Source organism: Phoxinus phoxinus (genome assembly GCF_949152265.1).
Source record: "Phoxinus phoxinus genome assembly, chromosome: 11".
Lineage (NCBI taxonomy): Eukaryota > Metazoa > Chordata > Actinopteri > Cypriniformes > Leuciscidae > Phoxinus > Phoxinus phoxinus.
Genome location: NC_136886.1, coordinates 5,141,115 through 5,693,894, shown reverse-complemented (window position 1 = coordinate 5,693,894; position 552,780 = coordinate 5,141,115). Strand labels below are relative to the sequence as shown.

The window sequence follows — 552,780 nt, the reverse complement described above, 5'->3', positions numbered from 1 at the left end:
CCTTTGGCAGGGGGTCCCTGCTGATCTTTTAATTGTGCTGAGGAAAGTAAAACAGCCCTCCAGGAGCTTGTATTCAACTGCCAAACTGAGCATAAATTAACTCACCTATAATTCAACCAGATGCAAGTACGACATATACAAGAATCTTGGCTGAGGATAAAGTAATTCATGTTCATTCTTAGATATTCAGTTGGATTACTATACGTCTTTTGAAGAACAGATTTAGATTTTCTCTGCTTACATTTGTTTTCTTCATACAATCCTTACATTATGATTAGCCATTTAAAAAAAATCATTCTCAAATCTACACAGCTCAAATACTCTTCTTACAGAAATATATAATAAATACAAAAACATGAACAATTTTAGTTACCCTTTTAACTGTTTTGCAGTGCCATTTATTATTATTTTTATGTATAAATATATAAATTATATATATTTAATTATATATTTGTGTTATATTAGGGTATATATTAATTAATAAATAGTAAACAGTTTTTAAAATATTATTAATTTAATATAATTAAATCTTTTTAATTATAAAAAGTATTTCTATTCTTGCAGTGCCATTTTTTTAGGTAGCCTTTTTTTGTCTCTTAATCATAAGGTTCGTTGAATATAAAATAATTATACAAACTGTATGAATTTATATATATACATATTATTATTATTATTATTAGGGCATATATTAAACAGTTTTTAATTATATATAGGCCTAATATTTTAGCATAATAAAACACTTTTTAATTATAAAAAGGCTAGCATTTTCTTCAGTGGTCATTGTATGTTAATATAACAAATGCACTGGGCATATAACACTGCAAAGTTACCGTAACATTTTCATAACATGGTTCTTGACAGATGACCCATAAAGACAGCCCACCCACCCCTCCCTCACTCTACTACACCCTTCTCCTCACATCAGTCGCCACTACTGAGTACTGCAGGGGCAGTGACGTCACGGCCAGCCTCTCTCTCTCTCTAGTCTCTCGCTCTCTCTCTCTCTCCCACAGTCCCTTCCTGCTGCATCACAACAGTCGCTAGTGGATCGGGTAACTGAGCTATTTCCACTGCCTTGTGGAGTTTTTATTTCAAATAAATGTAACAGAAGTCCTCATCGACTAACAGCCTCAACCGTCAAGCCCGTCACCGTCAGTCCGAGCGGACGTCAGCGCAGCCAGTCTGAACGCGTTTCAAGCGCAGTGGGAGATGGCCAGGCCAGAGCAGGTCCTGCTTCTAGAACCGCAGCACGAACTGAGGTTCCGAGGTGAGTGGAGCGACTGACACAGCCGTGGACGAGCGCCTATAACGCCCAACACAAAGAGGGAGGGTCATTTTTTAGGGGGTTAAGGGCAAAAAGAGGCGGTGAGATGGCGTTTCTGACAGGCCTCAATCCTTGTAGTAATAATGAATATGGCGCAGCGCCGTAGTGATGAATCGCTCCAAACTAATTAGACACCAAACGCCTTTCACAAGGAGTAACGTAGATTAAGTGCTGACTAGGTTTACCAGAAGACTGACTAGCACGTTAGCTCGAGCTAGCCTGTTTAGGCCTTAAAATACAGGCTCTACTGGTGGTGGGCTGGTTAATTCGGTTAGTATGGAGCAGTTCGACCAGTGTTGCCATGTTCGCTTATTATTAGCGACGTTGCTTTTTTAAAAATCTTCTTCATACAGTCGCTTAAAATATGGACTGTTGCTTTTATTATAGTCTTATTCATATCAGCGTATATTTGCTTGTTAATAATTCGCCTACTTGCATACAAAGTGTGTATGTCTTGACGTTATTTAGTGTTATATTTCTCTGAATGACCGCTGTGAGTGAGCTGTCAATGCGAGAGCTCATTTCTCCTCGTGTTCAGATGATCAGAAGGAGAAATGTTTCCTTTCGTAAACATGAAGAACTGGGCCGCTTATTTTGACATTTTTCTGTCTGGCAAGTCGATTATATTTGGCTTATTTTTTGCAGAACAGGTCGCATATTTTTATAGCGTAATCTGGCAACACTGACAACAACCCACCTTGATGCTGCTTCCTTCCAGTCAGGAAGTCACCATTGAAAAGACACCTGTACTATTGCTCCACCTGACATGGATATATTGTGGATATTATGTCGTAAACAAACTTATTTAGGTATTTTTGTGAAAACAAGTTGCCATGTTGTAGACTTTTAAGGTTTGGGACTTTGTAAGTTCATAAATTTGATGTTTACACAATTTCAGGGTTCATTTTATGGACTGGGGACACTAATTACTGTAGACAGGAGACCAATGCTATATTGTTGTGTACATGTTTACATTAGCATTCTATTTATTAAAGTTCGCAAGAAATCGGCCAATAAGAATGCTGTGGAGGCACTGACACCTCCCATGTGACCGCCCCTTAGTCAACAGGCTCCAACATTCCAAAAAAATCTTCTTTTGTGTTCCATACAAGAGTAAAAGTCATACAGGTTTGGATTGGAATGGTGTAAGGGTGAGTGATGATGACAGAATTATCATTGGTGGACTACCCCTTTAAGGAGCTCAATGAAAGTGCATTGAGCTCAACTTTCACATTTACATTTATACATTCGGCTGACACTTTAATCCAAAGCAGCCGCCTCCCTCTGAAACTTTTATTTGCTAAAAAGTGATATTTCAAAATAATATCACACTGACTGATTTCCTAAAAGATGCTTTAATGTTAAAGTTTTGGCAAATCAACTTGCAATATCAGTGAAACCGCATTCCATCTTAGTCACTCTACCTTCGGCATATTTACATTGTTTGTAAACTGTCAGGACACACCTTGTGAATTGTCTGGAGTTAACCAGTGACATTTTGAAAACCATATTTGTGTGACATTATGCCCCTTTTCACAAGATGTATTATAAATCTGGTGTCCCCAGAATGTGTCTGAAATTTCTTTCAGAAATAATTTATTATAGCTTGTCAAAGTTGCCCCTTTTTTGGTGTGACCAAAATCGTGCCGTTTTTTGTGTGTGCCACTTTAAATGCAAATGAGCTGCTGCTACCCTCCCCTGTTCAGAAGAGAGCCGATCCTTTACACGAGCTTCAGATACTCCGGGAATAACAAACGTGAATTTCAGTCAAATCTCAGAAATAACCCGTAGCGGAGAGAGTGCAGCCTTACAGAGAGACTCAGGAAGAGATTGTAACTTTTAGACGCACCTGGACGTTTATGAATGGTTAGTGGATACATGCATGTAGTTGTTGTGGAGTTACATTGATCAATCTCATCGACTTGCATGTATTGTCTGTAATGTTTAACTTTTTTTACACAAGTTGACAGTTCCCTGAGGTCTTTATAAGACAGCTGTGACATTTTTTTGGTCCAATAGTGTTCAGTGCTCGTCTGTGCAGCAACGACAGAACAGTTTGCATGCTTTGCTGGAACGTTTGCCATTGCGTTAGAAGAACTGGTTACACTGTTGTCGCTTGAGAAAACCAAATGGCGGCGCTGTGGGTGGAAACGTGCAGATTAAGAGGCGGTAATATTATAAGATCCCCTTCCTACTTCAGAAGGGAAGCGAAATCTGATCAGCTTCATTTTTGACATGCTTGCAGAGAAAGGCTTATCAAAACAAAGTTACTAGGTTTTCACGTTTTCAGGGTTGGTAGATGACGTACAGGGGACCCGATTATAGCACTTAAACACAGAAGTCGTCAGATTTTCATTAGGGCTGGCCGGCTGGGTATCGATTCAGATGTTACGATTCGATTTCGATTCTAAATTCGATTTCGATTCGACTCAATGAATATAGGTTTAATACAAATCCTATATTTATTTTAAAAAAGAACATTGAACATAAAGTGGTTAATTAATAAAAAGAAATTAAGAGCTACAAAGTAAACCTGTATATTAAACTTTTTATTTTAGGTACACTTGTGTAAATTAAAACCGAACCCAACTCTATATTTCAAATGCATGCAATGAATAGACAGGATTTTGATGCAAGATGTAAAATTGATGCTGAAAATTGGACAAGTCAGAACAATCGCATGCCTTGATCAAACATGATCAGGTTATTTTATGTTTAAGATAAAACAAACATAAAATCTCACAGCATTAACTGTAACATGGAGGCTGCAACCCTATGAACAGTGTAGGAAAACTAATACTGGCTTTTGGGTAATAGATAAATAAATATGGGGAAAAAATAGATTCATGGCGCTTTAGAATCGATTTTGAATCGACCACATTTTAAAAAACGATTTATTGAAAAATCCCAGCCCTAATTTTCATGATATGTCCCTTTTAAAATGAGGGTGGTTCTCCTGCTGCTTGTTCACACCTGCAGCCTGTGAGGTGACGTTATGCCAGGTTCAGACAACACAATATTTTTGTCTGTTACGATTTGTGTCATAGACCAGAAACATTGCTTGCTTTTAGTGATGTGTGTAATGTCATCAAAAAGGCTGAACTAGCAAACAACGTGAATCGGCATGTTAGCTTTAAGCCTGATTTAAACTTTCGTCTGGCTCCGCTGACTGCATGCACATCTCTCCAAGCCGTTTATATTTAATGCGCTCGCCGTTGTACTATTCTTTGAAACGACAGGGGGTGAGGAATCAGTAGTGTGTAGTAAGGTACAGTTTGTTTGAGTACACTTTACCAAAACCACACTACAAAACGATCATGTAAAATCCAGTTAACCTTGAGATTATTGCTTGTGACATTAGAACTATATAAATGGATATGAGAACATGTCTAAAACTAAATTAAACAATGATTTTAATCTTAAATATTTTCAAATTTTACTAAACATTTCCATTTCATTTCGTGAATTTTTTTTTATTAAGCATGGACCTTTATTTTCATTAAAAGGGCTTATTTCTGCTATAGTAGGCTCATTTTGTAAATGTAAGCAATTAATCTAGACACGCGCAAACTGCGTGCCGGTACAAACGTACTTGCTCGGCCAGATTCGCCTCCAAATTGTGCGTCATCGGAAGCAAAGCCACGCTGAAAGTCACAAAAATTGCTGTGCACACCGCCACACGAAATGGGGTCGCACGCACTTCCGTCAACGGCACAATGACTTAATTTTTGCCACGTACACGCAAGCAAACTTAATCAGCCTTGATGCTAATTCCAGTACTCACCGGGTTGCTGAAGCGCCTCCACTATCATTCACCAACATTTATCGTATAGTCGTGATATAGTCCTTTGTCGAAACATCAGGCAGGAGCATACCATAGTTCCACCAACCTTCTCTCCATTGCATAATTCCACCTAGCAGCACCAATGACATCGTCTCTCTTTTGTTTCGCCATGATTGAAAGTAGGGATGCACCGATCCACATTTTTTCACTTCCGATCCGATCCCGATACCTGAATTTGGATATCGGCCGATACCGATACTATTCCGATACCAGAGATACCATATTCTTCCGCCTCTATGCATTACAGCTTTGCAAACATTGCACTCTGCAGTGTTTCCAGTGTGAAGTATTTCCACACAGCGGACATGTTGGCTAGCCACAATGCTGCTCAATGCTATCCTGCTCTAGCTGGCTGCAAATTGCGGAATGGCTTTCCTGAGCGGGGACATGTCTTATAACTCTGTGTCTCATTGAGCCGCGCCTCCGTTCAGGAAATCCATTCCACAGTTTGCAGCCAGCTAGCAGACTCGCCGGCGGGAATCACTTTTGGAGTCATTTCAGCAGACAACGTTAAAGCGCATGGCTCATGGATATCGGATTTCTCGGCAGGTTGGATCGGGAAAATCCGATACGTGAATTACGCTGGTATCGGCCCCGATACCGATACTGGATCGGATCGGCCCCATCCCTAATTGAAAGCAATATACTTACTGTTCCTGTCACGTCTTTTTTGTTGGTTTCATGTTAACCTGCAGTTTTGTGTTTTTTTATTTATGAATAAATTCTTAAATGAACTGTTCACTCACAAAGTGCCTGACACATTGTTTTTTACAACAAGCCATATCTGATCTTTGCTTATCAACATGACAAACTTTTGATATATTCAAAGCTAATGAGTGTGTAAACATTGCACCTTTTTTATTGCTTAGTTTTCCTCTGGTGATCTTGCTTGTTGAGCAATACTGTTCTTGTGCACGATTCTTCTGAAACGACTTTCAACTGATGTCACCTAGGCCATGAGGGCTACTGGTTAATGCTAATGTCTTCAAAAGTGTGTGTGCTGCTGTTTAAAGGGTTGCTTAGTAATCGTGTAAATGCTCATTTGTTGACATTAAATCAAGCCTATGCTGGGAGTAATGTCATTCTCTTCAAGGTTTCATTTTGGTTGTGAATCAATCACTAAAATTGAGGAAGATTAGCCTCAGTTGGTTCCACTGTGGAACAGTGCCAGTTATAAAATGCTTCTCCAAAATTGTCCTGATTCAAAGGGTAGTGCATAGTTACAGTAAAATTGTCGCCTGGTGTGATTGTCCAAACGTTTTTGTTTCCGACAGGCTTATTAGGTCCACTATACATTTTTAGTTTGAGTTCTTTTCAGACAATGAAGAATGTCAAATTTCTCCCTCACATATCAGACCAATTATTAATTGTTGTTATATATTGGATAAGTGACAAGAGTAGTGGAACGTGTGCAAGAATAATAAGCTAAAATTCACACTTAATATATAATCTTCACATAATTTAAGCGTCACATGGCTGTCAAGTTGAAAAATGTGCAGTTTTTAGAAATGCATCTTTATTTCCTGTTGTTAGTATCATGCATTTTATGGGTCATGATTTAATGCATATATATAAAGCCATAATTTCAACAAATTCTATGTAAAAGCTGTAAGTACTGCACAATTGAGGACAGTTTGACATATTTGTTTTTCAAGAGTTAATTTAGCCGACATTATATAATGAAGCTGACATTATATCAAAGCTAAAGGGATCTTAAATCCACTGCAGAGTTGGTAGGTGTAGTCCAAAGCTCAGTTGCAGCCTTATTGTTTTATAAATGAGGTACAATGCATTTGTTTCACAGCACTGGACAAGGCTTGCCCCCAGAGAGGACTGCCTGCATGGGTCATACAGCATAAAGAAGCCAAAATCATCTTAAAAGTTACACCACTCCTCCTGCCTCAGACTCCTCCCCCCTACAATACACTTCATTGAAAAGTTAGTGATGCTCTCAAGTAGCAGGTGACTTCAGGTAACAATAACCCGACCGCCCAGGCATGCCACTTTATATTTAAAGCGTCTAAAGCTGAGACTCGTCTGTAGAGTTCAGGAAGTACCTCCAGACAATAATTATATGTCATTTTAGGAAGTATAAAGGGCAGTTTGAGATTTTGAGGTGGTCCAGGTGTAGTAGTAATGGGTCAAAGCTGTTAAAATATGGTGACGTCTGTTTGATTTAGCAGAGCTGCATCTTTTTGGCCTGTTCCATCCGTTTATAATCACTAATACCTTGAACTATGTGGTGAAATTATATAAGTGCTCATTGATTCAGACCTTGGATAAGTTATTATTATAATGATCATGAAACGGTCCTGTAATAAATATGTTTTAGGGCTATAAAGCAGGGTGTAAATGAGAGGCAGATGTTGAAATGCCGAGTTGGAGAGACGAGTCACATCTGCACACGTGCGGATGCCAAGTATCTCTCCATGTAGATGAACGCTGCATCACTGCAGACAGATGTGTTGGGTATTTCTGAGCTGTACGAAAGGCACGCATAATCGCTCGAGGCTTTTCCACCGTTGTACCTTGTTTGGCAGGAAAACCTCTTCTACATTAAATGATGTGTACAGTGAGTTTTTTAAGGTGCCCAGGGGATCATATGTGTGTCTGCAGAATATCCTAGAACTTTCTTGAAGCTCAGTCTGACTCTAGAGGTCAAACTGAGGATCTTTTCTGAAAAATATTTATGCATTAAAGTGAGATTACATGGTAATATTCATGTATAGTATGCATTACTACAATTCAAAGCTCTACGTGCAAGTGTTTTTTTTATTGTTTTTTTAGCCTTTTTTAAATCTGATTTTAAAAAGGTCAGCTTAATTCAAAAGCCGTTATTTTTGTAGTGACGTTTGCGAAATAAACTATAATTTTACTGTAAGTCATACTTGTTTTTTTTTTCATTTATATATTATAATTTTAGATTAATTGATAACCCTTTTTTTATGAGTACTAGAAAATTAATCAATGCCAAGCCCTAAAAAAAAGGGCTATTTTTTCAAAAATATTTTTTCCTTCTTCTTAGGCACTTGGTATTGATCGGTGATGATGTAATTTACCTAATAAAATTAATACAGAGAATGAGGCCTTTCTGCATGACTCGTGCTTTGCAATTACTCATGCACTAATTCGATCAGGTTCTCCGTATAGGTGAATGGAAAAGACATGGAGCGTAAGGCTTTTGGCCAGATTAGTCCATTCTTAGGCCTTGTGCGATGTTTGTCTCTCTTTTAAGGTTTTAAAGGCCCAAGGCGCTTAGTTCGTCTGCGTCTTTTCCTCTAACACACAACATAAAGGCTCAAACAACATAAGGCTCACTATGGGTTTCAAGTGTCTCAGCCTCTCAATAATTTAACTGGTTTAATAGAATTAACCCAGATGAGGTGTTGCATACTTGATGTGTGGTGCTGCCATATTACAAAGGGTGAAGGATGTTCGAGACAGCAGTAACATGTATGGTTGTCAACGTGAAATCAAAATTGGCCCGATTTACTTTCTCAACACATATTTATGGTTATATTGTGCACAATTTCATTGTTTATCTTTGTAATCAATCATCAAAATGTAATAACTTGCTCTGCCTGCATGATGGATAAAAGTCCCATTTTATTTGTTTTTGCACATGGAAATGGCACATTATGGAAATAAAAAATGTGTTGCAAATTATTCTGTTTTATGTTGACTATCATAGAAAAAAGTTATCCTTGGATTTATAGTGTTAATACAAACATATTTATACTACTACTAAATTTAGGCCTATTTGTTTTTCTACATTTTTATTTTATTACTTTTTACAGAGAAAAACATATCCCAGTTACTCCATATCAACGATTCAACCTTGTTTCCGGGTGAAATATTCGAAAAGTTGTTGGAAATGATTTGATTTCATGGAAACCTATTGAGCATAAGAGACTTTCAAAAACACAACCCCCGACCCCAAGGTTTTAAAAGCCTGTATAAATCTTCTCTCGATCACCATATAGTTTTCAAGTCTCTGTTCATCACCATAGACATTTAAATTAATTGATTCTGTGATATGGACTGATTAGCAAATTTTGTTGATAGAACAAATTCTCTTTGTTCCATTTTCCTGAAAATCCCTTATTCTTTGCCGCAGTGTAAAGCGAGTGCCACGGTTGAGAACAATACTTTGGTCTTTTGGCCTTTGATGTGCCACTAATTTTGTAATGTGCCACTAATGTGATTTGTCTCGAATCATTATGTCTTGGTGGGGTGAAATCGGTTACAAGGTTGTAAATCGATGTGGCCACTTAGAGCAGTCTGGCTGCAGATATTGTTTGAGATGTTTTTGCAGCAAGCCATCACCCAGCACACCCTAGCAACTGCATGACAACAACCACAGAACAACACCCGAGTTTTGAATGTAACAATTGAATGTCCTGTCTTTCTCCCCTCAGGTCCATTTACAGATGTGGTGACCACCACCCTAAAGCTCGCTAATCCCACAGACAGAAATGTGTGCTTTAAAGTAAAGACGACTGCACCGCGCCGGTACTGCGTGCGGCCAAACAGCGGAGTGATTGATGCCGGAACCTCCATCAACGTCTCTGGTAAATGCACCTCATTTTTCTTAAAATTTGCATTTTGATACCATTGATCACTCTTGATTTTTATCATGTCCAAATGACGACAAGAATATTGTTACCTTCATAGTTCTTCTTGTCGTCGTCGTTGTTGTTATTATTAGGTGTGTAACGATAAACTCAGCTCACGATTCGATACGTATCACGATACTGGGTTTACGATACGCATCACAATATTGTGAACAAAATAAAAAAATGAATCTGAGATTTGAATTTCCAAAACATTAACAATTTTCAATAACTTTGTTGTACATACAACTTAACAATATTTCAGGATTTAATCGAACCTTCTGTATGTTAATTAACTATTGAATATGTGTGTTTGAACAATAAAACTGAATTTTAATTGTGATGGCTGAAAACCTAAGAGAGAACGGGTAAAGCAGTAAAATAATGGTGACACCAGAATAAAAATATTCATGATTCTGAACCTAAAAATACAGAACTACACATAGCATAGCTTATAAATAATGTAAGCCATTTTTTACTGTTAAAATCAGACATTTGGCATTATCAAGACCCACAAATATTGTCCTATTGCATTATCATACATTATATTAGTAGTTTAATGTAGTATTGTTACTGAAACTCTGTAAACTAACCGAATTTACATTCTTGGGTAATTTATACTTTATAAATACGGTAAGCTGAGTCTTGGATAAAACTAAGTCTGTATCGCGAGTCATATCGTTTACATCTATGATACATGCATATTATCGCATTTTTATCTCAATATATCGCTACATCCCTAATTATTATTGAAGCAAGCTAAATAATATTATTTATAATTTTACATTCAATCATTTAGCTGACGGTTTTGTCCAAAGCTACTTACAAATGAGAACAATAGAAGCAATCAAATCATTGAGAGGGCAACAATATGTAATTGCTGTGTCAATTCCCAGTTAGTCTAGCAAAGTGCACATAAAAAGTTTTTTGGGGGGGAAATAAATAAATAGAGAAACAGAATAGAACAAGTAATGCTTATATTATTGGGTCATAGGGTGACGGAAAAGATGCATTTAGCTGTTTTTTAAAAGCTGCTCAGATCGAGTTAGGCAGGTCGTTCCATCAGTAGGGAACGGACAAGGAAAAGGTCTGTGAGTGATTTTATGCCTCTCTGAGATGGCACCACGAAGCGCCGTTCACTTTAAGTATAGTGGTGCAGAGCCAGTGGTTGTTCTGTAGGCAAACAGAGCCTTGAATTTGATGCAAGTGGGTATTGGCAGCCAGTGCAAACCGGTGAAGAGAGGTGTGATGTGCGCTCTCTTCCACTCTTGCTCTGGCGTTCTGGATCAGTTGAAGAGGTTTGACACTAGTACATGCTGAAAGGCCTGACAAGAGAGCATTACAATAGTCCAGTCTGGATAGAACAAGAGCTTCGACACGGAGTTGTGTATCATGCTCTGTTAGGGAGGATCTAATCTTTCTAATGTTGGATATTAAGGCAAGTCTGCAGGACCAGGCCGTTGTAGCAAAATGGTTTTTGAAGCTTAACTGATCAATAATCACAACTTCAAGATTCCTGGCTATACTGGAAGGAGTTATGGTTGATGAACCAAGTTGAATGGAAAGATTGTGATGAATTAAATTGAATTACCGGTATATAAGATATTAAAGTGTTGATATTAAATAAGAATAAATATTAATTTACACATATATAAAAGTGTTATTGTTATTACTACCTCTACTTTTCTAATTTACACTTGCAGATACAGAGCCATATATAGTTTCATTACATTAAATACAGTGCTATGAGTCATCTGCTCCAAGTCTGTATATTATGGAGGAACAACTTTGGCGATGATGATGTCAATATTGTGTGTAATATGACAGATGTTTGTAATGAAACGCCATTAGCGGTCTTTCAAAGAACCTTTGCTGTTGCTATCAAATGATCATTAACTCTGTCAGGTAATTGATCAGTATGAGCAGTTGATTATTTAGGTCAATTTTGAAAGGGATTGTTTAATAGTGTGTCATATCTGATCTTTTCTGCCGATGTGTCACAGGAAATCTGTTTGTGTGAGCTTTACAGCTTGACTTGTATCCGTAGGCTGTTCTGTCTGTGTGGATCCAGATTCCCGTCCCTGTTATAAGTGTTAGCCCTTTCTGCAGACACATTTTTTTTTCTGTATGTGTGAATTTACAGAGAATCAACTCATCAGAAACACAGACCGTTTGTTGTTTTTGAACGGAAGGTGAGAATGAAGCAAAAACTGCCCAAAAAAAAATCACCCCAAAAAAATTTGGTTCACTGAAACTATTACAAATAAATTTCAGTAATTAAAAAAATATTATATAAAAAATCTTAAACAAAAAATGTGAAATGCTGCCTTGCCAACTAACAGAAATAAAGCGTACCGGTATGATGAAGAACTAAAATGGCTAAAACTGAAATAAAAATAAATAAGCCTCTATATAAATACAATTAAAATGAAACTATAAAGGTAAATAAATAATGCTAAAATATTTGATTTGAAGGCAGTTTTGCAGACAGTGATTAGTGATAAAACGACCAGAAGCTATGATGTGAAATGAGCAAGAGTGACTGTTGGCGGAGTGATGTGCCCGTGTCCATCAACTAAGATGAGAATATGTAACTTTATGCAAATGTGCTAATGAAGTCATTGGAGTACCCTTGACCCGTCTCCTGTGAGATACTGTGGTTGGCAAAATGGAGACATTTGTTACAGCACCTTTATATCTATTACCCGACTGCTCTTTGTGCATGACGGAAGCCTTTACATAACCAAGAGATAATTTTGTAACAACAGTGTTGGTCTCTGAGACCTTTGAGAGTTTTGCTAATAACTCAACTCATTTGAAATCTCAGAACCTCTTGGAATCTCACGGACATTCTTAAATTGCTCTCATTATTCTGTTGATTCCAATGTTTGGAATTTCTCTCCATGGTGAGATGCCTGGTCCCTGTCAATATGTACAATGGACTGTATTTGAATCGATGACAAGCTATTTTTTTTGTCTTCCCTGGCGTGTTTATCAGAGGGGATGCACAATGGATTTTGGTTAATGGGCTTTTGACTTTTATCCAGACCTATGAGACGAGCCTCAAGTCTCCACCCGTTCTCAAACATCACTGTCTGTCTGGGTTGTGAAGTTTTTTTGTTGACAGTTCAAAAGCAACAACTTCAAGCTCTGAATCCCTCATGAATCTGTTATGAGGGAAGAAACTTTACCTTTGGCAAGTTCTTTATACAGTATATGTCCACTTCCACATTGTCAGAAGACTACACACATATTTAACACTCACATTCACATAAATTTCACCATTATGTAACGCTTCTATCTATGCCTTTATTTGATCTTTGGCTGCACTAAGTGAAGTAACTAAAAGATATATTTGTAAGTAAGTTTAAAGATATATTTGTGGTTACCGACTGATAATAGTGTGATTGTGACAATCTGCAAGTTAACAAAAAATAGGTTGACTTGTTTCGTTTTTTTCTTAAACCTATTCTTTGTCTTTTTTTATATATATATATATAAATATATATAATTCCATCCATCAATCCAAACATTATAATGAAGAGATCAGTAATTGAGATTTTTGTCATGATATTTCTTTAGCTGCAAGGTGGAGACACCAGTAAACAACTTCATGCTGAATGTGGTTTATTATGGTTAATCACTTAGTGTTTATAATACTGTCATGATAATAGTAAATTACTTGTTGATTATACTTATTAATACCCTGTCATGACTCAGAACATTTGCTTTGGATCTTAGTAAGTTAAGTATGCCTCTCTAACCATTAGTGTTGTCTGGATTTCTTCACATTTTCTCCCTCTCTCCATTTAGACTTTATAGTTTTTGCCGAGGGGATTTCGAGGTCATGTTTCATAATTAATGGAGTTGCTCTGCTTTTTATCTCCAGGGATCCAGTTAATTAGGCAGAGGAATGATTGTCTGCAGTCAGGTGTTTTGTTTGAATGCCCATGGCCCAGGGCGACAGTTTTCTGCAGTTGTCCTGCCCCCAGACAGGCCACAGCCCTGAAGATGACACCTCAAGTTATGACCACACAAGCTCTGTGTGATTAGAAATAATTCTCTTAAGAATACAAGAAAGAACAGTATGTGCAGACAGCTCATAAAGTTTGTGTAAAAGACTGAGATTGTGCCAAATATAGTTGCTTTCAAAACAAAAAAGGTGATCCAGAAAGACCTTTCTGTACATGAACAATCCTCGTCTTTCTACATTGCACATTAGAGATATCTGATCAAAAGTATGCATACCTGAGAGCATAAATTAGTTCATATTTTGTAATATTATCAGGTCAATCACATTAAATGGCTAAATATAATCAAATTCATTTTCACTATTCTGTTTCTTGTAAATTTCCAACCGTCTCGGGCTAACATTTCCATGTTCTGCAAATTTAAGCATCACATAAAGATGTTCTTTGGTAAAGAAATCATGCTCTTGTGCTTTAATAATTATTAAATCACTGCCTTGCTCTTGCTGGATTGTGTCAGTAGTGATCTGCCAGAACGAACTGTCAATCACAGTCAGCATGGAGCCGCCCATTTTATTGTTCAAGACAATAACTTAATACTTAGACTTTAACAGGGTTTTTTTCAGCACGTTCAACACGCATCTGTTTATTTGATTGCAGTTTTGAACATTGAAAAAATCCTCACACTTTTATGCATTTTGGCCGTTCATTTACACATAACGTCGCCAACTACCGGCCTGACAAGGATCGTTTGGCAGTGTTGTCGTGTGTACGCTAACATAAAAAAAAAAAAAGCAAAGTAATACGTTTTTTTGTTTTCAGTACATCGTTAAACGCACCCTCAGTCTAAAAAGTAGTTGTTTTTTTCATTTGTGTTGCAATGTGTATATAACGTCATGCACCGTGAGTGGGCGGTAGCGTGTATTGCTGTTTTCATTACTGTGACAATTGATACACTACCTTTTAAAAAAATTAAAAGTCTCATTTTCTTTATTTGATCAAAAATACAGTAGTATTGTTGTGAAATATTATGGTACCATTTTTCAATAAGGTTTCGTTTGTTAACATTAGTTAACTAAATTAGTTAACATGAACTAACAATGAACGATACTTTTACAGCATTCATTAATCTAAGTTAATGTTAATCTCAACATTTACTAATCAAAAGTTGGATCTGTTGATGAGTACTGAATGAGTATTGCACTGTGATCTAACATGAACAAAGGTTAATAAATGGCATACAAATATATTGCTCACCGTTAGGTAATGCATGAATTAATTTTAATAAATGAGACATTGTAAAGTGTTATTCAAATTTTAAATAAATTATTTCTATTGTAATATATTTTAAAATGTAATTTATTCCTGTGATGGCAAAGCTGAGTGGTATGAACTTGAACTGATACTTTGACTTTCTCCACATCTTGCGTCAAGGATAGCAACAGCTATGGGTGAGAAATCTGAATATTTGCACAGTGCACATTTCTTTTAGTAATATTACTAATGTGAACTGTACAAATAAAGTCATGTCAAGACTCATTTAATCCCTCTTCCTCTGTTGATGCGTTTAAAAATACCTCTTCGATGCTGCTAGTGAAATACCGGTCTAGTGCAGTCGGAAAGATCGGGACTGACAAAACAGGACATTCCCAATCTGTCTCAGCCGTCTGTTTTCAGTTTGCAATATCGACGGCGCTTGATTGCCATAATGGCACACAAAACCAAAGTGAGGTTTTTTTTAACTCGCGGGGGAGTTGGCGTGCACCTTCTGTGAGCTCGGCAGTAGTAGCCACATCTAAGAGGGCCTTTGAAATTAAGAGATCATTTGTTTTTAATGAAACTTAGCAGCAGTTTTCCTAAATCATGCACACATTCACTCCAATGTTAAAAAAAGACCCTTTTGAATCCGAATGGTGTCTTTTAAAAAGGGTGATGGGGGTGAAATCGGCTTTCAATACTGATTTCAACCGTGCCAGAGCCCTCGCACGCCAGGCATAAGAAAGTGATCATTGTAAATCATGGTAACAGCTCTAAATTAGCTTTTGCTCGTTGGAATGACATCAAATAACATGGCCTTCTTTGGATGGTGCTGATGGGGTTGTAGACGTGAACTTCCTCACACTAACACCTGGTTTGAGTTAAAGGCTGAATGTGTTGTTATTAACGTGAAAAACACTGTTTAGGAGCTGTAAGAAAAATTGCTCTTCTGGGGTCACTGAAGTTTTATCAGCAACGTTTGTTTTGGGATTATATGAAATGAATACCTAAGTCTTTTTGTTTTTCTGAGTAATGTCATTTTGTGAAACATGGATGTTTTACACACAAATATTTTATCACATTTGGGGCCAGATTTACTAAACAGGTCAGATTAGCGTGAGAGCGCAATTCCAAAAAAACACAGCTGGGAGTGGATAGTTCTGCGCGTGATCTACTGAAGACTTGCATAATAAAAAACACAAACGCAGCCGGATCATTTTCATAATGACCAACGCAAATTAGCTTCTGGTTTAAGACATGCTTTTTTGGCGGTAAACAATGCTGCAATAAAACAGTAAACTGCCGCAAACCTTAGAAAATTACCTTGCGTGATTCATTTAGACACTCTCCTCCAATAAATTTTGCATCTGAAAAGAAAATTTCTACAAATGCATATGCAATAAGGTCAGCCGCAAAAATTACTGTCCATGCCTATTCACCGCTATTTTTTTCCACTGCCTGTCTTTAGTAAATCCTGACAAAGGGTTTGCACTGGCGCAAGCTGTTAGTACTTGGACTGTCTGCTGTAAATTTTAATATTTTATAGTTTTTTTTATTCCTTAAAAATCAAAAAATGATGTTGGAGCCATCATGGCCTATCACTTGGTGCTCAAGTAGGCATCTCAGGTTCAAATCTGGCTCAGATAATCCCCCCCCCCCTCCAACATTGCCTGTCCTCTTATGACTATCCTGCCCACTAAAATGAAGAAAACGCGAAAGATATATTGTTTAATGTGTACTGCATTTATGTTCTTGTGTTTGTCTTACAGTGATGCTGCAACCGTTCGATTATGATCCGAATGAGAAAAGCAAACACAAGTTCATGGTACAGTCTCTGCTGGCCCCACCTGACATGACCGACACTGAGGGAGTGGTGAGTACTGATCCATGCTCCTGCTTTCTGAAGGTTTATACTCCCTTGTTCAGGACCATTTTTTCTTGGGTGCATTTTCTCCTTTTTTTAGTAACACTATCTATGAAGTCTATATATATATAACATTCTTGATGTCTTATATGTGGGGTCCAAAATTTACTTTTATAACTGCTAATTGCAGGTGAATTGGTATGTTTTTACCAGCCTTGAACAGTGTTATTTGTTTGGCTTTATTTATATAGTAGTATAGTATTTCTTAATAGCTTTTATTACTACTATATTTACATTTTTAGGTTTAAAGCTCTAGTCCGTAACATTTTGGGGTTAAAAATTATCAAAAATAAAAATTTTAGCAAGTACATACCGTAACCAGCCAGTGTTCAAAACTATCTGCTTGCTGTAGCTTGATTTTAGATTTTACTAAGCCTTCATTTATTTTCATTTCGGTTTTGATAATGAGAACTTAAACTTTTTTTTAATTTTATTTCACTTAGTTGCGAAGGCAGCAATTCTTGTTTTTTTTTTCCATCTGATGATTTATATTTTATTAAAAATATATAGTTTTAGTTAACGATAACAACACAAAACAGTCTTTTGCATTATTTTTGAGTTTTTTTAATATACAGACTTCATCAAAAGTGTGCTGCAATGCCATTAAGCAATAATATTGTGATAACCCCCAGCATAGATCAACAATATATGATACAAAGGGGTATGAGTTTGCTGTTCAAGTAATACAAGCAATTGTCACCTAACCTCAGTGTTTGACAGGGTCCAAGAGCAAGATCCAAATTCAATTCAATTCAATTCAAATTTATTTGTATAGCGCTTTTTACAATACATATTGTTTCAAAGCAGCTTTACAGAAAATGCATTTCAGAAATGTACATAGAAAAATAGTTAGTTAATCATGTATTGATTAAGAAATCTAAATTAACATATACAAATCTCTTGGTTGTTCATGACTCTCTCTGAGCTTTCTGAAATGGATCATACTGAACATTTGTGTGCATGAGCAGATGTAATGGTAAATAGGTTATGAAAATGTCAGGATGGAGAAGTGGAAAGAAAATTTAGAGCAGAGATCTGGCTACTTATTCACTGTCCTGAACTATTTCCACTATTGCTTGTTGATGGCTCCAAAGCTTAACTCCAAAACCGAGGGAGCTGCCTCACTGTCTGCTGTCTACATAGCCAGATACCCTTTTACGATCCGAGACCTCGCAGATGACTGCTTTGAAACTCTCTTCATGGGCAACTTATTAATGCATAACATCCACAATTGGCTCATGTGGCTAGGCTAATGGATCAATGCTGTTACAAGCATGAGAAATACAAAGCACACACATATTTTAGTAAATTGTGCATTTTTAATTGTTCACAGAATTTCTAGCAATATTTTTAGTCCTTTTTATCATCTTCATTTCTCTGGGGAAATCTTCCATGGTGGAAATCTTCCTATGATGCCTAAAAATGTTGTGTATGTAAGCAGGTCACTAGGGTTTGTAAACGGCTCATGAGGTGTTTATTTGGTGTATAATCAAATGTAGGCTCTTGTTTACACATGTTGTTGTTCTCTCCTGCAGTGGAAGGACGCCAAGCCCGAGGATCTGATGGACTCCAAGCTGAGATGTGTCTTTGATATGCCCGCTGAAAATGAGAAAACAGTGAGTGGATGGGTTTTCATGTTTTTCCTCATGTTAGCTCTGAGCTGTAGGCAGTGTGTGAAATGACAATGACAGCAGGCATGACTACATTCATGTCACCCTCTCCTAAAACTAATAAGCAAAACAGATTCTTGGCTCTTTTATGGATGCATTTGCTTATGATTCTGTGTATGTGTGTGTGTGATTCTGATTTTGGCCACAGCATGAAATGGAAAGCAATAAGATATCCGCCAGTCTCTCAAAGTCGGAATCATCCACATTGTCTATGAAGTCCATGGCCTCCAGTCTGGATGATGGAGAGGTCAAGAAGATCATGGAGGAATGTAAAAGACTGCAGACGGAGGTGCAGCGGCTACGAGAGGAGAACAAACAGATCAGGGTGAGTGTTTGCTATTTGCATTCTCATAAGTATCATTGTCAGCAATAGTCATATAAATATTTTAAAACATTAGAAACACCTTTGCTATTTTCTTTCAAACTCTAAATTCAAATATTCAAAATGATGCATTAAAATTACATTATATACAATACTGTTCAGAATTTTGGGCTCGGAATGATTTTTGAAAGAAGTTTCTTATGCTCACCAACAGGGTGGGAAATTAACTTTTTTGTCCACCAGCCACAGTGGCTGGTGGATGCCCAATTTTACCAGCCACTTATATTTTTTACCAGCCACTTTTTCCGGAATTCAAATTGCAAGAAAGAAATTGCTTCAATACGTTTTTTATTTATTTCAGGGTACCCCCAGCATCCTCCAGCTTAAATTCAAGGCTTTTTAAGACCTTTTTAATACCATGAAATTCAATGCCAACTTCGTACCCATTCCAACATAAGTATGAGGGGAAAATATCAAATCTGTATAAATTTTAAACCCTGGAAAATAATAATGTAATAATAATGTAATAATAATTCAATAAACTTGAATTAAATAAAACATTTTATTTAAATGATCAGTCATATTTAATACATACGCAACAGCGTTGTAGTGCGCTTGGTGTGTGTAGGCCAGTGTTCATTTTGGCAACCATTTTTGATTCAGTCTTAGTCTTCATCTTCAGACGAAAATGCTTATGAATGCAAACTTTTAGTCATTACTTTTAGTAAACTGCAGTTACTTTAGGTAGCTATTTTATATGTAGTCTTTAGACAGAAAATGTCATAATTATTCTCTCTAGGCCATTCAATTAAGCTTATGAGAAATTATTTACATTGCACTCTTTAGCAGTAGCACTTGTGCAATTCTACATATCCCTTTTCCTAAGTTCCTGCAGTCACACCTTTTCCATTAAGGGACAATATTCGCCCCCTTTAATACATTTTTTCATATAATTTTTAACCTTTATAATACCTTTTAAAAAATAAATAATGCTTTAAATAAAACAATGTTCAATAAATATGCAATGTTAAAAAACGTTTTTAATATTAATAAAAATATTATATTAAAATAGCCAGTAGGTGGCGGTCATCGAGTCATTCATTCATTGAATCTCACGATTCGTTCAAAGCCACAGATTTCGTTGCAAAATAGAGCAATAAGCCTGACTATACTGTTTTAAATGCAGTACAGCACTTAAATGTTACCCTTTTTTTTACTGTTGTATAAAATCAATGTCACATTTGAAATCGTGTGGATATTCGGGAAACATTGCATTCTTGCTCATATATGATCAACATTAAAAACACTGCTGGATATCAGCCTGCATTTTGATCGCAGATTTAGTCGCACAAACAGCGCAAGCGGCTCGTGACAGAACACAGACCGACTGAGTTACACTTTAATTTAAGTAGAAAAACCCCAAATAAAGATCGCTTAACTCCAGCTTGTCTGTGTTTTCAGATCATCCGCTCTTCAGCAGTGTAGAGAGCGCGCGCGCATGGTTAAAAATAATTTCCCTTTCTTCTGCACCAGCTCAGCTCAGCTATATATATACACTTTTTATTTTATTTTTATTCTCAGCTTAGCTATGTGTATAAGTTATACAGTATAACGGTCTCTTCAGCGCCGTGACACGCAGCGCTGAAAACCAATCAAAAGAGTTACTCGACAAAAGTGTATTATTGTTACTTAGCAACCGCATTCTTTGACAAAGGCTGTCCAATCCGTACAATGAAATCACTCGCAGCATGTGTTTATTGGTTACTACTTAATACATTCAATGTTAAGTCAATGTAAAGACGCGTTTATGCGCGTCTGGTGGTCCTGTCCTGGTCCCTCGGTGGATGCGAATTTTTGCGAACTCTTTTGGTGCGAACGCAGCATTATTATAATCCACCCGCCACTGTGGCTGGTATACACGGCAAAGTGACCCGCCACTTTGAAAAAGTACCCGCCCTCGGCGGGTGGCGGGTGCTAATTTCCCACCCTGCTCACCAAGGCTGCATTTATTTGATCAAAAATACAATAAAAACCGATATTATTGCAATTTTTCAATAGTTTTAAATATATAATTTTATTCCTGTCATGACCAAGCTGAATTTTGAGCATCATTTCTCCAGTCTTCAGTGTCACATGATCCTTCAGAAATCATTCTAATATATATTTAAACATTCGCCTAACATTCATCGACCTTTAAAACATGCAAGTAGTAGCCTAACGTTAGCCACTTTACATGCCCACTCGCTCTAACGCTAACCTAGATAAATGTGCACTGTGATTATTAGGCACTTCAAGTTGCTTGTTCTGAGTGTGGAAGCTAAATTAGTGCCGCGCTTACTGCATACTCTCTCAAAAGTCGCATCCACTATCCTCTTTGCTGCCGACTCAGACATCACTAATCTATGAATAAATTAAGATGTTCAGATAGTCTTTAGATAGTGTTTTTTCTGACACATTCATAATCATTATTTTTGTTGGTGCGCTACAGCAAGCTTTATGTGTACGTTTGAGAACTTAATTCATATTTTAAATGATTATTATGGTTTATTATTTCTCTGCGATGTAGAACAATGTTATAATATTTCTCAGCCCTGATTCTGAAACCATTTTCCAATGGCATAAGTCATCAGCGCGTTCACGTACGCTGTGCACACAGAGCGAGAATGGCAGGCAAGCAGCAACAACCTAACTTTTCTTCTGAACCAACAATAAGTGGCACTGGCAAAGGATCTACGATCTATATATATTCATAGGAGCCAAGCAGACTCTCATTGTGGAAACCCTGTCATGCTACAAATATTATTACACACTGACAGTTTTCCTCAAATCAAATCAACGAGAGGGCAACAATATGTTATTGCTGTGTCAATTCCCAGTTAGTCTAGCAAAGTGCACATAACAATGTTTTTTGGGGGGAATAAATAAATAGAGAAACAGAATAGAACAAGTAATGCTTATATTATTGGGTCATGTGGTGACGAAAAATATGCATTTAGACGTTTTTTGAAAGCTGCTCAGATCGAGTTAGGCAGGTCGTTCCATCAGTAGGGAACGGACAAGGAAAAGGTCTGTGAGTGATTTTATGCCTCTCTGAGATGGCACCACGAAGCACCGTTCACTTTAAGTGTAGTGGTGCAGAGCCAGTGGTTGTTCTGTAGGCAAACAGAGCCTTGAATTTGATGCAAGTGGGTATTGGCAGCCAGTGCAAACCGGTGAAGAGAGGTGTGATGTGCCCTAATATAAATATATATATAATACAAATCTTTACTGTTTTCAATTTAAAGCATTCTTGCTGAATAAAAGTTTCTTTAAAAAAAAGATTTAACAGTAGTGTACGTAATTCAAAGCGGTACTCTTGAATTTAGATGAAGTATAACAACGTAATACTGTAAATGAGAGGAAATTTTAATTAAATGAGGATTTCTACTCACAAACATTTTATGGTCAGTTCTTGTGTGGTCACTTCATTTGATTTAGAGGCAATGGAAAAGATGCTCAAATTACCAATAGACTGAAACAAAATAAAAAGGTTGAAAGTGGAATCTAAGGGTGCACTTACTCTAAATGCTCTGTTAAATTTAATTACAGGAATAAATCTAATTTTGTTTTAGCTTTAAAGCATTTATATCATTCATTTATATTAATTTCTTTCCACTGATGTCCACTTAAAATGTTTTTTTTTTTTGTGTGCGACGGTGTGTACCTATTTTGAGTTTTTCATGAAAAAATTTTCAGAATAACAATGTTTAGTGTTCGTCGGCTGTACCCTTAAGAAACGCTTGAAATGAGCAACGTCACATTTATATCCATCACCCTGCTCTCTAGATATCTGTCTTTAACCCATACTGATTGACTACTACATTACTTTTGCTCTCTTCCACCATATTGTTCAAATTTGTAACGACCACAGGATGTTGAGCATATCGAGTCGGAACTGAAGATAACCTGCCCTTACTCATCAGCTGCAGCTGGGGACCATTACTGCTGCTTGTTTAATGAGACGCGTGCAGGGCCAAAAGCGCTTTTCATAACTCAAGATTATTTCTGTCATCTAACTGTCTTTATCTTTATCTCTCTCTTCCACTTCCCCAGCAGGAAGATGATGGTCTGCGGATGAGGAAGAGCACAGTAATGTCCGCTCCGCACTCCTCTTCAGCGATGAGAGTGAAGGAGGAGGGGCTGAGCACCAGGGTGATCGCTCTAATTGTGCTGTTTTTTGTTGTGGGTGTCATCGTCGGCAAGTTGGCCTTGTAAAATCCAAGAGGAGAGTGTTACAAGCATGCATTGCGGATGAAACAAAAACAAAACAGACAAGTAACCAATGCAGAATTCGTTTAATCCGAATGCCATATCATTGGGGTAGTTTTGGATTAGCGAGGTGTGTAAAATTAATAAAGAGATCAAGATATTTCATCATGTTATGTGCAAAGAAATAAATTCAGAAAAAAAAATTAATAATAGTAATCTGACACAGCTCTTGCCTCAAAATTGTGAAATCATTCTGGCCCCTCTTCCTTAATTATTTCTGATGCAAGTTCAAATATATCATAGATTTTAACCACTAAAATGTCGTAGGGATTTTCTAACTCCAGATGTGCGACTGAGTTGTGCTAGAGTGAATGTTGTTATCACTTCTTTTTTCTTTCTTTTTTTCTCGATGGGTCAGAAGCAAATTGAATCTGTATACAAATGCTAAACATCTTTGAAAAGTGTCACATGTGCATTTAATTTGTGCATACCCAAACATCCTGCGTTAAAGCAGCAGTTCACGGAAGTTTAGCCTGTATATTTTCAATCACTCTCCAGGTAAATGATAAAAACAAGCCTTCTAGTATCTTCCCCAGTCACACTGTTGTTGAAATAACGTGTTTTATACCTTCCATCCACTTCCGTTCAGTCCAGCAGATATGTTTGAGTACCAACAAGTACTATGATTCAACATATATTTCCTCGACAAATCGGATAACATGCAGTTTTGCAAGAACATATGATGTGGTCACTAATTACCGGCATTTTTTTTGTTAAAAGACCATCACCGCTTCATGCAAATTTAATGTTCACTTGCAATCACCCGCCAATTCACTTTCAAGACAAAACCACCACAAAGTCTGACTTTTAAGTGGCTTTGGCAATACGATTTCACTATTGGGTGAATTTTTCTTTCTTAATTCAGACGTCTTAAATCAACAGGGAAGAAATGGACTGTTAGTGACTGATATTTCAAACCGCTGTTACTGGGGAAGTGTTGGTAAAACCATTTGGCCGTTCACCTATTCATTTGCTCCAAAAACCATTTGAAACAATATTTCTCTGTATGTCGGTGAGGCGCAGAGCTAATGTCTCTGAAACCAACACTTCCGATGATGCTTTGCACAAACCGATTTCCCTGTCAGGAACAGAATAGGTTTTTCACATTTCTTTATTGTTTTCTTTTGGTAAGGGATATGTGCTTGAATGCATGGCTCTGTTTAGAGCAAAAAAATACTTTATATTTTATTAAGCTGCTCCATAGGTGAAATCTCCTTTTCAGGCCCTTTTAGCACACCTCTGTTTCCATTTCAATGCCTGTCGACCTGAGTTAATTTATTGATCAAGTCATTATTATATACAATAATAGTGCAGCTGCTAAGCGTAATATCCGATGCACCATGTACATGCAACTGGTTGAAGGTCTCTCTCCCTATGAACTTTCTATCTGAAGATGCCATGAGGAGAGTTCACCATCAGGTCCATTAACACTGACCCCCCTCTCACTGTACCCCTTCAAAAAAAGAACAAAAAAAAGTGGTTAAAGGAATAGTAAATCCAGGCTTTAACATTTTATAATCATTTACTCATCTTCACGTTGTTCCAACCCCAATTTCTTTTGCTTCTGTGAAACGAGATGTTAGGAAGAGCTGCTCTTTTCCATGCGTGATTTACAGTATGTTGCGGTGAAAAAGGACAAAAATAGTCATGAAATAATCTTTAACACTATTCTGAAGCCATACGAAAAGATTTGTCTTAGAGACGGACTGAATTTGTTCATGGCGTTTGGCATACAATTTGATATGTTTGAGATTTTGCTTATGGTATGATATGTAAATGAGATTTGGGAGCAGGTTATGAGTGAGAAACGGTTTAGCTGGTTGGCCCGTTTCCCACACAAAGCTATTGCATGGCTTTAGAACATGGTACACAAGTTGTATGGTGTTTTTCTTTCATTTTTGTCCTTTTTGGATCTTTTCAGGATCAAACCCCATCCACTTTTATGGGAAAGAGCAGCTCAGACAATCTGCATAGCATCTAATTTTGGGTTTCGTAGAAGAAAGTAATTAATATGAGGTCGTAACAACATGATGAGTGAGTAAACTGTGATGAAATGTTTATTCTTGAGGGCAACTATTCTTTTAAAAACTGACACGTGTGAGTATTGTAACCTGTATTTTAGCCATGCCAAGCCTACACCTCATTTCCAGATAAATGCATGGCTTCGATATGCCTTGTCGGTGGTCTGAAATGTACACAACACTGGTTTATCTCGCAGCATAAGGCTTTAAAAAACACTCCTGACATTTCTGCACTGTTTTCCTGAGCCCTCTGTTTCTTTGCTCTCCTCTGATGTTAATTTAGTCGTTTGTTTGGATTTAAGTTATGAATAAAGCTTTTATTGCACAGAACTGTTTATATTAAAAATGCACTACATATAAAGAATGTCATCTTCCCATGCACAACGGTCTGGTCTTTGTGAAATAACCGAAATGACACCCGAAAAGAGACTCTTCCTACAGGGGACCATTTTGTGACCTGATGTGTATTTGTGTCATAGTTTGGTGTCTTTTTCTTTAATGTTTCTCTTCTACCCCCCTCCTTGAGAAGCTTTTGTTTCAGTTTATCATCTTATTGTTAAATATTGGATTTCTAAGAACAGAGGAGCTTACGATATTGACAAACGGCAAAACTTTGCTTTGTGAGTTACTTGAGGAGACATTCAGGGTATAGGGATTTTTTGGACTGCAGTTTATGTATAGTTCACCAAGGAGTATGATTGCCATGGAGAGGGAGGGATTTGGGGGCCTATCAGCCAATCAGCTGGCTCATAATTAAAGGAAAACCTTATTATAGTGCCCCAAACCTTCACATACGATGTAAACATGAAGGTGACCGTTTTGTATGTATATAAATAAATAAATAATGAGTCTAAGATGAAAATTAAGGTTGATATTCCTAGTCAAGTAGTCTATAATGGTATATAAAGAAACCCCAACTTTGTTGGACTATGTAGCATCTTAATAAATTAAATCAATAAAGCCCCAGACCAAAACTTTGTGTTGTTTGTTCTTTTGTCCAGTTTCCATTGTCTGCTTTATGCATTTTCAATGTATTGTGAATTGTGTGCCTGATATATATCTTAATGCTTATTAATCTTTTGATAGTTGACAACAAAATTATGGATATTTTGCATGTTATTGCACTTCCTGATGGAATTTTGGGGATTTTTCGGTCAACTACCTTTTCATATGACTGAAATTGCACACTATAGTCTACCTTTTTTTAAGAGTTTTAATTTTCACTTTCTCAAACATTATGGTTGAGGTGAAAAACTAGTAAACCTCTATTATAGACCTGTGAGATCATTAAACTCCACCATTGGCTCTACCGCAGTGCTTTTAATGTTAACTTTAAAAAGTAATTTTACCCACAAAGAAATCTACAACATGTTCAAGTTACAGAAAATGACAGGACAGCTGCACAAATGTATACATAACTTGCAAAAAATAATGTCTTAAAAGAAAAGTTAGGAAGGCTGTTATACCTTACTAAGCCCGTTTGGGTTTTAGACATTTGGCCTCGCAGGAATGTGGACCTTGATTTGGTCTTTGCTATAAAACTGTATTATGCTATACCCCTTTTTTATATATAAATTTGGGGGGGGGAAATGCAGAGCAGATGTTGGTCTGCAGTCATAAACAATTAGAAACATGACAAACATAATTGCATTACATGCATAACTAGCTTTTTTTTTGTTCAAGTATTATTATTTTTGTAAATGTGTTGCAGGTAAATTATATATTTTGCTATACATTTTTAGTTTGCAAAGTTTACTTTTTTAAAGGAGTTTTAAACAAAATGGTGATTGAGTTGTTTGGCCAAAATGTTGAAATGGCTATATATGTATTATTATTATTTTATTAGCTTTAAAGGGGACCAATTATGCCCCTTTTTACAAGATGCAATCTAAGTGAGTGTCAGGTGTCCCCAGAATTTAGCTTTAGCTCAAAATACTTTTTTTAGTGGAAGGGAAAACATGCTGTTTTCGTGAATGTATCTTTAAATGCAAATGAGCTGCTGCTGCCCACCCTGCTTTCCAGAAAATGGCGGAGCCTTTACAGCTCGTGCCTCCGATACTGTGCCAAAAATACTGGCAGATACTCTTGTCTTCATCATCATGAATGTTTATTATCTATCTGCGTGCGTTTTAAAGCCATATCAGTCTAAAATTCTGATAAATGGTTTCTGTGCGCACAGAAAGCTGGATGTCCAGCATAATATGAAGCTGGATGACCCCAGGTCTGGTGAGTAGCCTATTCAACTAAGTTCTCTTTCACTCTTATTGCGCTTAAACTGTCAAATAGCCTACACACAAAGTTCACATAAAAACAGTCGGTTATGTCTGAACGTAAATGATGTTTTATTAACAAAGTTCGGGAGGAGCATGTTCAGATAAACTAAGCAAGTGGAGAGCACTCGGCAATCAATGGTAAGAGGTGTATATACACTCAGCAGTCTCACCTCGTTCCATTGACAGTTTTGCAGCATCCCTCCACCACCCCTTCTCCACGCTTCTAGTCCTAAACACTTACATAGGGGGGTGTACTCTGGGTTGGGGCCGAACTCGGAGCACTCCCCCCGGACAGCACGCCAAATACGCATTCAACTTTACCCCCTCAAATTATATGTAAGTGTGAACTCGTGAAACAGCAAGTAAAGAAATTGCATGTATTAGATCTGTGTAAAGTGAAAGCAGTGTAATACACAGTAGACTACCCACTGCTATGCTGTTAATATGAATCAAACAACAAAAGAAAAACAGAAAATCACTCACACAATGCTCTTGATTGAATAACTTAAGTAGCTTAATACGAATACATTGCTTAGTTGAATGCTGCTGTTAAATGCTCTAGCGAGGAGATAAACATTGTGGACATCATATTGGATAGAAAACGACCACTTAAAAAGCCTGCATTGCGCTGTCAGGCCAGTGGACAGCAATGTCAATTTGTAAAGAAACACTGCACATGCGCATTATTTTACTGAGCACTCGTATGCCTATAGGCTACAAGCTAAAAACGCATGTGCATGCCGTCACCGTTTTTGTAATTTACACAAAACCGATAATGGTGTAGTTTTAAAAAACTTGCGGTGGATATTTACCATTATATAGGGTGGTTGTGTACACACACTGCCGGCACACCTTTATGTTCAAACACCATGTAACAGTGAATTTTCATAATAAGTCTATCCAACTTGGTTTCTATGAAGATAAATGACATATACTGCATCTCACAACCACTTTTTTGTTTGGTTGATATTCTGCTGCTTACTTTAAAACAAGAGGCGTAGTTTGAGAACGTGAAACGTAACAAAAATGCAGGACCTCACACTTACACTTTAAAAACCAGATACTGTAGAAAAGAGAGACCTTATAGATATGTAATGTCTTTTAATATTTCCCTTTGTCAGTGGTTTAGCCAGATGGTCTTGCTGATGTTGAGATTTTATTAGACAGCTGCAGCTCATATATTCTGAACTGTACAGCCTTGTAATGGATGTTTCTAATGGAGCTTGTGAGCGGAGGTCTGTACGGTCGAGAATATAAACGGGCATGGCCCTGGCGTAACACTTTTAGCAATGTGAATTTCCCATTTTAGATGATGGGGTATTAATGAATTGTGCGTATTTGAGGCTGTTACTGTACTCTGGAAGACTTTTATAAAGGAACTTGCTATACCAGCTCGGTCTCAAGAGGTAGAATCATTTTGTGGGATGAAATCAGTTTCATGATGGTTTGGAAGGACTACTGTCAAATAATGACTCTTATAAATAGTGCAAATGCTTTCCATGTGTTAAGAATACTTTTGTAATGAGATACAATAACACTTTTTTTAAGCATCTCTGCTACATCTAAAGCAATGTCAGTTGTCTGGCCGACAGAGGGGATTTTTTTGGCTGCTGTTAAGTATGGAATGTTGTCTTTGTACTTTTGTCATTTTTGTGTTTGAAGGGCTGGATTTCATCATCTGTTTAAGAAGTTGGTTCACATCGTTTCCTTTACTAGGGATAGGGAATTATTATGACAAACCCACAAAGATTCTGAGGTTTGGATGCATCAATTTGCTGAAGGAAAACATTTAACTTTGGCATTGTGTTGTTGTACATTTTTTAATTGACGTTTGCCAGCCAGGAACGTGTTCTCCTGCAGATGCATGATTGCAAAATGTGAACTTACCGGCAAATTCGGGCCACTCCTATGGGATCAATATCCCATACACTCCCCACCCCAGTGGACTGTGCACGTCAAGAGTTGATTTGATCCTTTGGTCCATGTCCAAATTGAGCACTATTGTTTGATTTTATTTACAATGATATCAGTCTGAATACAAACAATCCAGTTTCTCGTGGATACATAAGCGCACTACTATGTTTGCAATGCGTGAAACCAAAACACGCATTCAGCATTCAAAAATGAAACATTGTTTTATGGCTGGTTGCTGGTTTTGCATCATGAGGCAATTTGTAGATGAGCATATTTTATTTTTTAATTTCATGATTTTAAAGCGAACATCGAGTGTCAAATCAACACCAGAATTATCTATTGTATAAAAGTAAACAAAAATATCCTTAATATCAATATTGAAATGTATGAATTTAAAGAAAAAATATTTTAAAAAATGCTAAATTATTAACATGATGTACTAAATAAACCAGTACATCATGTGCCATTGAAACGTTTGGGGTCATTAAGATTTTTTTTTTTTTTTAAGATGTCTCATGCTCACCCAGGCTGATTTTTTTTAATCAAAATACAGTAATATTCTGATATATTATGAAAATTTAAAAGAACTGTTTTCTATTTGAATATATTTTCAAATGTAGTTTATTCCTGTGATGCAAAGCTGATTTTCAGCACCATTACTCCAGTCTTCAGTGTCACATGATACTTCAGAAATCATTCTAATACGATGATTTGCTGCTCAAGAAACATTTATTATTATCAATGTTGAAAACAGTTGTGCTGCTTAATATTTCTGTGGAAACTGTGATGCAATTTTCTTTTCCGGATTCTTTGGTAAATAGAAAATTCAAAAGAACCGTGTTTATTTGAAATAGGAATCTTTTGTTACATTCTAAATGCATTTTTGATACATTTAATGCATCCGGTCCGTGTATCATCCGATCATTTCATTTCCTATTTGGAATGGAATAACGAGAAATGAAAAAACAGCTCGTTTATTCGTTTTTTTGTTTAGTTTAAAAAACGAAAAATTAGATTTTGGTTCGATTTTTCATTTTACGTTTGTGGTTTACAAATCGGTTTATGGGTTCGATATTTCGTCCGCGCATGTGGGCGGCGCTGAAACGCCCCTTTCATCTGATTGGTCAAACCGCTCCGCCTTCCGTCCGAGCTTTTCTTTCTGTCGGCGGAATAAGAGTCAGTACGAGTGCGGCACTAACATTACTGCACTTTAATAAAATAATGTCTGAAACCACCACTCACTTGTAAGTTACTATGCACAATATTTGAAGCAGAAGTATGTTCCAGCGACACCATTAATGTGAGCTACAGTAGGCTATGACAGATTATTTTAGCATGATGTATTTCTCATTGATAAATACAGTGCAGATAGCCTAGTTCCGTCTCTTTGGATAAAAGGGAAGTGGAAATAAAAATCAACATATAGGATGAATTGTACCAAATATGTCCTTAACATTAGATGTCCGTATATGACCTATAACTGTTAGCTACGTTAGAGTTAGGGGATAACACAGTTTGTACAGTATAAAATCATTATGGTTCCCATAAAACACGAAAACCCAACAACCCAATGGGAATATATCCTTGTTGTGTAAAACATCTGTTCATAATCCGTAATTATACAATTTCGAATAGCACCGGGAGGCGTCTGGAATAACTGCAATGATCATTCCGCATTTTTAAGACAGCTAATTTTATAGGCTAATATTCAGAATGTCCTCGTATAAGGCCAACGACCGCTTCCTTTGTGAAATATAGCAGACCACCTTTTTTAAACTGTTATTTAATATTATTTGTGCATAAATGTTTGTGCATAAATGTCCAGACAGACAGACAGACAGACAGACAGACAGACAGATAGACAGACAGAAGTTTAAATGTGTTAGGCCTATATAAATTTAGGCACATATAACAAGTATTACAAACTACAATAGCCTAAACAGAACATGGCAAGCCATGGCAACTTGTAGGATATAGGCTATAGCCTACTTAAAAGGAAAACAAATTTGCTGAGTAAAAACAGAGCTTGTGTTGTTGAAATTGAATCATATTTTTTCTAGTATATCTTAAAATATAGAGCTCATGACAAATAAAAGTTCCAGATGGACAAATTTAAACGCAAAAACCAGTGTGAATAACAACATCTTAGAATGGCAAACTTTGAAGTAGGGTTCAAGTTTTAATTAGTTGTACAGCTGGAAGTGTAAAGCTTGTTCTCATACACAGATATGGCCTATTTATGAATTAAATTCATGCATTTATTTGTCATTTAAACTGATGCAAACAGGAAAAGAGAGTAGAAAAGACGTATTATCCTGTCGCCCCCTCTAGTGGAGAGCATGAACTATTACGGCCTTCATTGCTCAGATAATGCAAGTCAATGGATTTTTTGGGGAAGTATGTCTGACCAGTTATAAATGATATAAGCGAGTCAGACCAGTCTGGAGGTCTGAGCTGAGTTTGGTGAAGCATTAAAGTGAAGCACTAGGCGGAGTCAATTTCTCATAATAAATAATAATAATGTTTAAAATATGCTGCATGGCTTTCTCAAGTCAACATAATGAAAACAATTCAGAGAAACATTGACCAATTCAGAATGTAATAAAATCGTATTAGTTTATAATTAAACTAATAACATTTTAAAGGTATGCTGTGCTCTTCAACCGACATGATTTTAATGAATCCCAAACCCTGCTAATTTTGACAGTATTAACGTTCACTGATTTTAGCTTCTCTCTTTTCTTTCTCTTTCTTTTCATGTGAACTGAGTAGGCTACACATGCTTACATTCATAAATATAAACTTTATTTCTATTCAATTTTCAAAATTAGTAAATTAGTAGAGTGGTAAATGTTACACACTATAATGGTGTATAATAGTAGCCTACAGTTCAGCCTATTATTGGTTTTTATTTCCACTTCCCTTTTATCCAAATAACTATTTGCACTATCAATGAGAAATACATCATGCTAAAATAATCTGTCATAGCCTACTGTAGCTCACATTAATGGGGTCGCTGGAACATACTTCTGCTTCAAATATTGTGCATAGTAACTTACAAGTGAGTGGTGGTTTCAGACATTATTTTATTAAAGTGCAGTAATGTTAGTGCCGCACTCGTACTGACTCTTATTCCGCCGACAGAAAGAAAAGCTCGGACGGAAGGCGGAGCGGTTTGACCAATCAGATGAAAGGGGCGTTTCAGCGCCGCCCACATGCGCGGACGAAATATCGAACCCATAAACCGATTTGTAAACCACAAACGTAAAATGAAAAATCGAACCAAAATCTAATTTTTCGTTTTTTAAACTAAACAAAAAAACGAATAAACGAGCTGTTTTTTCATTTCTCGTTATTCCATTCCAAATAGGAAATGAAATGATCGGATGATACACGGACCGCATCCTTTTAGAATGAAAAAATAGTGTTAATTTCCTTAAAAAGAATCTTCTTTGAAACATCTCTTGAATTGTAATCGCATTACTTTACTTGCTCTTCACCACACTTTCCATGTTCATCCGCTTTGCAAGTGAATGTAATGCAGCTTGGGTCGTGTTTTTGTTCACCTTGTGTAGTTTTGTTCGTGGTTTTTGAGGATGTCACGCTATTCAGTTAGCTTCTACCAGTGGCAAATGCGCACGGCCTTTGATGTCAACAACAAAAGACATGGAAAATGTTTCTCCTCCCTTTTTAAAAGTTCTTACGCTGGTTTATTTTGTCATCCTGACCCACTACGGCAGCTCTAGTGTGTTGTTTTTGATCACAAGAGCCAATGATCAAAGTACGCCCATCCCATTAGCAATAATAATTGGAGCAGTGGAGCATGGAGCAAAGACATTGTAACTAGGACACAGTCACGCTGTTATGCTCCGTAACTTTTCATTGAACAGTGTAAAATAGGCCTTGTGGTAAATCTTTTTATAGATTCTTTTGACAAGCAAGAAGCGTGATTACAAGCCGAAGGCCTTTTTGCAATATGATTTTCTGACAGTTAGCTTTTATTAGTTTAACTGTAACCACAGAAAGAATTGTCGCTTATTTTTAATCCGTTTTTCTGGACTTCTAGAGTTAGCTTGGACTCATCTGTTGTTGTTGGCAAGCTCTGACAGACGCAACTGCTTTTGAGTGTCAGTATGGAAATGTGCCTTGTTCTCCCTCTCTCTATTTATTATTTCCAAGTTCCCAACCTTCGGAACTCTTGTTATAACCAGAAAGCATTACCTCATGGCACCCAGAGCCACCGTCACCGACAAGATTTAATTTGAACAATCTGCTGCCTTTTGGATGTGCCTCACTGACTCGCCTTGCCCTCCGCGTTCTCTTCCGTTACGTCCCTCGGCCAGCAACCGTTATTTCATAACTTTTAACAGAAAAACCACAAACTCAATCATTTTATGGTTCCAAAAGAGTTGTTAAACAGGAAAATGCCAGCAGATGGTTTTAATGACATAGCTTGAGATAAGTAAAAAGAAATGAAGTAGCAAGCGGAAGTCGCTGGAGTATTTTGGGTAATGGTTGTCTATGACATGCAGTTGGGTAATGGTTGTCTATGACATGCAGTTGGGTAATCACATTGCCTATTAAGGGGATAGTTTACCCAAAAATGAAGATTGTTATTAATTACTCACCCTTATGTCATTCCAAACCCCAATGAACCAATGAGATTCATTCTCGTGTCACGCAGGTTCAGTTAGCTTCTGTTTATGTTCGCTTATCAATGTTTACAGTGTGTGAATAAAAGCCTAAATTCAATCTGTTCATCATATACTGTAAAGCGATCAAGTCTATTCAGAAAATTTGGACTAAACCGCTCAATTCATGTGGATTCGTTTTAAGATCCCTTTATGAACTTTTTGAAGCGTCACAGTTGTGTTGCTGTCAGTGGAGGGACAGAAATGTCTTACAGGTTTGGAACAACATGAGGGTGAGTAATTAATGAAAGAATTAAAATTTTTGGGTGAACTATCCCTTTATGGCTTTGCGAAGATGAACGTCGCAAAATTAAGGATTATCCCAAATCCTTCATGTCTGCTAGGCTTTAATTCTGGGGTTGGTTGTTATCTGGCAAGTGCACATGTTGAGAACATCTTTGATTAAGAAGATTGTCACTGTTGCGCTACAAACAGATTTTTTTTCTTCCACAGGGCGCAACCGTGACTGCATAAAAATGTTAGTGCCTTCATTTGGTTCTGCATTCTCCATAGGGATTTTGAACGCTTTTTTAAATAGTTACAGGCTATAAACCAAACCACCAATTTCATAAGAATCGCAACATTTTAATGTGACCCAAAAATGTGGAAATTGAAAAAAAAAAATGTAACCCATGAAGAAATATGGTTTAAAAACACTGTACAATATATAAATTATAATATGTTTGAAAATATTTGGATACATAGTGAAAGATAAGTAGTTTGAGACTGTAGAAAGACCTTGGGTGGCTGTTTCCATGGTAACAGTGACTTCTCTGACTGGTGGTCTGTTCAGGATCATGGGTAGTGTAGTTCTTCACAAATCATTGTAAATAACATGGCTTTTACAGAAGAATATCCTATCATCAAGTCTGCTCATACTCTTGAAAGGTTCTCATTATTGCTAGAAATCAGTTTCTAAATGAAGAACAGATGGGATTTTTCTGTGTACGATATTTGAACATGAGCTGAGTGTCTAGAATCTTTGATTATTTAGTAATTGACCGTGTCGTATGGTCACTGTGATTTTTGCAAAGTAAGACATGTTCCTAGATCGACATACATTGTTGATCCTGGAACAAAATTTTGCCCTAAACTTAACCCTACCCATAACTTATCCATAAAATCTGAGGGAAATTATAGGTGAATAAAACTGATGTACAAGCATCTAACCCTGGTTGTATATGAGCCTAAACTTGACATAAACAGTAAACTTGTCCCTTGTATCTGATTGGTTGATTAGAATGTTGTTCCAGGATCAACAAAGATTTTGAAATCACATTCACCGTTTTGTATATATTAACTGATGCATTAATACCTATGCACTTACCTCATGATTCTATTATAAAATGTTATAATGGTAACTGGTTGCCAATAAAAAGCATTGTAACTACAGCTATTTATTTTTTTTGTACTGTAAAACATATAAACCAATAGATACAGGATCTCTTTTTTAAAGATATAATATTTATTTATTGGTTTATATGGTTCTATGGTGTTTTGGAAACAATGGCTACTATGGTGCATTTTTGTAAGGGTCGTATCAAAACTATAACAATTAATATCATGCATGCACTTTAATGTTTGACAGTTTCAGTTCAGTTTTTTTGAAGATTGCCTACAGAACAAGGAATCACGCCACTCTGTAAAAACAGAAAATTGCACGCTCTGCTAAACTAAAACTGAATGAGTTGAACACTTCCTGTTCTTCCAAATAAACAGAGGGAGAGATTTGTACGCAGAGTTTTGAACTTACGCTTCAGATATTGGCGAGCGTGAGCATAATGTGGAAGCCATATGACAGGTCTGTTCAAATGCATTGCACATGTATTCAACATTGGATGTGAATTGAACCATTGTGCAAGAGCTCACCTAAACATGCATACATTCACACATGATACGTTTGTACTATGTGTCCAAACATAAATAACAGAAAATCAATGTTCAAAATAAAACAAAATTGTGTTTCTTATCAAAATTACTTTAATAATGGCAATAAATATGTTCACCCTCACCATTATTGGAAGATTAACTCTAAATAAAATATATAAGATGCCAAAAATCAGCTACGTCGCCTTGTCTTGAAGACAAGGGTCTAATGTTGAAATAATAGAGGGTAGTTAATGCCAAATTTAGTCCATACGCACTTCAATTCAAACATATAACCAGATTTGGGGAAATCTTCTTTCTTCATTCCCAGACTAAAGGGAATCTGGATATCCATCTATATCTCCCATGTCTTAAAGCCGAAGTGTGTCATTTCTGCACCAAACAGAATAATGATTGTTTTGAAACGGGTTCCCCAAACACCCCCACCTCCTATTGGTCGGTCACACAGTTAGTCCCGCCCATAATCGCACCATTGGTTGTACACTGGTAAGTATTTAAAGTACTTCGCCTTTAACTGTTCATCTTTGTTAACTTGCTGGAATGTTGGTAAATGCATTTTCTACAGAACAATCATTCTTTTGAATAGATCTATCTTCATCTATCTGTAGTTCTTATCAAAATATGAAACAACACCCCAAATAACAGATATTAAAATTAATGTTGATATACTATATGATTAAAAGGTTTCTATGTACATTTTTGCTTTATGAAAATCTCTTTAGATAAAAAAGTCATATTTCAGAGCATTTGCAGCTAGCATTTTGTTATAGCACCGAACTGACCGATCCTCCTTTAGTCTATTAGATTGTGCTATGCCCATTATAAATGGATCAGATTTTGAACAGTCAACGTGAATGGCACGTCGCATTTTAGAAAAGATGAATATTCCAGCACCATGCGTTTAGAACGGACAGCAGAATCAATGAAGAGTGCAGTGCATTAGCAGAGCTTGTGGTCTTGGGTCCCGTTGAATGATCACTGTAGGAACTGTAGCGTGGCTCCACCCCGACCCTTGTGCTGCATTGCACCATTGGTGTCTGAAAGGATGTTGGCCTTTTTGCAGGTCTATCCGGGCTGGATCCATCCGTGGGCCTTTCCCCATTGAACAACAGGGGGCGCCCTTTATGATCCACCCCCATCTTAAACAGCTCATACTCTTTGTGCGGAAGTCGTATCCCCAAAGCTTCGCAACCGTCCGTCCAGGTTATGTCTTGCTCGACGCCCACCTCCCACCTGCCCGCCTGTCCACATCTTCCATTTTGCGTTGAATTCAATTCCCGCAACAATGCACGGTCAAACGCAATCGCTTTTGCCCGTGTCACCTTGAAGACGAGCTCAGTGGCCCCACGTACTTTAACCGACTGTCCTACTTTAGCATAATGACCTGATGCCAACAATGTAAAGATGGGCTGGCGGCACATTGGGTCAGAGTAATGTTGGTATGTCCCCTGCCAAGTGCGTTGCTCCTCGTTGAAAACAAAAAGGCGGGTAAGGAAGAGGACGGATGGACGGGACTCGCAGCGTTGGCTCACCCAGTGTCCGTTTAGATCCAGAGGGACGGAGGGGGATGGGGCAAGAATGGGTGGATGCTGTTCTGAGGCTCTGTATACCAGGGCGCACACTGGGCATGGGTGGACGTGGTGCTGAGAGAGAAAACAAGGATTTTGTTAATTTTAGAATATTTATATTATTACAGGATTCAAAAGATTGGTGTGAGTGAAATTTTTTTTTTTTAAGGAATTGATACATTTATTCAGCAAGAATGTGTTCAATTGATCAAAAGTGACAGAAAAAGCATTTATAATGTTGTGAAAGATTTCTGTTTCAAATAAATGCTGCTCTTCTGAACTTTATATTCATCAAGGAGAAAATGTAGCATGGTTTCCTCAAAAATCTTAACTGTTTTCAGCATTGATAATAATTAGAGCCGGGACTTTAACGCGTTAATTAAGATTCATTAATTACACAAAAAATAACGCGTTAAACATTTTTAACGCATTTTAATCGCACTTATTTTTGTACCACGGAACGTTTCTCACTGGATGAGTTTAGGCGGACCGATTATACTGGAGCACCAACTAGCGTTCATAACTTCAGACAACAACAACAAACCACAGTGAACATGAACAAAGAAGCTGACGAGACCGCTTTGGTTGGCCCCGTGGATGGGACATTTTGTTATAAAAAACGAACGGATGGAAGCGTCGATAAGAGCGTGGTTGTGTGCAAGCTATGCAACAAGGAATTCGGAACGGCTATTGCTACACTTAATGGCAAAAATAGCACTGGTCTGCTGGACTTGGTTGAACAAAAATAAACAATATTTTGTTGCTTATGTATTCAGTCATTATTCAATGGTATACTAAAAATCCATGTGAAAAAAATGACTTCTCACTGTTCTCAGGTCAAATATTTATATGCAATTAAAATGCGATTAATTTCGATTAATTAATTACAAAGCCTCTAATTAATTAGATTATTTTTTTTAATCGAGTCCCGGCCCTAATAATAATAATAATAAAAGTTTCTTGATCAGCAAATTATCATATTAGTATGATTTCTAAAGGATTATGTGACACTGAAGACTGGAGTAATGATGCGGAAAATCTAATTCTACAATCTGAAAACTTACATTTTAAAATATTTTAAAATAGAAAGCAGCAAATGCGGTCTTTGTGAGACTTCTTTCAAGGACATAAAAAAATCTCACCAACCCCTAAACATTTGTACCAGATTTAAATTATATATAAGCATTTGTATCTGCAATCAAATAATTGTTTCTAACCTTATTTATGCTTGCTTTACATAGTTTGTAGTAGTATGTGAATACGGAATTCTGCATATTTAACATGGGCTCTTACCTTAGTCTGGTGGTGGCACAACATGATATACTTGACATGCTATAGCCAGCAAAAAGTTTGAATATGAACATCCTTTCAACACATGCTAAACATTTTAGCAGTCCTAAGCAGTTTGAGCAAAAATACTCTAGTCTTAAAGTGATAGTTTACCCTTAAAATTAGAAGACCGCTCAGATTACATTTAATTTTACACCACTTTTATAACCTTTTGGTTCTTTTCAGTTTCGAATACCTGGATTTTCAATTTCAGGTTTCGTTAAAAATTAGGGGTGTAATGGTGGTACATATATTCATCCCGAACCGTGAAGGTACTGACGCCACGGTTTGGTGCACACAGTCAGACGATGAATACAGTCACAGGCGATCCACACTCCAATCCAGAAGGGGGCGCGCGCGGTAATGCAACACAATGCTACCACAACAGGAAAAAGAGCATAAGAAGACGTGTACATGTAAATGTACCGAACTCATATCGAACCGTGACCCCAAAACCGAGGTACGTACCAAACCGTGACTTCTATAAAAAAAAAGATCTTGTTTTTCAAAGATTAACATCATGAGGGTGAGTAAATGTTGACAGGATTTTCAGTTTCTCTTTATCTCTCACCATAGCATTCTGTAGAGGCTCCTGGTAACCAGTCGGTCTATGGTGCACCCTTTCGTTCCAGTCTGTGTGCACGTCCCCTAGGAACAGCTCCTGGGCCGGCCTGCTGTGAGGATGGTGATGGGTCTCCACCCGCAGCAGCTCCAGTTCCATCATGGAGAACCCAAGAGCACCCAGGCAGTCTTTCTCTGCTTTGGCATTAAAGAGTTCATAGAAGCGATGAGGCACCAGGTGTCCTCCAGCTTTGAGCCCCAGGCAGGACGAGGGCAGGCGGATCGCGAGATGATGGATGGCTTTCTGGCTGTGAATGACCATCCCTACTTTATGCAGGTGGTGCTCTGCTTCAGTGGCTCCACGGGTGATCCATGAGGCCTGGCGTAGCCGCAGTTTACCCCTGATCACAAGAGAGTAGGTTGGGATGTGGCAATCACTGTCAGAGTAGTAGTGCTGGAGGGCCCTGAAGAGACGTGTGGGGCTCTGGTAAAATGAGTAGGATCGAGTGAGAAATTCTGGACCGGGTCGCACTTCACATCTGAGAAGAAAATAACAAATGTAGACAGGAAGTTAGTCAATATGGCAAATGCAATTGAAAAACATTTTACTCCCATAATCTGATGCATTTCCAAGTGAAACCGGATATTTAATGAGACAAAATGTAGGATGGGACTTAGTTTTTAGTATTTATTGTAAAATTTATAACTCTTTGTTTTGCCAGATTGCAACATTCAATATCATCTGATAGTTTATCACCCCTTAAAGTAATACACTACCATTCAAAAGTCAGAGTTAGTACGATTTTTTTTTTAATTCATACTTTTATTCATCAAAAGTGACAGTAAAGACTTTCACGTTGTTACAAAAATGTCTACTTCAAATAAATGCTGTTTATTTAACCTTTCTATTCATCAAAAAATTGAAGAAATGTATCACACATTTCACAAAAATAAGCAGTGCAACAACATTAATCTAATAATATTTCACAATAATACTGTTTTTACTGTATTTTTTATTAAATTATAAGACTTTTAAAATTTTACCAACCCCAAACTTTTGTACGTTAGTGTACAAATTGTTAAATATTTCAAGGTAGCCATTGTTTTTAAACATTTACTGAACAAGTTGCTTGACTTTACTCAACATTGATAATATGCACTGATGAATCATTCACATTAAGGCCAGGGTTCTGTATTAAGAACATAATTTGGGTCAAATTTTAATTCATGTTGACTTTAAAAGTAGAAAAGTCTTTCTAGGGGCCTCTTACCTGCTTGACACCCAGTGGCCCTCCAGTTTGGGTGGTATGGTGGCTGTGATTCTTGCTTCATTCTGTAGGTGGCGTAGCTGAACCTGGCACTGTGGCTCCCAAAACAGTCTCGTGCTGAGGTTGGCATGGGGTACGAGGGGGGCGGTGGGCACTTCCCACAACTTACTGCCCATCACACACAAAACTGAGGAGACACGGAAAATATCATATTGCATTGTTATATCTGCCCGCATGCAAGATTCATTTATCAGAGTTAGGTTTTGACAACTTGCTAACTCTTTGTTTTCTAATTATTGAAGTTGTGAATTCGCCGCCATGCAAAAAGCAAAGTATATATTAATTCTTAAATCCTAAAAGGGTTCTATATATTTGTTTTTAATAAAAAGATATAGCTTTAAAATGTTTGCTGGGTCATAAGTTTCAAGTTAGTCGTAATTAACAGATTATGTGGATTGTTGTTGCATGGAAGAGCTGCCAATGTATTAAATCCAAAGGGCTTCACTGAAACCGTTCCAGAAGGTCTAAGTTTGCAATAATGTGCTGATCTCTTTTCATGACTCTGTAGCCACATTTCCGAATAAATTAAGCCTGTAAAAAAACCTCAGACACTTCAAAAAGCTTTGGTACCTCCAGCAATAAATAAAAAATAAATAAAAACTCCAAGAGGAGCATTTTCACTTCATGGTCTTTTACGGTCTATAAACAGGATTCTGCTGAACTGGAAGTGGTTGAAGGATTTTGCATTTCTGTAATTTTCCGTGTAATGAAACGTGATGAGGTCTATTAGAGACATATATAGATCCCAATCCTGCTCTGACCAGGATTTGTGGTGAAGGGCAGGAGGCCAGAGGTTTGGCATGTCACTTCAATCAGACACCATCTTCAAGGGAATGGGAAGGGATATGTGGCGCTGGCCAATGCAAACAACAATTTTTGACATTTTTTTTTAAACAAGACAGAAAGGCAAACATGCTTCCAGCTCATGAGGAGTGAGATTTATCAACATGGCACTGGGCATCCTTGTTTGATCTGTAAATCTCCTTGCCGTAGGCCTCGCCACAGAGCTGTCCTTGAGGAAGAACACTGTAGATAAATGGTGTAGTAAACCTGATTAGCAGAGCCAGAGCTTTGGGAAGTTGCATGCTGAGAAGTGCTTCCCTGTACACAGACTCAAAAATGTGCGCTGATCTATCAAACTTCATCCAAAGAGGAAGGCTGGGAGGAGAGAAACAGTTTATTTGGGACCTCATTTACTCCTGTGCCAAATGTCACAAAATTATTACAGGTCCAAGTCACATTTAACCCCAAATTCAACAGAAAAGTGAATCCTGTTTTTAGAACAATTAAGATTATTGCATTGTGACTTTTTTTTTTTCTACGAATATTAAGCACATTTTCCTCAAAAAACGAGGGGGGAATACTGTGGTGAATTAGGGATGAGAGGTTTTACACATGAATTGTCTGTAATTCTAAAAATCTCTGCAATACCATGCACACAAAAAGTACCATGTATACAAACTATAACATTTAAATAAATTATTATTATTGTAATATCATATTAGAGTTAATTACTGCAATTTAAAATAACTCAAATGTCGTTTATTCTGATCTCAAAGCTGAATTTTCAGCATCATTACTGCAGTCCTCAGTGTCACATGATCCTTCAGAAATTATTATAATATGCTGATTTGCTGCTTAAGAAACATTTACTATTATTATCAATGTTGAAATCAGTTGTTTGGGGTAAAATTTGATATTTGTAATAGTTTATTAATCCGTCAGATGGAACTTCTAATCAAATAGGCTAAAGTCTGCTCTCTGAAAAGCACAAAACAGAAAAGCTTTTATTCCCATTTGTTAACTGTGGCCCTAAAATTTCTCTGATTGCATGATTACAGAGCATTTTATGAGAATGTCAGGCTGTTTGCTCCCTAAAGGAGGGAATTATTTCCTTATGCTGTTTGGTAGGGATCCAGGCTCTGCTGTTTTGAGAGGGTTTTTTCCGATGTGAAATCAATAATGTGATATAATGTTAGAGGTAACGTGCTCTCAGTGGCATGTTCTTTAAATCGTTCAACAGCCTCTTATCAAGTTGAGGTTCTGTCTGTATAGACAGTTTAGATAGCTTCTGGGCTTTTCACACTTGAAATTGTTCATCCAGGGTAATTTCCAAAGCTATTTTTTTAACATATTTCAAATTGTAATAGCCTACTTTACTATGGGATACTTTACTTTACTAAAAATTAATCTCCAACACGCGTTCACAGGATGCATGCCTGCACGAGAGTAAGAATTGCATTTCACGTTGTTGCATGAATATGCGTTGAAATAAATACTTTGTAAATAAAGTGATAAATTGTGTTTGTTTTTGTGTGCAAACAAAGCACTCTCATTGTTCATAAAAATGGGGTTAAACCACTTGAGTCACATGGATTACTTTAATGATGTCTTTATCTTCCTGGGGCTTAAAAGTGGTAGTTGCGTAGGCTGTCAATGGAGGGCCAGAAAGCTCTCAGATTTCATTAAAATATCTACATTTGTGTTCCGAAGATGAACTAATGTCTTATGGGTTTGGAACGACATGAGGCGAGTAAGTAATGACAGAATTTTCATTTTTGTCTTAACAACTAACCCTTTAACTGTTCAAAGCTCATGAATATTAAATTAGGCCGTTTAGATTATGATTGGTTGTCTGCGCACACTACCTCTTCAGTCTTCGCAGGTTTTCATAACCCCTGGTTAAAAGCTGTGGTTCTCATTCATTTCTATGTTTTAAAAGCCTAGAATTGCCGGAAGTTATTGTAGCCTAGGCTACAGTTCGTTAGAAAGCTATTGCACGCTCCCAGTCCCATCATTTTGCATAAAGTTGAACTCGCCTCTTGTTGTATGATAGACACCAACGGTCGCTGTCGCTAATGTTGCAACAACAACAAACAAAAAAATCACCAACTCTTTATTTGAAAATGTCTGGCTTTGGATAATTTTTCACGGTGAGTAGGCCTAAATTATATGTCTAAAAAAAGCACGCTCTCAGTGTAGACTCAGTGTGAGGAGAAGATCCTATCTTTTAACCTCTTAATCTCTCTCACACACACACACACACACACACACACATACACACACACACACACACACACACACACACACACACACACACACACACTGTCTCGTATCTCTCTTATCTTTCTATCTCCAAGTGAATGGCACAGAAGCCTGTCCCAGACAAAGCGGCAGTTCATCATCTTGACCAGCAGAGGGTGCTGTGGTAGAATGTGTGTGGTCTCTTTGCTCACAGGCAATTCCCTTTAGTGTGAGCCAAAGTAAACTACCTGTCCTAATATTCCAACCATTCAACACCCCCGTACATACACACACTGGAGACATTGATTTATAGAAGAAGCGAGGCTAGCAAAAGTACCTCCGACTGGTTTCATTTATTTGTTTTTATTTGTCATTTCAATTTGGGAAGCTTCTCTCTCACCCCTAATGCGTCATTACTGAAGAGTGGCCAAAAATAAAATAACCCTTCCTCTCTAGCACTATTCCTGCCTTTTGCCGTTGCCTATTTAAGATGATGTGCATGAAAAAGGGGAGGTGAGAGACACAATTTCAGATGTTATCATTAGTTCAATAAAACATTTAAAACAAAAACAAAAAAACATGTGATTCCAGAGGACAAAAAAAGTATAGACTATATAGGTATAGACCTATATGACAGACTTAAAACACTACAGCACATTGAACACACATTAACGAGAAGATCTTCATTGCCATCTAGGCTACTACAATTCCATTCTTGTTTTGCCCTAGGCCTTGCCCTTTTAATTTTGTTTAAAAAATCCTAAAAATTATTTTATTTCCAGGTCTAAATGATCTTAGACGTTTGGATCATACTGTATATATGAATATGGTAACGATTCAGAACCATTGCATATCAGAGTACCAGAGTATCACCATCTGATACCATCATGCATGAAGTAGCCCTTTTCAGTGTTTAACTGCCTTTGTGCCGCCCGCCGCCTCTTTCTCCCACCCACCCCTGCTTTGATAACTGCTCCCTGATGAAAAAACTCCCATTTACACCTCATTTACTTTGGATAGAGCTCAGATTCCTCGCTTCCTCTCTCTCTCTCCCTCTGTCACACTCTTTTTGTCTGATGAAGTACAGTTACAGAAAGGTAACGTTTCATATTGAGAGTAAAGTCTGCATGTGTGTGCATGCATATGTGTGCTAGGGGCAACAAAGGTGTGTGCACGCTTATGTTGCATATGTTTATGAAAAGGCTAGGAGAATATATGTTTGTCTATTGATGTGTGCATGTGAGTGTGAATAAGATTTGTGTACAGAGCAGTTCAGAGTTCATAGTGGGTGGGTGTACGTGTTTCCCCCCCAGAACCCTTCTCATCATTCAACTTCCTTATAATTCTGCAACATTGTTGTCTTTTCATGAACATTAACCCTGCCTAATCCAGCCATTGTTTTTATTTAGATAAGGTATTATTTCTACGCCAAACTAAGTTACGCGAAGGTTAACTCAATAGTGACTAACTGGCAGAACTCTCTTGAGTAACTTGACCTTAATTATTTTAAATTCTGTTAAGTATTTTGATACTAGTAACATATTGCTAACCTAAACAAAAACAAATAGTTTTAGTTATTAGTTAGGGTGATTGAGCATTAAATGCACATTATGGCACAAATGCAGTTAACCATACTAAATTCTGAACTTGATCTGCCTAACACAACTTTCGCTGTAGTTAACTGAACACAAGTAGGATTATGTTACACTAACTTCAGTATGTCATGCCACATCCCATCCTAATTCAAAGAAAGAAAAAAACAATATTTCAGTGATATTCAATAATATATGCAAAGACTCACTTTGACATGTATTTGAAAATCTTTTTTTTTTTTTTTTTTTACTATAAATATATAAAGGTGATTTTATACATTGTTCAAATGTTTGGGGGTCGGTATGATTTTTTCATGTTTTTGAAAGACGTCACTTATGCACACAAAGGCTTCATGTATTTGTAATACAAGAAAAACTGTCATATTATGAAATATTATTACAATTTAAAATAAATGTGTCCTATTTGAATATATTTTAAAATGCAATTTATTTTTCAGCTATTTTTTTCAGCTCCAGTCTCGTTTTTTTTATATTTTTTTTATCAATTAAGTAAAAAAAAAAAATCTTAATGACCCCAAACTTTTGAATGGTATTGAATTTCATATACACATGGGGTTATATATTATGTCATATTTTTGCATTTTGTCGTCCATATAATCAAATCCATTGCTGGCCACATTCCACATTAGTTAACGTGACAGTCAGTTAGTAACTGGTCTGATCTTTCACTCCTACCGCTGATTGATGGTTTTCTCTCTCTGACAAGTACTGGGCCTCCTGTTAAATGGCTGACAGGCTTTCTCTCATGTCTTCTGCTTATGAATATTACTCATACATTTCAAAAGCAGACATATAAAAAAATAATAAAAAAAGGTGGGATGCATGCAGAGCAGCTGGAAGATTTATGGTGGTGATTCCGTGTAACAATGGAAAACCTTCGTGCTTTATCAATATTTAGGCATACGTTTTTGTAAAATCACCTTGTGTTACATAATGTTCCTCTTTAAATCAAAGCAGACAGTGTCCCAGCCACACTATACAGAATAGCATTTAGTATCTGTTTTAGAAGAATATTCAAGCATATGGGCATGATATTAATAATTTCTGCAGATCTAATTCAGCTGTTTGATGAAAAAAGGCCAAGTAAGTACATGCACATAAATGAACACATGCTGACCTCCGAGGTCATGGGTAACTGCCATGAGTTACTGGGGGGCGGGTGTAATTGCGCCAGTCTTTCACTCTCTCTCTCTGTTGTTCTGTAGGCGGCCTGATAGTGAGAACAGAAGCCTATTGCTTTCTTCATCACCCTAACCATCCCTGACTGAAAGGAACGAAAGCGTAGAAGAAAAACAGCCCCTAAATGGCATACGAACAGAAGGGGTTGTTAATGGCGTTGGCCTGTTACTCTAATCATTATTTTAATGGTGGCATTAGTTCCACGGCTGTGATCTGCTTTCACAGGAAACAATGGCCTCCTCTACACCCCTGCTAACTTTAAAAGAGTCTGGATCAAAAACGGGGGTCCGGGGCCCGTGGAGCAGACTGACAGGTGAAAAGAGCCGTGCGTGGGGAAAGGTGAGAGTAAGATCACAGTGTCGAGCCAAACTCTTTGCCATTTATATCAAGACCTCTTTAAACTCCACCTGACTGACTCATTTTCCTGGAGAACAAGCCAAATTTCTGTTACTTGTGCAAAGTTATAAAAGTTACAACCTTATGCCATTGGAGAACCTTTTAAATTTCCTGAAACAACTTTTATTTAAAAGCCAGAAACCAGAATGATCTGAAGAACCTATAAATGTAACATCAATAACTTTTTCCATCTCCAAAGAACTTTCTAGACCACAACGATGAATGGAAGAACTTTTTTAAGAATGTGGCCTTTAAAAGTCTGAAATTCAACATTTTACAATTTAACCTTTTGCTGAAACTCTTATTCTGATTCAATTATTTGTAATGAACAGTTTTGCATGCAAAAATAGAAGCATTTTCTAGACTTTCGTACACATGCACAAATGTCCCATCAACATCAGGAATGAAATCAACAGCAAAGAATGACCAATCCATTGTTAGTTCCGTAAGCATGAGTTGCGTTTTATAAACACAGCGAGCTTTGAAGTCGACTTGGCAAGTTAAACCACTTCAGAGTTTTTTAAAAAAGCCGAAAAAACCTTCTTTTGTTTTTCTTCCATGAGTTAAGTTTGCCAATTCAAGTTTAGTTTCGTCATGGGTTTTATTAAGGTTAATTAAACCCCAAAACTTTAACCGAACCTTATCCTGAGAGCTCTTTGTCATCCTTTAGATCCTAATTACACTTGTGAAATCCAGAGGGGGGTGTGTGTGTGTGGGGGGGGGGGACGCTGTAAAAAAAAAACGCTCTTGATACAGTAAGAAAATGCTCAGACTTGTTGGTCTCGATAATGAAGGTGTTTTGCTTGGCAGCTCTCATACTTTCACACATTATCAAGAAGTCATTCTTAAGCTTTAAACTTATACTTAAGATTCTCATAATTTGCATTATTATTTATTTGCATTAACATTAATACCATAATAACATTCATTAATTTAGGTGTGTCATTTAATCAAAGGTATATGCTTTTGATTTAATGACTATTTTGCCTGCTTGGATCTGTGATAAATTATATATGATAACAAAAAAAATAAAGGTACTTCGGGTTCAGCAAAGAACACTTTTGTTACCTATAGAATCCTTTTGGCTATTTAGTGTTCTTAAATTGCTTTATGGTGTTTTTTATATTAATTCGATTAATGCCGTTGTGTTGTAGGCTGAGAATCATATTTGGTTTCTTTACAGCAGTCATTCAGTCCTGGTCCTGAAGTCCTGCAGCACTGCACATTTTGGATGTCTCACTTATTTAACTGATTTATATCATCAGCTCATTAGTAGAGGCTCCAATACCTGAACTGGGTGTGTCAGATAAGGGAGACATTCAAAATGACCAGGATTGAGAACCACTGATTTAAAGCAATAGAAGAACTAGAGAATAAAAAGCTCTTTGTAATACTTGAAAAGTTTTTTTTAGTGGCATAACAATGTAAAAAACAATTTTTGTTCTATAGGAACCAAAAGAAATGGATGAAAATTTTGAGTGCATACAATTCAAAAGTTCATATATCAGAAGTGTAATCATGCACCTTTTCGCATTTTGAATAGTGTCCTAAAACAACCATTTGCTTCAAATCAAAGGACAGAGAAAAAGAGGGTATAAGACAACAAGTTAACTAACCTTGCATGAGAAATACCATCCAAATTGTCTTCAACAGGTGAACAAGTCTCACCCCAGCCATGATCAGGTACTTATACTCTCCAAATCACTTAAAAATAAAGGACAACAATCTGGAAATGCTCCTCTCCTGGATAGTCACACGTCAACGAGAGCGTTTCAGATCAGATATTACCAGATATGCAGATTAATTTAATCCACTTTTGATACGTTTCATCTTCAAAACATGAAGTTTTCCATTCATGGCAGGACTCCTTGACTGAGTTTGCGGGATCTCCTTTCTTGATAGTGCTTGAAAATACGTCCCCTGTTGATTCTGTGCTCTCTTTGGTGATGTTAAACCTGTGTGGTGCTTGTAAGAGTCTGTCTTTGGGTTACTCGGTTGAGAGAGCTAGAGAGCGGAGCGAGAATCTGAGAGGGAGAGAGAGAGAAAAGAGGAGGGAACTTGTAACCTCCCAGCATTAACCCTCTGGGGAGCAGGCAGGGTAAGGTGCAAAAGGCCACAATCAAAGCCAGAGAGTTGAGAAACCTGCCCATAACATTAAATTAAACATAAATGTGTTAATCAAACCCATACACATGTTTATATATTTAAACACAGTTTGACAAATGCAATGGTTTCCTGCATAAACTCCGTCATTTGAAATCTTTTCTCAGTTTACCTCATACACACACATAATATGGGTATAGTAGGTGTTAAAAAGCAATGGCACTGTGCCATCCAAGAAGAAACGTTTTTTATATATGCCGTTTTATGTACAGTATGATGAAATTCTATCTTGACTCTGCCAGCCACTATGGTTTTGAAATGCAATACAGTAGAGATAACACTGGAAGTATAATCCAACTAAATAAATCTGTTAATATATGACATGCTGTATGACCCTAGATAGCTCTAAATAATATATATACTATTATAAGATATAAACCTCACATGCATTAAATAAATGTAATAAGTAGTAAAATGTGTGTATAAATCTAATGGTGTTTAACGTGCTGATGAGAACCTTTTGAAACTGGCACGTTGGGTTTCAATGCTGCAGCCAATGTATACTGAAGTGTTTATGACCTGCGTGATTTGGATTCTGTGTTCTGTTCCTGAGAACAAGTTCAAGAGTTCACTTATATGTTTGGATTTGGAAGTGCATGGGGTGGATTAGAGTGTTTTAGTGGGCTAGGTTAGGTCATTTAAATCTGTAACCTAAAAAAACGGACATTTTTTCACATATGAACTGCCGCAAGAACTCATTAAGTCCATATTCTGAATCTGAATTTTTCTTAAGCCATCTGTGATGTCATTTTTGGCTGCGGCCTCATAACTGTTTGTGACTTGTGTCATTCAATCATTCATTTAGTAATGTGTTTGTTGCAGTTAAGAAGTGATGAGTGAGAACAGAGTTGGACTGCGGACATAACCCTGAGGAGCGCCAGACCATGTTGCTGCGTTTCACCACTTGTGGTTTGCTGTGATGATAAAATTCAGCGTCTAATTGCCAGGCAAGCTGCACAAACTCAGTTCTTCACATTTCAAGTTTATTTGAGGAAATAATAGCTGAATTTCATAATTAAAGGTAGCGGTCAGTACAGTTCATGTTTCATAAGGATCACCAGTGGTTTTGCTAGTAATGAGAGATGGCATGAATACACAGTTTATTGTTATTTCACTGCTTAGGCAAAACAAATCTTAATAGTTATAGGTAATAAAATACATTAAGATACGCTCTTCTATTCCAATACTATGCCAAACCAAATTAAAACCCCTGAGAAGTGGCTCTGGTGCTTTCAAAACATATATTTTTTTAGTTAAAACACCCAGACTAGCCTAAAAATGCAACATTGACTCAACCAATAGCATGAATATGCGGCGGGACCATCTGTTTGTCCAACCAATGGCAGACGAACTGTTTGGGATACCTGTTTAAAAACAATCATCGTTTTAGGAATTTTGTTTGGTATCACTAATGGTGCCAAATTACACCTTTACCTTTAACCATTCATTACATCAGGAAGAAACTTATATTTAGCTCATATGTAAAAAGAAGAGAAGTGTTGCATTATATTCCCAAGACGTGGTTACATCGCCCTCCACAGGATCCGTTTAGTTTCCACACACATTTATGGACATAATTTCTCTCTCTCTTGTTCCTTTTTCTGCTGACTTTCTGGATTTTCCCTTCACATTTCTGTCTATAATGGCGGCAGCTTCCAATCTAACACACCCATGCACCCAAAACCACAAACAGCTCTCTAATCAAAACCATTTTTTTGTCTCGCTGCCTTCTTTGTCACACACTCTACACACAGATTTGATGTCATTGAGGTGCAAAGCCTCTTTGGAAAACCACCACCCATTTCATTCTTTATCCCCCCTTTCTCTCTTTCCCCTGAGGCCTGTGCAATCAGTCATCTGTTTGATCATGTGGAGATGTGGCTTTAGTGTGTGTGCTGGCTTGGTGCGTAATTCTGTCTTAGTGCTTTGAGATATGAAAGAAAGTACCCCCCCCCCCCTCCTCCTCGCTTCCTCAGTTTAAACCAGAGATGCCGCAGCGGTTCCAAGCCAGTGAAGGCTAACACGTGGCGGTCGTCCAAGCAGCAGGAGGTCCAGCCCAGCCCAGGTGGGCGAGAAGGGGTTCTGGCGCGGAACAAAAGCAGAATCGTGCCCCTGTGCATAAGATAAGATCCACGCTCTAATCATCACACATTCGCATCCCGGCATGCTATCGGCAGCTGGGTGACTACAAATGCACACTCACACAAACACTCACACTTACTTTAAATGCATATGCATACTGATTGGGTTCCCAAGCATTTGTTATAGAGCAGAATAATCCCATTTATAAAGTTTAATTTTTCCCTTATCATAATAAAGAAAAAAAACGTCAGTTGTTTAAAATCATAAATTTTCAGATGTCATATCAGTTGTCTAATAAAAAGCTGTTTTATTTTACACCATGGTTCACTTTTGCATCTGGAGTAAATGAATCATGGCTGATATGTGCATCACTTTAATGGCAAATTACAAAGAAAATATTTGCTTGATGCTGCATCCACAATGCAAAGTAGTCAGCACTACACAAACAAACCAAAATATGTATATATTGAGTGCGGGAAAATAAATTTGTTCCGTATTAAATCAGAAGTGTGTTGTATTTTAGCGATAGACATGTTTCACCTTTGTTTGAGAGCGCTAATATTAACCAATTAAAATGTCTAAAATAATAAGCACTTTAAAAGATGAACTTTAACTCTGTTCCAGTGGTATTTTATTATAAGTTATATACTATTATAGTATTTATTCATATTTTGGATTAGCTTTAATTGTTATATTTCCATATATATTAGCATTTTTATTAGTTTTATATATATATCTTTTATATATATATATATATATATATATATATATATATATATATATATATATATATATATATATATATATTTCTATATAATTTTTTATTTTGGTTACAATTTTAGTATTTCAGCATTTTTCACATTTTTATTTATATATATATATATATATATATATATATATATATTAACAATTTTACTAGTTTTAGTTACAATATTAAGACTGCTTTGTTCATCTTGGACTATTTATATACACTGATTTACAATTCTCTAGTGTAGAGAGGTAGAAGCTAAATTAACACTTCAGTACGACATTAAAACAAAAAGTTTTTTTAAACAAATGCAATGTAATTGAGCCAAAAAGTGATTGGTGATTGTATCTGAAATGCATTTCAGCACTTAATTCAGTCAGGCAGTTTTTATAGTTGCAGGCATCAATCTCTAATGTATATGTCCCTTATTTTCCTAAAAAAGAAACTGAACTCCACACAAGAACTCCCCTGAAAACACGTACAGGAGATTTAGACTATATATAGCCTGCCTAATGACTCGTAAATATCCTTGCATTACACCCGTGGTTGACTTTTTGAATGTTCAAACAAGCTGTGACTGTGGTTGAAACGGTTAGCTTTAGCATGTTTGCTCTTTGGTTGTTAATTGAAATACTTGCATCAACAGTTGGCTGCTGTCTATTTACATTTAATAGTGTCTATTTCTAGACAGAGAAGTTGCTCTGTGGGTGTATGTGGACCTCCTGCTATGGTTCCCTCAGTGGTGGTCTAAGACAGAGGAGATTTTGCCTTTGCTCGTCTGATACGCCACTTTTAGTCTTTCTCTATCTGCACTGATGTTTATCTGCATGTCTTTTTTTCCATAACTAGAGCACAACAGATGCCCAAACAAGTCAGAGCAGAGCAACATGGGAAGCATCCCGGCAATGTTGCCCCTCTTTCATGCAGAATCCCACACAGACATAGCCTGGAATATTTCAATTCCTGTTCTGATGCCACATGGAAGATACATTAGCCATCTGACCTATGACCCCTTGTGTGTTTCTTTGACTCGGTGTGTGTGTGAGGCACAAAAATAAACATTTGTATGCGCAAACATGCGGAGCAACAGGCATTTAGACACGCACACAGTGGGTCATTAGTGCAGTGCTGCCAGCAGGGCTCCGGTTATTCTTCCAGAGGTTAGTCTGACAACAGCTGCAGCTTTCAAAGGAGCCAGAAACTGAAATAAATAACAAATAACGAAGCTGAGAGATTTCACAAATTCCCCACATTACTTTTGGCCTCTAACTCTGACCCAGATTAATCCACATCCAACCTAAAAAAACAAACGAGCAAAGACTAGAGTAGTGCTTGTAATGCTGCAGTGAGTTTTGCAGTTAAGTTAAATGAGTTAAGTGTTTGCTAAGTAGTTTTTTGTTGTTGCTTAAATGTAGTTGTGTTGTCCTTAACATGTAAACATGTACAATTTATTCAATTAAGGATGCACAATATATCAGTACCATATAAGTTATTGCCTGATATTTTCCGATGTATTAGAAATATTCTCAAGAAGCTATTGAATATTTAATTGTTCATTTCCTCTATTTAAATTTTAGATTGCCTTTGCCACCAAAGCAGAGTTTATCTTTAAAAACAATGATAATTCTATAGCACTGTTAAATGTAATTTTAGATTAGATACATTGTATGCAATTTATATATATATATTTGATAGATTTTTAATACTGGACATTAAAATATTGTAATGCCTAAATTTGCTTTTCATTTAAAACAATTGATTTTACTTTGTATACAAGTATTTTCTGTTTATTAAACCATTCTTCTTCATTGTATTAACTGAAATTTTTAATTACAACGAACTCAAAATTTTAAGGCAACAAGGTAACTTGCTTTTTTAAGTTAAAAATGTGCATTTTTTTTTACAGTGTAGTCTTTTATTTTATAAATATTTTATTTTATATTTTAACAAAATAGTATAGAATTGACTACCAATAATTTTTAATATTGACTTTTTAATCAGTCAATGGCCATAACATGAAAATAATTATTGTCGTATTGTCAGACAGAACTTCAGTATTGTTGCATCCTATAATTCACTGACAGCTAAAGCACACTAAAAAGTCTAAAGGTTTTCATAACTTATGTGTTCACTGTTGTTATAAGTTATTATAACAAGTTACCATTAAGGAGATTATTTAGAAGCATTAGAGGTGATGGACATGTTTTCTGTAAGAACAAACGATTTCTGTAATAACATGGGATTAGCAGGATGGAAAAATGAAAATGTTTTTGAAAGGTCTACTCACAACACATTTCTTCTCATGTTGGAGTTTCCTCACTTTGGCTCAAAGACATTCCCCAAGTGAGAACACACGAAAAGTTAAACCCGAGATCCTTGACTTTATCATTAATCTCTGTAGATCTTGTGAGCAAATGCCTGGAAAATACAACCCCCTGTGGCATGTTTGCTAGCTCGGACTCTTCTTTGTTTCTTTCGTTCTTTCACTCTCTCAATCTAGCATTTGCTGTCTAGTGTTAGTGATAAGACTTGTTGCCAGCAGGATGAGAAGATTAGCCTGTTCTGAAGTCAGCAACTCTCTCGTCTGCTAACGCTTCGTGACATGAGTGTGGCTTGATGTGCTAAGCATCTCACTCTCAACACTTCACCGTGCACTGATCTGAGACCAGCTACCCCAACCAAACCTTGATTGTTGTGTTAAAGAAACCTCAAAACACGTCTCGTATCAGCAGAGGAATGTATCTCCAGCATATCACCTCTCGCTGCATCCGCAAAGCTTGAGATATCAACTTGCTTTCTGCAGATAGAAAGATTAACATACCACTGGCTGACTAATTAACTGCCTCCAGTTAAGACATCGTTATCTGAACACGTTCCAACAAGGCCTAAAATTAACAATCCCTAAAGCTGCAAATGCGAGTAAAAATCTCTATATATGTGACCCTGGACCACAAAACCAGTCACATGGGTCAATTTTATGAAATTGAGATTTGTACATCACATGAAAGCTGAATAAATATGCTTTACATTGATGTATGGTTTGTTAATATTTGGTCGATATACAATTTGAAAATCTGGAATCTGAGAAAAAAATGGGGGGGGGGGGGGAAATTATATTGAGAAAATCTCCTTTAAAGTTGTCCATTTATGTTCGCAATTGTGCTGCATTCACTCACAAAAATAAATGTTTTATATATTTACAGTAGGAAATTTACAAAATATCTTCATGGAACATGATCTTTACTTAATACTAGCCTAATGATTTTTGGCATAAAAGAAAAATCATAATTTTAACCCATACAATGTATTTTTGCTATTGCCACAAATATACCTGTGCGACTTGTGACTGCATGGTTTTGTGATCCAGGGTCATATGATATATATATATATATATATATATATATATATATATATATATATATATATATATATATTCATATATTCATATGTATATGAAATGGTGTCAATCGCCAGTTGAACGTGAACGATGCTTTGGAAAGTTAACGTCTCAGATAGTGCCCAAATACTCAATTGAGCTCTCTTTCACGTCTTCTTGTGCTTTAATGGACAAATTCACATTAAATTATGTTTAAAAGAAATTCCCATCTCAGCGCATCTCCTTGTAAACATAGTCGTCTATGGCTTAAAGGTTGTGTAGGTAAGAATTGTCTAAAGAACTTTTTTTCAAATTGGCTTAAACTGTCTTTATATACCAATACATAATTAAAATGTAAGTACTTTGAAAAAGAGAGTATAAAAATTGAGTGACTATAGTGTATTTAATCTTCAAAAAACACAGCTCATTAATTCCATTCGGGACGAAACAAGTGATTGGCTTGCGCGACTGTCACTCTCCGTCGCCATGACTACCGCTGCTATTATTGGCTCTGCCCACGTGCTCGCAGTCGCGCACCAGTTTTTAGGTGGGAGTGACTGGAATTAATAAGCTGTGTTTATTGAAGATTAATCACACTAGAGTCACTCAGTTTTTTATACTCTCTATTTCAGAGTACTTGCATTTTAATTATGTATTGGTATATAAAGACAGTTTAAACAAATTTGAATAAAAGTTTTTTTTAGACAATTCTGACCTACCCTACCTTTAAGTGAATGTAAACAGTAGAGAAAGACAACGCATGCGTTTAGATCCGTGCATTAGATCTTAAAGTGGCAGTAGCCAAATATTTCTGCTATCAAAGCATTTGTTTCAAACCATTTGTTCTTAATTAGTGTTAGCCATGTACATAAGAACTACCACTTTTACTCACTTTTACTGTTTTCAGATTTAATAATAATAAGAAATGTTTCTTGAGCAGCAAATCAGAAATATTAGAATGATTTCTGAAGGATCATGTGACACTGAAGACTGGAGTGCTGATGCTGAATTCAGGAATAAATAGCATTTTAAAATTCAAATAGGAAACGTTAAAAAGTCATTTTAAATAGTTATTTTTCACAATATTACTGTGAGTTTTTTTTATCAAATAAATACAGCTTGGTGAGCATAAGAGACTTTTCAAAAACATAAAAATAAACAAAAATCCAAACTTTTGAATGGTAGTGTACTTGAGGATGAATGAGAATGCTGCTAACAGAAAGCTTTTTCCAGGTGTTATAGACCTCCTTGATTTTAGCAAGTTGTTTCCTTTTCCAGTATTCCCAAAATACTCTTTTTGTGCCATGTGTTGTCAGATGTCAGTTAAAGACAAAGTCTCTTGACAGAACCAAATTCCCACTTGTCCTAAGAGCCAGAATGAAGCAGGAATTATATGGCCTGTAACATGAGCCCCACAGATTCTGACACTGTAGATATTACTGTACATGTGTGTGGTGGTGGATACAAAACGATTTACAGGACCGGAAAAACGTGTGTGTGTGTGTGTGTGTGTGTGTGTGTGTGTGTGTGTACAGTATACACAGTATATAAGTCAGAAATAGAATTTAATATGCCTGAATCTCCTTCTAAAGCACACGGCCAGAGAGTGTGTATTATATCATTTGTTTACCCTCCCATGGTAAACTAACTGGGTATGGGTATTTACATGGGTAAGTGGTGTTGGTGATTGTGATCAAGCTGCTTATGTTGAGAATGTTTTTTTGATTACTCACAGAAATGTCCCATGACTGTGGTATTCCTCTTGAAGTCTGTTAGCTGGAAGGTGGAAGAGGTCACCGAGAGGACCATAATTAGCTGTGGCTAATTGCTGTGTGGCTTCCAGGGGGTGGTTGAACTAGATATTTCTCCATTGACAACCATTCAAAAGTTGCTGTGTATTCTGATCATTTATTTATTATAATTATAATATAATTATATGTTGCTTATATAATTATAAGCAAGATATAATTTGTAATGCATGCTTGAGAGGCAGAGCACAGGATGAGGTCATGGGAGGTAAAGGCCTGTTTGGGAGTTTTGCACAGATTTGGGGAAAGTTGTTTTGAAAAGTAATGCATTACAATATTGTGTTACTCCCCTAAAAAGCAATTAATTGCGTTACTTAGTTACTATTTCAGAAAAGTAATGCGTTACGTTAGCTATTTTTGCATTTATTTTTATTTTTCACCAGGGCTGAGCTCGTTTTTTAACCAAAAAGTTATATTTTTGGGTAAATGTAAAGACCCTTTCACGCCAAAAGTGAAATAAAAAGCCTCGGGCTGAAGGAAATGCAAATTCACGTGTGTACAGTAGAGGGCGCAACTCAAGCAAACCTTTCCGCTGTGCTGCCAATAAAAAACAAAAAAATCTTTTGTCAATTTTGCTCATGGTTTAACTGAATCATCGAAGGTCAGAAGCAAGTACATTGGCAAATAAGGTGAGATTAAATGCATAATATGTTTTATTGAACATATTTAGTTATTGGAGGTTTGCGTATTAGCCTATTCTGATTTTGCATTTGACTGATTTGATTCATTTTGAGGAATATTGAATCTTTTTGTTGTGCAAGTGAGATGTAAATGCACGCTCAGCATTAGTCTTGAACTACAATAACCATCATGTTTACACACAACATCTCTGCACTTCGATTTGTCTCAACATGAGGACAGGAGAGCTGTCAGTCAATAAATGGAAAAACAAAGTAACTTGCGTTACTTATTTGAAAAAGTAACTCAGATATTTTGTTGTAAATTTTAAAAGTAATGCGTTACTTTAGTTACTTGAACAAGTAATCTGATTACGTAACTCAAGTTACTTGTAATGAGTTACCCCCAACACTGGTCTTGCAGCAACAGGTAAAACGCCTCTCATTTCAGACCTGCCGACAGGTGCTTGGCAAAGTATGAAAATGTAGGTTTGCTCAGAGAGAGGATCAAGGACAGCGATTGCCACACGCTTCCGCCCTCATGCTACAAACATCCTCTCTTAGAGGAAGGATGTTATCATGCACAAACAATGAGTCTATATCAAAGACATCTTGATGTACTGTACGTACATTTTTTCTTTTATGTGATGAAATCTCCAAATACAAACTGTAAAGCCACTGAATTCTTTGTCGGCTTATTATGACCTTTACATGTACTTCATCAGTCATTGGCATGAAAATGTCACAATCCAACCCCAGTTCATTTTTCTTTTGATTTTGGGATGAAATATGACCCAGATATGTTCTTGACAGGTTTACTAAGTCACCCATATAGACTGAGCATTGATCTTTATGTTGCCTACCTTGGCCTGATTTAAAGATGCTGACAAACAGAGGCATCTACTGCATGTTGGTCATGGTGTCATTCTATCTTCATGGTAATCGATCCAACATGATCTCACCAGTGCAAGCTATCATCTCCATCCCTTCCTCTTTAAAGAGTCTCTCTGCTACCATTTACAACAATACACTTTCTATTTCCATCACTTTGTGATGTGTGATTTATAGAGCACTCCCTCTCGAGATCATGAAGTTCCATCTGTAACTTTTTATCTCGCTTTCTTAGTGAATTTACGACAAACAGCCGGTTTACAATTCTCGTGCCTGTGTATGAAATAACAACCGAGTGTAACGGCATTTAATGCACATAATTATTTACAATCATGTCCTTACTGCAGGGACGCCCGGCAATGATACGGGACAGAGAGTTTGTGGGAATAGAATTACGTGCAAGATTTAGGGATCCTTTAAAAGAAAGGCTTCCCTTGTTGGATTGGTTTACCTCTCCTATGTGGAGTTCCCCTTCTGGAAATGGTTGGAGGAATAATCATAAAAACAGCATTGCAAGAACAAGTCAAATGAGAGTTGCTAATGTCAGGTCATGCGTGTAGCCACAAAAATGCTTGAAGATGGAAAGGAGGAGGTATATACTAAATTATTGAGTATTATGTGGGACCTGAGTGTGAATGGCACACCTAAAAATATTTGAATATTAATACAGAATACACGTAGATTACGGTTCAAAAGTTTGGGGTCAGTACTTTTTTTTTTTTAATTAAAGAAGAATATTTTTATTCAGGAAGGATACATGATTAAATCGAACAAAAGTGACAGTAAAGACATTTATATTAACAAAATCCTGAAGAAGAAAAAACTGTATAATAGTTTCCACAACTGTTTTCAGCATTGATAACAATAAGTTTCTTCCAAATCTGCATATTAGAATGATTTCTGAAGGATCGTGTGTGACAGAAGACAAAATCCAGCTTTGCATCACTGGAATAAATTACATTTTAAAATATATTCAAATAGAAAACAGTTATTTAATGTTGTAATCACATTACTGTTTTTACTGTTATTTTGAACAAATGCAGCCTTAAGTTCAGTCCATCTAAGAAAATCACAGTGTTCATCATTGTTAATAATGTTGCGTACAGAAGCAGAGCTCTTCTGTTGACTGTGAGAACTGGAGACGGATCAAACGGGCCGTGTCCAGGTCAGACGTGGGGGGAGGGACTGGTATGAGCGTCTCCCGTGGACAACCCACAGGTGCCTGATCCGCCAGCTTAAGATCCTCTGTATCCCAGGATTCTCTAATGTTTGTCTACATACTGTACTATGTTTAAAGAGCGGTCTTGAGCCTGTGATTAAAAAGAGAAGAGAAAACTCCAGAACCGTATCCCTGAAGCCAACGTCAGCGTCAGAATTCGTTGATATGAACTCAAGAGCAATAGAATTCCCAAGATTCCAGACTCAGTGTAGCAAAGAGAACAGCTAATGGTCTGTTCCTCCTCACGACCTCTCGGGTCATCCATGTAGAATTCAATAGAACAGATATGGAGGACCTCTCTAGTGATGGCTGCCACAGAATGAAGAATATATTTTTTAAAGGCTTGTTTATTATTATAAAGCAATTGTAAATAGGCAAAATGGTTAAGGACGGATGATTATGATTTACTAGATTTATATCTATAAATATGTGCATATGTGTCTGACATTTTCCCCTTCACAAAACACCCAGAAATCGGTTTTAATTACAGAGACAAAAAAAGTGCAGCTCTTCAGCAGATGTGTGTGTGTGCACTCACTTTCCTTCAGAGACCCTTTAATAATCATAGAGAAGTGCTGGTGATGAAAAACATCAAACAATTCAATCAAAGCGACGTAAAAAAAAACGGGCGAAGAAAAAAATTTGGTTTCTCTTGTAATTCATTTATTTATTTGAAATGCATGTGAAAACATCCTCATTCTTCTTAACCACATTTTTTTACATCTTGTTCGGTTTCTGTGTACAAACGTTTATAAGCAGCATTTCATCCGAGTTCTCTCTGCGTCAATTCAAGTATCATGCCAGAACCATGACAATAAATCAATTATGCATTCATAGTCTGTTCTGGTTTGACTTACAAAAAGTACCATAATATATGTTTTTGGGACATGAATAATAATTGTCTTTGAGCATTACCATGTTGTTCTTTATTAAAGTACCTTAGAGTATCCTATCATACAATACTGTACCATTTGTGAAATATTATTGCAATTAATTTTAAAATATATTTTGAAACTTTACTCCATTCTTCAGTGTCACATGATCCCTCAGAAATCATTAAAATATGCTGATTTGCTGCTCAATAAACATTTCTTAATATTATCGATGTTGAAAACAGTTGTGCTGCTTAATATTTTTGTGGAAACAATTGTTACAATTTTTGTAACAAAAATACATGTACAAAATATATATTATGGGGTAAATAAGTTTAGATGTTTATCTTACTTACCCCAAACATTTAAACGGTATAGTGTGTTAAAAGCAGCAAACGCATCTTGATCTTGATTCCTTCGTGTCTTCGGCTGCTTCAAAACAAATGTAGCATTGAGTTAAAATAAAGTCTATTTGTACAGGTTTACATTTGGGCTAATTCATGCTACTTTACACTGAAGTTTGATGAGTATATTAATCTAGTGATGAGAGACTAGGAAAAACAAGCAGCACTGTAAATTATGGTAATTCCAGATGTTTCACACATACCATGCAAAACATCTGTTGTGTTTGGCAAGAGAACTGAATATATTATTCTGAGAGTCCTCTTCTTACAGTGGAATTCAGACGTGTGTGTGTGTGTGTGTGTGTGTGTGTGTGTGTGTGTGTGTGTGTGTGTGTGTGTGTGTGTGTGTGTGTGTGTGTGTGTGTGTGTGTGTGTGTGTGTGTGTGTGTGTGTGTGTGTGTGTGTGCGTGCGGTGTGTTGTGTGTGTGTGCGTGCGTGCGTGCGTGCGGTGTGTGTGTGTGCGCACATGTCACTGTATAGAGTGCATATTATGTACCATATACACAGTAAGAAGAGAGGAAGGTTTATCTAGATGATCACACAGTTTCAGTGTCAGATTGACTTGCCTATGACTTGATAAGAGTGGTATGTCTGTGGTTAATGAAGTGTGCATGAGTGTGTGTTCATATGCAGCTTTTGTTCCTTTGATCTTCAGTGTTGATGGATGATGATAAAATAGAAGTTGAAAGTTGAAAGTACTTTTCCTTACCATGGAAAATACCAAGCATATAATCCATAGAATTCCATATAATTTTCTATTCAGTCTTAATGATTCTGTAATTTTTTTAGCCTATAGTTCATGGCATCACTATCAGAAAAAAATTGGCAAACATTTTAATTTTAGGGGTACAACAGCTTGTAACTGGGGCAGTACTCTTAAAGAGACAACTCTGTATACCTGTATTTTATCACTAAAATGTGCATTTTATACCTTAGATTAGTATACCCTTAAGGTACTACTATACTTTTAGAGGTAAATAAGGTACAAAGTTATCCCTTTAAGGTACCCTCAGGTATAAGTTTAGCCTGTTTTCTTTCTGAGAATGAATGTTAATATTTCAGTGTTTTAATTTAGGGAGTTTTTGTTAACTTAAGCAATAAGCTATTTTGGTTTAGTCGCCACTTTCTGTCTCTGTCTCTCTCTCTCTCTCTCTCTCTCTCTCTCTCTCTCTCTCTCTCTCTCTCTCTTTCTCTCTTTCTCTCTTTCTCTCTCTCTCTCTCACACACACACACACACACACACACACACACACACACACACACACACACACACACACACACATCAAAACATCACATTCTTCATAGTCTGAACCTCTGCCCTTCAGATTCCATCCAGTCTGTAACACCTATATAATCATGCCACCATTGCGCCCCCTCTGTTGCATGTGGGCCAATAATAGACAGGCCAGGTAGCTCAGCGATGAGGAATTTCACATTGATATTTGATCCCACCGGCCCGTGTGTGGTGAGAGCTTATGGGACACAGTGCATGTCAGAGTTTGAGGTTTCCTCAGCTCCTTCTGAAACATCTAGAGTAGCTCATAAAAGAGTAATGGATGTTTTATCAAAGCTAATAGCCTATGACAAGCAAAGAAAACAAAAGACACTGAGAATGTTATTGCTGAGGTGTTTGAAGAATTGAGGGCGCAGAGCTGGAAAAATAGGAGACTCCCAAAAATTAGTGGACTGGTGTTTAACGTCCTGATTAAGGCCATTGAAATAAACTAAATATTATGTGTCAGACATTAATTTATTTGTTATAGTTACTCAAATTAACTTTTAAACCAATAAGCTCATAGATAGATAGATAGATAGATAGATAGATAGATAGATAGATAGATAGATAGATAGATAGATAGATAGATAGATAGATAGATAGATAGATAGATAGATAGATAGATAGATAGATAGATAGATAGATACGGTAGATAGATACGATAGATAGATATGATAGATAGATAGATAGATAGATAGATAGATAGATAGATAGATAGATAGATAGATAGATAGATAGATAGATAGATAGATAGATAGATAGATAGATAGATAGAGATATTTGTATTCAAAACTCTTACTGACCCCAAACTTTTGAATTGTAGTGTGTATTTATTAGGCTATTATACTGTATATTCTGTAATATAATATTATCATTATGTGACTGAGAAAAAAATAAGCCTACCCAAAGATGATGATGAACGTTTAAAGGTGATTCATGGATTGTGGCAGGTGTGTTCAGATTCGACTGGCTGAGGAAACCTGATTCGTTTTGGTCCTCATATCATCAATCACCTTTAACCCTTCTCATGTCAAAGTGTCTAAATAGCCAACGTCTGAAAGTTTACAAAACAAATGCATGCGTTCATTGTAAGAAAGAAACATTTCTCAAATGCACTAAACGCACTAAAGATAACAGCAGCAAGCATAACTTTGGTATAAAGTTTCTCCTGTAAAAATGCAGTTAAAAAGCATTGCCCACCCTGTGTGGAGATCCAGCTGGCGGAGCTGAGTGGCCGGGTAATGGTGATTTATGAGAGATGTGGAAGGAATGTTTGAGGAGCACATGTGTCTACGGCCGCTGTGTGACAGGTGCTGCGAGAGGCCTCGGCGGGTGGCGCAATCAAGCCTACACCGTTAGCAGTTGCATTAGCCGTACATTCAAATTAATAATTAAAATGACATGAAATAACAATTAATAATCCTTTTATAGCATTTACAAATCTTGGCTATATAGCCTAATGTTATGTAGCCTAGCCTACTAATTAATTTTGAACATTTAAAGCTGTATAAATTAAAGGATAATTCCGGTATTTAACACCTTGAGTCTATATTGTAGTTTGTTTTGGATGAACAAGAGTGGTGGACAACATTTTTTTGACAATGGTTCCTCTCTCGAGTTTTTGACTATAAAAGAATTGGCCATGGACCCATTTAACATTGGAGTCAATGGGCATGTCCGAAAATGTAATTAAAACAACCTTTAACATTAGTTTTCAAAACTGTGCAACTCACCGAGTCATAAGTGATGTTAGTTGATGTTCCAGAAACAAAAAGTGTTGCGAAATACAGTTTCTGTCGTGTTTTATTCGTCATTTTGTAAAATCCCATTGAATTCTGTTGAAGGACTGAGTGCTCGTTAATATAAATGCGCTACCGGAAACGGAAAGGGGGCTGTTTACATTTGGTCGATGTAGTCTTTTTGCTCACTTCCGTTTCTCATAAGGCTAGCGAGCAGAGCAACTGTGCTCCGGGAGAGTAAGCGAAATAAACAAACAAAACCTTCATTAATTGTTACTTGTAATATGAAGTTGAACTCGACTGTGACCGTGAGTGTCCCGCGAGACATAAACATCGGTTATCGCCATCAAGTGGTCGGGAGTGTGCTAACGCTTCAGATTCAAATATTGAGCGGAAGTTACACCGTTGTGAAGTGTCTGAAAAAATAGTTCCACTATAGCAAAATAAACGGATAGGAATCATATATTGCGACGATATATTGTTTATAATCATCAACGAACACCACTAACCACTCGGTGAGTTTAACAGTTTTGTAAAGGAACATTATTGGCTGTTTTAATGACATTTTCGGACATGCCCATTGACTCCAATGTTAAATGGGTCCATGGCCAATTCTATTATAGTCAAAAACTCGAGAGAGGAACCATTGTCAAAAAAATGTTGTCCACCACTCTTGTTCATCCAAAACAAACTACAATATAGCCTAGACTCAAGATGTTAAATACCGGAATTATCCTTTAACATTATGAACAGACATGAATTAACAATTGAGCCTATATTAATTAATATTGCATATTTAGGCTATATTTAAAAATGAATGTTAAAAGTGCAGTATGTGATTTTTCAAAATCGATATTTGAAATCAACCTAAATAAACACACTCCTCCCTTCATTGCTCCGCCCACAAAATGCACAAACATACAATGCAAGAGTGTCTCTTTATCATGGCAGAAGTGGAGAAAAATAATGCTTTGCAAAGTTTTTTAAAAAGTTTTTAAAGAACTCTCTGCTCCTCACCACGGGGCTTCTCAGGCGCTGCGAGCAAATCACTCCGCAGAAGTAGCAGTGCTTCGCCTTCTGAGAATGGTTCCCAGTATGTATATGGTTAGAAGATGGCTGTGTGTCATCATGTGACCTTGTTATTTGTAAATGCTGTTACTATACAAATCACAACATGTAAATAGGAAAATATTGGCGTTATTTTGTCACTTATTGTGAGCGGTATGCTAGCTGGAGCCATTAAACTCCAGTCTTTGTGCTAAGCTAGGCTAGCGGTGTGTGCGTCAGACAGAGTTATGGCACGTACGGAGATGAGAAGGGTATGTATGGACTTATCTAACTCTGGGGGATACAGTGAATAAGCTAAAGTCCCCAAACGTCTGCGTGTTCCTCTAATGCTCTTGCCTGATCTAACCTTCTTTTTCCAGTGATATTCCTCAGAGCATTTCTCTTTTGTAATGTCTCTCAGCCATCTCTCTTTTTACAGTCTTTCTTCAAATCTCCCTCTTGCTCACTCTCTCTCCTCCCCCATCAAGAGTGACACGCCCCCTACTGCTGATTGGCTACAAGTGTGTTGTGCTGCTCGGTCTGATCAACTTTCAACAGCGTTTTTTTTTTTTAAATCGCTTACTGCACCTTTAACTAATTGAAAACTTAATGAAAATTTGTTCCATTTATTCATTTGGTAGGTTGAATGTCACAATGAGCAGTTTTTTAATGACAAATTTTGTACACACTATATGGATTGTATCCCTTCTGGCTTTCTTTAAATTGTGATGTCAAAAAGATTTTGCTAATAGCCCTGCTATCTTTTCAGTGACAGGGCAAATAGAGCGCAACACTCGGCTGCTGTCACTCTTATCAGCGTTCAGGTCGAACAGAATCAAAGAGATTCCTCTTCCGTCAAGGGCAAATAAATGTCATCACTCAGGGCCACGAAGTATGAAAGCACTGTAAACAGTCTGCATATGCACTTGAGCACACACCATTCATATTACGTACACATGCGTTCTCCTTCCATTCCCCGTGAGTTCCTCCGCGCTGTGGGGAATTGTGAACTGTGAGAGGCTCGCTGTAAAACATTAAAAACCCAACCACAGCCCTAAATTCCATGAGATGTTTGCTAACCCCATGCCTGTGTCTGAGGGAACTGTGGGGGCTCAGGGGGATGTGATGAATGGGCCGAAGGAGCATGATGAATGTGGCTGCCGGGGTCTGTGTAAATGTGTGTGTGTGTGTGTGTGTGTGTGTGAGGACGGCCATCAGGGTTTGGGTACGCATGGAGGGTTAAGATAAAGCAGAGAGGAGAATCTCACACTGAACTGTGAGGGGGGAAAGAGAGGAGAGACAAGTGTGTGCGAAGACAAAGAAGTGGGGAGATGGGAAAAAGTTTGGAATTTATCATTTAAAGTTATATAATATGTAACTTTATACAGTTTATAATGATCTATTCAATACTGATGATAAATTAGATGAGTAAATATTTGAATAAACAAAAAGTCAACACATTACTGGTCTGTGTTAACACTAAAATGACTCCATGTCAGTCTGATCTGCTATTGGACATCCATTTTTTACAATACAATCAATTTCTGACGGATTAATTAAAGTCCAGTCCTACCTTTTTACTCATCTTTTTTTTTACTTTGAAATTTCTTGTTGTATTATGAAAGTAAAATGTAAAAATTGGACATCATATTTGCCAAATCTTATTTTCTTCAAAAAATAAGAATGTATAGATTAATGTGTGATTATATATATATATATTATAGAGAGAGATTTTGTATACATACAAAATCACATATACAACACACACACACACACATGCATCACGGTTAAAATGTGAATGTTTTCAACAGTTTTATTAGCACCAAATCTTCAAAGCTTTGCCATTACAGGAATAAATTATATTTTACAACATATTGAAATAGAAAACAGTTCTTTTGAATTGTAACCAAATCTCACATTATTACTGTTTTAAATTTATTTTTGATTAAATAAATGCAGCCTTGGTGATTATAAGAATTAAAAATTTATAATTTATTAAAAAAATTAATAAATGACCCCAAACTTTTGATCTGTAATGTATAGTACGTGGCGTGTAATATGGTTGGAAAAAATCCAGATTGAGTGTCTTGAACAGTTTAGGAAATGGATTTGGGTTACAGAGCTGTTCTTTTTGTAAAATCCTTGTTACTCTTGGTCACAGCTTCTCTTTTCTGTTACTGTCCAGATGAGGTAAAAATACTGCTGGGTTTTGTCTGCTTCATGGCCCCAGTTAACCTCCCTAACATATACGCTCTCTACTTATGAACTTTTATATGCAATATACATTCTGTAGTTGTCTGTTCATGTTCTAGTTATATAAACCCTCCAGTTACATCTGTCTCTTCTCATTGTGCAACCTCAACTTTGTTTTATTAGGCCTTTATATTTTATTTAATATTTTATTATGTATACTCTATTCCAGAATATTCTGTAATCTTGGATCTATTATTGTAGTTTAACTCCCAACCGTTCACTCACACATATCTTGAAATGATGTTCCTGTGGGGTTGGCTGCTGGTCTTTGGCAGTAAGTCACAGTTCTTTATGTAGCATGGCAGGAGGGCCCTTTTTAAGGTTGTTATAAATTGGAAGTATGCAATAATAATTTCACCAGTCCTGGAGAACACCTTTGAAGGGTCGCTCTAAGGTGCACGATTCTAAGTTATATAGACAGCAGGTCAACAGGGGTGGGCTCTTCTTACGTAACCCCAGATTTGGCATGTCACACTGGTTAGCACATGGAAAATAAAGCAAACTCTCTCTTTCTTTTCTTCTTCTTCTTCTTTAAAAAAAAGTAAATACCAGTCAAACCTTTGGAAACACCTATGCGTTCTTTGCTACTATTTTCCACACTGTAGTATAATTGTTATGTCATCAAAACTATGAAATAACAAATAAGATAGATAGATAGATAGATAGATAGATAGATAGATAGATAGATAGATAGATAGATAGATAGATAGATAGATAGATAGATAGATAGATAGATAGATAGATAGATAGATAGATAGATAGATAGATAGATAGATAGATAGATAGATAGATTAACATCTAGACATGTTTACCGTTTTCACAGATGGAGTTTAGACACTGTCTGGTTAAGTGAGATAAATGACTAGTTCCTCTGTTCTGCACATGGGAAAAGCAACAGCAGTGCAGATGCTCAAAGTCTACTTCCCAGCAGACACTGGAGAAAGGTATTTTATCATAGTTAATCCTTTTAATAGATCCCCAGCTAATACATCCATACGTTTTCAACATTTGGAGTAAAACGTTTTCTAAAAGCGTTCACACAGAGGTTTCCCCTATCATCTTCCACACTGATGTCAGATTGTGCGTGTGATTTTTCGGGTAGGAAACACTGCCGCCGTGTGGTGAAACTTCAAATGAAACCGTTTCGCAAGTGCAGATTGTGGAAATGCCAAATGGCTCTTCTGAGTCGCCGTATCGCATTATTCTCAACTCAGGAAATGTTATATCATTGGTTTTAAACTAAATTGTTTTTATGCTCATATTTGAAGAACAAACTAAATTTACGAATATATGTTTATTTATATGGCGTGTAACTAATAAATATATGAGTTTTATATTTGCAAAACGACCATTATTTTCCCTATTTAAAAAAAAAAAAAATATCAACAGTAGATACTTTTTTTAAATTCAAGATATAAACATTAACTGGAATAAAAGAGAAAAAAGTAAATAAATGACAGCACTTAGTCATAGGCTACTCGTCGAATAATATATCGAATTATATAACTCATTGGACAAAGCAAAATCAGATGTACAAATACTATTAAATATTGATTTTATAATTTGATATTTACTAACTACAACTATAAGGTAAAAAAAAAGTCACAAATAAAAAAGTCTCTGATTTTTGCATATTCATTGCCCACAGCGGAAGTTTCATTGTGATGTCACGTTTACGTATTCCACGTCACGGAAGTCACAGACATGATCCATTTGCAACCCAAACCAAGCGGACAACCTGGGTTGTCGGTCTTGTAATGTTGTAGCACTTTACAGGATATAGACTCAGGACTGCATTGGTCTGAAAGAGAGCCGAAAACTCTCGAAATCGGAGGCGCTGAGTTGCTGGGCGAGCCCGCCTGCCGTTTTGCAGGCTAGCTCGCTAACGTGTAGCCAGCAGCCTTGACGACGAGCTGAGTAACTAATCTCAAGACAGCCATCGAGGCAGCCTGTAGTTATTTCATTTTACCGTCCTCTTGTATTGCGTAGCCATGGCAACTCGGCGACTAACCGATGCCTTCTTATTAATGCGGAACAATGCAATCCAAAACCGGCAGATTTTGGCTGAGCAAGTGAGTACATACGACCCCCGTCGTACTCTGAATACACGTAGCAATGCTGCGGTGAGTCTAACGTTCATTGTCTGAATTGAATGTTTTCGCGTGTGTGTGTTGGATTCTCAGCTAGCTAGACAACATCCCTAGCTAGTGATGTTTGTTGATGTCAGTTGTCCAACAAACCTCCACTGTTTTGTTTGCTGTGTGCGGAGCTGGCAGGTCTGTGCTAAACAGCTAACGTTAGCTGATCATGAAACACTTTTCATACAGTCGCATTTTGATTTAACTCACACGGGAATGACAGTGGAATTACTAAAAAGGTGATGGTCGTGCTAGTTTGCGGACGTTTAGATCATCAATGCATCTGCAGGGAACATCATGATGTCAGTGACCCCACAATGTATAACGTTAAATATAAAGCAGATATTTCCGAACCATTTATATTGTAAATGGAACGATATTAAGCATTATATTAAGGATAACGTAAGTTCATTGGCTTTAATATTGTCATTGTAGCAAAAATAAGTGATGAAAAGATTAGCTGGGTAATATTTACCTCGTGTTAAGTCTAATGTGTCACTTGAAATTATGAAATTGTAATGTCAAATTCCGTATAAAACTACCGTTCAAAAGTTTGATTTAAAAAAAAAAAAAAACATTTTTTTAAAAGAAGTGTCTTCTGCTCATCAAGGCTTCATTTATTTGATAAAAATGCAGTAATATTATAACCATGTAAAATAACCTTATGTCAATATGTTTTATATTTAAATGTATTCCTTTTGATACATTTAATGCATCCTTGCTGAATAAAAGTATTAATTTATTTTACAAAAGACGTACTGACTCCAAACATTTGAATGGTAGTTTGTTAGGAAAAAAAATCAGAAATTTTAATGAAACGTATATAAATTCTGGTTATCTGGGAGTTTATATAATACAAAGTTAAAATAATTAAAATTTTATAAAATCATAATTTATGCCTCTTTATATCACCTCCTCTTAAATGACTCGAAGCTGTTATAATACCTGCTGTTTATGCATTTAAATACATAATCAATCATTGTAATGGTGAGCTTTATTGCTACATTTATAAAAGTTTTTTGTGAGACAACTTTGTTGCTCTAGTCTACAGTATTTGGTCTAGTTATGTTTTTACCGTTCTAAAAATGAGACTCCAGAGAAAGGCAGTATGTTGTTTTGTCTTCCAATCTTCCATAGATATTTCCTACAGATTAGCTATGTATCACATTTTTCTTTTACACACCTGAGCAAGCTAATCCGGGACTTCAGGATCACTAGAAAATCACAGGTAGGGGAGTTTGATCAGGATTTAGTAAGCAGTGGCCCTCCAGGACCGGATTTGACAAACCCTGTGTAGGGTATTGATTGGGTCTTGACAGACAGATCTGTCAGTGCGATATTTGTATAAAGTTACTAGCACGGATGTCATTCCAATCATACATCAGATCATGCCTTGCTTGTGTTTTGTCTGATGTAGTGCCTCCATTCCTTACCATCTGCTTGCATGTTGATTTTTCCCTGTTTGCACATCTTGTGATCTAACTGAGCACTTGCACTGTCTTGCAAAAATCCTTACTGAATCTTCTGCTGTGCATTCATTGTTCAGAGCTACAGTAATCGTGTCACTTTGTTGTTTTGGGTTAAAAATAGGATTTATCTTCCAGCTTAAAGGGTTAGTTCACCCAAAAATGAAAATAATGTCATTAATGACTCACCCTCATGTCGTTCTAAGCCCGTAAGACCTCCGTTCATCTTCGGAACACAGTTTAAGATATTTTAGATTTAGTCCGAGAGCTTTCTGTCCCTCCATTGAAGCTGTATATACAGTATACTGGCCATGTCCATAAAGGTAATATAAACATCATCAAAGTAGTCCATGTGACATCAGTGGGTTAGTTAGAAGTTTTTGAAGCATCGAAAATACTTTTTGGTCCAAAAATAACACAAAATAAGACTTTATTCAGCATTGTATTCTCTCCCGGGTCTGTTGTGAATCCTTCACAGTTACGCTGATGGCGTAAGACGCTGATGACGTGTTATCTGGTGCGCCCGAGCTTCATTTATAGACTGAGGGAAACGCACGCTGTAAAAGTGTCTCATCCGCGACATGCACATTTACGCACCATTAAAAAAATGATATCCACGCAAACAATGTAGAATAGCTTGAATATAGCGTGCGTAAACGAAGCTCGGGCGCACCAGATAACACGTCATCAGCGTCTTACGTCAGCAGCGTCACTGCGGAGTCCTGAACGCAGATTGACAACAAAAACTGTTGTTTAAACTGTGTTCCGAAGATGAACGGAGGTCTTACGGGCTTAGAACGACATGAGGGTGAGTCATTAATGACATTATTTTCATTTTTGGGTGAACTAACCCTTTAATCATTTTACAAATTCAGTGACATCAGAAAATGGGTTGATTTTTCAAAAACTAATATCTTATCAAGTGAGTTTATGAATCAGTAGTACAATTATACAGTAGGATTGAGATGTTGAAGTTATTGGGCTGGAATGGACAAATCTTTCATGACTTGAACTTTATAGCAACGTTATGCATTTGATATCTTCTACATTAACATATAAGTAACATTTTGCATTCACTGTTTTTTTTTTTTGTTCCTGATTTGTCCAGTTCTGTCCAAGTCCTGCTGTCAGTCTTTTTGATGCTGATCACTGCTTTTTGTCTTGGGCTCCTCTGCTCTCACTCCTCTTGTCCCTCCCCTTCTCTTCTATCTCTTCTCTCATTGGATGGGACTTCGCCTGGCTCTTCCAATCACATTAGGAGTTTGATGAGGTAACCTTGATGTTTTAACCTAAGTTTATGGGTAGTTCTGAATCTTGATTAGTTTAGACTAGCTTTACAGAACTTCCTGTTGGGAAGAATTAATTAATGTTAATTCATCACCATAAAAATGTCGATCTACATGTTCATTTAGGAATGAGAGAATGCATTAAAAACTATCCAAACACACACAACTTAGGCTACATAGACTTGCATTAGAAAAGTTGATTAGAAAAGAACTTGTCTGATAATAATGGAACAATAGTAGGATAATGTTCAGTTCCATGTTTATGGCGGGGTTTAGTAAAGGGTCCGTTTTTGTGCAGAAATTGAACACCATCATTTATATCCTTCACTCCTCGTGTTTTTTGTTTATTAAATATTTTGCCTAATTTGATAATGCTTTCAGCTACCAATAATAATAATAATGCTAGGGCTGGATATCTATACAGATTACTCGATTCGATTCCATTTCACAAGAATCTCAATTCAAATCTAACTAGGCCTACCGGTAATATAAATCTAAAAGATTATTAAACAAGACAAGTAAACGATCATTAATTTAAAAAAAGAACAAATAATCAAACAAGCAATGGCACAAATAAATAAATACAATAGAACAAAGATACGAATTAAATAATCAGTGCTTTTCAGGTTTTGCAGGTAGATTATATTAAATTTCTGTATCTGAATATTACTGTTAAAGTAATCAAATGTAAAACAACACCATGTAATCTTTATTGTACAAATTAAATAAAGGTTGATTAAATTTACAAAAAAAGTTATTCAGTGAAGAGCAGTGAGTTTTTTATTTTATTTTATTTTAATTAACATTAATAACAGTAGCAGGAATATTAGGCTGCTGTCGCTTAAAGACAAATGCACGGATCCAATATAATGATACACATGCGTTGTCTTTCTCTACTGTTTACGTTCACTTAAAGGTTGGGTATGTAAGAATTGTCTAAAGAACTTTTTTTTCAAATAGGCTTAAACTGTCTTTATATACCAATACATAATTAAAATGTAAGTACTTTGAAAAAGAGAGTACAAAAATTGAGTGACTATCTTCAAAAAACACAGCTCATTAATTCCTACCAGGACGAAACAAGTGATTGGCTTGCGCAACTGTCACTCTCCGCCGCTATTACTGGCTCTGCCCACGTGCGCGCAGTCGCGCACTCGTTTTTAGGTGGGAGTGAATGGAATTAATGAGCTGTGTTTATTGAAGATTAAATACACTAGAGTCACTCAGTTTTTTTATACTTTCTATTTCAGAGTACTTGCATTTTAATTATGTATTGGTATATAAAGACAGTTTAAACAAATTTGAATAAAAGTTTTTTAGACAATTCTGACCTACCCTACCTTTAAGCCATAACAATGTTTACTAGGATACTCACCAAGGCGGGTATTTTATATAAATGTGTGTGTCAGTTAAAGCGCAAGGAGACGTGAAAGATCATTCATTTTATTGTTTGCATGATGTTTGAGATACACAGCTTTCTGTGTGCACTTTGGATGTGTGCGAACTGCGGACACAAAACTAGTTCTCTTTCGGGTCTTCTTACGCTTGAAGGCGCACATGAATCCGCCATGTTAGGCACCGAATGAATAAGGTAAATAAGAGGATGACGTCTAGCGGAGAAAACTAGTGATAAGATTAACATCAATCCGATATTATGTTCAAAGTTTTGCGGAAAAAAATCTATTAGCCCTAAGTAATAAATAATGCAAATACATTTTACAGGTTTACCATATTTAAATTTATTGCACAGATATTCTCAACAAATAAATGTGATGTTTGCTGTCTTGTCTCCCTGTCTGTTAGTTGGCTGATGATCGTATGGCCCTGGTGTCAGGCATCAGTTTGGATCCAGAGGCTGCGATCGGTGTCACGAAGAGACTCCCGCCTAAATGGGTGGAGGGAGTGGATGAGGTAATTAGATGATTGTTTTAAGCATTCTTAAAAAGAAAGGATGGGATGCACTGTTGATCAGTGACATTAAAGGAATGTTCCAGTTTCAAAACAAGTTAAGCTCTACCGACGGCATCTGTGGAATGCTATAAATCACTAGAAAAAATCATTCAGACTCATTCCTTAGTTTGTACAAACAAAAACATGTGAACAGTAGGTTATAGCAACATGCTGCGTGTATTATGATTAAACTACCATTTCAAATTTTGGGTTCATTAAGATTTAAAAAAAAAAAAATATTGCTTTTTTTGGGGCGGCAGTGGCTCAGTGGTTCATGTAGGTTATCTACAAACTGAAAGGTTGGTGGTTCGATCCCCGGTTCCACTGGACCAAGTGTCGAGGTGTCCATGAGCAAGACACCTAACCCCAGCTGCTCCCGACGAGCTGAGTGGCGCCTTGCACGGCTGACACCGCCGACGGTGTATGAATGTATGAGTGAATGGGTGAATGAGAGGCAAATTGTAAAGCGCTTTGGTGGCCATGGGTCTATGAAAGCGCTATATAAATGCAGTCCATTTACCATTTACCAGCAAGGACATATTAAATTTATCAAAAGTGACATTAAAGTCATTTATAATGGTGCAAAAGATTCATCAAATAATCCTGAAAAAATGTGACCCGGTTTCCACAAAAATATTAAACTGTTTTCAACATTGATAATGATAATGTTTCTTGAGCAGCAAATCAGCATATTAGATTGATTTCTGAAGGATCATGTGAAAATTAAGAAATTATGCTGAAAATTCAGTTCTGCATCACAGGAATAAACTAAAAAAGTTATTTGAAATTAACAATATTTCACAATATTACTGTTTTTACTGTATTTTTGACCATATGAATGCAGCCTTGATGAGCTTAAGAGATTTATTTCAAAAACATTTTAAAAATCCTACCGACCCCAAATGGTAGTGTATATTAATTCTTAGTGTATAAAAAAATTATTTCAAATAATAAGTTACTGGTAGGACTACTGTTCTAGGTGGATGATGCATTTTGTATGCATTGCATTCATGCAAATGGATGTATCAGTTAAAATAATTTCTGTATTTATCCTGAACCTATGGATATTTGACTTTCGTATACATAGTCTTCTATTCATAGTCAATAAAGTATGACATTTAGAAGTAACATTAAGATGTTAGTTCAGCTGGAATGTACATGTCCTCTCTATTTAGATACAGACAGTGAACAGTGAATTCCTTGTTCCCACAGATTCAATATGAAATCACACGTATTCGTCAGAAGATGAAGGAACTGGCTAGTCTGCACGACAAACACATGAACCGTCCCACGCTGGATGACAGCAGTGAGGAGGAGCATGCCATCGAGATCACTACACAGGAAGTTACACAGGTATAATAACACACACACATAAATCATGTTTTATTATTACTGTGACATCTGTTTATAACTAAAGAGGTTAAAGTGGACACAGGAAAACTACAGCAATTGATCACTGCACACATCATAAAACGAAACAATTTTCAGCATCTGCATATGTAGGGCTGGGCGATAAAACGATAACGATAATTATCGCGATATAATTTTTCTCGATAAAACGATATCAAGAGTTCGATAAATGTTCGATAATGTTTTTGCGCCAAAAGCGGAACGAATCTCATTTGAACCGCGCGCGCCACACGGACCGTTTATCCGCTCGTCTCAAAGTCCAAACGGCAGCGCGAGCGCGAGCTCACTCGAGCAGACGCGTTTACTCTGATCGGTCTTGGTCACTAGATCCAGTGAGAGCGCTTGAATTCAGCGAGGAACACACATGTCTCAGTGATTTAAACCAGTTTAAAGGCAGATGAGGCCGCGCTGACGAACAGGAGAAACACTGTGCGCAACGATACAGTCAGAAGCTTCTCCGCCGACACATTCCCATCATTTACCACGGATTTACTGTAACGCTAGCCTAGTAATATTAACTGCATCATGAAATGTGGGATATATATATATTGAATTGTATAATATTATTAATGTATACAATGTATTAAAGGACTAATGGAATATAATTACAGTTTTTAATAATGTATTTAGGCTACTGGTTTTCATAAATACCATAGAAACGTCACAATATGTGACGTTTCTCACATAGAAACCATAAAGTTACATTTTATCTGTGGTTATCATGATCTAAATGCATGATGCTGGATGACCAATGGTTTATTTTAATAAAACTAAAGAATATTACATTTTACCAAATAAAAATCATTTTTTTAACAGATTTTACTGTTTTTGTTAATGAACATAAATTGTATAAAGTAAATCTGCATCCTAACTCAAGCTAATACTACTGAAATAAAGATATTTATTTTGTTAAGGAAAAATGTCAAATGTTTGAATGTTCTACCTCGGATTTGTGAAATGTTCCCCTGTTTGGCAGGTGTTTGTCATGATATGTTCTGACAATAAAGAGTAGTTTAAAAACACAACGCTCTGGTTTCTACAGCTTTCACTTAGGAGTACAAATCTGTCTTTAAACTTGAAATAAATAAAGATTTGACATTTATCGATAATTATCGATATCGACTGATATAAAAAAAAATATCGTGATATTTTTTTTTGGCCATATCGCCCAGCCCTATGCATATGTGTGTGTAGATGTTTCACAGGTGCCAGCGGGCCGTGACGGGGCTGCAGACTCAGAGTCATCACTGTACAGAGCAAGAAAACAGGCTGTTGACCAATGTGGTGTCTTCATTGGCCCAGAGCCTTCAAGAACTGTCAATCAACTTCAGACACACACAGTCAAGCTACCTAAAACGTAGGTGTATGCACACAGAAACACAAAATATATGTTGACAGGGCAGTGCGACATACACGTGCGATTGAAAAAAATGTACCTCGGAAGCACACATGCGATGCAGTTTTGCATGTGTGTGGGACAGAGCAGCTTTTTTGGTGTGAATTGAGAGTTTGGTTTGTGTTGTGTGTGAGGTTGATCTAGGGCTGCACAAGTAACTGAAATGAAACCAAAATCGTGATTTGGCTTAGTGCGATTATGAAATTGCAAAGTTTTAATTAAATAAAGGGCTGTTTACACTACATCATGTTCAACTAAAAATTTAAAGGATAATTCCGGTATTTAACACCTTGAGTCTATATTGTAGTTTGTTTTGGATGAACAAGAGTGGTGGACAAATTTTTTTTGACAATGGTTCCTCTCTCGAGTTTTTGACTATAATAGAATTGGCCATGGGCCCATTTAACATTGGAGTCAATGGTCATGTCCGAAAATGTAATTAAAACAGCCAATAATGTTCGTTTACAAAACTGTTAAACTCACCGAGTGGTTAGTGATACCACTTGATGGCGATAACCGATGTTTATGTCTCGCGGGACACTCACGGTCACAGTCGAGTTCAACTTCATACTACAAGTAACAATTAATGAAGGTTTTGTTTGTTTATTTCGCTTACTCTCCCGGAGCACAGTTGCTCTGCTCGCTAGCCTTATGAGAAACGGAAGTGAGCAAAAAGACTACATCGACCAAATGTAAACAGCCCCCTTTCCGTTTCCGGTAGCGCATTTATATTAACGAGCACTCAGTCCTTCAACAGAATTCAATGGGATTTTACAAAATGACGAATAAAACACGACACTTTTTGTTTCTGGAACATCAACTAACATCACTAATCACTCGGTGAGTTGCACAGTTTTGAAAACTAATGTTAAAGGTTGTTTTAATGACATTTTCGGACATGCCCATTGACTCTATTCTATTATAGTCAAAAACTCGAAAGAGGAACCATTGTCAAAAAAATGTTGTCCACCACTCTTGTTCATCCAAAACAAACTACAATATAGACTCAAGGTGTTAAATACCGGAATTATCCTTTAACACTTTTTATGCATTTTTTGGCGATTTCATTTACCCAGCAATGCTGTTTTGGGAGCATTGAACTGAAAAGGCAAACTTTTGAAAACAGCATTAAAATTGCAAGTTTTTGAAAGCGATATTGTTATCGTCTCTATGTAAAATACAAAAATGTGAATTTGTAAAAATAGTAACATCATTTGCATGCATATTACGTGTTCAGTCTATAGGTGCGTAGTGTTTCTTTACAAATTGACATTGCCAAACTACTGGCCTGGCAGCATAATACAATGTTCTTAGTAAAATCCGTGTGAATGAGGATTGTCATCTGTAAGCGAAAAAAAAGCAAAGGAAAAACTTTTCTGTTTTTAGGACATTCTTGTTGTGTTCCCTTACCCTTGTGTTCCTAAAGCTTCCATTCATCCTTAAATTGAGGCTCTTTGAAATACAAAATGCTGACATTTTTCACTGTATGCTCAGTTCTTTGATTTGCTTTTATTTTCAGGCATGAAAAACCGTGAAGAAAGATCCAAGCACTTTTTTGACTCTGGTCCTCTTGTGGAGGAAGATGAAGATATTGCGTTATATGACAGAGTGAGAATGTTGTACAAATCCTCTACATAACCTTAATTTTTTCATCTCTAATTCCAAATATTTAAGTATTTATACTACATACATGTTTACATATTGGGGACCATATTGATAATAAGCAAATCAGTGTGTTTTTGCACTATTGTTGGAAGCAGATCATATCCATTTTAAACATCATACTTTATGCCAAAACTATTAAACACTTATTATAAAGATTTGATGCCTAATGTTCTTAGCTTGTAAATTCTAAATCACAGACTATTTGAGTAAATGCTGTATAGATTTATCAAGAAATCAATTTGATATTGTCCATAATATGAAATATTTGTCAGTATATGGTTGACATCTGTCTGTGTGTGACTAAGTGTCTTTCTCACTCTCTTAGGGATTTACAGATGACCAGCTTGTTCTGGTTCAGCAGAACACAGTGATAGTAGAAGAGCGGGAGAGAGAAATTCGACAGATCGTTCAATCCATCTCTGACCTTAATGAGATATTTAGAGATCTTGCTGGAATGGTTGTTGAACAGGTCAGTGTGCTTCTGGATGAAATATAATATTAAATAGAGCAGGTTCCATCCTTAACTTGTGTGCAATTTTAGATTCTATATGTATATAATGTATAGGTATATACAGCTAGGGAGCTGATTGAGACTCACCCTGGGTCCCCAGGAGCGGGGTTTGAAGACCTCTGCATTAATGTCAATGTATCTATTCAATTCAGGGCACAGTCCTCGACAGAATCGACTTCAATGTCGAGCAAGCTTGTGTCAAAACAGACGAGGGGTTGCAGCAATTGCAAAAGGTGAGGCTCTTATCAAGCCTGATGATGTGTTAAGCAACATGTCAAGGGTTAATTGCTTACATTTACTTTTTCAGTTACTTGTTGAGTAATATTAATGGACTTTGCAATATCCACATGACAGTTTACAAGTAATATCGCATAGTAGAGATAAAAAGCACACTAAATGTTTCTCTTTTCTTTGTTAGGCTGAACAGTACCAGAAGAAAAACCGCAAGATGTTGGTCATTTTAATTCTCTTTGTCATAATTGTTATTCTAATACTTGTTCTGTTCGGGACAAAGTTTAGTTGAATCATTCCATGGCCTCTAGGAGGGATCTACCTGTATGTATGAGAAGAAAACAACTCGTATTTCTGTGTGTGTGTGTGTGAGAGTGAGTGAGAAGGTATGCATGCTGACTTTCAAGACCATTGTTTGAGAGTGGATTCATTGTTGAATGGATGGAGCTTAAGTTTTAAATTACTACACAACAAAATGAAGCAGATAAGGACGCCCACTGCTGGTCACCGAGTGCAGTGTCTGGAGACAGTTCATGGGTTTAATTCGCCAGTGAGAGGCAGTGTTAGTACCCAGGTTCCTTTCAGTTGGAACCATCAGAGGGCCGGTTTTCTTCATTTGTCCCGCACAAGCACAGCACTTATGAGCATGGATGCAAGATGGCAGCATGTTTGTCTCAACCGCCCTTGTCATCTGATTTGAAGAGTAAACCGGAAGATGATGGGAAAAGATAAGGTATCCTCAGAGGTCTCTAGCTCTCCTTGAACATGATCGAGTGCTTGGGTGAATCTTCAAAAGAATGTCCAGGTCATATTTCACCACAATAGAAAGAAATATGAAATTATATGCAGCATTTCCTAAAAATGTTGTTAATTCTTCATATTTTCCCATTCTAATTTTTTTTTTTCTTTCATTGTGAATCACTTTTCCCCGTTCAGTTATCATCACTAATGCATAATAAAATTTTTAAAGCAAAAATTAAAAAGTACAGTTGCCGTATTACAGTATTTTTACTGTATAACAATTATAAAAATCTAATAGGAATCACCATTAACAATAATGTAAAGGAAAGTGGAATAAGCAGGAATGGGCTTAATGGACATCAAAATAAATTCACAATGCAAAAAAATTTCACCTGAGTCACACTTTCTTGGTTTCAGGAGTGAGCATTTACAGTGAAACCTCAGAAACCATCTTACAGTGAAAGCTGCTTTTGAATCAGATCCTGCTTGTAGGTTAGGATGTGTGTGTGTGTTTAATGTGACGTCCCAAAGTCTGTCTTTCTGCAACTCAATCCTTTGTAATTTCCACTTTTGTGTATATTTGTGCCTGTGTGAGAGGAGATGCACTGACACTCAACCAACCATGGAGGAAGTTGAAGACCGAGGAATGATAAACACTAGTCGAAGCATGTTCTTTCTACAAAACTTTTAATTATGCTTTTTTTCTTTTTCTTCTATTTGGTCAAATGTATTGCATTGGGATTATGACCGGTAATGAATGAACTGAATGTTACATTGTCCATTATGAGTGTTCATAACAAAGCGTTATTGTCTCTGCTAATGTCGGCGGAGGTGTATAATGTACCATCATGTGTTTATGTTTTAATGGCAGTGTTGTTGTCATGATATCAGTATCATTTCAGTGATTTATTCCGTGAAAGCGGGAGTGATTCATCACGATTTTTGCTTCACTCTCTCTGTTCCTTGCCTTAAAGTGTGGACATCTGTGTGTGCGTGCTAAACTTGGATGTTTTTTAAAAGCTTTGCTTGTCCACGTTTCATGAGTGTTGTCTCAACCGTATCTTTCAGTCTGACCTTTGATCTTAAACTGAACTTTGACCTTCAGTCCCAGACTGAATTTCGGTCAGGTCTGTACAACTACTGTCCCCTGTACAAGATAAAATTATTTATTTTAGATGCAAATACGTGTACAGAGTTTATGGAGTTATATTGTTGTCTGTTGGTAGCATTGTCTGAAACCTGGGCTGTTTTTGTTATATTGTATTGTTGATTTACTTTATTCTGTCCTTTCAAAAATCAATTCTTGATGGCTTTTGTAAAGGGTAGTTGCACCACTACTGTATGATGGGGTAAAATGATTACGTTGACCAAGATCCAGAGACAGTTTATTCTTGTTATTTTAGAAGGTAAGGAGAAAATATAACTGCACATTCAAGGCTTAAATCCATTTCATGTGGTTTTCTCCATGGTTTTGGCGTGAAACCCAGTGTGAATATTATATTTTTCTGCCATTACGGTACTACTGTATGCTATTTGAACCTTATGTAAACATGTTTTTAATGAATTAAAAACAAATATATATATATATAGACAAATGTTGTGTGTTATTTTATATATGCACTTAAGTTATTTAAACAATGGAAAGGGCCTTTATCACCTTACTAAGACATTGTATTGATTACCAGTTGTCACTCTACATCTCCCATGGCTTATTGGGAGATGTAGAGTGACAACTGATATTTATATGCAGTTTATGTAAGAAGTTGCTGTTCTGTTATAAAGATCTCATTTTTCACCAAATTTCATATTTTGGATTTAGTTGGTTGTAGTTTAAATGTGTAAGTCTCTTGCTATGTCTTTAAATTAAGTAAAACTTTAAAATAAAGGTTTCATTGTTGCACATTAGTTAGGCTAACTACATTAGTTGACATGAACAAACAATGAACAGTACTTGCATTTACTAATCTTATTTGATGGTAATTTCAAGATTTATTAATACATTTTTTAAATCAAAAGTTGTATGTTACCATTAGGCATTAATGCATTGTGAATAACTATTTTTTACTAACTAACTCTAACAAAGATTAATGAATGTTGTAAGGAATAGGCCTACATTGCACACTGCTAGGTCATTTTAGCAAATACATTACTAATGTTAACAAATGAGACCCTATTGAAGTGTTACCAAATGATAAAACATGACGTGGTTCTTTTATACAGGAATTGCATTGAATGATTACCATATTCGTACTAACGTTACACCATGAGATACTGCAACTAATGTTAGTATTACGTTTTGCATTTTTATTCAAAATTATTATTATTATTATTTTTTTTTTTTTTCAGAGAACCACTGTGAAAATATGTATATTTAAATAAATAAATAAATATCGCTCTCAGCACAAGGGCTCGCGAGACGAGCGTGAGGTTAAAGTGCATCTTCCTTCGGAAGAGAGACTGTCATTCGGCTGGAAGATGGCGAACGTACTTCTCGAGTTCAAGGCTTCTGCCGGGGACTCAGAGCCGCAGAACCGCCCGGTCCTCATCGTCGGCCAGCTCGCCAATCTGCAACAGATTAACTGGACCCATGTGAAAGGGAAACTGCAGCCAGTGGTCACAAAAGAGGTACCTAATGTTTAATAAAAAAAGTAACTACGCTTGTAAACACAGAATGACGTTAGCTAACAGGCTAAAGTTCTGCATGGACTGACTATTGTTGTGTAACAGACCTAATCTGCATTTACTAATGGAAACGGCGGTTATAGATAATTATAAAAAGATAATTAAAATAATTTTAACGAATTAAGTTACTATTCCTTACTGGCTCTTCATTTAATGAAATGATGACTCATATTTTACAGTTCCAATTTCTTTCCACTAACAAAAGGTAACGTACCTTACCCTGTCTATTGATATTGGACAAGACATGGTTTTCTTGAGATATACAATAGTAATGACACGGTATTCTTTGAAATATAAAGACCTGTGCAATATCATGGTATTTTGGGCATACTGTGGTATTCTGGTACTTCCAGTAGGCCTACTATTTAATACCACTTTACACCATGGTAATAGTAATACTGTGGTATTTTTGACATGGTAGCATGGTAATATCTTTTTACTTCATACTGGGCATGTCCAGCTGTGATATTCATTAACATATTTTGGAACACATGTAAATACCAATGATTAAGAATATGATAATCATAAGGATGCACTGATACGAACATTTTGACTTATATGCTACTGATAGTTCTTTATATTTGAAAATACAGATTTTTAGGGCCTGATTACAAAACCAAACATCTCACCATAAAAAAAAAAAAAAAAAAAAAGTCTCATCATATAAAGCCATGTCCCAAGCACACAAATTATAATGTTCTCATTATTATTTTTTGTATCCTATATCATGCACATGTTGCACTTAACTGTATTTTCCTTTTTTGAAGTGATTCCAATCTTATTTCAAGCAATTCAAAACCATCATAGCGAACAGTGCGCATCTGAAGTGTCTCAGCTGAAGGAAATAATCCATTAATTATCGGCTTTAATATATCGGGCCAATAATGATAACATAAAAATGAACATAAAATGGCCGTTATATCATGCATCACTAGATAATCCTCAGGAATCAGCACATCTGATATTATTCTTGTCATACAGCCAGTACTTTCTTACAATTTCAAGCATCATGTTGTTTTGTAATGTAAAGTGAACAATCATCATCATTAAGATTACCTAATAGACACTCTGGATTGTTTTGATTTGCTGCCTGTGATCTATAATATGATGTTCTTTTTATTCACACTATATGGTTTCAGGTTTACTAGCCATTAATATGGCATTGTTATACCTTTTTTTTTTTTGCCACACATTTTTGTTTATGTGTGCTGTATCTGTATTTGCATTCAGATATGGCAGGCTGCTTTGTCTTCTCTGAACCCCAACCCTACGGATAGTTGCCCGCTGTATTTGAGTCACGCAGCTGTGGCAGCCCTTCCTTCACGAGTCAGCCGTCACAACAGCCCATCATCTGGCCACTTCCTCACCCGTCTGGTCCGAACCTGCCTGCCTGCTGGAAACAACCGTTGCATTGTGGTCAGTCTCATGTCACACCATTATGTATATGCTTATTACTCAAATTGTTCACATAAACTAGGGAAATGTTTTTCAGACTGCATTGGTTTTAATAGCTTGTTGCTCAATGGTTAGTCTTCATTTCCCTTTTTTTTGCCCCTGATTTCCATGTGACGTGAACAATCTCCGGTTAGACAGATCTGTAACAGTAATTCATATGAAATTACATTTTAAAAAGTAAAAAAATAATAAATGGTATAGTCACAACACGTTAAATTTTAGAATCAAAATACAATTTGTTGTTACTTTCTTTTGCAATCAGTATTATGCCACAAATACTGTTGATGCGGTTAAAAACATTTCTTCACATTAGTTAAAATGGTAAGTTTATTATTGGCTTCTCAGATGGTGTGCGAGCGTTCTGAAGTGTTCGCATCAGCGTGTGCCATTTCCCGAGCTTTCCCGCTGTTCACCCGCCGCTCAGCGTCTTCTCGCAGGACAGAGAAGAAGCGCGTCGCTGTGGAGTTTGTGTCTGTGGGTCAGGGCAACGGCCCCCTGGAGGTCTCCACACTGGAGGTAAAGTGTTCAGATCTACTCCCTCATGCCACAGATCATCAAGTTGGCTACCTTACAATCAGCTCAAGCCACTGTTATTAGTTCATGCATGTTTATGCATCAGTCTATTACATCTATTGAATGTGCAAGTGTTTGTTTCCAGTGCCTTTCGAATGCAGCGGATGGAGTTCGTCTGGCTGCTCGAATCGTGGACACTCCATGCAGCGAGATGAATACTGATGACTTCCTGGAGGCAAGCGTTTCTCCTCGATATCTCTGTGAAACACTGCTTTTAGTATTATTTATATACTGTTATGGATTATATTGGAATTATGGAATTGGTGTTTATTTTTATATTTCATTTTAGTTTTAGTTTGTTGTAGTAGGACTTGTTGTCGTTTTTTTGGGTAACGCTTTACAATAAGCTTCCATTAGGTAATGCATTAACTAACATTAAAGCTGCAGTTGGCAGATCTGGCAGATTGAGTGGATTTAGCCAAAGTTTTGAATGTTTACAACTCTCATGCCCCTCCCCCACTACCACCGAGCACCCTCCCATCAAGTTTGTGCTCGTCAGTGCGTGTGCACCCGATTTTCTGTGAACGCAAGCCCGTCTCTTCAGCATCGATCAACACCATGGAGTACTTACCATGTTTTCTTTTCCTTGGTTGTTTTGGACCTCCTAGCTCTGGTTGTTAACCGAGGAATTGGAAGCTTGTTAGTAGATTTTCCCTCCGCCATCACGCTTCGCACAATCCAACACACCTGCGAACTTCAGGCGTGTGCATGTGATATTGTAACGTGCGCGAGGGGGGATCTGTGGCGTGTGCACGAACTGTGATTGACAGTCATATCTCACCCCCCCCCCCCCCCCCCCCCCCAGTCTAAAACTGTCTTATTCATGTTGTTCTGTCGGAGCATAGCTTCGGTTTCAGTGCATATGATCAAAAAAATCTTGCCGACGGCAGCTTTAACAATACATTTGTTACAATATTTATTAATCTTTTTAATGTTAGTTAATGAAAAATACAACTGTTCATTGTTCATGTTAGCTGAACAGATACAGCTTTTGATCTTATTAATGTATTAGTAAATGCTGAAATAGACTAAGATTAATAAATGGTTTGGAAATATATTGTCATTGATAGTTCATGTTAACTAATGTCGTTAAGAATAGTTAGGAACTCAAATGATGTGCGTAGACAAATAAGTAGAGAGGCACTTCAAGAGAGTCCGCACAAAGAAAACGTCATCAAAGAAGAGTGATAAATCAATGCTTTACTAAAAGGCAAACGCTTCAGTCACATGTGACCTTTATCAAGATTGTAAGCTTGGCATTGATAAAGGTCACATGTGACCGAAACGTTAGCCTTTTCTATAGTAAAGCATTGATTTTATCTCTCTTCTTTGATGACTTTTTCTTTGGTGGAGTGAACTAATGTCGTTTAGCTTATTGTGAAGCGTTACGGTTTTTATTTTTAGTTGTATTTTTAATTTAATTTTATTTCAATTTCTCATTTTTAGTTAACAGTAACAACACTGAAATTGTTGAAATAGACTTTTCCACTCATGATGTGTTATGCAATCTTCTGCAGGAAATCAAGGCAGTGGGGAACGGCTTAGGCATCACTCCAACTATAATTAGAGGAGAAGAACTGAAACACAAGGGCTTTGGAGGTAATCATGAGTTTGTTCTTTAAAAAGTCAGCTGATTTTCTGACCTATGATGAAAAAGATGAGCTTGCGTCATCACAAGATGAGTCAACGGATATGTTACTTTACAACTGCTGACATTGGGCTTTTTCCTCCAGATGAGGTTTTGCTGGCACATAATGGAAAATTGTGTATGTCATTTTAAGCTTGTAAATGCATGCGAGCATTACCCTGTGCATATGTTCATGTGTGCAAAATCCATTTCTCTTTAGGGATCTATGGAGTTGGTAAAGCTGCCCAGCATCCTCCTGCATTGGCTGTTCTAAGCCACACCCCCTCAGGTGCCACACAGACCATTGCCTGGGTGGGCAAGGGCATTGTCTACGACACCGGGGGTCTCAGCATCAAGGGCAAAGTAAATACCACACCTCACCGTCAGCCTAGTGCACTAAAAGATGGGCAGAACGCTCAATGCGTTTTTTTTCTTAAAGGTGACATAGTGTGTAATTTTTTTGGAGAGGTATTCATATTAAACCCATTCCAGTGTAGTGTGCAGCGTATACTAAAAGTAACAAAAAATTCACCAAAAAATGCCATCAAAGTGAGAGAGTGTCAGACCAAAGACAACAGATATTTTGCAAGGCCGTTTGGTGCCGCTAGAGGCACAGACATGACACTTCACCTTTAAACACCAAACTATATCTGCAATTACACCATTTAAGATTATTGGTTTTTACAAAAAAAAATTTTTTTTTCTTCCCCTAGACCACAATGCCAGGAATGAAGAGAGACTGTGGAGGAGCCGCGGCCATTTTAGGAGCTTTTAAAGCTACTGTTAAACAGGTACTGCAAAAGATTTTGTTGATTTGGCATAGTGAATACTAGTTGCATTAGTATTTACATTACAAATGCACCATCTTCGTCCCTGACCACATCTGAATGTGGTTCGAGTGAGCACAGAACATTTTGTAACACGTTTACATCTGTATTTGAAATCGCATCACACAAATCGGACGTTAATAGCAGGTGTAACCTTAGCCCAGGTTTTAAACTGACATTGACTTCTGTTTTGTCTCAGGGTTTTAAGGACAACCTTCATGCGGTCTTCTGCCTGGCTGAGAACTCAGTGGGACCTACAGCCACTCGACCAGATGATATACACACTCTGTACTCTGGAAAGTAAGTCTTGGCATGTCAACTACTGATGTATAACTGTGTTGTGTCCTATCCAGCAACATGCACTTTGACTCAAACTAATGTGTGTTTCCATTGCTTCTCAGGACAGTGGAGATAAACAACACCGATGCTGAAGGGAGGCTGGTGCTCTCAGACGGTGTTGTATATGCAAGCAAAGATCTCTCTGCGGACATCATACTGGACATGGCAACGCTGACCGGCGCTCAGGTGTGTTTGTGCTGACATATTAGTCTGTGAAGATCTTCTTTCTTAAGCCTGAAAAGATACTAACTCCATATTCAATTTCAAAGCAGTCATCTTCAATGAGATGTATGAGTACAGGTTTTGACAGGTTTTTGACTAAGAACAAGATCTTGTATATTGATATAAAGTGTTTGAGACAAGATTATCAGATAACACATTGCTGTTTTAAACTGCTTTATGGCTGTTGCACTTTGGATCTCAGCAAAAACTGGTCTTGTGTGTTCATAATCATGTGATGGAACCTTTTGTCTTCACTCTGAATCACTTTGTCATGTGGTTAGTCACTGAGATCATCACTGGTGCTGACAAAAATCCCTTTGAATATTATGATAATCAAAGTTGCTGATGACATACTTCTATTCAGAAATTACCAGTATGCATTAAATTGATTTAAAGGCATGTATAATGTTAGAAAATATTTATATTTCAAACATGCTATTCTTTAGAACTTTCTATTCAGCAAAGAAACCCACCAAAATATAAAGCAGCACAACTGGTTTCAACATTGACAATATTAAGAAATGTTTTTTGAGCAGCTAATCATCATATTAGAATGATTTCTGAAGGATCATGTGACACTGAAGACTGGAGTAATAATGCTGAAAATTCAGCTTTGCATCATAGAAATAAATGACATTATATGAAAATAGAAAACATTTTAAATTGTTATAATATTTTGCAATATCTCTACTATGTTTGAACAAATAAATGCAGCCTTGGTGAGCATAAGGGATTCTTAAAAAAATCTTGCTGACCAAAAGCTTTGATCTGTAGTGTATATTGCATTTTCATTCTTATATGGAATTGCCACTTTTCTTTATCCGTTTAATTCCCAGTCAAAAAGTCACGTCCCACAGTACTCAAACATCCTGTGTCTGTCCTGTTTTATGTTGCCTTTAATGTGTGCTGTTTCCTCCCGTAGGGAATCTCCACAGGGAAGTATCACGCTGCTGTGATGACCAACAGTGAGCAGTGGGAGGCGGCTTGTGTGAGAGCGGGCCGCAGCAGCGGAGACCTGGCACATCCTCTGGTCTACTGTCCCGAGCTTCACTTCAGTGAATTCACCTCCGCTGTGGCCGACATGAAGAACTCTGTGGCGGTGAGGAAAGAAGGATGAGATTGGTGTGGAGTGAAAAAGGGATAAAGGGAGTGTTTTGTTTTATTTTGTGTACTTTTATTTATTTTTCTATATTTATATTATTGTATTGCTGTCTGAACTATTAATTGTCAGTTCTCCACAACCTAGGACAAAATGTAATTTTAAATGGTAATTTAACGTTTTTGCCTGAATTGACTTTAAGAGTGTTCTGTGTCCACAGGACCGTGAGAATGCGCAGAGCTCCTGTGCTGGCCTCTTCATTGGCTCTCATCTGGGTTTTGATTGGCCAGGCATTTGGGTACATGTGGACATCGCTTCACCTGTTCATGCTGTGAGTATATATTACTGAGCATAATTCAAAATTAAGCTAATTTCTTCAAGAATTATTAATAACTCATCCATGTGGATTGTCAACAGGGGGAGCGAGCCACTGGTTTCGGTGTGGCCATGCTCTTGTCTCTGTTCGGGCAGGCGTCTGAGGACCCCTTGCTCAACTCTGTGTCCCCGTTGGGGGCCGGCACAGTCAAACCTGCCTCCGAAGACCAGATGGGGAGGGATTGCAAGAGGAGGAGGCTCATCTAAGATGAATTCAACGGTTCTTAATCTTCAAAACAAAACATCAGTTACGCCTTGTACATGTTCTTTCACAAATCTATTAGACACACACACACACACTCCTTGCCCTATACCATCCTGTACTGACCACCACAGATAACCTCCCTCAGTAAAAGTTGACAGTACATAGTTATGAATTTAAATAAAAGTGCAACGTTGTCTCAATATTTTGTAATGTAGTACATGTGAATCTCTTTAGTTGCCATAGGGAATGTTGAAAGGAGCACCTGTGCTACAAATACTGTACCAAGGTCTTCAATGTCTTCTTCTTGTCCATCAGAAACGGTTTACCATGCAATAATTGGATTTTAATTTCAAACATAAATGATGACACAATCACAATGTCAATGTGATGCTTTTGTTTTACACTGCCATATCCACTTTTGATGCCAATCTTGTAAGTGTGGCAAATGAAGAATATGGAATATAAAATCTTTTTAGATTAAATGGTTAAAAAAAAGTTTGTTCATGTTTAATGCAATTATTCAAAGATAACATAAAATGTACAGGTTGTGCAGAAGGGGAATAACATCAAAATCAATTTATAACCAATTAAATTCTATTACATACTGAAACATTGATTTGTAATCATTAATTAGAGTTTTTTTACTAATATATTTGATAGTTTTTATATTTATGATTGTAGAAAGATGGATTTTATTTGTGTATATGTATATGATTGATATATGATTTTAGTATTGACATTTTAAGAGTGATATTTAAATGTTAAATAATATACACTTTAAACTACCCCGGACCAATCCTGACAGTCACTATCAGACTGTCTTTATGCTGATTCTTGTATAGATAATCAATAATCAATCATTTAACATTTCTTCTATGATCAGGAGATTTGTTTTTTTCTGCCTTGTGAACTGAACAGAATGCCATGGTCTGGGGGAGAATAAAAGTCAATCGATTCTTCCACGGGTTCCGCTTTAACAGGCAGCTCTGCTTCAGATTTGATTTCAGCCTCCTGAGGAACATCTTCCATCTTTACAACGAGGTTCTGGCGGATTGTGATCTGCATGGGTGGCAGAGCAGTGAAGCTCTGAATGATGTCTTCTCGTGACGCGCCGGGCTTCACCGTGAGCACTGACCTGATGACCTCGTCTCCAATGCTTGCCTCCACAACATTTCCTGTTTCTGGTTTAAGAACCAGGTGACCACTGATCCTCATTATGATGGCAGGGGGTTTATAATGCGCATTGCATGAGAAACAATATGCGGTGGGGCTTGACGATGTCACGTCCTTGAGTGTATGTGAACGAGGACAAATTAAGATATTCTTAATGTTTACACCAATGATGTCACATTTAATAGTTTCTGTTGGCACTTGAACAGCAACTGCTGTACCTTGAGATGGGATGTTGACGATCTGTGTTTTTTTGGTGGTTGAAAGGGATGTTTTGCCCATGAACTTTCCCACAGAGACGTTTGTGATGTTGTACCATTCTCCAACAGTAAGGTTGTGCTCACACCAGAACGTTAGACTAATGTAGCCTGTAGTATCTGCTACTGTGTACTCAGTTCTGGGAAGATACCGTCCATCCCGTGTAACACTGTTTCCCTTGCGCACCTCCTGGATAATTTTTGCATTGATGTTAACCTGTGCAATATGCAGAAAACAAGCAGATGCGTATGGGACAAGTTAAGTCAGGTCAAGTCACCTTTATTTATATAGCGCTTTTTACAATACAGATTGTATCAAAGCAGCTTCACAGTGATAACATTAAAAAAAAAAAAATAATAAAAAAAAACAATTTCATCATCGTCCACCTTTAAGGCAGATCTATAATATTGTTGAATATTAAATGTCCCCAACTAAGCAAGCCAGAGGGACAGTGACATGACACTTTTTTGGTCTGGAATCTTTTTTTTAAATACATACAAATTTCCATTTATAAAAAAAATCCTTAAACAGACCTCTCTCTTTTTCTTTTTTCTTTACATTTCTGAATAATAAAATAAATAATAAAAAATTATAATAATAAAATAATCTAGGTATGAAAATGTAAATCTAGGTGCATAAGAGTACTTTCCCAAGAGATGATGAAAAAACATAAATCTTTTACTTGTAAAAAAAAAAAAAAAAAAAATTAACAGATTTGCAGAAAGCTATTTTGTTGTGATAAAAGAAGAAATTATATCGAGAGAGTGAATGGATATAATACATATCCCAAGAATATGTTTAAATTGTAAAATATTAATAATCATAAACGACCTACCCTCTTTGATTTTGTATCCATGTTAAGGAGTTCAGACAGTTGTACACATTGTGGTCTAGCAGACAAGCTGTTTTTAGGTGTTTCCCCTCGTTCACGAACGCAGGACATTTTGGAGCTGTGTGTGTAAAACACGTTCATTTTTCTGCTGGACTCCACAGAGGGCTGTAATACCACATCATCTAGTGTAACTAGACTCCTGTACAAAGGTTTTGATGTTTTAGACAGACATTTACAATAAATCTGACTTCAGAGGTTAATGGGGAGTTGATACTGCATTGTAGTTTAAAATGTTGCTTAATAAAACACCTCAGTGCATAGGCCTATGTGGTAATTTGCCATTTTAGAAACTTTAGAAACATAGGATGCCTTTATTTTTGTGAGCGAAGACTTACCGGGTGGTTTCAGCATTGTGGAAGTGGATGTAATCTTCTTGTCTGAAGGCCACAACTTTGCTTTCTTCACCTTCATGTTGAAGAATGGCTTCAAAATATGGCTTTTTGCTGTCTTTTATAGGGCTCACGTCACAAAGGAAACCCTTGACCTGATTCCTTAATTTTTTGGATGGACTTTCCTCTGCCATGTCTGACCACATGGATAACAGCGGTTACTGTAACTAGTCACTTTTCAAAGTTAAATTGTAACAGTTGACATTACAAACAGCAAACACTTAAAATATCTGAGCTGACGAGACATGATTATAATGTTTAATTTATGATATATATAAATTAAAATATGCTGTATACACACACTCTTAAAAATAAATATTCCAAAAGAGGCTTTTCAGAAATCCCACAGTGAACACTTTTTAAAAGAACCATATCTTCTTAGTTTGAAGAACATTTGAAGAATCTACCTTTTCCAAAGAAGCTTTTGTGGAATGGAAAGGTTCCATGGATGTCAAAGGTTCTTTATAGAACCAATGTTGATGCCAATAAAGAATAAGAGTGTGTATATATATAATTACTGAAAACATTGCTCTCTTTTTTTATATTATTATTTTTCTTTCCAAGTCTCTAGTCCTTACTCCTTACCAACGATTATTAATTGTTCCCTTTAAATGGTGTTTACATCAGACTCGTTAGGCTATCACTGTCACCGGAACCGCAGGCACGCATGCAAACACACTGATAACAACTGACTCTCAGTATGATACGCAGATCACAGCAAACAGGCTATACTCGGATGGACTTCTCAGATCAATGCATTTGTTTAACTGAAAACAACTGCTGAAAGAGATCTTAATACACTTGACTAAATATTTATGTAAAAGAATAGTGGAGAATGTGCTTAGCCTACCTGTTCTCACTTGTCTTTTACGTTGTAAAAATGAAGTCTGGACTTTGCTCATCAGATGAAATGCAAACAAGCTTTATATGACCTTTAAATAGGCTATTCGAAGTAGAAGTACACCGCCCAAATAATTATTCATTGTATTTTTGTATGTAAATATTTTAGACCATTGTTGTTTTGGACCATTGACCATTGTTGACCATTGTTGGTAACTAAAACTGTTACAAAATAGTTTTCATTCATTGAAATCAGAGCCATAGAGAGAAAGAGTTGCGACACTCCCATTAACAAAATGCAATAATGCTGGGGCTTACATGAACCACGTGACAGCCATAGCGGCGACATCAAAGAGTGTCGCAACTCTTTCTCTCTATGGCTCTGATTGAAATCAAGCTAAAATAAAATGAAAATAAAGATGAACAATTAACTGAAATATTAAGTAGCCTATTAAAATATTATTAAGTATAAGTATTGAAGTATTACAATTACTAAAACTGAAATAAAAAAGTATTGAATCTAAATAGATAAATCGAAAAATAATTGTTAAAACAAAATATTAATAAATAATATAATAGTAAATAAATATTACTAACACCGTTTACACAATAATTTTTTTTTAAATCTATGGTTTGCCTCATTATCCCAGTTTGTTTGACAAAAAATTATTTATATGCCTACTAGAGAATTTACCGAGAGAGAGAGAGAGAGAGAGAGAGAGAGAGAGAGAGAGAGAGAGAGAGAGAGAGAGAGAGAGAGAGATAATACCATAGACAGTATATAAAGGATATACATAAGCTATTTTTTCGTAAAGAGATGCCCAATAGGAGAGCTAGTTTCGATACTTTCTCCACGCCTCCTGGCAGACACGAAGAATAAAACCGCAGTGCAGATTCATGTGAGGATCATATGACCGCCTGAGATTCAACATGGCTCGCGTGCTGTTCTTTTATCTGTTTACTCTGTCGGGTGTTTTCGCCGGACTGTATTTTAATGAGAACGAGCCCTGCTACAGACCCCAGCCGAGTAGAAACCTACAAGGAGTGAAGTATGACAGACCAGGATTTTTCTAAACTTTATCAAACTTACGTTGGATTTTATTTATATTCCGGTCCGGAGTAGTGCAGAAATCCGACACTAGGGCTGTGTCTCAAAATCTAGTGAGCTGCCTACATAGACACCAATTTTGGGTATCGTATGGTTGTTCAGTCAGGCGACTTGCGAGTAATCCACACTGTAGCCTATGCTAAATATACTTTAAACAAACCATACGTGTAGGTTTTAATAGGTTAAGTTACTTCTTTTGAAACCTGTTATAAAAGAGGTAAAATACATGTTCTACGTAATCTCATGTTGATAAATACTTTATGTCTTATGTTATAAGTTATTTCCTGTAACTGTCTTCATGCTAATGTATTTCCTGTTGTGCTTGACTTACAGTAGATATGTTATTATGATATATATTTCTGATCCTGGCTCATATGGGTTATGTTCGGAATAACTGCCACTTTTACTATTTTTGTAGTAAATATAAAATCCAAGTAAATATAAAATGTGAATTTTCTGCTTTGAACTGATTTGTTAAACTGTTCAGTATTGGCAACAGCATACTGTATCCCACAATGCAATGCACTCAAATTGACTTTCAATTTCCAGCATAATGCATGAATCAGTTTTTTTCCATATTTGGTAATCTCATTTTAATTTTTTGGCTCAATTGTCGCCCAGTGTACTACAGGCGGCTCACGTCATGGCAATTTGGCACATGAAATTATTAAGAGAAAAACACAGCAGAGTGGTGAAAAGGTAGCCATCATGAGACCGTTTGACACCTGTTTCTATTATAATTATAAATGTCATGCCCTCAAGGTTCATTTCCCATTTTTGGTTGTTAACTGAAGAACAGATGGCCTGTTGCATGAGGGTTTTTTTTGCTGGATTGTCCTACATGGCCCCTTGGTGCTTGCTGTGAATGCCCGTTCAGTGTTTTTGTGGTCAGTGGAGAATATACAGTATACGTAGATGGTTGAACAACTTTTTCTTGTATTCTTCAGAACTGGACCACGCCCTTATGAATATATGAATTTAAAAAATGTCCCCAAAGCATGGGACTGGAGAAACATAGACGGCGTCAACTACGTCAGCACCACACGCAACCAACACATACCCCAGTACTGCGGCTCATGCTGGGCACATGGAAGTACTAGTGCGTTTGCAGGTGAGGAAAATTTTTTTGTTAAAAATGTAGGCAGTTCAACCAGGTTTGTGTGTGTATGAAAAGAGTTTCAAGAAGGGGTGCTCAACCAACTAAAAAGAAGGTAAAACTAAACATTGATGGGAGAAAAGGTGCAGCACTCACTAGAGGAATAAACTAGAAGTTTATTAGTTAATGGGATAGTTCACTTTAAAATGAAAATTCTGTCATCATATACTCACCCTCAGGTTGTTTCAAACCTGTATGAATTTCTTTCGTCTGCTGAACACAAAGATAGATATTTTGAAGAATGTAGGTAACCAAGCAGTTACTGGTCCCATTGACTTCCATAGTATGGTAGTTTTTTTTTCCTACTATGGAAGTCAATGGGACCTGGTAACTGTTTGGTTTCCGACATTCTTCAAAATATATTCCTTTGTGTTCAACAGAAGAAAGAAATTCATACAGGTTTGAAACAACCTGAGGGTGAGTATATGATGACAGAATTTTCATTTTAAAGTTAACTATCCCTTTAAAGGCAGGGTAGGTGAGTTGTTCCAGAATTTGTTTTGTTATTCTGGTTGAAAGTCTCATCAATCCTGATTGCTATCACTAAGATAAGTGGTCTTAATGTATGTATATGCATATATATCGTCTGTGGAAGGTGTAGGACCATAAAATGTTCTTCTAATCATTGCATTCGGTCCTACCTGCCGGTCAACGTATGTACTGTATTTCCATACATCACGAGTCATCATAGGTTTCATGCTATGCAGAGTTAGACAGACGTCAGTCACTGAGCACCGAAGCCTCCCGCAGCCATAGTTCCTCCTGAACCAAAACAATGAGCTTATGCTGCGTTCATGCCTTAACTTGGAAGAGATGGAAACACGTGACGTTATACTCGGAGCAGTTCGTGACTCGAATGAATGCCTTTAATTAATGTGGTACAGGTCAGAGCTCTTTAAGTTGTTTATGTTCATTACTATTTTAATGTTATGTGCTTTGAGACATGAGGTAGTTTAACACCGTCTCTCGTAACGCTTTTGTTTGCTCCCTGTTGTACGCGTTCATGTGTTCTGTCAGGACCACTATCGTCAAATACGATTGACAATTAGCATACAGTTTGGATTGGCGGTATGGTTCTGTTCAGGGCAAGAACTCCCTGCGCATCCATACAGCCAGCATAGATACGAGAGAGCAGCGATAACCCCCCTTAGGATAAACAGAACCAACATTAATGTATTGCAGATATCATTAATTCAATATTTTCATGTACAACAAATTTCGAGAATTTATTCTGATTCAAGGGGAATCAGAAAGCCAAATCCTGACTGGATGAGAGGAGGAGCTGGGGATGGAGGAGGGTAATTATCTCCTGAGAAACGCGATAGCTGCTGATAATACTGAAGGAGCTTATATATGTATACAGTGATAGGCGTTGTATTCCTATAGGTAGACGTGGATCAGCTGAGAGTCAGCTGATGCGAGCTTGACTAACGTGACCTGCCAGAACTGATGATACACTTGATTTTTGGAAGGAGGCGTTGTTTTGGATACCCTCTGATGGAAGGGTGGGATCTTATGTTTTCAAAGCTAGCTCGCTATTGCTAGCCTCACCGAAAATTGCCTATCCTACCTACCTTTAAAAAAGGTTTACGTTTCGGCTTCATCAGATATGCAGGTCTTGAAAATAATGACCGTTACCTGTTTTTAACCTGTTTTTTAACTACCAGTCATAAAGTTCCTGTGAATCACAAATGGAAATATTTAGCAATATGTCTTGGCTGTTTGTTCCCCACGAAAAACCACAGAACATCACCAGCCCTATTATAGCCTCATAATTCAAACAACCCTATTTTAGCCACATTCAGGAAAAGCACAGATGGGTGATAGTAAAGTATAATCATAAGGTTGTTTAATCATTAAAAGTGCAATGGCCTGGATATGTCATTTGTTTTCCGTCTACCACCTGACTCTCATGTGATCTGCAGTTATGACCTAAAGGTGTTTTCCTGATCTACACGTTTTTGCATGTTTGAGGTTAACCAGTTCATCATATTTTTGAACATGATACTTCCTCTTAATCTTTACTTTAAAGCTTTACTGACACTTTCCAAAAATAGTGTGAAATACTGGCAGGAACTCTCCCTCCAAACGAATCCGGGACTGCGCTGGCCTTCCAACATTCAAATCATTGACAGAGACTCACCTTTTTAAAATTACTTTTAATGTTTAGCTAAGTCCGGTGTGTTTTTAGTGTTTTTATTTCTTGGTGTAAAGTGTCTTTGAGTATTCAGAAAAGCACTTACAAAATAAAATGTATTATTATTATTAACCAACCATCAATATTAGGTAGGATGACATCATCTATTTTGTACGGAGCTCTGCACATGTCAAGCTGGGAAAAATATATCGAATTAACAATTAATTCCCTTGTTTTTATTAATACGATCCCTCGTTTGATTAAACTGTGGCCACAAATTAATAATTTGTTTTCTCATTTTACTAAATCCTGGCCATGTTGTAATAATTTGATACCTTGTTTTGCCTAAATCAAAATAAGAGAACGAATTAGTCAAATCGTAGCCACAAATAAAAAATTAATTCCCACAACTTATTGATTAGTTCCCTCATTTTAGTAAATCATGGCCACGTTGTTCTATTATTGAGGAAACAAATTAATAAATCATGGCCATGAAATACTAAAACGAGGGAATGAATTCTTAATCCGTGGCCACAATATTTATCTATATTTTTGTCCACGTCATGTGCGGGGCTCCATAATTTTGGTAACAGCCTTGAAACAAAAAATGCAATAAATGAAATAGTCATCTATTTAAAAACTAAAAATTTAAAGCACCTTTTTTTTTTTACTGTTTTCTTTTTTTTTTAAATTGGCAGCTTATGTGACTATTTCTTTTTCATTTTAGATCGTATCAACATCAAGCGGAAAGCGGCATGGCCATCTGCCTATCTCTCTGTCCAGAACGTGATTGACTGTGGCGACGCGGGTTCCTGCCATGGTGGAGATCATTCTGGCGTGTGGGAATATGCGAACACTAAAGGCATTCCTGATGAAACCTGCAACAACTACCAGGCCAAGGATCAGGGTAAAACAGTTGTCTGGTTGAGCATCTTGCTTAATTGCCTATGCAGTCAGTGCTTGCAGTTATAGTTTAATGTTTTTTCAGATTGTAACATCTTTAATCAGTGTGGAACCTGCACAACCTTTGGCGTGTGCAATGTTGTAAAGAACTTCACTGTCTGGAAAGTTGGAGACTATGGCTCAGTCAGTGGGCTGGACAAGATGAAAGCTGAGATCTATTCTGGAGGACCCATCAGGTATACAGACTGGATTTGTACGATTAGGTTTTATATTTGAACCAACATTAGGAGATTTTTTACACGTTGACACTTTGCCTTTGTAGTTGTGGGATCATGGCAACAGACAAGCTTGATGCGTACACTGGTGGCTTGTATTCTGAGTACGTAGAGGATCCCGGTATAAACCACATCGTATCTGTTGCTGGTTGGGGCGTTGATGTTAGTGGAGTGGAGTACTGGATCGTCCGTAATTCTTGGGGAGAGCCATGGGTAAGCAAAACCTGAAAAGTTATGCTGGTGAATCCCTCACACAAGTTTAGATGTTGAATGTATGTCCTGCTCTTTTGTTATTTAGGGAGAGAAAGGTTGGCTCAGAATTGTCACCAGCGCATACAAGGGCGGCAGTGGGAGCCAGTACAATCTCGCCATCGAAGAGGACTGCATGTACGGAGACCCCATCCTACCCAAGAACTACCTGTAGATGCCCGTGACGTGTTTTCAATAGAGACCGTGCAGTCTTCAATCAGTCCAAACTTGCCAAATTCTAAAGGGCGTTTGTAGCCAGGGCAAGAATGATTTTCTGATGCTGCCCAAGATCAGTTGCAGAGGTTTTAATAGATTTTAATGAAAATCTCAGGAATGATTTATCAGAAATTGTACAGATTTGTTCTTGTAATACTGCATTTGTTGGCCTCCTTTTTTTAAATGGTTTTCTACACCACTTAATGAACGCAAAGGGAAAAGCAATCCATTGTTGTTGTTTTTATACTAGGACAGTTCGCATTTTAGGATGTTTTAAATGGCCAAATGATCATCTAATGACTTGTGTGCCGATACGTGCCTAAGTTTTGGGGTTTGCAATGGTGTATTAAAAGCAAAAGTACAGTTTGCTGCTTTTTTTTTATGAGAATTTTGCTTTCAATCACATTCAATAAAAGTCTTATCAGGTTGTACTCCTTGTTATTTTAATTCTGTTATTGTTGTTTTAGTTTAATCTAGAGTGGTACATCAGAGGGCTGTTCCATAAAACAAGATTAGAATACAAGCCAGACTTATTTTGGTTATTGTCGGTTGATTCTGTTTCATAAAGCAAACTTGAAATAGTTCAAACTCGGTTACTCTGACAACTTAAGCTGGGAAACTAATCTGGTCTAGGGCAAGCTAACTGTCAGGCTAAGCCTGAGTTGTAACACAATGATATTACCACTGACACTCTCGCGTACCATTATTTGATATTCTTTTTTCCCCATTTTTGTGATAATACCTACCACCAACACATAAAAAACATGAGAACAATAACCAATAAGTACAAAGCTAGACACTTTTACATATGAAAAAAAGGGAAAAATACTAGATGAATAAATAATAATAAAGAATTAAACATTCAGATTTTTTTATAATGACATTCCTATTAATATTATTTAAATATTATATTATTTAAATATATTAAATAATAATTGATATTAAATAAATAAAATAACTATATTAAAAGGGAGAGGGGGTTATATCAAAAAGATAATTAGATGTATTCCTTTTTTTTATAAAATATTCTTTGATTTTATAGTTGCCCATATCTTTTCAAAATGTATACTTTTGCTCTTTATTCCATGCTATCCTTTCCATAGTGCACTTTAGAAACAAAATCTAACCTATCATTTAAAACGGGATAATTCTTGCTTTCTCAACAATAATAAAAATGTAAAAATCCTTTAAAAGCTGTAGCCCAATTCTCAGTATTCTAAATTAGTATTACTTCTCTTTATCAAGGAGCATATGCCCTATGCCCAAAACTATATTTTTTATCTTTATTATATTGGGTTTCTTAAAAAATTCTACCCTGAATTAGCTACTTCTGTTCAATTTACAAGTAAAAAAAAATAGCTATAGGTTTACCATAACTTATCCAACATCCTAAAGATAAATTATTGTAGTTAGAAGATATTTCTGGTGTTAAAAATGTCGCAAATAATATTACTATAGGAAAATGTGAACAGTGGCATAAAACAGAAGTTACAGTCTTATATGTTGTGACATATCCGAGTGAAACGGCTTCTCGAACAAGAACAAATAAAGAAGGGACTTGATTTTGTCCATGGAAAACTTATTTTGATAAAAGATTATGAAAGCACATTAATTCAAAAATAATAATAATTATGTGCACAATTAAATAATTTATAATAAATACTAGAATGTTCCACAAAAAAAAGGTCAATTTTTATTTCATGGTGACTTTAATAAAAATAAAAAAATTCAATATACAAAAAGGAAAACCAACATCACAACTTGTTTAAAAGCAAAATATAGGCTCTAAGAGTTATGACCTCAATACACACATTCAAAATTCAGCATTCATGTCAATATTTTGAGAACAAAATATTTTGGTCAAGACAAAGGTTATGTACACTGAAATCGGCTGTCCGTCCATGAAGAGTACTCCGGTCTGAGTGGATCCTTTCCCTTTTCAAACGTCCCACCAATTTCTAATGTGGTTTTAGTTCATCATGATAAAATTGGATTTGCAGTGAGCTACAACACAAAATTATAGATTATTAAGAAAGTACTGTAGGTGTAAATCTGGAGCAGAGTTTAACACATGACGTGCTCTTGATGAATGTATGCCCCCTTAACCCCTTCTTCCCTGTCATTGATGGAATTTTACGTCATTTATTACACAACCGGCAGTCCATGTTATCCATGTTCATATGGTAGGGGTCGCTATGAATCTCCGGATCAAAACACAGGCGGAGAAACAGAAACAAGCGATAGAAGCATTGCTTATGCACAAGTAAAATAACGTGACATTCAAACATTCACTAGCATCCATCCATCCATCTTCTTCCGCTTATCCGGGGCCGGGTCGCGGGGGCAGCAGTCTAAGCAGAGATGCCCAGATTTCCCTTTCCCTAGCCACTTCCTCTAGCTCTTCCGGGGGGACACCGAGGCGTTCCCAGGCCAGCCGAGAGACATAGTCTCTCCAGCGTGTCCTAGGTCTTCCCCGGGGTCTCCTCCCGGTGGGACGTGCCTGGAACACCTTCCAGGGAAGGCGTCCAGGAGGCATCCGGAACAGATGCCCGAGCCACCTCAGCTGACCCCTCTCGATGTGGAGGAGCAGTGGCTCTACTCTGAGCTCCTCCCGAGTGACCGAGCTCCTCACCCTATCTCTAAGGGATCGCCCAGCCACTCTGCGGAGAAAGCTCATTTCGGCCGCCTGTATCCGGGATCTTGTCCTTTCGGTCATGACCCAAAGCTCATGACCATAGGTGAGAGTAGGAACGTAGATTGACCGGTAAATCGAGAGCTTCGCCTTGCGGCTCAGCTCCTTCTTCACCACGACAGACCGGTACATCGACCGCATTACTGCTGAAGCTGCACCGATCCGTCTGTCAATCTCCCGTTCCATCCTTCCCTCACTCGTGAACAAGACCCCAAGATACTTAAACTCCTCCACTTGAGGCAGGAACTCTCCACCAACCTGAAGTAGGCAAGCCACCTTTTTCCGACTGAGGACCATGGCCTCGGATTTGGAGGTGCTGATTCTCATCCCAGCCGCTTCACACTCGGCTGCAAACCGTCCCAGTGCATGCTGAAGGTCCTGGTCTGATGGGGCCAACACGACAACATCATCCGCAAAGAGCAGAGACGAAATCGTGTTGTTCCCAAACCAGACACCCTCCGGCCCCTGGCTGCGCCTAGAAATTCTGTCCATAAAAATTATGAACAGAACCGGCGACAAAGGGCAGCCCTGCCGGAGTCCAACATGCACCGGGAAGAAGTCTGACTTACTGCCGGCAATGCGAACCAAGCTCCTGCTTCGATCGTACAGGGACCGGACAGCCCTTAGCAAAGGACCCCGGACCCCATACTCCCGGAGCACCCTCCACAGGCCGCCACGAGGGACACAGTCGAATGCCTTCTCCAAATCCACAAAGCACATGTGGATTGGTTGGGCAAACTCCCATGAACCCTCCAGCACCCTGTAGAGGGTATAGAGCTGGTCCAGTGTTCCACGGCCCGGACGAAAACCGCACTGTTCCTCCTGAATCCGAGGTTCTACTATCGGCCGTATTCTCCTCTCCAGTACCCTGGCATAGACTTTCCCGGGGAGGCTGAGAAGTGTGATCCCCCTGTAGTTGGAACACACCCTCCGGTCCCCCTTCTTAAAAAGAGGGACCACCACCCCGGTCTGCCATCCCAGAGGCACTGTCCCCGACTGCCACGCGATGCTGCAGAGGCGTGTCAGCCAAGACAGCCCCGCAACATCCAGAGACTTGAGGTACTCAGGGCGGATCTCATCCACCCCCGGTGCCTTGCCACCGAGGAGTTTTTTGACTACCCCGGTGACTTCAGCTTGGGTGATGGGCGAGTCCACCTCTGAGACCTCAGCCTCTGCTTCCTCCATGGAAGACGTGACAGCAGGATTGAGGAGATCCTCGAAGTATTCCTTCCACCGTCCGACAACATCCCCAGTTGAGGTCAACAGCTGCCCACCTCCACTGTAAACAGCGTTGGTGGGGCACTGCTTCCCTCTCCTGAGTCGCCGGACGGTTTGCCAGAATCTCTTCGAGGCCAGCCGATAGTCCTTTTCCATGGCCTCACCGAACTCCTCCCAGGCCCGAGTTTTTGCCTCCACAACCACCCGGGCTGCAGTTCGCTTGGCCTGCCGGTACCCGTCAGCTGCCTCAGGAGTCCCACAAGCCAACCAGGCCAGATAGGACTCCTTCTTCAGCTTGACGGCATCCCTTACTTCCGGTGTCCACCACCGGGTTCGGGGATTGCCGCCTCGACAGGCACCGGAGACCTTACGGCCACAGCTCCGAGCGGCCGCTTCGACAATGGAGGTGGAGAACATGGTCCACTCGGACTCAATATCTCCAGCCTCCCTCGGGATCCGGTCGAAGCTCCGCCGGAGGTGGGAGTTGAAGATCTCTCTGACAGGAGACTCGGCCAAACGTTCCCAGCAGACCCTTACAGTACGCTTGGGTCTGCCGAGTCTGTCCAGCTTCCTCTTCCGCCATCGGATCCAACTCACCACCAGGTGGTGATCAGTTGACAGCTCCGCCCCTCTCTTTACCCGAGTGTCCAAGACATACGGCTGTAGGTCAGATGAAACGACCACAAAGTCGATCATCGACCTACGGCCTAGGGTGTCCTGGTGCCACGTGTACTGATGGACACCCTTATGCTTGAACATGGTGTTCGTTATGGACAAACTGTGACTAGCACAGAAGTCCAATAACTGAACACCGCTCGGGTTCAGATCAGGAGGGGCATTCACTAGCATATAAATCAATAATGTTACTCAATCCACAAAGAGATACAGGACTGAAGCTTTGGGGGTGTTGATGGAAGCGATTTACTCCATCTATGTTTTGACCATCGTTCTGAATCTAATCCGGACTAAGTCTTTGACAAAAAAAGTGATTTTCTCTTTTTGTTGAAAATGTTGCTTTTTTTAATGAAACTTACCCACATTCAAGTGATGATAAAAAAAAGAATGCATAAAGATAGATTTTTTTTTTTTTTTTTTTTTTTAAGCACCGGCTCTGTTCTTTCTTCTGATATATTGCATTTTCAGATATTCATACAAAAAAATATTCTGGGGCCTGGGGACCAAGACATTTTTGTGAAAACTATCAAAAACACTGGCGCTGGCTGGCTAGCAACTCTTTTTTTTAAACGCGTGCGGGGAAAGAGTTAAAAGATACTTTCTCAAAAAAAACAAAAACATTCATGGTTCATTCAAATCTCATGAATTATATTTTTGTTTGTTTTTATAAAAAAAACTGTGGACAACAACTCACCAATGAACTCAGCTACAGGGTCATGTTCTCCCTCCGTGCGTATTGTTCCCGCTATGCTGTCGTTTTCTAGGATGGGCAAAAACAGCTGGACAAAGTCTGAGGTATATGGAGGCGTTATCACATCTAGAACCTGTCCAAAATAAAAGCAGGACAAGAAGACTTTAGAGAACCGAGCTCAGACGTGAATAAAGCACACAATATGTATTCTATTAAGAGAGCTTCACCTCTGTAACAAAGTATCTAATGAGTGAAATATCTGTGTTGAGCTTCTCCAGACATTTGCGGATGTAGCTGACCACTGGAAGAACATAACCTCGACTCAATAGGTGAACCATACGGTCCAGTAAGGTCTTCTTGAGCTCCAGCTGAAATAACAGTCAGAATTTAGCTATGAATTTAAGCACTGGAGGTGCATATAAGGTCTCTTACAAACCTGCTCCATGACATCAAGCTGCGAGTGCTCTGTCTCAAACAGTTTGATGAGCAACTGCAACACCTGAGGATGGAGGAGCGGATGGCACGTGCTGATCTGAGAAATAAAGACACATTTATTCTTAAAATATGGCGAATCAGTATCTTCATAATAATGGTTTGGGTAGTGACCAGTTGGTATCTTGGTATTGACCCCAAATATAATAGTTTGACATTTGACATGAAGGTTACCTCATCCAGCAGTGCTAGATGGACAGGAGTGTGGTCTGTCTGTAGCTGAAAGTATCGAGGCTCAGACACCGTCCAGTCGACCCACTTCAGCACTCCCATAGCTACCACTGAAAACCTGCACACAAACATCAACTGTTTAGGCCTGCGTTCACAGACAGGGCTTAGATTAAGTCAGGATTAGCCCTTGGTTCAATTAGGACATTTAAGTTTCTTTCAGTAAAGACAGCTCAAACATGCATTTTAGTCTGGGACTAGGCATAAGCCTTGTCCATTACCATTCAAAAGTTTGGGATCAGTACGATATTTTAAAGCACACATATAATATTACAATATAAAGAGACTTTCAACAACATTTCAAAAATATTATTGACCCCAAACATTTAAACGGTAATGTATATCACACCGCAGAACATGTACACTTCCCATATGCAGACAATATCAAGTGCTGTCACAATTAACAGCAATGATTAAAGGGATAGTTCTCCCAAAAATGAAAATTCTGTCATCATTTACTCACCCTCACGTTGTTCCAAACCGGTTTAAATGTCTTTCTTCTGCTGAACACAGAAGATATTTTGAAAAATGTTGGAAACCAAACAGTTGATGAACCTCAATTACTTCCATAGCATTTTTTCCCCCATACTATGGACGTAAATGAGGCCCATAAACTTGGTCTTCATCAAAATATCTTCTTATGTGTTCAGCAGAAGAAAGAGATTCATACAGGTTTGGAACAACGTGAGGGTGACTAAATGATGACAGATTTTTCCTTTTTGGGTGAACTATCCCTTTAAAGATAAATGTGTTTGTACATACCTTATGCACTGGTATAATGTGCTGAGTTCTGCCACTAGCTCAGTAGCTCCCTTGTTTTCATTGCAGCAAAGATTATGAACCGTCTCAATGGCCTTTGAGGTGGACTTCAACTCATCCTTATTTATATTCACACGCTTGTTCTAGAAATAAGAGTCAGATTATGTCATTATTAACCACAACATTTCTGGAAAACAAAAGGACTGACAAATAAGTTTTTTAATATATGTGAAAAGTATGTATTTATTACACACCTTTTTCCATGTTTCCACAACACTAGCGGCGTACGCTAAGATGTGGATGTATTTGTGCTTGTGGTCTTGGTTGATTTTAGCTCCGGGTTTAAATAGCGATAGCATGAACAGATCCAAGAAGGCAGGAACTCTGATCTACATGTTGAGAAGAGCAGTTTAGTTAACATTGATTTAGTCAATACACTTCTTTTGTAGGTTTTTGTGAAGCTAGGAACAAAGTGTTAGAAATATAGCAGATGTGTGTGTATTTTAAAACTTAAAGGGTTAGTTCCCCCAAAATTCAAATTCTGTCTTCATTTACATGTTGCTGCAAATCCATAAGCCTTACATTCATCTTTGGAAGACAAATGAAGATGTTTTCAATGGGATCGGAGTTATTTCTGTCCCTCCATTGAAAGTGAGTGGTTTTATCCAAGTTTACTGAAGAGAAACAATTACTTTATATGATAAACATATTTAATTTAGGAATTTATTCACATATAAACAAATTTGGTAAACGAAAGCTCAAGCATGTTTACATGACAAGGCAGTACGGTTGAGCTTCAGTTTACCATATTTGAGTGATCAATGTACATTCCCTGATCAATGTTTATATGTGAATATAAGACTAAATTAAATCTCTTCATCATGTAAAGTGATCGTGTCTCTTCAGAAGACTTTGACTAAACTGCTCAATTCATATGGATTTCTTTTACAATCTCTTTATGAACATTTTGAACCGTCAGAGGTTTGGGTTCATTTGAATAGACTTTATATGGAGAGACAGAAATCATCAAAAAGATTTGTACTTCAAAGAAAAACAAGTCTTGTGGGTTTAGAACGACATGAGGGTGAGTAATTAAGACAGTTTTCATTTTTGGGTGAATTATCCTTTTAAACATGAATATACAATGGACTAGAACAAGAAGTACCGGTATTAAGGATTAAGGCCACGTTCACACCTAGAACGAGAACTATAATGATTTAGTTCTAAAAATCGTTCTCAATATTAAAGAAAAGCAGAGTTCACACCAAAGCTATGATGATAACGGCACAGAGAAACTATACTGTATCGTTGGAATCACTTACAGACTGATATTATCCATTGTCAGACAATCAGAATACATCCTTCTGTAACAAGCTCAAGCATTTTAAGTGGCAGATAAGCACACGCTTAGAATAAACAGAACGATAACGTCCGCTTGTGTGGACGCCAATATAGTTATCGTTTTTTGGTGTGAACGGGCTTTTATTCTTCTCTGCATTTCTCCTTTGCTATTGCTTGTTTCCTAATCTAGCTTTCTAAAAAACCTGCCATTGTATATATTAAATAGTGTTGGCTTATGTTCCTCTGTAGTAAGTCACTTTGGATAAAAGCATCTGCTAAATGCATAAATGTAAACGTAGATTCTCCTGACCAGTTCTACAGGAGGGGGATCCATGCTACTGAACATCTTGAATAGGACTGTGATGTCGGCTGGGTTCAGAGCCCCTTTGGACAGCATGGCACCAAGAGCCTGGCATGCACGAGGGTATGCAGCAGCTGTGCCCAGCGCTAATGTGATCTGACTGGCATCATGCCCCCTAGACATGATAATAACAATGTTATTGATTTGTTTTCTAACTAGAAGATCAACCAAACAACTTTTTCTACACAAATGCACCTCTCATGGGCAAATTTCTGTACTTCCTGTCCAATTCGCCGCATTGCAGAGCCGCCCTGCTCCTCCTGAGCGAGGATGGACATCATAGCCTGAGCAAACAAGTATGTGTGCTCACCATGACACACCATCTTCTGCTCAAAACACACACAGAAATGAGATAAGATTATAAAAATACAATCATAAACATAGACAGTGGCCTTAAAATAAAAATGCAATACGCACAGCGAATTCGGGCAGATTTTTCTCCAGGTTCTGTTCTCCTCCATCCAGAAGTGTGGCGAGAGAAGTTCGTAGGACTCTGGAGAAAACCTCCAACTGCTGGCAGGCTGTGGACACGCTTGTGATCTCTCCTTGGTATCCTGCATCTGAAATTAACTGCGCACAACATACACAACAAAAGAAATGTACTACCACTACATAAACTGATTCCAGCAATCTGAACATCTTTGACTCAGTTCAGCTCATTTCTCTTTTACCTTGACAGTAAAGTTGAGCATCAGACAGTCTGGATGAGCCTCAGCCAGTTTGTAGAATAGATCTCTCCATGTTGTGTGTGCGATCATCTGCTCCAGCCATGCTGGTGTCTTAACAGAGATGAACACTGCATTCATTAGCCTGAACAACTCAATTAAAAGTTACGATGAAACGGAAATAGCCACAAATCTTTTCTTCAGTGTGTGTAATAAAAAGTAGGGCATGGACTTAGACTCATGCATTGGTCGTTGATTGGATTGTTACTGAATCATTCACAATAAGATCTATAACATGCATTTACAAAATAGATATGGTGAACTTTTTATTTCCTGTCATCTTTAATGTGAACATAAATCATGTCTGACTAGTGTTTTTGGAAATACAGTAACTAATATTAAAAAACGCTCACCTCTCCCTCAACAGTGAAGATAGAATCAGCTTTCTGAGGGTCAAAGTGTTTGATCAATAGACTCTTTAAATGATTCTCTACACGCTCCTGCACCTGCGCGGGCTCCACACCTGCAAAGGAGACACACAGTGTTTAGAGATACGTGAGTGTGACTCTTTGAACATCACATGTAACCATGGTGACAGTGTCACGCGTCCAATCAAAGCTCGAGTTCATCCGTTCATTTACCGACCGATGACAGAGGTGTGCAGAAATTCAAGTATAAACGCATTTATATTGAATAATTGGGCAGCATATTGACTGACCCATCTGGATGAGCCACTCCGCCAGTAGATTGACCGTCTGTGCAACAGCAGAGTAGTTCTCTGAGAGCAGCTGGATCACATGCTCAGGTGAACCACCTGCCTGGAAATACCTGCGCAGACAGGGTCACAAATGCAGCTGCTCTCACCGACGGGATGTCTGACAAAGCTGTATCCATAGAAATCACACCTCTCTCCATTTGGTTGACTTACGTTTTCAGGGTGTTAAACACGGTGGGCTCCATTATGTAGTCTCTACTGGAGAATTTTTGCAGACACTCCTCCTGAACTTTTCCATCAGTCTCAGCATCCGCGTATCCATCCTCCTGAAGCGATAGAAAACTGAGTTAAGCATCTTTTAGTGGCAAATAAAATTTTAGCCATTTAACGAGATTTTAATGGTTCTCATTATCATAGATCACGTACGGATATTACAATCCAACATATTAACTATTGTTACTGAAATATTACATTCAAGTTAATCATCTGGATTACTATTGTGTTTACGTACATCTACGACAGCACTAGCAACACTTTTTTTGTTGTTGTTGGACGGTCACGTTACCATAGTAATACCTCGTTTTGACCTTGTAAGTTTACTTTGTTTTATTTGGAATCATGGTAGAATCGTGGATTTCTAACGTTCCACGTTATTGTTTGACCTACACTAGAGTTCGATATAAATAATGGTATAAGAAAATGGTAAACATGGTACAACCACAGCATTTTAGTTAAGGTATGAAAATCAAGTATTGATTTTAAAGTCGTAACGTTAGTTAGGATATCATATTATAATTATATTGTCTTGGTGTGGCTAAACTACCATGTTGCCGTCGTGACCCTCCCATTCTCCAACATTGCCGTAGTATTCTTCGTCCATGGAGAGAAATAAATGGAATTATTTTATACAGAAAAGCGACTGTTTACAAAATACGTACGAGAACACCGACCGGCGCGTGTATAATACGTAATTTGATAACGGAGTAGAGCTCCGCCTGCTGGGCTGGCGGAATGGCTAAGCCATTAACAATCTAAAATGGGAGGTACTAAATGTTTATAAATAATATTTATGTATTCCTAAATATGTTTTTTGAAATGCAATAACAATCAATGTTATTATTAAGGTGTAATAATTGCCAAATCCGCTGTTGAAGGGGCACTAGACCCATAGATGACTAGACCGGCTTTGTCACGTGGTATTTGTTACTTTTTTCAGCGCTGTTCAAGCTCGACCAATCAATGTCGCCATTTATTACTGGTTAAGGACATTTTTTATTGAGTTTGCTGAGGCAGATATAGGGTGATTAGAATTTATGCATGTGATAGATTTAAACGATTATTTATAAGAATACTTATCCATATTTAAATGTCACCTTAGGTTTTGAATGTGATCCAATGGGGGATTCTGGACCGATAAGCGCCAAAAGTTATTTTCTACTAACGTGTGTCGCCCAGTGGGGACTGGGGGTGTTGTAAACTCCTGAACGGTCAGAAGAGCCATTTTGAGCGTTGGTTGAAATCATTTTGCTCACACAAACCAATGGAAACTCAAGTCAAGTTTAGAGCCAAATGTTGTACACACTTCTGTGTTTATGTTGTCGAGAAACGTGCGGTGGGATTACTTCAGAAACTGTATTCTATATGATAATTATTAAAAATACTCAAACAATATATACAATAATCAACTAATTTTTAAGCCAGTTTAATGTAAAGTTGAAATGACTTAAACATCCAAGTTTTTGTGTGGTCTGCTCAACCAAAAATATTAATTAAATGGGATTTTATGGGTTTATATAATAATTTTTTATCGCGAATTGTTGACTTTTTTGTTTTTTTAAGAAAAAAGAAGAGGCTAAGTTGACTTGAAGGATGTTCTACTGCATTATATTATTACTCATGTATACGGTTCTTCAGTCACATCAGATGTAGTCGACATCTCTCCAGCAGATGGCTCCCAATGAATTTGAGTGTTGAGAAACACATTCAGTCCAGTAGGTGTCCATGCAGTCCATGTCGAGTTGAGAGTGGCAACGACTGAATAAAAGCTTCCCAGTCCCTACAAAAAAAAAGGCATGGGCTCTAAATAACCTACACTATAGTAATCAAACTTCAATCAAATTTACATGTCAGATTTACATCTAAAATACCACCTTGTCTTAAAACAAGCATTGAAATGTCTAGTGTCATGAACTCAAGATATGTATTAGGCCCTTATTACTTTAAATGATAAACCTAATATTATTATTTTAAAACAATAATAATAAATGACATTGGCTAAGACTTGTAGAACCCCAGATCTTCTGTCAAGAATAATTGTTCAGATTCATTTTGTTTTAATGTTTGTAAAATTATCAGCTAAATAAAACTAGTTTAGGCTGTGAATACTGTAAAATGTAATTCTGCATGTATTTTAATGAGATGAGCCGGAAATCTAAATAACATTAATGAGTTGCATATGCCTATTGTGTGTAACACTTCTCTGATGTCTGTGGCTTGTCGCTGACATCAGTTGATACATTAAAAATAGCTTCTGTTGCTCTGGTTTATAGATCTAACAACATAATATATAAAGAGTCTAATAACATAAACTAAGCAGAATCTGGGACCTCAGCGGATGATGATGCATTACTACAAATCATCTGCAAGATGGTAACTTTAAAACTTATTTTGTCCATTTTAAACACTAAAATTAACGTTTTTCGAAGTGAACCTCTTTTATAGACTATGGGAACAGACAATAACATAGGCTTCTTATTTTCTTCTAACGGTGATGGAAGATGTATCTAGAAAATGCATTGCTTGGTGAATATTTTAAAAAAATGTAGAAGTTTCTGTCATGATTAACCATGTGCCTGCCTGCGCGACATATGGTGAGTGCAGTTTAAGAACTAGGATATGCAATGCATATTTTTGCACTGAACCCATCAGTTTGCAAATGATAAGTTCATTTTGCCTCTTTAGAAACATGTAGCAAATGGTATATTAGACCTTTAAGAACCACCATCACTGTAAGAGCAACTACATTATCCTTTATAGTTTGATTTGGGCCAAAAAACAGAGTTAGCCTTGTGAAAAGAGTGTGTGCATGTGTGTGTCACTCAGACAGTGTTACACTCTTCTTTTACTGCTGTAATTTGAATCTTTGTACAAAATGTACAGTAAGTGTGAGACATGGAAAAAAGCAACATATACACTGAAAACACTTCTTATAGAGTCAGGCAAGGGGGCGTTTGGTACTCAAATCTCACTCACTTATTGCTGCAGCGAGTCTGAATTAGAAAATAAAATACAAAAACAAAAAAGTAAACATACTAAAATGTCATAGCTTAACATCTCCCCCCCCACCCCATCCCACGTCCGTAACATTATATGAGATAGATAACACCTGTACCACATTTTGCAGAAAAAACAACCGGATCAAACCGGTTAGACATTAGAGTTTTTGATTCAAATTATGGCGTTTTGGGAAAAAAAGTATAAAATGACAAATAAATAAAACAAAAATAAATACTTTGTGTAACAAAGTGGACCATTAGAGCACCAAAAGCTGGCCCCTGCTTTCATGTGATTGGATAGCAGGACAGGAAGTGTGGTACAGAGAGGGTTACGATTGGTCATTGTCTGGTGATGGGCGGCCTCTTTTTTTGTTGTTGTTAGTATGTCAGTTTGTAGAGCAGCTTTTTTTCTTTTCTTTTTTTTTTTTTTATAAAGAAATAAACATGAATACCATGGGAGGGGGATATGAACCCAATATCTGACTGTGCAGCTATCAAAACAATTTGTACACTTAATACATTGACAGATTTGCTGTCTTTTTCACTCTTTTTAGCAAAGGAATTTGGTTTTTGACGAAGAGACAAGCAATGTTTTTGCATTTGAATTATTTTCTCCTTCAGAGTTAAAGCAAAAAAAAAAAGAAGAAAAAAGCCCCACACCCTGCCTCGAAAATGTTGACTATTGTTGTCGCCCAAAGAAAAGGCAAAGAAAACCTGTAAAAAGCAAACAAATATATATAAATAATATATTTACACATAAATATATATATTTATATATACTGTATATAATGTTTCTTGCTTTATACTACACAGCATCAGGCATTTCGTCTTGATTCCTAAAATATAAACCAGAGGCAGGATAAACGAATGAATATAAAAAACAGAGGGGGAAGGGGGACGTGACGGACAGCAGCTCGCCCCAAACTCCACTGATAAGCAGTGCTAGTAAAAGTTGCGCTCGGCCGTCGATCTGACACCGGCGTTGCATTTGTTTTTCCCATTCTAGAGTTGTACGGGGAGGCCGGTTCTAGATCGGCACAAGGAGGGGCGGGGAGGCAACATCCACCCAGAGTCTGATGAGCAAACAGGCAATCGGGGAGGGGGGTCAGAGTTGAAGGGAATCGACAGAGGCAGGGCAGAGCCAAACAGCGCAATGAAACATATCTTACTTACATCTTAGCTCATTTTACACGTACAGTCGTGATCAAGGCACAGGGAGCTTCTACAAGTTACTTTTTTTCTTCAATAAAGTTGTACAAAATAATACATTTTACAGTCTGTACAAGAATAATGATCCAGCAGAGAAATCAAAAGACAGACCAAAAGCCAGGCTAAAGGGGAGGAGAGGAAGTTGGAGGGGAGAGAAAGAGAGAGAGAGAGAGCGAGAGAGCGAGAGAGCGAGAGAGAGCGAGAGAGCGAGAGTGAGAGTGAGAGAGAGAGAGAGAGAGAGAGAGAGAGAGAGAGAGAGAGAGAGAGAGAGAGAGAGAGAGAGAGAGAGAGAGAGAGAGAGAGAGAGAGAGAGAGAGAGAGAGAGAGAGAGAGAGAGAGAGAGAGAGAGAGAGAGAGAGAGAGAGAGAAATGATACTCTGAAAACAGGAGAGAGCAACTGGGAAAACTGGAGGTTTAAAATGGTGCATATTAGCACACACAATCTGGGTAAACTAACAAACAGAAAAAGGTTGTATTATTACATATACATATATATATGTATATGTAGTTTGGATTTTTTTGCACTGCATTTAGTTCACTGTTCTGCATGAGTCTGGCATTGCATGCGCTCGCCTCTCCTGCGATGTATCTAGAGAAGCAAGCCATGTGATGGGTCTTGTGTTCAAGTCATTCTCCGCTCCACACGCAAAGCAACCTGGGGCAGTAAATGCTCCAAACCCTCCATTTTTGTTGGAGAAAAAAAGAAGACATTTTGCTCTACATTCTGTTTTTTGTTTGTTTGTTTGTTTGTTTTTTTTAACGTACGGTCCGTCGTTTTGCTCTCAACCAGGGGGGATCTGTCCACCTTTGGGGTGGGATGGGGTGTTGGGAAAGGGAAAATGGGGAAAAGTTGAGAGGGACACGCCAGGCTTGCACAGGCACTAAACGCTCAACAGGACCAAAACGGTGGAGGATAAGAATAGCGTGTGTATGTCTTGTGCATGTGCATCAATATAAGTAACGTGTGTTTAGGCATATGATCGGAAAAAAGACAAGTTTGACGTGTAACATACATAGGACCGCGGGTCAGGAGTTTAGCTGGACGCATGTCTGTATGTGTACGAAATGGCTTCCTTGTCCTGAGCAGTCCTGGACAGTTTTTTTTTTTTTTCCTCTTTTCTCCCCCCCCCTCCCTCTCCCTCTCACATGTTTTGTTTTCCTCTCTCTCTTTTATTAACATTGGTAGTCCTTGGCTGTGTTAACAAGTCTTTTTGCCAAATATCACAGCCACGCTTTCATCAGTAACACAGTGCATCCCCTTGCCCCAGCCCCTAGTCACTCAGGATGGAGAAAGGCCATGTGAGTGTGTCTGTATGTATGTATACATATATGAATATATATACATACACGTATGTGTGTGTGTGTGTGTGTGTGTATGTATATGCATGTATGTATTATATATATATATATATATATATATATATATATATATATATATATATATATATATATATATATAATTTGCATGTGTGTGTAAGTGGTGGGGACTCATCAGTTTGAAGGTTTGTGGTTTGATATCGGGGCGTGATGTAGGGCAGGGGGGCCTAAAGAAAGTTCAGGTGGTGAGTTTGCGTCCCGTCATTCCTGCTGCGATCACAAGAGTTCGTACTGTCGTAGGTGCATGCGCTGGATGATGTCTCTGCAGTCGTTGAACACTCGGCGGATGTTTTCCGTGTCCACGGCGCAGGTGAAGTGGGGATAGCAGTAGTGCCGGCCGTCTCCACTCGCTGTACTGATCCTCTGAATAGACAAAAGGTAGTCATTTTATTAGGACCAGCAACATGACATGGTTTAAATCACAATGCAAGGAAGTCTGACCCTTGAAATTCACTGAAGTAAACATCCTATAAGAGTTTATATGTATATGTATAAACTAACATTTAGGGTCGTAAGATTTTTGAAAAGTCTCTTATGCTCATCAAGGCTGCATTTAAAAAAAAAAACAAATACTAAAATATTAAAATATAGCTGTGTTCTATTTGAATACATTTTAAAATTAAATATATTCCTTTGATGGCAAAGCTGGATGAAAACATTGACAGCCAATCAGGATCCACCCTGCTTTAAATATCTTGAGCGTTGTAATGCGCGCTTAGAATAAACAACGCCAGTCTTCAGTGTCACATGATCCTTCGGAAATCATTCTAATATCCTGATTTGGTGCTCAAGAAAAATGTCTTATCATTATCAATGTTGAAAACAGTTGAGCTGCTTAATATTTTTGTGGAAACCATGATAATACATTTTCAGGATTCTTTGATGAATAGAATTTTTTTTAATGGGTATCTTTTGTAACATTATAAAATGTCTTTACGGTCACTTTTGATCAATTTAACGCATCCTTGCTGAATAAGTTTCGATTTCTTAAAAAATAAATGAAAAAATAAGACTAACCCCCCTAAAAATGAAAAATACAGTTTCTTGGCCAGTACACACACACAGTACAGTATATGGTCAATTTTCCTCAACTACCATAGCTCAGAACTTCAGGACACAGGGTGATGTGATGCCATGATGATTTTGGTCGCATACAAGAATCAGACTCACCAAGAACTCGTCTCGGATGAAATATTTAGCTCTCGTAACTCGTGGATCTTCCCCTTGCTCTGGTGTTGCTGTTAGATAGAAAGCAGAGATGTCTAATTAATGACACTGATGCCATGATATCCAAAGTTACTGTGTGGTTCAATTTTGGGTTGATACAAGAATTTGTATTCAATTCAAATATATGAATGAAAAACGATTTGATTTTACTAACCATCATCTGGTGTAGTGTAGCGTGCAAACTCTGGGAAATAATCCTCGATTTTTGATTTCCCCGCCAAAACCTTCTCAGCCAGCAAGTCCTGCTTGTTTAGGAACAGAATGACAGAAATAGTTCGAAGCCACCTGAGAAGGCAAGAGAGAAAACAATGAAGAGATTTTGGGGGAAAAAAGGTAATCATAAAGCTACACTTATATATTTTATAAGTACACTCTCATTAAGCCCTCTTCTTCTCTACATGTGCAAGCATGTTTTAGGCATCCAAAAAGTACCTGTTATTCCAGATGTTCTTGAACAGGTTAAGTGCCTCCTGGAGTCTGTTGGTCTGATTGTCCTCTCTGAGCACCATGTTATAACTGCTGCTGGCTACCACGAAAATGATGGCGGTCACGTCTGTAACAGGAAAGAAAAGGATTTTAGCATACACTTTGAACCAGCAATGCAAAACAATATCCATCATAAACTTGCCTTAATTACAACCAGGGCCTGAAATCTACACTCGCCAAGCAGCAAATGAGAGCAAAAATTGGCGTTGGCGAGAATATCGCCAGTTGGCCAGTAGCATTTTAATGAATTCTAACAATGCAATGTTGTGAGAACATAAACAAATGTGAACGACCCTCAACAGTTAACGGGCCGGTGCAGCATTGTCACAAAAGATTGAGCCTTGACAATTGAAATATTCAACACTGTGTAGGAAGCTTTCTGTGTGCGAACATCCAAAGCAAATTCAAATAAAATGATGTCAACCCGTCTCTGGGAAACATAGTCGGTTATGTCTTAAGGTATAGAAAACCGTAAATGTGTATCATCATATTAGATCTGTGCATTAGCTCTTAAAGTGTATAGTCCCGCTGCCGTCTGTTTTAATGTTAATCAAGAAACAAAGGCCAAAGATAAAATCACTCACTGCTCTGGACAGAATAACTTCTGTAACTTTAATAGGAATTAATCTCTGTTTAATTTATACAGTGAAGACTTTTACATGCCACCAAATTTGATTTCTTTATTACATTTCTGCATCTGAAAAGTGAATTTTAACCAGTATGTAAAATTTTGGTGTCATAACTGTTTTCACAAAAATAGCTTAATGGCAAATAAAAAAAAATATTTATGGCTGGTAAATATTCTTAAGTCACCGTTCATTGATTGGTGTGGCAAAAAGTTTGTTTTAGGCCCTGATTACAACAAATTGTGAATAATGATGAATAAACGAATGTATTGGCCAGGCTAATAAGCTTTATGTCAGCTCTGTGAATAGACAAAAAAATTTGTGTGAATTTTGAATAAATATGATCATTAATTTACCTTTTACACTGTAATAAAAGTACATCTTCCCTTTAATATCAGCATTGGCCATTCAAAAACCCTTCTCAATGGACCTTTATTATTATCATTATTATAAAGCAATAAAAGCACAAGTTACCATTAAAACACTGGATCCATTTCCTGCGTTCGTCTCTCTGTCCTCCAACATCAAACATACTGCAGAAAAAGAGAAAACGCATCAGTCCAAAACCCACAGACATGATGGCATGGACCCGTTTACAAGCACTTATTTATGTAGTGTAACGGTGTCCCCTTTTTCCACCGAATTGTAAAAAACACACACACAAAAAAAAAACAATTATGATGTTGACCGTTTATGTTTTTCATCTATTTTTGTCTAAATATATATATGAAGGCCTCTTGGTCAAACTTACTGAAAATTTACTTTGTCCACTTGAAATCGTGTCTCAAAAATCCCAGAAGTCAGAACTCTGCATCGGAGCAAGTCCTGAAAGAGGGAAGCAACAAAGAGAAGAGTTCAAAGTACATTTACAACAAAAAACATCTTTAAATCATACGCAATAACAGAACAATGGCTTTTAAGATGAGAACAAGAAAGGCCAATGATATAAGCTTCAATATCAAGCATGTTTGAATCCCGGCATGTGGATCTTTACGCACCTGATCAGTGGGAGTATAGTCGCTCTGTTTTACAGTGTCAATCCTGTCCAGGAAACTAAAATGAAAAAAAGATATAACATTATTAACAACAGTCTAATATTTCTTCAATACTTCTTCATAATCAATAGGATAAGACTAATATGTTATTTGAATTAAGAGTAATGAGTAAACAGAGAGCTGGATTTATTCCAAACAAGTCAAGACAAGGAAGAAGTGTTATGCACAACCCAGAGTTTAGTCATTGCCGAACAAGCATCCATTAAAAAGGCATTACCACATGACTATATTTATTTGTCATATATACCATCCATCCCTAATAATAATTTTAAAAACTGTGATAAACCCAATATATTTTATAGCAATATTGAACCAAAAGTTAATTTACAATAAAACACAGCATATATATTCGCAAAACTTCACACACACATTTTCAAATCACCACACGACACAAATCAACCATGGAGGGGAAAAAATGGCAGCTGGCACAATCTGCAGCTGTGGAATAAGCCAGCAGGGGGCGCATGTTTGTGTTGCAGATCAAAGCAGGCACGGGTCTGAGTCATAGTGATCAGAGAGCGCTCAGTCAGACACTGCTCTAGTCAATGGATCGGCTCTAGTGGGAGGAAACGGAGAGGGGAAGAGAGGGCAAAACAGAAGGAGGGAGGGGGATCAAGAAACGCTGTCTTAGTCAAGCTGCTATCCGGTGAAACGGCTGCAAGATGGTGGGGCGGCTCGAACTCGACTCCTGCTTCTTTGTGCACGCAGCCGAGATCTTAGACACTCGTCAAAAATAAACATACGCAGAAAGCGATAATCGATGTCCCCAATGATACGCTTCTCGTTCAGAACTGGCTCAATTTTTTATAGAATATCAATCATATTTATAATGATTATAATGATGCTGACAAAAGACCATATAATACAATTTTCTTTCTATACAGGTGATACTCGAAAAAGTCAAATATGGTACAGCTATGAAAACCTTTTCACAATATTCAAAATTTGAATTTGGGGTTTTCATAAACTGTAAGCCATAATCATCAAAATTATAACAAAAAAGGCTTGAAATATCTCACTTTGCATGTAATGAGTCTATATAATATATTAGTTTCACCTTTTAAGTTGAATAATTGAAATAAATGAACTTTTGCACCATATTCAAATTTTTTCGAGTTTCACCGGTAATAGAATATTCTCAACTAGCTGACCCTCAACCTTTTTTTTACAGTTTTAGTTTTTTCCAACAAACTGCTCAAATATAAATATATATATATATTTATTTATTTATTAGGGATGTGCGAGACAATTCGACTAAAGATACTGCTGCCTGCTAGTCAACTTTGAAATATAAAGCATAACATTAAATGTGAAAAAAAAAAAATGTAAACAACTAATATTTCCGTTTAAATTACCATCATGTTAATGTTACATCTTGAAATTAATATATTATTATATATATATATACAATGTTTACTCGGAGGATGAGCAAGATGGAGTATTTTGAGAGCCTACACAAAACTTTTCCATTTTCTTCTATTGTCATGTCAAAAACTAGTATTAAACTTGCTTATAGGCTTGTTATGCTACAGGTTATGTAGTACTACAATTTTTAATTGTAATTCCCCCTGAAATCAAAGATTTAAGTTTTTAGCTTTTAGTATGAATATGTTAGCCCTACGATTATGAATAAGCTGGTGTGCTCCAAAACAATGACAACATTTCCATTTAGGAGATATAAGCATTCAAAACTTACAGTCTCTCACTTCCACTAAAATGGATCACAAATTTTTATGACATCACCGCAGACTTCAGCTTCTCATCACATCTTCTGTCCAATCAAATGCTCTCTAGAATCTAAAGCTCCGCCCCCTATGCTACAAATACCACCTGACCAAAGGGACCGTTGACACGTCACGGAGCAATACGGGTTTGAGATGTGTGTTCGGTTCTCAAACGCTCAAGTTTTATTCCATTTTCCAACTGTACGTTGGTTAAGAATGGCATGGCTAGAATTTATTCACAGCTCTACTATTGAATCCAACGTATCATTAGTGCTCGGATTCGCTTTCATGGTGCTGTCAAGTACGAATTGCAGTCTGTGAGGTAAACGCTATTGGCTATTTGAAAAAGGGGAGGAGCCATTCAATGTCCCACCTTAGTTTCCTGTTTCAGTGGACATTACGTCAATGCAGCATTCAAAGCTGCACGTGCCAAGGTACTTTAGTGTGCCTTTAAAGGAAAAACAATATGAATGACACTTACTTGACAGCTGAACAGTTCCTATATTAACATCGTAATGAAGAAAATACGCTCAAATAACAGTGTTCAGACCGTCAAACTTTTCATACACAAGACGCGCGTTTAAACCCGATCAAACGACACCTTAACGTGCTGACTTATGTGGACTCACTTTTATTTGAGGAAATCTGTTAATAATAGGCTATTGGGTCTCTCAACTTATTGGTCCCACGCTATTCAGTTGATTTTAATAAATATATCTCTATAATGGCTAAGGGTGTCACGATTTCGATCGAAATTAAGTCACAATCTCGATCATCGAATTAAAAAATGGAATCATCGATGCTGCCACGCCCCCATGTCACGTTCGGTGACGGTCGGCTTGTCAAGCGGAAAAAAACACGCGTTGAAATGCTGCGAGTCAACCTCCTTTGGGGGCCGCACACCCGACGAGAAGCGCCGCGTCTATGACAACTCGAGGTATCGCACACCCGACGAGAAGCGCCGCGTCTATGACAACTCGAGGTATCGCACACCCGACGAGAAGCGCCGCGTCTATGACAACTCGAGGCATCGCACACACCGGACGAGAAGCGCCGCGTCTTTACAACTCGAGGTATCGCACACACCGGATGAGAAGCGCCGCGTCGCGTCTATGACAACTCGAGGTATCGCACACCGGACGCGCGCACTTTCTCAGTTTATAACCTGCAATATTATGTTTAAGGACATTATGGAATTAAGATCATGTATGTCATGAGGCTACTCTACAATCAAATAAGTTGCTTAGTCTGCAGTCTGAAGCACTTTATCTCAGAGAGCGTCCGTTAACTGCATGTATCCTGAAAATCCGATAACATCAGCAATTTTCATTCAACCAGCTGATTTCTGAATGTAAAACATGTAGGCCTAACGTTATATATTGCAGCACAGTGTGAAGTCACAAGACAAATAAATGTATATAAACTATATTAATTTAAAATAAATGTAATATAAAACTATGTAAATGGCGCTCTGTGGCGCAGCAGCATTAATTTTGAACACGGTCCCGTTGCTGGGCGCTGCGGACAGACGCCGAATGGCGCCGCCGGTATGTGTGTGCGCGCGTGTGTGTGTGTACACTCAGAGAATAAAGTGATAGAATTTTAAAGACGTGGCTCTGCGCAACGCATAGATGTATCTGTTAAACTGTTTGTTTGTTTGTTTTGTTGTGAACTTGAATGTCATCTTCTGTGAAGAAGGGGTTACAAGGAGAAACTATTGCAGGTTATTTTGCTTAAGTTTCCAATTGACTGAAGATATAAGTTATTGTTACATTGTGTTCTTAATAATTTTTTTAAATTTGACATTTGGTCTAAATTTAAATTTGGTCTAAAAATAGCATAGCAACCTGTGCTTAAAAAAAAAAAAAAAAAGTAAAAACCGAGAATCGAATCGAACTGTGACCTTAGAATCGAAAATTTAATCGAATCGAGAATTTGGAGAATCGTGACACCCCTAATAATGGCTAACGTTGCTTAAGTGAACGCTTAAGTTTAATATAAAATTATCATAATGCAAGGCAAGAACATCGCATGTGTCTCGACCTATTTTTGGTTGTATTCAGAATGGGATTTGACTGTTCATAGATTAAGTAGTCAATTTCAAAGGGATCGCATATACACACTGTCTCCAGGGTTAGACTAGTCAACTAGTCGGTTGCAAAATTTCCGCTTAAACGGTATTGAAATTAGCCGTTGCGCACATCCCTAATATTTATGAAAATAAAATAATGTTTTAAAAAAATTCACAGCAAATGATTACGGTAATGAACTAGTTCCTTATAATAAATAATTTAAAAAGTCTCTTGAATCACAAATCTGCATCTACAAAAGTACAATCATTAAAGTATTGTAATTAGAATCATTAAAATTTCTCACAAATGCCAGCGAAAGTGTAACGCCTAAATCAAAGCATGAGGGAATCAGAGATGGTGAGAGAAACCCGCGCATGTGCATCCCCCCCGTCCAAGGCCAACAGGAATGTAACATACAGGGTTGAAATGTAACAGCAAAGCTGTAGGTCCCACACACAGCGGCATGGACTGCACTAGTGTGTGTGTGTGTGTGTGTGTGTGTGTGTGTGTGTGTGTGTGTGTGTGAGAGAGAGAGAGAATGCATGCAACACGCACAGTAGGCCGTACAAATGAAAGTGTGGCACGTCACATGGAAGAGGGGGCATGAACAGAAATAAAAAGAAGCAAACGATGAAAGACAGACAGGATAAAATGCAGACAGACAGATGGCTGAGGCTCGCACAGACAGTTGTATTGTGACCGCAGCCGTTGTCTAACACCATATCTCAATTATTGCCTTTCTTCCTATTAATAGAATGATTCCAACAATAGCCCAGCCAGCTAGTCAGACATAATACAACTCATGCCCCTCTGGGTACACTAGTTGAGAACGCATGCAGCCTCCGCTGTCGTAATGCCAAGCAGAAGAGACAACTATAGTTGCGACAGAGTATATATAGCCCTGCATTCCCAAATCCAGCCTCAACTCAAGAGGAATTCGAGAATTCAAGCGGCCGCACGGCAGGAAGTTTGTGAAATTGTTGCGCGTCGATGTCTGCCAACAGTTGCAGAGATTCTGGTTTGGAGCAGTGTAAAGCACAGACACTTGAAGAAAGCATGTGATAGATGTTAAAAGTCTTAACACACAAGATGGATATTAATACATATTGAGTTGCTCTTATAGCATGCAGTGTAGATATGATTAGGCAGCAACTTCAATTAAAATAAAATTGTAAAAACACTTCAAGCTGTAAATGGATGGTCTGAGACACACACACACACACACACGTCATATGACTTGGCCTACACAATTTCTGTTCAGCTCCTTTTATTTATTATATAAAAAGTATGCAGTTCACTCGTGCTTTAAGCAATTCACTGCAGGAACAATGCAATAAAGCAAGTAAAAGTGTAGCAACAACATTACAAAAAAAGTGTATAATTTATACATGCGCACACACACTCTACTGACAACTGTTTTTTGGAGAAAATATTTATTCTGATATTAATTAAAATCATGAATTAAATTAAATAGTGCGGTGCCATTTGTAAACCCAATTATTCTTAAATCACAAAAACTGCCCGTCTATGACAGCATTAATATTTGATTGATCAACTTTTATTTTTAAAATGCATTCTGGACTGAACAGAAGAGTTTGAGCCAAACAGCTGTTCTGGGAGAGACGCCGATGGCACCATCTAGTCATTTATCAAATGTCCAAAATATTATATTTTTGGTGCATTGCTGTGTTAAGTGGTTACAGTGCTAAAAATTATTCAGACTTGCACAAACTTAGTTGATAAAAGATGGCAAACAGTATCCCAAACAAACAAAAGCTTTACTGATGATTATAAACTATGACAGCATGTCTACACCAGACACGAGTGTGCGACGTACATAGAGTACAAAAACTGTCCGGTAAAAGGAAAGTGCACGGGTAATACCACAAACATGCAAAGTCACTTGCAACGCCATCACCCTAATCTAACTGAAAATATTTAATTTACTTAAAATGCTCAATTTAATATACAGACTGAACAACTTTTTGCACTGTTTTCTAACCGTTTAGACTTGAATAAAGAGAGAGAATAAAGCTAGTCACATGGCAGGATGTGCGATGTCAAGTTTAGGGATCATAGTTGATCGGTTCCGGTTCTGAACGCATGTAATTCGTGGATTAATTGCAAAGTTGAACCATCATAGAGTGACCGTTTATCATTTGCATGTGTTTAACCCCTTATATTGGCATCCATTACATATTTAAAACAGTAATATCCAATACTAAACCTAAACTAATCTTGACAAACTATATATCCTTTGAAAGCTTACAATCTCTAGTTTACATATTTGGTGACTGATTTTCAAAATAAATGACTGAGGAGCCGTAATTTTTCAATTTGCAACAAGAATATTTTCATACTACTAAGGCGTGTTCAGACCTTTATTTTGAAATTGTGATGAACATGAAAAATCATGAAAGAATGGTAGAAACCTCAGTTTGTTTTCATGCCAAGAGTTCAAAAGATAGCATCCATTCAATTCTTCTTCTGAATACTACTTCTGAATAGGATGTCTACTTCATAAATTGTATGAAAATTGTCAAAATAACAGTTCAATCACTCAAACAACATATGGAAATGGAGGCGCCCTTATATGGGCAGAAATGTCAACTAGTGAAAAAGTTTGGTACTGCACCTTACATCTTACTGAAAGCTTATTTTTTGAGATATCAACCTAAAGAGAAAAGCACTTTTGTAGCTTTAACACAGATAAATTGTATTAATTAATTACGGTATATTTAATTTATACAGTGAAAACTATGCAATGTTATTGTACACCTGATTATTCAATGTCTGTACCTGAGTACAGTTTTACCTGAAAAACAAACCGCTGCTTATTTCATTAGTATTTTGTTCTATTGTATTTATCTATGCTTGCAATTTGTTTATTATTTTCTATGCAGATGCAATCTCTGAACAAATAATAATAATAAATCACCCCAATCATTCTAGAATGATTAATTCTTTACAAATAGAGCTATTCAAATTATCTGGTGAAATTGTTTTCATATTGCAGAAAAACTAAATATTGTGCAGCCCTAATTTGCAGTCACCAAAAGCAACTTTAATAAAAATGTTTTGTATGTTTTATATAAAAAGTAAATAAATTATAAATATATGTAAAAAAATAAAATAATAAATCATTAAATGAACAACTGAGCACTATTATTAAACTTAAAAACAAAAATATTTACATTTACAATGGACCACAGCATGGAGCATTTAAAATTGAATTAAAAAAATATACAAATATTTAAAATATGAATAAAAAATTAAGTCTCCTGGATGGCTAAAAATAAAGGCAAGAAAAAAAGAAAACATGCAAAGAGAAAAATCTATTCATAGAGAGTGCCGATGGTGTATTAACATGGAAAAGCTGATAATATCCTCATCGCTTACTAATCTGGTTAATATTACAGCTCATCTAGTTAGCAGTGGAGTATTAAGAGTGTGGATTAGGCAGCTTCCGGGGCCAATCGCAAACACTCTTTAGGCTCAGTGTGGGCCGCGTGTGTGTGCGTGGCACGATACGGCACAGAGGATAGCAGAGCCTTTCAGAAACAACAGTGGCGTTCAACAACAAAGTTTTTTTGTTTGAAAAAAAATTACTTGCATTGGTTGTGCTTGTTTTATTATCGGTTGAAAATATATAATAAAAAGGAAATACAAATAATAATACAAAATAAAAAGTTCAGCATTTCAACTTACAAAAAGCTACCAATATTTATCTCAGGAAATGTTAATTCAACAACAACTTGGAATTAATCGATAGCCTCCGCCGCATTTTCTCTCTCTTACACACACACTTCTGTAAGTTTGCAACGCCAGAGTAAGGGAGCAGCAGAAACCGGGAGAGAGGGAGCGGTGGAAGAGAAAGAAAAGAGAGAAGGCTGTGTCTGACATTACAGCGGCGCTCCAAAAATAGCTCCCTGGCGCCCTGGCCTCCAGCTCGGTTGTCATAGCGACAGAACCACAGGCGCTATAAATAGACTATCAGCTCCAAATCTTGTGTGACTGGAGAGAGGCCAGAGAGAGGGAGAGACAGACAGAAAGAGAAAGAGTGAAGAGAAAAAGAAAGACAGAGGGAGTGGAGCGAGAGCGCGAGAGAGAGAGAGAGAGAGAGAGAGAGAGAGAGAGAGAGAGAGAGAGAGAGAGAGAGAGAGAGAGAGAGAGAGAGAGAGAGAGAGAGAGAGAGAGAGAGAGAGAGAGAGAGAGAGAGAGAGAGAGAGAGAGAGAGAGAGAGAGAGAGAGAGAGAGAGAGAGAGAGAGAGAGAAAACAGGTCTGGTTTCGCAAAAGAGGGATAGGGGAAGAAAAGGGAGAGAAAGAGAGACACTCGAAGAGACAGAAAGAAACATGGCGGATGGTTCAGGAATTTTTTCTCTCCATGCACTGGGCTTGTGTTTAGGAACTACGGACAAGCAAGAATGCAATGTTTATCTGGTTTACAAAAAGCTTGTAGAATATATATTTTTGTTTACACGTAGTAATATATATATATATATTTTGCTTTCTTTGAAAATAGACAACCTTAATGAAACATTATTTCCTCTCTGAAACGCATGCAAGCAAGAATGCAACATTTCTTTGGTTTCTGAAAAATAGAAACCTGCACACATGAAAAATTCTAGCATGTTACCATTTGAAATCACGTATTCATGTAATTTTGTAATGCCAATGTGTGAACAGCTTGTAACGAAACTTTAAAAAAAATTAGACCTTCCCCGACTTCCTAGATTTTCTATGAAAGCCGGTAGACTGATTTTTATTTGAAGGACTTGAGCCGTTTTCACCAGGAAAATACATTTACTCAGTCGGATGTTGTTACAAACCTGTATTGAATTCTTTCTTGTGCTGAACACAAAATAAGATATTTTGAATAATGTGGGTAACCAAACATTTATAACTTTTTATAACAAAATAACTTTTATTTTCAACAGAAGAAAGAAATTTATTCGGGTTTAAAACAACTTGAGTAAATAATGAAATAAACAGAATTGGGGGAACTATCCCTTTAATGTTAATTAAACAACAAAAAGCAAAGAGAAAATCACTCTGCTTTTGACTGAGAACTTAGTAGCTTTAATAAGAATGAATGTATAATGTATACAGTAAAGTCTATGTAGTGTTTTATTTTTTACATTTCTTTCTTGAATGCTAATGATAAATACACCTGTAGCTAAAAAAATAAAGCACTGTTTATTTAATTTGTATATTATGTTGTGTATATGTAATGTGTATCTTTGTTCTTATTTTTTAATAACAAAAAAATAATGACAAAGATTTTTATCTTCGCCACTTAGGCCTAAATGTCAACCATTATTTTTTTTTTGTGACCTTGTAAGGCTTATTTTGTCAAATAGGGAGATTAGCTTGGCTGCAATGTTTAGTCACTTGCAAAATAGTAAAACCAACATGCAAAAAAGATTTGTGATAAAATGCTGAATTTCTTGGGAAAAAAACTTGATATATTTTAGACACCGGTTACATCACTTGCCCATCGCGGCATCGCCCCCCTCCCTTGATTTCTTTATATTAATAAAAAAGTCGCAGCACAGAACAGCAGCAGGAATCCTGTTTCATTGTACTGTTTTTCACAAAGAATAATAATGAACCCACCATTCAAGCAATTCCAGCTAATTTGAAAGCAAAAGTAAAATGCGCACGGCCGCATGGGCATTCACAAGTGATTGAAAAGAGGGAAAAACTCCAACATACGTTTTAATGACCTCATCTGTTGACATGATGCCGGTGAATCGCAGAGCTGGTACAAACATATCCGTATCGCTACGATCAGATGCTTTCTTAGCCTCGGTTTATTTTGTTATTGAGGCGAAAGCATGCGCCACATATTTACATATTCATCTAAACGTCGCTCTCAGCGGTGTAGACGGCGTCTGGATGTCCACTGCAAATGTATTTACAACTTTTTGTAAAACTTATTCTAAGTGAAGCTGAAGAACGAAAAAGAAAATCGCCGTGAGTATATTGGGGCCTTTAATCACTTTTAGTCTCTCGTACGCTTCATGCGCACGAGTGCGACTGCGAGCACAAGCTATAAGTTACTGGCTGCAGTTCACTTAAGGGCCACGGTGTCACTAATAACAAGGCTTTCTGAATTCAACACACAGCCACTTTAACAAAAAAAAAAAGCATAAACCCTAATAAAAATAAACTTCCATGCACTTGATTGACACTTAAGAAACGCAACAAAAAATGGAATGCAACGTTTCTGCAATGTCATTTCTTTTTCACCTATATATACATTTTAAATAAAGTAAGCTATGTTTTTTTTTTTTTACTTTCTCTGAAAACTTTAAACCCTTCTTTCATTATGCAAACAAAATGCAAACTAGCAAGAACATTTCTCTGGTTTACGAAAATATAGAAAGCTCCATGAAAATACTGTCCGCATGCTTTCTGTAATAATAAAAGTGTCTTGATTTCTTTATTTGAACACCTCTTGCACACCTGAATAGTTGCAGGCAGGTGCGTTGGATACAGAATATAAAAAATCCTGCATACTGCTGTTGCCTGCAAGAAATCCCATTTTTACTGAGATAGCAACATTTCAGTCAAAAGACCTTTGTCAGGAATTAAAAAAAAAAAATCTATGCACTTGATTTGCATTTACAAAACGTAAACAGGCAGGAATGCACCATTTCTCTGTTTTATGGAAATGTAGAAAGCTTGTAGATAACATCAAAGGAAAGGGAAAAAAAATTCTCCATACACTGTATTTAGGCAAACGAAATGCAAAAAAGGAGGAATACAAAGTTTCTTTAGTTTATGAGAACAGAAAGCTTTGTGTAAAGGAAATATTGCTTTACACGCAATTATTACACACTCGCCCTGAATACACTAGAACCACAAATAAACATTTATTCTCTGGTTTACAGACACAGCCATCTTTCTTTGATAATATACATGCTTCCCCTGAAAACAGCATAACCCTAATGAAACTATTCTCATTGTTTTTTTTCTATCTCAGCCATTTTCTGTGAGTGCAGTGAGGCTACTAGCAGATGCAGGAAGAACTAGTAAGGAGAAGGGGGAAAAAATGTTGCGGGATGAACAAAAACTGTGATAAGTCTGTATTCTTCCCTTGCTTTTAGTAGCGATTTTCTTGTTTGTCTCCGCATCAATGATAACATTATTGAGCCCACAATACTGCTGCAGCTTGAACGTACAAAGAAACAGAGATGAATAAACTAACGCATACACGTCCAATATGGACACATGGCCATGTGACAGGAAGAGCCTTGAAAACGCTCAGACAGAAAAATGAGCTCATAACAGGACGAGCAGTTGACGACGCTAGTTTTCTTGCTGAACGCGTTTACGTGCTTGTGCGCGCTTGAAACAGCACCGTCATTCTCCTCCGTCCCTCTTTGCAGTCTGGGAGGTTGGGAGTTGCCCTCCAAACCCTCGCAAGTAGCCACCGTTATCACTTCAAGCTCATTTTTCTCCTTCAAAAGGAGAGATGCATTATTTGCAATACTTGCGGATCTTCTCTGTCTCTCAAAGCGTCTCCTTCTGCTGCGAGTGAGTGAACCAGAGAGTTAAAAATAGCGCTCGCTCTCTCTCTCTGCGCTACGTTTACATAAGCGTGTGGGGGGGGGGGCACTTCCGGTCTAAACGGCTCAGGCCAGCGTCTGATCCACAACAACCACCAGTGGATGAGGGAGAAGACAGGACACACGCACACATATGCGCCACAATGCAGGAAACCTTTCAATGTATACCCAACCGTGTTCAACATTCATACCTCCATCGTCTATCTGTCTAGCACTCATCAGTCTCTCTTTTTCACGTTCTGTCACTTCTACCCTAATCACATTTCTATTCTCCTCCTCTTGAATGCATAAATCAGTCCGATACATACAACGTGCTAAGAAAGTCACACAAACAATTTTACATCAAGTCAAGCGAGTCGAGTCCTACCAATCTGACCAACTATTACATGTATATTCCAATGCGAATCAGCTTGGTTAAATAGCTCTCATTTAGCTTTCAAATACTAATAATTCTGCACAATTAAAAAGCAATTCAAAGCCAGCATTCAAAAGAATCTGAATACTCACTACTGTGCGCAGTCGATCAGTTGATATTCGTTGGATCTTTCGAAGCAAGCTCTCACGCCTTCATCCTGCCACAGGGTCTTTGTGTGTTCATAAAATTCCTGTTGGGAAGACAAGTGGAAGAGAGGACAAACCCATAAACCAGTTGTCGGAATCCAGGCAAATCTTTTACACCTCTGTAGTTTTTAGCCACGTCATTTTTTTAACATGTTTGTATGGTTTGCAAAAACTCTTTAGAGCATGCTAACCTGTATCAAAAATAAAACCCACTATCACTGACTGGTCCATTACAGACTCTGGACGATTGTGGTTCGGTTTCTAATTTCAACTATTTTGATTCTGATAACATTTTTGTGTCTTTTAAAAAAAAAAATCTAGTCAAATTGTATTTATTTTTTTATCAAATAAAAAAAAAAAAACAGATTTTAACAGAATAACAAATAAAAAAAGAAATTTGTATAGGAATTCCAGGGACTGGGGACAAAAATAACAACATTTCTAATGAGGAATGTCATGTCTGTGAATACACATACAATCACAAGTACGAGTTTACGTGGGAAAAAGATTCCCAACCCGATTTTCCCTCCGTTGACAAATTCAGAAATTTTGGACTTGTTGAGAGAAAAAAACATACACAAGTCGCATCAGTGTAAAAATCCCTTTTTTATTATTAGCCTACATTAGGAAATGAAACGTTAAACATTATAAACACTATTAACATGTAGGCCTTTTTTACTTCCCCTAACTCCACAAACAATCCTTTAAATTAATGGTATTCAGAACAAAACAAGAATTAAAAACAAGTATAAAGTAAAAAATTAATTAGTGACATTCACCAAAAATGAATTTTATTTTAAACTGATTTATTTGAATCGCAACTGGCATTGGGCTTGTACACCTCTCAACTCATTCGGTCCAAGCGTTTCCATATTTGCGATGCAACACCTGGATGCCCAACTATTAGTTATGTAAAGAAGGCTTTGTACTTCAGACAAGAAATAAGCGGAGAAATAAGTTTTGAATAACAGCAAGTCGACAGTAGGGGGATGACTGTCCGGCACAGCCTTCACATTGTACAACAGACAAATTAAATTAAGCAGAATAACTTTTTGTGTTTAAATTACTGGATTTTATTTTGATAATGAACAACAGGCTACATGACGTGTGTGGGCGTGAGGCATCGACGCGATCACTTTCCTCATAGCAGCGGAAACAACTTAATTCTCTGTCATTTATGGTCATACAGATAAGACCAAGACATCATTTAAAACAGTAAAGTGTATTTTTATGTGTGTATATTCAAAATAACAACAAAATGTCATGCTATTGTAAAATAAAGAAAACAAACAGGACGCGCTTTCAGCCGTCTCAGTTTAAACATCCATTCTGGAGCACATCACACAAATGAACCAAAACACTGCGATTACTTGACGCACAGACATGAGAAATATATCTAGAAACCGTGCCTAGCCTAGTTATGAAAAAAGTCTACGTTTTGGTCGGCGCCGATAGCCTTGTGGGCAACTGCCGACATGTAGCGCCGTTGTGCTTCGGGCAACCCGAGTTCGAGTCCCGGCTCGTGGACCTTTCCCGATCCCGTCCCCCCTCTCTCTCTCACCTCACTTCCTGTCTAGCTACTGTCCTATCCGAATAAAGGCAAAAACACCTCACTTTGGAATATAAATTGAAACCGCATGTTTCAGATGATAAACATGTGACTTGTAGTCCAGAAAATATGGTATAGCAAATTATTTCGCTGACCCTCTGGCTATGGGTCACAGACCCCACTTTGAGAACCTCTGCTTTCAAGACAAAAAATAAAGCCAAATTAAATTACTTCATTTAACAAGCTGTAGAGGACAATATTGGTGGTAGATGTTAACATTATACGCATCAGTTAAGCTCTTCTGCTTTCTTCTCTCGGATAACATGCATAAAAATCACCAAACAACAACATACGCACCTCATGTTTAACAAAAGCCACATTTATAAAAGAGTTCAAGACAGAACTAAACGGTTCTGACCACCCACTGCGATTCAGATGTGGTGGTGAAATATGAATGAGCATTTGAAATGAAAGAACTTCCAATAAAAGCAGGACACAGACAGCTTTTCCACCTTATAAAGCTGTTTATATGTAGTGCCCATAATGGCACGAACCTGAACAGCAAACGAGCAGGGACAAAGGAAGAGCGACACCGTGGTCCCAATAGGGAACAAGACTTTGTCTCGCTTGATCTTTGTTTGTGTGTTGTGTTTGGAAATGGTAGCATTCACGTTGGCACAGCTCCTTTAACATAAAGTAGTGCCACTACACGGTTAAACATGTAGGACCAGAGCCACACACTTGAGAATCACGCCACCCACCAACTCTCACTGCTCTTAACATAAACATTTCATTTGTGGGTATCTAAAATTTTGTATCATGCTATTTAGGATTAAACTTTTTGTTTCCATCATTCAAAAATGTTAATGGAAATCTACGTGGCATTAAATATAAATATTAGGCTAAAACTGTTCTGCATTATTATATAAATGAAAATGGAAAAGTACCATACTTTTGAGTATTTCAACCGTTTTTACTGGTTTTACTAACATTAAACTATTTGAATGTACTTGGCAACAGTGGCTGTTTGGTAAAATGACAGATCCTCTTACTAAAAAAACAAAAACATTATTGATATGGACAATGAAATGGCAAAAAAGAAAACCACACATACATTTTTAGCTATGTTGCCCAGCCCTAGCATGAGTAACGCTAAAACATTTTGTGTGCGTTATTTGTATTAATCTCATCTACATCTGCTTTTCTCTCTGTCCTTCTGCTAATACTCTTAACCAGTTTCCTCCTAGCTCGATAACTTTATTTTTTAATGGAAATATTACAACTCAGCAGTGCAACAGTGTAAAAATAGCAGTCATTTACAAACTTTAATGGGACTTTATATCCTAAAGTGACATGACTGAGTTATAAATGTCAATAATTACTTTGCTTTTTATTTTTGTCTCTTACTAGCAACACAATCAACCAGTCAGACTGGTTCCCAGCAGGCCCTGGGGCCACCGAGGGAGAGAGAGAGAGAGGGTGGGGCACTATCTTCTTTGTAGTAACGCTACAACTACAACCACTTCCTGCATTCAATTCTGAAGTTTAACAGTTAACGATCAACTCGGAATCACGCGGTTATCCAGACGATCCGGTGACACATCCAGTTTTTAGGTGTCAGAAATTCCAATTCATTGTTTTCATAAGCTAATAATTCTTGTAATGTTCATGTAATGATGTAGCTAACTATTTAAAACATTGTCTAAACCAGCAGGTGAGCTGTTTGTGATCTCTATTTTTAAGTCCATAGGGCCAGCAAGTTTGAGTCACTCGTAATTAAATCTTGAGCAGGCCCATTGGCGCAGGTCAGGGCGGCTCTCCACTGCCCTTTCCCTAGACACAGAGCACCTGTCTAGGTGATGAGGGAGCTGGGAGGTCCTGGGTGACAAGGTGTGTGGCTCAGGTGAGGCCCTCTTAAGGGAGTTTAGAGGTTATTACAAGTAATCAGTCGTAATGAACACCACACCATTATACCCGAGAGTCACGCGTACACACACCCACATTTCCCTCAGGTGGGGTGCTTTTTCAATTCACCAATGTGTTGTCCCCAAGCAAAGAATCGCTGCTAATTATAATTGCACAAAGCACACAAGGCAATACGACCAAGGAGAAAACACCCAAACAAACGTGTGCGGTCTGACAAGAACATCCGCGACAATTAGCCAGAAACTAGATGCATGTAACACTTTTTAGATGTACATACAGTGCTCTACATTTAAACTTGTTTTAAAAAGTCATGTTTTTTATAACTAAATACGTCTGTTCAGCTGGAAAAAGGCAGAGTGTAACACTGAGACGGTGCAAAGACTCTGGGGTGACAATACCTTTCTACTCACCGTTGTAAACTCAAAGTCCTTCTGATTGGCTAAGTTGAGGATGTAATCAATTCGATACTTATTTGCTTGACAGGCTAACTGAACTGAAGGTACCAACATGGACATTGCCGTCACAATAGTCTGTAAAGGAACAAAGACAGTCAGAGTTTCAGTTGAGTTCACATTTGTACATGTTGAGATTACGAGTTAAGATCAAAAACCTTCCACACTTACCTCTATAGCTTCTTTTATATTATTCTTGATGTCTTGAATTTTCTGTTTTTTCTCTCTGTAAAAAAAAATAACACTTGGTTACTTCAGATCAATTAATTTTTAGGCAACGTAATAAAATAGCTTTACTCCCGGTTTCACAGACAAGGTTTTAACTTAGTCCTGGACTAAAACGCATGTTTAAACTGAAAACAACTTGCACTGGTATATCTTAATATGTCAGTGCCATTGTTTTGAACTGTAAAGGCATGTTTATAAAAGCAACTTAAATGTCTTAAATAAACTAAGGCTTAACTGGAATTAAAAACGAAAGTCTTGTAACTAATATTATAAAACTGATGGTTTAGACTCTAAATTATTATTGGATGACCTGCAATGGCTGCAAGTTGTTATAAATTAGCAAAAATACAAACATGATTTGCATATCATGCACAAATATATCTACCAAAGCATAGGCCTACATGGTATAACAAGCCCAAGCATTAATAATTCAGTTTTCCTGACTTTTCCTGATTTTTAGTCATCAAATTATAACTTCTTGTCTTGTTTCTGAAACCACTACCAACTAATTCATGCAACTATTATTTATTTTGTCTTCCATTAGCATTCAAATTTTTACTTATGTCGAAATCCCGATCCATATTTCTGTAGCCTCTGTAGTATTTTTGCACACCTCTACTACACTGATCGAGGAGTAGATTAGTGTACTAGTGGATTATAGCAACTTTACAAAAGGTAATATCAAAACTGGTTTTAGACCATCCAAGCATTTCTAGATAGTAAACTACTTTTAGCATTTAATTATAATGGGATTTTCAGTGAGCAATACCCATAGTACATTAATAAGAAGTCCTATCATGGAAACAAAAAGCACTGCATTTCACAATAAATAGATATACACTAAGGTTATACATATATCACTCTGAAATACATCAGATGACAACACAATAACATAAGGCACACCTTTACCACAATGATTTGAATTTCAACATCCTCCCAAAACATCGAAAGGAGGAGCGAGACCATCACCGAAAAACATTACACCAAGACGATGTTGCTAACAAAATGGCATGATGAATGAAACGGGGTTTGTTTATGCTCTCTTTCATACTTGACTGTATGCTATGGTTATGGACGCAATAAAAATCTAGTCTTGAGTTTAAAGCGGAATCAAAAAAGTACATAGATGTGAAAGCCATACTTACTCAGCATTGAAGCCATTGACATGTAAAATGCGCATCTGTTTGACTATGGTGCTTTTCCCCGATTCTCCAGCCCCTGAGAGATGAGCAAAAGAAAGATATAAATCACAAGGGATGTGGGAAGAGGGGGAGTCAGATATCACCTGATTCAACAGGAATAATTCATTACACTTCACAGGAGCGTTTCTTTTATGAGACAAACTAAACAGAAAATTCCTACTAAAATCCACAGCACAAAATGTTTAGGAATTATATTATTATTATCACTAATAATACCACCATAACAATCATATTCATAAACCCATTTTATATGGAATATCGTAACTTTGTCCATTACTATGCAAATAAAATATCATAACTTTGTCCATTACTATGCAAATAAAATGTCGCCAGTTTAAGGTTTTAAAATAACCACATGCTATATGAATATTTAGCAGGTGCTTCCATATTTCATATCACACAAGATTTCAAAAAGATGCTTCACTCATTGATTGATATTTCATTAAATTGTGAATACTCTCCAATAATCACCAATCAATGCAAGTAAATCTAAACTAAAAAGTAACTGGTAGCTATCTATTACATCAAATAATGTTAAAGAACTGTCTAGAAACACCACCTATTTTCTCTATAAAAGCCATAGTTGTCAAACACTGACAATGATTCTACAATTTATGGTCAATAGCGCACAGTTGTCTGAGTTTCCAAGTGCTAAATATGAGAAGAAAGTAAACTTCTCCCTTGTGGATGTGAAGAACAAGCTACAGAAGCACCAAAACACCTCAGATTTAGGCTTTCAGTTCAAATGCATGACGAGAACCTCTTTATCACAACACATATTCTGTTACCAGGCTCCAATTGTGTCAAATAGGCCTGTTTGCATACAGGAATTACACTTTTGTGCTCCAATTACACATCCCTAAATCATATATCATTACGACACACTTCAATCATGGGTATCTAGATATACCCGTTTCCTCACTTAAATACCAGACATTATGATTCAGAGTTGCTTCGCTACGTTGAATACATGGGATTTTGATTTAAAACAGGGTACTTTTAGGCCATGTGTATAGCTCAAGCATGCTAAACAAATAGGTTGTTGGAGAACTGAGTTTTATCAAAGTAAGTAAGACCAGACCCGTCTCTTAAACAGAGACTAAATCAAATCAAACCAATGTTAAAACATGTTCATGCCTGGCTAAGAAAAGTCGCTTGCTGATTATATCAGATTCAAGGTAGCAAGGTAATAAGACAATTTCTATTATTTTCAGTATTTACTCAATTGACACACACACAAAAATGTGTATTATCTATTAGTAGATTTTGGAAATGACAATAAGCGAAATTACTATTTATATTAATCGCCTGGTTAATACAACGGTCTGTTACTAATCTAAGATATGAATGTTCAAAGCATAATTATGAAATAAAATATTAACTGATGTAATCAGTTTGTTTCAAATTAAAAGTGTCAAATTATAAGGGGGAAATATCATTATCATTTTGAGGGTGCCCAGAATGTTAAAACATAAAATAGAAGAACTATGCAAACAACCCTCCATATAAAATGTCATAAAATATCTTGATATACAGCATGTCCCATGCAACTAATCTCCCAAACAACTTAATTCAGAAATGTTTACATTAAGTTATTTTATTTCCAGCTACATGAACAGGCACATTGTTACTTTAGTAGAAAACAATCCTAAACTCATGAACACAAGCCTAAAGAAACATGTAATAATGTGTTTGCATACATCTCTAATAATATGAGAGTTATAAAATCACGTGAGACCAAACATTTCCATAATGCAAACCGTATTGAACACAAATCAGATGGGAATGAATGGAGAGATTGAGTGGTGTTGTTAGATGAAGCACCACAGGCCTCCCAGCCCTAGCCCTGAGGTGTCCACTACTACGGCACAGGAATCCCGATCGAAGCGCGTGCACCTACATCACTTACTCGAACAAATGAATCAAATGCACACAAAACGCTGCGTGTGAGTGACAGAGCCCGGTGACGTCACACGCGGCTCAGTCCAGCAGTGACAGAAGAAGAAGAACCTCAGCTTTGGGCTTTCAGACCAACCTACCTAACAGTAGTAGTCGATGAGTTGCTCTGTAGATCTGTTTGTCTTTCTGGAGCTGTTTCTCTATCTTTTTGTTGGCTTCTCGCTGGGCCTTCTCCTCATTTCGCTGGTCCTCAGTTTTACTGTTGCCCAAACAACCCATTTTCCCGAAAACCCAAGAAAAGTTTTGGGGTGGGGTGGTGGGGGGGAAGGTGAATCTACCGTATGAATAAATGATCCAAATTCCTTGATTGGCCTCCGATCAGAACACTTTGATGGAAAACCGGGACATTTATACTTGTATGCACATGACTCCCCTTGGATTTAGTTGATACGGGCAGGGGAGCACGGGGAAATATGAAAGCTATGGGTGACTAGTATTGGCGAGAATCGGTGCTGGTGAAAACACACTAGGCCAGCATACACACGGCCGAGTCCTGTCGAGCGCTTGCTGCTATAAAATATGAGATTTCTGTGTGTGGATGTGCATCCAGCGAAGCCTTCGACGTTACATGAAGGATTTCGGCTTTCCCACGACGGCGATTTATCAAATTTCCCGTGGCGAATCCATGGTCGGTGTCCCGATATAACGACTGACTCCTATTAAAATCATGAATAGCTCCACAAAACGCGATTCTTTTCGGTATCTTGCTGTCGAATCAGTTCGCCGATGCAACGACACGGGCAGAACGAGATAGAAAGGGTGGCTACAAATTAAAAAAATAAATATTTCCACCAAAATGACGGCATGTGGATCATTCCGCCCAGCGCCGTGGCCGACATGAACCTTTTAACTCCGTTACGAAACGACGTTTGTCTGCGAGGAAAAATACGGTGTTGCTGTTGAAAAATTCTCCTCAGATTGACGCTATTTTCCCTCCTGTTCAGCTTATGGTGACTGATCGCTTTTTTTCGGCTTGTCCAAATCAAACGAGGCCCTTCGCCGTCTTCTCCGTTACTGTAATTTGAATTTCTGCTCACATCCGTAGGCTTTGCTTTAACGCGAGCGGCGATCCTTAACGGTTCTTACAACCGCAGATGCAAATGTGACCGATTCCGTCGATATTTCACCGGTTATCGCAGTCCGAGTCCGCTGTCAGGCTACGCTTTGTATCCCTCTTGAATTCGGGTGGTAGATCATGTGCATTTGGATACGTGAAGATAAATCCGATACCACAACGACAACGATGGATCCCCTACGGACGGAGCGCGTTGAATCCCCAATTGTGGCGAATGAATCCTTTTCGAGCTGTATTTTTAGCGATTATTTCCTTTTCTCAGTGAATTGTACATTGAGATAGAGAGAGCGTTGAAGAGATGGGTGGGGCAAACAGCTCTCATTGAACCCTGAGTACGGGCTAATCACATGACAGCCAGAAAACGTCAGCAAGCGGCGATTCTGCGGAGAAAAGGCGCCCTCTTTGAAGACATGAATCATACGTGATAAAGTTCGCGATTCACCCGATACATCTTTGACTACTATTTACAGTTATCGCTGGTTATATGTAGGCAGTGCGATATACTCGTATGTTTAATGGATACGTTTCTGAACCCGGCTACAACTTTAAATTATGTAAATATGCGCATCTTGCATAGGATTGGGAACCGAGAACTGTTTCCGTTAAAAAAAATGCCGGAGGCCAATCATAATTGTTAATGAATCATGGTTCTTGAACGTGTTTTGTGCATCCGAGGTGGATAAAACACTATTTAAATATTCTGAGCAATGTAGTTCGATTCCCGAAAGGATGACTCTTATGAATCGGTTCTTTGTATTGAATCACTAACATACAGCGCGACCTATGAGCGCGACTAGAGCGTTATGATTCCAAAACGAATGACTCGTATGAATCGGTTCTTTTTAGTGAATCAAACATTTATAAATCGCACGGAGCACTAACTGAACGTGTACTAAAACGTAAACATAATGTTTGTTGTAATCAGTGGCATTTTATAAATAAATACATAAATTTTTTATTTATTTTATTTATTTTAATTCAGAAATTCTCATCATTTGGCACTGCTATGCAATACGAGCTATTCTTTCAACGTAAAAAAGACTAATATTTAATTAGTTAGCATTTAGAAATGACAAAAATATTTTTTTAATTGAAGTGTTCATCATTTGTTAAAATTTGTCCATACATAATACAGAGGACTTCCTATTTCAGTGAATGTTAATTAAAAACTCCCCCTTATCAACTTCAAGAATTAACTGATGCATTTGTGTGAGAAGGCACTTAATTATTAATAACTGCAGTGTAAATTAATGTAGGAGCAAAAAAGAGATATGTTATTTAGGCTAATTTTCTTAATATTGTCCAAACAATTTGAAGCAGCCACTGATTTAAGCATGATTGCAACAATATGCAACCAGAAGTAAAACTTGTTGAAAAGCCATGTCACAACCAAAGGTGTCTAAACTCATGCTCACTTACATGGATTAAAGTGCTTTTATTATAATTAAAAGCTTCCTATCAGTATTTAGATTTTCCATTGTAAATGTCAAGATAAATCATACTGTGTAGGCCTACCACATTTTAAGCAACAAAGAAATGTTCAAATAAACTGAAAAAGCACTATACAGATCTCCATGCTGAGAATCGCCACATGAAAAACGTTACCCTTTGTGAAGATTTACTTGCAATATATGAAATTCTGAATCAACAAATAACCAAAATAAATCAGAAATATTATAAAAAACAATCTATGACACCAGCATATCTTCTACTGACAATTAATGACAACATTCATTAGACTAAACATGATAGCAAGGACTTCTTAGGGGTTTAAAACAATGGCTACAATCTAAATTAAAACTTAATCAAATAGGCTAGTTCAGGATTTTCTCCAAAATGATTTTAATAAAAAATAGTCTTGGAGCAAATGCAGTGAATACTTTTTCGGTGTAAATATTAGGTACATTCATCAGACATGCTAAAGAAAATATACACTTGCATATATCTGGCAATAAACCTTATTTATACTTTATACATTTTTTTGTGTATACAATGCATTAGGTGTGAATTATAGTCTAGAATAGAGATACAGCTGTTTATTATTATTATTTTCCTTCAGCTAATAAAAGAAAAGACAAGGCACTGACATTTCATTCAAGCTACAGCCTAAAGCCAAACATGTATCTGGTGCCTTGATGTGTCAAATGAAGTCATAGATTTTTCAAATATATTTATATTGCTCAAAACAAAGGTTTTAAATAGTGACATGATAACCAGAGAGGAAACCAAAAAAATCAATGTGATGTCAACATGAGATAAACTACTTTATGGCAGTGACCGAATTGGAAAATGACGTTTCATTGAGCTATTTTTCAACAGACTGTGGTCTATTTTTGATCCCTTAATCTGTGTGTGGTGTTCGGGAGCAGAGACTAAACAAACTCATTTGGAAACAAAGTATGGTTTTACAGTGAGGTTGTATTAAAAGTAAAAAATCAACAACTACACGAGCCACCATCTTCAGTTTAAGTTCTTCAGTTGGACACCCTATTAAATTACATTCTGAGACTAAACCCAAGTTATCACCTTTAAATAAAGATGCATGATAAACTTATTATAACTCTTGGGTTTGGGTGATCTATCACCAGAAGGTGGCAGCATTTCTCTAATATTTGATCTCCAGCAGAGTTGTTTTTTTGTGGAACACTACACTGTGAAAAATGATATCATTTGAATGGAAAGAGACTAAAAATTTGACAGTAAAAACCTGTTACTAGGTTAACAGTAAGTTTCCTTGCTATATACAGTGAAAAACTGTACTAGATCATACCTTACATTTAATATAATTTTACAGTAAAATACTCAAAATAAATACTTAAAATAAAATTTAGATTTTGAAAGTGTATAATTTACAGTGAAAACCCGTAAATTAACATTTCCATAATTCCCTGCGTGACACTTCACATTTGATGTATATTTTCGTTGAAATAACTGTTTCTTCGTAGTTTTTTTCTAATCAGTTATATACATTAGGGTTTTATAGTACGTCTAATATTGTTAAATGAAATGTTTATAGCATTTTTTATGTCATGTCTGTTAGCATGATGGTGTTTAGTATTTGTGTGAATTACACTGTGTATTTACTACCTTGTGGAAAAGCTGCTTATGATGATCTTTGATTCATCATGTGACTTTCACATCAACTGTTTATGGTTGTTGTCAATGTGTTATACAGGTACAAAACAGATATTAGTATAGGTTGGTATATTAACATTATATCAGTTAATGAAATAAAAAACAATTATATAAATTTAAGTGAAATCTGTAAAACCAAAAATGTTACTATTGTATTTTTTACGGTAAATTTCTGGCAACATGCAGATGCAGGTTTTTTTTACAGTTGACATTCCCAAATTCAAGCTTTTATTCACATATAAACATTCATCAACTTACACATTAGTTGTGGTAAACGGAAGCTCAACCAATGAGGTTCATTCTCATGTTACACATGACGCTTGAGCTTTCACGAGAACCAATGAGGTTCATTCTAGTTCATTCTCATATTCTTGCTTTATATGTGAACAAAAGCTTAAATTAAATCTGTTCACAATATAAGCGATCGTGTCTCTTCAGAAAATTGAACTATCCATTTAAGGAGTCCAGTAAGGATAGACCAATATAGAGTGGTGCAGGTATAACATCACTTTGTAGGCCAAAACGTGGATGTTTTATAGAAATGTTATATAGTTCAACATGATGAAATGTTAGAATATGATCAGTATGTTATTCTAATATTGATCTAGCTTCCTGCTAGTCTCATACAGATAAACTAACACATAGAATAACATTATAACTTTCAACGCACTCAAATGCAGTTTAGTGTGATAGTGTAGAGCAAGTGAAACAGCGCTGCGTTACCTCACAAGTTTCATTCATCTAATAAACTGACCTGTGTGAGTATTAATTCAGCACTTGCGTGTAGTTCGGTAGAATGAAATGTCCTTATTCCTTTATATCCGCGGGACTCGCGTGTGGCGCTGATATCTGTCTCTCATTAGCAATCGCGCCCTGCTTCATACCACAGTCATGTTAAAAACATCAATGTATTCACTCATCCATAAACATTATTAGATCCATCAGCATGACGACAAGTTCCATAATTCCGCGTATGCGTCATCAACCTACGCCTTTGTTATTGTAAGAGGTTAGCGAGTCGCGACCCCTAGCGGTGAAAAAAATGACATATTGTAGCTTTAAATGGCTGTAATAAGGTCTGTGGTATACACAAGCTCAAGACACTTTCAAGTTTTATTCTTTTATTCTATGACATAACATACATCAGTGTTACCCCACTCGTGATTTTTTAAAGCTGTTATGTGTTTTGAATAAGACGGTTGCTAAAAAGTAGCTAAATGGAACTACAGAGGCGGTCAGCGAGATTAAACGTCATCATGTTTAAAAAGTAAACTTTTACAGTTTTTACAGGCTCATTGTGCTTATAATAGAGCTCTTATAAACTAGTCTAACTCAAACGTTCTGGGATAATGTTTTTCGAAAGCTAGTGATGGTGACGTTGAAGTCGAGCGACGGTGGTGTAGTTCGTTTACAGCCTACCTTCAGCATTTAACTTCTGGCGACTGCATTTAGGCAAAAAAATTCTTAAAAGTTGTGTTCATCTGTGAAAATGATCTTGATGGACAAAACATGTAAGTGTCATAAACTTTAGTTGATCACAGAGCTTGTTTTTTGCGATAATCCAAAAGCCTGTAGAAAAATCATATTGGGTTTTTTTTGTCGAGGGAACCAGTGTGATGCTAACTGCCGATTGGCCTACAAAGTGACATCATGCAACAACAACAACAACAACTTTAATTCTGGCTCCAACAGCTTTGTCAATGGTAGGGATGCACCAATGTGAAAATTTTGGCCAATACCGATGACCGATAATTCTTTATATTTGAAAGCCGATAACCGATATATCGGCCGATAAATCTAAATCCAAAGTTTTATATAATTTTGAGAGCCTGATTACAAAAACAAAAGTCTCACCATTAAAAAACATGTCCCAAACACAATTATAATTATAACAACAATTATAATGTTGTCATCTCATGATAATTTTATGTAGCCAATATGACAGAATTGCGCTGCACACAATTTAAAAAGTATTTTCCTGCTTTGAAGTGATTTCAATAATTTTTCAAGCAATTCAAAACCATCACGGTGAACAGTGCACATCTGAAGCGTCTCAGCTGAAGATAATAATCCATTATTTATTGGCTTTAATATATCGGCTAAATTTTCTTTTCAGGCCGATAACGATAACATTACAAATGAACATCAGCCGAAACCGATTTGGTGGCCGATATATCGTGCGTCCCTACATTCTGCTTTCATTTCAGAGAATTGTATTGTGTAAAATAAATGTTTTTCTTTGTCTCATTTGCCAAAATTACTTACTTATTTATTATTAATTCATTCATTAATTGTATTATTTATTATTCTTGTTTTATTTGCCATAATTAATTTGTATTATGCATTATTCTGCCTTTAGTTTGATCACAAAATTAAATGAACAGAACATGTGCTTGAGACAAAGACATGAGTTTTGTAGCTCGCTGAAAAAGTAGAAATTTTTTTTTTTTTGCTTAGTCAATATTTAACAAAATTCGTATTCTTTTTGAAGAAAAAATGAGTAGTGTTTGCAGGGCATTCTGGGTCGCCCAGAAGTCTCTGTGATGTTCTTGTCCCTCCTTTAATGTTCTATGGGTTTTTTAGCCCGTTTATTCATTGGACAGTAAGCAGTATAGCACTGTTACACAATGAGGTTTAATACAGTCAAATCTTTAACTCAGGACCCGTTTGTGTTATGTCACATTACATAAGACAGTCCCTTTCAAAGAAAGAGGTAATTCTTGGAATTAGTCGCCTTCTCCTTGTCTGTTGTTATATTAAGAACTGCATGCCTTCCTCAAGATTTTAAGATCCACTGAGACTAGAGCAAAAACTAGCCGTGATAAAGTTTCGGCATGCATTACGGACGATTTGGCTTAATTTAGTTGTTTGTAGCCAGAGGTTAACAGCCACAGACTCTATTAAAAACTGGATATGGTATGTGTGTGAATGTTTTTTTCTCTATTTCATCCTTCATGAGAGGATGTGATTCTGTTTAAGTGAGCAATAACACCATGCAATCACTTAAACTAAGATATTACTCTTGTGGGCTTGCAGCTGCGAGCAGTGAGTTCCAGCTTCAACAACAGAGGCAGCAGTCAAACGCGGCCACATCAAAAGAGATAAGCTACAACAAATTTCATTGAGATAGATTCTGCATTAAAATCACAAATTATTATTAAAGCCCAAAAGCAGAAAGAAGGCATTCTATTGACACACTTCATAACCACACTTCCTTTTTAGACGAGCACACATATCACACAAACACTGTCAGCCAAGCCCAATAAAACACGAACACACAGATCGTTTTCCAACTTTCTAAGGTTGCAACAATCAGCTTTGTATGTGTGTGTCATCTGTTTTTGAACCGAGCGCCCGCATGACTAGAGTATTTTGGTCACAGTGCTTAACAGTTTCTTCGTTTGTGTCGTCGGGCTGCCCTCCTTTTCTTGTGTAACTTGTTAATAAAAAGAAGAACAGCTCTCATAAAGGTAGCGGCATATGAGGCCTTGTGTAATACTACTTTATCATACCATGCACGGCTGCTCTAACGCTGTTTACACCTCCAGTAAGTAAAGCCAGGGGGAAATCCAAGAATTCAACGAGTTTGAGAAGGGGAAAAAAATAAGGCATTGATGCTAGGAATTTCTTGGGATTTATAACACACCTTTAAATACAGAATCAACATGTATTCCAGTCGGATGGGCATAAATACATGGCATCTTTTGGTTTACAGAAGATATTTAGGCGAATGGCACTTGGTTTTTAAACTAAGAGGAAGTTAAGCCACGCGACTACTGCAGAAGTATAGGCGGAAGGGGGAAAAAAATCATAAAAATGTATATGCCACAAGAATAGCACTGCAGTTTCAGAAAATAAAATGGTCTTTGGAAAACATTTTCACTTGACCTTAGACTAGAATCAGCAGAATGTCTAGATGTACCAGTATGTTCAGCAAAAAGATTGAGTTTTTTTAGCCATACTTTAATTGACTCTTGATACTAATTATTTTACTCGTTGTGCACACACACACACACACACACACACACACACACACACACACACACACACACACACACACACACACACTAGTAGGACCAGTTTAGCTGCCACAGATTAGATCTTGACCAGATGTTTTCACTGTTATGACAGTTCATGACAATCACAGAACCAGGTTTAATCCGAGTTAAAGTTCTCAGTCCGTATGAAACTCAAAATTACTTTAAATGCTCTTTTTGCACTATATAGATTTTAGAGAACATATTCAGAATAGAGGTCAATTAATATGCATTATTCAGTGAAAATCCAAAAACCAGGATGACCAGTTCCAACCAGAATACCACAAAACAACAGACACTTTCCATGGACAGAGAAACAAATAGGACCTGAAACTTTAAAAACAAGTGGCCAGAGGGTCACACAAATTTTCACATGGTTTGACGCTATTTTTGAACACACACACACACACACACAAAAAGAAGGATACCACAAACAACTCCTCTTCTAATACATAAAAGGTTGGCCAACATAAACTGAAAAGGAATGCATTGATGCAACTTGTGAATTTCACAAAAATAGTCATCTGGATACCTTTAGCATTATTTTGCATTCAATGACTGTGACAAACTAATTCTAACATAATTTATTGTATACTAATTAGTATGGATCGTATGAAAATTAGGATGTGTCCAATATCAGGTTATTTGCTTATGTCTTCATAAAACAGGAGACAGAAGGAGCGGGACAAGGAGTAACTTCATAAAACACTTGACTTGGAATAAACTCCACCCACAAGCATTACAGAACTAATTCCACCACCTATCAAAATCAAAATTATGATTAAGACAACATTACAAACTGAAGAATCAATGTAAGTGATCTTCACGTTTCTGCTTTTAAACCCTCTGCCTAGCTTGCATCTGCATATCCATAAGCGTATTACTGTAAATGCGTTTTCTGTTTTTTTATTCTCTGGTAATCACAGATGCTCTCAATAGATGCTTGTAAAAACATGTACTTTGTATTAGGTCTAAATGATGAAGAGAGTAAAAAGAGGAAATGTGACTGAGTAAAGTAAATTTAATATAATTTTTTTTTAAATGTATGCAATACAATAAATTAAATATCAATCAACAGACTACATACACTGTGGAAAAAAAAGTTGCTGCCTGAAATTTAAGTACAATCAATTTGAATGTTGAAGTCATTTCAACTTAAATTACATTAAACTGACTTAAAAAATTGTTTAATCTAGTATATTGCTTATAAAGCAATAATGACTAAATATTAAATATTGAATATTTTATTCAATACTAAATTATTAAATATTTACTCATGATGCCCTGCAAAAATATGTACTTTGTATTAGGTCTAAAATGATGAAGAGAGAAAAAATAGGAAATGTGAGTAAAGTAAATGTAATATTTGTTTATCATTTTAAAATGCATGTAATGCAATAAATTAAATATCAATTAACAGATTACTGAATAGTTTTAGTGCTGAGCCTGGGCGATATAAAGAAATATGTTGCTGATATAGCTAAATGATACAATGTTTTAGATTTAGCTAAATTATATTTATTAATTTACCCAGCAGATAATACATACACTGTAAAAAAAAAAATTGTCTTAATTTTTTTAAGTACAATCAACTTGGAAAGTCATTTCAAATGAAATGCAGAATCTAGTATGTTGCTTTTAAAAAAAAGTTGAAAATTGCTGAACTCATTTTGATGAGTTAAAGCAATGTAAAAACATGTTATCATAACTTATTGATCATATATTTTTTTACAGTATGCTATACAGTAGGTCTATGTCAAAATTTACGAATGGTTTTTAGGCTATTTGTTACATATACAGTGCAGAAGGTCAACTCCCTAAAGTGATACAGGCCAAAATCCCAACTTTGATGCATTTAAAACTAGTTTTTATCTTGTGCTAATTTTGTTTTAGACACACAAAAATCACGCCACTAATATCGCCAATGCTTATAAAACTACTAGAGTATTAAGGTTGAAATGATGGTTACCACGGTAACGCGTTTTAAGGGGCCAGCCACAAACTTTGCGTTAGCTGCATCATCATCAGCTTGTGGCTGCTCGCTCTTATTTACCTCGACTGCCAGCAGATAAAGTAGTCGCACCATCCCAGAAACTCGTCTCTTACCTAATAACAGCAGCCTGTGCGTTTGCTTGTACTCTCTCTTCTCAGCTTTCAGGCTCTTGTCAATGTTTCGACTCCGTTTATTCTCCGCTTTGACCCGCGCCCTCTCCTCCTCTCGCCGCCGTTCCCGGAGCTGCGGGTCACAACTGTCCGAATGGCCGGACTCGGCATCTATCCCGGGGTTCGCACCGGTCCGTCCGCCGGTGTATGTGATGGTCGAATGTGATAACCTAGATCTGAAGCTGTGACACATCCCCATGACCAATGCTGGGATCGAACCGTGAGGTGATTAACATCCGAACGGAATAGTCTTGTAGGATAAGAACACCATGATGATGATGATGATGATGATGGATATCCAGGTCAGGTGGAGAGAAGGCTCGCTATTCCCTTACAGCCTTATCGCTCAGGCTTTCCAAAGGTGTCAGTTAGCCTCATCGGATTTTCCCTCAGGTTCTGATATTTACGAGTGGACAGGAGTGAACTTTGACCTGACACGCATAGCGTACTTTTCACTGTTTGTTATTCTTGCTCTACTGTTTCTGGACCCCGCTCCAAGTCCCTCCTTGTCCGCCGGAGCTTTCGCGTGCTGATCTGAGATCAGTTCTCTCTGCCGTAACTTTTGCACAGCGTTAAATTTTCACGAGCAGCAGGGGGAGTCACTCACTCCGTGACGTTGTTTAAATATTTGTGGCTTCACAGATTATTTTAAGGGAGATGGAAAACCTTTTTTTAATTAAAACCTTTAATTAATTACATTATATTATAATCGTGATTAAATTACGTAAACATAGAAATACATATTTATATACATTTCTAATAGAACTTACACTTATTGAGTGAAACGTAGTATTTATTTCAATTATTCCCCCCTGGCGGTAATATTATCTTGGTTGTTATTCTTGTTGTATAATGTTGTTGTTCATTGTCAATAAAAAAAGGTCACTCAGTGACGTCACGTGGAAAAAATGCAATCAGAATTTTACAGTTTTGTAAACAATTTATTCCCTTTATCTATTTATTTATTTATTTATGTATTGTATTATATGATTGTTATTATTAATATATATATTTAAATGTGTTATCTATTATATTTTATTGTATTCTATTTTATATTGTTTTATAGGCTAATGTAAATTGTTATTACGAACGATAGATAGATAGATAGATAGATATATAGATAGATCGATAGATAGATAGATACCAAAAAAATCTATATAACATGACTCAGTAAACATCCTGTATGTAGAAGGTGCAAAAATGTAAGTTGTAATAATAATATCCTACAGGTGGCGCTATTGTACACCATCATGCAAGTTAATGACAAACTTTACAGAAAGCATCATAAATAGAAGAATACTCGTTCAGACTGTGTGTGTGTGTGTGTGTGTGTGTGTGTGTGTGTGTGTGTGTGTGTGTGTGTGTGTGTGTGTGTGTGTGTGTGTGTGTGTGTGTGTGTGTGTGTGTGTGAGGGAGAGAGAGAGAGAGAGAGAGAGAGAGAGAGAGAGAGAGAGAGAGAGAGAGAGAGTACAGAGCATAATGTTTTACTTTCTATACGTTGTGTCATGTTATGAATCCAAAAATGTGGACAGATGTCACACGTGGAATGAAATAGTCTGAATAAAATACTGAATATATAAAAGTGAAGCTAACTATATCGTTTGCTTTCTCTCATTCACCCTCTGTTGCTATTTCTGTTTGATTTCCCTTTCTAATAAAATAACTTGAAATTATGAAAGACCTCATTGTGACTACAGATCAGACACAGTTTGTACAAACACCACAGCACTTTGCTTAATAAATGACCACTCTCCTCTTTCCTGGAAGGTTGAATAACTCGCACAAAAGCTTGCCTTCTGTTCTTAATCTGTCCTACAACATGCCTCGTGAATTGACATTATCTACTTCAACCGTGCCTTCGCTTCACACTTTCCTTTGACTTTGAGTCTTTTGAACAACTAAGGACTTGTGGTTTATCTTAACTTATATTATGTATGGTTGTTTGGATCTTGACAGTCAAGAATTTTCTTAATGAATGATTGAAAGATGAATTACTGAGTTCATGTTTAAATGTAAGGGTAAAAATAAAACAACAAAAAGTTCTTGTGAAAACGACTTTGTGCACAACAGTGGCATCTGTTGGTAAAATATAAATCTGCATGTACGCTGGCCTCCAAATTACAATTCCAGACCAATGATATAATATATATATATATATATTGTACAGAAATGCCAACTTTAAGATATATAAACTGTAACTCTTGTGGCAGGAAACACTGAGACAATGAGCATGTGGTCTGTCTCTGACGGTCTGTCACTGCATTGCGACTGATAGGGCCTGCAAGAGTCTTATCATGAAACCCAGAGACAGTGACTGGACTGATGATAGGACTTTACATCCTGCATTTTACATATCAAAATGTTTAAACTATTCTTAAATACTTAAAACATACATAAGTATTTGGACATTCATAGCGTGTTAAACTTTGACCCTAAAACAGTTGTTGTTCTTCACTGAAAAGAAAACCAACAGTCTCTTCTGCTGGCTTGCTAATTTAGTGTCACAATGACTAGTACGTTATAATGTGGCATATGGGTGACTCCCTCTTAATGAAGTCATCACTGGTATTACACACACAGTGGGCACCTCAGACTCACGGTCAAGGCTATTCCTGCTCGTTCAGCTTGCCTTATTCATCATTATGCGTGAGATTGTTCATCTACAGATCGGACAGTGTGGGAATCAGATCGGCTCTAAGGTGCGATGGCTCAAAATGTGTATTTTTGTGTATACTTTTATGATTAGGAGCTGCTTTACCATCTTCAACTTAACTTGATTCAAGCGAGACAATCTGGTGCATATTTAACAGACAATGCGTGCATTTCTTTATTATAAGTATTTATTTGTAGTTTATTTATTAGTTTGTTTTTCTCATACAGTTCTTTTATTATTATTGTAATTTTTTGGAGTTTATTGTCATTTTGAACAGTATCTGCTAATGGCTAAATATTGCAGCAATGGCTTCAGTTATAATATAAGCTATTGCAAAAACTTTTTTGTACTACTCAAATGTATTTTTAAACTGAATAAATACTTGAAGTTATGATACGTGCGGTCATAGGGTGTTCACCATAGTGTGGTCTACTGTAAGATAAGAGACAGAGCCTCCTCTGATGGGCTAGGCCTTCTTTATCATAGAAATGGCCTGTGAATTTCAGAGTGATAGATGCAGTAGAATTGTAGTTAAAAAAAAAAAACTGGAATGGCATCCGGAAGAACAAATGCAAGTCACTTAAACTCAACACATAAGTCAGTTGTTGAATGTCTTGACTGTTTTTGTTATTTGAAATCTAAGGTTTCCCTTCAGTACTGAAGATATCAGTTTGATCAGGTCAAAATGTAATAAATGGGAGAAAATATGATGACTAAGTTTCAAGCTAAAAAATGTTTCAATGTGTTCGCAGTTCTGGGAGGTGATCAGTGAAGAGCATGGTATTAACAGAACAGGAACATATGAGGGGGACACGGACCTTCAGCTACAGAGGATCAATGTGTACTTCAATGAAGCACATGGTATGCAGACCTACACATTACCATATTATCTTAAAATATGTCTGTGCCATTGTTTTGTCTGAAGATGCATACCAGTAATGTTTCTTTTCCCCATAATGCACATTTCTGTCAGGACCACTATCGTCAAATACGATTGGTAATTGCATACAGTTAGGATTGGCGGTATGGTTCTGTTCTGGGCGAGAACTCCCTGCGCATCCATGCAGCCTAGCATGGATAAGAGCAGGGAGAGCAGCGATAACTCCTCTTAGGGTAAACACAACAGAACCAACTTTTTTAAAGTACAACATAATTCGACAATTTATTCTGATTCAAGGGGAATCAGAAAGCCAAATCCTGACTGGATGAGAGGAGGAGCTGGGGATGGAGGAGGGTAATCAGCTTCTGAGAAACGCGATAGCTGCTGATAATACTGAAGGAGCTTATATATGTATACAGTGATAGGCGTTGTATTCCTATAGGTAGACGTGGATCAGCTGAGAGTCAGCTGATGCGAGCTTGACTAACGTGACCTGCCAGAATTTGTAAAAGCTACTTTAATGCCCTAATTAAACTAAAGTCTAATCCTGGCTTAATCTAAGCCCTCTCTGTGAAACCAGGCCTACATGTTTTCTGTTTGTGTTCAGTGAATTTTTTTAAAAAAAATCAAATGCAATGATATTACAACATTTTTTGTGCATAAATAAATGTCTATAATATATAACATATTATATGTGTGTAACATTAAGACTAGTATTGGGTTGTATTTTGGGATTTTATCTTGTATTGCGTTGCTTTTTTTTTTTGCAATCAGGGGCAATGCATCTCGTGTGCATTTTTGTTATTACTGTAAATGGTGTGTTTTATATTGTAAGAACCATTCTCAGCTGTCTTTATCTGGTAAGCGGGGCAGTCTTGCAGTCGAGGTACACAGTAACTTCCTATAACAAATTTCTTAGTGACTGAGATGTTTCAATGCCTGTCAGGTGGCAAATATGTTCCAAGAGCATTGTTAGTAGACCTGGAGCCAGGCACTATGGACAGCGTAAGGAGCAGCCACATAGGACAGCTCTTCAGACCGGATAATTTTATACACGGTGAGTCAATAATCATCTACAATATGACCACAATTTAAGTAACCACCACAACTCAAACTCTAAAATCGATTGACAGAAGAGTTGTTTCAGGAACATTTTTAACCTGGCACCATAACCTCATTCCTGATGCTGTTTCCTCTCTGTAAATATAAAGGCAATTCTGGAGCTGGCAATAACTGGGCCAAAGGTCACTATACTGAGGGCGCAGAACTTGTGGAGCAGGTTGTGGACCGTGTCCGTAATGAAGCGGAGAGCTGTGACTGCTTGCAGGGGTTCCAGTTCGTCCACTCTCTAGGTGGTGGCACTGGTTCGGGAATGGGTACCTTGATTATCAATAAGATCCGAGAGGAGTACCCTGACCGCATCATGAATAGTTTCAGCGTAATGCCCTCGCCGAAGGTCTCCGATACTGTAGTGGAGCCGTATAACGCGACCCTATCAGTTCACCAGCTGATTGAGAATACCGATGAGACGTTTTGTATTGATAACGAAGCGCTGTATGATATCTGCTTCCGCACTCTCAAGCTCACAACGCCAACTTATGGAGATCTCAACCATCTCGTATCCCTCACCATGAGCGGGGTCACAACCTCCCTCCGCTTCCCAGGTCAACTGAACGCTGACCTTCGGAAGTTGGCCGTCAATATGGTGCCCTTCCCGCGTCTCCATTTCTTCATGCCTGGTTTCGCTCCTCTCACAGCACGTGGTAGCCAACAATACAGTGCCCTAACGGTGCCCGAGCTCACCCAGCAGATGTTCGACGCCCGTAACATGATGACCGCGTGCGACCCGCGCCGAGGACGCTATCTGACAGTGGCGGGCATTTTCCGTGGTCGCATGTCCACTAAGGAGGTTGATGAGCAGATGCTCGCCATTCAGCAGAAGAACAGCAATTACTTCGTGGATTGGATCCCTCACAACGTCAAAGTCGTTGTTTGTGATATCCCGCCACGAGGCCTCAAAATGGCCTCCACATTCATCGGAAACAACACCGCCATCCAGGAGATATTCAAGCGCATAGGGGAGCAGTTTTCGCTCATGTTCCGACGCAAGGCCTTCCTGCATTGGTACACGGGGGAGGGCATGGATGAGCTGGAGTTCACGGAGGCGGAGAGCAACATGAATGATCTGGTTTCAGAATACCAGCAATACCAGGATGCCACAGCCGATATGGATTACGACGCAGAAGATGAAGTGACAGAAGAGGAGGGCCTGCCATCAATAGTACACAGCACTCAAGCAGAGATTAAGACTGAGGCGGTCGCTGAAACTTCTGACAGCGAATGACACGAGGGCTTTAGTGAATATGGCACGAGTGGATGTGATTATGTCAAGAGTGAGATCATTCAGTGGCCACAAAAAGTATTTAGACACTTAAGATAGCCTTAAAATGGATGTTATGAATGACATTGCATTAGATATAGGGGCATCTGAACTTCAAATTTGATAATCGCCGTGTCCAAAGTGTCATTTTGAACATCTCTTCAACATTTACAACCTATTGAAATGTATTTTTGTTTTTATATTTTATGTAATTCAATGACAACATTCCTCAAGTGTTCAAATACTATTTGGGGCCACTGTACATAGCAAACTGTGAAATATTTCTGATCTCCAAGAGAAAATTATGAATTACACATAAGACATAGAATAGATTCAAAATTCAAAAATCATTTTCTAATCTTTTAAATATCTTTTCAAGCAAATGTACTCTACTGTTCAAAGGTTTGGGGTCGGTCAGATTTTTGTAATTTGTTAAAAGTCTCTTATGCTCTCCAAGGCCTCCTTTATTTGATCAAAAATACAGTAAACAGTAATAATGTGAATTTATTATCAATGTTGAAGAGTTGTACTGCTTAATATTTTTGTGGAAACCTTGATACTTTCAAAAGAACAGAATTTTTTTGACATTAAAATCTTTTGTAACATTATAAAACGTCACCTTTGATCATCCTTATTGAAAAAAGTAAATAACTGAACCCAAACTAACAGTAGTGTGTATAGTTTATTGTAAAGACATTTATATATACACAAAATGTTGATTGTATGGTCACTGGAGAACACAATACTATTTCTATATGTTCTGTAATAATGAAAATCTACAGACATTTAAGAGAAAGAAACTTAAAGTCAAAACTGGTTTTCATTTGTGTGGTGTAATAGAGGCTTAAATTCTTCAGTATTTTTTTTTTTATATTCAACAGGCTACATTTCTGTTAACTTTGCTCATGCTTCCATAAAAACATGTTATTAATATAAAATTAAAATTAAAACAAAAATATATATTTTATGTATCTGCATTGTACTTCACTAACTTCTATTTTCCTTTTCATTGTCAATTATGTCATGCACACATCAGTTTTCATTTATGAAAGAAATGATTATTTTGTACACCAGTAAGCAACAAACTATTTTAATAATGTTTAACATAATGCAAACACTGTACATATTTTAATAAAATGCTAAACACGGTCATATCTGGAAATCCTGCAGCTTTTTTTATATCACATCTCTAGTTAAACCGGATGTATATTGCAACCTCCTTGTATAGCCTGTGAAATAATTATATACAAAGAGCATTGATAAGCCAAATCGGTCCACATCTTATGCCGAGAACATTTTACTAAAGCCATTTTACATAACTACCACACAGCCAAGTGTGGACATTGTCAGTACTACTTGCATATAACAAGCAAATCTGACATGATAAATTAAAAGTAATGCACACATTTTGCCCAATGCACGCTTGCTCTTTAGACCAAGAACACACAGAGTGAAGACTGTTTTAGTTTGAGACTCATAATTTATTATCAAAAGAATACAGCTATTTTCATTCAATCAACATAACTGCGGGTCTTGTTGTAAATCCGACAGAGAATGTATATGGAGAAGTAGGGATTGCAGGGTGTAACTGCAGCTCCTACAAAAAAACAAAACAAAAGAGAACATCAATCATAATATATCATTACATAAAACATGGGATTAAAAAAGTAGGTCTAAATGGTCAGTTAAGGCATCACTTTCTACAACAGCAGAACAGTTCAGATAAACACTTGAATTGTTTAAAGGCATAAGGAACTCACATTATGCAGTCTTGAGTTTAGTGACCTTCACATTGGTTTCTGCGTGTTTAAGCGCCTCAACTCGGATCTGTGGCTTCAGTGCAGCCCGCACGACGCTGGCGCAGATAGCCGAGTACCTGATGTAACTGAAATGACAAAACAAATATTAGGTTACAGAATAACTTTAAAAAATGCTCTTACGAATATGTGAATTTTGATTCAAACTCAAAATGGCACTACTACTACAGTAAAATGCATACATGTATAGAGCAAGGCCAAACCAAATTAACAGCAGCTTTATAACTTCACGGACCACAGACCGTACAGCAATTAAAATAGAAATTACAAAGCTTTTACGTTGTTTAATGTTAATGGTACCTCAGCCCTGCTTGTCTCCAGTAAGCAACCATTTTTCCGTGCAAATGTGTGTCTTTCGTCCGTCAAGTGCTGCTGTGCGATTCGATCAAGGACGAGGACAAGGCCTGTGCGTACACCGGAAATTATGTCATAGGCCAGCGTACAGTCGCATTGGCTGGCAAACCTGCCAATCATTTACTCTGACCACGGAGCAGTGTACATTTTCAAAGCGAAAGGGTTGCATTTTTGTGTAATAATATTTTAATTATACAAAAACTTTGCACAAATGTAGATTTAAAAAAAAAGTGTCTCTAGGTTTTGTGGCATTTAAAAATGATTAAAAAAAAACTATTTGCGTGCAAAAGTCCCTTTAAACTCGCACTCTCTTTAAAATGCAAACGTATTTTTAGTTTCAAATAATATTTAAACAATCGTATTTATTGTCCGATAATTCTACATAAATGAATCTTTACTACATATTTAATATGACATAAGAATTTATTTAAATCAGAAGGTTATTTTATTTCGTAGGAACGACCCGATTTTACGGATGGTTTTGTTGCAATTTGTTTGCGTAAGATTTCATAAAACCTGATTGTTCATATACACTTATGACCTATCAATATTCTATTTATTATTAATAATAATAATACATGCTTTAAAGTAAAAAAAAAAAAATGACATGCATAAAACCCTACATTATTGTTTAATCATGTATAAAAATAGTACATTTTGTTTTTTATTACACATTTTATGTATATGGAACCTCCCTAGTAGTATTATAAACGTATAATATGATTTTTCTTAAAACATGCCACCACCCATTTGTCAACAACTTGACATTTTTTATTATTATTGCCATAAACCAGAACAATACAGTGAGACACATTAATTAAAAGTAAAAAATAAATAAATAAAATAAAATAACAAAAGTAAAATATAATCAAATAAAACTGTGCAAGAGGACAAAGGCACAATTAAAATAGACAAAAAGAAAAGGGCGGCACTTTATACAACACCATACCTGCTTAAAATGTTATAAGCTCTAATTGCCTTACAGAACAGAACAATAAAGCTTGAAATCATTTTTAAAGTAAGAAAAATTTGGTTTGGAATCAGACTATTTCCTTTTATAAACGTGAAACTTTCCCATTAATATTAACATTATCTTTCTCAATTCCATAATCATTGAAGTTTATTATGTCAAATCCACCCAGCTGCAAAACAATGTTCAATTTAATCAAATGCTCCACATCCAACACATTAAGTATATTTCTAATGTAGTTATTTAAAGACTCTTATTTTGTAAAATAGTGACAGAACCATGGACACAGAACGGAAGACTCACGATAACGCCATGACGCGATACTGTCTATGGACGTGAGTCATGTTCTTGTGGCGTGATGATGTCATGCGGCCTGGGTTAGAGAAGAGGAAGCAGAAAAAACAACAACAAGCCTGTTGAGTCAGTGACAGATAGAAGACACACTGAGGTGACCAGTCCAGACTAGTAGTCACAAAATCAATCCTTGCTGTCGTCCCGAGGGCAAAATGTCTTTGTTTGCGAAGTTATTTGGTGGCAGTGGAAAGGGGGGTAAATCTCCAAGCCCTCAAGAGGCTATCCAGCGACTGCGAGAAACAGAAGAAATGTTAACCAAGAAACAGGAATTCTTGGAGAAAAAAATCGATCAGGAGCTTGTTACGGCCAAGAGGAACGGAACGAAGAACAAAAGAGGTGAGAGATGAACTGGCTCACCTGGCATAGATTAGCTGGTTAAATCAGGTTAGGTTGGCAGTGTGAAATGAGCTGTGTAGTAGCCTAAGTGTGTATGGTTGTCACAGCTTCAGCTTTATGGACTCTTCATATTTTAGGTTGTGTATTAGACAAATTATTTAACTAAAGAATGTATATTGTAAACGAAATAATATAATTAACGGACTAATAAACAGAACTAACGTTAGTCATTTCAGAGCTGTCATAGATGACTGGGATATATGTGTGAAATGTTTTATTTAGGGACGATACTTTTCCTTTAATTTGATCAATTCTCTCCATCAGTTCACCTTGACCTGCCCTGGTATCCATGGTCATGATAGTTGACTCAGGGACTTTCCTCCAGAAGAGCTTCAAACAAAAATAAAGGCAATAACATACAAAATTATTCAATAATGTTATCCTGTAAATGCCGCCGTTAGTAGATATGTGACAAATGCACTTTCTGCAATACATCAGATATTGATTTGCTCTCTCGTTGTTGGATTGACTTTAAAATGGACATGACAGAAATTTTAAAAAAGCTTTTGAATTTTAGAACCTGATCATATTTTACTTCATTTACAAACCCCAAACTTTTCTGAAAAACAGGATTACATAATTCATCTTTTAATTATTTTACATTCACAAGTCAATAGCAGCTCACACCCCCCTCATATATTACCTTCTGTGACATGCACAAAATAAGAAAACCATACATATTCGAAAGATTTTCAAATTTATGTTATGGCCCACGTTAACTTTGTTTGCTTGATATGATGTGTTTAATCTGTATTATTGTTTTATTGTTCTTTCTCACATTCTCTGAACTGTTAAATATGCTCTGTCCTTTTATTATCTGATTTGACTGTTACTAGTATACTTAACTAAATACATTTTTAAAAAGTGCTAGAAACTGACCTTCTGCTTAACATAAAAAAAAAAAAAAATGGTGATAGATCAATATGCCGTTGCCATGGTTTCCATTAGTGTCCCTTTCAGACTGTGCAAATGATGTAAACTCAATTATAAGAAGCAAATTTATAAGGCTGTTTTTTTCTTCTTCTGTCCCATCGATACTACTAGGGAAATCCAGAGATAGCTTCATAAATGATTTCAGCACAATGTCAGGGCCACATTACAGAGCCATCTCTGTTGTGAGGCCTGTAACTCAACTCCACATTTAAAGTCCCCAGAACAGAGGTAATCAATAATTGATCTGATTATCCTACGAGGGCTTCTGGGACACGACAGGTGACGAAGCTGATGGTTTATGACTGCTAGGGGTGTGTGTGACTGATGTGTGGTCATAGTTCACAGTTCCAGCGCCTTCATGGAAAAAGTGTTTGTGTGATTACCTTTTTGAATGTCACAGATGACGTCTTTGGAATTGCCTTTTTGAACATGCTCATGATGTAAGAGTGTTGAGGGTTTTGTTGTATTGCAGTTTGCAAACCTGATACATTCAGGTCACATTCCATACATTGCACAAAACAGCTGCTGTTTTCTCTTCTACACGTGAATTGACTCAAATCACTGTTTAGAATTCAAATCTGGTGAAAGTAAAACTGTAACATGTTTGTGTACTGATTTTTTATGGGTGAGTCTCACAAAGGACATGACCTGAAAAACTTTATTTTTTAGGAGCATTATGTTTTGTGTGTGTGTGTGTGTGTGTGTGTGTGTGTGTGTTTGACATTACATTCAAATCTATTATCCTAATGTCACCCTGATGATTAAACAAAATAAATGTATTAATATAGATTATAGTAAATTATAGGCAACTATCGGTACTTATAAACAGTGTTATTTTAGTGTCATTGATATACTATTATAGTTTTTTTTGTTTAATTTTTTTTTAATGTCTAGTTTTTAGTAAGTGTTAGTTTTATTTTAGTGTCTTAAGCTAAAAATATAGAGAAATGGTGTCTTGGCAACTAGCTTTTTTTATACCTTTTATTACAGTTCATTTTTATTTTGTTTTTTATTTAATAAAATGTTTTTAATGTTGTTGTTTTTTAGTTTAGTTAATGATAATAACCCTTCTTTTAAACTATTTAAAACTGAAACAATATTTTATTTTATGGTTATAAGAATGGGTACTGTAGTATTTGCATAATTAAAAAACGAATGTTACAATACAAAAAAATCATATTGGTCCTTAAATAGGCCTTATGCAAAATATAATTTCTTTTTTGTCTTTTTTTTTTCTCTTTCTTGTCCTGGTTATGTTCTTGACAGGCTTTGCAGGATTCACCTTTACAAGAAAAGCACATCTGTACTTATCATTAATGCATAATTAGGCTGCCAACCACATTCTCACTAGAAAGCAACAGGCCCTTTTCCTCTTTTTTTGCAGCTCACTTGCCTGATTAAGTTTGGTGAGTGCGCCTCATTTAACCGCACCTGTACTGAGTCCCTAACTCTGCACCACTGCTTCCCTGAGAAATCATTCTGAAAACCTCATAATTTTTTGATTTAGTACTGGGAATCTTACACTGTGGACTTTCTATTTTACCTTTTGCTGTAGATTTATTTTTCTGTGCAAGCAAATTCTTACTAAAGCATCTTGACAATATTGTGCCCAAATCCCTGGGTTCTGGGTAATAGCAGGACTTGCAGCCGATAATGCATGACGCTAAATCGTAATTGAAATAAAGGAGCTTCAAATAAAATCAATACTCTGTAATTACATAGTTTTTTTAATTTATTTTTTAACCCCAGATTTATTTTATGCAATCATATTCCATTGGGTTCCCAAATCCTCTGTATTTTGTGCTTTAATCGTAACATTTACCTTTCTTCCTTCTTGAAACAGCTGCATTACAGGCACTGAAGCGTAAGAAGCGCTACGAGAAGCAGTTAGCCCAGATCGATGGCACTCTTTCTACCATTGAGTTCCAGCGGGAGGCGCTAGAGAACGCCCACACCAACACTGAGGTCATCAAGAATATGGGCGTTGCTGCCAAGGCCATGAAGGCTGCCCATGACAACATGTGAGGAGTTTCTTTTTCTTCTCTTTTTATCAGCGCTTCACTTCCCTTTAGAGAGGCTTCTCTATTAGCCTTGCTGTGGCAAGGTTTTGGGTTTATCATAAACAAGTTAAATTTATTATGGTACTTTGAAATGGGATATAGCTAAATTAAATGTTAAAGGGTTAGTTCACCCAAAAAGGAAAATTCTGTCAGGATTACTCACCCTCATGTTGTGTCAAACCCGTAAGACTTTCGTTCATCTTCAGAACACAAATGAAGATCTTTTTGATGAAATCTGAGAGCTTTCTGTTCCTCCATTGACAGCAACGCAACTGACACTTTGACGCTTCAAAAAGTTCATAAAGAGATCGTTAATCTAGATGAATTGAGTGGTTTAGTACAAATTTTCTGAAGAGACTTGATAACTTAATATGATGAACAGATTTAATTTAGGGTTTTATTTACTTTTAAACTTTCATCAACTCACACATCAGTTGTGGTAAACGGAAGATCAAGCATGTTCGCTTGACGTGCGAGAACCAATGAGGTTCATTCTCGTGTTGGCGGAACAGAATGGAGGGACTGAAAGATTTATTAGGGGTTTGGAACGACAATTACATTTTTTTTTAAGGTGAACTATCCCTTTAAATATATTGGCAGGAGATCATAAAGTTGAGTTTATAATTCAGTCTGTTGTCTGTGTACCTTCAGGGACATCGACAAAGTGGACGAACTTATGCAGGACATCACAGAACAGCAGGAGCTGGCACAGGAAATTTCAGACGCAATCTCAAAGCCTGTTGGATTTGGGGAGGAATTTGATGAAGTAAGATTAAAACAAGCACACTTCTCAATTTTCAGGAGGCACCGTTTACACCTGATATGATAACATCGATAAAAAAATGTTGTACTCTCCCCAAACGTTTGATGTGTAGTGTATTTAAGTGATTTACACGCTCTCACAAGTGGTCACATTTGAGAGGCGTGAAGTACTACTAGGTATAAACAGATTGTGTGTTGTTTCAGGATGAGCTGTTGGCTGAACTGGAAGAGCTGGAGCAGGAAGAGTTGGATAAGAACCTATTGGAGATCGGAGACAATGTACCACTGCCAAACGTGCCCTCTACATCCTTACCTTCCAGACCAGGTACTAAACACACACACACACACATACACGCGTACGTACGTTTGTTTCACTATATTAGTGAGGCCATTGCATAGACTTTCACTGATTTTCTATCAGATTAATGGTATTTTCTATGGCCTAATCCAACCCCTACCCTTAAAGGCAGGCATACACTGTGCGAGTTCAGAAACTCGGGAGGTCGTGAGCCATTGCACACGTTACTATTCAATTGACCTGATAATCGCGTCAAAGCAGCTGGTACACGGCATTCACATGAGCTTTCTTGCTAAACACTGAGACTGGAGCTTTCAATGTTGCTGATATAGCTTTAGATAGAAGAAAGAAAGAAAGAAAAAAGAGTGTGCAAAGGATTGTGTAGAAAGCAGAGAACAACACAGCCATTCCCTACAACGAAACTACTAGAGAATGTTTATGTGTGTGTGTCAGTATGCGCACGCTGTAGGGTTGCAGCCACTGGGCTATAATAATATTCATAGATCTAGCCTATGTAACGTGGTTGTGTATGATTGGCTTAAACCTACCCATCACAGAAACGTGCAAAACTCTACATTTAAATAAAATATTGTGTGTGGACAGTGTGTCGTGCTGCGTATGAGACTGTTAGGGAGAGATTTTTAATTGATCATAATTAAATAGTAACTTATGTGAAAAGGTAACTGGTATTATGTTTTGTTTTTTTAACACATTTTTCTATCACTCAAATCGTGTCAAATAATTTCTGGCACTGCACATCGTTCCTTTAGACTCATACAAATGTATTTACTGTGTTTTTTAATGTCTTTTTGCGCTTGCAGCAAAGAAGAAAGAAGAAGAGGATGAGGATGACATGAAAGACCTGGAGGCATGGGCTGCCAATTAATGCTGGTTCTGCTCCGCCGAAACCCATACACACTATACAAGGCATAACCTCACTCCGATACCAGTTACTAAAGGACCTGGAAGGACTCTTCAGTATGTTACAGTATGATGTCTATGTGTCTAAAATAGGTTAATATATAAACACACACGAAAGGAAAACAAAAACATTAATGCAACTGCTCAAAAAAAGATCAAATCTCCGCCAGGCTTACAGTCGACACACTCATCTAAGCAAGTCTGAGATTTCTCTTCGTTTCTCCTCATCTCTGGACTCTTCCGACGTGAAAAAAGGCTTGTTGTAGATCAGTGTTTGTGTCCGTTACCTGTACTCATATGTTTTCAGACTTCCATCTCAAGGAATCCTCCGCTTGCTCCAAGAAACCAATACACACGGAAACCCTTTGCACGCAGGGGACGGTGTCTGTAACGTTTTACGTCATGTTTTTTGGAGAGAACTACGAGTTTATATCACTAAAAACTCATTGTTCACATGCACGCATTCAAGTTCTGTTAAAAGCACTGTAAGCTCTTTTTGATTCTGTGCATCAAGCATTTCAGATATTGATGCAAGTGTAGGTGCTTCCCACGTACAAGAACCGTACTGCCCACGGGACGTCCTAGATCAGCACTTAGGCTTTATGACTACAAGACTTGGTCTCCATTTTGGGGCTGAGGCGGGCATGAAGTTGTCGCGATCCTCCTCTTAACATTCATCAAGTTTGAGAGGCTTCTACTGTACATAGCATCTCTCTTTAATGGCATGATGGTTTACGGTCTCCTGACAGCATGGGATTCCTATATTGAATAGGTGTCTTCACTCAAGAATCATGTACTGTATTTGAGATGGTTCAGAAATACTGGCTTGTGACTCCCAAGATATCTTTACACTAGAAGTGGTTTATTGAAATGGGTGTTGTATTAGGGGGGGGGACGACTTGGCTTGTTGTAGATTTCAGACGTTTGTCTTATTTTTGAAGTGTGAATGCATTCAAACGAATTTCTACCAGGACAGACAGCACAGATTAATGTAATATCATGCTATATTTTACAGAGTACACTACTATGATGTTCTGGTACAGTGTTTCTTTCCCCCCTCTCCTGAGAATCTATAAAAAACATTTATTTAATCAGACTCGGAAGGTTTCATTCACATTGATTATTGTTTGTTTGTCTTTTTGACACTCGTTTATTGTCCTTCTCTGCCTTTCAACCTTACACCTACATTAAAGTTTTGCCAAATTAACACTTCTCTGGATTTTTATTTGCCCATTAGATGTTCGTTTTCATTATTTTCGTGCACTTCAAAGCATCACTGTTCAGATTAAAAACTTGTTTTTGACTTGAATATTGAAAATGTATTTGTAGAAATAGTATCTCCAGACAAGTGGCCTGAGAGTATATCTTTTTCATTTTAAAATACCCACTGTTCTGTTACATGCATACAGTCAGAAATCTTTTAGAGACAATAATGGATTATAATATAATGAAAGGAAAATGAATATTTTGAAGCAACATGCTGTCTGTAGTAATGGAAACTGGTTTGCACAGGTTGTGAAAGACATGCTTTTAATACATTTGTATGTTTTCATTATATTGTAGCTGTTGGATTTGTCATTGTTATATCATTATAATCACATTTATTGTTATTAAAATATTTTTACTGAGTTTTCTAGTCCTGGTACATGACTTCATCACAGTAAGAACACATATGCAATATGGATTCAAATTTTGGGTCAGTAAGACATTCAATCGATAAAAAGTGACAGTAAATACATGTATAATGTAGGATGGATTTCTATTCATCTGAGTCCTGAAAAAAATTAATCATGGCACAAGATTAAGAAAATTAATTCGGCTTTGCCATCACATAAATGAAATATGATTATAAATCAAAATATAAAAATAATTGTTATAGAAATTTAAAATATATTGCAAGAGAAAACAGTTATTTTAGATTGAAATAATAGTTCACATTACTTTTACAGTATTTTGATCATGTAAATGTAGCCTCAAAAGCATTAAAAAATCTTAGCAATCCCACATTTTTCAAACAGTACTTGAAGTAATAATCTACCTCAACATTTAAAGCAGATCAGTCAGTTGCATTTAAGAATTTTATGATCGACAGGGTGTTTGTAAATCAGTCAGTGATATGTAAATCATTAGTCTTTCATGCTTAATTTCTCAAAACAAAACCACAAACCAGACCATTTTCAGATATGCCAGATATGGGAATAAAAATGAGGCATTTTTTTTCAGGGCTCATTGAATGGACTTTATACAGGGGGCCTAATGTCATCCAAAAGTTCAACTCTGTTCAGCTGAAAATGTTCATAATGATGGCTTTAGTTTACCGGGATTATACTGGGGGGGAAATCACTCATTCATTTGCTCATTCCATATAGATTTGTAGAGAATGTAAAGCAACTTTAACTAGGTTTTGTCAACAGATTCTGCCTTAAAAGCATTTTAAACACAGTTATGAAAAGCCCAATAGGCTTTCTCCCACAAGCTCAGTTAAATATTAGTAAAACACCCAAAGCCAGTTGAAACTTGTTGTACTTGTATATTATTCAAGACCTCCACATTCCAAATGATATTACACAGCCTAAACCACCGTGGATTCTTATAGGCTATCGTAGGGCCAGATAAACACGCCCACTATCGTTTATTTAGAACGACAAGGCGTGGCATTTTTCAGCCAATGAGAAACGACATGGAGCCTGATCTCATGAATATTACAACAACCGGTTTGTACACACTTATAATCAAGTTCACATAACAGCTACCTCCTTCTGCACTTACTCAGGTCCACAGCCGGGCTCTAGACCAACTCATATCAGGCTTACCTAACGACAGTACATCAAAATGTCTGAGAAGCTTCCATTCAAAGTTGGTTAGTATACGTTTATTTGATTCTTGTCTTTACATCCGGCGTAATGCTGTTCTGCACAAAAGTGTGGAATTATGTATTTACCGCCAATGCTAATTAGCTGATTCCATGCTGCTTAGTTTCTACTAAGCTCCCTAATAGCCTTTCGATAAAGCATACGAATCTTTGCAAAAGGTATTGGGTTGTATTTTTGACCGAGCATGAATTGTTGCAAATCTTAAGTTGCTAGTACTTATACAATATAACACATGGCAGTGGACGCGTCATTGTCAGCGCTGCCTTGCACGAGACGCTTTATTGCAAACCCGCCCCCTTAAAATCACTGTTCGCACACTAAATACGTCTAGTTTATTACCATAGCCATTTATGGTTACTCGAAAAGTATTATATACGGTTTTATACCTAACACCTGTCAAACAAGCTAGCGTGGTTCCATTAGGAAGACGTGAAGAAGAAAGTTTGGAAGTTGTAGTTTTTTGTGTGCACTGGAGAAGGTCCTCTGTACGAGAAGTGCTTCCCTACCGAACGACATTTCCCATAATGCAGTGCTCAAACGCGCCGCCACTTTTCATTGAACGTACTCATTCATTTTCACGAATCGGTTCTTTTGAACAGCTCGTTTTGTAGAATCGGTTCATAAAACAGCTCGGCTGCTCTTACGTCATCACTTGGACCCTGACACACCGTTATTGCACAGTTAATGCTTTTAAAACGTTTGAAATATAGTAAAATATTGCTATTTAGTACTGGTTTTTGGTTTAGTTGTTTTATTAACAGGTAGTAATAATAATTGTATGTCTCCCAGTTCTGTGTTGTAACGTTAGACCATCGAACATTTTTTTACAAGCTGATTAATTAATTTATATACTGCCTAAAAAGTTTTATTTTTTTATTTTATTTATGTTTATTAAACCAGCTATTTGTTTGCATGTGAATAAAACTGTCCTACAACCTATTCCAGTTCGTATTCGTGAAATCCTCGGTTCTGTGAATCGGTATAATCGATTAATTGAGAGGGTCCAGCTCAAAAGAATGATTCGTCTACGAATCGGACATTGATGGCGATTCAGAGTTAACCAAAAATGAATGTTTGCGTTAAAACTATGCACTTCAATTTAGGGCTAATTAAACCCATTAAGTTCATATCTTTACAGTTGTTTCTGCGTCTCGTTTAGACACGCGTCAGCCTAGTCACGGTGACCGGACTTGGCACCTGTCTGTCCCTCAGGCATTTGCAGCGTCTGTTGTTGTCTTTCAGCAAACCTCTCTGATGTTCTCACTGCAGATAAGGCAGAAGTAATTCAATAGTAAATCCAGCCGGACTTTGCTCCACAGGCTTGAACGTTCAGAGTTCAGTTTTTCAAAATCAGTGAATGAAATGTAAAAGTTTGACTTGTACTGCCAACTTGCCTTATTTATTAATAGCCCATTCTGAAGGCGTTTTACAGGGTTCCCATGGTCAATGGAAAATGGTAACGGGTATAGGAAAATGTCGGGAATTGGTTGTTTTAAGTCATGGAAATTCCCATTCCTAAAACATGTTCGTATTTCAAATTGTTCCTTAGATCTTGTTATAGGTTTCCGGTTGCAGTTAAAAATGTCCTTTCTGATCAAATGCCATTTTCTTTTGCAATTAAACATTTGTTCAACCACTGAATATTAAGGCAGGTGTGTTTTCTTCCATTATCTACTGTGGTAGAATCTCTTTTTGGGTAACCTCATGGTTAAGTGTGCACATGAAACTAAGCACCATCCCCTTAACCAGTTCAAGACACGTTAGGCATGCGGTTTTGGGTGTCATCTGTTGAATTCCTCTTCTAGATGTCCAAATATGAGACTGACATTTCAAAGACGTCTTTAACTTGCATGTTATAATGGACATAAATGTCTATTGTGATTTGTAGTCTGCCAAAGTATACACAATCTGTACTGGTTGGCCTATTTAATTGAATCATTCTTTTCCGCTTCCTCAATGTAACATTTGTTGTAATTTTCTGTGTCCAGCTGATATCAGCCTGGCCGAGTGGGGACGCAAAGCCATAGACATAGCTGAGAATGAGATGCCAGGTCTGATGAAGATGAGGGAGCTCTACGGCAAGACAAAACCCCTGAAAGGCGCTCGCATCGCAGGCTGTCTGCACATGACTCTACAGACCGCGGTGCTCATTGAAACCCTGACTGCCCTGGGAGCTGAGGTGAGGGGAAGCAAATGCATTAACATTAAAGAAAGAGTTAAAACCCAGAAATAAAAAACCTGGCATTATTGACCCACACTCGTACCAAAATCACTATATTTGCATTACAAAAGTGGCATGACGCACCAGGTTTGGTGGCATTTGATTATGAACAGTCTTTGTATCGGAAATTACCATACTAACATTCTTAACTTTCAGTAATTTATCAATCGCTGAAAGTGTATTTGTATTTGAATAGAAAGTGAATCTGTATTTATTTATTCCACAGAAATGAATACTTTTATTCAGCAAGAACGCTTGACATTTGTAATGATACAAAAGATTTCTACTTCTATTTGAACTTTCTATTCATCAAAGAATCCTGTTAAAAATGTAAAAACAGTTATTTTAAATTGTAATAATATTACTATTTTTACTGTATTTTTTAATAAAAAGATGCAGCCTTGGTGAGCATAAGACTTCTTAATTTAAAAAAATATATATATTTTACCGACCCTGTGTACCTTGCTATTCTTTGAAATGTAAATTCCATGGTATATAAATAAGTTGTTTTATATTATTACTATATGATTCAATCACATTGCCATAGTACTTTGTTTTGGAAAGGGACAGTACAGTTTCTTCACTAATTTATACTCATAGATGCAGTCTGACTGAAATGAATCCCTCTTTCTTATCCCTTATTTCCTTCGTCAAACTGGAATTTCCCAGCCCAAGGCCATACTTTATACATTGTTCCATAACTTTTTTTTGATATTATATATAGTCACATGATCTCATTCCTTCTCCTTGATGTCTGTCTGCTGCAGGTCCAGTGGTCCAGCTGTAACATCTTCTCGACCCAGGATCACGCAGCGTCAGCCATTGCCAAAACTGGCGTTCCAGGTAACAGGTCTTGATGCGCTGCACTGTCGTTCGGCTCTGGCGTAATCCTGCCGACTGTTTGCTCTAAAGCTGCGCAATCAAATGTAGATAAGAGGACCGCAGGGTTTAGGGACACATCCTGCTTAAAGCATGTAAAACCTAGAATCAGCACAAATAAGTTTAATCATTAGATTTCACTCAACATTTTTGAAGGACTAACATGCAAGAGTGGGGAGGCAAAGACAGGTTTATCAACTTCATCATTACAGCTTTCACAAAAGACTTTTCCCAAGCAGTTTTATGCACTGAAACCTTCAAAGGGATTCAAACTGAATGATTTTTAGGGTGAAAGATGGCAAACTTTTTTTTAAAAGATTGCGCAATGTCTGTCTAACAACATCAAATGGATTCTATCCCATGCTTTTCCAGTTTCCAGACCTTAAGTCTTTTCTTAGGCAGCAGCTTCAATACTCCAATAAGCATAAAAATGCACATGCATTATATTATAATAAAAACACATGCATTTTGGGTGAAATAGTCTTTGCACTACTTTTCAGTATAAAATGAATTCTAAATATCTATCAACATTTCTCACTCTTTGTCTGCTATCTTGGATGGATTTTTTTTTTACTGATCACAGTGCATTACGAGATTGCCTTCTCCACAAAGGATAAGCCTAAATGCAGGCCTTAAGAAGGTGTTTTAGTAGGCAGCATAATTACGCTGACAAGCTTTTGCAACTGCTCTTGTGTCAGGAGCTCGACTGATGCATTAAAATGCTGCTGACTAGCTCACTAGTGTTGGAACAGAGCTGATTAATACAAGTTAAGACCTTTGAGCAACAATTGCATGCCTTTTTGTCTTTTTAAAACTAAATTGCATTTCACAGATTCATTCAGAGGAATATCTTAAACTGTCGAACTGAGGTGGTTGACATTTCAGAATTAGTGTTGATGCAGAGTAAATTTGATTGCCAAAAAACATTCAAATATGTTGATATAACCAAAACGGCACAGTACTCTCTGATATTCGAGTGACAGTAGGGGTGAACAACATGTACTACATTTCCAAAAGTGTGAGGTTAGAAGAAAATATTTCTTTTTCTTCTTTTTTAGAAGAAAAAAGGTTTTAAAAGAAGTGATGCAAAGCTGAATTTTCAGCATACTCCAGTCTTCAGTCACATGATTCTTCAGAAATCATTCTAATATGCTGATTTGGAGCTCAAGAAACATTTCTGATTATTATCCATGTTTAATTCAGTTGTGCTGTTATTTTTGTGATGACCATGTTTTTTCAGCAAAGGAACAGCATTTATTTGAAATAGAAATGTCAATATAAATGTTTTTTTGTGTCACTTTTCAACAATTTAATGCATCCTTGCTGAATAAAAGTGTAACATTTCTCAAAATTGCCACAAACATTTGAGTGATATGTAAGAAAATCATAAGGCCACTTTTTTGATTGGGTGACTTACTGACTTTGCACGCATCTTTTGCATTTAAACCATTTGAAAATTGATGGTTTAGCATTTTGTGTGAACAGTCCGTCTCATTTACAGTGGTGACAGTAGGTGCATCCTTTGCTTTTGAAGCTGAATTCTCAACTAATTGTTATACCAGCTAGAAAATAATGGCACATTAAAAATGTCAAACATATTAAGAGCTTGTTGTGCTTCTGAGGAGATTTACAGCTACTAACAGCATTCTGTCCACTTTGCACCTTATACTGGCAAAGAACCACTTGGACAGGAAAACACCTCTGTTTGACACGCATTACATTTGTTCCTATTTATTTGTTTGTGATGTTAAGTGGCAGGAAAACTTAAAATTTGATGTAACTTTGAGAACAAGATTGAATATGCAGGTGCGCTCGAGCACAAACTTATTTGTAGCAGTCAGGGACACAATTCTGATGCGTATCTTGTAATCTAATGTGTGTGTGTTGTTTGTGCTTGTTGTAGTGTATGCCTGGAAGGGAATGACTGATGAAGAGTATGTGTGGTGCATAGAGCAGACGATCTACTTCAAGGACGGTCAGCCTCTTAACATGATCCTGGACGACGGTGGAGACTTGACCAACATGGTGCACCAGAAATACCCTAAACTGCTTGCAGGTATATAATCTTATTTGCTTTGTTCTGTCATCTACTCATCTGTACTCATAACATGTTTACTCATCTTGAACAGCCAGGAAAGAGTAATTTAGACTACTTGTACAGTACTTCATTACTCCATTGTCTGGATTTCCATAGCTAGTAATAACACTACTTCTTGGCTACTGATGCTTCTCACACAGTTGCACTGTACTGCTGTTTTATGGCCACTAGATGGCAAGCTAATCCATAATCAAGCCGTTCCATTCTTGAGCTAGCAAAGAAAGAAACCTTCAATAGAAGCAGTCACTCACAAACATAAACCTTATAATATTAGCATTCGTGGAAAATTGAAGAGCATTACGATACTTAGGAAAGGGGAAGTTCCCAACAGAATCTTGTTTTATTGATAGAGTGTGGAGGTGATGTGGTGTTAGTTTTACTCTATAAATGTCAGATTTATGAGGCTACTCTATTTGACCTCTATCCTTTAGTAGGGTTAAGCATCTGGGCTGGTAACACAAAGGTCAGCCCTCTGATTCTAGGTAGAGGCCAGTGAACTGTTAACCTAATTCTTTTAAACTGCTTTTTTTTTTTTAAGTAGGTCACTCTTTGATTCCCCCAGTTAGTGAACTGTGAATAATAGCATTGGATATAAAACTCATGCCAAATGTTGCATACCTCTTTCAAACAAGGGTCTGTTTAAAAATATATTTTATAGTGTTGCTGTTTATTAAACTTTCTGTTCATCAAAGAATCATATAAAAAAAATGTATCACGGTTTCCACAAAAATATTAAGCAGCACAACTGTTTTCGACATTGATAATAGCAATACATTTTAAGCCTGATGTCAACCACCATAAAATCACAAGAAGTAGTAATAAATGTTTCTTAAGCTGCAAATCAGCATATTAGAATGATTTCTGAATGATCATGTGACCATAAAGACTGAAGTAATGATGCTGAAAATTCAGCTTTGCATCACAGGAATAAATAATATTTTAAAATATATTCAAATAGAAAAGTTGGTTTAAATTGTAATGATATTTCACAAGATAACTGTTTTTACTGTATTTTTGGTCCAATAAATGTAGCCTTTGTCTAATTTGAGCATTTCTGGGATTTTGTATTGACCAATCAGAATTCAGAGTTATAGTTAACAGTAACAATAACATAATGTTAACAGTACGTTAATTCGTGATAATGTCTTCCATTGCATATGTATAGGAAACAGCACAGGTCATTGTGACTCGCTCAGCATCCAAACATACTTGAATAATAGCCAGTCTCTCTGTGAAACTGCACAAAATAAAATTAAGACCTGCAGTGATTTTGCTCCTCATATTTTCGTTTCGGGTGGCTTCATGCCAGAAATGCTTTCGCGTAGAGTTATGATAATACCTTTGGCTTCTGAGCTATAGCACATTGAGGCTATAAAGTTGTCAGAAGGGTTTGTGACAGTCACTTATCTTTCCGTAAGTAGATGGCTGATATGTCTGGGATTTGATTTGGCCTCATCAGTTACACCAGTGAAGGTCAAGCTAACCTACTCCAAAATAAAATTGATTGCCCAACCAGTTATTCCTTCCAAACAGATGCACTTAGTTTGATATTCTGGATCTTTAACTTTTACGAAATAATTCTTCCTGGTTAATCCCTCAGGTATCAAGGGTATCTCTGAGGAGACCACAACAGGAGTTCATAACCTCTACAAGATGTTGAAGAAGGGAGAACTTAAAGTTCCTGCCATCAATGTCAATGACTCTGTGACTAAGGTAAACCAAGATGTAATAACAGTGCATGGTTTTATCCTGTAATTCCCCGTGGTCATTTGATGTTCTGTTTGTTCACACAAACGTGAGCACTTTGTGCATGGTTATGACCGTTATTTGGGAATGACTTATCTCTCTTCTCCCCCCCCCCCCCTTTAGAGTAAGTTTGACAACCTGTACGGCTGCCGCGAGTCTTTGATTGATGGCATCAAGCGGGCCACAGATGTGATGATTGCCGGTAAGGTGGCAGTGGTGGCTGGGTATGGTGACGTCGGTAAGGGCTGCGTTCAGGCCCTACGAGGCTTCGGTGCCAGAGTCATTGTCACAGAAATCGATCCCATCAACGCTCTGCAGGCAGCTATGGAGGGTATGGTTTTTTTTTTTTTTTTGTCCTTTCCTTCCTATTTAAACACCTTTCTTCGAGTGATAAGAATAATTTGTGTTTTAGTTTTTCTTTGGTATGTAGTGAAAGGTGAACAACTTAAAGCTACACTGTCATTTTTTAAAAGTTGAGTCTTAGCAAAAAACACTTTGTTCTTTCAAAATTATATGTGCTCATTAATGTATAATTACTTCTACCAACTAATCAAGTATTCTCGTAAGCATAAATCTGCCATTTATAATACATACAGGTGAGCTGCTCGAATGGCGGAAGCCATGTTGCGCCTCCATCTTGAAAATACATTAGCCAAAGAGGGACATACCGGTACCTGTAAATTCAAGCTTTCGCGTTTTTACACTCAGTGGCACCGTGACGAATGCGAACGGGAGATTACTCGCGACTGCCGGCAGATTTTAAATAATACGGCCACTGTAGGAGTTAAAACGCCCTCTGAATGGGAGGGGCTAGAAAGTAATATTCAGCTGGTAGTCATATACAATTTCACCGCAAGATGGGAGTAATTCCTACACAGTGTAGCTTTAAGTTGCACCTAATGAAATTCTCTTTTTTGCGATTCCCTGAATACAATGCAAAATCTATCAAATGTAGCTTCTTTTTTTTTGCGATCCTCATAAGTAATCTGAAAAATAATTGCAAAAATGTATAGGTTTTCACAATTTTTATTATTATTATTAGCTAGTTGAATTATCCCTAATTTAATTAAGTTGCAATGCATTTTTTTCAGGAGGATACAGATGCCAGTGTGTGGTCTGTGAAACATTGCAAAAGGGAAACTTTCTCATCTGCCGTCCAACACAAAGCGATTAAGAAACATAGATGAATGACAAAAATAAAAAGTACTACTAAAAAAAGTTATTAAAAGCCCAGTATACCACAATAGAACTCAAACCGGTACTGACATACTAATGTCAGACTGGCTGTGGATTTCTGTGCGTGCACCTGCCGTCTGTCAACGCGCAAATTAAAAAAAATTTTTCTCTTATACTGACTATTTACTTGATTGATTACTTAACTTTTTACTAAGTATTTGTTTTTGCTGTGGTTTGCCTATAAGATTTTGGATCATGTTATCAAAGCTGGATAATACATTGTTAGACTAGCCTAGCAAGCAAATCTAATAGCCTAACAATTAAAAAAAAAAAAATCTTTATTATTATTAATATTGCAGATTTGTGAAGACTGTGGAAGGCTTTGTACTGCACTCAATATTCCTCAAAGTCTTAAAAAAATAGTCATAGGTTGTTTTGAAAGTTAAAAAATATTTGAATTTGGTGAGAGACCCAAAGGTCCCATCATGAACCAACTATATTGTTAAACCATGTATGTATTAAAACGACATTTTGAAGGTTGCTGTAACCGCATGCTGGGCTAGTTTAAGAATATTAGATTTTTTTATTTATTCATTCGGCTCTCGTTACGCAGGCTATGAGGTGACCACCATGGATGAGGCCTGCAAAGAAGGAAACATCTTTGTGACCACCACTGGCTGTGAGGACATCCTCCTTGGCAGGTTTGTACAACATTAATCAAACGTACACCAACTAACAGATGTTCAGCAAGAATGTGTTCTGTACAGCAGCGGTTTTCAAACCCTGGGTCAAGACTTAAAAAATGTGTCGCCAGGATGATTTAAGGAAAATATAATTAAAAAACAACATTTGTTTACATAAAATCATAGTCTATAGGCCTATATAAAAGATGCATGCAAAATATGGATTAATCTACATTTAGTTTATCATTTATTATGCAGTGCGGAATGTTTTGATAACCTTAACCTTTCTGTGTATTTCATACCTGTTAGACAGGAAAGGCACAGGTAGCCTAAATATGACATTTATAATGGGTTTATGTAAGGTTTGTTTTTAGTTCACTTAAATTAAAAGTTGTTATATTTTTTGAAGCCTAATAAATGTTTAAAATTGGGGGGGGGGGGGATAGTTGTTTTAATTTTTTCTTAGATACCTATAATAAATAATAGTTTAGCATCCAAATAAATCGTGAATATGGCAAAATAAAATTCAAATGAGAGAGTTACGTGAGCCCAACGCAGCTTACTTTCACTTTCGCTTTAAATTTAGTTTTGGCTCGTTTATAGATATTTTTTTCATTCTTGTTCTGTTCTGAATATTATTACATTTAAAGGATTTGTTGTGGAATATTTTTAGTGTATTTTTTAAACAGACAGCAAATGATAGTAGGCTATTAATTGGTTACAATGGTTAACTGGTTAATTAGCATCCCTGTAGCTTTAGCTAGATCAAAAGAGTGCAGAATCAACTTTGCGTTGCGATCGTGTCACGGATCAGCCAGTGCTTGTGCATCATCAAAAACGGTTGTTAAGAAAAGTGATGAGCTGAATTTTTCTGCCAGCTGTGCACAACAGAGCACTTTTAAATTAGAATAAAATGAGCCTTTAGCCCCATTGTATTCTGTATGCTTGGCTTAAGAATAGGCCTATGGGTCGCGTCACTTAAAAAAAAAAAAAAAAAAGGGTCGCTCTTGAAAAAGTTTGAAAACCACTGGAGTGCAGTATGAGTGTCCCCTCGAGAACTGAGAACATTCGGTTTCTGATTACAATTCCAAATTCGTAATGACACTAAACATTTTCCATTTAAAATGACAAAGAACAGTTCTTGTAATTTCAGCAGCCTTTTGCCCAATGATGAGATCATTTTTTATTTTTTTAAATCTAATAAATCAAAAATAATTTATTATACAACAGGTTATTACCATAGGCTGTAAAAATGGTTATTACCCAATCAAATTTATTGCACCTAGCAACATCAATGTCCAACATATTGTGGACTTGGTTTGTCTCAGTATTGCAAAAATGGTGGTTTATCGTGGACAAATCATCTGCGTATGTTTTTTCAAAAGAAATTTTCTCTTTGTAATAACCCTAAAACGACTTCCCTTTTTCTTCTGATGTCACTTCGGCACCCTGGCTGTTGGATGTTAGCTAATAGCCAATTAGCGGTTTATGCGAACACTCATTTACTGTAGGTCTGTCTCCATTCTGGTATGAAATGCCTGCTTTTCATTATCCAATCAATTCTATAAAGTCGAGTTAGTTTTTCTCTCTTATTGACCATCCTACAAATATTTACACAACTGTTCAAAAGTTTGTAGATTTTTTTTTTTAAAGAAAAAAGTCCCAAACTTTTTTTTTCAAAAAAGTCCCAAACTTTTGAATGGTAGTGTATTTATTTACATTGCACTCTCATGGCACAAACATTCAGCTTCACACAAAGCTTAATCTGCAGAGATGTCTTGCATTTCCAGCACACAAAACACAGCCTGATATGTTGGACACCTTGCTAAAAATGTTATTGAATTCTCACACTCTAGTCTACGCCGACTGCAAATAAGGATGTCATCCAGACCGGCACAGCGTGAAAGTTTGTCAACGATGAATCCTTTAAACCTGTTGAAATGGGCTTCTGTGTGTAACAGGCAGGGAGATTCATGTGCAGTGAAAGGACTCCCGGGCCTGCAATCAAACACGCACAGCGTGAGATCTGGCTACACTTTGCAGTGTGTGCTTGAGATTCATGTGCTGTATTATTCTGTGCTTATCTGATGTTTAAATGTGGAGGTGAACTGGTGGGTTCTGATGGGGTGTGGGCCTCTGATAAATGGCAGGGATGAGTACGCGCAGGGGCCAGTAAAGCACAGCTGGCGTTTGGTATTATCAACAGATGTGAGAACTGTGTCTTAGATTCTCTGGAAGTTTTTGGAGCCGATGGGACATGTTTAAAGGCTGGCAATCTGCGAATGTCTGTCTGGCACCAGTTAAGCAAATGCAATACAGGTGAATGGATTATGAAAGTAAAATGCAATTGCGTTTCTAAGAATGTTGGTTCAAAATATTTCACCCACCTCTCCTCAAAGACGTATGATTTGAGGCATCATTCATGGATGTAGAATAAATGGTGCTGGACAATTTACTTGTCAAGTCTAATATTATGTTTAGTGATTTGTTGAAAATGTTCCCTCCTGTTCTATTGTAATGTTCCATCATTCTAGAGTTTTGTTTTGATATTGTTGTGCCAAGGTGTTTGAAATGGTGCCTTGCCTAAATGTTGTTCATCTTTGTGATTCACTCAGTCAGGTAGTGTAAACGTGTGTATTTTTTATTTTATTTTTCCCAGACACTTTGAGCACATGAAGGATGACTCCATCGTCTGCAACATAGGCCACTTTGACTGTGAGATCGACATGAAGTGGCTCAATGAACATGCAGCGGAGAAAATCAACATCAAACCTCAGGTACAGGATTAATATTTGGTGGCTGCCACTCAAGACTGCTCTAGGGGAACAGTAATGCATGGTGTTTTCTTTAATAATTGTATTACATTATTAATATTAAATAAGTGTTGTTTATTGCGCTTTAAATCAATTGGGTTTTTTTGTTCAATTTTTGCCTCTGGTTTCAAAGACAAGGCTTAAGGCTAGTCTCAGACTAAAATGCATGTTTAACTAAAAGCAACTTGCACTGGTTTATCTTAAAATATGTCAGTGCCATTGTTTTGTCTTAAGATGTACACCAGTAATGTGCAGTTTGATATATTTTTTCCCTAAGGCACATTTATAAAAGCCACTTAAATGTCCTAATTAAACTAAGGCCTAATCCTGGCTTAATCTAACCCCTGTTTGTGAAACCAGAGGGCTGTTCCATAAAACAAGATTAGAATACAAGCCAGGCTAATTTTAGTTAATCAGACTTATTGTCGGTTGATTCTGTTTCATAAAGTAAACTTTAAATAGTTCAAACTCAGTTACTCTGGGAACTTAAGCTGGGAAATGAACCTGGTCCAGGGCAAGCTAACTGTCAGGCTAAGCCTGAGTTGTTGTAACACAATGATATTACCACTGACACTCTCGCATACCATTATTTGACGTTATGAACCACTTACAGTCCAAAAATAAATATACAGTATAGAGAAAATCTACTTGAATAAGGCTACGATGATGTAAGATTGATTTACAAATGTATGAATACATTTCTCTCTGGTTTTGTTTGGCAGCTGTAGTATATTTTATGGTTATTAGAATAACATTAGAAGATTACAATCAACAACAAAAAAGCTTTTTAAAGCAACAATTTTAAATAACAAAAGCGCAGACATTTTAACTGGTAAGATGAATCTGAGCTATTATATATATATATATATATATATAATTAAAAATATTTTTCAATGTACCTGTCTTTTTTCAATTCAAACACATTTAACACAATTATACAAATGGACATTTCCTTTTAAAGACATCATATTTGTCACCTAATAATTATTGCTTATTTTTTCCTTTTTTCCCATTTGTGATAATACCCACCCACCACCAACACATAAAAAAACATAATTAGAACAATAACCAATAAGTACATAGCTAGACACTTTAACATAATTATGACATATTCCTAATAAGTAATATTATTTAAATATAAAATAATAATATTAAATGAATACATAAATAAAATAATAAATAACTACATTAAAAGGGAGAGGGGGTTATATAAAAAAGGGTAATTAATGTAGATGTATTCCTTGATTTTATAAAATATTATTTGATTTTAGAGTTGCCCGTATCTTTTCAAAATGTGTACTTTTGCTCTTTATTTCATGCTATCCTTTCCATAGTGCACTTTAAAAACATAATCTAACCAATCATTAAAACAAAAAAAGGGAATTCTAGCTTTCTCCAAAAAAAAAAGATTTGCTTTAAAAGCTGTAGCCTAATTCTCAGTATTCTACATAAGTATTACTCGTCTTTATTAAGGAGCATATGCCCTATGCACACAGCAGCGCTCATTCAACGTGAAGTTTAGCAGCAAAATGGAAATATTTGCACGACTTTCCCACACCTGTGAAATGTAAGTAATTTATACAGCACAAAATAGTTGCTGTTTACTGTGGTGGATTGATTTGATCCATGATCGACCTCTAGGGCTGCTGAAGAAAAGCGTGCACACGCAATTATCCAGACTAGATAAACCTGGATCAAATTAGTGGGATTGCGTGAATTTCAATTACCTTTTATGAAACCGCTTTAGCCCCGACTTGTTTGTTGGGTTCATTCAAGTCAGATGTTGGAGTTTAATCCCCGCTTTTCTTAGCGTCTTTTATGAAACAGGCCTCAGGTCTTGCTGTTCCATCATGAACCCTTGCTTAAAACCCAACTTAAAATGTTTGGTGGTTGTTGTTTTTCTTTAACCAGGAATTTGACCAAATTTTTCTTTACTTTTCAATAAAAAAAAATATTTGTATTGAATTATTAATATTAAATAATCAAAGTAAACCGGATTTTCCCTGGGTTAAAAATGGTCTTCGGTGATTGCTGACAAACATTGCCATCCACACACACAGTACAAAGTATGCTACCCATGTGAACTGTGAGCCCAGTACTGACAATAAATCCAAAATAAATGCAAAGAAACAGTTTGTTGTATTAACTTATACTATTTATTCATGAAATAAAAATAATCCCTGTCAGAACGGATCATAAAACAAAGTGCTTAGAACCATTTTAGATTTAAAATCTGAGTCACTGAATGACTGTTGCTCATTGAATTACTAACTTTTCAATTCAAAGTAACACATTCCATAGAAAGAGGCAGGTCTATTATTTTGCATTTACACTCCAATAATTAATGCACGGAACAAAATCTCATACTGTGTCAAATGATTTATCCATTGCCATTATCAGTGTCAATCGGATTTAAATTAATTGTGCATTTAAATACGGTTGTTAGTCCATAAATGTTACAATGTGTAGTATGCTTGCTTTCTGTATAATATAAATTGTATCTTTTTAACCTAAGAGCACTGCGGTTATAATCACTGGTGCTGACAATTACAACAAGTACACAAAGCTGTGCTCTTGCGAAAACCCCCCTTTAATCGATGAATCTCTTATTGTCATCATGTTTATACTTTGTTGGTTGTAATGAAAGGATTCGCGAGCGTGAACGATAACTCTGCTGTTCTGAGCGCTGTTGAGCGGATTCTGACTAACTTAAACATCTGATTGGCCATTATGTTCACGAGCTCTTAAAATGGAAACCTTTGCTCTTCACACTTTTTTTTATTTTTTTTTTATTTTTATACACACACTCGCAGGAGCATTTTAAAGCAGACGCTATCAGTGGGTACCGGAACTTGAGATATCGTCACATTAAATGATCAAATAAATCTTTGGTGGGACAACGATTCATGAAACCCTTTTTAAAATGATGCTTTTCTCAAATAGTAAAAACATGAATTTAAAACCCGATTTACTTTCTAAATGCACATTATTGGCCTTGTTTCCTGCAGACATCACCAAACGCCAAAATCCTGCTTTTGAATGTCCTGATCGACTTTGACTGATTCTCTCCTCTTTATACAGGTTGACCGTTACCGCATGAAAAGTGGCCGTCACATCATTGTTTTGGCTGAGGGCCGTCTGGTGAACCTGGGCTGTGCCATGGGCCATCCGAGCTTTGTGATGAGCAACTCGTTCACCAACCAGGTTCTTGCCCAGATTGAGCTGTGGACTAACACCAGCAAATACCCATTGGGTGTATACTTCCTGCCAAAGAAGGTACAGTATCTTCATGTAGACTCTACAAATACAGATACTGTAGAGTCATGTTGTCTGTAAAGCCAGTGGCACACCAAGCCGGTGGTTGGGCATCGTCGGGCCGTTTTTGAGCATGGTCCGTTTTTCGGTGTCTCTAGTCGGATGCCATTGTTATTTTTTGGCAGATTCAACGTGTAGAATTGGCGTCGGGCCATCGGTGAGAGAGAGAACTCTGATTTGGCTGTTTAGTTTCGCAAACGAGTTGGTGCACGAGAATACGATGATAGCAAGCAAAGAAGTCAAGACGGCACAGACAGAAGGCTGTTGAAGATGAATTTTACGTCATCTTACCCGAGCATTCAACTGCGCAAATATTTTCAGAATGACATGAGCGGAGTGGAATAAAGAACGTGATCCGCATGATTGATATTCAAAACGTTAAAGTCCGATGACTTTTAAAGTAAAACGACTTTTCTCCAGTGTTGTGACGTATTTCCAAGTGAAAAGGAATATTGAATAGAGGGCAGGGTTTTACTTCTGCGCTCCTCCTCTCCATCTCTCGCTCATAGCAGACTAACGGTTTGAGGAGAGTTGCCACACCCTCGCGCCGTAGCACATGACAGGAAGAGAAGTCGTTTCGAGGAGGGAGGGAACTCGGGGAAGGATAACGTGTTTGATTAAAGATTATAAGGGTACATGAATTTTTAAAAATGAATGAAGTGCACAGATAATTTATAATAAACACTACAATATTACATATAAAAATATGATTTGTAAAATTAGATTTTATGGCAACTTTAAGCAATCGGTGATTTATGTTTTGTATACCTGGAGTCTTCGTTTCGCTTTCCCTTTTTGAATGAAGACTATAGACCAATATATCTGCTTAAAGTGACAGGTATCTCCTACATGCAGATGCCTATAGTCCTTTCAGTGTGTTCAAGAACAGATTTTTTATTTTATTTTTCCGACATGAGGCGACAACGCTGTTGGCTTTCATCAGCGCTACTTTTTTGCCATCGGTTTGGTGTCGCTACCTATTAATATGCACATTATCCATGAATATCCAGATTTTAAGGGTGCTTTCACACTGGGTATTTTTGCTGCGGTCCGAGTGCAATTGTTCCCAGTGCCTCCCGGTTAGTCTCGATTGATTTTATTGAACCCTTACGTCATCAATAGTATGCACGCCGCATAATAGAAAACCGAATGCGGTCAATATATTGTGGTTTTTATTAAGTTGATGCTGTCATGCACAGCAGAGTAAATGACACGAGGGTTTACTGTATGTGCGTTTGTGGTCAACCAAACTCAGACCACCTCGGTACCCGGGTCAGCATGACCGCTTTCACATTAGTAATTATTCATGTGTACCGTGCCCCGTTTTGAACTAAACTACCAGTGTGAAAGCACCCTAAGAGTGTTACAAAGCTTGCTTAAACAAGCTGAGAAGCTTATCAGATGAAATTTGTATCCGCTATACATGAATATATGAAATGTATGTATTCCTCACTATGTCCTTTGTGTATGTGTAGCTGGATGAGGAGGTAGCTGCCGCACACTTGGACAAGCTTGGCGTCAAACTGACCAAACTGTCAGAGAAGCAAGCCAAATATTTGGGTCTGCCCAGTGAGGGTCCCTTCAAACCAGACCACTACCGCTACTAAGTAGCTTTGACCAATCACAGCTTCAGCTGTGGATGGGGACGGACTGCACAATCATTGGCGGTTGGGCCACTTACCTTTTGCGGCTATAAAAGTGCTTAATCGTGTCTCACTCTCATCGCGAGTGCCTGCGGGTTCTCACCAACTCCTTTTTTGCATTGATATTAAGTGCAATGCTTACTTGTGAACACATTGTCACTGTCTTATTTGCATTCCTTGTTTCATGATACGGTTATATTAAAAACATAACACAAAATTCTTCCATTAGGTCAGTTATTTGATGCCCCTCAGTAAATTAATACTCTGGCACGTTTTGCTTCTTCCGTGTCTTACTCTGAAGTGATTCCAGTTTGTCAGCTAACTATGAATTGAGCGAGGCACGGCCATGCATCCTTTTGTAAACCTGTTAAAATAAACCTGTAATCATTTGTCTATTGGCAAGCTGTGAGTTTGAGTGGGTCTGGGTAGCTCGTCCTGTTTCATTACATCCACTCATGAAGACCTGATGAAATAAATGTGGTATTTGACTGTAACATGCCTTGTTTACTTGTTAGTCCTTTATTTAAGCACAGCGTTAGGAGACTGTGGTTCTCAACTGGTAAAATGGATAATTAATCAATATTCATATTGCTCATACATGTGCTTAGGGCGTCTGAACAAACGCCATATCCCACGTATTAAATTTAACCATGTAAATTGTTTTGTTACATGCATGAATGATTCCTCAAAGGAATATGATAAAATGGACAAAAAATATCTATACTAGCTCAATTTTGGGATTGGGACTTTCCAGTGGGGACTAGTAAAGCAACCAATGCCATAACCACACAGGACACTAGTAACCGCTGATGTTTTTGTTAATTGAATTGAGAATTAGAGAATTTTTATATATATATATATATATATATTAGAAATATTTCCTTGGCAACTATCTGAAATAAAATAAAAAGTTAAAGTATGACTAATAATAATAGATTAAATTAAAGCAAAAAAAAAAAAAAAACTAATTCAAATAAAAGTGTTCAGTGTTCACTTAATAATTAAGGCAACGTGTTTACAAATTTTTTTTTTAAGTAAATAAACTTCATGTTTACTAAAAAATTAAGCAATGTGGAATTGTCAAGTTAATTTTTTTTCAACTAGGAAATTACGTTTATTTACTAGGTTTACTAAACGACTTTTTACATTTTAAAGGGATAGTTCACCCAAAAATTAAAGTTACGTTTACTCACCCTGCATTTGTTCCAAACCTGTAGGAGTTTTTTTTCTTCTGCTGAACACAAAGGAAGATATTTTGAAGAATATGGGTAACAGGCCCAGAGCTATGGAAGTCATGGGGTCCATAAACTTTGGTTTCCGACCTTCTTTAAAATATCATCTTTTGTGTTCAGCAGAAGAAAGAAATTCATACAGGTTTGGAACAAATGCTGGGTGAGTAAACGTATGACAGATTTTTCATTTTTGGGTGAACTATCCCTTTAAAATAAATTTAATTGGAAAACTGAAAAATATGAAAATAAAAATAAATACTATAATATATTAAATTATACTAAAATGACACATTAAAGAGAACTTTAGCAACAGCCTGGCATTGAGGCAGTGGGTTTCGCATTGCTCTCATTTAGTTCAGAATTCACTTTAAACCGTTGAAAAGTAGACAACATACTACTTAAAATGGAAAATTTATAAGAAATTATGGTTTGGGTTGAATATAAACTTTCTTCACATTTTTTTCTTTCATGACTGATGTGTTATTAATGTCGGATTTATGTCGCTTGTAGAAATGTTATTTCAGATCTTCTTGGCAACCTAAAATCATCTTTGAGGCTGTTTAACAAAAATACTGAGTGAATGTTAACTTAAATGGATAGTTCTCCCTAACATTTAAATGCACCCACATATCATTACAGACCTGCTTCCTTCTCTGGAACACAAAAAGAAGATATTTTGAATTGCCAATGAAAGTCAATGGGGTCCAATGTTGTTTGTACCCACTGACATTCAAATATCTGCGTTTCACTGAAGGGAAGTCCTGCAGATTTTTTTGTTTTTCCGTTTTATTTTGGGGTGAACTATCCGTTTATTGCTATCCATCTCACATCTAATAAGTATTGGAAATACTTATTGTAGTAGGATTTTGGATTACATTTCTTGTCATGATTCTTCCAGTGTTGTGTAATGTGTGGAGTATCTGATGTTAAACAGAATAATGTGAAGCGATTTCAAGAATCTTCACATCATTTGACATTTCCCATAAATAATCTTAATATCAAAAGCCAAAACATATAAAAGTATACTTGTGTCCAGTAACGATTCCTTGATTAAAAACATCACAGGCATTCACTGACCGAAATGTGACAATGACAACTCCCAGAAGAGAAAAGCAATATACTGCAATATGCAGTCGGGAACACAAATTGGAGCCATAAAAAATAGCAGAACCGCTGTCAGTACCGGGCCTAATGAGCCCAAACCGGTTTATTCTGTAGATAAGCAATGCCTTAACTCAGGCTGCCATACTAGACACATGGTTTCAATCTAATTTGGCCCTTATTAGTTGGAAACTGTAAAATAGTGTAGTTAGTGTTTGTGGGGTAAAAGAGTAGTCTGTAGGCCATTAGATGTACTGGACCCCTAAAATACCCGGAAAGTGTCCCCTGAGAGACATAACAAGGGCCTATCTCTTTGAGTTTTTCTTTTTCCTCTCCTCTCTTGCCCATTGCTTGCTTTCAATGTGAACCAGCTGTTGCCTCTGAAGCCTTTAGTGTCACCGTGCGTGTGTGTGTGTGTGTGTGTTTTTGAATGTGTGTTTTATTACCTGTTGGACCGATAATTATTCAAGGTGTTTGGAACTGGTGTCCTTCCACTTTGATCTTGCTTTGCATAATCAGTTGTCTTTAAAGCAAGACCTTGTAAGTACCTAGTTGCATTATATTTAAATTTTATACTGGGTACAGTATGTCCAGTACTGTGTCATGCTATACGTCATTTAAAACTATTTAAACAGCAATTTGATAGTTATGCATGCAGCTTATTAAATATGAGACTACGTTGAATATAGCCATTGTTATTTTTAAGGACTATTTAAAAACGATATTTCACTTCTAACAGTCACAAATAAGTGAATGAAGTAGTATAGAAAAAAAGGCTTCTCACCTAAATCTGTATCAAAAATCATGCGTAAACTTTCTCAAGTCATATCTGAAAATGTATGCTTTTTTTATTATCTTAAAGTCTTCGTTCTGTCACGGGGGTCTTACTGGGGCAAGTTGTCACATAATTTGCAACATGTCAACAAAAAAAAGCGTGCAAAGGCAATTTCAAGAATTAGGCCAAGGCTAAATTTGATAGACAAATAAAAAAAATAATTTTATTATTTTAATCTATAATGTTATGTATGAATTTTTACAATTAAAAAAAGCGCAATATTCTGCTACATTTCTCAGTTTATAACTGGGTAGGCTATTGGATATTGACCCTGAATATTTCATTGTTTGAATCAAGATAATGAAATAGACATTGCATCCACAATTTATATATACATGAATGTACAGAAATGTCCCATGTTTAAAATCGACCCAATAACTACTAATCTAGTTCACATTTCAACAAAAATATTCCACATTAGCCTTAAAAAATAGACAGACAGTTCGCTATTATTGCTATCTGTGTTTGCTTTCTGTAAAAAATATGGGATTTTTTTATAAGCTCTCTGAATCTTTCGTTTAATAAATTTTGATGTATTTTATTTATTAATGAAAGTGGTGGCGGTTGAATTAAACGCGACAAAACTATTTTGGCGGCAATTGTCGTGGTGATTTTTGTTGTTTTAGTGCACGTAGGCTATAGCAGCTCAAACATGTTACGGGTGCTCTAAAGTTGTGTTATTTTTTTCCATAAAGTGCTTACAACACAAAGTGTTCATACAAACATTAATAATTCTTTTCAATAACGTGAACCTTTTAAAATACGTTTATAAGTAATTAAAAGTTGACTTTGGTAATCACCCAGGTGGCTCTGCTTTATTCCAGGCGCTCTTGACGAGCTGTCGGTTTATCAGGCCTGGAAAATCTCCGAGAACTCGGATTGCGTTCATGATTAGGCTATATGATGGAGTGCATGGATAATCGGTTGTCATAATCCCACAGGGTTTTATAAACAAGCCTTTAAGATAGGGTCAGTCACATGATCACCCGGACCATGATGGCTCCTGTCAGAGAGTGTTCAGCATTTCGGGTATCCCATGCGGCAGTAGCAGACGGTCTTGAAGAGGCGGCAGTGGCAGAAGGCGCACTGATCGCAACACACCGCGCTCGGCGTCTTGCAGCTTCCCCACAGCGGCACACAGTTCGGCGGAGGAGGAGGTCTCTTTATTCGGTTGCTGAATTTCTGAAAAGTATACAATTAAAACATGCATTTATATGTGCTGCTTCAGCTTCGGACAAATTATGTCCCCGGGTTATTTAAAGTAGGCTAACATTAAAATAAGCCGGAACCCATTCAATAGCCTATTTATTATGAAAATGATTTGCATAAAAATGTAACAAATTACTACCCCTGTTATGGCGTCTATTAGCTATGGGTTACTCCATAATCAACGAAACGAATGCGCCTCTAAATAAGCTTGGTTAGGAGACAGAGGTGTGATGTGTGAAGAAAACAAACAAAAAAATCCAGGTAAATATCAAGCTGTCATTTTGACATATTTTCCTAGCCTATGTAGGCTAATTGTGTAAATTCCCAGCTATGAAATTAGCCTTCGCAAAAAAGTCGATCATATATGATTTCAATAATGGTCAAAATGTAGACTAATTTTCACCACAGCATGTCAATAAACAATAGGCCTCGAAATCTATTTGAAAATATTATAATATAGATAGATCGATAGATAGATAGGCTGTACTAGAATGAACAAAAGGTGCCCAAATTATATAGACTAAATTTGTTTTTATCACAAATATTTAATTAGACATTTTATTATCAGCATATTATTAACTTTAGTTTAAACATTTTAAATCTCTATGAACTGAATTAAACATCCTTACTGAAGTATTTTTTATTATTAGCCTATATTAAAGCTGTTTTTATATCAGTTAATTGAATATATAACAATTTATTACAAACCTTTTTTGGTTTCTTTTCCAGTTTCTTGTTCTTCTTAGGTGTTTTTGAAAGCCCTTCGATAATGGAAAATACAAATCAATTTGAAAGGTGAAGTTTTAAGTGTCTAAATAAGTAGCTAAAAAACAAAGAAATGTTAAACAAATAATGTTACATTTATTCTGATGTGAGTTTAAGATAAAATAGCACTTGGCTAGAAGTTTGTGTTGACCATTTGTAGCAATTTATTTACTTGATTAATAATGGTGATCATTTGTTTTGTATATTATTTTCACAACTTGTGTTCGAGCAAGAAGCCTTACCGACTATGAGCACAGGAGGTGCATCTGTTTGGTTAGTGATTTGTAAGCTGATGGTTGTTTGGTTGGAGCTGTATTGTTCCTCCATAAGCATGTGTGTGTGTACCGTGACACAGCAGGCTAAACAGAGCAGCAAACAGCACAGCAACAATGACGGACTCATATTAAGACTTCACCCTGCACAAGACAATATTAAAAACAGATTCATAAACAAAAAAGTGCAGATTCAGGGATGAGCGCACAGACATAAACAGAATTAGACATACGTTTTGGTACAAAAAAAAGATGTTTAAACTTGTGATAAAAAATTTAAGTCTTTAAATTCCTACAATTTCAAAGCCCAAAACAAACAAAAAACAAATCATAAAAGGAGAACAAGCCCTTGTGAATTTGCTTTCAAATTTATCTAAACTGAAGCTCAAATGGTTGCACAGATGTTAGACATACAGCAAACATATTAATTTGTCATCATACACAACATCAAAACATTTACACATTATAAGAAGCAGTTTAGTTAGAATTATAACCTAAGATTTTGCACAACAGAGTAATTTTTATAGGCCAAGCAAGTAAAACTGCTGTTATATTCCTGTGCAGTTAGTTCAATATTAGTTGCTATATCCGAGACCAGTACTCAATTGTAATATAAAATTGGTTTACATCTACAGTTCCAGTGTACAGTATTTCTAATGGCATTTGATCACAGTTTATCATTTCTCACCATGTTTAACCTCCTTTTTCTGACAATCTCCTGTTTTTTTTAAATATCCTCTTTCAAAACTGATACCCAAGGTAATCTTCAGGAGTCGGTGTTTACAAACTGACCTGTCCTGGTGAGTAACGGGACACCCTGTTTTCCCTTTTTGTGGCTGGCTTGAGATATTCCCCGCTCCCCTGCTGAGACTGAGAGAGAAATGTCAGACAGACTTTTTAGTCAGGAAATTCAGAAAGGGGCGAAATGATAAAATTAAGCAGGGGCGGATCCAGACGGAGCGAGGGAGAGAGAGAGACAGAGAGAGGGTGAGGGCTGAGTGTATGTAGGCTATAGGGCTTAATAAGTTTGCACTGTAAAAAAAAAAGTTGCTTATAAATGTGTGAATGTCATAAACACACTTTTGTCTGAATAGAAATGAATAAACCGTGAATATACAGTTCAAATTAAAGCATTTGTCAGACTTTATTGGAACATGTTCATACGTGATGAACTGTGTAAAATTCAAACAACAATGAAAATGTAAAGTCACCATGAAATCAAAATTTATAAAACTTATTTTTTATGAAATATTGTAGTATAAATAATTTATCCATGCACATCATTATATTAGGTTTTTATCTTGTTATCTTTGACCCTCTGGGCCTCTTTGGTAAAAAACAAAACAAAAAAAAACTCCAAAACATTTTGAGTGCAAAATAGACACCCACACACACATACATTTGAATGAGTGTAATTGTAACTGAGCAAGGCCTTGAAAATGTGTGAAATAAAATCAACAATTCAACCCCAATGCAGAATGCACAGACAAAAATTACATTTATTACAAAATGTTCGAAGTGTTTAGAATTATTGCTATCATCCATTCCTTATTTTGTTAGGTTTTTAAATTATCAATCAAATATTGAGTAACAAAAATGCTTTTCATGTGTTCCCTACCCTTTCTAACTCGATTTTATTGTTTGCTTGCAACCATAACGCAAAACCTGATGCAAATCTAACAAAACATATCCTAACCCTGACAAAAAGTCTTTTAGAATGTCGTATATCTAAATGCAAAACCTAATATAAGTATAAATAATTATGTCTAAAAAACAACTCTTTATATATGTATAGGGAGCTGTAGGTGGTTACACCATGACATTGCACCTCCAGATGCCATTCTCACTTAAAAATATATTTTAAAGGCCTTCGCTCTATTTTAATCTGAAATATTGCATCTATTGAAAAAGAATGAATCTAAAATAACTTCCTTTTTTCATCTGGCAGCAACATCTCTTCTCTGATGACGTGTTTAATGGCGTGAGAGCGGGGCAACCTGAGATCCACCAATAGAAAACCACAACCGTCAATAACTATAAAAGATTGCTCCGTCATCTAGTTTTCAATACAATGGCACTCTTCAGGACACTTTCAACAACAGTTTCTGCTCAGTATCAAGAGAAGAGACTGAAAAGTGAGATAGTCAGTGGGGAGAAACGTTCTCATTACTTTTCAGAGGTTTGGAGTTAGTCCTCTAAACTCACATTTGCTTGTTAGGAAACCCGTTTTCTCTTAGAGTTCATTTTTAAGTGACCTTCAAAATCACGTATTTGTAAACATTGCCCAGATGTTACAAATAGATTCAATGTGAACTGATGGTGTGCGATAAACACTGAAATGAGCAGGTCATATCTGCTTTAGGCTGCAACAGACAAGCCCACCCACAGATATACAGCTTTCGACATTTGCCTGGATGAACGTAAAACATTAATCTAGGTATTTGATAAAGCATTAAACGAAGAACATCCTGTTTTACTGAACTATGTCACATTACAGAAGACAAGTTGTGAATGCTGTTTTATGTTTTACTTTAAATGAGACAATCTAATGTATAAAAGGAATCAATCAATCATCAATCCATCTATCACATACCACATATTAAAACAACACATGTTGGCCAAAGTGCTTTACATACCAGGACCTAATATATTCATACAACCCGCATGAGACAAGTCTAGAACAAATACAAAAATTACTGTAAATGAAATACAGTTGAATGCAAGTGGGAGCAAGTCTTTAAGTGAGATTTAAAAACATCAAGAGAGAAATCAGATCTAATAACAGGATCTAATCATGTCACTCTTGATTTTTTTTTTTTTTTTTTGGCTGGCTCAATGGTGACATTATATTCACATATTTAATGCCAAAGTATGCATTGAATATATCTTTTGCTCATCTGGACACTGTCAGAGGCTTGGAAACTTTTGTAAAAATCAAAGCCATGGAACTGCAAGCGGGGGAAAGTCAACCGAGTGAGTGCCGAACATTGCTCTCAGGGGATTTGGGAAACCTTTGAATTGTCCAGAATGAAGAGATGCCGTAAATGTGGGTTTGACAGGGCCTGGACAAGCTAAGAAAGCATGTGTTTCTCAGCCACTTATTAACACCTGGTCATTAACACCAGTTTTCTGGGCTTCTTTAGCTCCAATGCTCCTCCAAAATTGCACGAGACTGAAAATTGTGCCAGCTGGATCCAAACCAAAACATAACCGTCAAGGCCAATGATAATAATAACATAAAGTATGTATGTTTTCACCATCCTAATATATTCTCTGAAAACAAATCTTAGTATCCTAACCTATTTTTGAAACATTATTTTATTATGAAAATGTTATTATAACAAAAATGCATGGTATCAAGTTGGTAGTGATTTTGCCTTTTTTTTTATTTATTTAAAAAAAAAAAGAGATCAAGTTTTAAAGCGTGTTTCCTTTGCACGCTAGCTAAACAACACGTTCACGAATGGCACATGTTTTTTTAAGCTTGGTGATAAACTGGTTGTGCTCAGTTTGATTTAGTTGCTAGAGAAAAGCTAAATAAAGTATAATAAATGACATTATAAAACTATCATTCTCTTACTCCCAAGAACAATAGTTTGGAGCACATGGTTACAATTCTACTTTTAATGGTAGAGGTGATTTAATATGAACAGATTTTCAGAACAGAATGCCTTTTTTAAATGATTTGCAGAATGTGTGATCTTTTCTTAATGCTTTGTTCTCTGTAACACTTCATATAATTATTGTTCCTTATTTAAGGTGATTTTAACTGCATATTCAATAGATGTAACTATTTTTTCATTCATGCAGATAACCGATTTTTTAAAATGTTGTCTATTTAAGTTTTACTGCACAGTGAAATTAGTTTAAAAAAAAAACCGAAGTGTTTTGTTTGATTCATGACTTTGGTTTGATAAACAAATTAATTCTGTTGTCAAGTCATGTTTCTTCCATTTACGACACCTTAGAAAAAGTTAAATCTTTTCTCTCTTTGAAGAACTTTGAAATATTTATTCATGCGTTCATTGCTTTCATTCACTGTATTATGGAGTTAACCATTCATCCATTGAGCGTCTAAATGGTTCAGAATGCTGTGGCTCGGCTGTTGACCGGTAGTCGAATATTTGATCACATTACTCCTATTTTAACATCTATGCACTGCATGGCTACCGGTTAAAATTGAGAATAGAATGTAAAATAGTAGTTTTCGTTTTTAAATCAATAAAAGGCCTAGCACCAGGTGATCTTTCTGACATGCGTTCTCACAGCCCATCGAGGTCACTTAGGTCCCGGGACCTTGCTTGCTCTCTGTCCGCAGGTCTAAACACATGGGACCGAGCTTTTGCGATAGCAGGCCCTAAACTTTGGAATAACCGGTATCGATCCGAACTGTGTCATCTCTCTCTATTTTCAAATCAAAGCTTAAAACTTATTTATTTACTGTGGCTTTTACTATTTGATGAATGATTTAGTTTTGTGTACTTAATTCTGTTTGCTCTTATTGAATATAAAGCTTTGTACAGCACTTTGGCCAACCTTGTTTTTTTGTGTTTTTTAAATGTACTTTATAAACAATGAATGAATGAATTTTAAAAAATGAATCACAAACTCATAAACATTTTTTAATGAATAAGAATTTGTTTGTTGTTATAATAAATGAAATAAGCAATATTAATAAAAAAGCATTTAAAAATTTTTTGTAAGTCACATATTTTCGCTGAAATACGAGATATTTGTAAATAGACTTATTTTTTAATAGTCTTCCTTTACCGTTTATAAGATAAAAGAATAAACTAAAACAATATTCAATTGTAAGAATGAAGTGATATGAAACAGAAATGCCCACATAACTGACACCAAATGTGATGCGTGATTCAACATGTGTTTCCATTTGTTGAAGCTATTATGTAGTTTGGTAGTACCATGGGTATAGAGAAACCTTTGATTTCAACATTTAGATTTAGTTTCAAAGCCATATTCCTATCCAGTTTACGAAATCACAGAGATCAGTGAAAAACTGCCCATCGTGCATTTAAGTGCCCACAGATTCTCACTATCTGTCAACCTAATTTAAGGTTTTCTCGCCATTCTCCGATGCCTGTGACACGTGTATATTTTCAGTTTCACCAGTGCTAATGCTATATAAACTTGAAATGGGCCTATAATGAAAATAAGACGTCTCGGCATAGCTTCAGTGTTTTGATTAGTAATGTGTATAGTCTAAAAACAAGGCTGAACCTCTACGAGAACTAACAAAGAGATTTATTACATTGAGTGTTGCAATTTTGCAAATGCATTTTTAAAGGCAGTAATGATCCGGTTTTGTGAACATAGCAGACACTTTTCTGGCTGTTAAAAAGCCCAAAAGAGGACCTCATGTAACCTTCATGATAAAAGCAACACATTAAGACAGAGAGAGACACACACAGAGAGAGAGAGAAAGAGTCAGAGGGAAGGAATAAGACACATTTTACCTTCTGCACATATTGGATTTTCTTGTCTGGATTTCTGTCTTCCCTCCCATGCTCAAAAAGCATAAACTACTTATTTCCTAAGCAGATTTACACATGAATACATTTTCTTTCAGTTCACTTCACAGCTTGTGGCAAGAGTGCAACAGCTCTTTTACTGGGAAAATCGAGCTGCTCGGAGCTAATGTATATGGAGAATGCATACATTAGCAGCGATCCACCCCTATACACCCTGCAAATACCACTGCTGACCTCTATACTGTCATGATATATTACATTTAGGGGATCAAGTTGCAACTCTTAATCTTGAGACAAAGTTTAAAGCCTTAAGCTGCACAACAGAAAGCAAACAGACTTTCAGCAAAGGGTTTGAGTTACTTAAACATATCTTAATTTGAGAGAGTTTTGAACTATAGGCCTAGGTGTTTTTAACCCGTTAGGCAATAAAACAATGTCATATAAAAATAAATATAAGGAAATGTTGCAATTCATATACAAACAGGTGTTTTGGAAAGAAATGTGGTTTCTGTTGCTATAGGCCTAATAAATCAAACAGACCTTTTTACCTCAGGGGCTGTATTTGATCTAAAAATAGTGAAAAGTTCACATTTATGTGCATCGTTATCAAAAAGCAGACGGAGGAAGCGGGGTTTAGCTTTCTGGGAGCCAGGAATCCCACTGCAATTTTAAACAGATTAGAGGAATAAAATGGTTTGCAAGCCAGTATGAACATAAAGAACAAAAGTATCCGGGTTCAACTCTGGAGCAAGGGTTTGAAGATATTGTAGTAGTGTAGATGCATATGTGAAACCCGCCAGAAAGCCATGCAATTAGAAACCAATGTGAGCATTATTTCCCAAGATTTACTGTAATTCTTAAGTCTTTCTTCCAGCTCACACATTTGTTCATGTAAACACTCTCAAGCTTGTATCAGCATGAAGGGTTTTGGTTTGTGAGCTCCTAATAATCTGCCCAAACAAGACATGGAGGGACTGGGGAGTTCTGTAATCCCTATAACTGAGAGTCGAAGTCACACATTTCTGTGTGAAAACATCTCTGTGCCACAATTGTGTCAGTTAAATATAGTTATTTTAATGTTTAAGTAACAAACGTTGAGAAAAATGGGCTATATGACTCTCTGGTCTCCCCTACGTAGATTTGCAGGCCAAAACTACAACTTCCATCGTGCAATGCGCCTACGCCAATCTAACGCGCATGCGTACGGAGCTCCGGCCGGACTGTCGCGAGCCACTCGCATATCGAGGAAAGGTGTACCGTTAAGAATAGTCTATTATAACGCTTATTTTCTTCTTCTTGCGTTTTCACAACAACTCGAAACCATGTCAGGAGACGAGGTTAGTAAACAATAGTTGTTTTAGAAAGATGATATGTTGATTTATGTTTACTTAGACATTCAAAGGGGAAGGACAATTGGGCCTACTAGTAAAGGCTGTGAGGAAACATGTGCACAGCTCGTCTTTTCTGGATCTTTTTGTCATTTGTCAGCTAGTTAGATAGTAAATATCTTACGCTTATTTAACAGTCTTGCCATTTTATTGACAAAGGGTAATATTGTACCACCATGGAAAAGTAGACATGTTAAAAAATATTTAGTTTTTACATTTTAGTAATAAAGGCTAGCGTTATTTGGACAGGGGTTACTACCGTGGTTGTTGGTAACAACATGTTATTTTTGACAAGTACTGTGTTTTATCAGCCCTCATGATTTAGACATTTATTATGGCACTACCATGTTTTGTTTGCAGACGTTTCTCGGTAATTCTTGTTTTGTGGTACCGTGGTTTCTACAACATTACTGTGTTTTCAGACACATCATGGTATTCTTGAATAATCATACTAATACCATGATATATAAATATGGCAATTATTCAATAAACAGCGTTCCATACAAACAAGTACCCTAAAGTAGTGAAGTACCAAATAGCATAATTTCCACCACAAGAACTGTCCCTCAGGAACTAACGTTAGTGACTGTGGTAACGTTACTCGTTGTGTTTCGACCGCAGGAACCAGGGAAGTTCTGGGTAAAAATGTTCTCCTCCTAGTGTTGCCAACTCTGGCAAGACGAATAAGCAACCGCAGCTTCAAAACAAGCCCAATATTATTTATTATCATCAATATTATTTTTTATCAATAAAATAGCTTGCAACATAAAACTGAAACCACCCTGAGTTTGAAAAGCAAAAACAGATGGAATTTTACAAAAATCATTAAATTGCAACAAAGCAGGAGCGCACGCATATCCTCAGATCACATGTGAGCAGAATAGGTTTGGAGATGGAAAAGGAGAAAAAGTGCCTCTCCTCTTTGCAGTTTGCACCATCCATCAGCTCGCATGTTTCCTCTCCAGCTCTGTACATCTCTGTTGGTGGCGTTGTTTGTTAAAGAGATAGTTCACCCCAAAATGAAAATTCAGTCATTAATTACTCACCCTCATGTCGTTCCAAACCCGTAAGACCTTCGTTCATCTTTGGAACACTAATTATTTTTGTTGAAATTCAAGAGCTTTCTGTCCCTCTATAGACAATTTCAGGGTCCAGAAAGGTAGTAAAGACATCATTAAAATATTTTTTTGAATTCAAACCCCCCAAAATAACGACTTTATTCAACAATATCTTCTCTCACCTTGCTGTTCACGTAGTAGACACAGTGCAGCGCTTCCAGGTAATACGTCAGGTTATACTCATTATTGGCCGACGCTGTTTGCGTGAGCACCACGACATGCGCGTGATGCTGACGCAGGAGCTGGCCAATAAGGAGCCAGCGTTATGAACCTGGAAGCGCTGCAGTGTTTTAACTTCGTGAACAGCAAGGTGAGAGAAGATATTGTTGAATAAAGTCGTTATTTTGGGGTTTGTGTGCAAAAAGTATTCTCATCGCTTTATAACATTAAGGTTGAATCACTGTAGTCACATGGACTATTTTAACAATGTTTTTACTACCTTTCTGGGCCTTGAAAATGGTAATATCGCTGCAATCTATGGGGGTCAGAAAGCTCTCGGATTTCATCAAAAATATCTTAATTTGTGTTCCGAAGATGAACGAAGGTTTGAACTAACCTTTTAAGGTGTATTATTACTTGCATTTTCAACATCAGATGTCTGCATGTTGAACGTGATTTTTCTCCAGTGATGTTGAAGAGGGTCATGTAGACATTTCACATTTTTTATAATAAGCCCAAAAAACCACGACCTGTGTTTTTTCTTTTCTTTTTACACGCAACTTCCCAATTTTTTTTATTATTAGCGTGGATTATTAGCGGACTTGACACCTATGGAAAGTCCCTGCTCGCGAGGTAATACTTTTTCAATGTTCAGGAACTTTCGGGAGTGGGACACAACGCATTTTATTTCACCAATTTAAAAAATCTGTTGCGGTGCATGCAGTAAGAGTAGTTTGCTCTTCTAATCAGCAACAGGTCATGGGGACATAAGAAAATAAATTCCTGGGACAAATTGTTCCAGGTAATTTCGGTGGAAACGCTGCTTTTGAGGACTATGAATTGAGGACCTCAAGAAATTGAGGACATTTTTGCAGTGTAGTATTACCATGTGATTCCCATCCAAAGAATTTTCACATTTATTGTCTTGTAATTCCCACGTGATCACATTTGAACTGTTCACTATTCAGATGCTTTAAATGACAACTTCTGTTTTTCTACTCGGATAATTGATCTGTTCTTTTTGTGCAAGACCATAAGCTAATTATGGTTGAGAGAGATTATCTTAGAGAGCTTTAGTAGGATTAGTTCTCATTAGGTCATTATTGCTTGCATTATTTTGCCCTTTTTGATGTCTTTTGACAACCTTTGTTCACTGTTGTGTCATTATTAAACTCCTATTATCATCCTTCCAGATGATATTTGATCCCACTATGACCAAGAAGAAGAAGAAAAAGAAGAAGCCTTTCATGCTGGAGGAAGATGGTGGTGAGGGAGATGAAGGCCAACAACTGGAAACAAAAGAGACTGAGGCTGACGGGGCCGAGGAGAAAGAGTTCGACCTTGATGAAGATGATGGGGGGAGGAAGAGAGGTAAAACGCATGCCATTCTATTGTGCATTAGTGCTGTTGCTTTTTACCCACTGCCTACCTAACCAAGGTAGTAAGAGAGGTATACAGGATAGCTTGTTGTTGATTGTTTGTGGGATACAATCTTGCAATTTTGACTTTTTTTATCATTTGCAAGTTATAAAGGCAGAATAGTGAGATATATTATCTTGCAATTAAGATTTGAGAAATTCTTAATCTTAAGACAAATTAAGAATTGTGAAAGTCTCAACCTGTTTTAATTTTGTTTTGTGGTGGAAATAAGCTTCCATAATATAGAGTAGTGAACACAAATCAGTATTATTATGGGCTTTTCCCACCTGCCATTATTCATTTTCCCTAGCATTTACTACAAGCCATTTTGATTTTTACAATTCAAATACAATAACATCAAAGCACTGTATATATGAACTTGAACAATCACTCCAAAGCAGGTTTAAGAGGCCCAAAAAGATCAGCTCTCTTTGCATTTACAACAAAAACAAGTAACAAATTACAAATAACCCAAAAAGTGACCTTAAATCTTTTTTGATCAATAATCAAGATATGTTTCCCAAGCTGTTTTACAGCTTTTGACTCACATTTACAACATGAAACAAGAAGGATATAAAACATTTTTTTTTACATCAATATACTAATGAATAGTAATAAACAGCAGTATTTGATTCTCGATTTTAAATCAAAGTTTGATTTGATGAATGAATAGATTTGATTCTAGTTTACTGTTTAACAACTAGCAGTCAAAAGCAGTGAAAAGCAGAAAGTGATTTTTTTTTGTAATTAACATTAATGAAACGGATGGCAACAACTTATTAGGCTTCTATCCCTTTAAGAACAAATGCACAGATCTAATATAATGTTACACATCTGATTTATTCCCAACTGTTTGTTCGTGTAGAACTTAACAGACTGTGTTGTGAGATGTGAATACTTCACACAATGTGCATTTTTACGTATTTGTGTGTGTATTTGACCATTCAAGCGCACTAAGCTGTGAAAGAACTGAATTCGGGATGCATGCATATGAGAGGCAGTATCTGTGCCACATTGAGTCATTTTTCTTATTGTGATTAATAACACTGCGTCAATAACTTGGTACTGTGAAGTTAAAGACGTAACACTTATAGACTTACACTTATATTTGAAATTTGTGATTCGTTACGAATCGGCAGAACAATTCATATGTCAATATACTTTTTTTCCCCCACCCCTAGTATTTGCCTGTTACATGACACTTTTGTGTTGATTCAATGAAATTAGATTTTTTGTGTGTGTAAAATTGGTTAAAGAAATGTAATAGCCACATAAAAAGCACATTTAAAACACTGTCATGTTCGATTTTAACATTGACAACAAAATAATATGCAATATTGTTAAATATTTTTTGCTAAAATCCAATATATTCCTAATCGCTGCTTTGCACACTGAATGTTTATTCGCTTCTCAGTGAAATCTTGTGTAATCCAAAAGGTGTGGCTTGTTAAATTTTTCTTTTGGTGATGATCCAGAAACATCAGATGACCTGGATGACTTAAACTTCCTCAACCAGAAGAAAAAGAAAAAGAAGCCCAAAAAAGAGAAGATTTTTGATGCCGAGCTTGAGGAAGGAATGAAGGTCAGTTGATTGTTTGCATATGTATAGTTGTTAAATGGTTGATTGTTTTCATTGCTGTAATTGCTTGTCAGTGAAAGATGTTTTGATCATGAAAGCGCTATCTTTCTGTGGACTTGGTTTCCTTTAAAATATAAATTGATAACTGAGCAATCACATCAGAGTCTTTGCATTTGGAGTTTTTTTTCTGTTCGTACCCACCGACAGCTGTTGTGAACTAACTAAATTGCAAATTTCCAAAAGGAGCTGAAGATCGAGACAGAGCCATCAGAAACACAAGAGGATGATAACTTAATGCTGCCTAAGAAGAAGAAACATAGAAAAGTCCGAGATTTTCAAGAGGACACAGACAGTCAAAGCAAAGATGATGGTAAGTACATGACTTCAGTGGAGCGCTTTTTGTAAATAACTGTAATGCAATTTTTGCAAACTAATCCCTGTAAAGCTGCAATACAAATAAAAGTGACTTAACTAGAATGACTGTGTGGTGTTTGTGTGAAAGGTGTCGAAGATGAAGACAGTAAAACCATCGATGATATCACGTTCAGCTCACAGACAGGCCCTGACTGGGCAGGATCGGAGAGAGACTACACATATGATGAGGTGAATGGGAGCTTTTATTTCCAAGCTTGCGGAACATGTGTGCATGTTTCAGGCGATAGCGTACTAAAGGGCCGGAGACTGCTGCCATCTGGTGCTTTTGTTGGCAGAATAGCTTTTCTCTGCTAACTTCTCTTTTATGCGACATGTTTGGAATTACTACAGCTGGTGTCAAGATGAGTTTTAGTGGATGTATGAAGTTGGTTCTCGTCAAGTTCACACAGGTGTAGTTCATCACGTTAACTTTTGACAACCAGAACCTGTCACAATACTTTTACACAATATGTCTGTTTTACACACACACACACACACACACACACACACACACACACACACACACACACACACACACACACACACACACACACACACACACACACACACACACACACTGCTATTTTGTTATCTCATGCCAAGAAAGCCATATATTAAGTATAGCATAATTGGGACTGCTCTAAATTTAATAAAATGCTGTAAAAAGAACTTCCTATTAAGCATATGCTCTTGAAAACTTTTAACTAAATAATTATCGTCCTAGAGTTTGTGCACTGTTCTGTAGACAATGACTGCTCTCAATTACAAATGACTGAAATATCACATTATTTTAGCTTTTGAATAGAGTCTTTAACATCATGCGGGAAAAAAATCCAGACATGGTCGCAGGAGAAAAGAGAAAGTTTGTGATGAAGCCTCCTCAGGTTGTCAGGGTCGGCACAAAGAAGACCTCCTTCGTAAACTTCACAGACATCTGCAAACTGTAAGTCAAAACTCAAAGTTGTCAAGCTGTTTTATAGAGTAATGAAACTTTGATTTTTCTCTGAACAACTGGAAAGTGAGACATTATTTTTGCCTTTCTGTTGGTCATTTCAATAGCTGCCAATCAAAAATATTCATATCACATATTTGCAAATGAAATTTTTATTTTGTATGATTCTTAACACTACTTTTTTTTTTTTTTTTTCGTCAGGTTGCATCGACAGCCAAAACATCTTTTGGCGTTTTTGCTAGCGGAGTTAGGTACAAGGTGAGTTTATTTTATTATTGGCTCTTCCCATGAAAGGCTACAACTTGGTGTCTTGGGCACAAATCCCATGTTTTCATTTCCACAGGAACTATTAGATATGTTTGGTAAAATATTATCTAGCATAACATTAACATGGCATGACAAGTAGCTAGTTTTCAACACCTGAAATGGCTGTTTCCTGCACCTTAAAATGGAGGGTTTTTTTTTTTTTTGGGCAACCATTAAAACATAAAATCTGTGTATTTTTTTTGACATTCTGTTTAAGTTATTGTAGTAAACTATTATTAAATTATTACCAAACATATTTAGCTGACACAACTAAAGTCATGCAATCAAAATGGAACATTCTAATTTCTTATAGAATATTGCAGTACTTATTATAAATAATTTATCTGTGTAAATGTGAGTCGACTAGAAGAGGCTTGGTCGTAGGGCTGGGTATCGTTAACATTTTCGATACCGATACCTTGACTTCGATACCGGTTCCTGAATAATACTTTTTCGATACCATTTTTATGAAATCAGTTTTAACAAGATTACATTACAGATTACCTAAAAAAAAAACTTTGGTTTTATTTTTTTCAGTTTGTTGACTTTTTTTTTTTTACAGACGGAATATATGCCTCGCGCTCAAGCTTGCTGTAAAGCACTGGCAAATGTAGCCTAATGATTATGAATGTGTCGGGGAAAAATGGCAAGGAGACATTTTAATTGTTTATTGATAAACTAGTGTTTTCTGAGTCGGTGTTGGCTGCAAAGATGAAGTTGACGTTGCTGACTCGTCTGCAGTTAAAAATGTCACGATACCAAAATTCCAGTAGTCGGTACCAAACCATTAAAATTGTAAGTTTCTCAGTGCCACAATTTCAGTACCTCAGCAAAATCTGTTGGAACTATTTTCCTATTTTAGTGAACTATTTGAATATATATATTTTTTTTAATTCTATGTGTTTTTTTTTTATTTATGATGGTAATCATACGTAAATTATACATATAAACATTGAAGGCTACATGCTGTTTAAAAGTAAACATTGTTTATAAAAATATACAAAATAAGTTCAGCAGAATAAATGTTTAAATGGTCTTTTTGTGGTTTAATATTCACAGACACTAGTTTATATCGGCTACAGTGCTCCTAGTTAAAAAGCTCTTCTGGAGTGGCTCTATGAGTCTATGAGTGGCTACTGAATATACCCGGTACTCTGTACTACCGGTACCACAGAAATGGTATCGTCACACTTAAAAAATTTCTGCACCGACTTGGTACCAAAGTACTGTTACAACCCGATCCGCAGTATAGTGGTCGCGCGCGCCTATAGAGAGAAATGCTACATCTTTTGAATTGCATAATCAGACAGTACTTGTAGAGCTGGAGGATTCATTCAAAAAATCATTAATTGTAATTCAGGTAAAAAATTATAATTTTAGGTCACATCATCCAGCCCTAGATTTCGTAGACTACTTTTCGTAGAAAAGTAGACATGTCAAGTTTTTTATAGAAGTATTTCTCATGTGTGTGAGTAAAGTAGCCTATTCTCTGAGTTTCGGTTAATTTATGTGACACGCTCTAGTTGTTCCTGCAGTCCAAGACGGAGCAACTTTCTGAAGTTTATTCCGTGCACTGTCAAGTGCTTACTCAGATTTGTCGTGTCTCGTCGCAAATATCGCATCGTGCGCTGTTGGCATCGAGTCTGACAAAGTGGTTCCTTTCACTAACTATTTGCTGCAAAAGAGTTTCTGGCACCTTTTTGTACCATGTCTATTGTGATGTTCTGTCCTTATGCAATCTGAAAGTGAATTATTATTCTGTTTTATGGAGAGCACCACTAGACAATGACTAGACTTTTTGTATGTCGATGATCATTAACCTTGCAAAATATCGTTCCGGTGTCTGGCAAGCTCTGTTTATTTTCCAGTGTCTCTGCGACTGAAACCCTCCACCAGAACACTTCATTTTCACTTTTAGCTGGAGGCGTTTCACATGATGTCAGAGAAAGCTGGATCAGTTGAGAAAGCACTGCTGCTCTAAAGGGAGTGACTGACCCTGTGAAGGTTTCAAAAGGCATTATTAAAAGATTTCCAGGCTGACTTCAGCGATCAACGCTCATTTCAGCAGCTCATTGTGTACTGACGTGCATCTCAAACACACCTGAAAGCAAATCCATCCATTTTGCCTCCTGGATATTTACAGATGATTTTAGTTCTGATAGAGATCAGTCTTAAACGTGCAGAATTCTTCTTTCTGTTGCTGGAAACTGGAAGTTTGCGATTTGGAAAGAATATTCAAACTATTTGGTGGTGTGTCCCCTAAAATCAAAGAACTGAAGTGCCTTTTTATTTTAGAAATGCACTAAACACTGTATTCACTTTTCAGCGGGTCCATAGATGGAAACAATCAGCTCGTCATCAAAGGCAGATTCCAGCAGAAACAGATAGAGAATGTCTTAAGAAGATATATAAGTGAGTTTTTTTGACTGTTCTTAAACATACAGTAGTTGTGACACGTAACAAGCCCATCATATTTTTCATGCTATGTATATTATAATAAATATTTATAGAAAATGTAATTTATTCCTGTGATGCAAATCTACATTTTCAGTATCGTTGCTGATTTGCTGCTCAACGAAAATACGTTAAACTGGTCGTTAAAAAAAGTGACAGACCTTTTATAAAGTTAAAAGAGATTCTGTTTAAATAAATGTTTTAATAAATGTAATAAATAATACATCTTAATAAATGCTGTTCATTGAACTTTCTATTCATCAAAAAATCCTGAAAAAAGCGTATCACCATTTCCACTAAATAAAGCAACACAACTATTTTCAACATTGATGATGATGATAATATTTACTTGAGCAATAAATCAGCATGTCAGAATGATTTCTGAATGTCATGTGACTGGAGTAATGATGCTGAAAATTCAGCTTCGCATTAAAGGAAAAACTTATATTTTAAAAGATATTCAAATAGAAAAGTTTCTTTTAATTTGTAATAATATTTAGCAATTTTGATCAAATAAATGCTGCCTTGGTGAGCATGAGAGACTTCTTTCAAAAACCAGTTTCCAAACTTTTGACCGGTATTGTCTACACACACACTAATATAGTTCGTGGAATTCCTAATATATATATATATATATATTTATTTTTTCATACCTCTGCATTACGTGAGGGAAAACCGGATTTATCCGAACTGTTTTTGTCTTGCAGAGGAGTATGTGACATGCCACACGTGTCGGTCTCCTGACACAATCTTGCAGAAGGACACGCGTCTTTATTTCCTGCAGTGCGAGACGTGTCACTCCCGCTGTTCCGTCGCCAGCATCAAGACCGGATTCCAGGCGGTGACGGGCAAGAGAGCGCAGATGCGTGCCAAAGCCAACTAACGCCTGTCCCTCGACGTCACACACCTTCTGAACACCTGCACTCCACGGCCAAACTCAACACATCCACTCCTACGTCCAGGTTCCTACGGAGTCTCTGCGCTGTTCAGGAAGTCTGAAGTTTCAAACCGAGATCTCGGCCATCTCAAGTACAACACTTAATTTCCCTCAGCTCCTTGGAGCTATGAAACTGCCTATGCACACCAAGAGAGGTTTGATTTGTTGGGTCTGGCTGTGGAGCAGTGCTGTGAGATGTGAACAGAACACGGAGCCTGGAGGATTTTATGAATGAACTGTTGGTGAAATTTGTTGTTGCTGTATTACCTGCAGAGAAACAATTGAAATAAAATGCATACCAGCTGGGCAAACATGTGCAGTCTATGTTTCTGGGAAGAAGTATGTCTCTGTCTAGAGAGACTGGATGTGATCAAGACATTTATTTGCTTGAAATGTACTGTAGCTTTTATTACGATTCTGTAAACACACTAATATTCAGCCTCCTACTTTTTTTCTGTACTTTTAAAGGGATGAATATATGTTGATTGTTTAATCAATCTCTTAAAAGAACTGGAACAACACTTTTTTTTTAAATATGAAAAATATGAGGTAGTCTGGCTCATTCTCTATATACAATGTTTTATCTGCTCCTGATGAAAATAATTGAATCTATGGTGTGGATTAAAATTCAAATTGATGGTATTTAGTTATTTATTTGTACTCTATAGTTACTTTTAAAAGTGAAATGGACATTTTATCTCAACAGTTGTGCGTTTTCTGCTTTTCCACAATATTCCTTTAGGAAAAGCTTTTTGTTTGGTCATAGAATGGCAAAATATTAAAATAATGTTAATACACAGGGTATTGTGGGTGTTGTATACTTGAAATGAAATTGCTTAGAACTGATAGTTACTCTGAAGTGATGTAAATTTGGTCCTTTTAAGAAAGTCGTGGCTGTAGCCTTTACTGTTCTTCTGTCCAAATGAATCCACCAGTCTGCGCCTGTTTAAGCTCCAAAGAGCCTCAAAATCCCGCTGACATAAATCAAGCTAAGTTATTTCGACACCAAGCATTCCAGTGTATTCCTAAACGTGATACTCTTACCCAAATACCCTCAGTGCAGTGGGCCTCTTTTTGTAAACCAACACAATTGTTTATGTGACCGCTCAAAGTGTGACAGCTGAATAAGTGTTTGATATGTCAGTCAGTCATCCTGGAGCAAAACTCATTGGGAAAATAAATAAATAAATGAAACACGACCCTCAATCTGGACAGATCAATTTTTTGCATCAAATTAGATATGTTGAAGGATGCAATCCGAAGGACTTACAAAAGGCTCAAGGCACTGACTGTTGGCACTAAAAATGAAGCTGGAGAAATCACTAGCATTGTTAAAATTGCTTCCTAATGCAAGTTCTGTATTAATTGGCATATGTTTTAAGACCTGGCTATTTTCAATTTTTTGTTTTGCGTGTTAAAGTAGTTCCATTCATACGGCACATATGTGCTTTGGCCTTGATTAAAGTCATTACCATCTCCAGGGACTAGACTGGTTAACATCCTCCATCACTCATCACACAAGGTTACAGGGATGAATAATGAGCCTGGTTTTGACTGGCCCGGACATGGCTGTCTCTGCTGCATGGGAGGAAACGTGTTGGAGAGCAATAAAAGTAAGTCCGCCTGGCTTCTATGCTTCGAGTTTTGTGTACCTAAAACTGAACTTATGTCGATAGCGGATGCCAGAGCATTTAAGTGGAATTTAGTCGTTTATCTATTGCTACATGTTTCAGTTTGACATGCTTAATGCCTTAAACTGATTGCTAAATTTCTTTGCATCATGTCATTATCTTTAATTATGGGGGCGTCCTCATGTCTCACAGCTTGGACGTCAGATACTGTAAATCACATGCACAACTCACTTGGATGGTCCTGTATCCTAACCTCTACTACTCGCATATATCCTTATATAACTCACATCTCTCCTTAATTTCCCCCCTCTGAATTCAAAAGCCAATTGCATGAACAGCCGTTATATCAATAATACAGTTAAAGGGATATATCTTAACTAAAAATTAGAATTCTGTTATTATTTATCCTCATGCCATTCTAAACCCGTGTGACGTCATTTATTTAGCTGACGAACTTAAGAAAAGTTACCAAAGTGATGAATCTAATTTTTAGTTCTCAAACCAAACCTACATTTTTATGCAACTGATTCATGGCCTTATTCCTGAAATGCTTGCCCTTGGCTGTTTGTTAGGTTCTTGAGGATCTTTATAAAATGTTTTTGAAAATAAGAATGATCATAATAATAAAAAATGTCTGGTCTGTGTTACTTCTACTGTATTTATCTACATTATCCATAAATAATTAGAAGACTAGCAACGTGCAGTAAACGTTAAAACTATTTCATCACATTATGTTTTCGCACATTGCTAACATGAATTAGCATGTTGCTATATGTTTTACAAGTTGCATTCTGGTGGCATGTTTCAGCATGTTGTTAACATGATTTAGCACCTTGCTAGCATGTTTTAACACGTTGCTGCTAACATGTTTTAGCATATTGCTAGCATGACTTAGCACATTGTCTTAGGATAGTCCGTAAGCGTTGCTGGTGATAGACGGCTGCCTTAAATACACTATAATTCTTATTGTACAAAAGTTAACCACCTCATTTTTTTTGTAGATTTGATCATTCGGTTTACGAAAACCTCAAGCTGATTCAGTTAAAAAAGATAGAATACCGAGTCGGAACGGTCGGAAGGCCTGACCAGAGTTTGGTGTTTGGTGTAAAAATTACAAGGTCAATGTTTTTAAATGAAACATGCATGGGTGAATTATTATAATATAATGTCTCTGACATGCCTTTAGATGTTATAGCCTGAAGGAAGTAAAACTTCACAAATCGTATTGACAGCGTCCACTGGATCGAATCCTTTAAAGAAGGCAATTGTGTTTTTTCTCGAAACTTTTTGGACCTCAGTGATCACTGCTTGTGGAGGACTGGCAATATCGTTCTCTCCCACCCAGACCTCACAGGGAGCTGTGCTCGTGTTTCAGAAAGACTTCTGTCATCCTCGTCTTGGCATATCTAATAGAGTGAGAATACATCTGTCTTAAAGGTAAAGATTAGACAAGCTGCTGAGGATTACTCGCTCTGCGTTCAAACAGGTGTTTCACAAGTCATCATAGTTTATTTACATCTGTAAATATCTCTTGCAGTCTCGAAAGTGCAAGCAGAAGAAATATGCACATGTAATTAAAAATAGCCAACCTCTCTGATTCCGACTGGCATATAAATAAAACGAAAAACATTTCTGGGAAAGCACAAACAGACAGGAAAGAAAGGAAAGGAGAGGACAGAAACAGAATGAGAGTATTTACATATGAGGCGCCCAGATGTATAAGGAAAAAAAAAGCATGTTAATTGTGTTTTCTGGGGAGCATGAATGCAGAATGTCTGTGAAGTTGATCCCCTTTTGTTGTCGCGTGTGTGATGTTGTTGTTCTCTGGAACTGGGGCCTGTTTGTGATGGATTCCTGGTTTAGGGGACGTCATCCCCGTCTCCCTCCTACCAAACAGCTAGTTTAGCTGTCCGTCTCATTGACAGCTGATGCTGGAGTTTGACGGCGCCTGTTGGTTTCAGTGTCTTCCCGCTGAGTCTGTGGTATTAAAAAAGTTTCCAGTCGACAGTGTTTTCCAACTCCCCGCTGTAATAAATACAAGAAAAGAAAGACAAGCATTAAGATGTGCTAGTGAAGAAAAAAAGCTACAAGAGAAAGCAGGGGAGCTGAAATAAAAAGAGCTCGCTGGATCTCAGTCAATTCGCTCATGTGGTTTTATTCTTCCCCTGTAAAGCTAAAAAAAAAAAAAAAAAACATTTATAAAAGTATTTTCTGCTGAATTTTAAGGACAACTAAAGCAGCAAACATAAAAAAAACACACTCAGAAATCAATGTATCAGGTTAAATGTTCTTTTGACAGTCTATGCATCTTGCACTGTTTGTTCTATCAATAACCGTTGGCGTTCAGAGAGTGTGAAATCGTTCTCTATGGTCCAGGACTTCATGATGTGTTAGTTTACTTGTGCACTCGCTGATCTTGCACTCAGAGCCTCAAAGCCATGTGCAGAAATCTCACAAAATCGGCCAAAAACATACTTTTTATTATTTGTATAACAAAAATTATACAAAATACTTAAAGAAACGATTAATTAGTAATTTCCATAAAGAAAGATTTTTTTCCATTGTGACTATTTTTGACGTGACAATTAACCACATTCCCTCACAATTCTTATATATTTATATTTGTTAAATATTTTATTTCTTATGTATTGAATATCTGACTCCTGTGCTGAGGTTTTTTACAGTTTAACTAAGAGTACCCAATGAATTCAAATACACACACACACATAAACATGTTGTGTTTTCATGTTTTATGGGGACTTTCCATAGTCATAATGTTTTTTTTATACTGTGCAAACTGTATATTCTATCCCATTACTCTAGCCCTACCCCAAAACGCACTCATTTGAAAACTTTCTGCATTTTTACATTTTCAAAAAACGTTTCCTCATGGAGTCTGTGTGCATTCAGGTTGAAGTCCCCACTGGGATAGAAAAACAAGCGTGCACGCAACACACATACATTTTTTTTTTTACAGTAATTTTTTAAAAACTTAATACAGTTCATTATTGCACAGTACGGGCAGAAAAAAATGTGCTTGATAGTCAAAAAAGTTATATAATAATAAAAAACAAAACAAAATGAATGCTTTATTTTCTAAATACAAAATATAATTTATTACTGGGGTAAAATATGACCTGGGAGTTTTTCTTGTGTGAGATTCACAGCTAACATAACCGACCTCTGAACGGCTCCTGATGCCGATCATTTGGCCGAGGGAAGCGGGACCGATTGCTAATTTGTGCCCAATATGACGGTGACTTTGATGTGACCTTTCAGGGCAGCAGTTGTTAGAATAAGAGGAGGGCAGAAGCCGTGTTGCTGGTGTAATAAGATTGTGGTCACGCACATTAGTCAGACAAACAGAGCGCTGATCCACAAACAACACACAGAAGGATCAGGTGCAAGCCACCATCAGATTACACACTGTCCTGTGCGGTTATGTAGCAAAACATATGGCAAAGTTTAGACCGAGACAGAAGTTGAGCCGCTACACCTTGAAAACAGATTAGTTCGAATAACCACAGCTATTTCCCTTCATTTTGATAAACTTTATGCTCATAGGTCACAGACGCCGTCTCCAAGCAAGTATGTGAAGCTCGCTCAGACCACCGAAGACGGCCCTGATCAACGCTAACTAAATTACTCCAGTCACAATCAAACCCTTGTGGCATTTACTTGGCAAACACAAGCATTTTCTGTCTGCCTAAAAACAACAGAGATATTTGACCTCTGGAGAATGGACAAAAATGTATTTTGGGATGTAGAACTCATCTTTTGGATGAATTTTTTTTTTTTAAGCTGTCAGTTCTTTTGCCAGTGAATTTAGAAATACATTCATAAGCCAACACTGTAAATCTGACACTGTAAAAGATTATCCAGTGAATTCCATTTCATTTTTTTAAGTCCAAAATTACAATTTAATTATTTTTGAATAAAAATAAAAGTTGATCATCAATATATTTTTTAAAAATATATAAAAATATATTTGCCCCATTCATTCAGAATTTAAACAGTATAAACAGTTCAAAAGTTTGGGGTCAATAAGATTTTTTGTTTAAAAGAAGTTACTTTTATTCAACATGGAGAAATTTAATTGAGCAAGACATTCATAATGTTACAAAGGATTTCTGAAATAAAAACGTGTATTATGGTGGTTTCCACAAAATCATCTAAAGCTTCAAATCAGCATATTAGAAGAATGATTTCTGAAGGATCATGTGACACTGAAGACTGGAGTAATGATAGTTTGTGATCTCTTTGTGAGATGTTAAGCTTGAAAAGTTCGCTTTCCGTCAGGATCATTTCCTGCTGTCATGCTTAATGGATATTTAGGGACACCAAATTGAGCTCAACAATTTACCCCATGAAAGCAGATTTAGTGGTTTGTACTCACTAACTTCATTTTTACAATCTGTTTTCTGCATGAAGAACAATCTTGGTTAGATCTTGAAAGTCAAGCTTGGAAACTTGTAAAACATCTCATGGTTTGAATTATCACTGATCCCAGAATCCACTGTCCCAGCATTGAGTTCTTGCCTTTTATTGAAGAATGGAATCCATTTCAGATATGTGATTGTTTTCCTGAAGAGAGGAGAGATAAGAAATCACATTTAGGAGACTGTTAACTTTATTGTGTGAGTGTTTGATGATCTATAAACTGATACATCTCCATTTTTTCCTCTTCTTATAGTCTATTGTCTCCTGACCAATATCATGTCCATTCCCCATATAAATGTCTTCCTCCCTGTCCACATGTCTCACCATGTCCTCGTCACACTCCTCGTGTGTGTGGTCCTCGCTCTCCTCCACATCACTGTTCTGCAGGTCCTCTGACTCGGAGCCTGACTCGTCCTGGGACAGTTCGCTCTTCACTTCATCTGCCTTCTGCAACTCTGCACACAGAGGAACATTTACAAACACATCACAGTTTTACAAAAGGAACCTTTACACAAAATCTGAAAAAAAAGTATTATTAAAAAGTTTTAAAAAAAAGTATTATATTTGATACATCCGGCTTTTATGGCTCATATAGTACGATTTAGTGAGAGCTCGAGGAGGAAAGAAATATGCAATATGCTGATATTTATATGGCCAAAAAGTACCGGTAAGATGAATTCTGATAGCTTGTGATGTAAATTAATGAGACTACTTGCATTAAAATGCATATAAATATCAGTTGTCACACTCTCTCAATAACATGTTTTAGTAAAATTAGAGAGACGTCAAATCAAACAATTATTTATTGCTATTTTCCAATCTTATTAGGACACAAATAATACAATTTCATGTTTTTTTTAAACATGACTTTTATTTTTTGATTTTAATATTTGTATCCCCCAGGATACGTCGCCCCTTTGGGGGAATAAATTCATTAAAAAGAAAGCTTGTTTGGCAATGCGTATAACAACATTTTAGCAAATAAAAAAAACATTTATTCTCTTATAAGTCAAACTAAACGTTATTTGTAAAATTCTGTTGAACAATAAATATATTGCCTATTTATGAATATATTAGCCTACTGTATCATATTTAATATGCAAATTTCTAGGGCCTATAAATGATAAATATGACCGAAACTTTGCTGTAAAACCTGTTGTACACAATCTACTTTATGCCTTCTGATTGATAATTCATACTTTATTTTATTTTTTGTTGCTCTAAAATATTTAATGATTTTTCTAAAGTAAAATGTAAGATAAACATTTACTGGATTGAATCAACTTGGGTGTACTTGATTATTTATACATCATTTTTTCTTTTTAAATGTTATCATGTTAATATCAAATATGACACAAAAGGCTTTTGGTCTCGACATTTAAATCGACATTTCTTTGTCCAATCTCTCTCTTTGCAATTAATTGCATATATAAGCTATAAAAGCCTGATGTATGAAATATGATACTCAACAAAAACACATGCAAATCTGTGCGTGTATGTACTGTATATATATACATATTGAATTTAATTTAATTGAATGCCTACACTACAATATACACACACACACACACACAGGTGAAACTCGAAAAATTTTAATATCATGCAAAAGTTAATTTATTTCAGTAATTCAACTTAAAAGGTGAAACTAATATAGCTAAGCCATAATCATCAAAATGATAACAAATAAAGGCTTGAAATATCTCACTGTGCATGTAATGAGTCTATATAATATATTAGTTTCACCTTTTAAGTTGAATTACTGAAATAAATGAACTTTTGCACGATATTAAATTTTTTCGAGTTTCACCTGTAGATACACACACAGGCTTGCATGTGTTTTTTGTTGAGTATCATATTTCACACAAACACACACATATATAAATATATGTATGTATGTGTATGTGAAATACGATATAAAAAAACCTGCATGCAAACCTGTGTGTGTGTGTGTGTGTGTGTGCGTGCGTGCGTGCGTGCGTGTGAATTCTTCATCATATTGTTTTTTTTAAGTTGGAGGGCCTGTAGCATCATTGGACTGCGGCCCAAAGTATTGAACTGATTTTATAAAACAGGGCACAAAAATGATGAAGTCTATTGACCAGAGTCTACTTCAAACCCCTAAAAGGGCGCCGTATGCCCTGAGATACAAACATTTACAGACAGATATGAAAAATTTGAACATAAACGTATAAGCTAACGCGTACCAACAACTTTTTAAACATGCAAATCCCCTGCAAATATTTTTTACATATGTGAAATGTATCAACTCTTATGAAGGTAGATCTCCCACTGCAGGTGGCCATGTTGTTTTTAAATTCCACCCATGAGCTAAATAAAGAATGTATAACCGAAGTCACCAGATCTAAACATTCACAACAAACACCCTTTCAACATGAAACCAAGAAATGAGACCTACACTTTTACTGCCTCTCAAATGTTTGTTTCCCCCAGGATACAATACACTTTTGAGGGTTAATGAAGTGTCTCTATTTGCACTATTTGCATCTTACACTAGTAAGCGCAGCGTCTATGTCAGAATGCAATGGGGATTATCTGTTCTCTTCGTCATGAAGAATCACCACCATCCAATAAACAACCAAGACACCTCTGTACAAACACGATTCCAGAGCAGTAAAAACACACTGTTTTACTATTGCCAAAGTGAAGAAAACCTCGGAGCCTGCTGTAATTTACACATCAGCCCAGTTGAAAAGTTCGGAGAATCGCAGAGTAAGTGCTAGTCGTCCTCCCTCACAACATCATCATTGATTAGACACAAGCCATTAGCCAGATCATAACCACACACACACACACACACACACACACACATACGAGGCAGGAGAACGAAGCTGGTTTCCGTGTGTAAATAAACACGAGGCATGTTGCGTTCTGTCGTAATGCTTGTCAAATGCTGATGTGAAACAGAGGGACAAATCTGCAAAGTTTGATTGGAGCCACTGAGCCGTGAAAGTGTTGAACCGTGACAGGCTGGTGTGACCCTGAATCAGCGCTTTACACTCGTTCTCTGCTGAGTGTGTTTGTGCGGACAGTAAAATGCTTGCCGGGGTTTCCATACTATTAAAAAAGTCCTTTGAAAGCTTTTCTCAAAAAATAATTACTGAGAGAAAGGTATAACTGGCAGAAAGAGGGATATTTGGATGAAATCGTTTCTAATAGAACACAATCTTGATTTATCACCAAACAAACACACTAGTGTTGAACAGATTCTGTACTACAGAATAATACAGTATTGTGTGCGTAGTACAAATGCATTTCTGTTCAAGTTTGGGGTCACTTATACAGCAAGGATGCATTACATTGATTACAAGTGACAGTAAAGACTTACATTATTAAAAAAGATAAAGGCTGTTCTTTTGAACTTTCTATTAATCAAAGAATTCTGGAAAAAATGCCACAGTTTTCACAAAAATATATGAAGCAGCATAACTGTTTAATATATTGATAATAAGAAATGTGTCTCGTCAAACTTTTTGTTCAAAATAAAATAAAAAAACTGCTTTTTATTGATAAATATAATTTTCTTGTAACAATGTGTGTTACAAAGGATTTCTACTATTTTAACTCTCTATTTGTCAGAGAATCCTGAAATAAAAAATGGGTATTATGGTTTCCATAAAAATAGTTGTTTCAACTGTTGTGTTTCTTCAACAGAAAACCAGCAAATTAGAAGTGACACTGAAGACTGGAGTAATGATACTGGAAATTCAGCTTTCCATCACAGGAATAAATTACATTTTCATTTTAAAATAACTTTTATAATATATTTTAAATTGCAATAATATTTATATTGTGACGAGTGTCTCTGGGCTCATCAGCGTCGCCCTGGCAACCAACACGCTACACCTGCACGTCCTCATCACAGGCCGATCACTCCCAGCTGCCGCTCGTCAACACAGAGCTTAAGAAGCCAGCACCGCTCTCACTCAGGCAGACTAACGTCTCATGCAGATCGCTCTGGTACTAACGTTCCCTCTCTTTGTTAACAGAAGACAGCGAGTGACCAACGGCCGCAGCACGCACGCCTGGACGCCTCTTCACGGACACCGTAGAAACACCAGGCACGATCGCACCGAGCACCCCTGCTTTTCCCCACCACCTTCACTTCAAAGGATTAATAAAATCCACCCTCCGGGGCCATTGCACTGAGCTACCTTGTTGTGTGTTTTCTCACCCGTGACAATATATATAATATTACTGTATTTGGTGAGCAGAAACCCCCAACATGTGTATATATATATGTATATACTATAACATCTCTCTTTGAAAAGTTCGCTTTTCGTCAGAAAAAACACTAATAATTTCCTGCTGTCATGCTGAACGGATCTTTAAGGACACCAAATTGAGCTCAAAAAATGACTCCATGAAAGCAGATTTAGTGGTCAGTTTCCACAAAAATATGAAGCAGCAATAATATTTTTGACAGATCGAAAGTTCAAAAGGATAGCATTTATTTGAAATAGAATTTTATTGTAACAATGTGCAAGGTTTGCTGTAACTTTTGATCCATTTAATGCATCCTTGCGGAATAAAAGTATACATTTCTTTGTAATAAAAATCGTACTGACCCCAAACCTTTGAACGGTATTGTTTGCGTGTGTGTGTGTGTGTGTGTGGGAGATATATGATGGCACCTGCGGCACAGTATTTGTCCTCTGTGATCTGGTCAAGGCGTCCCAGCAGCGCGTCGATGTTGGACTTGATCTGCGTCAGTTCTGATTTGATAGCTTGCAGCTCTGTAGATTTCACTGCTTACACAAGAATAACAAGCGCACACAATGTTTTAGTTTTGATAAATCAGGTTTATATATTGCCATAAAACCAAAAACAGAAATAAAAGCAGTGCACTGGTATTCTGACTCCCAAGACAAAAGTTTTTTCTGCTGCTATATTGAAACATCCTAAATCCTAAACCTGACATGTTAATCGGTCAAACGGTTCAAAGGCCGGTTCAAGAGTTTATCCAGTCCATAAGTCATCTCAGTGCACTGGCCCTGAAGAAGAAGATCTTGAGTTGTCACGCAATGGAATCAAGATACAATGCTGGCATTCTGACCATGAACTCACTTAAAATACCAGTTGAACTCACACTTGTGTTTGACAGAGCTGTTGGGAAGGAGAGTGGATCTGGTCAGGAGCTTGACAGGTAATGACTTCACCCTGCGGACAACAGGCACTGCCACACGGGGGCGCTTTACTGGGACGGCTCTGGGCACTGGTGAAACTCTGCCTCGGTACTCAAACAGTCTGGAGACAAGAGTCAGATACTAACTACTACATGCAACTATTACAATCTATGAGCATATATGGGTCATGTTGTACTTGTGAAGTTTTTTTTTTTAAGCCAATTCATTAAAAAAAGGTTTACTGTGTTCAAGAAATCGTAACAACAAAAACACCCCCCATTTTTAATTTACATATGTGAGCTTGTTGATGACAGATAAAAAAACAAAACAAAAAACTGACAATCCAACACATGTATCATTAAAGTTCGCCTGTAAAGCACTGCATTATTCCAATTATTTCACCATTGGAATTCATATTATTGGACAAATAATGAAAAAAAATTGTTTTGCGCCTATCTTGTTAAATTCAAAAGGTTTGGGGGTCAGTGCAAAACAAATTGCAACATTTTCTTCCATATTTTCATGTTGTCATACAGTAGATATAAAAACCATAACATTTTTTGTTAAAATTAATTCCAAAAATTCAGCATTTTGTCAGAATAGGAAAGTTCTAGTAAATGTATATTATATACAAATACATACATACATACATATGCATGTGTGTGTGTGTGTGTGTGTGTGTGTGTACACTTGAATATCATAATAATTCATTATAATTGCATATATCAAAGTACTATGGTATTATATAGTGTTCTCATCATTAAACTAAAGCTAAACTAATTTAAAATGTATAATTTTTGGGGTAATTGAAATAAAGCTGAACTAAAACAAAATATAAATATTTGATGGAAAACTTCAACTTAAACAAATTAGAAATGTTGCCTTTGCAACTAACTGAAATAATTAAGTTGAAGTACAAAAGTCACTAAAACAGAAATAGAAATAAAACTAAGAACTAAGAAAAACTAAGAAAAAGGACAAAAGGACAAAACTTGAAGATATTACCTGTAAAATAGAAAGCTAAATCAAAATATGAATAAATACTAAAATAATATCTAAATAATTTTTGGTTGTTTGTTAAATGTTGTTAAAATATGCCTAGATAGAAGTTTATCCTTACATTGTTTTGGGGAAAGTAAAAGCAAAGTGATCTTTGAGCAGAGCGTGTTTGAAGAGAATATCTGCTTTCATCATCATCATGGACTCTTCATGAACAGAAGGAGCATCTCGCATATACTGACAGTGTTTGTCTTTGCATTGTGGCCAAATTAGCCGAAATGAGGCCAAAAGTGAATCCAATTACTATCAAGCATGAAGGAGGTGATGTGGTGAGAATAAAGTGGGAGAAGATACTTTTGCCTTCAAAGAGCAGAACGTCTGCTGCCCAGACAGGAACCTAAAAGCAACCAGCTGGCCTCCCACATGCAATCTATGCAGCTTTATTGACTGATCCGCAATCCAAGAGATTAAATTATTGGATGCGTTTGCTGAAAAATATCGGCTGCAGTCAGTGTCGCCCTGAGACAGCTGTAAGTCAGGGAGCAGAGATCACAAGAGAGATATCAATAAACATGTCAGCTCATCATATGGACGCAATATCCCTTACATCTGCAAACAAGTACATCCAGCTGAGTCTCTCAGCAGGGTTTCCATAGCTACCGAAAAGGGACGCTGGCCAACCGTGCGCTCGCCAAGCCTAAAGTTTGCTTAACGGGTCGTGGAGGGAGTTCTTGTGAAATGCATATTTTTCCTCAGTCTGTCTTTCTTTCTGCAGCTTACAGCTGTGTGTGAGTGTTTTTACGAGTTCCTTTAGATTCAGCCAAGTTGACATGAGAAAATGTATTATGACAGGAAGAGCCGTGCAAGGGAGAGACCTCTGTGCTAGACATCATTATAAGTCACTGGGTTACTGCACTAAAAATGGCTGCACATAAAGCCTGGCTGCAGAGCTGAGAGTTCAGGTCAGTCTTTTAGCGTGAGCAAAACGTGCTTTTTGCACTCAATCAATCAGGCATTTGAGTAAATGGAATGAGTTATTGTACTAGAGAATCTTTTTGGTTACGCCCACTGAGCGGCAGCATGTTTTTAGCGTAAAGGCCGTCAAAAACACGCAAAACATTGAAACCGGGAAGAGCTTTGAGATTGACTGAACAAATATATTCCAAGAAATCTGAGGAATATTTTACAGACTGCAGAAAGCTACAGAAAAGTGAAGCAATCGCTGCAATTCACAGAAACTAAAAACTGGACTCCAGCTGCGAAACGTGGATTTGCAGTTATCATTTTGTCAATATATTGAATTTTGGGGTAAAATCATACCCTATATATTGTATTGTTATATATTGTATTGACAACTCTATTTACCATCTTACTGTATATTCTGTATAATATTGGATGTTTTTAAACACTGACAAAAAAAGTTTTAGGGCTGGACGATGTGATGTTATATATCACATTAATATAAGTTGTAGATTACCTTTCAACAAAAGCATTTGTGCAAAATCAGGGACTCACCTGTCATAGAAGTCATCTCTGTAGTAATCATAGTCAAAATCATAACCACTGCAGGGATTAAAGACACAAAAGGCATCATTTTTAATATAAGTAATTTACAGGACACAAAAAGTGAAGGAAATACATTTTTAACATAAAAGGGAGACTTGAAGCAACTAGTCATTTTCAACTTAGATACTATGAAGTCTTCACTTGATATAAAGCTATTAAATATTTTCACCATTATTGAAACTGAAAAAGATACACATTATGTGTCACACTATATGGGGCAAGTTGTCACAATACTAACACATGTTAGAACGATTTATATACTTTTATTTGAAATGCTAAATGCTAAAATCTAAAATAAAAAGCAGTAAAACAGTACTGTCCAAGTGTTTCTAATTGAATGTATTTTGAAATGTGATTTATTCCTGTGATGAATTTTCAGCATTCAGTGTCACATGATCCTTCAGAAATCATTCTTATATGCTGATTTGCTGCTCAAGAAACATTACTTATTATAATCAATGTTGAAAACAGTTGCTTAATATATTTGTGAAGGCCGTGATACATTTTTTTCAGGATTCTTCGATGAATATAAAGTTAAAAAGAACAGTGTTTTTTTTAAATGGAGATATTGTGTAATATTTTAATCTTTACTGTCACTTTTGATCAATATAATGTGTCCTTACAGAATAAAAGTAAATCTCTCTCTCGCAAAAAAAACAACAACTTCCTGACACTAAACTTTTAACGGTAGTGTATGTATATTTAAAAAGTAAACTATTCAAAAACAAATATGAAACATAAATCATGAAAACTGGAAAAGGTAAGGTCTTTTCACCAACAAACTGTGATTAATGAAATGCATTAAACACATGACAAGTTGCCCCGGTCTCTCCTATACAGTTTCTGAATGTGTTTATGTGTGGTTTGTTGCCAGATATGTTGTTGAGTTGGTTAATAATACATACTGTAATATTATATCAAATGTTCTGCTATCACCTGTATAGTGTTGCTGCGGTCCTCTTTAGTCCTTTAGGCCTGTTGGGTTTGGGTTCACCTGCCATGTTAATATCTGTGAACATAAGCGGAAAACACACTTTCAGTCTAAAGTATCTATAATCGTCTCAAGAAATGCAGATTTGAAAAACGAATGATATGAAATGATCACTGAGCAGACATACATAATCAAACAATGACAGATGGCAGAAGCCTTTCAAAATGACATCTGCAGCTATTTGATAATTGCAAGTTACCGGGGCACTTGGGGCTGTTATCTAATGACTCTGTAATTATCACGGTGCACTGACATCACGGACACTTGTCATTAAGTGGGAGTGCTCTGATTTGCATAACCACATGCTCGTCGTGTCCACCAGAGGGCACTCCACACACACTCAACTGGCCTGGAGTGATCACGTCTCCGGCCACACTTCAGCCTCCTTGGCTTCCACTTTATAACAGCAATGACAGGATGAGAAGCAGAAAGAGAATAATGGATCGCTGCCTCTGAAGCTATGGAAGACATGGCTCTGTCACCCGATTTCATATTTCGAGCACTCAAGTGAATGCAGAAGTGAGGTCTGAGACAGCAAGAGGTGCTTGTGTTTGAGGGAGAGCTGTCAGCTGCAGCTCTGATTGGCCAGTGGAGAACGAGTGGGGCCGTGTGAGTGACAGGTCACCGGGGCTGTCAAGCGGAAGCCAAAGGCTCCGTGGAGCGAGAAACAGCAGCTAATCTGACCGCCCAAAAAAACATGTATGTCATCAAGCAGCTGCGGAGGGCTGGAGGGCAAAAGAGAGACGGAGAAACAAAGATTGGAACAGAAGGAGACAGAGATCGAACTAAACAGACGGGATTGAGCAGGGACAAGAGAGAGATAGAGACGTGGAAGAAGGAAGCGAGCAAATGAACAACTGTCTGATGTCCTCAGCGTGACACGAACACCTGCCGCCGACACACCTGTCCTGTTCCTCATTTATCTGAGGGGGGCGGGGTCAGTCCATCGGTTGCCTGGATACCAGCACAGCTGAGAAACCAATCAGTGTCTAGAGGTCACCTCGTAGAGGACACGCCATTACCGGCTGGCATGATGAGGCTTAAAACTACTTGATAACTGAAATAGCACTGTGATAAATAATATGACCCCCCATTGACTGCGCGTAATTCATTTGAAGGGTGGCACACGCGGAAGACACAGATATAGATTTCCCAGAATCTAGTAGGCTAAGTATGTACTGTAGGAATTGTTTATTGTCTGTAATGGGTTGCTCCAAACACTGAGGCTATGTTTAAAACGTACTGCAATACGACTCTTACTATTTCCAGTGGTATAATAGCGTATAATGTTGTTCTGTATGGAAACATGTCAAGTGTAGCCTAGCAAAGCATACTGTACGGAATACTTTATCCCACAATGCAATGCGCACTCAACTTTCCATCCCCAGAGTGACGATTTAACTCTAATATCAGTTGATTATTTACATCTCCTTCTGGACTTGATATTTGATCAGACTGCTGTTTAATAAATATTTCTATCTAAATATTGTTTTAAATAAATAAATAAATACATTTATTATTTTTATTAATGCTTAATTGGGTTTTTATTATCAGTAGTAGTAGCAAAGTTATGCTTTAGTATGTAAATATAACAAGAAAAAATATTAATATTATGTTTCTTCAATATAACTAGCCTACTGTTTTAAAGCTACACTGTGTATGAATTACTCCCATCTACTCCTTTCTAGCCCCTCCCATTCCGAGGGCGTTTTAACTCTTACGGTGGCTGTACTATTTCAAATCTGCCGGCAGTCGCGAGTAATCTCCCGCTCGCATTCGTCACGGTGCCACTGAGTGTAAAAACGCGAAAGGCGAAGCTTGAATTTCCAGGTATGTCCCTCTTTGGCTAATGTATTTTCAAGATTGAGGCGCAACATGGCTTCCGCCATTCGAGCAGCTCACCCGTATGAATTATAAATGGCAGATTTACGTTTACGAGAATACTTGATTAGTTGTCAGAAGTAATTATACATTAATGAGCACATATTTTGAAAGAACAAAGTGTTTTTTGCTAAGAATCCACTTAAAAAATTACACAGGGTAGCTTGAAATATTTATCATTGCATACATATTTCACATACAATAAAAAATAGTAGACCGTATCCATTAACCAGCTATTATTCCATTTCAAACAAATCCACACCGGCATAGTGTATGCTTAAGTATTTCTCTCTTGTAAGTGCCCCACTTTTAAAATAATAATCAATACAAGCATTCAACAACTACATGGAAAAGTGCAATGCAAACTCAGAATTGATGGAGGTCAAGTTCCCTGAGAATGATGCTGTCCATTGGCCACCTTATAGCCTAATGTTGATCTACTTGCAGTGCACTACATTGACCTCCCTCTGACCCTCCACAGTGATGGCCACAGGAAACTGTCATCAATAGATATTAATCTTAACCGCTTCAGTGTCATGGGGCTCGCTCTTGGCAGCAGTCATAGGGCATGCTAACCAAACACTACAGGGTGCTTAAAAAGTCAGCTTGCTCCGACAGCAAATGCTGTGCACTTTTTTTAACCTCGGAGAGATGTCATTCAAACGGTATATATAACTAGGGTTACCAAACAAACGTCCTCTTTTGCCCGGACATGTCCACTTTTTACGTACTGTCCGGGGTCGTCCGTTTTTTTTTATTTTATAAATATGAACATGTCCGGTTTTCACAGTTTTTCATGTGAAAGCCTCATTGGTCTGTCACTGCTCGTCAATGTCAGAATATTTGAAATGACCAATCAAATCAAAGTAGGCGGACTTTATGTTCACAGAATTTTAGCAGCGTGACTCGACGCTTCAGTTTACGTGCGAGATAAGATGTAAGTAGCTAACAGCGTAAAAAAAAAAAAAAACCCAAATGTAAATTCACAGATGATTTATAGAGAAAATTCCTGTGTTTTCGCTTCGGTCGTGATCCTTGTAAAGCAGAATGCATGACCTGCAAAGCTGGCACGTTCGTGTCAGTGTCAAATAAAGGTGCTAGCGACCTAGAAGCCCACATAAGGAAAGTATAGGCAACAAGAGAACATCAGGAGGATTGAAATAGTTTTTTACTGAAATAGTGTAGTAGATTTTTTATTCTATTTTAACCTACGGCCATGAAAAGAAATAGTGTCATGTAAAAGGTGTTAAAAGCTAAACTATTTAAAAAAATATATATATTATTCTATTGTTGCGGGCCAAACATTGAATTGAAAGGATGTATTACTTTATGTATTAAAGTACAATAACATAGTTGCAAGGTTGTGAATGAATGTGTCAAGTATTTTTTGTTGCATTCACCCCCAACCACGCCCCCACCCCTTAACCACGTCCCCGTCCTCTTTTCTGAAAACTAAAATATGGTCACCCTAAACTAGGGTAACCAGACGTCCCATTTTTCAGCTTTTATATTTTTGTCCCTTATTTCATCTTTCCTAAACGTTCTTTATTTTTGACTGATAGAGCGAGTAGTTATCTTGTGTCACATAAGAATAGCCTAATCAAAGATAGCCAATAACGTCATAGTATATTTTGTAGAACAAATCAATCCTCCAATCACAATTCTCTATCGATTAACTTGCATTTAGTGAAGGCAGGATCCGGCGTCGTCAGTGTCAGTTACAGAAAGTGCGAACGAGATCAATTCGGACGCGAAGACGCTGTAATACTCGTTATTGCACGGAAAAAAAAACATCAGAAGGTATGTATAAAGAAACAGTATACACTGAAACGTGGACAGCCGACCCAATGCAACAGTATTTAAATATAAAATGACTCAGTATTTAAATTAAATTACTCAGTATTTAAATATATAATTACACATAACAATGACCCCTTAAAATAAAGTGTAACCGCGTTCGGTTTAGGGTTAGTTACTTGTAATTATGCATAATTTACTGTTATTTAACTACGTCACCTTTTAAAATAACTTTAGTGACCAAAATAAACAAACAACAAAATGGAAGTAAAGCGGCAGCCCCTCATGAACGTCTGCACATATCAAACAAAACAAAACAACATAACTGTCTCAAAGCTGGTCCTCCCTTGTCCTTCACTGTCATCGCTCCTCCTGTTATCCTCTGAGACCGGAGGAGTTAATGAGCTCATTAACACTCGCACCATCGGCCTTCCTCTATTTCCACAGCTCTCGACCCCGACCCGCTCTGCCCTGCTTGCCACAAAGTCCATTTTCCTAGGCCAGACATTATTTTTGGCCACTACTCTAGCTAACATTATTGTCATGTGTAGATACGTGTGTGGATATATGAGGGTGCCTGTCCGTCCCGTATACCACTCTGAGAAATCTGATCACCCTAGATAACACACCCATACAGTATACTAGCAGATCAATTTTATTGTCCGACTCACCGAGGGTCTGTCCAGCAAGCACACGTCCATTTTCTCCAATAACTGCTCCACGAGCGTGTCTCTCATTGGCGTATTGAATGAAGGCGTAGCCTTTGTGAACCGAGCAGCCCAAAACTCTGCCATATTTGGAGAAGATCGTCTCTACGTCGCTCTTTTTCACCACCGCTGTGTTCAGGTTGCCAATAAACACACGTGAGTTGATCGATTTGGGGTCATTTTTGTTGGTAATGTTGCTCGTCTGGACTTTCAGGGACATCTTGGTTAAAATGTGAACAGCAGTCTGGGGAAGAAACAGATCATAAAAGTTTAGACCAACAGCTGTACAATTAGGTTCATTTTGCATACTGTAAAATGAATAAACCATATTCATGACTGGAACATACAGCACATAAAGCTATTTTTTGTAGATTTCTTAGGAAAGATGACTTGAAAATCAAGAAACGAGTGGTGTTACAATTACATTTGTGGTGGTTAAACTTTCATTAAATGTGTAAAATCAAAGAAATAATAAATAAATAAGAGAAAAACAAATAGTTCAACTTTCAACAATTATTATTAATCATTAAAAACATGTATTATTAGTATTTATTATGTATAAAATTAATGATAATTAATAATTATTATTTTAAACATATTTTAAAACATTTTATTATTATCATCATCATCATTATAAAATAATAACCCATATTAGTTAAAATAATATTAACATTATTATTATTAGCAGCAGTAGCAATAATAATAATAGTAATTAAAAATAAATAAATAAAATATTTTAAAAAATACTCTCGTTACAGGCCCATCCATAGAGAGCCATAATAGATAGGCCAATATCTGGGGCTGTAAAGGTGCTGACTGTGCCTGTGAGCAAACATGAATCATGCTGATCATGGACACGCCCTGACCTATATATCGCTTAATTAATGAAGAAGTGATCAAAGCTCTCCTGACACCAGCACAGCACATCAGATGTACATTTCTCATGGGTGAGACTGGCTACACCCTACGCAGTGAAACAAGACAGGACAGTAATTAGCTCACTGATCAAAGTGTTAATGATAGGCCATAAGAAAGAACAATCACACATGATATCTCTGTAGTATCTCAGTTGTTTCTCCTAGACTGCAATGGGATTCAACTGAGAGCAAAGGGAACTTTTGCTTAATCTCCTCTAAAGTTTCAAAAGATATCTCAAAAATGACTCCATTTACTGTACAAGCACCATCATAATGCGGTTATAATGAGATTTAGGTAATATTACGATTAAACTTTACCTTATGTAAACACAATACTTAGATCAAATCGATGCAATTAAGCTCTTAGGGCCCTATTTTAACGATCTAAGCACATGGTCTAAAGCGCAGGGCGCAAGTTCACTCAGGGCGGGTCCGAATCCACTTTTGCTAGTTTAACGATGGGAAAAATGGTTGGCGTGCCAGACGCATGGTCTAAAAGTGTTGTCCCTATTCTCTTGAGTAATGGGTGTGTTTTGGGATTTACTTGCGTTAAACCAATCAGAGTCTCATCTCTAATTTCCTTTAAATGCCAGTTGCGCTTGCACTATGGCGGATTCGCTATTTACATGACGGAATTTGATAGTAGAAAGACGAACGCGTCTCCAGAGAGGAAACGGATCTGCTCGTGTGCGAGGTAAAAGTGCAGCAAGCAGACCATCTACGGGACAAGCCGGATTCCACCATATCTTTATGTACACAATAATAATCTTTTACATTGTAATCCTTTTATTTTTAATATTTGTGGCACATTTGTGTTTGTGTGCTGCTGTGCGTCCCTGTGTGAGTAATAAGCAGATTGTATGCGCGTTGTGGACCTGCCTAGGCGCACATTTAATGCGCTCTTTAAATAACAAAAAAAATATTGCACCATTGACTTTAGACCAGGTTTCAGTTGGTCAATAGCGCAGTCTATTTCTGTTGCCTTAAATTAGCAATGCGCCAACAATGCACCTGAACACACCTCGTTTTCAGACCAGCACCCCCATGGGCGCACAAATTGACGCAAATGCATTTGCTACAGTATTTAAACAACGTGGCGCAGGACGTGAAAATTATAACAACGGTGGTACTTGATTCGGAACAAAAACATTACGATTTTGAAAAAAGGAATCTCATTATGAAGGACCACCCCTAAACCCGCCACTGAGATTTAGCCACCAATTTAGCAAAACGTAAAATAGTTACGAATTGCCGTGAGCTTGTGTTGGAAAAATCACATTACTGATGCACATGCAAACATAGTCAATGTTTCAAACAAGCCTTAGATATCAAAGTCTAGGGCGAGGGAAATGCCTTATTTTGCATTAGGCGCTAAATAACCCAGAACCGCCACTGTTCATGACACCCACTATTCACAATCAAATCAATTCCCATTGGATACATTACAGCGAGGTAAAATGGTCTACAGTGCATTTCACGAGCTACAAAAGAGCAACCTCCAATCAATAAAGTTTTCCTCTGAGAACACTTATGCTTCATAAGTTTCATAGTGAGGTGACATAAGAAGTTAAGAGTATTTGGAGCTTATTATGAAGACAGAAAAGAAGTCTGAGGTTAAAAGACGCGGTTCTTCTGACCGCTGGACGAGTGGTCCACCGCTGTGAAATCAGGTGAGAGTGAAGACCAAACTGCAAGCCTGTCAGGGTCAATTGACTGTGTCCCAGGTATGAGAGAAGTAAGGTCTACTTTGAGAGCCGTTCAGTCCACAGCTTCCCTCCGACAGTGTCTGCTAATCACACAACATTCTCAGAGCAAGCGAACAGGAAGGTCATTTAGTGTGAAAGAGACGTTTCTCCTCTAATTACTTGCGCCTCTGTATATCTCACATTGCTGAGGATTGTACAAGTCTTTGAAGCCTGTGCTGCCTTTCTTTTCTCCTTGTTATGAGGACTAAAGGTTTTTGAACTGTGCTTTTTACTGCACGCTATCATCCCGCTCGCAGAAATAACCAGCCAATTCGTTGCTTTGCTCAGACTCGCCTTTAAAATCCTGCCTCCGTGGGACCCATTAACACCTGCTAAAGAGTTTCTAAAGTGTCAAATGGTTTAGGGATCGTAGAATGTAATTAAATGATCGATTAGACTGGGAAAATACTGGAGCAGATTCCTCCATCAGGCCGGTTTGGACAGCATCCTGACAGAAGCATTCATGCGGATGAAAGACTCACACTACCTCCGGCTAACTTAATGAGCTGTGGGTTTGCAGCACTTCCATTTTTCCTCATTATGTCATTCACACAATTAACTCATTCAAGCGTACTATTTTGCATGAGTTTAATCGAAAAAATAAAACAAGGATGCACCATTTTGGATATTTTTGTCAGATAAAAAAAAAAAAAAAAAACAGGCTGATAGCCTACTAGTACAGATATTTTGTCTTTTTGGCAATTTGTTTTTTTTTACACTTTTTTTGCTTTGGGATTACACATTTAAAAAAATACATAACATTATAATAATATATATAAACATCAAGCGTAGCATCAGTTCTGGCAGGTCACGTTAGTCAAGCTCACATCAGCTGACTCTCAGCTGATCCACGTCTACCTATAGGAATACGACGCCTATCACTGTATACATATATAAGCTCCTTCAGTATCATCAGCAGCGAATTACCCTCCTCCATCCCCAGCTCCTCCTCTCATCCAGTCAGGATTTGGCATTCTGATTCCCCTTGAATCAGACTAAATTCTCGAATTATGTTGTACTTTAAAATATTGAATTAATGATATCTGCAATACATTCATGTTGGTTCTGTTCATCCTAAGGGGGGTTATCGCTGCTCTCTCGTATCTATGCTAGGCTGTATGGATGCGCAGGGAGATCTCGCCCAGAACGGAACCATACCGCCAATCCTAACTATATGCTAATTGTCAATCGTATTTGACGATAGTGGTCATGACCTGACAGAAAAACATTCAGTTCAAAAGTTTGGGGTTGATAATATTTTTTTGTTGTTGAAAGAAATCTCTTATGCTCACCAAGGCTCACCAGTTTTAAAAGAAAAAATACATGAATGCTTGCATCATTATGGCTATATCACTATACAGTAAATATCTCTATTCTTTCGATGCTCAAGAACATCAGTCTAACTCAAGAAGCATCCAAAAACCCAACACAATGCAATAAATGTACCTCAAAGTATTTAAATATCATTTTTATTATTAATATTGTTGATTATTAATAATCAACTATTTTCATTCTTACCGACACTATGCTGATCGTTTTAATTAGATCAATAATTGGCTGATACATCAGTGCATCTCAAGTATAGCTGGCATATTTAATGTGGTGAGCACAGGGAACTGTTTCTTAATAGTGTAATGGATGAAATTAACAGAGCAGAGATTGAATTGGAGAGAGTCCAGGCCAAACAGAAAAGCGGTCTGTCAGGAATAGACACACACACACACACACACACACACACACCTCTCTCATACTGCACCGAGGTAAGCATGTGACTCTGGCACGCAAATGTTTGACTCTCAAGAGATTTGGCAGCGCTGTCCCACCACACGAGTGTCCCAGAAGCAGCCGCTTGCATTGCACAACACACTAATACCAGGTTATTAAAATGTCCGGGGGCTGGATGGATGATCATCTGCCTTTACTGCTGACCTGAAGCCTGTTCTGCATTTTGTAGTAGTAACAGTCCAGGTTAAAGTGTATTAGAGGTTTGCATCTTAAACTGAACTCTCAGCACTTTCAGCATGCTGATAATGTGCTCATACAAGTGCATCGATTTACTCATAATGGATTCAACACTTCTTAATGATATTAAAAGACTATGGATTCTGTCTACACTGTAGAAAATATTAGTTATTTGGAAAATGCTATACAAAACATGTTAATTGGTTAAAAGTAATATAAAGTTAAATATATTAACAAGACAATGCACTTTTGCATGCATATTTATGTTTTACTTATATTGTTTTATTAAACACACACACGCACGCACGCACGTGCGTGCACACACACACACACACAGAATATACTTGCAAGAGTCCCCAAATGACCCATTAGATTTGCTTATATTTAATTTATTTAAAATATTTATTTACTTGCATAAGATTCTGCAGTTATTGCAATTATTAAGGGCCAATCCCAATTCTACCCCTTACCCCTTCACTTTCCCCTTCCCCTCTGTTTTGCTCGTGCACGTGGAGGGGTAGGGCTGTCTCGATTCTCTTTTGGCTGGAGGGGAAGGGCTAGGGGGAAGGGCCAGATAGCCCTTCAAACGAAGATTTTTCGGGACCACACTTCAAACGAAGGGGTATGAGAAGTGTCACTGCATACACCGGCTATAGACGCAAAATGGCTGCCCAAGCAAAAAATTAGACCATAAATGTAAGAATTGTTGACTTTAAAAAGTATTTTAACGAAAAATAATGATTTGCTTTATGTTACATTCAATCTTGTGTTCATATTTACGGTCAGTTCCTTCAAAGAAACGTTTGTAAAAAAATCTCCTCTGCCCCGAACAAAGCACACAAGCTATTGGTGCGTTCAAGTCATCTCGTAAAGATCGTATTTATGAGTTGAACGCACATGAACGCCACACAATGTCGTATTTCACACAGTTTCACACAGTAAATAAATAAATAGGTCAAAATAGGACAAACATAGGTCTGTACCTCCAACGTGTTAATACAATACCACAGAAAACAAGTCCTGTGCATCTTGGAAGTTTGTGATAAACATCGGCGCATCTCCTGTGACGTAGGCGACGACGTATAATGACGTGTTCACCCCTACGCCTTGCCACTCTGTTTCAAGGGTCAAGGGGAAGGGGAAGGCGAAGGGTTAGGGTTAGGGGTAGACGAAGGGGAAAGGGGTAGAATTGGGATTGGGCCTAAGTAATATGCTTGCATATAGTTTCTAAACATAAAATATAAGTAAACTGAAACCTTTGCAGATCCTTGAGTCTGATAAAAACACAGAGCAATTATACATATACACACTGCCCTTGATCAACTCTGTAATTGCCATAATGCAGAACAAATTGAATTCTGTTTGACTTTACAAAGTCATGCTTGAACTCTCTCTCTCTCTCTCTCTCTCTCTCTCTCTCTCTCTCTCTCTCTCACACACACGCACGCACGCACGCACGCACGCACGCACGCACGCACGCACGCACGCACGCACGCACGCACGCACGCACGCACGCACGCACGCACGCACGCACGCACACACACACACACACACACACACACACACACACACACACACACACACACACACACACACACACACACACACACACACACACACACACACACACACACACACACACACACTTTGTGGGGACTCTCTAGACAAAACGGTTTTTATACTGTACAAACTGTATATTCTATCCCCTCACACTAACCCCAAACGTACACATCACATAAAACTTTCTGCATTTTTACATTTTCAAAAACAGTGACACGAGTCCCCATGAGTATGTGTGCATTCAGGTTGAAGTCCACACACACTCACACACACAGTAGTGAGTACTGCATGTGGATGCTAGGGATAATTTATATTCTATTTGAGCTTGTGCCAAAATCATCTCTGTCAGTAATGGTATTTTACAGACAGGCAAGTGTGTTTGGAGGTCACTTAATAGCTCGAAATGAGACCACCTGCCCCTCCCCGCACGTAAAACCACTGACATTGTCGAAACAAGCATGAAACTGGTACCTTTCCCTGAGATGTTGATAGCCCTGTGTTGGAATCAAACAGCATCGAATGCTGTTTGCAAGCAGCACTTTGGGAATTAGGTTTCCTCCACGGTTGCTTAAAGCAACTAAATGAGAGTCTGAGCATTGAGGAAGGCATCAATTCCTCAGCCAATCAGCTCCTCAGGTGCTTTGTGTCGGGTGCACCATGCACAATTGTGGTGTGAGCAGACACTAAAGAGATTTTTGTTTCAATTGATTGTTAAAGGAATAAACCCCAAAACAGTACATCTGGCTTTCTTCCGTGTGGCACAAAAAGGGATTTTGAGGAGTGTACTGGGTGTCATCATAAACAAAAGAAGATTGTAGAAATGACACTAGAAAAAAAATGGTGTAGAAATAATTTTAACTCCAAAATTAAAAGTATCACAAATAATTAAAGTAGCAGATTGAATTAAACATGTAATTTTGAAGTAGAAAGACTGAAATAGTATCTCCTTGTAAAACCTACTCTAATAATCTTTGTTCTATCTACAACATAATATTTTTTTTATCTTGCCCAAAGCATTGTACCTATAATGCTTGAAATCGCTGTAGATTGAAAACCGCAAAATTACACCTAAAATGGAATTGTGTCACTATTTATAAAAAAAAACTAAGGCATTATTATCCACAGAAATAAGAATCTCATTCACGTTTGGAACGACATTAGGCGAGTAAATGATGACAGAATTTTTCAGAAGAGTTTCTTACACTTAATGCAGTGTACATTGTAACTCGTTAATATTTTTTAAAATCAATAATTCTAATAATATTCAATAAATGCCTTAAATATATGAATATGTAAAAAAAACTAATTTGAGTTTGTACAAACAAAGTGGTGGTGTGATTGTTGCAGACAACTGTATAAATGAGATTCAGAGGAAAAACTGCTAAATATTGCACATCTTGGCTTGTCTTTTCCCTCTTCCTTTCTGACACCTAAGGGTGTCAGTTGTGCAGCAGTGCTGTCACGGTTATCACTCCAGGGAGTAACAGCAGACCAGCGCTTGATTGGTGAATGTCCCTCAAGCGTAGCTCTCACCTCTCTATTGTGCACACCTCAATACTGGCAACACTGAAGCTCCTTATGCCGAGGGTGGCACTGCCAGTATCAGTCACAGGGTCTCAGTCGGTATATACACCTCCACCCACGGGTGAATGTTAAATGTTGCAAATTAAATTTGTACTTAGACTGATTGAGCACAAAAATATCAAAACAAATATACCGCTCAAATGTTGGGCCAGTAAGATTTTTGTTTTATCCAGCAAGGATGCATTCAATTGATCAAAAGTGACAGTAAAGATTCTCATAATGTTACAAAAGATTTTATTAAAAATAAATGCTGTTCTTTTGAACGTCCTATATTCATAAAGGTATCCTGAAGTACTGTTTTCAACATTGATAATACTAGTCAATGTTTCTTTAGCAGCAAATCATCATATTAGAATGATTTCTGAAGGATCATGTGACACTGAAGAAATTCAGCTATGATCACAGAAATAAATTACATTTGAAAATATATGCAAATAAATGCAGGGCGAGGGAAATTACACATAGCAAATAAATGCAGCCTTCGTGAGCATTAGAGACTTCTTTCAAAAAATCATACTGACCGTAAACTTTTGCATGGTATAGTGTTTTTATATATAGAACATTTGAATAGGTTGAATATTTAAGAAAACTACTTAAAAATGTCCCATTAGTTAAATTACAACTATTTACAACATTAAGCAAAAACACATGTAAGACTCTTAAGTAGCACATATTGATGAGAGATGCAGGTGAAAAGTTGCAAATATTGATAATCTTGCACATACAGAAAAAAACATGCAGTTGCAAATTACATTTCAAACAGGCATCATAAAAGCAATCTATAACTTTTAATTTTTCAGTTTCTTCCTCACACACAGCTATCATACGGCTTATAAAGACCCGGAATATATAGTGCACGAGTCACATGGACCAATTTTATAATAAATTAGGGGTGTGTTATTGTGATTTTGGAGATTGAAAGCCTCTTTCACTTTCATTATATTAAACACAATGGCCAGGACATTCCTCAAAATTTCTCCTTTTGTGTTCCACAGAAGAGAGAAAGTCAAATGAGTCTGCAGCGACACAAGGGTGAGCAAATGATGGCAGATATTTCTTTTTTAGATGAACTATCCCTTTGAACCAAACGGCATGGCAGCTGAGGAATATACACACGGTTGTTGGCTGTTTGTGTCAAATTTATATCTCTACCGCCCCCCTGAAAAAAAAACCCAGGCACGCATCCGCTCCAAATACTCTATTTTCTTCTTTCTGGACTCTGAGGGCAGGTGTTGCCCGAGATAAAAGAGAACGCAGAATAAACGAGTGTGCTTGTAATGATGAGGTCCCTTCTCATCCCTTCTTTTCCTTCTCTCTATCTCAGTTCGCTAATTTCCCGTCAGCGTCTGATGTCTTGCTTATTACCAATGGCCCCTGTATCCACAGAATAATTAGCAGAGGAAAATAAACACGGGGTGCTCACGAATGCATGAAGGTCATTGGGTGTCATACTTCACTGTGAGCCGGGTGACGAGGGATATGTGCTGCAGACGAACGGATGACAGTATTGATTATTTTCCTTCCCCGTTTGAGTTATTGGATCTGTGCTGTGGTTGCATGTGCTGATGCTAAGAGAGAGGGTCGGCAGCACTGGGAAATATGATTCTAATGGTTGGCACCAGCTATGTTTTTGTGTGTATGTATGTGTGGTTATATATGTTTATGTGTCCTTTGAGCTACGGGCACCTATATGTCAAGTTCACTGTGATTAGTCATAAAAACAAAAGCAGGGAGAAGGAAATAGCTTCGTCTCCTTTGTGCAGTAGGGTTTCTTTTTTCAATACATGAACAATTGGGTGTTGGTGTGTCGGCAATCTCGGCATGGCAGCATGGAAATAAAAATCATGAAACAAAGAGGACTATGAGGATCTTAACAAATATGATGCGAAGAAAGTTTCCAGTCGTTTAAAATAACTAATAATTAAATATTATTATTGAAAAAATATGTATAAAAATGTGCATTTGGCATGGTTTAATATTTTAACAAAATGTATTTTAATTATGCAATATCACATTCATAGCGAGTACTGTAGTCTATGTAGTTGTGTTTACTATTATTTCAAAATATATTTTATAATATTTGCATTTGACATGCCTTAATAATTAAACAAAATGTATATTTTATTCATAATTAAGCAATATCACACTGATAGTGAGAGCTGTGTGTATACCAGCGGCCAAGTGCAGCAGATATTCAGACTGACTTTGTGATGTATGATGTTGCTTTAATACTAAAGTTCACCAAACAATTAGTTATTATTATGTAACTTACGTTTTAGGCACAATATTCACATTTACTTCTATTTTCTCTTCAAAGATGAAAATAGCTAGTCAAAACAAGGTCTAAGTAGTTTTATCGTATCCGAGCAATACAAATGTGTTTCGTTTCGATTCCCAGATGAATCAATGCTTTTGAACAAATCGGTTCAATGAATGATTCACTGACTCACTCACTGACTCAGAAAGTCACTTGTTGCCATCTACTGTCCTAATGTTGTAACCTGAAGAAAGAGTCACTGAAAGATTGGCACCACTAATACACTGACAAAATCCTAAAAAATATATAAGCCAATTCCTTAGTACAGAATTTACATAGGCCTGATTAGCTAATGGAATAGATTTCACGGCTTTATTAAAAAAATATATGAATCACACAAAATTAACTGCACAAACAAACACATTACACTTTAAACCTCCTGATGTTCAGATATCTATGCAATGATCGTAATCCAAATAAATTGCATAAATATTTAGAAATACGTTGAGCTCTTAAAAGTCTATCAGATTTTTTCATGATCTGAGCATTGAAAACGTATACCTTCAAACATCCACTGCCTACCTCTTATTAAAGATGTTATACGATCGGTCAAAACAGTGCAACTTCCAAAGAAGGTAATTCAAGTCAAACGCAGAGGAAAAAAAGACTTCTGTCTGCCTTCCTAAGGTAAAATCAGACTCCTTTCACCCCCCATGGATAAGTGCAAAATGTTCTGTATCAAACCAAAGCACATACAAAAATATTAATAAAAAGACTCCTATTTTACATAAACTCATCCAAGTATGCCCAGAGACAGAGAAGACCTTTTCCTCGAGACAGCTCTAAATGGCTTCAGGCTACATCTGTTATTGCTGATAAAGTCTTGCTTTGGCTCTTCCAACCAGATATATCATAAAATTACTGGGCTTTAGGACTGTTCCTTTGGGAAGTCTGACTTTCCCCATCCTTTACTGAACACTACTAAATCAACAAAGGAGCAGCACTTCTGTGGCCTTTGTAGCCTAGCAAGGCCAGAGGGCACGCCATCACTAAGACGCCAGGAAAGATTTGGACCCTCTGGCGATTTTTGTTCAAGTTGCCGGGGCCGGTCCTTGGTTTATCAGAGTTAATGCAGATTTAATGTTGCAAAGACTCTCGCCCCCTCTCGTTCTGAATGCATGCGCATTTTAGAAAGGGAATGACAAGAGAAGTGCTTCAAACTGTACATAATAAGACAAAAACAACCTATTCCATTAGCCTCATGTTCACATACGGATTCAAAACAAATGAGCCTAAAGCAAAATTGCCCAAAGCAAAAAAAAAAAAAAAAAAAAAAATCATGTTGCATCTCGGCCTCTTGTTTTGAAGTCACATGGTACTGCCATAAAAATGCTTAAATATGTGTCTCGGTAAGAATAGAGACCGTTTCAATGGTTTTATTTACAAGAAGAGCTGTGCATTTTTGTAACAAAGCTTGTAAAAAACATGTAGGCTACAACTTGAATGCAATGTAAGTCACTTTGGATAAAAGCATCTACCAAATACAAAAAGCATCTACCAAAGTAAATGTCTTGAGCTTTGAGATTTGAGTCAGGATGTCACCACCTTAGCACATAAAAATACTGAGAATACCATAGCAACCATAGAGAAAAGCCCTGGCAACCTCCCAAAACAAAAAAAGTGGCGGCGACTTTTGCAAGGTCAAGCACATTTCCCTCAGAAGATGTAGGCTAAAAATCTAGTTACATACTTTAAATATTGTAAGTTTAGTTGTTTATGATGGTGAATACATTTAAGCACTTTTCAGTGGTTAACATAATGTCTACAAACCACATTTTAGGAAGTCTTGGCAGACACTTCGTCCTCAACTGATATGAAAGTGTGCATATTGTGTATAAGACTGGAAGCTGCTGTAAGCATTTTTTTATATAAAGGCTCTCTGCCAATTACATCATTTGGAGCGGACTATCAGTTTCACTGGGAAGAAACTTTTTTTCACTTTTTGAAAAACAGAAATGTGCCCCTGATAAACCATGATACAGTGTTTATTTAGGATTCTTTGATGAATAGAAAGTTCAGAACAGCATTTATTATTAACAATGTAAAAGTCTTTACTGCAACTTTACTTGATTTAGATCAATTTAATGTATCCTTGACGAAAAAATAAATCTTACTAACCCCAAACTTTTGAACGGTAGTGTGTGTAAATATAGTCAAGTCACCTTTATTTCTATAGCGCTTTATACAATACAAATGTTTTTAATGCAGCTTTACAGTGATAACAGGAAAATTATGCATTTCTGCTGTTGTTCAGCTGAAGTCAGTTCAGTGTTGATTCAGTTCCGCTGTAAAGAACATTAATTATTAAATTGGCTTATTTAACAGTATAGTTCTGCATTAAAAAAATTATCGTCCAGCTCATTCTCGGTTCTCATTCAACAGCATCAGTACAGTCAGATCAATAATATTGTTGAATATCAAGTGTCCCCAACCAAGGAACCCAAACTCCATCAGGTGACAGAAAACTTGGGGGAGACACACACACACACACACACACACACACACACACACACACACACACACACACACACACACACACACACACACACACACACACACACACACACACACACACACACACTAATCTTTAGAGTAAACATTAGGTCAAAGAATCAAGGATGACCCAAGCAGAAAGCACTGACCTGACAACTGCATCAGCACACACATCAATTAACTAGACCTCGTGAGAACAGCACAGCCATTCTCTCTGACAGGCAACAGCAACATTCACCCAAGCTCACGCAATTCACTTTACTGACTAAAAAAGCAGCATTTTAAAGACCACCCAGCAGACTTCTATATATATAGCATGTGTTGACTGCTGGACCATTTGTCAGGATGTGACAATCATGTGTGGATTAACGCAGAGGGACTAACTGGTGCTGGACGAGAGAAAACACTCAAATGAGATGCAGGAATGGGTTATGGTTATGGTATATGGTTTATTAAACAAATCCACATTTTGAGAGTATCCGCAGGCTGTGCTGCCCATTTATTTCTTCTAAAGGTGTTTAGTATTCTGTTGGATTAGAATATCGTAAATAATGCACACTGGCCTATATAAAAACATCTGTTGTCTGGAGCGTCTTTGTAGATATTTTAAAATCCCAGAACCTGAATTGAAGTGTTTTTCCCTCAAATCGCCGAATGATAGAAGAGAAAAACACCGGCACACTTTAGATTAGGGAACACAGTTACTAATAACTTTGCTTATTAGCGTGCATATTAGCATCTTGGCTGTTTATAAAGTACATATTAATGCCTTATTCTGCATGCATGACCTTATTCTAGGTCACTTAACCACTACAACAACTACCTTATTTACTGTCAAAAAGCAGTAATTAGGAGTTAATATGTGTTCCCTAATCTAAAGTGTTACCAAAATGTGCTCTAACAAACAGTCTAACATTAAAAGACAATTAGACAATGTTCTGTTTGGATTGTGGTACATGTGCAAAGCCTGTGACGTTTTCTGCATTCATTATGAGTTCCCAATCAGTCGTTCATGCATGAGTCACTCATTCAGAAAATAGTTTAATTCTAGTTTTCTCCATAACTCTTGAGGCAAACCGCGGACATTAGCTCTTTTTCTAAGATTGTGTCGTATTCACACAACAATACAGGTTTGATTTAGTTTTATGTTTCTAGAGCAAAACTATTCAGATTCACTTCTCTCGCCCGACCGGCACGCCACTGCAGCCACTCCAATCAAGGAGAATATGCAGATGAACTATTGTACAACTATTTACAGCATACTTTACCAGTGGGGGTCTTTCAAGCACAGCGCGCGCAGGATAACTGGTCACCATAGTAACACACCAACATAAAAGCCCTTCATTTGTAGCATGATAAGAAACAGGGGAGGAAAAGTCTCTAAAATGTGTGTACCTTCTAATTGAAAAATGCTTTGAAGTCAACGGCATTCGCAGCTCATTTCACTTCAGTATTGGGATGTACTTATGAGTGAGAAAGCATACACTGAATTAGAATGAAGCCAAACCTGGATGTGATTTTTGATTGTGAGGGTCTACTCTTCTGAAACACCGTTTTTAAAGAGGCTTTTTTACCAGGATGTGGAGGCAAGAGGTCTAATTGATTTGTGAAGCACTTACATCAGTATATATCTCAGTGGAAACATTTATTTATCAGATCTATCATTATTTGGTTTTATCGCCATAATTCAATTGCCTTAATGTTATCTAGTATTATTGTAAAAATAAACTTTTTTGGATGGCCTCTGTGTTAGTCAAAAATATGTTTCAGAGATGATGCAAGTTATTACATTTTCATGGACGCTTAAAAAAAGTTTAGTTTTCTTTTGAATAACATGCAGCAATAAGTTGTGCACATGCCATTAAAAAAAACATGTCTATATAGTTTTTCTTAATTTTTATATCAGTTTTAGTTTTTTTAGTAGGTACATCAAGTCAACTAAATGAAAATGAGAAATGTTGCCTTGCCAACTAGCTGAAATAAAATGTTTAAAAAATATATATATATTATTTTAAAAATAAACGTAAAATGAACATATTTTTGCATTTGTAGTTTCAGTTAAAGTAATATTAACCCTGTGCACCTGCTAAATGCATTAGGAGAGAAAATAGGGTCAAGAGAGAATATAGGGTCAAATTTAATTTCATGTTTACTTTAAAACAATACAGGGTTGTTTATAGTGACAAAGACAATCATTTTCTGTGGCCTCTTCAGGCAGACTATCCCTAAATAAAATACCCAGAAATAATGTTGTTTTCTTTATTTCTACAAAAACATTTTTTTATGGTATTAATTTGGTAAATATATATTTTGCTTATGGTTGTGTAAAACGTGCATATTCAAATACAAATTGTAGGCCTATTTTCTAACTGCATTTTGCTGATGTAAATCCACATCAGATTTGTTGTGCACGTAAACTTCCTCCACTGTAGTTCAGTCAATTGAATTACTTATCTTTACTGTCTAATAAACTACAAACTCTCTATGCTACAACAACAACAACAACACAGCACTCACTGACATCATGTCATATATATTTTTATAGATCAAATGAATCATTCATTATATAAACTTCTCTTCCCCAAATTCAATTAAAGCTTCTTCCTCCAATGGTGAATGCTGTTCCCAGCCCTGCCCGCCCCCTTGACACCTCCCGGTCTATTTATCATTGGCTGTTGTTGCTGCCCGTCTCAATCACTTTGCTTTCCTCCCCTAGTTTGTGTATGATGAACGAGCTGAAGGGACTCTCATCTATCTGCTCGGCACCTCCATTTATCGCTGTGGCTGAAAAATAGATGGTGTATGAAGTGTAATTTGGTGCTGTAGCGAGGCTTCTGTCCCAGTGGATGTGTCGTGGGACTTTGATTAAATCCTTCTTATAGGAAATCGATACATTCTTCATTAGGCCTCTCCTTCTACAAGCCTATGCCTTTTCCTTCTTATGCATCTAACCCACACACATAGATGAGGGGCAGAAGGGAAGAACATTTGGGTGGATGTTGGGGATATTTGGGGGCTAAAAGGAGGAACGGCCAGGAGTGGATAAGAAAAGGGTAGCCTGACCCAGTAGAGAAAAAAAGAGAAAAGTGAAGGGAATGTTAAGTGAAAAAGAGAATGAAGCCACCTTTTTTAATGCATAAAATTCAATACTAACTAACTTTAAAGAAAATATACTTTTATTCAGGTTCAAGGATTAAATTGATCAAAAGTGACCAAACAATTACAATGTTACAAATGATTTCTATTCCTAATAAATGCTGTTATTTTGAACTTTCTATTCATCAAAGACTCCCAAAAGATCCTATAAGTGTCACAGTTTCCACAAAAATATTAAGAAGCTGTTTTGAACATTGATAATTTACTGTGTCTGGAGAAGCAAATAAACATATTAGAATGATTTCTAAGGGATCATGTGACACTAAAGGCTGGAGTGATGATGCTGAAAATTGCAATTTATAATATATATATATTTTAAAACAGCTATTTTAAATTGTAATAATATTAAATTTTTTTACTGTATTTTTGATCAATTAAATGCAGAAGAGACGGACACGCACACGCGCACACACACACACACACACACACACACGGTATCAATGGTATAGCAGAATATAGCAGACACATTTCTACTCAGCCTAGTTCAATCCAATTAAAAATGTACTATTTTACCCAATATTTTTTTGTTTATAGGATGTTAGCTCAGAAACACACTAACATAAGACTCTATTGCAATCGACTGTAATACAACAAGGGAAACAGCAATCAAACACAGGAAGGGAGCACAGAAACTATGGGAACTGAGAATACATTTCAACATAAAAGTATACTCACAAAACACAAGACACAAGACTGTGACATTAGCTGGTGTTTCCAACCAAACGTCAAGCGAATCTTTTCAAAGTTCGCAAAATAAGAAAAAGGAAACCCAAATGCGAATTAGATGCGTTTCCATCAAGTTGCTCGAGCGGATGACGGTGGTATTAATAACCTGGTCGCCAACACTAAATAAATCACCAGTGGAAACAGTCACGTGGGTTTAATGTTCGATTTTATTCAGCAAATGTGTTTCAATCTCTCATTATTCGCATTAACTAAAGTCAAAAACTACCTCAAGCAAGCGTAAAAACTTTCTTGCGAATTAAGGGATTATTTTCCATCACTCGTTTCTGATGAGATACTTCAAAATGGGTCACCGCATGAAAACAGGGTGATGGAAACATAGTGTGAAAGGCACTAAATAAGTAAAATAAAATGTATCGGAAGATATAGCAGTCAGCTGCCTATGCTTTTAAAGTCCTCCCTGAGAGACACCTAATTCCCTTCATGCATGTCACACGCTACACGCCACTCGACTCTAGTGGATTAAACCGAATCAGAAAAGATCAGCAGTCGATATTACAAATGCTAAATGGCTGGCACACGCAAGCAGTGCCGCTAGTCATGAATTGAAAGAGAGAGAAAAAGAGACTGCTAATGACCAGCACTTGCCATATGGGTGGGACGGACACTGAGGCACATGCTTTCATCCGAACAGACCAAAACTTGACCGCACGACTCACTCTGCAAGCCAAATGCCTCAAAGGTGCTGCACAAACGGATTTATGCGGCCAAATTTACAAAGAACATCAGGTTATCATTCTCTAAATGAGATCTATCACAGCACACCGCCTCTAAACACACTGGCCAAACGGCTACAAAACTTTATTGGCAATAAGTAACAAGCAGCGTTTAAACGTTTGCAGGTCGTACGTACCATCCTGAATACTTTAAACTCCCTGGACAAGTTACTAAGTTAAATCATTCGAAAGGCCAGAAATAAAACTCCTCCCCGTTTCCAGCCCTGGACAAAATATTTAATTTATCTCCCCCTGTTGATAGACTGTCTGGCCTGCGCTGGCCCAACATAAGGCCGACCTCTGCCAGAGGTATTTTAATGAGTTTGTGAGTGTCACCTGCTGTCAATTTCAATTTGAGGTGAAGAACTCCCTGGAGGCTAATTTGCTCTTGCAGGCAGTACGTTACTTCCAATTGGCAGCTATACCAGCGGACGCTACATGCTTTGTAAGCACCCATATCTCTCTTTATTTCTCTCAGACACACAGGCTGCATCCCAATTCGCATACTACGTGCCCTATATACAGTACAAGCGCAGTGGTTATGTTCTGAATATCTTGCTACTGTATTACTCTACGACTTATGCAGTATGTAGCATGTATAACTTGGGGTTTAATGCATATTTGCTATACATATGAAATACCCATAAGACTACATGTGCAAAAAATTTGAGTTATACAATGTGAATTATCCCATAATGCAATGCACACAACTTCATCTTGCATTTTCTGTGTTGAATTGACTTATTTTTCCATTTTTGATGAAGCATGTTTTTAGGTATGCAGGTGTGCTTGTGATTTAATAACAACAAAATGACATTCAATTACAATACAGTTCAAAAGATTGCATTTAAAAAAAAGAAAAAGAATTAATTTGATCAAACGTGACATTAAAGGATTTATAAAGTTATGCAAATGTCAAGCATTAAAAAAATGCTTTTGTCATTTATTCATTAAAGAATCCTAAAAACATTCTATTACATTGATAGTAATAAGAAATGTTTCTTGAGCAACAAATCAGCATATTATACTGATTTCTGAAGGATCATGCGACTGGAGTAATGATGCTGAAAATTCAGCTTACATCACAGGAAAAAAATTACATTTTAAAGCATATTAAAAGTAATATTAATATTAATATTTTACCGTATTTTTTTTATCAAATAAATGCAGCCTTGGTGAGCATAAAAGACTTCTTTCAAAAAAGTCTAACCAACCCCCAAATTTGAATGGCAATCTATTTTATATTATAACAAACAATTTAACATGGTACCTGAAGAACTTACACTTAAAAGAGCCACCCAGCAAACAGTTCTTGTTTTATTTTTCAAGTTTTCCAATTTGATGGCTCCTCAGCTACATTTGGCATTCTGTATACAAGGAAAGTACGCGTATTCATAAGCAAAAAGCATCTTTTCTTGAGCAGCCAATAGCTGACATATTTATCCTCATCAAGTGCACCAATAGTTAATGTAATTGTGACCCATCAGTCCATAAATATTGCTCAAAAGTATGTACTTTCCTTTCAGAGAAGCATACTTTAAGCGTGAACTGAAGTATAAGTATGTGAACTGCGATGCAGCCATATATACACACTAATGCTAAGCCTTCTTCCCACTCTTGCCTCCTTCTCCCCCAAGCCATGTCTATTTATCTCATCTTTCTTCTCCTCCTTCCCTCTCTTTCTTTCTTTCTTTGACTTGCTGAAGGGGAGGTTCATTATGTGCTCCCCATCTCAAGGTTTTGTGGCTGACACTCAAGGTTTCTGCTCAGCTTACTGGATCATCCATCAGAGCGAAGCTACCCGTGCTGCTTTCATTGCGCGACGATTCAGAAGCTCTTCTCAAATGATGTGCAGGGAGAAAAAAGAAAGGGGAGTAACACCAGCTCGGGGTTACAGGTTGCTTAATTGAGCTCGTTAACATAAGGAAGTCTATAATAGTATATTATTATATAATTGATCCATTTGCATTCCCATTCATCTCAACAGCTATAAGGCATGGCTTCACAGACAAGGTTTAGATTAAGCAAGGATTAGGCCTTAGTTTAATTAGGACATTTAAGTAGTTTTTATAAACATGCCTTATGAAAAACATTAGTGAGCATCTTGAGACAAAACTATATTTCAAGATATTGTTAAGAGTTGGTTTCAGTTAAGACAGCTCAAATATGTATTTTAGTCTGAGACTAGGCTTTTAAAGTGTATGCTTTATTTGGGAACACCAGTATCAGAAAGTTGAGTAGGTTTTCTATGACATTGATATTTACGCTTTAATTTCTACAAGCTTAAATTGAGTACTAATATAGAATTTACTATAAATTCTTTAAAAACTTTTTCAGGTTACATTAGTTTTTTCTGTAGTATTTACTTCACCATAGATTTTTTTTCCCGGTGTTGTCAGTGAAACCGGGGGTAAAAAAATAAACACTGTATTGGGCCTGTAGGGAAATTTTTTGGAGTTATTTTTTCCATGGTTGAGTAGTTTTTGTGTTACCCAGCCGTTGGATTAATGGCTGGGTCAATCTCACTGATAGTTGAAACAATACGTCCCTCCCCGACCATCTGACATAACAACCCAGCCTTACGGGTAAGCTAGGATTCCTGTAAAAATTAACAAGCATAAATCAACCCATTATGCTAAATTTAATGCACAACCCAGCATGCTATGGGTTTAAATAACCCACAGTTGGGCTTGTCCATTTTTGTACCAGCAGTGGGTTGCAAAACAACCCAAATTGAGTTATTTTCAATCCAATGGTTTTTAGAGTGGACTTTTAGAGTGTGTGGTTGTCGCAATCTAAAATCTGACATTTTTGCTTATAGGCGCTCATTTTTAGATGTAATTGTTGTTGAGGATGTTTTAAACAGAAAAACGATATGTCATGACAACATTTACTGATTGCATTGACAACTTTAAGTGTACTTTAGTCTTTTTGATTGACACCTGTCAAATCACCTTGCGCAGACCCGTCACAGCCATTTCAAGATCATAGACGTGCATACAAAATGAAATTCAGATCTCAATCATTGGCGTCACAATACCACCTCTTCATTTAATCACACACTCGCATATTTATTAAATTAATAGATAGTTAATGGACCGTTAAATTAAACTGTATCCTATTTTTTTGCGCACAATAAACGTCTTTTGCTCGCCTTGCCTCTCCTGAGCCACCGCTGCTGCCGTTTTCCGCAGTCTGATACTCTCTCGGGCTGTTGTCAGTATAAAGAGGCATTCTGTGCACTTCTCTTTGATGTCTGTGACCCGAAGAGAGGAGAGAGGAGAAGACAGCAAGATACTTAAAAGACACTGCTCTGGGAGAAGGAGGAAGAGGGAGCAGGCAGGGAGGAGACAGAGAGTGCGAGAGACATAAGGTATGAGAAAGGAAGAAGAGGAGAGGTACAAAGAAATGTTTGCTCTGTCTCTGTGCTCCTGAGCCTCAGAACAATGAAGAGACTTTAACCTACATTAACAAAGAACTGTGATTTCAAACATATACAGCCACAATAAGAATGTAAAAAAAAAGCTGAGGAAAGGAGCATGGCAAAGAATTTTGATGACATTATAGTCATATGGGCCTCGGGAAAAGTGCATTTCTAACTACAAATGGCTTTTTGAATCAAAACTAAACTTTTATGAGTAGAGTAGAAGTAGAATAGCTAGTACAATTTCACCCCTTTTAGAAAAGTGTGAATTGCAAAATAGTTCAGCACTAATTTGATAAAGAATTGATGAATACATAAATGATAAATAAATAAAATAAATCTGTCTTGTGGTTTTGAATATGTGACATTTGAATATCTTTTTAATGATTTGGGTGGGTGTCAAAAAAATGAAAATAGGAGCCAATCATTGTATTTTAGTCATAGAAATGAATTGATCAGATTTGTCTAATAAAGGAGTTTTAACATTTATGACCCATGGAGCTTTTACATTATACACTCACTGGCCACTTTAGGTACTGTAGGCCTACACCTTGTTAGTACCGGGCTGGACCCCATTTTGCCTTCAGAACTGCCTTAATTATTCATGGCATAGTTTCAACAAGGTGCTGGAAACATTCCTCAGAGATTTTGGTCCATATTGACATGATAGCATCCCGTAGTTTCTGCAGATTTGTGCATGCACATCCAAGATGCGAATCTCCCGATCCCCCACATGCCAAAGCTGCTCTATTCTATTGAGATCTGCTGACTGGAGGCCATATAGTGAACTAGTGAAACCAGTTTGAGATGATTTGAGCTTTGTGACATGGTGCATTATAGTGTTGGAAGTAGCCATCAGAAAATGGGGACACTGTGGTCATACAGGGATGGACTCAGGTAGACTGTGGAGTTTAAATGATGCTCAGTTACTGAGAACCAAGAAAAAATCCCCCACAGCATTCAATCACCACCAGCAGCCTGAACCCTTGATGCAAGTCAGGATGGATCCATGCTTTCATGTTTACGCCAAATTCTGACTCTACCATCTGAATGTCGCAGCAGCGTTTATCAGACTAGGCAACATTTTTCCAATCTTCTGTTGTCTAATTTTGGGTGTGAATTGTAGCGTCAGTTTGCTGTTCTTAGCTGACTGGAGTGGCACCCAGTGTGTCTTCTGCTGCTGTGGCTCTTCTGCTTCAAGGTAGGACGCGTTGTGCGTTCAGAGATTATCTTCTGCAGACCTCGGTTGAAATGTGTGGATATTTGAGTTACTGTTGCCTTTCTATCAGCTCGAACCAGTCTGGTCATTCTCTTCTGACCTCTGGCATCAACAAGGTATTTCTACTCACAGAACTGTCACTCACTGGATATTTTCTCTTTTTTGGACCATTCTCTGTAAACCCTAGAGATGATTGTGCGTGAAAATCCCAGTACATCAGCAGTTTCTGAAATACTCAGACCAGTCCGTCTGGCACCAACAACCATGCCACTTTCAAAGTCACTTAAATCATCTTTCTTCCCCATTCTGATGCTCAGTTTGAACTTCAGGAGATTGTCTTGACCATGTCTACATGCCTAAAAGCATTGAGTTGCTGCAATGTGATTAGCTGATTAAATATTTGCGTTCACGAGCAGTTGAATAGGTGTACCTAATAAAGTGACCGGTGAGTGTATAATGCTTAAAGGGATAGTTCACTTTGAAATAAAATTTTGGTATGTTTTAGCTTACCTCAAGGGCATCCAAGATGTAGGTGTCTTTTTTTCCGCAGTAGTTTCAATTTTGATATTTTTAGGTCAAACTGTTCTTGTCTGACAGTCATACCATTCAGGTCTATGGTCATTGCCTCAAAGAGCATACACAGAGTCCAAATTAAAACAATTCCCCATCGTAAGTACACATTGATGGCCTAAGACACGAAACGAGCGGTTTGTGTGAGAAAACGAACGGTATTTATATAGTTTTTACCTCTTGTAACACAGCCACGTTCAAGTGATCTGAGGGCGCGGGCGTTTCGTTTTCTCACACAAACCGCTCGTTTCATGTCTTAGGCCATCAATGTGTACTTACGATGGGGAATTGTTTAATTTGGACGATGGGGAATTGTTTTAATTTGGACTCTGTGTATGCTCTTTGAGACAGTGACCATAGACCTGCATGATATGACTGTCAGACAAGAACGGTTTGACCTAAAAATATCAAAATTGAAACTACTGCGGAAAAAAAGACACCTACATCTTGGATGCCCTTGAGGTAAGCTAAAACATACCAAAATTTAATTTCAAAGTGAACTATCCCTTTAACAGATTAGACAATTCATTAACCCTTATAGACCTAATTTATATTTTAAGGACACCAACATTCTGTCCATGATTTATATATATTTATCAATGATGGACAGAATGTTGGTGTCATGCCTCATAGCAGCAATATTTTAATGGATGGGTTAAAATAGCAATAAAAAAGACAATTTGTGTGTATACATCACCTCCAAAGACTCTCTGAAATATTTTTGTAGTATTTGGTATGTTATATGGTTACATGTAAAAGTGTTTCCCTTCTTCCACAGTTTATGGTCATCAGCATTTGGTCGAACTGCAGATGGTTGGTTCTTCGAGTACAGACTCTATTAATTCACTACTAATTTAGAGAACCTGTTTTCCCACACGGACAATTTAGATTATCATAAACAGACCAGAATGAAGAAAGATAGGACATCTGCATTTTCCTTTTGACGCACATTGAATACAGATGTTCTTTTATAGAGTAAAAAAAACAATATGGAAATAATTACACCAACCCTTGAGCCTCAGCATTAGTCAGCATATTAACACTTACAGCATCAGCAGTAATCAATTAGAGCAATCATCCGGGGGTTCAATGAACTATTTATTGACCTCTGTGTCAATACTGTGACCTTGCCTAATCTCAAAAGGAAATCCATATTGTTTAGCTATGATTTTAAATTGCTTCACAATTGCCCACAATAAATGTCAAAGCCTTTAATTCAGAGCCAGTGGCTCGCCTTGCAGTATCAAAATCCTTGCTTCAAAAGTTCATGGCTAAATTCGAGCGCAAAACCATATGAATGATTATCCACTCAATTATCTTTCTCTGTGTTTGAACTCGGTCGAATGCTGATCCACCCGCAATATGAAATAACAGGGTATTCATAATACACAGAGCAAAAGCTGCGCCGATTGTTTAGAGAGGGGGAGCAATAGAAATGGTTCAACTGAAGCGTGTCTGATTGCAACACTGCGTTGATTTGGTTTCTGTGCCATACGGCCATAACGCCGCGGTCATTCCGATAGCTTGCAAATCATCTCTATAATTACTTCTCGCCAAATCCAGATGAAGATCCTTATTTCAGATTAATTATCTTAATCACAGCATATCAGAGTCAGATGAAGCCACGGCGATGTGTGATGACATTGAAAGGGCAGCGACGTCTGAGACATTCTGATAATTATGCACGGGCAGGGATCCGGTGACAAAACAAATCAGTTAAGTTCATCTCTGAAGTGGAACTAGTGTTTGGATTATGCAAATGTATTGTGTGATTGTGACAAGAAAATGGGTTAAAAAAAAATCACACATTTGTTGAACTGAAACTTGCATTTTCCATCCACTTAGAGTTAACCATTACCTTACTATTTAACTTGATAACAATTGTGAATATTTATATTCAAAGCATGTTTGAATATGAACCACATTTTTGGTCCTTGGAGGGACATAAGTCCCTTATTCGTATCACATCTTTATGTACGCCTATGATTCTTTGCAGAATCTTAATGAGCTGTTTGAAGTGTTAAACTATCAAACTGTGTAACCACCGCCTTCCCTGGTGACTTCTTGGCCTCAACGGTATGTAAATGAATCCAAACACATTTAATAATTAACATTGAACAGTTTGTCACCATATTAAATTCATATTTCAACTTTACTACAAAAAAATAGGCCACCTTGCTTCATACCACAGTATGTGATCAAACATACAACGGAGCACAATGCAAAAGTAAGGGTGATCCTCAGCCATTTTAATAAAACATCACCCCATAGTGTTCTTCTACTCCGCAATCAGCATGCTAATGCAGCCTCTAATAATATTGTAAGTTAATTAATGTCAAGTAAGGCAATCATTTTCCTAGTGTGCAACTACAGAATGGAGAAACATTGACCAACCGCATAGTCAACATTATTTTTTTCCTTTAAGCGGCACAAGAAAAAATGCCATTCATGAATAAATAATTTACAGTGGTATTCTGTATCAAGTGTTGTGGGCAATAGCTACAGTTTTTCCAAATCAAAGGCTGACAGCCGGCAGTCTGTGAGGCTCCCGTGTTGCTGGCAGGAGATGTTGAGGAACAATAGGGCATCCCAGGGAACTGCTCTGTTCATGCTTTATGTTATAGATTTCCAGTACAACAGCTCACGCAACCTGTAGAATTGTTTTTGATAAATTCCCAACAGTTCGCTGGACGGGCGATGATTCTGAATACAGGAAGGCGGTTTACATTTTTTACTGTAAATACATTTGTTAAAGTAGTAAAACGGTAAAGCGGTAATGCATACTGGATAGCATGCTATACAATCAGAGTACTGTTTGACAAATTAGCTTATTTTTAAATTTGCACCATAACACTTTTTCAAATACGTAACATTACTTAATACAATGATACACTTATCCCTTATCCCATCATGTGCGCTACCATTCAAAAGTTTACAGCCTGTAAGATTTTTTTAAATGTTCTTGAAAGAAGTCTCATGTTCTCCAGTGCTGTGCTTGATAAAAAAATACAGTAAAACAGTAATATTGTGAAATAACATTACAGTTGTGATCTATGTTTAATATATTTAAAATGTAATGCATTCATGTGATGCAAAGCTTAATTTGCAGCATCATTACTCCAGTCTTCAGTGTCACATGATCCTTTAGAAATCATATAAAAATAAAAAAAGTGACGTGACGTGTAGCCAAGGATGGTATCCCATACATATTTGTGCTCTGCATTCACCCATCTCTAAGTGCACACACAACAGTGAGTATTGAAAACGAAAACGCACACGCACACACACGATGAACACAAACCCGGAGCAGTTTCTCGTTGCCCGGGGAGTGAATGGGGGTTAGGTGCTTTGCTCAAGGGCACTTCAGTTGTGGGTAATGAAAGTGGAAGAGAGTGCTGTTCATTCACTCCCCCACTTATATTTCCTGCTGGTACTGAGACTCGAACCCACAACCTTTGGGTTACAAGTCCGACTCTCAACTGCCCCCTAATATGCTGATTTTTTGCTCAAGAAACATTTATTATTATTATTATCAATGTTGAAAACAGTTGTGCTGCTTAATATTTTTGAGGAAACCATGTTATATTTTGATTTTGTTTTTTAAATTTCAGGATTCTCTGATGAATAGAAAATTCAAAAGAACAGAAATCTTTTATAACGTTAGAAATGTCTTTAATGTCACTTTTGATCAATTTAATGCATTGTTGCTAAATAAAAGCAATAATATCTTTCAAAAATCGTAATCCCTAATCTTTTGAATGGTAGTGTACTTTTTTGGCCAGATGCAAGATAACGTGCCATTTACTTTTTAACACCCTAACCTCACAGCGACAAGTTTTCCACCATTCAGATGTAAAAATCTAATTTTAGTCACACTGAAACACCAGGCACAACACGGCAGCACAAAGAAACAAGTACAGGCTGGAGGAACATTATTAATCCCTTGTACCAAATGATTCCTCTTTAGCTGTGTCATCTCAGATCTGTCTAAGACTGAGTGGGCTGAGATGGTAGACATCTTCAGAGGCAGAATGTGTCCTCTGCATGTCGAAGGCTGCGCTAACTTGCCATTCACTCTACAAACAGATATATGAGGCTGAGAAGCAAAGCACCCTGTGGTATTAATTAGCCAGTAGCTGATCCTGCTTCACTGTACAGTGGCAGTCAATGCTAATGCAGAAGGACCTACCAGGATATGTGGCATGTGGCCAGATCCGGTGAATAACATCCCCCTCCAATTACATCCCCCTCCTCTCCATGTCCTTCAACTTAGGACCAGTCATGAAATCAAGATGGTAACCTTTGTACTATGAAAAATCTTTTGAGATTTACATGCAACATTCATCTGCTGTCTATCGATCCATTCAACCATGTATATCCATCCATCCATCCATCCATCCATCCAAATCTATTTAAATATACATGCAAAAAAAAACAGACATTCAGCATTGTACAATATCTATCTATCTATCTATCTATCTATCTATCTATCTATCTATCTATCTATCTATCTATCTATCTATCTATCTATCTATCTATCTATCTATCTATCTATCTATCTATCTATCTATCTCCATCCATCCATCCATCCATCCATCCATCCATCCATCCATCCATCCATCCATCCATCCATCAGCCAAGTGCTTTACAATAAAAATAACAGCAATGTGAAAAATAGTGAAATGAAACAAAATTACCAGAAATAATAAAGTAGTAGTATCATTCTAAAATAACCAGAGAATCTATCAAAGGAGAATCTATCAAAGGAGCTAATGGTTACACCACTCCAAAACAACACGAGTTACCAAAAAAAATGTTGACATATCCAGGTGAAAATGTAAACCGAAGAGTCTGATTTAACCTGCCAATTGTCTCTCAGGGGAGTAGAGAAGTCAAGAGAGCAGTCAGTAGAAAGACTGGCCTCTTGAATTTATCATGCCTGGAATCAATGGTTCTTCAGTCTCTAGCTACTTGTTAGTAGAGATCAAACCACCTTTTGAGGTCTCTGGAAATAGAGGCGGGGAACCTCAATGACCCTAACCTTAACACAGACGCAACGTGCCGCCATACAGAAGTGTGTCGAACCCTGAAGATGCTGTCCTCCTGTGATAATTTACTCCTACCTGCATTGCGATGGATTAATTAGGCCTGCAGAGAGCTCTGGCACTGCGCACAATCATTTACAAGAGGCTGGAGGGGTCTTACCATCCCAAACTAATTGGCACAACAATCAAGAGTGCTTCTAACAGAGGTGAGAGCGGGAAAGAAAAAAAACGTGGAAGTTTGATAAATGGACACAGACAAAGAAAAGACACTTCAAGAGAGATATCTCTGTCTGAAACCTACACTGTAAAAATTATTTTTGAACCTATAAATAAAAAAATAAAAAAGGAGTATGATTTACAAGGAAATACGATTTTATGTTTAATTCAATGTGCCAAGTTCCGTTTCTTTGCAACTATTTGTGAAACTAAAAGTGAAAATTGCTTTAAATTAAATCCCACACCAATTTTTTTCTTCAGTGTATAGTTTACTGTGACTGGATAATAGGAACAACAATTTTATTGACCAATCAGATTTTAGGTATACAGAAAGGGTTAGGTTTAGGCTTATATCTTTATCAACTAATACATTCCCTGTGATTTAAGCAGAATGAAATGAAAGTTTAACTGCTGTCTTAAAAGAAGCACACAGAGGAAACAAGCACAGTGGGGAAAACCCAAAATGATGTGATGCAATGGCGAAAGACATCCATCTGACACTTGAGTACACAGACCAACAATCAAAAAAAGTGATGCATCTTGCGGGAAAAGTCCTTTCATTTTAGGCAGCTCTACAAGATAATAAGCAAAAGCCCTAAAAGATTAAACAACAACAAGACCTCAATGTCATTGGTATTACAATGTAAAGAATATGACATTTGTTCCAAGGCATTGTGCATTAGGGATTAATGTGTTATTTCATTAGATGCATTTTGATTGATGCGGCAAGTAGGGGATGTAGAAAATCACCTCTGCTGCAATGAGATTTTGATTGTGTCTATGGCAGTTTGAAACTGGCAATCTATCCTCAAAGCAATCTGCAAAGCAGCCATTCTTCTCTTCTCCCTCCTCGCCCGTCCTCTCAGGGGGAAAACCAGTGTAACTCTTTATAAAGAGTCAAACAACCAGACCTAAACAGCCGCAAAGGATGTTTAGCAGGGCAGAAAGTGCTGTTTCCTCACTGATATCACACGCCAAACCTACTCTGCCACAAAGACTTGTGTTCGCAAAGCAATTAGATGGGAACAGTGTGCTAGGGCTAGTCTAGTGCAGTGATTATGAGTCGTCATCAGCAATCAAAGTATTCATTTCTTTCAAATTATACAATTATAAAACACCTTTAATTAATCGTTCTGGGATGTACTTCAAAGGACAAGCCAATTAATTTGATTAAGGGACAGTACAGTAAACCATGTGTGTATATATATATATATATATATATATATACACACACACACAAACACTTAATTAATGCATGTCTTTCAGTATTTTTCAATAAATGAACAGAAAAAGAAATATTACTTATTAATGATGCCACAAATAAATAGAATCTGGACTGATGTGGAATTAAAGTATAATCAGAAATAAAAAAAGGAAACATTGCGCAACAAGTCAAATCTCGATATTCACTGTGAATATTCAATTTACTGTATCGCTCAGCACTAACAACTAGCATGATAAATATAAATGGAAAGCATTCATATATTATTGCAGACACAACAATCCCAAATATCCTAAAACAGTCCATAGTCTGTCACAACTGAAGAGCTCTATCGATGATCGATTTTAATTTACATTTCAATCTGCTTGCTTTCACCGACTGCCTGAAACACAGTCACTTTTCCTCTGAGAGCTGCACCCACTCCTCGAGTTTTAGACACTTGCCAATTGTTCTCCGTTCATTTCACAAGCCTAAATACATAAATTACCCCCACCACAATTAAAAACCCCATCCAAACAAAGTAATGGGAATCTTTGCATATTTATGAAAACTGGAAGAGCTCTCCATCAACGTGGGTTTGGTGCTGATCTCACTCTCGATAGCGTCCATTAATATGCACACCGCACGTATTTCTGAAGTGGGTTTGTGTGACAGGGCGCGCTGTCTTCTGTCAAACTCCACAAACACTCCACATCAACAGACTGCAGATAATAATAGAGATAATAGCGGGTTGAAGCTTGCATCAAATACACACAGTGTTGTTTTGTGACGGTAACGTGTGGGCCTCGTCTACTCTGGCTCTTCTCAACAAGTGTCTACGTCCCTGAAATCTTTCTGCGTCCAGGTCCGGTAGAAAGGGTGTGTCTGACCCGTCAATCAAATTTGTTTATGGCGCTGCTGTTGGCCAGCTACATGCTGACATTGCTGCTGCCGTGAGACCTGGCGAACCTGCCAGGAACAGAAGACCATCCATCAAGCCGACAGTCAGGCAATACAAACCACTCGGAGGGCGAGAACACACACGTCCTTCCAGTGCCAGATTTATCGCCCTCATATATACGCTCCACTGATGGATACCTCATAAATGCCCTATCAGAATAGCTGGATTAAAGCCCCACCCACAATGTCATTCTTCACTCTGACTGGCTTGTACATCAGCAAAAAAGGTCATCTTATGTTATTATTATTCTTTTTTTTAGATCATGGTATGAAAGCTATAGTATTTCAAAATTTCATTTCCAATTTTCTCGTTCTATAAGTGTTTTCTTGACCTTTCTACTACCTATATTTGTAGAGAGATGGGAACAGGGTCAGGAAATGACAAAAGCTGGATTCCAACTCGAATCGCCAACAAATAAGCCCTAAAATATCAGAATGTGAGCAAATCGCAAACCCACAGCCCTGATGCCACTGTTAAAGCAACAATTAGACACTTAAGACAATGTGTTACAGTGATTGGATTATAATTTAAATAATTAAAACTATCAGAATTAAATGTAAATCCTAATTTAAAGGGATAGTACACACACATACAAATATTTTATCATTTACTCACCTCATGTCGTTCCATATCTGTATGACTTTCTTCTGTGGAATACATAAGAAAAGATATTTTGAGAAATGTGTTTTGTTTTTTGGTCAATACAATGAAAGTCAATATCCACATTCTACAAAATATCTTCTTTGGCGTTACACAAAAGAAAGCAATGCAAACTGGGTTTTGAATGACAAGAGGGTATATGATGACATATTTAAAAATTTTGGGGGGAGTAATATGGTTTAAATAAATACAATTATATAAATAAAATAGCTAGATACAGTTCTAGACTAATTAATAGCATGCAAAATTGCAACTTAGCTCATTATACAACAAAATGTAATGTGGTTCATCCAATCAGAAATAAGATTCTGAACAACACATTTTGAAAAACAGTTTGAATAACAGGAAAAATGCTGCACATTACAAACAATAGCAAATATACATCTTTAAATCCATGCTGAAATATCACATTAACTGTAAATGGAAGTGTTAGATGCAAACAGATTGACTGTAAATAACAACCCAAGATACTTATGGCAACGAATAACCTGACAAGAAAAGAATTCTAACAAACTTTTTAAATGAATCCACCTTTTATAAAAAAAATTGCAGCTACATTTCCAGAAGAATCACAGATTTGGAGCTCTGACAGTTGTTTAAGAAACTTCTTTGTTAGAAGAGCACGTTCACACATAACGGCTGATGTCTTTTTTTGCTGAAGTTGCAGCGTTTTAATTCTGAAGGATTCCGAAATGCTAAAAAAAAATCTAATAAAATCATTAAATATGCATTATTCTTTGTTCCTTGCACTTGTCATCCTCATCATTTCTTCCTCTTTTCTTTCTTACACTCTCACTCTGTTCCAAAACCTAGTGCGCTTCACAAACAATTTTTCAACAAAAAGGTACACACAGTATCTTAATTATGTTGTCTTCTAAGAATATATTCACCACTGAAAAACAAAAAAAGTACCAATAGAAATTGTTAGTATGTCCTATTTACTTTTACGTTAGAATATTGTGGCAACATGCGAATGCCAAACTCCACTGAAATCTTTTGAATCGCGTCTGTCATGCAGAGCGCTGATGTATTCCATTGCAAACACTGATTATGTAGGCAGTAGGCAATGAGGCAACACACCAGGTTCAGAAAACAGAGCTTTTGTCTGTTTTCATGCTTGTTTTGGTCCTCACCTCAGACATTTCAAAGGCTAACACTGTATCTAAAAGGAAACCTGTGGAAATGTATTTATACAATCGGCGTCCCAGAATTGAATCAGAACCAAACATCATAACTGAGATGGCTCTATATTGAATTATGGTTCTCTGATGCACGTTGAGTAGATTCTCATATTTTTTTCAGGCTGACTGCAGAGCATCTAGTGACGGAGATAAAAAAGACAACATATGGGCAATAGATTCACTGACTTGAATATGTATAAAACATCTAAGAAAGAGATCATCTACAAAACCTTTGCTGTGATGTGCTTGAAGCTGATGCTCAAACCAAGATGAAAACAGAAATCAACGTGGTGAAATTATTTCATTGCTATATGAAAAGAGGGACCTGCACAATGACATCAAAGCAAACATTGAGAGGATATTGTTTTGACAATATTTGCAGACTTTCAAAGAACAAGTGGATGGACACGGACATTAAAGTCAACACAAAATAGCATTCCACTTCTGCATTATGACATATTTCCAAGTAAAATGTGATATTCTGCAGGAGTTTATATTTGACTATATGATATGCATTTTTTCTTAAGAATAACATGCACTGGTGAATCATGCACAATAACATGCATGAAAAAAATATGTTACTGGTCTTATCCAATTTGTTTTCATGTTGACTTTAAATGGAGGGGAAAAGAAAAATTTCAAGAGGAAAGGAAAGAAATGAAATGAAAAAAATGTCATTCCTTAGCAGCTGTCAAACGTAGCTATGTTTTATCTTGTGTTATTCAGTAAATGTTCTGCCTATAACGCAGGGAGGAAATAATATATTGTTCCTGTCTTGGCCAGTTGTACTGCAGATCAGCTGTGAAATTCTTCATTGTTGTTCGGAGCAGGTACAACAAGCATATCTAGACACTAGACCAGAGCTTTTCAACCAGAGCCGGGCTCTTTGAAGAGGCTAGAGAGGCAGTGCCTGCTCAAAAAACATAAAAAAATATATATAAAAAAATAGATAGTACCACAATAAAGCAAAGCAAATATGATGAAATCTGAGATCAAATAGTATTTAACACTCACACCCTGATATCTCTCTCTTTTGGCTTGTCGAATTCAGACCATGCAACCACAATGGGACCTCTGACCATGTTGAGACTGGTTCACCATTCTTTGACCTCTGTGTGACCTTTTATGTGCGAGTGAGAAATAGTGTGTGTGTGTGCAACCAAAAGATCATCAACCCATTTTCATCCTGTCCCAAGACTAAAAAGTATGGTGGAGAGCTTTAAGGGCTTGACAGATAAAAATAAAATAAAAATACCCCACATGACAACAGGGTCAAGCAACCAACATTGTTGACCTGAGCTTTTCATTCTCACCTCCACAGAGGTTCATTCAAGGGACAGCATATATATATATAACTTTTGAACTGTAGTATGTGTATGTGTGTGTGTATATGTTTCTATCATGACAACTCTCTAAAGATTTTTAGCATGGTAGTGGATATGACTGTTAATATATTTGGTATTGGAGGAATATATCTGCTACACTGCTGCTGTTTATTATTGCTGTTGTTGTAGATTATTGCTTCTGCAGAGCCAGAACAGGAACATGCTACTGCAACACATACGATACGCTGCTGTATATAAGACATCCTGCTGCACAAATAGCATATTAATTACCCATAGCACATCTATACAGATGGAGCTGGGGAAGGTGGAGGGTTTTAGACGAACTCTGATGCGTACTGCAAACTGCTATAGTGAATGGTAACCAGCCATTTAAATGTTGAGCAGCAAGCTCATTGGCTGCAGATGCGACATGAACCAATCAGCTTGCTCCAAGTAGTTAACACTGTAAATATAATCAGCTTGCGTTTAGAACCCATCAGCCTTAACCTTCTTATACACGTACTACACTTCAAAAGTTTGTGGTCAGAAAGATTTTTTAAAAGATATTTTTAATACTTTTTATTAAAAATACTTTCAAATTGTTATAAAAGATTTATATTTAATAAAACAAATGCAGTTCTTTTGAACTTTCTAACTCATCAGAAAATCCAAAAATGTCTGTTTTTGAAAAATACACAACTGTTTTCAATGTTGATAATAATAATAAATGATTCTTAAGCATCAAACCAGCATATCAGAATAATTTCTGAAGGATCATCATGTGAAACTGAAGACTGGGGGAATGATGCTGAAAACTCAGCTTTATATCACAGGAATGAATTAGAATAGGAAATCGAAAACTGTTATTTTTTCTATGCAAATAAATAATTTATTTTAGTTTATTTTGATTTCAGGGTTAAATGTAACCCGGAGAGGTCTTTGTGAGATTCACAAAGTCTTTCAACAACTCACAGTGCTTGTGATACAAAGATAGTGGATCTTCTGTAAATACAATTCATGTCACCTCTGTGCCGTATTACCTAAAAACTGTTTGCGTCTGCCAAGTGTTTCCATCTCTCAAACATGTAACCTTTAAATGACAACATATCCATGATAAGGCCATAGACCTATCATCGTCATACAAAGTATATGCACTAAATTCTGAATCTGATTAGCTGAAGTCTCAAGGTCTTGAGTGGGAGCTGTGTGTGTGTGTGTGTGTGTGTGTGTGTGTGTGTGTGTGTGTGTGTGTGTGTGTGTGTGTGACTGTGAAAAGTGCTGAAAACACGGAGCACAAGAAGAGAGAGGATCTTGGACAATAAGCAAGCAAGGCCACATATCCAAGACTGCAAAATTGTTTGTTTAAACTTCTGTATGTTCAAAGAGATGTGCCTTTGAATACATGTGTAGAAATAATTTTTTTGCAGAAGTATTACTCAATATTTAATAAATAGAAAGCTTTTTGGTAAAAGAAATGCATACAATCAAAATTGGTAGGGTGTAATGGAAAGTAATATTACTAGAAGTGTAACGAATTACTGTTGCCAGGGTATAAAAAGGAAAAGTAATAATATTACTTTTGAAAGGAGTAATTAACCTTGTGGTTGGGCTCGTTGGGCTTTCATAATGTCTGCACATTATGAAAAACTGCTGTTACCGTAAAGCTAAATATGTAACGTGTCGGAGTATTAAAACCGGTTATCTAAAAGTCCCTCCTTACCTAATCCATATTCATTAAACAGTAACTTTTCAACTAAGCAAGTCTTAATGAAATGCTGATTCATTTATTTACAATTCGACATAAAAGAAAGTCACGCTGCACTGTGATTCTTGCATTTGGGTTTGGGTGGGGGGTTTCTCATGTCACATTTGTGTTGTTCCATTTACATCCATAATTTCGGGAAGTCTTTGAACCTCGCAAAGACAAAACTAAAGGCTTTGCATGAAGGGAACTCCAGTGGAGCACTGATACCCAACACAATACAAACAGACTTTGTAATACCGGCGAGTACACATTACGATCACATATTTGCCTTGCTTTGGTGAGGTTTAGATGATCTACACACACAGTTGTCTCAGCATTTGCAATGCAAACCAGTGAGAATTTGCTGAGATAGCAAGTGGTGAGAAGGAATCAATGATGAAACCCAGTGGAAATGGCTTTCATTTCGAGGTATTTTTTTTTGGTTTACTTTTGTATGATGTCCAATATAAAATCCTGAAGCAAAAGCAGGTTTTAATGCAGCTTAATAGAGAATTGAGCACTGAATTAAAACATTACCTGGCACTGACCACTGGCTGAGCAAATTCATTTAAGGGATTAGCGCACACACACAAACACGCACGCACGCACGCACGCACGCACGCACGCACGCACGCACGCACGCACGCACGCACACACACACACACCTTCTCGGCAGTCTAAGCAGTGAGATACTTTAATGTGCATACACACCGTGATGCCTGGCAGATTTTAAAAGGCTGTGACTTAAAGTAAACTGGGCTCTGCTCTGCTATGTAGGGGCCGACGGAGGACGGCCAGGACTCTAAACGCCACTTTAACTTTGTACCGCTCTGAGATAGGGGAAATATTTGGTCCTCAAACAGCCTAGAGTGTGACAGATGCAATCTGAACGTGTCAGCACTGACAAGAGATATCTGGGACCACTAAAATACAGTGACATGAAAATAACATTCATACAACTGTATGTTGTTCCCAACATCTTCATGTATGACACAATATGTCTTGTTATTCGCAACAGGTGGTTGCGAACCACCTGTAAAGGTGGTTAAGATGCTGGCAAGATGTCATTTTCTCTTCTCGTCGCACACATTTCCTATTTTCATTGCATCTTTATTCAGCATGTGGAAAATTACATACTTGTAAAGCCAGCTAGTTGGTGGGATATACCTGAACAAATAGTCAACAATCAGATGCATTTACTAGAGATATATTGGTAACACTTTACAATAAGGGTCCATTAGTTAACATTAGTCAATGCATTAACTAACATACACAATACATTTGTTAGAGTTTTTATCAATCTTAATGTTAGTTTATTGATCATTGTTAGTTCAGGTAAGTTCAGGTCCATTAAAGGTGCATTGTGTAATATTTGGGAGGATTTGTTGACAGAAATGCAATATCATATGCTTTCAGTGGTGTATAAAGACCTTACTTAATGAACCGTTATGTTTTTATTACCTTAGAATGAGCCATTTCTACACACACACCGCGGGTCCCCTTACATTGAAATGAGCCGACATGTTTCTACAGTAGCCCTAAACGGACAAAAGCGTTTCGTTACTATGTTGTTCTTCATGCAAAGAAGCTAAAGTCAGCGAATAAAACACTGACACAATGATGAACAAGTATTTCGCACTAACATATAGTTTTACTGAATAATAAAGCAAAAATAATTTCTTAATTTATCTCTGTAAAGAAATCTCATTGCTTAACTGGCTACTCTCTGCTGTCTAAGACGACGACATCTTTTCCTGTCGGCCACCGTAACTTCTGTTGGTTGCAATTTGCAACTTCACCACTAGATGCCGCTAAAAATCACACACTGCACCTTTAAGTAATATTAACAGGTACAAATTTAGATTTGAATAATGTATTAGTAAATTTGAAAATAACATTAACTAAGAAGTTAACTAAAGTTGCTTTAGAAGTATTTGTTAGTTCATGTTAACTAATGTAGTTAACAACTGTTAACAACCTTATTTTAAAGTGTTACCGATAAATGTATTTATTTAAATAAATGTATTTATATTTAAGTAAACACCTTAATTTTCATATATTAATTATTAATACAAGTGTTTATAAAAAATGTACAAAGGTTTAGTATATTAATAACTTTAAAAGTATACATTTAATAAATATATGTACACAGACACACGCACATGCACGCACACATATAGAAGTATGTCAAATTACAGAAGTGAGACATGTTACCATAACATTTTGAATTTAAAGGGGATGATTTTAGGCACGCACACACACACACACACACACGCACACACACACACACACGCACGCACACAAAGAGCTTTCTAACTCACTATCTGACTAGTCATCCCCTTCATAGCTGACTAGTAATACACAGTGTTTTCCTGAGCCACTCCATTATTTTCCATTGTTTTTAGCTTCTTAGTGATCAGTTCCAGGCCAAACTTCATGTCTCAGTACGCTGATCCTCCTCCACAGCTGAGTGATGAAAACTAGATTTTATTTTGCTAGAAGGTTATCCTTCAGGGCAGTTCAAAGGCCCCTCAAAATCTCCACATTACATTGACATGGCTGTGAAATCTTCAGTTTCACATCCCTACCTTGGGCAAAGAGATACAGCGAGCACAGCTGGACTTGGCCTAGTTAGTATTCCGCTTGACTGTAGGGTACAACGCTGGGGTTTATAGTGTTCTACTGACAGTAAAGGTCAGACCTCAATGGGCAAGCAATCTGTTAAGCCCTCTTCAACTGTGTACTGCACACACACACACACTCACAAAGACTCACAAATACACACAGGGCAAGATTACATGACTTGGACGAGTTCCTCAGACACAATCACACTCTTCACTCACATGCACAATAAGTCTCTCTCTCTCACTTGATCTACTGCTCACGCACATGATGGAACAAATATGGAACATTTGCAGTAAAACACTTGCAGACATCACACAGTTATTCATTACCAATATATTGACCCATGAGTTATATCTTCCTAAACCCCTTACAGTGGAGTCTAGCCAGCAAAAAAATATCAGTCTATTGATGTGTTTTATATTTTAGATGAGGGAAATACACATGCAATACGGATGGAAAAAAAATAAGATAGAGAACATATTTTGTAGACTTCCTGTGAATTATAATGCACAAACCAGAAACAACAATATCCACTGAATGCAGAAGGTTTGGCTCTCCACAGAACATAAAATATCTATTATATTTCACTGTTATGGACGTGACCGTTCTGAAAGCGTAATTTATTGGACTATGAAAACACATATAAAATGCTTTAAAAACTTTAAAAGAGACCTAGTGGGTATTTAAACTACCAAACTTTGACCTCAGTTAATTGACTTAAAACTGAAATTGTACTGCAAATGGTTATGAATTATTTATAGCATGCGATTATATAGCATGCGTTCACGCCATCTCTCATGCTGTTAAGTGTAACCAGTGTGGGACCCGCATTAAAATAAATCTACTCCAGTCTACAGACACAGATGCAGTTGTAACCAAAAAACTGTATTTGCCGTTTTGTAAATGATCGAACTGCTGCTCCAATTTGGTGTTGAACATTAGTTGTTGATTGAGATCATTTAAACTGGTGGCTGTCATAAAAACTTGTTTTAATGAGACCTTTATTCAAACATGTATTTAATAATTATTAAGATACAAAACAGGTTAAATAAAAAATATGCTGAATATAGGCTATAATATTGTATAAATATTTATAAAAATGCTACTCTCTAGAGTTAATTTATGAATATATAAATTTTTTATCATATCAGAGTTGAAATCATCTGTTTTTTGTTTTTTACTCATTTAAAACTCTTAATATAAATAATATGTAAGGATTATTCAATTTAATTTGATGGAATTTTACTATACAATTGAAATTTGGAAATCTTCAAAAGAGGCTTAATTTTTTTGAGTGCTATTCAAATACGGCAAGAACAATAACATTGTAGCGATCTGTAGACTAAATCCGCGCGATGTTCTCGCTGATATTAGAATGTAATTTCTAAAATGTTATTAGAATAAATTCATTACTTAGCTCTGGCATGAAGCTCTAGATGGCGAAGGCGGATAAGTCATTAACTCATTTGGTAGTGACCACATCATTATCTACAGCACAGCTGAATGCTGTTGCATCAAGTCAAGTCACATTTATTTACATAGTGCTTTTTACTATACAGATTGTTTCAAAGCAGCTTTACAGAGATAACAGGAAAATAATGCAAAAAAGTTTGTTTCAGAAGAAAATAACTTCACAGTCCAGCTTAAGTAAGGTCAGTGATGTTTCATTTTTGTTGTAAAAAAAGTTATTTAGATCATTTATATATATATATATATAGCCGCTCTGGAGTAAACCTTGATGTCATTGTCCAGCTCAGTTCAGTTCTTGTATAATAGTGTCAATGCAGGTAGATCAATATTATTGTTGAATATTAGCGTCCAATGAGTTGCGGCTCAACATTCAAACAAATACCGGTTTGTTGCTGTTAGCAGTATGCAGCACGCTTTCAGAAACCCTCCACCTTCCCCAGCTCCACCTGCATATATCTGCTATGGGGGTTAAATAATGTACAGCAGCACCATGTCTTACATGCTCACAAAAGTATGTCTGTGAATGTATTGGCAGTAACAAGTCTCTGTACTAGCTCTGCAGCAGCGCAACAGATCTATTACGCCAAGACCAAATGCATTAACATTGCCATACCATTACCATGCCAATGTCTATTACCATACCAATCTCCCGAGAGTTGTCATGACAGAATTTCTAAAACATTATGATACGGTAAGCCTGAAACAGATCACAGCAATAGGCCGTCACAGTATATCAGTAATCATCTCCGTGGTAAACATGCACGCCGGGCCAATCGCTGCGGCTATGCATATGATTTAATACGAAGCGTCTGTAACGGGTCACGTCCACAACACATTATTATGGTTCCAGAGAGCAAAGAAGGGAGATGAGTTGTTGATCATAATACGAATGAACATAATTTGGCTGTGTATAGAACATTTCTAGTTAATTGCATTTATAATTATTATGATATAAACAATCTTTAAAACGTTACAGATGTGACAGCACTGAAGCGGTGTGACTTCATAAATCTAGCCCTTATAAATCCAGAAATCATCGCAGTTATGACAAAGTGTATTTATTTCTCAGACAAGTCTTCATCTTTCTACAAAATGCTTCCTGTTGACATACATGTTCAAAATGGGCAGCCTTTGAGCTCTCTTTTGAAAACATTAAATATGGTTGAATGAAAATGTTGTATTTTTGGATAGTATAATTTAGATGGATGGATAGTAGGTGGATAGTAGAACTAGTAGATAGTAGACATTTAAAGTGAGTCAGTGCAGTAAAATACAGACCTAAAATGCACAACTTGAATAGGGTTTTGTTCTTTTCATGCTATGGTTGACATTTGCAAGAAACTGCTCATATGAGTGAATCATATGGAAAAACATGTTTGGTTCATATGCTCCCAAAATCAAAAGAAAAATGAGAAATTATATTTTCCATAAAGAAAACAAAGCCTGTTTTTAAGGAACATTAAGGTTTTGTGCATTTTGACTATTTTAATGAGCAATAAAAACTTTTATTCTTAAAGTTTATATTACTGCAATACGTCTAGATATTTTAATTTATTTGTATTATTTATTTTCCTATTACTCTCAATAATTTTAATACATGATTACATTACGTAAAATAAACAGCTAAAATAATTCTGGAAAAAAAAAGGGAAAAAATGGAAGTCTGACTTTTTTTGGTGGGGGTGGGGGGGGGGGGATTCACACATCAAAGGCCTTTGGAGTTTAGCTTAATTCTTCCAATATGGTTTCCTGGAGATAACGAACAGTATGATAGTTTCATTCAAATACCACAGAGAATATGATCTGATTGGTATGGGCCGTTTAAATGTGCACATACCAGCTTTTGTTTACATGTCATCTGTGTCAGTACAACATACCTCATAATGTAATAAAAAAAATCATCACTGAATCTTTGAAATTAAAGCGTAAAATGCAACGTCATGGATAAAGGCAAGCAAGCCCTGCTTCCAAACAAACACACCACACAAATACATGTCTAGATTTAGAATAAATACAAAATATTTGGCGTTACAGCAGCAGTAAAGGAAAGGTTCACTTTTGTCAGACCATAAATCTAGCCAAAAATGTCCATAGATTTACATTGAATGATACCAGACACATATCTAGAGACCAGAATATGTCAAAGACTTGGTGTTGGGCACTTTTGACTTAGACCAGTAACAGACCAGGACATCCAGCAGTGTGGAGGGGATTTCTGCATGGGTAAAGATTGCTCACATTGTCTTCAGACAAAAAATATAGCTGGCAATTATAGCACTTTTTTTTTTTAATTAAATATATAAATTTAAAGTGCAGTTGCACATTGCATTGAAGATACATACATACACAAAATCAATATAACTAAATTGTAAAGAATAATCAAATGGATAATAAAGAAATCTTGATAAATAAATATCCCTTTGGAGTTGTACCGCAAGACACCGCCAAGCCATTACGGTTACGGCTGCAGCTCATAGAAAATGCAGGATTGCAGATCAGTGTAATGTATCATGAAAGAAATACTATACAAAAAAAGCCTAGGATGTCCTTGAAGTCTGCTTGTATAGAAAAACACAGAATTCAAAAAAGAGAAAAGAAAGCAGCTTCTATGGATGGGATGAAAACATCTGATTGCTTGTATGAGATATGTAGCAGTACATGTTTTCCATGACCACCGCTGCTTTTCACTCCCAAGTTAAATGCATTTCACTCCGGGTATTTATCATTATTAAGACGCATTACATAAGAGAAATGTGGCCAAGAAACGAAAATTGAGAGACAGATTGAGACTAGAGCAGAAAGATGGAAGGAAGTGGTATGGACTAAAAACACTATTTTTAATTAGCTATTGTCTTGTTTTTTTTTTTTGTAAAAACATAATATCTATAAAACAAGCTATATCTATATCTATATATTTATCTATATATATCTAGATCACTCTTTCTCTCTCTCTCTCTCTCTCTCTCTCTCTCTCTCTCTCTCTCTCTCTCTATATATATATATATATATATATATATATATATATCTTAATATATCATATATGTTATTTTTAGATAAATTATGTTGGGGGAAAAAACACATGCTTTCAAATGCTGACATATTTATGGTCAGGTGAGCATAAAAAAAGACATGCCTTAATTCTTTACAAATTGGTCGATATTATGCAGTCAGTTGCATCTTGAAACAGGCAAAACACTAAATACAAGTAGTAAAATGAATGTAACATCAAGCAAAAATATGCCAACGGAGAAAGCAGAAATTACTTGGTAAGAATAATTGAAACAAGCAGAAATGTCTAGCCACAAAATTAAGTTAACGGCTTGAAGAAAATCTTGAGGGAATAGTTCAGCCAAAAATAAAAGTGTATATGATTCTTTCAACATTTACTCATCTTCATGTTTCTCAAAACTCATATGACTTTCTTTCTGACAATGAAAGCATATGTGGACAAGGTCAGTTCAGCTCCATAATTGAAAAAAAGGCCCATAAATGGAGTCCATATTATTTGTGATATATTACTAAGTCCTCTGAAGTCATACGACAGCTTCTGTGAGGAACAGACAGAATTTTAGAGTAACAGAACTTCAATTTTTCGGATGATCTGTTACATTAAAATTAAGCAATATAAACTTTTTATACAATTGGAAACATTTTGTACTCCAGTAATGCGAATTAGATCACAATCCTTCATAACTCATGAAGATACAACTGGTAATGTAATTTTTAGGGCAGCTGTCATAACGACAATATTATGAGGAGTCTGATATATCCGCAATGGCCTCTGAAATCCATTCAGTGAAGGAGTCAAGCAGTCAGTGAAACATGGATTCTGTGGATTCTCCTTAAGAAGTGTATGAGGCCGAATGGGGGGAGTCTGTGTGTGTGTGTGTGTGTGTGTGTGTGTGTGTGTGGGGGGGGGGGATGTCTCTGCAAATCCAGTTTTAGCAATGAATGTGACATCCACACAGCAATTCCATTTCCACCAGCCATATGGTGAGGGGACTATATACCTGCCTTTCCATCAAACATAATTGACAATAAAACACATAAAAGCCCACAGAGTGCAGCAAGTTCAGTCTCTTATCAGCTAGTGTGTACTTCCACGTCTTGCTGAAGGAAAGTGCTAATTCCGACTCGTCAATCTAAAAATACCTCACCATCCACATTTCCGAACCCCTTGGCCTGTGACATTTCAGTGTCGGAACTTGCCACCGGGACTCGTCTGGTTTACTCTGCCCCTCTAATCTGATGCTAACTGTTTTTGAATATTCTAGCTGATCCAAACACTTGAAAACTGCTGAAAGGTCACTGGCACAAAGCGGACAATATTTCACCTTCACCCACTCTGCCAAGGTCACCCTAACTCTCTATTGAAAAAAAAAAAAAAAAAAAAGTAAATTTGCATGTTCTGTTATTAAACTCTTGTAGATCTCATAGAGAACATCTCATTCAGAGACCAATTCACTCTTAAAAATAAACATTCAGCAAAGACACACTTGCTTTGCAGGACCATCTTTGGTCTTTAATTTATCATGGATATTAGTATATGTATATTACATATAACACACTCGCACACGCACACGCACACACACACACACACACACACACTTCAAAAAGGGCTTAGTACATTGTTTTTGAAGCAGCATAGAGCTTAAAAATGTTAAAGGTAAAAAAAAAATTCAGGCATTGCACTGTTAACCCTTTACTAAAACGTGTTTTTGTTTGTGTGTGTGTGTGTGCTCTTGTTTATGTGATTTACGAGGACACAAATTTGTATAATGACGTGTATTGTGTGTGTGTGTGTGCTCTTGTGTGTGTGTGTGTGTGTGTGTGTGTGTGTGTGACTAAGATCTAAGGAGGAAAGCAACGAGGCAGGCACTGTTCTGAATCCGTCACTTAGATGTTGATTTTCATAGTCTTATTTAAATGTATGACTCAGTTATCAAATTCACACTCAATAACAACATGCACATGCATGAAGATAAAGCTCCTCCAGGGCCTCTTGCTTCATTAGCCAAGCCAACTGTGGGCTTTCAATTGACAGAGTTTATAAATGGGTCAAGATTGCATTTTTGACTTCACCCCAAGTTACAGGACAGTATGAAAGACGGCAGTGATATCTCAATTGGAGCTATTGAAAAGAGTGTGAAGAATGACTAAATAAAGTGTCTGACATGAACAATTTTGCTCATTATTTTTCAAAGGTGTCTTCATACATGCAGCACCTATCAATTATGGTATCAAGAGTACGTGCCAAGTCATCTCTAAGTGTCATTCAATGCTTGAAAGGTTCAGTAAAGGAACGTCTGACATCCTGACTTAAGGACTTAATTGAGCAACAGAATGCTTGACAGGAGAAATGTGCAATGACATATCATCAGAGACAGTCAAACGAGAGAGTGAAAACATCTGTAATTCATGTATTGAAGCCATTTCAGAGCTTGCCAGAGACGTCTACAGGGGCTCTGGAGAAGCATCCATGAATGTTGCAGGACCAGATTCACCAACCAAAATGCTGGTTTTACAACGTCTCAACATCTAAGATGGATATCTATTGTTTCAAATGTCTATCAGGACTATCCACCTTTTCCAAGCTCAGCTTTTCAATGCATGGATGCTTTTCTCAAATGGAAGTTGTGAATCCAAAGTATGTGCCCCAGATTTTTCCAAAGTTCCCCATGTTTGTGGTCCAATACGTGGCCCCTCTGGCTATCCAGTCCTGCAGGCTGAATTAGTTATTGGATACATCACACCATTAAAGAAGATTAACCGGGATTAGTGGAAACCCTTAGAGACACTCATTAAAAGAAGCTAAGTGTAAATGCTGTAGGGTACAAGATGTGCTAGCTGGATTACGCTCAGATTTATCACGGTAAAAGCCAGACTGAAAATATGCTCCACTGAGATGTTATGATTTTATGCAGAAACTTCCATCTTGCAAGTCTTACTCAAAAATGTATTCAAATAACAGCTGAGGATATCAAAGGGATACATCAAACTTTCAGAGATGCAGACGTGATTTCATAAGGTGAAGAATCACCATTTGTAACCGATGGTAATTAACTCAAGCAAGGAATGTAGAAAAAAATTCATTAACATCTCATCTTTATATCTCTAAGCCTGTAGCATTCAAAAGGCAGAGTGGCGGACAGACTCAAAGTCTAATTCTTCAATAATCATATTAACATTTAACAAGAAATTCCCTTTGACTAGTTCTGAAGCTTTACCTTCAGCCATGCCATGGAAGCAGATATTGAATTTTGAAAATAATTTTCATAAAAAATTAATCAAATTCAATTCCATCTCTCATTTTCATGTCATGGAAGGCTGTTGTACTAACCGTGAGCCTCATTTGGAAGGACTTTTTTCAAGGAACCCCTCAGAATGGAGACCTCTAAGGGTCAAGTAACCAATTATCCATTCAAGAGGAAAAGAATAGAATAATTACACCTAGAAACAGTTTCTGTGACCATACAGTTCAGGACCTATTCCAGGAACCAGAAACAATAAATACTTACATCTGTTTTTAAGTGACTGTTCCAAACTTTACTGTGCTAAAGTAAAAATGAAAGGTGATTGTGATTGGCTAGTAAAAATACATTTGCTATGCAGTTAAAGTGAACTACTGAAATAATCTTTAAGGAAAAGTTGAAAATATGATACACAATAGTAATAAAAAGTAATGCAAAAATGCTGCTTCCAAAGTCATCAGAGTTGAAAGCTGCACTGTAAAAAAAAAATGTTGGTTTAACTTAAAAAAGCAAGTTACCTTGTTGCCTACAATTTTGGAGTTCGAAAAATCTGAGTTAATACAATGAAGAAGAATGGTTTAATAAACAGAAACTCAAAATAGTATGTTATCTTCACACATTAGTTATCGAAGTTGATTTGACAAAAGATAAAAAGTTGTGATAACAAATCATGAAAATATTTTTTTAGAGTGTGTATAAAGCAATAGACTCCTTTAATTGATTGAGGAGCAGCTCAACATGCCCCAGCACCAATGCTTATAATAAGCAATTCATGAAGAAGAAAATAAATCAACAGGTCTATCCAAGCTACAGCAGTCAAGACAGCAGCAGATACACATGACTTGGATGTCTTTGCATTGACAAGGACAAAGGAGATGAGCCCAAAGTAACACAATTATCTTCTTTTCTTTTCACCTTTTCCCGCTGCCATTAAGGGAGAATTAATTGACACATTATCTTCCCATTAAGAGGTGATTTTCCTATCAGATACAGCCACTAGTGATAACAGGACAGCAACACACACTCATTCATTCTCCTTCAGGATTACACACTATACCTGAGGACAGCGGTAAATGTTTTTCTGCACTGATGTAATGTGCTATTCCTAAATCAATTTAGGATTGGACTGCAGATGGCCAATTTACTCAAAACTACACATTTCTTACTACCTGTTCATAACTGCACATATTTAGCAAATGTCGTGAAAAATAATGTGAACTACAACGGTCAGACAAACCACATTCACCATGTCCTCATCGTGTATGTCTAAATGTCCTGGATACATGAAATATTCAAAAATATTCAAAATGATTTTTTGGTGGATACCACAATTAAGTGGATATAGGCATGGATTTGTAATATTTCAAAGAATTTTGATACTATTAATAAACAGATAAATAAATTTTAATAATGAATTTCACTACTGTAAATAATTGGCAATCAACTTGCCTTTTCTCTAATAAAAATGTTTCAAACAAAACATGTTTTCTTGCAAATATTGTTTTAGTTGGTAAATACGTTTTTACTGTGTCCTGGATATCTTAACAAAAAACAGTTCAGTTGAATATTTTTGTATTACTAATATTACTTATTTTAAGCTATTATAACATTTAAGTGTCTGAGCTTGACCAGATCATATTCCTGAAAGTCTGATATACCATTTTAATGAAATACTTCCATACAAAAGCATATTAAATATTCACGAGTTACAGACTTCAAAAGGTACTGCAGAAGAGAAATGACCCTGCAACCAGACAGAAAACAGCAAAGTCTGAGATCTGAAGTCCCAAGGTTCATGTTCCTGAAGAGAAGAGATTTTAAAGCTCAATACGCATCTCATCGGGAATATCCTGAAATGAATCTGTGTGCCAAAGACGGGGATTGAACACTGATGCGTCCTTTCTTACCCAAGACCATATAAGCAGCTCTTCTGGATGTGAAGCTTAAGGTCTTTCTTCATCTGCGCGTGTTGTTTGTTGGCAGAAACAAGCAGGCGAAAAAAAGAAAAAAAACTGAATTCCATGCGATGGAACGGTTCCTCTTGTAAATGATTCAAGGATCAGTCATGCCTGATTAGGCCTGAGCTAGAGATATTGGAGAAAATGGAGGGCTTGTGTACTTCTGAGCCCCGCTGAAGCTGACTGACAACAGTGGGCTTCCAACATGTTCGATACTGTAGACGGCAAAGCAAGCTTTTATTTGATGCACAATAAAAGCATGTAATGCTCCATTCTTTGCCAAATTGGTTCAGACAAGATGACACAATAAAGAGAAGAAAGGCATGATGGGATATGACTTGGGCTGTGCCAACAAAAAGTCAATCAAAAACAAAAAACAAAGACTCAGCACTGAAGCAGTTTCTTTTAACCTCTATAGAACATTATACACAAACTAACAAATACCTAGTAAAGAACGTTACTAACATTACGATTTCAATTCCCTCTTAACCTTCCAATGTAATAATACATAAAGATATTTGCATATTTTGAAATATTTTTCATAATCTAAAAAATATATGTTTTGCCGTATGAGTTATAGTCACAGACAGTAAGCTTGCCCAATAAGAGATGAAAAGCAGCAGTGAGAGACTGAAGGTTTTTGGCATGCAGTGGCAAAAGTCTTGTCAGACATCATATTGTAGCAGCAAAGGGTTCCTTCATTAATTCAAAAGCTTGACCCCGGGGGGTACGAGCAACGACTCATGAACTACAGAACCTGACACGAATGTGCACCACCAGAGCTTGGCAGTCATGCATTTACTAAGCTAGATGAAGCATTGACAATAGGCCCTATGCACAGCTTCACTATTTCCTGAACTTAAGCAGGGACCTTTGTTTCCTGTCTGCCAGGATTGGCCAAACTGATTAATCCAGGTGTGTCTGACCAACAACAATAATCAGACACACCTGGATTAATCAGTTTGGCCAATCCTGGCAGACAGGAAACAAAGGTCCCTGCTTAAGTTCAGGAAATAGTGAAGCTGTGCATAGGGCCTATGCATCTCAATTGTATCACCCAAAATGTAATCACAGCTTTTAGCATTTATTTAATGTTATAAGCATCCGTAGCATGTTACTGCATTTTTGCTGTGCATATGTACAATGTTTTGTTGCTCAGAGATTGCTCTTTTATAGGTCGTTTGAGCTGCACTGGTGTATCTTAAAAAATGTGAGTGCCACTGTTTTGTCTCAAGATGCACACCAGTAATGTTTTTTTCTAAGGCACGTTCATAAAAGCTACTTAAGGCCTAATCCCAGCTTAATCTAAGCCCGGTCTGAGAAACCAGGCCATACGGTTTAAACATAATTGAGATGTCAGTTCATTCACTTTCATTAAAATATCAAATTTGTCTTAGATTATTCTAGGAAGAAATAAAAATATAAACAAATTAGACCACTGTTGACATACAGTACATTAAGAGTGAAGAGCTATAAAACTGTGAACAACGTATAGCTTAGATAACTTGGTGAGAAATATTTGAGCCTACATTGAGATGTCTGATATTTGAGTGCAGACATGCAGATTGTCACTGATCTCTTCTAAAACTCATGTGCAATTACTGGAGCCTTTTTTGTAGGAAATAAAAAACCCTCAGAAGCAGTAGACCTACAGTATAGGCAAAGAGAGTAATGCCGATTATGTCTTTAGACTTTAAACACAGCATATAATATGAAAATATGTATTTTTGATTCTGGATTTTGCTTCATGCAGTAAAATCACATTTATACATGCCAAAACAACAACAACAAAAACAATATTGTCACAAACATGAAAAAAATTGCAAGACAGGTTGACAATCTTTGTATAATGGCCTCTGGCAGATGAGGTTCAGATGTGGAAAGGTCGTGACACTCTCACACGTATCTCTAAGTGCTGTTATTTTAAGAAAACAGCTGAATAGTACAAGATACTTCTGATGTCTTTGAGAACTTGATCAGGAATGTCGCAAATAGTTGTGCAAATTATGTCCTTATTATAAAGTGTAACACTTGCAGCAATTCTACTTGGTGGCAGAATGTTTAATATTTCATTAGAAATGTTTGTGTTTTCTGTTTTTTAGAAAAGCTGGTGCAAAGAGTGAGAGATAGTGGGGGTACAGTCTCTGTGTAACACACACACACACACACACACACACACACACACACACACACACACACACACACACACACACACACACACACACACACACACACACACACACACACACACACACACACACACACACACACACACACACACACACACACACACACACACACACACACACACACACACACACACACACACACACACACACACACAGAGAGAGAGAGAGGGAGGGAGAGGAAGCCTAAATTAACCCATAACTCATGGCAGGGGTCAGGCCTTCTTATATAGAAAATATTCCTTTCAGCAAATACTGCAGGAAAAGAACATTTATTATTGATAGAAAAACATCCAGCAATATATAATAAACAGATGACTTGGCTTAAAGCTCACTGGAATTCCATCCATCAAATAAATGTTCTCTTCATCTAGCAAAATTGACTACTGTCATGAGCTTTGTACAATGAACAAGACCACTTCTGTAAATAAGCCACGGGCCGGGTTAAACTGAGCCAGACTGACACACACCCCATAGACTTGGAGAATATTTGTATATTAAATATTTGTATTTCCATATGAGTGCGTTTATTTATTATGCTGTTTATGTAGGGTTGTTAATTTTTTAGGAAATATTTGTAGGATACTAAAGTTAATTTTATGCAAAAAGTGCATTACTATACTATAAACACCCTATATGTACGTACGTCATAAACAAAAGGCTTTAACATACACTACCGTTCAAAAGTTTGGGCTCGATGAGATTTTTAAAAAAAGGCTTTTGAGAGAAGTATCTTCTGCTCACCAAGGCTGCATTTATTTTAAATAAAACATTTATTTAAAAACATTAATATCGTGAAATATTATTATATACTTATAATCTATTAATTTATAATCTATTGGAATATATTAAAAATATTTTAATTTGAAAATTCATGTATTTAAATATACAAATTATATTTAATTTATTCATGTGATGGCAAATAGTAGAAAGTTCAAAAGAGCAAAATCTTTTGTTACTCTTCAGTAAATATATTATTTACGATCAATTTTGCAAATGCATTTTGCTAAATAAAAGTATTAATTTATTTCTTAAAAAAAAATAAAAAAAATCCTACTGACTCCAAACTCTTAACCGGTAGCATACGTTATTATGCTTTCATCCACCTCCAAAATCCCAATTTAACCCCTGGCTGCAGGCCCCCCATGTAGCGTTCCAAGGAAAGGCTTACTCATTTCCATGAAACACATCAGATATATTCACTGGAAGCTCATTTAGTTCTTACTTTAAAAAAATGTGTTTTTACTAAACGTACATAATTGTGTCTGATTGGCAAAGCATGGGCCTAATTGCAGTCCTGGTGAGGCAGGTGATGGAAATAGCTCATGAAATTGACTTCAAAAGAAGTAGTTGTCTTCCCTTCCGTAGATATGAATGAATCCTGACTGCTAATTTAACTTAAGTGAAGCAGTGTATGGTTTTCTGAAGCCTCCTCTCTCTCTCTTAGTAAGCAAGATTTGCCCTGCTCTCTGGCCAATGTTGCGGCCGATGTTTGACATATCTGAACACACGAACAACATATTCATGAAATTTTCATAGAGGTGAATCTATAATTCACGTGCCCTCTCTTAGCTGGTGCTGATTAGAGAGACGCTGGAATCACTGCCAGGATCTGCTCACCGCATCTCTGATGCACATTTACCATTCAAAACACTTTCATCGAGACTCTCGTTCCAGACATTCTTGTCTAAAATGGCAAACCGACCTTGTTGCAGTGCTACCTCGAATTAATGCTCATTCAAGACTTTACACATTTAGCTCAGTTCGTCTAAAAATACTCAACCCACCCACATTCAAAACAAATTTGCAAATCATATTCTCAAGATTGCAAGATTGTTTGCTGTTTAGTGACTGAATGAAGAGTGATTTTATATACATGCATTGAAGAGTTAATTAGCTACACATTTACTGATATTACACAGATTGTATAAACACAACATCTCATACACAAAACCCGTTCAGTTCAACTAAACATAGGCAGTCTAGAAGTATAAGCATGCTGTCCAAACTCTCCAAACTTTATTGCTTAGAGGTTGCTTAGCTCAGAAGAATAGGAATTTTTCATTTTAGTATCAACTTTGTCTAAGATACCTCTCCTAATACTTCTAAAGAGAAAAAGAAAAATCGACATAAATGAGACCTCTGTTGACATACTGTGATACTAAACAGCTATAAAAATGAATGTGAATAGCATATCTCAGACAATTTGGTCTTGAAATTTCATATCTGAAGACTTTGGTCTCTCGGCATATCTGAGCACTTATGAACTCTTATGAAACTTTACAGTGGAGACTTTAGATGAGAACTTCTAAAAAGAAGGACACTTTAGCAAACTCGCCATTTGCACTCCCTTTAATCTCTGTCTACAGTTCAGGTAAAACATATCAGAGATCTCATTTGTGATATTTCTTTCCTTATTCCTTGGCTATTAAACTTGAAAGGTGCTGTAAGCAATGTTTTTAATACCACATATACAAATGTGCTGCTGAATCTGACAGATATAACTGAAATAATTGTCCTGAGAAATTACACCCGTCTTTGTGACTGCCCTATAGTCAAGTTTTTTTGTTTTTTTTTCATTTATAAACAACTTCTCTCTGGGAATCATTTTGCGCATTCTGGTTTTCTGATATTTAACACAGTGATAAACCAATGATGGAAGACCTACAGAAATCAACACAAACTAAGGAAATCAACTAACCACTAAATGTTCCATCAAACTTTTTTTGCAATAAAGGGGCCGTTCACACAGAACGCATTTTTGCTTTTAAAAACATGAGATGCCCCACAATAGCATCTAATTGCAGATGAAGGTAGAGTCGAGAAAGTTGCACTTCTTTTAGCTTGACATGGCGTCTTAGAGGGGACCTATTATGCCCTTTTACGTCTTGATTTAGTTTTTGGGGTCTAGTAGAATAGGTTTTCAAGCTTGAATGTTCAAAAAACACATTGTTTTTCACATATTTGACATTGTTGCAGCACCTCTCGTCCCTGTCTGTCTGTAACGCTCTGTTTAGTTCCTGTCTCTATGAAGCCCCTCCTTCTGAAAAGCGCAATGAGCTCTGAATGGTCAGCTGGACCAGTGTGGCGTCATAGGTCAATCACTTTGAGCGTGTTTTGTCCTGCCTTGGGTGGGAATTATTTAAATGAGGAATATTGTGACATGTACGTTCTCTGAAGAAAACTCAAGACTACAATCGAGGCGTTTTAGGAAGTTACTGTAGAGAATACTGTAACTCCCTTTGGAGCAACCTTACACACTAAAGAAAGATAAAAATGTAAAACAGCATAATACATCCTCTTTCAAAATGCATAACGGTCAAAGACGACCATCTAGTGCATGTTTACATAGAAAAACAATAAAAAATCGGCGCAAAATTCATTCTGTATGATATGAACCGACCCTTACAGTATGTGTCCAAAAACATGTAGTGGCTTTAAAATCCCCTCTCAGGATTTGCAGAGAATACGCACGCTGCTTTGGGCACAAGGAGAGTTCTGCACAAAAGCCTTGTTAACATTTATCAGTAAATGCTGAACTTTAACACCTCTGCTCAGATCAAACATGCTCAGATCAGTCTATGTTTGTAGAGACTCCGAAGTTGCACATACCTCTCAGATCTCTTCTCTGACCAGGGGACGGATGTGGATATGCTGCTTGGTCCCAGCGCTTGTGACCTGGAGTGTGTGAGGGATCCTGCGGTTTAAAACAAAGCAAATACTTTAAGTAGCAGGATTTCGGCAGCTGAACATGAGAACACAAAGAATAATATTACATTTTCAGATTTAAAAAAACAGTTGTGCCTTCTTGTGCAGATCTCACTGCCTCAATGACGTGGGTGGTTATCAGGGTGTTGCGATAAAGTTGCTAGGGTTTTCTGAACGGTTGCTTATTAGCACAAATCAAAAAAGGAACTCAATGTGAGTCTATGGCCGAGGTACGTATACAGTCCTGTTTCTAGAGGGCCACTGCCCTGCAGATGTTAGCTCTAGCCCCAATTAAACACCTGAACCAGCTACAGTAATAAAAGGTCTTACTACGCATGCTAGAAACTTCCAGGCAGGTTTGTAGAGGCAGGTTGGGGTTAGACTGTGGGACAGTGGCCTTCAAGGAGCAGGTTTGGACACCCCTGGTCTATGCACATTTTTCACCCACCAAGTGAAAATAGCAAGCCTGACCACAAAGTACAAGCTGCATGATTTGAGGTATAAATAGTTAAGGTTCAGGGTTTGTATGAGTAACAATAATGCATGATATCATTTGTTTTACAATCTCCAGTTCACAAGCAATTTTATGGAATTTTCCATTGAAAAAACATCACATTTTCAATCCAATGTCTCTCTCTTGACCCTTGGAGATTCATCATATGCCTCCTCTTTCACAGTCACGCCTAATGGAAACTTCCATTGACAGCATAACTCATGAGTAACTTGAGATATTCCATCATTTCAATCATGAAGATGCTGACAAACATCAGCTTGTTTCACATCAAGGCCAGCCAAATGTAGACTCAAGCGGAGGACGATCAATCTAAGCACAGTTCTGATGTTTAATTCTGAATGTGTCGCAGGGGCTTTATCGTGGGATTAGTTGTTTGGGTGGCGGCAGCCACTGACATTTGAGGAGCATTCCAGTCATACAATATCCCGTGTGCTCAGCCACTGCCCCCTGCTGCAATAAGCACTGACAGTCACACCCCGCATCCTTCCCAAAACATCAGTCAGTAACATTAACTGAAAAAGAAATGTTAGACGACATCAAACACTGAAGTTGAAATGCCAAATATTCAGAATCAAATGGTAGAATTATTTAATGAATAAATAAACAAATGAAAAGACATTGTGGTTGGCAGAACTTTACCATAAAATCACCATGGTGATGTTACAAACATTAGAGGATGGCGTTTTTTAACATTAAAGGTAGGGTAGGCCATTTTTTTCATAAACACTGTTACTCTGGTCAAAACTCTCTTCACATCCTGATAGCAATCAATAATACAAGTGGTCGAAATATTAAAACATGCACATTTATCTTCTGTGGAAGTCTCAGGACCAAAAAATTGCATCCAATCATTGCATTCGGTCCAAATGCAATGATAGGATGTCCTACCTGCCTGTTAGCGTATGTATTTCCATACGTCCGCGCACCTGCTCGCACAGACATCACGCGGTCACAGTGCGTTACGTAAGGCTACAGATAGTACAGAACGCCACAAACGAACAGCAGCCAACTTTTACAGTTCCTTCTGACCCAGATACTGCGTTCAGGCCATGATGTAACCGTAATTACGAGATGACAACCCGTGACGTTCTACCCGGAGCTGTTAACGTACTCAGACTTGGATTTATGCATTTCTCTGGCAACACTATCAACGCCGAAATGAACCTGCAGCAATCAGTTGGTACAAGTCAGAGTTCTGTAAGTTGTTTATGTTCATTATTATTGTAATGTTATGTGCTTTGAGACATGAGGTAATTTAACGCTTTCTCTTGTGGCGCTCGGCTGACTCTGCTCCGACTGTGTGCGATGTGTGCGTTCATTTGTTTTAAAGGAGGCGAGGCTTTGGGGATGCTCTGAAGGGAGGGTGTATCTAACGCTTTTAAAGCTAGCTAGCTATTGCTAGCCGCTAAGAAATTGCCTACCCTACCTTTAAATTATAGAATGGTATGTAATATAATATACCAACAATTTGAGCTTAAAATCAGTAAGTTACTGTAAATAATAACAAACATTAACATTATTGCAACAATGCAATAAACATACAAAATATAATAAAATGCACACTCACATGTATAGACAATTTATGGAAAGAAAATATTTAAAAAACAAACAAATGTGATGTTCCAGGCAGGGAAATATAGAACAGTTTTTTTTTTTTTTTACAAAATTTTTTACACAACACAAACATTTTAACAATATTTGACCATAAATGCATTGTTGTACACTTTTCCCTTAAATTCTATATAATATATTATATATACCAGTTCAACAACATTTTACAGCAAAATGACATGCATTGTCTTTTAAAATATGACAGCATTTTTTCAATATATAAAAGGTAACTTAATTAGCTAATAGGTTTTTACTGTAACAATTTTGCATAATTTTTCTGTTAAAATTACAAAAATTAAAATTTTGTGTGTGATGATATGAAACGGTACTGGAAGTACCACATAAAATCTACTGGAGCACTATGTGTGTGTGTGTGTGTGTGGGGGGGGGGACAAGATTTCCCCTGACTGGCTGACTGAATTCATTACATATCACAGAGACCTAGATTATGTTAAGAGCACAACTGCCAATTTACTCATAAAACTTTCATGTACATGTAATCTAAATTTCGAATGTGTGCTTGATATGACCGAACTAATTAATTAGTCTGATAACCTTTTTTACATTTTGATATTCCAAAAGTATGAGTACGGAACGTGAAAAAGCTTGAAAACATAAAAATACCCATGAGACTTTAATATTCCTGACATTTAGCTGGCTTAAAGTAATTTTTGCCACTGGCTTTTGATGGAAGAAAAAAAAAGTAATGACTAATAATATCTGAACTTTTCACAACAAAGCTGCAAGCTAATGCAAATATATCCAACTGCCATGTCAATGTCCAATCAGTGGTGCTGCTAACTACTCAAAGCAGGGTTATATTTAGTATCTTGAACATTGGATTGGACACAACAATATAGAGTACATTTCTAGAAGTCGAGAAATAATTAAAAGCAATAACAACCACCTTTAGACAAGTGTGAACACTTCTGAATAAATAAGCTGCTTTGAATAAAAATATAAATAGTATTATTTTTCTTGTATACACAAAAATATTTTACTTTATTTCAAACAGATAAACTCGTGAATTTTGTCTTTATTTAATTTTAATACATGGAGCCATTATTTTATTAAAGCCTCACTTTTAGTGCTGGCAATGTATTCTGTTATTTGAATTCAGTAGCTGTAAGTGGTCAACTTGAGTTGGATGCCCTTGAGGTAGGCAACTAATGCCCTAGATAAGCTAACGGCAGTACAAGCGGAGAAAGACCGTAATTGACCAACCAAAACAACAAAAATCACCCCGAAAACACTACACGGTCACATCTCTGCCTTGAAAAGAATATTTTGTTATTTACAACTTAATGACAAAGACGTTAAGTTGTGCATAACCGTGATAATTCCTTTAATGCCATGACAACATAAAGATAATAGTGTCCTTCAAACTCTTTTATGAAAAAAAATACAAGTGCATGGGAGGGCATGAGCAATACAAAGCATCACTGTAGAAATGTATGAACAAATTGCTTAAAGTGCTTCACTGTGTTTTGAAGGTCAAACTAAAACGTATGGCAAAGAAGAATACCTGGCCAAATGCAATAACGGATTTTTTAAAAAGTGAAAGTGCATGCACTGAAGACCTTATAGAGAGAGACATGGAGGACTTTCAAGAGAAGCAAGTGTGCATTTGTCAATAGAGACGAGAAGCATGAGATTGGAAAAGAGACAGGAGAAAACATTTTTGTTTGTCATGACCTCGCCAAATAAAGTCTTGTGGCAGCTGAAGTGGCACAGTGTGCAGAAATACATCTCTATCTTCAACTTTTTTTGTTCTTTACCACGTCTTTCACATTTTTACAAGTTATGCTCCTTTAGGTCGAACATAACCAACAAACGTACCTTAAACAAGTTCTGAATGCATATTTTTTATTTTAGTTCAGGGACATTGCACATCACAAACCTTTAATAGTCCAGTTACATCGTCTACAGATCAAACTGTTGCACTTGTAATTACCTGTAGATGCAATTATAAAGCCACAGCTGACTTGCAAGAATCTTGTACAATGTAAAACAGTGACCCATAGACTGCATTTTTGGGACCATATAGCATGTTTCCAGTCAGTTGTGCTGCACATGATGCCCCGAAATCTTACCTAAGTAGACAGCTTACTACGTTTTGAGACACAGCCAGTAAATCACAGAAGCAATTTCACAACATGCTTGAAGGGTCATTCCACAAATAGGGTGCCTTTGCTGTCCCTATGCTAATATGTGTAAACAATGTCTTACACCACCTTTTACTGTGTTATTACAGTATATGCATTTCCTCACACATCAACAAAATCCAGATAATTGTTCCCCCATATTCTTTTATAGGCTATATAAGGTATGTAACATTGAATAGGCTACTGAATATTAGAAATATCAGCATAAAAACTTAAAATGTGTCACTTTTATAAAAGCATTCCGTAACTAAAGTATGCAGCAAACATTTGGCTTGAGATGGCATAATGCTGTATTAACAATTAAAATATTCTTTGTCTGACAGATCGTGGAAAATACATTTATAAGCTTTTTAAAAAGGAAAAAGCACACATTTCGTGGAATGCCCATGGAAACAGACCTCATCATCAAACTAAATCAAGTCAACGTATGTGCGCTGCATGTCCATATTCCCGGTCTCTCAGTACAATAACATGGATAAGTGCTCTAGAATAATAGCAGATATAGGGTGTTATTCAACAGTCCAGACGTGTTTAAATGTTCGCAGAGATCTGCAGTAGAGGAGTCGCGCGCTGAGCTGCATTGACACGCGCTCCAAAACACACTGACATCACATCAGTCCGCACAAAAAAAAAAAAAAAAAAAAATTTGGATAAAAAAAAAAAATATCACTCCACATCTTTGAAACATAACTGTGCTCTCAAAGCTGGTGAAATAAAAAATAAGAAAAATGTTCTCACTGAGAAATTCGTCAGGAACAGCATGTCCAACTGATAAATAGGCTACAAAGAACGAAAGAAAAACAAAAATTAAAAGCAAAACAAAATCGTGTCCAGCACTTGCTCCTATACAGGATATTGTACAAAATAAAGAAACGAATACACTCAAAAATGAACTACTAAAGTTAACCAAAACCTGACGTTCCCCCTCTCCAAGAAGGTAAAACATTAAAAACCGTCAGTCAGTTGAATTCAGAAGAAGAACAAAATTCAAGCACTTCTCAAATCAAAAGAGGACGTAGAAAAGAGGTAAAGATGAAGAAAAGAGAAAATGAAAAGAAAGTACTCACCGGTGAAAATGTCAGAGAGCAAAAATGTTGAAAGAGCAACAAGAGCTAGTGAGTGAGGAGGAGCTGTCAGTGTCAGCGGCGCAGTGACCGGGGAAAGCAGCGGCTCGACAGTATAAACAGCGCTGGTGTGGAGCAAACCATCGCGACTGCGCAGGGGGACACACATCATGTATCTAGGCTACTTAAAGGTGCACTCGGTCATTTTGTAATTAAACTCAGTCATTTGCTAATTAAAAAGTTTAACACGTAAGTAATGCACAGTGTTTTGAGAAATAACATTACAATTATATTTACTCACATGAGATGAAGAGTCCAGTCACACGAGCCTTCTAAAAAGGTGTTTAATTATTATTATTTTTTATGGTAACATAAAATACATTTTATACAACCCCATTTGGAGACAGGCATTATAGTAGTACAAATATAAGACGGACAATTTAAAAGGTTCCACAGCCTCTAGGCATATATTTGAAAAAGAACATGCATAGGGTCCTGTAGATAGAGTTTTTTTCCAATCGTTGTTGATATGGGTAAGAAGATTATATATATGTGGTACACACAGGTATCAATACATTACTGTTATTAGTGTTATATATTATTTTTTGTTACCATGTTTTACATTACTTGTTACACTAGCTGTTTTATTCTACATGGTGAGTTGACATCACATAACTAGCTGTCATGCAAGTTAATAATTCAACAGTCTGTCAAGTATTCCTATAGCACTTCTATCCAGTGCTCAAACCCAACAAACATATTACATTTATACCAAATGTCAGAAAAGTCTGACATTCGTGGCTCAGTTAAGGACAGTAGTGTGTACATGTTGTGCAGTGGTTGTCCAGACAACACATTTATAATTTTCATTTATGGTTCAGAACTGTCGTAAAAAAATCATTGTGACAACCTTCAGACTATAATGTCATTGTCAATCATTTCAGCATGTTGTCACAACATTGCAGCAATATTCTGTTTGCTGGGTTTTTATAAATACTATGTGAAATAATAATCATAACTATGTTTAGAATAGCATACTGATATACTAGTATTCCTGCTGTAGAAACTTGTATAGTAGCAGCTTTATTTTAAAAAAATGAAAAGGTCTATTGTCTTTTATATAACTGAGAGGGACACTTCGCGTAGCCAGACCTTCAGACTGGTGGTAGAAGTTCTGGAGTCTGGAGCAGCTTTCATTGGCCAATGATCACCCAGAGGCCGTCTGACTGACATGTAAAGCAACCAATCACAGGTCATTTTGCTCTGCATCACGTTTAGAGGCGTGAAAATGTAACTACAAATGTAAATGTAGGCCGATGTCCCTACAATAACAGACCGGTGTGCAACACTCTTGGACGTATTTTAAAGAGTCTATACAATGAACTTTACATTCTTCACATACTTTCAAAAATCCAGCGTTTAGTTGATAAGCACTCATTGTAACCACATCGAGTTTCTTCTTCCATGAGAGGGTTTGGCGTCACGGAGACGGACCGTTAAATAACGCGACACACACTTCTCCCGGAAATCCTGTAAAATTCCACCAATCAGATGATGACGATGTGGAAACTCCAAAAGTGTTTCCAATTTTGTGTGCCATATATCAGACGTTGACCCAACAGTCATTGGCCATGAAGTCTGAGGCCGAGACTAAGGGGCACTAGATAAAATATTTCAATTTGTAGCAATGTCAGATTACAAAGCTTGTTGGACTATTTATGTGCACATCAAATTTCTTGAGAGATTAAAAACTGTATTCATATCTATTAGTTTCTTAGGAAAAAACAACACACACACACACACACACACACACACACACACACACACACACACACACACACACACACACACACACACACACACACACACACACACACACACACACACACACACACACACACACACACACACACACACACACACACACACACACACACACACACAGCTCTCTTAAAGATATGAGACAATGCCAGAAAGAGACACTTAGGGCAAGGATTACCAAGATGTTTTTTCTCTGGTATTTACCATATCTCCATGGGGCTTATTCGCCCATTTCACATCTATTTTTTGTTTATGTTGTGATGGAGACATCATTCTGTGTGCAAGCAACAGCTTAGCCTAGAGCCCAGAGCTACAAGATAAAATTAAACTGAAAGCTCAAGATTTTAATTCAATTCCTCAGAGGGAAGTAAAAATTTATCAGGACAAGTAAATATAGATATGCCACACTATTAATGATAACATGGGAGGTAAGAGGCGTAGGTGACACTCTGAGGGAGTGTGGGAGGAAAAAATGGGAACGGCAAAGGGGCGACAGAGTAGAAAAGGAAAATGGAAAGGCAGTAAGTGAGAAAACAACTGAATGAGGATTTAGGAAACAACCTACCAAAAACAGAAGAGCAGCAGAGAGAGAACTCCAAGCATCAATAACGCACATTAGTCCTTGCACATCTGCTCCAGTTGAAACTCCTCCAAATTCACAGCTTCTCACCATCCCTTGAGAGTTTAACTCTCTCCATAGTGCTCTCAAGATTTGTTGAATCCTGTTAACGGGGAAAAACCACTGAAAAAAGTGGAGACAAAAGACTGGATATCTGTGTGGATTTGTCACACTCTGATTTGCTTATTTAAAACGCACTGAGAAACAGAAGCTAAATGCCACATAGGTCCTCTGAGAAAACACCACAACAGAATCAAAAAGAGCCTAGATTTTATTCTGTAAGAGGGCTGAGAGAAACCATTATAGAACAAAGACAAAAAAGAAAGGCTTGGAATTTCGTCTAACATGTTTGCAACTTCTTTCTTTCCAGTCAGTCATTAGTCACAAAGGCAATTCTGATGCAGTGGCAGTATTTCAAAAGCAACAACTTAGGTAACACAAAAACCTGAGCTGGTGGTAGCCCAAGATAGCCTCTAACTCAGCCTGAAGGCCAGAATCATAAATATACAGTGTTTGGGTGAGGGTGTTTGACATTTTTCCAGTGAAATAAATGGTTCACACTGGGTGTATTACTCATTCTACTGAATATTACAGGCTAAAAGAGGTCTGGCCTGTCAAAACCCTAACAGCGATACTTCCTCTTGCGTTGTTCTTGCTTTAAAAAATCAGGTGGAAATATCCAATGCTAATTTGGTTGTTTTATTTAAGTCGTCATCCAGAGGTAATTATGCAGAGCGATGGCTGGCCGTTAACTAATACGACCCCTCGCTGCCTGTAAACATATTGACGAATCAGGAGTCTCAATAATTCTTTGACGCCGCACTGAACACCTAAAGTCAACACTGAGGGACCTTTTAAATGAGGACAATCCTGGGCATGTACAAATAGGAAAGGTCAGATGATGCCATAGCAGCGGAGATCATGTGTTAACACATCATCAAACACAAGGAGGATAGTGCGATGGAGGTGAAGACGACTGAGAAACTGCCAGATGTCGCTCTGCCGTTTCTGTTGAGCTCGGAAAACAAGCTAGAACAAATAGGGTAAAATAAGACAATGGACATTTTACAAAATGGCTAAAGGGATTAAATGATAGTTCACTTGAAAAATTGACAATTCTGTCATTATTTCCAAACCTTTATGACTAAATAAAAGATTTGAACATTGGAGCCATGGTTCTTCTATGGCATTGTTGCAATATCATATTTAGAAATATCTTATTTTGTGACCAAATTATGTCAGAATTGTCATTTTTGGGTGAACCATCCCTTTTAAAGAATGATTTAAATAATAAGTCTTTAGTACGTCGTAAAAAAATGTGTGAAAAAAATTCTCACTCAGAAATTGCTAGTAAATTTCACAAAACGGTTACAAGGAAACAGCAAGTAACGTGAAATATTGAAATAGAAGAACTGAAATAGTATTTTCTTTAAAAAAAAAAGTTTTTATTTACAACTTTGAAAAATACTTTTTAGCACTGTAGCATAATATATGATCAGGCACTTTAAACATCCAAATGCAATGCATCTGTGTGCATTTAAATAACACGAACACAATGACGCCAGTTATTTGCATCTCTGTGACCTTAACCTAAGGGGTCAAAAAAAATGATCTGTGGCGGAATTGCCATTCCTGAAAATCTCTGCAGTGCTTTATTTTAATTAATTGGGAATAGCTTAAATCATTGGAATTAATCAATGAATTTATGAGATCTTGAATAAACACTAATCAGTACAGAACAGTATGTGAACTATGCGACAAAAACAAAATTGTGTCTTTTATTCCATGTTAGGACTATTCGCTTTGCTCCTAAAAACACTCATCCCCTTATAGACACAATATGCCAAAAAGTGAGAAAATATACAAAGTAGTTTGCATTCTTATGATGTTTATCATTGAACAGTCAGTGGCTGTGGGTTGAACTTTAGGTTAATGAGCTACTCAATAATGTATTGATATATTCCTCAGGTCAGGGCTGCACAAGGATCTATCTCAATGACGCGTGAAGTCAGAGGTTATAACCTTAAAATATAATGCACGTTAGCTCACACCTGTCTACCTGATGTAATGTGTGTTTCTTCCTATACTAAAGCAAATATTTCAAATACCTGAACATCTGACAGGAGTTTAAGGTCCAAGGGTACAAGGCTGAAAGTGAACAGTGTTATGGCATCAAACAGTGCACTGCATATCTAAGCTATCTGTTCGTTGCATATCTAAAAGCTTTTAAAGAAATGTTAAAAAAATGAAAAACTGTGGAATTGAATCACACTTTTGATGTTTGTTTGCTCAGATTTGGTTTGCCGATATGTCACGGTGCACACGGGAACACAAGCTTTCTTGGTTCACACATCATAGATGTAGATATGGCAAGGGTAAATTGAAAACGAAGACTATTGTAACACACCAAATTTCGCCAATCATCATACTCTGTGCATGCAGGATAGAAAAGGAGGTTGGATCATTTCACCCCATAAAAAATTATAAGCACAAATGTCTTGGATGGATATTTTTGTTCTGCTACCTGAAGTTCTGATGTCTCTGAATGAAAATGTATGCTAATTACTCTTAAAAGTAAAGCTTCATTATTTGGATTGATGGTTCCATGAAGGACCTTTAACATCCATGGAAACTTTCATTCCATAAAAGGTTCTTTATAGTGAAAAAAAGTTCTTTAGATTTTTTAAAATGTTCTTCAAACTAGCAAATAATTGATCTTTAAAGAACTGTTTACTGAAAGGTTCTTTGGGGATAGAAAAAGGGTTCACCACTGACAAAAAAAAAATTTGGGGAAATTTTAGAGTGTAGGTTTTTGATTATACTGCATGTTATTGTGTATGAAACAATTAAAGTCTTTTTAAAATATTTATATTACCTATTAATATTACCCTCGATTAAAGTTTGGATGCGCATCTCTAATTCTGAAATCTTAAATTTCCCTGCATTTATCACACGTGAATCCCTTGCCACTGACAGAGAAGGCTACAGTACCTTACACTCGAGACGAGCAGTGCAAGCAACAATAACAGAAAATGCCATGACCGTGTTTGTTGATTGGTTCCGACTTATCACAGTTGTTTGATTGGTCCGTAAAAGATGGGAAGAGAGAACAGAGACAGTAAACACGGATGACAAGTTAACAGGCTAGCGAAATGCTAATAAATTGTGCTAGCGATTTTACATAAAAAGCTAGCAAGCAAAAGCTACACAGAGCTACAACCATTCAGCTATTCTGAAGAGATGACAGGGGCTGATATCCTATATAGGATCCTTGTGTCCCATCTTTAAAAGTATTAATTTCTCTTTTTTTTAATCTTGCCATCTTTAAAATGTCTTCACTGTCACTTTTGATTTTTTTAATACTAATCTTTAAAAGGATACATTTACTTTTAAAGGATAAAAAAAAAAAAAAAAAAACACACCATAAACGAAGTCCATAAGATGTGTTGTATTGACACTAGTGGACTTTGTTTGGCATTTGCTGAGAAGCGCCTGCCCCTCATGTCAATGATTTCTCCAGGTACCTGATAGCAGGGAGTCCCTGGCATTTAAGAAGGGTCACAGATTTGAGGACAATAGCGTATAGATCTTAGACCGGACTGGTAATTCAAAAGAGGTAATGTTGAGCCAATTTGTCAGCTACTCACAACACGCAGTAACATCTGTACTCTGTAACATCTTAATACTGGCATCTCATCTCAATTCACACCTTCAGGGAGGCAATTCCCGCTGTGCCTGCAAGTCTCATGAAACCACAGTGCTCAAATGTCTTTAAATGCCAGGGATTCCCCATCATAAGACACCTGAGAAAGCTGCTGTGCTGAAAAAATCCAGTTCCTTTTGATTCAATTCTTGAAAAAAAAAGCTTACATCTATATATGCCTTTAGAAAAGCAAATCAATAGACTACAGTAGAGCTTTAGCAGAGTAAAAAAATATTAAACCAAAACTCTCTGATGTCTACTGTAAGCAAGTAAACCTAAAAATAAACTCCATGGTAACATCTAAATGACCTGGTTTTAAAGTCAAATCAATTATTTAACATATCAAACAGAAACCTGGCTCTCCAGGGTTATATTTTACTTGATAAAAGTCATTTTTAAGTATCAGGTAATGGCTCTTTGAGGTAACAATGGCACGTTTGTATTTTTTGAAGTGACGTTTTTATTAATTTTTACTCTTACATCTGGATAAGGTACATTGTTATGCACTTGGCAAACAACACACCCTAACTGTTTAAATGATAAAAGAAGCAAAACAAATGGACATTGACAAAGCAATTTTGTGTATTTGTTGCTAATAGACTCAAGAGAACATCTTCTTGTTGTGTGAAGTTTATTAAAACATGCACTATAGACGTCTGTCCTTCATAATCTGAGGACGGGTCCAGTACATGCACAAGTAAAATACACAAAAATGCACATTATTTACTGTTACAATGGTACAGCCAAGGTCATATGAATATAACTTACCTTTGTACAGTTAGTTTACTCAATTAAGTTCTACATTTAATTAATTGAAAAAAATAGTTAAAGGGTAAATGAGCAAAACTGTAAAATCCTTGCTTTCTCATATTCCCATTATTTAAGCCTTTATGCAAACACAACTGTTCAAAATAACTATGAAGGTTCAATTATTTACCATGCTAAATTAGGCAGATGACATCTCTCTTCTAATCAAATGAGCACATCAGGAACATTGTGTTCCGTGCCATTTAATATATAATATCATGCTGTGCAGTCGGAATATCAAGAGACATGACAAGAGACACGAATGTTATAAAGTAAAGAATTATAAAGACAGCATATTTAACTCACAAATAAGGTTGTCTCAGTAGTACAATATTCCTGCACAGGGAAATTAAGTGTCTCAGAAACAGAATGAATAGAAAAATAGGCTACGTCTAAATAAGTATAAGTAGTCAGCAGCCATATCACCCTGTAACCCAAGACTGGTTTCCCACTGAAGCTAAGCGGGGCTGAGCCTGGTTAGTACCTGGATGGGAGACCTTCTGAGAAAACCAGGTTGCTGCTGGAAGAGGTGTTAGTGAGGCCAGCAGGGGGCGCTCACCCTGTGGTCTGTGCGGGTCCTAACGCCCCAGTGTAGTGACGGGGACACTATACTGCCAAAGAGCGCCGTCCTTCGGATGAGACGTTAAACCGAGGTCCTGACTCTCTGTGGTCATTAAAAATCCCAGGATGTCTTTCGAAAGAGTAGGGGTGTAACCCCGGCATCCTGGCCAAATTTGCCCAGTGGCCTCTGTCCATCATGGCCTCCTAATCATCCTCCTATATATACTAATTGGCTTCATCACTGTCTCCTCTCCACCAGTAAGCTGGTGTGTGGTGGGCGTTCTGGCGCAATATGGCTGCCGTCGCATCATCCAGGTGGATGCTGCACATTGGTGGTGGTTGAGGAGATTCCCCCCTTCTATGTAAAGCGCTTTGAGTGTCCAGAAAGGCGCTATATAAATGTAATGAATTATTAATTATTATTATTATTATTATTATAAGAGATTGCAGCGATAATTCAAAAGACTTCCGTTTACTTTAACTTAGACGATGTCTACTGCAACAAACTGCTCACCAACTTTCATCCATTCATCTACCTTACATCCATCTATTCAGATGTTCAGTAAATTAAGGTGAAAGCTCTCAACAATGAGGATGGCCAAACAAAAGCTTAAGTGCTGAGATGGACTGCTGGTGCATTTGAGAGAAAATTGCATCTATCTGACAAAAGTGGTATGATAGACAATGAGAAAAATATAATACATTTGCTCTGTGCAGCGAATGTCAACAAAACACATCTGCATGAAGACCAGTCAACAGAATAGAAAGTTAGTGTACTAGAGTTGTCAACAGATTTAGGGCGTTTACATGACAACAATGTAGTCTACTTAAAAAAACAATAATTCCTTTACGTTTTAAACACTAAGGGCCCTATCTTACACCCGGCGCAATGCAGCGCCAAGCGCGGCGCAAGTGTTTTTTGCTATTTTCAGTCCGACACAGTTATAATTTTTCACGTCCTGCGTCACATTATTTAAATAGCAAATGCATTTGTGCGCCCATGGGGGTGCTTTTCTGAAAACGAGGTGTGTTCAGGCGCATTGTTGGCGCGTTGCTATTTTGAGGCAACAGAAATAGACTGTGCTATTGACCAACTGAAACCAAGTCAATGGCGCAATATATATTTTTTGTTATTTAAAGAGCGCGTTAGTAATGTGCGCCTATAGGCGGGTCCACAACACACGTACACTCTGCTTATTACACACACAGGGACGCACAGCAGCACACAAACAGGCCAAATATTTAAAAATAAAAGGATTACAATGTAAAAGATTATTATTGTGTACATAAAGATATGGTGGAATCCGGCTTGTCCCGTAGATGGTCTGCTTGCTGCACTTTTACCTCGCGCACGAGCAGATCCGTTTGCGCTCTGGAGACGCGTTCGTCTTTCCACTATCAAATGGCGTCATGTAAATAGCAAATCCGCCATAGCGCAAGCGCAACTGGCATTTAAAGGGAATGGGAGATGAGACTCTGATTGGTTTAACAGACGTAAATGCCAAAACACACCTATTACACATTAAGAGAATAGGGACAACCCTTTTAGACCACGCGCCTGGCACGCCGACCATTTTTCCTGTTGTTAAACTAGCAAAAGTGGATTCGGACCCGCCCTGAGTGAACTTGCGCCCTGCGCTTTAGACCATGCGCTTAGATCGTTAAAATAGGGCCCTAAGCATGATGTCACCAGTTTCACAAATTCACATTTTTTTTTAGTTTACACAGAGACGATAACGGTATAATTTTCAAAAACTTGCACTCTGTAACATGTTTTCAAAAGTGTGGGTTTTCAGGCCCCCAAAAATGCAAAAAAAAAGTTTTCAGTTTTTAGTTAAAAATAGCGTCGTGTAAACTCCCCCTTCATTTTGTATTGAATTGATTAACTGAAAATGTAGTATATAGAACCTTGAAGGGTTTTGTCTGGTGCTAAACTCTTTCTCCACCATGGACGGAAGTTTTCCGGCTTTCCGTGTTTTCACTGTTATACGGTAGGGGGTGCTATGACATCTTCTGAAAGAGTATACTGAATATCCAGATCAAAACACATAACGAAGAAGCAGCAGATGCATATGTAAAATAACACGATCATCAACAACATTAATGAATGAAATGTCGACCCAGGACTGTAGGACTGTGCGGTGTTGGCCGACTCGGTTTTGATTATCGTTCTGAATCCCATCCAGACATAGTCTTTAACAAAAGTGTGATTTTCTCAGCTTTTTGCTCAAAATGTTGCTTTTTATTAAACTTACCCACATTCAAGTGTTGATAAAAAAAATATTTTTTTTGTTGAAAATATATATTCATTCAACAAAATATTCTGGGGGCCATGACATTTTTGTGAAAATGGTAAAAAAACGCTGGCGGTGGCTGGCAACTTCTTTTTTAAACGCTGACGGGAAAGAGTTAATATATAGAACATTTTAGGCGTTCCCATCATGGGATCATTTAATGGATTTTTTTTATTAATTAATTTTGTTTTCATTGATTTTTACACTTACTTTAGCAGCTCCTAAACATACGTTATAACTCAAAAAGAGTTTAACACCACCAACCCTAATCAAACACACCTGAACAAGCCAATCAATGTCTTCAGGATTACTACACTCTAAAAAATGCTGGGTTGTTTTAACCCAATTTTGGGTCAAATATGGACAAACCCAAATGTTGGATCAAAAATGCAATTTAAAAATGTAACCCAATGGCTGGGTTTGTCCATATTTGACCCAAAATTGGGTTAAAACAACCCAGCATTTTGTATAGGTGAGTTTTTATGGAGGAACTAAACTCTGAAGTTGCCTATCCCTGATTTAGGACATTTCTCCTTAAATAGAACCCTTTTGGCATAAAGGTTTTTTTTTTTCAAATTGAGTCAAGAAACCCAAACTTTCTCTTTGACTTATGCTGTCCACATGCAAAACATGACACATACACAACACAAACCTCTAGCGTAAATGATCGTGGTGCTACAACTGTTCGACTAGTCAGTTCACGCAGCAAGGCATGTTGCTAATGTGTAATCCCTCTGTCATGGCACAGTTATTGACAAAATGGTGTTCACGGCTGGCTAATCATGTTAAGTCTCTGTTATTTAATCCAGACATGTCCTCTCTAATGTTCCCTCTCTAAAATGCTACTGATCTCTCATCTCATAATTCAACATTCGTACACACGAGTACGCGGGGTGAGCTCAACGGGCCAGATCGAGAGTCTTTCAGTCTCCCCACGCCCAAGTGTGCAGCAATCTGAGGTACAATTTTCAATCACAGCATCCTTTCATCAACAGGCTCTCAACTAACAGCTGTCCTTGGGAGAGCCCTTGACCAGGACACTGCTAGTTCTGTAAGCTAATGTGAAGAGATCTTCCACCGCAAACTGGTACGACATGAATCTAGATTCAGCACAGCCAATCTCTGTGATCTACAAACCTGCTCAGAATTATTTGGAGCCTAGGCATTGATTCTAGAATTAGTTGGACTGTTTTAAAGTTTATATTAATTGACATTTGCTTGTCATTTATGAAAGAAACATTCAACAGAAAAATACTGAGCGAGACTTGATTTTATCGTCTGGAATTGTGAAAAATTTGCTAAAACAATACCTAAATAGGTTTTTCTGTCATGGCAAATCTCAGCTGTGATGTGATTGCAAGCAGATTGAGTTAAGGACCTATCAGTCTGTGCCATCTAGAGTTTCATGACAGAACTTTGCATTTGGCTACTGATTAACATTTCACAACAGCATTTAAAGTCAAAGTGACATCTGCAGAAGTGTGCTGAGGAAAAATAAGCGATCACATTTGATTAGAAATTAAAGCATGCACAATAAGACAGGAATATACATATACGAAGTGAAATCTACTACATTTCAAACGATTGGGGCTCTTTAAAAAAAAAGTCTCTTTTGCTTACGACGGCTGCATGTACCGGTATTTGAAAAATAAAAAATACAGTAAAGACAGTAATATTTTGAAATACTATTACAACTTAACTGTTTTATTAATTATTATTTACACTCTTAAAAATATATATTTAAAACAATACATGAAGAACCATACATAGAACCTTTGCATTGCACAAAAGGATCTTTAGATTTTAAAAAACATTCTTTGGGGAACCAAATTTGGTTCTTCTATCTATGGCATCACAGCAAAATAATAATAATAATAATAAATAAATAAATTGTAACAAAAATTACAATCACTCTTTATTTCTAAGAGTGATTGTAATTTATTCCTGTGATGCAAAACTGAATTTTCAGCGTCATAACTCCAGTCTTACATGATCCTTTAAAAATCCCTCTAACATTCTGATTTGCTGCTCAAGAAACATTATTGATTATTATCAATGTTAATATGCTTAATATTTTTGTGGAAAGTGTGATTTTTTGTCTTTGATGAATAGAAAGATCAAAAGATGATTGAGATCAACATTTATTTGAAATTCTTTTGTAACATAATAGATGTCTTTACTGTCCCTTTTGATCAATTAAATGCATCTTTGCTGAAATAAAGTATAAATTTATATATATATAGCCTATATATATATATATATATATATATATATATATATATATATATATATATACATACATACATACATACACACACACACTGACCCCAAACTTTTGAACAGTAGTGTAAATTTAGTTTTTACTAATGTGCCACTAAAGCATTTTTCCCCCCCTCTAATGCGGTTGTGAATATTCCTACTTAAAATAATCATGATAATCTGTTCTGCAGGTGTACAGTGCAGAGGATCATATAAAGCATCACAAACCTGTTTCTGCAAACATTTGCAAAATCTGGACTCATACTCCTGCAAATCACTAGTGTAAGGATTTCTGCACGGGTCGGAAGCCTGTATAACTGGGTCTTCTATTGCACTTTTCCAAGCAGAAAGTTAAACATTTCCTCTGTGTGTGTGTGTGTGTGTGTGTGTGTGTGTGTGTGTGTGTGTGTGTGTGTGTGTGTGTGTGTGTGTGTGTGTGTGTGTGTGTGTGTGTTGAATCCAGTGCAGCATTAGACCCTGTCTCTCTCAGGTGTCCTGGTTATATTGTTCATATGCATTCATAGTGGCCTGCATTCATTTGTTTTTGTTTTTTAACACTGCAAAGAAAGAAAACAAACAAATGAATTAACAAAAGTAGAATATATAAAGTACTCACCCACAGAGCGGTACACATTATCAGTTCATCTCGCCAAATAAATTCATATTTTTGTCACAGATGTGGATGTTTGGTCAAATGCCATGTATCTGTCAAACAGGCTTGTTATCTCAGATAACCTGTCACTGTTTAATTTCAGACTGACTCAGTGACAGCTGGTGGACGTCCTACGTTTTTCAGAAATTAAACACAGCGCTCATCTGTTTGGTTAGGGATGATCTAATTGAATTTCTGTTTCCTCATATCTGACTCACAAAGAGATCGAATCAGATAATCCATTCCTGCTGTTGTTTACAAGAAAAGATAATGCAAACAATACAGAAAGCGGGTGTATACTGAAGAACTAAAAGATTATCAGTATGAATTCTTTCTTTATCGCTGCTCGAAGGAAGGACTCCGGTCACACTATCATAGAGACTTGGAAAGAAACCACCCAGAACAGAAACGACCATTCAAGCAACAACTGAACACACTAATAAAAGCAAACTTAGAAAACCTAAGCAACTGCATATAGCACCACCCTAACTAATGCATAGAAACACATTTAAAGCCACATAGAAACACACCAGCAGCCGCAAAGCAACACCCTGGAAATGTAAAAAAACCTTTTTATTTAATAGTTTAATTTATTATTTAGGCTGGATTCCAATTATTAGAGTCCATCACATTATGCCTTTAGCTTTCTGCAGTAGTTTTGTGTGTGACTAAAGCAAGCAACGAACAGACAGGAAAGCATCTCAGAACAACATCAGAACTAGCCTAACTCTTGCATTCCAAATAACATTAAAATTTATAAAGTTGTGTAGTCGGGGAGCAATTATTATTTCTATCTCCTGCAAGTCATTAAATGCCTTCTGGTTTACACTGGCCAGAGTCTCTATGTCCTCAATCAAAAACTCCAAATGGTACACACTTGCGCACCGCAGGTTTCTGTTGCTCCACATGTGGTGCGTATTGGAGCGGACAGACAGCGGGCCATGCCAAGTGCGTTTTAATTAACATCTATCCGCGCTCGCGCCAATGCCTGCTGACCCACTACTGTGCTGCCAAGACACATCTGAATCAACTGTAATGAGCACGTTAGCTTAGCATGTTAGCACAGGGGAACGGGTTGAAACCAGACACAACAACAACAGCCGAGTCATGCTCAGAAAGCAAGAGAGGTGGAAAAGACGAGAGAAAACAGGATGAGAATGAGCAGAGGAGAGTCTAAAGGGATGCAAGTGGGAGAAAAATGCTAGTTCATCTTGTTTTCTTCTCAAATCTCTTTAATTGGTGATGTGCAATCATGCTGATTTCTAGGAGGTCTAATCAATGATGGCCGCGGCGTACATTTCCTCTGTGATTAGCTCCTGCCCGGTCTTATTGGCAAAGCATTTCTAGTATCCTGGTCTGACTACACACCACTAATTCTAAACCATCAATACGCTAACAAATATCAAGTCTGAGGGAAATAATGTTTAATTCATCTATTGGTTCCAGCGGGTTTTATTTCCATTTGCAGTGTACAATTTTATGCAGTATGCAATTCATAATTTACAATTACTGTTGGCCAAAACAATGGTTTGACATTTTCGACATGATAGTCTTTCCATTTTTCAGTTTCATGAATTATTTAGAGTTTATATTTCGCTGAAAAAAAAAAAAAACATTAGCCTAAAATTCACTACGAATACTAATATATTGTGGAAGATGATCAAATTTATTTCTCAAAAGTATTGTTCTTAAATCAGTGACAATGAACAGCAGTTTAAATACCATTTTTTTCACCTGAATAATAGTGCTGGAAAACACCAATAACATTTTTTTTGTAGCTAAGACTTTTAAAATGAATCAAAACATAAAACAATCATTACAAATATTCACTAGAGAAAAAACCTTGGTTTCACTTTATTTTAATGGTCCCTTTAACACATTCTGTTGACTAAAAGTAATGTTGCAAATACATGTTAACTAACTCTCATTAGAGTATTACTACACTGGGTTAGGGATAGAGTAAGTTAACATGTAGTTGTAAAGTTACTCAACAGAATGTGTTAAAGGGACCATCAAAATAAAGTGTTACCAAAACCTTTACTCCAGTGAGCTAGTTGCTTGAATTAAAAGTGAGGGTGTAATTTTGGCACCAAACAATATATATATTAATAATTACATATGCAAATACTTATCATTGACACTTTTTATAAATTCTTATACATTTTGCTTTTAAATGAACAGAATCGAAATGACTTACAAAACTTAATTTCAGAAATACTGCCATTTAGGAGCAGGAAAATAGTAGTAAATTAAGACAGAAATGACTGAGAAGTGGAGTAAACTACTGTCTATGAGTTGCTGACGGGATTACTTTTGGGAGAGGAGCTCGGCTAATGGAGGGAGAAAGACCCATTGGCTGTTCACACACATACAAAGTGATAAGTGAGACCAAGGGAGATGTGGATTAGATTTAGTCAAGGAGTCTTAATACATGCAGCTTGCAGCCATTCGGTTGAGTGTTCCCATGGATCGATTTACGCTTTGACGCAATATTTTTGGGGTAAACCGAGAGTACGAGAGAAACACTGACAGAGATTGCTATCAACTTCAGGGGATGACTATCTATCCTCCCTGTATGTCATCATTTGTGTTGTTGTATCCATATACAGTTCTGGTCATGATAGTTGGACAGTGACCAAGCTAAAACACACAATATAGTAACAGCGATGACACACAACATCTGTTCACCAGATACCCATTGAAAATATGTGGCGTTATTGTTTACACAGAGAACAAATCTTGAGAAAAGCTTGAATTTATCCATCAGGAACTCACTGGATGGCAAGTGCTCTCTGTATGACAGATGTTGAAGGGGTGGAGAATAATGTACACAAATGAACCATGCCCAATAAGATTAGGATCGAGTTTTAGGGTCAATTTGGAGTTGGAAAAAGTGATTTGAGTCGTAGATTTTTTAAAAAGCATTCAAAAACCTCTTATGCTCACCAACTATGCATTTATTTGATAAAAAAAATTATAATAATTGCAACATTGAACTATTTTTTTATAATGTTATTTTATCTTAAAATAACTGTTTTTTTTATTATATATTTTAAATTGTAATTTATTTTTAAATTGTAATACATTTTGAGCATCATTCCTCCAGTCTTCAGTGTCACATGATCCTTCAGAAATCATTCTAATATGTTAATTTGGTGCTAAAGAAACATTTCTTACTATTATGTTGAAAACAGTTGTTGCTATTTTGTGTGTGTGTGGAAACAGAATTATTTTATTTTTTCTTTAAGATTCTTTGATGAATACAACGTTTTAAAGAACACCGTGTCTTTACTCTCACTTTTAATCAATTGAATGCACCTTTGCTGTATAAATGTATAATTTCTTAACTTCCTAACCCCAAACTTTTGAACCATAGTGTACAAATTCATGCTTGGCTGCTTGCATACTTAAAAATTTAATATCAATATTTTCCATTTTTAAAGCACTAATGTTTTGTATGCATTCTCTCTTTATCACCCTCAAAAGAGATCTGCAATCAATTAAAAGCTCTTTACATAATCAAAAGCTTTATAATAGAAAGCTTTTTATATAATGCAAAAATTTACTCTCCCACTCTTTAAATTCTCAAGACTTAAACTACAGACTCCAACCCACGGTTTCACAGACAATGCTTAAGCCTAAAATGCATGTTTGAGCTGTTTTAACTGAAATCAACTTGCACTGGCACATCTTAAAATATGTCAGCGCCATTGTTTTGTCTCAAGATGCACACCAGTAAAACAAATCTCAAAAAAACAAAGTGAAACCAGGCCCAAATCTGTTATCTCTTAAAGGACAAGTTCGGTATTTTACACTTAAAGCCCTGTTTACAGATCGTATCTGATGAAATAGAACGGTTAAGATTAAAATTTGGACACATGCTCCTGTCCCGAGAATTTTAGGTTTATTTAGCTTTTGTGGACCTATTTTGCCAAACGCGTCACACCCAGATTCTTCCGTTGAGAGCTTGAATAATAGACACCAGTTGGTGGCGATAATGCACCTTTGCCAATTGCAAGCAAACCGCTGGCATTTCATTGAATACACAGAAGAAGCAGAAGAAGAAGCGGCGGAGGAATATCGTACCTCACACAGCACATTCAATATACAAGTCAATGGAGGTGGACAAACACTACGATAAAACCTGTTGGAAAGCATCTTTTTCAGCGATTTTTTTTGGGATCATATCAGTGAACACCCCTGACCACTCGGTGAGTTTCACGTCTTTGTAAACGAAAGTTTAATGTGTTTTAGGAAGGAATCTGCCAGTGCACATAGACAACCATTGTGGGGGTGGGGGGGGGGAAGCTAAATAAACCTAAAATTCTCGGGACAGCAGCATGTGTCCAAAGTTTAATCTTAACCGTTCTATTTCATCAGATACGATCTGTAAACAGGTGTGTGAAAGTGTAAAATACCGAACTTGTCCTTTAACATATTACAGATTTGAAAAAATTACCCTAGAACAACCTAATATCTATCTGCACCATCTAAAATAGTTCTGAAAACAATATAATTACACTTACTGAGAGCAAAAGAAAAATCATATTCATGCTGAGTGGTGAACTGCTTTGAGAAATTAGATGAAAAAGATGATGATATAATCAATGAATCAGGAAGCACGTCTGAGGGTTTGCTCTGGTCAACTGCCGTTAAGATGTCTTATTAATTATTCGTCATCAGACAGACTACAAACTGAAGTAAACAGCTCTCTTTGCAAATATGAGGTTACTGACAACCTCGCAAACTCGATAAGCAAACTGACGTACACAGTCGCATTCACACGCCTAAACTTCTTGTGTGCTATTAAAACGCCCATCCGCTCTCGCGGCCTGAGCTCTGTGCTGACGTGGGAGAAGGGGGATGTTAAAGAGATATATATGAGACATTTAAACAGCCAGCTCATGACAAGGTTATTGTTGTGTGCGCCTCCAGGTCGGGTGAAGATGAGGAAAGAGTAATTGAGCACTTTGGAGGACATGCAGTGGTTGCAATTACTGCGCTGTTATAGCGTGCAGTGAGGGAGTGCCTTCTGCCATCCATAAAAATGTCCGAAAGCGAGTAAATCAAGCAGTCTAGAAGAACAGGAATCACTTTATGCATTTCTTGTCTTCCCTTGCTCACTCTTAATCTTTGCTAGTTTTGTTTTTTTAAAAGGGCTTGAGTAATATTTAACAGACCTCAAACTGAATTTTAAAGAGGACCTATCATGCTTTTTTTTTTTTACATTTTCAACTTTTTTTAGTGTGTTTGAGCATGAAAAGATCTAAAGATTTAAAAAGCACAAAGTCACTCCGAAGGGAGTTACAGTATTCTCTATATCAGTGCGCAGTGATTCTGAACTCCCTGAAATGCCTCGATTGTAGTCTTGAGTTTTCTTGTACATAATCACATTATGTCACATGTACAATATCCCTCATTTAACAATTCCCACCCAAGACATGTGCAAAAAAAAAAAAAAGTAAAAAAAAAGTAAAGGTCCTTGCACACAGACATTTTCGTATGCGTTTTTTCGTATTCGTCATTCGGTGGCTCTGAATTGTCAAAACACCCTTCAAAATGCTTGCTACTGATGCGAAAAACACAGAAAATCGAACCCGATCCAAATTTTTTATAACTGTGTAAATGTGATTGACAAAACATGAGGTCGTATTTATTTTTAAACGTGCAAAAATATTGGACGCGAATTTCGGACTCCGTGTGCAAGGAAGGACCCTAAGGCCTCATTGAGTTAGTAGTGTGTAGAAACTCAGTTATGGTGAAGGGTGTGACATTTTCCAAACACGCTTTCAGATTTGGAGCAGCAGCTCATTTGTATTTAAAGGGACACACACAAAAACGGAGAGTTTTTGCTCACTCTCAAAAAGGGGCGAATTTGACAAGCTATAATAAATGATCTGGGGGGTATTTTGAGCTGAAATTTCACAGACACATTCTGGGGACACCATAGATTTATATTACATCTTGTGAGAAGGGGCATAATATGTCACCTTTAAAGATACAAAATGCAGCAACTGACAGTATCTACAAATTTTTAGTTTGCAGGCTTTCAAAATCTCTTGACAACAGTACATTTCTTAAAAAACAAATGTTACCAGTGGAATGCGATGAGATGTTCTGGAGGGTGAAATTGATCTTTAGCTCTCACTTCCTGGTCAAAATCCTCCTCAAAAGAGTGTGCTGGAGGTGTTTCAGGATGGGTCTGGAACTAAGTCAGGTCTGGAACTAAGTCAGGTCAACACCAAATTTTCATGGTCCGATGTTTTACTGATGGATAAAATCGAATATCCTTTTTCTCTTGCACTAATAAAGTATTTAACATTATGGAATCAAATGGGTTGCAAACAGGGTTTGTTCAAATTCCTAACCCTAAAATATGAGCAACACTATTATGTGATGCTTTGACTCATAGAAATTAAATCTACAATCTCTGCCAATGATGTGGACTTGCATTTCAAGGACACAACAACTCAATACAATAACTCAGTAAGACAGCGCTCAATTAGACAGAAGCTAAAACATATGCTGAGAGTCAGATGCCTTATTGACTCAACAGGACAATTCAATTCTTTATTGGTCTTATCATCTGTCTTACAGGTGCATTGCTCCATAATAGCTTTATTTATTTTTTCATCTACCTTGCAAAATAAATTACTTAAAAATATGATAATAGCCCCTGGTTTACCATTAAAAACTACAACTTCTATTTTCTTTTTAATACTACAGTAATTGTAATTGGCACCTTGGGGTTGAAAGGTGCACTCATTTTTCACATATTAAAAAATGAATAGTACATTTGAGAAATATCATTAAAACCATGTTCACTCACATTTGATGAAAACTCCAGATGTATCAGTCTTCTAGAAAAGTGGTTTTATTCCTCATGGGATGGGTCCAAGACATGCTGAAATCACATGGCCACCAATTGACCTAGTTAAAACAACAGAGACAAGAGGAACAAAAGATGAACTCACAGCTTTAGTGGGAAACGACAGCAGGCAGCTTCAAGCATTCGCACCAACTGATATCAAAAGTCCAAGACCACTGGGAAGAGGAACTGTGCGCCCTTTAAGAACAGACAGTATATTCACCACTGCAATTGTGTTGATGCATCCCTGTTATTTGCACCAAGGTCTTCCCTTTGTACTTGATGTTTTCCTTGGCTAAATGCCTACGTAATTGTTGCAAACACAATATAAGAAAGTCACTTCGGTATAAAAGCATACGTGAATGTAAATTTGTTTATTTATAATGGCATTTATTGTGTCTCGGGGCTGCTGTCAATCCATATTTCAATTTCAATATATAATTGTTGAAGCCACATAATCGACACTATACACAAAACAGGGAATAAAAGAAAGAAAAACAATGGTCAGTATGTACAAATGACTATCACATTTCTAAACGACAGCAACAGATTTCCACAGAAACTCCATGAAATTGCATCATTAGTGTAGTTTTCTCTGCTATATAGATTTCCAACAAATAAAGAAATAAAAATACATACACACACAAGCACATACTGTATGTGTGTATATATATATTTCTATATACGGTATATATACACACACAGACACATACACACTCACATGAAACCATTCTTCACCAATCAAACTGTGATCATGATTTGATATATAACTCTCAAATGTCTGGTGAATGGTGAAAAGAACTACGTGCAGTGGATTTATGTGTGTGTGTGTGTGTGTGTGTGTGTGTGTGGTTGTGCTCACATGAGGGGACAGCTAATGAAATTGCATTAGCAGCTGATTGTGTTACTGTCCCTGGAGTTATTCATAGACATGGAGCTTACGAATCAAGAAGGATGGAGATGTTAGCGATACATGGTGTGATGTGCGCGTTCTCGTGTGTCAGCACATTTTACATTATAAAAACAAGCCAAAGAAGATACATGAACGAATGAATGTGCGAGTGTGGCACGTTTGTGAATCGCTTTCATCCACACAGTACCAGTCGGAACAGTGTTTAAATGTGCAGCCATGCATGAAGCCACGAATAGTAGGTGTGAACTCATGCATTAATCATCATTAATAATTCTGTATGCATAGGTCTACAAGTACAGAGAATATGTATGTGACAGAGATCCTGAAACTGCCTGCAGTCCAGGCCATCTGCTTAATTAGCCTCTCCTCTGATCTGCTGAGAACCAACATGAATTGATCGTTTGGTTGAAAGTCACACATAACTTAAAAAGAATCATAATGAAAAAATAACTCGGTCACATGCAAAATACTGATCCAGCCATTTTCAAAAGAAATGACAAGAACTGAATATGAGATTTAATTTTTACATTTATTTGTTTAAAAATACAGTAAATCCTGTGATGGCAAAACTGAATTTCAGCATCCATTACTTTAGTCTATCCTTCAGAAATCATTCCAGTATGCTGATTTGCTGCTCAAGAAACATTTATTATTATTATCAATGTTGAAAATGGTTATATATATATATATATATATATGTATTTTTCAGGATTATTGGATTGATAGAAAGTTAGTTTGAAATAGATGTATTTTGTAACATTTATAAATATCTACTGTCACTTTTGATCAATGTAATGAACCCTTGTATTAATTAATTCCTTCCTTCCTTCCTTCCTTCCTTCCAAAAAAAAAAAAAAAAAAGGTACAGACTCCAAACATTTGAGCACTAGTCTATATGATAACATTTTAAAATGGTCCATCATGATTGTAGACAAATATACAGCAGTGTTCAAAAGTGATGTCTGGTCTAGGAAAATGTACATCTTCATCCCATATTCAAATATTATTAAAAATGTGTTAAATATTTTGTAAGCATATTGCACAGTTGTGCTGGGAGCCAATTGTTTTATTTGTGAAAACGGAATGAGAAACATGCCAAATTGTGCGGGCATAATTTTGGCCAGGCTTTCATACAAAGAAATTATGAACACACGAAGAAACAAGAGAGAGAACCAACAAAATACTTATTAGCGATTATGTTTAATGTATGCTTATGTGAGCTTTTTGTTTTTCTGTGCATTTTGTTTCACAGTAAAATAAAACCTGTAGCTGCAGCTTGCCTTTTTTGCCAAATAATTTTGCCATATAAATAGCTTAACCAAGTTTAGTGTTTTGTTCTTCCCTCATATTTAAAACATTTAAAAACATATCAAATATTTTCCTAATTTTGATGGTTTAATCAAACTTGTAGGGTCATTAAAAACAAATATCCTCTCCGGACATCACATTGGGCCACTACTATATAGAGTACTTTGATATAAGAGAAGAGGGCTCCAAAGACGTGCCCTCTCGACACCCTGATTCAGAGATATATTAGGGTCATGTGGCCTAAAAGTTAAAGCTCAGGGCTGGAACAGAGGAAGGTTGCTGGTCTGAGTAAGCCATGAGCGATCACCATTGGGCCCTTGAGCAAGACACTTAACAGCAGGGTGCTGAAAGGTCACTTGGGATAAAAGCCTCTGCTAATTGACTACTCACTTGTGTTCTCCACTGTACTCCACTTTTAGTGCACTTAAGTCAAAGTGCTCTTTTTGAGACAATGTACCTTCTCCTACAGCATGATCACATCCAAAACATCTTATTAATAGCCTATCCAACAATTTAAGCTGTATCTCAGATGGCATTGAATGTGTATCTTCATTCATTTTATTTTCCTGATGTCCTGTTATGACTTATAGTTTTTGGCTCACATCACTGACTCACTATATGTTAAGTGCCACCAAATTGAAATTTGTACTTCTCTCAATGCCTTGAAGTCGCACTGTTGAAAGAACTGCGTTAATCCATAGTGACCCAAGTCCTGAATATTTATGCCACAAGGACTTCATTATCAATCAATGTCTTTATCAATATTCATGTTGCTCCATTATTACTTCCAACAGCGTCTTATTAGCATGTTAGTGCCGCCATCATATTTGGACTGCACTTCTGACTTCACGGTTTGTGAATAGCCCAGATTTGTGATGAAAATGTAGAAATTGGGAAACAGAGACGTCCGTGTGTGGCTGTGTACTGTCCCATAAGCCCTGAACACATTTGTCATGCTCGCATCCAAACTCTACAACTGTCAGTTCGGCACAGATTCAAGAGTTTCTCAGAATATATTTCTCGGAATGTAAGGCTTTGCTTTGTCTAGCATTGTAACAAAAGATTCAATATCAACAACATGGCTTTTTTTGTAATACTGCACAACGTTATTCACATTCTCGATGTCTATTCAGCCGTTTGACACAAAGGCAGTCAGTTCAGCATATGGGCTGCATTCATGATAAGTTGTTTGGAGTGATGTCTGTGAAATTAAAGACGTAGCTGCATACAATTATGCCAGAGCTGTTTATATATTTAAAAAAAGCTAGCTGCTGAAGTACTTTATATTCAGATCAAATCATAATTACATTTTTTCAGGATCCAATTTGAAAGATGTTGCATCTTACAATTTTAGGGCTGTTAATCGATTTAAAATGTTAATCCATCTAAATTACGTGAAATGCAATTAATCACATATCAATATTTGCGTATTATTCTTATTATTCAAAGACATTATATTGTTGTTGTTTGGAGAGCTTTTAAAAGCGTGAAACAGACTTACGTCAGAATCTCCATGTGAGAAGATGGCAGAAAGCTGGTTGAATACTTCTGAGGGTTCCTGTGCCAGCCAACAAACTGCCATTGCGAGGAATGGGGTTGCTAATGAACAGTTCTCTCCAGGTATTAGAGACCTTCTTGGTTCTGAGAACCCTCCTTCTGGAAAATAGAAAGCAAGACAGGTTTCATCCATGGGTCAGTGCACGTTACTGATCTCTCCTCCTGCTTTCATTGAGAAGACGTACCTTTCTTTAACATTCAAAGAGCATTTTGGCAACAATGACACATTTTCACTGTCTCCTTTGATGCAAAGTGAAGGTTTATCATGGATCAGCAAAGACACATTGCAAAATAAACTAGTGAAGTTAGTAAATCAACCCAGTTACCACAACTATACTGTACAATACTGCTCTTACAGATAAATAAAAAAAATGATATATATATATATATATATATATATATATATATATATATATATATATATGAATATATATGTTCTTCTCAGATGATAATATAAATGTTATTTGCAACCGGGTTTATGCAATTCATATTTTGCTTTATAAAGTGCACACCTAAAAAACATAATTTTTAGGTGTGATTTCTAGAATGTTTTTTAAATGTTGTATGTACAAAAAAATTGTTGGCTACTGTATGTATGTGTGTACATATCTATATGTTTAAAACATATTATATAAATCACACCTAAAATTATATACAGGTGAAACCCGAAAAATGTTAATATCGTGCAAAAGTTCATTTATTTCAATAATTCAACTTAAAAAGGTGAAACTAATATATTATATAGACTCATTACATGCAAAGTGAGATATTTCAAGCCTTTATTTGTTATAATTTTGATGATTATGGCTTACAGCTTAAGAAAAACTTTTCACAATATTCTAATTTTGAATTTGGGGTTTTCATAAAATGTAAGCCATAAATAATCATCAAATAAAGGCTTGAAATATCTCACTTTATATAATGAGTCTATATAATATATTAGTTTCACCTTAGTTTTAAGTTGAATTACTGACATAAATGAACTTTTGCACGATATTCTAATTTTTTGAGTATCACTTGTATTTTTAGGTGTGAACATATTATATTATAAATAAAATATTAATTGCAACTTGTATAGCTAATCATATGAAGAGCCCATAGAGGTTCCTTCAGAATGATGAACAGGTTCTCTTCTGCCATATTAAACAACAGGTTTGGAACTGACATCATAGTGGCGTCTCCACCTGCTGTTTTATGAATGACTCCCCACAGTGGCCATCAGTGCAGAATAGAGAAAACACTTTCCATCATTTTACACAGTGATTAATTCCACGGCTTCATTACCCAGTCTACCATCTATGAAACTGTGAGTATGTGTGTGTGCACGCGTGTACTGTGTGTGTGTGTGTGTGTGTGTGTGTGTGTGTGTGTGTGTGTCTCTGCAGGTAGTTCTACCCTCTCTGGAGCTACAGGGGATTAACAAGAGCATTTTAGCATGGAGTTGGACGCTGAAGTGCTTCCCACGCATCAAGCGCAGACACAGCATTTGCCACACCGCAAGGATCCCGGCAAAAGCATCAACACAGTCCTCATTTTCTTTCAAACACAGCCCTCTTATCCACTTCACTTTGTGCTCATTCATTACGAAAGGACTTTATGAAATCTAAAAATAAGTGGTCTGAATGCAGGTTAAACTAATGATGACTTTTCAATGTCACTAGTATATTAATACCACTTGCCAGTAAGAATGCATACAGGTTTTTGTAGAATCTCTTGGACTAAAAATCATGATTCTCTTGAGTTCAATGTGCCTTTAACCTAAAAACTCTCCGTAGTAGAGGAGATGTTGGTCATTTATAGAGCAAATGCACACTTTCAAGAGGTGTCCTTGAACAAAGTCCCTAAATTGTGTTCATACTCGTACAAGAGAGAAGTCTCAAATGTCCCATCTCTGATTTGACATAATTCGCCTCAAAAATATGCAAATAAATTTGTTTAGTTGGCACAAGGGCTATGAAGAACGGCCACTGAGTAATGATAAACATGTTGTTACTCTTCTCTAGAGAGCACATAACTTGGAATTATTAAAGAAGTAGAATTATTTACCATGAGAGTTACGCAGCGCTCCATAAACTCACAGGTCAGCATACCTCACATCATGCATACCTGGTGGTATACAAAGAGATATACATATTGTTCAAAGTTTTGGGTCAGTAAGTTAAAAAAATTTTTTAAATAAATAAATCATTTGATTAAGCAAGGATGCATTAAATTGATCAAAAGTGGAAACAACATAATGGAAACAAAATGGGAAACAGTAATTCAATCAACCAGTCATATACAGTTCATTTTGGCAGTTTGATGGGACGATTGATCAAGGAAAACATCCTACTGTGCTAAAATCACTGCAGGACGAATGAAGAATGTTTCGAAGACGAGAAAAAGTGGCATTTTTGACGTTTGTCCTCCACCTTGGACACCATCCACATCTCACACTCTGCAGGTTGTGGACAAAAGAGCAAGTGGTCACTCTGTTTTAGAAATCTCTCGAGTTACAGCTGGGAATAGCAGCCAGCCAGACCTTGAGGGTCTATTTTAAGAGTCAAACAGCTGAGAGAGAGAGAACGAGAGAGAGAGAGAGTGAGAGAGAGAGAGAGAGAGAGAAAGTGCAGCGAGCTGTAATCATAGAGGCAGAGAGTCCCTGAGGATTCGCACAATGCTGTCAGCCCACCTCAGTAACCCCTCGGAGCTAAGCCTGTGCAGGTCTTATCAAACACCTCAAGCTATGCACTCCAGACTCCATCACGGCTCACTGTGCTGTAGCATTGTTCCACAGAGAGAGCTATTTAGCTGAAATTTCGAACTACACAAAAGCCATGCACCGCACAACTATCTTTTGTCATTGCACACACACGTGTTTGAAGATCTCCAGCAAAAGCAATCCACTGGTCATCCTCAAGTTTTTGTGTCGGTGACTGAAATCACATGCAGGGAAACTGTGCAAATTTACGAATGTCGCTGGCAGAAAAAAAGGAATTGGCCCATCAAATGATGGGCGCAAAGAAAGTGTCACCCAAAATAAATATTCATCTGTCGTAACAGTGTGAGACTTCACCTCATCAAAACAGAGCAGAGATAGTCTCGCTGGGCAGCCTGCCTTTGGATATCAAACTTGGCTCAGCTGGAAGCCCAGCTTTGATTTTTCAAAAGGATGATCGTGTATGTATGATTGCTCCGACTCACTGCACAGCACAGTGGGAAGATATCAGTGTGTTTGTACTAATGTCACGGAACAGGTAAACATGGCTCGTGGGAGGGTAATTGTGTGGGGATCCAGTGCAGGTCAGAGTTCATGCATCGAACTGGACAGATGCTTGTACATACAAAATATTTATATATAGAGTATTTCAACAGCCATAATACAAGATTACAAATAAAAGTAGCATGCAAGGAAGAAGAATTCAAATGAATTGAATTAAATTTCAAAGGAATTCATATAACTATTACGAACTAGAAAAGTGATAATTAAGTTTTTGTGTTTTTAATTTTCTTTAAAGGGATAGTTCACTTTAAAATGAGAATTCTGTCATCATATACTCACCCTCAAGTTGTTTCAAACCTGTATGAATTTCTTTCTTCTGCTGAACACAAAGGAAGATATTTTGAAGAATGTCAGTAACAATACAGTTTCAATGGGACCTGGTAACTGTTTGGTTACTGACATTTTTCAAAATATCTTCCTTTGTGTTCAGCAGAAGAAAGAAATTCATACAGGTTTGAAACAACTCGAGGGTGAGTATATGATGACAGAATTCTCATTTTAAAGTGAACTATCCCTTTAAGACAAACCATGTGCAAATGCATAAGTCAACACCATTGCGGAGTATTTTCTCCTTAAAACTGCAGTGAAAAAAAGACGCGGTTTGAAATCGCCCAGGTTCTCTAATATGTTATAACCAATCCCATCAACGTACGGGCGGGCTTTAGCATATCATTAGCTATGCTCTGAAGCAGGGGAGTCTCAAGAGAAGTCACTCTTCCACTTCCACTTTTACACATTAAACCAGTATTTCCACTTGCTATTGTGCAGCATTTACTACAGTAAAGTTGACCGAGTATCAAGTAATATGAGCTTGTGTGATTGAGTAGAGGTGAGGCTAATTTGCATATTTATGTATATATACTAAATGAAGCAAGGGTGTCAAGTTACATTCAATCTATTTTAAGGCAGGAAGAAAGAAAAAAAATCACAGGAAAAAAACATTTGTAATTTTGGTGATCAAAGATGAGTTTTAAGGGATGAATGACTACAGGGGGACTTTAAAATATTACAGACAACTATTGGAAAGCCATTTGTAGACTGGTTTACCTGAAAAGTGTAAAACCTGTGGCGCTTTCAAAACAACCTGACTAGCCCGACACAGCAACATTGGCTCAACCAATGGAGCGAGACTGGGGCAGAACAATCCTTTAGCTCAACAACTGGCACATGGGGTGGAATGTTCAAATGTACCCTGTTTGGTAAAAGGAAAATATTATTTTAGTAAAAAGATTATTCAAACATTTCCATGGAAAACAGTAAATACTGTTTTAAATTACATTGAGGCTGAGTAAATCATGACAGAATTTTAATTTTATGGATGAATTGTCCCTGTTATCCTTCATGACTACTTCAGTTGTGTTCAGTATTCTCATGCCGATGTGTTTACAGATGTAGTCAAATAAATAGTTTACAGGCCTATAATTACTTTTAAGTAATCACAAGCATCAGCATTAATTAATAACTAATCTAGGCTGCAATCATCTGTACGGTATTTAATGTAATTGAATTAAAATGCTTGCATACACCTGGCAGTCAAGAACATCATAAAACACCCTCATGCCTTACTTTGTTGCTAAGAATCATTTCACAGCTGACGAGACTTGCATTCATTTATTACTATTTACATTTCTTCTAAACCTTGAATGACTTTCAATAATTAGGTCAGGCTGGCAATTTATATTCAATCAGTCACATTCACCAACCCTTTAACTGACTCTTCACTACGCCCCACCGTTAAAATCAACTTTTCCAAAGCTTTTGCCCATCTAGTGCAAGTCTATGGAGGACCTGTATTAGAAATAACACCTAATGTACAAGATAATGTTAATTTATGTATTGATTTAGGTCAGAAGATAGAGTTCACAGTACTGAATGAGTTGTAGAAATGTTAGGAACCGTTCTATTCACTTGGTATCAAATAGCACTTGGTGCTATCTTGCACCCAGCGCAATTGACTTTGTACACCGACGCAAGTATCATTCCTATTTTTCACCCGACGCACAGCGGACTTTTCCCTCCACAGACGCACGTTGGTAAATTAGGGAATGAACTTGCGCTCACGGGGGCGGTTCAGCGAAAAGAGGAGGCGTGTTCCGGCGCAAACGTCCCCTGGTCCCTTGCACTACATAATGTAGTGTGTGCACAACCCGCATAAACTTTGCTTCTCTAATCTACACAGACGAAGCAGTTCCCATTTTTGCAAACCATACATAATTACAAGGAAAAATATTACCACACAAGGGAAATCATTGTTGTGTCCATGAAGATTTAAAAAAATAGGCATAAATCTAGCTTAGGCTACACATTTACCCAAATAATTATACGCCTGTTTAACCAAAGCTAATTTGGGTGGGTTTCTCCGATCCCCATACAATGTCACTTCTCTGTGTTTTACGGCCCTGGCGAGAGCGTCGGTCTCCTCGGCTGTGACCCGCTCCTGGCGCGCACCTGGAAAATCCGCCATCATAATAGCAATCCGCCATGGAACAAGCGCGCCTGCTTTTAAAGGGAATGTGAGATGACGCTCTGATTGGTTTATTTCACGTTACGCCAAAACCACACCTATGAGTAATGAAGCTACTTCAGACCAACCCCTTTTAGATTTACGAGATCCACCCACAAAGTTACTTGCGTTTCGCGTTTGATACTTGCGTTTCAGATCGTTAAAATAGGGCCCATGATGTCAGTGGCTGATCAGATGTTTTATACATGCATTATAGTGCCTATTATTAACAGGTTCATATTAAATTAACTTTATAATAACTGTGTTCCAATGAGATGATTGGTCTGTGTTTATCAGGCTGCTGAAATGTTGTATAATGATTGTCTTGGTTGAAGGTTGTCTTCATTGTTGTAAGTCGTGCCTATTGCGGGGCAGAAATACCAACTTGTAAAGATGCTCTTTGTAACTGAAGTATATTTCATTGAGTGCATAAAGTGAAGAAGGGCATTAAGAAAGGCTTTATGTCAAGGTTGCTGTGCACAAAAACAGTTTACAGGATATAAGAGGTATCTTCATACTGTTGGAGCAGAAGTTATGTGATGCATTGGCTTAGCTTCTTCAGTGTGAGCACACGGTAGTATGGTTTCATAAGCCACCGCCACAGTGCCCTTGAGCTAGACACATAAGCCCAGGTTGCTCCAGGGGTATTGTCCTTATATATTGTATATACACATTTTTTTTTTTTTTTACAGTTAGTTGCATTGAATAAGAAAATTAAGATAAAATAAATAATGAAATGTTCAAGCTGGTCTCTATGCAAACACTTGCATATGTGGAAATAAAAATAAATGGCCCAATAACGGTTCCAAAAAGCTTCATGAAGTAAGAGGTATGGCAAAATGTATTTTTCAGAAAGTAGTTCCCTGTTTATGCAGCCTTAAGTGGAGGAAGCAAGCCAAAAATGCACTATAAAAAGCCCAGTGAAAAAGGTGGTGGATGAATAAGATTTTTTTTTTTAATAATTGAATATTTTTATATAGTAATGACACATTAAATTTATCAAAAAAGACAGTAACAATTGTTACAAAGAAATTTCAAATAAATGCTGTTCTTCTGAACTTTCTATTCATCAAAGAATCCTGATAAATGTATCATGGTTTCCAGAGAAATATTAGCCATATTAAATGTTTTAAACACTGATAATAATAATAAATGTTTCTTGAGCAGCAAATCATCACATTAGAATGATTTCTGAAGGATCATGTGTCACTAAAGACTGGATTGATGATACTGAAAATTCAGCTTGATCACAAAGATTAAATGACGTTTTAAAATATATTCAAATAGAACGCAGTTATTTTAAATTGTAATAATATTTCAAAACATTGTTTTTCAGTATTTGTTTGATTAAATAAATGCAGCTTTTTAAAAAAGAGACTTTTTTAAGAAACATAAAAAAACCTCCAAATGTTTGAACGGTAGTGTAGTTTTATTATTAAAACGTTATTTTATGATATACATTTTATTACATTATATATAACAATTGTGAATTGAATCTTTCATTTTTCACAGGTGTTGTGGTCTTCAGACTGTCCCAAATCGGTCACTTATGATGTTTCATAATGTTTAGGATGCAGCAAGGCAGGTTTTAAAACATTTATGAGGTCTGGAGCCCGGCTGGAAATAATGTGGATTTACAGTGTAAGTAAAGGGTATATTACATAAGAGATAATCACAATGCTCCTTATCTAAATAAATACATGGACATATTAATTTGAGTTATTTTATTTTACTTGTAGAGATTGCAGTGAGACAAAATAGGAGCACAGCTGTAGGAAACACAGGTTTGCCAGATGCATTCTACTTCTCACTGCATGCATGCAAGTTTTACAGTTCTGCGTGAGAGTGTCACAGCCACCATTGTCATTCACCCTCACCACTGCAAAGCAAACAGCTGACAGCAAGAAAAATGACCAGTCTATCTCTAACCTGATTCTGATTTCTGTTTCTCTGTCTCTCTCTTTCTCTGCCCCTCTCTCTCTCTCTCTCCCTCCCTCTCTCTCTATCTCTCTCACCCCCTCCTCTAATTTACATGGAATGAAATAAGTTATGATTCCCAGACAGCAATTTAGCATCCATTTGTCTGTTAGTGATTTTATTTGGCATGAACTGACTCATTCAGAAATTATATTATGCAGCATATTTTTGTGGATTAATCAATGCAAATGGTATGCTAATTGGATCAGATTAAATCTGGTCGGCAGATGGTTTCTGTGTTGTTCTAATACTGACTGTAATAGCACTTGTTGTAAGTTGGCAGTGAATATGTGCTGGTGTGTGTGCGTGTGTGTGCGCGCGTGTGTGTGTGTGTGTGCGCGCGTGCGTGCGTGTGTGTGTGTGTTGTAAACAAGGTCTGCATCGAGATTTGTGTGTCGAGGCTCAGCTAACACTGTTGCCTGCTTAGGTCAGTGGGCAGAGCAACTCGCAGTGTAAATAACATAATCCCAACACGCATAATGAGCTATGCTGCGAGTGTCTTTGTATTATGAGTTGGCTTAGAATTCAATTACAGTGCCGGAAGTCATTTGCCACCAGCGGAACCAAACAGAATAGCAAATATATCAAGATTTTTCATAATTTAGACACACTCATGAAGAACGCTGGGAAAGTTGAAGAACTATTTCCACAGTACAGAAACACTGAAATCTAATTAGCCTCCCTTATACGCGCAGTCGCTTGGTCGTACATCTTCATATACTACCTAAAATATATATTCTCATATTAATAATAATCATAAGCTCCTCTAGTTACCATTAGTTACAGTTCTGTTGAAACTGCACATAACATTTCACATAAACCTCTATATGTTGAAATGAAAATTGTGTTTTTTTCAAAGCATAATTGATGTTTGTATATTAATTCATATTGCTGGGAAAACCTCAGTTCATCCATTTACATTATTCTCAAGAATTTGAGAAAAAAACACAAGAAATGTAATAATTCAAATATAAAATCTATGCATCGGATGCCGATGGGGATGCGTTTTAATTAATATGAATCGTACTACAGTAATAAAGAAAAAATGCTGTATGTGAATTTTTGATTAAAAGTGCAGGACAACAATGCCAACAATCAAAGATTTCTCTAGGCAAAATATTATTGATGATGGGTAATTTGTCTTGTAAATTAGAAGAAAAATATCTCTTTTACTCAGAGGACATTCCAACCCAATTACCATAAGCTTATTAATCATGTGCAAGAAAGGGAGCTTTGCTTTCACAACTTATTAAACCAGCACAATTTACTCTTTTAGCCAAGAGCTGAGGGACTATGATGCACACATCTTTTAATCAAAGAAAAAAAGAAAGAAAAAAGACACTGTATCTTACTGTAATTTATGGGAAGAACCAATACGAGCGATCCATATTAGTCTACAGGCACAGCACAGGAGAGCCGTGTGCAACCTTAAACACAATAAGAGCACACATTAGCTCCATCGTTCTGAAAAAACTGCTTGATCGTCTGAAAAAAAGTTTTTTCTTAATATGGGACTAACTAATATGGGAATTTATATATCATGTTAGCATATGTTGTATATTGCCTTTAATGTCTGTGGAATTAAATGTAAAAAATATTTGATATTATCTTTTTACTGTAAAGGTTCATATTAAGACCTCATACCAATAAAAAAAATTAGAGATGCACCGATTCTAAACTTCTTCACCGATAGCCGATTATTCAAAATGATATCTATCTGCCGAAATTTGAAAATGTAAATGTTTATATACAACTCAGTTGCACAAGGTAGTTTTCATATACACTTGTCCTCATGATAAATGTATTAAAAAATATATAATTAACAGTAAATAAGCTCCTCTCTAGTATTTATAGCTAATTAACGAACTGTGAACATTGGATTACTTTCCTGAGGTAAATGCAACGTTAAGTGACATTGTTCACAAGCTGTTTTATTGACGACTTTCCACGGTTGAAACACTGAGCGACTACATGTTGTCACATAATACATTTCAGTAAGTTTTACTGTATCTTTCAACGTAACTTTTAATGTTGATGCATGTTTTTTCGTCTTATAACTTGTATTAAAGTGGAAGAAAAGACTGCGCTGCCACTTGAACTAAGGCGCTACAGCAATCCGTCACGTCATGTTTAACGCCAGTTATTGTGTGAATTTTGTGATAAAATTTATAGAATTTGAAAGCTGAGACTTTGTTTCTTATCAGAAGTAACAAAGCACAAACCTCTTCGCGATTACTGGAAGGGAAGCGACTCATTTGAGCTACAAATAATGTTTGGTGTAGGGAAATCACATGAACCTGGCAACCCTGGCTTGAACTATGGGTGATATATACGCTACGTACGAAATCTACAGTATAATATGAAGTGAAATGGCGCATCTGACGGTAACAACATGGCAGATGTTTTTCTGGTGTAAGTCTAAAAATAGATCAATCCAAAACAAATGTTTAAGGGCAAGCATGTTGAAGATTTTTCAATATGCTGTCGATTCATTAAATAAGCCGTTTTCCCACAAAAGCCATGTATTCAGCCTAGTGAAGTCTCTCCTCCATTGACATCCATTAAAAAAACGGCCTCTGGACGTCAGTGTACCGCAGCATTATGTGATGTTTTGCTAACCTCGGAAGCTTGCCTTAAAACGGCTTTGTTTTATAATTGCTTTCATTGCCAATAAACTTTATTCACCGATATTGGTGAATCCATATACATATACACTCACATTTTTTAGAAAAAAGACAGAATTCATTTTGTTAGAATTACGAGATATAAACTCGCAGCTCATATTATTGCCAGGCAGCAGAACACTAAAATGGTCCAGAGTGTCACTGAGTTCATCAGTGTTCTGTGGGGAACAAACTCCTTTTATAAAGCTTAATGGCCACCAGTGCTGAACTTACTTTGAAATCATCACCACTTCTGGAAGGTTCTGCGATATAGTGTGGACAAATTGACCCTCCACACCCCAGCCGTCATCATAAGAGGTCTGCAGAGAAGAAAAATAATCATGCAGTGCCTTCGGCACCAGAGATGTCCTGTACTGCAGCGGTGAATCATCAGGTACTGAAATTGATCACGCTATACTATAGGAAAAGAGCTAATGGCAGCAATACTGCACAACCTGCTTAGCTTCCTCAGACTCACACACTCATCTGGGACACTCCATAACCAAGAGCTTTAACCACTTTAGTTTTGTTTGGTCCCACCCCAATTGACTTTCCCGCTAAATTGGAGGCATGCTTCATTCAATTAAGCCAGTGATGTGTTGGGAAAGTAATTGAATAATATGGAAATGCTGTTTTCTCAGAGGAAACAAATCGCAGCTGTGGGGGAAACAGCAGATTACTGGGAGACAAAGCTGTTTTTAAATACGGATGCACCATGGTGGGAACTGGGAGCCACTACAAGACACTCGGCTAAGAATAGGAATTGTCTAAACAAATTAGAAGTGTGACTGGACAATTTTAGTTCTGAAAAACATGCAAATGCGTGGATCATTACACAAAAAGACCTGTTAAATACATTACTTCTTTTACTCAGCATGCTTATAATTAACCTGTCTGGCAGTGAAAGAACCAGCAGACAGAAAGTGTTCAATGCTACTGCAGTTCTCTCTTCAGTTATTGTAACGGGTGATAATTCATTTTCGGTTGCAGTCTGGGTTTTTTTTGTAGCCACTCCGAAGTCCTTCGCATTTTACAATGGGTGAATCTACAGTTGTCACTGGTGATTGTCGTTTAAACCTTTCTGGATCCGGCATCAAATTGATAAGTTTAAATTAAGTTCTGTGAGAAAAGGCTATAAATCTCCACCTCCAACATCCTCACACGCAATTTAGCCTACTAGCCGAGACTCCTTCTTTATGTGTACAGATGTGAAGTAATGACGCCAAGACATGCTCAAATTTCCCGCAAAAATCCACCAGTCCACTGGAATTAAAAACATTATTACAAGCTTACCGTTTTGAATCGAGCTAAGCAAGCAGATAGCCTGTTTATGTACTTACTCAAAATTATTTTGGATTATTTTTAACCCCAAAAAGGTTACGGAATGCAGCTTTAACTAAACTAAAGTTAACTAAACTTAATATTTTAAGTCAAGCGTTAATTTTGTAAGTTGAAACAACACATTATTTCTTATTCTAATGTTGACTTTTAAAAATTACAGCAATATTTTTTTACAGTGTAGTTATATACTGTATTCTTTCAGTGTCTAACCATATAAATGTAAGGTTTGTGACAGTGTTATTTTAGTATTACTTATATACTATATAGTTGGCATCGTTAGTTGAATCCAACACAAAGGAGTCAGGAATACACTTTTAATCCACAAACAGAATTACACAGGAGAATCTCAGGAGAATAAACACGTTAAGCACACTTAAGCAATAACTAACAAGGAACAGAACAAAACAGGGAGTACTATACACAGAGTTAGCAAGGGAAACTAGTAAGGAAACCAGGCTAAACTAAACTGAAGCACAAGAAACAAACAGAAATGAAAAGACAACTAAACAAACATAATCCTGACAATAGTATTCCTTAGTATTTAGCTTTTATTTGCATCATTTCAGATTTCATTGTAATTTTTTTGTTAAAATTTTAGTAATGTTATGTGCTTTTGTCATTTTATTAGTGTTTTTTTATATATATTTATAGCTTTAATTCATTTTTATTTTAGTTAGTCATTTTACTTAAACTGAAACTTATTTAATTTAGTTCCTAACATTTCTAAAGTGTTTAATGCAATATTTATATTTTATTTTATTCCAGCTTTATTTAAATTACCATAAACGGTTGTTCAGATTTATTAAGAATTATTGTTTTTTGTGTACATATTTTACATACAAATATATTAGTAATATGAATGGTTTCATCTACACGTGGCTAAAGCAAGGCTTAGCTTTTGTTCCCAGACTTTTTGTCTTCATTTTGTAGTGTCGCACACCTTATTCAGCTTTCACTCATGCGAGAGAAACTCTAGCAGGGAGAAAAAACAGTATAGAATTGTAAATTGAATGCAATTACAAGGACAGAAGCAACAAGACAAGTGTTTATTGTTCTTGATTTCCATATATTTGCTTTCAAAAAGCAATCCAAAAGAAAGACATACCTTATAATAATTTTTTTTTTTCCGAGTGTTACTTTATGGCAACCTGGTTTCTAAGACAACAGTAAAACAATAAAACAAGTCTGACTTTAAAATTGACAATTGTTGACACATTTATTTATTTATTTAATCAGTAACAATTACTACTATGATAAATGCTTACATTTAAGAAAAAAAATAAGTTTAAATAATACACCCTTTTCTTTTATTGAGATTTTTCCCATAATGGAAATAAATGTCACAATGTAAAAAAAAAATAGGCATAACTTTTTTTTAAGCAAAATATATTTCCTTGATTTTGGGGTATATATGAGCCAGACATGTTCTTGACAGGTTTCACCAATGAATTACACTGTATTTTAGCGATATTATGTTTTTAAACCCTTTATAATGTATATGCCCCCTTACATTTGAACTGTGCAGAACTGTATGTCAACGAGAGAACAAAATCCATCTCATAATGACTGACCTGTTTAAAGTGTCACAAAATATCCCATAATACTAAGCTGCATTACAGTTAACCTCGAATCCTTCATCAGCACACAATGGACGGCCATTAGCAATGACGTGGGAACAGTAGCACACATGCCTGCCGTCGCTTTAAATTCTTCATCAGCTTGTATAGCGGTGTGAATAACATACACTACGAGAGGCACTTAAAGGCCCATTTCTGATTCAACCAGCTCAGTAAGCACACACCCGCTCAATCAAATGCCAAATCGAGCCGTATATAAGCCATTAAAGCGGCAAGAGGAGTGGCAACCTCATGCAAACTTAAAAGAGGGAAATTAATACTGAAAGTGTGCTGCTTGAACACACAGTTTCAACTCACATTCATCACATCAACATATTTAAAACAACCAACGCTTCTAAATCAATAACCACCAACAGATCTAATTCATGAACTGTCTCCACTTACGGAGAACGCTCTAGAGCTAAATTGCCTTAGCGCTATATCGCTCGGTCTATACAGTAATGAGTTTTTGGCTTTATATTTTAATTACATTGAGGAACAACCCAACTGGCTGTCTCACAGCTGTTGGCAAGCTCCTTACAAATGTGCTTCATTTTTTACACTCGCGCGCACCTTGAGTCCCAGCTCTCGAAAATAAACGTCTGGCCCAGAAAATGGACTGATTTGTCGTTGGAAGTTAATTAGGAGTTGGGTTGGAGTTATGAAGACTGTGGAGGAGTGTGGGTGAAAGGGCAATATTTAACAAGCTGGCGTATTGTCGTTCTCCATGCATGATTTTTATATTACCGGTAGGTATATGAAGCATTGCCGGATATCCTCCTGTTGTTGAACAAGCATTAATTGCATGCATTGTTTTTTTTTGGCCACATGCCTTAATTGCATTTATTCCACATGGTTTTCTGCTACTTGTGTATGCCTCGATGGAAGGTTCACTAACAGTTTCAATTCCCAACTCTTTAAGAGTTTGATATATGGGATTTGGCTTGTTACCATCTGTTATGCTGCCAACGGCTCGGGGAAAAGGGGAGTAAGTGCATTTTAGTAGACATTATACTCAGTCTCAAATGGTTTTGTGATGTTTAATGTACTTATTAATAAGCCAGTGTGCTGTTTTGATGCAGATGGGCTCATTTAAGGAATATTCTAGGTTAAATACAAATTAAGCTCTACCGATATTGTCAATTGCAACGGAAAATTATTTCAAATTAATCAAAAGTGACAGTAAGGATTTTTTACATTGTTAAAAAAAGATTTCTATTTAAAATAAATGCTGTTTTTTTTTACTTTCTATTCAAAGAATCTGTTAAAAAAACTGTTTTCAACATTGACAAAATTAAGAAATGTTTCCTGAGCATCAAATCAGCGTATTAGAATGATTTCTGAAGGATCGTGTGACACTGAAGACTGATGCTGAAGAGTCAGCTTTGCATCACAGAAATAAATTACATTACATTTAATCATTTAGCAGATGCTTTTATACAAAGCGACTTACAAATGAGGAGAACAATAGAAGCAATCAAACCAACAATAGAGCAACTATATAGAAATGCTGTGACTAGCCCCAATTAGTCTAGCACAGTACGCATAGCGTGTTTTGAAATATAATAAATCTTGGTATTAATGGGTCAAGTGTTGACGAAAAAGATGCGCCTTAAGCCGTTTCTTGAAAAAATGAAAAAAGCTGCTTGGGAAATACATTTTGAAATTAAAATAGAGAATCACAATATTATTGTTTTTACTGTATTTTGATTAAATAAATCTAGCCTTGGTGAGCAGAAGAGACATCTTTTGAAAAAACTCTTACCCAACCCCTAACTTTTGAATGGTAGACACACACCCGATTTATTTATTTAAAACAAATAACGTATACATGTAAACTAAGGGGTATAGATGATATATGCTTCTACATTTTGGCCAAAAGAACAAGAATAACAAAAACTGATTAAGTGTTCTATAATGGGACGTGACTCTCTTTAGTTTTGACTTTGCTGATTATGATCCATTCTTATTGGAAGGAATAGGATTTAGACAATGATTACGGTTTGGCAAAACGAAGTGGTACTCTGAAACAATACAGCATTGCGAGGACAGCAGGAAGGAAGGAAGGAAGTAAGGGAGAAAGGGGACTTACAAATACAGTTTGTTCATGGATTGGAACAAGGAACATCTTATAATGATGAAATGTATTGATTCAGTCGATGCATTTAGACACTCAGATATACTCTGAGAGAGATAGTGAACTACCACTGTGGAGTCATAAAAACAGCTTTGATTGCCCTGCGAGAGCGGAGTATAGATTTTCCATGGCATGTCAAAATTATAGTCCTATCTCAAAACAATCAGCAAAAAGACAAAAAATGCGACAATACACCCGAGGCTGCGGAGTCCACTTTAGGGTTCATTAAGAAGGAATCAATTGATTTACGAAACTTGAGAAAGGACAAGAACACCCACAGATACCGCAAGCTAACAACTTGGTGTTACTACTAGAAAGTTCTCATGTGTATGACAGTCAATAATCTATAGAGGACAGGTCACAGCACAGTGTGCTATACAGTGATGGGAAGAAACTGAGATGCTAAATGAACTATGTTTTTAGTGAGACAGTAGTGGACAGACCCCCTAACTATACTTTTTTCTCTTGAAACATTGGATGAAATGGCTATGCTCTTGTCATTTCATTCATCTAAACCACTCAAGGTAAATGTATCTAACTTTGTGTCTCTGGAAATTAGTGATCTGTGACATTGTATTACATTGAATATCAAAGGTATTTGTGTGGATTTGTTAATGAGGAATTTGTGGACATATTAAAAATTGTGGAGTATATTTTATAAATATTGTTTATATTTTGAAGAGAAACAATAAAATTAGCCCCTTGGGGGAAAATTTTAATTTGTCATAAAGGGAAATAAAAAGAACCATGCGTTAATTTAGTTGTCAGCACACGAATGTATCTGTGTGTGTGTGTGTGTGTGTGTGTGTGTGTGTGTGTGTGTGTGTGTGACAATCTAAAAGTAAATGCACATTGTCCTTAAGTGGGGCATCCTTTCCCATTTTAACGTAACAAGTAACTTTTTACTACAAGTACCATCATTGCTTTTTTTTACTACAGCTTTTTTCTACTTCAGGAATGATAATATCAACCAACAAGTCAACAAAACAGTAAACCACTGATTTATTCTAGCCAATGTCAAATTAGCAGGAATCTGGGGTTTTTTTTCTGCATATACTTGTTTTTTTTGGTCCCATCTGGCCTCTCAGTCACAGGGCACATTGACTAGCATTGGTTGGCTGCTAATTGCTCTGAGACAGGGTAATTGAGTGGTCTCTGGGGCTCCATTCATTTCTACACACTTCAATACTGTCAGCAAATGTCAATGTGCAGCTGAGGATTAATGAGCTAGCGCTAATGCTAACGCCACCAGTACCACCAATTGCACCAATTCCCAAGGCTCATCCAAACTCTGACACTCTGACAGGAAACGGCAGGAAATTTCTAGACCTGTGTGATACTAGGACGAAGTCAAGAATTTGGGGTGGGGGGATAGGGTCGCTTCATGGCTTATTTGTCCGGCTGTTTGTCTTTTGATGGTTGGATAAGGTTTTGGATATGGAGATTTTCCAAGCTCAGCTACAAAACATCATAATGGAAGCTGCAAGAGACTTTTTTCTCTCACCGATTTCATGCCTATAATATAGCAGGGGATGATCTATTACTCAAAAAAAAAATGATCTGATGCAATTTTCATCCTAAATGTATAGCAGTTCCAAACCTTGGGCCCTCAGAGGACTGTGAGATGCGGTTGCTCGACAGAATAACAAACCATCTTGATTCAGGATTTTGATTAATTCTGTTAATAACATGAGCATCTCATCTTTAGCTTCACAGATAGCTGAGAAAATTGTATTTGTTCAATGTCATTTTTGGCTAAAACAAAAGTCCTTCAACCAGGCTGTTTTGAGCCAATCACTTGAGGTTAAAATGAGACTAGTTTGACAATTGGCCTATCAGAGATGGATTTTTCTGTGTTCATGTAAAGAAAGAAATTCATATACAATTGAAAAGGAATGAGTGTGAGCAAATGATGAGAAATTCCCTATAAGGGGCAAGAACATACAAATCCATCCTTAAAGTACACTTTGGTAAATGTAAAATAAATTTTTATACATGTATTTTGGATAATTAACATATTTTTAGATTGAAAAGACATATAAAACTGGCCAAAAAGAAAACATATAACATTAAGAAAAAAGAAAAAATATATTTGGAAATATATTAAAAAATTAGGGCTGGGTAAAAAATATTGATTTCTTAATTTTAAGTTACTCCTTTTTTGAAGAATCGATCTTTCAGTCTTTCAGTCTGTGCTGTTTTCAGTTGATGAATGAACAACTTTAGCGTACCTGAACTTTGCCTCCCACTAAAAATAATTAGCAATAAGCTTTGTGCTTTATTACGTCTGATATGAAATAACATCTCAGCTTTCAAATTCTGTCAATTTTATTACAAAATTCAAACAACAAATACAGTTTTGACACTCTTTAATATGGCGTGACAGATTGCTAGCACCTTCAGTTAAAGCGAGGCTTTACAGTTGAGAGATTTTTTTTGCCATGTACATGATAGCTCCAATTAATCAATATAGAATCAAAATTTAATCAAATCGCAAGCTTGTGAATCGAATTCGAATCAATGTTCATCCTTATTAAAAATACATATTATTCTATACAAGACAATTTTCTTACTATTTCTATAAGGCCAAAGAAATACAGTATAATTTAATTTCACATATTTTAGAGCCCTTGGCAGAGTTGAAAAAAGTATTTTGTCAGAATGCACAGCTACTTTTGATTGTCTGTCAATAAAGGTGCTTTTTGCTTCCAGAAGCTTCCCTACCACCAAAAACGTGACCTCTCTTGTACTTTTAAATGTAACTTTAACCACATATCATATAATTACCACGCCCAGTTAGCTCTAATCCATATTAGTATGGAAACACCCACTTTTCACAATCCAACCGATTTCAAAGTTTCATATTCTTTTCTTGTATATTCAGTTTTCATATAAAATTACACATTTATTTAATGTTGACATTTTCTCACAACGAGCCACTAGTGCTCTTCCAACCTGGCCTCTTTGGGAAAGTGCAAAATGGTTCCACAAAATAATTTCTGGGCTGTCTTGCTCTGACACATTATTGTCAGCTGAAGTCCAGACCATCAATCATGGATGGCTGGCGCTCTATTACTGCCCCCCCACCTCCCATCCTTAGAGCAGGATCAGTGTTTAATCACTGCTTGGCCCTCACACACACACACACCGCAGCCAGCCTGCAACATAACAGATGAGCTGTTGGCAGAATCTCAAGAGGAAACAATGCTCTGCGCATCGCACAGTCGCTGCCACAGAACTTGTTTTCGACAATTGTTAAAGACAACAGAAGTGTAAATGAAGGATGAAGTGTCTCCTTTAAGGGACGGCAGCTTTGAGAAGATTAAGAGGGAGATTATTGGATAGCACTGTTGTGCATTCATTTGTTTTTATTTGACAAAGTGCAATCAAGATGTGTGACACTTCAGCAGCACACTGTCTGAGGTTAATGTTATAACTCATTCAAATGCAAATCTCTTGCCTAAATAAAAGCTGCTGTGTATAAAATATGCCTCTTTCGGGGTTGGCAATTTTCACTCCTGGATTTCGCATTTGCTTCTTTTCTACTCAGTCAGACAAAACAGCAGAAATATTGATGTATTTGATGAGGAACTAACCTCGCCAAATTGATCTACACATTTCCAAGTTGCAGCTTAAGAAATGGTGGAGAAATAAAGACTTTTACTTATTCAAAATAATTGCAAATTATAGATGAAATGATTGAAAATTGTGAAAAAGCATCAAAACATGCTATACTTAAGTTCTACTGAGCACCATGACTGAATCACTAAGTCATGACTCCAACTATCTTATGGTTTAGCCAGACTGAAAAGATGCTATTGCTCTGACTCGAGGTGATGATTTCAGTTTCACATTCAAACTCATTTGAACTCTGAAATTCAATTATCAGACTCAAATAAAATGTCGTCACCTTTACAACATTACAACAGTTGTAAGGTAGGTTAAGTCAACATTAAATGGCATTCGCAACCCATTTTACTGTTATCTCAAGGTTTCCCAATGCAAATTTTTTTTCTTCAAATTATTGTTTTAGAAAAAGGCACGATTTGCTTTATTGCTGTAAGCTTTATTATATTAATATTAAGCAGCATTAAATTGCATTATTAACTTTTAGTAGAAAGGCTGTATTAGCTACAACACAAGTCTAAAATAATGTCTGAATATATGGAGTATATGTCTGAGGCCAGTCATAATATAATATAATATAATATAGGCCAATATAATATAATATACTATACTATAATATAATATAACGTAGGCCAATATAATATAATATACTATACTATAATATAATATAACGTAGGCCAATATAATATAATATACTATACTATAATATAATATAACATAGGCCAATATAATATAATATAATATACTATAATATAATATAATGTAGGCCAATATAATATAATATAATATAATATAGGCCAATATAATATAGGCCAATATACTATAATATAATATAATATAATACAAAAAATCTGATGTCAGCTGAAAAGCAAAGCTGCATTTCAGAGGCATAGCAACATATAGACAAACAGGTTTTGTTTTCTTAGTAATATCAAGCACTGAATTATACACAAAAAGTGTTTATTAAGAACGTAAACAAAGTCCATGCTGATTTTAAGCTGTTTTTTAAAAGAACCATGCGAGCTGAACAGCAATGCATTGGTCACTTGCTTGTTTCAGCCTGTGCTCACCGTGGAACAGTGCCATATTGATTAAAACAGTAACTATAGGCTCTCCTTAAAAGCGCGGTGCAGAGCAAACGAGAGCCGAGTGCGTCGCGGCCGAGCTCTAAAGATAATAGAATGTTCAACAGCAGAGTGGAGGACCTCATTTCTTAACACATGATGAATTGCCTGCCATACGCTTATTATGAGCAATCAGTGTCTGCAAACTCTTCACTCGCAACAGCTGAGAAGTTTTCAAATGATCTTTCAATGAATATCATGTCTCATTAATGCTGATGCAGGATGATATCGGCATTCAAATCAGCATCAAACAGGAGAGCAGATGCTGAGTATATTGACTTGATATATGCTGAATCAGAATTGGAGCTGGAATAATTATACGTACATCAACACAAATAAGAGCCGCACAAGATCAATACCACCAACGGTCACATTGATGCGTCAGCACAGGTGAAACTCAACCTCATTAGCTTTCAGAAATTTCCGGTTCAATCTGAAAGCAGGTTAAAGGCTGACAGTGAAAGAATCTATCATTTCCTCTAAACACCGATGTGTCTGTCTCAGGGTGAAGGCTGAGATTTATTTATTTATTTATGCTTTGATTCACTCAGCCTTATCTGATTCCAGGGCCACCTACGGTTTATTTTGAACCCTTTTGGCAGTTCGGCAGGAATATTGCAATAATCTTTGCCCCCTCTTCTGCAACAACTGCTTGCCCTTCGCTCCACCCGGTAAAACCTGAATCTACAAGCAACGGGTGACCTTTCAGCTTGTCTTATTCAGCCCTCAAGGAAGCAGTCAACCATGGTTAAGACTGACACAAGAAATGTATAAACACAGACACACTGCAACCCATTTATAGCTTTGAACTCATTTCTGCAATTAAAGCATTGCTGGTTTGTTAAAGAAAATTATTCTGATCTTACATTATTACTTGCACTATATCGTTCAAAAGTTTGGAGTCAGTAAGATTTAAAAAAAATTATTTGAAAAAAGTATCTTATGCTCACCAAGCCTGCATTTATTTAATCAATCAAAAATACTGTAAAAAAAAAAAAAAAAAAAAAAAAAAAAAAAAAAAGTCTTATTGTAAATTATTATTACAATTTAAAATAACTTTTCAATTTTAATATCTTTTAAAAACAAATTATTCCTGTGATCACAGCTGAATTATCAGCATCATTACTCCAGTCTTTAGTGTCACATGATCCCTCAGAAATCATTCTAATTTGCTGATTTTGTGTTTAAGAAACACTTCTTGTTATTATCAATGCTGAAAACACTTCTGCTGATTAGCATTTTTGTGGAAACCGTGATACATTTTTCAGGAACAGCATTTATATCAAATAAATATATCTTTTTAACATTAAAAATGACTTGACTGTCACTTTTGATAATGTTAACGCATCCTTGAACATTTAAACAGTAGTGTACTGTACATTTTAAATGTATCGTTTTTTTCATTTATTGTAGAGTTTCCTATAAGGCAAGCATCATTATCACTGTTGCTCATACTTTGGGATGAATAGTGTCTCCGTGCAGCTTTAAGATGAGATGTGTGCTGTTGTTTTTCTACAGTGATTAGATCACAATATCAGAGACGTCTGGGTGAGTTGTTTTGAGTCGAGTCAGTAATTAATCACCTAGCAACATTTCAGAACACCTTAGAAACCACCTAGCAATGACCTAGCAACCACTTTTTTTTCTTTTTTTTGATCAAGCGTAAAATACCCCTGCTTTCTCACAGATATAACTGAAATAAATTAATCATTAGATATCACACCGGCCTACTTCCCTGCTCTTCCCTTCCGGCAGCCTATTGTCTAATCTTCAACATATTTGCTGTTAAATATTAGTTTTGGATTGATCTACTTTTATTTCTTTATTTCTTATTTCTTTTATTTCTTTATTGCTGTTTTATAAGAGAAGTCACGGACAATTGCGCGACAGGTATGATTCAGTTTACGGCACTTCTCATTCATTTCTATGGTATCGCACAACTCTGAAGGAAATTCAATTAAGTCAAGGCTGTCATGTGATTGGTTATCAAGGCACACGTGATCTAAACAAGTCAGCCGTTACGCTTTTTCCAATGGTAGAGCCGTGGACCCTCATACAGTATCTCCCAAAAATAAGGCCATCTCTGGCTAAACTCTGCAGGGCTGTGTCCCTGAGACCACTGACGAGATGGAAACCTGTGACGTTATACTCAGAGCGGTTTGGGACTCGCAATTTATGCTTTTCAATGTCAACACTATCAACGGCGAAATGAACCTGCAGCAGTCAGGTGGTACAAGTTGTTTATGTTCATAATTATTGTAATGATATGTGCTTTGAAAAATGAAGTAATTTAACGCTGTCTCTAATGACGCTTTTGTCTGCTCCCTGCAGTGTGTGTTCATGTGCTTTGAAGGAGGCGTGGCTTTGGAGACGCTCTGAAGGGAGGGGGGGGGGGGGGGGGGGATCTTATGCTTTTAAAGCTAGCTCGCTATTGCTAGCCTCTCTGAAATTGGCTACCATACCTTTAAACCAAGATTATTGGAGCACTTTCAAGAAAATACTATTTCAATCTTTCAACTTCAAAATGTCATGCTTAAATCAATGTTACTTGCTGCTTCTTTGTAATTAATGGTGAAATTTATAAGCAATTTCTGAGTGAAAATTGTTTCTACACCATTTCTTTTTTCCTTCACAAATTTTTTCGTTGATTGCATTGCATTGCATCGTCTCAACTATGCTTAAATTCGGACAAAACGGTAATATCAAAATTAATGCATTTTTCTCAGATGCAATTTTGGTGTTTTTGCAGTCTTTTGCCTATGTGGACCAGTAACTGTTTTTGTTTGTCGAGTGCTCAAGTATTTTCCTTATAAATCTGCTTACAAGGTAAATACATACCACTTATCCCCGTTTGGCTTGTCTAACCATGCAGAGTAGAAAGAACGTCTAACATTATGTGGTGCCACACCACAAGGGGTAAACAGGATCATAACCTTGGAGTAGATCAGCTATAAAGCTAATAGAGACTTCTCAGTACCTGCAGGGAAAACAGGAACTAGGGACAGAGAGGCAGCGGTAGAGAGCAAGGGAGAGAGAGAGAGCACATTAACGGATACACCTCTCTCATCTAGTTCACTGACATGGTTGCAGTTGTTTCCCTCGGGCCCATGCTAGGCGTGGGCGAGCCAGAGAGAGGCAGTGATTGTAATTGGTACTGCTGGGTGGAATTCCCAGGTCGCAGGAGTATTGCATATGATAAGTTTGTGTGTTGTTCGTACTGCAGCGGGAAAACCGCGTGCAGGGGATTATGTTTGCAGAGCAACCTTGGCTTGGATCAGCGCGTGCTTTGAGATACGCTTCACAAATCAATGCACAGACCAATTATGCAAATGAGTTGCTGGTTTAATGCTATTGTTGTATTTAATTTACTATATACAGCATACACCTAATAAGCGTGTATGCTCTTTAATTTGTATATATGGTGCTATGTATGTTGTGTGGGTTAATATTACGAATATTCCTCCACAAATTCAAAAGAAATAAATAAGAAATAATATTTTGCTTAAAGAAAATAAAGCCTCTTTAGGATTTTTGTTGTTGTTGTTGTTGCATTGAGACAATTTCATGAACAAAAATATATTATTAAAATATGGAAAAATAAATTATAGGCTATATTAGGCTAAATTATAAAATCTATCTAAATATGTAAAATTATATATATTTAAACCTTAATTCAAACATTATTATTCTATTTGTTGTGTTGCCTTTATTTATGCAGATTTTAAAAAGTGATGAGAATCTACTGAGAATCACCTTTGAGAATAATAAAAAAAAAACTCAAAAGAAACAAATCTGGATCCATTACAAAAATTGAGGCAAAAATAATCACAATTTCGGGGAAATGTTCTTAATTGTAATCTCAATGCAATAAATACAATCAAATATGGTTTTAAATATACATTTTGATTTTGGGGGGAAATGACCTGGACATGTTTTTGTGTGATTCACCCACATGCTGTTTCAATGCGTTATTTTAAAAAAAAACAATAGACCAGATATTTAATAGAGACCAAGCAAATTGCCTATTATATGGAAACACACTAGCAATCAACAATCTTGACATAATTTTCCAAACATATCAGACCATATTGGCTGAAATTCTTGTCCAGCACGAGTCTGATCATGGTGAATTCTGATTGGTTCTGCTGTGATTATGATGTCTCAGTAAATGAGACAAAATGAGGACTCCATGGAAACAATGGGTTTGATCTCAGCGCATTGTCTGTCGCCACTTTTGTGGATGAAAGAACTTGGGCGGTGGAAGCTGGAGGTAGCTTGCAATGTGTTTAATTAACTCGGAAAATCAGCCAAAGTTCACAAAGCATGTTCTGTCATTTTCAAGCTCCGCACCAGAGACCTTCCAACACACCTGAACATCAAATTCAAGACTTAAGAATTTAAGATGCTTTTCTTTTCATAGTTATAAGAGCATTTTCTGATTTTGCAACAACACTGACAATGGTCTTGCCATCACATGCTTTCTATTAAAAATGACCCAAAGTCATGATGATTGCCTTAAGAAAAACATTTTACTGGTTCCAATAGTGATACAGGATACTTAGGGAAGCAAATATCGACATTCACTGATCAACCGACATGTTAGCACTGCTGAAAGTTCATAAGGCCAAAGCTATCAATGTTCTTCATATCCTCAGGCTAGTTAGTTTCTCAATGTGACCATTCATCAATAAAATACTCTGTCCCTGCAACTGTTCAACTGTAAGTCATTTAGGAGGAGTAGAAGCTTTTAAAATGGTCATATGTTTTCCTCTAGAGTCCACTTACAAATGTTAGTCAACGTTTCTTGCACCAAAAACACCTTTGACTTGGATGTACATTACAACAGTAAACAGTACAGTAAATTGTTTTACTCTATCTCTCTGAAAGAGTAACAACAGGAGGGAGCTTTGAGTTAGTTAAAGGTAGAAAACTACATAGCACATTAAATTCAAAAGCGCAAAAGACTCCTTTCAATGACCACAGTCAACTTCACATATAAACATTCATCAACGCACACATCAGATATGGTAAACCAATGAGGTTTGTTCTCGCACGTCAAGTAATGCTGTTTATGCATATCTAAATTCAATCTGTTCATCATAAAGCGATCGTGTCGATTCAGAAAATTAGGACTAAACCGCTCTATTTATATGGATTAGTTTTAAGATCTCATGAACTTTTTGAAGTGTCAAAGTGGTATTTGCGTAGACTGTCAATGTAGGGACAAAAATCTCTAGATTTCATTAAAATATCTTCATTTGTGTTTCGAAGATGTACGAAAGTCTTACAGGTTTTGAACGGCAGTAATTGATGACAATTTTTCTAATTTCGAGGTCAACTAGCCCTTTAATACTCACCGACAGTAATGCCAAATATCATGCATTGTAATGGTAGCAAATTTACAAAAAAATCACATCTTACAAAGAACTTTTAAAATGGTTAAAATCTCCCAAAACTGCACAGTGAAAGCTTTCATCATTTGCAAAGCTCTGTTCTTTGATAAATTGTTTCATTACAGCTGTGCACCCTGACCAAACATTTTTCATGCTTTATAAGCATATGTTCACTGATTGGATATTTTGTGTACAAAACAGACGACTTGGACAGCTGTGCTATTGACCTTTAAGCTTTGAGCACATGATGTCAGTATTATGCCAAAAATGATTGCAATGAAATAATTTATACACACTTGTAGCAGTCTTTACTAGTCTGATTTTTTTTTACTCCCATATGTGACTTTTCCCCCCTGACGGTAATCATTTATGGCAATTAGATATCCAGAGACATATAGACATATAGATAATTACAAAGAAATGGCAAATAAGTTATAACACAATGAATTAAACATGAAATTTAGAAAGCCCAGTATTTTCATGTATAATGTACTCCAATAATCTTTGTTTCATTTACAACTTCAAACTAATTTTTTTTTTACAGTAAGGGAATGAATGCAGTGAAAGCGCTTTGAATAAAAACATTAGCTAAATGCATACATGTAATAAGATCATGTGTAATTACTTACATTAACATGTAAAATGGAAGTACTCCATCAACGGTTAAAATGGGAAACAAATGTCATAAACACCCATTTGTCTACAGGCATTACACTAACACAAGCAGGAGAATATACATACATAAATTTAAGTTTGTGCTGCGTTTAAACAAATCAAATTTGCGTTTTCATAAGGATAAAAGTGAAAACTCTTCACTGAATTGCGGTAAAAGGTGAAAGTATTTTTTACATCATTGCTACTCAGCCATCTAAAGCAGTGAGAGATGAAGATCTCCTCTCCTCAGCAGTGCGGATACATCAGAGAAGGAGTTTCTGAGACATTTACCAAGTCAGTTTCATGGCTGTGATAGACTTGGTCTCTCACTGTTAAAGACCTCAGCAACTCCTCCTTTACTAAGGGGGAGAATATAGATTTGATGAAGTACCTGCATGTCTGCGAGCTAGTCTGTCATCCTGTTGCCCAAGAGCAATGGAAGCCCGGGGTTTAGCTTGAACTTCCGTGAATCTCAAATGCATCACAGAGTTTGATCTCTATCCTGTTAGTGGATGACTTACTGGTACTTCATCAGTCCCCTCCGTCTCCATAAAAGGATGTTGACATCAACTAAATCCTGTTGACCCCAGAGTGAGGGGTCTATTTCACAAACTGTGGACTGTTCAAAAAGTTATCTGGGTTGACTAGAGTTCAACTGTTTGATCTGCAACCAAGTCTGGATGGAAATTTCACACCTGTCAAAGCGGGAAAACTCACTGGATCTCTTAAAATCCTCATTTAAAAAGTACTCTGTGTGAGTTAAGATACAATGAGCTAGGCAACAACATAAGACATAGGGCATGCAGGTACAACAACAAAGAGTAGTTGCATAGACTTTTTTTACAATGATTGCTATGGATATAAAGGATAAACACAACAAGTTAACAGTTCTTAAAGGGATAGTTCACTTTGAAATGAAATTTTGGTATGTTTTAGCTTACCTCAAGGGCATCCAAGATGTAGGTGTCTTTGTTTCCGCAGTAGTTTCAATTTTTATATTTTTAGGTCAAACCGTTCTTGTCTGTCAGTCATATAATGCAGGTCTATGGTCACTGTCTCAAAGAGCATGCACAGAGAAGTCCCAATTAAACAATTCCCAATCGTAAGTACACATTGATGGCCTAAGACACGAAACGAGCGGTTTGTGTGAGAAAACGAACAGTATTTATATAGTTGTTACCTCTTGTACACAACCACATCCAAGTGATCTGAGGGCGCGCGCGCTTCCGGGTGTGTGACACGTGTGTGCACGCGCTTGTCCAGTGAGTCTGCGCAAGCGCCAGAAAGAAAACATATATAATTGCTTTCTTTTACGTCGGTTTAAACAGCCCGTATAAGCGCAAATTAGTACCATTTCTATTAGCCGTCTTACCTACAATCTCTGTTCTGTGTAAACAATGAGTGACGTACACTTACATCAGTTGGACGTGGTTGTGTACAAAACTACTGCGGAAACAAAGACACCTACATCTTGGATGCCCTTGAGGTAAGCTAAAACATACCAAAATTTAATTTCAAAGTGAACTATCCCTTTAACAAGCAAATTATACATCCCAATAAAATCCACAATTATATCCAACATAAAATGGCATTTGCAAACCATTTTACCGCCCCATTGTCATACATTTCTGATTGATTCGACTTTATGCAACAAGAAATATCATCATTGATCATCATTGTCTTGAACTGATCTCTTAATTGTTGTTTCACAAATACGTTACATTACGATTGAACAAAATAACTTGTGAATGCTTGGTTTTAATAGAAACTAGCCGATATATACAACAAAATTTGAGTTGGTGAAATGCTATATAGAGTAGATCCAGTCAAGGCTTGATTTTTGAACTTATGGTGCATATGGTAAAACCTTCCTGACATGGTCAAGCACTCCGATAATACAAGAGTTTACTAGCCAATCGTTGTTGTCAAAGTCAATCATAAAATATCTGAGTGATGATGTACCTATGCCGTCCGACATGACCTTTCATAAGTGCAGCCTGTGATGCATGTGACATTTCATTGCACATGTTTTAGCAACAATAACACGCATTGAAAATGGACTTTTATGCATTATAGAGGCTGGTCACGCCTCACTTTCACATTCAAACATAATTTGAAGCATAGCCAAAGTGAATCACAGTTCCTAAAATTCTTAATGAAACTGAATTTTGTAGTACAAAGTTTAACTTGACAAAACACAGACAATCCATATAGAGTAGTGTTGGGCAAAATCTGAATTTAATAGTTGGCCGCCTTTTGCTTTATGCGAATGAATTTGAAATTAATGGATCAACAGTCCCACAACCACAGATTTCCAGTAGTCCAAAAGCAAATAAATAAATAAACTTCTACATTTTAATGACATTTTTATAATGAATAATAATGGCAATTTATTTATTATAAGGTTAAATGCATTTTAAAATAATCAGCAAGGCAATTAACATAACATGAATATAACATAAATATAACATAACATAACATTTAAATAATGTTGTGTGTTGTGTATGAACATGTTTATGGGTAATTCATACTGAAAAAAAAAAATTAAAAACTGGAACAACCTCCCTCCTTATTGAATTAAAAAGGCCAAAATACGGTTGGCATTATGGGAAAAAAAAAAGCTTCTCGGACCAAGTTAATAGTTTGGATATGTCGTATTGACCAGGTAATACTGCCACATTTGATATTGATTACTCATTTAGACACACAAATAGGCTCAGACAGCACGCGCAACATGAAAAGGACACAGTCAGCACAAGAGGGGTAATTAGTAAACTGGATCAGACAGTGACAGTTATGCCAGTGGACTCGATTCATTCACCCTCTCAGGGTCAGTGCGACAAGACAACAGAGGAAAGAGAATAGACAACAGCCTCATATGGCCAGAAAAAAGGTATAATCTTCAAACAATGGCATGCTATGTGCATTTTAAACTTGTATTCTACATGCATCTTAACGGAGGTTGTGTCCTGATCTACATAATGTGTGTACCTAATGTGTGTTGAATCTGTGACATTAGAAAGTACTGTTATCGAGTGATTTCAAATTGTACTTTCTAGCTAGAATTTATATTGAAAGTGGAAAACGTTGGTCAAAAACGTACATTCACACACAAACTGACCACCAACCTCAACTTTCAGACGCCATCTTTATTTTCTAGCTCAACTGTCAAAGAATGGAAAGGATTGTTGGATATCAAAGACAGCGAATGATACATCTATTCTGCCTTTAAAAACCGATTATATAAAGGTATCTCAGGAGACAGGAAGTGAAGCTTACATTGGATTTGGACGTGCCTTGATGCCTTTCTACCTTGGAATGCATCCTCTGAAAGAAACATTTTTAAGCTTTCAGACACAGCCCAAGTAAGTACGTTTTAACAAAAAAAAATAGAATGAAATAATTCACAATAAATGTGAATAATCACAACTGTACTCGCAATACTTTAAAAATCCTCATTTTTGTACATGTATAGGTAGGCCTTTCGCAATCATCAATTTTGTGCTGAAGGGTAATTGTCATATACATAATTATAATTAACTAATTTAATTCTTATTTTGTTCATGTCACTTTTATATATATATGATATATTAATAATAAAAATAAATAAAAAATACAACTAAATAGGCCCAATTTACTTCAATGCTGTAAAAAAAAAAAAAAAAAAAAAATTATATATATATATATATATATATATATATATATATAATACAACATAGTCTGATTAAACCCACAAACCATAATTATGTATAAATATATTTGTATACCTTATTACTTTGTGCGCTTTTGATTATATATTTTTTAATCTTTCATAGAAAAAAGGAGACACGATATTGTGCATTTGATGGCATTTCTTTAAGCGCTTAAATTTCCCTTATTTGGATAGCAAAATGTGATAGAACTTTTTAAACTGCATGTGGCGAGCAGGACCAGGTCGAGGGACGTGAGAGGACGGCGCGAGACCGGTGGCGTGATTAATAATGAGCGACACCTGCGCGACGCACCGCTCTCGTATCTCTCACGTCCCTCGACCTCGTCCTGCTCGCCACACTGCACAATTATTGCAGTTATCTCAAATGATTGCAATTAGATCAAATAACCACGATCAGACAATTAATCAAAACAGTTTGCCTGCTAGTAGGTATTCTTGAAGAGTACCACATGCATACCATGGTACTTGAATTTAGTAAACATGCAGTCAGTACCATAGTATATCTCATAATACCATGGCTAACTATTTATTTACCTACTATAATTGTGCAATAATTGTAATAATAAAATAAACAAATGTACTTAATTGTGTATATTGGAAGCTGATATAAATCAACTTGGCTCAGAAATCTGAGGTGGCATCTGTTGGTAAGAGTTGACTTTGATGCAGATTAAAAACAACTTTGAAAATGTTTAATTGCTAATTGCTTTGCTGACTTGCCAAGTTGCTTTGGCCTTTTCCATTAACCAAGCTGTTATTGGCAAACCGAATGGTGTGGTAGTTATATTATCCTCTTTTGGTAAGTCCTCTGAATGAACCAGGTCAGACTGCAGAGCTCATTATAGCCATTTTGACACACAGAGTTAGCCTGAGGCCTTTTCTTCTTTTTTTGTTTGGCATTTCGGTGCTGATACAGAGAATTAATGGATTCCCCTAAATGGTGGAGAAGCATAAAAATACAGCAGAACCTTTTAATCATTAAGTATGTTTAATAATATAAATCAGTGCATACATAGTGATATAATAGAGCTGGTTATGGATTTTAATAGGATTAGCACTTTTAAAGGTAGGTGTGCCATCTACTGTTTGTAAGGGGTACACATTATTTTCTTATACTTTATTCTCAGCTTTGTTTTTATTAAAGTTGTCTCAGATGTTAAAAAGACACAGAAGAGCATGGAGCTATACAATTCATGTGTGTCAAATTATTTGATGTTGGAAGAACTTTCAATGACAAATGCAGAAAAGATAGTTCTTGCGTTCATGACCTCAAGGCTAGATTATTGCTATTGTAATGCTCTAATGGGTGGTTGCCCTGCACGCTCAATAAACAAACTCCAGCTAGTCCAAATCGCAACAGCTCGAGTTCTTACCAGAAACAGGAAGTATGACCATATAAGCCCGGTTCTGTCAACAATGCATTGGCTCCCTATCAAATATGGCATACATTTTTAAATCTTGCTAATTACTTACAAAGCACTAATTGGTTAAGCTCCTCAATACTTGAGCATTCTTAGCGCATTATAATCCTTCACGTCTTGCAATCTCAAAATTCTGGCCGATAATGCAGCTGGCAGATCATTTCCTATTTAGCATCCAAACTCTGGAACAGTCTTCCATTGTTCGGTAGACACACTGTGTCAGTTTAGATCTAGACTTAAAACACATCTATTTACCCATGGCATACCCATTATCACATATCTATAATTCACATCCGTTAAAGGATTGTTAGGCTGCAGGAATTAGGTCAGCCAGAACTGGGAACACTTCCTAGAACACCCATGTACTTGGTACATCGTGAGAAGAATGGCATCTACACTGATATTAGTCTCGGTTTATCCCAAGGTTACCATAGTCAGCCGTATCCATTCCGTATCCGGATCATATGGTGGACCTGCACCTAGACACAACCACAACCAATCCCTGAATGTCAGCAGAGACCGTGTCAAGTCAAGTCAAGTCAAGTCACCTTGTCTACTAGACAATTCCCTGTGAAGGCCTCATCGACACGACAGTCACCGAAACAGATCCTCAGCAAAGACTACAAGAACCAGACAGGTCCTCTGCACAGACCCCATATGGCAGCTTCATCTCCATACTGGCGTGATGAATCCGATCTTCAAGCATAAGGAACTGGATGAAATGCTACCGATCCACAATTCTGACTTGTGATGGAGCCTGAATCATAATGACACAGTGTTTGTTCGTTGGACAGAGGAGAACTGGCCCCCCGACTGAGCCTGGTTTCTCCCAAGGTTTTTTTCTCCATTCTGTCACCTGATGGAGTTTGGGTTCCTTGCGACTGTCGCCTCTGGCTTGCTCAGTTGGGGACACTTAATATTCAACAATATTATTGATCTGTATCTTTATCTGACTGAACTGACGCTGTTGTATGTGAACTGAACTGAGCTGGACAATGACATAATTTTTTGCAGAACTGCTTTATAGGTGAAATTAACTAATTTAACAATTGATGATCTTTACAGTGGAACTGAATAAACACTGAACTGACTTTAGCTGAACAATGACACTATTTTCTTTTAGAGCTGCTTTACAGCTGAAATTAACTGTTTGCATCATTGCATCATTTTCTTGTTAAATTATTTTACTGTAAGGCAGCTTTGAAACAATATGTATTGTATAAAGCGCTATATAAATAAAGGGGACTTGACTTGAAGAACTAGATTTTTTTTTCTTGATATCTTGAAAAATCGGAGTACTGTTTGTGACATTTTTGAGATGAGATCTCTTGAAGATAAACATAAAATTACAAGATTTTTTTCCTCAGGAAAAAAATCTGAGAAGCAGAAAAAAGTCTCAATTTTCTCTAAATTTTTCCTAAAAGAAGCAGTTGTTTCTGTCTTTCTGCATCTGAGATATCGGATACTCACTACATGATATTTGAGCATAATGTGTGGATTCCTAAGTGACACTTGTGTGGCAGATGTGTACATTCGGACAGTCCAAGTACTTGTTTTCTTTCTGTCTTACAGGCAACTAGCCCACCTCATAAAAAGTTAAACTTTAGTCTGCTTTCCAAACACTAGGTCTAATAAGTTGTGCATTTATGAGCACAGAAGAGATTAATGCAAAATGATTTACAAAAAAGGTTAATTTGTTCTTACACTCGTCCATGTATTTTTTACTCGTTAAATGCTCTCAAAACAACATGAAACATAACAAACACCTCCTATACAGATGTTATGGGCTGATTTTAAATGTAGAAAATATCCCAATTTGAGCAATAACACATTATTTTGAATTATTTAAATAAACATTTTGGTTTAACATTCTGAACTGAGAATCAAATTGTAATCTAACTTTGATCATAAATGTAGAATTAAATTAAGTGCAAACTTATTGATGAATCATCAATCATTTGCACACGTTTTACATACATATACACAGTCACATACACAGTGAATAAAACATACTCTATCATGATTCTGTATAAAAAAAAATAAAAAGATTTTTCCACCTGTAATATATTTTATACTTACAGCTGTCTGCAATTTTCTGCTAACTGCCTCATACTGTCAAAACACAAGCAACCTCCCCAAATGCTTATTTCAGCATTTATTTTTGAATAATTAGCTTAGATATGGTGTGCTCTTCCCTCATCATTCAAAACATCATTAGTGAGGTGAAGAGAAGAGAAGAGTCCCCTTGGGAGAGATGGTGAGCTCCTGAGAAAAAACTGATTAGCAAAAAGCCCAGGGATTAGATAATGATCTGCCAAAAAGAAAGTTCGCCACTGAGGAAATGTCCCACATGTACACGCCAGCAATTAATGCTCAATACCTTACAGATACGGTTCTGTTTCTAATCGTCTCATTCATTTCTTGCGGATCTTTTTTCATTTTGAAGCGAGCATGTGCTTCTGAATCTGTTCAGCTGCAGCCCATGATGAAACCCAGAGGGCATCATAAATGAGCATCAGACGAGCCTATCAGGGCGATTTTACATCTGTTACACTATTGATAGTTGCTAGAGGGGAAAACAAACATGTCAGGAGTACTGAGAGGGTTGCAGTGGGAACCGATCAAAGAATCACTTTTCAGTGCACTTGTCAGTGGTGTTGGAGCTCATTGGCCACGTTTACACAGCATCAGAATACGGTTGTTAGTCCTCCTGTGTTTGATTCCTTAATACTTAATATACCTTAAAGGGGTGGTTGAGTATGATTTCACTTTTCTAACTTTAGTTGGTGTAATGTTGCTGTTTGAGCATAAACAACATCTGCAAAGTTACAATGCTCAAAGTTCAAAGCAAAGGAAGATATTTGCTTTTAAAGAAAAGTACTACAACAAACGGCTGGTAGGGACTACACTAGTGTTGTCACGATGCTAGAATTTCTAACTTCGATACGATACCTTGAAAAATATCGATATTCGATACCATTTTCGATACCACAGAGAAAAAAACTGCCACTATATTAAGGGGGTATTTTTTTTATTGAAAGCTAAATATAACAAGTCTAGAACATGACAATGAGGTATATTTTACATGAACAAAAATGTCTGTTAATATTTTTTAATTGGACCAGGGCTAACATGACCCGTTGTATTTGTATAACCTACTGTTATCAAAGATTAAAATATAGCCTACTGTAACAAAAAAGCACTTAACAGTATCAAATTGGAGGATAGAGTGTCAGTAATGTATAATAATAAGATTAAACATTAAATTTTCAGTTAAAGGCATTTCATTATTGAATTCAGAGATGCCATTGTCTAGCTGTTTAGTTTAATTAATATCTGTGTAATCAAATTGATGATAATCGCTAATGAAGGCACAGTGGGGAAAGGTCTGTCCAAACAACAAACACTCCTGATGCTGAGCGTAGCCTATGCTTGCTAAATGGTACCCCTGGAGCCTGTTCCTTAAGTCTGTTTTCACCTATACAATAATTTAAAAAAATGAGTGATGAGAGGGATTATTGATTGTCAAACAATCTTTTGGGTGCCCGCAGCCCGCTCGCAGTGTGAAGCGCGTGTCTGCGCTATTCTCTGACATACCCGCTCGCGGTGTGTAGCGCGTGTCCACGCTATTCTCCGACTCCGACATGCCCGCTCGCGGTGTGTAGCGCGTGTCCGCGCTATTCTCCAACTCCGACATGCCCGCTCGCGGTGTGTTTTTACGCGTGTCCGCGCTATTCTCCGACATGCCCGCTCGCGGTGTTCTTTATCAATCAACCAAAGCCGGTCGCGGGGGCGCCGCCCTCGCCATCTTTCCATTCACTTCACTTTTGCTATTTAACCAGAGCGAATGAGACGAGTGCGTCACGTGTGGTGTTTGTCAACGCGCCTTTGGAGAGAAGTGAAAGTGACCGCTCGGCTAGTATCGATACTTCGGGAAATTAGTATTGGTACCGTTCAGATATTTCAGTATCGATATTTATCGAAATATCGATATTTTTGACAACACTAGACTACACGACATTCCTCCCGGGTTAGTGACATCAGCAACCCTAAAATGTACATAAGCCCCGCCCCCGGGAACACACAGTCCATGTTGAGAAGAGGAAGAGTTGTTGTATAAGAGCACATTTGTGAGTCGGCTCAAACTTTAGCATCCATCTTTTCACATGCAATAGAAAGTCACTCTGTGTGCATCTCACAGCAGTTCCTATACGAGTGATTTATAGATTATCATGACAGAATATCCTAATTGAAGATAGTTAACTCCACATCAGCAACATAAATTCATCAACCATTCAGAGACGTCCTGTTGCATTCTACATGTTGTCACTTCTTCTTGAGTCTCTCCATCTTTGTCTGACTCCGTTTTAACATTAAAGGCAGAACAGTTTCTGCCATTTTAGTGTGTCTGTGTGAGGTAATCGCAGCTGCTAACACACACAAGCTCTTGAAACCCCGCCCTCTGCAGCAGCTCATTTGCATTTAAAGGGCCAGACACAAAACGGTGCGTTTTTGCAAACCCTCAAAAAATGACAACTTTAACATGCTATATAAAAATATCTGTGGGGTATTTTGTGCTAAAACTTCACACGCACACTCTGGGGACATCAGAGATTTATTTTACATCTTGTGAAAATGGCATTTTACCACCCCTTTAATACAAGTGTGCTACACATACACGTGACTCAAATGATCCGCTCTCCACCCAGATATAATAACTGCTGTCGGATAATGAAGATAATGGATGAACTCGCAGCTCCATTGGACTCTTGTTGTATTAAAAGTGATAAGACATTTCAGGACGTTGCCATCATCATGACACATAGACGACAGTATTTGAGACGCTACTGTAAGTTGCTGTGTGAACGGGACATTTCGAGACTCACACCTGTAAGTACATGCGGTTGTCAATCCCAAAAACGGACAATGTGAACCTTGCCATTTTGTTCTAAAGTGTCCTCTACTTTGCATGCTAAAACTGGAATCAGTGGTGGCTAACATCATAAACTCATTGGTTATTGATACTGTACATTAAAAGAGCAGTTTCGCTGGCACTTCTTCATCTCAGTGGCCATGGACGTTATATTGACCCCTACTGCCACAGATGCTGCAGATTCACAACAAATCCGTTTATCTTTTGTTTTGTCCCTTTACATCAGGTGGGCACATTAATCTTGATTTGAGTAATTTTATTTCACAATAATGATAATTCACAATAGAAGCTTTCCTGACGCACAGCATGGCAATGTCACGTGAGCGTAACCGTGATAACCGTGACCAAAATCACTACCGGTTGACACATTTCTCTACCGGTTTATCGTGTCTACTGGTATATTGCCCACTGTAGGTATTCATATATTACATTTACACATATAAGTGTGTAAATATAACATACAATTACTAATACATTTACTTGTATGCATTCTAGTATGTTTGGTTATTCATCAATGATCTGATTGCCTTGAGATTGCATGTAAAGGACCTATCAGCCCGCACCCTCATAACTGAACTAGATGTTTTAGATATTAAATTATTAAAGGTACACTGTGTATTTTTTTTAAGTATTTTATTAGCTAAAATCAATGTCTTTATCCATAAATATGTCCTCATTGGTGTAAAATTACCTCTGCCAATTATCTGACTTATCCACATAAGCGAAGAATTTCTTACCTTTATTTACATTGGACGGGTAAGTCCAAGGAGGCTTCCATGTCGTTCCGCCATTTTGAAAAACTATAATAGCAGAGAGAGACAAAAAGCACTAGTCTACCTCAATGTGTTTCCACAACACGTTTGCGTTCAGAGCCAGGGTCACGTGACTGAAACCAGCTGAGACGGACAAGGAGATCAGTGAGAGGCACTTGTCACTGTCCCTGCAAATTTGAAAGGCTGCACTGCACGGTACTTCATAATGTTGTGTCAAGTTCCAGTTTGTCTGAAATAATGAACCTCATCACCCGAAAGAAAACTCGATGAAGTGCTATTAGAAGACATGTTGTCATAGCTTCTTGGTACATAACAGCTACCGTATTTGCAACATGCATTTGAAAACGCGAGGAGCTAGAGAGCACTATTCGTTTGAATGCAAAATACAATTTCACCGCTAGATAGGAGACATTCCTACACAGTGTACCTTTAACTTATTATTAAATATTGACAGAATGTCTATTCAGTAAAAATGTTTGCTTGGCTGATTAAAAATCCAAATCTGATGTAAAAAATATGGCCGTGTGTATTTGTGTGCCGTAAAGTCTCTTACTTTGCAAATAAATCGATCACTGCTATTCTAAAAACCCATTAGAATATCCCAAGAGAAGCCGAGGCAAATTAGCTTTCTGGTTTGGCCTACAAATTGACGTCATGACTGAACAAGTCTTGTGTGTGATATTTTAAAACTTTGCAGCTATTGTACTGCGGAAAGATATAATGTGTCGTTCCCATTCACAGACAGGGAGAGAAAGGAGGTTGACTATTAAACTAACATTAATCTCTATTGATTTGCCCCGAGCATTTTAATTACTTCAGTCCTTACTGTTTTTACTTTCAGAAACCTGCTGCTAATGAGCCACATTTGTCTGAGCTGTAAGATATGGCACGACTCTTCAAAGCAAAATTATTGATTGTAAAAGAAAGAGATGAAAGACCTGAACTTCACAGTGCCAGAATAGTAACATTTCAAATGGACAGGCACATTAAAAATTAATAGTAATAGAAGTTAATTAAGTTTTGCACATTTTATTAGCCTCAGCCTCATACTGTGTACTCAGATGGAACATCATATATCTTTGTGTACACGGTTTTATATATTTTGTGTTCTGCTTGGAATTTCTGACAACAACAACAAGCTACTTCAAAGCGTTTAGTTCTGCGAGATGTCAGCGGATGAGTGAATAAATGGATTTTACCTCTGAAATCACTGACAGTGTGAAATGAAGTCTACATTCTCAAGTCTCTTTTATCTTACTTTAAGAAAATGTGCTGTATGATGCTCCTTTTCCCTTCTGATACAGAACAAGAAATGAGGCTTATGGAGAGCAAAGCAAATCAGAAAAGATCAGTCCGTGAAACAGTCCAACCAATGTTTCTTATCATCGTCTCCCCTCAAGTGTTTGTCAAACAAATGCGCAAAACACAGGCAAGGCCACTGGATCGGACAGACATCGTCTGAGGGTCAAAGCAATGTCAGAAAATCTGATGTGGCAGTTGGAGTCAGTCAGACACTGTTATCTCACTCCTCATCGCGGCAGCAAGGCCCATCAGATGCATTACTGGAGCAGAAACATTACCGCTAATTTCATATGGCATGAATATGCAAACTTAAGACACATCACATACATAGCTCTATTTAGCCTGACAAAAAACAAAATCCCATTTTCACAAATTTGTGCCTGTAGAGAGATCAAATCAAAAATGACATCTCTACAATTGTTTCTCCAAGACAGCAGAACAAATTGAGAGAATATGCAGACTACCCATATTTCATCTGCTGAGAAAAAGACCCAAATAATAATAATAATAATAATCTTTCCTCTTCTTGAGTTTCAGATCTGAATAAATGTGCTCAGGTTTGCAACCAAAGTCTGCAATCAAACGTCTAAAGGGTTAGTTCAACCAAGGATTAAAATTCTGTCAGTAATTACTCACCCTCATGTTGTTCCAACCCCAAAAGACTTTCGTTCATCTTCGGAACACAAAAAACATATATTTTTGATTAAATCTGAGAGCCGTCTCACTCCTCCATAGGCTTCTATTGTAATTAAAACTTGCCGGCCCAGAAAGTTAGTAAAGATATCGTTAAAATAGTCCAAGTGACTACAGTGGCTCAACCATAAGTTTATCAAGCGACAAGAAAAAAATTTGTGTAAGAAAACCCCCAAAATAACAACTTTATTCAACTATTAATTTTCTTCTGTGTGGGCCTCTGAGTGAATTCACGTAGTGTAACAGTGCAGGGGGTTGTACGTCAGAACGTAGGCTCACTATTGGCCAGTATCACACGCATCAGACACATGACCAGCGTCAGTCAGGTGAGCCTACGTTCTGACGTACAACCCAGAAGCGCTGCGCTGTTAGCTTCCAAGCGCTTTAGTATTTAGTAAAAAATAGCTTTTTTATTTAATATCAACATTAATTTATGGTTTAAAGCTACAGTTCAGGATTTGGGTTCCATTTCATCTAAACTATAGAAATAAAAGTATGTGGACATCCCTTCCATTTAACAAAGAATTCTTTGTATTGTTTGCTTCAGTTTATATTAGTACAAAAAAAAGAGGAAATAAGAGATAAATTCTCTTTTAGCTTCTTTGCCAGGTCTATACAAACAGCAGTAACATGGTCACATGACAAAAAGGCATTGATATTGCATAGCAGTAGTTCAGTTTCGTTAGACAACAATAGCGCTTTCAAGAGGCCTCTACTCTAATCTGAATGTTCTTTACTCTAATAATGACGAAATAAGCCAAAAAGCTACTGAAAACATACAGCAATCTGCAACAAAATACACCAAATAAATATATAAAGAAATAAGCGTCTGATGTTTCAGCATCCTTTGCACTTCAAAAGCTATCCATTTGTGACTCCGGGCCCAATAACTCTCCAGACAGCTTGCTTCTATGGATAAAAAGGATTGTGGAAACAACTCTAAGTGGTAATTTCAACTCATTTGTTTTTCAATCTGGATAGTTTTGTGTTTGCATGTTCCATGTTCTTTTATCACCGCAAATAACAGAATATGGTGCAATGAACAACACATTGAGGAACAATGGAATAATGCTTATATATTTACCGTATATATATATATATATTGTATTTTGTAGTCAACTTCACAGCTCTGTGCTCTCCTATTGATTATCAGGTTCACAGTTTGACTACGCCAGTGAAGCATCCACGTGTTATGAAACCTGCAGAAACCAATCATTTGAGCAAATACTGTTGAATTTTTCTTAGAAAGCATTATTCTTTGACTGATTTATAAAACCCAAAAGCAAACGGCCTACTTTGACTATATTTATCACATATTATTGCAGCGCAATAGCCTGAAACATACGGCAGAAAACATGTGAGTACGCAGATGTCAATGCTTGGCAAACACATTTTAGGCCTCCTGTCAAATTATACAAACAGTTATGATGATGGTAAAAGACATTAGTACTCAAGGGAGTGGTAGAGTGACGGTTAAAGTCTATGCCATTGAACGTTAACTAACTTTCTCTGCCAGATTTCCTACAAACCGTTGCTCCACCATGACAGCGGTTGAACCGAAAGAGAAAACTAACCATAAAATAACAAAAACATTAAAGTTTCATTACAATTTATTAGTTTAAGTAAATTGCAGACAAGAAAAAATTCATATAAAATTATTGGAGAAAGGTTTGTACCACTGCAAACAAGATGTATTATTTTTCACCCATTGTCAAGGAAGAAACTTGCATATATCTGCTAAACATTCACCTTTTTACAACTGCACTCTCAGAGGAAATGGCCTTAAAGGTTACAGCTATGGACTAAAAGAAAAAACATTACTATGGCTGTGTAAATATGATACACCCAGAACTACAAAGAAATAAACATTTGGGAGCACCCAGCCCACCTTCATAAAATGATTCAAAAAAGTTATTATCCTCAAACAGTGTACGCACAGGATTCTTGCTCGATCATCAACTCTCTTTCAAGCCATTTTCATACCACTTTGGTTATTACGCTAAAAGCACAATGAATAAAGCCTTTTGTGTGAACACAAAATCAGGAGCCAATATGCTTTGATTTCTGCCAGATCTGCCATTAGTGTCATCTATTTAAGTGTTTGCTCTTTCATCACAGTATTTCAGGCATGTTGAAGGTTCTCAGATTTCTCTGATTCTATATGTTGTCCTCTCTTGCAAGTTGATAAGCCTATTTATGTTGCTATCCTATTTAATCATGGTTATATTGAGAGCTGCATTCATTTTATGCATTTAACATTGATTTCTCCCTGCGCGCCTTCATAAAAACAGACCTTTGACATGCTTTTAGGTCACAATCCACAAGTTATGAACCACTGTAATAGACAAATAAAATGGAAATGTGACAGTGTAAATCATGTACTAATACAAACTCACGATTACCCCACCTAACATGGCCTCTACATATGAAAAACCACAGAATCATTTTGCGGTCGGTAACTGATTTAAAATGAGGCAGTGGCCTTTCCCATTCCAGTGGGACAACAAGTGAATGTGAAAATACATCTTCATTCTTACCCATTCAGCCCTTTGCAAACGGCCATGAACCGACAGCCATGTTAAAACACTCCGAATGATATGTGCTTGGCATAGAAGTCACGTTAGTCAATTTCTCTTTTCAGATATTTTCAAAAAGAGACACTTTTCTCTTGCACCATACAAGGAGATCTGTTCTGTCTCTTCTTCATAAATAATTTACACACAAGTGTTTAATGCTTCAAGCAGAAAGAAATCAATGAGACATTAGTCCTTTTAATCTTTAAGTGAAATGTGTTCTATCTAAAACTTGAGAGGATAATTATCAGAGGAGCTGACAGATGAATACATACCTTTTTGATGAGTGATGCGAATACATTTTTTATAGTGCATAGCATACCATATTCACACATACTATTTTGTTATCATTACCGTAAGCCGAAAGGTCTATTTCTATATATTTTTAACTGTTTTTTGAAAGTTTTCCAATCCACATAGTCAGCTAAAACATAATAATTAGATTAATATGACTGCATTAATTGTAGAAATATGATATAGTTCTAAATATGAAATACTAAAATACTGAAAAAATACATGGATATAGAGATCATTTCAAATATTACTTTGGTTTGAGAGATTGAGATCATTTTTTTTTTTTTTGTGCAATTAGTTGTGGTTTGTTACACTTTAAAAAATTAAATAAACTTTCATTATTTCCATCCAGTTGGCAGAATTAATTAAACTTTAAATTACATTCCTTTTAATTAATTCTTAAAAACGACAACCAAATCAATGCCATTGTTAAAATCATGAAACTATAATTAATGTTTACGCATCTGAGCTTAAGAAAACATTTTTTAAAAGGAGTTTATAGAAATATTTTCTTTTACAACAGATGCATAGTTATAGTGAAAGTTACAGAGATCACTGCAGAACAGCAATGACTCCCTAATGGCTTGATCTAAATCAATTGATCTATCTTAAAATGTACTGAAGCCCATAGTCTTACTGTCCTCTAAAGTCCAAAGCAGACATGATAACGATGGATTTTTTTTAACCCTGATTATTGCGTCTCGTTTTCTATACTGATGTTACACAGATGGACATTTGATATCCAGCTAGTAGCAGATCTGGCTTGATCGTATCAAAATGCTTGGCACTGATCCAGGTGTCAGTTGAGACTGGGGTCAGGATGAATTACTGTGGGGATGCACTTGCCCTGGTCTGGGCACCTGAAATTAAATCAAACTGATGGTGGTAAGACACAGCTACATCTCCCTAGATACAACAGGACCACATCTGAACCACTGTCACATGTCATGCCAGATTTATAGCTGTACAAAATCTACCCAGAATGCACACCATATCAGCCGAGCTCAATGAGCCAGCCCAAATGCCATATAAAACATAAATTCTCATAAACACACACTCCACCATAAACCACAACTGTTAAAGGGATAATTCACCCAAAAATGAAAATTAGCCCAAGATTTACTCACCCTGAAGCCACACTCACCCATAATACAATCGGAGTTATATTAAAAAAAATTCCTGGCTTCAATTCAGAAGGCTTTTATTAACCCACCAGAGCCGTGTGGAGCACTTTTATCACGGATGGATGCGCTTTGATGCACTTCCAAAAAAATATAGTATACCCATTCACTCCATTATAAAGGCCATTGCACACTGAGTCCGCAATTCACATCCGAAATTTTCGCACGTAAAAAAATAAATACGACCTCACGTTATGTGAATCACGCTTACACACTGCCTCCGAAACTTTCGTCCGTCATAAAAAAAATCGAAAGGGGTTCGATTTTCTGCGTTTTTCGAATCCGTAACAAGCAGTTTGAATGGTGTTTGAATGGTGCTTTGACAATTCAGAGCCACCGAATAACGAATACGAAAAAACGCATACGAAAATGTCGGACTCAGTGTGCAATGGCCTTAACGCTTGGAAGAGCCAGGACATTTTTTAATATAACTCTGATTGTATTTGTCTGCAAGAAGAATGTCATATACACCTAGGATGACTTCAGGGTGAGTAAATCAATTGTATGAACATACAGAGAGTAACAAAAATGTTGCATAACTGAACAACCGTGAACCAGTTTTTACTGTATACGTGAAGACATGATGCACCTCAGATGTAAAACAAATTCAAAACTTGCGCGTTGGAACCTGTTTCAAGGTTTGCGTTCTCGAGTCACCAAACACTGTTGTCGTGCAAATAAGCGGCCGGAACACATTAAAAGTTTTATGTTTTCGTTTGAAACTAAGTTCTGAAGTTAATAACTAATGATCTTTGCAAAGGAAGTGAATCAAACAAGAACTAACTTTAGCTGAACAATAACTTTATCCTAGAGCTGCTGTAAAGCCAAAAAAATATGTTACTTTAATCTCCTATTATCACTGTAAAGCTGCTTTGAAACAATCTTGTTAAAAGCGCTATATTAATGAAGGTGACTTGACTTGACTGGCAGATGCCTGATAAAATGAAAGTCCTGAATGAAAAAGCATGCCATTGGGTGCTTCTCATCTTTTATTTGTGCATCCTCGCTGCCTTTCCTTGCGTCTTAGCTCCACCCCTTAGAATGCGAGGGAAGGATCCACCCGTGTATCCTCGCTCATGACTCCTCCTCGCTCCTCATTCCTGGCCTCCTTGCGGTGCAATTAGAGAATTGAGATGCCCTTCAAGATGGCTGAGTTTGATCGGATTCTGGGTCACGGGCTGGAGGACGAAGGAGGGAGGAAACGAGGAAGCATCCATTTGAGTACTGAGAAGCACCATATCTGATCTGTGTAGTAATTTAAAGCTGTCTTGGAAGTAAACAAAAAGTAAGATTATGGATTGTTCTATTCCTGGAAGCTGATTGGTCAATACACCGTTCCAACCATGGTTATATCACGACAGAAGGGGTTGTGAATATCGTAACTACAACATGTTAGCGCAACATTTGTGGCATATAATGTTGATTACCAAATTTTTTTTCAAATTCAGATTCATCCCTCATTTAATTTAGCCCTGCCTGAGAGATGAAATTAAATTAATAGGCAGATTTTTTTTTTTTTTAAATGGACCTGAATGGTTTAATGAACCTTTAGACACAATATGGAGAGAAAAAAAATTCTACAAAGAAACTGTGTGCAACTGTGCATGTTTTTTGTATCACTTCGTTCCTTAAACGCCTGTAATATATTTTTTTCAAGTAATCAAGTAAAAGTTGCTTCAGGTGAGTAAATGTTCATCTTAATGTTCCAGTGATTACGTGTACCACAACCAAAATATTTTTTTTAATTATACTAAAATGATTTTTTTTCTTGCTAAAATGTATGAACTATCAATCAGAGGGCAGAAGTTATGAACTAGATTGTGTGCAACAAAGTTTTTATGCTGTTAATAATTTAGAGATTCACGTATAAAATTTGCTTTATAGAGTTAAGAAAAGTAAAAATCAGGGTTACGGTGGGGAACTTACAATGAAAGAAAATGGGGCCAATATTTGAATGAGAATGAAAAATTATTTAAATGGAAAATAATACACACTATTTAACAGAAGATAATATCATTTTTTATTATTATAGGATTAACATTAAAAAATGATATTATCTTCTGTTAAATAGTGTGTATTATTTTCCATTTAAATAATTTTTCATTCTAGGTTTTATGATGTTGCATAGTCACAGCGACAAAGTTGTACATTTGGATATAAATTTACACAGAAGTTAGTAAGCAATTTTTTCACACTACAATAATGTTAGCATGCATTTTGCTTATGTCATATGGCTATACTATTAAAACTGTGAGTATTTTAAAGTCATCATAAATTAAAAATTCACCCTATCTATTTTCTTAAATGCATGTTATTGATCTTATTATGAATGATTCGTCCATGTATACGTTTTCTTCCGGTGAAAACGACTGACTTCTCTCCGGTGACATGCAGGACTTCTCCAAATATTACGTCCGCTTACAACCCACCCCAAGCTTACGTTCAATCCCCACACCTCAAAATCCCGTCAACAACCGATACATTGAACCAAGCCCCACCCTGTTTTTCTTGTTTGATAATCTGTTACCCTTAGATATAGAAGAAAAAATCTGTCAGTACTTCTATTTCATCACAACTCTAACGTTTAAGGATTGGCCCCATTCACTTCAAAGTGCCTCAATGCAACAGATTGTTACTTCTTTATTCTTTATTCTCTTTTTAAAAATAAATAAACTGTTGTGCTAATTATGCCATAAATGTTATCAATTGAGCTTAACTTGTACGAACCCTCAATATTCTTTTAATTAATAAAAACACACTAGTGCTTTAGTGCCTCAGCACACAGTTCTGCATGTTAAGACCAATTCACCGTTTGTCGGATTAGTATGTTACCCCAGTTGGCGTTGATCGGGGTTTGTTCTCACCCGACTGAACATGTTCAATCAGCGATTGATGGTGTCTGTTGGGGCAGTGTGAACGTGACAGTTATTTTTAATAAAATCATAAATCCGACGGCCAACTTGTTTGTTGGCGTTTGTCTGTGTGGTGTGAATTGGCCTTTAAACAGAGTATATTAAGCGTGGCATCTCGAAGCATGTGTCTGCTCCCTCTATTTGCAGCTTATTTGAAAAATCCAAATAACAAATAAGTAAAAAACATTTGCCTGTGGTTATTTAGAATACATGTAGCCCAGCCATGCAACATCGTGGCAGCCTTCGTTCAAGCTCAATTTAGCCGCCTAAGGTGTTGATAACCTCAGAAACTCTGTGCCTACTCTACCCGGATCTCAGCCTGGGGAGGGCGGGCATCACTGAACCGCCTGTCGTTAATCATTGTTGACATCGGTGGGCATGGCTTCCTGCTGTCCGCACGGAGGACGGAGAGAAAGCGGCACACCGGCTGACACTAGGAGACAGGTGCGCCGATGAGGCACAGAGTCATCGCGGCAGACAGCGACAAGAGACCGCTTAATGGAAGAGAGCGTTCATGCAACACTTCACTTCCTCCGCCACAATAATCAGAGAGAAAGAGAGGGATAAAATGAGAATGAGTTTGAGAACTCTCATGGATTACTTGCCAACGTTTGTTACGACAAGCCAGAAGCCTCCCTCGGTGCACGCACCAGGGCCACTCCATCACATGCTGCCAACAGCTCTTACTCACACCAATAATAAGCTTTCATATTGGTATACGAACGCCCCTGCAGGCCCCCGTCGTGCGTGCATAAGCAGTTGGTGACACTGTACTTATTGATTCTGGAGTGGCTGAAAAACATGCATATTGCTCATGCTTATGGCGAGGTATTTTGAAAATATTAAACTATTGCTATTGCTTTTCTAAAAGGGCCACATCTGAACCACTGTTACATGTCATGCCAGTTTAATAGCAGGACAAAATCTACCCAGAATGCAATTCATATCAGCCGGTACTAGGCCAGATGCCATTTAAAACATCGCTTTTCTAAGTTATCTGATGTATGATTTTTGCTTAGACAATAAAACATGAAACAGACAAAAATATATAAAAACATGTTTTTTTGAGCATCTTCCCAAACTTCTAATGAGAAGCGCTTATAAACCAGTTCCCTGCAGTTTTCTGCCAATATTAAATATTAAAGCCTTAAATATCAATATTATTATTGTAATTTTATAGTTGAACAATGATTATTATTATATTTATTTTATCATTTTTTTTATTTTATAGTGAAATATTACAATAATAATATCGTTTAATATGTTTATTTAGCAAAAATAATAACAATAAGGATAATAAAAAATGATAATTATTATTAGTCATATTGATATATAATCACATTTATGCATTTGGCAAATCACAAAATGCCAAATTGCGCAGCCCTACAAACAAGCACAGCAAAATTTGAGAAAATGCAAATATCACATTTTTTATCAGAAATACCGTAACGTGGACTAGTAAGCAACTGGCCAAACCCCTAGAAACCAGCTAGCAACACCTTAGTAACAACCCCAAAAAAGCAACATCCTGGCTGTCATCTACAACAGCTCTTGACACTGTTGTTTGTTACTTGTTAAACTAGATGAGATCAAGATGAGACTTTTAGCTGCTTTGTTCCTATTTAATTTCAAAGGCGTCTGAAACAACAGAGATGTCACATTTAGAAACATCCCTGTAGCAAAGACTAGCACAAATTCAATATACATCAGTGGACTTGGATGGAACAACAATGGAACCAATTGGATTTATATCAAATAGAGTTTCAAGAGAGTACACCTGAATAGATCTCATTGGCATTTCATAGCTTTTCGAGCATTTAGTGGCACATATGCTGAATATGTCGTGAAGGAAAACAAAATTCTGTTCTGTATTCTATGATGCATTTCTATTCTATAGTGTTCTGTAGTGTGATTCTGAACGAATGCTGAAGGACAGCTTGTCATGGTGGTCCTATGAAATGTTGTGATACAACCAGACTTATTTATACTTCTCCAAGGTAGAAAGAAAGAAAAGCTTTATAAAAGTCAAACCTGTCTGTCTGACTACGTCATTCTGTCATCAACTCTGGCCCCAAGATGGGAGGGTTACTATAGCAACTGCCTGGGTTAATAACCCCTCCACAACAGTGTGTCCAAGCCCCACGTTTTAACACATAATATATAATTTTATCCAAGAGAAATGGGAATGGTTTGTCATAATGGCATGACAAATACAGGCTCTTGAAAGCTGCAATATCAAAGCAATTGCTGTCAAATCTTAAAAATGTTTTTTTCTCAGTCGCTAGCAATGAGTTCAATTGGAGATTTTTTTTTTTGGTTTTGATTTTGCAAGTCCCTGGTCTCTCAGATATTTCTCAGACTTTCCAAGATACCAAACTAAAGTCTGCAATCAGTAAAGTTCATCAGTAATGACGTATTTTTGTAGGCCAACCCGGAAGTTGCATCACCCTGTTCCCTCGACAAAAACCCAATAGGATTTTCCCACTGGCTTAAGATTACTGCAGTAAAGATAACACAAGCTTATGATTCTAATACGTTTTGATCATGGTGATAGTAAATTAACACAACTTTTATGAAATTTGAAGTGTAAATACAATCGATGGAAGTAAAAAGCTAAATGTAGGCTCCCTGCATCTGAAATCTCACTCTTGTACTCATTTTGAATAAGTATTTACTTCGCGACCGCTACAAAAGTTAATTCTATATATAGTGTGAATGTGTGTAGTATGAATGTAATCTAGATGTAGGCTACATTCGCCATGTTCTCATTTTCATTTGACCAACCAGCGTCAGTTGCCTCGCTAAACCATCATTCACAAATCCTCTCCTGTGGCCTCATGGGATAGTAACTTATCCATCAAATGCACACTTCAGAATCTCACTGGAAGAAGTAGGTCATCCGGGTACTTTTTTACCTACTCTTTTGAGTACTGTGAATTCGGATATACTTCTTTAGTCACATACTATTTTTCGCCTACAATATAGCAGGGAAATGTGCATTTTCAAAATGGAGTACGTACAGATTACATTCACACACACAGAATATACTTTTTTAGCGGTTGAGGAGTAATTAGTCAAAATAAGTACATACTAAAGACATAGCCAGTGTTTTCAATATGAACGCAAATATTTCATAAAATTTCTCTAAGATCTAAAAAAAATATTTTTTGTTATGCAATCTAATGTTACAGCTCTTTACTCTTTACATTATTCAAAATGTCTAATTTGTGTCTCTTTATATTTTTTCAAGAGAATTCAAAGAGAAACAACTGAAAAACATTAATAATCTCCAATAGGCACTTCCCACAAATAATGTACATTTTGGTTTACTTTTTAAAGCACAATTACTATGTTTCTTCTCAAGAGATTGATTGTTTTAAATATTTTACATATCTATATTATACTACTGTACAACAAATGAAACATTTATTTTATAATTATTGCAACAAAACACACAAATATGGTTTTAAACTGTACTTAAAATGCTAATCATGAATAGAAATGCTAAAAATGAATAGAAAGAAAATAGCTCAAAAGATATTTAATTTGACATCCTGAGGTTAGAGAACAACATTTTCTGAACGTCTAGCTCCATCACTTAAAATCATTTGTTAAAAAAGACAAACGTTACTTTATTTTCAGGCGTTTCATGCCCTATTTTGTTCTCTGTTCGTGGAAAGTGCCAACAAACCCCCTGAGCTTTGAAAAAAATAAAATAAAACCTCCGAGCAATAAAATCATCCTTTGGGAAAGGTTTATTTGGAGCAACCCAAAAAAGGGGAATATGTTAACTTTATTTATTATTAAAGGGGAGTTAATACATTTCAGAGAAACATTGCTTTTCGTTCACATGTCCCTTAACTTTAGCCCATGGGGAGCTGATGGGGACAGGTTTTATCGTTTACCATGACTGCAGGCAGCATTTTAACCCAGCATTTGAGAGCATACAAGCAAAGCTGAAGGCTGGCCCCGGGAGATTGCAAGGATAAAGCGTCTATTTAGACTTACCCCAGAGGATCATGGGTCAGACGCAGGTATACAGTGTATTCTAGCTTTCAATGGAGACAGAGCTATAGAGCTTTACTGCAATGCAAACTGTAATTAAAACTCTCTAATAGAGGTTTAGGACGACACTTTATACACTCTCGTCATCAACATAGACCTTCCTCTCTTTTCCAGTTTGTGCTTGATGTGAGGATTTAATTAAATCTTTTCATCGTGTCTAGCAGCCGAATGACCCCTGTATATTCTGCCTTTTCCTTTTTAAATTACAATGTAGCACAGCGAGAAAAGAGGAATGAGACAAGAAACATGTCCGTTAATCTAAATCATTTTAACGCACATTTATAGAATCGAGATATAATAACACGTCGTTCCTGCTGGCTCTGAAATACATGGTGTAGTATGTGTTTTATAATGTCTAATCTGAGGTTTACTTTCATTCCACGACAGTAACCAGGCTGTATCAATTGAAATCGATTGTGATATCAGGGCTTACGGCCTTGGCTAAATTGTAAGTGTCAGTAGGAATCAAAATTCTATTATTTTCCAAACAATCACAGATAAAGCTGTATAAAAATTCCAATGCCTGGTCTCTGAAAGCGCTTGTTTGCTGTACCTGATTGAGGCCGCTCTCGGCAGCCTCGTTCCTGTCCTGTGGGACACGCTCAATTTTCCGCAGGCTTATCTTGCCAAGGTGGCCAATTTAGGAGCCTTTTGCCGCTTGGCTTTTTGAGAAATGGGCCCATATTACAAACGCAGGTGGAGACAGAAACATTTGTTGGGACGGTTTCTGGGTTCTGGGGATACAGTGAAAAGCCTGAATTAAAAAATGTATGGCCTTGTAGCTTGATTCTCCAGAGTAAAGAGTGTTTTAAAGGAATAGTTCAGCCAAATATTTGTCAGCATCTACTCACCTTCATGTCATTCCACACTTTGTATGAACAGAACAGGTGAATCTTTTAAGCTGCTCTTTTGCATATAATGAAAGTGAATATGTCTGCCTTTTATCATTTTCATTTTGATAAAACTACCAAAAAAAATGTATTATTCAAAAAAAAAATTAAAATAAAAGTCCTCCAGTCAGCAAATAGAACTGATTGAAGACTGCAGATGGCATATCTTTCAAACTTTGTGTATCTTTTCTTGCCCATAAAAAAAAGATCTATGAGATGTGTGATAATCCTGATGCTGCACATGGTTTTAATAAAGCTAATTTCTCTACTGCTGCATTAATTAACATGATCCACAACACTCGCACTTACATTTATCCATACAAATTACATAACACGACTTATTAGTATTGTATGAACACAATGAAATGAAATGCTAAAGCTGATGTATAATAAACATCGCTCAAGAGTGCTGTACTCCATCTATCATTCATGTTCTAACTGTATTGACTGCTTAGGGCTCACTGGCTGGATCTGGACAACTGCCTGTGCACACTTGTTGCACACTGCCATCTAGAGGAATGAACGCGATATTACAACAGTTTTTACAAAAAAGAAAAAATTACCAATGACTGCAGCAAGTACACAAACTCAAAAAAGTAGCACAGTAATACTGTGTTTTTGGATATGTACCATGGTATAATATTATGGTATTATTTACAACAGATACCATGCACTTCGATTATAAAAAGTATCATGATACTACCACGTTTTTGGACGTTTACAAAAGAACTACCATGTCTGGACATGTCATGTACCATCTTACCATATGTCTAAAAAAAAAACTCATTTGTGTGTCTTTATATTTCGAAAGGAATTTAAGGAGAAACAACTGAGCCAACTAAAGTCTCCAATAGGCACTTTCCACAAATACAGTTTTTTTTATGCACAATTTCCTTTTTCTTTCCTTGTGAGACTGATTAGATAAGTTAAAATAAAATAATATAATATAAAATAGGTTTACTTACACTTACAAGTGTTTACTAAACACTTACATGTAATGCAACTTCAATTAAAATAAATATATATATTTTTTTTTACTTTATTAAACTTTATTAAAAAGTTTATTTAATAATTATCGCAAAAAAACCACACAAATCAGGGGTTTAAACTGTAATGTTGGTAACAGAGCTACAAAAAAAGTAAATTCATATAAAATGAGTATAAAACAGCTTAACTTATATTTAGTTTGACCTCATGAAGTTGGCGAACAACATTACATGTGAGTCTGCAAAATTATCACTGGAATACGATATAAATAATACCGTGGTACAAGAATTTCCCTTTTTACAGTCTATGGAATTTCCATATATCAAAACACCAATATCATCTGACACCATGTAGCGTACCACCACAGTTGACATAGCCCTAAAACATACCAAAAAAAATGATTTACTTTGCTAGAAAATAATTATAAACACAAAATACAATAAATAATCAAGAAAATTATAATACACGCCTGATAAATGCAGCTTTGCCAACGAGTGACAAAGGCCTCAAGTTCAAATCCAAGCCAAACCAGGAGCAAACGTATGTCAGTGGATGTATATTTGGAGAAGGTTCATTTATGTTGTGATTTGATTACCTTGACCAGCTATGTGCAGTACTTTTATCATCCATCCATCCATCCATTTTTCGGCTTATGGAGGACTCGACTGTCGAAACACTGCATCATGAAGTTCGTTTCGAATGGTTTGTTTGTCGAATCTGTGGTTCGTTCGGAGCGTGCAACTTGCCAAAGTCACGTGATTTCAGCAAACGACAAGGGTTTTCAACAAAGTTTTGATTGTTGATAATCTCACAGCCTTAAATATGATACAGTACACCTTATAGGGTTCATACAGAATGACACTAATATTGAATTGCTTCTAATTGGTCTAGTAACCGCCTGCCTAATAACATACAAAACAAGAATATACATCAATAAAAGAACACAAGTGGTTTAACTGATTCACTGTTTCGAAAAGCTTCCATCACTACTTTTGACACCGCCAAATAACTGTTTTGTGTGCTGCTCGTACTCAGTACACCTCCAACCTATAGGTGGCGCTATAACGAAACAAAAAAAACAGTCTCGGGTAAATGTAAATAACAAAAAAAAGACAAGATAACGCTACATTTTGCGTCCAGTAAAACGTAATTTCTCTATCTAAATTGCATATATTCTCCATACATTGAAAAATTGCCGTTTATTAACATCTGTTATAATAAGTTTCGTAAGATCTTGTGTAATTTTCAGGGAAGGGAGGGGCAGTATCGCTCTCATCCGGTGGAAGAGTCTTTTATCAGCAGAGTCAAGAACATGGCGGCGCTCCGTGTGGTCGTGTTCTCCGGCACCGGGAGAACCCTCCTCAACACATCCAAATCTCTTCATGCTCCACGGGTATGGACGCATCTAGTATTTTATTTTTTAATTTACTATTTTCTCCCGTTCTGGTGTCTGAATGATGTAAATATACGCCTTTATTCGTTGGCATGTCCCGGCGTCTCTTTCAGTGTATTACCTAAAGCAAGGTCACAGCAACTGTGGCTCCTCTTACGTTCGCATTATGACATTTATGCTTTTATGTTAGTGTCATAACACATTATGCCTATCTAATAAAGAGTATTATTTGTAAGAAATCGTGTGTAGTTTGGATTAAAAAGCACTTTGGAGTCTAATAACTGATGCGAGCTGCCATTCCTTGAGTTTATCCTTGGTGACATCATTGGTCTTTGAGCTTATACATTAGTAATCCTTATCGTTTTTTCAGAATATGACAACTGTTTCTGTTTTGATTTGACTTTGATTTGAAAATTTAATATCAATGTCTCAATGTCTTAGGACTTGTTTTATTGACAGCAGAATTTTAAGACCAGATGATCCTTGAAATCTAGCATGATTTGACAATGTTACTGATTTGTAGTTGGTCTGTATTTTGCACAAAGTATTTAAAATGCTAAAATCACATCTTTGCTTAGTTGGGACCTATATATCAGGCATATTTCTTTTTACAGTTCTTTTTTTCTTTCTTAAATCCTAAACCCTCAAAAATCCTATTAAAAAAATCCTCAATTTCATGTTTAAATTTTAATGTGGTCCCAGACTTTGGGCTCCACCATATTTGTTATGACTTGCCCTTTGTTATGACTTGCCCTATGGTTATGCAATATTTATTAATAAATCATTTTAATAGAAGCCAATGTAATTATAAGGAGTTTTTGTCATTGGTTGGTTTAAATGGGCATTTAACATTTTAAATTCAATTTAAAGGACATGAATTCTTGAAGTACCTTGGAGAGCCATTTAAATGCCATGCTATATGAATGTGAAGACCATACCGTTGTTCATCTTATTACCGGTAGTAACAATATGGAATAATTTCTCAATGCTGTGTCATTTTTGACTTGCATCTGTGAATGTTGGGATGACACTAATCGAGTTGCATTTTTATTGAGTTCTCCTTCAAATTACTAACTGAAAACTAATCCTTGGCAACGTTTTTGTATTTTATAGGCCAACATGTCATTCGCTAGCCTGCCGAAGGGGAAGAAGATAGCCCTGACCACGATTGGAGTGCTGACGACAGGAGGAGCGGGTCTGGCTCTAATGCTGCAGCAGTCAGTCAAGGCCTCTGATTTGGAGTTGCACCCACCATCATACCCCTGGAGCCACAAAGGCATGCTGTCCTCCCTCGACCATGCCAGGTACCATAGCCCACATCTTGTGCACTTACCAGAGTGCACAAAATGAGGTTGTCATCTACTGATGTTATAGCAACAGTACGTTAAAGGTTATGTGTGCAATTTCTGCATGACGACTGGCGGCTTTTTAGTTTTTTTAACCAGTTTCCAAAATACTTAACCCATCTACCATTTTTCAGCCTAACGGGAAAGCCCACCTCAAACTCATACCATTGGATACAGAAGTTCTGCTTAAAGGGTTAGTTCACCCAGAAAAGAAAATTGTCATAATTTACTCAGTCACCCTCATGTTGTTCCAAACCTGTATGAGTTTCTTTCTTCTGTTAAACACAAAAGAAGATATTTTGAAGAATGTTGGTAAACAAGATGGTTGACGATAGCATTGAGTATTTTATTGTATTTTTTTATTATTCCTATTATGGAAGTCAATTACCAACATTCTTTAAAATATATTTTGTGTTCAACAGAAGAAACCCATACAGGTTTGGAACAACTTGAGGGTAAATTATGACAAAACTTTAATTTATTTGGGTGAATTATCCCTTTAGGAATCAAAGTTTTAAAATCATCAAAGATTTGACATTCTTTATACTCTAACAAAGAATGTTTATTTGTATTTCTCAATCATCATTGTATTATGTTTTGCCCCCCACTCTTAAAATATACAGAGCTTTGAGCTTTTGAATACAAGACTTATTATTATTTGGATATGCAGAGTGACATTTTAAGTAGTCTGTTATATTTTTATAAAGATCTCATTGATTTACATTACAAGCTATCCAAATTCAATATTTTTGGCCATTTAAATATCAGCAACTGCACCAACTTGCATATTTTTGCTTAGTTTGTGCCTCTTTGAGTGTGAGCTCCATATTCTTCTATTCCTGTCACACTCTATGAGCCATAAACTACTGATATATCAAATATAATACTTCACAAAAAAACACATGCGATTTTTTAGATTGTATATAGCTTCAAAACTCTTCCATCAAAAAAAAACTGATTATGGCTATTGTCTCGCACGTCCGGCTTTACAGAGTTAAATGTAATTAGGGATATTGGTTTTATATAATTTCTCCCTGTCTAGTGGAGTTCATGTGGTATAGCTTCCCCCGCTCTGTTATACAGTTATTAAATATTTGCAATGGAATATCTATTTTCAGTATATTCCTTGGCTTGCAGTATGATAAAAATTTGGTCTCATTAACCACCTATAGGAGGAAGTGTAAATATCAATGGACAATATATTCAAATTACAGAGAAATCACAATGCTGTGAGTTAACTATTCTTTCAATGGCTTTGTTTTTCAGTATTCGTCGTGGGTATCAGGTATATAAGCAGGTGTGCTCGGCCTGTCATAGTATGGAGTATTTGGCCTTCCGTAACTTGGTAGGAGTGTCACACACAGAGGCAGAGGTCAAGACCCTGGCTGAAGAGGTCAGATTTCTTATGATGTTATTAACATGCATAACCAGTGGTGGATGAAGTACACAAATCAAGTACTTGAGTAAAAGTACAAAAGCACTTGGTTTTTAATTTACTTATATTAAAAGTTAAAAGAACGGATTGATGAACGTTTATTTTGGAGTTCTATATACTCCATCCCTCTCCATATGAATTATCATATAGAAGTGCTAGTCAATAAGGAAGATTATGCAGACACTTAAGTGTTAACGTTTATTTTACGTTTTATTTTATTACCAAAACTGGTCAGTGGTCACACTAACTACTACTGATAACTCATAATTCAAGTGTGCAAACAAGTAAAAACAACAAAGTATAGTATATAACAATTAGGAAAAACTAAATGTTTGTAAATGTGTTGTTGAATATAAACATGCAATATAAAAACAGACATTTGATCACATGTTAACATTAAGAGGAACACTATGCAAATATACCCCTTTTTTATCATTTGAAACTGCTACAGCAGTGTGGAAGATGTTTGAGCATTAATTTGCCTTATTTTAATCTTATAAAAACGTACCCTGTTCAGACATTAATGCAGAAATGTGGACATGTCCAAATTCCAGCATTTCATACAGTGGGCTTTAAACGCCTCGCCCTTTTACTGCAGATTTAGTTCACAAACAACTGACAGTCGTGACCTAAATATGATTTTAATTTGCAACAAAAAAATCCAGGCTTGTGAGTTCAATGAATTGTTAACTGAAGACTCGCTCTGACCGGATCATTTGAATCAGTGAGTTGTTGGCTCAAGAACAAATGCAATCAAATTGGTTCAATTCTTGCTCATAAATCTAATTTCATTATATATTTATTAACTCATAATCTAATTGGACCACTGTTTAATTTAAATATTTTGTAGTGTTTCAAGGCACAGCAATGCAATAAATTTTTTTTTTTTTGCACAGACAGGCAAGCACCACTTTTATTTTGGAAAAATAAAACAATGTGGAGTCAGTGTTGTTAATGCATCTGTCACCTTAATATCTTTGACGCACATCTGTAATGTGGTTAATATTCTGTTATGTAGATTGAAGTTGTGGATGGTCCTGATGACACGGGAGAGATGTTCACCCGACCTGGAAAACCCTCAGATTACTTCCCCAAGCCCTACTCGAACCCTGAGGCTGCCCGTGCTGCAAACAACGGCGCTCTGCCCCCTGACCTCAGCTATATTGTCAGTGCCAGGTAACGAATTACTTTGATCAGGTACAAAAGAGTCTAAATTTTACACTTTAAAAGTGTCAGACAGTTCTGGGATCTGAATCCTCATAAAAGCATCACTAAAAGCCCTTTTTTAACCAAACAATTTACCATTTTATATGATTGAGAGAGATTAAACTATAGATTTATCATCATACTGCTGTTTTTCTTTTCCATACTTGATCTTATAGTTCTAAACTTTTTTTCTTACATTTTATGATTTCTATTTCTCTCTCTCAGGCATGGAGGGGAAGATTACGTGTTCTCTCTCCTGACCGGTTACTGTGATCCTCCGGCTGGTGTGTCCATGAGGGAGGGGCTTTATTACAACCCTTATTTCCCTGGTCAGGCCATTGGTATGGCACCACCCATCTACAATGAGGTGCTTGAGTTTGATGATGGTGAGTTTTTAGTTTTCTAGTATCATTGCCCCTTTTGAGATGCACTCCAATTCATATTTCTTCTAGGACTGTCAATAGATAATTTTATTATGCATGTCATTAATAGAAATCATTACTTTTTCTTTTTTGCCTTCTAAATATAGTGCATTAATTTTGAATGCATTACATTTCTTTTGGTGGAAAGGAGGGAATAAAATAACAAGATTTGTCAGCCCGCTGGTGGCATTCTCATTAACGGTATATTTTACTCATGGGTTATATTTCATACTTGCTGGGCTTTGATTATAATTAAATTCTGCCATACAAAGACTGCAGAGGACTTTTCTGTGTTAAATATCCCTTCTGATTTTATTTACATATAAATTAGCCATTTAGAAAGTTTTTTGTTTTTTTACATTTACTGATAAATTAATCCTCTACTGGATTAAAGTCATTATGAGCTAATACCCATTAGGTAAATAACATATGAAGTATTACATACCGCAGGTCAGAGTTTTTTAATAGCTCACTTTTTCTCCATAGGAACCCCTGCCACCATGAGCCAGGTTGCTAAAGATGTTTGTACTTTCCTGAGGTGGGCGTCCGAGCCAGAACATGACCAACGCAAGCGTATGGGATTGAAGGTTTGTGTTTTCCTGATTTCTTCTTCACCAGTTTATTTCTTCAGGCTCAACTGACCTCATTAGATATTGGTCGAATTTGGTAGATATTGATTTATGTAATGCAAAACTACACCGCCCGGCCAAAAAAGTTTCTGTTTGGATTTAAATAGGCAAATGCTTATGCAAAAGAGTCTATGTTTGGATCATTATTGCAGGGATTAAAAAAATGAAGCACCTCTTGATGGAAATAAATGGTGACGTTATTTCCATAAAGAGGTGGAATTTTTTTTTTTTTTTTCTTGTATTGACAAAGCACTCTGTAAAGTCTCCTCCAGCACATCCCAAAGACTTTCACTGAATTTAAGGTCTGGACTCGGAGGTGCCAATTCATGTGTGAAAATTATTCTTCATGCTCTTCCCAACCATTCTTTCACCATTTGGTCCTGATGAATCTTGACATTGTCATTCTGGAATATGGCCGTGGTGTGTTTTTCTACACGGTTGTTTAAAGGAACACTTCACCTCTGGAAAGATGAATGTGTATTTAAAATGGGTCATTTATGTAGAAGAAATGTGAAATTATTTTTGAATTTGGAGCCTAGACTGAGAAAAGCCAGAAAATGTATTTTTGGCTTATGGGGATGAAAGACAACAACTCCCAGAATGCACTTGCTTCGCTGCCCTAGGAGGCCACGCCTACCGGTAAGAGATCGCAGTAAACAACAAGGCTATGCTACTAGTGAGTCTCCGTGAGTCTGCCCAGTATTTTGATGTCGCCCAAAATGTCCAGGATTCGGCTTTTGCGTTCTTCAGTCGCCATTCCTCATGTTTACTGTGACGAGCAGGAACGAGACTGACGGCCGCGGAGAACGATGCGAGGCCGGTGGCGTGATTACTGATGAGTGGCGCCGGCGCCTGTGAGACGCACCGGTCTCGTATCTCTCACGGAGGATTTTCCTAGCAATGTTAAAACGCACATCAAACGATCACTTGTTTGGCGTTCATGTAAACACTACATTCAGATTCACCGATCGGAATGAATTCAGTTAGATTGAAACAAAAGGTGTGCACTGTGCATGTAAACTATGAATGCGACTGCAGAAAGCAAAAGCCGAATCCTCATACGATCTCGACGGCCGGACATGTCCGGGAAAAAGAGGATGGTCACCGCTACTACTCAGCTTTCTCCACAGAATAAGAAACTGTTTGCTTAGCTTCCAAATAAAGAATGGCTGACACTATATGTACATTCTGTGAGTGAGATCCCTCTATGGGCGGGTTGAAAACATGCGGAACAGCGCCTTCTACTGGATAAATGATGAGCTAGTGTTTGTAGTCTTACACTTATTCAAAGAAATTTGACTTCCTGCTTTTTATGACGCAAATTGACGATTTTTGCGTCATAAAAAGCAGGAAGTGGAACACTTAAATCCTTATTTCTCCCATCTCAGGGGAAAATAAGGGAATAAACCATGACCATTCGAAAATGTGACTGGGTTTCTAAAGATGCAAAGTCTAATGCAAATGGGTGAAGTGTTCCTTTAAAAATGAAAAGCTACACACTCCATCAATTAGGGTTAGAAGAACTGCTGCCAAACATATAACATGCTAGAAACATAATAATCACTGCAATAATGATCCAATCATAGACTTAAAGGTTTTAAATAGGCAAATGCTTGTGTTATTTAGTTTTTTGCTGTGCACACAATGACCACAGTATAACAGAAGAGCAAAACATGCATGCTAAATCTCTGAGAATTCATCCCATTTAAAGCAATTGTTTTTCTCTCGTTCTTTCTGCAGTTGTTGATGGGCGCTTCCATACTTGTTCCGTTGGTCTACTACATGAAGAGGCACAGGTGGTCTGTGCTGAAGAGCAGAAAGATTGCCTACAGGCCTCCCAAATAAAGCCAAACTGCTGCCATCACCAGGCCTTGACACAACGTAATTGATTCACAATTCTCCGATCTTTTTCAGAATACACAATGCTTCAAGATAAGGTTGCTCTCATCAATAACTGCTGGACATCCTATCAGATAGATGTCCTTGCTCCTAAATGACTTGGGGAGGGAGTGGGATCTGAGACGACCTTTGTGATGTTTTACTGTAAAATAAATATTATCTCAATGAATTATTTGTGGTTGTTTGCAAGGCGATGTGTTCAGAGGCAAAAATCAAATATACATTTGCAACCTTCTTGTGCTTTGTGAGATCTGTCCTCGCTCTAGGTTCTCTACACTTTGTTGTATAAATATTTAATAAAAGCAGTATACCCTAATGACCTCTTATAACAATTCTGTTTACTATCTGATTCTTTCTGATCATTTAGATTCATTAATTTGGCTGGAGTTTTTTTTTTTTTTTATCCAAAGCAACCTAAAAATTAGGAAATATTAAAGCCATTTATTGAAAACGACAATAACAAATTCAATGTACTGCAATGTACATAACATCCCAACCTTAGAACTTTATAAGTTCATATAAGAGTAGTTTAGAAGTGTATAAAATGTTGTGAATTAACGGTTTGTAGACCGTTTGTGTTTTCTGAGATGTCCTGAAGGTTGTGTTAAGACTAGACCAGAATACTGATGTAGCTTATTTTTTTTGTTATAACTTTCTCTACATTTTTAGATAATCATGCTCAGAGATCTTCATAACTGCAGTCTAATCTGCTGTCACTAATATAGTTTTATCAAGCAATAGAACACTGAATACACAAGATATTTTGCAGGGGGTTCCCGGGACAGTCACTTTGGAGAGCATTGGGGATGCTTGGGGTTAGAGGGGCAACCTGGTGAACAATATTTCAAAGCAGGCAGAGACAGCATCCTAAACCATCCTTAACCATCCAGCCTGTGGTTAAAGAGGAGCGAGCGGTGGCTAAACCAGGCTGGCAGAGGAGACGGGGGTGAGAGCGGAGCGGTGAAGTCCTGAATGGCAGAGGGAGCAGTTCCAGGATCTGCTGTCAAGCCCCATTGAGGTGTTGTGGGTTAGTTGACGAAACACCGGTGAGGTGGGGTGCCCACTTGAAAACCCAGTGAAGTCAAAAAGTCTGAATCATGCAGCTCTGCCCTCAGTTGAAGACGTCTGAGGGGAGCGACTTCAATGCTAGCCACCCACATTATAGGACCCTCTTGAAAATGAGATGTTGCATCTCAAGAGGCTATCCTTGAATAAATAAACAAATAAATAAGGAGCAGGACATAACTCCTGCCAAGTGTGGTGGCTGTGATATACCCTATCATTTAAAGACATTGCCAGACCTCAAGAAAATTGTAAATAATACATGAAATGCTAAAACAACAGAAGTGTTTTCTGTTGTAAAAGTGTAATCATTTTGTTTATGTGCTTAGATTTGACAACATAAGGCAGAAATAGAAGGAATGATTTTAAAAGGTCCCAAAAAAGTTTTTTACCACTGAATCTTATCCTTGTGGTTTAACTTTAAAGGCGGAATAAAGAATGCAAAACTGAATCGAATTAATGAAGACCAGCGGTGACCGTGGAATGTATATTAAAAAATTTATAAATTTATAAAATAAAATATAAAACTACATGAAAATAAAAAAATTAGGGATTACCGGTACTTAGGGAATCGGTTACTACTAATAAGTAAATATCAATATAATTTAATTTAAAGTGTCATTTGTTGTGAAATTTTGGTCGACATAAAGCGTACTTCTTTGTGTATATAAAAAAATAAAAGTTTATTACTCCCGTATTCTCGTTAGTATAGATTAATAAAATATATTTAAGGGTTAGTCCATAAATGCCGTTAACATTAAAACAAAATTCCAATATCCGATTAAACTTACAAAATAAATCAAATAAACGCCACAACATATGGTATATTTAAATAAAGCTGCATTGCATGGTTACATTTTGTAACTTTGATCTATCATCTTACTAATTTGTAATGTCATGGGTTTATAAAACGTTAATTGACTAATATAAGTATAGTATATTTCTGTCGGTCTTAAATACATGTCAGCGTACAAAAAAAATATTTTAATAATTTTGTTCTTAAATGGTAAGAAATTATTAAATAAATAAATAAACGGTCTGCACACTTAGATCCTTAAAGCAAATTTAATCACCAAGCTTTCGGTCAAACGACCATCCTCAGGGCATACAGGGCAGAAATTATGAAATAAAAAATATCTTAAATAGTTTTTACGATGCAGATATTTCAGACATCTACCACTAGAGGAGAGACGCTCCAGCTACGCGGTGGAATCTGATTGGCTGGGAGGATTCCATCACTTCCTCGATGTACCGGAAATGGGTCACTGGGAATAGAAGTGACGGCTAGCTTTACCGCCGCACGAGAGGGAGAATGGATGCGTTAAATAAACTTAAACAATTTGACGCTTATCCGAAAACTCTAGAGGACTTCAGGATCAAAACATGTGGAGGAGCCACGGGTGAGTGATCTAGACCCACCGTTAACTGTAGAGGTGCTGAGCGCCATTCATACACACAGACTCATGGGGAGAAACAGTACCGAACAGGCTAATTAACATAACGCCTTAAAATATGTACATCTAATTACATATTTAAATGAACATAGCTTGATTGGAAGATGTAACTGGGTCCTGGGGGCTCATAAATCCAAGTCTCAAGTGTCATGCTTATTGTGACTGTGATTTAAATGCGATGTAAAAGACTTGTTTCCTAATTCCAATGTTCTTTGTTCACTTTATAGTGACCATCATCAGTGGACTTATCATGTTGATTCTGTTCTTCTCTGAGCTGCAGTATTATCTAACTAAGGAGGTGGGTGAATGACTTCATATAAACTTGTGCATAATATGTCTAACTCGATCATGTGATATCTGTCAGTCTATAGTGGCTGTGTATCATTTATTAATTTATTCTTCATAGTGCACTGTTCATAAAGTTTTGATGAAACATCTTTGGGTTCTGGGTTTGATGTCGTCTCTTTTAGGTCTATCCTGAACTATTTGTAGACACTTCCAGAGGAGACAAACTAAGGATCAACATTGATGTTATATTTCCACATATGCCTTGTGCCTGTAAGCAAAACATTTTGTTCTGTACTTTGTTTGGGTGGTCAGTCTTTGTAGATGAAAGTTATGTCCTGTTGTTCATGTTCATGTGCTGTAAAACCATATAAGCGAGTAAAATAACATTTTGAATCGGGCTCGGTTAAGAAGTTATACTATAAGTTATAATGATAGAAGGCCCTATACTGTAAAATGTGTTGACAAACCTGAAATGATCATAGCATATGTGGATTGCAGCCTGTCAAGAACATATTTCACCCCAAACACAGCTGACACTTACCCAATCAATGTCGGTGTCATATTTACTCCCGCTGTTTTACTTATTATTGTTATTATGTACTATTACTGTTATTATGTACTAGTTGTTTTCTCTGTGTGCAGGTGTTATTGAGATGTTTGTTATCTTGTTTTCATAGATCTGAGCATTGATGCCATGGACGTAGCAGGGGAGCAACAGCTGGACGTGGAGCATAACTTGTTTAAACAGAGACTCGACAAAGATGGCCAGCCAGTCACAAATGAGGCTGAAAAACACGGTCAGTCAGCATCATCATATCAAGTGCTTGAGCAAACTGATGTTCTTATATTCTGCTGAAAAATGTACAGTGTATCGCTCTTGAATGCGGCTCATGAAGTGATTTCACATGAACTATAATTGCATGAATGCAATTTTCAAGCTAACTTTAACCCCATGTTCACACACACTTAAAATATTTAAATAATTAGTTAGTTCAGCCATTAGTGAAAGGGAAAACAAGGGATATTGTTGCGGTGCTTGTCTTGTTTTGTGCCGTTTGTGAACTTTAAAACATTTCAAATCTTCGAAAAACAAGAATTATATTAATGCAGTTGTCAATCTGACTTTAATCCTCTGTTTAAACATACTTCAAATATTTAAACACAAGTAATAAAGTAATAGTTCACCCATAAGTATTGAGAAAAAGGAGAAATGTTATTATACTTGAATAGTGCGTTTGTTCTCTTTGCGCACTTTAAAATATAACAATTCTTCAAAAACAAATTGTGTTATAAATGCAAATTCTAAATAATAAAAGAGGGACATTTTATTACAAACACGGTTTTACAATAACGATGACAGATTGTAGAATATACGTCTTGATTTGACTGTTGTTTTCTGTGCAGATTTAGGCAGAGAGGAGGAAGGTGTGTTTGACCCGAGTACGCTGGATCCTGAGCGCTGTGAGAGCTGTTATGGAGCTGAGACTGAAGATTTAAAGTGAGTTTCACCACCACCACAAACTGAGCAGCTGTGTTTTATGAAAAATTTGACATTTGCTTAAAGAACAGGTCTTTCTACTGGTGTAAAACCGGTTCTGAAAAATGTTGTTACAATCCCTGTTGTTAACTGACACTTACATAGTCAAGATCACAGCTCAAGTTCATAATCACCTGGCTGTATGAAAGAGGAAGAGGAAGAGATTGATGAGAAGTGTACAAATCCTCCAGGGCATCTGTCTTCACACTCGAGTTAATTTCGCTTTCGCAAATCACATTTACCGTACATACAAATAACATTTGTAGTGTAAACTCTGTTTCCTGCAAAAGACTTTCACTGGAAATGCATTTGAGACATGTTAATGCAAAGTGTATATGGCAATCTGTGATATTGTAGTATTAAAGGGCACCTATTATGACATTTAAAATGTTCCTAATGTTGTTTAGTGAGTCCCCAACAACAGTTTTACGTGCATGCAATGTCAAAAAACACTTTTGTTTTCGTATAATATGCATTTATTTTTACCTGATTTGCTCACCGACTCCCAAATGATTCGTTCAACGACTCATTTTTCCAAACCCCTCCTCTGCGCGACGCTAATCTGCGATTGGTCAGATGACCCTTTACAGAGATAATACTTATTGTTTAACACGGAGTACAATGATGCTTTTATCAATTAAATCGTGTTATAATAATGATTATAGTCCACTGCTTTGTAGTTTGTAGTAAAAAAATAAAAATAAGATAAAGAATTTAATGTTAGGCTATGTTAGCGAGCATAGCCCAGAGTTCATATTGTAAAAGCACAATCAGTCTTTGTTTGCGTTAGCCCGATGCATAAACATAACGTTTTTACAAAAAAAAAAAATGCAGTTACGTTACTACGAGGTATTACTCTATTCTTTAAGACAACTCCGAAAACAACGACAAACACTTCACATATCTCAGTACAAGTGTCATTGAAGACCTAGAAGCTAAACGGTGCTTACACAACAAACAAAATAATTATTAAGCATGCTACATAAAAGCAACAATTATTAATAACACTTACAGGTTGTGATACGGAGGAGGAAGCTGATGCAAATACACTTGGAACTGAACCTTCCTTCAATATCAGCCGGCTCAATCAGAATCCATCCTGAGCTCGATGCATTTAAATTGGTAGACACACACGCTTAGAACAAACAGAATTTCAACCGCCGGTGTGGATTCTAATGTAGTTAACGTTATTCAATTATGGAAAAACTGTGGATCTGAGACTGATGTTAATACCAGGTGTATCGGCCAAAGTTTGTGATTGTGATTGTTCTTCAGGTGTTGCAACACCTGTGATGATGTGCGGGAGGCGTACCGGCGGCGCGGCTGGGCGTTTAAGACCCCTGACACCATTGAGCAGTGTAAGAGAGAGGGCTTCAGCCAGAAGATGCAGGAGCAGAAGAATGAGGGATGTCAAGTCTATGGCTTTCTGGAGGTCAATAAGGTAACATGCAGCCCATGATCTGATTTCTGAATCTATTTCTGCGTCCAAAATCAAACACTTCCATTATATATAGTATGCGAACAGAGTAGTATGTCCAAATATATAGTAGGCGAAAAGTACCTGGATGACCTACTACTTCCGCCGAGATTCTGAAGTGTGCGTTCGATGTACACTTTACTATCCCATGAGGCCACGGGGGAGTTTGTGAATGGTGGTGGAACAATGCACACGACAGTGACAACATGGCGGATGTAGACGTCCAAATTTAATTCATTCTACTCATTCATTCATAGTACAGCGTACTTTTTTAACGGTCATGAAGTAAGTTTCAAAACAAATGTAGTACAGTATGGGATGAAAGTGAATGTTTTAGGTTCAACTACATGCTTATATATTTTTGAAAAATCACAACATTTCCTTTATATTTCCTCAGGTGGCAGGAAATTTCCATTTTGCCCCTGGAAAGAGCTTCCAGCAGTCTCATGTACATGGTAAAGACTCGTGTTTAGTTATCAAGTATGAATCAAACACACTTTTAGGTCTGATGCAGAGGCATGTTTAGTAGTTGTTTAAAGTCTGGATGTGTTCTGTTAAAAATTTAGATTATTATTTTGATCAAATTGAAACGTATTTTGAATAAAGCCTATGAGCCGGTACGCATCAGATCTTAAAGTCTTGTCTGCATGTAGCCAGATGCTTCATGTGGCTTCTCATTTCTTACTGTGTAAAGGAGTGTATGGTGAGCCATTCGGTGCCGCTAAGATCTGCATTTGTATTTATTTAGACAAATACACAATGCATGTCTTTTCATTTGCTCTTTCTGCCTGCTTTCTCAAAACTGTTCATCAGTCCGTCTGTGCACCTGAGCATCTGCAGTTTAAATCACCTCAAAGTCTGGTTTATATTGGCCAGTTGCCAAGTTTCTGGGCTGATGAACAGTTTCTTGTCCCGTCAGTGTGTGTGCAAGTGTGCTTTTAAGATGGTATTAATTCCTCTATGCATTCATTACCTTGTGGTGTTGACTGTAAATCAAAGCGGTTTTATTAATGAAATGATTTTTGGGAAGTCTGGGTTCTTAACTTGGGGGACAACAAGGTTTCTACGCTTTCCCACCAAAGCTCACAATCTTTCTCAGTAACAAGGTACAGAACTAACACCGGTTACGCTTGGTCATGCAAAGGCTATTCTTCCAGTAGCTTAAGCGCATATCCAATACTTCATTAATAGACCCCGGATTCAAGTCCCAAACATTATTTCAATCTCCCTACTTCAGGAAAAAAAGAGAGAGAGAGAGAGATGAGTCTCACAATTTGGCCATTGCATTTTTACTCTAGTATTGGAATGAGCTTAAAGGGCCAGTGGTTGTCACAAATTCCTCTTGAAAACTTTGCTTTCCAAAACCGAAGCCATTTAGTGACTATTTTCTTTTCTTTCTGCAGTGCATGCTGTGGAAAGTAAGTTGATCTTTTATATTTTAATAAATCTTTATTTCAAGGCAAGTTAGAATTTACCTTGTTACTACATCAGTAACTCTGCTTTTCTCTGCACATTATTTAAGATTTAGTCTTTAACAAATAGTCAGTTTGTGATTTGACATTGCAAGGGCTTCTATAACATCAATTAATTTGTCACGATTCTCATCAGCAAGCGCATCTGTGAGCACTTAATGTACTACGCTCTGCCTTTGTTTAAAAAAAGTGCCTATTTCTAGGCTAACCAAGTTTACTCAATGGAGGTGCATTTACAAATTGTGGGTCTTTCGAAACATTTATTCATGTTGTCAATTGATTCCTTTATTTTCAGTTCATGATCTACAGAGCTTTGGACTAGACAATGTGAGTTGCTTCTTCTTTTCAACAAGACTGATCTGCTATTGCCCATATTAGACCTAACAGAATTTGTTTGGTATGACCATAGATCAACATGACACATTTCATCAAGCATCTTTCATTCGGCAAGGACTATCCTGGAATCGTCAACCCTTTAGATGAGACTAATGTAGCAGCACCTCAAGGTAAGTGTGTGCGGTTTCTTATTTTCACGCCTAAACTAAATATATGTGTTCCAAAGAACGTAGTGTTGTCCAGAATTAAAGAGCCTTTATTTATCTTCTCTGTGGTCATTTCATTGTCAGCCCTCTATAAACAGCAGAAAGGTCACTGCTAAAGGTCAATCCCATGTAGCTTATTCTACTGGACACAAATGAAAAGGAGGGCTGTCTTCAAAGTGTCAAAATCTAGTCACCATCAACAATTCAATCTTTGATTGAGCCCAAGATTTACAGAAAAATCTGTTTTCTTCAATCAAGTCTTTATTGACAGCTGTGTCCTTGAATGTGGGTATGACAACAAATAAATGAATCTACAAAAGTCCTATCAGTTGAGAAGTGGCATTAGTGTGATCTCAGCAGCGGATGCCCATCCCAATCGCCATGAAGGTTCCGAACGTGCCGCCGCTTTGCATCATCGTCTTCCCAACTCCGCCCATCAACTCTCGACCCCTCATGCCGATCCTGAAAAGAACAAAACACTCTATTAAAACAATTGAACAGCTTTTCGGCCAAAATACCAGTTAATCAATATGTTGTATTATAAATAACCCAAAATATGACAGTCTTCATACCTGAGACAGGAGAAAGTTCCGAACATGGCGCCTGCAGCCATGCCCACGGCAAACCCCATCATGAAGCCCATCTTGACTCTGTCCAAGCAACTGGGCTGCGTCTGTCCATACGGTCCTACCGACACCGGCATCTGGAAGAAGGATGATGCAGGCTTATTTTTTTGGCAAAAAATTAATGCAACGCGTTTTATTTATATTTATATATATATATATATATATATATATATATATAATTTAAAATATTTCATCTTTATTTTTTGGCGCGTTCTGAGTTAAACATATAATGACCTCTATAATGCCATAAAATGCTGCTCGTATTCAAGGTAGTAGCTCACTGTTTTTTTACTGATAAACTAGACACCTGCGTTTTATATAAGGAAATGTAATTATATGAGCAACTGAACTGGTCTTATGTATGAGGTCTAAATGGCTTAACATGAAGGTTGAAGTAAAACTAAAATCTATAAAAGCTAATTTATTACACGTGAGTCGTCTATTTCGTTTAATGTCACCAAGGTCTCTAGCCTTGAACAAACTCCACATCTCACTGTTATGTAACGTTATGTATCAATACATGATCGGTAAATGGATTTTAAAGAAATCTGCTTACCTTGGTCAAATCGCTATGTGAGTGCCTCTATTAGTTAGTTTTCTGATAGATTTGTTAAGTGCTTGTTATAAGACTGCTTCACACGGACGCCATTACTTGACAGGAAGTGGTTGGTGTTTAAAGTACAAGCGGAGGAGAATACGAGGCTCTAAAGTGCAGCAGCGCCCTCTAGCGGTGTGTTCCGAGCAGGAGTCTCACCCTAACGGTGAAGCATGGAACTGCAGGCAGCTTGTTCTTGTAAATGTGTAAAACAACACGTCAAACAATCACGTTTATTCACTTTATAATCTTTAATACAAAAGCCATTTTTAGATTTGTTGCTCTTCATAATGGAAGGATTAGGTCGAAAATGGAAATAGTTCAGCTGACACAAAACGTTGGGATATTGTATGTTATATTAATCTATGCACTCTTTTGCTCTACAGCCTCAATGATGTACCAGTATTTCGTGAAAATTGTGCCAACGATATACGTTAAAGGAGATGGAGAGGTAAGGGAGCTGAGCTATTTGGGAAATAAAAAGATGTATAAAACTGTGGCTACTTAGTATTAGTACCACTGGCAAAACATTTTTTAATTCATTAAGGTTTTACAATACTAGCAATAACTGAGGTAGTAACAATGATATATTGCTGGTTTTCATGGTAATATTTTATGTTAATTAAGATGGTGTTTTAAAAAAAAAAACATTGTTTTTCCTTTTTTAGGTTGTTAAAACAAACCAGTTTTCAGTAACAAGACATGAGAAAGTAGCGAATGGGCTGATTGGAGATCAGGGTTTACCTGGTGTGTTTGTGCTTTATGAGCTGTCTCCAATGATGGTGAAATTCACAGAGAGGCAGAGGTACGTCTCGTTATTGTTGTTCATTCTCATTGCATTACAGTGAATGCATAGGCCTACTTTGTTTGAAAGAAACGGTGTAAAGCAGTGTGTTGCATGATTCAATATAGTGATTTTTAGTGTTTAATATATTTTTGTTTTGGGCTTTCATCTGCAGGTCTTTCACCCATTTCCTAACAGGAGTTTGTGCTATTATAGGAGGTGTTTTCACAGGTGAGAGTCCAGTTTTCACAGAAATTCACTATATGGGCAGACTGCATAAACCTACTTTTACTGCTTGTTTTTACTGTGGCGGTAACATTTATATGCTGAGTGCACATCTTGTACATGAGAAGTGTGTAAAATCCAGCCAAACCATTTCCAGTTTAAATGCTTGAAGATTAGCTTTTGCCTTTTTAATTGTTCAGTTGGACCATATAATGAAGGAACAATAGTCCAGCATGCATGTAAACACATTTAAAACTCTTTCCAAAGCGTCATGCATCAAGTTGTTTGAGAGAAAACTACAGTGTGGCGACTTCGAAAAAGCTATAATAGCTACATGTATACATATATATGTACATGTTTATTAAAATCTACACTTTTGTGGGAAAAAAAACAATTCTGTTAAAAATTGCGATTTTTTTTTTTAAATTAATTTATTTTATTTTTATTTTTTAAATGTATGCATTATTATTATTAACTAAATAAACAATAAGAAATATTGCTTTTGTAATACTTCACTGTAAAAATTTTGTATTTAAAAAATAAAAACAGTATAACTGTAAAATTGTAAATATAATTGCCCTAAGATATATAATATATTTATTAGCATTTTTTGTTACTCTAAAACACACACACATATATATATATATATATATATATATATATATATATATATATATATATATATATATATATAGACAAAAAAGTATATATATATATATATATATATATATTTAATTTGATAATCACTCTAAGCTGAATCGTGATTTTAGGTTTAATTTCGATTTATTGTGCACTATTTATAATATAATTTATGAGCACTTTTTGTACAACTTTACTGTGGACTGTTAATACAATATGCAGACAGGGATGTAGATGGGCTCTTTAACCTGGTCTGTTCCTCTCCTGTTCCTTCAGTTGCTGGACTCATCGATTCTTTGATATACCACTCAGCAAAAGCCATACAGAAGAAGATCGAGCTGGGTAAAGCATCCTAGCAGCGCAGGGACTGTGTCTGGAAACCTCTGTTTTAAAGGGAAGACGCCACAATGAAAGCCTACAGACTGTTTGTTGTTGTGGCCACAGAGCAGTATCCATCGACACGGGCCCCTCGCAAACAACCACAGGGACCTGTGACTAAGACACTGGCCGACTGAATTTTGGAGGATCACGTGGACTCGTTCGCGTCAGCCGTACGCCGATGCATCAGTGGTTTACTTCTGCAAATCAAAGCTTTCTTTCTGAGATTTTTGGCCTTTGAATTATTTGGTCTTTATGAATCGCTCCTTGGTTGATTTAAAAAATTGTAGTGTTACCTGATCAAGAAACCAGTGTTTTCCTGCCCGTCATACACTGTCAGAGTTTGGCAGACTAAACCAGCAGTTTTAACAGTAGTTTGAATGAGTTTCGGTCCCTACAGAAGAGTCAGAAGCGGCAGCCTTTGTCAAACTGGAAAAGACACAAGCGATCTCAACAGGAACCCTGTTCTGTCATCAAGCACACAAACTACTTACAGAAACAGAGACTGCAGTCTGTACAGATGTCTGATGTTTTTTGTAACTGCACCTTTAACTCTAAATTCAGGGGCTGGGGTGTGTGCGCGTGTGTGCGTGTGTGTGTGTGTGTGTGCGCGTGTGTGTGTGTGCAGATGGGTGTTTGGTATGAGAGAGTTTTCGTCATGTGTCGTTGCTGGTTTATTTTTTGTGTGGGGAAAATGTATTTATATTTTGATTGTTCAAAGCGGTTTTTAAAAATGAGAAATAAATGTAACACTGACCTTCAGTGACTTTTCTTGTGAATGAGCAACCGGTGGAATTGGATTCCTAAATTCGTCTCACGACACTTTCACTGTCACTAAATTGGGAAGATGGAGGTAATTAGGTAAAGTAATAAGGTCATGTGGCAACATGTAACATACTGTTGTTTTAATATGTTTGAATTTTTTTTTCGTTCGCATAATGTGCTTTAAACAAAATACACCTAATTTAGTGTGTACAGCAAAAAAAATGTACACTGTAAAAAATTATATGATCAAAAAGGTTTGACATGTTTTTACATTGCTTTAACATACGCAATTTTCAACTTTTTTGTTATACAAGATTCAGCTAATTAAGTCAGTTTAATGCCATTTAAGTTGAACAAGTTTAAACATCCAAGTTGGTTGTATTTAAAGGCAGCAACTTTTTTTTTTACAGTGCAGTAAGTATAGTACACTATTATCATTCTCTGAGCACAGCCCGAGTTTTGCAATTTCCTGAGGATGAACTTGTTCTCAATTAAAGGTCATTCTCTGTAAGCAGACAGTCTTTTGCTGTGTATTAATTATTTCATGTGACTGATCCACTGACCTTCTTTTCCTAAACCTTCTCCTCAGTCAGAACAAAGACCTGTGTGTTTGACTCTTTCCTGCGTCTGAGAACAGGTCAAGTTGGCCACCAGGTGGCGCTCTTGTATTCTTACTGCACAAGAAGAAAAGTCTCCATTTTTCTCCCTTCTTTTTTTATATAAAATGGGGAACACGTTTATAACGAGCTTAACACACTGCCATGAGTAATTTCCGGGAAGTGTGTCACAACTGCCTTTGTGCTGAAACATAACTACGAGAAACCAATTTTAGCTCATTTAATTGGTGTGGTGGTGTTATACGAGACGTCCAGACCAAATCTTTAGATACTTTTGTCTAATTCACTCCATATGGAAATGTTTCTTGACTCAGTGACTGAACTCTAGTCATACTAGTCTACTACTTACTGGATAGTATTTATTCATAATGGTATGTGTGTGAAGCAGTAGCCTATGCTGCTAGCGCTAGTATGCTACATTATCACATGACCTCATCTCTTTACATATTTATTTTAGCGAGTGGCATCCAGTTGTCTCAGAAATAAAAAGTTATTTTGCCTTTTTAATGAGTCAAGATGTTGAAAACCCCAGCTGATATGACTTTCAGCTCATTCATCTTGCAGGAAATTGAAGCTCAATTTGAGGGCATTGCATTGTGGGATTCTAGTGTAAATTTTGGCATCCCAATTTTAGCTTCTCTTACTAAACGGGTTATTTTATTGGACAGAAAAGTGTTTTTTTGCCCGAAAATAGATTAAAATAGTTAGATACTGCTATTTTTTTCCATTTTGAGTGAATTACATTGCCAAATTATTTGTGTATATTGTAACATATCCCACAATGCAATGCTGTGGACTTATTCTCCTATTTATTAATGGCAAAATGACTCATCTGGGTATTCAATGCATACAGAAAACTATGGAAAGTATATCCCTGGCCTACTATAAATTGCAGAAATATAATCTAGTATGTTAGTATGCAACCGTTATTTCCGTTCCATCAGTTTGATTGTTCAGAACAACAGAACTCTTGCTTGTGTGTGTGATATAGCTCAACTGCATTGTTGCCAGTCTATGTGTGGCAGCTTTTCCCCACATATTAAGAAATAAGGAACATCTGAAAACTTTGTGCAACTTGGGAAAATCTTGACAGTTTGCAAAACCAAACCACAAAAAAAAAAACTAAACTAAAACTAATATTAGATATTGTGTGCAACGCTGTGAGTCACTGTCTGATATTGGAGGTCGGGACTGTTGTGAAACATGGAAGACAGGGAGGAAAGAAAGGAAAAAGAGGAACAGAAGGATAGAAATAATAAAAGGAACCTGTTGAGGATTTAGGTTTTCTGTTTGAGGATTTTCTGAAACAAATCCAAAATCTATTGTCATTAAAATGATTTGACCCCTTTACAGAGGAAGAAGATGTGCAATTGATTTCTGATGCTTTACACACCTTCTTACCGTGAACCATTTAGGTTCTTAAATTAAAAAAGTTCTTCCATCATCCATAAATTCTTCAGATTTTTTGTATTATTTTTTTGCATTGTGAGACAGCTCTCCCATGACAGACTGTGAAACTCTTTTATATTTGCTTGTTGCCAGTTGCCTTGAAAAATTGATGCGTATGTTGAGCAGAAGCATTGGAAAAGCTACATGGGTCCTAATCCATGTAAATAATGAATGAATCTAACCGGCGGAGATAGTGTTAATTGCTGAATGTGCACTAAACGCTGTCTGCTGGTCACATGCCAATCCATGAAACAACCTCAGCATCCCTGTCGATGATGATGGAGCAGGAGCAAAATCAAACTGCATTCAGATACTTCTCGTCTCGCTGTAATCTGCAGCTAATCTCTCCCATATATATTTATTCAGCCATGCTTTGACATGCAGATCATTCGAGATGGAGACAAAGAGAGAAACTTCACAGCTTATGCAGACGCAGCTTATGCTAATGCCTGATGCTCAATGCATAGCTTATTGACCGCTCGTGTGACCCCCGGGGTGTTGAGGAAACTCTGGAGACATCTAGTCTTTGCATGGAGGACTAGGAGAGACAGTGGGCCTGGCTTTATCTGTGAAGTGTTTGGTTATGCGCATAGGACAGAAGTCACTGAGCAGTTACTCCTGACGAGTCTAAGCGTGCCTCGGCTGACGGGACAGCTGTTAGTACCGCTCAATCATGCACTGTCACGTCAAACATTTGTTTAAAATGCCCATCTGTCTTTTTTGAGCAATAGTGATTGCAGCCCAATTGACTGTTGAGTGTTTAGGTGGGGATCATGAACCCTACATTTAAAATGACAAAACAAATAAGAACAGAATAGAGTCTCTATGGCCCCCTTACTGTGAGGTCTGAATGTTACTTGTTTACATATGCAAATGATATTTGATCTGGTATGCACTAATTTGCACAATTTCCAAAAGACAAATCTGAACATTGGATTAAGCCAGGTTTAAAATTCTTTCATTTTGCTGACATATGAGAGTCAAAGGATTTTACAGGGGAGATTTTGGATACCCCTTTTTGATAGGCAATGGCCAGAACAATTGTATCATTTTTTTAGGAAATTATGGCCTGGTTTCACAGACAGGGCTTAGACTAAACCAGGATTAGACCTTATTTCAATTAGGGCATTTAAGTAACGTTTTATAATCGTACCTTAGAAAACACATTACTGATGTGCATCTTGAGACAAAACAATGGCACTGACTTATTTTAAGATATATCCGTGCAAGTTGCTTTCAGTTCAAACACCTCAAACATGCATTTTAATCTGGGACTAGCTTAAGCCTCGTCTGTGAAACTGGGGGAAAATGTTATATAAATCAGGCCGACAAAATATAAAAAACACTCCTCCCTTCACAATACAGGAGTAACGTATGGAAGTGCTTTCTGGGGGGAAAAAAATCACATTTTAAGAAAAAAGCCTTTATGTATATAAGTGAATTCGATAAACCTCCGGTTTCAGACAAGGCTTAAGCCTAGTCTCAGACTAAAATGTGTTTTTGAGCTGTTTTAACTGAAAGCAACTTGCACTGGCGTATCTTAAAATGTATCAGTGGCATTGTTTTGTCTGAAGATGCACACCCGTAATGCTTTTTTCTAAGGCACATTTATAAAAGCTACTAAAATGTCCTAATTGAACTAAGGTCTGATCCTGGCTTAATCTAAACACTGTCTATGAAACCAGGCCAAAGTGTATTAAAATAAATACTAAAATTTTCTTAGTTTGGAAGAAGATTTTCTGGAAGCAAAATCTCACCAGTGAATGAAAACAATGTTTTTTCCTGCAGTGTCTTGTCTTAATGACAGCAACAACTTGAAGAACATCTTGGGCTTTATTGGAAGCAAGAACATCTGAACAAAGAGTCACATGATCAATGTCAGATTTGCGTATTTGATCAGGGACCTAGAAATAGTGTAGAATATATTTATTATTCATAGTACGAAAATGATGTGACATAAAACGTGTGGCATATAGTTTGGGTATGATGCTAGCCACACTAAATTTAGTTCAATTTCCGAGGAGCACAATAATTCTGTGAATGTATGGATACCTGTGTCGGCCAGTTTTATATTCGTCTTGTCCATAGAACAAGTTATTTAAGGTATAGAGGTCAGGACACCAGTTCTAAGAGACCGGAATCATCCGTCAGCATTGTTGTGTGTGTCGTAATCTAGGGTAGAAGTGAAACCAGGTTATGTAAGTCACAGCGAGCTGAACATGAGAAGAGCATGTGAACACTGCTGGACATTATTAGGATGCAATCAAAATGCAGTTTATTCTATTTTACAGATGTATTGTGATTTTCATCACAATAATTTATGCAAACACTCAGTATGATGGCAAACGCCTCGAGTTCATTCTTGAAAATCAGTCTATCACCAATGTTATGCATTTGGTTCTCAAACAACCTGATTTAAATGGACTTTATATTAAATGATAAGTCACCACAAAATTGTAATTCTCTCATAATTTTCTCACATCCATGGAACACAAAATGAGACGTTTAGGAGCGTTAAACCTTACCATAAAAGCACTAGTGGCCCATATGACTTGTGAACTATCTTACACAACTTTTAAAGCCATATAATAGCTTTGTAATTATTAACTGAAAATCATCTGTGGTCACCATTCACTTTCATAATGTGAAAAAAAGCAGCTTGGACTGCAATAAATATCTCCTTCTGTATTCTACAAAATTCTGACAGAATGAAAATGGAGTGAACTGTTCCTTTAAATTTCTTTAAAGTCAGCATGAAACATGAAACATCCTTTAGTGGCGTGTATCCGAGTGAAACCGCTTCTCAAACGAGAAAAATAGTTGGGGCGGGACTGGATTTTTGTCCATTGTGAATTGATTGGGTCATTGGATGGTTGTGGTTTGCTATTGGTGGATCGGCGACAGCTTTTCCCGCCCTCGCGCCAGTAAACGCGTCCTTCATTTTGATTGAAAAAAATGATGTGCAGATAAATAATTTATAGATTCCATTAAAAAACAGATTTCATGTTGACTTTGTTAAATGAGCAGTCTTGTGATTTTAAGAATCTAAAATTTGGAACAACACCAAATTCGCCATATAAAGACAGCGGACAGTGAGACATTGTTTCTGAGAAGTTGAATGAATAGAGGTCAGTGAATGCCGGTGGCACGCGTGGCGTCGGATTGCGGGTCAGTTGTGGTCACCAACTGCTATTGGGCATCTGTGCCAACTCTCTGCCCTACATGGCCAGAAGGAACGGATGTGCTCCGCAATGTTCTGCTGATACAGGAGCCCTCCGGCATCTGTGGTGGCTTCGCCGTGTCGGTTATACACTCTTTACTCTTTCTGAGTATGGTCTAAATTTGGAGGTACTATGGTGATGTCCTCTCTCATTCTACCTCTCTCATTTCACCCCGCTTTAAATCGAGTTCCCTCCCACTGCATATTTCCACAGACTTCTTCTTGCTTCACCGCTTTTCCACTACACACCAGCATTATAGCCGGGTTCCTAGAAAACATACGGCTGTAAAGTTCAAGGAAGAGGCTGAAAAACAGATCACATCCTGTACATTCCTCTCATGTGGGAGCCATGTGAATTTTACAGAGGGTGCTTTTCATTGCTTTGCTCATCCTTCTGATCACGTTAGGACATCTGCACCTAAAGTGATCAGGTTATGTGGTCAAACCTGGGAATAAACGTATCATTTTCAGGGAATTAAAGTGGAGATCGCTCTAGCCGGGATGACCTTGGTTTGGACTGTCTACTGCACATTATTTCAGGACACTGTCAGATGGGGAAACCATAAAAAAAACAGGTGTTATAGAGACGTGTGTGTGTGTGTGTGTGTGTGTGTGTGTGTGTGTGTGTGGTCCAGGTAAACCCTACATTATGGGGACCAAATGTCCACATACAGAAAGTAATACCAGTAATTATTGGTCCCCATGAGAAAAACAGCTTATAAATAATACCGAATTATGTTTTTAGGAAATGTAAAAATACAGAAAGTTGTCTGTGAAGGGTTTTGTTTAGGGTTAGGGGATAGATTATACAGTTTTTACAGTTCAAAAATCAGTATGTCTATGGAAAGTCCCCATAAAACATGGAAACCCAACGTGTGTGTGTGTGCGTGCGTGCGTGTGTGTGTGTGTGTTCGTGCATCTGTTTTTCATTCTAACACTGAGCTCCTTCTGTTCTTCTGATCGTCTTCTCACTGGATGGATGTGTGTGTGAATGCGTGACATTTTGCATTCTGTTTGCATGCAGTTTGCACAAGAAACCGTGCATGTTTGCGCTCGTGTGTTTCCGAACAAATAAATGATTTATTCTGAGATCTGATTTATTTCTGTGATATACTGTATTTAGGTTTAAGCTTTATTTTGATGACTCATACTTGGCAGGATGTGGTGATTGGTGGTTGCTAAGGCAATATTGTTCATACTTTAACAATTAACAATATTGTTAATGATTCAAGCAAACCCCAAACGTAATAAACTACAACTACACTCTTAAAAAAATAAAGGTTCTTTGATTGGCATTGATGGTTCAATAAAGAGCCTTTAACGGATGGAACTTTTCCATTGTACAAAAGGTTATTTTGCAAAAGGGTTCTTAGATTATTAAAATGTTCTTCACACTAAGAAAAAAAGGTTATTTTAAGAACTGCTCACTGAAAGGTTCTTTGGGGCCTAAAATTTAGTGTATTTACTAGTTGACATATCAACACTATATAGAGAAAAAATTGCGCCAAAATGTAGAAATCTTTGGAAGATATCACTGAACATTTATTAACCACAGCAAAAGTAAATTTCTTACTTATGTTAATTTCTCTAATCTCTATTTTTGGTGTTTATTTTAAATTAGACAATCTGATATTATTTGAATCTCCAATGTGTTATTTAACAGTTGAGATAGTTCTTTAATGCTGATCTTGCTGCAGAAGACTAAATCCCAGTTGTGCAGGTGGGGCATGTTGTCACATTGTTACAATGAGCCCCTATAGAACTATGCTGTTCTATTCTATACTTTTATGAATTCTTTAGAGACACTACGAGAAAAATGTGAATAAAGACTTAGAGTCAATGTTCAGAAATTATTCATTGTTATTATGTTTTGAACTATGTTGCATAGCTGTGTTTACTGGTGTGTTGGCTGTCAAACTCAAAAATTATTATATATAAAAATCTATATTATCAGATAGCATTTTAAGCTGTCATATGGTCATGTTACAATGTACCCCACCTATGGGGCATGTTGTCACATTTCACTTCCATTCTTTCGGGGTATATCAAGAAAAAAGTATACTCTAAACACATAATTCTACTAGACGTGTGAAATGAATGTGGGAAAAAAATAAAATACCCGCTCTCCCCTATAGCAGAACTATCTAGTATAAGTAAAGTGTCGAAGAGGAAGGAAAACGTCATTCAACCATGTCACAAAAAAAATAGGTATGAATTCCATAACGTTCATAGCTTCTGTACTGTCTGACTCGTCCCCACTTGAGGGGCCCCGTAGGGTCTTTAACTGTTGGTGGTCTGTGGTCAAATCGACAGAGCATCAAAAGCAGAAGTGAAACCTGTCATGTGTGCTCAGGGCAGCGAGAGGAACAGTAAAGCATGCCGCTTCTTTGAAACTTATCAATGAACACTTTCCGTTTTACTCAACCTGTTGTATCGTTTTATAAACCTCATTAGGTTTAAAACTTTTACTTATGGCTAACACTGGAAACCTCGGAGATAAAACCAATCTGTGGCCTCAAAGTACCATTAAAGACGTTTTATTATATGCTATAATCAGTTAATATAATAGTTAACATCGACTAACAATGAAGAATACATTATAGCCTTTATTAGTCTTGGTTAATGTTTTCTACATATCTGAAAATTTTAATATATATATATATATATAGTATATATACAGTATATATAGAACTTTAATATTGACATTACCGTGGAGTGTATGGACAAATGTATACCTTAAATGCAATGTGTCTGTGGATAAAAGCATCTGGAAATGCATAAATACATAGACCAATATTAATATATGCCTGAAAATAAATGCTGTGGAAATATTGCTAATAGTTAGAATCATAAAAATAGCATGTAAATATAAAAAAGTATATATATATATATATATATATATATATATATATATATATATATATACTTTTTCATACTTTTTTAAAAAATACTTTTTAAAAAATACTTTTTTTATACTTTCTTTCTTATATATTCTTTTTTAAAATAGCATGTCATTCTAATATATATATATATATATATATATATATATATATATATATTATAATTACATCCTATTTTTATGATTCTAACTTTTTTACTCCATGCATCAGTGCAATAAAAAACAGCAAAAAAGAAAAATGTATATGCCCTGTGATCTGCTGAAATGTTTGAGTTATTTCCTGTAAGTTCAATGTCTGCACCTCTGCACATTTGAAGCCTGTTTAAATGCTTCCCACAGTTACTTATGTTATATGCCGAAAGCGAAAGTTACCCGACATAGGATGCTGAAGGTAAATGAGTAACAGTCTCAGAGGAAGAGGATCCAGTGGATCAGCTTCAGTGAATTGGCCTTTTCAGTTACAGTCTGTGACTCTAGATATGCAGCAGCATCAGTGGAAGATGTTCACCAGGACCCCCGTGGACAGGCATTCTCTCAGCTCCAAACAGTTACTATCACCGGTTTACAGGCGACACATCCCCGCCCCCCGCACACACACACGCTTCTAAGGAAAGCTGTGGCCGCTTGTGTTGCAATGCTTGATTGCCTTCACAGAACATTGTTAGGTGGTGTCTTCCTTCTTATCTTCTTTCTCTTCCTGTCTTGTACCCCTCTCTGAAGATGACAATATTATCAGGGGGAACAGCAAAACCACGATATGCCATGGTGAACCTCACTTACAACATCTTGTGGTAGAACTGGGTACGAGAACATGCTGTCCGTCCTTATTCAAGCTAGCATGAGCTGAATCAGCAAGGTTAAAGGTCATGAGAAGCAAGTAGGGCCGAATTCAGAATGGCATACTACGCATCTTACTATTTCTGCCATATCTTTATATGGAGAAAATAGTAAGAATAGTGTGCTATTCTGAATTCAGCTGCTATTTTAAAACCAGTTATATTTTGGTGCAAACGTATTTTTCTGTTTTCTTCGGTATAAGCATTTGCTATGAAAATAATAGAACTATTCTAAGCAGAGTGATGCAAAAACATTCTTTACACAACCAATAAGTGCACATTTTATAACCTTAAGTTAGAATACTAAAAGTCATATAATAACATGAATGCCTGCTTTCACAGACAATGCTTAAGCCTATGCATGTTTGAGCTGTTTTAACTGAAAGAAAGTTGAGCTGGCATATCTTAAAATATGTCAGTGCCATTGTTTTGTCTCAGGATTCACACCAGTAATGTTTTTTTTTCTTATGCACGATTATAAAAGCCACTTAAATGTCGTAACTGAACTAAGGTCTAATCCTGGCTTAATCTAAGGCCTGTCTCTCTGTGAAACCAGGCTTAAATTTCAAAGACAAACAACAAGAAATAAAACTAAGAAATAAGAACCTTAAGGTTATTTAAAAACTTAAACTCATATAAAAATATGTATTAAATTCATATGGCATAAATATATATACATTAATGCATATCATTTCTAACAAAGGTTGTGTCAATTTGGAGCAGTTTAAAAAAAAGCATCCATGACGCTTTCTTTGTGATTCTTTCTTAAGGTTTCCTAGACGCTTACAAGTTTTTCTGGTTTAATCTGTGTGGATGTGAAAGCGTATTATTATCTGTTGTAGAAAACCCCCTTCCACAAGCACATTTGTCATGATGATTCATTTATTGTACCCCACTTCATTCGATACTTTCTTTTTAAAACTGATATTATTTATTAGGTTGCAAAACTTTTTTTTACATTTCAAGCAGCCATACAGAACAAATATTACTGTATTCTAGGGATGCTGAACTTTGCTTGTTAACACGTTCAAATTATTTTGTTACAAGCTCCAAGTTGACCGCAGTGTATTTCAGCACTACAAGATGACAGCGTGTCTTTGCGCACCTTATGCTTATCTTTCTGCGTCTGTCTCAAAATTTTCTCTTTTCATACAGTCCTGATAAGAGAAACAAAACCTTAATAGAACTGTGTAAATACTTCTGCTTTAAAATTGCAACATTTCTTTAAGCAGTGCTGATGAGGCAAACAAATGTCCCGAAACAATGCGATTCTTTGCTGAGTGAACACAAGCCATTTAAATGGCATGTCCACACGTCTGAAACATGCAGCTGGACTACATATGGGAGCTATTTAAGAGATAGCTAGAAGCAATGAATGAGTGATGCAAGACTTAAACATTCTTAAACTACAACATGCCTCCCATTGAGTTTAACATCCACATTGCCACCATAAACTGCATGAAAGCTGGTCTAACAACAAACTTTCTATGGGTGTATCCCTGAAAAATATGACAAGTACAGAATTATTTAGTCTAAAGCTATAAACATAAAAAAGAGGCTTTTGTGTAGGATGGGTAGGCCTATGCACACACCTGGCTATATATGTTGAGATCAATGCATTCACTTATTACTAATGAGCTTTGCAATCATCTCAGTTCATTACATATATGCAAATTTATTAAATGCATCATATAAAAGTGTGAAGGATACACTAAAAGCATGGTTCTGATATAGAGAGGTTAGGTTATACGGGGCAGCTGCTGAAAGAAAGCAAACTGAGCAGTGTTGTAATGCTACATCTGTCTGGAGTTCACTAGGTCTTGGTACACTAGCCTCATTCAGTGGCCTCTAGGTGGCAACATTTATAGGACTTTCAAAATACATACAATTCTCTCCATTTTTCCACTCAGTGTGATTTATTAAATGTTAATTTGTGTATTCTGGATTATTATTGAACTCAAAAGAAATTAAATTTAGTGCATTTACCAAAAAAAAAAAAAAAACTTTAACATAGGCCTATAGATTTAGGTGTAAATATACATAGCTAATTCATCAGGATCATTTTCATACTTAGTGTTTTGGAATTTCCTGAACACCATGTTGCACTTAATGTGACGAATGAGGTTTTAAAAGTGCAAATACCCCACATTGTCTCTTTAATGTGAGGTCATGAAAACCGCATACATAAGAATTATGTATCATTTTAAGACGGAATATAGCATGCTACACTACAGGGAGCGTGTATGAGAATTACATCTTCTCTTTGTTGGATTCTGAGGTCAGTGGTCGTAAAGAATGCAGGATTCCGCCCATATGTCGAATTCACGGGAGACTCATAAATCATTCCCGCCACCTGAGAGGGGGTGTTTTTACCCAGCACGTGTTGAGCCGGATGCGATTCTTTTGTTATGTAACAAACGCCTATATCTTCCTCATATGCTTTGCAGTCACATATAAGTTCATATTTATATCCCTTAAGTCACGCGAGATCAGTTGTGACTGTGTATGTAAGGAGTGTCTGTTTGAGAACAGTATGTCCTTGTACGTATATTACCCGCCAAAACAGACCACAGCACAACTTTCTTTCTCTTTTTTTGTAGACACTACTATCGCATTTGCCAACCAGACCGGCATTTCTGAACTCGCACTCTCACACACGTGTGTGAGCTACAACCCCCTCCCCGCTACTTTTCTTGGAATTGAATGGTTCATTGAGTGCACGAGCAGGCGTGCATGTGGCACTATGTCGGACGTTTATTCCCTTCATTACACCACGGACATCCAACCGCTTTTGCGTGCAGGATTTCATTAAACATCAAGCTACAGACTTTAATTAGGCATCATCACAATCAGAGTTTTCATTCAATATTTGCTGAATGAGTTTTGGCGCGAGTTTCTAACGCGGAGGAATGCAGTGAGTGCATCGCCCTTTAAATTAAATGGTCTCCATTCGTCGCCACACCCACAGCCAGCTTCTGTCCGCGTGGGCTCTGACATGCCGCAAGGAGGCTCTGCGGGTTTTCCAACTCTTTTTAAAAGCATTTTACCAGCAATTTTTTTAGACTGACTGTCTCTGTCACTCTAATTTTATTCGCCATAGTGTTTGAAAAAAAAAAAAGGTAAGACGTGACTTTTTGTTATTTTCCTGCATGTCCTTACCGGCTAATATGTCATATTACAACGCGAACATCTCTTACTTTCTCATGAAGTGCTTTACTCGTTAATAAATCAGTAAAAGTGTGTTGGAAAGTACTGCTTTTATGCTTCGCAGACACTTTATATGACTTTAGATCCGTTGTTTTACTTTAATACGTGATTAAACATGGCATATTGCATGTCTTTTCATTCATTGTCTATTCATTCACTCACACGTCAATTTACCGGCATTTTTTTTTTACAGTATATAAAGTTAGCCTATATACAAGTATCTGCTTTCTTCTATTTAAATAATACGGTTAAGAGTTTAATTAAGTATTAGTTACGTTCAGCTCTGCAGGGAATTCATTTTTGTTAAACTTTTTGTAGCAACTTGTTTCAGTTAAAACACTTTATTCAATGCCACAGGAATATAGAACAGAATATAGTTAGTTATTTGTCACACTAATATTATCAACAATATTGCCAGAGAAAATATACATTATACAGTACATTACAAATAATTCATGACAAACATGTTTTAGTGCGTTTTCGTTAATTAACTTTCTAAAAGTCAAACCGAATGATTTAAATATTTTTTTTAAAAGTGAGAAATTTGGTTAGGAACAAAACTCGTGCGGGACCTTTCCCTTTCCAGCTGTTCAGTGACATCACGCACGGTCGACTGCAACTCCGCCCACTTGGGCGGGGCCACCATTGTAAACACGAATAAAATGGACGCGCGAGCCGGGAAACTTTGCAATCGACAGTGCATGAGAACAACACTTCGCAGACCGTTTAGAAACAAGCCGCTGTTTGTCGGTAGCAGAAAAGCCGGGTGGACTTTTGAATGCAAACTTTTTCTCTTTCTAAAGGATTCTTTTCTCGTGCGCTTTCCTGACAGGTTCCGTCAAGATGTTGCAGGCTTGTTCTCCATCGCACGAGTGGCTCTGCGAATCCGAGCCGCTGCTGTTTGACGACGAGTTTTGCCTGAGTCTCATGAAGGACTTGCAGTCCATCCCCACGCCGCCCCAGTCCCCTCCGATGAAACCCGGGCTCGCGAAGAATTTGTCCACAGTGGACCAGTTGGAGTTGGTATCTGAACTTTTAATGGAGGATAGCGACTTTCTCCAACTGGACTGGAACTTTACCGGCGCCGCGTCTGCCGCGGACGACCCGCTCTCGGAGGACTTACTGTGGCGCACCGACGGAGGCAAACACATCGAGGATAAACTCTCAGCGGTGCTCTCCACGAGTCCCTTGCTCTCCGATATTGACACTGAGATTTTTGCCGAAATCGCCGGCTCTACGCTGGATTGCCACAATGTGGCGCTCGTTTGTCAGGCTCTGGAAAGCGAGGACTTACCGCTGGACAGCCATGAGCTGATCGAGTCCACGTCTGATTACGGTTCACTGTCCACTGGGGGAGAATCATCTACAAGCGATTCTGGTGAGTCTTTTGATTAATTTCTAATGTTTATTTTCTGATGCATGCACATGTGTCCTAAAGTTAAAAGAGGGTGGGTAGTAATTTAAGTTTGTTGCCAGATTGAAACCAGATGGATCAAACTTGAACTAACGTGATTTGAACTGTTTGTGCTCCACAGAGGAGGAGATTGACGTTGTGACCGTCCGGAGGTCGAGCACACTGACACGTTCTCAACACCAGCAGCAGTTGGAGGACAGTCGGCGTGAGCAGCAGCTTGCAATCAAGCGCTGTCACTTTGAAATTCAGCAACAGCACAACTACGCCGCCCCACGGCCCGCCTCTCCTCCTCCCCCGCCCTCCCCCCCTCCCAAACGCTCCCGAGGGTCCGGAGACTCCCACCGAAGCTCGCTGAGTTCGGGACGCTCTCGCAGTCTGGCCTCCCGACAGCCGGTGGACACGGAGGACGAAGAAGAGAGGCGGAAGACACACAACGTGATGGAGAGGCAAAGGCGCAACGAGTTAAAGAACTGCTTTCTTAAGCTACGGGACAACGTCCCCGAACTGTCCAGTAACGACAAGGCTTCCAAGGTGGTGATTTTAAAGCGGGCGAAAGATAGCATCAGAAATCTGGAAACTGAGAACCAGAGACTTGCACAGAAGAGAGATAAACTTCGACAACGACAAGAACAGCTGAAAGCCAGACTGGAAAAGCTCAAGAGGCCGTGAGCGTCTGGGAGTGAACATTGCCGGTTTGGCCACTAGATAGTCGTCTGTGGTTTGAGGACTGTAAAACTTTTGACTGACTGCGGAGACCTCGATATCTCTTAGGAGATTCTGGATTTTATGTCACCGTTAAGAACAGTTTGGAAACACGCATGGTCAATGCAAGAAACGTTCTCAGTGTTGTGACTTTGCATTGTGTGAAAGTCATTTTGTTCTTGAGTCTTAATATGAAACCGTTTCATAGACTGTATGTTGAATGCATAATCAGTTAAAAACATAGTTAGCCTTAAAAGAAACGAGCCCTAGATGATCCTCACACATTCTACCTATTTGTTCTTGGCATACACATTACTTCTTCTAATGTTTTGGGCTGGATCCAAATGATGTTAAAAATAAGGGGTTGAATGTAATTTGCATTTGATTACATTTTTATAGACTTAAGGTTTGCATTTAATGTGATGTTCAAACTGGAAAGATAAACTATATTGGATTTTGTGTTCATGCATAGCTCGTATTGTTGAGGTCTGGAGTTATGGAAGGTGTTCTCACACACTGTTTTGACTCCACGTGTCTACTTTGTTGGTTATTGTATGTTCCCTCCCGTTTCTTTGTTTATCTACCTCTACCAGGAACAAAAACCTGGCTATTTTATTGCCTTCATAATGGCAACTGTTTTTTTTTTTTTTATGTAAATACCTCCTGTTAATTATGTATCATAAATTATTTAGGCTTTTTTCTCTTGGTTTATTTGCAGGTTTTTGGAAAAAAAGTTCTGTTCATCCTCAACTGCACTTTGTTTTATAAAGTAATAAAAGAATGAGCAAGATGACTCGTTGTTTTGATCTTTTTATTGGCACCATTCATAAAATCACATCAGAACAATATCATTTAATGATCTGAAGGTGTGGTTTCTTCACAGGCACACACACAAAGAGTTGCACAAGACTAAATCCTTTAAAGAAAAGGAATGTTTGAGTGCTGGAATTGGGGTCAAGGTGAGGGGGTGGCTGGCTTGACATTTGTTGGAAGTCTAAAGGGCCTGATTGCAGCGGGTCAATAAAACATTCATGTGTAGGAGTGTTATATTGATACAGTAGCACTGACTTGCCCATAACTAAAACTACATGTTCAAACCTTGCTTTAAAGCAAACTGAATTATGAAGCATAAACCATATACTTTAGCCCGGTAAAACGTTTTATGTGGTTTCATGTATTTCTCCATTTTCCCACCACAACCTTCTGAAGTGTTATAGTTACGAGGGCCTGTCTTTTCTCATTACATAATCATTACAATTATCTGAATGTATATCTGAGTGTAAAATTCTTAACTAGCATTTAAAAACACTTGATGCCGGTGACACTTCGGGTAAATATTTGACTTACTGCCCTAGTTGGCTCTTGAAGAGTAGCACAGTCGTAGGATTCAATTAAATGTCTAAAAATACATTGTTGGTCTTGGTAAAATGCTGCAGTAAAAGGAAAACAAAATGTCTTCATTAAAATCACTTTATTCAGCAAACATGCATTACATAGATCAAAAGCAAATACACGTTACAAAAGATTTCTATTTCCAATAAATGCTGTTCTTGAAAAAGAAAATGACAGTTTCCACACAAAACAATAAGCAGCACGACTGCGTTCCACATTGAAAATAATCAGAAATGTTTCGTAAGCATCAGATCAGCATATAAGAATGATTTCTGTAGGATCACGTGACACTGAAGACTGAAGTAATGATGCTGATAATTCAGATTTGCATTAAAATTACATTTAAAACATTCAAATAGAAAACAGTTGTTTTAAATTGTAATCATGTTTTACAATATTACCGTTTTTATTGTATTTCCGATAGAAAGGACCAGGTCAAAGGACTGACAGTTTTGCAACAAGTGTCAGAACTGGTTTTAGACCTCCATCACTTAGTCTCTTTCATCTTTTGTGCTTAAACCTGTTGGGTCATGGATGCTCAGGAAAGAATGAAAGCGAGGCATTGTGATGCATTGTGAAGTCTGCATTCAGCCTTTAAACATGCAAATGCTCTGTCATCTAGACTAGACCACTGGCCCCTGAAACATTCTGAAGGTGTAGACGGAGAGGTGCTAAAGACCCTCACGAAAAACAGGAGATCTGGGAAAAGGCCCTCTTCCGTTTTGAAAGCGCTTCCAGCATCGGCTCTTTATTTCTCAGGGGCCTGAGGCTGAAACTGTGCGGATTTCATAAACTATTTCAACAAGCAAATGCGGTTTTAAATGTGTCCTTTTCCCCAACCATTACATTTCACACGCTGAACGTTGTAAATGTTAAGATGGAAAGTTGCAACATGTGTGGAAGGGTTGAAGACACACACGTCAGTGCACGTTAATCTCGTGTCCCGGGGCCGTTCAGCGGCGAACAACAAGACATCCTGACAAGAATTCCAGAGAGTGTCTAAAGCTCCTCTTCACACCAGAACTCTCCAAGAACACAGGGAATCACCTCAGGTCTGATCATAAATGATAAAAAGACAAAGAAGAACAGAGATAAAAATCTATTTACTTAAGCAATACAACCATCTCTCTTTGAAAACTGCTGCTTCCACCCATCCAGTAAATACATGACCAGAGGAGTCATCCCTAATGGCTTTGGGGAAAGTCGTTTCTGTATTCTTCTTTATCGGGTTCGTTCAAGAGGTGGAATGCACTTTAAAATTCTTTGTAATGTAATGCATAACTTCCATATTGTCTGTAACACATCAAACAAAACATGTTTTGTAACACACCCGTAAGATATGCATCTGTCACTGCGTGACATTTTTGTCATTTTCTTGTTTCTCATGTTTTTTTATCAGCGTTTGGGCTTCAGTCTGTTTGGCTGATGTGGATTGTCCCGGTTGTGTTTGCTTTCATCACACTGAAGTGTCTCTGGCCATATGTTCCCTCGCAGGAAGGTGACAAGAGACGGGAGCCATGTTTGCGCTGGGACGTTTCACTGCCTTCCTACCGTCATTAAGACATGAAAGCAGATTTAAGAGCCGATGACAATAAAGGTCACACATTCATTCATTAGAATAATTCATGTCAAAGAAATCCGTCAGTAAAAGCATGCCAGCTAACAGAACTTTGACTAATGTTCTGGCAAGGCTCTCTCAAAAGTTAAAAGCAAACATTCTTCCAGTAACGCTAACAGAATGTTCGTTCCAAGTTATCTGGTCTTTAAGAATGTTCTCAAAGCGTCAGCACAAAAACATCATTTATCCTTTGTTCATGGAAGGTTTTTAGTGGGATGTTTGTCTAAAGTTTTTTAAATGTTAATACTTGTTTCAGGAACGTTCAAAGACCATTCATAAGTAACATTCCATATTTTTTGCAGAATGATAAAATGGAACGTTTTCTTAATGTTTGCATAACCACAATAACCTACTTTGACTTTTTTATAACCTACATTAGCAAAATGTTCTTAAAAGTTATTTTTGTTTGCAAAATATATATATATATATAATGCAAGGGCTAAAATATGATTTCTGAAAGCATTTTACATGCACAATTGACCCAGAGTTATTTTCAGCAATAAGTCACAGGAATGAATTAAGTGATTGACACATAAATTAGACTTTGAGACATGAATGACTGCTGGCTGTTTTCTGAAAAATGTCTTTTGGAGAGGTAGCAGTTTCTGAAGCACTCGAGGGATCGGCACAAAAATGCCGAATAGCCGGCGAGATCCACACGCTATACGCTGACACGTGAGGCTTTCCGGGGTGGTGGACAAGGACAGGTGTGAGATCTGATTGAGGCTAGGATACTCCCCGTGGGGTGTGTGGGAAGGGGACAGTCCTGGATGAACGTGTGGAGCTGGGAAAGTATTTGGGGGACAGTTTGAGATCAATGCATGTGTGTGTGTTCAGCCCTTGATTTATGAAGACACAACACGCACAAGCCACAGGGCTAAAGTTGGTCAATTCCAAATCACATCTTCCCTGCGCTCGCAACCGGCATTACATAACATTATACATGACATTACATAACACACAGTTTTTAAATAGAGAGTATCTTTAAGTGGCTATTTGCAACAAACACATTACGTTAATTGTAATGGTTTACTAAAGGCTTGAATGCACTACACAAACTCTTCCCAGATTTTCCCAGATTTATATTTGCTGAAAGTCAGAGCCGGTGTGCAGATTTTGAGCCGTCAGAGTTGACCGATTTCACAGATTATTGTGTAGTGAATGATCAGCACTGACTCAGATTCAGATCCCACACAGTCGGGGGAAATCAACCATCTGTGATATTTTGAGCTGATTGTTCACATTGTTTTCATTTGTCATTGGTCTGTGGGCTTGTTTACACCACGTCACATGTTTACTGATCGGATAGCAATCTGATTTGTTAAAACTGTTCCATTTACACTTGGCCACATGTGTCTCCACCAAAACGAATATGAATCAGATCTTAAATTCCCGTGCTATAGGCAAATTTTAGTCTCACTACTTTTCATAAAGATGACTGTGTGTTGAGCTTCAGGATGCAACAGCGAACTTTCAGTTTCATTTGCGTGTTTGCGTTGCTTGCTGAAGAGATACTCAGCAACTCATCTTCTACTCATCTTCGATGTGTGTTGCTGTAGCACGGTCATATCTGCCTATAACTCGCTCTCACGCATTTATTTGTCCCATTTTGGGAAAAGTAAAATTTACGCATCTTGCTAACAACCAGATGCATTTACACTTGTCCAGTTTCATCTGGAATGCGTCTCAAACCCCCTCATGTGTGATCGAAATCTGTCTAGAAAGCGTTTCGGAGTGCAAACCCCCTCATGGAAGAAGAACGCCATCATGTTTACAAATGTAAGAATGTACGCTTATCAAGATCAACTAACGCTAGATTTTCGAAAGTATGTGAAGTACGTAAAGTTCATTGCATAGACTCTTTAAAATACATCCAAGAGTTTTACACACCGGTCTGTTATTGTAGGGACATCGACGTTACATTTTCACTTCCCTGTACATGATGCGGAACAAAATGAACTGTGATTGGTTGCTTTACATGTCAGTCAGACGGCCTCTGGGCCAATGAAAGCTGCTCCAGACTCCAGACCTTCTACCATCAGTCTGAAGGTCTGGCTACGCGAGACTAGTATAATGCCCATTTTCTCTGTAACCATTTACAAAGTCAGCAAGTCTAGCATTTTAAAATCGGTTCCGATTTAAAAAATCGTGTAGTGTATTCCTGCCTTTTAAGGGATAGTCACTTTACCCATAAATACTCACCCTAATGTTGTTCCAAATGTTGTTTGACTTTCTTCTGCAGAACAAAATATATTTTGAAGTTTTTGAAACTGATTTTATTCGTTTTTTTGTGTTACTGCAGAAGAAAGAAATCCTACAGGTTTGGAACATCATAAAAAAAAAAGCGAGTAATCTCTTTAACTTAGGAAATATAATTGGAAATATTAGTACCATGAACACAACAAAGACCCCATTAATGCACATTGTTGTGCATGATTCATCATTTCCTTGTCGTTTTTGTAATCTTATAAAAAAAATTATAAACTTTTCCAAACCCTCCCTTCCAACCAACTGCCATAAAGAAATCGCTTTTTACAATCCAATTAAAGCCCATTGAGAAAACCCTTATTTAACTGACATATACTACACTGCGAAAGTAAAACGGCATTCAAACACTGTTTCATGTTGAGCTATGATGCTTTTTGCATCTCAATGCCCATGAAACGAACATTACTCTTTCTTTATGATCTTATATTCTGTCATGTATAGGCCTCTGTGTCAAACACACCAACAGAACAATGGGTGTGAACCATTTGCTATGATTAATATGTTTGACTTGAGAATAGCATTTAAGGAGCACAATACGGCTACATGAAACACTATTTCACTTTCATCAATACAACTGATAAAATATACATCATACTGTCAAACAACTGTCCCTCAAGAATAGATGCCGTGATTGCCATGCAAGTTATCTTCTGGGTGGTTAAGATAGGGACGTTCACTAGTGTTTTACTGATTAACATGTGGTCAAAGTGGCAATACATAGAAACTTGCCATATAATTATTTTTTTTACATAGAAAATAGCCAAAATAGAACAAACTATGACTGATAATCTTATCAACTCAGAATCAACTAAACCTCGTTGTCGCGACGATTAACCTTTTCAAGGAATTAACAGCAATTGTGAAACAAAGTGGCTTTATCTTAATCCTAAATTAAGTGCATAATGATTTGCACTCAATGGATCTCAAATTCTTTGCCTCGTTTTGGGACAACTGATGGAATAAAAAAGTATTTTTATGTACATTGAAACATTTATTCCTGTATTCCGTTATGATTTTCTGCATAATGATGTACACAACTAACTAGCCAATCTATCTAGACTGAGTGGAATGAAAATAACAAGAAACCATAAGTATGTTAGGAATGATGTTGATGAAGTTAAATTGTTTACCAGCACTATTTGCTTTTAAATGCCCATAGACCTACTGGTCAGAGACCACTAATCCCAGAGAGATGAGCGTACGGGTGAACAGAGGTTTAGGGTCACCCCCTAATGAAGCCTAATCCACCAAAGGTTAAAGGTCATTGTTTATCCACTTTCCTGGACATAAGAAGGCCCTTTCTTTTGTGGATGTTAAACCTCCTTTTCTTCAAGCCCTCGGAGCATAATGAGAGTCCAGTCACAGTGAGAGGAGCGCCAGGGTAATTAGGCGTAGAAGCAGATAGGGTGTCTTTAAACATTAATGGAATTTATGTGGATTGCTCCAAGTGTGTCAAATTGTGTCGGAAAGATTATTCCACATAAAGGCTTCTACTGACAAAGGGCTGATAAAAGCTTGTGTTGACATGTTAGCTGCTTTACACAATATATTTCTTTTAATATTCTGAGGGCGCCAAAATGCCGTTCAGTCGGCTGGGTCACACGGGTATCGTGCACGCAAAACTCCTCATTCTTTAAGATGCTCCATGTTTCAAAGTGAGCTGGGAGTAATGTGCCGTTCATGCTGCATATTAAGAAAAAAGATGAATTGTAAATCACAAGACCTTCCAAGAATCTTCCAAGAACATCCATTGTTAACGGAGCTGCCGGGCCCCTCTCCCTTCAGCATGAGGCCTTTCCTCGGGCCGTTTCCTTCGCCGCGGGGGGCTTCACCCCCGAGCTCCTGTAGGTGTGCCTGTCTGTCATCTCAAGAATGTCCTGCAGCACATGCACATACACATGCAGAGGTTAGGGCACATATCAAATCTTGTTTAAAGCATAAATGTGAAAAAAAAAGAAAATAAAAAGGTTTAAATAATAAAATGCCCGGTTTCACAGACAAGGCTTAACCCTCACGCCAAAGTTTTAAAAACTTTAAAACTAGTTTAAAAAAAAAAGTTTTCTTATTTTTTATTTATATATAGATTTTAGATTTCAAAATATAGAATATATCAGACTTAATAATAATAATAATAAAGTATACAATAAATAACGCACACGATATCGGCTTTAAAATATATTTACATAAATATATTTTCATAATAATTACTTCATATGTATTTTATTTTTGATATAGATTTTCAATCTATCAATATATAAAAATATATTTAGTTTTTTATTTAAAATGTATTTTAAGACTGGAAATGTATTTTGTCTTTATTTTAAAATTTATTTGGGCATTTTAAGGTTTGAACAAAATTAATAAAAATATATATTTCCTCAAGCAAGATTTCTATTTTGCCCTATGGGTTTTACTGAAAAATAAGAAAAACATACTGCAGTATAATAGTATATATAAATATAATAATAAATAAAGGTCGTCTGCATGTTTAAGGTTACAGGTAGACAAAAAAGTGGTAAAATCCTTCACTAACTTTAGTTGCCCACAGGCTTAAATAGTTCATTGATGGTTTATTGGTCAAATTACTGCGACAGCATTCTTTCCTTTTATTCCTCCGAGTGAAACTCTTCTGCGGGTAAAACAGGTTAATGAGCACAGCGAGAGAAGAAAATGAACAAAAGACAAGCCTGTAAACCTGTGAGATTTATTGGTTTTATACATTAGGTTTCAGAATTAGGAATTTAGAAAGAGGAAGAAACCAAGAAACGTACAGCAAAGAGAAGAAAGGAGAAGTAAAGAGAAGGTGTGACAGAGAAAGATGCCGTTTGATGCGTTTTAAAAATGTAAAGCATCATGTTTTTCCGCTCACTATCATGGGAAGTTGTTACGGTCCACGTGTGTTTGTGTGTGTGTGTGTGTGTGTTTAAGAGTTGCACATGATTTAAGTGCTTTGTATCATTCTGTTGACACACACCCAGAATATTTGTTCAAAGGTAGGTCATTCTTTAATGGAGGCAATTTCCACATTCATAGTTCATAGTGTGTGTGGTTAAAAACAAACAAACATTGCAGCTGATATTTTGTTTCTTTTGTCATGTTGAAAAGGAAGAGTGCATTGCATTTATGGACATTGCTGCACAGCCTGGCATGCAGAATTTATAAAATAAGTAAGTAGTATGCTAAACATAGACAAAAAAAAAAAAAAAAAAAAGCTATTCTTTGTTAAGTTCATCCATCTGTGTGTGTGTTCTCTGGCCGTCCCTGCCTAGCTAATAGCTCATGACAGCCTGAGGTCTCGGCCTGTCAGCTCTACCTGCAGGGGTCTGGCCCAACGCCTCGACAGGGTAATTGTTCTGCCCCTTCCAACCCCCTTCTCAAGCTTTAATCCCTTCCCCCAAGAATGCTACGGAGGGTCAAGGTGTATGAGGGGAGAAAGAGGAAAAGAGAAAGTGTGTGAAAGAATTCAAGAGCAGTTGCTGTTTGAAACTAATTATAACTGCATGTCAGCGCAGTCAATGTAATCTCAGTTCTGCACGCCACCTCAGGGACATATCTACACTTCGCCAAGACACCAACTGAACAACTGTGAGAACGTGCCGTTACATAATGCTAGTGCAGTGTGTAGACACTTAGACAAAAGCATCATTTGCAAGCTAAGGGTACATTGTATATAGGACAATGATGTACTAAAAACGGAAACGTTTTTCCTTTTGCGTAGGCCTACAGACGAAAACGTTGTCAAAACGATCGACTAAAAACACTGTATTATTCATGCCAGGCCAGTAGTTGGCGATGTCACTTTGGAAAGAAACACTACGCCTATAGACTAAACACTTAATATGCATGCGCATGATGCCACCATTTACACAAATAAACATTTGAGACGCTAACGGTATCAGTTTCAAAAACGTGCAACTTTGAAACCTATTTTTAAAAGTTGGCATTTTCAGACCCCCAAACCGGCATTGTTGTGTAAATGAATGGCTTCCTGCTAGATATGTTTCAGACTCCCTATTCAATGTTAGGATTTTTTTTTAATCCACCAGATTGCGTTTTTAAGTAAAAGTACTTAAGTAAAATATTAGTTAAAAAAGTTCAATAAAGTGACATTTGTTGCAGTGAGTGAGATCGATATTAGGCATGGTGAATATGGTGCTCGCGGTAAATCAAGAAAACGAGATTTAAACAAAAAAGACTAACCGTGTAGAGCTGTGTAACAATGACTTGTTTTCTGTCGATTAATGTATCCAAACAGTTGCTCACCTGTCTAATAATACACATCATATTTTAAAGCGTCTTTGGTATTTCCATGGTTTCTACAAAATAAAAACGTAAATCGAGGGTAACGCGGTCATTGACAGGCGACGCACGGACACGGTTCGTGTGGTTAAAACTGCTCATTTCCCTGGATGTAAACATTCTTAGAAGTGTCTGGGATAATGCAAGTACACAAATCAACAAAATATATAACATTGTTCTAGTGGTTTTTGGATATTTTGATCCAAAAATCTTACATAGTAGCCGTTTCAGTTCTGAAACGTGAAAAGGCACAGGTAATGAAGACGACGAAAGACTGGTCTGAAGATGCTACGCTATGTTTAAAAGGGTGTCTGGATTGTACAGATTGGACTGTTTTATGGACTCTGGTTCGGACATTGATCAAGAAACAGATTAAATTTGTAGTTATGTGACGTTTTGTGAGGATATGTTAATACCTGTGAAATCGTGGAAGAAATTTCCAAACAGTAACCCGTGGGTTACAAAATCACTCAAGATTCTTCTGTCAAAAAGAAATAGGGCTTTCAAAGAGGGAAATACTGTAGAGCATTATATGCTAAAAAGAGAAATTAAGTGTGAAATTAGAGGGCTAAAGCAGCTTATAAAGTGAAAAAGGGAAATTTAGGTTCTGCTTGGGAAGGGATGCATTTAATTACAGGTCAGGATAGTAGGACAATAAATAATAGAATTAGTTTGAACGGATTCAGTTCAGATGCAGTGTTATCGCAGGATTTTAATAATTTTTATATGAGATTTGATATGTATGATTTTAAATTGGAAATTGAGGATTTTAAAAATAAGTGTAGGATAAACGGAGAGAATGTTTGTGTCCCTTTTGATGTAGGGGATGTGATAACAGTTTTTAAACAATGTAGAATCGGGAAGGCCCCTACAACTACAAAAGTACCTGCACGGTGGAAGCAGTCTATTGTGATTCCTTTGCCAAAAAAACAGAATGCACAGATATTAGATGATTTTAGACCTGTGGGGCTCACATCCTTAGTGATGAAATGTTTAGAAAAATTAGTGAAGAGAAATTGTGCAAAGGACTGAGAGCTCTCTAGACCCTCTTCAATTTGCGTATAGGAACAAACGAGGCGTAGAGGATGCAGTTGCAACTCTCTTACATTTAGTATTTCAGTATTTTAGAGAAAACTTTAGTTAAATTACTTTTTATCGATTTTTCATCCGCCTTCAACACCATTCAGCCACATATTTTAGTTGATAAACTGATTAAAGAATTTGGGTTGGATTTTTATTTGGTAGGCTGGATTTTAGATGTCCTTGTGCAGAGAACACAGAGAGTCAAAGTAAATGACTGTTTTTCTGAATGGCTGGTGTCATCTACTGGGTCACCTCAAGGATGTGTCCTTTCTCCCTTATTATTTATTTTGTATACTAATGATTGTAAGAGTAGTTTTAGTAATAGGCACATCTTAAAATTTGCTGATGACTCTGTAATTGATAGCTTATCGAGTGAGGAGGATCCTATGCACGGTCCTGTGGTTGAGGATTTTACTGTTTGGTGTCAGAATGCTTTTTTAAAACTTAATGTTCTGAAAAATAAAGAGATGACTATTGATTTTAGAGCGAGGGGGAAATCAATTCACGATAAGCAAATAAGTATTATTGGAGCAAAAATTAAAACAAATCGATTTAAAAATGAATTTGTCCCCTCAGCTGTAAAGTTTTTAAACTCAAGGTAAATGTATTTATTGGGTACCTTTCCCCCCCCCCGAGTTCTATGTGTTTGTGAAATAGTTTTATGTGTTTTATGTGTATGCTTGTTTGCTGCAACCAAATTGCCTTCGGGAAATGAATAAAGATGAACTGAACTGAACTGATAGTGTGCCTTTAATAAGATAACCAAAATAGGAATAATACATAATTAAAAATAAAATAAAAACTTTATAAAACAAAATTGATTCATAAATAATTACAAATAAAATAAAACTTCAATTAAATTAAAAAATAATTAAATACATAAATAACATTAAATTCAAGAGACTAGACAGTCATTCCATCTCCTCTCCGTCTTTATTTCTAAAACACAAAGTTTGGATCAGTTGAGTTGGAGTCAGTGAGTTCCTCAGTGTTGTTCTTGTTGGTCAGCTATGGCACCTGTTAAACATTGGCTAGGAAGGAGATGCTCTGTGAGGCTTTTCCTAGAAACTCAACTCTCTCTGGTTTAGCTTCTGTATGTACAGTACAGTATGTGCTCATGTGGACACTGAGGGGCTGAGCACAGGGGGCGGAGAAAAGCCCTTCACCCCAGCCTACCAGACGCGAGGGGTGATCCCACACACGTGGACCACACTCCAGGAAAATTCATAGAAGTACAGAGACATACTGTACATACTGTACATGAAGACACAAATGGAAAATAACAACTACTCAGAGGCAGGAGGGGTCAGAGAATCTAGACCATAGTCTGTCTAAATATGATTAAATCTTAGCTTACTTTAAAGGAATAGTTCATTCTAAAGAAAAAAATTCTGTCATAATTTACTCACCTTCATCCTGTAATATGACTTTATTTATTCGGCCAGCCACAAAAGCGGTAGCTTATCAGTGAGATGTCAGTGTCAGGAGCTTAAAAAAAGGACATAAAAAAGCATCAAATTCCAACTTGCATGCTTTATTTTATTTAGCTGTAAATGCATACCTCTCATCAGGAAACTATGGCTATATAATGAAGCCCTTATGTGACATTTTTAATTACCTCAAGGAAAAACTGCTTACACAAGACGCTCTGCCGTTGTTTCGCTGTAATTTAGCGTTCTCCAGCATGTGTGGTCTGTGACTAGCCAACAAGCCTGAAGATTGAAGCCTGAAGCCTTGAGAAAAGCTCTATGAAATCTGGAAGACCAAAAAAAAGGCAGTTTAGATGAAAATAGTAACATCTCCTAACCATTCCATCACTATTACTTGGCAATAATATTATTGTACATAGTTTCACACAAAACTCACATAATTCATGAGTTGTGATAGTTTAGCACACACAAAAGTAGTTTGCCTGTGTACAACTAACAGTCATGATGCCAGGCTGTTGTGTTGTTACTAGGGTGGTTGCCAGGGTGTTGCTAGGGTGTTCTACATGGTTGCATAACAAGACAAAAGATCCAAGGTCCCAATACGACTCTGCATTGCAAGTCTATCATATTTGTTTGGTTGTTTTACAGTGCATTGTGGGACGAGTTAAAACCTTAATTATATTAATACTTAAGATTTGTTTAAATCCCTAACCTTAAGTATGACCAATGATAATACCGATACTTAGCATGAGTGAGAGAGCGAGAGAAAATACATGACGCCCCTGTAAAAAGGTTCCCTTTAATTATTTTAGAAATGAGCTCTATATTTGACCCGGGTCTCATGGGTGGGTGCTTTTGAGCCGAAAACTTCCATTTCTGTCATGTATGTCAGATGATAAGTCTTGTTTTTGCATGGGGGCTTCCCCTTGTAGGTGTGTTGGTGTCTGACAACTCATCTCTACCTTCAGCATGACAGCAGCATCACAGGAATCATAAGACACCACAACCATTAATGAGCTCATTGAACGTCTCAGAGCTTCATAGATCATTCATTTTCATACCAGTTTTACTGGTGGTGGTTGATATTTTTAGTTGGACGTTCTTGTCATGCACAATCAACTGTGAAGACAGTCAGACTTGGTTAGATGATTGGACTGATGGTAGATCGAAACCATGCTCGTAACACACTCAGCGCACACACACACACACAGGAACCCGATCTCTTTGAACTCTTCTGGTAAAAGGGTGGGAGCTTCAGGTGGTTGATTACTCATAATCTTCAGATTTCAACCAAACAGCCGGGATGTAAAAGTGTGACATTCCCATAATGTACCCTTTAACCCACCTGTTTTTGACCTCTTTGTGTTAAGACATCCACTAAGATTTCACACTTGACACCTCCGTCTATAAATATGTAGCATCGTTTGTTTTCTGTTGGAGCAACTTTATGGATTCGCAAGAGCTTGTCAACACATTAAATGGTTCTATGTGTGTCGTTTCAGCTTAAAGTTGTATACTGTATTGTTAAGAAACATCAAACAAGTTCAAATCAATGTAAAAAAGTATTTTATAGAGAGAAGATGAAAACATAAAGCCCTGTTCACCAAGAACGTTAACTATAACCATAACTATTTTTTGCCTCCACACCAACGGACGATATCGGTCTGTTTGTTCTAAGCAAGCGCTGCAGTTTTTTCATCTGCCACTTTAAATGCGAGAGCTCTGAAAGTAAGATTGATTCTGATTGGCTGTCAATGTTTTTATCGTTCATCAGGAAAAAATCGCTCTGAAAATGATTCCAACGATATAATTTCTCCGTGCCATCGTTATTGTTGTGGTGTGGACTCAGCTATTCTTTTATATTTAGAATGTATTTTAGAACTATATCTTTATTGTTGTTGTTATAGCATTTGATGTGAACAGGCCTTAAAGCTGCAATAAGAAAGAAATGCAGCAGGTTAAAAACAACAATAACGTATCGCAAAATCGTTCTTGTGCATATATAGACCCAAAAAGCATTTGGATGCTAATTTGGACACTTAAATAACATTAATGTTTTGCTTGGACTATCTTTCTTTCAAAAAGCCTATTTGATTTCATATTTTGTAACCTAATGCAGTAACATTCAGACATGCGTTGGATACAATGGGGAAGTAAATGGATTTTTGATCATATGAGCTTTGTCCTGTTTTCAGCCAATGAAACATGAGATCAAAAGAGCCATCTGTTAATTAACATAATTTCATAACTTCTGCACAGGATGCAAGCATCCTTAAATGACCTCCTAAATTACTATACTATGCTGAAAGACTACGAGTCACTTTTTATTGTATATTTTCATGACTACTAAATATTTACAAAAAAAACAAAAACAAGCATTAAATCATCATATACTGCAGGTTTTTGTGATTTTATCTACAATTAAAAAATAAATACATTTGTTTCTGCAACATTTTATTCCCACTCTGCATACATTTTTCCAAGAAAATAGGCCCATGGAGTTTGTATTCTCTGCACCCAATACAAATATGAGATTTGACAAACTCAGAGTTAAATTTGCCAGCCAAATTAATTAAATGAGTGTTCTCATAATGACCAACTAAAACCATTCAAAAACATGTACTTCCTGTTGACTTCTGTTGAAGCAGACTAAAGGCAATTATATTATGTAATTGTAACTCTCTGGGCCGATAAACGCTGATTTTAACATCAGGGTGGAAATCATGCAAATGAGAGAGACGTGAAAGAAACACTGGTAAGCGTCAGGAAACGTTTCTTTTTTAAAAAATAAAAGTTTCTTTTATGTTAAACACAGAAGGGGAGCTTCCCCCTGAGTTTCCTGTGAGTAAAGTGCTAGCTCAAGAGCTACAACAGAAAGTACGGGGTGAATACCTACATAATGACATTAATGTGAAATTTCCCTAAATAACTCCATTGTGTGGGCCTCGCTGACTTCTTGATGCGCTTCAAGTATTTCAGTGTGAAAAAACACAAATTTGAATCGCTCCAAGAAGTACTCGAGTCACATTTTACAAGAACATGTATTTTATTCACTTTTTAAATTTTTTTATTATCTCTTTTTTAATGTGGTTTCTGTAGCACTTTGAGATTCTTTTATGAAAAGTGCTTTACAAATAAAATGTATTATTATTATTATGCATAACAATGAGGATTATGTTCATGCACTTTGTAGGCGGTCAGATCTTTAACTTTCTAAAAAAAAAAGCATCAAAAGGCCTTTTAGCATCTTTAAATGTCCAGGAAACGTCGTCTGTGTTTTCTGCTAAAATTGCTACCGCTGGAAGACGTTCTCCAGATAAATGGATAAAGGTTTTGTGCATGGCCTCCGGTTCCGTTACCTCTATGAGTGATGTGTGTTTCCACAGCGCATGCCTCTCAATAGGAGGATTTCCCCTTGTTGTTCAAAGCTGCACTCATGACTCACTCTCGTTCACTCGCTCTCTTTCTCATTCCATCCCTCTCTCTTTTTCTCTCAGGCCGAGGGGGCTTTTCTTTGTTTTGCCTGTGGAGAAACGGGTAAAAAAAAAAGAGGGGGGGGGGGGGGGTGGGCTTTCAAGAGTGATATGACTAAACTGCAAAGGTGCAAATGTCTCACTACAGACAGGTGGTTAGATGCACTTCAGTGGTCTCAAAAGTGTGTTTTCAGCCCCCCACGCATCTTTCTGCAAAGTATGATGACGTTTGAATCATGGGAGTTGTTAAAAAAAACCCTCCAGATGCATTGATTACAGTAATGGAAATTGGGGGTGAAATGTGCTTCATTGTCATGAAACTTGTAAAGTAAGGCTGAACACTTCTTTCTGTCTTTTAACTCTAATTTCTTAAAGCATGATATTCACCTGTATGCACTCCATTCCAGTGGGAAACACACTTTTTCAGGATCACCGCTGGCATGTATTTCTCAATTTCTTCAGCTTGTTCCTACACCTGCAGAGATCATAAGTACATGATAAGCTCTTCAACACACAGGAATGTGACAAGATACAGAACATTTTGCCTACAGGGGATTATTCAAATTTATTCAAATAAAGGTGATGGCAAAATAAAGATGTTGGAGAGCAGAATGTAAAGTATGTTTACGACTCAATCGGTTTTGCCTCAGGTCAAAATATACACATATAGGTAATATATTTAAAGGTTTTACCAAGTAAAATTAATGTCTTTCCAAGTATCCATGAGATACACATGTCACTGAATTAAAGGGACCAAGATCTCCTGCTAAATACTGGGACAAAGTTCAGTAGTACATGATTAAAGTGCTCAGCAAAGCTTGGTTTACATTCCCTGGTGATTGATGTGTGTGTGTGTGTGTGTGTGTGTGTGTGTGTGTGTGTGTGTGTGTGTGTGTGTGTGTGTGGCGGCTGACGTATCACTGTGATTTCAAGGCCAGATGACTTTGTGGAGAGGACAAACATGAGGCCGAGTTCAAATGATTGCATATGTTTGTGTAGTTTGGAAGTGAATTGGATTGATCGGGTCATCTTATGAATGCCAGCTAGATAAAAATGCAGGAATACAAAGATAGTAAGTCTCGGCTCCGCTTTATATCCACTCTGTTCAATTCTAGGGAGTTCTTTCTGAGAAGTTGAGTTTTCCTATATTCACCATGTGGCACACAGAACCCTATCATAGAGGTTAGTCAGAACGAGTCCTCATGTGACACGAGCACATTTTGGTCAGATAGAATTCCTTGATGTCTAGATATAGTTCCTTGAACGCTGGATGCCAAATTTCAAGCATGACGCAGACAATTTGGTTTTCAGGTAATAAAAAACAACTCATTGTTCTAAATTCATGCACTGCATTTTTTCTTCTTCCTTTTAAGCACAACCACACTAATTTAGCGAGATTCATGCTTTATAATATGAATCATTTGCTAATGGGATAAGAAAAATTAAGTTAGTTCATAATATCTTATGCTGCTTCATGTAAATTTACCACGGTTTTAAAGGCGTTTAGACTATTTTAGTGGGAAACAAGACAAAAGCATTGATAAAAAAAAAAAATTTCAGTGTGATTAATGCAAATTTAAATGCGATTTTGTTTCAGAATGTTTGATTTCACAGTACGTTAAATTTGTATATTCAAAAAAGAAAAGTTTCTTTCTTCGCATTCCCAGTTTGAAAAATTCAATTCAAATCGAATTGTTTTATACAAATCATAAGCAAATCAACATATGCTGTTTGTAAACCCCCCTAACCACCTCATTTCACTTCTGTAATATGATGCATATCTGACTAAAATAAAATATTTAACAAGAAAAATGTAGGATGTCATTTGAACTTATCCATTGGAAATTGATTGGATCATAAAAAGCAGGCATTTCCAAAACATAATGAATAGTTGTTTGGCTATTGGTTAACGCTGTGACGTCAAAAGAAAGAGTGTCATTTTAGGGCGAGTTCAAAAATAAAGATTATTAAGACAAATTATATATGTTTTTAAATAATATTCACCAGTGAATTATTCACAGTAGACTTTATTCACAGCAGTGCCATCTTTGAATGAAAGCGAGGCTGTGAGAGTTAGACATTCATCTTTTCAGTGGGTTATATTATTTAATGTGTTTTTAAATTGATCTGCTGATAAAACACTGCAAAAATATCTTTCCCTATTAATTTCAGAAGACAGAAAACTCCAGAACACATGAGCTGTGGAAAGGCGCTGCTCTGAATAAGGTCTAGAAGAACAGAAACAAGTGGTCAATTTTTATTTTATGTCGACTTCAGACTGGTCAGAGTTGAATGTGTTGTGCTGTGTGTTTCGGTCACGCGTGTCAGAGGGAACATGTGCGTGGGGAGATTTGTGGGAGAATGTCCTGTGACAGCAGCATGAAATGGGGTGAGTGACAGTGGACAGCTGAGGGACGTCAAACGAGACAAAAGGACAGTATATATGTGCCGGAGCGCGTGAATGTGTAAGAGGAGAGAGTGCATCTGTGTATCGGTGTGTGTCTGCAATGGGGCAAACCATTCCACATTCCTCAGACGCAGTTGTGTTTTGCGTGATTTATAGTTTGTCTGAAGCGGTGGCGAGTAAAAGGCGTAATTACAGAACGTTCTCTACAGGATTTTTACATATGGAAATACAAAGGGTCACGTCTGCGAATGAAAACAGATCATTCATTTAATGACTGGCTGCAGAAGACATCTTATTTACAGAACCTTATACTATAAATCAGCTAGGCCATATTAACCCATGCATGCCCATGAGCTTGATGTGCAACGTTTGGCTAAAACACACCATCCTTAAAGGGATAGTTCACAAAAAATGAAATTCACCCTGACGATGTTCCACACTGTAAATCTGGAGAATGTCCACACTCTCAGGCCCTGTTTACATTAGTGCATATAACTTTTTGCCACACTACTCCAGACTTTTGGAGACTTTTGGAAACGCCGCAGCATTTTAGTTTGGAAACTCCAGGTCAGTGTAGATGGGCCAAAACGGAAACTTTTGAAAACAAAAGGTGTGACTGCCCAAATTTGCTCCTTGATTGGGACTTCTGAATCATTGCGTATCCTTCACAGATTCGTCAAGCCCCTATCATATGACCATTACGCTACCGGAACACGCCAATAACAGTCTAAACAATAACATGGAGGCGGAATTGCAAGCTTTGCTGACTTTGTTGTCCTTATTAGCAGCCACTGTGCAGTTAAACTCTGCATTTTATAATACTGCAGCTGCCTATATCGAAAGATGCAAGCTATTAATTATTAGTGTGTAGTGTGGACAGATATTACTTCTGAAACGCCAGTAAAGTAAATATCGTTTTCATTTTAAAACGTCGTGTTAAAACGAAAACGCACTGTTAACAGAGCCTATTAAGAAAAGGTTCTATTATAGAACTATAAATAGTTTCAGATATATAGAACTTTTTAGGTGTTCCCATCATGAGATTGTTTTATGCATTTAGTTTTAATAAAGTTTTTATTTTGGATCATTTTATGAATTTACCAGCTCATAAACATACTGTATCACTAGAAAATCTGTTAACCATGAAAGTATTATGCAATCATTTAAGACATTTAGAACCTTTCTGGCATAAAGCACTTTGGAGCATTTTGGATCTTTTTATTTCCGTTAAATTCAAATGAGTGTTTTTAGGCTATTCTTTTGAAATTCCCCATTTGTGTTCTACAGAAGAAATAGCATCACATGAGTTTGAAAAGACACGTGGCTGAAGTAAATGAATGATTTTTGGGCTAACAAATGAATGTTTTCATGAGTTCAGCACTTAGTTTCATGCTCCGTTACAAACTCCAAAAGAACTATTTTTCTTATCTGAGTCTAGATGTAATCAGTGTGGTCCTGAATCAGGGTTTACAAACAGTTTACAGTTTATCACACGACTGCCAGCTGAGATACGTCAGGAATCTGAAGTTCACTGAACCCTCTTTGTGCAGTAATGAGGATCCATTAGCACGTAACTCGACACTGTTCTGGGATCAGAGGCAGCAGATGCTGATGTCTTTACACGGCTATTAGCAGGAGGGGTTATCTGCACTCAACATTAAATGAAATTAAGAAGAGCTGAAAACTGGAAAACTTGCAGAAAGGCAAATCTTGTTTAAAAACAACATATGTTGTGTTATAGATGCTGGTTCTCAATAGACTTCATAACTAGCTATCTAGTAGACTTCCTTGGTCAACCAGTTTCATCTGACAGACATTGCTGGCTAACTTCACCAGCATGGTTATGATGGTCAACTAGCTAGACCAGCATCAATCCACCATGCAAATGTAACAGACGTAGGCCAGTGAGAGCTGTGCATGTAAACCTCACTCCCATAATCTCAAGAAACGCTCTAGCGACACACACTAGAGACTGCTCTCTTTAGCGTCTTTGTTAGAGCGTCCGCCTCACATGTGGACGGGCCCTGGTTCGAGTCCCAGTTCGAAATGGAGAAACAAAATCAATCTGTAGTTATTGGTATGCCGAATAGAATATTGAGACCATAAAATATTTATTTAGTAATGGACAGTAGTAATAAAAAATAGTTCCATCTAATTATTTAATTAAATTACAAAATAGGACCCATATTAATTTGTTTTTGATGTAACCTAATATAGTCAAAGTGATTCAAATAGGTTAAATTATATATTGGAATTACTAAAAAAAAATATTTATATGTGACCACATAAAGCACATTTCCAAGTTGCCTGATTAATTTTTTTATAGCATATTAAAGAAATGATAAAACACTTGCAGTGTGGGAGTTGGGAAACCTGATTATAAAGCACTTGGTAACCAGTCACTCTCAACATTTAAATATGAACTAGACTAGAGCAATCATTTAAATCTCTTTGCACTGTTCCTAGCATTTTGGTTTAAAAAAAAATCCCCGTCTGTACATAGACGCGCACTGCCACTTTCTGAGTTTTGACCTCCCCCTGTTGGAGAAGTGTATACCTGAGCATGTCACTCAGGACCTGAGGTCAGGAGGTGAGGTCACTCAGTCCTTAAGGAACCAACCAAAGAGCAAAGACAAAGAGCCTCCTCTAAAAGACCAAAGGAAAGGAGACGAGAGCCAGACAGATGCACTATCTGAGGTTTTAAAAGAATAAAGTGCAGCCTTTATCAAGTGTACCTAAAAGACAATTCGTCTTTAACTTCCTAAACAAAGAGCTCACATTGATGAAGTAGTCAGATTGCATGAATCAAAAGCATTGAAGCTGATGACATCTTTTCTTATCTTTTAAACCCCCTGAATTGAGTGTTAAGTAATATTTAAAGGTTAATGTTGTTATTGCCCAATGTTTTCCTCTCTGTTTAAATGAGCATGATCAATACGCTTTTGTAAGAGCAGTTATGCCAATTCTAAACACACTCGAGGTAGGCTGTCAAATATTGTGTACACATGTACAGTATTGCAATATCAGTTATAACATGCTAAACTTGGTTAGAGCTGCAATGTAGTCATCAAATTAAACTCATGGTTGGTGGATGAATCATGAGAACCACAAAGAAAGTTCTGCATGCGGTTCATACTTAGAATCCTTCTGAGCGTTTCCCTTCAGAGAATTTGCATTGAGGTCATAACTTCAACTTCAGTATTAAAACAAATGAATTGATATTATGATACATAGGTAAAGCTTACATTAACATATAAGAGTAAAGAAAAATCAAATAAATTATATTTTGCATAAAGAAATACAATTTATAGACCATCAAGATTATTTTGTATGACAGTTAAGCACATTTTTGACCAAAACCAAAACTCTTTCACACCTTTTTTTAGTCACAAACTTTTTATTTTTTGTCTCTTTTTCTTGTATCAACTAATAAGGTAATAATTGACATACTTTAAGTTAATAAGCTCCACAGATTAATTTAATTTAACTCTAAATCTTGGTTTTACTACACAAGCATGTTAATTGCACTAACTTGAAAATTTTGAGTAAGCTAACTCATACAATTTTAATTGACTCCTCCCCCTTCCTGTGGTCCGTGTGTCCAGTCCATAAATACACAAGTGAAATGTAAAGGGGACATGCGACGAGAGTGTCTCAGTACTCAGGTTCTGAAACACTCCCAACATGCATCTAATATATACCTGTCTCAAAATAACTTGGTGTGGTTCAGACGTCATCACGACAGAGGGCGGACCTCAATAAGACAGTGTCAAGCTTTGAGAGTATGCATGCATGGTAACACTGAATAACATTTACATCCCCAGATCTTAGTTTGTGTCACATTATGTGTGCTGATGAACTGTCACCTTGTTCCCTGCGGAGAGAAGCTCCTGTCCAAACAAAATCCTGTTATCGCAGGGAGCTCATCTGGACAAATGTTTGTCTGTGTCCCTTTCGGATGTCGTTTCTCTTAGCTCTGTTGAGATAAACGAGAGAGGGAGAGTGATGGAGACAGAAGGGAAAGTCAAGCATGAGCGCTTCAGGAGTGACCCTTTAATGAAGCAGCTCTGATCACCTTCACAGATGCTGTGAGCGAGCTGCAAGCAGATTGACACATTTAACACTTATTTTGGTTGCGTATACATGCAAACGTCCCCAACATGATGCTAGGATGTTGCTAGTTGGTTCCTAAGATATTATGAGAGTTTTTTTTAGCATGTTGCTATTTGGTTCGTAAAGCTTTACTAGGTCAGTGTTCACTGGCACAAGTCAAAAGGACCATTGCCCAAGTCTATGATATTCTGGTCTCTATGTAACCGGTCCTACTCGACACACTCTGAGCATGATTTGAACCTAACAAGGACGCCAACAAGGATGCTAAAGACTGCAGTCTTTAGCGTCAGTCACTCATGCACCTCTTGAGGCCAGGGGAGTGAGGTTTACTCGCACAGCTTTTACTGGCGAGCCTCCATTACACTCACCACCATTACCTTCACTGCTATCTGGGTCACGGCACCAAATATAACTGGTGCTACTCAACCGGATTCGAACGGGTGTCTCCGGCATGCGCTTACAAGGACGCTAAAGACAGTCATGCACCTCTTGAGGCCAGGGGATTGAGGTTTACTCGCACAGCTTTTACTACCTGGCCTCGGTTACACTCACCACCTTAATCCTCACTCCTATCCGGGTCACGGCACCAAATGTAACCTGTCCTACTCAAACCGCCCCGAGCAGGAATCGAACCGGCATTTCCGCCGAGTGGGTGAGGAGGGTGCGCTAACAAGGATCCTCGTGTGCCTCTTGAGGCCAAGGGAGTGGGGACTGAGGTTTACTGATATTTAGATATGGCTCAGGTCTCTCTTTCGATGCAAGTCTATGGAACATTTTTCATTTTATCAACATGTTTGTGGTTTTACCTTGAGTTGAATGCTTAGGTCTAGGGGTGTGACGAGATCTCGTGCCACAAGATCTCGCGAGACTAAAATGTGACGAGATTTCTCGTCGAGTGAAAAGCTGTGTCGCGATATCGCCATGATTAGCAAAGAATTTGCCACGTTCACATTACATTACGGTGTACACCGCGGCACCGCCTCCACTGTCGTTTTGCTATTGTATTGTAAACGTCTACTCTGCTCATCCAGCACGAGTTGCAGTCGCACACAGACTGTGACAGTGCTGCAGGAATCACAGTTCACTGATCGCGTTACGATGGCGGAGGATTTGTTGCGCAACAGAGTCGATCTGAGATGTCTTCTGAGAATGAGATGTCTTGATATGTCTGAGATGGCGGTTCACACAGAACGTGTTTTTTCCATTCCAGTGCGGTACTTTTCCATTGTTTTTCTATGTAAACGCGCTAGACGGATGTGTAACCTTGCGCTCGCGTCTTGCATCTTTTGCAGCGTCTCGCGCATGACACAGCATTCTAAAAACGTGGCGCTCAAGTTAAAATCAGTTCCCCCATTCTACTGCCAGCGTATCGCATTTTACACAGCAAAAACGCATTCTGTGTGAATGACCCCCTTATCTTGTAGAACGCGCGTTCAGCACCGCCACTACGGAGTGAAAATGAAAGTAAAACACGATGCGCGCAAATTAGACTGCATACAATAGCCCGTCTCCCAATATCAAACCTATCTCTGGACGTTATAGTTGTGGCTCTGGTCTCTGTTTTGGTCTCTGCTTGCACTTTGAATACAGAGAGAGTTGGCCTACTTTGATTATGGTTGCACTTGCACTTAATTATCGTTTGCACTAATAAGACTAAGAAAAACTGTTGTTTTATACAGTTTTTATTTCTATTTTCAATTTGTGAAAAGTAGTTTTATTTGGAGGTCACACAGCCTCAGAAGTTCTGAGGTCTGAAGAGACTCGTGTGAAATCATACTTGAGAGAAGCTAGTCAGTTGAGTTTGTGGGAAAACCTTTACAGTGCTTCTATATTGTTGTATTTTAATGTATTTGATAATTCATACTCAAAGTAGAACTGAAATGACATTCATTACAAGATGATTTAGTTACAACATTGAGGAGTTCTATCAAATATTGTGCAAAAATCTCGTCTCGTCTCGTTCTCGTGAACCCAATCTCGTCTTTGTCTTGTCTCGTGAGATAAGGGTCTCGTCACACCCCTACTTAGGCCTAATCAATTTTCTAATAATAACACCCCAAGTATGAGTACAGTAATATAGTTAACTAAGCAAACACCAATAAAACTCCCAGAACACTCCAAAATATGTAAATGACAAGAAATGAATAAATGTTTAAAACTTCCAACATGAACTTCCTGGACTCCAAGACTCTCGTCATGGTAACCGCATTGGAAACTTCCTTGCAGGCCTGTAGTTCAGTGGTGAGACAACAGAGAGCAGCCCACAATGGTAACACAAATAAACATCTCCACATATATGTGTGCGATTTCCCTTTAGTGTAGGCTTTTGACGTAATACGTAGGCCCTTTGTTGTTTACTGTGTAGGTTCTCTCTCATAAACCACAGACCAGTGCTCTATTTTCATTCATGCCTTCAGTTGGCCCTTTCTCGCCAAAGTAGTGCAGAAGGAGGATAAATTGACTTTCTGAAAGAAAGATGGAGACCATGAAATATTAAGCACAAGTACTTATTGTTTGTCTGTAACATGCAGTATGATCAAAGGACGTTTGTAGTGGGTCGGGTCTTGTCTTCACACATTTTATAGATGACTGCCAATTCTCATGCTTTACAACAACTATGTGTGAACGCCTAGAGAAAAGCGGCCAAGATGAAAGAGGGGCTTGCGTGAATTGATCTGTGGTGTGAAAAACTGTGTGAGGGGTCTTAGGGTATGTGCATTAATTACGGCAGAAAAAAAATGGCCCCTTTCTAATGAATTCCCCTCATTTTAAATGCCAATCCTATTGTAACTTACTCGCACACCATACTCAGCACACTTGATCCAGAGCATTTCTGCCACTTCAAGTGGTAAATGCTGTGCTTTTACAGCGACCAATGCTGTAACTGGTAACTTTACTCTATCTAGGCCGAGCAGAGGAGGATGGGTATTCTTTTTGAGCCATTGTTCCTCCTACAGTTTCTTCATAAGTCTGTGTTTTCCCTTACATCTGCCAATTTACAGAAAAAACATATGTAATGCAAGACACAACAAAACTTATCATGCAATTTTGACTCACTAGCAGGGCTATGCAGTTTCGGGAATTTCTTCGCTGTATTCTCGCTTTTTGCTCGCAGGTTTCTCTATAGAGCGCCCCCTACAGCTTGCTGTCAACTCTCAGATACCAGAGGCTAGTAGATCAACGACATCAAAGCAGACAGGACATAAAATGTCTTCTTTTGAGTTCGAACAGCGTGAGGGAACGCAATAATGAGAGAATTTTTGCAGAATATTTTTGCCGAAAAGCAATTTGTTACATCGTGAGACCTGATATCACGCGATACTTCCTGATGCTGCGGCCGCCGGCCCAAAGTTGCAAGGATGTTTTTTCCGCTCACAGGCGATAGGCGGGTGCGAGACGACCACCATTCAACCCGAAAAAAGTAATATAACCATTCCAATGACTCCGAAGCTGTCCAGTTAACCTGCATAGTTCACCTTTAATGTAAAATATGTCCCACCCAACAATGCATATATCATAAAACTAGTAGCTAGACTTTAAATAAAACATAAAACATTTGATCTGAAAATGATTGATATTAACATATAGATTAACATTTAGTACAACATTAAATTGTGTCATTTCCCCCCTATTTTTTTTATAGTAAAAAGCTATATTTTTATTAGAAGTCCATTATTATCAGATTTAACTTAAACGTTTACTGCAGACCTTTTCATGTAAATCCACAGGTAAAACTGACCTGTCTGCATAATACAGTGGATAAACAGCATTGATCTATGACAGAGCGAGGTCACACATAGTAAAACAAAATTAATTCAGGATTAACGTGTAACCGCAGAAGCCACATAAAAAACAGGAAGTACTCTCTTCGCTGACAGGAAGTGGGTGAAAAGCGGAGGTATAAACATATGCAAATGCTTTGCTGCATGCGTATGCACATTTGGAGGTATACTGTACGAATTTGTGTGTTAGATGAGAACTAGTTGTTGCATACTACTTATGTTGCAAACTAAATCTGAGAACCTCTGAGCCACATTCTCTTTCCTGAAACACCTTTCCCTGCAGCGTTATTGCTCTCATAGTACTGCCTAGTGTAGTCATTTTACACACTTTTTGTTCAGTATTAAATGACAGTAACTAAGCACACATTACTATTGCTATCACTCATGTGTAGGTTTATGGATTTATACAAACACCTAACCTTAAGCAACCTTAACTATCTCATCTTAAACCATTTGTTGAGGATAGGTGTGCTGTTTCTTGATCAACTTTATGATTTCACCTAACAGGTTTATATAAAAAAATAAAAAAGCCCAGACAACCACCAAGAACACTGGAACACTTCTGGCAAACCATCAAAACACCCTAGCAATTGCATAGCAACAATCTGGCCACTCAGAACATCCTAGCAACTGCATAGCAACAACCTGGCTACCAAGAACACTTTATCAACTCTATGGCAACGCCCTGGCCACCACCCAGAACACCCTAGCAACTGCATAGCAACAACTTGGCTACCAAGAACACTATCAACTGCATAGAAATGCCCTGGCAACCATCCAGAAAACAATAGAAACTGCATAGCAACAACCTGGCAACCACCAGAACACCCTAGCAACTGCACAGCAAAACTCTGGCAACTCAAAACATCCTAGCAACTGCATAACAACAACCTGACCACCTAGAACACCTTATTAACTGCATAACAATGGCCTGGCAACCCCCCAAAACAATAGGATCTGCATAGCAGCAACATGGCCACCTAGAACACCTTAGCAACTGCATAGCAACACCCTGGCAACCACCCAGAGAATGCTAGCAACTGCATAGCAATGACCTGGCCACCACCTACTACATCTTAGGATTTGTGGCATGGGCAAAAACGACTCAATCGTTTGTCTTCACAACATGTAAAAATCAAGTTGAAAATGTTATACACATTGAAAATACAGATACAAAAGAAATTTGCAACACATATAGACTGTCTAAATTCAAAAATTATGTTGTTTGATTATGAAGCCCACTTGTAAATTCAATCTATTCATTTATTTAAACTACAACTCCATCAAGACTGTCATCATGAAAGTAGGTCAATGAATTCCCCTCTGCCAACACAACTGTCACTGTGTCCTTGCTGCTCCTTGTCTAAACAGAAGGGAGATTTTCAAAACGATTTGGTTTGTCCATTATGTTTACACTTTTGAGTCACATTAGTCACAGCTCTATGGTGAAGGCATATGACTAGCGCTCAAGCGTTACAATATAAAAGGATCCTGTTTTGACCTCCCATTAGCCGGCTGTTGAGCAGAGGGGATTCTCTCGGGGACTTCACTTTACCTGAGGCACAGATAACGCCAACGCCTTAGCAATGGATATCTTGACCTAATGTATTGTACAGTCCTTAGGTCTTGGATAATTTACCAAGAAATAACTATTCCTCTTATTGCTCTACTGTTGCTAACATTGTGTTCTTGAACCTTAGCTATCAACCTTCAGTAATAATATTTTACATACATGTGCTGCTGTTCTCAGAACAATGAGTCATCTACCTTCCAGATGCTTTCAGTTGTTGTCTTTATCTTATTCTAGCTGGTTGTTTATGCCGTATTGTAAATTAATGTGTCATATCGCCGTCTCTATGCTAACACGATAGTGTTTCAGAAGCCTCTGGCCAGTGGAGATATAGATAACTTAAAACCTTTGTCCTTAACTGAATCTTTAAAAGGAACAATCACACAAAAACTAGACATTTATTCACCCTCATGTCATTCCAAACCTGACTTTCTTCTGCAGAACACAAAACCACATTTGAAAGAATGACTCAACTATTTGTGCCAGAATGACAATGCAACAAACACAGAGAAATAGAGGGATGTATCAATATTTTCACACAAAATACTGACACTGTCATGGCAAGTTTGAATACCCGAACGCGCAAAATGTGATTCAAAAGCGTAGATTATCAGTGAATGACTAAAATGGAAATACTTTACAATAACAGTGTATACATTATGTGCATTATAATAACTATATATATATATATATTTAAAAAATTCTACATTAATACTGTAAAAGATAAACAAAAACTTTAAAAAATTAAATTAAAATAATTAATATATATATTGTTCATTGTTAGTTCATGATACCTAATGTATACATAATAACACACTTATGTTTTTTTTGTGTCCTTTTTGAAGCTTGAAAATAAATAAATCACCACTTTCACTGTATGAATAAGTGCAGCATTAACATTCTTCTAAATGTCTTCTTTCATGATTCACAGAAGTAAAAATACAGGTTTGGAACAACATGAGGGTCAGTGAATGATGACAGAGTTTCATAAATATGAATCTAATCAATAATCAGTGTGTGTTGCGAGGGATTTGCACGTGTGCGGCTGCTGGAGTGGATTACTCAAGCTGTTGAGCTGCTGGTGGTTTCAACTGAGGTTTATAGTGAAAAGACAAACACATGATGGGGTCATAAACACCCCAGCAAGTGTGACCAGGGACACATGAGAGCATCAGACTGCTTTTACCGCCCTCCCCCTGCGATTGTAAATGAGGCAATGACGCATATTAAAAGGACCAAATTGGGCAAAAGACACTGAAAGAGATGCTCACGCACACACTTTGACCCGCCAGCAAACTGAAGGTGTGAGCTGACAGACTTTGAGAGGAAACAGGTCAGAGATAACACACCTACGATGGGAGTGAAAGTGTGTGTGTGTGTGTGTGTGTGTGTGTGTGCTGTTGTGGCCTTAAAGGATATGGGTGTGTATGAGAAAAGCATATTTGCCATGTAAATAAAACCATAAACACCTGACAAACCGCTCTTGACTTGTTTCCTGATTTTGCGAGATTACAGCTTGTAGCATGACATTCATTATTGAAAACATGCATTCCCAAACAGTCATGAGACAACGAACACTGCTATCAGCAAACACATCCCGCAAAAAGTTTCTCAATCCCAAATCCTTCCCTTCTAAAAACCGGTTTCAGACCAAACCCTAGTATGTTGAATACAAGTTGGTACTGCTCACACCAATCAAACACACTCCCACAGAGCCTGGAATTCCTCGAACCGGATTCAGATTGGTGCAAAGCCAAAAACAAACCATCAATGTTCTGTTAGTACATGCCATCCAGGAGCTTTGAATGCCTCCAAGCCCAGTTTTCCTGTCCTCTTTCATGTCTTTCCCACACTTTTTTTTTTGGATTGGGGGGTTTGAATGAGTCATGGTTTCGGTGAGGCTTTCCTGCATGATGCACACACGCACATGCACACACACACACACACACTGAAGTGTAGCATGACATCTGTGATATCTTCTAAGGGTATCTCTTTAAAAGCATATGTAGGTGGAAGCTGGTTCTCATCTTACCAACAGTAGTTATATTACAACCAATCATATATCTTCCCCCAGCTTCTATTTACAGTTATCTGACCTTATACTTCAGCAACATATTATTATCTTGTCTGGGCATTAGATCTCAGCTTAAAATTCTGTTTATTGATGTGTTTTTATATTTTCTATACCAGGGGTGCCCAATCCTGTTCCTGGAGATCTACCTTCCTGCAAAGCTCAGCTCTAACCCTGATCAAACTCAACTGAAGCAGTGTGTGTTTGATTGGTGTTAGATTTGAACTCTGCAGTTAGGAAGATTTCCAGGAACATCATTGGGCCCCCTGATTTATACCATGGTCTGATTGAACACTCGATTCTGATTGGCCGTATTAAAAACGCTTAATGCACAGGCAGTACTAGTCAGTTTAATCACCGTTCTATATTAATGTGCAGCTTTCAGTGAAGCACACACACACACACACACTTTGCGCTGCGCACACACTCACACATCAGTCGTACACAGAGATTGTGCTGCGCGCACACATACACACGTCACTCACACACAGAGATTGAGCTGCGCACACACAGAAACTTATCAATGCGGACCACAACTTTCATTAAAAAACAAACCTTTGCCACTGAATCGCTAGATTATATTTCTCAGCAACAAGGGGGTGGCATTGCGGTTTTAGAAGTACGGTCATTCAAACAGCTTTATTGTTTGTAGAGAGAGACGCTGCACAGATGCAGGTAATTCACAAGTCTCATCTCTTGCTCTCTCTCTCTCTCAGTAATTACATTTAAATAAATGCTATAATTCATTCATTCAAATAATGTGATCTTACCACACTGCTTCAACAGCTGCAAATGACCATGGTGTAAGTGGGAAAGTCCCCAACTAGCTGTGCAATAAAAACGTTTAATGCTCAGTTATCCGGATTATCCCTTACTTAATATTTAATGTAGTCAGCACAGTGGTTCAATTTTAATGAAAAAATTTACCAAATGCATATCATATGTATTTGGTATTTTAGTTTAAATGCACACTATGACTAACCTAACATCTTGTTAAACAGAATATAAATACCAACGAAATTTACATCAGTGGTTCCCAACTGGTTTTGTTTCATTTATCAGATTTGACATTTAACATCAAATTTGCTACTCATTGCAGAACCAAAAATAATTTATAATACAAAAGTAAACAAAAAGGTCCTTAAAATCAAACCTGAGATTTATCAGTATTAGTAATTAATATAAGACCAAATATATGCAAAATGACTGACATAACCCACCCGTTGAGAATCAGCAAAATACCATTTTTAATTATAATTTTGTGTTTAACTGTTAAAATATTTGAACTTAAATGTGCACCAAGTAATTTTTAGTTGGTTGTTATGTTCTGTTGTGTTGTTCAATAGCTGATATGAAAGTGCTATTGGACTTACACCTCACATGATTGCAGCATCATGCAAAAGCGGAAAGACGTTTGAAGACTGATCCACCAATCAAAAAAGCCGCTGTTATCATGAAAAAAGTCATGAAGCTTGCGAAAGATGTAATCGAGTCAACCTTCCCATGCTATCAAACTTCTAATATTCGTTCATTTTTTTAAATAAACTTTTTCATCCCTGTAGTCATTAGTTTTACTACGGTGTCATTTATGATTCAGCTGTGTCATTTCCAAAGTAGGGGAAGGAGAAAAAGAGCCGGTGATTTTGGTGAATAACTTTGGCAGACGAATCCCAGTCCAACAGGTGGTAAAGTGTAAAAGAGTGAGAGAGAGAGTGTGTGAGAGTGTGAGTGAGCGAGACACACACACACACACACACACACACACACACACACACAGAGAGAGAGAGAGAGAGAGAGAGAGAGAAGTGAAAGTAAGAAACTTTACTGCTGAGGTTCACATGGGTTAACTGACAAATAAAGACTGGTATTACTTTCATCCTGTTCACATTCAAAAGAAAATAATTCAGTTACTTAAGCAGTTAAATCATCGTTCATGGTAGAAAATGACACTCATTCAATTCAGTAATAGCACTATAAACTGTGATGTTGACTCAGAGAAACCACAAATGCTGCATTCATCCCACCAACTCCTCCGACACAAACCACTACATGCACTTCACCTGAGACTGTGCATCTGTAAAACACAAAGCTTTAGTCACTTCACCTGAGACTGTGTATCTGTAAAACACAAAGCTTTAGTCACTTCACCTGAGACTGTGCATCTGTAAAACACAAAGCTTTAGTCACTTCACCTGAGACTGTGCATCTGTAAAACACAAAGCTTTAGTCACTTCACCTGAGACTGTGTATCTGTAAAACACAAAGCTTTAGTCACTTCACCTGAGACTGTGCATCTGTAAAACACAAAGCTTTAGTCACTTCACCTGAGACTGTGCATCTGTAAAACACAAAGCTTTAGTCACTTCACCTGAGACTGTGCATCTGTAAAACACAAAGCTTTAGTCACTTGATGACTGATAACTGAAATAAGTTTAGGTTGAAGTACTAAAATTAATAACTGAAATAATGAATCAAACAAACCATTTAGAAATAATTGGGGGGGGGGGGGGGGGGGGACTAATAAAAATGTCAAAAGCACATAAAATGACTAAAAATGAAAGCTAATTCAAAATAATGGTATGTAAATAATAAAAACATAGTATATAAATAATACTAAAACAACACTGGAATTTACAGAGAGAGATTTAAAAAAAAAAAAATGGAGAAAGAGAAGTTTGTTTTATTAACTATGGCTTAAACATTACAACCACTCCTTGACAAATGCAAATATCCGCCCACCTTTACCACAGGGCTCTCTCTCTCTCATCACCTTCTCCCATTTGGAAATATATCATCACCTATTCACACCCTCATGTCTTTCCTATGGGAAATTCTTGCTCGACCAAGGATATCAGTTAATCCAATTGAACGTAATCCAACTAAATTATCTGCACTTTGCTATTATCCAACGTGGAACTGGGAGAGGCGGCGGTTTATTTGTTTACCAAGGCCTAAGGGGTTAGTTATTTCACAAATCACATGAAATGGCAGTAAGAGTATCCAAAAAGCACACACACGATGTGTGTGCGGAGCAGCACATGAATAGGTTTCTGCTGGTAAAACAAGCCCGTACAGCGCAGCACTGAATCACACATTCCCAATGAAGCTGGATCTGTGAGAATAACCTTTCACTCACTTTCTCACTTCCCGTGCACCAAACCTCATTCCCATTCTCTCTGTATCATCCTCTAGAGTTATGCGTTTACATCAAACAGCACCATGGTAATGTTATGGTACATGTCCAAAAATATGACATCATCAATGTACCATATGTAAAAGATGTCAGTCCTTCAGAGGGACTTGTGTCCTCTCCCAGCTGTCAGTCTCCGTTTGACCCAGTGAACTGCATACATTTGCCTTTTTCTACTGTTTATTTAAGCTGTTTATGGTCAAGATGACTTACATACTGTCAGATGATTCAGGCTGCACACTGACCTCAGCAGCCTCCATCCATGCTGAATAACTGTTACACCCTCACAATACTCAAACATTACAGCGAGTAAGATCTCCCAACAGAACTAGTGTTTTACACACTCTTAGAGAAAAGCTTCCATGAGGTTCTTGATTGAATTTTAAAGAACCCTTTATGCCAAAAAGGTTCTATATCAGAAGAAATGTCCTAAATGACTGCATGTTCAATGTCATTTTAGTTTAATTACTAATATTGAACTTATTAAAAGTGAATTAAAACACAATTAATTAAAACTAAATGCATTAAATGATCCCATGATGGAAACCCCTAAAAGGTTATATATGCACCTATGAAAAGTTTGGGGTTAGAAAGATTTAAAAATAAATAAATAATACTTTTTTTTCTTCAAGGATGCAATAATTGGATCAAAAGTGTCATTAAAAAAGACAACATATTTCTATTTCAGCTTTGCATCACAGGAATACATTTTTTAAATATACCGTATTAAAATAAAAGATGGGCATTTTTAATTGTAATAATGTTTTAAAATATTCGTTTTGAAAAATTGTGTTTTGATCAAATAAATGCAGCCTTGGCGAGTATAAAAAACGTCTTAAAAAAAATCGGAAATATTCCAAAATTTTTAACAGTGGTAAATGCCTTTTAAAGGAAAAAGATCATGCTTACTGCATTGCTGTTGATGTTCAAGAATATGCATCCAATAAACACAGACAGGTTGTGCAACATCTCCTCATCCTCTGAGGAAGCTTGTCCCCCATCCTTGTTCAAATCTATGAACAAAACTACATGTTAGGATGGCAAATAGCACTTCTGCTGTGGCTCATGCATTTACACAATTGTCAATTTTTTTTATTACTACCCATTAGGCAATTGCAAATTATTGAACGGCCCTACGCAGTGAATGGCAATGTGTCATATTTAAAGTCATCACTTATGCATGATAAACATTATTAATTTGAAGTTTAGCATGTTTTATAATATGTCATTGCTTTGCACACTGATTTGGATAGTACAGACCATTTAAACACATGTGAGCTGATCCATAGAAGAACACAGCTGCTCAGAGGTGACACCAAGACGGCCGCCGAGTGAACGGACTCACCGCAGCATTCACTGAGAGTTGTTCAACTCGAGTTTAGTGGCATCGAGATTTGTTTACTTTAGTTAAACAATGAAAGCTGTCATTCTTAGACAGATATGGATGTAAATTTTATGTGCAGGATATTCAAAGCACTTACTGAACTCTGTTAAAAGAAATGACTGTTTACATACTTCATTAAACCACAGTAGTGAGCTGTTTTTGCCTGCTTTCTGCATGCCTGACTCTTAAAGGAACAGTTCACAAAATGAAACATCTGTCATCATCTACTCACCCCCACGTCGCCCCAAACCGGTTTGATTTGTTCATTTCTTGGATAAATGAAATGAACAAAATGTTCTGCAGAATGTCCAAGCGTTATATATATAAATCATTCTGTCATGACAACTCTCAGAGTGTTTGGCATGGAAATTAATTTGACAATGTTGATATTTTTGGTCTTGGCGGAATATATCTGCTATACGCTGATGATGCTGCAGACTCAGAGCAAGTACAGGACTTGAAGATACTAAAGATACAAAAATGCATGCTTTTTAATCAATCATTGTATGCAAAGTATGTCAAGATGTTTACTAAAGTATCCATAATGCTAATACTTCATCATAGAGAATGTAGTGTGAACTTTTGACTTGAGCCAGCAAGTAAACACCTAAAACATTTTCACAGCATCACTATTTCTTTCAGAATGTGTAAAAATGTACTATTATGACAAAGTGAGGACCATGCCACATTTTACAGCCATTTATGAACTTTATGATTAACCAGACAAATAATGATTGACATAACAGCCCCAATACACTGAGAGAGGGAAGGTGTTAGTATGGCATCTCTAATAGAGCCCTGGACTTTGAAGAAGCCGGCAGCCAATCAACTACAGGTCGTTCAGATACGTAATCTGGCCTATCTCACAACACGACTCAGAATAGCTCCAGCATGATGGGAAAATATGTCCTCATACACACATGCATATGTGAATGATTGAGCGACAGAGAGACTCCATGTTTAGCGAACAACTCTAGTGTGAGCCAACGGCATGCAATATAAACCAAATGACCCGCTTCTGCCACCATCTATCTGATCTGCAGAGTTAAATGACTCTTAGTTAAAGGAACACTAGACGACATTCATGAGACCCCGTTTAGATCCACTGGTTGCTCTTTTTCATAAAATTACAACAAATGGCACAAAAAAGCAGGGGTACATATGACTCTTGGGCTATAATCTGAGCATTATAACAGTAAACAATATAACATTAAAACTTTTCAATCCAACAAATTGGTTTGGTCTAGTTAATCTTGTTTAAAAATGCTCTGAAAGTTTCGTTCACAAACCAGTTCAATGGACTGACTCAGTTAACAACTCACTGGAGGAGACGATTATCAGTGAAAATCAGTGAACTACTTTTATGACACTTTATGGAGTTTTTTCTCTTTTTTTAAGTTTGAAACAACAGTCCCTGTTCTTGTTATGTAAATGATGACAGAATGATCATTTTTTGGGTAACCTGATAGTCATATTCATTGCCACGCAAACTCAGCGAATGACTCTATGATGTAGGTCAGTCATCACACTGGCTGTGATAAAAGTGTCAGTGTTGTTTACCAGTTCTCTGACTTGATAACAGATCATAAAGTGCTAGAATGAGACTGAGTGATGTCATTGGCCAGTGTTTGATATCTGTTGAATTAACCAACATAAGGTCAACAGATGCACTTTCTCACATGATGGCATACGGTAGTTGTGTAATGGTAACTATACTTGTGTGGTGTGTATTACAGCAGTAACATTAGTTCATTACCCTTAATTTTTTTACCTAGCCGTTATCACATACATGAACAAACACTGTCTGGTATTCTCAGTTTTTATCATGGCGTTCTACTGATAAAGGTTCATTTTCAATTGATGAAGTAACATGTCCTTAGCAGTGTCTCTCTGACATTGGTGTGGCCATTGATCATGTTCTTGGTACATGACATTCACCAAACACGGTACAAAAGTCAGGACAGAATGACCATTAAACAATGACCTACTTTGATTTGTTTTAGTATGGCATGGAAATAGGGTCAATAAACTTGTTTTTGGTTATAAGGCTACAGATTGTTTTTTAAAGAAATCAATATTTTTTGATTCAGCAAAGAAGTGACAAGGACTTTTACACTGTCACAAAGGAAATCAATGTCAAATAAAAGCTGTTCTAAAATGTTCAGCTTTGCCATCACAGGAATAACACATGTACTGAAAAAAGAAAACGATTCTTTTAAATTATAATAATATTCCACAATATTACCGTTTTTACTGTATTTTTGATTAATTAATGCAGCCTTGGAGAGCATAAGAGACTTTTCAAAAATATAAAAAAATGTTTTTATACATATAGTGCTGATATAAATTATATGGTCAAAATATTTGGTAGTGCATTATGAGTAAATATTGATTAAGAATTATTTAAATTTAGCAACAATTATTTTAATCTTATCACTTATCTTACTCAATATTTACTCATAATGCACAACAAATATTTGAAAATGCACATTTACTCATTCACATGGATGTTAGAGCATAATCATTTTCTGATGCCAATCATGTAAAATGGACTGATATTGGCCAATTAATCAGCATCCACGTTTATACGAGTCTCTCTAATTATAAAGAAACCAAAATGTAACATTCTTTGCTTTGAACTTGGTGAAAGAACAAATGAACCTCATTTTCCATTGAGCTCTGACAGGAAGAGCTGTGTTGAGGTTGAGCATTAGAAAGCTGAAAGCAAAAAAAATGCATCAGCAAAAAGCTAAAATATTTTAATAATGTTCCCAGTTCTTTTTGAGATTGAAATTAAACCAAAGCTCATGATTTGACGGAAACCGCTCTCTGTGTATGCTTTGGTGACATGCAGAGGAGTAGGTGTACAAAACCTTTTAACCGCCCATGAAGTTTTCACTGCCTTTGCTTTAAATTCCAGTGTGAGAGCGTGCATGCGTGTGGCATACGTACATGTTTGTGTGGGACGGCTGTGTGGCCGGCGACCGACAGCTTTTCCATTCTTTCACCGAGTCAGGGAGGAGTGTGTGTCGGTGTGATTACAGACTACTCGGTATCCTTCCTCCCCCTCTGTAGAGCTTCACATGCTGTGGTCTCAGAGGGCGTCCGAGGATCTTCACTAACTGTGTTCCATCATGACCCTTTGAGCCCAGACTTAGATGAGTGTGCAGACACACATGTGCATTATGCGAACTCACACACAGCGAACTGCACAACAGGCACTTTGAGTTCCCTGGAGAATGTATGTGGCGCTCTGATACCTGTGAAGCAAAAACACATAGTCTTCCATTAAAACACATAGCCTGGAGTCTGACCTTTTTGAAACTCATATTTTCCACGTATTTTTAAAGGGAAAGTGTGTCTGCAGCACCAAACATAATAGTAACAAAAAATCAGAAGAAACCGTTAGTTGTGTTTGCTCGTGCACAACTTGCCATCACTATGCCATGTTGCTAATAAGTGTGTTCTGTGATGCGGTTGCCAAGGTGTTCTTGTTGGTTGCTAGGGCATTGCTAAGCTGTTCCAAATCATAATATTCGGGTCTCTAGAAATAACTTGACTCCCTAGATTTTAACCCATTTTATCATCTTAATGGAATACTTTTTTATGTATTTTTTTTTTTTTACAAATAAACAACTTACAAATAAAAAACAATGCTTAGTATTAGTTATTTTAACAAACTTTGGTGCATAACCATTTACCCTGCAACATGCAAATGCAACTTAAGTTTTAAGATTTTTTTTTTACAATTATATATATATATATATATATATATATATATGCATTGGAGATTCTCTCTAAATCTCTGTCCCCCCAGATGTTCTCTATAGTTGTCATCAAGCCAACCACCATTTGCACCAATAAGCCCTTATACGGGTTTCTCTGCTACGCTAATGACAACTGTTAGAAAGATCAGATGTCTCAGACACGTTGCATTACACAGAGAGAGAGAGAGAGAGAGAGAGAGAGAGAGAGAGAGAGAGAGAGAGAGAGAGAGAGAGAGAGAGAGAGGAAGTGGATGACAAAAAAGATAAAAATGGGTTAGTTAAAGGTACAGTTTTTTTTTCCGCTCTTTTTTTTTTTTTTTTAAAGAGTAGTGACGTTACTTATGGGAAAGAGGAGGGTCTTTAAAGGCAAATGTTAAAGACACACCTGGGAGTTCACACGTGCAGCACACAGCGAGAGCGTGGTGGGAGAATTGATGGAACTGTCCGTTATAAATGGGTGGGATCAAGTGGAGGATCTTGGGAAAGGGGTGTTAAGGCATCTTTCGACTTGCATGTGTAATGTGAGAAGGGGGAGGTGGGTTTTTCTGGGTAAACGTAGAGACTACTCGAGTTCTTCCGTGGAAATGTGACACGTTGACTGTTGACAGAGCCAACGGTACTGCAGTGTGCTTCTGTTTGCAAAAGCTGTTTGACTTTGGAGATACTGCCAAAGCTGCAACCCCATTCATGCTGTCTCACGACTGGATTTACTACACAGTGAGCGAGAGGCCCATGCTGCCCGTTTCAAATCCTCATCCGTAGTCTAAACACTTCTTTCTGGAATTCTGCAACACGCATAGTTCTGAACTCAGTTTAGCTTTAGACTGTAGCAGACTTTACGAAAATGTTTCTGTTTATGCACAATAAAAAGACAATATCGCAAAAGACCTCTATCTATACTAACTGTCTGACTGGATGTGCGGTAAACCACTGCTGACGAAACGCTTAACTGTCCAACTTAGTTTTCAAACGGAAAGGGAGAAAAAGAACAGCCAGCACAATACAGCCGGCATGCTTCCTCATTCTAACCCGTGCTTCTCACTCTCCCAACTTCCCTCTGAAGGAGTCTTTCTGTGAGAAATGCAGTTGGACGACTGCCAGTGTTTTTGCATAGTGCGGGAACAGGCCCTGCCTTTGTCAGAACTGTATGCCATTGTAGTATTCTCTTCCAGCTGCCGCACCGCGCCACGATTGGCTAGCGTTTCGCGCGCTTCCCCTTCTCTCACAGCAGAGTAAGAGAGAACAAAAGGTCAACGAGTCCGCTGCGCTGAGGGGTGGGACTCACGTGATACTCCATCTTACCCTCTCTTGCTGGCTCACTAACACTTGTCCAGAAGCATCCACCAATGAGCCTACTTATTCACTCTGTCATGCAAAAACATACAGGTTTGATATATGCTACTGTTCATTGAAATAGATATGGATGGAGAAACAGAACAACAGAATGACAGACAGACAGACAGACAGACAGACAGAACAATAGAATGAAAGACAGATTGAGACAGACAGAATGATGGATGGATGGACAGGCTAGAGCTGAACTGCAGCTAAATAGCAGAAAATAAGAGCCAAAGCTAGTTTCCTGTGTGGGAAACCTGTTTTCAGTATCACAAAATTACACACTTCTGACTAACATTACAGGGGCCTCTAGTGGTTAAACGGCACCATGACGACGAACAGCTATTATTTTACAGTGCATTCACTGACTGCCAGTGCCAGTGTCTATTAAAGGACCTTTATATTTCAGTCTTCATTGTGAAGATGTTGTTTGAAGTCTGAGAGGGAACATGTAACTCAATGAGCACAGAGAGGTGGTGAGGGCTCCTGGGGATCTGCCAAACTTCATTACCTCAGCACGACACACACACACACACACACACACACACACACACACGTGGCACAGCATCAGAGTGTGTGGCACTGTAATTGAACACACAGAACAACCTCCTTATTCACGTGGCACAGGCTCCGTCACCATGGTTACCAGGACACTAGATACAAGGCCAGCTGCGTTTTGGCGGGAAAATTCCCTCAGAAAAACAAAGCTTTTGTGTACTTTAATATTCTTTGTACTGAAAAGAGGCAAAGAGAATATCTTATTTCATCTCTGAGAAGGAAGCAAACAAGACACTTTCACAAATTGTTTGTAATATGCAAAAAGTTTCTTATAAAGTTAATTTAAAAAATACTGTGGTGATACCATGGTATAGTGATTGTATCAGATGGAAATGCCATGGTGCTTTGATACCATGCATTTACAAAAGAGTACCATGGTAATCATTTTGGACATTTACCATACTATAGTGTTATAGTATTCGTGAACATACCATGGAGGACAATATATAAACCGGTCCATGACACATGAATTTCATTACCATGGTATATTTCAAAGTACTATAGTACTGCTATCTGATACTATCACTGTATCAAGGTACAGTATGTTTTTGTAAGTGGTACTATGTCCAAAAACTTACATAATACTGCAGAACTTTGAAATGGCACTAAAATCATACACCATGATGTGATACTCCATGGTACTTCCCAGAAAACATATTTTGTAAGTGTGGTAAGCTAAATATTTTGTGATGTAATTGTGTGTAACTAAGAACCAAGAAATTTAATTAAACATAATTTATGGTCACATTGTGTTAGAACGAGAAACGCATGAAACGAATCAGGCGTTATCGCAATTTGAGAAATTGTTAAGGCAATTTTAGGAAGGGTGTAATAAAACACACTCCACTGACAAACCGCCTTTTTCAAACTGGGATGAAGTCCAAGAGCTGTTAGTCACATGACACTGCTTACCCACAATGTCTAAAGGACATTTAACCGATTCATACTTCAAACATAACTGTGGATACTTATTAACTCATTTATTGTACAGTATGTGTAATAACGCAGATAGACACCGCAGAGTTTGTGTTGAATAAGTTAGCAAACATAAACCGTGTGCAAGGCTCAAAGAGTTAGTTAATCTAACCGTTAGGGTCGTAAAAGCATTTCCTCCCTTTATGTGTCGATTGCAACAGATGCTTCGGGGTAAGGTGGGGGGTAAACTCTCATTCATAAAGACATAATTCTCAGTTTATGACCAGGCGCTCATTACAAAGACTTAAAGAGATAGTCTATAGTCACTGTCATCTCGTGAATAGTCCCAAACTTTTCTGACTTTTTCTGTGGAAAACAAAAGGAGAAAATATGAAATGCAATTATAATTTCCATGCAATTATAAGCAATGGGGGCTTAAACTTTCAAGCTTTGAAAAACAATGAAAAAGCACTATAAAATGCGAGAAACGCACTGAAATGTTTCAGATACAATTAAATTTTGCTTACACTATTTTACAGTCCCGTCGCATATACATACTATATACTTGTAATAATTACAATAACTGGGTAATAACTTAAGGTATCTAACTAACCCTGAATAAAACGGTGAAATATGTTGTATACATGTTTGTATATCATCATGGGCTTGGTGGTGGACTTGACCAAGCAGCCCTGTTTGGACTGGAGGAGCCACTGATAATGTGAGTATTTCCCTAGCAACATAACCAAGTGTGAGAGAAGTCACCCACAAATTAGATTCGGCCGCCTCATGATGCCCTCACACTCACACGAACAAACACACAAACATGGAAGTGTTCACAAAAACAAGGATGCAAAGTAGCACTACAGTGACTCAAGTGACGTCAAGCACTCTACAGCTTTCTAAAATCAAGTATTCATGACATGCTAACATACGGGACCAGTTAGACTTCTTACGTTAAATGAATAGTTCACCCAAAAATGTTCAGATGTTAATTATTCACCATCATGTCATTCGTTCACCTCGTGGAAGAGGCGTTAGTGAGGGCAGCAGGGGGCACTCACCCTGTGGTCTTTGTGGGTCCTAAAACCCCGTCACTATACTGCCAAAGAGCGCCGTCCTACGGATGAGACGTTAAACGGAGGTCCTGACTCTCTTTGGTCATTAAAAATCCCAGGATGTCCCAGGAAAAGTAGGGGTATAACCCCGGTATCCTGGCCAAAATATGCCCAGTGGCCTCTGTCTATCATGGCCTCCTAATCATCCCCATACACTGATTGGCTTCATCACTGTCTCCTCTCCACCAGTAAGCTGGTGTGTGGTGGGCGTTCTGGTGCAATATGGCTGCCGTCGCATCATCCAGGTGATGCTGCACATTGGTGGTGGTTGAGGTGATTCCCCCCCTTCTATGTAAAGCGCTTTGAGGTCTCAGAAAAAACGCTATATAAATGTAACAAATTATTATGATTATTCCAAACCCGTAAGACTTTCGTTCATCTTCGGAACACAAATGAGGATATTTTTTTATGAAATCGGAGAGCTTTCTTTCCCTCCATTGACAGCTACGCAACTGACACTTAAAAAAGTTCATAAAGAGATTGTAAAACTAATACATTTTCTGAAGAGACTCATATATGATGAACAGATTCACTTTAGGCTTTTATTTACATATAAACATTGATCAGAAAACAAACAGAAGGTCAACCGAACCTGATTGACACACAAGAACAAACCTCATTGGTTCTTGCAGAAGCTCAAACATGATGCGTAACACGAGAATGAACCTCATTGGTTCTTGCAGAAGCTCAAACGTGCTGCGTAACACAAGAATGAACCTCATTGGTTCTTGCAGAAGCTCAAACGTGATGCGTAACACAAGAATGAACCTCATTGGTTCTTGCAGAAGCTCAAACATGAAGCGCAACACAAGAATGAACCTCATTGGTTCTTGCAGAAGCTCAAACGTGATGCGTAACACAAGAATGAACCTCATTGGTTCTTGCAGAAGCTCAAACATGAAGCGCAACACAAGAATGAACCTCATTGGTTCTTGCTGAAGCTCAAACGTGATGCGCAACACAAGAATGAACCTCATTGGTTCTTGCAGAAGCTCAAACGTGATGCGTAACACAAGAATGAACCTCATTGGTTCTTGCAGAAGCTCAAACGTGATGCGTAACACGAGAATGAACCTCATTGGTTCTTGCAGAAGCTCAAACGTGCTGCGTAACAAGAATGAACCTCATTGGTTCTTGCAGAAGCTCAAACATGCTGCGTAACAAGAATGAATCTCATTGGTTCTTGCAGAAGCTCAAACATGCTGCGTAACAAGAATGAACCTCATTGGTTCTTGCAGAAGCTCAAACGTGCTGCGTAACAAGAATGAACCTCATTGGTTCTTGCAGAAGCTCAAACGTGATGCGTAACACGAGAATGAACCTCATTGGTTCTTGCAGAAGCTCAAACGTGCTGCGTAACAAGAATGAACCTCATTGGTTCTTGCAGAAGCTCAAACGTGATGCGTAACACAAGAATGAACCTCATTGGTTCTTGCAGAAGCTCAAACATGCTGCGTAACAAGAATGAACCTCATTGGTTCTTGCAGAAGCTCAAACGTGCTGCGTAACAAGAATGAACCTCATTGGTTCTTGCAGAAGCTCAAACGTGATGCGTAACACAAGAATGAACCTCATTGGTTCTTGCAGAAGCTCAAACATGCTGCGTAACAAGAATGAATCTCATTGGTTCTTGCAGAAGCTCAAACATGCTGCGTAACAAGAATGAACCTCATTGGTTCTTGCAGAAGCTCAAACATGCTGCGTAACAAGAATGAACCTCATTGGTTCTTGCAGAAGCTCAAACGTGATGCGTAACACGAGAATGAACCTCATTGGTTCTTGCAGAAGCTCAATCGTGAACATCGAGCTTCCGTTTACCACAACAGATGTGTGAGTTGATAAATGTTATATGAATAAAAAATGTATATGTGAATAAAAGCTTAGATTAAATTTGTCATCATATAAAGCGAAATCATCTTCAATCATATCATCTTCAGAAAATTTGGACTAAACCGCTCAATTCTTAGTTTTACGATCTCTTTATGAACTTCTTGAAGTGTCAGAGTGGTAGTTGTGCAAGTAGTTAGTGTTCCGAAGATGAACGAAAGTCTTAGAGGTTTGGAACAACTTGAAGAATTGAATCGACTATTCATCAAAGAATCCTGAAAAAAGTAAGTTTCCACAGAAATATTAAGCAGTAAATTTGTTTTCGTTACTTTTGAAAGGGATTATTATTTGCCATATGCAGTTACTTGTGAAAGTCAAAACTATCCGAATTGAATTTTCTAAAATTCTTAACATAAATGCAAAAAAAGAGAGAGAAGTGTGCCGTTATTTCTCTAAGAACATACTTGTTTTGTCTCCTCATCAGTTATGAGAAAGTGTTTTGTACAGCAGCATTTTTAAAGCCAATTATGAGAGGGACGCCGGCGTGATGCAGCGATCAGGAGGAGATGAGGGCAGAATCACGCAGTGCGTCAGAGATCTCGGCCATGACCAGTCACAGAAGCTGGCACAACTACACAAGACACGACCAGACAAGTTTATTCAGACCACATAATGAGAAGGAGGGAGGAGAAAGAGAAAGCACACAGAGCGCTCGACTTCAGCTCTGGCACAACTTTAAGGGATAGTTAAGCCAAAATGGACATTTCTGGCATCATTTACTCAAGCTCAAGTCATTCCAAACCCGTACGAGTTTCTATCTTCAGTGGAACACAAAAGGAAATGTTTTGAAGAATGTTCCAGCTGCTGTTTTACATATGAAAGTGAATGGTTACTAAAATAAGCAGCACCATAAAAAGTATCATAAGAGCAGTGTTATTTAAGCATTATTTATATGAACTATAGTATACTATAGTATTTGTTTTGAATATTTTAAATTAGCTTTTATCTTTTGCTGTCAGTTAAAAGTAATTTATTTTAGCATGTGCTTTAGTTACTTGTTTATTTAAAATATGTTTTTTTTAGCGTTAATATGTTTTTATTTCAGTTTTAGTAATTGGTAACACTTTATTTTAGTGTCCTTATTACACGTTACATGTGCAGTTACTATAGTAATAACTATAAATTATGCATAATTACATGTAACTAACCCTAAACCAAACCTTAATCCTACTCTATAACCCTAAAGCAAGTATATGTCGTTAATTATTATAACTCAATACTTAAGTGCATAACTCCACTGTAACACGGACATCATAAAAAAGAAAGTCTAACCTCGTCATTTTATTATTTCAACTTAAACTTAGTTGAGTTAGTTGCCAAAGCAATGACAAAGCAAGTCATTTAAACATTTTTTTCATTTTAAAATTTTAAAATGAAGTTTTTCATTTACTATTTATATTTGATTTACGAATTTAATCGTTGTGGTTTTAGTTAACAATAACTACACTGAATAGATAGATACGGTCCATCATTATACATTTTTGGTGAGTAAAGACTTATTGAATCTATTCGACACACTAAACTCTTAAGACTTACATTTTTTCGTCCTTGACAGCCCTATACTTACTAGGCCTATATATTGAATGGAAAAGAGCAGCATGAACATTCCTAAAAACATCTTGTTCTCCACTAAAGAAAGTAAGTCATAATGGATTTGTAATGACACGAGGGTGAGTAATTGACAAAAATTGCATTCTTCGGTGAACAAATCCTTGAATCAGGCTATGGAGTCAATGCTAATGAATGTTATTGGTTAAAGTTACGAAAGACATCAAATGTCTGTGTGAATATGTCATAAGTTGATCCTCTCATGGACAGACCTAAACACACACAAGACCGGCAAGGTCACAGACGCATGGATCTACTTGAGCGTTAGGGAGGGAAATCCCAAGGGAAGTAACGCAGGTGTTTTTGGCTTAGTGTAAAACACAAAACATACATGATAAGGAAGGGAATAACTGGAGGAAAGGTCAAGTTCATGGCTGTTTGGAGTGTGTGTGTGTGTGTGTGTGTTTTGTGGTGAGTATGTTTTGTGGTCTAGGAAGCTGTTGCTGGTGGATAACGTTCTGGAAGTGAGTCAGTGCACAAGCCTCAGTAATGGGATGAAATCTCACTGACTCACTCTCGCTTTTAAACACACACACACACACACACACACACACACACACACACACACACACACACACACACACACACACACACACACACACACACACACACTAATGTCAGAAGCTGGAGCAATCAACTCGTCCCAAATGGAGAAAGAAAGCAGGATTACATAAAGGGTCAACAGATGGAGTTAGAACAACAAAACAGATTAATTTGACTGTGGTTACTTTTATCTTTGGTCAGGTATGACTCATTTAACCGTGGCCAGTGACCCTTCTGTTGCAATACAATGCAATCTATCAATAAGAAGCTGTTACCATGAGATTAAAATGGCACCAAAACATATTTGGACACTCAACTGAAGTTTTGACATTGTTGAAGAGTGACTTAACAAAATATATCAAACAAAATGGCATCCGTAACAAAACATTAGACCTTTCCACACTACAAACTAACTAGTGTCAAGGTGATTTTTAGTGATATAAAGTTTTAGCTTATATTAATTATGTTACACTTATGTTTGATAATCAGAAAGTGCCCAACTATTTCATATGCATGTATAAACGTATAAGTACATTACACTTACATATACAGTAGCCTATATTTACGAATATTCTATGCTTAAAAGCTAAACTTATATTTGTGAAATGTTTAGCTTGAAAAGTGTCTCTCTTTTTATTTAATGCAATGTCTTTCAGATATGTTTAAATCGCGGTTTAAGTGTGCAAATACATTTAGGGGCCACTGTAATAGTATTAAGTAAAACACTGGCTAGTGTTCATCAGATTATCCACAGACCTCCTCCTCTTTTTACTGTAACTCAACATTTTCCTCACATCCTAACCAGCTGACAGGAAATTTCGGAAGAAAATAAATAGTTTTCACATGACCATGGATTCATTCCTTACTTACATTTCCCTGCGCCACTTTACTTTGTTTCCCGGGAGAATAGATTGCCCTCCTCCTCCTATTTTGGGAAAAGCGGCCGATGTTCCTGGAAGTGATGACGGATGTCAGATTCGGCCGTGGGTCGCAGCGCCACCGTGTGTTCTTCGCTGGAACTGCAGGAGGTGAGTCAGCACTGCAATCACTCAGCAATACCGAGAAGCATTCAGGTCAGATGAGATCACCGAATTATCGTGACCGGTAAAGTTACACGGCCTCTATAAAAAGCTTAGTCACCGTGATACAGGACCGTCTTACGCATAGAAGTGAGTCTGTTTGTGTAAGTGACTGATACAAAAACATTTACCTCAGATTTCCTTAAGCCTGGACTTTACATTGAACATCATCAGATTTTCTTTTACCAACAGAAGATTTTTTTTTTTAATAAATTAGATAAAATAAAAAATAAAATAAGAGTAATAATTAATATCACCATAACATGCCCAGGCCCACGATAATCAATTTGAGTATTATTAACACAGACAGACAGACAGACACGTAGATACACTGATAGATAGATAGATAGATAGATAGATAGATAGATAGATAGATAGATAGATAGATAGATAGATAGATAGATAGATAGATAGATATGTAAAAAAATAAATGTGCTCCCAAAATATACTAAGACATGTTAAGGGTTTGAGATTTGAATATATAAATACCTTTCTAACCCAGGACTCCCAAGACTGGAATACTAAAAGTTAATCGGATAAACATTTTGCAGGTATGCAATTAAAATTCAGAGAAAACAGACAAAAAAATGTATGACATCAACACCCCACAAGGGCATATTAATTTATACCAAAAAAAAAAGAGGTCTGGTATGTACATTTTTCTTATGGGATAAAGTTTCACTTTACTTTCTCAGGGTTAAACTTAAAATGAATTAAATAAGATAGAAAAAAAAGATGTAGGCTAAACTTCCACAGATTTCTTATTTTTTAAAGCACAAAACCAAATGTATGGACGAGAACAAATTAAAGTGGTTTCCTATTTCCTTTTGAACATTGATATATTTTAACCTTCCATGTTCTTTGAGGCGTCCGTTCCATATGGATGTTTATATACCATGTAAAAAAAAAAAAATCATACTGACCCCAAACTGTAACTGCATAGCAACACCCTGGTAACCACCCACATTAACATTATTAACATAACTCACGCACAGCTTTCTTGTGGTTCATTGCTTTAATTACTGTACTCAGGGCCGGATTAAGAGTTCAGAGGCCCCTGGGCACAATGCCTTGTAGGACCCCCCCCCCCACCCACCCATTTAATTTTTAATTGTCATCATTTAGCCTACTCTCTCAAGCCGTTTTAAACCCGAATAAGTCTCCCTCTTCTGTTGAAAATAAAAGTTATTTGGAAGAATGTGGGTAACCAAACAGTTGATGTACCCCAGTGACTTCCATAATAGTTTTTTCCTACTATGGTCAATGGGGACCAGCAACCGCCCGGTTAGCCACACTCCTCAAAATATCTTCTTTTGTGTTCAGCACAAGAAAGAAATTAATACAGGTCTGGAACAACATTAGAGTGAGTGAGTAAATAATGACATCATTTTTGCGGCTGCATGTTTACTATTAGTCTACTGTCACTTTAAGATCGGCACGCGACGAGTCTAATATACACGCATTTGACAAGCAGATTTGTTTCTTATTTTTTTCTACTGCTCTTTCACTTTAGACATAACCAACTTTGTTTATGTAAACCTTTTGTGTATTTGACAGTATTAGAGCAATAAGACTCGAAAGATAACTTAGTCCAGTAACAGATGCTGTTAGACAGGCTTTTAGTGCATGTGCGCGCGTCGGGTCTATTGCGCTCAGAAAAGCGCTCGTTAGAACAGCGCATCAGCAGCGAATGACATGTTTAACCGGCAAGGCTTTAAAGCACATGCAAATAATTAATTTTTATGAACTACAGTGTCCCGTTCCTCTGCATTTCATGTGGATATACGTCGTGCTGTACAGTGTGTTGAGACGGAGGCGCCAGAACTGCAACTGATAGAATGCACGATCCTACGATATTTCTTCAAAAGCAGATCGTGGAGACATTTTAATCATAATATTTGACATAATATTTGACGGTGCCCAGGGCCCCTTAGATGTCCTGGGCCCCTGGGCAATTGCCCAGTTGCCCTAATGGTTAATCCGGCCCTGACTGTAGCCTACTAATATCTGAAAGTCTCAAAAAACAGATTTCAAAATGTCACTGGACACAAACTGGAAGTTCACAATAATTAGGCTAAAATATCGTTAATTTGACGTTCATCCCTTTCTTTTTATGTGTGGTAGTTTATTTTCATATCAGGTCAAGGAATAAAAAAAGTGAGAATGTTCACATCTTACAAATGTTCTCTCATCATGTTGAACTGAAAAATCCCTGCTGCAACAGGCAACTCTGTGCTACAACCAGCCATATCTCAGCAAGGAAACCTCCTCCTCAACACCAATTGAACACCTCAGACATTATCGCCCTGAGCGGCACTAATAATGCGCAATAGTGGAAACACACCTCGGTCAGCTCACCTTTCAGAGTAAAATGATATTCTTTTACACTCAAGGGCCGTACAGCAGCTGCAAGCTAATCCTACAGTAAATGGCCGGAGGAGCAGTGTGTGAGGAGTGAACGTCTCTAGCAATGTCGATATCACTGAAGACAATTGAGCATACAGATGGAGCGGGGGCGAGAAATCCTAGACGCGCCTCAGACAGGTGTGAAGTAACCCAAGATTGAGAATTACCTGAAAAGTATACAAAAATAGGGGTGGTAAAAAAAGAATGCGGTAAGTTATGAAGAACCAACTTTCGTAGCAGGAGGGAAACTTCAAAGCGCACCTGCCAGCACGTGTGTGACGGATATGATCAATTATACGACATCAAAGACGGGCGAGAGATGCTGCCAGTCCTCAGAAGTGCTTCTGGATTACAGGATCATCACACTCATATTCAGATGATTATTTTCCCCATCAATGGTTTAGAATTTAATCTAGAGGTGCTAAAAATGATGCTTGATGCATAGATTCAATATTAAACATGTTAAAGGTATTGGTGATGCACTTTTACTTTCGTTTAAGAAAACAACTGGGTAGCGTAGCAAAGCTGCAATAACCACAACAGACAAACAGAATTCTGGGTAATCCACTCGAAGAAACTCTCAAATGTTTTTTTTTAAATTTGATAAACATAAATGGGACAAGCATCTGGGCTAGGCTTAACACTTGCTCTCAAACGACATTCAATATTTTAGAAGAAGAAAAAAAAACACAGAACCACACTTAAATTCTCAACATCAGAACATTTTACACACACCTTTGTGAGAGAAAGCGGTCAAAATGAGTGATTCATCAAGAGTAGCGTTTGCACAATTTGGCAAAAAATCGAATTGCAAATTTTCAGACAAATATTGTGACTACGATTTAAAATGCGCTAAATAAATAAGAGCTCCAGGTTTGCTTGTCGGGCTGCACAATTTGGCCAAATATTTTGTGATTGCAACAATATGACAATAAAAGAATATTTGTACTGTAAAATAAAAATAATTTATTATTATGATTATTATTACTAATACATTAAAATATCAAAATAATAATAAAAATACAATAATTTATGTCCCACTTTATATTAAATGGCTTTAAGTACTACTTACATTGATATTAATAATTCAATACAATGGACTTAGTGTACATATTTTTACATTATATTTCAAAAATACCTGCAAGTAATTAATTTATGCAATTACATTTGTAATTACACCTTAACCCACCCTTTAACCTTCCCATACCACCACACACCTGTGCCTAACCATATCACACATCAATAGCCACAACATGAACACAATAAGTACATTGTACTTAAAGCAACTTAATATAAAGTGGGACCATCATTTATTATACAGTACAACTGTAAAATTACAATACTAATATTTATGGCTGACTAAATTCATTTTCAAAGAAACTATCATGCTTTTATTTTGCGTGCAGGTCTCATTATCTCTTTTGTCGACAGTTTATAAGTTTATATTCTCATTAAAAGTTTGGGAATATAGTTGGTGCAAGTCACCTTCCCAAATACATGTTTTAAGCAACTGAATCAAACTGCTCGTGTGTGAAAGAACTCAATGCCGCACTTCACTCTGAAACACGAAGCCATTGCGTTTTGATAGACATTCACTTTCTTGTCATGTAATAATAAAGTTATTTAAGAACGTTTTTGATTCAAAGACAAAAGAATGCTTAAAAAAAAGTCATGGGCCACAAGTTTGAGGTTTTATGAATAGAGTCTTTATAGCAAATCCTCCAGGAGAGCAGGTTTATACGCATCTACGGGGCTACAGCATTAGAGCTTTGGTAAACAAACGATTAAAAATGATTCAGAATCAAACAGATTGAATAAATAACCACAGTGATGCCTTTGTAAGCACTCACAGTCATAAGCAACACAAATAAGTTCCACTATTCAGGTCCTTCATTCATCCACCCAATCACATCGCTCCTTCCCTCCCTCCACTTCTCTCATTGGCTGCATTTGCATCCAGTCATTGGGCGGATTAAAGGCAGTGGTGCAGTTTTCTGTTACCCTAAACTGTACAAAAATAGACGCCTAGTGCTGCTTTGTCTAATTTCAAAAACAAACAAGAAAACAAAATTAATAATACAACAGTCTTTCAATTGTTTCACTAATATATACAGAAGGTTTTGATCTCTAACCATAAGGCTGAGTGCTTTATCTCTGCGAATACGACAAACAAATATCTTTAATATATCTTAAGCTCCGACGTTCGATCTAGATCTCTAAATACATATATATCTGTATTTATAAGTATACATATATGTTAAGCAAACAGCCTGCAGAATTAACTGTAATTTGAGAGGCAACATTCGCAAGGACACGGCAAAACGGTTGTTCTTCGAGCACAGAGTAGTTCAATCAAATGTCTTTTTATGTGGCAAAAGTTGCACATTAGTCAACAGTTTTGCCTTCACTTAAAAAACAACAACACAAACTGCAAAAATAAAAGGCACGAAAAAAAAAGAAGTCACTAAGCGGAAAGACGGAGAAAGCAACCGTAAAAGGCCACAGACAAATGAAAAAAATCAGTTGAGATGGTTGGGGGTGATTAAAGGTGCCGAACGATCGTTGGTGAGTGTCCGACGTAATTTGACTCCTCTGCGGATCAAACTCAACATGTCACCCCCGCTGCCCGGATCAGGAGCGCTGTCGGGATGGTCCACGCCGGGCTGGGCAGAATTGGGCAGCCCGCTGTCAACCGGCACGCTGGAATTATGAGCTGCCGTGTTTTGAATCTGCTGCTGCTGCTGACACTGACGTTTGAGTTTCTGCTGGAGCTCTTTCTGCTGTATCTCCTGATATTGCGACTCCTGAGCGTGGTTGTATTGCTGAAGGTGATTGTACTGTTGTTGGTTATATTGCTGTTGATGGTGTTGTTGCTGATACTGGTGTTGCAGCTGTTGTTGTTGATACTGCCTCTGTTGCTGTTGGTGCAACGCATACTGCTGTTGCTTATTCATCTGGTACATCGGCTCTGCACTGCCCACTGGTGGCTGGCCAGGGAACATGGAATAGTACGGAGGCGGCATTGCACTCAGACTCTGAGTCGACGTACAGAGGTTATGTCTGGCGTGAGCCAGATCAGAGCCAGGTAACCGGTTACTCTGAATCACCCCAGGAGGGCCCATGGTCTCCTCACTGCCGCTCAGGCCGGCGGTAGAAACACACGCCTTCAGCGGCACCTAGAATTACAACGGAAAGGTTATTTGGTGATTCTTTAAAACATTCAATAGGATGCTCAAAATGCTTATGCAAAACATCTTTAGTATTATAAGTAGGGCTGTCAAAAGATTAATCGTGATTAATCGCATACAAAATAAAAGTTTGTGTTTGCATAATATATGTGTGTGTACTGTGTATAATTATTTATATATATAAAAACAGACACAATCATGTATATATTTAAGAAAAATTGGTTATATTTATATATAAAATATTTATATATAATATAAATTATATAAATGTATATACAGTATATAAATGCAATTATTCCTTAAATATATACATGGATGTGTGTGTATTTATACATAATAATTATACACAGTACACACACATATATTACGTAAACACAAACTTTAATTTTGGATGCGATTAATCGCGATTAATCTTTTGACAGCCCTAATTATAAACAATGCAAAACATCTTTAGTATTATAAACAAGCTCAAAAATTTAATTGAAAAACTGGAATTTCTATCATAACTTCAGAAGAACTTTCCTAAGAAATGAAAAAGATCCCAATTACTGATTTGGTTCTTGTTTAATTCTTCCAGTCCTACAGGATTAGAACCCTAATTGTATTGCATTAGAATGATTAAATACTGGATATACACACTACTCAAAAATACTGTGAAACATTAATACAATTTAAAATAAGAATAAGAATCAGAAATCATTCTAATATACAGCCCAAGAAACAATTCTTATCATCATCACAGTCAAAAACAGTTCTGGTGCATTTTTTAGGATTTTTGATGAATAGAAAGTTCAAAATAACAGAATATTTTGAAATAGAAATCTTTTAACAGTACAAATGCCTTTTATACAGTCTTTTGATAAATTGAATCCATCCTTGCTGAATAATAGTATTCATTTTTGAACGGTAGTATAGTTTAAAAAGCATATTAAAATCCTGAATGAAATGTATGTAATCGTAAAAGTTATTTTGGGAACTCTTGAAAATAATACTGTGCTGAAATCTTTTTGGATTGGTTACAAATGATGATAGATAACCCAGTATGTTTAAGTTTCAGAAGATGAACAACCTGTGGTGTGGAGATGGGTATAGGCACTCCTCCACTGATGGTTCCCCGGCGGATGTTGGGCTTGCTGGAGGGTTTGCGGCGGATAGTGGCCGTGTGCGGTCCTATAGGCTCCGGATCCATCAGCAGACTGACGGTAGACGCCGGCCTCTTGCTTATAAACATTTTGCGGTAATTGAGACTTAGGTCGCTGTTGCGAGGAATTGTGGAAGATTTATCAAATTCAGACTGACTGTGGGCGTCCTCTCCTCCGTGCAGAGAGATGTAGTCATAGTCTGAAAGAGAGGAGAGTCACACACACCACGTTAATGTTGGATGATAGCACTTCTACATTGCTTAGAAGAAAAAACAATGAAATTAAAAAAGTAATTGAAGCTGAAATTACATATGCAGGGAATGATAGTGGAAGAAAAAACACAAAAGTGGTTCATGTCTCAAAATTTGAAGTCAGGGATTAACAATAGAGACAGCCCAATGGCGTGAGAGTGTTTAGGGCCCGTCACAAGCGCTTTCAGGACAGGGCTGTGCTGTCACTACATCTTCCCTTTGCTGATCAGTACATGTGTTTTTATGGCTTGCAAACTCGCCTTACCTTGTGTGATGTTTAAAAAAAAACAAAGTAACATTTTCTAGCAGTTTTTTTTTAATTAATATGTATTAATTAAAGCAGTTAATTTAATTAGTAATTTGTTTCAATTAAACAATGTAACATACAAATGCAGGGATATACATTTTGTAGAGTGGATATATATAAAAAGTTGTATTAATTGCATAATTTTCCAGTGGAAACAAACTAATGGACCATCATTAAAAAATGCTAATTTATGATGCATATAAAAATGTTTTGAAAAATAAAGTATACTTTTTCTTTGTGGAAACCTGAACTAATGGACTGACAGAAAAAGCTCATTTATAAATGTCTGCATTAAATAAAATAAAAAATATATTTGTTTAAATCATAAAAATTGTCTTTTTGTCTTTAAGTGCACTAAATTGACAGCCCTAAAAATGTCTGCATGAAGACTACAATGGATTACCTCCCAAAAAATGCATATGACAGACGCACAAAAGCTCAGTTTGAAGTTGTGTCTTTCAGTTACACTCGAACAACATGACAAGGTGGAGAACAGTTGACAACTGACAAGATGCCGCATGTTGAATCTCATGGTTGCACACACTTAAATCGTACACATACAGATAATAACACTTTCAACAAAGGCACGCCTCCAATATGACATGGATTTCCTAAAATTAAGACATTTAATGTTTATTATTGGTATATGATCACAATGAGAATAATCAAGTCTATGCAATGACATTCAGAAACCTACCATATAGAGGAGGTTCTTTCTTTACCGCTGTAAAAGAACAATAAAGTACATTTAACATATATACAAAGGGCCAAAAACACGCACTTTGGACAGCAATCTAAGTCTGTGATTTGTGCAAGCACATCAGATTTGGTCTGCGATTGGCCTATAATGCCACAGTGGCACATTTAATGCCTACACAAACCACAAATCAGATTACTGTGTTGAAAAACGACGTAAAAGTATCAAAACATAAAGGGGGAAAATGCCATACAAAAACACAAAGGAGAAAAAGCAAGCTAGATTGAGCACTTTTTTTATAAATCTCTTCAAGTGAGTGCATTGAAGAGTTAAAAGGAAAATTACAGAACAGAAAAGAATAAACGTGAAGCTCATGCATGTGTGTGTACGTGCACGCGCACTGACCATGCTGCGAGGGAATGGTGTCCTCCGAGCAGGATGGCGTAGTGGTCTGAGTGCTGTATCCGCTGGAGCAGTGGAGGGAATCTCGGCTGGTTCGAGGAGCTTCTGAATTAAGCCCGCCTCCCAGAGTGAGAGCCAGATGCTCCCTGGCTGACTGTGGCTGCGGGCAGGAGCGAGAGCCAATCAGAGATCAGAAGCGTGAAGTCGAACACAATCATTCCAGTAGAATCAAAAGGTGTATAAAATACTTTTAGTTTAGGAAAGAAAAACTTATGCACATTTAGTGCATCATTCCTGCATTCAAAAGAGCGTGTACCTTTCCAGACATTGACAGTGTCCTGGCTTTCTCCTCATATCCGCTGTAAGCTTTGTGTAGTGGGGGCATGGAGGTCCCGTTCTCTGTGCCAGGAGAGTTCTGGCCTTGATCCTAGACAAGGATAAACTCTGTCAGTCCATGTCAACTTACTACAGGTAAGAAAAACAAATCACTACAACACTGTAGTCACAAGATAATAAAGATTTAGGCGTTTTCACACCTGCTCTGGAACCTGGTGCATTTTCTCCCTTAGTTCGGTTCGTTTAGGCATATATGAACATGGCGCTCGGATCCGCACTATAACAATCACTCTGAGATCGCCTAAACGAAGTGGTCTCGGCCCAATTGAAAAACTTTTGAGTGGTTTGGTTGAGGTGAGAAAGCAATTTATCAGTAAGAGTGGGAATGAGTGTTTGCATGCGTCTCGACAGCTACAGATAAAGCCACAATAAGTCCATGGAGCGAACTTGTCAATCCATCTTGATGGATGACGCAAAAGAACGTAAACGGTGAACTTAGAAATGCTGCCTTGTGAAAGTGAACCGAACCAAGAAGAAAATGCAACTTTCTAACAAATAAAGTCCCTGTTCCTGAACAAAGCAAACGGATCTACAGGTCTGAAAATGCCCTTAAAGTCAACATGAAACGGTGTTCAAACCGATTTCATTATAAGAAAATAAAATGTAGGGTGGGACTTAATTTATCCATTAGGGAATTGATTGGATTGTGAAAAGTGGGTGTTTTTTTAGACCTGAAAGTGAGTTTGCAGTGGACAGTGGAGTTTTTAACCAGGACATAAAGACTGAAGGTCAAATCACAAATCCAAAGCACCTCATTGCAACCTAATGCTAATGCTTCTTTTCAAATTGCCATTATTTGCAAATATTTGAGAACCCTTTATACTAATAAATGATAATAACCATTAGATCGCTGTAAAACATTTTTTTTTTTTACATTTGATAAGTCTGCATTACTACTACAGTAGCATAAAATCATTACTAATAATTAGTAGTATTGTAACAATACACTTGGTTTGATGATACACAATACTGATAAACTGTTGATAAAAAGTATTGCTCATTAAAATTCTAGAAATACAGAATTATGTTAGACACATGTTTGCACTCTGTTCCTATATATATGTATAAAATATTTTAATATTGTATTTTATTAAATGTTTTTTTATATTTAATAATTAACAAAAAAACCCACATAAAAGTGTGACCTTTTGGGTTTACCCTATTTGACGCGACATTACCACATTTGATGCTAAATTAAATCGTTCTAAACCTTCATATTAGGTCAACTATATACAAAATATATTGTCGCTATCCACAATACATATTTTTGTATTACGATAAATCGTGACCTGATACATTGTTACAGCCCTACGAAATAGCTATTACGTCATTAGTTAACAATAAACGTAAATAGTCATTTTCTATTTTATGTTGACTTTAATGACAGTTTGGTAAACGTTTAGATGGGCCTATGAGAGTTTTAAAGCAGCATGCAGGTTTATAGTTGTAGATAAATATACTGGTTAGTGTGTATGATTCAAGTAATGGGGTCTGATAATCAGAAAATCATTTAAAATAGCTCGTTTCTCCCTGTGTACAGTTTTATCAGACGGTCTCCCTTGAAAATGGCCTGCAGAGGGCGCTCTCTACCTTCACACAGATACAACCTCCACACATGCACAATGACAATCTCCAGTAGTACATGCAACAATAATGAACCCATTCACAGTCACACACACACACACACAGCACTACACTACACTGAGTCTATGCTCACAGTGCTCCTGTGCCGGAGGTGTGGGCCACGCTGGCCGGTGCGAGGGATTGTTGGAGAATTCCCCTCACTGAGAGAGCGAGCACCTTCCTCCCCTCCGACCAGGAGGAGAGGACTGCGTGAGCGCTGGGAGATGGAGGTGAGGGGCAGAGAGGAGTGGGACAAGAGAAAGATCAGATCAGATGGTGTCAAATCCAAACCCTCTAGGACTAAAACAATTCCTTGGCCAAAATAAATGCTTTTGGGTACTCTCTTCAGTGTCTGATTAGAAATCATAAAATATCCCTTCTTGATTTATCTTTTAAATTATATAAAAAATATAGCAACTTATGGTCAAATTTAAACAGAGATGCTATGGACAAAACCATTGTTTTGGTTTTTAAAGTACATTTAGAGATTTTAGGCTATTTTACTCCCAAAACACGTCTTCCTTCAGGTGTAAATAAAACATCTAAAATGTAATATTTTATAACACATTAAATATTTGGTCTGTAGATTTCAAATTACAATACATATCTTTAAAGTCTTTTTTCTCCTGCACTGAGCCAGAAATCTCCACTTCAGTAGCACTTCCATACACCAAACTCTACATCCTGAAGGTTTCTACAGAGGGGTTTGTTCATATATCATTCGCCTGACATTTTATTTATAAAAACATGGAGATTTTTTTCCCTCTGGCTGTTGATAGTATTTTATGATTTATAGAGTGATGAAAATGGATATCCAAAATTCCATCCGTAGAAACTCTAAAATGTCAACAAAACAATTTTGAACGTGGCACTATCCAATGTTCAGATTTTAGTCCTGGAAATATGAAATAATTGATTAATTTGCATTTTTTTTTTTTATGTTTAACCCTTTGGTGTCTTGCCTCATTTCTTTGTGTTTTCACAATATGGTTAACTTAGCTAATAAATCAGACAAGCATACTACACATATTAAGAGCAAACTTTTATTATAATTTAGTGTTCTCAGAGTTAGATACCTTATTAACTTATGCTACTTTTTTGTAAATGCTTTGAATTAATAATAATAAATGTTTTATTGTCAAATGGTTTATGCTTATAATTTATTACTAAGAATTTAAATTTGTTAATATTTTCAGCATCAGTGAAATAGTACTATATTTTCATTATACTGTAATACCCAGACAAACTACATTACATCTTCTATATTATCTGCACTGAGGTACTGTTTAATTATGCGTTTGGTTGGGATTTTGTGGGGGGTTTGGATTATACACCCCAACAGAGTGGAGGCTGCGCTGATGCTTACAGCCGTGTTTTCTTCTTCGGGCTGAATGAGGTTGTATGCGTTTTGAGTGGAAAATGATTGAAACCGTTTGTTTAGTACATCATAAATAGGCCAGGTAAGATTTAGACCAATAGTTTTTGTGGTGTGGGAATACCCGTGTTGGATCTGGGGCTCGCAGGTGAAGCCCGTCCACTGCGCTGGAGATGGAGTCCAGAGACGGGACATGACGCACAGAGGTGTAGGTACTGTGAGAGACAGAAAGAGATGAGCAATATATCTGCACTCATACTTTTCCAACCGATTTTAAAGGGGTCATGACATGGATTTTATTATTTTAATATCCTCCTTGAGGTTCACTTATTTATTTTCAACCTTCCTTCTGACCATCTAAAACCGCCAGTTATGATTGGCTAATGCCATTGCATTGGAAACAGTATCAATGCCCACAGCTATTGCACGACAGCGTCAGTGATTATAATGGGTTCTATTTGCTTTTGATGCGATGCTCACATCCAGTGTAGGCAAATGTCAGCTGTTAAAGGGATAGAAGAAAAAAAAAAAATGTTTAAAGAATGTTGACCACCACTGGTTACCAACATTCTTTAAAATATCTTCTTTTGTGTTCAACAAATAAAAGAATTTCATACTGGTTTGGAACAATTTGAGGATGAGTAAATGGTGAACTATCCCTTTAAAGTGGCTGAGTGCCAGTGGGCGGCAGCCTATGGACAATGTTTAACTATTAGTCAATCTTGCTCTATAGAGAGTCATAAGCAAATGTATTTGTCTGAGTGACGTCACAGATCCAGCAATATCAAAGCGAGGTTGATAATAAATGCTTTGTTTATAATGAGGAGGATGTTATAATGGCAGAGATGGGACCAAGTCACACATGTGCAAGTCTCAAGTAAGTCTCAAGTCTTAACCTTCAAGTCTCAAGTAAGTCCCAAGTATTTTTTTCTTGGGCAAGTCAAGTCAAGTCAAGTCACAGGCTATGTCAAGTCAAGTCAAGTCAAGTCCTGTAGTAAGTCAAGTCAAGTCCAAGTCAAGTCACCTTATTATTGTAATTTTAACTGCAGAATCTGGTCTTAATAAAGTGAAAAGACAAGATATAAGTAACTGTCAGTAAATGACAATAATTTGGATTTGCATTGTAAATACTCATGTTCAGTAAAATACATCATGGAATCAAACAAAATTGTAACTTTTTCACTTCTGCCAACAGTGTTTGAAATGTTTTAAATTTTCAACATTCGAATCCATAAAACAAATAACAGCTTAACATCCAAGACTCCTCTCTGAACACCTCCCTCTCTCTCAAACACAGTTTACGTACAACATTAAACTTTGTTACATTTCTCCTCTCTCTCTCTCTCTCTCTCTCTCTCACACACACTCACTCACTCGCGCGCTCTCTCTCTCTCTCTCACACACACACACACACACAATCACTCACACGCGCGCCTATGCGCGCATCTCGTCGGTTATTGGTTAGAACACTTTATTTTGCCTTTGAGTGGTTGGTTAACACTTGTTGGTAGCAATTGTTTTTGTGTACAGATCTCGGAGCCTAGGCTGCCTACAGAGACGCGTTTTTTTTGACGGCCTGCTCATGGGGCGGGCATCTAGCGGATCGTTAGGAAAGATTATTAGATGAATATGATTATTTATGTTTGGGCTTTTTTTGGGCCTGAAATCGCTGATAAAACCTTTAATGGCTACTTTAGCTATTATTACATTAGCTAACTACCAACTAACCAGATAACATTAACAAATTGACAAGCACTTACTGGGCAGAATGGCTCTTAAATGACGGACGAAATTGGAGGTGTTGTCTGGCTGTCCGCGTTGTTAATGTTGCATGTCTTGCAAAGCGCTGTTCGTCTTTTGCCATCTTGTGAATAATTTCTGAAGCCGAAAGCGATGACCTGATCGGTACCCCTCCGGCTGACATGTTGATCTGATCTAAGTGGGCGTGGTGTGCGTAAGGTACGAGAGGGCATGACTGATGTCGTGATCCAGTCATGACAACGCTATTTTCAGCCTGCGCTCCAGCTGGATCAACTTTATTTTTTAAAATAATTTTTATATTTTATATTTAAACTGAAAACATGATGTGATTAACACTCAAGTCATTCAAGTTATCGTGTCTCAAGTCAAGTCAAGTCCCGAGTCTTTAACTTCCAAGTCCGAGTCAAGTCTCAAGTATTGAATTTTTTGTCAAGTCAAGTCACAAGTCATAAAAATAGCGACTCGAGTCGACTCGAGTCCAAGTCACCAAGTCACAAGTCCCCATGTCTGTATAATGGTACAAAGACCTCTTATATGTCAAAAGATCAAGGCAAATTTGATTTAGCATGTCATGACCCCTTGTCATGTCATGAAAAGTATTAACAATGTATGCAAGGCATAATGTTCGGGTAGTTGGTCACTGTTGAGCGACGACACATTCAGGGGGTTATTTTGTGAAAAACAGATCTAAAAAATATGTGTTACATGGCTACTTAACAAATTAGTAAGTTTAATTAAAAAAATTTAGTTCAATTTTAATTGAGTTAAAACTGTTTAAAAAATCGTACTGTAGGAAGCTTAAAAAGGTTACCACTAAGAAAGTCCATTATAAATGTAAAAAAAATAAAAATAAAATTGGCATAAATATGAAAACACAAAAATACAAATTTTAATTAATTAACCTGAAATCAACTAACACTTTTTGCATCAACGAACATCTCTCCCTGATCTTGAACTCACCTGCTGATGCTGCTCTTGCGTGATAACGTGTTGCTAGGAGAGGCAGGTGGAGTCTGATACGAGTAGCTGTAGTCTGAGCCTTTCAAATCAAGAATAACCTGCATAAACAAAACAAGATAAAGTCAGAGAGAGAGAGAGAGAGAGAGATGAAGTGGTAATGTGTTGGCCTATTCAGAAGACATGCAGTACCTGTTCACTAGCAGGGGGCAGTGAGTTGGGATCAGCCGTCAGGTTTCCAAGATCTTCTAGAATTGTCTGTAAGTGGGTGACTTCACCAAGCATACTTATCTCTTCGTCCTGACATTACCCAGGGTAGAAAAACAGTCAGACAATATTTATGCAGAATTAAATATGAATATATTCATAGATCTGAAACCAGAGTCTGTTCAGACACTCACCAGGACAGGTTTGAGCATTGTGACAAATGAGCAGAATCTTCCTCTTTCCTCTATAAGAGCTCGACACACCGCTCTCTTCTCGGTCTCCTCTAGCACAGCATAGCGTGTGTTAACATCCTGAAGAGCGCTGTCCAACTGCATCCGCACCTCGCCTTTACCTATGCAAACACAGACACATTTCATGAACCACCAGAAAGACTTTGACTTTTGTGACTGGCAACATTATAAAAAGTTTTTGCCAAAGAAAAGATCAATAATCATTCAAATTAAAGTCTTGGCCATAAAACAGGATAAGTGAAAATTAAAAAAATAACGCAACCAGTGTCGCAGTATTGTAAACTAAATTTAAAACCATCATAACATTTAATTCATATTTAACAAAGCTGAAATAATATAAAACTGAAATAAAATAAAAAAGTTGAAATACTAAAATGGCTAAAATCGAAATAAAGTCGGAGCTGATGTGGCACGGTTGCGCTTTGGGCGACCCGAGTTTGTGTCCTGGCTTGCGGACCATTCCCGATCCCTTCCTCCTCTCTCTTCACTTCCTGTCTAGGCTTTAGTTTCCCCATCTCAATAAATGCAAAACGCAAAAAAAAAAAAAAAAAAAAAAAAAGTTTAAATAAAAGTCAATGAAAGCTGAATAGAAATATAAACAAAATTAAGAAATGACAAAGCACACGACTAAATGACTAAAACTAAACTAAAATATAAAAATACAAAAATTTTAACTAAACTAATTTAACATATGAATAATTATTATAATAGTATATAAAATAATACTAAAATGACACTGGCTGCAAAACAAAGGAATTACTTTGCCTGGCAGTTTATTGTTAAAACCACGGATGAACCATCAGGCACCGGAAGTGTTTGAGCGGCCATCTTACAGCTCCCTACAGACAGAGGGCATCGCTGACTTACAGCCAAAACATTGATGGAAAAATCACCTGATATGCAGCAAAGAAGAATAGTTTTTAAGATATATGTACAGTATGTACATTAGAGATACTTCGAATGTTATCTGTAATGTTTATGGTCTTTTTGGACAAGATAAGCAATATATTAAATATTACAATACAATCCCCTATTACTAAATTGCACTATATTAAAAAGGTTACCATGCATTATCTTGCCCTGAGCGACAGTATAAATGCTCAGAAATAAAGCTTCATGTTTTTTAAATCCATATGCAGTCAGCATCATTTCTCTGAATAAGTTGTGAAATGCGTGTACTATTTCCTGATGTCTTTTTTGTTGACCAACATCTACTTCGGACTCTTGGAGATCTTAGAAACCGTTAAAAAGGCACAGGTCAGCTCAAATTCTATGGCTTTTTACTAACATGACAGTGTGTTCTTTGTATATTGTTGAGCTAATTATTCATTTAACAATCGTTTAAGTCGTAATCTTTACTGCTTCGAAACACATGCTGTTAACGAAAACACTTGAATCATTTATAGTTACTGTATGAAAAACAATAATATTACATAACCGCAATGAACTGTACATGGCAAATTAAGTTGTATGTACATAACTTACAAAGCATAACTAATGTTATGCTTTCACCGCTAACTAATGTTTTCTCATTAAACTCAGAAGATTTCCCATTAATTCAATAGAATGTAAGGGAATACCAATATGGCAATGCATTGGCTTCCCTTTTTATGAAGTCCAAAGCAATTCAGTCATTTATATAGATCAGTGGTTAAAACTCATCATGGTTAACCACTAGGAGGCACTGCAGTTTCTATTGACACAATACACCATGTAAATATTTGCTGCAATGCTAATAGCTGTTCTTAGGGTCTCGCTGTGCAGATTTCATTGGTCGCTCGTGACCAGGCGTGACGACAGATCTGGGGTCTCTGGTAATGGTACACAGGTGGACTGTATAGTGTGCATGTGTCCTTGTGTTTCATTTAAAGTCCAACTGCCACGAGACAGTCGCTCACATTCCAGAGTAGCTACTTGATAGTTTCTCTACACAGCGGTGGTCAACCAAAACTGGGTTTTCAATGGCTAATATTCACTGATTCTACAAAGCAGGGTAGACAAAATAATACAGTGTGTGTGTGTGTGTGTGTGTGTGTTATAATACAGATAAATAAATATAATGATAGAAAATAACGAAAATGACTGGATTTACTCAATCATACCCTAAAATTCACGACTGCTTCGTCTCATGGTGCTTTAACTGTACTGATTAAGTGCAATGGGAGAAATGTGAGGTTAATCACATTTAGAGGTCTGTTTACAGAGTCAGACCTCATGCCAGCACACACCACGTGAGGAGCTTTAAACACATGACCTGAGCTTTTCCTCGGTGTGCGCGAGCGTGTGCATGACAGGGATGAGCAACATCTTGATATTCAATCCTAATAATTTCCAAACTCGTCATAAATTTATCATGAAAATTCAATAATGCTTAGCCTTACACTTAAAAATAAAGGTTCTTTATTGGAATCTGTGGTTCCATGAAAAACTTTAACATCAATGTAACCTTTTTTTGCATAATAATTTTTTTAAAAATATGGTTCTTTTGAGAACTGTTCACTAAAAGGTTCTTTGGGGAACCCAACATCATTGTGAAAACCTCATGTTTATAGACAATTTGCAGCTCTTCTCAGTCTCAAAAATACACACGGCTACATGTTTAGCATTCCTCTGACAGGAGAGCACTCTGACAGCTGTGTGCAGGACGCAATAGCAAGGCGTGCACAAGCATACATCTCTGACCTCATCGACCCATTGCTAACAATAACCTCAGGTGTCCTTTGTGATACCTGATCTTCTGCAATCCAAGATGGCATGCAAGACAGATGTACGGTTATTATCATAGGTTTCTTCAGAAGTACTTCAGACATGTTTATAATGTTTGCTCACATTAGATGAAGACAATCATATGACCTGGTGAATACTACTAACTTTATCTCAGTGTCCTCCTATTAAGACACTTTTGGTTGAACAAAAAACAATAATAACCATTGGTGACAAAAACACCTGAGAAAAGAACATTCCAACAGTTTAAATGTACAATTTCTTGAATAAAAAGACTAAAATCCTGATAGTAAGGTTCATTAGCGTTTAGAGAACACCTATAGAGTCGAAGTCGCATTTTTAAAAAATCAGATTCATAGAAATAGATCCATCAAATAACAGATACACGAATGTTGCACAAGCAACCTCTGCAAATCAGTTTATGTGCTGCGTATGCATCTTTGGGATTTAAGCAATTCTTGTCAGTGTTGTGAAACTCAATTAAGTCCTTTGACCTTCCGAGAAAAGAGATGATCCCTGGTCCTTGAGTGCATTGACCTTGTGCTGGACTGTGACTGCATGAGTGTTTAGATGCTCTAAGACCATTGCACCTTCAAACATAGTCTGTAGTGAAGGATAAAATGAACCCAGGTTGGGTAGGAGAGCTTAAGGCTGGGGTCATCTGAAGTTTAAAGGGCAAAGGTCAGCAGGTCTGTTGATAAATCCCACGGCCTGTCTGCAAGACAAATGGCTTAGGAAACATACAGCTCTATTTGAAGTATGTTACAGGAGCCCGTTTCCTCTTACAGAACTTAAATGGAATTCAAGTCAACAGAGAGAAATGCGAAAGAGTGATTAACTAAACAATGTGGAAAAAAAAACTGACTTGGCCAGTAAGCAACTCCTCAAAACACTATAAAGTTTATATAAAGTAGAACCAAGTGGAATGACCCATGCACATTTCTGAAAAGTAGCACAGCTCTGGCGTTTGGTTTAAGCTTGTTAAACACACAAACCTCATTTAAAAGCAGAAAAGGGAGGTGAGAGTAAAATAACCCAGAGTCATTCAGACAAAGTTGTGTGTGTGCCAGAGAGACATTCCCTCAGGTCTAGAAATCCCGAGCGGTAGGAAGGTATGATGTCATCATAAGCAGACACCTTCTCTCCATAAACACAAGCGGGAGGCAGGTGTGCAGGTTTTTTGGGAGAAGTAGGACAAAGGAACCTTAATAATAATAATGAGGATGATGACGGTTAGTCACGGATCCAATGCAGTACTGCCTCATGAATGAAGGCTAAGTGCCCATGAGGATCTCACTGTCAACAAATGAGAGCACGGCAACGTGTGAATGCAGACCTGCGGCCGGCTGCATAAACTGCTTATAGACTAGTCTTAAAGTTAGTCATCTAACTTTTTAATACCAGTTACATAAAAATGTAGCTTGGTCTAATTTAAATTGGAAAAGTAAGACTGATTGCCCCTTGGTTAACTGTCTGCTAGTTAGTCAAACTAGTTTTTAAGACAGTCTTAACATAGTGTCTATATTTATTTATGCAAAAGGTCTCTGGTTTTTGTATACTATTTAACATACCAGGTCTAAATAATAATATTATGCAAATAAAGTTAGGAAGTTAATTATCAATGTATTAACTCAGATCAAATATAAACAAATACAATTTAATTCATTTAAAAAATTGTATTTAATTCAAACACGAGAGAGAGAGAGAGATAGAGAGAGACCATCTCAAACACAGCGGCAATGGTATTAGAATACTAATGTGCATGAATTTTAATAATTCAGAACCAATGCTCTTTTTCTTCACGTTCTCCACACAGAGTCTTCTGAGCGTTCTGCCCCCATAGACCTCGGAGTAACACAAATGCAAGTTATAAAGATGAATGTGCACTCCGAGACGCATCACAGGTCTAGACGCCATATTTATTTTCATTTTCTCACCATCTGTGTGAGTTACAGCAGTAAATCAAACGGCACAGGGTTTATGGATGTGCAGTGGTGATATAAAAGCGCTAGCCTCTGAATCACTGATGCTAACACTATCTTATATGATTCAGACCGTCAAGACAAGGCCATGTTTTCCTCGTTCTGCTACAGATGACTAACATCATAGTGAAGGACTCTAAGAGGGAGCAGGCAAACCTGACCACGCTTCTCTGTTGACAACGACAGATTTATAAACGATTCTCGTGATGGATGTTGCGTTCCCAAATGCAAATTATAAGCAACTCAAACACACAGCACTTGCAGAGCAGCATTTACTGTGAATCGAAACTGAAAGCACAGTGCTGTTACATGCAGCGTGTCAGACTATATATATTTATATAACTACATCACAACCGTTGGGATTTGATGATCGCACAAATCCATATCACATTCTCACCACCATGCATTGTCAAAATACATAAAAAAATACAGGTACCGGGCAACTTGCGAGTAACACAGAGTAACACACATTTGGTGCTTTGAACCCTGTTTAACATGCTATTAGTGTCCCGCAGATGGTGCCACGAGCTTGTGCAGTTAGAAGCAATACGTTCATGAAATAAACTTATTAGAAAACTTAATATTTTGCAGTTTATTTAGTAATTGTTTATGGCCATTTAGCGATTTCAATCATCATATAGCACCCAGGCACCCAAAAAAGGGAATCATATCCCTGAGGGAGGAACTACTAATGATTTTCATTTAGGGAGTAAATGAAACCAAGTTACTGGCTAGTTGGAAATACAAAATAATGCATGGTGGAAAATGCAAATATAAGACCACCACTGATCAAACCAAGGAGATACAAACAGTCTGCTAAAGACTTACTAATGAATTTAAAGAAAATATCTTGCGAGAGGGAACATGTCCAGCCTAATTATACAGATCTTGCTTTTCAGTTTTCAAAATCAGTGACTTGCACCAAAAGACACCGGATCAAAGGTCATATTACTCCTAAATACCAGACAAGACAGATTGTGCAGCCGCAGCACCCTTCTATATGAAAGGGAGTGTATGACCACAGGGTGTTTTCCCAATGTTGGGAAAGATGACATGCCAATTGAAGGAAGGATGGGGGATCTCTTTCCTCTCTGAGAGTTTGTCTGGCCTTGAGCTACGAGCTATTCTGGAGACAATGTTCTGTCAAAAACTGCTCATTTCCTTAAAGGTCCTGTTCTTCGTGAACTCGTTACGTATTTCTGAAGGAGGGACTTCATAAAACAAGGAAGTCATCAGCCCGTTTTTAGGACAGTGAAAACAGCGGTATACAGATAAGTACATTTTGTGAAAAATACGGTGTTTTTTTACACGCGAAACATGAACATGTTATATTGCACACTGTAAACACAATCAAAGCTTCAAAGACACAGGAAAAACGGGACCTTTAAATTACAGAAACATGCATAAAAGCACCTTTTAGCAACCTACTTTTTTATTAAATTGGATTTAATTTTTTTATAGGTGGATCTCATGTGATTGACAGGTTATCCTGTCCTCGCACCAGTAAACACGTCATCAGAGAAAAGATGAGATGTCACTGCAAGCGGGAGGGGAAGATATTTTGATAAATTTTCAAAATGAGATTAAAAAATAAATCTAAATAAGAACTGATTAAAAAAATAAAATAATAATAATAATCTAAGAACAGATTAAATTTGAGAAATTGATATTTCCAACCCAGCCCTACATTCTAATATGGTGGTTTGGTGTTCAAGAAACATTATCAATGTTAAAAAAAGATTGTTTCTTAACACTTATAATTATACTTACACTGAAAACTGATGTTTCAAAAGTCATTTTATCACATCCTCTGGAAATGTTGAATAAGCGTTTGAGTGAGGATGGATGCAGAATATAGATCAGCGGGCGTTTTGACCCCTCAAACAGACCAGAGCAGAAGTGAACAGCGAATGACTGTTCAGTCTCTTACTGCTGCCCACACACAGCTGAAGCAGACGACACCCACCATAATGACAGACACATCTGCATACGCATCGATCTTTCTCAACGCCTTTATTCCATGCATTCAATGCATCACATCTAGAACTCGTCTGGTGCCACATTCCACCACTCTCAAAATTATATGCCAACAGTTTTCAAATCTTATTCAAAATCTCTGTTAACTATTTAATACACAAAGCTGAATCTCACACAAACATGTCCACACCATGTTTCACACACTAAAATCAAAGAAAGTAATAAATCTGTATAGTGAATAACTGACTGGTGTTTGAGATTTCTCCAACGGCATAACTCTTGGACAAAGTTTGCACATTGCTTGTGTGATATCCACTGGCTTGCCTTCATGGTTTAAAACTGAAATATTTCCAACATTGCAACGTGACATTTTTCCTGATCACCAACTCCATCTTTGCTTGCAAAACGATGGAAAATGATTCACATTTTGTGCATGTCAGTATAACAAACTATGAGTATAACAAAAATCTAAGTAATAAAAAAAAAAGAAGCAGAAACATTACTAAAACTAATATTAAAAATACTATGATAGTATAGAACTAATAAACAGATTTTTTTTTAAATTCTTGCCATTTTTCCAATACAATTTTTATTCTGCATTACCGTAATGAAAATTTGAGGATGAATGTGATGATTCTGCAAACAAGCTTCACTTTCCTTATGCAAACTATATATTTTTTCTTTTGATTTTAGAGTGAATTATGACCTTGACATGTTTTATAGGTGATGTGAGATTCTCCCCCAAAAAAAGTGTATTTGGATTTGTTGGTAAAACTATATATATCCTCATCATTCCATTACAGTACTTGGTTAACTCTTGGCTAGATTTTTTTAAGGTGTGTGTGCACAATGCATTTTGACCAGGGCCAAGATCACCAAGGTTGATGCCATGACAACAGAGGGTGTGGTATTATGACAACACAAGGTGTGGTGCCAACAGAAGTCATGGGCATATCCTATTGTGTTTAGACAAAGAGATCTGAGGCAGTAATTTGAGAAAGTAAGTGTGTGTGTGTGTGTGTGTGTGTGTGTGTGTGTGTTTGTGTGTCACAAGACAACAGGACTTTATATGTTGCAACTCACAGAACATTATTAAGACATTATTTACCCAAGGTGTTCAGCCTCTGTGACTTTCATTTAATGATTTCCCATCTAAGCGGTCAGCTCTCACCTTTTTTAACTTTCTTCTGCAGTTTAATGGTGTCTGAAGATTTCTTCTTGATATCTGCACGTGCCTTCTTATATTCTGAAAAAAAAATCAAACAAAAAAAACCATTAGCCTCTTCGGTGGAGGCAAAATATACATTTTAATTAAGGCAATTGTTCAAATCCCACATCTTAAATATGAGCAACAATAACTCTGCCTTCCTTAGCAAGCACTGATAATAAATTATTCACAATGATGTCAAACGAAACGACCCCTTAGCAACCCCAGACAGCCGTGTTGGAGATTGTGTGGGTGTAGCTGCGTATTTACTGGCGAGTTGCAAAGCAACTGATTGAACGCCTATTTTATATGACATAATGGATTGTTCTTATGAATAAATGATCCATTATGAGCGGTGATATAACTGTCTGAGGGACTCCCACAGAGCTAAGATCCATTTAATAATTAACAGTGTGCAGCTAATAGGACAGGTTTTCCGACACTGATGTTCTTAAAGGGGTGGTGTTATTTTTTTTGCTAGGGCTGGGTATTGACACAAATTTCAAGATTTGATTCGATTTCAATTCAAAAGGTTGTGATTCGAAAAAATATGGATTCATTTGGATATATATATATATATATATATATATCAGGTACAATACAAGGCAAATTTGCTCACGGAAAAAATCTTAACTAATGCTGTAAACTGTAAAAAACAGTTTTTTAAAAATAATAATAAAGTTATAATACTAACTTTATAATTATATAATTATTCCTACTACAATTCGTTTTTTGAAATATAAACATTTAAATTGTATCTGTCAAAAAAAACAGATTTTTTCAAACACATTAAATACTGAAGAACAGTAAAAAAATATATAATGAATATGTAACATGGTGCATGTATTTAGCAAAACATATTTACCTGACTAACGAGTTTATGGTCACTGAATGGCTTTTCTGAGGTAAATATAATATTACGTGACATTGTTTACAAATTGACGTCTTTCCGCGGTTGAAACACTGATTGAGCGATTACATGTTGTACTGTGTCTTTTAATATACCTTTTGATGTTCATTCATGATTATTTTGTGCTGTAATGTAGTAAAGAGGAACCGATGATTAGTTCACTGATGCTTTGCTTGATCTGAGGTTGGCAACATTGATCTTTCAAGCCACATTAAAGAGCGCCACACGGTATTTATTGTTTGAATTTCGTAATAAAATGGACAGAATTGAAATCTGAGACTTTGTTTCAAATCAAAAGTAACAAAGCACAAAGCTTATTGTGATTTATTAGATGGGAAGCACGCCATAAAGTTTTGTTCATTCATCACCTGAAAACAGCATAGACTAAAAGATCGATTCTTGGGATTTAAGAAACGATAGCAGTTCATAAAAACGATCTGAGGTCCACTTCAAGTTTTTGTGCCAAAACAATCATAATTTAGTTTTTATAGCATTAGCATATTATAATGAACTCATCTCAAAATATCAATAAAAACTAGATTCAAGACATTACCCCTTTAAGTAACAATAATTGAATTTATTAAAGCTGCAAGCAGCGATTGCGGGCCCAAGCCGGTGGCACCGCCACCCTGGTGCCTTTAGTTCCACTAAAGGCACCGGGTGGCGGTGCCACCGGCTTGGGCCCTCCATCGCTGCTTGCAGCTTTAATTATATATATATATATATATATATATATATATATATATATATATATATATATATATATATATATATATATATATATATTATGTAAATTCTTTTTTCCCCCTATTTTTAACATATATATTATTATATATATAATAATAATAATATATATTATTAACATTTTTGGATGCTAAACTATTCTTTTTATAGGCTTTGTACTTTGTACACTTTGTACACTCACGTTCCAATATAGAAAAATGATCCTCTTCAAATGCGCAAAAATGTGCTTGGAAACATCACAGTGGAGCGGTGCTTACTATGAACGGCACAAACTGTACAACTGACTATTTAAACAGAGCAGTGTAATTTTTATATGTAAGGTTGACTATTTTATTATTATATTTTATTAAGGCTATAATGAACATTCTGCGATGTCAAGATTGCAATGCTGGAATGCTGTGTGTGTGTGTGTGTGTGTGTGTGTGTGTGTGTGTGTGAGGCTCGATCGAACAATGGAGACATAAAAACATACTCCGTCATTTTGTTCATACAGAACACAACATTGTGCTTTTGTTAAACTATAAACTCTTGTCAAACTGTAACCTACAACTGTCACCCAACCAAAATCACACACACACACACACCCCCCTCCCCTCCCCTCCCCTCCCCTCCCCTCCCCTCCCCTCCCCACACAGACAGACACACACACAGAGAGAATGGCAGAGAGACAGAGAGAGAGAAAATACACATTCAAACCACAATATCTGACTTCCTGTTGGTCGGAGCTAATGACTGTAAATTAGAAAGTTGTCCGGATCGAAGAGAAGAATATACGTACCGAGTTTGGTTACTGTAGGTAAAACTATAACTAAGTTATAACACACTTTATGCATCCTTTTTTAATCATAAATTTGTTTCCTCGCCACGGCCAAACCGTTCGAGATATCAAAAATCCCCTGTCAATTTATCATCCTCCATGTCTTGACTTCATGCTGACCGAGTTTCGTGGTCATCGGATGAATTCTCTAGGAGAAGTGTTTCAAATGCGAGAGCAAGCGTTCTCCAATCAACCCGTAATAGCCGACTTCCTGTTGGGCTGGCGTAAAACTTGACCCAGGGAAAGTTGTTCGACCCGATTAAATCTATATGTGTACCGAGTTTCATATTAATTCATGCAAGCGTGTTTGATATACGGACAAGTGTTCGAATCCCATTCCAGGGGGCGCTGTCGAGCCCCCCTGCCACGCCCGGGTACCAGCTTCAGCCTGGCCATGATGGGTTCTGACCTGTGTGCAAAATTTCAAGAGTTTTCGAGCATGTTAAGGCCCTCAAAAGTGCCAGAGATTTTGCACACAGCAGAGAAAGGGTTAAACTAAACTAGCCCCCCTCCTCACACACACACACACACAGAGGGGCAGAGGGAAAATGCTCCAAACAGTACACATTCAAACCAAAATATCTGACTTCCTGTTGGTCGGAGCTAATGACTGTAAATTAGAAAGTTGTCCGGATCGAAGAGAAGAATATACGTACCGAGTTTGGTTACTGTAGGTAAAACTAATACCCCATTTTTGACTAAAGGTGGCGCTACTGAGCCCCTTACCACGCCCGTTTCTGAAACTTCGCACATGTCTATTACACAATAAATGTCAAATGCATGTTGAGTTTCATGCAATTTGAAGCATGTTAAGAGCCTCAAATGCATCCAAAAAGAATATAAAAGTTTAAAGCGTTGCCATGGCGACAGTATTAAAGATATCAATAATCCTTTCACAGGTCTACATCTGTCGTGTGTTTACATTATACAGATGAAGTTTGAAGCAAATCGGGTAAAAATAAGAGGGTGATTTCAAAGCATTTCGAAAGTGACACACTTCCTGCTGCCAGTTGGTGGCGCTATAACTTTGACTCACAATAGTCACATCCATGTGATCGGCCTCTTACAGCGAACACACTGCTGAAGTTTCATCAAGATCAATTAATGTATGAGGATGTTATAACACACTTCCTGTTTCCAATATTCGCCAGAAATTCGTTTCCTCACCACGGCCAAACCGTTCGAGATATCAAAAATCCCCTCGCAACTTTTCATCCTCAATGTCTTGACTTCATGCACACCGAGTTTCGTGGTGATTGTTTGAATCGTCTAGGAGGAGTATTTTAAATTCCATTGCATGTGTTTTTTAAACTACGCCAAATAGCCGACTTCCTGTTGGGCTGGGGTAAAAAGTCAGAGCATGAAGGATATATGAACCGATGAGATCTATAAGTGTACCGAGTTTCATATTATTTCATGCAAGCGTGTTTGATTTATGGACCAAGTTTTCGGACCCCGTTCCAGGGGGCGCTGTCGAGCCCCCCTGCCACGCCCGGGTACCAGCTTCAGTCTGGCTCTAATGGCCGCGGGTTCTGACCAGTGTGCAAAGTTTCAAGAGTTTTTGAGCACGTTAAGGCCCCCAAAAGTGGCAAAAACCTTGAAAAAAAAATTATTATAAAGAAGAATAACAAAAAACCCTTAGAAGAACAATAGGGCTCTGCGCCCTTTCAGGGCTTGGGCCCTAAATATATTGTTTATATGTGAAGTCTGAACCTGATGTATGAAACTGGATATTCTTCTTGTTAATTTTTTTCCATTGAGTCAACTTTTTGTTTTCAGGTATGAAATTCTTCTTTTGAATCAACCCTACTTAGCTAGAAACACTTCCATTATAGCATTAAAACGATACTTTACCTCCTGCCAACTTTTTGTACACAAAGATTAAATACTAAACCTGTCGAATACAGATTATATCACACAGGGAAGGAGGCCGATACCTTTGGCATGGTCTTTATCCACCTGACTGGCAACCTTCTTCCACTCTTCAATTTTCAGTTCCAGAGGAGTGATCAAGTTATCCATGAGAGCTCTGCACACACACACACACACACGTTAAAGTTGTCCATACAAGTAATGCATTTTATTAAACAAAATCTTCATTATCAATTTAACTAAGAAGCTTATGAAAAACAAAGTAGAAGTAAATAGTCATACGTGGTGAACAGTTTGAGCTTGTTCTCAATGCTTCTGTGTCTCATACACATCCTGGTCAAAGCTGATCCGATCTCTTTCGTTGCTCCTGGAGGGAAAAAAGAAAAAGGAAATTAATATCAATGTCCTTAATCTCACAATCTTCTATTCTGAGCTCCATCAGAGTCTGCTAAATGCCAAGAGGAAAAACACGTTGCTTAAGAGTTCTGACAGAACAGTTTCATCACATTGTTCTCTCCTCTCCTCTCTTTTTTCCTTTCTTCCCCCACTCTTTCTTTAATAAGTGGCTGAATGGGCTTCATTTTGTAACATGTCTCAGACAGCTTGCAACAGAACTCATCTTATCTTTCACAGGAATGTATGGTTCAAAAAAAGCAACACACATTTCTCATTAATGCGGATTAAAGGAATTGTTTTTGAATTTCCCAAAAATGAAACTTCTGTCATCATTCACTCACCCTCATGTTGCTAAACCCATATTACCGGTACTTACTTTTAACTGATTCATTGATAAGATCTGACTGAAAAGAATGATTTGCTCACAAGACAGAAGATATAGTAAACGAGTCAAATGGACTCAGTAGCCCTTTACTGTAATTGCATGGAAAAGAGCATGGAAAACCGTCAAACTTCCTTCCACGGAAGAATGAAAGTCAGTCCAACTGGTTTGGAATGACATGAAGGCGAGTAAATAACGGCAGAAATATCATTCCATTGAGGTGGGTAATTACGTTACACTCCGGGATCTGTAAAAGAAGCACATTTGACCTAGTTTCTTTTAGCACAGGCCTTGTACCTGCATCAGGGCAATCTGACCCAGAGGAGGGGAGGACGGGACACACATGACATCTTGACGGAGTTGCATTTTCTCTCGAAATACAAAACACCTCTAATGAGAGAAATAGAGCTTGGAACTAAGAAAAATAAACTCTTCATTCTGTACCATTAACATACATTTTATAGGTTTCAATTTTTTTTTATTAAAGGAATTAATATTTATTAAGTGATGAAATGATGCATTAAATTGATCAAAAGTGACAGTAGTACATATATTTATAATATTACAAAAAAATTAACTATAGTTATTATAAAGGTCATTCTATTATATATCATTCTATTATAAAGAAAGAGAGAGAGAAAGAAAGAAAAAAAAATCACCTTTTCCACAAAAATATTATGCAAAGTACCGGTAATAATGTTTCTCTGACCAGCCAATTAGCATATTAGCATGATTTCTGAAGGATCACGTGACACTGAAGACTGGAGTAATGATGATGCTGAAAATTCATCTTTGCCATCAATGGAATAAATTATATTTGAAAATATATTAAATATTTCGCAATAATTACGTTTTTTTTTATACATTGAATTGAATTGAATAAACAATAAAAAAAAAACTCATAATGCACGGTTTTAGTAATATACTCTTCAGTAATATTGAGGAATTAGTGCTGCGGCCCCAAAGTTTTAAACAGGTCAATTACTTTGCTTCTGCATAATCACACTAATGCATCACTGCACCAAAGCCTCCAGCCTGCAGAGCGAGCACTGCACATTTATCAAGAGACCGCTCACACAAGACAGGGTGCCAGAAAAAGCAGATCTTCAACACCCCCTCAAGCCTATGCAGTATGCACTCATTATCTTTGGTTAGTAACAACTCAGTTTAGCCAGAACAAAATTAGATCGCTCCCATTATGATCAACTAAAGTTGTTTACAGTGGAAGCTTCTTCATCTAGCTAAAAATTTATTAATTCAGCAATACAATCACAATGTGTGAAAAGATTGTTATGAATTGTGTTCCTTGCTTATATCACAATGATTCCCTTGCCTTTCCAAAGATTCTCTTTCTAGGTAAGAAAAAAACGTGGAAAAACAATCTCTCAAAATCAGTAAAGGCAGCCCATTTTAGGGCCACACACACACTGCTGGACTTTGTTTGACTTTTCCCAACCTAAAGTCAGCTAAGGTAAGGAAAACAAAAAGATGCTACATTTTCGGGCTAACACTTGTACAGCTGAGAAGCACAGCCCCCAAAAAGCTATATTTAATCACTAATCTGAGAGGAATGGATCTATAAACTTGATAAGCTGAGGTAAACATCTGGGAAAGGCATAGACAAAACTGGCTTACTATTAGCCTGTATGATATATGACTATGATAAATGATATTGCTGATTACAAAACCTGATGAACTAGTTAGATTATGCATTACATCGCAATGATACATCCATTATCCCACCCACCCACAAACTCATAAAAGGTCACATTACCTGATGAGTCGGAAACTTAAATTTCATAATTGCTATTAAAATACTCAAAGTGACTGAAATATTAAAATAAATTAAGTTAAGACTGTGCAAACAGTCTCAATGCTGCCATTAAATCATCTAATCACATATGCTTTAAACTGGACTGCTGACTGTGTTTGAACAGGATGTAGTTGATGCAATATGCAAATTGTGCACAGAACAAGTTCTCTTATTGGCTGTAAAACCTGGCCGTTAACAGTCACTCACTCCTCGTTTTCATTTTCTCAATCATCGAGTCCTCTTCAAAATAATCAAGCAATTCATTGAAACAAAAGTGAAGGAACATTTCTGCCTGCTTTCACACTGTCCCACTGGCTTTGAAAGTGGACTTAATTTTATTATATCACAAGAATGTGTCAATTTTAATTGAAAGCAAAAAAATTACATTTCACTTTCTGTGTGTAGTAGCTCCTAATTCCAAATTTGGAAAAATGCTGTCAACTGTTCCATTTTCCCACAAAACTTGTATTTTGCCACTTTTTCATGGCTTTTTGCACTTAAACGTTCAAATACATACAAATTTATGTAAAAATGCCCATCTTGCCGAGTATTCTGGTGAATAGTCAGTTTCGGAATGTAAATAGTATATAAATAATAAATACATGTCATGTGTCAGTAAGGATCCGTGCATAAGCTCTTAAAGTGACAGCAGCCTAATAAACCTGCTGCTGAACCAAAGACCAAATCACTCGCTGCTGCTCTTGACTGAATAACTTTTGTAACATTAATTGTAAGCATTAATCTGCATTTCATTTTTACAATGAAGACTATCCAGAGTTATTTTACATTTGATTCATTTCATTTCTGTAGTAGCCTATTTCTTACCTGAATACTACTGTTAGACCCACCTGAAAAAAAGTAAAGCCATGTTTATTTCATTTGTCTCTTTATTCTATTGTATTTTATTTGTGTTATCGTTTGCAATTTGTTCTTATTTTATTACTGACTTGTTTACTTGTCCCTTTTTTTTATATAAATGTAGTTCAACTATTCTAATAAACTAGTCTTAGGTGTAAGCTCTTACAACACAATTACCCAAATTGCCAAAAAACATGAGATAACAAATTATCTGTATGGCGGTTTTCCCTGTGGTATCAAAAACGGTATTGAATATCTATATTTTTCAAGGTACCATATTGAAGTTGGAAATTAAAGTATCGTGACAACACCATAACAAACAATAACGCAAATAAATTGAACATTGCATGTATAATGAAAGATAAAAGTCCAATGTTCGAGCATTCACATTCATTCAAATTTATACTTTGAGACACGCTACATATCTCCCACTAAAATTAAATAATATTACTGAAGTTAATTCTATAATCCTATAACTTAAGCAAATTCTTGATAAGGTTCTCTTTTTTTCTCAATGAAGCTCTTCATGAAACTACATCTGTCAATGTACTTCCTGGTAAGCATTTCCCTGGTCTATAGCCATTAGCCAGGGGCAGCAAATGTGTGCTCTCTAAAATCTGACTGTTCCTCCAGCAGGAGTTCGACTAGACATGTCATATCACGCACCTCACTGGCCTTTCGGTTGCTGTGAGCATGATCTTCAGTGCAGAAACTACTGCCACAAACTGGTCTCTGTTGACTGCAGTCAACTCACTGGGCTGGGGAGCTGGGACGTCACGTCACACCCTGAAGCCTCGGGTTAACGCTCAATGAGCCGCATTACCACGTTTCACACGCGAGATCTCTACACGTTATCTGCTGGGGGTTGAGTTCAGACATTAAAAGTTTTCAGAGGTCTCTGATGTCAATCAACCGGTGTTGAATAAAGGGAGCTCAAAAGACACACTTTGTAACAACAGTTCTCTAACTCTATAATTACAGGTGTTTGAGTAAAAACCCCTTTTAAACTCAGGCAGACCGCCAAAAAGTTGCCAATTCAAACAGTGTGAAATTTGTTCTTCCCATTTTTTATTCCTTATAAGAGTAACAGATCAAGCTGATTGCACCATTCTGTATATTCTTTGGATAAAACTTCACTGCCTTGCCAATTTTCCAGCCACTTTAAAAGCAACGGTTATGCTGGGTGGAAACCACAATAGGGAGAGTTCAATTAATATAACTGCTCGTTTATGTCTGAATCAAATTAATCTATCCTTTGTGGCTATGTATTTAAAACATTACCAAACAATTGTATACAACTTTTTAAACCATGCAGTTGAGATGGAGTTAGCCTAGCGATTAACGCACACGTTCTGACACATTCATTAAGATCTGTAGGTTTGAATCTATCTCCAAATTGTTTCAAAATCCTGTCTTTTACCCATAAATTGCAGTTCCCTCTCTCCTGTGAAATAAATCTGGGGGCAAAATGATGGAGATAAAGGAGGTAGCATATTTGGGCTGAGCAAGGAGCCCGTTTGTGATTTCTGTTCCAATTATAAAAGCAATGTTATTCATATATACACCAAATATTACTTTTATAAATGCACTAATAAGGCCTGGTTGCTATCAAACTCATGCATAATTACAATGAAAAAGAATAAATAAAAAAAAGTCTAATACTTCAAAATCCATTCAGTAGATTTATAATGGTATCAGATGGTAATGCGAGGGTTATTTAATATACATTAAGGTATTCAATTATTACTAATTCATATACTATGTGGTGTTACCATAGGACAATTTCAAAAGAATACCATTGCACTAAAATTATATTTTTTGGATAAATATCTGTAACCTATACATACATTATATATAATTTATTAAATATTTTTATTGTTTACTTGTTTTATTTAAATAAAATGTCAATTATATATAATATATATTTTTTTATTATTATTCGTATATTAGATAAAAATATGCATTTATATATAAACCCCAAACAACACACGAAAAAACGTGCAAGAATCTAATCTAGTCTTTCTGAAACCATATTAAAACATTCAAGCACTCAGATCTGTGTCTAATACAAAAAGTTTCTTCACTTTTCTTGCCAATATGATGTATGATCCCCATTAAACCTCTTAATCACACAAAGACGGTCTTTATCACTGACTGTACGTTTCCGTCAGCACTCAAATACTTTCCACTCGCTTGTGCCGTTAGAAAAGAGTTCATAACTCAACATAAAGCCAAGCCTTTGCACACAACCTCAGAAGAACAACACGCTCAGTAACGCACACCTAGCTGGCGGCCTCATCACCTTAAACGGTCAAAATCGTGTTTGCTCAAGAGCAATAAACTTTTCCACGTTTTCCTCAATGGAAAAGCTTTTGCTTAGCCACAATTTAATCCCCTGCATGTAAGCTGGCTGTATGAAGAGATCTAAAGAGGACAGAAAAGCGCACTGGGCCAGCATTCACAGCGTTCTGTTTCAATCTCAGATTCTCTATTGAGTTTTCTGACCGCGGGTCAGTCACAATATATTCATTCAGATAGAGAGAGAGGCCAGAAGAATGAAACCTTAGTTAACAAGCACTCACTGCTGTCTGTGATATGATGCTTAAAAGAGGCCATTCTGTGGACAAAGACGGCCATTCACGCGGACACAGCACACCTTGATCACACTCACACATACACAATGACAGACACTCATAGTCACACTAGAGATGGCTAAAGTTCTGCAAGTCAGTATAAAAATAATAAAACAAATAAGTTCAGCATATTAGGTTTTCCTGTAGCATAATTAGAATAATAAATTAAAACATAATAAAAAAATGCAATGCTCATGGTAAATACATTGAATAAAAGTATTAACTTCTATTTGTAAAAGTAAAAATGGTCCATTTGATGATCGGGTACAGAGACAGAGTAGACTATTAAAGAGAATTAAAAAAATATGTCATTGCATGCAGGTACGCAGGTCAGATCAGGGTCAACTATTCAGTGCGGATGTGCTTAACACATTAAAGCATTGATTACACTGCAGTTCAGCCAAATTCATTTGAAGATCAATAGTTTTCAGGGGGAAAATTTGCAAAGAGCGCTTGCTCCCACAAACTTTCTTTCCGCAGTACAATATCTTGTTAATCACAACGTTGCATCAGAATATCATCCACCTAAACTTTGCTACTGGGAGAATATTAAGTAATAAAACATTATATGTCTCTCCTTAGGGTTCACAGACTATTTCATTGTACTGACATCAGCGAGCGAACACCAGCGGTCTACACTCCCAGCTGGTCTCCTTGAAAAACTGCTGAACCTTAATGACCCCACATGAGGAAGTGAAATATTAAGAGCGTCTTAATGAAGCAGGGTTTTTTTTTGCAAGCAAATCTGATTAGTATTATTGCGTGAATCCGTTAAGTGCATTTCCTCATACACAATGGTGCACTTTTCTCAGCAGTGTTAAGGCCTATTTTGCACCAAATCTAATACAAAGGTATGACACCAAAGTATAAAAAATACTTTTTTTTGTTATGTAAATTGTTCATAAACATGCATTATAAAACTGTATAATTTAGGGATTCACCGAATATTCGGCCACCGATAATTTTCGGCCGAAAATGGCCCAAAAATGCATTTCCGGTTTTCGGCCAGAGACTTTTATCACTGAAACAATACGGCTGAAATGAATTCGAATTCGTTGAATTGCGGTGGTTGCGCCTGATATAATTCACCGTGCGTCCACATAAAGCTGCCTCTTTTTCTTGGCTTGTTGCACTTACGGTCAAATACACACGAAAACATTGTCACAACGTTCGTCTTGCAGCGAATTCACAAACACATCGGTTATGTCCGTGCTGTCAACAGTAACGCATGCGATTCATGTTTTTCAGTTTAACGAGGTAAAAATATTTTACGCAATTAACGCAGCATTCGTTTTTTTCCCTGTCATACTTTGGCTAGCGTTACATTATATGATCATGTTATTCTTCATGCAAATGCTTTTAAACATGCAAGCGCGAAAAGACAAAAGAGAGCGCTATCTGTGAATGTCCTGCTGACACGCGCGCCAGAATCGAGCTTATCTTTCGAGCTTAACGAATAATAACACACAGTTATGCCAAAATGTAATTTTTTTTGTATCCTCATGAGAGCAGTCTTAAATTAGTTAAGTGAAGTTATAAATTACCGTTAAGAGTTGTGAGTAAATGGGACTCGTGTGAGATCCACATGTGCAGCAGTGACAGCAGAATCACAGAAGATCATTCTAGTGTTTAAATATTTATTATCCACTTTGCACATCTGCAATTCTTGGTGCACTTGTTGTTGTTAAAGTTCTACAGTTAGCATACGGGCTATGGCAAAATATTGTTGTATCTTTAAGCAGTTGCACTTGTTCTGAATGCACTTTCTTGTAGTAGTCCAACAGAGAAAAAATTTAAATGCACTTGACCTAAATGCACTTTGTTTTTATGAGAGAACATTTCATTTTATATTAACACTTAACTTAATAAGTTAAACATTTTAGTTTGAATTTTATTTTATACTGTGCATTGTTGCAATGTGCTATATAAATATTTGCAGAATTTGTAATTGATTTATTCTTCGAAACTTGAATATTAATTTATGCAATTGCAATGCCATGATTTATTCTTTGAAACTTGAATATTAATTTATGCAATTGCAATGCCTTAATTTTAGTAAAGTTAGTACCCAAATTTTCATTTTGGTGCCTCCCTAGTATAATCATCACATAATTATTATTTATTTATTTTTTATCCTGAAAAAGACATCATATATATATTAGATATATTACATATATATATAACTATATATATATATATATATATATATTCAATGTCTTTTTCAGGATAAAAATAAATAAATAATAGTAATAAATTAAAATGACAGCTTGCAAAAAAAGAAGGGATTTAATAGGCGTTGCCTTGTCATGAAAGACACGTACAAGATTTAATTACAAAAACATGATGTGTAAACAGCCTTTAAAATGTCAGGAAAGGGTAAATATATGCAGGCAAACAATGAAATATTCTCTATAGGGATGGGATCAATTAGGTAGTCTAAATTCATATTCAATCTGGTTCAGAGGGAAAATATCTACATTTAGCACAAGAACTTTATTGTCTTTTTTTTCATGATAAAGTTTTGCAATAAACCCCATCTTATGTATTAGTAAGAAATTCTGGTAGAAATCACATTCAGAGAGGCATTCCTCCCTCTTTAACACTTTTCAACAGCACCAAGTTTAGAATCATGTGACGTCAGATGAAGGTGCAATACAAGGAAAAGCTCTTGTCTATATAAGGCATCGGTGTCAGTGAAGGCTGACCCTGTAGCAGATCAGCTAGAGGCAACGTCAGCAGAATGGCCAGCCGTCCTGCGTGGACTTCAGGGACCAGTGGACTGAAGAGTTGCCAATTCAGTTTCATTCTGGTCATGTGTGCCCTTCAGGGGGATAATGAATTGCAAATCTCTTCAAGGAAGCATGCACATGCACACAAACACTCACAGATGCACGCAAAACTCAATGTGCACCATTATTATTACCCAAGAAACAGCAGCTGAACTGATCTATAGCACGTAATGTGCAATTTTCACCACCAAAAACCTAAAACAAAGCCCTAGTCAAACGATTTTCCTACATCATACCATATAATTAATTTCGCTTAAGTGTCGTGGAACCTTCCGAATGCGACTACTGTTTTCTGTGCTGTGTTCAAATTCAAACCAAAAATAGTTTAAGCCCGAGACAGAGCGGTCACAGGTAATTTCACTGGGGGCCAGCGTGTTTCCAAAGGAAACGGTCAGTGGCTTGCCTTCCCCACCAAGGTCAGGACACTCTCGTAAACCACGTCTGGGGGACAAACTTCCTCCCAAAGCTGACTTTAAACGATCTGTCACAGCATACCAAGGCGTCCCAAGTCCTTCCTGACCTTTAGGCAATGTTTGTATTATCCTTCCTTAATATATAGCACAAAGTCACCTTCATTTATATAGTGCTTTTGACAATATGGACTTTTTCAAAGCAGCTTTACAGTGATAATAGGAAATTAAAGTAACAGAGATTGTTTTGGCTTTAACGCAGCTCTAGAATAAAGTTATTGTCCAGCTAAAGTTAGTTTGGATCACAAACTCATACATCTACATGGGCAAACCGTATCGTCTAAAATTTGTCAAACTTCCAAGTGAGCACTAGGGTTGTGGAACAGACTCCTCTTACCTATGTGCAGATTGTGCACTATCATTTAACAAATCTGAAAAAAATAGGGATGTCATTAGTTGGCAGGAGGCATATCAGCAAGCTGAGAGCTGGAAAGTCTCTCCAACTGAGCAAAACACTTAAAAAAAAAAGAGCCCAGCAAAGGTCGCTTTTGTTCTGCGAGCAAGATTCCATTGTAGGAAGGCTGGCACAGTCAAACTTCATATGGTGCCTATTATTATGTTAGGTGGAAACCATATTAGATTATTTTTAGCATAACCATTTACCATTTAAAACAGGCATTAATATGATGCCCTTCAAAAAAATTATCTTAATTTCATAATATCAGCCTAAATGCCAAAATGACATGCATCCTAAAGGAATAGATTTCTGTTCAAAAGTTTGGGGTCAGTTTTTTTTAAAGAAATTAATACTTTTATTCAGCAAAGAAAGATGCATTAAATTAAATTATCAATAGTGACAGTGAAGACATTAATAATGTAAATTTTTTTTTTCAAATAAATGTTCCTTTTTGTATTTATCAAAAAAAAAAAAAAAAAAAAAAAAAAAAAATCAGGGTTTTAACATGGTAATAATTTTATCTTGAGCTCCAAATCATCATATTAGAATGATTTCTGAAGGGTCGTGTGACTTTGAAGACTGGAGTAATGATGCTGAAAATTTAGCTTTGCATCACAGGAATAAATGACATTTTAAAATAGTCAAACAGAAAAAGTTAATAATTTTTCAAAATGTTCCTGTTTTACTGTATTTTTTAAAATCAAATTCTTGCTAAGAATAAGGGACTTTTCAAATAAAAAAAAATCGGTTTTGTTTTTATATAGCACATTAGTCAGAGCAAATTCTATAGAATTCATTTAGACTACTTTTATGGTGCCTGAATGTCCTATTTGGACCTTCTGTCTGTGTTTACTGCACGTTGTCATTGCATACAGCCATTTTTGGGTGATCTAATCCTTTAAAGCAAAAAAAGAAACACTATTTTTAAACTTTACTTACAAAAGTTACAGTCACTGGGTGCAACAATCACTTATTTCAAGCCACATAAGCTTGCTTCTTGGCCAAAAGATCTTATATACAGACTTGTGATTCTTGTTTAAAAAGCACGTATGGAAAGAGGATGTTCTCCACTGGATCACAGGGTTGGTTTTGTACCACTTGGTTCCCTTCTCCACGTGAGTCATTGAGACCGCACTTAGCCACAGGCCTCAAACTAGATAAAAGCTCTAGGCAGTTTGTGTTCCAAATGATCACTGGGTCATGCGAGTTCGAAACGCAGTGGTTGCGTTAGACTTTCTCATTGTTCATTATTTTGAAGGACAGGGTCGTAAAAGTTATGTTATAATCTATTACCAGTCGTTTTAATTTTCACATTTTAATGATCTGACATTTAACAGCTTTTGTTTTCGTTAACATTTTAGTTTTTAACCATGAACGTACAGAATAAGAGTATGGGGCAAGATTATACATTTAGTTCGGTCGGGTTATGTATTTATTAGGGCTGTCAAACGATTAAAATATTTAATCGCGATTAATCACAGTAATGTCATAGTTAACTTAGAATAGATAAAAATGTGTGATTAATCGCAAATGTCTCTTGATTTCTTTTTGTCCCATTATTTTTTCTCATTTTAATGCTCTTATCAACATGGAAAAGTGGATCGGCTTGCTTTGTGCAAATGTTTTTTTATTGAAAACAACATTGGCATATACGGTGTTCAATTTCACACTAACATTCTCACTTGGAGCTAGTGTTGTCACGGTACCAAAATTTCAGTATTCGGTACCGATACCTGTGAAAATCCACGGTTCTCGGTACCAATTTCGGTACCAAAGCTAATTTAGATTAAATTTGCATATATTATAGTGTAAAATCCATTTGTTAGATAACATTAGATAAAATGACCTAACAATAGTTATATACACTGAAGCAATTATTCTCCTTGGGGTAATTTAAAAATGTAGCCTACTAATACATTTTTTAAATCAAAAGTTTTATCTGTTCATGAACAATCAAGTGTTTGTATTAAATAACATTCACAAACATACATTAATGTTGTAAAAATATATTGTTCACTCAATGTGTTGATGTTAGATAAGGCATTAAGTAATGTTAATGAACGGTATCTTATTGTAGCGTTACCAACTAAACAGGAGATAAAACGTGTTTTATTTGACTTGACTGTCCTTTTATTTAATCCAAAACTGCGTTCATATTTAATTTTAAAAGGCCTTTTAAATTAGATACACCGCACACGATACCACTTTAGGGGCCGTTCACATATCGCGTTTTATGCGCGTGCAAATTCGTTATTTCAAATGTAGGCGCGCGGCTTATAATAGAAGCATCTCAACAGGTCATGTGACAAAAAAAAGCGGCCTTTCCGTAACAACATGGAAAGCTCGGCCGAACAGCTGATAATAGCTGTACAGGGCGGCTTTTTATTTCTCATCTCAATGAATATATCTAGTAGTAAAGCTAATGCAAGGGCTAGAAATCAATTAATTATTTGCTGATACTTCCTCGTCATCATGGAGAGCGCAGTTTGCACCGCTTTCTCCTTTCCACAAGCGCGTGCTTTCCCGTTGCGTCTGCCGTTGCTATGCAACCATGAACAGAGGCGCGCATGGAAAACGAATTTGCACGCGCAAAAAACGCGCTGTGTGAACGGCACACAATGAAACATCTCTCACACAATGTAACACTGTCCATCAATAAAAGGGTGAAATAAATACTGACGAAGTAACTTAACGTTACTGATATTGACGAGTGGGCGTAGAAACGCATCAGCTGTGTGTGTGCTTGGCCATCAAGTGGTATTTAGACTGGACGTGCTGCGATTATAGCTCAGTTCACAAAGACAAAATACACAGATCACTTTGGTCTTGTCAATTGAACCTTTTGGCAACTTTTTAAAAGTAAACTTTCCATTCAGAATCTTATTGGCAGCCATTTCGGCGATCCATCACGAGTGGATCATTCATCCACTCAAAACGTAACGTTAATAACGCGTTTAACGGACAGCCCTAGTATTTATTTATGAAGAGAACAGATGAACGGAGACTGACACTTTTCATGTTCAACACCATACAGAGCAGATAGTTAGGGAAAGTTAGGCATTTCTTTGGCCAATCTGCAAAAAAATTTCTTATAACAGGAGTGAGGGAGATGCAGGGGAGTTGGATGAGGTTTGGTACATTTTAAACTGATTTAGGAAGTTTTGTTTTGTAATTGTTTTAAATATTTTTATGGATTTTGTATGGATTTGGAGTCATTTTTACTCAAAACTAATGGCTGGGATAGATTCAGCACCCCTAAAAACCCATAGTTAGACATCTCAAAAGCTAATATTGGTAAAAAAAAAAACCCAGCGTTTCCCCGAGGATTTGGCCGTGGATAAATTGGGAGGTGTTACTAGACACCTATAGGAACACATGGTAAAAAAAGCTATTGGTAAGAAATTTTTTTGCAGATTGGCCAAAGAAATGCCTAACTTTCCCTAACTAAGACGAATGTTTGTTTTTTCCGCAGTGACAGCAGAGGCCACTAAAACACGACGTTTATGCCTGAACTAAACAACTCAATATTACAAAACACAATTACTATTAAAATATCAACAAAATGCATAAAAACTCAATCGACTATCTGTATCTGCCTGGACTCAAACCTTCCTCTTGGTCCGCATGGACTTAAAGTGTGTTTGCCTGTGCCAGTGACTGATAAACGTTGTCTGTTGTTTGTCATTCATCCTCCGCCGCATCCGTATCAGTCCCTCTTTCTTCACCTCTTTTATCAACAACAGCACAACACTTTGGCCATTTGAAGAAACTTTTCACACTCAGCTGCCGTGACATCTTCACAACTGTACAGAGGTGGGAATTAGAGTTACAAGTTACAATAGATCACCCTCAGTGTAATCTGTCAAAATGACAGACGACCTTTAGACTTTGTCACTTCTAAGAAAATTCAGTCAATGATGGAAAACATTCGGTTAATGCGACAATCGGCCCTATGGCACTGAGTAAAGCAAATGTAAATTAAACGTTCATTTTCACAGATGTCGTTGGGAAGCGGATTGAGGAGCGACATGAACAAGAAATTCCTCTGTAAGCAGATGATCTGTGGGCATAGATTGCATAACATCTGGGTTTGGTTTAACACGCGCCTATAAAAACAAGAAGTGTACAAAAGTGGTCCACATGACATTTGGACAAACATTACAGCCTAAGATCATAACCAACTCGCATGGTTTCACATAATCTGATTAGATTCAGTGCCAAAGATGTTACAAATCAATTTCAAACAAAACCTCTTATTAACACGGAAAAGGTGGTTTTTAGTTCCTGCTTTTTTTGCATCTAACTTGATGACATAGTGTTTAGAAAAACATGAGTCAAAGATATTTTTTTTGTCCAAACATGACCATACAGACATCCCATCCTCGTGTCTATACTCCCTCTCTGCGGCTCTATAGACAGTCCAAAATAAACTTCACACTCTTTCCTTCGTTCCTTAAACACTAGTTTAGCTGGTGCCCACTCATGCCCGGCCCGCACAAAAGCATCCAGTGTGTCCGTGTTACACAGTCCGTCACTGTTCGCACCTACTCACTTCACCCACTGACTCTCTCCAAGCACAGACTCCACATTCAACGCCGGCTCATGATTCAGACGCCTTCCTTTTTATTTATATATTTAGAAAAAGTCACAAAAACGTGCTACAAAAAGACTGTGGAACGGAAATGTCATGTTTTTTTTACATTCCTGTGACACTCTTTTCAAGCGCCCATGACTCAGTGTTCATGGTTTGTTGCTTATCTGCAAGTTTCCGTCTCCTGCTGGCCTGTACCTAGTCTCCCGCAGATAGACTTTGACTAACAGCTATGGCTGCCCCCTAATAGTAGACTAAACGTTAGTCGGCGAGAAGAGGCTTAGTCGACCAAAAATGTACTAGAGTAATATATCATTTGCAACTGTAAAGGGTCTAAATAACAACAAGGCACTGTGCTTTTGTAGAATAAAGAAAACCAACTGGATGCGCTTTATGCGAATCACAAAAATTAACTGAAACTCAGCGTATAGGCTACTTGCCTCACAGACATGAGAAATAGATCTATAGAAAGATTGAGATGTCTACTTTTAATTGAACCAATTTAAATCAAAACAAATAAACTCTCTGACAATGTAATCTGTATGAAAGGTGCATTTCTCTCTAAATACTTGTCCACTATACTGCGGAGATGGAGAGTCAGCGTCATCTACTTCTTTGCAGTTGACACTGACTCAGGAAACACTAGTTTATTAATGAGTAATTGAGTCTCCTTGCAATTTTTTCCGACACATTCATAATCATTACTGTTGCCGGTACTGTTTTCAGCAAGCTTTGTGTGCGTGCTTGAGCGAGGAATAGGCATAGATTACGGCTAAATATATTGAAAGCTCATAATGGTTCAGTATTCCCCCTTGTATATATTTAAGTAATTCATTTAATATTAACGTGTGATTAGTTGACTAATGGCTTAAATGAACGATTACTAGTCGACTAGAAAAATCTTTAGTCTGGGGCAGCCCTAGTAACAGAATAAAGTCTGGTGCAACTAGCAGATTATTCTGGTCAATAACCACACACTTAGATGTGAAGAAACCACCTGATGGACATAAAACAAACAATCTCAGTTAATTATGATGGCAGGAAATTAATTATAATGGCGGGAAATATGAAATCAACTATAACTGAGAAAAAAAATTCAGACGTTTAAGATAAATTGTTTACATGCCACAAATTGTCTTAGCAAAACGTAGCTTGATGTAGCAGCCTATGAACTTGGTTTCCAGGAAAATGTATAAAAACTTGGGCACCCCGACTTGTGGAAAGTACAAAAAGCCAGCCAGTCGGAGAGGGAAAGGCAATTCCCTCACAGTTTGAAATGCAGCAACCATCAAAGTGTTCACATGTCTATTAGAAATAATGATTCTACTTATGATATAAACCTAAAACACAAGAAAAAAATACATTCCCATTCAAGAGTGGTTTGAAAGAAATGAATACTTTTATTCAACAAGGATGCATTAAATTGATCAAAAGTGACAGGAAACCTACAGCCAATGAGAGAGCAAGATAAAGGACAATGGGATGTTTGAGGAGGATTTATATATCAGTATTTTAATAGTAGATACATTTTCAATTATATAAAAAAGAAACAAAGCACAAACATTTGCTTGACCAGCAGCACATTGCAAAATTATTTATTTACCCCTTTGCAGAACACATAATCCTTGCTCCCCTCGTCCCAACCATTTCCTCCTGCATAATCTGTTATTTTTCCTCCTTTTTCACTGCAAATCAGCACACAGACCTTTGAATCACAATCTTATAGCAGGCTATTGTTTTTAATAACAATTTCAGTCTCACTCTTATTTCCTTATAACTTCTCACGTGTGTTTGGTTGAGAAACGTAGTTTGCGGACCAGACAGAAGTTGTCGGTGATTCTTTCTTTTATAAAGTCATGCAGTGTGAAACCTCCTGTCGCCGATCCATCGTGCAGTGTGAACACAGCAGCAGCTGAATGATACCACAGATAGTCGTGCAGTGTGAAAACAACAGTGACCAGACTACTTTGAAAATCGTGCAGTGTGAACTCGCCATAAGGCATAGAGTCAAATGAGTTAATGTATTAGTAGAATACATTAAAAAGATGCACGCGAGTGTTAAATTGAACACTAGTGTCATTCTGTACTTCAATCACACTGAACTTCAATCACACTGAAAATATTACATGAATCACTAAAACTCCAGAGGCAGTTTCACTTTAGATAAAACATTGGGTGTGCCAAGCCAACCAATTACGTAACATCCAGCACTGTGGTAACCAGTCATGAGTTCCCTGAGAGAAGAGACTAAAACGTTTTTGTTCTTTTAAAAACTATCTGCTTTAAAAAACGGCCCCAAGGGAACTCATCCACTTCATGTCACCAACCTTATGATCACAAGGCAAGTTGTTGCAGGCCTTTTCAACAGTGAACGTAACATCACATATAGGCCTAATAAAAATAAATACAGTAGCAAGGAGAATCACTGCTAAAGGTAAAGTCCATTCATACGTCAATGTGATTTATTATGGAAAGTGAATCACAGGAAAGAAAATTAGATAACTAGAAATATTGTCTGTATTAAGATCAAACTTAAAGGGATAGTTAACACAAAAATTTAAATTCTGACATCATTTAAGAATATAACTTTTCAGTTAACCCAGTTCACAAAACCACTCTGAATGTTTCTACACAATTCTCAGTGTTCAACTCACTGAATATATTATCCACTCACAATGGTTAAAAGCTCACTGTAGTGGAGGATTATCAATAAATAAATGACAAAATTACTAAATTAAAGTCTTTTATTTTACACTTTTGTTCAAAAGTTTGGGGTCCTTAAGCTCACCAAGGCTCCGATCATTTGATAAAAAAATACAGTAAAAACAGTAGTATTGTGAAATATTGTTAAAATAACTGTTTTCTAGATATATTTTAAAATAATATAATTTATAGATTTTAAATTAGCTGAATTTTCTGCATCATTACTCCAGTCTTCACGGTCACATGATCCTTCAGAAATCACTCTAATAAGCTGATTTGCGGAACAGCATTTGAAATACAAATAATTGGTATAATTATGAATGTTTTCACCGTCACATTTGATCAATTTCATGCTGAACAAAAGTATTTTTTTTTATTTTAAAAAAAAAAAATCTTACTGACCCCAAACTTTTAATTGGTAATGTACTTTAAAAGTGCTTTTGCCACAAGCCTCACTAGAAATATCTCCTATTGTGTTCCAGAGAAGCAAGCAAGCAATACAGGTTTGGAATGACATGATGAGGGTGAGTAAATATGACCGAGTTTTCATTTCTGGGTGAAATGAGTCACAGTCTTTACGTGAAAGGGTCCTGGGACTTCACAGCTGTTCACCGCATGCTCGATCACTCTCATATGGGATAGTGAGGGGGGTAGTGAGGGTCAGCTCTCTCAGTGGGTTAATGCCCCACAAACACATACATGCCGATCCAGCTTTCCTGTTTCTGGAATGTTTGCAGTGGGGTCTGACGTTTGAGGGTCAGTGGGGGATCCAAACGCGTGCACACATTTTACAGACAACTGGGGCTGGTGTGGCCCCTTTGTGAAAGTGTGGCAGCTGTGAACCAGGCACCGTCCAAAACAGGTGCGGGACCAAAACGGCACCCCAGCCAGTGACGGTGCAACAGTGTTTTTGACGACTGCAACTATACCTCCATATATTCATCATACATCTGCCCTTCCCTTTTTGTCATAACACAGCTGTTCAAGTATCTTTACACGTGCAGTACCTCGTGAAGAACAGATACCCAGACGTTTGATTATATCATCAGTGGGCTGTAAGAACAAGAGCTTAAACGTAATGTTAAGTGAGAGAACATGAAGAATTTTCCTTAGAAGTGAGCACTAGAATGTCCTGCTTTGATATTTATGTTCTATTCACTAAGGCACAAATTCATGAGCTGCACATTTAGGTCAGCAGCTGTCCTCTGAGAAGCTGCCTTAAAAGTGTTGTAAAAGAAAGGATGGCCAGACAGAAAACAAGGGAGCGGGGTAGTTTCTCTCCTCATCTGTTATAGATGGAAGTAAAATCAGAATCACTAACTGATCACACCCTTTCAGATAAAGAGAACTGCTGAAGAAGAGCGTGCAGGGCAGTTCTGGTCCGTAGCCTCCAATAAAACGCAAGAGTGAACAGGAAAAAAAAAATCTATCAAACTATTCAGTCAGTGAATGAATAAGTATGGGATAGATGAATGCATCTATGCGGTTTGGGTGGTTATCTCATCCTGTATTTTGGCTACCACACGGGCAGATGTTTTGGATGAAAGAAAGTGGAGACAAGGTTATGTTGGGGATCTGGTCTAGTCTTTATTATTCATTAACATCATTGATCTTAGACATGGATTGATAAGTCAGGGAAAATGTCCAGTCAGCTAGTCATTATTGCAAAATAAAGATCAACAGGGTGACCAGGACATTTTACGAATATATTTGTCCTAAGAATGTTGTAATCGAGCAATCGAAAAATCAAGAAAGTGAGCCATGTAATAGGCAGAAACAATTAATTACCCAATATCGATATGAACTCCCCCACTTTACCCACACAAAATCCATCAATCTGCCTTCTATACACCTACTTAATAAATAAGACACAAATATGTAAATAAATCTTAATTCATAACAGCCAAATCATTATTACTGCATCTAAATTAAATAAAATTTTAGTTTTCATAAATTGTAACTTTCTGCATATACCTATAATTTATTATATCTATAATGTAATTTAATTAGGAAAAAAAGTAATGTAAATGTGATTACATTTTTTAAAAATACATATACAAAATGTTTTCGAAAGCAATTTTATCAAATGAAAGAAACCCTGAGCAGATGGGTTGGTTAAACAAAGCGGTCTCAGCTGTGATCGATAAGTCGATTGATCAGGTTTAGGGGATGTGAGTGGGTCAGCAGCTGATATGCTCGTCAACAATCAATACTGAGACTGAAGAGTCCTGGTAAAAATCTGACAACAGAGAGTACCGGTAAGTGTTCATGCCCTATGGGCTATACTGAAAATAATTATTTTGCTGCTTGTTCAAATTACTTAATAAAAATGAGCTAAAGCAACATGATTGCTATACATTTAGTCCTACACCTTAATTTCATTGTGTTCAAATTGAAGTTCACTTAATCCATTTGTGTTGGGATTACATCAATAATTTGTTGCATTAACTGAAACTGGGCAGTGGATTGGTTAGTTCCCAGCATGCTTTGCATATGACCGGAACGGGAGAGTAAATGTTGAAATTAAGTGTCAGCAGCTGTTTATTAATAAATAAAGATTCAGATATGGTTGGCAATTATGTGTTTTTGAGTGAAGGAAAATACTTGTTCATGTTTAATGTTCAGTTATCTTTGACATTTAAAATAGTTTGTTATATTGAAGATTTTATGGTTACCATTGCGCTGAAGAGTAGAGCTTATGGTTAGGTTGTGGATGGGTGCATGTACAAAGACTATGATTCATCAGGCTACATCCAACGAGAAATAGCTTTGCTGATGCCAGTGGAGTAACAAGTATATTCCTACTTGTGCCGTGCGAGCTGCAGACAGTATTTTAATATTACGACATAACTGAATGTTAAATACTTACAGGTCTTATCCATTTGCTCAAAATCACAAACTAAAAACTTTAAAAAAAGGCAATTTTTATTCTTTAGTGTTCAAGACAAATATGGTAAAAAAAGAGAAAAAAAAAAAGAAAAGAAAAAAAGACCAATAATATAAGGCAGAGAATTGTTCTAAAGATTGCAAATGTAGTTATTTTTTAGTTATTTGCTTGTTTGTTAGCTATAATAAATATATTTGGACCATCACCTATTGAATTACTGCAAACAATTGATCAATGACATTACATTCTCACAATGCAGTAATTCATCAGTAAAGAGAACAGTGCAAGTGACTACACAAAGAATAAGCCTGTCACAAAGCTGACAACTATCTGAAGAACGTAAAATGCACAGCAATCTCGTCTTCAGACTGAAAGAGATGCCAGTCATGTCAATGCCAACTTCCTAAACAAAAACATTAACTCCAACCCAAACAAATGCACTATTCTTATCTTCTGTGAGAACGACAACAAAAAAGCATCGCCTAAAATCCTCAGCACAGCCATTCCTAGCAAACACTGACATTCAGTTGAATTATGACAACAACTAAATTTAATGTAACCATTTTCCAACTAAATCTATCAGAAGGCATGACACAGCAGGCTTGAGTCATGACAGCTCGTTCGTGATAAGGTGCGGCAACATTAGCAGGAAAATATTTAAATGCTCATTCACTTCCTTTTTCTGGCATGTCAAGACTTCTTCTATTTTTTGAGAAAAATAATTCTCTTAGGGTATAAAAATATTTGCATATAAAATTTTAACGAAACTCAGAACCTGTTAATAAATTAACACGACAGCTCTGTTCCAAAACCCAGAGAGCAAGGGTGCTTTCACACCTGCCTTGTTTAGTTCGGTTGAATCGCACTAGAGTTCGTTTTCCGAATTGGTGCGGTTCGTTTGGGCAGGTGAGAATGCAGCAATCGCACTCGGATGCGCACCAAAAGCGGACCAAACAAGCGTACCGAGACCTCCTAGGAGAGGTGGTCTCGGTACGCTTTCAAACGAACTCTGGAGCGGTTCGTTTGTGGTGAGAACGTGATCCGACCTCGAACAGACCCAACTGCCAAATAACTGCGAATTTTTGGACTAAACCAGCTGCCGTAGTCAGCCGCGCTGTGCATTATGTCAATGTTTAGCAACATTAATGCACGCGTTGCCTCCTCCTGAAGTGACTCGCTGCGTGCATTGCATAAAACATTATTTTCAAGCCGCATTCTTGCTTCATTCTCAAATGTTATTGTTTGCCTAAAGTCAAACTAATATAATAAACTATGACCAGGGATACAATCAGCCCACAAAGTCATTTCTCCATAGTAAAAAGCGGCGTGTTGTCTGCCGGATTTTCCTCCTCTTTGTTTACTTCCGTCAGTTCTGTTGGAATTTTCCCGCACGTTAATTCTGACAATCAAAGTGCAGTTATGAAAATACGTTCAAGACCCATCTGGCCAACGAGTGATGTGGATGTTGTCACGTGACTGCATTTTGGTTCGTTTCATAAACTGATTCGGACCAAAGCAATCAGTGTGGTGTGAAAAGGAACCAAAACGCCTGAAAAATGCTACAAAGTATAATTTTTCTCCCTTGGTCCGGACCAAATTAACCGAACTACAGATGTGAAAGCACCCTAAATGCTTCAAATGCTGTTTCTATTGTATTTGTCCATGTAGAAAGTTGGAAATAGAAAGCTATTTAATGCAACTCACAACTGATATAGCTTTACCATTGGCTGATTCAGCTGTGGACCAGTGCATTAGGAACAAGCATCAGGTTTCCTCTATACAAACAAAACAACTCACAAATTATTTACTATGGTTGGCAATTTTCTTTGTAGACTAGTTAGAACAAGGAAAATTGAGTATATAAACAACACTAAGCATACAAGTCTAAAATTAAGTTTACACACATTGGGAGATGGATAAAAGGACGGAAAAACGTAATGGAAGCATACTTCCCACCCAAGGCTACATTGATTAAATTCATTAAATAAACCGAAACAAACGAATTGTAATGCTAATATCATTCAGCGTTTAGCAACACAAGATCAAGGTAAAATTCTTGGACTATCAGCAAGATAAACAGAGTCAGGGCTAAATCACAGAAGCAGTATAAAGAACGAGGAGTACAAACACACAGCGTAAATACTACAGAAACCAACAGGTCACCTTAACAAGGAGTGGAGCTATGTAACCCAATCCTGGCCATTATGAGACAGCCATGCCTTCCTCCAATTGTCTGAGCACAGAACAATACCATGATGACTTTCTTTTGGTTCTGTGTCAATAAAGGTTGAACATTTGTTGCCTAGGGTGAGAGGATTTTACACTGCTGATTTCAGGACGTTAACACACTGCCCCTAAAGGTGAGACCTCACAAAATTCAAATAAACAAACTACACATTTCAAAGAGATAACAGAATAAACAAAGAGATAACACTAGAAACAGAGCATGACAGGATAAACTGCATTACTAGTTCTCAGATTTGACTGCGAGAACGATAAGAAAAAGCTAATCTTCAAGGAGAAAACATGATTCCTTTAATCTCGCTCAAGAAAAATAAACAACAATCGAGTTTGAAATGATAAAATAGAAAGTTAAACGACTAAAATCAAAATTCGAGTTTGTAGCGTTTCATCAAACAAAAGTGTAAAAAAATATGTTTTTTTCAAACAGAATTCCCAAACAAACTCCTGTCTGTCATTGGTCACTCAAACAGATAGTCCCACCCCCCAGATCATGTCATTGGCTGAGTCAGCATTGCTACGTTAGGGTTGGCCGGAATGCTCCAACAAACACAGCAATGTTTTGCTATCACCACAGTGTTTACACTTCTCACGGGAGTCAATCTACGAAAGGCTCACTTCTAGCCGTCTCTGCGCTTGAAACTAGGATAGGAAAAAGTCTTTTAACACTGATAATATTACACACATCATCTTTCATATCTTAGCTTAGTCTCAATACTTTTGACTGGTAAATAGCACATGACATACTGCTCAAAACGTGTACCAAACACTTAAGCAATATGCACTGTCAAATTTTTTGAGGGTTGGTGAGGATTTATTTGTCAGTTTTATGCACATCACCAGGGGTACTATCATTCAGAATGCTATAAAACACAGTCTTCTCACTTTAGTGTCATACAGCAAAAAGGAAAAGACATTTGGACGAATCTTGAGGTGTTCCGAGTCAATGCTTCATGTTTCTGATGAATAACCTTTCCTGTGAAGTACGACTTGCCTGCTTTCCTCATTACGATCACAGGAGAGACAGCCTGTTTGTGGGGTGAGACAAGAGACAGAGACAAAGAAGGTAAAGATCTCATCTTACCTCGTGTTCCAGTTGCAATGTCAGCCACTTTCTGGAAAGCGTCCAGGAATGAGCTAGTGACGATGATTGTTGTCCTGAACGACAGAAAGAGAAAGAGTTTGTTTGTAGGTAAAACCCACGAGCAAAGTGGCTTTGACTGGATTCTTGCTAACAGTCATCATGACAAATATTTCCACTGACAGTTTTTTTTTGAGCTTGCACCAGGAGAGATGCAGGAGCCAACGTTAACAGCACAGCAGACCGCAATACTCTGGATGAATGACGTTTAAATACCTGAAGATGCTGATAACTAAAGTGCAACGCACTTCAAAGCAATCTGCATACCTTTTTTTTTTTGCACTAATGGTGGGGGAAAACTGTGGGACTTCAAAAGTCCCTATGGCAAACCACTATGCCACTATTTTTGCAAAAAAGCTTCAATAAATGTAATTGAAAGTACAAAATGAAAGCATTATCAAACTATTAACAAAAACAAAAGCAGTTCTAACACAAAATCAGTCTACACTAAGAAGTGTTAAAGCTAAATGTCATCTCGAGATGATTACCAACACAAAAATAAATGCGTCTAACTAAATTTTGTGATGGCGGCGCCAGAACTGCAACTGATAGAAGGTGCACTGTAGTATGATACTACAACCTTTCTTCAAGAGCAGATCGTGGAGACATTTTTATTCATTATTCATGATCTGAAATCGTGATATTCCACACCCTTACCTGTGGCCATAAAATAGTCTCGTGTAGAAAGAAATCTCAATCCTACTTGATTTGACATTAGACAAATTCCCTTCTATATGTAAGCATACATATACTTAATCGTTTGATTAGACAGTGAAACATATCTACAGCCTTCTCCCTGGTCAGAAGATGGAAAACGGTCGGAGCCACTCAATAGAAAGAGTTCAGCGTGTTCATCGGAGGGGACACGGGCACATACTGACAGGGTCAATGGTGCCATTGTAGGATCCATTCAGAGCCTTCATTCTGAAGAGGGAGATCTCAGCTTATCAGAGGGAGCTCTGTGGTATCAGGTGATACGAACTACAAAGTACAGCCTTTCAGCAAATCCCCCACCTCTCGCCCCCCCCAAGTCCTGCAAAAGCTTTTGTGCCCGATACGTAGACTCGCATCTCTTTAATTCTGGTTCTAGGAATAGAAGTTGGGTTAATGGTAGGGATGCCCTGGAAAAATATGTTACTGGTTACCTTCCGTTTGAAGAGCATTATTAAACTAATAGTACTGAATCTATATCCTGGTTGGATTGACTACGTCCAAAGTTGTTAACAGAGACATGTCATAGTTGTTGGATGACTAGTCGCCTACTCGTATAAGTTTTTTTTTTTCATCATTTTGAATTTCTTTGATTAAATGACAAATATAAATGGTGCAATGGTAAACTTCTAGTTTACAAGTACCTTTAAAGATTTTTTTCATGATAAAAAATTAATTATATACACTTTTTTTTATTAAATAACAATTAATTAAAAAATACGCCAAACTTTCTTCAAGAATGTTATGCCTTTAAATGAGAGAGAGACTAATAAATGATCAATAGATGGTACACAACTACAAACATAACTTTTACTTCAAACCCCCAAGAAATCATCAAAATAAATTAATTCAAAAATAGTGAACCGGTTCATCTTAGAATAGGTGTATCCCAGTCACTGTCTGAATTAATTCAATTTTAAATAAGCAAAAAAAGTATTACTGACCCACATATCTCAAACACATGCCAAGTTTTGCAATGGTGTTTAATGGCACTTTAAATGCTGCTCAGCACATCTACACCTAAAAGGCAGCAGTCGGTTTGGATTCAGATTTTAAGCAGCCATTGCCAAACCAGCTAGTCTAGTACCGGTATCTATATTTGCATGTACAGAGATATTGTTCAACTTAGACATACAATGATATACTGCAATGGGTAAATATTAACCAACACTGTTTACAAAAACACTAACAATGCCCAAAGTCATGAGAAACTTTAAAAAACAGTCCCTGATCAGCTCTTGGCAGTCCAGACGGAGGAGCTGGCAATGGTAATGGTGTGTGTGAGTGGAGTGTGTTTGATGTTTATCTGTAGGAATGGAGTGGACCTTTGGGAGGGTCATTACCCTGTTTACTCTCCAGGGACAGAACAGAGAGGTCAGGCAGAGGGGACGTGCTGGAAAAATGGAACCAGGGCTAAACTAAAAGATCATTTTCTCACTTGATAAGTCTCTCTTTCACACTTGTCACAATAGATGCTAAATTTAATCTGCCGCAAATTAACAAGGAATAATACAGTCTGTTCAATGGGTTGTACCATTACGTACCTTGGTGTCAATCATTAAGTCAACAAAACTTTGGACAAAAAAATGGATTATGAAAATTAGACATGACGTAGCAGCGAGTGATTTCTTTGTCTTTTGTTGTTTGATAAACATGAACAGCTGCAGGTTAATTACGCTGCTGTCACTTTAAGAGTGAATACACTGATCTAATATACAGATACATATGCACTTTCTTCCTCAACTTTTTATGTTCACTTAAGATATAAATCACTGTTTACGAGGATGCTCACAAAGACGGGCATTTTGACACAGGTGTGTGTTTTTGACCGTTCAAGCCCAGTAAGACGGCAAAAATAACTCCGTTCAGTACTCACGCGCTGCATTAGAATCAGCTTCATGTGTGCGCATCTCTCAGACAGCGCTCAGAAAACAATATTAGCGAAATGAGTTCTCCTTCGCTGCTTATTGCACATCAATGGTTTAAAAATCACTTGTTTCTATACTGCAATACCTGAAAACGCATGCAAGCAATAAGCTTTCGTAATGGCGCAGCACGGAAACATCACCGCGACAGAGACGACAGTCTAAAATCTCTACTGGTTGACAAATTTCTACTGGTAAATCGTGTCTATCAGTATATTGCCCATCCCTAATCGCTGCCCTTCATTTTTTGACTCTTTCTTCCAAATATTTGGCTCCATTCTATTATGTAACACCCACTTTTCAAGACACAATCAATTCACGACAGATAAAATTAAGTCCTGTTGTATTTTCACTCAGAAATACATCACATTATGGAAGTACAAAGAGTTGCAAATGGCAATTCCTAATGACTTTAAAGGCGACCTATTATGCCCCTTTTCACAAGATGTAAAATAAGTCTCTGATGTCCCCAGAGTGTGTATGTGAAGTTTTAGCTCAAAATACCCAACAGATCATTTTTACAGAATGTTTAAATTGTCACTTTTTGTTGCGCAGAAAAACGCGCTGTTTTACTGTGTGCCCTTAAAATGCAAATAAGCTGCTGCTGTACGGCACAGGGGGCGGAGCCTCACGAGCTCGCACTCAGTCTCAGGACAATCTCATCTCACGGAATGATGATAATATCCGAAACTCTCAGTAACGGTGTTCATTTCGACCCGGAGTCGGACAATAATGCCCACAGAGTCAGAGAATATGTGCTGTATGGAGATGGAACAGGAATAGTTTAGTATAATTACGGTTACAATGTATTTGTCATCTGCTTGTATGTATCCACTATTAATAGCCTACATGCCTGCTGTTGCGGACCCCATCCGAATGATGATCAAAAATATACTGATGAGTTTAATAACGTTTATTGTACATCACACAAAAGATGAAGCGTCAGTTTTACTCCAGAAAATCACCGTAAGAGCGGAGTAAACACAGTATAAGAAGTGGGTAAGTACGTAAACAACGCCTGGGAGACATTCTCGTCAGTGCAGCAATGGCGGATGTGTACACCTCGCTGTGAACTCGATCAGGGCGGGTCTATGTTAAAACGGCAGTGTCTGTCAACATTTGTGGGCGGGGCCTGTGGCTGTTGTGACGTCACTCCAGCCCCATGGCTGAAAACAGGTCGTTGGGAGACACTGCTTATGATTTATGGGGATTAATAAAAAAGGAGTGAGTGGATTTTTATTACTATTGGGTGGTTGTGTAGTGTGTACACACTGCCAACACACATTTATGTCCAAACAGCATGCAAAAGTGAATTTTGCATAATAGATCCCCTTTAAGACAGTACAATCCATTGAATGAACTATACATCCTCATTTTCATGCAGCACCTTTTCTAATTGTCTGCCTTTAAATTTCTCTACTCTACTTCTAAATAATCCCTATATTCCTTTAAGTAAAGTCCCATTCTTTATTCAACACTGCCTCTTCATTGCCTTTTTTGGATCCTTTAAAAATAAATCAATAATAAATTAAAATTTTCAAATGTTTATTATTACACTGGGTGACAAATCCTTCCTGAATGATGAAATAATCAAGCACATTTCCTGCTTTCGAAACAAGATGATCATAATTATTCCCCATTCAAGGAAGTGTGTAATGCAGCAGGCCTGTTCTTACCTTAACTGAGATTGCAGCTTAGCGCCTTTGGTGACAAAGTCCTCCCAAGCAGGATAACTCGCCTACAGAACAAATAGTGAGAGAGAAGAAGAGAGGTCAGTCAGGGCAAACCAGAGTAAATCATTACACTGTACCTACAGCTCATCTGGTGTCCATCATCAATATTTACTAGTTTAAAAGACAATCTATTATTATGGACTACATTCATATAAACCTATAAAGTATTCCAGACGTGGATAGGCCCTAAAGTGTAATATTTAGAGTTATGAGTTCACTGAAATACCTAAAAAAAAAGTGCATGAGCATGACAAGTTTCTGAGATCACATGATATGAAGCTGTCGTTGGTGTACACTGTGTTTACACTACAAACAACCTAGGCAACACAAGTTTTCAAAAAGTGACTGATCAACTTTGACAAATAGTCAACAATGATGAATTAAACAACAATTTATTGAATTAAACATGATGCAATTAAAACACATTGTCATCAAACAACTTTGCTGACTATCTGGTTGTGCCACAAATGCAACAAAGAATTTAAAGGATTAATTACATAACTACAAATTAAAAGAGATGCAGAATTTATTAGGTACAACATTTCCAAACTTTGAATCATGTACCGGTAGGCTGACGTCACTCAAGTTGTCATTCACAGCATCAGACTACTAGCAGAAATCAGAATATCTTTTGGTTTCGTCTGGTTTCCTCGGTAGTCTCTGTCTCAGTGATCAAAGTCTTCTTTGCCATAATGTTTATTAAAAAATCTAATCCAAATCAAGCTAATTCTATTTGCAATAACGGGTATCAGTAACAGCTGATCCTGATTACGGAAAATCTCAAGAAAAATGCTGACTGCTCCATTTCCAAATAGGATAAACATACTTTATTTAAAAAAAAAAAAAACTATAAATTGCATTGGTGAAACGTTATCTGCCACATGACGTTTCAATTTACTTGAAATAAATCCAATGGTGAAGCAAGTGACAAAGACAGGGTTCAAAAATGTGAAAAATCTCCATTACAGCAGATGTTGCTACATGTTGGCCCGCTTTGTTTTTGAGCCTGAGATACACTGCTCTGATTAAATATCAATTTCATAACTTCACAGTTGTTACAGTTTGACCCCTTAAATACCTTTAATACTGTTAGCTACTATTTGCAGTAAGGCTAACTACTTTTTAAAATGTATTTTTAAATAGCTTCTCCAACACTGCGAATAAAAGTATTTTAATCCGGTGACACAATATCCACAAATCTGCATAATTGCGCACAGTTGTTCCCTCAACAGATGAAAAATAAAGCAGGTCTTCCAGCTAATCACTAAAAAAAATAAACGTACCAGGAAATGCTTTATAAAAAGCCATAAAATATAATTTCCCTGATGATGTTTACAGTCTTCTGTCTTGTTGGAGTCAACAAAATCTCTCTCAGCATTTAAAGCATGTGATCAGTGTAACGCTTCTTCCATAACTGAACTCAAATGTGAGGTCATGTGATGATACAAGACCAAGACCTAGTAGTTTAGTATATTTATTCCAATAAATGTTAAGTAGGCTAAATAAGCTAATAAATTAAGTATAGTCTGTGCCAGATAATAGTAAATAAAACATATACCTGGATGATATACTTTAAAATTGTCCATACTTACTTTGTAATATTACATTTCTTTAACAATTAATGAGATTAAAATCATTTAAAAATTTTTTTTAGCTAAATGCTAATGCTAACATGCAAACAGAGTTTAATGTATTGCACATTCAAAGCATCATCTTGCCCATCACCAAAAAATTACTTTTATTGCATAGTATAAATAAGCGAATTGAGGCACAGCCTTATTTTATAATATCGCAGCTCCTTCTGGAGGCCATAATTACAGAATGTATAGTTATCACAAAGTATGCATCTCATAGGAAACTAGTGACCATTATTTGTACACATGCCTTCAGGGCTTTCCTGAGTCTGTCAGAAACTTAAAAGGACGATCCACCCATAAGAACCCTCCTACCAAATCTGTCCTGTGAACCATTTCCTTTTCAAACTCTCAGTTCTTTCCCCCTCGTCTCTCAGGAGAGGACCTGTCCTGTGAAGCAGCCCCCCAGAGTTTTGCTTTCAACCGCATGAAAGAAATATATGATCATTTCCTGTCTTCGATCCTTCTCATCTTTGCCTGTTGCTGTGGTAAAGAGGAGGTGACACAGAGAGCGGAGGACGAGAGGAGGACAGAAAACCTGTTGGTCCACTGTATCAAGTGACAAAACAGACACGCGTATAACACAGCAGGCGGAGGTTGCAATGAGGATCAGTCGCTGAATTTCAAGTATAAAAACTGCATCCCTTGTAGATGGTTTCTTTGATTAATAATAAATGTTTTTCTAATAACATCCCCCCTCTTTAACAAGGACTCAAGGGAGACATGGCATAGTGCTGTAAACCACAACACCCTAATGATCCACATACTGAGATACAAAAGGCTATTCCTTTCAAAAACATCAGCTGTAGCAAAAAGATCTGCAAAACCTGACTATGCTTTTCAACTAAATGACCATATGGTAACAATAGAGAGCTAGAAGACTAACTAAATTAAATAAATATTATAAATGTTATAGCACAAATAAATTGTACAATTAATATTATAATAAGGACACTTATCACAAGGGAATAATTTCAGCAATTTTGAATGATTGTGTATAGTCACAGAAAAAAAATATGCACACTTAAAGGGATAGTTCACCCAAAAAAGAAAATTCTGTCAATGATTACTCACCCTCATGTTGTTCCAACCCCGTAAGACTTTCATTCCTCTTCGGAACACAAATTAAGATATTTTTTGATGAAATCTGAGAGCCTGAGTGTGTTTGCGTAGTATATCTGCGCAGCGCGTCTGTGTTGTATGTCACACGTATCACACACATGACCAGCGTCGGCCAATAGGGAGCCTACGTGGTGACTAACAACACAGTTCTACTACGCAAACACACTCAGGCCCACGGAGAATATAATGAATAGTGGAATAAAGTCATTAGTTTTGTTTGTTTTTTGCGCACAAAAAGTTCTCGTCGCTTAATCAACATATGGTTGAGCCACTGTAGTCACTTGGACTATTTTAACGATGTCTTTAATAACTTTCTGGGCCGGCAAGTTTCAATCCTTTAAGAAGCCTATGGAGGAGTGAGACAGCTCTCAGATTTCATCAAAAATATCTTAATTTCTGTTCCGAAGATGAACGAAAGTATTATGGGGTTGGAACAACATGAGGGTGAGTAATTACTGACAGAATTGACATTTTTGGGTGAACTATCCCTTTAACTTAAGCTTCACTTGTCTACACACAAATGTACACAACTTTGTATTAAAACTTCCAAACCAAGTGGCATATAGAAATGTAGTACACGTATAGTCGGACATGTTCACAAGTCCCTGAGGTCCACATCCATGACAAGTTTCAAGTCTTTGTTCTATTTTTAGAAATATTAACACTGATTACTTCTTCAAAATTGTAAAAAAAAAAAAAAAAAAGCACAAAGTATTAGGCCTACTTAAATCACTATGTTTGTATGTATAACATAATATTACATTACATTAAATTACATTATACTAAAGCTTGTGTTACACAGTGTTCAGCCGCACACCAATTGGGCATTCATAAGCGATTTAAAAGCGAGGTGAAAAATAGGGAAAAACTCAAATGTCACCAACTAGTCATCACACAGGAGCGTCATGAGAACTGTGCTGTGTATTTTGAGCTATCTGAGTTGCCCTAGTTTCCTGTAGTTCTCAAGAAATGATGGGTAATGTAGTCTTCCAGTGAGCGCCAGCTGTTGCCTCAGAAAAATGTCTCAGAAATGTGAAGTTAGTTCTGAGAAAAGATTAGGTGAGATGAGATTGAAGAGATGAAGATTTTCTCTTCAGAAGAGATGAGATTTTCTTTAATTTTTTTTTTTTTTTATCTAAACAATGACATTCTGACTTTTGAAGTATTCCTTAAGTGTCACTGTCAAATACTCAGAGTGCATCCAACTCTTTAACATCGTAATCAGCCACTGAAAAACCCAAATGGGTTAACCACTCCTGAACATCATAAAGCACTCCAAACTGCTTGAGTCATAAAGTCTCTCATTAGCACAAGCTTTGCATGTCAGTAATAGGCACCTGTGCGTGCATATGAGGGTGTGTCTGCTTTAGCTGGCAGAAAGGGTGTATCCAGTGTGTGTGCGTGCACGTGTACTACACGAACGAGTGTCTGGCGAGTCTTAAACAGGTTGTGTTTCAGAGGTGATTCACAGGCAGGCCTGTGCACGGTACTTTCAATACTTACTCATGACAGGGGGATTGTGGGATGGTGGAGAGGGGGGAAGGGGGACGTCCTGAAGCAGGAATGTGCACAGGCAGGCAGCTCCTCAGCTGTAGACTGGCGTCATCCCAAACGGGGAGGACAGAAATCATTAGTTTCAGCAATACATCTTAAGCTGCCACGCAGCCTGGCTGATGTCAACAAGAAGTGTTGAAGCCTTTTAATGATCAGGGTCTAGCAGGACTAAACCCTGGGTGGTTGAGGGGAAGGAATGCAAAATGGCTGCAGAACAGCTTAAAGGCCCGTTCACACCAAGGACGATAAAATTGTAGTTTAAAAAAAAAAAAACGGTTCTAAAAGTAAAAGAATAACAGAGTCCACACCACAACTATGACGATAACGGCACAGAGAAATAATACCTTTGGATTCACCTTTAGAAAAACATTTTTCCAGCTGATAAACAAACACTGACAGCCAATCAGAATCCATCCTGCCTGCCTATCGTCATAGTTATCATCATTACCGTTTTACAGTTTTATCATCCGCCAGGCAAACCCTGAAGTAAAAAAATACCACTGCACCTCACCATGCTGCATGATTTGAGCTATCATTCATGTCTGAAGCTCATAAAGCAAGGTCAAGTCAAATTCTGGGTTAAATATATCTCTAATTAGCTCACTATATGCGTTACATCACGATTCAAGATCGATATTTATCTAGAAATTCATTTGAATAACATTAATGGGGAAAGGAATGCTTTCCACATGTTTGTTAGACCTTGATAATGAATGTAAACATGTTTGTTCACAATTAAACTCCACAGAGTAGCTATCTTTTAATTAAGGGCCCCATGAAATTTTATTTTTCCCTAAATTCTGTGTTTTCCATTTTAATTTTTTCTGTATTTTATGATATAGCCTAATACAAATTTATATAAACTTTAACAATTTAATCAAGCTTTTAAAATCTAATCAAATGAAGATATAACAATTAATTTACAACAAATCATTGCAATAAAAAATTTTTTGTCATAAGATGCTACACAACAGAACTGTTTTTAAAACATGGATGAAAAAATATCTTGGTTGTATATTCCTTAGAAATAATATTCCATATACATTTTAGTATACAGTAGTGATATATTTCTGACATAATTTCTTGGTTAACCCACACTTTTATTTTGACGGATTGTCGTGAAGATCTTATAGTTTTAGTTTCATAGTTTCTCTCAAATGAATCGGTGAAAAGCTTGTGAAGTGACTCAAAGCAGCTCTAGAAATGAACATCATGGCCTTATATATTGAACACCATGAGCGTCACGTGTGTGTGTTTGTGTGAATAAACGGCACTGTTTCGTTTCAAACACAGAGACATGCAGAAATTAATTATTAGCGATATGCACTGACTGGCTGTTGCCGTGTTTATTTCTCCTAAGAGATCCGCTGTTAGATTAATACATAGAGTAAAAATGTCCAGAGCTTATCATCGCTATCATAGGTTGATTATATTATTCTTATAGATTGAAAAAAGTGCTTCAGCTTCAAAGAATATGAAAAGTGCTCAGAGTTGCTGCAGAAAACAGCAACAACTGAAGCACATGTTGCTGAGGGACATTTTGAGTGTTGATGACACCCTGAATTCATTTTGATTGATGAATTTGAATGTAGTGTTTACATGAACGCTAAACACGTGATCGGGTTGTTGTGCGTGTTTATGTCACAAGCTTTAAATCAGAATAGATTTTTTGACATGCGCACACGGCACACATATAGTTTCCAGCTGTTTGCACATAATAACTCCATTCGCCGAATCTGCCATTTTTGTCCGACAAAGTAGTCAGGAGAGTTAACTTAGCACGGTAGATTAACGTTGAAGGATTTGAACTTGAAAAACAGAGTTCAATGACGCCTTTCCGTGGTTAAAACAACATTCCTTCTTATGTTCATTCATGTTTATTTGATGCTATAAATGAACTAGAAGGAAGAGATGATCGGTTCACGAGCAGCTTTAACTGATGCTCTACAGTGATCTGTCAGACACATTAAAGAGCCACAAAACTGTATTTATTGTTTAATTTTTTTGACAAAATTTGAAAGTTGAGACTTAGTTTCAAATCAAAAGTAACCCGTTCTGTCCTGTCTCTCTAGAGACACAATTCTGCAGTCATGGGAGAGTCACTTCAAAGATTTTTCATAAAAGTTATTAAGACAGTTTCGAGAGTTAGTCAGTGAAGGACGGTGATGTGTCAGAGCTCAAGTATTACAGTGACAGCTCTACACAAGCAAAACACGATGACTCGTAATATACGTTACGATAAATGTTTAAAAACTGCGCTCTTTTTCCGCATCCTCCTCGTCTTTGTTTTTTATATTGCCTGCGCATAAATTCGCTGGCTTACGCAGCAGATCACACTATAAATAAACATATAGGCTAAACACTTACTTTAAAGGGGTGGTTGAGAATGATTTCACTTTTCTAACTTTAGTTGGTGTAATATTGCTGTTTGAGCATAAACAACATCTGCAAAGTTACAACGCTCAAAGTTCAAAGCAAAGGAAGATATTTGCTTTTAAAGAAAAGGACTACAACAAACGGCTGGTAGGAACTACACGACATTCCTCACGGGTTAGTGACATCAGACAGCAACCCTAAAATGTACATAAACCCCCCCGCCCCCGGGAACACACAGTCCATGTTGAGAAGAGGAAGAGTTGTTGTATAAGAACACATTTGTGAGTCAGCTCAAACTTTAGCATCCATCTTTTCACATGCAATAGAAAGTCACTCTGTGTGCATCTCACAACAGTTCCTATACGAGCGATTTATAGATTATCATGACAGAATATGCTAATTGAAGATAGTTAACTCCACATCAGCAACATAAATTCATCAACCACCCATTCAGAGACGTCCTGTTGCTTCTACATGTTGTCACTTCTTCTTGAGTCTCTCCATCTTTGCCTGACTCCGTTTTAACATTAAAGGCAGAACAGTTTCTGTCATTTTAGTGTGTGTCTGCGTGAGGTAATCGCAGCTGCTAACACACACACCAGCTATTGAAACCCCGCCCTCTGCAGCAGCTCATTTGCATTTAAAGGGCCAGACACAAAACGGTGCGTTTTTGCAAAACCCTCAAAAAGTGACAACTTTAACATGCTATATAACAATATCTGTGGGGTATTTTGTGCTAAAACTTCACACACACTCCGGGGACATCAGAGATTTATTTTACATCTTGTGAAAATAGCATTTTACCACCCCTTTAATGTCCGACTGTATGGCAGCGTGCTGCATGACGTCTATTTATCGTTCTTTTACGCATGCGGTTTGTTTCGGGACCATCATCTGTTCACACTGGAATCTGATATTGGCCACATTTAAAACAACAATGTAAACAGAGGTACAAAAAAATCTGATCTAAATCGGAATTGAGCACTACAGCTCACAGTGTGAACGTAGCCCTATTCAGCTGATTTGGATGTTAAGTTTGGGCTTTTAGGGAGGAAAGAAAGCACGCTGCTGTGAAGGAAATAAAGGTGCGCAAGACGGAAGTGGCACAATAATAGTTTTACCTCGATTATCTTGTTTTCATAATAATTTGGAAGACAAAATGTTAAATCAATTACACTACGAGTGTTGCACATGTAAGTGATTCAGATTCAAGTCCAGCTCACATCCTCACTTTCTACTCTGTGCTTTTTCTAATGCAATAAAAAAATATTTTGTGCAGCACTTTTGTCCATTTTCATACAAGAAGCCTCTTTGCTTGTTCTAACGCATTTCGGTATATAAAGTAACGCGTTAACATACTATGTGTGGCGTCTCAGGATAAGGGTACAATCTATATCCTGCATAATCTGATCCCAGTTCAGCACCTTATTAAAACCGTGCAACAGAAGGGGAACACTGTGGTTACCTGCTGTCAACTCGTGAACCCTACAAAGACACATTTCTTCACCAAGGTCTGTGTATTATGATAGAAACCAATCTTTCACAGTATTTTTGCAGGTGGAGTTGGAATTCTGTTGTGCTATCCTTCTCTCCAAATAAATGGAGGTGTCCAATAATGCCTACAAACACGCTGGTCCAGTAAAGATCACACGGTACAGGGCAAAGGAATCTTGCACAGGCATTGCGTTTCATTATTCAATAGGCCTAGTTCATCCAAAAATTAAAATGCTGTCTTCATTTAGAGATTTTTGGTCATTAAAAGTTACATAGCCAAATTATAAAGAAAATGAGCCCTTTATTAGGTATATTTCTATGGAAATTATAGAAAAGCATTTGCTTTTAAAAATTGTTTAGGACAAAAATATATTACTATTGCATGACATGACATCTAAAGTAATCACCATCAGACACAATTTCATAACCATGACTGATTTGGAACGACATGAGGGTGTTATGCTGACAGATTTATCGTTTTTTTTTAAAACTGAACTATCTATACCTTTGATTGCGTGCTGATTGCGTGTTGATAGAGCGTGCGCTACTTTTCTGGTAAACAAAAATAGACAATTTCTTCAAACACAAACTTGTCCTTTTGAAAGAGAAGAGCTATAGGCCGAGCGTTTGATATCACGGAGAAGTAGAATCGCAGACTGGTCTGGATTCAAAGAAAAAAATAAATGATGTGAAGGAAACATGCATTCCAGAAAACACTCGCTTCAATCCATAAATGTCAAACTATGAAGCAAATAAATAAATAAATACATCAATGTCCAAGATGTTAAACTAAGCTCAAATCACTCACTACTAAACTACATGCATTCAAAAAGCATCAATACTTTTTATTATTTCTGAAAGAAAACATATGTGCTATAGAACAGTATCAAATTCATAGAAGAAACTACTTTCACTTTGGCAGCTTAACTTTATTTTTGATCAATGACTGTCTCTACAATTTATTTGCACTTTTGGCTTTTACAGCCTACGCTTAAATTGAGGGCTGTCAATGTAAGTGACATTTTACATAAGCAAGCAGCAGCCTGCAAAGTACTTTACATGCATTACTGTTGAACTTTGTTGAAATTTATCTCAAATAGTGTACTAATGTAGTGTATATATTGAAATGTAAAAGTGTGATTCCCCTATATACCTGACATTTGGAATCTGGGAAGAGCTAGTCCAGCCTATTTAGGTAATAATGTTTAAGCTATGCACTTTGTATTGTTTGATCCAGAGCTTACATTAAGTGCTCGATTGCAAAGCAAACTAAAACTCTCTGCTCCATGAACTTGAACATCAGTGTACACACTAAGGTCGGAGATATTTATGGAGTACCGTACTAACAGGACAAAATCTAACTATGCCTTGCAGCTGTTTTACTGTGAATCATATCTTTACATGTACGCAAATCCATGCACGCACACACACACAAACACACACAATCATGGGGATATCCTGCACACTTCCCCCTTCCTGTGAGTCAAGTGGCCTATTTCCACATTAACAGCATGCATACAAATTGATAGCTGGAGCTTGCCCAAAAAAACAACAACTGCTGGTCCATTCATTCACTTTTGCTACTGTATTCCTAAACTGAGTGCAAATAAAAACATGGAAATTTACTCAAATACAATTTCTGAACTGATAAGCATAGATCCAAACTAGTGTTGTCAAAAATATCGATATTTCGATAAATATCGATACTGAAATATCTGAACGGTACCAATACTAATTTCCCGAAGTATCGATACTAGCCGAGCGGTCACTTTCACTTCTCTCCAAAGGCGCGTTGACAAACACCACACGTGACGCACTCGTCTCATTCGCTCTGGTTAAATAGCAAAAGTGAAGTGAATGGAAAGATGGCGAGGGCGACGCCCCCGCGACCGGCTTTGGTTGATTGATAAAGAACACCGCGAGCGGGCATGTCGGAGAATAGCGCGGACACGCGTAAAAACACACCGCGAGCGGGCATATCAGAGTCGGAGAATAGCGTGGACACGCGCTACACACCGCGAGCGGGCATGTCGGAGAATAGCGCGGACACACGCTTCACACTGCGAGCGGGCTGCGGGCACCCAAAAGATTGTTTGACAATCAATAATCCCTCACATCACTCATTTTTAAAATTATTTTATAGGTGAAAACAGACTTAAGGAACAGGCTCCAGGGGTACCATTTAGCAAGCATAGGCTACACTCAGCATCAGGGGTGTTTGTTGTTTGGACAGACCTTTCCCCACTGCTAAAAAAATCCTAAAGGAAACACTGTAACTCTTCTCATTTTAACTTTTCTGAAACATTAACCAAGATGGCCTAGTATTGTTGTTGATATGAGTGTTGTCTCGTTTTTTCACCGTAATTCTTAAAGTTAACATAATCTGACTGAGGAATCTTAGACAAGTAAATATTTTAACTGTGGTCAAATGTAAATTAACTTGTGCCTATTTAACTTTATTCAGAAAATTATTATTTAATTCTGCAATTTGCCTTCATTAGCGATTATCATCAATTTGATTACACAGATATTAATTAAACTAAACAGCTAGACAATGGCATCTCTGAATTCAATAATGAAATGCCTTTAACTGAAAATTTAATGTTTAATCTTATTATTATAAATTACTGACACTCTATCCTCCAATTTGATACTGTTAAGTGCTTTTTTGTTACAGTAGGCTATATTTTAATCTTTGATAACAGTAGGTTATACAAATACAACGGGTCATGTTAGCCCTGGTCCAATTCAAAAATATTAACAGATAGAACTCAGGACATTTTTGTTCATGTAAAATATACCTCATTGTCATGTTCTAGACTTATATTTAGCTTTAAATAAAAAAAAAATACCCCCTTAATATTGTGGCAATATTTTTTTCTCTGTGGTATCGGAAATGGTATCGAATATCGATATTTTTCAAGGTATCGTATCGAAGTTAGAAATTCTAGTATCGTGACAACACTAATCCAAACCATTAAATGCCAAACATAGGCCTACAACAAACTATGTTTCTAATATAACATGACCCAAAATGTATTTGGACACGCACAACTTACTTAGGCTATATGTAATGCCATTGCATTACACATAATATAATTTATTTATTATCATGTATTTATATATATTTTAATTAGGCTACCATATTTTGTAATGTGCCCAACATGTCCAAATAGTTTTTGAGGGCACCCTTAGGTACAAAAAAAACTCCACACATGATATCCACAATGCTTTTCTGTGTGTTGGAAACACAATAAACCACATTAAGTGACAAGAAAGATACATAACAAAGCACACTTCCTAATAGAAATTATTTCAGGAAAAAACAACAATGCTTTAACTTACTAATGCATAACTGTGGAAATTGTCTAGATATTGATATCATGAATAAAGTCAGTCAGATTTGAGCCATGTTTACAACAGGATGTGACACACACTAAGCCTCCTGCTCACACACACACACACACACACACACACACACACACACACACACACACACACACACACACACACACACACACACACACACAACCAAGCAAACAATTAGTCAGTTATGATGATGAACAAACAGTATTTGTAAACATAAAAATGCTCTGACTACAATACATTAAAAGTCAGTGTTTGACAATGTTCCTCAAACGTCTTCAGATCGCCTAAAATGGCATTATAACAATTATTGAAGCTTCAACAATTAGGCTAGTCACTAACACTGCTGTTCGAGATCAGGACATAACTTACCACCGCATGTGCTGAGACTGTTAACTACAACTTCTGACAGATGACAAACTGAGCTGCCACATTTTAGTTAACTTGACTGCCAACTAGGCCTGGTAATAGCACAATGAATACTATAGTCATAGACCAACATATTTAAATGCAGCCCTATGTAATGCCATTTGGGACATAAACCAGTGTTTTTGAAGTCCCCTGATGTGCCATTTAAACACATTGGTATATGAATATGTTTTTGCCATATTTCTGCCATCATAACATCACTGCAATAGGATATTATGGTAATATCGTATTTTTGGAAATGGTGCTATAATACCAATATCAATATGTGTGGACATTGTACCATTCATTGTATATAGATTTTGCATCAAAATACCACAGCACTGAAATTCATGTACAATGGTATTTACATAGTACTTCAAAGCAAAATACAGTCGAACCATAGTACATTTGTCTGTAAATGAGTATAATTAGAAAAATACCATGGTGCATGTCTAATTAGCCATGTTAATACCATGGTACTGTTCTGTTAGTGTGACAGCATTACCTTTGAAGTCTCTTTGAACATATCCATCATGAAAGCTGGAATAACCTGATATTTGACTGTTTTACAAATAACCTAAATGCATACTAGTCTTTCTAACTAGTAGATGCACTCATATATCCGCGATGATAAGCGTACAGAGATGTAAATGATGATTTGTGGAGGACGCACATCACAGGGCGGCTGGATTCACATCTATCAGCAACCGGCCAACCACAGAACTGTTGCCAACCCTCCAAAACAGCTGGAAAATAACTTATTCTGAGCCTTTTTACAGGCAGACTCCAAACCCACACATGATGTTGGGGGGGAATCAAAGCATCTGGTTTGTTATTTTAATCTGAGAAGGACTCACCTTCATGTCGTTCATGATGATTTGGAAGAGCCCTCCCAAAGCGCTGCACTCCTTCTCCATTCCCGCATCCATTTTACCAGCCCAAAAACACACGAGCAGCGTTGACACTTATCCTCCTTATGAAAGCTCGTCTCGAAACCCGCTGTCAGTATCTGAAGGGTGCAGTACGAGGCTGTATTTGAAGGTTATCGTGTGAACAAGGCAAATGAGGATAAATTAACGCACAAATAGAAAGTGTTATTCCGCTGATTAGCTGCCTGGCGCAAGTAAACTAGTCCCGGCCACGCAACTTACTAAACCTCTAAAAATACATCGCATCGCCACGATAAAAGTGGATGAAAAGCCTAAAACGGGATTTTTTTTACAATAAGTCTCCAGGTCAAAAAGGTGCCACGTAAGCACAGGTAAACCCGCAAGAAAAACTGACCGTTGAAAGTCTGCGCCGAAGTACCTGGCTCGGCGTTTTCAAAAGCTTGGCTCTGCTGGATCGATAGTCACGTTAGTTTAGATCGCGACAACCGCCGTGTTTTTTATTCCTCATGGTTTCATTCAGTCGATCCAGCCGCTGATATATCCTTAATAGTGATGATTTTGATCGGTTGCAGTTTGAATAAGGCTTTCGGGTGAAATTAATACGGCAAAACCTAACTAAAGTTTCGACTCCTGGTAGATTCCACAGAGCGAGTGGTAAACATTATTCACTCCTGGCTCACTCTCTCTCGCGCTTTCTAGCCCGTTTGTGTGGATCAGCAGGCGGACGAACTCAAAAAGGGGCGGAGCACGAGCACTTCGGATATCTTCGTGCTTTTTCGACAATTCTAACTTTTGTCATCGACAGATTAGTTGACATGACATTTTGATAGAATACATATATATAATTTAAACATTTCCCCAAGTTCTTATGTAGACTATAATACATATTTTTTATGGCCTTAAATTATTATTTAGAGACAATATGAAATAAGCCTGTACAAGAAATTTAGTGGATTACTTATGACTGAATGCTGTCCACACAGTTGCCAAACTCTGTCTTCCTAAGCATTTTATTACATGTACTTTCTATAATGATAAACCAGAATAAACAGAGCTACATCCTATTACATTTATCTAGTCACAAGAGAGCTGGGTTTTTTTAAGCATTCATATCACATCTATGAGTCAGCATCATTGTAATCTTGCCCAGCCTTGTGATGTTACCTGACATTACGAAAGAAAGGAGTCCACCTTTCAGCTCAGTGTCTCATAGCAACGCAGACGTGATAAATTTAGCATCCCGTCCTCTAGTGGCCTCCTGTCTGTCTGCCTGAGAGAGGAGAGGTCACCTTGTTCAGTAGTCTGGGCTTCAGTTCCCACAGCTTCAGCTTCATGTGCCCACTCATAGCACAAACACACTCACAAAGCTCATGGATAGAGCACTTAACTCTGTGTTTTAGGGCCCATTTTTATTGTTGCTATGAAAACAAACAGGTCAGTTCACATGAATTATAATTTTCGAAATCACTCACAAAGGATTATTGATTTTTTTTTTTTTTTTGCAGTTCTCCATGATTAGTTTTTTTTTTTTTTTGAAATCATTTATAGAGATTGCGCTCACAATAAGCAATGTATAAGTGATTAAATATTTTAGAGTTGAGCGTATGTTGAACCCCATGAGTTTTTATCATGACTGCACTGGTACTAAATATGTGCTTTAAAAATCTATTATTTGTATGTGACTAGCATTTAATAATAATAAAAAGAAAGAAAAAAATATGTGCTTTATAGCTGTAGAAGGCGCTTGCTACCATCTAGTGGTGAAACTTTAGTAATGCAGTAGTGTTTGCATAGCAGAAACAGGCGGTTTGATGAAATGCTAACATATTGTAAACTTTAAAGTGCAGTATTTGCTGTATACTATTTTTTTTTTTTTTTTTTTACATCATTTTAATATTATATAATTTCATATTATAACATTGAAAAGGCAGTGAAGCAATATTGTTTAAAATAAAACAAATCTATTAAATACATCTCTGTTGAGGCAACACAGAAAAATCTCTAAAGGCTCTATTATGGACGTAATGCACATTTTGTTGAGGTCAAAAGGGTTACAAAAGTTATAACCATGAGAAAACTTGGCACTTTTTAATGCAAAATGTATTTGCCTTTGATCTATTCTTTAAACTTCACAGTAATAGTAAGATACTAGCTGTGGAAAGACACACAAAAGACACAGCATAGTGTAGTCAAACTCCATTTATTTTGTGTTTGACTGCCAGAATCAATGTACAGAAACTATACATCATTTTTGTTTGTATTTTTGCCCTTTCCAAAAGGTACAAACCATTTTTACAAACATGTTTAATCAGAGCTGCCAGGGATCATAACTTAAAGGCAAATAATACAGTAGAATAAGTTTAAGATAAAACAAATGTTGCAATGTTCAGTGTAGAATCGCTTTCTTAAAAGGAAATAGATATGCATTTTACAAATCTAAAAAAAAAGTACAGTTACTTTATTTATTGCATCAAAGGGTCCTCAAGGCCATGCATCAATCTCACAGGCAAAATTACATTTGGCCCATGTTAGTTAGCGCAGTCATAAATAGCTTATGTAGGATGCATCATTCATTCACATAATGTCATGAAAGATCATTATGTCTAATGCAATGCTGCTGGCTTCAGTCACTGTGTGCAAAGGCCCTCACGTGGTCAGTTTTGTAAGTGCACCCTGACCTCACTGAGGTTTGACTTTTGGTTAGCCACAGCAAAATGAAACAAGAACATCTTAAACTTTTAAGAGCCCTAATTCAAGACAGTCAAGTCAGGTTTGCTGGTATAACCAATGGACTCACTCCAGGAGTATGCTTTACTTGGGAAGGCAATGTATGGAAGACAAATTTAAAATGATACAATGAACTTTCTGATTTTTTAGGTCCACTAACATTCCTACATTCATCAAAGAAGACAATACAAGCGTCAGTACCAGCATCGATACAACCGCAGCATTTGCTTGGCAAAGATTCGTTTTCTGTTTTCCTTACATGAAGAAAATGTTAGATTTGAAAACACGGCAATTACCAACATTGATTTGGCACAACAGAACACGAGTAGTATTTCGTAAAAGCAGCCATGCACAAATGAATCCCTGAAGTCAAAGCACCATGTGTCCGTAGACTTGTGTAGATTAATGTTTAGGCCTGTTAGTTAGCCATTAACTACACAAATCTGTGTCAGTGCATTCGCAGTCTGCATGCAAGCACTTGCAGTGGGATGTCAGAACGGTCTTGAACCGTTCAACGTCTGGTTCATTCATGTCAGTCGGAGCAGAACCGTTGAGCACTTTCTGATAAGTGGGGCATTTCTGAAAGATTTTGGAAGTACCAGATAGCTATACATAAAAATCTCTTTTCACACCTTTTTTAAGTCTATGTCTTTTCATGATTCCAAGGTGCAGTTGGTGAGTTGAATATTCAATAAACTGGTTTTGCAATGTTCTGTCGCACTTTGTCGTTTTGTACTTTGTTTGCGGGCGATGTCACTCGCAATAGCCAAAGCTCCGCCTTTCAGGAACCGCACAAAGTTCTCACCCACCAGTGGACCCATGACATACATCCCTGACTCCTTCGCGCTCTCATACGTGTACGGATCCACGTCAAACGGGTTCCTCCGACAGCTGATTGGCTCTTCGGAGTCCAACCCCAGTGACCGACCATGTTCTGGGAGGAATGACAGGTTGGGATGGGAACCAATCAAAACGAGTGCCATCGAGACTTGTAGCACTGTCTGTAGCCCTCCCTCATCCTCTAGCACACACTTGCCTTCAGGTCTGAAGGCAACCACACGGTGCTTTGGGTAACTGAGGTAACCGGTATACGGGTTGCTGTTCTCAGCAGGTGAAGTAAGAGCTTGGTTGGACAGATTAACCTCCGTCTCACGCACTTTGTTTTGCTGTTGGCTCATCATTTGGTGCACTTTGTGGTACTCAGGGTAGAGGAGTTTGGGCAGTTGGTTGAAGATAAGCGCCGGATCGGTCACAGGCCGCCTAAAGGCGTGATATACAGGTGTGTTCAAGTGGTGAGCCGCGAGAACGGCATCTGCCGCCGTCAAGCCAGCACCAACCACAAGAATTGGCTCGGAGGCATGGTCCAAACGGCCTGAGGAAATGGCGGCCTCCAGCTCCCAGAAGCTGTGGCACACGAAGGAAAGGTTTTCGCCTTCCACGCCGAGACGGGCTGGGATGTCGTGGGTTCCTGTGGCAAGCACCACGTTCTCTGAATACACGCAGAAAGGGACTTCAATTACTTCCCTTCCATCATCACCATTTGCGCTTCTCTGGAGGCCTTCGATCTTCCAAACGGAGCAGTCAGATTCAAGGGAAACCCGAGAGAGTGAGGTTACGGTGGTGCCGCAAGCAAAGCTTTTCTCCAGACCCATTTTAGTCACATAGTGCTGGTAGTAGGACGCAATCTCAGCTGGCGTGGCTCGGTCGTTACGTAGATTTCTACATGCACAAAACACACAAATGTTAGATGATCAGTTTCATAATTTCTAACTTCATGAACTGTGTTATACTCGTGATGCCTCATTTATTCACAAACAAGCACTTGTAAAAAATGATGACTTCGGTTGGGCTAGATTGTGTTGAGTAGCTCAAACAAACGTAGCAAGATTAAAAGCACCACAAAGCCACAGTATAGACATTTTGAGCTGAATTTAACAGTTATACTATTCAGGATTCACATTACGTTAGCAAAAGAGAAAATATTTTTACATAGAAAAAAAACATACTAGGGAGAAGCTGCAAGTCACCTTATAGTTTCAGTTTAGTTCCAACACAATGCAAGAATCTTGTTTTCATATTTGTTTGAAATTTATGCCAATAATCTTCTTGGGAATTTTGTATGAAATGTGAGCTATTCTCTATGCGGATTTCATTTTCGTACTTGCGTTTGTCTCTCATCCAGTCCTTCAACTTCAAACCAGGAAGTTCCATCCAGTTAGCCAAGCTGAGAGTCAGCATTGAGCCCTCCATTGCCTGCCGGCATAAAGAACAATAAACAAGGTCACATCTTGATATGAAGCAGGCAAAGCACAAGAATAACATCTGATCAAACTTGTACAAAAACTCAACAGAAGTTGCTTTCAGACATGCAAACATTAAATCACATGAGTGCTTTTCCCACAGGGATGTACTTCTGTATTAGGGTGAACCTCATAAACATATTTAAGTCATATTTCACCCCATTTCTCATTACTGTAATATGTCTGAACATTTTACTTCTGTTTCGTTTATAGTTTCTATTATGCTCAATGGTGATTCCATTTAGATTAATTAGTAATACTGACATTAACTATTACAGTAAAATATATAATAAACTAATAAAGTTAATGAAATCAGCTAACTTTAAAAGCAGTACAACAAATAATTAGTAATACAGACATTAACTATTACAGTAAAATATATAATAAACTAATAAAGTTAATGAAATCAGCTAACTTTAAAAGCAGTTCAACAAATACTGCCCAAATATAACTCAACAACAAATACTATCATGACTTTTTATGTTTCTTTTTGATGTGAAATTATTTGATTTTTATTTAGATTTTGGAGTGCAACACGACCTGGACATATATTTGTGAGATTCAAATAAACATTGATTTCAGTTTCCTGAAAAAGTGAACAATATGAGCACTGAGGCCTTAGTTCAGAAGCCAGAAGAATTTTAGGAGTGGTTACTTACATGCCAGGCCCCTCCAGGAGGTCCCTTCCCCAGTACAAGGTGAGGAGTGGCCCTTTCCGGCTCATGTCGCCATATCAGTGGGGAGGCGCAATCCACCCCAAAGTCGCCATCTGGAAGGAGAAGGGCATCGAAGAGCACAGCCACAGGGTTTGAGGAACGGCCCTCCACACCTTCACACAGGAACTCCAGATCCTACATGCACATATGAAGACAAAACAGTTCTTTTGTCTGTGTTTGAACAAGAATGTATGCAAAATCTTGTCAACTATTGTCAATATTCACTAATCCTTGGAACAGGCTATAGAGACTTTTGTTGAAAACCACTACAATTAATCACCGCTTGTTATGTAAAGAGGTGTGGTAAATGTGTCTAGAGGGATTAAGTGTGTGAATTACCTGGTCAAGCAAAGACAGATGAGCGTTCTCTGTCAGTTTGTTATGCAAAATTGGGTTGGGATGGAAGCCATTGGGGGAAAGGTAAGGCGTGTATCCCGACAGCAAATAAGAGAGACAAATCCCTGATGGTCCATTACCTGTTAGAAAGAAAGCCATGCATGTGAATACTGAATGCTCTAGAATACATTCCCCAGAGAACTTTTCATATCTCAGATGTTTTTTTTTTGGTGCGAAAATGAATTGTGTCATAATTTACTTGTTCCAAACTCACATGAATTTCTTTGCTTTGTGGAACATAAAAATATATTTTGGAGAACATGGGTAAAAAATACTATGGAAGTCAGTGGGGCCCATCAACGGTCTGGTTACTGACATTCTTTAAAATACCTTCTTTAGTGTTCAGCAGAAGAAAGAAACGCTAACAGGTTTTGAACAACTTCAGGGTGAGTGAATGATGACGGGATTTTCATTTATGGGTGAACTATCCCTTTAAGCAAATAAAGTTTAGAAATTGTCACAGAACAATAGTCTGAGCCTCACAGTTTTTAACTGATAGAAGTGGGTATGTGAATGGCATTGGCTGGTAAGAAGTATTTCTGACTGGTAATTGTTTTTCACCAATTCGCCTGTCATAAGCACATCCAGACTTTTTTTTTTTGCATTTAAACATGGTAAAGGTTTTAAACTGAAAGCGCTACTCAATTATAGGTAGCTGTAAGAATTACAAAATTAACCAAAATTGTGAATATACAAAAATCCAAGGGGTGGTGGATGTGCAGAACATTGTAATTAACAGGCGTACCAATTATGCTGAGCTTTCTGCAGAGTTCTGCATGCCCAGATTCCATTTGAGCCTGTCCATTAGTTAATTTTGGACCTTGGCTGCAATACAACATTTGTAATTGCTCACAGAAGTACAGTCTAGATTTAAAAAAAAGATGAAAATGGGAGAAAGAAACAATAGTACAAGAATAGAAATAGTTTGGATGCATTAAGAGTTGTGAGTGCTCATGGAAGAGTCATCATGATGCGTCACATGTCTTCACTGAACCCACTTAAAGCTTAAAAACAACAAATATATAATGTTGACTCTTACCAATAATGACAACAGGCAGGATATCCTCAGAAAATGTGTCTTTGTTGAACAGCTCCATAGTGGCTCTCCTGGTACATGCAAAAAGAGAACAAATGGCGAGCTGCAAAAGCTATCAGCACAACCTTAAAACACCCTCCCAAGATACATAACACCAGATCACTACATCCCCTCCCCTTGACCTTGGTCATTATTACTAATAATAGTGACTATTACGTTCCCCTTATATTATATAACCCTATATAATCTGCATTATAGTAAGGCAGGCTGTAAGTTTAAGACAATAATTATGAATCAACAAGTGGTATTACATAACAGGTATGGCTAGCCAGTTTTTCCACCAGTTAAAATGCTAATTCTTGATATCAGGAATAACTAATAACAATTGTTGATATCAATAACAGACATTTGCACTAGTTTATTGAATTTATTGATATCAAAAAAATGTTTTACTAGTAAAAATTGTATTTCTGATATGTGCACTTGGAATTTCAACTAGTAAGAAATCAATTATTGATATCAACAATTGAATTTGAATAACAGGCCATGGTGACATTTAACTAGTGAAAATACAATTACAGACATCAAGAATTATAGTTTTTTTACTCGTTGAAATTTAATAGTCATTGTTGAAAAGAATGATTTTTTTTTTAATAGTGGAAATGTAATTCCTGATATCAAGAATTAGCATTTAAACTAGTAAAAATGTAATTCCTGATATCAAGAAGTCAAAAAGTATTATAAAAGTCAAAACGGCTTGCCATATAACAGGCATGATAACAGGAGAAGGTCGGTGTAACCATGACTGTGCAGAATTTGTTAAAGTGACCGCGCGCCACGGTCGAGATCGCTGAGTCATTCCGAATAGTTGACCACACGACGTGACACTTTATTTTCTCAAATACACTTTAAATATAAGCCCATAATATGCATGTACATAAATATATACATGTATAATGCACGTAGCAGCACTTTAGACTCTTGAATGAAGCCCAGGGCGCGTGTGTCTAATGAAATACGTGCGACAGGTTTTCTGTGATCTGGACGGTTTATGAGGCTGCTGAAAATCATGTTCATGTCCAACTCATAAAAATGGGTCATTCAAGTTCAATGCTTAGAAAGAGTAAGAACGTAGCTTCAAAGTGTGTGTTTTTTTAAAGGGCTAGTTCACCCAAAAATTAAAATGTTGTCAGTTACTCACCCTCAAGTTGTTCAAAACCTATATTGGTTTCTTTCTTCTGTTAAACACAAAAGAAGATATTCTGAATGAATTCTGAACTTTGTAGAAGTCAGTGGCTATAACGCTACCGGGTTACCAACATTCTTCTAAATATCTTCTTTTGTGTTCATTAGAAAAATGAAACTCATACAGAGTTGGAACAACATGAGGGTGAGTAAATGATGAGAGAATTTTCACTTTTGGGTGAACTATCCATCCCTTTAAGACACTTGTAAGTTAACGGCTATTTCCCATAGACAGTATATAAACTGGACACAGCGACCCCATAGGTTTCAACCATAGACAGTATATAAACTGGACACAGCGACCCCATAGGTTTCAACGGAGAGAAATGAAGTCCATTAGAAGCACTCACTTCCTGATCGCAAGGCGAACTGCGCAGGCTCAAACTGAGCTTGACGACGTAGATGTGACGTGGGCAACCTGTAGGTCTTCTAGTAGCTGTGCCGAGAGAAATCTGAATCATTCCTTCCGAATCTCGCAGAGACGGAGAGCGTGGGTATTTGCTGTCCATGAGCTAGCAACGGGAGCAACTTTATCACTCTCTATGGGCTTCTCCCTTGACTTTATGCCTCCACATCCTCCCGATTGCTTGCGAGCTTCTCTGCCTGTCCATACGGTAATTTTTCGACTTGTGCGACAGAGTCGCGCGGGTATGACGCAATCGTTAGCCTATTTTTACAAAAACTGCTTCTACGGGGCCATAACGTAAGATACAAGGTAATGGAGCCTTTTATACATTTTCGTGTTTCTTTAGAAATAAACAATGGACAAACGGTGTCTTTAAACGCCTCAGATGTAAAGTTATTCGCTGTCAAAGTGACTCCAAAATGAATAGGAGTCAATGGAATGCTAACAGCAGGTGGGGGTCCGCTAGCCAATGGCGGCACCCAGGTCGGCTTCAATGTCTTTCGGAACACTGCCCCCCTGGTTTCAACGGAGAGAAATGAAGTCAATTAGAAGCACTCACTTCCTGATCGCAAGGCGAACTGCGCAGGCTCAAACTGAGCTTGACGACGTAGATGTGACGTGAGCAACCTGTAGGTCTTCTAGTAGCTGTGCCGAGAGAAATCTGAATCATTCCCTTCCGAATCTCGCAGAGACGGAGAGCGTGGGTATTAGCTGTACATGAGCTAGCAACGGGAGCAACTTTATCACTCTCTATGGGCTTCTCCCTTGACTTTATGCCTCCGCGTCCTCCCGATTGCTTGCGAGCTTCTCTGCCTGTCCATACGGTAATTTTTCGACTTGTGCGACAGAGTCGCGCGGGTATGACGCAATCGTTAGCCTATTTTTACAAAAACTGCTTCTACGGGGCCATAACGTAAGGTACAAGGTAATGGAGCCTTTTATACATTTTCGTGTTTCTTTAGAAATAAACAATGGACAAACGGTGTCTTTAAACGCCTCAGATGTAAAGTTATTCGCTGTCAAAGTGACGCCAAAATGAATGGGAGTCAATGGAATGCTAACAGCAGGTGGGGGTCCGCTAGCCAATGGCGGCGCCCAGGTCGGCTTCAATGTTTTTCGGAACACTGCCCCCCTGCTATTTCCCCACTTACTTATCAAACAAAAATTATTTTTTTATGAGGGCACCATAAAATTCAAGGAACTAGCGTTAAATTGAGACATTTGCGCTTCAAATAATTTTCCAGAGATGTTATGCGTCTCCCAGCGACGACTTTATCGTTTCTCGGTCGCATTAAATGGTAGGATGCGCAAATATTTCAGCTCAACTGGGTTGCATTTACGGAAGATTAACGTTACACCACGAAAGCCGGTGATGCGTACGTAACTCAGATGCTTGTGTTACGTGCGCGTGCGCTTTCATAAGCGTGCTGTCAACTGTCTGTGTCCAGACCTCTAATGCTCCCAGACATGCCCACGAAACGAGACAATTTCCATGTCCGACGGACACATTACGACGCAACACCAAATTAAGGAAACAAGAACAAAGATGACCTAGAAGATGAGATGGTGTAAAATATGATGTAATTAATCAAATCACGATAATGGTGACCCTTTGTACTGTAACTTAGATTGGCGTGATGAAAGTAAGCCATCACGGCTTGAATGTCAAGACACTTACCTTTACTGCAAATATCCGCGATCCAAATAAGTCACGCTTCACTTAAGACAGCAAAATCTTGAATGTACAGTACAAGCAGGGTGGCTGCAAAGATATTTTAAAACAAAATGTAAAATACACACGTAGCTTCCACCCGGCTGTAAAGAGAGAAGCCGCACAGTTACAGGCTACAGCCCACGATACTCGACTCGTGCGCCGCTAACGGGTTTTATAATTCTTCCTCACAGTCCATCCCATACGACCCAATCATACTCACAGTCCATCTCATACGACCCAATCATCGCAAGTGGTAAGACATGACGCTTCTGATTGGTGCAGTGTGGGGTGACGTATGAGCGTCTTGTAGCTTGTAGTTTTCCACTCACTGACAATGATCTCATCCCTGATTGGCCTGAATCTGGCTGTCACTCCACATCAGCCAATAGGCAAAGGCAGCGGCTTGAACAGTGTCGCTGCCATACTATCGCTACCATTACACCTCCTCCAAGCAGTGCCAAATGATGACATTTTTTTGGCTCCCTAAACAATTATTTTAGCCTTTCTTTTATTTTAACATTTATTCATTACATAATTGCTCATGTCATGAATGACAGCAATGAGAACTGCTAAAGGTTTGTGTATTTTGTTTGTATATTTTGTAACTGTATCGCTTTGTTTTTTGTAAAATCATTTTAATACCCCTGACCCCCCCCCCCCCCCCCCTAAATCCATCTCCATATTCTAGTTACATCAACAACATGACATAACATCTAAAATTGTAGTAAAGTTACATCTGTAAATTACATCATAAACTGTACACTTGTAAATAAATATCTCTACATTCATTAAAACAATTATATATATATTTCTACTACTGTATTATATTGCGTTATTTAAATCTTTATTTCTTCTAATATGTCTGTATTTTCTTCTGCACTGGAAGCTCCTGTCACCAAGACAAATTAATTGTGCGTGCAACTAAACATGGCAATAAAGCTAATTCTGATTCTTATTCTGAACAATTGTTTATGGCTGGGTATAGTAACTTGTTCAGGTGACACTCGGCTACTTCCTGTTACTTTCTACAACCCTTTTGTTTAAATTTACATTATTTTTGGTTTTCACTTCATGTTCAATTTGCTTGTTGTAAAAGTATAGATGTAAAACCTTTAAATCAATGTTCATATTTTAGTTACAGCCTACAAAATAATTGTACGAGACTGGGTGACATGCAAATAACTAGGTCAGGTTATGCAATATAACTAAACTTTTGTGTTACTTTCTTTGACCCCCCTCCCTCCTCAAAAAAGAAAGAAAGTTTCCATTGTTGGGAACTAATTACTTAAATCCTCATTCAAGGTCTTTTCTCAGGGGTGTGTTTGGGTTTCCATGATTTTTTTTGTTTTGTTATGAAAGGATACTTTTTAATACTTACAAGGAAACCGCTCCTGTTTTGCAGCTTCAATGTGTGACTAAGAAGTAGAACAGTGTCTAGAAACATGATCACACATTTAAAAAAAAGAAAAGTAAACCATGTTGCCTGTAAACTAAGGTCATAAATTGATATTGATATTGAATTGACAAATATAAAAGTATACTGTGGTATATTACATATTTCTTGGAACAAATTCATAAGCATTCACATACTCCAAGGTGTTTAAACGAATACTATAGAATTACAATGTTACCATTGCTGGGGTCCTAAAACAGTGTATGTAATAATAAAAAAAAAAAACATTTTTTTTTTTTTCAAGATGTACATTACTGTTTGTGCAATATAATGGCAAAATCATACAACATTGATACGAGTTTTGAGGTTTGAGAAGACTGCTTCGTTATGTTTTTGGATACAATTTACTGAATGAATATGGCAAGAATATGCTGTCTTTATAGCCCTTCATTAATACCTTTCATGCTGTACCTATCTTCTTAAATTCTGTTAGCAATCAGCACCACAGACTGTAATAGATCAGCACATGACTCAACAAGTTTCCAGTTGGGCAGGATGCACGCGGGGCCCTTTTCAAAAGGCTCGCAAAAGCATTTCCCTTTAGTCTATCCAAGAGTCAACTGCACTCACAAAGAGAACCAAGTCTGTTATCACAATACATCGCTTCATCAGCTCAAGAGCGAAAGAATAGTGACATGAAAATCTGATTCAACAGGTCCTGTGTAGTTGTCAGGGTAGCTCAGATGTTATGTAAATGCTTATGCAACATGAGTCTGTAACCACACGAGAAGGAAAGGAATTGTGGTGTTACGCAAACTTTAGTTTGAATAAGTAGGCTATGGTTTGTACTGTATATTGTACACATTGTTAACGTGTTAGCATTAGATGAATTAAAAGTAAACAATACCTTTTTACAGCTTAGATGGTTAATTATAAACCTACTATTATTCATTTATTAACTTTAAATGTTAAAAATGTATGATTGTAGAAATTAACATTAACCAAGATTAATAAATGCTATTAAAGTTTCGCTCATGGTAATAGTTCATGTAAACTAATGTGTTTGCTGTTAACATACACTACCTTTTTGTAAAGTTTTTACTAAACTTTGATTCCATTGATAGGGAATGACAATTATTATAATATATTAAAAAAAAGCTATAATTTGACACTTCTATAGCTGAAGATATATAATATTTCAAATGTAAATGATCTAAAAAATAAATATCTCAAGATAAATGTGATGAAATATACAAAACAACCTGTTAGTCAAGTAATAATTAAATCCATTAGTAGGTTAAAGGGCACCAAAAAAGGGAGAGGAAAAGTTATGCGGAGTCATTCTGATTTTCAGTTTGGAATGATGGATGTAGAAATAAAGAATGCACAAAATTATGGTAATTTGTGGCAAATGCAAACAAGCAGGTCTGCACAACTAGTTTTGACGATCAGAACAGAAGAAGGTGGGGTGTGGTTGCTCAATGTAAATGTTCTTTTTAAACCATACTTAACCTTGTTTCACCGTCATGTCAGCTAGACTTACAGCTCTCATTGACCTTTGACAGCTAGAATTTGAAGAAAACTTCAAACATTACTAAGAAGTCTATCAATTCATTCCTCAAGTCATGATATCAGCAATGTGCTTGAACTGTGACAAACAATACCCGCTGACGTGAGAGATTACACTTCTTGTTTCTCCATGAAAACCCATGACAGGCTGAATATAAACTGCACTTTTACCTTAATGAAAAGATTACAAAATCTCTTAAATCAAGAATCAACATGTATTTTAACAAAACAACTGAGAAATAATCTTTATTGGCATTTTAATCACAACATAATTTACAAATCGTTTAAAATCAGTGTCTTGACATCCTAAACGGCCCAAACTCCTTTCAGACCGAATGGGGAACCAGAGTAATGTGAAATGGAGGTTGTGTAATACGTAATACTTCAGTGTGTACATTTATGAACCGCTGGCAGGCATTCAAAATGAGAATCCTGAAAAAAACGTAGAATTTAAAATTTCATTAACAACTTAAAAGATTCCCTGCAGTTCCACCTCTGATGCAAGCAGGAGAAAAGCCCTTAATCGTGCCAACATTTTCACAGTTCCCAGTCCATTCAATTGTTTCTAGTTTGGTACCAATAGCATATTTATGAAGTTAAGACTGCGTAACCTCATCCAAGGTAAAACAAGGGAGGAGAATCATCCAGAAGAACACAATAAATAATCCCCCATGACGCTATTCCAACTTAAAGAGAGGTCTCTATCTCTGTCTACCTGCTCAAACTGGTCGGTTAAGGTCAGAAGCTTCACTCAAAATGCTGTATTATACTAAATCAAAAACAAATCAGTGTTTCTGTCTTGATTTCGAGTAACAATATCTAAATATCCACAAAATATAAAATAATATATAAAATATATAACACAAAGTTTAGTTCTTAAGTTAACAAAAAAGTGAGGCTTAAAAAGAAAAAGTATTAGCCAATATGGTAAGAAAAGTAAACTTAATTGAAAATTACGCTTATTTTTACTCAAAATCAAGACAAAAATGATTACAAGTTATCCAATTATTTTCCTGTTAACAGTTTAATATACAGTATGATATAAAATACTGATGACAATTTAGTGGTTTAAGGAAAATACGTTTGCGTTATACAGTAAGTATGTCAAATAAGGTCAAAAAAAGGTACGATAAGGGTGTCATTGCATGTGGAAATAAAATGGCAAGCATTTGTTTGTAAACCTTTAGTATCTATATCTTTATGACAGTAGAGATAACTTCCACACACTAGACTTTGGATCAGGTGACATCATAATCAGAGCCACCCGGATGTCTACACCTTCCTACCTGGCCAAAGGGCGGATTGAGTCTGGAAAAAATACAGGCAATGGAAAATTTGATCATTTAAGGACTACAGGGAAGGTCTAACCACAAGATGGCCGAGTCATACAGGTGTGCAATCGCTCGATTCACGTGTCCGGGAGTAAGATCAAGAGCACAGATCTAAGTAAATCCAGACGGTTAATTCCTAATCCCAAGGAAATCATTATTCAGAACAATGAACACAATTCAAACCATCACCAATTAAAAAATAAATAAAATTGCAGTGCAGTTTAATCCCTCATTCTGTAATAACATAAAACAAACAAAACTGTCATACAAAAAAAGCACCAAATCAAGAAAAGAAAAGCAAGTCAAACGCATTCAAATAACATTCGAACATAACCACCTCTCCATGTTCTGCTAAAACTTCCACAAAGGCTCGGAGGGGTCTGTCATTTTGAGCTCTCTGCAGTCAAATCACTGCACATTCATGTTATACCCTCTGCTGACCATGCCTTCAAACTGCACGTCCAACTAAACCTCACTGTATGAATGGAGTTTAAGAAAGGAAGCAAATCCTTTGAAACAAAGACAGACAACAAGCAAAACAAAAGTTAAATAACCATTCTTCCCACCTCTTTTTCATTGGATCATTCAATGGAACCGAATAAAGTAAAAGCAAAGTTCCTGTATCATTCACATACCTTCAGTCAGTCCCATTATCAAAAAAGTCTCTTACAAAACAGCTTTGGTCCAAGAGGGGGTGTCAACATCCAAACATAAGGTAAAACTCTCAAATGTGCAAAAGAAAGTAACAGGTTTTGAAAGACCGGAGAGGGAAATTGAGGTGAAAGTAAAAAAAACAAAAAACAAAAAAACAAAACTGTAGTGTGAATGGAAAGTTAAATAAAAAAAACAAGTAAAGATATGGGAGTGTGAGGCAGTCGGTGAGATCTCTTAGTCCCGTGAAAGAAGGTCACTTTAACACAAGAGTGGCTTCAGTGCCATCTTCCTTCTTCAGGTAGAGGCCGTGCGTCAGGTGATGTTCTCGACGCAGGTAGGCATAGAAATAATCTGACACCAGGAGGATCTGTGGTGGCATAAACACACATGACATTGGTTCATGTAGTCTGTAAACTTTACTGTGAATTTTCTTAGTACTCACTAAATGAACTTTCAGTTTAGTTAAGAGTTCAAACTGTGTCAAATATTTGTTGAAAAGGTGATTTAGAGAGGAAACCACATGCTAGAAATTCCCAGACGTTAGAAAATATGGGTTGCACGCGCCTCATGTGTAAGGCGTGCTGCCAGCAGTCCGGGTTAACCTAATACGGTACTGTTCAGCTGAAACTAATACAAGTTAATGAATTATGAAACCTCGTTGCTACAGCGATTTTTCCACTCACAATAGTCAAGTAGCTGTAAACACTATCGTATCCAAAGCTAGGAGTGGATAGCTATATTTGCGGTTAACCTTTATTTGACTTTATGCATTTCAAATAGGCCCTTCTTTCTGACATCTTTCTTGCAACCTGACACCAGGTTTTGTGTTCTACTTCCACGAGTACAGGAAAATATCTGGCATGAAAGGCTTCCGCAATGGTCTAATTGGCATAGAAACTGACTTTACCTTGAGGCTAAGAACTATAAAAAGAAAACACCCTTTTTTGTTACCTTAAAGTAGGGTAGGGGTGCCCAATCCTGTTCCTGGAGATCTACATTCCTGCAAACTCGACTGAAGTTTGATAATTACTGCTCTTGATTACAGATAATTATGTGTGTTTGATCAGTGTTTGATCTGAACAGGTATGAATCTGAATCTGAAACAGGTTGGAAGATTTCCAGGAACAGGATTGGTCACCCCTGATTTCTACCTAATACAGACTGTGTGATTTCGGCAATCCTATAAGATCATTACAAATCACATTGGCCCTCATTTATGAAAAGTGTGTACACCAAATTTCCAGCGTACACCCAAAACCACGGTGACTTTGCGATTTATCAATATGGACGTTGGCGTACGGCACGCTCAAATCCTATGCCAGCTCAGGAGGTGGTGTACATGTACGCACGTTTTGAGTTAGTGCTGAAATGCGCAGAAAAACAATTCCTAACACCACAAAACGCACTGACAAACTAAAGATATGATATATTATGACCCACTGTAAAAAAACAAAAAACATAGAAATTATAAACTTCAGTGTTTATTTTTGTGAGTTAAGCCCGGCAGGTGCGCACGGGACTGGGTTCAGTAATGAAAGGCTTTCAATGACCAAAACATAATTCAGACTGACAAAATAATTAAAATTACATTCTTCTTCTTTTAAATAATAATAATAATACAAATAATAATAATAACAAAGACATTCTTCTTCTAAATAACAATAAGCGTCATTAATAATCAAAATCATAATACTAATAAGAAGAATATAACAAATTGTCATGCAATTATTCACATCATCATCACTATTGTACACCCCATTACATGTGACGTCATGCGAAATTCAACGCTAATAGTTTCAAAACACGTGCTGTAAAATAATGCATTGTGATAGGTAATTTGCTCAACCAACCAGCGATTTAAACTGGATTTCCACCGGAGAAGTTTCTCCTCTTTGCCGTCTTCCGTGTGTCCATGGCGTAAAATGAGGGCGTGGGGGAGGCGGAGACGTGAATATATAGGGGCGTGTTAATCTAATGACGATCGTTTTCAGCCGCTGCATTTATCAAGAGGCAGGTATTGCGTACACCTGAATTTCAAAGGTACGCACAGCTTCATAAATCAGGCGGTGAGAGGAGTGTAAGCATAATCTTACGCCAACATATACGCCCGTTTCGACGCAAGATTGATAAATGAGGGCCATTGTACGTATAGATCTAATAAACTTGGGTACGAAATGTATGTAGACTGTTTGATGATGACACCTATTGAATCGTAGACTACGACGCAAGTTAGTATAGAATAATAAAATTATCAGCATGTGCTACTGGTACAAAAATAGAGCAAGATGAATCAAACTTTGGCAATTCATTTTTTTATGTGCTAAAAAAAAAAAAAAAAAGAGGAATTTTGCAAATGGAGCTTGAGGTGAGTAGTTTTAAGTTTTAGCGCCATGTCGCGTTGGTCAATACGCCATTGATTTCATGTTGCATTTTTACTGGCTAGTCAGTAGACGTATAGGTCGTAGCAGCAAACACTCTGTGATATGATCATGCTAAATTTCTGACACTGTCATTATCACACACTATCTTTGGTGTCAAGACCGTGGCAACGGCCATCTTTGAACCTCTCTCTCTGTATGACGTAGGACCAGCATTTAGGAGCCACGACCACAGAAATCGCCATGATCTTTTGTCTGGGACAGCCCAAAATTGTACAATGTGTCCTGGGCATGAAAGACTTGTTGATTAACATATCAATATTGTTTTTAGGTGAAGTGACTTGTCAAGATGGGACCCTTTACCTGTCCAAAGTTGAAGAGCAACGTGATGGCGTAGTAGAAATTAGAGTTGGCACTGCCAGCGTATATCCACAGATGCCAGAGTACAGGAAAGAGCGCCGAGCACGCCAACAGCACACATGACACCAGAAAGATGTTTCTTAAAACTGAGATAGAAAAAAAACAAAAAAACCCACTCATTTAATTTCAAAATACGGCTATATAATATTTTTGAATATTTCCAGACTAACTGATACATTTTTGCAATTAAATGCTCTCTCGAATGAGTCCGACTAGCAATACCAAGAATCAAATGGTTTATGTTTATAATGTAATTGACTAGTGACCTTTTATAGTTAAAAAAAGGATAACGCCTTTTGATATGGCCAAATTTCCTGTTTCATTAGGAAACCTGTTAACATATTTAAATGAAAATAGACTCACATCGGTAGAGGTGACTCCAGGCTGGCAAAAATGCCATGTAGAGGGCGACATCTCCCACGGTGGGGTACGACTTAAAGATGGAGATGATGGCAATCTGCATGAAGATGAGGAATACTGGATGCTCCCTGTTTGAATAAATGTTACCCATAAGCGTGCAGTACATGCTTAGTGACTGCATTGCTTTGTGTATTGCTCATGTTCAGCCATATGCAGGACCTACTTGAGTTTGACAGAAAGCGGGATGGTGTAAAAAAAGACATTGATCTGGAAGACGCAGATAAAAAAGAGACGAAAGTGCTCAAACATCTCTGCGAAGAAGTACCAGAAGAGTCCGATGTTTGGAGTGAGGTCTGGAACAGAAAATCTGTGGAAAACACACAAACACATACTGTAGATATCTCAATACGTATTTGATGAAACATAACAGAGTGCGATGTGTGACTGCTGACTGACATGAATCCGTAGACAGAAGGGATGAAGTCCCAGGAGCCCAGGAGAAAGAAAGAGAGTCCAGTGATCACCACCAGACTGCCCACGTATATGAACGCATACTGAAGAGTGAAGGACCAGAAACTACTCCTCCTCAGGTTCACTGGGATATACAACCTCTGAAAGGGAGACACACAGAGACAGGTTTCATTTTGGTCATCAGTGACTACGTTTACAAAAAACTTCAATTGTGATTTCATGGGGACTTCAAGGCCTTACTCCGTTTATTGGAAATCCCATTATAGGTGCACATGCAAACGTAGTCATAGTCAAACATAGTCATTCTGCACTAGTCTGGACTGTAACTCTCACCTGCAGGAGGAACAGTAGCGCAGGAGCAAACAGGGTCAGAGGATAGATGGATTGATATGTGGCCAAGGCCAACATTATCCCGCTCAACAAGGCACTACCTAAAAAAATAAAGACAACAACACCATACACAGTAAACCTGTACATCTATAGACATAATGCCATGCTCTATATAAGTAATAGTAGTTACTTATGACCTGTTGTCCATTTCTTAATAATTACACAAATCAAAGACTGTTGAAGCTAAATGTGTTTCCGATTGATGTGTGCTGATCTCTGTCATTCCAGAATAAGACTAGTGATGCTTCATAACCATTACAACTTCTTTGCATATTTGCATATTACCCACTACCATTCAAAAGTTTGGGGCCGCTAGTATGTTTTAAAAATAAATCTAGTGTGCTCATCCAGGATGGATTCATTTGATTAAAAATACAGTAAAAACAGTAATATTGTGAACTATTATTACAATTTAAAATAACTGATGGCAAAGCTGAATTTTCAGCATCATAACTTCAGTGTCACATGATCCTTCAGAAATCATAATAATAATGCTGATTTGCTGCTCAAGAAACATTTCTTATTATTATTAATGTTGAAAACAGTTGTTTCAGGTTTCTTGATGAATAGAAATAAAAAAAAGAGCATGCATTTCAAATTGAATTCTTCTGTAACATTATAAAGGTCCAGATTTACTAAACAGGGTTAGCATGAGAGCGCAATTCCAAAAAAGCGTGATGGGAGAGGAAAGTTCTGCGAATTATCTACTGAAGAACACAGAACGCAAATTAAAGAACACAGACGCAGATCATTTGGAGACATGCTTTTTTGGGTGGTAAATGATGCCGCAAATACCAATAAATTGACTAGTGCAAACATAAGTAAAGCATGATTCATTTAAATACTCTTCGCCCATACATTTTGCATCTGAAAATAACTGTCTCCACGCCTTTTCAGCACATCTTTTTCACTGTGTGTCTTTAGCAAATCCTGACAGTAATTTTTTAACGCCGAAAGAGGGTTTGCACTGGCGCAAGCTTTTAGTAAATCTGGCCTGAAGTCTTTACTGGTCAATTTATTATCCTTGCTAAATAAAAGTATTAATTTCTTTGAAAAAAATCGTATTGACCCCTGACTTTTGAACAATAGTGTACGCACATTCAAACAATGCTTGTATAGTGGCTCAGTGGCTCTATGATATCAAGACGCAATATCACGACACAGACACAATACTCTGGAAGTTTAGATTTTAAGAAGTTTGGCTTATCTTTAAGTGCATTAAGGAAACACTCACCTTTTAATGTACAGAGAATGAAGAGCGCAATAATGGCATTGTTCAGCCCACAAGTCGACTTTGCCACACAAGACAGGATGGTGAAGGGGTTCAACAGATAACTGGAAGACAATTAGTCAAATAATAATGCATGGCTGAAAACATATTGTTGCTTTATTTTAAATAAAAAAAGTGACAACATAGTCTTGTTTTAAAGCTTGATCAGAACATACAACATGGCAACTTTGAGAGGGATGTAGAACATCTCCTTAGGAGATCGGAGGAGCTCCAAACAGTCGGCGGGATACCGGTCCGATTCCAAGGCATATTTCTGTTTTCTAAACTATAAAATACACCAAGATGAAAGATATTTTAATCCATTCAAAAATAAAAATACGTAAATAAAAACGTAATAATAAAAAATGTATAATAACAACTAAACATAATAAATTAATAGGCTCTAACTTCTGAAACATACACAAATATCAAGCTATAACTTACCACATTCTTGTTATAAGTCTGGATTGACAGATAAAGAGCCACTGCTGTGATTCCATCTGCTATCTGGTGACATAATGTTATTTGAGTAAGTTTACATGTGTGTAGTTTGCACAAAAACACAAACACAGTAGTTCTATCATTCGGACACACTTTCTGCATCTTCAACATCTTGTTATGAGTTATGACATCTTTTTACTCCAAACCCCTTTTTGTTTGAAATATACAACCAACTGGAAAATTGCACTGAAAATTGCATAGTAAATCACATTTGGGATTGTCGCTACCACTCGCCTTTTTTGCACGGTCCAATGATGTAAGAAAACAAGAAAGACAAACAACAAAAATAAGGACTTAGTACTTACCATAAAAACAAGCTCTGCATAGTCGACCACAAAATGAAAGAGGTATATGATAAGGGGTGTCTGGAAGAAATAATAACAAAAAAAGCTGACATCTGACAATAGAATTGAACATTTAAAGAAAATAGATCAAACACATATATACTGATGTGTAATTCAAATAGAACTTACTTCATGAAACACATCTCCTGAGTAAGGCGAGACCCCAAGATCCAACAAGGCAAGACCCTCCACAACTGTTTAATCCACAAATCAATCATATTATGCATTAAACAACTAAAACAAAGAATTTGAAGACCATTGCATGACCTTTAAAAAATATATATTTACAATGACAGCACTGTCCTACAGTGTGACACGCTTTACTCCATCTAATACTATTGTACACAACACTTCTTGTATAATTATTATACATACAGTTTAAAAGAACAGCATGTATTATAATAATTATAATATTTATACACCATAGAACTACTTAAATGAAAAAATCTAAACAATAATGTTAATGTTGATGAAAGAAATAAAACAATTAGAATACATTAATATTAAAATGTACATAAATTATATGTATTTATAATTATAATAATAAATCAATAAATCACACACAGGGAAGTGAAATAACTAATACTATTGTCAGGTGTAAGGTCAAAAATCACATCTCCAGTAAATCAATATTATTCACACTGTTTATATATAAAATGGTTGATGGTCACATGCAAAATCAAACTGAAAAATAAAAGCAATTTGCAAAAAAACAATCAATACAATACAAAACGTAAGTAAGTCTAAACGTAAGTGTAAATATAGTATATATTAAGGTGGGTGCCACAACTAGTTGTGGAGTACAAAATTGCATATTCCATTGATGCTGAACATTTGAGATGAGATATTACAGTAAACAATAACGTTATTAACAATAATTAACTTAGAAATACAGCATGGAAACGTGATGTGCAGTCAAAATCTTCAAAGCATGTCTTCATTTGACAGCTCAGCAATGAGGCTGCCATGCAAGAACAAATCATCAGTAATACAGCCTCCCCATACAGAAATATACACGAACAAACCTCGTTTCCACGCATTCAAAGGCGACACCACCTCGACCCTTTCTGAAATTATTTCTGCCAAACTGGATCGGAATAAAACGGCTCTTATTGTCACAGCCACTATCAGCAGAAATGTTAAAGGAGCCGCCATTTTTGTCGCGAGGAAGAAGCTGTCAGCGCGATGCACTCTGGGAAACGTAGTTCTTCTTCTTCTTCTTGTAGGAGTCCGGCAGTGTAGACGCTGCAAAGCGTATTACTGCCCTCCACAGGTCAAAGTTTGTACTAAATTCTTACATACAGTCCTGTGTCATGCAAGAATTGAAGAACTGCCTTGGAGATCAGTCTATGCTCGTCACTGTGTCCAAACAAAGATAAAACAAAAAAAGCCTTGAAGGAAACGTAGTTCAACACCACCTTCCTGCTTAAAGATTCATAAAGGAAGAAAATGGAAGCTTTGTTAGTAGGACGGGCCTGTAACGGAATTTCTTAAAGTTTGTTAAATGGTCATGGATCTAAGTTACAACTCTTTCCTGGAGTGACATTTTCAGATTTCCATGATAGCTTTTGTGCACTCATTTAACACAGCACAACACAGTAAATAGAGTAGGCTAATACATGACTGTGTCCTACTTCAACCCATAATGCTATTCACATCACAGGTCTGAGAGATTTATTTATTATCTGTACATTTGCACTACCAATGTACTACCAATCAAAGTACATAATGTACCAATTTCCAAACAACTTGCAAATGTTGAGACTTTATGAATTTAATTTTTTACTATAGCCTACATAAAAAGTGTCCCATCTACACATACATAGCCTATATTTATTTCACTCATCTAAAATAATACCTTTTCATTATGAAATTAGCATGTTACATTTTAATATTTTGTTATAGCCTACATCTGACAATAATTTAATCCAGCTGCTCAACAAACCAGTTGGTAAACCTGTGGCATTTGGTAAACATTTTAAACTGGTATAGCCTAATTTTTGGGTTGTAGTAAAATATCGAAATTACATGTTTGGATATTGCACGGTATACCGGTATGCTACTATGCTACGGTATATAAGGCTTCAAAATACTGCCAATGCCACTGGTTTTTTTTTAGTTTTTTTTTTATCTGCTGCAGTTACACTAGGCTATTTAAAACGTTCAGTGGTAGTGGTAGCCATTGACTTCCATAGTATTTTTTTCCTACTATGGGAAGTCAACGGCTACTGTCTGGTTACCAATCTTTAAAATATATTCTTTTGTGTTCAGCAGAAGAAAGAAACTCATACAGGTTTGGAACACATTGAAAGTGAGTAAGTAATGACGAAATTGTAGGGTAAACTATCCCAATAAGAACATTGTATAAAAATGTAGTGCATGATTTCAAACCGACCACAAGATGGCAGTGGATGAACACTCAATACTAGCTCCTGTTCATAAACCAACAAGGGCATTCGATGGGAAATGAGTCTCTTGTATTACCAAAGAACAAGCCCGGACTACCCTTAAGCTTGTAAAACATTTTTTTTTATTTTTTCATATTCAATCCAGCTTTTATGTCCCGGTCTTACTGAACCTACCAAGGCTATGCTGACCCAGAAAGAGTCCCATTACACGGGTCAAGAAACATGTATGGTTATGGATACAATGTCAAATTATGGAGAACCCAGCTATAATATGACACATCAGCCAGTGAAGGCTAAATTGAGCTGATGGGAAGATGACTGGAGCGTGTGTCAGAGGATTACTGAGTGTGTGTGCCATAAAAGAGAATCAGGTAATTTAAAGATGTGACTATGAGCTTGACGCGCACAGGATTGTGGGGGTCTCCGCGGGGGAAGCGGCAAAGTTCAAGGTCAAGAGAGATGATGTTGGTCTGGGGATGTAATGAAATCGGGAGGAGAGCGCATTAAATCTTTCCCCCAGACACACTACAGTCTGCCCCTGTTTCTCGCTCTGGGCAGGGCTGGAACGGGCCGGTGAGTGGATAAAGATTATCGAGCAACCGTGTTGACAGACACTGGCTCACCCTTCTGAAGAGTGGCCAAAGCACCAGGCCAGGTAACCGCATGTGGAGAGAAGCTGAGCTGTGAGTCAGTGAGATGTGGATTGAGGATTAGAAAACAGAAAGTTCAGGATGAGAAGAGTGACCTTAGAAAGAGAAAGAAATAAGAAAGTGTGACTGAAATACATTTTTAATATCGCATGCTGAGCTTCATGTTCTGTTGAGATTCCCAGAGACCCAAATTAATCTATATTTCTCTTTCAAACATTTTAATATGCTCCTCTGAACTAATCAAAACTCAGCAGATAGACATTATTGAAGCTTTATTCCCCTGTTGATTTTTTTTATCAAGTAATATTGTTTCTGTTTGTGATCAAGTGGACCCTGAAACACATTGTACCTACTCTCAAAAAAAGTGTTAACCCTTAAAAAAAAAAAAAAGGATTACGCAATTTGATTAATAGTACAATTCCATCAAATTGAATTGAATGATCCTTTTAATTGAATACGTGAACAATCCTTATTCAATTAAAATATGTAAGGATTATTCAATTTAATTTGATGGAATTTTACTATGTATTAAATTGCGTAAATCTTTAAAAAAGGCTTAATTTTAAGAATATATAATAAATATATAGGTACATTAATATGCAGTTATTTATGTTTTAACAAATTATGTTGGTTTATTATTAACCAATAGCCAAATACATTGAAAAAAGGAATTGCTGAGAAAACTCAACCTGATGCATTAAATTTTGCAGGTTTTCTCAACTATGCTTGCAACTATTTACTGTTCTGAATAAAATCCTGACAGCAGTATGTGCAATAATAATTTATCCTCCACATCCAGGTCAAACGGCCTCTGCAAAAGTGGATGTCGACTGCAAACTCACATTCAAGCCAGGCTCTATTGAGGTGTAAAACGCCCACGTTTCATGATGTTCATGGACGTTCCATCCAGATCCCAGTGAGTGAAATCTACATTTTTTCCCCTTTCACATTGTGGAAATCAAATGGATTTCATGAAGACTTCTTATACATACAATTTATTATTTACTGGGTTAAATGCTTTTTTTTTTTTTATCAGAGTGTTTCCTTTGGTCTTACTGACAGCCATCAACATTATCAACCAACTCAAGTAGTTGACCCAAACTTTAGAATGTTTGCTGCAACTTTGAAAGGATTCTTTGAAAGGATGAAAGGTATTACAACAGAAGCAGAAGTCAGACAGCTATCAAAGCCTGTGCTCACCTTTCAGACCCCTGCCTATGTTTTCTTTATGCTTTTAATTCAACAGGAGTCTCTTTCTGTTCGACTGAGGACAATTCCATCCTCCCTGAAACTCAATGCATGTCTCATCTCAATGCTCTGCCTAGTTTGTGAAGATCAGCAAATAAAAACTTGGCATATGTGTTCTCAAAATTCAAGGTGACAAGTATTTACACTCAGTCAAAGATATCCCGGTTGACTTTGAACATGGGATTTTTATTGACAGAATGAATAATATCCAGAAGAACAAGGTAATAATGCCACAATCAATGTAAAAATTTAGAACACACGTAGTGCCTCAGAATTAAAATGAATATTTATTCAATCCCCTTTTCTTAGCAGAGCATCTTAGAACTTTCCTTAATTTATTCATTTGACAGTAATTTGACTTATTAATTTGCTCGAGTTAGGCAAAAACATGACAACAAAATTATTTTAAATGTAATCCTGTTTCGCAGGCATGTATAAACACAAACCGTTCACCTGCCCAGAGGCCTCGACTGATCCGAGAGCCCCGAACTGTCACAGATATTGTGTGTACACAGTAAATGCATCGGTTTTTGAAGTGTAGGTGAAAATTATGCTAATAAGAATTTATTTCGAAATGAGGACGTGAAGTCAGTTATAATCGTTTTGCATGGCGGGGGAATAGAGTGCAGATAATGATCAACAGAAAAGTGTTTTAAGGTAGCTGCACAAATATCATTTATTATTACACTTTAGCCCATGTAATAGTATTACACTTAAGCCCACTTTAGCAGGTAATCATAATGCTGAAGGAAAAGGCCTCTTTAATATGAGACGTGTGTCAACAACAACAACAGTCCACCAGGACATCTATCTCCAACTCTGATCTCTAATATTACAGGGATAACCAGGGATTTGGTGACCCGGTGTTACAGACAATGCCAATAGTGATGAGGTGAGAAAAATTCGGATGTACGCTACAGTTCAAGAATACTTTTTTTATTCAGCATCAAAAGTATCAGTAAACACTTTTATAAAGTTTATAATTACAATATGAAGCAGCTCAACAGTTTTCAACATTGATAATAATAAAAAATGTTTCTCGAGCAGCAAATTATTGTAATGATTTCTGAAGGATCATGTGACACTGAATATTGTGAAATATTACATTTTAAAACAGCAGGTTTCTATTTTTATAGCCTATATTTCACTTTATTCCTGTGATGCTAAGTTTTTATTCTTAGGAATAAGTTTTTATTCCTGTGATACATACTGTATATAGCATATGCACTTGTGTGTGTGTGTGTGTGTGTATATATATATAGCATATTTATACATATTTATGCTGTATTTTTGTAAAGGGAAATAAAGGGCAGGTAGTCTAAATAAATCAAAATGATTGTCCCTGTAAACATTTTTACAGAATCTTAAATCTGAATGATAGACCTATATAATGCGTTGACATTATAGAGTAAAGCACATTTGTGTGCGGTGCAGATGAAGGGCTTTGTGAAGTGTTTGAGCACTGGCATGAGTTCCAGTTACATGATTACATGGAAAACATTATGACATTGATATGCAAATGATCACAGGCTGAATTAGGAAGAGCCTAATATTACTCATACTTTTGGAAGAAACAGAGTAATACTGCACTGTGAGATGGTTTAGGGAACGGACATTTCAGTTCTGGAATGGGACAGTACTGGAATTGGCCTATTGGCCAGTGCACTAAATGTTGCTAAAATGTTACTTGGTGTAAGAATGGTTTATTTGGTTGCACTTTTATTTTACAGTATATGTGTACTGTTACAGTACTTGCCTAATACAGTACTGGTTAATATATAAATACATGGGTTACGGTTAGGTTTAGGGGTAGATTTAGTTACCCAGTTATTGTACTTACTATAATAAATACATGGGGAACAGGACTGTAAAGTAAAGTGCTATTTATTCTGATTATTGTGAATAACATGCATTTATTGAACATTGGTGTCTTTTATCATCATATAGCAAAACTTCATTCACGGCCATGTGCTCAGGGATTTTACCTAGGATTGTGCCCAAGATCAGCTCTTACCCATGGTAAAATCATTGTAACACACTGCCTCGATTGGCTGATTGCTTTAATCGAATAACCCGAAGGCACTACGGCTGCCTCAGTCGCTCTATTCACAGGTAGTTTTCTGAAGGCACCGTGGCAGGACAGCACGGTTAATGTCTCCTGTTCATTTTTCTTCGTAATAGAACTGTCAGTGGGAGACACGTGGCAAAAAGGACGCGCTCTGGCTCAATAGGAACAGAGTTTCCGCACGGCATGGGGAAAAAACGAGACACCCGCTGGTTGGGGGGGAAATGAAATTCACACCGCCTGCCAAGTACCGAGGCGATTCATCACCTCTAAACTGTTCTGCCGCGGCTGGTGTGGAATAATTCACCGTTGGGCGACAGGTCAGGCCACAACGGGAGCAATCGCACCTGCCCTCTGCTCCTGATGTGCGTCAAACGCCCGAGAGACACACTGCCATGCGTGCCCTAATTGAAGCGATGGTAGATATTAACCCTATTAGCACTGAAGACCCATGACCCCTCTGATGGAGGAACTAGAGCCTCAAAATGGGACTGATAACCTTTTGAACTTTATTTACACTGCTAAACATTACTATAAATATAAATAATGAAATCAGAATTAGGAATTTTACATGCTTAGCCAACCAAAATGTACCATTGTAAACTAAATGCGTGGTTATGTGTGAGAAACTTTATGATTAATAATTTACTTAAGGCTACAATTTATAAACTGTAAATTGATTAAAAAAATAGGCCTATTGCACTTTATTCCTGTTGGTTTTGTATTTATTTCAAAAGATGGCAAACAACAACAGCAACAGCAATGTTTGTGGATCGCGAGTGCTTTTACGTGCACACCATGAGGAGCCAGTGCGCGCTGCCGGAAGTGATGCGACGACGCCACTTATTTCGCGATACATTTCGCTTGTGGGAACGCGTCAAGACCTTTTTGAAGAGGTAACCATGGGAACACCTGCTTTATGGGACTGTTCATTTACAAAATGTAAGTTAATATTGATATTATATCGCTTGTGTTTAGTTATCTAGGTGACAAGGGACTACTGTGTTGCACGCGAGCAAACCTTGACAGATTGCGATCAGAAAATGACTGGCAGATATTCTGTTAAACATTTAAAAGTAATATTGATCATGTTACCTTGGGAGATCTGAGGATTGGCAAAGTTGTGGTTCATTCAGGACAGTTTGTGGGTGAATTTGAACTTTAATTTAAATGGGATTCGGTCTAGAATTTCATGTGGATTTATTTTGTTATCAGGATAGTTTCCACCAGTTACTATTGCTATAGTATTTACATTCATATTTACTTATTTGGCGGATGCTGTTATTAGGCATGCAAGGCAAGATTATTTATTTAGCTCATTTCATACACTATGGCAATTCAAAGTGCTTTACATTAGCCTACATGTAAGGCAGGGACTTGCATATATATTTTCAGACTCAATATAATTATAGACTCAATTTTAAAATAATATAAAAATCTGTAAAATATTATTAGGAAAATATTTAGTTTCAAATCCTCCCTTACAAAAATGTCAAATTCATAATACAACCCCATTTCCAGAAAAGTTGGGACATTTTGTAAAAGGCAATAATATTCACAATCTGTTATTTGTTAAAGGGCACCTATTATGGAATTTTGAAATTTACCTTTCATGTAGTGTGTAACATAGATCTAAGTGAACAAAAAGCTTGAAAATGGAAAGCTTGAAAATATCATGGCGACGAGACGCTGTGTTCTGAAGTGCGACTCAAAAGCCAACTTTTTTCATCTGCCCAAAGGAGGAGCATTTGAAGACTAAGTGGCTACAATTCATATATACAACTATACCACAGAAGTATAGTCCGAGCCTTGTGCTTTGTTCGCGCCATTTTGAAGACGATTGCTTTTTAAATGCAATCAAACTTGGATTCGCGAGCCGGCTGATATTGAAGGAAGGTTCAGTTCCAAGTGTATTTGCATCAGCTTCCTCCTCCGTATCACAACCTGTAAGTGTTATTAATAATTGTTGCTTTTATGTTTTATGTAGCATGCTTAATAATTATTTTGTTTGTTGTGTAAGCACCGTTTAGCTTCTAGGTCTTCAATGACACTTGTACTGAGATATGTGAAGTGTTTGTCGTTGTTTTCGGAGTTGTCTAAAGAATAGAGTAATACCTCGTAACGTAACTGCATTTTTTTTTTTTTTTGTAAAAACGTTATGTTTATGCATCGGGCTAACGCAAACATAGACTGATTGTGCTTTTACAATATGAACTCTGGGCTATGCTCGCTAACATAACATTAAATTCTTTATCTTATTTTTAGTTTTTTACTACAAACTACAAAGCAGTGCACTATAATCATTATTATAACACAATTTAATTGATAAAAGCATCATTGTACTCCGTGTTAAACAATAAGTATTATCTCTGTAAACACTGCTGGGTCATCTGACCTATCAACGCAGATTAGCGTCGCGCAAAGGAGGGGTTTGGAAAAATTAGTCGTTGAACGAATCATTTGGGAGTCGGTGAGCAAATCAGGTAAAAATAATGCATATTATACGACAACAAAAGTGTTTTTTGTCATTGCATGCATGTAAAACTGTTGTTGGGGACTCCCAAAACAACATTAGGAACAACACTACAAGTTGGGACAGAGGCAAAATAAAAGTGAAAAGATTATCCGAGTTAGATTATCCAACTTTAAACAGTCCACAATAAGTAGGTGAATTGGTAATAGGTGAGGGTATCATGTTTGGGTGTAAAAGAGCTTCTTAGTCTTTGTAAGCGAAGATGGGTCATGGGCATGGCTCATCATTTTGTGCCAAATATCATGAGAGAATTGTCAAACCATTCAAAAATCACATTTCTAAATGCAAGATTGCAAAGAATTTTTGTATTTCATCATCTACCATACATAATATTGTAAAAAGATTCAGGGAATCCAGAGAAATCACAGTCTGTGTATGGCAAGGCAGGAGACCTCGTTGAATGTGCGTGACTTTTGAGCCCTCAGACGGCATTGCATGAGAAACCATCATGCTACTCTGTTACATACAGCCACGTGTGCTCAGGAGTACTTCTGAGGAAAAAACGTTTTCACTGAACTCAGTCTGACGCTGCATCAAGAAATGCCTCTTGAATCTCTGTTACGCAAGGAGAAAGCTATACATCAGTTCTATGCGGAGATGCTGGTGAGTTATCTGGGCCCGAGCTCATCTCAGATGGTCTAGAAGACAGTGGAAATGTGTGCTGTGGTCAGAGAGTCCATGTTTCAGCTTGTTAATGGAAAAAAATGGACATTGAGTTCTCAGTCCCAAAGATGAAAGGGAGCAACCAGCGACAGGTGCAAAAGCATGGAGGCATATATTTGGATTGTACAGAGACATAAACTGCCTTCAAGATGACATCTTTCCTGGGAAGAAGCAAGACAATGCCAGGCTTCATTCTGCACGCTAAAACTGAGTTGTTTCTAGACACTCTGCACCATAGAGTGGATGTGCCTGACTGTCTGCCGTCAGTCCAGATCTGTCTCTTATTGAAAATGTATGACCCATCATGAAAAGGAGAATCAGAGACAACGATGGCCACAGACTGTTGAGTAGATGTCAATGCGATATTGGGCAAATATTCCACTTGCAAAACTTCAACAAAAGTGTAAATAAAAGGAAAGGTGATGTGACACAGTGGTAAACATGCCTCTCTCCTAACTTTTTTGGAGTGTGTAGCAACCATCAAAATCAAAACTTGTTTATATTTACAAAATAAAATTAAGTTGGTCAGTGAAAACATTGGAAATATTTTCTTTGCACATGTGTCAGTTAAATTCGAGAGAATGAACAAATCACAGATTCTTGATTTTATTGCATTTTACAAAATGTCCCAACTATTCTGGAAATGGGGTTGTAAATTCTCTCAGACTTTTCCACCTTCTTTTATTACCTGCTCTATGGGTTGTATAACATGCTGGGCATGATTGGTAATATTCTGTACCCTGTTCCGTTGTGTGATTTATAATCCATTCCTCTAAATCAATCTCTGAAACACATAGCTTACATAAACAAGAGAGGCAGAAAAATACGAAAACTTCTTTGATTTGCAAGTATGTGTACTTTCTGAGTTATTGCAATATTTCATTTTGATTTTTTTTCACTTGTATACAGGACTTCTTTTGTGTTCCACCTAAGGAAGAAAGTCATACAGGGTTTTAGACGTGAAGGTGAGCAAATTATGGCAGAATTTTTATTTTTGGGTGAGCGTTTCCTTTAATTTACAGTCATTGATAGTGGGCTAAGGTATGAGCAGTGCTGTAAGTGAGTGTTCATTGTAAATCTGTTTCTAAGCGTCATATCTACACACTCTACACAGCACCCTTGGCTTGTCTGTTCAGCCTCTTGTCTTGATGTATTCTCTCTCCACACACACACACACACACACACACATACACACACACACACACACACACACACACACACACACACACACACACACACACACACACACACACACACACACACACACACACACACACACACACACACACACACACACACACGCACACACACGCTCACACATCAATCAGCTGCCCCAACTATCACGTCTCAATCTCAGACAGACCTCGGTCTGGAACCTGATCAATCAGTCCCCCTCTGTGGGCACTGCGCACCCGCGACAAGACAAGGTCTCGGCTGTCCCTCGAGGTGCCTGTCTGAAACCTGTCACACATAAATAATGACAAGAACATCATTAGAGGCCTTATTTATAAGGACTCTGCTGGATAAATCCTCTTTATCTCTCTCTCTTTTTATCCTCCATTAAACTTTATGCACAAGCCCCCGTGGAGGAGAACGAAATACTGAGGTTCATTCAAGTGAAGGAGAGAGACTACAGACTGAAGGTGGTTAAAGAACAGTGCTTTGACCTAAAGCCCAAAACATGCAACTACGTGAAGAACGCAGTCGTTTGTAGCCACACAAGCTCGATTTCATGCGTCATTGCGTCTGGACTTTGTCAGGCTGCAATTCATATTCATAGCATTCTCAAGGGCCAATATAGCGGACATTAGCGTACACAGTTTCCGTCTGCAGACAGTTTTCTTTTTCAGATCAACTACATTTATGGCAGAGCAACAGTTTAAAGAAAATCCTGCTGAGGAAGTTAGTTAAAGTTTATGGGCCCTATTTTAACGATCTGAAACGCAAATCTCAAACGCGAAACGGAAGTAACTTTGTGGGCGGATCTTGACGCAAATCTAAAATGGGTTGGTCTGAAGTCGCTTCATTACTCATAGGTGTGGTTTGGGCGTAACGTGAAATAAACCAATCAGAGCGTCATCTCACATTCCCTTTAACAGCAGGCGAACTTTTTCCACGGCGGATTGCTATTATAATGGCGGATTTGCCAGGCGCACACCAGGAGCGGTTCACAGCCGAGGAGACCGTAAAACACAGAGAAGTGACATTGTATGGGGATGGGAGAAACCCACCCAAATTAGCTTCAGTTAAACAGGGCTATAATAATTTGGTAAATGTGTAAGCTAGATTTATGCCAATTTTTTCACATCTTCATGGACACAACAATGATTTCCCTCGTGTGGTAATATTCTTCCTTGTAATAATGTATGATTTGCAAAAATATAAACTGCTGCGTCTGTTTAGATTAGAGAATCAAAGTGTATGCGCGTTGTCGTGCACACGCTACATAATGGCCAAGCATGCGTCCTAAAAATAGCATATGACTAACACGCAACGCGACACTGACTTTAGACTAGGTTTTTCATGGTCAGTGGCAGAATTGTTTTCTAAAACTGCAAAAAAAGCACCAACTGCATCAAAAGCAATGAACCCCCCGAGCGCATGTTCATTGCCCAATTTACCGACGTTTGTCTGTGGAGGGAAAAGTCCGCTGTGCGCGGGTGCAAAATAGGAATGATACATGCGTCGGTGTACAAAGTCAATTGCCCTGGGTGCAAGATAGAGCCCTTAATGTTTAAATCTAGCCACCTGCATTATAACATCGATTTTGATGATGCAGACATTTTCAAGCAACTCTATCGCAAATGCAAGTGTGTCTGCATCGTTGCAAAGCATTCCTGTTTGCATGCGTGTACTAGAAGTATGTGTAAAGTCATAAACACTAAAATTGAATCCACAAAGAAAACCCAATTCCTAAATTTATCTGCAGTACAGCCCCATTAGCATATTCATATGCATATTCATATTTTTCCATTTCATATTCATAGCAGCGTACTTATTCTAATGGAGGTTAATGTAATCCAGAGAGGCACTTAAAAGCGTATCACATGACTGAGTCTGCTAGTCCTCTAGTCCTTCACACTCCAGAATCTCAGTCTGCTGCTGATGTTATCTCAAATAATTGTATTGTTCTCGCTACGCTTATTATCACATTAATAATATTTGGCAAGTCTTCAAGGGCCATTCAGATACACTCCTAACTGTGTTTAATCTAATTCTGTGTTTGCCACAACAAAACCAGTCCTGGGGCAAATTATTCAATTATTCAATATATGTATTAGGTGCATGAGAGGTTAGCACAATGACTTTTGAAGTTTGGGGAGCTATTTGTAACCAACTAGATTTTTTATAGCAGAATGATTTCATTTCAGCTCCACATTTTACATCAGCTTCTTTTTATCAACATCATTCCATATCTGAAGCTGATTTAACTTGATATGAGTTAATTATTTGACTTTATAGTTTGCATTTATCTCTCTAGTGTTTAATAAAATCATGCTAAGACCAGAAAAATAAAACTCCAGTCCTGCAGAGGTAAAGACGCAGAGAGATAAACAGCAAAAAAATTACTGCCAAAGGGCATATTATTTTTTGTTTGTTTGTTATTTGATGAATTTTAACCTTTTAAACCCAATTACCATGCTGACCGTTTCCCTGATGCTATTAACAAAATTATTCTAAACATATAAAGCTCAAAAACCATGAAGGAACAATAGTACTATTATTCAGGAATATGATTTTCTTTCTAAGAAAGAAACAAACGTTTAAAAATGCATCCTTAAAGGTTAAGTGTGTAATTTCTGTGCCGTCGATTGAAAATGCAGAACTAAATGATTGTTTTCCAGTGTCGTAGTGTTTACACTTGACTTGTCAGGGAAATCAACACACGAATGTCTTATTAAAGTTCTCTGTACTGTATATGGACTGGAGGAAGAAGAAGAAATCTGCTTGATGTGGTATGTGAACACAGTCACGAGTCATCAGTATGCAGTTAAAGTTATCATGCCGTGCGTTGACCGTACCAGACTTAGGACTTTGAGCTCAGATCTGTCTTAATATCCCAGAGCAGTGAAATATGTCCACATAGACATTTCAATTATTCTGAATTAAACTGGAACCCTTCATTAATATGCCCTCCCACCAGATTGTGTTTAGATTCAGTGCAATGAGAAGTAGTATGTAAATTGAGACAAGATTGTGTTAGCATTGAACGTTGGCATTTAAACACAATATAAGATGAATCTGTAAACGTAGGATGACTAGAATTGTGGTCGAATAATTTGCATATGCTTTTGAAACCTTAGTAAATCAATGCATTTGACCTTTTTATTTTCTCTAATGGTAACTAAATTAGTTTTGAGCTGGCAAAGTGTCTGAAAGATGGCAACAAGTCAAAATGAATGATCAGATGCACCATACCGCATGATGCAGCAATAATTGCTGGAAAGTCTCACAAAAGAAAATGGAAAGTTAAATGGATACATTACGGAGACTCAGACAGGAAGATGTATTTGAACCCAAAACAGTTTATTAAACAATATGAAAATTGATGGAACTGCACAGCACTGAAGAGAACAGGCAATTATTCAGGTAAGTTGAGATCTTATAACGAAAGAGATATGGCAAGTAAATGAGTTTCAATGAGAATTTGAGAGGTAAACAACAGTCTATTTGAAGGAATGAGAGTTACAGAGTCCTTGAAGAGGGCAAGTGATGTGTAAGGTGAGTGTCCGTGTCCAGGTGAGTATGAGGGACAACCACAAACCAGAGACTTTGTCAGGAATGTCCAATCCTGCTCCTGGAGGGCCACTGTCCTGCAGACTTCAGCTCCAACCCCAATTAAACACACCTGAACTAGCTTATAAAAGTCTACTAAAAACTTACAGACAGTTGTGTTGAGGTAAGTTGGAGCTAAACTCTACAGGACAGTGGCCCTTCAGGGGCAGGTTTAGACACCCCTGCTTTTGGCAGATAAGGGAGATCACTGGAGACTGGAGAATGAAGGAGACATTGGGAATCAGGTAAGTAATCATCAGGTAGACAACCGAAGGATTAATAACTTTCCAAATCCAAAGAGAGTGGAAACAGTCTGAGATTCTAAGTCGGTGACCAGACCAGACCCAGAGTGAGGAGTGAGGATTGAGGGGGTTTCCCGGAAGGGGACGTCATTTGTAGGCGTTCTCCAAATGAAAGTGAAGATCTGAATCCCTTCACGAAGGGCCCTTCCATACGTCCGTTAGGAATAGGTACTGTATGCCTTCAGTTATGCTGTTAGTGACAGAACACTAATGTCTCGTCTTTACTTTTCTTTTACTTATCTGTTGATGAAGTAATTTCTTTCCCATCGTCTGAGGCCAGTGGTAGATCACTATATTGGCCATAAACATATACTAAAAAAAGTTAATTCATTTTGCCACTGCTTTGATGATTAATTGTGTCTCATTATGGAAAACGATAACAATAACATGAATACTGCTGTGTGGCATGAGAGATGAAAGCAGAAAACATTTCAGGAGTGATTATGTTTTTTTTTTTAGCAGCTTGTCACTCATAATTAGAAAATTGGTTTATGTGTTTGTGGACAACTGAAGTCTTGGTAAAGGTTGAGGAGGGAGGAGATATATCCTCTGCACATTTCACTAATTAGAAAGCACTTGTCCCCAGTTGATTGAGCAAGCGAAAGAAAAGGCAAGTGTTTCTTTATGTGGAGGATTCTTTGAAACCCTGGTGAGAAATCAAAGGTTGACCTTCTCTGTCTGCTCAGTGCCGTTGCAGTGGATCTCCTGTGGCGAGTGGAACTCAATGCTCCATAGTGGGAATCAATATGACGGAAAGGTGGGATAACTTTAGTTCCTCCTCAGTGGATGTGTGCACCTTTTCCTCTTCAGGATAGCAGTCTTTTTTTCCCCTTTTTTTCTCTAATGTCACTAGGTGATATAGTAGATCTAATTTAAATTTTAAGTTCTCAGTTATGTAACTTTTTATTATCAACTTTGTCTTTGATGTTTCTCCCCAAAATTTGTGTTAAATTGTTCACACAATGTATTCATTTGAATACATGTGTATGCTAATTTAATTATTGTGTAGTTGTGCACATGTATGTTCATACATTTTATTTGCCATAATTGTTATCATATATAATGTCACCCTTCTCTCTCTCTATATAAGCAATGCCCATTGAAAAACTCATATCAGTCAGCCATTAGCCCGGTTTATTCTGTGTGATTTAAGTGTATCTGTGCCCATCTGCTTACCACATTTCAGCTTATCCATATCCTATCTGGCCAGTGATTTCCCTGAGAAGAGATATGATTTCATTACCCTCCATTTACTTCTAGAATGGCCTTCATTTTGAGACGTGATGACATCTTATCCTTGGAGGTAATGCTTCCTCTGGGGCTCTTGATGTACTTTATTTTTAAAAACTACTTGGAGAAGTCATTGTGACCCAAAAGAAAAGATTTTTTTCCTTTCTCCAATTATCCCCATTTATCAGGCAAATCTATGAATGTTTCCATGTGTTTGAAATAACTTGTTCAAAGTTATAGTCTAAGAATGGATGAAATTTAACAACACTACTGCGAAACATGGATAGAATTATATTAGTTTCAGTGTCAAAGAACAAGTCCCATGTTAATGGCCCCTCATATATATGTATAATAGATATAAATGGGGAGTATTCATATAAATTCAATGTAAATCATGCTTTTTCTTCAGATTTTGTTGTTTTAGGCAAATTGGTTGAATGTCAGTAAGGGCAAACTGTACTTCTCTCATATAATTTTTAATCATTGTCCGCCTACCCTGACAAGCAAGGTTCCCCGTGAGTAATTGAAAAATGTTCTGATGATTAAAGTAATATTCTGCTAAGGACCCTTTTCATTATTTTCGTTGCGCTTTTGAAATTACATTTATTGATTACTCACCAATGGCTAAGACACAGGGCTTTACCTTTAGTTCATTAATGAACTCAAATGTTTACAAATATTGATTTTAATACACTAATCTCTAGTGATGAAATGGTTTCTGTCTTCTTTTCTCCCTTACGAGGTTATGGAGCCATCACTGTAGCTTCATTTTTTCCATGCAGGTGTGCAGTGGAATTCAGAGATGGGATTCAAATGTAGCGTCTCTACTCAAGATCTGCTTATAAGACTGCTTTTCATTTACTCTTTCAGGTACTTTTTTTCCTTCTAAAACCATAATTTTTTTCCCCAGCACAAATAAAGTTAATATATTAAGTATAATATATTTGTTAATAAAGGTTTTTATTGTATAGATTTATAGAGTGGAAGACTTGTGTAGTCCAGATACATTATGTGAATGGCACAAGTTAGATAGATATTATATACTTTTCCATCCGAATTGTGTTTAATTTATGAGAAAATTGCAATATTGCAAAAACAGTTAGCGAATAAGGTTTTGTTTCTAGCCCACGTCCTTGAGAGACCAAAATTGTCACTTGCATGGAAATTTGCACTAATTTGCATTTCAGAAGTGTTTGGGGAGCAACATGCTTTATTTCCATCTTTGAGCAAATTATTCAGTCACATGACTTGAGGCAAAGTCACTTGACTTTTTTTGACGTGTACAGCAGAAATGGAGTTTGGTGGCGAGACACTCCCTGCGTCCCGATGTCCATATTATCCATCCTTATGTGAGATTAAAACAAGTGTGTCCCAAATCATAGTAGGCCTATGTTGAAAAGAGCATGCCAGAAGTCCCTGGATGGTCTATTTCTGGTAGATTTACTATTAGACACGGGTAGTGCGGATCCGTGCACACTATAACAGCTAATATTGCCCACAACCCATTGCGCTTTGGAGGAGGATTTGGTTTAGAACTACAAACACAAGTAAAAAGTGTTTAAAAGACTACAAAACATGGCGGGTTTGCACCACCGATGGTTAAAAGGTTTAGATAAAGGGCGAATTATAATCATCATTTAAGCTGATCAATGTTTTTTATTTAATGTTATCTGTGTTACATTTAATTTGCAACAACAATGTGAACTTCTATAAAGATCCGTTTGGCCATTCACTTTTAAATGCATTGTTATGTATTAGGAGGAGAGTCTCCGCATGAAAGACCCTGGCAGTTTAACATGGACAAGGATTTTAACTATGACAAGATGATTGACATGCCAGTTTATGCTGACATGGATGTGTGTAACTAAGCGACAGAGAGCAACCGTTAAAGACACAATTTTATGACGTTCAACTGATATTATGTCCCAAAGCTTGTATACTCTTCTGCTAAACACTTGAAAGTAGCCTACATACTTTTTCTTTACAAAAAGTGTACATACTTTTAGGGCGTAGTATAAGTCGGTGAATTGGGACGCAGCAACTCTGTTTGGTAACCATTGGTAGATTAGGTTAGGCGTTTCGGAGAAAGCTGTTATTTTTGTAATTTTATTTGGTGATATACTGCGTTTACCTCATGTCGTAATTACCGTAATTTCCAGATGACAACACATGACATTCGGTTCATAGCCGTTTACGTCCTCGGACTGGGAATTATGCATTTTTATAGCAACATTATCAACGCCTAAACTAATCTGCAGCGGTTAGTTGGTACAAGGACATCTCAGAAAATTCCCAACTTACATGTTGTAAATACGAGCTCTATGAAGTTGAAATCTCGCAATTACGGTAATTATGATATGGCGTGAACGCAGCTATAGACATAACACGTTTCGCAAGAACTTTGCCAGCAAACAGCCAATGCGAGTACTTTTGTGTTTGCCTGAATATGTTGTGCATGCAGGGAGATCACGTCTTATTCTCCTGTCAGAATCATGTGTTTACACCGTCACTCGTTTACTTCTTAGTGGGAGGCAAATCAGTCGAGCTGAATTCACAGATAAAAACGACACTGTCATATAAACAGTTACATGAAAAGGTTCCATAAATCATGCATGACATTTCAATCTTTCCTCCCTTGTCACTTCAGCGGGTGACATTTCTGATGAGATGGAAAAACACTGACACGTACCGCGTGGTTAAAGGGATTAGCTTCGTCTCTGATTCAGAATATCTCACTCTCTATCTCTCTCTCTCCATTTACCACTGTGGATGAACTTAAAACTAAAACGAAATTAAAAACACCCTTCAGCCTTCATCAATCTGTTGATGGATGGCAGATTGTGTGCCGCAATATGAGGCAGTTCAATCAAACTAAAGTGTCTCAGACTGACTATTTTTGAATATAGTATGTTTAAAGATTTAATGAACCAAGGCCAAAAAATTATCATATTTTTCCCCATGGTGCTGTATGCTGGTCATTACGTCTCAAGGTAATCTGACTGTCAAGTACCAATTTATCTTTTTAAAAGTAACATGACATATTTGTCATATTGGTCTGATTCTAAAACCAAAACTAAATTATATTTTAAATGATTTAGAAGATGCAGTAGTCCCTCAAATCTTACATAAAAATGAATGTACTAAAACTGGCCAAGTTTCTTGGCTTACTTGCTCAATTTTGGCCATTCGGACATACTGCTGCAGATCACGAGTTATACATGGCCAAGCACTTTGGTTAAAAAGCATAATATACTCATCCTACTTTTTAAAGAAGAGTTTTTTTTAAAACTATCAGAGATTTTCAGAAAAGTGAAGTTTATCAAGATGAAAATATGGGCTTTGTGCTTTTTGGGCTTAATATGAAGTAGCATAATAAAAGGCTTTTTTTTACAGTACAATTAAATGAATTTGCACATTTCAGATAAATTATATAAATGGCACAAAATAAATAATCAAATTGTACATTTATGTAAACATCTGGAATTTTGCCTTTTATTTTTTAAATATTGGGATATTTTGTGTTTGTTTTTTTGCTCTTATTGAGTGTGTCTTGCTGACCCTCGCATAAACTAGCAGTCCTGCTTGCAATCTTACACAACCTTTACTATTCTCAACCAATTTGACAAAACAAATTTGAAAGTCATTTGAAATGAATGACACCTTACAACAAGCTCATTTAGATGCCGTTCATGAGTCAGGTTGCCACATACAATGAGTAATTGTTGGTTGCTTCCGTCCTTCATTTCAGCAGATGAAAATGTCTGCCAGGTACATATCAGTGGGACATTTTCACACTGATCATGCTGTGCTATGCAGTAATTCATATTCACAGGCAGCGAATCGCCTTTAACTGAGAATATGAAGCCCCTTTAGGGGGCACGAGTATTATTGTGTTGTGCTATGAATACTGACACAGTTAAGTAGTGAACTTTACAGTATAATGCCATTATATGCCATATTGTTTAGGTTGACATGTTTTTAGAGGAGCAAAACAAGTGCAAAAGAGATTCCAGCTTCAGGAGCCCATGGAGTCAGAGTTTTGTGGCTTTTAGTCCATTCCTGTCGTTGAGAAAATAAACCTTTATGAGATATGTGCATTTAAAATGTAGTCTTTAGAGTTAATTTTTGGTCATTATTTACTTAACCTCATGTTGTTCCAGACCTGTCTGCTTTCTCCACTGAATGTGAAAATAGTCCATAGGAGATTATATCATACATTTATCTTGTGAAAATAACATCAACATATACATCAATAAGCACTGACAATCTTTACAATAGTTACACTTTACAATAAGGTCTCAGTTTGTGTATTAACATGAATGAACTAACAATGAGCAGTACATTATTTATTAATCTTTGTTAATGTTAGTTTACCTTTTGGGTAAAATATCGTTCATGTTAGTTCACTAATGTTAACAAAACAACTTTTCATTTTAACAATTTATTAGTACATGTTGAAATAAAAAAAATGCGGTAGAATAATTAGACTACCTATCTGCCCTCGGATTATTGACCACATTAGGAGCCATTTTTTGTTCCACAGGGCTTGTATGATTTCTTTATCTAATAAACCTGTCCTCTGCAACACGATAATGTCATGACACGATAATTTAATATGTATTGCAGTCTGCAGATATCTGAGGTGGCAATTCTGAGTCATAATCTATCTAAACTGTTATCATAGAAACAATAAATGCAATTTGTGCGTCTTCATCTGCGGCTTCTCCTCATATTTGATGTCCTTGTTATTTTCCTTCCTTTTTTGTCCTTTTGGTTTGCCTGCAGTTTGATCTGTGAATGTTTCCGACTGGCTTTGAGTGACTTTTTGTCAGTCCGTTTTATGAGCGAACACAAATTAGCATCTGCTTAACACCATAAAACCACTTTAAACCACCGGATCAATTAAAACGAATCTGATAATTTAATTCATTAGGCTGTAACATCAAAGTGGATAGCCGTCCTCACTTCCCTTGAGAATTAGAAATGTGTGGCGTGTGCCATAAAATGGGAAAACGTTTTGATTAGACCCACATACCCCAGATAAATGGACTTTTTGAGCATTTCCTACTGGAAGTTTGCCAAGGGAAACATGGATTGCTGTCCTTCATTTGTCAGTGAAGGCTAATAAAGCTAAGGAGTTGGCTAAAGCCGTCTTTCTTTGCTATTTGAATAAAGTAAATGCAAGGCGATCAACTCAGGGATTCATCCGTGTCCTTGGAGCATTTACATAGGTTGTTTGTCTTTCACATGAAAAGCAGGAGAGAGTGGGCGTTTATCTGCTTTGAATCCCACCTGATTCCATCCCCTCATTCTCTCCTTTCATCCAAACATCCTTTGCCTCTCTATCATGCCGAGCATTAATCCTTGAGGAACAACACCCGTTTCTGTTATCAATTATTAATCCATCTCCATAGCAATGAAATGCAAAGACGAGGAGCCATTCATTGGTCATTAAAAGATTGTTCCCACACAGGAGCACATACATGTATTTCAGGATTACATTTAAACTATTAACGTTTAAAAGTCACAAACAGGAAGGATATTTTCATATATGAGCCTTATTAAATGATTCCCATATTCATACAATTTGGCCTTTTACTCTATTCCAATGTGCTTCAATAAATAAATAAAATATTGCCATAGTACATGTCCAAAAAAGCATGGCACTAATGTGTTTTTAGACCTGTATCATGGTGTTCTACTGTGGAGTGCCATGTAAATACTACGTACATATACTACATACATTTTAATACCAAAGTAACAGTATTAGCATTGCTGTCTCATAGTACTGCTACAGTACTTTATTGTATACCATGGTATTAACTGATTCTCATATTCATACACAATGGCATTTTTATGGTACTCAAAAAAAAAAAAAAAAAAAAAGATATTACCATAGTACATGTCCAAGAAAACATTTTACAACATGGTATTTGCTGTACCATAGCACTGCCACAGTAGAGATTAAACGTGGTCTTGATATATACATGGTATTAAATGATTAACATGTTTATATACATAACCACAATGTTTAATCCACGTATAAAGAATACCATGGTATTACCACTGTTGATGTACAGTACATCATGGTACTAAATAATTTCCATCTTGCATATTCCACATGTATACAATGTGTTTTGGGCATGTTACCATGGTGATACCATGATTAGTTCAGATATTTTTTTTATTATTATCTCATGACAATTTGTAGCATTGTTTGTTTCATTTTATGTCACAGTTAAAAAAAAAATGTTGTAACTTTTTTTCCCCAACCGTTGATTTAAATATTTTGAAATATTTGACATATACTATAATCATTTACCAATATAGCATGCAGACTTTGAGCAGTATGTCTGCAGTTCTATGTATTAAGCGTGTCTTGCTGCTCCATATGAGCCCACGTACAGACACAACACTACGCCTGCTGCGCCGGTGTTTATCTGTGACGCTTGTACCCTTCTCAGCCATCCATGGGAAAAACAGACGGAATAAATGAGTCTTCTGCCAGGGGGCCGGAATACACAGGTAGAAGGAACCCCCAGCTGCTTCGGCTCAGCAGCAATTTTCATACTAATGCAGGGGAAAAAAGTGAAAAAGTCGCTCCTGTGGCGCAATCTAATCACTGATATTGACATGAAAGAAACAGGTTTAATAAAGAACAGATATCTTAGAGAGTGAGGTGGCGGCTGACGGATGCGGCTTGTCAAGTAGACCCCACAGAGAAAATGTTTATAGAGCCCGTGAACATGGAGAAGGGACATGTGTGAAATATGAGAGCTGGGTGAAGTTGGTGCAGTATATGGGGGTTTATCTTGAGTTTCTCTGTGGATATGAATTTAAAAGACAGGAGATGGTGTGTGTGTGAGTAAGGCTGTAGTGTCTTTGTGGAAGAATGCAGCTTCATAACTATGACTAAATAGTGTTTTACAGGAGAGTTGGTTTTCATACAATGAAAATGGATGGTGATTCATACGGTTCAATTCCTAAAATGGACCAAAAAAAACCCCATTGAGGTAGTGCATACACTCTAAAAAATGCTGGGTTGTTTCAACCCAATTTTGGGTAAAATATGGACAAACCCAAACGTTGGGTTAAAAATGTAATGTAAAAATGTAACCCAACAGCTGGGTTTGTCCATATTTTACCCAAAATTGGGTTGAAACAACCCAGCATTTTTTAGACTTGTGTGCTGTAGTCAGAATCTTTCTAAGTATTTACACCGATAGCTTTGTGTAAAGAACAGTCTTCAGATCTGCCATAGTCCTCAAATCACAAGATGTCACATCTGGCCTGTGACGTAAACATTATTGATTTCAAATTAAGAATTCGTATTTTTATGGAATATTGCAGTGTTTATCTGTGCACATATATTTTTTATTTTTTAACTGTGCTCATCAAAATAACTTCCCCTGCTTTAGAGAAATCTCTTCTCTGATATGTTTTCTGGCGTGAGGGCGGGGCAACCTGTCACTCACATGACATCATCCATCCAATCAATTCTCAGTGGACAAAATCAAGTCTTGCACCATTTTTTTAGTTTTTTCTTTATCTTCTCGAAAATCCGTTTAACTCCATTATAACTGTATTGAAAAGAGTAGCTCAAATATTTAGCAAACATCTCCATTTCTGTTGAAATGGCGTCACATGGGTTTAAAACTGTGAGTAAATGATGAAACACTTGTAAGTTTTGAGTAACCTTTGAGTGTGAATGTCTGATATGTAAACAAACCACGATGTGTGTGTGAAAGCCAAAGATATCCAGTGGTGTGTGCTTACTTCTTAATATCTTTTTTTTTTTTTGCACTGGTTTCCATTAAGAAACATCCAGAAAGTTGTAGTGCGTACATCTTTGTTTAACCTCTGAATAACAAACATACAGTCTAGATTCCAGATTTCTAACTGGGGATGTTCTAGATTGTTCCTACAATCATCTCAGAATAGCCCCCATTTATGAGGGATTTTGTAACTTCTGTAGAGAATGCTCTCGATTTAGAGTGCAGGTTTTATATTTAAATGCTAACTAAGACCCGTACCCTACCTGAAACTGAGTGATAGATGCCTTGATTAATATCCCCCTGGCTTAGGCCTGATAAGAACCTGTGCGTCTAGCTATCTGCCTCTGCCAGACCTGAGACAATCCATCAGACAGTCCTAAGAGAGTGAAGCATTCAGGGTTTGGTAAGAGATGTAAAGACGTATTATCTCTAGCTTACGGCTGCACACAGATAGAGGCTGTTGGTTGTGTGTGTGTGTGTGGTGAAATATAGCACCTGTAAGACCGGATTGGTCCCAGTGTTATTAACCTGAGAGCGCTGGGGTAAAGGTGAGTAAATCGCTGTTCTATACCATGATAGCCCTCTAAAGCAGTTGCTGACGAGTTAACGAAAACACCCACTGGCATGACACTGTTGCTGCCTTTCTAAATAGCATGCGAGATAAGATTTAGTGCATCCCAAATATATGTGGAAAATAGAACTTTCTCCGGTGGACTTTGGAAGAGAGCAACTGTGCATGCTTTTTCTGCTAGTTCTGCCCACAAAACCTGTGTGCACCCGAAGAGATGGTGGGATGTCTTCAGGTTAAGAAAAGTAGTGCAATACAAGGTCAAATGTGTTACAGAGCTTTTCAAATTATAGCATGGAATTTAAAAAATAATAAAAGAATGAATGTAGATTGATGCTAATGTGCTAAAGCAAACTCTATGCGATTAAGAGGGAATGTGTCATCAAGATACAATTTAATGATGTGACTTTAATGATTTTTTTTTTTTTTTTTAAAGAAGTCTCTTATGCTCAAGGCTGCATTTATTTGGTCAAAAATACAGTAAAATAGTATTATTGTGAAATATTTTTTATTATAATATACGTGTAATTTATTCTTGTGATGCAAAGCTGAATTTTCAGCATCATTACTCCAGTCTTCAGTGTCACACGATCCTTCAGAAATCATTCTAACAAGATGATTTGCGGCTCAAGAAACATTTCTTATTACTATTTTATCAATGTTGAAAACAACTGCTTCTTATTTTTGTGGAAACTGTCCACTGTGATAGTGGACAAAATGTGATACATTTTGTCAGGATTCTTTGATGAACAGAAGGTTCAGAAGAACAGCATTTATTTGATAGAGAAATCTTTTCTAACATTATAAATGTATTTACTGTTGCTTTGGAACAATTCAATGCGTCCTTGATGAATACATTTATAAAAAAAATAAAAAAAAGGCAATCTTAATGACCCCAAACTTTTGAAACAGTGTACCATAGTTCATAGTTAAGAAATGCAAATTGTGAGATTGCTCCAAACTTAACACTCGCCAAGAGTAAAATGTGATTAAAAACGGGCTTCTTCAGAGTTTCTTTCTGGCTGGCGGGAATTTGACATGGTTAAAGAATGATAGTCTGGCCCTCGCTAATA

At 37.1% G+C, this 552,780-nt stretch overlaps 22 protein-coding genes and 2 long non-coding RNA genes across 72 annotated transcripts; 12 read left to right on the top strand and 12 right to left on the bottom strand.

The window, feature by feature from the left end:
- The first annotated feature begins 842 nt into the window (after nt 1-842).
- Nucleotides 843-26,225, top strand: vapb (VAMP (vesicle-associated membrane protein)-associated protein B and C). 2 transcript variants are annotated; one of them, XM_079627414.1, is made up of 6 exons: nt 843-1,267; nt 9,587-9,739; nt 16,776-16,879; nt 18,466-18,546; nt 18,749-18,925; nt 23,015-26,225. In XM_079627414.1, the coding sequence occupies exons 1-6, from the start codon at nt 1,210-1,212 to the stop codon at nt 23,174-23,176; spliced, it is 735 nt and encodes a 244-aa protein (XP_079483540.1). In that variant the 5' UTR covers nt 843-1,209; the 3' UTR covers nt 23,177-26,225. The 2 variants fall into 2 exon arrangements, with proteins under 2 accessions (XP_079483540.1, XP_079483541.1); XM_079627415.1 differs by having other exon boundaries at nt 946-1,267; nt 23,018-26,225.
- An 8,471-nt stretch (nt 26,226-34,696) lies between these two features.
- On the bottom strand, nt 34,697-54,611 carry apcdd1l (adenomatosis polyposis coli down-regulated 1-like). The gene is made up of 5 exons (XM_079629706.1): nt 54,295-54,611; nt 48,631-49,038; nt 40,746-40,929; nt 39,485-40,013; nt 34,697-37,659 (listed from the first exon to the last, which is right to left on the bottom strand). The coding sequence occupies exons 2-5, from the start codon at nt 48,689-48,691 to the stop codon at nt 36,886-36,888; spliced, it is 1,548 nt and encodes a 515-aa protein (XP_079485832.1). The 5' UTR covers nt 48,692-49,038; nt 54,295-54,611; the 3' UTR covers nt 34,697-36,885.
- A 14,535-nt stretch (nt 54,612-69,146) lies between these two features.
- Nucleotides 69,147-81,898, top strand: stx16 (syntaxin 16). Of its 5 annotated transcripts, none has more exons than XM_079628005.1 (8): nt 69,147-69,585; nt 74,203-74,310; nt 75,562-75,702; nt 76,954-77,116; nt 78,675-78,763; nt 79,146-79,289; nt 79,484-79,564; nt 79,750-81,898. In XM_079628005.1, the coding sequence occupies exons 2-8, from the start codon at nt 74,218-74,220 to the stop codon at nt 79,852-79,854; spliced, it is 816 nt and encodes a 271-aa protein (XP_079484131.1). In that variant the 5' UTR covers nt 69,147-69,585; nt 74,203-74,217; the 3' UTR covers nt 79,855-81,898. The 5 variants fall into 5 exon arrangements, with proteins under 5 accessions (XP_079484131.1, XP_079484132.1, XP_079484130.1 ...); XM_079628006.1 differs by having other exon boundaries at nt 69,150-69,643; XM_079628004.1 differs by having other exon boundaries at nt 69,171-69,581.
- An 808-nt stretch (nt 81,899-82,706) lies between these two features.
- Nucleotides 82,707-90,689, top strand: npepl1 (aminopeptidase like 1). Its single transcript, XM_079627980.1, has 12 exons — nt 82,707-82,928; nt 84,216-84,401; nt 84,786-84,956; nt 85,099-85,188; nt 86,531-86,612; nt 86,861-87,003; nt 87,354-87,431; nt 87,667-87,767; nt 87,869-87,992; nt 88,951-89,127; nt 89,348-89,458; nt 89,545-90,689. The coding sequence occupies exons 1-12, from the start codon at nt 82,779-82,781 to the stop codon at nt 89,707-89,709; spliced, it is 1,578 nt and encodes a 525-aa protein (XP_079484106.1). The 5' UTR covers nt 82,707-82,778; the 3' UTR covers nt 89,710-90,689.
- On the bottom strand, nt 90,587-93,428 carry LOC307006731 (uncharacterized protein; the record flags this gene model as incomplete). Of its 3 annotated transcripts, none has more annotated exons than XM_079627983.1 (4): nt 93,267-93,428; nt 92,363-92,552; nt 91,971-92,085; nt 90,587-91,351 (listed from the first exon to the last, which is right to left on the bottom strand). In XM_079627983.1, the coding sequence occupies exons 1-4, from the start codon at nt 93,316-93,318 to the stop codon at nt 90,587-90,589; spliced, it is 1,122 nt and encodes a 373-aa protein (XP_079484109.1). In that variant the 5' UTR covers nt 93,319-93,428. The 3 variants fall into 3 exon arrangements, with proteins under 3 accessions (XP_079484109.1, XP_079484107.1, XP_079484108.1); XM_079627981.1 differs by having other exon boundaries at nt 91,971-92,166; nt 93,267-93,425; XM_079627982.1 differs by lacking the exon at nt 93,267-93,428 and adding an exon at nt 93,002-93,231 and having other exon boundaries at nt 91,971-92,166.
- Nucleotides 93,429-93,959: 531 nt separating this feature from the next.
- Nucleotides 93,960-99,731, top strand: ctsz (cathepsin Z). The gene is made up of 6 exons (XM_079627435.1): nt 93,960-94,305; nt 95,312-95,475; nt 98,385-98,564; nt 98,646-98,796; nt 98,883-99,048; nt 99,134-99,731. The coding sequence occupies exons 1-6, from the start codon at nt 94,187-94,189 to the stop codon at nt 99,257-99,259; spliced, it is 906 nt and encodes a 301-aa protein (XP_079483561.1). The 5' UTR covers nt 93,960-94,186; the 3' UTR covers nt 99,260-99,731.
- Nucleotides 99,732-100,770: 1,039 nt separating this feature from the next.
- Nucleotides 100,771-111,260, bottom strand: nelfcd (negative elongation factor complex member C/D). Of its 2 annotated transcripts, none has more exons than XM_079629567.1 (15): nt 111,032-111,260; nt 109,351-109,463; nt 109,141-109,250; nt 108,836-108,945; nt 108,429-108,536; nt 108,175-108,327; nt 107,953-108,083; nt 107,707-107,872; nt 106,310-106,444; nt 106,059-106,198; nt 105,243-105,357; nt 105,013-105,108; nt 104,804-104,944; nt 104,580-104,709; nt 100,771-101,304 (listed from the first exon to the last, which is right to left on the bottom strand). In XM_079629567.1, exons 2-15 carry the CDS (start codon nt 109,380-109,382, stop codon nt 101,270-101,272), a joined length of 1,602 nt encoding a protein of 533 aa, XP_079485693.1. In that variant the 5' UTR covers nt 109,383-109,463; nt 111,032-111,260; the 3' UTR covers nt 100,771-101,269. The 2 variants fall into 2 exon arrangements, with proteins under 2 accessions (XP_079485693.1, XP_079485692.1); XM_079629566.1 differs by lacking the exon at nt 111,032-111,260 and adding an exon at nt 109,961-110,139.
- A 980-nt stretch (nt 111,261-112,240) lies between these two features.
- Nucleotides 112,241-148,841, bottom strand: gnas (GNAS complex locus). Of its 2 annotated transcripts, none has more exons than XM_079629568.1 (12): nt 147,994-148,841; nt 135,625-135,697; nt 134,423-134,477; nt 134,210-134,329; nt 130,271-130,368; nt 118,336-118,390; nt 118,089-118,162; nt 117,812-117,870; nt 116,658-116,778; nt 116,380-116,510; nt 116,169-116,236; nt 112,241-115,361 (listed from the first exon to the last, which is right to left on the bottom strand). In XM_079629568.1, exons 1-12 carry the CDS (start codon nt 148,247-148,249, stop codon nt 115,215-115,217), a joined length of 1,257 nt encoding a protein of 418 aa, XP_079485694.1. In that variant the 5' UTR covers nt 148,250-148,841; the 3' UTR covers nt 112,241-115,214. The 2 variants fall into 2 exon arrangements, with proteins under 2 accessions (XP_079485694.1, XP_079485695.1); XM_079629569.1 differs by lacking the exon at nt 147,994-148,841 and adding an exon at nt 137,721-139,086.
- A 1,446-nt stretch (nt 148,842-150,287) lies between these two features.
- tubb1 (tubulin, beta 1 class VI) lies at nt 150,288-155,121 on the top strand. Its single transcript, XM_079629036.1, has 4 exons — nt 150,288-150,749; nt 151,456-151,564; nt 152,530-152,640; nt 152,795-155,121. Exons 1-4 carry the CDS (start codon nt 150,693-150,695, stop codon nt 153,925-153,927), a joined length of 1,410 nt encoding a protein of 469 aa, XP_079485162.1. The 5' UTR covers nt 150,288-150,692; the 3' UTR covers nt 153,928-155,121.
- A 302-nt stretch (nt 155,122-155,423) lies between these two features.
- Nucleotides 155,424-156,240, bottom strand: atp5f1e (ATP synthase F1 subunit epsilon). The gene is made up of 3 exons (XM_079629037.1): nt 156,081-156,240; nt 155,724-155,848; nt 155,424-155,560 (listed from the first exon to the last, which is right to left on the bottom strand). The coding sequence occupies exons 1-2, from the start codon at nt 156,110-156,112 to the stop codon at nt 155,725-155,727; spliced, it is 156 nt and encodes a 51-aa protein (XP_079485163.1). The 5' UTR covers nt 156,113-156,240; the 3' UTR covers nt 155,424-155,560; nt 155,724.
- A 1,134-nt stretch (nt 156,241-157,374) lies between these two features.
- chmp4ba (charged multivesicular body protein 4Ba) lies at nt 157,375-164,457 on the top strand. The gene is made up of 5 exons (XM_079627522.1): nt 157,375-157,794; nt 160,631-160,808; nt 161,499-161,613; nt 161,814-161,934; nt 162,729-164,457. The coding sequence occupies exons 1-5, from the start codon at nt 157,611-157,613 to the stop codon at nt 162,791-162,793; spliced, it is 663 nt and encodes a 220-aa protein (XP_079483648.1). The 5' UTR covers nt 157,375-157,610; the 3' UTR covers nt 162,794-164,457.
- Nucleotides 164,458-165,448: 991 nt separating this feature from the next.
- On the top strand, nt 165,449-182,769 carry ahcy (adenosylhomocysteinase). Its single transcript, XM_079627768.1, has 10 exons — nt 165,449-165,688; nt 167,690-167,880; nt 168,690-168,765; nt 170,705-170,857; nt 172,500-172,612; nt 172,769-172,976; nt 174,435-174,522; nt 177,164-177,281; nt 180,399-180,593; nt 182,108-182,769. The coding sequence occupies exons 1-10, from the start codon at nt 165,661-165,663 to the stop codon at nt 182,237-182,239; spliced, it is 1,302 nt and encodes a 433-aa protein (XP_079483894.1). The 5' UTR covers nt 165,449-165,660; the 3' UTR covers nt 182,240-182,769.
- A 1,911-nt stretch (nt 182,770-184,680) lies between these two features.
- On the bottom strand, nt 184,681-188,573 carry asip1 (agouti signaling protein 1). Of its 2 annotated transcripts, none has more exons than XM_079628153.1 (4): nt 188,482-188,573; nt 187,660-187,833; nt 187,361-187,413; nt 184,681-186,625 (listed from the first exon to the last, which is right to left on the bottom strand). In XM_079628153.1, the coding sequence occupies exons 2-4, from the start codon at nt 187,817-187,819 to the stop codon at nt 186,461-186,463; spliced, it is 378 nt and encodes a 125-aa protein (XP_079484279.1). In that variant the 5' UTR covers nt 187,820-187,833; nt 188,482-188,573; the 3' UTR covers nt 184,681-186,460. The 2 variants fall into 2 exon arrangements, with proteins under 2 accessions (XP_079484279.1, XP_079484280.1); XM_079628154.1 differs by having other exon boundaries at nt 188,378-188,516.
- Nucleotides 188,574-194,148: 5,575 nt separating this feature from the next.
- On the top strand, nt 194,149-205,383 carry eif2s2 (eukaryotic translation initiation factor 2, subunit 2 beta). Its single transcript, XM_079628152.1, has 9 exons — nt 194,149-194,515; nt 197,037-197,214; nt 198,738-198,844; nt 199,085-199,211; nt 199,344-199,444; nt 200,050-200,198; nt 200,409-200,465; nt 202,840-202,925; nt 203,675-205,383. Exons 1-9 carry the CDS (start codon nt 194,282-194,284, stop codon nt 203,848-203,850), a joined length of 1,215 nt encoding a protein of 404 aa, XP_079484278.1. The 5' UTR covers nt 194,149-194,281; the 3' UTR covers nt 203,851-205,383.
- raly (RALY heterogeneous nuclear ribonucleoprotein) lies at nt 205,314-357,796 on the bottom strand. Of its 18 annotated transcripts, XM_079628139.1 has the most exons (16): nt 340,437-340,492; nt 315,354-315,439; nt 313,809-313,883; nt 306,761-306,820; nt 304,659-304,813; nt 300,898-300,998; nt 275,903-275,987; nt 253,506-253,537; nt 223,025-223,304; nt 218,621-218,693; nt 217,634-217,681; nt 215,083-215,240; nt 214,628-214,741; nt 210,300-210,430; nt 210,075-210,119; nt 206,994-207,560 (listed from the first exon to the last, which is right to left on the bottom strand). In XM_079628139.1, exons 8-15 carry the CDS (start codon nt 253,518-253,520, stop codon nt 210,078-210,080), a joined length of 861 nt encoding a protein of 286 aa, XP_079484265.1. In that variant the 5' UTR covers nt 253,521-253,537; nt 275,903-275,987; nt 300,898-300,998; nt 304,659-304,813; nt 306,761-306,820; nt 313,809-313,883; nt 315,354-315,439; nt 340,437-340,492; the 3' UTR covers nt 206,994-207,560; nt 210,075-210,077. The 18 variants fall into 18 exon arrangements, 12 of the variants coding, with proteins under 12 accessions (XP_079484263.1, XP_079484273.1, XP_079484265.1 ...); XM_079628136.1 differs by lacking the exons at nt 313,809-313,883; nt 315,354-315,439; nt 340,437-340,492 and adding exons at nt 283,739-283,895; nt 357,343-357,780; XM_079628141.1 differs by lacking the exons at nt 313,809-313,883; nt 315,354-315,439; nt 340,437-340,492 and adding exons at nt 300,164-300,335; nt 357,343-357,457.
- Nucleotides 357,247-365,246, top strand: cyc1 (cytochrome c-1). Of its 3 annotated transcripts, none has more exons than XM_079628150.1 (8): nt 357,247-357,287; nt 357,997-358,140; nt 359,254-359,444; nt 360,753-360,879; nt 361,940-362,097; nt 362,353-362,513; nt 363,036-363,136; nt 364,919-365,246. In XM_079628150.1, the coding sequence occupies exons 2-8, from the start codon at nt 358,060-358,062 to the stop codon at nt 365,021-365,023; spliced, it is 924 nt and encodes a 307-aa protein (XP_079484276.1). In that variant the 5' UTR covers nt 357,247-357,287; nt 357,997-358,059; the 3' UTR covers nt 365,024-365,246. The 3 variants fall into 3 exon arrangements, with proteins under 3 accessions (XP_079484276.1, XP_079484274.1, XP_079484275.1); XM_079628148.1 differs by having other exon boundaries at nt 357,253-357,316; XM_079628149.1 differs by lacking the exon at nt 357,247-357,287 and adding an exon at nt 357,833-357,893.
- A 2,044-nt stretch (nt 365,247-367,290) lies between these two features.
- ergic3 (ERGIC and golgi 3) lies at nt 367,291-377,514 on the top strand. 2 transcript variants are annotated; one of them, XM_079629476.1, is made up of 14 exons: nt 367,388-367,539; nt 367,821-367,891; nt 368,064-368,151; nt 368,559-368,678; nt 369,286-369,379; nt 370,694-370,859; nt 371,293-371,350; nt 372,299-372,313; nt 372,663-372,694; nt 372,777-372,873; nt 374,517-374,581; nt 374,799-374,935; nt 375,090-375,145; nt 376,055-377,438. In XM_079629476.1, exons 1-14 carry the CDS (start codon nt 367,452-367,454, stop codon nt 376,132-376,134), a joined length of 1,167 nt encoding a protein of 388 aa, XP_079485602.1. In that variant the 5' UTR covers nt 367,388-367,451; the 3' UTR covers nt 376,135-377,438. The 2 variants fall into 2 exon arrangements, with proteins under 2 accessions (XP_079485603.1, XP_079485602.1); XM_079629477.1 differs by lacking the exon at nt 372,299-372,313 and having other exon boundaries at nt 367,291-367,539; nt 376,055-377,514.
- On the bottom strand, nt 372,967-374,251 carry romo1 (reactive oxygen species modulator 1). Its single transcript, XM_079629478.1, has 3 exons — nt 374,092-374,251; nt 373,482-373,612; nt 372,967-373,371 (listed from the first exon to the last, which is right to left on the bottom strand). The coding sequence occupies exons 2-3, from the start codon at nt 373,610-373,612 to the stop codon at nt 373,263-373,265; spliced, it is 240 nt and encodes a 79-aa protein (XP_079485604.1). The 5' UTR covers nt 374,092-374,251; the 3' UTR covers nt 372,967-373,262.
- A 10,582-nt stretch (nt 377,515-388,096) lies between the features above and the next one.
- On the top strand, nt 388,097-392,082 carry mych (myelocytomatosis oncogene homolog). Of its 2 annotated transcripts, XM_079628258.1 has the most exons (4): nt 388,097-388,220; nt 388,543-389,061; nt 389,982-390,527; nt 390,685-392,082. In XM_079628258.1, exons 3-4 carry the CDS (start codon nt 389,993-389,995, stop codon nt 391,230-391,232), a joined length of 1,083 nt encoding a protein of 360 aa, XP_079484384.1. In that variant the 5' UTR covers nt 388,097-388,220; nt 388,543-389,061; nt 389,982-389,992; the 3' UTR covers nt 391,233-392,082. The 2 variants fall into 2 exon arrangements, with proteins under 2 accessions (XP_079484384.1, XP_079484385.1); XM_079628259.1 differs by lacking the exon at nt 388,543-389,061 and having other exon boundaries at nt 390,685-392,069.
- Nucleotides 392,083-392,718: 636 nt separating this feature from the next.
- On the bottom strand, nt 392,719-438,073 carry LOC307007199. 5 transcript variants are annotated; one of them, XR_013799600.1, is made up of 11 exons: nt 437,950-438,073; nt 428,298-428,605; nt 424,871-424,974; nt 413,102-413,211; nt 407,216-407,303; nt 406,715-406,878; nt 403,544-403,680; nt 403,335-403,413; nt 398,267-398,420; nt 393,988-394,204; nt 392,725-393,711 (listed from the first exon to the last, which is right to left on the bottom strand). It is a non-coding gene; the product is annotated as an uncharacterized lncRNA (long non-coding RNA). The 5 variants fall into 5 exon arrangements; XR_013799596.1 differs by lacking the exon at nt 393,988-394,204 and having other exon boundaries at nt 392,719-393,711; XR_013799599.1 differs by having other exon boundaries at nt 392,725-394,204.
- A 4,176-nt stretch (nt 438,074-442,249) lies between these two features.
- mtss1 (MTSS I-BAR domain containing 1) lies at nt 442,250-506,636 on the bottom strand. Of its 9 annotated transcripts, none has more exons than XM_079628123.1 (16): nt 506,263-506,636; nt 505,836-505,987; nt 492,968-493,029; nt 488,599-488,672; nt 465,637-465,721; nt 465,420-465,511; nt 460,976-461,050; nt 453,065-453,222; nt 452,856-452,963; nt 452,667-452,764; nt 450,070-450,160; nt 446,868-446,978; nt 446,555-446,711; nt 446,150-446,176; nt 444,822-445,093; nt 442,251-443,740 (listed from the first exon to the last, which is right to left on the bottom strand). In XM_079628123.1, exons 2-16 carry the CDS (start codon nt 505,905-505,907, stop codon nt 443,084-443,086), a joined length of 2,139 nt encoding a protein of 712 aa, XP_079484249.1. In that variant the 5' UTR covers nt 505,908-505,987; nt 506,263-506,636; the 3' UTR covers nt 442,251-443,083. The 9 variants fall into 9 exon arrangements, with proteins under 9 accessions (XP_079484253.1, XP_079484255.1, XP_079484254.1 ...); XM_079628122.1 differs by having other exon boundaries at nt 505,836-506,007; nt 506,263-506,583; XM_079628125.1 differs by having other exon boundaries at nt 506,287-506,578.
- Nucleotides 506,637-508,052: 1,416 nt separating this feature from the next.
- osgn1 (oxidative stress induced growth inhibitor 1) lies at nt 508,053-516,688 on the bottom strand. 5 transcript variants are annotated; one of them, XM_079628135.1, is made up of 8 exons: nt 516,629-516,688; nt 516,373-516,456; nt 513,047-513,114; nt 512,753-512,871; nt 511,951-512,087; nt 511,555-511,746; nt 510,757-510,848; nt 508,053-510,314 (listed from the first exon to the last, which is right to left on the bottom strand). In XM_079628135.1, exons 4-8 carry the CDS (start codon nt 512,844-512,846, stop codon nt 509,249-509,251), a joined length of 1,581 nt encoding a protein of 526 aa, XP_079484261.1. In that variant the 5' UTR covers nt 512,847-512,871; nt 513,047-513,114; nt 516,373-516,456; nt 516,629-516,688; the 3' UTR covers nt 508,053-509,248. The 5 variants fall into 5 exon arrangements, with proteins under 5 accessions (XP_079484261.1, XP_079484260.1, XP_079484258.1 ...); XM_079628134.1 differs by having other exon boundaries at nt 512,753-512,832; nt 516,629-516,686; XM_079628132.1 differs by lacking the exon at nt 512,753-512,871.
- Nucleotides 516,689-519,592: 2,904 nt separating this feature from the next.
- pigu (phosphatidylinositol glycan anchor biosynthesis, class U) lies at nt 519,593-528,677 on the bottom strand. The gene is made up of 12 exons (XM_079627664.1): nt 528,515-528,677; nt 527,619-527,683; nt 527,451-527,510; nt 527,089-527,151; nt 526,821-526,930; nt 526,609-526,709; nt 525,318-525,415; nt 524,970-525,124; nt 524,737-524,880; nt 524,517-524,641; nt 524,097-524,239; nt 519,593-521,722 (listed from the first exon to the last, which is right to left on the bottom strand). Exons 1-12 carry the CDS (start codon nt 528,642-528,644, stop codon nt 521,609-521,611), a joined length of 1,308 nt encoding a protein of 435 aa, XP_079483790.1. The 5' UTR covers nt 528,645-528,677; the 3' UTR covers nt 519,593-521,608.
- A 1,285-nt stretch (nt 528,678-529,962) lies between these two features.
- Nucleotides 529,963-532,669, top strand: LOC307007092. Of its 2 annotated transcripts, XR_013799578.1 has the most exons (4): nt 529,963-530,552; nt 531,347-531,463; nt 531,584-531,698; nt 531,794-532,669. It is a non-coding gene; the product is annotated as an uncharacterized lncRNA (long non-coding RNA). The 2 variants fall into 2 exon arrangements; XR_013799579.1 differs by having other exon boundaries at nt 531,584-532,669.
- Nucleotides 532,670-552,780: the final 20,111 nt, after the last annotated feature.

Coding starts and splice junctions, on each gene's coding strand:
- vapb (XM_079627414.1), top strand. CDS start 1,210: ATGGCCAGGCCAGAGCAGGTCCTGCTTCTAGAACCGCAGCACGAACTG. Junction 9,740..16,775: donor AACCTCCATCAACGTCTCTG/GTAAATGCACCT, acceptor TTTGTCTTACAG/TGATGCTGCAACCGTTCGAT. Junction 18,926..23,014: donor AGGAGAACAAACAGATCAGG/GTGAGTGTTTGC, acceptor CCACTTCCCCAG/CAGGAAGATGATGGTCTGCG.
- apcdd1l (XM_079629706.1), bottom strand. CDS start 48,691: ATGGCTGGGGTGAGACTTGTTCACCTGTTGAAGACAATTTGGATGGTA. Junction 40,014..40,745: donor GGCCACTGGGTGTCAAGCAG/GTAAGAGGCCCC, acceptor TTTTCTTCTCAG/ATGTGAAGTGCGACCCGGTC. Junction 37,660..39,484: donor AGCCTCTACAGAATGCTATG/GTGAGAGATAAA, acceptor TTTCTCTCTCAG/CACCACGTCCACCCATGCCC.
- stx16 (XM_079628003.1), top strand. CDS start 69,501: ATGGCAACTCGGCGACTAACCGATGCCTTCTTATTAATGCGGAACAAT. Junction 75,703..76,953: donor CTACACAGGAAGTTACACAG/GTATAATAACAC, acceptor ATGTGTGTGTAG/ATGTTTCACAGGTGCCAGCG. Junction 79,290..79,483: donor CTGGAATGGTTGTTGAACAG/GTCAGTGTGCTT, acceptor TATTCAATTCAG/GGCACAGTCCTCGACAGAAT.
- npepl1 (XM_079627980.1), top strand. CDS start 82,779: ATGGCGAACGTACTTCTCGAGTTCAAGGCTTCTGCCGGGGACTCAGAG. Junction 84,957..85,098: donor TGGAGGTCTCCACACTGGAG/GTAAAGTGTTCA, acceptor GTTTGTTTCCAG/TGCCTTTCGAATGCAGCGGA. Junction 85,189..86,530: donor ATACTGATGACTTCCTGGAG/GCAAGCGTTTCT, acceptor AATCTTCTGCAG/GAAATCAAGGCAGTGGGGAA.
- ctsz (XM_079627435.1), top strand. CDS start 94,187: ATGGCTCGCGTGCTGTTCTTTTATCTGTTTACTCTGTCGGGTGTTTTC. Junction 98,565..98,645: donor CTACCAGGCCAAGGATCAGG/GTAAAACAGTTG, acceptor ATGTTTTTTCAG/ATTGTAACATCTTTAATCAG. Junction 98,797..98,882: donor TATTCTGGAGGACCCATCAG/GTATACAGACTG, acceptor TTGCCTTTGTAG/TTGTGGGATCATGGCAACAG.
- nelfcd (XM_079629566.1), bottom strand. CDS start 110,017: ATGGACGAAGAATACTACGGCAATGTTGGAGAATGGGAGGGTCACGAC. Junction 109,251..109,350: donor GTGTTTAACACCCTGAAAAC/GTAAGTCAACCA, acceptor CTGTCTGCGCAG/GTATTTCCAGGCAGGTGGTT. Junction 108,328..108,428: donor TGCTCAACTTTACTGTCAAG/GTAAAAGAGAAA, acceptor TGTTGTGCGCAG/TTAATTTCAGATGCAGGATA.
- gnas (XM_079629568.1), bottom strand. CDS start 148,249: ATGGGGATGTGTCACAGCTTCAGATCTAGGTTATCACATTCGACCATC. Junction 117,871..118,088: donor GTGGACAAAGTAAATTTTCA/GTAAGTTTGACC, acceptor CTTTTTCTGCAG/TATGTTTGATGTTGGAGGAC. Junction 115,362..116,168: donor TCATCCGAGACGAGTTCTTG/GTGAGTCTGATT, acceptor TTGTCTATTCAG/AGGATCAGTACAGCGAGTGG.
- tubb1 (XM_079629036.1), top strand. CDS start 150,693: ATGCGTGAGATTGTTCATCTACAGATCGGACAGTGTGGGAATCAGATC. Junction 151,565..152,529: donor GTACTTCAATGAAGCACATG/GTATGCAGACCT, acceptor AATGCCTGTCAG/GTGGCAAATATGTTCCAAGA. Junction 152,641..152,794: donor ACCGGATAATTTTATACACG/GTGAGTCAATAA, acceptor GTAAATATAAAG/GCAATTCTGGAGCTGGCAAT.
- atp5f1e (XM_079629037.1), bottom strand. CDS start 156,112: ATGGTTGCTTACTGGAGACAAGCAGGGCTGAG. Junction 155,849..156,080: donor TGGAGACAAGCAGGGCTGAG/GTACCATTAACA, acceptor TTGTCATTTCAG/TTACATCAGGTACTCGGCTA.
- chmp4ba (XM_079627522.1), top strand. CDS start 157,611: ATGTCTTTGTTTGCGAAGTTATTTGGTGGCAGTGGAAAGGGGGGTAAA. Junction 157,795..160,630: donor CGGAACGAAGAACAAAAGAG/GTGAGAGATGAA, acceptor TTCTTGAAACAG/CTGCATTACAGGCACTGAAG. Junction 160,809..161,498: donor AAGGCTGCCCATGACAACAT/GTGAGGAGTTTC, acceptor GTGTACCTTCAG/GGACATCGACAAAGTGGACG.
- ahcy (XM_079627768.1), top strand. CDS start 165,661: ATGTCTGAGAAGCTTCCATTCAAAGTTG. Junction 170,858..172,499: donor ATACCCTAAACTGCTTGCAG/GTATATAATCTT, acceptor TTAATCCCTCAG/GTATCAAGGGTATCTCTGAG. Junction 174,523..177,163: donor GAGGACATCCTCCTTGGCAG/GTTTGTACAACA, acceptor TATTTTTCCCAG/ACACTTTGAGCACATGAAGG.
- asip1 (XM_079628153.1), bottom strand. CDS start 187,819: ATGAGTCCGTCATTGTTGCTGTGCTGTTTGCTGCTCTGTTTAGCCTGC. Junction 187,414..187,659: donor ACCTCCTGTGCTCATAGTCG/GTAAGGCTTCTT, acceptor CCATTATCGAAG/GGCTTTCAAAAACACCTAAG. Junction 186,626..187,360: donor TGGAAAAGAAACCAAAAAAG/GTTTGTAATAAA, acceptor TATACTTTTCAG/AAATTCAGCAACCGAATAAA.
- eif2s2 (XM_079628152.1), top strand. CDS start 194,282: ATGGGCTATATGACTCTCTGGTCTCCCCTACGTAGATTTGCAGGCCAA. Junction 200,199..200,408: donor TTCACAGACATCTGCAAACT/GTAAGTCAAAAC, acceptor TTTTTTCGTCAG/GTTGCATCGACAGCCAAAAC. Junction 200,466..202,839: donor CTAGCGGAGTTAGGTACAAG/GTGAGTTTATTT, acceptor TTCACTTTTCAG/CGGGTCCATAGATGGAAACA.
- raly (XM_079628143.1), bottom strand. Junction 275,988..283,738: donor CTGCTGCTCTTCTGTTTTTG/GTAGGTTGTTTC, acceptor TTTAAACCGCAG/GATCCCTCACACACTCCAGG. Junction 217,682..218,620: donor ACCGCAGCAACACTATACAG/GTGATAGCAGAA, acceptor TAATCCCTGCAG/TGGTTATGATTTTGACTATG.
- cyc1 (XM_079628148.1), top strand. CDS start 357,290: ATGTCAGTGGATGTATATTTGGAGAAG. Junction 357,317..357,996: donor TGGATGTATATTTGGAGAAG/GTTCATTTATGT, acceptor TGTAATTTTCAG/GGAAGGGAGGGGCAGTATCG. Junction 363,137..364,918: donor GCAAGCGTATGGGATTGAAG/GTTTGTGTTTTC, acceptor TTCTTTCTGCAG/TTGTTGATGGGCGCTTCCAT.
- ergic3 (XM_079629476.1), top strand. CDS start 367,452: ATGGATGCGTTAAATAAACTTAAACAATTTGACGCTTATCCGAAAACT. Junction 374,582..374,798: donor ACGTTAAAGGAGATGGAGAG/GTAAGGGAGCTG, acceptor TTCCTTTTTTAG/GTTGTTAAAACAAACCAGTT. Junction 374,936..375,089: donor AAATTCACAGAGAGGCAGAG/GTACGTCTCGTT, acceptor TTTCATCTGCAG/GTCTTTCACCCATTTCCTAA.
- romo1 (XM_079629478.1), bottom strand. CDS start 373,612: ATGCCGGTGTCGGTAGGACCGTATGGACAGACGCAGCCCAGTTGCTTG. Junction 373,372..373,481: donor GGAACTTTCTCCTGTCTCAG/GTATGAAGACTG, acceptor TGTTCTTTTCAG/GATCGGCATGAGGGGTCGAG.
- mych (XM_079628258.1), top strand. CDS start 389,993: ATGTTGCAGGCTTGTTCTCCATCGCACGAGTGGCTCTGCGAATCCGAG. Junction 390,528..390,684: donor ATCATCTACAAGCGATTCTG/GTGAGTCTTTTG, acceptor TGTGCTCCACAG/AGGAGGAGATTGACGTTGTG.
- mtss1 (XM_079628123.1), bottom strand. CDS start 505,907: ATGGATGCGGGAATGGAGAAGGAGTGCAGCGCTTTGGGAGGGCTCTTC. Junction 488,673..492,967: donor AAGCTGCAATCTCAGTTAAG/GTAAGAACAGGC, acceptor TCTGTCGTTCAG/GACAACAATCATCGTCACTA. Junction 461,051..465,419: donor GGATAAAGACCATGCCAAAG/GTATCGGCCTCC, acceptor TTTTTTTTTCAG/AATATAAGAAGGCACGTGCA.
- osgn1 (XM_079628135.1), bottom strand. CDS start 512,846: ATGTTGTATTGCAGCCAAGGTCCAAAATTAACTAATGGACAGGCTCAA. Junction 512,088..512,752: donor CAGAAAGCTCAGCATAATTG/GTACGCCTGTTA, acceptor TCTTTCTAACAG/GTAATGGACCATCAGGGATT. Junction 511,747..511,950: donor ATCTGTCTTTGCTTGACCAG/GTAATTCACACA, acceptor ATGTGCATGTAG/GATCTGGAGTTCCTGTGTGA.
- pigu (XM_079627664.1), bottom strand. CDS start 528,644: ATGGCGGCTCCTTTAACATTTCTGCTGATAGTGGCTGTGACAATAAGA. Junction 527,511..527,618: donor CAGGAGATGTGTTTCATGAA/GTAAGTTCTATT, acceptor TATTTCTTCCAG/ACACCCCTTATCATATACCT. Junction 526,931..527,088: donor AGACTTATAACAAGAATGTG/GTAAGTTATAGC, acceptor TGTATTTTATAG/TTTAGAAAACAGAAATATGC.